This window comes from Mercenaria mercenaria, chromosome 7, assembly GCF_021730395.1.
Source record: "Mercenaria mercenaria strain notata chromosome 7, MADL_Memer_1, whole genome shotgun sequence".
Lineage (NCBI taxonomy): Eukaryota > Metazoa > Mollusca > Bivalvia > Venerida > Veneridae > Mercenaria > Mercenaria mercenaria.
In genome coordinates, this window is record NC_069367.1 from 15389862 (window position 1) to 15966577 (window position 576716).

The 576716-nt window shown below is 35.1% G+C and overlaps 5 protein-coding genes across 16 annotated transcripts in view; 3 read left to right on the forward strand and 2 right to left on the reverse strand.

Annotated features, from left to right (window-relative positions):
• The window catches only part of LOC123555586 (uncharacterized), a 2453-nt gene extending 990 nt beyond the window's left edge, over positions 1-1463 (forward strand). Inside the window, exons 4-6 of the mRNA XM_045346185.2 lie at positions 443-598; positions 789-838; positions 1362-1463. Coding sequence (XP_045202120.1) covers positions 443-598; positions 789-838; positions 1362-1400 — 245 coding nt within the window. The 3' untranslated portion in view covers positions 1401-1463. The remainder of the gene's footprint in view (positions 1-442; positions 599-788; positions 839-1361) is intronic.
• A 44167-nt stretch (positions 1464-45630) lies between these two features.
• LOC123555585 (uncharacterized) lies at positions 45631-102609 on the forward strand. The gene is made up of 6 exons (XM_045346184.2): positions 45631-45837; positions 47077-47251; positions 79769-79796; positions 88548-88694; positions 101552-101794; positions 102285-102609. Coding segments are annotated over exons 1-6 (624 nt in total). The 5' UTR covers positions 45631-45835; the 3' UTR covers positions 102314-102609.
• Positions 93362-98911, reverse strand: LOC123549435 (uncharacterized). Its single transcript, XM_045337538.2, has 4 exons — positions 97683-98911; positions 96745-96864; positions 95256-95366; positions 93362-94637 (listed from the first exon to the last, which is right to left on the reverse strand). Exons 1-4 carry the CDS (start codon positions 98005-98007, stop codon positions 94453-94455), a joined length of 741 nt encoding a protein of 246 aa, XP_045193473.2. The 5' UTR covers positions 98008-98911; the 3' UTR covers positions 93362-94452.
• Positions 102610-170904: 68295 nt separating the features above from the next.
• LOC123556030 (peripheral plasma membrane protein CASK-like) lies at positions 170905-457878 on the reverse strand. Of its 11 annotated transcripts, none has more exons than XM_053547666.1 (24): positions 457729-457878; positions 453979-454039; positions 403640-403752; positions 368509-368614; positions 319623-319700; positions 317309-317484; positions 316682-316738; positions 305779-305954; positions 301579-301701; positions 300240-300320; positions 298182-298278; positions 295043-295161; positions 225281-225358; positions 222067-222144; positions 202697-202888; positions 193464-193628; positions 191703-191792; positions 187791-187889; positions 186141-186288; positions 185636-185776; positions 184015-184095; positions 182680-182882; positions 178798-178899; positions 170905-175887 (listed from the first exon to the last, which is right to left on the reverse strand). In XM_053547666.1, the coding sequence occupies exons 2-24, from the start codon at positions 454035-454037 to the stop codon at positions 175711-175713; spliced, it is 2739 nt and encodes a 912-aa protein (XP_053403641.1). In that variant the 5' UTR covers positions 454038-454039; positions 457729-457878; the 3' UTR covers positions 170905-175710. The 11 variants fall into 11 exon arrangements, with proteins under 11 accessions (XP_053403641.1, XP_053403643.1, XP_053403644.1 ...); XM_053547668.1 differs by lacking the exon at positions 191703-191792 and adding an exon at positions 190552-190620 and having other exon boundaries at positions 295043-295164; XM_053547669.1 differs by lacking the exons at positions 178798-178899; positions 191703-191792 and adding exons at positions 182153-182233; positions 190552-190620 and having other exon boundaries at positions 295043-295164.
• Positions 457879-527170: 69292 nt separating this feature from the next.
• LOC123554853 (uncharacterized) lies at positions 527171-539932 on the forward strand. Of its 2 annotated transcripts, XR_008371604.1 has the most exons (5): positions 527171-527766; positions 529794-529978; positions 531486-531588; positions 533946-534846; positions 535453-539932. XR_008371604.1 is itself a non-coding variant. In XM_053547677.1 (4 exons), the coding sequence occupies exons 1-4, from the start codon at positions 527666-527668 to the stop codon at positions 534154-534156; spliced, it is 600 nt and encodes a 199-aa protein (XP_053403652.1). In that variant the 5' UTR covers positions 527171-527665; the 3' UTR covers positions 534157-539932. The 2 variants fall into 2 exon arrangements, 1 of the variants encoding a protein (XP_053403652.1); XM_053547677.1 differs by having other exon boundaries at positions 533946-539932.
• Positions 539933-576716: the final 36784 nt, after the last annotated feature.

A 576716-nucleotide genomic window follows, 5' to 3' on the forward strand; every position in this document is an offset into this window, starting at 1 on the left:
GACTATAACTTTGACCTGGAGAGATCTGAATGGAAACTGTATAAAACAAAGTGATACATATCAATAAGATAAATTGAAATCCTTTATAAGCATAGCTCCACTGAAGAGAATTTATTTTTGTAACATGTACTATTTACTAATTTTATTACCAGGAAACATGACTTTTTCTCATTTTCTCTGTCAATGCAGTTTTGTTCGAATATAGATAATTTATAGTAATAGCTTTAATTTTAGCTTATTTTTTGTCCGTGTCTTTGTATTTGAAAAACACCGTCTGCTGTTTGTTTCCACTTGAGGGTCAAGTATTTGGTGACTAACTTTGCAGTTTGGCTCTTGTTGCGTTCGCCTGTACTTAATGCTTCCGGAAATCTTCTCAAGGTTATTTTTCAATTTTGAAATTGTGTTAATGATAAAAAATATTCTAGCGAAAATATATTTTTAGAGGATGGATGTGTGTCTTTCAACGAGTTCATGAAGCTGCGTGTCGACGACTCGTTAAAATTTGTATGGGTAGTATTCAATCACTTTGATCACAACAACGATGGCTGCCTAGAAATCCAGGATCAGATTGATGAATTTCATGAAATTGATGTCAACCGTAAGTTTTCTTTTTCATAGAATCAATATTTATTTGTTTACAAAACAAACTAATTATTGATTTAAAATGTAAATAACTAGCAAGTTACGGCATATGGCAGACAGAATTCCGCAAGCTTTTTTCAAGTTATAACAGCTTGTTTGTTATGTGGATTCGTAGATGCATTATTTTATGGTTATAATACTTTCAGCGAAAGATGGTGCGGTAACTATCCCAGAGCTTGATGCATACTATGACAAGGTAAATTTACAACTATAATTGTAGAAATTTAAGTACTATCTCCTACCTTCAAAAGTATATTTGAGCCGAGCCATGAGAAAACCAACATAGTGGCTTTGCGACCAGCATGGATCACGACCAGCCTGCGCATCCACGCAGTCTGGTCATGATACATGCTGTTCGCTAACGGTTTCTCTGACTGCAATAGGCTTTGAAAGCGAACAGCATGGATCCTGACCAGACGGCGCGGATGCGCAGGCTGGTCTGGATCCATGCTGGTCGCAAAGCCACTATGTTGGTTTTCTCATGGCGCGGCTCATTTAAACTGAGACAAACAAACCATTTGCTATCGAATAAAAAGCTCGTAACACTTTTCAAATATACTATGTTTTAATGAAATTATACTAACAAAACTGATGTGATTTCTTTATTATTAAACACTCTTTGAAATAACAAATCATGTATCTTTGATTTACATATCGCAATTTTGATTAACCAGTTCTTTTTACTGCATTTTTGACTGGCTAGTTTTTTTTTGTTTCAGCTTTTTCAAAAGATACTACCATCTCTTCTGCATCCATAAATTACTCTAGTTATTCAAATGTATGTATGATTATCTAAAATTCAATAAATCTCTATGTTCTTTCTCTTTCTTGAGTTTCAATATATAGAGGATATTACACGAGTGCCTTTTCATATTGAATTTATTGAACGAGTTGAATAAAATAATAAAATGTGAGGCTCTGCCTAGCTTATTATCAATTTTATTCAACGAGTTTAATAAATTCAATGTGGAAGGTCACAAATGTAATATTCTTTTATAACATGTTAGTTTTTTACTGTCAAAACATCAAAAAAACTTTTTTTACTATATAAACAAGTCAATATGACCAACGTCTCCTATTCTATAAATGACGTCGACGTTAAAGCTTTATTACACTAGTGTATTATCATTTATATTTAATGGCTTTATTACACTCCCGCGGCGTCAGACATGTGATAAATAGAGGATATTACATGAGTGTCTTTCAGTATTGAATTTATTAAACGAGTTGAATAAAATAACAAAAATACGAGGCTCTGCCGAGAATTTTATCAGTTTTATTCAACGAGTTTAATAAATTCAGTGTGGAAAGTCACAAATGTAATATTCTTTTTATCACATGTTAGCCTATCCTGTCGAAACATTAAAATTTCTACATTCTTTTTCTATATAAACAAGCCAATTTGACCAACGTCTCCTATAAATGACGTCGACGTCAAAGCTTTATTACACTTTAGTGTATTATCATTTTTATGTAATGGCTTTATTACACTCCCGCGACGTCAAACATGTGATAACATAATATCCTTTTCATTAACGTATACTTTATTTAAACCGAGAAGAGGACCACATAATTTGCAAACACAACCACTTTTTACAACTGAACACTGCTCCGAATGCATAACACGCTGTTATTTTCAGTAGATTGTCGACGGTAGACGGATCGTAAAATCGACAATTGTACTGTGGTTCATTTGTTGTTGTATACTACAAATTTTGCATTTCCGTATACTACATACAGAATCGGATACAAATCATTTTTCAATGCTGAGTCTATCTCTTGAAAATGACTAAAATGTGTAATTAATTAGAACTAGGGTAACTAACAGAAAAGTGAAGATGTTCGTCCACAGCCCATATTTTAAGAAATTTTAAGGTTTTAATGTGTATCAATGCAAAGTCTTTTCCAGTGTTTATAAGGCCTATAAATCGTTTGTTTCCGGTATCCCGACCTACCCTAAACATTCGACTCGACACTAAATGTTTTTATGGCATTGGAGATTTTTTTCAAATTTTCAACAAAAGGTTGAAAAACTGCATTTATATGCTTTATAAATTGTCAGTGATGCTAGAAATCAACATACTGGTTTTTGCCACAAAAATAATCCCCCCACCCTCCAATAAAATACTGACCTACCTACCCTAATTAATGTTCCGGAAACAAATCTTTTTGTAGGCCTAACTGTTTCGTCTTCGCAAAAACAGTTAATAGAGTAAAAGTAAACCATTCGACAGGAAAAGACAAGTTCTAAGAACTGCCACCACCCACCACCCTCACACTAAAACAGAAGTATGTGTATGTATATACGAGTACAATATCAATAGGTCAACAAAGTAAAATATACAGACAACGCAGACGAAACAAAGAGGTAAAACAAAGGAACATAGTGGGAAATCGCCTTAAATGGTCAGTGATAAAAACACGACTTGGAACTTTACACCAATTAAGAATGGTAATAAAATTTCTCTTAACATGAAGCCATATCTCAAAATTAAAGGACAGTGTAAATAACAGCTATATCCGTCAGGCGAATCCCTAATAACACACGCGTTGGTAACTGAAAGCACAACATATAAAACACAAATATACTCGCGTAAATTAATATAAAAAGTAAAACCTAATTAATCGTACATTGATGTACTCAATACCTTTGCTGAGGACAGAACAACAACAGAAGCACCATTCGGGGTCTGACGTAACAAGCATGACTGATGTGAAAAGGTGTATCAAGAGTCGTTTATAATGCTGCGTATATGTGCAGCGTGCATCTTTTAATGAAATAAACTATACAAATATGTACAAATTTATGATATCACATTCAAACTCATTGTTAAGAAAACTTCCATTCGTCATCTCAAATATTATTTGTAAACTGTAAATGTTGAACCAATCCCTTTGTTAATCCCTTTTCTAATCTAATGTCTGTCGCCATGTGCATATGGCCATTTTGTGTGTTGCTATTAAACACACATAAATTACGTGGAATATCTCTGCGATACTTTAGTTTTGGAAAAAGCGATTGGTGCATGATTCGATGTAATTAATGAATTATCATCTTAACCCTTACTCATTTGTCGAATTCCGGGTTTTTACTGAGATATGAGAGATTGATATGGCCTGGTACATTTTCCCAATCGCTATCCTTTGTTTCAAATTATACATACACAATGTATTATTTTAATATGTTTTTTCTGGTTTGTATTTTTTGTTGTAAATATAGGCCAGTTGTTCATTATAAAATGTCTAATTCGTGCAGTATAATTTATTTTCATCACATGGTTCACTTTACCCATAATTGTATGGAATCCCGTCGCTAATTGATGATTTCAGTCATGAAGCATAATATTAGCAAAACAAAAAAAACATAAATGCAAAATGCAAAGAGCAAAGAGCAAAATGCAAGAAACAAAACGCAAAAGCAAGCAACAAATAGCAAAACGCAAATAGCAAGAAAAAAAACAACAACAACAACAAAAAACATATCAAACCGGGAATCATAGAAACAAAATGAAAAGAGCAAAAAGCAAGAAGCAAAACACAAAAATCAAATAGCAACAGAAATAAGATCTGGCTTGGCCAAGATGCTCGAAACTTTAATCGACTATTAACCTAACCGGCGGTTAAATTTTGAGCATAAAACTGCTATTCTTGTCACCTTTCGTGATGTTCTGACAGGAGAGTAAACTTAAGTGAACAGATAAATCCTCGCGCACATGTGCTGTTAAAACACCTTTTTATTTATGCGCATTCCGAGGCAAAGCGTAAATGTATTATGGCCCCTAAACGGATAGGTCTAAAGTAAGTGACATCTCAACGTGGTAAAACAATGGAGACATTCCCGTGCATTTCATGAAACTGTAATGATGTTGAGAGACAACATATTGATTTTACCCGTTTAATGCTAGAATAGCCTTTGTGCAAGTTCATTTCCCGTTATGACATCTTTAGAACTTGCGAAAATTGACAAGTGTCTGCTCTTTATGTGATATCATTGTCACTAAATATACAGACATGTATTAAGTGTTAACTATTTTAACCTATTTAACATAATAGGTTAAAATAGTTAACACTTAATACATGTCTGTATATTTAGTGACAATGATATCACAACATATATAAGTCGTAGTGTGTTTTGTTGTCAGTGTATAGTGTTACCTTGCCTTATGTTTATTATCCGTCGTAATGAGATGTACTAATCTGTCAAAACAAGTGTTGGACGGACTGTGGAACGATATAAAACAGAGTATTTTTTACGATAAAATATTATACCAAATGCAACGGTATCGATGTGTTTGTTTGTTTTGGGTTTAACAACGTTTTCAACAGTATTTTAGTTAGTTTTGAAACGGAGGGCAGTTAATCTAACAGTGTTCCCGGATTCTATACCAGTACAAATGTATTCTTCACAAGTAACTGCAAACTTCCCCACATGAATCAAAGGTGGAGGACGAATGATTTCAGACACAATATCTTTCATCAAATCGTCACGAAGAACATACACCTCGCCTGAGGATCGAACTCACGACCCCTCATCCGTAATTCTGAGCTCTCCTTGTATAGCTAGGGATAGGCTTTCAACAGTATCACATGAAGATGCCCATCACACATGCGTTTCCTGATTAAGCTTCTAGTATTAAAGGACGTTTTCCATGATATTTGCTTCGGCAGGACACCCGTAATGATTATCCTCCATACCTGTTTGATAATTCTGTATGCAAAGTCGATAGTCTCCGGTTTTACAGGAAAAAAAACTGTAATTCTTTGGCTATAATTACGTCCAGAGAAGTAAGAGTACTTTGATCGCACCGAAACAGTCGATTGTCATCACGTGCATTTACCTCGCAGAATAATCCTTTTCGAATGTTAGAGAACTGGTACGTTTTAATTTTATCTAAAGTGAGTGACAGAACTAACTGGAAGTCATTTCAGGAAAAGTTAGCTTGCTTGAAAAAGATGTTTAGAGTAATATGCGTGAACATAGATTCACTTAGAAGTGACAGCTTCTTGTGTAGGAGTTAGGGTAATCCAATTTTGTTAGAAGCAGTATTCTAATATATCCCGCGATAAGTTTTTAAGTGACTTTTAGATAAAAATTGGAAGGGACAGGGACACGGTGCTTTTGCATAATTAAGGGATATGACTGTTGACAGTGGCACGCTTTTCTTTGCGACAGGTGTAAGATCTGGTGAACATATTTGCATATATTAAGTAGCCTAATATGTAAGTGCAGTGTGTGTTTCGGGTAAGCCTTTTACTATAAAATAAAATGTCTCTTTTTTGTTACCTGTTTAATTTCTTTTTAAACTCAAGTATAAAATAACCAGCACTGAAAATGTACCATATTATGTTCGGACTTGATTTTCTTCATACGTATAACAACTCTTGTAACTTGAAATTATTTTCAGTATAAGATTCTTAGATTCTCTATTATCGTAATCAATAAAACGGTTTGTAAGGAAATACGGAATATTTACCAGCAGGCTTTTGCTATTTTAACCTGAGGTACATATCGTCGTAATTGACTATAATTGTTCCAATAGTTATATAAAGTCATGTGGAGGGACTGAAAACTAATATTGTCGAGCTATGTCACATAGTATTTCGACCATGATGAAAAGAATTGAGCTTTCTCCTGCAATAAAATATAATCATCGTCCAATTTTAAGATCTTGAATTGCTGATTTAATGGTTTTAATTAGACTTTTATTTTAAGTTTTGTGGTCTATAATAAGAACCATTGAATAACGCTTACAAATACCTGAGGGGCACATCGTTCCAGAGCATTTTACTCAAAATTGAGTTTTTCCACGATTTAAGCATTCCAATGAGTGTTTTGGTTTTGCATGACATTGTTCCATTATTTATTGTAAGCTTAATAAAAAGCTGTGAAAAAGGTTCCTGTGTGAATGAGAATATGAGTGTTTAGTAATAACATATGTTCCCCTGCGTGATATTACTGATGACCCGAATAATATCAGATAAATTCATCGTGTTTCTTAAAGGTGGTCAATCATATTTTTAAATTATCATGTAATGGATTCGTTCTAAGCTTGACCATCTGATCATTTACACCTATTGATGCTCATTGGGCGCTTTATGAATGACAGATGCTCACTGACGGTGATTTTAAAATATGATTTTTCTATCCCGGTTGCTCATCCAAGATGGAATTATGTAAGCAAAAATATAAATTTGATAAACGTACTTTGCCTAAGGAATGGTAATGAATAAATCTAAGACTAATTGTATTATATTTGTTCATTATTTGCATTAACAACTCTATATTTAGTTGAAATGCATTGGAAATGCAAGTCTGAAAATTTATTATTACCTCCCTTGACCACATTTACAAAAAATATCTAATAACTTTATATAATTCGATAAATAATTCCTATCAATATTTGTTAATGCTATAAACCGTTATCAGACACATCTATAAGACTTTTGATTTATGAACAATGAGTTTATCATGACCGCGCTAATGGTATTTATTTGTAATACAGCTGGAGATAAAACAAGATTATAAAATATTTATACTAGTAAATCACTACAGCATCAAATAGCATGCATGAGTAGGATATTCGCTCTAATTACACGTTCCCTTGTTGGACTCTGTAAGGGGTTTGGGCTGCGAGCCACAGACCTAAATCATTCAAATATGGAATCTCAACTAAAAATAAACGACTGCATATTGAAAAAGACGCTGACAATACAGAAGGCTGATATCCTTTTTTATTGGCTATTCGTATCTAACATTTCATTGGCTAGATTTCTTTTAATTCAGTCAACTGATGAGACTTTTAAAATGACAATCATCTCTCCTTCTGTTATAGAGAAAATACTCGACAGTTTACTTCCTGTACCGAAATGACTTGGAAACGACATTCCGTGTGAATTTGAAATTTATCCAATCACAAGTTTTACCTCTTTTGAGAGAGTTTTGAACATTTATGCGGTAGATTTGTAAGCGTGCAATAACTAGAAAATGTGAATTACTGTCAAGACAAATTAAATGAACCAAAGATAGCTAACTAGGCTCTTGTAATGCAAATAATGATAGATTTTTATGCTTAAATACGTTAGACCTAGCAACATATTCAAGGCATTCCCAAGACACAGACAAGATCAGACCATGCAATATAAGGACTTGTCACATTTGAAATGGATAGGGAGCATAATTCAACGCACTGCAAGAAAAACAATGATGTAAGATTCACTCGCACAATTTTTAACACTTCTCTGTCTAACAGTGCTATTTCACATACTCGGACAAATTTAAATATCTCGTCTATTTATCTTGTACAAACGTCACAAAGCCATAAATTACCAAGAGAAATATCAATCACTATTGTTGCGTTTCCACCGGTATCGGGGTGCAGAATATGATATAATGGCTTTGGAACTTGCTTTTTATTTAAGACCAACAGTTTGAAAAAATATGATTTTGCATTAATCTTTTCAATTCAGTGAAATAGGCCGTTGATTGCCTAACTTACTTACGTACAAAAACGAATTAATATAACGAGATTTTATGGAACCTTTACAACATCTTTATAGCCTCTGGAAATGTTTCTAGTTCATTTAATTTGCACGGTATACGTAGTTCCAAGGTAATGACACAAAATATGACTAAAACTTATTCCATTTAAAGGTAGTGCTGCAAGTTTGAAACAATTGTTCTATGATGTAGAATTTTATTAAACTATATCTTTTAAAGCGCCGTTGCATTCGAAGGAAATTCAGCCAATAAAGATTAAAAGTCTTATGGGATTGCCTGATTTTTTGACTTACTGATTCGAAAGAATCGATGTTTCGGTGAATTTTCACAATTGGCTTTCCTTTGATGACATTTCCTTATCAAGAAAAAAGTTCGTTCCACAACGCAGATTTGAATGCAATTTTTCATACTTTTTTTCAATCATACAGCCAAACAAAATGTATATTTCGTTTGTTTGATTTTTTACAATTCACCATATCAATTTGAGTCCTTACATTGCGGCTTATCTTATGTTATTATGCTGAGTAATCTTATATCAAAATTTATATATTGCCATTATAAAGTTTTAAGACAGCAGCGCTGTTTACCACTTAAAAAACAGGACACAACTGATTCCCAGCTATCCCTATAACGGCTATCAGACATTAGTCTAGTGTTTCCGAATAAATGACGTTACGCTGTCACTTCCGGTTAATCAGACTTGTAGAAATGCTTGAAATACATTTAAATTATTTATGAAGTGACAAATTTATACCAATCTATTGTGTGTTAGAAATGGCTAAGTAATTAATTTAGGTTATAGTTCTAGTATGGTAATTTCTTAAGTTGTCGATTACTTTCTGAAGCTGGGAAGCAATCTATAATTTTGCACTGCCACTTTTAAAACAGGAGGTGATGTAAAAGGGGACTAACATAACAAATTTTACTTTCATTTTGTATAAGAAGAAATTAAAAAGCTGTCTACCTACCATCCTTATCAAATATAATAATTTAATTTTCATCTTATTCTGTATACAACATCATTTTATTCATAATATTTATTTCTTCTGTCAAATGTATTCTATCGATCTGTTCTCTATACACTAGTTTTGTATTCACCATTTTTACCTTCAAGCAATATTTCTTGATCTATCCTGTTTACAGTGATTCCTTTTATCAAATTCAGCCTTCTACTTCAGGCATCGAATTTACTTTTATTACAAAACCTTTCTGCTTACCATCGTAATTTTCGTTATTTCCTCTGAATTTTCCTCTGATCAGTTCAATAGACAACAGTTTTCTAATTGCCCAATTTGTCCCATCTGGCAATGAATTTCTTGATCTGTTCTGTATACAAAACCTTTCGGGTCTTTATTTCCTCAGACATTTGAATATTTCTGCTTACCATCTTAATAGACCTTTTTGAAAGCAAGATGGATGATTTTCTTGCATGGAAGAATTTTGCACCCCAAGGAAAGTTTTGAATGCAAGTGATTTGAGGTCAACCAGTTGGCCATGTAAACTTCTATGTAATGGTTTATACCATTCAAAGTAACGCTCAATACTAGTACGTTACAGACCGTAAAAGATCATCGTTCCTGGATGGACTCATTTATGTAATATCGAAAGCAGCATAATAACACAGAAAATCAAAAACAACAACATAATGATGATAATAATAATAATAATAATCAACATCATCATAACAAGGCAGATTAGTTATACTGTCTTTAATACAGACTATATGTGATAATACAATCGAAAACGCTATAATAACAAAAACAAAACACCTAAAAATTACATGCCAAAATTAAAACGATCCAAATTGCTGAAATCGTCAAATGACCAACTGAATTGTTTTTGAATTAGTATTAAAAAACTGAATTGCATTCATGTTCCAAAGAGGGCAAAAACCCACAACACCAAGTCCAAATACGGGGCCACATTTTTCAGTCAAAGACACCTAAGGAATACTGTTTCGATAGTTACACAAATTCAGTAAGAAGATTCTTTTGGGTCCTAAAGCAATATTTCCGCCGCAGCTCCAAAAGTTAACAAAAAACTTATTTATGTCATGTTTGATTGAACATTAACTTGTTTTCTGTGATCCTTTGACAAGATATCAAACTAAAAAAAAAAAAAAGGAAAAAAAGAAGATCTGCGTTCAGCAACCCGTTTTTGCAATTAAACGTAATATGTTATTCATTTAATTTCGAACCTTAAACTTGAGATGATAAGTAGTAAATATTTAAAAAAAAGTAATATATATATAACATTTCTGCACTATGTATTATTCTAACTATAAAGCAATAAATGCCTACAGCTATGAGATATGTACAGAACTGACACGTAAAGGAAAGGCAATACAATAAGTGGTGGCGTCCAAAAGTTAAAAAGAAACACACGAAGGAAAACTTCTAGAAATTCAATTACTTCCGTTGCTTTTAGATTTACTCAAGCTTGTCGTTTCATTATATATCTAATAACGAAATTGCACATAGAATGTCTTTGATTGAGACAACGGACTCAATGATCAAAAAAATGAAACTGCATGACGCCGCTATCGGTGATTAGATTGTGACTTTTATAACAAGAGCTGTGCTCTTTACTACTAGAAAGCATTTTCCGCTAATAAATTTCTCTGTCTTCTGTGACAGTATTTATCAAAAGACTAATTTACATATATAGTCTCTCTTAAACTTAACTCGATGAAATACAAAGACGGAAATATGGTCCTTATGGCTCGTTTCTCAAAGTTCGTAAGTTTCATCATATGTTCTCTAGTACGTACATTTCAAAGCACATTTAATGACTTGGCTTGATGAGAAAATATAGTACAAAGAAGGCAATTGTTTCAGTTTAGGGAGTGACCGGTGCTTGAAAACGTAGTATATGTATACAACATCTTGAAATACATTTTTACAAAGATTTTTTATGTTTTGTTAATCATTACCACCCTTTTAATGGGATCAGCCACAACATTAGCACAAAAAAAATTGCAGCAAGATTGCTTTATTTCAAGAGTGTTGTCAGAACAATTAGTATAACTTTTCATTGATTCTTTCAATTATTCACATAAATAATTGATTTATGCTACATAAAAATGAAATAATCGTTACTATCAATAAAGTCCTTGTACAAGAAAATTAGTTAACTTTTCTTATTATCCGGGTCGGTATTACGATAGGACAACGAAATAAGACCGAAGCTTTCGAATAACATGAGGCAACTTTTACCTTGCTTTCTTGGCGAGCAATTAGAAATTCCTTGGCAAGTTGAGAACCAGCTATTGCAATACAGAGGCGCTTTTTAAATGGAAGTTATTTGTTTTTCTTGCGCAGTTGGTCGATGGTATACCAAGATATATACCACACGAATATTTTAGTCTCGGTTGTGTTAAATATCTTAATAATCAGGCTGCTGACTAGCTCTAACAAAAAGTTAACCTTATTGTTTATAAAACACCCTTTAAATGACAAGACTCTCATAATCAAAGCCTTGAAATGTCTGATGGTTGCGGGTTTTTAGTAGATTTATTTTCTGTTTAAATGACAGTCTATGAATATACATGAATGAGAAACAAATACAAATTTAATGTGCCTCGTATCTAAAATGAACTCTGTTTGACCTAGCTTGTGATGCAACCATGGGCTGGACTACTTTATCATTGATGGATCTTATATAATCTAAATGGTCAGTGTGAGTGGATACAGGTTGAATAAGAACTGCATATCCATTGATAATTCATCCGCATTGTTCATGAATGGGACTATTTTGTGTAGCACATGAACATCCTTTGGATGTGATTCGGAATAAGATAAAGATGCTGTGTGGTTGTCAGAAATACACTTGTAACTTTGGTAGCGGGATAAACACGCAACCAAAAATGTTGAAGTCGAACTGTTCATCGGACTAAAAAAATATTCCCCCCACTTTCCCCTTGCTTGCATATTTGCACGTCTAAATCATATTCGGGGATACAAAATAACCGAAAGCAATATCTGAAGCTCCGAGCCAAACAATAGATAATAAAATAATCTGTTTTATATATTTAATCCATTCTATTGAAAGAAGCATGTAAACATGCCATTGACTAATTAATTAGTTTTGGATTAAACAGACATCATTGTTGTAAAATCTGTTTTCCGGTTGTCAAAAAAGCAAGAAACTGTCAACGTGGGACCAGTCAATTACTTTTTGAATCCGGCGCCATGCTATCTTATTGTTGCCTCTGTAATGTATTTTCTCAGTCAAAGGAATATTTGATCTAACGCAAAGAAATAAGTAACAATTTCCCTGAACGATTCCTTATCAGAAGTGACGTGGCCAATTCTGTTATAAGAACTTATTGGAAAATTATTTATGTCTTTTTTTATCAATCAGAGGCATGTACATCTGTATTAATGCGGTTCTGAAGGAAATGTATGCCTCAATCTGTATGTCTCTTTGTAAGGTACAGTCGCTATGGTTTTATTGTATTCAAATATGAGATTTAAACATTATCTCACACAATAAGTCAGTGCAATATGTTTTCGATTATGGTATAGTAATGTATTACTTGTTATTCTTTTAGGCCACACCAAATTGAAAAGTTGTTCATCGGATTTTTTTGTGAAAAAATTGAGGCGGCGAGCGAAAAAATAATTTAAATATTTTTTATTTTTCTGAGAGAATCAGGAGCGAGCGAAGAGCGAAGAAATATATATTTCTTGATTTGGCTCTCGATTGACTAATAAAAACCTTAAAATAGAATGTAAACCATTTTACATTAAAAATAATTCACCAGGGATTGAGAAAATTCGACCTGCAGACGCACAGCAAAGCGAACTCGTGAAAAAAGGTAATAACATTGGCATACAGTACAGTGAAATCAAATAATGTATGTTTTTGAAAATGCTGTTAGAAAAAACGTAATATACAACAATGCATAACCTTAAACCATAATCATGACATAGATATATGACTTGAATATTTACTGCTTTGAAAATGTAGCATTTCTAGCTCGACTTTTCGAAGTTTTTGATAAAGTAAAATATCTCTGTTACTATTCAAGCCTTTGACTTGAAACTTAAAACAGTTATTTACTATTTACTATCAAAGTCTATCAGTACACCAGGAGAAACAATCTCCATAACTCTTATTGAGTTTTGACAGAGTTATGCCCCTTTTAACTTAGAATGTTGTTGTTTAAGTTTTATATAGAATCCAATAGGTCTGTAACTTTCAAAGCGTTTGACTATTATGCCCCTTTTACTGGCAAAGCTCTAATTCAGAGTCCAGCACTTAGAAAAGTCGCACATGCTGTCTTACGGACAGCTCTTGTTCTAACTTTTAAACTTTCTTAACGGATTAAATTTGTTGAAACAAAGTCTCAATTAAGGTCTGAAATAGAGATTAACGTGCATTAACATTATTCTACACGAGGGTTGGAAAATTTGAAAATCTAAACTGGTCTGAAGACAACTCATAATGTAAATTCCTTACTCCACCCACTTTCGTATACAAATGCTGATCACTTGGACAGGAAAAACAGAAAACAGAAAAGTGACATGCATCAATATGTAATCACCCTTACCAAAATAATGTAGATTGATGTTGTCAAATAGATTAGTATGTTTTTCATCCAGATTTCAATGAAATAAATCCGATATTGTAGAAAATCAATTTGGTAAACATTTGAAGAAAATGGCGTAACTGCATAAAGGGGAAATAACTTGAACGCAACTAAATTTAAGTATTATGATATATTGTAGACGATGTGTGCGTAGTATGTATTTATTGTGATTAAAGTCCATTTTAGAACAATCTGGGACTGGAATTATAAACATTTGTACACTGTTACGTCCTTAAAAAGTAGCGCACCAAACAATTTGGCTTGATTTTTTTCATTGGGCTAGCGCAAGCCAAAAACAAAAACATTTTGTGTGTGTGTGTGTGTGTCCGAAAATATACGAGCGGCAAATCCGATGAACAACTTTTTAATTTGGTGAGGCCTTACTCACGAATTATTACGAATATCTAGGATAATGCCCATTCAACTCCAAAGCATAGTTTCGTTACTGTTTCATATCATTAACGGGTTTAGTGTCTGTCACTAAAATCTGCAGACAGAAATAATTATATGTTTGAAAACTGTTTGAGAACATGGAACGCAACCAATAAAAATAGCATAATAGGCTTGATTAAGTATAGCAGGTTCACGAGATGTCATCTTGCTTTGTATGGGATTGTAAATATTGCTAGCATAAGGAAAATACAGTCATTTGATGAGAAGACGAGGGTGAAATAATGATTCCGAATATTAATAACATTATTGTCTCATAAAATGCAATGAGAAATACCTTATATTGTACCGTAAAAATAGAATTTTTAATGCGTATAGTCCATAAATACATTTAATTGAAACTAGTTAAAGACTTTTGAAGACATCTAAATTGTACCTGCGTCATTCTACGTTATGAAAAGGTGGCCGGTCCCTGTCAACGCGTACAAAATCTTTTCTCAAAATAGTTTGGTACCAATTTTTATGTCGGCCTGAAAGAAATAACATACCAAGATCATTTATGATATTTTCTTCTAATATGGCAAACCCTTTAGTTTTAGAATATAAGAAGAAAAAAACCCTGTGTTAATGTATCCATTTAATTCATTCTTCTTGAAAATGAAGTAGGCAGAGTTGTTTGATAGAAAGACTCTTACAAAGTGCCATGTATTATTTATGATTCTTTCAATACGAGGGAGCGAAAGATGTGCTGTTTTTATCACCTCCTTCAAAATGATCTTCTTAATGGTTTTATTTCGCCAAAGGTAAAGTCAAAATATGATATTAATTCTAAAAATTCAAAACGATTAAAGTAGGGTATGTTTAGTCTGGTGACGCTCCCAAACTCCTTCATAAATTACAAATTGACAATTTTATAAGTTTTTAGTAACTGGTAAGTACAAATTTTAATACATATTGTAGTATCTGGTATAATCATTTAGTATCTCGTAATGACCAGTTAATACCTCATACTAACCAGTTAGTAGCTTATAATTACTGGCTTGTAACTCGCAAATTCTTGCTAGTTACTCGTAAAAATCAGTATATTTTGTAATATCCAGTCAATAAGTCAATAACACGTTATTACCAATTCATAAGTCGTAACAACCAGCTAGTAACTCGTTATAACCGGTAACTGGCAACAACCAACTAGTTATGGAGTTAGCAACAAGCTCCTAATAACTAGTTTGTAACTGGTAATAATCACGTATGTAGCTCAAAATAACAAATAAAAGCTCGAAATAAACAGTAGGTACCTGATAATAACCATTTAATGTGTGGTTATAACCAGTTTAACTTAGTAACTCATAATTACCATTTAAAAGGAAGGTTTTGTTTGTAGTATAGTTTTCCAACTTCTGTTTTAGAAATGAATACTAAGTGGTTACAACGTACTTAATTAAAGGTATTGACTTTACTTGGAAGAAAGCCATAAACGTGCAGACAAAAGCATTGAAGAGTCACAGAGAATCAAGACGAAATAAGGATTTCAAATTGGCCTTTCATTTATACAATTGTTAAGTCTGTATTTTTCTTTATAATCGATACTTGTTATGTATTACCAATGCCATAATTATATGATGTGATTTTTGCCAGACCAATTTGATTATCTGTGAAGACCTGAAGCAATTTGTAAAGTACAATTAAACAAACGTTCGACGGGACGACAATGCAGTTTTTTAGAAACAGATAATCTAAGTAACAACGCTAAGGAGTCTACTCATATTAATGCATCTCTGCACCTCAAAAGCTCAAATACCACTAAATTTGTCTTCTAAAGATTTGAAAATTGCGTGCATACAGTAAGTTTACTGTTTGAGTGCACTACGGTGTTGACCGTAATTTTTCCTGTTGCATATATATCTTTTATATTTGGTAATGCAAAATCTTTGAGGTGTGTGAGAGAGGCAATCTGACTAAAGTACTTGATCTTCTAAACGAAGATTCGTCTTCTGTATATTTTGGATTTCCAATATTGCTATTTTTATTTTCGCAAATCTATTTTTGTTTGAACCAACCAGACAACTTGTTCGAATGTCAAAGAGTAAGAAAAATTTGCAGTTAATCCAGGGCTCGAACCCGGGACCTCTCATTTACAAAGCAAGTGCCCTACCGACTGAGCTAAACGGCTATCTGACATCTCTCAACATAAAAATTGTTGATATTAAAACCCACGGCTTTTAAAGCTTGCAGGATATTGTAAGGTAGCTTTTGATTGGCTAGCGGAAGGGTTGTCAGAACGAGGCCATGAATAGCTCGTTGTCAGATCCTATGCGTAGCGTAATAGGAGATGTACTTTAGTCAGATTGGTGAGAGAGGCAAGCTCTTTCCTAACGTTTTACACACATGGAATATGCTATTTCCACTGTAACATTGGGCATCCTTGTCATTCCAGGAAAAGTTTTTTAAGGTTACTGGTTAGTTGCGACTCACCGTCGTTATGCTATTGATTACTTAAAATTCATTTTATATTGCAGTGTGTACGTGAATTAAATTAGTGAATATTACTGACGTATCTTGGTCGAAAAGTTACTCAAAATTTTTGAATTTGATTTTTTATTCCTTCATTGACAAAAGTTTAAACTTTTTATCAAGTAAACTATGCAGAAAACTTTACTATTAACATTTGGAATTAAAAACTTTCTATTTCCTAATAAATAATGGCACTTTACTATTATTACTCTCCTTTAGGAGTAGGCCGCTACATTGTGCTCTTCTTCTATTCTCTTCCTCTTCTACTGATAATATATACGAGAAACAGCTGTAAACAGAATATTAACAGACATCCTCTGATAATTCTATGACACCGCTTGGTAAATAATGCTATCTATCGTATGATATTTTGCACGAAACGGAAATGAAATTTTACAGCTGAACGTGCAGAATATTCGTCAGACTAGTAGCTAGGGCAATGCAAAAAGTTATGTCTTGTACAAATAATGTCAAGTCAAGTCAAGCAAATCAGTCACTTCCATTTTTCAAAGTACGGACTTTTTTAATTTTCGTAGATAAAGGTGTTTCATTATTTGTTTTAATACTGAACAATTTTATTCGAACTTTACTCATTCAATGGGAAACTGAACTGAAAAGATTTCTGCAGGAAATCTACCACTTTCAAGACTGAATAAACAAGCTTGCGTATCGTTTTCGTTAGTATGGTAGTTTATGTAGAAATGTAAACTGGAAAGCTATGCAGTTATAGAAGAAAGGTATTGCGAGTTATAAAGAAAGGTTATGAGGAGTTACAAAGAAACGATATGAGGAGTTTTAAACGTAAAACATTCGGCATTATAAAGTAAAATAATAAGGAGATATAAAGTTATATAGGAATGAATGGTTGCATGTATTGGTCGCCCTTCCTAATAACTAACTTAATTAATTCTGCATTATCATTGTACAGTAACCTATTATATCAATTGTACAGTAACCTATGATATCAAATAATGTTTAAATCGCTATTATAAGACTCGTCATGTTTATTATACAGCACATCGCCAGCAGACCACTCATATGAAATGTTTGTCCTGCAACAGTTTACATGTTAAATAAAGAATAAAACCCATTTAGTGGTATTATTAAGGTAACACTTTTCAGCTGTGAAATTTAATTTCAGTTCCGTGCAAAAAACATCATACTTAGGATAACTAATACTGTTTGCCAAGGGGTGTCATTAGAATTGTCAAAGGATGTCTGTTAATATTCTTTTTACAGCTAGTTTTCTTATATATACACTTTCATGTCACTGTTGAAATATTGTGAGTTCTACGTTTTGTGTAATATGCTAGTTTTCGTGCCTTCTAAATTACATTTTAGTTTATTTATCCGTAAGGAGATGAACTATTTTACTTGTAATTCCGCAAATGACATTAAAGCTTTTGAAAAACTCGCTGTTAGTCACACTTGCTCAAAGCGGAAACAGTGAATTGCACCTAGCAATAAAAGCAATAAAACTTTTGCGGATAAGAAGAAAACCCGAAATAAGTCGAAAAAAAAGTTAAAAATCTATACTACCTTCTTTTTTAAAATAGAATATCTATTGTCATGTACTTCAAAATTTGATAAAGTTCTAACTTAAAAAAGGCAAAGACAAATAAGCGAGATTTTAAATTTGGTAATACACGAAGTACTATGTTTTCGTGTTCAATTAACTTAAATCTACCCTGATTATAAGGCATACTACACCTTTTAAACATCTAAAAGGACAAAATAATCCTAAGGCTCAATGAGGATAATAAAAGTGCAAAAGTGTCCTTGCACACCATGCTCACTCTTTGCATGTTGTGTCAGTTTCCACTGTGTCTAATCTAACGAGTTGACTATAGAAGCGTAAAAGTAGCTGCCCATAAAAGTGATTATTTCGCAATCGAATTATATATCTATCTTGAATTTGTTTTTTTCTACGTATTGTTTTAAATGTCAGTCTTTCTTTGCTCGCTTAGTGGAAATTGCCGGATGATAAGAAGAGTAATTTTAGCGTCGTTTCTTACAATGTTACTTTGATTACATTTGACCTTGGTATTCCGCATTATCAACGAGCTTTTATTTGTTTGAATCTGTCTGTAGCTAAATGCTAATCAAAATAGAAAGAATGACACAGCGGATATTTACAGGAACGGAAGACGTCGGAAACACACGCAACTTCTTTCCTGTTCAAGACTGATGATTTGTACCAAAACATTTCTCCAGTATGTGATTAACGATGGGAGTATTCTCAATGTAAATGCATTATCGTTTGGCATATATCAAACTCTTGACTTTACAATGATGAATAGTAGCAATCTGCACAGTAATAGTACACAAAAACAATGGTTTCTACATATATCACACACTTCAAACTTTTCACAGTCATGAAATTAAACGTGATTCACTTACACTGGCAATTAAACTCTCTATTACAATTATGTCATTTCAGAAGTGCAGAGACATTTTCTCTGATAGAATCAAATATTCAATGCGGGAAAATATGTTCAAGTAATGCCATCATTATGAAGAGAAACAAAATATTTACATTGCATAATAATGCACTTTATATTATCTGGTTATCAAAATATTACAGACAATGTCAAAGGAAAGATGAAGATCCTATCAGAGAATGACACTGCCATCTTCGTAGCTTAAACACTTGACTGCAAAGGAATAATCCTTATTTTTTTTTATTAATTTTAATATTTATATGTAGATTATAGGGAATGTAATATTTATAAGTATAACGTCATCGCCTAATAGATAAAAAAATCGTTTTTGCAAAACTGTACAACAGCGAAAATCACGCATATGGTTGCAAAAATAGCGTCCGTATGATGTTCCATCGGTTGCAAGAAAATGTATGTGAAATTATGAAAGTAATGATATAAAGTCGCGAAAAGTTTGATGCAAAAATTACTGTTTTTTTTTTTTCTAGAATAACTGTTATTATGCCTATGCTATACTGTTATAGGATTAGATATAAAATTATATATAAAACGGCAATGGTTGTCAGAGGTTTATAACATATAATTATGTAAACCTAACTCACCTTTCTATTGAACATTGTAGTAAGATACCGCATACTATACATTTAACAGTTATAAAACGCAACTATAGTCTGTCCCACCTAATTTTGGACCTGTGATTATTTATTTATACTGTATATAAAATTGTCAAAAATGGCATTGTTAATACCAGAAAGTTTATATCTCTAGGCATCTTTTTCATTTTTTTTGAAAAAAATCTGAAATGAAGTTAAAAATCAAGATTTTATGTTTTTCCCATAGACTTTCGTTCCAAAATGACGTGACGTCCATTTCAAGATGGCGGCGTCCATACAAACGTCATTTGGGGGTTTGCTCACAGTTCGCGACGTCTGTTATATCCGCTGTTGAGAGACGTGGAAACATAAAGCAAACTTTGTCCAAAACTTGAATGGAAGGCCCTGAATTAACATTTTACTTCAAATTAGTCAGTTATTTCCGTATTTCCGTTTCAGGTTTTCAGCTTTTGTTCCGAAAATGTGTTTGAACTTATTCGTTAGCATTGACGTAAAAATAAATACATGTATCAAGTCAAGTGCGTATCATTGTTTCAGCCATATATATCATAACAGAGGTGGGGACAGCAGAGATGCGCGCGACCCATGTAACTCATTTTCATTTTGGGTTACTGTTGTTTACAATCGTATCATCAGGTTATCAGGTTTGGATGATAACAGTCTGTTAAAAGGTTGTTTTTAAATAGCATGAATGTATGTCCAATTGTATTACGTGAGTCGGTGTAAACATGAACTGAATTTGACAATCCTCAATAATTTCCTGTATTCTAACTAACAGTCATCTGCACTTTACAGATAAGAAGTCAAAATTTCAAATTTATAAATATAACGCACCTTCCGTAATCGGTAACGTGAAGGTTTTTTTTTTTTTAAAAAAATGTCGGTAATAGAAAAATCCCTTTTTACACGTTTTCTTTTAAAATAGCTGTATCGATATTTTATAAAGGAAACTTCTAACTTTTTCTAAGATTTAGGTCTGGACCCAGTTGCTCGAAATTTTAACAGGCAATTAAGCTAACGGCTGATTAACTTTTAGGGTTATTTTTTGAAATTTCAGAGGACTTAGAAAAACAAATGTACGTGTTAAGAATTATGAACACTGAAAAATCTTAACAATAAAATCAAAACGTCATACCAGTGTTTCCCACCGAGAATAGTATTTTGATTGAAAATTTAACTGGCGATTAGTTTAACAGCCTATTAAAGTTTCGAACAACTGGACCCTGGGCTCAAACTTAAAGCAGATTGAACCATTCCCGCATTTGACTTAAATTTTATCCACGTAGTCAGACTGGTACGGTCGACAGCTAATTTACTTTACCCTCTTTAAATTCGGGAATCAGTTAGCTTCAATATTTACAAAAATAATTGTCGTTGGGGTAGCTATGCGCAAAAGAGCCTAGATATCGTGCCGCCTATGCACTTGATCGCTCGAGATATTTAGTGACGTCATATATTGTATGACATAATTATACTTTACTCTTCAGCGTTTGAAAAGTTATTGTGTCATGGCGAGCTGGTTAATTATGTAGAAGGCTATATTCTAAGAAGGATGAAGCAGTTGACGACTTTGTATCTTACAGGTTCTTCCTGGATTATGCATTTGAAAAATACTGTGATTAAAGATATTGTTTCAAACGCATATCGTCAATCCCATCAAGTTCGTGACCACTGGAAGTTTGTGACTGTCATATAAACACATCTCGTATTACCGCGCGCGCACGTGCGAGATCAAAACAACAACCGATAAATAGGTCATGACGTCAGAAATGTCACCGTAATATTTTCCTCTCAAAATGCGCTTTAAACAAGTAAGTACACATCATTCAATATCAGATCATTAAAAAAACGTATTTTCTACTATTCCCAAATATTTTCATTGTAAAAACACCATTTTTCACCCCAAAAATCATAAATAAATTTTCAGAAACCTGTTCGTCTGTTTTATTTACCTTCTGACATTGACAGCCTCGTTTTGAAATTAGGGAATGTTTAAGGCCAAATTGATAAATCCTGACCAATTGTACCCACGTCCCTTACCTGCAAGCAAGCAAAACTTAATTGTTTTTTTTTCATTCAGGCAAAACCAATGCATCTGAAGCACAAGTACAGAGCATATTCACCATCAGTTTTGCATAATGCATACAAAAGTGTAGTGGAAAATGGAACACCTGTTCTCAGAGCAAGTAGGATGTATAGAGTGCCCCAGCAGACTCTTAGAGACAGGGTATTGGGCAAAATAGACCCAGAGTGTGTAACCACTGGGAGAGAGCCTGTATTAAGTATGTTTGAAGAGGCAAAAATAGTACAACATATCAATGCTATGGCAGACTATGGTTATGGTTATACCATTTAATGTGGATGAGAAGGGAATATCTCTTAATCATAAACTTCACCATATTGTCTCATTCACCTGCAGTTACTACAGGTAAAAGCAAAACTATAACCATACTAGGCGCAAGAGAAATGCTGGTGGTATAGCTATACCTCCTTATTATGTGTTCCCTGGGAAACGTATGCTCCCTAAACTTCTAGCAGGATCTTCTCCGAGTACAGCTGGCACAGTTAACGAATCTGGATGGTCTAACAGTGCAATATTTAGGAAATATCTCGAGGAGCATTTCCTTAAGTACTAGCCTGGTGGTAATGGTGAACCTGTTCTGCTTCTTTTGGATGGACATAAGTCCCATATTTCAGTAGACTTGGTAGAATAGGCAAAGAGTCATAACATTGTAATTTTTGTTCTTCCTGCCCACACTTCACACATACTCCAGCTCCTTGATGTAGCAGTGTTTGGGCCTTTCCAGAAAATATACAACAATGAATGTCACAAGTTTATGCGTGCTACCTCTGCTACCAAGACCAGATACAATGTTTGTCAGCTTGCATGTAAAGCTTATGTAAAAGCATTGTCCAGTGAAAACCTTCAGTCAGCTTTCAGAAAGACTGGAATATTTCCCTTAGACAAAGGTGCAATTGCAAGAGAAAGTCTTATTCCTGCAGTAGTGTTTCAGTATGACAGTATGGACAATGAGAATGCTGATACAGACAGCCAGGCTTCAGTTGAAGGGGGTATTTTAGTGGGAGAGGAGATGGCAGGGGATTTTCTGTTGGAAAGAGAGTTGAATCTGAAAAAAGTTAAAAGTGAAAAATCTAAGCAGAAGCCAAGAAATACTATGAGTAGGATTGTATCTGGGAAAGAGGTAACAAATCCATCTATACTTGAATTTATGAAACAACATGAAGTAAATCAGAAAGGTCATAAAAAGTTTCAGTCAAAGAAATGCGGTTCAGTGAAAGGTAAATCATGTGCAAAAAATGTAATTTTGAATGTTGAACCCCAGCCTGGTCCCTCCCACATTAGAATTGATGATGACCCATCTTAAGATTCTGATACAGATCAAGAAAATGAAAGTGAGCTATGTTGTGTTTGTTTGAGATTTGAGCCCACTGGACTGGCCAAAAAAAATCTATTACATTTGTTCAATGGGCACAATGTGATGGTATAAATAACCATGTTCCATGTAAACACTGGATTCATCTAGGCTTCTGTACCAGCAAGAAAAGTGTTAACAAAAATGAAAAATTCTTTTGTCCTCACTGCTCTTCTAATGAAGAGTAACTGACTCTGATATTTTTTGTAAAGAAATATAGTTTTGTATGTTTGACAGTAACTGTTTAATTGTTAATTATTTGCACTGTCATATCTTACACAAACGACACTGAAAATTTTAATTTGTATACTGTGGCCTAACAAGGGAGACTACTCTCAATGTCACAAACTTAGGGAGGTAATTCTTAGGACATGGTGACCTACTTCGAAGTAATTTTGTGTAAATTTGCTGGCATTCTGATTTGGATCAACGGAACTGGTGAAAGAAAATAGATTTTATTAACAAGTAAGTGCCATTTTGTAAAAAATTATCCCATTGTGATTTATTCATGATGCGTTGATTGTTTATAGTCACGAACTTCCGGTGGGCTAGGATAGTTCAGTTATTTGCCTGAAATTCTTCGAAACACTGCCGCAGATTGACTGGATCAATTTTTGGATGATTAATATCTGTGTAAAACTTCTGACTTTGAAAATTGAGCATTGAACCGGACATCGATTGGAAGGATTTAAGGATAAATAGAATTGTGATAAAAGGAATTGATCTAGTGAATACTTTATGACAGGATTCTTCCGTGCAAAGTAAGTTCTTTTTCTAATTTTCATTTTTCAAAATTTCTTTTGTAAAGATCTACTAGATCTAAATTGTTAATTCTATTTCAAACCCAGTCTGTTTTTACGGGAGGAAAAAAAGCTTTTTAAGTGCAAAAAATAAGTGTGAAACATCCCCGAGGAATAACACGTGAAATTTCCCGAACATCTCTAAAATAGAGAATATTTAACAATGGCGACCAGAAATAAATAACAGTGATTTTCCATAGAGAAAATGAAATTCAGTCGCACGGGAAAACCAGATGATTGTTGCAGTTGGTGCGGTACTTTTTACGGACGTAACTGTGTACAAATGCTTATAATTCCAGTCCAAGATTGTTCTAAAATGGACTAAAATCAAAATAAATACATTTCATCTGTAATATATCAGGACATTTATATCTAGTTGCTTTAAAGTTATTTCCCCTTATGCTGTTACGCCATTTTCTTGCAATGTTTACCAAGTTGTGTTACTGCAAAAATCGGACTTATTTCATTGAAAATTGGACGAAAACACACACTAATTTAATTGATAACATCAATCTACATTATTTTTGTAAGGGTAAATACATATTGGTGCAAGTCAATTTTCTGTTTTCTGTTTTTTTTTCCAGATAAAATGATCAGCATTTTTTATACGAAAGAAGGTGGGGTAAGGAATTTACATTATGAATTGTGTTCAGACCAATTTAGATTTTCAAATTTTTCACTTCTCGAGTAGAATAATGTTAATGCACGTTAATCTCCGTTTCAGACCTTCATTGAGTCTTTATTTCAACAAATTTAATCCGTTAAGCAAGTTTAAAGTTAGAACAAGAGCTGTCCGTGAGACAGCATGCTCGACTTCTCAGTGCTTGACTATGAATTAGAGCTTTGCCAGTAAAAGTGGCACAATAGCTTTGAAAGTAACAGAGATACAATGTATTAGATGCTATATAAAACTTCAACCAAAATTTTCTAGTTAAAAAGTGGCGTAACTCTGTCAAAATTCAAATCTAGAGTTATGGACATTGTTTCTCCTGGTGTAGACTTTGATAATAATAACTATTTTAAGTTTCAAGTCAAAGGCTTTTATTGTAACATAAATATTTGACTTTATCAAAAACTAAGAAAAATTTCATAGCAGTAAATATTCAAGTCGCATAATTTGACTTTATCAAAAACTTAGAAAATTTTCATAGCAGTAAATATTCAAGTCGCATTATCTATTTCATGATTATGGTTTAAGGTTATGCATTGTTGTTTATTACATATTTTCTAACAGAATTTTAAAACGCATGTGCATTATTTGATTACACTGTACTTTATGCCAATGTTATTACCTTTTTTTCCATGAGTTCGCTTTGTTGTGCATCTGCAGGTCGAATCGTACCCAAACCAAAATGTACCCTTGTTTTTCCAATTTCTAGTGAATTATTTCTAATGTAAAAGGGCTTTACATTCTATTTTAAGGTTACCATTTGTTAAGGTTTAGCAGTATATCATAAAACAACAGATTTTTAGTGAATGAACAGCATCTTGACACACAACTTATCTGTCCGATACATGTTTAACTGATCTGTCCCACAGTGATGGATACTTAAAATATTCTAAATGAGTTGTCGCCCTTTATTTAAGAATGCCTTTTGTAAAGAAATAAAAGTAAACGACTGTCAAAAACTATGTTTTACCTAGTTATGTAAAGTTTAAACACTCGCACGATGTTGCAAATGCATCAAAATGAAGACAGGTAACCGCTTTTTAAAAATGGTGAGTTTTTATAGGCGCTTGACTGTCAAGAAGTGTGGCCCCTTCATGCAGTCCGTTTTCAAAATTCAATACATATATGAATAAATTGACAATGGTTTTTAAAAATGATATATTGTTTTATGTGCTGTTAAATTTTCATGTAAAACAATGCTTTCTTTCTATGATTTGATGGCGTTCGAACTTTTTTCTCCGAAACATGGATTTATACCTTAATCGCGAGCCAAAACAAGACAAATATATTTCTTCGCTCTTCGCTCGCTCCTGATTTTCTCAAAAACAAAAACAAATATTTAGATTATTTTTTTCGCTCGCCGCCTCAATTTTTTCAGAAAAATATCCGATGAACAACTTTTAAATTTGGTGTGGCCTAAGTAAATAATGTCTTTCATCTTATCAGCCTTTTTAGCTGATGGCAGTATCTAACAAAAGCAACTTGAACGCAACATCAAAAAGAAAGAATTCAAAGTAAAATATTGAAAATATTAAATTACTAAGTTTAGGGTTTCTTGCTACTGTGTACCTTTCAAATCTATAGATGGTACCTAAGTTTACGTTTACGACAAAAACAATTACAACTCAAGCGCAAAACAGAGGTTAAAAAACTTAATTCACACTAGCAAGATTTTAACATTGCACCGTGTGGTAAATCGAAAACGACGGATGATTTGGTTGTTCTTCCTGTTTTAACTAACATTTCATTTTACCAATTAAGGAGCGTCTGCAGTGCTTTAACATAAGTTTTTGTAACTTCAGTCTTGCAAGGTGAATGCGATTCCGAATGCCTCGTTCAGAATGCAAGATAGTTACATTTCTCAACACAAGCTGCGTGCCATTTTGTTTCTCAAGAATGGTGTTTGTTTCCCAAGATCATGCCTTCCCTGTAAATTATCAGTAGTAATAGATTCCATTTTTGTGTTTTAATTAACTTGTTTCAAAATTAAAATGATTAGCTAGCTTTTTGTTTTAATGGTAAGTCATAGAGTTTGAAGAATGCTATAATTTGGGGGGAAAACATCAGCAACTATGCATACTGTGTCAAGATAACTGAATAGGCCTACAAGAGTTATCGTTCACTTGCATCACGTCTAAAGGATGACAAGTTTTCGTATTCAATATTGCCTTTCAAAATGAGGAAAAAAAATCGTAGCTAAATCATTATAAAACTTAGGACCACGGGTATATAGTTTTCACACAGAAAGCAATACCATATTCGATTTGAATTTTCATGTACTATTTCCGTCCAACCTTTTATTGTGCTTTGTCGTTATCATTGTAAAATATCCCTGCAGCGTTTGATTACTTACCTATCAAACAATCTTCTCGAATTGGATTTCAAAAATATTTGATGAAAGATACAACATAAGCTGCTTTTTCTGCCACCAGCGAAGAGTATCGATAGTACCTAATCCTTCCGAAGAGGATACATTTCTCTCTGAGAGCTAAAGATAGTTTTCTAGAGCCCATTAAGTGGTATTGAGTATGTTGATAGTTAAAAGTGGTATCACACGTAATGGGATTTAAAAAGAAAGACAATTTCTTTCGTTTGATTTCATTTATCTCAAAGCTTAAATTCCACCTTTCAAAACTCTGTAGGACATCATTCAGGTGATGATCATAGCGAAGATCTTTCGTTTTGTCAACAGTAGCGAGACAACATTACACAAAGCCGAGTTCAAAGTTCTACAATATAAACTGAACGTTGGATATGTTGTAAACCGAAACTATTTATACGTACTAATTAGTCACCGGACAAATTATCAGCTGATTCAGAAGTTGATTTTGATTTTCAGTGGTTGCTTACAACACTTATTTTACCAAACTTAGTTTATCAAACCATCTCTCATTTTCCAGGGAAGCGACTACACCATCAAATAATACTCGTTTACTAACAATGCAAAGCTGAACGTCGACACAAGCCAGACTGACTTAGAGAAAAAGAAGAAGTGAAATATGATCTGCTACCGGGAGTAAAAGAATCGTACGTACCTTTCTATGAAACATAGTGTTTTGTCAAATATAATGAGAAACCGAGAGTTAGCGATGTCTCGAGGGTCTGGAAAAGATAACTATACGTTGTGCGCATTTTGACGTCATAATTTCATGCCATATAGTGACGTTGTAGTGTAAGATCTTTGAAAATATTGCCATGATAATAACGCTAGGCAAAATGAAAATTGCCACTCGAACCCAGAACTGACCTTAACCTGGAAATGAAACATGTTCACTTAGTATATTGATCCTGTTGGGTTTTGCATACATTGTAGAACGAGTGTTTATGGTAATTCTTTACTCCTATTTTGCTACACTCAGAACAAAGCAATTCTGTCATGCCAAATAAAATATATATATATTTTTTTCAATTTGTTGGAAACTGTGTTCAGGTTAACAACAAATACAGATAGCTAGCTTGAGTGTTTTCAGAAACAGCAAAATCACAAGCCGTCACAATAAATGAGAAACGCCAAGTATGTGTGTAATTTGTATGTAATTAAGACAAAAGCTGTTACGAACGTCTACCAAAATCCTTATGTAGCAACACTATTAATAACGGCCATCAAATTGGCAAAAGGTTATTAAGTTATTAATCGAATCTTGATTGAAGTGTAGTCATTTCCTAATGGTTATCAATCGAATTTTGATTGAAGTGTACAGTAGTCATTTCCTGCTTTACAACACAGACACTCTGATAGAGAAGCATATCGTGCTAAGCTTCATAGTTTCTATATGATGTAAAATATCAAAAATATTCAATTTTAAATGACAGCACGGTGTTTGTGTTTGTTAGCTGCATAACAGTATGTTTGGTAAATACACGACACGATTATTGCCTTTTAGTAAGGCTTTGTCAACATGGGAAAAGGCATATTGACCGATAGTGTAGACAAATACCTCGCTTTATCAGGTCAATAAATCCTCAGATCAACCGAAGTATAATTAATCTTAAAGGCAACAATTATTACATCTAACAACATGAGGCTACTTGTGGAAAACGTTGCAAAACATTTGAAGCGTTAAGTAGTTATTTTAGTTTTATTGTATTACATTATATACTGCATCACAACGTTGTAAAGTTATTGTTGACGTTCTGTAAGAGAAAATGTTTGTTTTTGCCTCCGATCTCTAGTCCTTTTATCACTAATCACAAGCATGTTTAGACCAATGTGAAAACATAGAAGAGGTATAAAGCCAAGAATCAAGAATCAAAATAAAAGAAACATATTGCCTTGCATGAAACAAATAAAACCTTTAAATTTAACTTGCTTGCTGAAACGAAAATTATTCAATTTGGAACTGCCATTTAACGTTGCGGAAACGTAATTTTAAAAAGGCTATAAATCCCAGTCTGAATCCGCTCATTACAAATACTCACTCTAGGGAACATGTAATTTGCAGTCGTAATGTAATGGTGATGCTTGAATTATTTATTACTATATCATTTTTTCGCTGATTTCCATTACACAGAGGTACAAAAATGTCATTTACTAATTTCTTCTTAAATATACCTTTACACTACCGCGTACATGATAGACAAAACAAAATATAATAATGTCCAAAAAGAAAAAAAATGGAAGGATATAACTTGCAGTAAAGTCTTTAAAGTTTTAGATTTGACATGAAGATCAATCAACTCCATGGAGAGTACAAAAGATGGCTTTGAAAACAACTAAATTAGGAAAGAACTGATAATGATATGTATTGTTTCCGAAATGCATTTCTCAGACGACTGAGGCTGGCATCGAACAATTGTTATGTCAACATAAATACCCTCAATTTAAATTAGGGTCTTCCTCCACTTCCTAAAGTAGGAAAGTAGTAATGTGATCTTAAATTGTGTCGGAGTGTGGTTAAAACCAACAAAAAAACAAGAAACGCGGCAATGCCACGAAACCAGGTTTTCAACACTTTTCATAAGAATAAAAAAGTATACTGAATCACAGTGCACCACTTTAAAGCACAACCCTAACCCTAAACCTAACCCTAACCTAACCCTAACCCTATTTTTAGTAACAATGACATTGACCTTGATCCCAGAAACCCCAAAATCAATCCCAAGCTACAACTTTATATAAGTTTTCTATACACCAAGTTTCATCATGATAGCGCATTCCTAAGTTAAGTTATTGACCGGAAACCCTTTTTCTATTTTAAGTAACAGTGACCTTGATCTTGACCCCAGAAACCCCAAAATCAATCCCAGCCTTTGTCTTGATATAAGCTATATACATACCAAGTTTTATTCAAATATCTTTACCGAAACAAAAGTTATTGACCGGAAACACCAGTTTGACGCCGCCGCCCGCTCGCCCGCCCGCCCGACCAACGACATACCCCAATCTAATAACTCAGGTTTTCGTTGAAAACCTGGTTAAAAAACAACAACAAAAAATATCATGAATAAAAGCACTTCCAGGCCAAAAAATCTCAAACCAACTTTATCTACGTTCTACACACCATTATATCTTTAAGATTATATGCGAAAAAAGTGTAATTTGTTTTGCTTTTGGCTCAGTGTGGACGTATTTGCAAACATGTACAAGAAAGGTTGATTTGACAAAAGCATTCGGATACGGCTACTGATCATCTGAAAGACAGTTTGATTTTTTCCTTGCTTTCAATCGTTGAGGACGCCCCAAATCAACAGTAGTGAAAGCTAGAATTCAAAGACAATTACAATGGTCATAGTCTCAAAATTGCAATAAATTCATTACAGAAAGTATGTGAAATGTTTTTGAACTGTAATGAAACATAAAAATGCGATGTTCCTTCAATAGGTAGTTATCTGAGAAGTTCGTTTAATGTGTAGATAATTGGGACTTAATATTTTTATGATGAATAAGAACCATGAGTGTAACATTTAATGAATACATAAATACACATTAGTTTTAAAATTTTACTATGATTGTAAGAGGAATTTGTATTTACAACTAAGCTCGAGCCATCCAGCAAAGGCTTAATTTTGGCACCCACGATACTAAATAGCGGTCGGTTGTAGTTAGGGAATTCAACTGTTTTCATTTCTATTCAAAACATTGTCTCCAATTCTTGACACATTTGCAGTTCCGCATGCAAAGGCAACACTGTCAAGAAAATAATGAAACTGACACAAATTGTCTGGTGCTGTTTATATTAGGAAGACACGGCAACCTCAGGAGAGATTGTAACAGAGCTGTTTGTAAAATAAACTAATAGATAAGATAAATTTTCCCGTAATAACTTTCTAAGACAATGCCTAATTATTAAGCTAAATGAACTGGAGTGTTTTATGTAAAATTATTTTAATAAATTACTCAACGCGGGAGTAAATGCATATACAATTTCAGTTAAGTTGTTTCATTCTGTCAAAGTTACTGAGAACCACCGATGCTCAAAGGAAAATCATAAGTCTTCCAGTTTATTTTGAAATAACAATACTTTGTTAATATATTTGAAGTTCAGATAAACAATATTTCATACCTAAAATGTTTGTGTGCACGTGTATATACTTGCACGTGGTCTATGGGTGGCTATATATTCCTTGAATTCGGCTTTTCCTGTTGGGCATTTGTCGTTGTTGTTGACTGCTAAAAAATCTCACACGTTGATAAAAACTACATGCTGAAGCATTTTGTCGATTCCATACAGGTATAAATAATTATTTTGACTGTTTAAGGTGACAAATAAAACTTAATGAACTTTCATGCGCTAAAATCTTCAAAATATCCAGAAAGTATATAAATGTATTCGTTTTTGAGAGATCTTTCAATTTCTAAACAGATGAAAGTGCATAGATCATATATCTTACGACTACTGAAGGCTCATAATGCCTTTGTTTAAAATGTGTCTGCCACTTTTTTCCGTTATGGACATAAAATATATTAACTTTGTATTAAATCCTTTTCCCCATAATTGTTTTCTCTAATATTTGGCAAAGGTTTGAATATTGATGAACAAAGTAGAGCGTTGTAATGAAGCTATTGTTTCTGATTACCTCCCTTTATGACTGTAACTGTAGAAGTTCATATGCAGTATTAAAAGTAGAGTTTTTCTAACCATTTTATTATGCATAACATCATTTGGATAGCTGTTTCATCTGCTTTAACATAAAATTTATAGTCTTTTGGAACTTCAAAAAATATTGGCTACAAAAGTTAACACAATATCTAACAAGTCGTCAATGTTTAGACAAAGTTATAGCTACGGGATTAGTGCTAAATTTTTACAGTATATTATACAGTATGAGAGAACTAGCTTACAGAATTTTAATTGATTTTATACATTCATAGGTGCCGTACAAGGCTTTAACATGCTCCTTGTCGTAAAACATGTCATGAAAATTTTCCAAAATTTGTGATATTGTTCCCTCAAAAAGAGACTTAAATAAAATGCAATAAAACCTTTTGGTAGAGGGCGTTTACACTAGTTGAAAGTCTTGTCCGAAAATTGAAGATTTGTCAGACATTTTTCTGCAGTCGTTAGCTGGCAGTATTGTTTGAAATCTTTCTAAAACTGTGAAAGTTTTAATACTTTGTAAATAATCTAAAACATCCAAAGTTTTGAAAATTTTAGTGAAATGAATTTAGCAACTTAGAAAATAAATATAACTAAATATAAAGAACAACGTGTAATTCTCCAACTAAAATAAACGTTATAGCTTTACTTCATGATTTACATTATACGATTAGAGACAACAAAATACCTAATATTTGATTGTAATTATATTTTTGTGGATTGAAAAAGCATGTAGGTTAAAATTTGTTGTTGTTTATTTTTTTTGCACACAGTTTTGAAATTACTGTAATTTTGATGTATGTTTTTAAGTAAGTTTTATTAAGATTTTATCTCCTTCGAATGATCCATCAGGAGTTTTAAAAACTCATTTGTATAAACCCGAAGAAATACATTCCCTTACGGAAATATTATAGTTTGCAGCGAACACTTGTTGCGATCATGCCGCGAATATCAGGCGAACATGCCGCGAACACGTTTGATACAATTGATATAATGTTCGTTTGGAGTTCACTTTTCACATGCAAATTAGTTTTGCCGCGTACAAATTGCCACGAACTTCCCACGAACAAGTAGCTGTGACTTCCCGTGAACACGTTGCTACGATCATCCCGCGAACTAGTTGCTGCGAACATCCCGCGAACTAGCTGAAAACCATGACTACTAAGTAAAATCTGGCCAGAAATTGTGCACAGAAAAAGTGCAAAAACAAATAAATTAATAGGAATCAGAGATTTAAATGTATTCAATAAACTTGAGCACTGAGGCTGTAACAAATTCAAATTGTCAGTGTCTGAACTTTTTCATGTCATTTTTGATGCATTTTGAACTTTAATGAAATATACTTGAATTTTAACTGTTAATTGTATTTATTCAATAACAACTAGTGTCTCAGTGCATGTATTCATTTCATTCCAATATTGTTTTCTTCACACTGCTTATAAGTTATATGTACATGTATGACTACAACTCTGTCATAGTTTTACATGTTAATTATCAAACTTATGAAGCTTAGAAATTGTCATAATTAGTTCTATATTTATATTTCTAGATAATCTGTGTCAGCTCTGCAAAAGTTTAAGCATTCATTTTATTTTCGAAATTCCTCATGTTTATTCAGATATATGAGTATAGATATTAAACATAAATTTTCTGACTTACCACAAATAAAAATATATTCCTATCATACTTTAAGAATCACCATTCACTGATAAATGAAAAAGGTCTGTAATGCATACAGATTTCCCTCTAAACATTTCCAAAATATCTGGTTGTAATGAATTTATCTGACTCATACTGTGACCTTACAGATAATGTTACAAGTTAATTGATCTACAGTTACCTGCTCTTATCAAAGCCCTTCATTAACAGTTAACCAAAAGGTTATAATCTTCTAAGTTCTTCTCGCGAACATGCCGCGATCATTAGTCTTCCAGCGAATATCCCGCGAACTAGTATCAAATCAATCGCGGCATGATCGCGGGTAGCAGCGAATATCCCGCGAATACGTCCTGCGAATAGGTATGTTCGCGGCATGTTCGCAGCTTTTTGACCATTTCGTAAGGGTTGCCAGAGAGGTTCACTATTTCCTTTATTTAAATGTTCACTGAATAATTTTATTACTAATTCGAAAATTCTAAAAGTACTTTAGTAAAGACTTTGACAGAACAGTGTTACATTTGATAAATTCAATATTGAAATAGAAAGTAAAGGAAAATAATGATTTGTTACTTTATTAAAAATAGATAAACTTCTTTTTCAAGAGAAACCACAGCTGAGTTATGTCGATTACAAAAATGTTTCAAGTATATATATACCATGCAAAAAGCAAAAATATCGTCAATATCACATTACTTTATCAAGGTTAAAATCTAAAGTTCCGATAAAACAAATTCAATATTTTTATAATGTAGCTCAAATTCTATGTTAAATGTAAATATCTGAATTTATAGTAGGCCTTTTTATGTTTCCTGATACATGAGTGTGACTAAAATTCTAAAGTCTCTTTACGTGCCACGCGCATTTATTTAGGAATTGCTTTTTGTGTTAATGTATTAATTGATTATTTATTATGCAGACGGCTTAGTACTCTTGCTAACTTATGTCCCCTGTTAATATTCAACTATACGAAAGTATAGACCTGTAATAGAAATAAGCGAAGTAATAACCATTTATTTCTTTCTTCAAATTAAAAAAAGATGAAACTAGACAGAAAATGTGATTGACATTCATCACGATTTGCGTAATGCAACAAATAAAAGATAATACATTTAATTTCTAACTGCCCCAGGGACGTTTAAGAAATTCCGCTTCGAAAAAATGTAAATTGAAACAAAAAATGGCTTAATTTTTGGGGAGAATTTAAGAGATCAATCTTTGGTATGGGATTACGGTTATTTGTACTTAATTTCAGAATTTTATCCTCTCTGTAAATTAATGTATTTGACAAATAACGAGTCTTCACGTAATGAAAAATTGTCCAAACATCTTCCCACGTGCAGATTGCACTCTTTGAGTATATGGATTTAATAGATAAAATCAATTACCACAAAATGTAAACTATATAAAGAATCAACTATTCATAACGTTAGGTTGTGGTAAACCAAATGGCATTACATGACTCATGTGCCAAGAGTCAATGCAATGTTTTGTGTAGTAAAGGAGTCATGCTCTAGCTGAGTTTCGCTAAAGGGTAGTTCTACCGGAACTTTCGGCATAATGTCATTTTATCTGGAAAACAAACCTTAAACAGTGTGTGGAAGCAGTTATACGGTAGCATAAACGTTGCCGGGAATCTATTAAATTCCATGTACTGAGTACTAAACAGTCAATCAGAACTGACTTTCTTAAGATAAATCGAACTGTGCCAAGGCCGAATATTTTTTTTTTTAAACATAAAACATACCATCTAATCTATAAGTATGCTCAATGCATTGCTGTCTTCTGTATAGGGGAGCCGCCAAATTGCTCCCGTACTCTCCCTGTTAACACTTTTTCTGCTCAATTTTCAATGAATGTATTGTAACGTGTGCTTTTTTCAGGAATCATATCAACGATTTCTGGAAGTATTAATTGGTATCTTTGTATTCATTTTCTCACAGAAAACATTGTTTACAAAAATATAAATTCAGTATAAGAGTAATGGATCACTTGTGTTATATTGCCTTGGGCGTGAGAGTTGTTGCACATTTCATTACCTCTCATAAACAGACTCAATCAAACCGAGTCTGATATTATTCTTCTTGGTTGAATTCTTTGCTTCCAAAGGATGTTTTTACAGATTTTATTGTTATCAATCAAGCAGAAACTACTGAAAAAAATGATATGTCCTGACGCATGCGCAACAACATGTCATGAGTTTAGCTCAAAATAAGTCAACTGACATTATTGTTCAGTAATTGAAATACTGTTTCTGATACACAAATAAATTAAACTAGTATGTGAAATAGATGTTTAACATGCTTATAGTAGTAGTAATAGTAGCAGTAGTAGCTGTAGTAGTAATAGTAGTAGCAGTAGTAGTAATAGCAGCAGCAGCAGCAGTAGTAATACTAGTAGCAGTAGTAGCTTTTATTTCACCTTATCGTCTAATATTGCCGGTGCTACGTAAAGGTCAAGAAAATAAATAAAGTTTGGACATTTTACATGAACTAAATAAAAATAAGATAAAAGTAAGCACTACTTACTTCATTAAGTTCGTTAAAGTTGTTGTCACTAACTGGGAGTTACTAAAAGTCATTTTCAGAGTCTAGTGTCTTAATCATTAAAAAAACAACAGAAACAGTTAAATATAATTGACTTAATTTCCCTGCCAGACATTTTAGCACTTATGCCAGACAATATTTTAGTGAAATTTACCAAAGGCAAACCTGTCGAGAAAATAACGTAGCTGACAGAAAAGTGTTTAAAACTATTAACATTAGCAGTAAACGGTAACCCCAGGAGATATTCCAACAGAGACGTGGGTAAAATTTAATTAAAGTAAACCAATGAATAAGAAAGAAATATTCCCAAGAAAGACATTTCTCAGACGAAGGAAAACAACGAGACGGACATACCTTTCACATCTGAAAACTAATATATATTTTCATAAATTCCATTTCCAGATAAGAATTCAGTTGTTGTAATGGTGCTTCTGTCAAAACTTTAAGGGTAAGGTCGGATTATAACCTTTTCAGAGTAAACTTAACTATTGATTAAATGCCTGGGATTCTAAACCTGAAAAGTACATGTATTTATACAAAGAGGAATGATGGAAACCTTATAATTAATGAATTGAAAGTTTTTTTTTTGTTTTCTTTACAGCGATTGCAATACGCAATTTGTAAATCCTTGTCAAGTGTTGTTCATAGACTTGTGGTATGCGTTATTCGTAAACCTGGTAGGTGTTATTCTTAAACCTGTGGTAATGCGTTATTCTTTACTCTGTGGTATGCGTTATTCGTAAATCTGTTAGGCCTTATTCTTAAACCTGTGGTAATACGTTATTCTTTACTCTGTGGTATGCGTTATTCGTAAATCTGTTAGGCCTTATTCTTGACCCTGTGGTAATGCGTTATTCTTTACTCTGTGGTATGCGTTATTTGTAAATCTGTTAGGTCTTATTCTTGACCCTGTGGTAATGCGTTATTCTTTACTCTGTGGTATGCGTTATTCGTAAATCTGTTAGGCCTTATTCTTGACCCTGTGGTAATGCGTTATACTTTACTCTGTGGTATGCGTTATTCGTAAATCTGTTAGGTCTTATTCTTGACCCTGTGGTAATGCGTTATTCTTTACTCTGTGGTATGCGTTATTCGTAAATCTGTTAGGCCTTATTCCTGACCCTGTGGTAATGCGTTATTCTTTACTCTGTGGTATGCGTTATTCGTAAATCTGTTAGGTCTTATTCTTGACCCTGTGGCGATGCTTTATTTGTAAAATTGCGGTGTGCCTTATTCGTAAATATGCAAAACAATTTTACTGAGATCCGACATTGATATGTTTATATTTTTTCAGACATTTCATTTTTTAAAGTGGATTCAAAATTAATGTCATGAAAGTTAGAACTTCCCCATATCACATAAATAGTGTTTGTATGATTAATTAACAAAAAAGAAAATGTGTAACTTGACATTTATATTTACTTTGTGTACATTATGTTGAAAATAATGTATTTTTATTTTCGTTATATATAATGTATAAGTTTAGATTTGTCAGCTTTCAGCGTTTCAACAGAGTTTTGAATTATTGATGATTACAATATAACAGAATCAATACATTTGTCTTTGGCGAGTTCTAAACAATAATCATGTATAAGGTAACTGAAACTTTTCATGAACGAAAAATGGTTTATTTATGATAATCTAATTAAAAGTAGATAATTTCAATATCTTAACAGAATTTGCAAATTTTATTGTAACTGCAAAATAATAGAGATGCTTTTTAAGCAACTAAATTTTACTGTTGTCAATATTCATATGTTATGTTATCAAAGAATGCCAACGGCAGATAAAAAGGCAAAAGCAATGCTTAAAGTAGATTATGAAGAGAAACAGGATTGTCAATCAAGACAGATATAAAGATATGTACGAATACAAGCTAAGTCATTAACTGTTGTGAAAATAGCACTCACAAAAATGTATTACTTACAATAAATGTGACAAGTCCAAGGTTAAGAAGTGTGTCATTTTTGCAAGAGCCAATTGAGGCTTTAAATATCTGATCAAGAGCTGGCATTGAAGATAAAAAGGAATATATCCACATTTTACATCTTGGAAGTCCTCTCATCATAATGGCAAATTTGATAAAGCATCAAATAAAAATATCATGCTGAAATATCACGATGATAAATTAAGGAATGGTCAACAGATGTGCTTAGTTTCTTCTATGGTTCCGAAATAATCTTTTTATAAATTTTAATCACTTTCACAACAGTAGTATAATTAATTAAGATTTTTTTAACATCTGACATACAAATTCTCATATATCTGGAAATTATGACTCATTCAAAATGACAAAATAAAACTATTTATCATATTTTCATAAATATTGAACAATTATGACTTAAAAATTTATAATAATTTAATATAGAATACAATATATTAACTGCATGTCCCTATTTCTGTGTGTTCTCCATACATGTATGCCATCCGTTATTCCCTTTTTGGTGCTCTGTGAGTTTCAACATGTATTGGTAACACATGTATTACAGTACTTGAATGCAATATTACTCTTTCTTTTACCTCCCACCAGATTCTAGCCCTTTCATTGGTTGAGTAGTGTCACGTGGTTGCCCTCTATATTTCTCTAGATGGTCAGTGGGTGACCCTACATGAGAATTGCAAATGAAAATTGCGGATTTTTTTTTCTATATTTCTTCTTTAATTATGATTTAACGTTTCTTTTTTAGGTTGACTACTCAATGAATGAGGGAGCTACTTGTCCAGGGGAAGTAATTAAGCTCTATAAAGCATACTGACCCTACATATTTCCGTAGAGGGTCAGTAACAAACCCAGTAATTAATATAATGTGCATCTGTTCAAATTTTAGGTTATGAATTGACCATTTTTGTGCCCTACAATGGGCCGACTTGTTTCAGACAGTCCTTATGCAACAGAAGGTACTGAATATAGAAGTGATTTCTGCACAATATTGGTACAAACTGATTTACTTCTATTCTGGAATGATACAGACAAAATCATGTTCTCAATACCATCAAGAGTATTTGCTGATGTATAGAATTGAATGAAATAATTTCGCTGTATGTTCCTTTATAAAATAAACAATCTTCTTCGAGACGTTTATCGACTTGTCAACAGAGTTTCTAAACTTACAACTAAATATAGGGTATGTGTGTGTGTGTGTGTGTGTGTGTGTGTGTGTGTGTGTGTGTTCGGGTTTAACGTCTTTTTCAACAATTTTCAGTAATATAAACGACGGTGTCTACTTGTAGCAGTGAGCACAATGCCCAACTTAATAGTGCTGCCTCACTGGAATATCACGCCGTTGACACGTGACATGATACCCCACCGAGTCACATTATACTGAAACCGGGCTAACCAGTCCTAGCACTATCCTCTTAATGCTGAGCGCCAAGCGAGGAAGCTACTAGTACCAATGTTTTACGTCTATAAGGTATGAACTCATGTGTATTTGTAATAAGGTTTATTTAACACGCACAAAAGCTTAGATCCACAATGAAAAAAATAGCAACTGACTTACATAAAACATGAAAATACTGTTTTAACTAGGAAAAAACCTTTCCACTATTATCTGGTCATGACTATCCGGTAAGTGCTGCTTAGTTTAAACATATTTTATTTCAGTAATACATGAAACATTTACAGAACAATTAATTAAGGAATTGGACAGAAAGCTATATCAGCTTACGGTTGTCCTCTCCTTTTGCTATTGCCATGAAGATCACTATTGGTGACAAATGCCCCCGAAGCGTGCCAAAGAATTCTACAGTTGTCTGCGCATGATTAATTAACTCATTATCGGGAACATTTGTGCCAAGTAATTTTACAATCCCTTGAGGAATGGCAGAGTTATGGGACCGGACAAGAAACATTCCATGTTAACCTTTAACATCTAAGTATGACCTTGACCTTAGAGCTAGGGGTCTGGATTTTGTGCCTGACACATCTTCTCATTATTGTAAACATTTATGCCAATTTATTTCAAAATCCCTTGATGAAAGGCAGAGTTATGGACCGGACACGAAACTGACCCTGTTAACATTTAAGTGTGACCTTGACCTTGGAGCTAGGGGTCTGGGTCTTGCGCATGACACGTCGTCTCATAAAGGAAACATTTATGCCAAGTTATTTCAAAAGGCAGAGTTACAGCCCGGACAAGAATACTCTGACGCACGGACGGACGCACGGATGGACGGACAGTGCGATTTAATATGCTCACCTTCGGGGGCATAACAAGTAAACCATATAAAATATTATATTTCTACATATACTCATAAATAATAGAACAAATTACTTTGGCAAAAGGTCGATATGCAGATATTTTAATCATAAATAATGTAAAAAAATGAATTTGCTAAATGCTGGCAGGGCATAAACAGGCAGTTAATACACAGAGGTCTGCTTAAGCCGTCGAGTGTTGCATATTTCATCAAATCACATGAACAGAATTAAAAAAGCCTACTTAAATCAGAAATGAGCTAGGAATCCATCTGCTATATTATGGTTTATATTATAGTGAAAGTATCCTAAGGTAAAGTTGGGTATAGTGAGTTATCAATACTACGACCGTCCATGACGACATACGACAACTTCAAGAGAAGTTCCAACAGGGCTGTTAATTAATTTGTACATGGATGTGTCAGTTGAGCGTCGTCAGGCTTTAGGGAAGATATGAACATTAAATAAATTTATGGAATGAGGTATTGCAAAGATGCAATTATTGTAGTTTGTTACAATAACGAGGAAAGAAGAGCAATAATATATCTCTTTGAGAGCCAGAGTAACATACTCGAATTTTGTTGTGTAATAAGAGCAGATACGCTTTTGGCTGTTACTGTATATATTAAGCACAATGCACAAGTTCATCTTGCTATCACTTATTTCTCTTTAAATAGCAAATAACAATAGGCTTTCAACAAAGAGCATGTGCCTTATACTTCAAATTTCTGTGAAGACATAGATGAATATATGCTCAGAATTTAAGGAAAAAAATAGTTGTGTCCCATAGAACTATATAAGTCCTTCAAACATAAATATTGTATTGTCATACCATTATACGTCTTACATCGTATATAAAACAATTATTCTTTATATCTTCATACAATGCAATTACGTACATACGAAAATGTCAATTTCATTAAGGGAAATCCTTGTCCCATGGCTTCGTTTTGCCATTTCCAGATAATCTATACAAATGATGTCACGTTTTGACCATCATCGACACCAAGACAATGCAGCATTAACTGTAATCACTGTTAATCCAGCTGTACTCAAACACGGTACTTTTCTGAGAAAATCTGTCTTTATATGAAAGTAAATTTGGAGACGTGCCTAAGTGTATAAAATGAATACCTATTTTATGTTTATATTTAATGTATTTATAACCTAGGTAACAAATGGCTCCATTGTAAAAATAAAACACTCATCGAAAGAAGCATGAAAGCAAATACCATTGCGGATATATAAAAGAGATAAAAATAAGAAGCTGTTGTAGCGAAAACGTTGCTAAGTAACATATAAAAGGAAACGATCAAAATGCAAGTTAAAAACAGGAAAACTACATTGAAACGATCAACAACGCTGGGGGTTGAGGTTTAGCGCGTTGGTTTCTAGTTAACCTCTCGTTTACCAAATTTTGATGTGCTCAGTGCTTTCAGTTACCACACGCTTGCTCTTTGTAGTAATAATAATATATCTATTGATAGTCCAATTGGATGCACACATTTAATATCAGCATTTAGTCTAAGTACGCGGCGACGTCTTTGACCGTCACATAGTTCCTTAAGGTTGCTTTTCTTATTGTTCTGTGAAAATATCCAGAAGGTATCAGATTATACCAAAATAAAGAGATTTCTACGTCAAACTCTGTTCTATGAGTTAAGGAATGTATGATGTATTAACTTACTCTCAAGTTATTGAAAGAAACTGTAGCATACCCGTTTCATTTTCAAATTTGAGCTATCAGATATTTTCAAAAACTAATACTATACGACTATAAAACAATTAGATGCATATAATATGCATTACAATCTGTCTTTAGAGGTAACGAGACAGCCTTTTATATGTACCATAAACTCAAAATGAATTTATATTTATGCATATTTGCATTTATATTTTTATTTCATACAGGTCTGTTCAAAATTTAACTACACGGGTACATTTATTTCGCATACCCAAATGTCGTCAAAGTTCAGGAGCTTTATGTATGTTTTGCAAAACGATGTGTGTATGCGAAAGAAGTCTAAATGCTTCTTTATCTATATGCAGTTAGACTTCTTTCGTATTCACACCTAGAAAAGGAAGCCATTCTTGAGGGATTCCTTTAGATGAATTAAAGTGAAACATCAGTTTAAAACTAACCAACATTTTCACCGACTTCTAATTCTTATATCAGATACATGATAAATAAGATAGCAGAAAACGTAATGTCATTTAATTTGCTTGTGACAAAAACAACCGGACCCAAACCAAATGCATTGGTCAATGAATAAGATCATGTACAACAGGTAAAACTGATTTTGATCGCTCAGAAAAATAATCCGTGTTATCGGGAAATATTTAGATGTTGAATAGAAAATTGAATTTTCGTAAAAAATGGGAAACCAAGATCATGCATGGAATGTTTAATATAATTAAATTCATTGAACAGGAAGATGTGTACTGATAGAAAATGTGTTCAATTAAACAAAATATTGATACCAGCTTATATTTCAAACTGTTTGAAATTTGATTCTTGTGAATGTTTTACTTAATGGGTACCTATAGTAAATTCGTCCAGTTAAACACAATATCTAATCTAACTTTCATTTTTTGACTGTTTTGAAGTTCAATTCACGTGAATGTTTTTCCTTTGCCAAGAAGAAATACGATGTTACTTTCATAATAGTCATAATTTTGGACACCACCAAAACTAGTCTGTTATATCTAGTTGAAATGACACTCATTTACTAATTGCCCTACTTTGTTTGGATCTGACTTGAATCAGTTTAATGTAAAATAAGTTTCATATAAATTCCTGCTGTTCATACTTTTATGTTTCAGAGATAAGATTAAAGGATCCATAAATTACCATTTTAACTAATCTAAAAGCATCCCTAAAGTAAAAGCATATTTCTTTTTGCCTTTGATTGTGATCATAATTTAGGCATTTAAGGAGTATGCACAAACTTATGAGACATTTACCTATGTAGTAAAATTTTGCAACGGACCTGTATAATAAATTTAATAAAATCAGACAAAAATTATAAAAATAATTTTTTTCTACTTCAATTTATACAAAATAAGATCTCTCGTTAGAAGAAAACATACACCCGCATTACGTACCATTGACATAAGTCTGTATGTTGTTTAGTAATTGTCATAGAGAGCATTGTGTGCAAAATGGCATCGGAAGTAAAAATGCAAACTTTCACAAAAACGTGTCTCGATAAAAATGATGTGTGTAGACTATTGTACTTGAAATATTTAGTCTGTCCTTTTATTGATAGGGAATCGTTCGCAGATAGCTGCTATTTTTATTTGACATTTTCTCTTAAAATATTTTCTTCATGCATGCATTTGCTCTACAAAAAGCAGGCTTATCTATGTCAATGGATATATAAACGAAATGTTACCTTTCTGTAATAATGTAAATAAAAAGGTTTCAATCTTTAGTTCGATTTTGCAACAAGAGCAAAACGGAAAAGCGCCAGTCATACTACATGATTTCTTAATCAGTGCATTTAAAATAGATTTTTCTCATTTCTGTCTTCAATCCAGTACTTTAATTGAGAATGTATGTAGTAAAGATTGTTTTAGCATTCAAGGTAACGTTACGGAAATGCAAGAAAATTGACAAGATGTCAAGATTATCTGGAAGCGTTCGGCACATTACGCTCATTGCATTTCAGATAAGAATGTAACATAAAAATATGACATGGCTTTATTTCACTCCCACGACGCCCAGCATGTGATAGAACATGTTTTAATGATGATAATGCTATTATTATTGTGCCCCTGTGGATTGTTGGATATGTTTGTTTGCTGTTTTGCTTGTACTCTACAAAAACGGTCAATAAACAAATTAAAGGTTTTTCAGGAGCTGAATCTTGAGAATCAGTCATAAAGAAATCCTGTGGCGTTGCATGAATATAAATAACGACTTATTCAACGAGACTCTTCCGATGATCTTGTTTTAACAAATTTCGTAATTATACCCTCTTAATTTTTCATGAAAGTTACAGGTGTCAATGTTTAATGTCGAAATGTGACTTTAGTCTTTACAAGCATTTCTGCGAGTTATTACTGCGAATCATTTAGCGCAATTGCTAATGTGTTACTTACTGATTCTACATGTTTTGAAAAAAAAACTGTCCAAGTCCATGTATCTTATTCACAGCTTAGTTCTCATATTTGAATATCAATTTCAAATTTCGAATCTATGCATTTCTCAAACTGTAGGCTTGTTTAAATAGTATTTAATTTCTTAGTGTTAATTTCTTTATTAAATTAAGTTTGTTGTATAGCTTCAGAATGAATTAGTTTGATAAAATTAGCATATTTTAGCTCGTGTTATTTCCATGGCTTCAGCTTTACGCAGTGCTCTAATACAGATTTTAAAGAATGTCATTTATTAGAAGCACAATTCTCTCAACGATACAATAAGCATTTGTAAAGAAAGATCAATAAGTTCTTTGACCTCAAAACACGAGTTGATGCCTTCCCTGTATTTTCTTTTACATCCAAACCCTACTTTCTTAGGTCATAAATCGTAATACAATAAATCATCATAAATACTAGTTAGCGATAATAGCGATGTATTTGGAACAAAAGCAAAAATGCCAGTCACATAATTTATAATATAATAGACCCAAATTACATATTTCAAAAAATAAACAATTATTATATACAATTTTATGAACAAAGATAACAAATTTATGTTAAAGGTAGTACTATATATTAGATTTGAAATAGTACGTAGTTAATACACAGCTAAACACGGTATAAAAGAAACTGGAAGTACTTTTAACAAACGGCTCTTACTACATTTCATGACGATTTTCTGCATTTCAAATAAATATCTATCGATAAAATGTATAAGTGAAATATTTGTTTTGAATATCTTAGTTATACATCCATGATTCGATTAAGTACACCATAACAATTAAGTGGAAACTAGAATTAAGAACGGTATCTACTACAATTTACATTCGTCACTATAGCAACAACAGTTTCTTTAGCAACATCTATAAATAAGATCATTTGGAAGCATATGAGCCGTGCCATGAGAAAACCAACATAGTGGGTGTGCGACCAGCATGGATCCAGACCAGCCTGCGCATCCGCGCAGTCTGGTCAGGATCCATGCTGTTCGCTAACAGTTTCTCCAATTCCAATAGGCTTTAAAAGCGAACAGCATGGAGCCTGACCAGACTGCGCGGATGCGCAGGCTGGTCTGGATCCATGCTGGTCGCACACCCACTATGTTGGTTTTCTCATGGCACGGCTCATATAACAATTTGAAAGGGTCAGTATCTGAGAGTCATTGAAAGCTGTATGACAATTAGATTAATATTTTGTTGGATAATTCAATAAAATATTTATCAATGACTGACATTGACCATATTAGTTCATAATCAATGTAATTTTTGTCATGGACAAGGACAAAGAAGTACTGGGAATACTTATCATTAGTGGTGTCTTCATTACCAATATTTGATTAATGAAGCCTGAATTAAGGATACATTAGATCTAGTCTTATTGCCTAAAATATATTCCATTATAGCGAATTCGCAATACAGAGAGAGTAAGAGGGTATCTATTAGTAATTAGCATCAATTGTACTGCTCTAGCGGCCGCTACAGTATTGAAAGTAGTGGGCGAAACACAAAGGTGATTATATTTCTTTACCATCGGCAGAAAAATTGGAACAACCGATGGTGTAGGAGCGAAAGTTAGCAAAGTCCAGGAACTGTTATATACTTCAGAACAATTTTATCCTAACATTCTTTATTTGGAGTTTCGTAAGTTGAAAGCAGTGGGAACATGTAAGTATAGTTTTTATCATAAATATGTTCAATTTATTATTTCATTATTTTTTATGATTTATTATTTATTTTAAACAAGAAGGCTGTCCGTGCCATAAAAATAGACATATTTGTATGTTACAAGTTTTTATTCCTAGAAATTATTGAAAGTCGTGTAAAACACATGATTATTTTGTACTTATATTTTATAATTAAATATTTCACCAACTATTGCTGTTGATAAGTATACTCGTAGCATAGCATTTTGCAAAATTTTTGTTATCATTCGAGCAAACATTAAAAATATATATAAAAAAACATCTGACAAACGAAATACGTACTGAAATTATAAGACACTAAATTCAAAAGTATCTTTAAAACTTTGTATGAAATAATTTTTGTCACTGATTTTTATTAACACGACAAATTTCCTCAACGAAGTTTGGTTTCAGAAACTTGGATATTTTAAACATAATTTAATTGAAGTCTGCATGAGATCTCAAACCATTTACTTTGTGATAGGTGTGATTGATAAATAACTGGGACATGGATTGAAAAAAAAAACGACTTTGAATTTAAGTGCAGTTAGCATAAAGCAATATCTAAGATTCTTTAAAGAATTACTATAGGATTTTACATGCAGGCATTTGAAATAAGATAGACAAAGCATCTTTCTCCATATCGAACCTTTTAGAATGACATGCCTTTCCTCGGATGCTGATCATAAAATCTTCAAGATCTTCATTTTTTAGTTCTTTTCATTAACATACCATAATAGAGTTGATAATAATTTCTTTAAATACAACGGAAGCTGTAGCAAAGACTTTTGAACTTATTAGTTCTTAGTTGAAATTATTGAAATTATATAAGATGCAATATACATACTGAAAATCAGTTCGAGATTTACATTGAATAGTCTTTTATAAGTTTACTTACTTTTTGTAGAAGGAATGAGTCGAATTTTAATTTGATTCGGTAGAAAAAGATCATATCGCCGAGATTGAACTAATTTGCAATATTTGGAATAAACGACATATTTCTGTTGGTTGTTAGTGGTCTTATGATATGACACTAATTGCAGTTTTACATGTACCTTTATGATTATGTAAACGGACCTGATTTATTAGTTACAAATGTTCTTAATTCATTTTGAATATTAAAGGAACCAAAGTGAAAGCGCTTCTTTACCATCACACCAATTTTACCTTATAGATTAGTTACCAACTTTTCATTGATCACGTTATCATCATTTAATTTAAGGTGGAGTACAAACGGAAATGCGGCACTGTGTATTGCCGTCGGTGTAATCTTCGTCTACAATGTTGCAGCTAATGCAGTTCATGATATTATGCAATTACATCAACTAAATCATCCAGCAGTTAAAAGACAGAATCTTGACTACGAAGATCCACACGCCGGACCACAAGACCAAGAGGTAATATATTCGTGACTGATGTTCCCTATGATTTGATTGCGTTCAAGTACGCACGCTGATATTATCTGTAAAGCTCGCATAGGTTAAAACAACGCGAATAAAGGTGCGCTGCCGAAGGATACCGAGGGAGGCGTTAAAAATGTTTTTACATATATGTTAAGGTTATGTGTTTTTTTTTAAATCTGTCATAGCATTTTAATTAAAGAACAAATTTGATATATCATAAAGTAAACATTTAATTGTTATCAACATAGGATGATTACAGAAGTGCTGCTTGATGTATGGCATTTACAACAGTTTAATGCTATTTTCAACGTGTATTGAACTCATTACAGTCAATTTCTATCTCTCAGTTACATTTTTCAGAATGTCTCACCAAGCTGACAATAATATTGTGGAAATAGTGTCTGTAAAATCAGTGCATAATTTTGACTTAAGAATATGAAAATAGTACGAAATTGCAAGATGCCTTTTCGGGCTTAAGCCATTTTACCGACGTCATTTTATTGTTACAGTAGTTACTGTTGATTCCTTTTTTTTAGGAACCCGTAGTTGATTTGTTAAGCTTTTTGTTATCAAATTGTCATAAACACTGCACATGGTGACTAAACCTGCGATTCTGTCGAATTCATAGTCACATGCTTCACCTACTGTGGTAAAAGGACTGTGGTAAAAGGACTGTTACCGTAAATCTGTACCAAATACATTTTACGAATTTAATGTACATACTGTATAAACGAAACGCGACGACTTGGTTTTATCTCAAAATGGCATATACCACTGTTCTGTTACAACGTTTGAACAGTAATAATCAAATGGTTTTTTTGTTTGTTTTTAGATGAAAGATTCTAATGTGATTTCAAACGTGACGGATTTCAGTTTTCGATTGTTTAAAGGTATTATGAAATATCTTGAGCGAGTAAAGATATAATGAAAGGCCATTACGTTAATTCAGGCGGTATTGTGTTGTATATTACAAGCAGCGGCATATGTAATGTGTCCATATACCATTAATGTACACAAGCGTGTCACAATCAAAATATTCGTCCTCTGTCTTAGACATATGTTTACGACACAATGAATCATATCAAATAATTATCACAACTGAGCAATTTGAATCAGGGAAATATACAGGAAAAATGATTTGAGAAACAAAAACACCGCATTTATGACTCGACCATACAACCTATTTGTAGTCGCAATTATGTTTACACATGAAAACTGGTTATTTCGTGACAGCCCTACATGTTGTGTATCAATGGATACCAAATCTTCAATTGCCAAGTGCGGTAGATAACATTATGTAACGAATGGGAATTTACGGCTCAGTAAAATAAGTATCTTTGTTGTTTTATTGAATCATTTTGTTTATAGAACGAAATGGCATAAATAATTTAAGTCAGAGAAATATTTTGGGCCTCATGCAGTAGTTTTCACGAGACCGCAGTTACTGGTGTTTTCTCCGATACATATTTAAGAAACAGGGATTAGCAGTCCAGCCCTATAGAATATTTTCGCAATAGCACCAGTACTATTCGGGCGTTGTGTTAAAAATATCATTGCGATTTGCATTAATTCTTTGGGTTTTTTAATGTATCCGTAGTTTAAGTTTTAGCCGGTGTTACTGAAAACCAACAAAAAATAAAAACATCGCGAAAAAAATATGTTATGTGCGTTGATGTTATTTCTGGACAGCATGCCTATTTGTTGCAAATTAATCCGTGACATGTGAGCTTATCAGTAGTTAATACAATCCTAATAAAACATTTATTTCTTATCGCTAATAGATTATGTATTGCATGGGAATATGAATTCGGTCTTTTTTTTTGTCTTATGCAAGATGGTTCGGCATCGCCTCCGTACTTAAACCCCGCGTATTGTCAAGCTCTTGGACAAAGATCATTCGATATGGCCTCAATATACAAATGACCTCGTACCAATGTTATTGCTGTTGCGCAAGTCTGTAATAGAAAAATCTTGCGCCTGATACAGTTGGGAAAGATTTGCGTATAGTAAGTAAAAAGCACATGGACATTCTAATTAACCTTTTACAAATACATTTTGAACATTTTATGGCCAAAGTGTGTGAAAATGGTAACATGACAATTGTAATCACAAACACATCTAACAAGTAAATCAAGAATTCAGCTGAGTACCGGTCTGATAGCGCATACCGTCTTGATTCTCTTTACGTTCAATAAAAAATCCGTTACAATGACATTTCTAAATAAAACAAATACAATTAATCGAAATGTTGACACTTGTATTGTTTTTGTATACAATACAGACCAATAAATTTCTGATACGTCAATATGCCAGTAGACCAACCATTGTCAGCCCAGTTTATTGAGATTCGCTGTTAACGGTGTCAATTTCTGGATATAAATACATTCAATATATATCTTAAACACATTCTTATCTTGTCGACTATGTGTCTATAGTAATGCATTATGTACTAAAGAACAAACAAATGAAAGCATTATTGCATCAATCAAGACTATGTGAAACAAGAAACAAATAAAACTTTCCAAATGACGTGCTGTAACTCCCTCAGTTGAAATAGCACAGGAAGTTGAAAGCTATTTTAAGCATAGTACCTCTTTAACCATTCTAAGGATGGAATCAGATGCTGAATAGCACCTGAGCCAGAATATATGTTTTCCAGTCAGACATACATACTGCAGTATTTATAGATATCTAAAACTGAGGCTTTAATTCCCATAGGCGATTTGAGTAGAAATAGTGCACTTATAAAGTTATGTTGCGTTTTATTCGTCAAAAACGTAATGTCTTGTCAATAGAATTGTAATAAAGCAAGCATAATTTTAACACTAAAATGCAACAAAAAGTCAGATGTGTGTGTGTGTTTTCTATTTTTGTTTTTTTGTTATTTGCTTGAGTTGAATTAGTAGTACACTGACATGAAAAGTAAATAAATTTTCACGTTAACTGGCTGAACATGATTTCACAGGCATTTAAAAAGTTAAAAATCAAATTAATTTTGATTAATTGTAATATGATTCTGATGCAAATGTATATGTTTATTTTTAAATGCAAAAAGTTTAGGTATAAAGCTACGTACGTGTTATTCCCTGTTGACAACCTTGATCGTAAAATATTTTATAAAAACCCTTTGCTTTAAAGCTAATCAAATGTACGATTTTCCAAATATATCATTATAACATAGCAGTGGTCACAATCAAGCTTTCAGACGTGAAAACAAATCTCTTGTCTCGACTTATCTAACATTGTTTAATAGTTTCTGTAAATTTAAATGCAATGACTTCTTAACTGTTGTAGAACACTGCAGCCTCCTTGGTGAAAAGAGTCATCAAGAGAACACCAATTTATAAGCTTTTTGTTCCCTTGAAAAGCAGTTTTCCTCGAATGCAGTTTCCTCTCAAAACAGTTTACCGCTAATAGTTTACTCCGAGTACAGTTTCTCTACAGTACAGTTTACAGCGAATACAATTTACCCCAAACATAGATAATAGATAGATAGTTTACCCTAGTACTTTTAAACCCTAGTACAGTTCCACCGAATACAGTTAACCTCAAATACGGTTTCATTCGAATACAGTTTCCCTTGAAATAAAGTTTGTCCTCAATACAGTTTCGTCAAAACACAGTGTACCCTGAATATAGTTTGTCCGAATACAGTTTACCCCGAATATGAATACAATTTCTTCCGAATAAAGTTTCCCTCGAATACAAATACAGTTTCCTTCAAGTACAGTTTAGCCGGAAAACAGTTATCCTTGAAAGCGTCAGTAGTTCATTTGCATTTAGTAATTATAAGTGATGGCACTATTAAATAAATTCTTACCAACTGGTCCTGTAAAAATGTCAATCAAAGGGAATCTAATCTTGCTTCACTTGGTTGAATCAATGCTTCCAACGAATCCTCTTATAAATTTCGTATTTAGAATATAATTCTTTATGAAATGTACGAGCAAGCCCCTCACCTCCTCATATTGAGTTTTCAAAGGAGGGAGGCGAAGTACAGTTTCGTCTTCTAATGTGGGAAATAAATGAGATATCTGAGGGTGGTGTTCACGGATTGTGAAATGAGGGAAGGGGTCATTGTATTATCCCTTTTCGCTAATATTGTTTTGTTCATGCATACATTCACATACTTGCTGACATTCTTTGTTCCCAATAAATTAAACACCAAAGCTAAATTTTAGTTTTTAACCTTTTAACCCATTTTCTTGGAGAAAACATATGTAAACCAGATTCAGGTTCGGGTGACGTGTAACGCAATTCAAATTACTGTTAAATTAGACCCAAGTGAAATACTGTCCCAGTGAGCTTTAATGACATAGATTCAGAAAGGTTCCTGAATTGCATTCTTTACATGCCACGCGATTTCTGCGAGGCGTTGCAGTAAAATGAATAGAAGTAAATTGCTCATCAGAGAGGACAGGCATTTTCAGTCAACCTTTATATAACTACCATTTGAGGTAGGGGAATACGATTTGGATATGTAATACAAGTAACAACAAATACTAGCAAACGATCAAATTTAAAGGAAATATTTACACTTGGGCGTTATAGCCGTTCTGTTTCACGAAGCGGTTAGAGTTCAATTTTGACTGCGTTAGGGAGTAGTAGCATCCAATACCACTTGACTGCCACTTGTACTATACTCGTTATAAATAAATCATCATGTAGTGGACTTCTCTTTCATGATAATACCCCATGAGCATGCCAGGACTTTCCGCATTAGATATTATCTAAACACTCTGAAGTAGACAAATGTAATCAGGATCTTTTCAATAAATCAGGTCAATATAACTAGATTAAATACGTGAAAGCAATAAATGCTTTAAATTAGTAAAATGTGATGAAAGGTAATGATAGTGTTGAGGGGAAAATTGGGTGCCTATTTTTCAACGATCAATGATCGCAGCCCTGGTATGGAAGACATGTTATTCCTCTGCGTAGTGCAATCTTGTGAACAGATTTCATCAAACCAAGTATGCTGTTATTTTGCATGGTTGCATTCTATCATTCCAATTAAAGAAGAAAAAAGGTAAAAATACAATTCTTGGAAGCACAGCGCACCACAAACACAGCCACAGAGCCACGCATTTGCAAAGTAAGCCCACAACAAAAAGGAGCTATAACGAAAACATATTATTGACGGGCTGCTACAAAAATCCAACAAGCACATTTTAGATTTATGCAAAATATAGAAAAAGGGGGAGGAAGGGGAAGGGGGTAGAAAGGGAGTGGGGGTGAAGGGGAAAATTGATCAAGGATGAATATTCTAAAGGGAATAAATGAATAACCTAGATATTTCAAGTTGTGTTTTGTCAAACAGAACTGTTATCCGAATTACTTTTAATTTTCAGGAAACAAATTATGTCACGAAATTATTCCTCTTTCATGCATAGAATGTTGTTGCTATGGTACGTTCTGGGCGAAATTTTATATCCGTACTTTGTTTATATACATTACATGTATAGCATTTCTTCTTGGAGACACATTATTACCATTCAAATATACCGTTATTGCATTCCCGACATAAAATAATGCGTTTTAATAAAAAAAAGCTGTACAACAGCTTCTCTTTGAATTTACTGTAATTTCTTGTAATACAGGAAGCTGTTTCGAGCATGCTTCAACTGATAGCATTTTGATGTTATGTAAATGAACAGTCTGTGACCAACAATATAAGATACAATAAAAATTACGTGTTCGCTTAAAAAAATAAATTCTTAATATTCAGTCTACTGTTTGACCTTTGAATCCCCTTTTTGTTTTCTTATCGGACTAATCTTTTAAAGCCTACTGCATATGAAACTCGCCAAAGACATGATAATCAGGAAACCGTTTTACAAGTGCATTTTGAACGTGTGTGGTTTTATTGTGATGATCTTTTTATATTCTGAGTCGTGACAATTCAGATGCATATTCTTAAAGCATAACACCTGTGCGTACAGGCACTGTAAGCCAATTTCAATTTAAACAGAAAATAAAACAAACAAATAAACTGACAATAGACACGTTTCTTGCTTCTGTATACAACTTAGAAAAATATATTTCTGAAATAGTAATGTATCTGTAAGTCAACCTATGGCAGATCAGATCAGATTGTTAACAGTGTCAATTCCGGTGTCTTATTACATGCTGTAACACTTTCTTATCTTGTTGAATAGATATCCATAATGGTATATTAAGCACTGAAGAATAAACATTATAAAATGTACCGGTAATAAAATCCGTAAAAGATCCTTTAGCAAAACATTATGTATCTGCTTGAAACATGTTCTTATCTTGTTCTTATCCTTTAAATGCAGTGGGCATTAAAAAACAAAAATTGCATCAATCAGGGTTTTGTGAAACACGAAATTGTCAGCAAATGAATCTTTTCTAATGACGTACACAGCTTGCACAGGAAGATGAAAGTTATTTTAGTCAAAGTACTTCTGGGGATTTAATCAGGTGCTGAATAGTGCCTGAGCAAAATGTATGTAGTTTAATCAGAAGTATATCTTAAGGTATTTATGGGGATCAAAAACGTAATTGCATTTTATTGGCGAATCACAGACAGTTTACTTGTTACTGGCGATTGGAAATGTTTCACTTGAAAATTAATTGCGCATTTAATTAGTGCCAACCATAAACACGGCATGATGCCAATGGACTCGTTATTCAGCAAGAACAACGTTAACACAAGGAAACTACGAAACCTCACTCAGGTGACTTTCTTTCAAAAACGAATATTGATACATCATTTGAATAATACTATTAATAATTGTCGTTAAGTGAGCGTAAATATCAGTTTATTCTAAATGATATCTATCAAAGGCGTCGATGCGTAGGAGCACGGTGCACTTTTGGACCCAAAAATGTTTTTCACAATAAAACTCGAAAAATAAAGGGTAATAAGCCAAAGGACAGTTTAGAGGTACTAGCATCGTTGCTGCTACGCGAGTGACTATACCGACTGAACAAGATCTTTTCGGAATATGATATACAAATGTCTTAAAAAATAAATTATAACTCGTAGGTAATTTATATACATGACACGTAACAAAATGCTGCATTTATCGCCCGAATTGTAAAACTTGCTTTTCGGAAATGTTTTTTTTTTATTAACATTATACATTTGGATGCGTTTATCAAAAAAAAAATCACAGGCTGTTAATTTGTACTGTGTAACGTTGCCAGTTGAGACCATAACAACATTTGGTAAAGTATCACGGACGTCAACACTTATCAAGATATCTTGATTATTACATTACAGTGATCTCAAGCAAGCCTTCAAAAGTATAAAACATATTTCTTGTCCAGACTTCTTTTATTTATTTTATCGTTTGCAAGTAGTGTTCCCCGTATGTGACGAAATTATATTTACCCGAAATAAATGTTAAACACTTAAACATGTTGCTAATACAATCTTGCTAAATTCGACACAACTAAGTTAATCGAACAGAGTTTACTGTATTTTTTGGTAGCATTTTATACTTCAAAATGAACTTCTTATAGATTTTATAGAATTTGTAAGAATATTATTATTTAACAAACAACCTTAAACTTTACAAAATATAATACGAGTACATAGAGGATATATAAGTTTTTTTCATGAACATGCTTTTATTTTCATTGAATGGTATAGATATATTACGCCACTCGTGAAATATGTTGTTTGTTTATAAATTGAGATGAAAATAAAAGCATTATTCATGATAATAACTTGAGTTTTCTGTTAATATAGATCTAGATCTACACAAATAATTGAAAACGTCATTTGTTTACATTTAGAACAAACAAAAACAATAACAAAACATTTTCCGTACAGCGGAAATGTAATCTTATTTCAGATAAAAACGGAAAACTTTACTTTTCCAGCATCAGCGAAGATATAAATATGAAAGTGTAGTTGTACAAGTTGCGTACAACTCGCAGTTCCTGACCATTTTAACATATTGTTGCGCTTTTTTCTTTGGCGTGAAATGTTCTCCAGAGTGATGTTCCTTTGCGGAACACTAAATGTCGAGTACTGGATCAAATGCACAATCAGCGGATTGCAATCACTGTAAGTTAAATGTTTTACTTGAAATAGTCACTGTCCAAATACTTTTCCTCTTCAAATGTTACCACAGTCAATTCCTAAGAATACTAAAAGGTTCCGGAATATCAGTGAAAATATAGAAATTATGTCTCTCTGTAGTGAAATTAGAAAAAAAAATATTTTACTGCAGTGGAAAATATATGGTGAAAATATGCATGGAATTTCAGCAATATTTTTCAATATTTCAATAGAAAGCATATGCATGTAATAGATAGAGCATATTTGATAGTTTAAGTAAGTATAACATTGAAATATCTTTCTCTCATAAACACATTATGCAATATGTTCATGAGTAGCACAGCAACTAGTGAAATGAAAAATGTAAGATATGGTGTTCATGAGTGGAAGATATTTTGATCTTATATATAAAACAAACAAATTTTCTTTCTGTTTCATTTTTTGTTTAAATTTGCACATTTTAAAGTTTCTTAACAATTAAAAATATATTTGTTACATTTCATTGTGAAAATACCATATATATTTAAGTAATTAACTGAAAAACAAGTATTACATCAGTGATATAGTTTTGACATGAATATCGGTACGCATTACTTTACTGTTTGCAAGTGTGGCTTACAAAAGACAAGACCATGATAATATGGAACTGGCCTCTAAAGGAGAAATTTAATATCTTTAAGGGCATCAACCGAGGCGTCAAAGCATTGGATAATATAATACCGAGGAGTGCAATATAATATTTAATTTAAACTGATGAGCATTCTCGTGACATGTGATAAATTGTGTTAACTTCCTGTTGGAAAATATGTGTAAATTGCATTATAGTTTTGATTGATTTTCTCCACTTCCTTCCGTTTTAGGAGTGCGAATTCTCAATTAATGCAGGTGATGTTGATTTAACCAATTACATCTTCAATGCAGAAGAATAAAATGCAGACAATAATTAGAGATGGTACCTAAAAAATTCAAATTCATCTCAACAGTTTTTTTTCAGAGTGAAATGATAGCTAAGAGCACCACTTTTCTAGATATATTTATGGTTTTCCTCTTCTCCATGTCAAAAATAGAAATATTTGATATCTAAAAACTGACTTTCTCAAAATATCTGAAGCAAAATGGACAACTCTTGTATTGACCGTTTTACAAAGATTTTAGGACTTCCCCAATTATAGTCTATATCAAAAGCTCCCACAGCTAAATAAATTCAATAGAGTATAATGTAAGTTTACTCTACTTTAAACATTTTGAAAGAGCCTATACTGAACTTCCTTTTGTCTTTTAATAAAGTCAAATTCCAAGACTAGCCAAGAGTCTAAAACGCTTGAAAAAGTTCTGAGTGAAAGAGAATGACATGCTCTTTATTATAAGCTTACCAAAACCATACCAAAAATGTACCTTAAAGAAGTTATTAAAGATTTTATATTGTAAACAAACCCCTACACCATTTTACCATCAATATTTTCCACTCATGAATGCACTCAATTCAGGTGATAATTGTTGATATATTGTAAATGAGAGGCCCCAACAAAAACCTTTTTTCAAGTTCTGTAAACAGTATTTAAGTTTTAAATTAATGTTGATATCTGAAATTATCTGATTACTTTGTTTTCAATAATAAATAAAACACCTTGTAGTTTGTTTACGGTAGTTGACCTGTAACGAAAATCATCAAATAGAGTAATCTCCATATGCTTTTTCAGCATTTATTTGTTTTTCAAGGAAAGCAAATGGTCATGCTAGTTCCCTCCAGAGAATGTTTAAAATGAGAATTGCTTAAAATACAATACGTAGAGTCATTACCTATCAGCTACCTTAACATGTAGTAATTACAACCACTACCTTAAAACATTGTAATTATATTTGACGACAATGAATTTTTGTGTTACCAATTTAACTTTTTTGTTATTTCTCATTGTTGGATATATACATTTTACAAAAATTTGATATAAAAATGTTATGTAAACCAATGTATCACCATTGAGAACAATAAATAAATAACTTTGGCGAAAAGATCAAAACTTAAAAACGTTTCTTAATGTCGTTAGTTTTCTTCAAAGGAATGTATGTATTATTCTATATAATCTTCATGCATTACTAAACTTTCGATCAGGGCCTCACTACAACTTACAAAATAACTGTCAGTGTAAGTCATGAGAAAAGCGTGCATATTGTATATTGAATACAAAGGGATTTAAACAAATGTAGGTCATATTTTGTCTGCCTGATAAGTTGTTTGTAAAAGGACCTATCTGATTTTTCTTTCACTTTTGATCAATATTTAATGTTGGCTTCAGTTTATTCAGAGTTGTCCCCCTTTGATTTATTTGGGTAGGTACCATTTCTACAATAATTCTGTTGCTGTTTGTTTTGTTGTTGTTGAGAGAAGTTGTCACTTCAAGTATATAGAATAAATAAAAGCTGCTCGGTTTGATTGCAGTTTATATTAATAATTTGATTACAGTGATTGTTAGTAAATAAGTTATACCAAAACAACTGTAAACATGCAGCTATATATATTTTTACAAATACATTGACATAACATTTATCCGAAATGTCACAGTCACATGCGCACCTTTCTGTAGCATCCATTTACTTTTCCTTAGTTGCCAGCAGAACAATATTAATTGTGTTCTTATAGCAAAGAAAATATAATAAGAAACTATAAACATAACATACAAATCGTTTGCATGAAACGAATTTAATGTCTTAGTGACAAATAGTAAAAAATAAATGTTATTTATAATCCGCGCACTAAAAACATTAAAAACCTAACTCAATGTACAAGAAACTTTTGGTTTATGTATAAAAAACATCAATATTTTACTTAAGCCTGCACGAAAATAAATATCTTAATAACACAGAGAGACTATAAAAAACATAACAAGAAATTATATGAAAATGAGAACACTGATAAAACAATTACACTTGATAATATGACATACAGAGGAAACACATGCTTACGCAGAACAAATATATTTTGTTACAGAATTGTACAATGAATTTTACAGTGTTAACTAGATAAGAAGATAATATTACGAAAACAATATCACTTAGTACAATTTAGTGAGAAACAATCAAAAGAAAATAAATAGATCAGAATGAACCAATTTTTTAAAAATGTAGATAAAATGGTAACTTTCATGTAACTACAATGACTGAGAGCTCATGGATCGGAATAATGAGCAGTGTACACACATGCAGTAATAAAATAGAAAAAGTGGAAACTCAGGTCGCTCAACACAACAAAAACGAAAATGTAGGTGGATTATATTGCGGATAGTGGTGGTCAGAAAGATTGAGATGTATGGTATCTAAAAGCCATAAAAGCAACATTCCTCCTGACGCTGTTTCACCCGTATTACCCGATACCGGTGCTTAAAGCCTTACACGGTATGCCAGGACGGATCTAATTTAAGGATTTATTGCACGGACGTCATCGCGATAAAATGTATTTAAATGTAATGAAACTGTGAAGTTTCACAATTTTACCCACTATATATTAGATATCCATTATTATTTAGTTTTTCAATTTGCAGACGAAACTCTATATATCAGGCTGTAAAACGTATTGCTATTTTGTGTAAAAGCGCCATATTCAGGATTTCAACTGATATACCATTTATCTATTTATAGATTGTCATTTTAATATTTGCATGATGTTAATAATTTTGATATGATGCATATAAGATGTGGACATGTGGAAATCTGCGGTTGCTATATAATAAGGCAGTTGGCTGAAATTTCCTTTATTCTGTTGAATTTTAGTCTTAGTATTGATTTTATACCAGATTGAGACCACATCTTTATGCAAAAGTGCTTTACAAAAATATTTCTTAATTATATTTTAATGAAATGATCTTAATAATCTTACATTAGGAATTTACGTAGACATGTATACTGTTTATACATGCATGGTCACTACTGCAGTTTCTTTCGGAAACATTCTAATGTTTACAGTTAAACAGTTAATAACATCCAATACCACTTGACGACCGCTTGTTTTATATTCCTTATAAATAAATCATCTTCTTGGAGACTTCTCTGTCATAATACCTTTTGAATATGTGAAGAGTATCTGAAGTAGAATGGATTCTTTTGAAATTCAGGTCAATGGGAAACAAGACCTATTATTTTGTTTTGCTGCTTCTAAAGGGTATTCCTAAAGATTTTATGAATAAGTGAAGGTAAAACTCAAGAATAATGAAAGAAAATGATAGCGTAAAGAGTACAGTGGATGTCTTATTTGCAATGGTAAATGATCACAACCCTAATATGAACTATTCGTCTACTTAAAACGATGATGAAACTATGTAATCGATAAAAGTTTAGTATGAAATAGACCCTCCGTATTTGGACTCGATGTTCTTATAATTTCTGCCGGTCTCTGTTCATTTCTTCTGTGTAAAAGAATTCCACTTAAGCTATCATGCTGTCAAGGATGAGAACAGATTCTATCATATCTCTTAGTTTGCTTGGATGCTTTCAATCTTTTGAACGGTTCTTTATAGATTTCATTGCTAATAAATTAATTGAATTATCCAAGGTGTACTGTCGTCAAGCTGAATGGAACTGCTGTCCTAATTTCTTTTTATCTTCAGAATACAGCTTTTTTAATCAAAAATTTTACTCGCTCCGTCAGATATGTCATGCATAAAAACTGTGTTGGTGTGGTAATTTATACGCAACGTCGTATATTCGTACAGCTTCGTTTTGACTTCATCTGTAATTTCATACATCAATGGAGATTGCTTCAAAAAAAAGACAAGTTCCTGATATTTCGTTCACTATTTGACATTTAAATCTCGTTTCATTGGAATTATCAGAAGAAAAAACTTCAAAGTCGGATGCTTGATGTCAACACTCTAAAGGTGGTCTGTTGTGGCCAATCAACGTCATTCGTCGAAATGGTAAATTGAAATAAAAATCTCATCTAAAAGTGCTGTGCTTGTTTTGAAATAATATTAGATAAAAGAATATTTTGACGGACCCCCCTAATATTGTTAAAATTATTCCGATCAATCAAAAACATTGCTGCTAGATTCCCTGTTTGTATATACTTGGAATTACACATTCTTTTCTCAGCAACTGCACGTCCAACTTTTAAATAATTTTACACAAAAGTTTTATAAGTGCGCCTTTTACCATGATTGCGAAATGTCTTCGTATATACCCGCTCTTGTTCGATAAACTGTCCAAAAATAAACCCGGGGTCTATTCTAAAATATTACAATTTTTGTTCCGATTTTCATCATTTGCAGAAAAACAGTAAGAATATCGTTTAGGTTTTATTCGTTCTTGAAAAATAGATGTAATGGTTTAACATTTTTGATATCTGCTTCAGGCAAAATAAAAAGGAGTGTTGATGCACATCTGAAGTTATGTCCATTTAAATAGTATGTCTGTATAAGTTAAATAGTGTAGCATTTTACAAATCATTTTCATTATATGGTTGATGGTGATCTGTCTGTAATTAAAGTTTAGGGTTTTTTAAGTATGAGTAGTTAATTTTTATGCCTACATAGCATTATAGCTTCTGCTGGATAAAAGGTTAATATGCTACACAGAATCGTGTAGTTTGTCAGGCGGACTAGCTGATATGTATTTATATTTTGTCAGATCGATTTACACACACACATTTATAAAATCATTTCTTTGTAAAAATGAACACTACATGTAATTATTTGTTTTCAAAAAGTAATCTTCTGAAACTGATATACAAGTGGATGATATTGTTCGACTATAGGACTTTGGCCATCAAACCCAACAAGACTTTTCATTTCATTGTATTTTTTACATTTTTGCATTTTTATTTCATGGGTGTATACGATTAACGATTATGTCTAGTAACTTCTGTAATATGTATTCTTGCGTGCAGAAAACAAAATAACTAGTTTCTGCTGAAATCACTATACATAAATATGCACGTTCGATATTCCGAATTTAGACCACTCTTCTGTAAACCAGATATCCCTACCGTACCAGCATCGGCTAGGATTGACACCTCAGGCTCGCTGTCCATTACTTTAAAACTTTTACAAAGACATTTTTAAATAAAGCAAAAACAGTCAGTTTTACAGTAGACACTTTTATTGCTTCTCTCTACATTTAAGACTAATATATTTCTAATATTTCTACTATGTACCAATAGAACAATAATTTTCAGTTCCAACTAGTGAGATTTACCATTATCCGTGTCAATAACCCTTCTGTTATTGCATTTAATGTATCTTTGAAAACATTTTTATCTTGTCATTTGTGTCTCTTTAGTAATTAATAGGCACTAAAGAAGAAAAACTGAAACATTTATTGCATTGATGAGGGTACTGTGAAGATGTTTGAGCAAATAAATATTTTCAATTGACATACAGTAACTGCATCAATACACGGTGTTTAAAGCTATTTTGGTCAAAGCACTACTTCAGCTGTTCTGGAAATTTAATCTGGTATTGAAAAGCGCTTGAGCCAAAATACATGCAATGTATTCAGAAATACATCACATGGTATTTTTGGATATCGAAAGCTTAACTGCACCTTGTTGGCGAACTGGAGACTATTTACTTCTTACTTACGATTGGAAATGTTTCACTTGTAAATTTATGATGTGTTTTATTTACGCGAAACTGAAACAGTCTATGTCTGAGATGTCTTTCATCCCCTGTTCTAGGATGCGTCGCCAACCAACCCGTACGGTCGTCTTGTCCAGTAATCTGGGCTTAGAATGATACTTTTTTTTAAACTTAAGATAGTTTTATAAGAATATTAACAAACATATCAGATTCAGCAATTAATACTGTTGTTTTGACATACTTACTTCCTCTTTCACTTGTTAAATGCTCCAAATGTAACACTTTCTTCTATATTATTCACAAAGTCACACAATCATGACTTCTAATTTACAAAAAATGTACCTTCAGTTGTGCTTAATTTATGATAGTTGTATTCCAATAAGTGACCAATATCCTTTTGTTGACATAATGACAATGGTGCTATTTTTTTTATCTAATTAGAGACTAAAATGACCTTTCAAGAATATATAGGCTTCTTTGCTTTTTAGATATGATAAAGGAGTAGATATGATAAAGGAGATAAAATCTTTAACGATTTCAGAGAAAATGCGTTTTAATAAACCTGTACTGCTTTATGTAACTCCATTCTTTTTTAACTAAAATTTCTGTATTGTGTAAAGAATGAAGACAATGACTTTCGTATAACTAATTTTGATATAACGATATACATGTATAAATATGGAAAAAAACTGAAGATATCATTAAAAATAAAAGACAATGTAAGGACAAAATAACAAGTTACAATGAGTATTATTTTGTTACCGTAACAACAACCTTTTAACAATGTTTTAGTGATAGCTCTAGATGGTCGAGGCTTCAAAGTGAATATGTAATAAGCTGACATCATATAAATAAATCATTTGAAAACTGGTACTGATAATTATTCTTAAGTAAACATGAATACCAATTTATTCTTAATGATAATTATACCGACATAATATGGTTTTACCGGCATACCTTGAATTGTAAATGGTAAATCTCAGTTTAATTGCGAATACTTCAAATATTATAGAAACACTGTACACGCAACAAAAAAAAATGCTACATTTTACAGTTGCAGTTGCTTTGCATGATCCGGACATTTTTCGTTTTACTACAGTAAGATAAGAAGTGTATAAATCTCAAACTGCGAGTGCCAAAATAACTTTCTTGGAATGTAATGTGTGCCCTAAGTGACTTTGACAACCATAAAGCATTCTCGGCACAAACATCAGTTGAAAATACGTTTTTGCCAAATATCAGTTTCATTACATTGCAGTGGTCCCTATCAAACACTCTTCCATGAAAACTAATTTCTTGTCTAGACTTACCCGAAAATGGTTTATCGTTTCCATAAGTTCTAATGTAATGGCTTCCTAACTGTAGCATCATATTGGTTTTACAGATTTTATTAGGATCCGTCAAGGGAACACAAACTGGATAGCTCCATTCTCGACTTCATCGAATATGTCTGATGATGGAATTAACTTTATCCGTGATCTTTGATAACAACTGCGGTTTGAATTGGATTCTGTAAAATGATATATCTTTTACAAAGCGATAATAAATGTTCATCAATTTATCCAATATTTGGTCCAGACGTTTAATATCTATACGTATGTCAGTAAAAGCTAAGATATATTCGCAAGTTATCTAAAAAGAAGTCTTTTGTAATGTTAAAAAGTAATTGCTTTTAAAAACCCAATCCTCACAAATCAAAATATCTAAAAATGTAGTAATTTAAATAGCTTTTACTTTAAAATTATTAATTACGGTTTCATGCAAAACATGCTTATAAATTTTAAAACTATAATAAGAATCATAACAATAAACCGATGTATTCTAACACAATGTCGTTGTGATATAAACATATGTATACATTTCCTGACTCTTATGGCCTGTGATTTTCTCTTACCTCCAGCGGAACTTGTTTGTGAAAGAAGAAAAAAAACTTAATTTCGAATGTCTCTCTCCACTAGAAAGACAAGGTTTAATGAATTACATTATTTGTTACTTTTAAAACTTATGGTGCTCTTATGAAAGTCTTTTCAAAGAATTAATTTTACTCGTTGATAATATGTTTAAAGGTTTACTAAATTTCATATTTGAAAACATAAACATATACTACATAAGTTTATGTAAACATAAAATTAACATCAAGTATATGTGTATTAACAGTACTATGCATTAGGTTAAAAATAGGACACTCTGTTTACATGTATAGTTATATAAATCTTATGTTGAAGTAAATATCTAAATATAAACCATTCTGGTGAAAGATATCTTCAAATGTTCACGATTGAAAATGGTAAATAAAGTATGAGCACATCTTATATAAATTTCAAAAGAATTGTTTCTTTCCCAGAATGCGTATCTTTCTTAAACATTTTACTTCGTAATGTTAACATAAATTTTATTCTTGATAACAATAGGTTTATATAAACTGAAATGTATCATATACAGTGAACAAAATATTTCTAAAATGGCGTGAAACCATTTTTCATCCATCCAAGTCTTAGTTTTTTAAATCGAAAGAAGAAATGGAGTAAGCGTTTTCAAAGAAGCCGAAGTAAAATTATATCCCCTGTAGAAAAAAAAAGAAATAAATATTTGAAGATTCGATTTGTAAAAGTATAACTTCTTGCATAAATCGTAGTATTCACATGAGCCAGTATAATTTCCTTTTAACAAGAATGACATAACTTAAATCAAACAATAGACCATCCCTTGTACTATATATATGTTTCATTAAGGTATTATACCCCTAATAGTAATGTTTAAAAATGTCATTCGCTCGGTATATTATTAAAGTTGACCGTGTTTCGCACTGTGTTGCAATTTTTAAACAACTTTTACCGTGCCGTTTTTTATAAATTTTGTATGATTTATGGAATTTCCTCAAGCTCATATAGAGACAAATTTCAAAGTGATGACCACTATCAAAAACGTTTGCAGAGAACTCATTTTACCATTAATATTGATAAAAGAAACATCAAACTATTGGTAAACAATTATAAAATACAAAATAAAACTGTCAATATCATTTTACTAGGGTGCCTAAAGTAAACGGATTTAATGAGACAGAATTCTAATTCCAACATTGAAAAAATAAGGTGGAATCCTGCGCGTCTGTTTTGAATTTTGCTCACTTCATTAAAAAATCACCTTGGGGCAGAAGTAATACCTACCTACATTTCTTCCACAATATGTAATCTAAAGAGTGAAGGCAAAATAGAGAACATTTACCGCATGTAACTCAGTATTTTTGAAGATGTCTAACTCAACCCTTTCTGTTTCAGAGGTAAATTCACTTTGAACAGCAATAAATCGCTTATCAAATGAATTTTTTCCACTTTTGTACACTAAATCAATAATAAGTCTTGAAAGAAGTAAAAATATACTAGAAGAAAAGGAAAATAAGGAAAACAATTTTGTTCCTGGTGGGACTTAAACCTACGCCCCCCACCCCTGAAAAATGCAGGTAGGTTTATGGTAGGAATTGAATACTCTTCAAAAAGGAGGTACTCTATTAAGGGTCTAATACCTTAATATAAATGAAAAATATGTCAAGAACAAAGCCTAAGATCAATTTAATTGCAGTGAATTTGTCTGAACTCAAGCTTTATTTCATTGTAAATGAACAAAACAAATTTATTATTCCGTATGCAGTTATTATGACCATAACATCGACAGAACATTCTATCAGAGGGTCATAGTCACATACGCACTGTCTTATACAAGTGGCTCATTCTCTCCTTAGGTTGCCGCGAAAAACTACGCTTATATACATAGTTCGACTTGCATAACATGATATGGAATATGGAATTTGAATATAAAAAGTACATGTATTGAATATGTGTAGATCAAAGAATAAATATTTACTGAAGAGTAAGAAAGTAATTTTCGATTTTAATTAAATTATACTTATTTTCAAATGAAAGTCTGCAATTGTTTTGTTTGGTCGCATTCTTTGCTTTTATTTTGCTTCGATGCATTCCCTTCCTTCAAATGATTGTCTTATAGATATCAGTGCCAAAGGATCTTGTTACAGATTTTATTTTATGTCATGTGATGTTCATCAAAAAGTATCCCATTATTTTCAACTTGTGTTGTTATATTTCGTTATCCTTTTGGACCACTTTATCCATTGAATGTAGCCTGAGTCTACTTAAAAAGATAATAGCACCCAATACCACTTGACGGCTACTTGCATTTTATTCCTTAGTTATTAATCATCCTTGAGGTGACTCATTGTCATGATACCCTTTGGATGTGTCAAGACTATCCCCATTAAATTCTATAGTATCTAAACAATAGCCAAGATGCTTTGGAAATCGGGTCTGTAGATTTGTTTTCATTTTATTGACATAATTATTGGTCATCAGTACAGAGATTTTTTAGCTTTTGAAGGTGAAAGTTGACCCCAGGTGCACTTCGGACATTATTTCATGCACCTTGATAGAATTACTGACCTTCCGAAATCTAACTGGATGGCTTTCTTACTACGTAAAGGACTTTCTTCATCCCCAAGTAAGGTTTCGAGTCCGCAGCGGTGATGGACAAGTGATTTGAAGTCAGTTACCTTCAGGTCAATAGAAGTAATATAGATAACATAAAAAGACACATCAGAATGAAATGTTTTGAAGCAGTGAAGGTAAAAATCAAGAATTATTGATAGAGTTGGTAGTTTTTAGAGTACAGTAGATTATGGTAAATTATTACATGAAGTATGGTCTGATCGTAGGTATACATTTCTTTTATTCTTCTTGGGTCATGGATTCTATTCCATGCTTCTTTGTAACATAATTTCATTTAAGTCAGTGCAAGAGAGTGTGCTGAGTGAACTTACTCGTGATCACTCACAATAACACCGTGTCTGCTATTATTTATATACTCTTCAACAGCTAACAAATGACATATATTTCTGGCTTTCGAACAATTTATGTATACACCTGGAGATTCTATTTGTAATGACTTTGAAAAGAGTGTGTGAACTCCAGCTTGTATTAATCATTCTGGACACCATATTCCTGATGGAATTAATCCCATCCCATTGATGGTATGAAAGAAAAGGCCATATTTTCTTTTCAATGCTGGCCACCAAGGTCAGGGATCAAACCCAGGACATCCCGCACCAAAAGTTGAAGCTTTTCCACTTGGCTACTGATTCATTTATATTCATTTACCAGAACCTTTTTTTTATTAAATAAAACCGTAGATATTTTTAATGAAATGCACACAGTTGAAACGTAAATCCTTATTATCAAAATTGATGAATAAAAGCATGCACAGGAAGCGAGTGATACGTCAGCTGGTACTGATTAATAAACAGAACCCGTAGCCATTACCTCAACTGGTTTTCCGTGCTTAATTCCCTAGAACCAATCACTGTTATCTTATTATTTTTTGATCTCATTTCGAAAATGAATTTATCTTATATTAAGCCGTGCAACTATATACCTATTTTATACGAATTTACTCTGTTAAACGGAAAGTGGGGAAGTGATATGATTTCCATACGGACATATTTGTTTAAATATAGGTTTAGCCAGTTCTGTCTAGATTTTGTCTCGACTTCTATACAAATATGTGTATAAATACTATTTACCAACAGCAGCTTGTTTTAACTATATTACGCAAGGAATACAAAGTACAACTGAAAGCAGCACAAATATTTATCAAAATAACCTTTCGGCTGAGCCTCTAGCTAATGTATTGCACATTGTCCAACCGTGAAAAATAGAAATATTATCAAAATGTCTTGTTATTAGGATGTTTAAGTGATACCCAAGAGAGTTATATATCCGACTGTTCAAAGCCATACTTTAATGATTTCGATTATTGAAATAATAAATATCATGTTCTACAGCTACTTCTAAAGGATTAATCTAAACAACATTTCTGGCTGTTTCTATAATAGTTTTGTTGTCATCAAGGTTTGATTATAGTTACTTGGATCTATTCGAAACATTTAAACACATCTTGTTTATAATGGATGATAACTTTGTTTGACATAATCTTCTAAATAAACAGTCATTAGAATAGAAGTACAAATAAACATATAATAAAGAGAAATACCAGACAAATACGAAGATATAAATGCCATTATGATGGCATTTTAACTGAGGGAAAAGTATACTTCTGCCATAGACGGACGAAAGCAATAGCTAATTCTTAGCTCAATATAGAAATGTCTTCATGTCTGTTTTCGGTATGCATTGATAAAACCTTCATTACCTGCCCTGAATAGACTCAGCTCAGTCAAACCGAGTTTGGTATTGTCTAGTTTGGTAGCCCTCTATGCTACCAAAAATGAAAAAAATGAATATCACAACAGCGGTTTTGTCACAAAGAACTTGGATTTGGTTATCATTTCTTGTCATTTGGAACACTAAATCCTTATGGAGTTTTGTTTAAGTTGTCGCTGGGGGACGTGGAGTTTGTTGCTCATTTCGTTTTCTTTCACCAACCCGAGTTCGCTATATAGTATTTTGAGTTATGTGCTTTTATAGGATGTTCTTAAAGAATTTATTAATGAATGCAGAAAACAGATTTGATATCAGACTAGATATAATTTGTTAAAGACAGTAGAAAAAGGTCTTCGTTTCCTTTAATAAGAACACTGTCTCATAGATATCTCGCCCTATTTATAAAACAGCAATTTCTCATCAAACCTGCGCTTAAGCAGTTTTTATTTGACTTTTTCTTTTGATAGTCGTATGTCTCAGAAGCGTTGGACAAGAATTGGCTGATTCAACAATTTCTCCTTGACATCATCTGTGATCTGTCTTGTAATAAAATACTACACTAAGATCACGATTCAATTAATTATTTCTAATCTATCTCAAATATTTCGCCTGTCATCAATTATATTGAGAACAAACGTGAATGGCATTGCTTTCGAACGATCCGAGCGACAAATGTCGCAGCATGAAATAGATATTACAAACACTATAGTTCCGAGGCTCGTGCGTCAGCTTCCAGATGGGATAAGCTCTCTTCATTGTTTTAATAAATGATTTATAAAATTAATTTACAAACACTCTTGAATATCATGATTTACAATAAATAGTAATTTGTTTAAATCGCTTGACAAATACATTAAATTTTCTTCTGGCATGAACTGTTGTCACTGGAAACATTCATGATTGTATTCTCCGTAAAAACAGACGGTCTTGGGTCTTTTGTAATTTTGAAAACGAAAAGTGATCGACGAAATGCATGTAACTGTTGGTTTTTGCTGTTGATATTAGAATATTTATCCTTACTCACGCTGAAGCTTTGAGTGAATGAATTATTCTTTTATCTCAATTAAATAAGGTGCAAGTTAAGCACACTCAGATACTAGTATCATATAATCTTAACTAGAAAAATAAGACAATAGGTTTATGGCATATACATAGCAGAGTAAATACAATTCAAAATATCATTTTAAGGCAGGTTACTCTGTTTTAACATCGTCGCTAGACACGGCACAGTCGTAAATAGTACAAAATCATAAACAACAGTAATACACATGTGAAAATTATATTCTAGCATAAATGTAATCAAATGACGTAGATATTTAACATTCTAACATGACCCGATTTGTTTTCCTACTAAATAAAGAAGGCTGAAAACTGTGCGTTATTATTCGACAATTAATTTTTCTGACGTTACAATTATGACGTCATAGCGTTAGACGCCATAGCGGCGCGCTGGAACAGAAATCAACAGCAATCCGGCAAATTGTTGATGGATATCGTCAAGGACGTAAATAATAATTCTTGATAACGTGTTAGAATCGAAAAAAAATGTATCTCAAACAGTGATTTGTGCGTGAATAAAATCATTGTCGTTTACATTCGTATTATTATATCACTCGGGCTGCGTATCTAAACTCCAAACAGTGATTTTATTCAATGAATTTGGATATATTATTTCTTAATTATGATATGCAATTACACTCAATCTGATGTTCAAAACATACATAAAATGGCATACAGTAGTTACTTATGAATAAAGCTCAAGTTCATGCAAAACGGGGAACTAGTCACTGAAATATAGTATTGGCACAATGACGAAGCCACGAACAAACATTTAAGATTTGGTTTTAAAGAGTAAAGATATTGCGATCTTACATCTAAATCAAACAAATTTCCATTTCCTTTCATATCTAAATAGTTTTTAACAGATTAAAGCAGTTTTTACTCGTGCACGTCACGCACTCAGGACGACGTCACAGGGTTAATGCAGAAAAATTAAATAAATCTTGCAATACTAGATTTGTTCTGTTTTTTAATACCATGGAGCGCATATATCTATGTTTTTAAAGTAAGTATATGTTTTTTAAGGTAAGTGTATTTCCGTAACAGGTTAGCCAATCTCACGCTTCTATTTCTTGGACAAGAAACTGTAAATAGAATTGATACCCGTGAGCTAAATTGTATCCCTTAAGACAAAGTACCAGATCATATAAGATATGCGAGTTAGGGGAATAAAGAATGGGGAACTGTCAACAAATTTATTTTTACACATTTCATAGAATATTTTGTTCTACATTTTTTATATTTTCTGTCCACCAATGATTCTAGACTGGTTTTCTTTGAAGACTATCCAATAAATGTCTATATAGATGTCCATAAATAACTTACAGAATGACCAAAGAGAGAGTTTTTAAAGTTTTACAAAATAATGACTTTTTTCGTTCTTTTCTTGTTGCAAAAAGATAATCATTCAATTTATAAATAAAACATAACGTATACATTCTAATTTTTGCTCAATGCTGTTGTTGCATTTTATTCATTATAAGATAATTATTGTAATATGAATATAATATTTGACGATTAGATAAAGTATTGTAGGAAGTTGTTCAATAGGAATGTACAATAAGTACACACATACACAGAAAACATTCCAGCTAAAGCATTACGTATACAGGTAAAACAGTACAATTTTGTTCACAATTCGGAGAAAGGTTAATATAAAATGTCCTCAGAGATCTTGTCAGAAAGGGGGAAGGATATTTAGTTGACATGTAAGTAATTTCCGTTCAGACGTATTTTTGTGACATTTTCTTTTTTGTTTAGTTTTATTTTCTGACAAATATATTAGGTTTAGTTAATCGTAAGTGTAATTATAGGTACCAGTCTAGACAGAAATTGTCGTATCTTAATGACACCATATAAGCACTTGTTTAGAATTCATCTTTTGCAGAAAAAGTATTTTCAGTCAGCTTCACAGCAGATTCCATAATCTCAAAAAAAAGTGGCTTAACCATGCTTTATCAGTTTATCCTTTTATTCTGTTCCTGTCCATATTTATTGTCAAATAAATAGAATTAAACATTTCATCTAATGACAGCAGGCTCATGGCTCCAAATTAAGGCTAGGGTATAATGTGCTTTTGCATTTGATACAACTGAATGTAAATTCTAGAGATGAAAACGACATTGCAGCTGCTAATAACATGCTTGATTATTTGTCTTACTTCCTCATAAAATAGCCTGAGCAGTTGTAAGCTGGCAACACAGTGAAATCTCTGTAACTTGTAAATGCACTCTTGGACAATATATTGACTTGACATGAATATTTTCACTTAAAAGACTAAGCTTAAGTGCACTTTTAAGTGTTTTAAAACAGACTGTGTACTAATTTGAGCAAATGCACTGTTTTAAGTTACAAACTCTCTGAAAGGTTTATTGATTTTTATATTTGTAATTATTTTTTTAAAAATGGCTTGCGGAACATAACTTGTAAACATATCTGTTACAGTCAAGATCAATGAAGAATGTTTCTTGCTACACAACAATATAATAAAACTGTCAGCCAGGTTGAGGTCTGTCTTCGTTAAATGTTTCAGTTAACAAAACAAAATACGTTTTTTGCGGTGTAAAACTGTCCTTTTGCTGTTGAATACAGTTTGAAAATACTCGTACGTGATTAAACACTCCTATGAAAAGCATAGTCAAGTTTTACCAAGTGTCAAGACAAATGTCAGATACAAACTGTCTCGCAAAACATAGAATCGAGACAAAATATAACAAGATCTGTCTGAAGCCCGCCCGCTTAGCTAAATAAGGAAAGCGCAGATCTACAGATGGCGGGGTCGTGAGTTCGATCCTTGGGCGAGGCGTATGTTCTCAGTGACGATTTGATAAAGAAAGTTGCATCTGAAATCATTCGTCCTCCGTCTCTCATTCGTGTTAGGAAGTTGGCAGTTACTTGCGGGGAACAGGTTTGTACTGGTACAGAATCGAGGACCACTGGTTAGGTCAGCTGCCCGCCGTTACATAACTAAAATACTGTTGAAAAAATGGCATTAAGCCAAAACCAAACAAACAAAAGAGCTGTCTGATGACAGCATGCTCTACTATTCGAAGGCTTGTTAGTAAAATTGATTTTCTATCTACGAATAGAAATGCCGCCCAAATTCAAGACATGTATGTAACATGATTCAGTTGCACTCAACATCAGACTGAAGGTTCAAGCAAGTATCTACATTAGTTTTGGAGATTATTCTTCATGCAAAACTTAACAGGCATTTCACATATACATCTGTTTCGTAGTGCTAACTTTAGTCATATTCAAATTCATGTGTAATATTGTCTTGGTTTTAAAGCACGTCATTTTAATAAAATTCCTTTTTTTCTTAATGGTCAATTCTATTACACAATCAAAAGCGCCATGTATACCTGTTAGTCATCTGACAAAAACCTGCTTTGGTCAAGGGTTGTCGTTATTTGCAACCGAAGGGCATTCCTTTCAGCACAAACCTTTAAGTATTTAGCAAATTGTATATTTAAAAAACAACTGTTGCACAATATATTTATATATATGACATTTCACCCCATATATATGTGGGATGATTTTGATCAATTCAGCAGTTCCTCTTGTACATTGTCTGTGATTTCTTGTAATAAAAGGAACACACTTCAATCAGAATAGGATTGAATGTCTTCTACGTAAATGCAGTTTTGTCATTTGTCATCAACAGTATTGCTACATTCAGGCTTTTTAAGACTTTGCTAATGGATGCATTGAAATGAAATCGCCCACGTATGAATTTAGCACGTTGAGACCTTAGCACGTTAATTTAAAAATACCCTTCGTTTACTAGTAACTCATTGGAAGTTTTGGAACATACTTTATACTTGTACTCCTGGTTTGTCTGAATAAGGACTAAATTTTTCTACTGTTTCGGCAGTCCGTTTTCAATTTGCTATTACTGACACAAACAGACTGTTTACCTGAACATAATTAATCAACAATATTAACAAATTACATTTTCATTGGAACAAGACACATATACATCGTGGTGTAGGTTTATGGTCTTGTGTAATAGTCTAACTTTCTAAATGATATGCCCTTATATCGGTAAAATGTGCAATTAAACGAAACTTGTGAAAGTTTTTTTTTGTCATTTTAGCAATATAAAGCATACGATTTCTTTTATAACAAATGTTTGTTGATACAAAATGGGAAAATGTATTTAAGTGATACAGAAATTTTTTGAAACAGGATAGTAATACAGTTATTTACAAACAAGATCATTAATTCAAACGCAGTAACAAATAGTATTCCTAAAATATCATAGTTGATACACGCACTGTTTATATTCTTTGGAGACGGTTATAATGATACATGCTTTTATTTTATTCTCGGTCTTGCAAAACAAGAAGAATACACGTATGATAAATTCACATTTTATGTGAAGTAGTAAGCTAAAATATTTTTTGGAGACGCCGTCACTTACGCTTTACTTCGGTTTGAACGTCCAATGTGGAATGCAGCCTTTGAGTCATTTGATTTCTGTGCATTCTTTTGTCTTATCAGGCTGTTCTGCTAGAATGTGTATGGCTGTCGGCTTTACAAAATTAACAGTGCACATGAGCATGCGATTTTAATAGATCGTTAATGTATCTTGCTGGAGTCCTCTAAAGGTTGAGAAAACTGTATCTCACATGCCTTTTTGCAACAGTATACCTCTCTATTCATTATCATTTAATATTGCATGACATGTATGTGTAACAATATTATCAAAATGTAACATTGTTTCTTATATATGTTAAATATACGAGTATTATAAAGAGCTTAATTGTCAGTTATAACATCATGTGTTGAGGCATTACTTCATGAAATAATTGTACCATGACCATGTAACGTCTCTTTCAGTTTTAGTTAAATGTTAGGGTTATACTAAATTACAATTTCAATTATAAATTTTAATCAATTAATGCAATAGAGTCATCCGCTGAAGACTGCTTGTTATTATCATTTGGAACATTTTACGGACAGAATGCGTTAGGATCGTAAATGCTCCAAACCGTTCACAACAAAAAAAAACCGATTCGTTTTAGTACAAATCATCAGTCGAAACAGGAATGAAGTCGCATGTGTTTCCGACGTCTTCCGTTCAAGTAAACATCCGCTGTCATTATTTCTATTTAGATCAACATTTAGCTACAGACAGTTAACGTGTGCCTATAACAACGGAAGTTATTTAAACGAATAAAAGCTCCTATCATGTCAATCTGCATTTTTTGCGTTAAACATTATATGTAAGTTCACTCAGGCATGGAATTCTATATAAAAACGCGCGTTAAAAACTATTGAATTTGTTTATTACAGTTTAGGCAGTAAATATATAAGAGGTTTAAATGCGTTTGTGGTTATCTAGTCCTCTATTTCTTGGACAAGACATTTCAAACATAATTGATACCTCTGTGTTCTATCGCTTGTAATAAAATACCCGATCATATAAGATATGTAAATGGTAATCCCAGTGGAACCACATTTCCTTAATATTTCTGATCGCAGAGACACTCCTCATTATGTTTTCATCGACGGTACAGAAAAATCTTTGATGAATTTCCCTTCTGTAGTTCCGGTCTAGATAATAGAAATATTCCGGTTAGCTGATATGGAAAATGTTTGTCAGTCACCGTTTACTTTACATATACGCTAGAATGTGTACATGCAACATAAATGTGCAATGTAAATTAAATGAACAATACATTTTTTATTGTATGATTGTGAATATTTTACATTCTGTATTTATTTGATTACATTTCGTCCAACATGTGCAAACAGCCGTGTCGTCTTGACTGGAAGTTCATTAGGGAAGTTTATCCAAGATTTTTTTCTGTAACCTTGACGAATAATAAAATATGCGGAGTGTCTCTGCGATATGAAATACTAAGATAATGTGACTTGTGCATGATGAAAGATGAATTACCAGTGGCATTTTCATTCTGATCTTGCGCCAGTTGTAAATCCGTGGTTCCCAATGCACTCAGCAGCATATCTACAATAGTACGTACTGCAAGAGAGTAATTTTGTGATAGGTATAACGTATTCGTTGTGTTTAAAACTATACAAATCTCTGCTAGAAAGAGATTCATAAACAAACTGCTACTTCTTAGTTTGCAAGAGCCAAGAAACTTGAACATTTTCCTGCTAATAATGTTTTGCTTTGATCATCCTTTTTAAGGTGGGTAATCCAATTTTTATAAAAAGTATATACATATACCTATAAACCAGGATATACTTTCTTAAGGTATTCAATTTAAATGAGCGCTTTGACGTCTTATTAACTAGAAGAATCGTTAGTTTACTTAAGACGTTTTGTAACGGCAGTCAACACAAACATTTTAATGAGAGCACTTTCATCTAACCCTTGGGAAATGTAAGAAATGTTGCCTGTTGTTATATCATCAAGCTGATCAAATTACTCGAAAAAGCAGACTCGAGACTCATAAAAAATGTTTATTAGTTTATAGATAACTATAGATTTAAACATATTAATTGAAGAAAGAGAGGGTTCAAATGTTACCTGCATTCTTTATGTATTAGCTTTCAAATTAAAAGCAGCAGTATGTTAGAAAAGCATACCAGGGGCCTTTTGAACCATAGGTTGGACCTCAATAATAGATTTCAAATGAGACAGTCGCCTCTTCCTGATGTAAATATTAAAAGATTAAATGTAAGGGCACAGAGCACCCAAAACACAGCCATACAGCCATGCATCGCAAAGTAGACCCACAATAACGGAAAAAATATTTAGACGGATTGCCCCAAACATCCAACATGCAATCTCCTGTACTGTTGGTTGGCATAAACGTTTATATTCTCTGATCTTACTGTCATTTTGACGGATTTCATTCTTGATATCTACCAGGCCATTCTGTATCTTGTATAATTGCGTGAGACGGTGCTGTCAACGTCATCTGGCTAGTAAAGAGCAGTTCCAGAAGCATTCCTGTAACACAGTCTGTGTCTTAATAACATAGGTTTACCGTCGGTGCTTGCATTAAACTATCGATATCTAAACTGATGTAATGGCTCCAGAATGTCATATGTGACCTCTTTGAAGTACACTGACTGAAACTGTTTATTTAGGTTGTTTGCTTTCTGCTCATTGGTCTTTGAATGAACTCATCTTTTTAGCAGGGATGATACTTCAGATTCTTGATGCTAATTTATATACAAAAAGAAGTACTCAAGATTGTGTCTTGACTATCACACGTGACATTTGTGAGGGAATAAAAATTGTCAACTTTGAGTCAGTTTCTAATTATTAGTCCTGAATGATTGAATTATACTACGTTTCCAGGATATATTGATGAAGAATTTTCTAGTACTCTTCTTAACGTAAAGCTGTATAAAAGATACAATTTTCGTTAAATAGATGAAAAATCAAAGTTTGATACCACTCCATTTCGACTTGTAAACTATTAGTTGTGAATAGATCATCTTTTAAAGACCCTTTTCTACTTGATGCTACTCAAATACGACAACACCTATACGCGTAAAGCAGAATCGTCATTGAAAAATCTTTAAAGGCAGAACAATAATGTCAGTAGTATACATTTTAGAACGAGATTAGATACGATAGAAATGATGCAGTGACCTTCCTTTCTGTTGAGAAATGAAATCTTAAAGGTGGTCCAACAAGGAGAATATTCTGTATCTGTTTACTGAAATTTGTGTGTGTTTCTTTATCAGCCGGGCACTAAAGAAGAGATTTTCATCAGTTTTTCCTAGCATATCGCATAGAATTTAGCGCAGGTCGAAAAACATGAATTTCTCGCTAAATTATACATTTCTTTTTCCCACCTGAATAATTTCAAAACTGAATATTAGAAATTGCGCGAAATTGGTATAAAAGCATCTTGTTATGAAACAGATGATTCCCAATAAACCATTAGAGAATCTCAAAACAGTATTTTTCAAAGTTTTTAGTGTTTAGTTTTAAAAAGTACGTTTCAATTTCTCTGTAACACTGGCTGGCTTCCACTGATAAGAAAACTTACGATTCCAATTCTTACAAATTTATAAATAACTGACACATTGAATAAAAAAGTCTTTTTATCCGAAAAAAGATAGCAAATCAGATCTTGTTAAGATTCAACCATATGAATAACATGAAATGCATATCTTTTTAAAGAATTGTATAATTCGACGTTTCCATTATAAACTGTGAAACTTACATTTAGTTCTGCTCAACCCGATGTTAGTGGGCATGGACGGTAGCATGCACTATCACTACCGTCCATGAACAGGCTCAATCAACCGAGCCTGCAACATTTTCAATTTTTGTCATGTTGAGCGGCCTGTAGAGTTTTCACTTTTTCTATAAGTAAATGACAAATGTTTAATTGCTTTACTGAATCTATCAATGAAAGCTTTTAATTTGTTTAAATTTTACTAAAATGAAACTCGTTTCCATTAATGTCTTCAAATTGATCTTAGTTTTTCTCGTTCATGCTAGCATTGAAACCTGATATTTAAAATGCTTCGTCTTCAACTTTTGATTTTGATACTCATTAGAAGATATTTGATTTTGAATGCGAATTGCTTTAAATGAAATGCATATCAGTTACACTCTCGATTCTCAAACGTTTTTGTCCACGCAATTACTCTTTTTTCTAGGAAATCTTAAAAGTCAAAACGATAATATTTGATGTTATTTTGAAAATGCCGTTAATTGTAGCACTTTAATTGATAATGTATTTTTTCTATATTTTACGGTGTCTGAGATTGATGGAAGTTTAATCTTGAAATTATAAAAATTAAAAATAAATTGATCGGAAAAAATGAAAACGTCATAGAATGAATTGAAAACTCTTCAACATCACATTGTTTTACGACAATAAAGCTTATGTCAATACAAATTGTGCTTTACATCTGTATGTATCTATAAATAAAACTTATCTGACTTACATTTCGACTCTCGTTCCCACTAAAACTGTTCTGAAAATGCAAACTTTGGAATCTGAAGTACTGGAACATAAACCGATCATGTTAAATTACCGGTCAGTCATGTACGGTACACTTTAAATGAATTTCATAAGTGTAAATGATTAAATGAGAAAGTAAGTAACGATCAGAATGTTACATCTAGTGTAAGCAACGTTTACTTAAGACGTATACATTTTTGTTGTTTCTTAGATAAACTGTTTTTAAGTTGTACATTACAAACAATTTTGAGTCATTTCAGAAAAATAACTTGGTCAGGAAAAAATTTACAGTACTGCTGAATTGTTTTCAGTTCAGTTGGCATTTGTAATATATTACATTATATTACATTGATTATAAAGAAAAGTAGACAGACTTTTGAACAAATTTTATTAACTGAAGGACATATTTCATTATCTTAATTTGTCTTGATTATGATGCTGTCTGCTCACTAATGCCTAACAACAATATAACACCTAAGTCTATAGTCAAGGTTTCAATTAGCATTGATTTCCAGAATAGAACTGGTCAAAAAACCTAAAAACTAGACGTCAGCTCTGTTATTGAATCTCAAGCCAGAACTGTAAGTCCAAATCTAATTTCTTTGAATTCTTTAAACTTTACCTTTTGTGTAATAAAATGAAAAGAAGAGCATTCCGACCAAGCAAAATAATGAGACATAACAAAATTTGCAACACCTTTCCCTGGCATCGAAGAAATTAGAAATGGTATACGAAAATCAGTGAGATTCTTTATTAGAAACCTCATGTTTCCTGCCAAAAAGTCTAGAATAATCTTTGTCAAATCAAAAATTATTTTGGATTTCTTTTGATCTATGCCGACACTAAAATATGACTAAAGTGCATGTCATTTTTTTTCATCGAGTAGCTTTTTGAGTTGTAAGTAGACACAATTTGTAAATGCAAAATTATACCAATTTCTCTCCTGACTATCTACAATTATCTATCCCCAGGCTATTCAAGTCAAACTCTTGTATATGTTTGGACGGCCGGGATTAAGTAATACCTAAAAATTGTTCGGATGGGGAATGAGAATCGGAACGGTCGTGTTCAGGTATGCGGATAACTGAATGTGAAATATGAAAATCGCTAGTTGTTTTCTAATGTGAAGTCTTAGAAACAGAGATATTGAAAGGTCAAGGTTGCTAGAAAAACGTGGCAAATTTTACATTACGATATTGAATTAAGTTATGATGCTGATTCAGCGAAACAAAACAGGCTTAGAATTTTCACCCTCCCCTCCTGTGTTAATATTTATTTATGTAGAGATAACTAATATACATAACCTATTTCATACTGTATTTACACCCACAGTTGTACGCAAGGCTCTCTGTTATAATTTAATTTTGTGCATGTTTAGATATCCTGTTCAAGTTCCAATCAGAAATAGCTTGCAAAATGAGAACGTTTCGATAACCAACATTAATATTTTAGAACCGATTAGCCGTGATATAACATGCACATGTACTATATGTCTCCAGAAGTTCCCTTTTATGTTCTTATAAGGGTATATTCTTATGTTGTTTAATGTGATGTCTGAGTGATAGTCATGCTTATGTAATGTCCTTTTATGCTCGAATTAAATGTATAAGAAGGTTTTATGATAAAATGTCAGACACAATTATCTCCCTTGGTCGCTAGAACTCATCTCACATATATGCCTTTATGATAATGATTTTATTTTCTTTTTCCAGATGTGCTTTACGATACCTCATTTGCAAGGTAAGAATGTTCATGCCTTTAGTCCGAGAGCTCACGGACTTTTATTGCAACAATAGAGGCCAAAAGAAGTTTATACATTTTTGGAAACAATATTTCATATCCTCCATGAAAACCCATTTCTTAAGTGTCAAAGCCGTGCCTATCTATATTTTGTTCACTTATGTTTGTGATAGGGGAGGTAAAACTCACTTGTAAAATATTAGGGGGTAGGGTAAAGTTTACGTCTACAAGTTTTTTCACTGATTAATTACAGTAATTATCTGATTGTCAGTAAATGTATATATGACCAACAATGACAGCAGTAAGAAATTCATCAAAAAGGACTGAAGGGCAAACTGGATATTCAAGGTCAAAGGTCAGATTTATGTTAAAATCACAAAATTTGGCACATTTGAAATTTATTTTTATTCTTAAAAAATAGTTTATTATCATAAGACACTCGTCTTTATTTATGTAATGCGTATATATCAGCCAAAATCAGCAATGCAAATTTTATTGCAAAATGTCAAGGTCAACCCTGATAATTGAAGGTCAAAGATCATTTTCATGTAAAAACGTGAAAATTATTGCCTTAACTTTTTCTAGTCAGTTTAATATGTTTTCACATTATTAGTCAATGAAGTTAATTCGTTTTAATGTTGTATGTCAGGCAAAGTCACCAGTGCAGATGTAACCCCCAAAATGCCAAGAGTAAAGCTTATATCAAAGGTCAAAGGTCAAATTTGTGTGAAAAATGGCATGAATAGCTTCCTGTTTGAAATATAACAGATATGTTTTAATCATTATAAGTAACTGCTCGTGATTTATTTTAATGTATATATGTCTCACAATGTCAGTAATAAAGATATCGTCTAAAATCAGACAAGTTCAAATGTAATATTAAGGGTCAAAGGTCATTTTCAAGTAAAAGAATGAAAAAAAGCTCTTTAACTTTTCTCTTTGTAAACAATATCTTGTCGATATTAGTCCATGATATCAGTTCATTTTAATATGTAAATGTTAGGCGATGTCTGGTATGCACAAATAATTTCAAAACATTCAAGTTCAACCATAATATGAAAGGTCAAAGGTCAAAAAGTGAGTAAAATGTTGCAATAATATCACCTGTTTGTAACAATATTTTGTTTAAAAGTATTTGTTTTGTCATTTCAGTAACTGATCGTTGTTCATTTTACTGTATATATGTCAGACAATGTCATGGAAGGGAAAGTATGTCAAGGTCAAACCTGGTATTAAAGATCAGGGGTCATTTTTGTGTAAAAGATCAAAATGTAGCATACTTACTCATTTCTTTGTTTAAAAATAGCTTCTTGTTATAATTCACTTTTAGCAATTTATTTTAATGTATACATTTCAAGCAAGGACAGCTATGTAGGTTTTCTCTAAAAGGTCAAAGCCAACCCTTTTATGAAAGGTTAAAGGACAAATTTGTGTGAAAATTCGCAAAAACAGCATGTTTGTAATGATCTTTCTTTATTGTTTTAGGTATTTTTGTCAACACTAGTAACTGATCATTATTCATTTTAAAGTATATATAACAGATGACATCATTCTTCCTTGATTATGAAAAATTGGTCAAGGTCAAACCTGACATTAAAGGTCAAGGGAGAGGGTCTTCAAGAAACTCGCCATTATGAAAAAAGGCTTGAACAAGTTGGGGAGCAAATGAAAAGATCTTACGGCAAGTCTACACAGGCACCGTACGACCCATAGCATAGCACGCATCCACCTCATGGGTAACTGCTTCCATAACCATTAAAGATAAACTAGACAAGGTTCAAATTCAGGCCTGAGAATAAACAACTCCAATAAAAGAAACGGAAAAGACAGCCAACCTTGAGCCATTAGAGATAAGACGAGAGTACAAAGCCCTTGTGCAGGCAGAGAAGGCAAAGAGACTACCATCACATCCACTCCACTCAAAACTCGAGAGCAGAACCAAGAACAGACTGAAACGACAGAGTCTCAACCATATCGTCAAAGGACTGCAGAAAGGAAAAGCAGCAGCACTAGATGCAGAGGCAAAGCCGCTTGTGCCCGATGAATGGGTTCCTAGACAATGTGCTCCAAAGATCAAATTGGTGGTGCCAGGAGTAGAAGAAAAGGGAAAACAACACCAGGCTCACCAGCAATCTCTTACGCTAGAGATGATCAATGACAGCTATCCAGCACACTCTTGGATCCAAGCATATACAGATGGATCAGTGGAAAAAGCAGTTCAGAATGCTGGGAGTGGTGCCTACATCAAATTTCCAGAACAAAATATAGATAGGCATGGCTTTGACACTAGATGCGGCAGTAAACTGCACCGGTTCTGCAAGTCGCTGACATCTCCCCACAGCTTGGTCTCATATGGGATGTCTGTGGGCCAAACTTTCTTGCGTACTTCTTCCAGATAGAAACCGTTCTGCAGGATGTGTAATGGTATTTGTTCCTCTGATACGCACTGGCATTTTGGTGTCTTTGCAACACCCCGCTTCTTCGTATGTTTTCTCAGGCCACAGTGTCCAGTGCGCTAACGGAGGATAGTTCTTTGGCTTTCTCGGATTAGCTTGTGCAGACCGTTATTATTGGGCAGGTAGCCTCCATCACTTATGTTCTTCTAGTCTGACGCAAATCTATTCTTTAGCAGAATCTTAGATTCTCTGTATGAAGTTGGAGGTTTGGGACTGTATTTATTGATTGCTTCCTTTGCAAAGTTCGTCCGCAGCTTCATTTTCGGCTATGCCCACATTTCCAGCAGCTGTCTCGTTAAGATGTCTGATGGACCTCCTGAGAGAGCCTGAAGAGCTCACTTGGAGTCTGTTAGGAAAACAATATTTTGTCCCTTTTCTCCTCGCTCATACAGTTGGGGTGTGGCCGAAATTGGGGCTTGCGTCTCGGCTCTAAAGTTGGAGAATCTCTTGCCGACTGGATGACAGAGTGTGAGAGAATTTGATGTAGGCATCACTCCCAGCATTCTGAACTGCTTTTTCCACTGATCTATCGGTATATGCTTGGATCCAAGAGTATGCTGGATAGCGGTCATTGATCATTTCTAGCGTAAAAGATTGTTGGTGAGCCTGATGTTGTTTTCCCTTTTCTTCTACTCCTGGCACCTCCAATCTGATCTTTGGAGCACATTGTCTAGGAACCCATTCACCGGGCACAAGCGGCTCTGCCTCTGTGTCCAGGGCTTCTGCTTTTCCTTTCTGCAGTCCTTTGACGATATGGTTGAGACTGTCGTTTCAGTCTGTTCTTTGTTCTGCTCTCGAGTTTTGAATAGAGTGGGTGTGATTGTAGTCTCTTTGCCTTCTCTGCCTGCCTAAGGGCTTTGTACTCTCGTCTTGTCTCTAATGGCTCAAGGTTGGATGTCTTTTTCATTTCCTTTATTGGAGTTGTTTACATTGCTCAAAGACTTATCCTCAGGGCTGAATTTTGAACGTTGTCCAGTTTATCTTTACTGGTTATGGAAGCAGTTACCCATGAGCCGGATGCTTACTCTGCTATGGGCCGTTCGGTGCCTGTGTAGACTTGCCGTAGGATCTTTTCATTTGCTCCCCAGCTTGTTCAAGCCTTTTTTTCATAATGGCAAGTTTCTTGAAGACGCTCTCCTTTGACCTTTAATGCCAGGTTTGACATTGACTAATTTTTTTATAATTAAGGAAGATTGTTATCATTTGTTATATATACTTTAAAATGAATAATGATCAGTTACTAGTGTTGACAAAAATACCCTAAACAATAGAAAAATCATTGCAAAAGTGCTGTTTTTCTGAATTTTCCACACAAATTTGACCTTTGACCTTTGATAGAAATGACTGGCTTCGACTTATAAGGACAAAATCTACATTGCTGACCTTGCTTGACATGTATACATTAAAATAAATTTCTAAATAAAAAGCTATTTTTGAACAAAGTAATGAGTAAGTATGCTACATTTTGATCTTTTACACAAAAATGACCCCTGACCTGTAATACCAGGTTTGACCTTGACTTATTGTCACTTCATGACATCGTCTGAGATATATACAGTAAAATGAACAACGGTCAGTTACTGAAATGAAAAAACAAATACATTTAAACAATTAAAATTATTACAAATAGGTGATATTATTGCAACATTTTACCCACTTTTTGACCTTTGACCTTTCATATTATGGTTGAACTTGAATGTTTTGAAATTATTTGTGCATACCAGACATCGCCTAACATTTATACATTAAAATGAACAGATATCATTGACTAGATCGACATGATATTGTCAACAAAGAGAAAAGTAAAAGATCTATTTTTTCATTCTCTTACTTGAAAATGACCTTTGACCCTTAATATTACATTTGAACTTGTCTGCCTTTATACGATATCTTCTTTATTGACATTGTGAGACATATATACATTAAAAAAACCACGAGCAATTACTTATAATGATGAAAACATATCAGTTATATTTCAAACAGGAAGCTATTCGTGCAATTTTTAACACAAATTTGACCTTTGACCTTTGATATTAGCTTTACTCTTGGCAGTTTTGGGGTTACATCTGCACTGGTGACTTTGCCTGACATACAAACATTAAAACGAATTAACTTCAGTGACTAATAATGTGAAGACATATTAAACAGATTAAATCAAGTTAAGATAATAATTTTCACATTTTTGCATGAAAATGAACTTTTACCTTCAATTATCAGGGTTGACCTTGACTTTTTGCAATAAAATTTGCATTTCTGATTTTGGCTGATATATACACATTACATAAATAAAGATGAGTGACTTATGATAACAAACTATTTTTTAAGAATAAAAAAAAATTTCAAATGTGCCAATTTTTGTGATTTTAACATAAATCTGACCTTTGACCTTGAATATCCAGTTTGCCCTTCAGTCCTTTTTGATGAATTTCTTATTGCTGTCATTGTTGGCCATATATACATTTACTGACAATAAGATAGTTACTGTAATTAAACAGTGAAGCAACTTGTAGACGTAAACTTTACCCTACCCCCTAATATTTTTACAAGTGAGTTTTACTTCCCCTATCACAAACATAAGTGAACAAAATATAGATAGGCACGGCTTTGACACTTAAGAAATGGGTTTTCATGGAGGATATGAAATACTGTTTCCAAAAAAGTATAAACTTCTTTTGGCCTCAATTGTTGCAATAAAAGTCCGTGAGCTCTCGGACCACTTGTTCAAAGCATTTTTAATCGTTATCAGCTTTAATAGCAAAGTAACTAGTTCTTATATCAATAATAAAACAAAACCAGTATTGAATACCTACCGAAAATTAGTTTGTAAAATAGTGACTTTGTTAAGACAACTTCATTTTCACTGAATTGAACAAATGGGGATAAAGAAAAAACTGACAACAATAATATCTTAAGGCGTAACGTCATTTATCCGGATAGCGTAGAATAAATCCTGGATTCGGAGTACGGAAATGAAAGTCATTTTATGAATTAATGGCAACCCGTGAATAGATTTACTGCAATAGCAATGTTACTATCATCCTTAAGTTAAAATATGATATAAAAACATCTCACACGTTAAATAATTCAAATCGCGGATTATTTTAATCATTGGCAAATACCTCAAAAACAAGCAAACGAACCTATACATTTTATTTCACAATATTGTAGGCCATCTGTTTATTTACAACTATGAGATGTTTCATTAAATTCTACATTGTAAAAAGATTCTATTCCCGAAATTTAGGATTCCATAGACTCCCATTATGAAACTTGCGTGAGGTCCAACTTTTTCAAATCAAATTAACAATAAAATCAAGCACACGACCCAATCTTTTTTATTTGCTGAGTTTCAAAGTATATTCTGAAGTCTTAAAAAACAAGGTTTAATCAAATCTTACATTGTAGAAACAATTTTGATCAGAACAACCTTAAATAGAATTCTGCTTAAGCATCGGGGGACGTAATTGTTGTTGCACAAACTCAGTCAAAACAAGTATGTAATTTTGCCCTCAGTGGAGATTTTTATAGATAATTATCTTCGTATGCAGTTTGGAATGCAGGACAAATGATACTACCTTTGATCATTTGATACAATAATAATGATCAATTATTCTGGCGTTTGTCGTTAATTATTTATAAATAACAGAACGTTAATGCCATGATCGGCAATATAATTATAACGTGTAAGGTTATGTTAAAAACTCATACATTTTTTTTGTATTTGAACAAACTAAGACCACGACTAAAGAACCCAACAAACACGGACACCTAAAATGCCTTTAAATAACAACATAATGACTATATAACCGTAAAGGCATTTACTTGCTTTAAAGAAGCATTTCTAGCATTTCAATGAATTCTGATAAACACAGCTGGTCACTAAATTTCTAGAAAGAAATAGTTTGGGGAAAATATCACTAATTCCTATGAAATTTTATTGAAAGTTCGTTTGACTGAAACAAAAACTACAGAGGACGAATAAAATAGCATAATATCGGATGTACAGTAATTCGATTGGCATTTGTTGACAGTTTTGGGGCTTTTTGACGACCAGAAAACACATTTTTACCATAGAGATGTCTGTTTTATGTAAAGTCAATTAATAAATGGCTTGTTTGCATGTTTCATATCATAAAATGGATTAAATAAATATAAAAAGAAGAGTCTGTTAATGTCTATATTTAGAACTTCTGTTATTTGATACAACGCGTAGTCCTTCTATAAATATATAATAACTACTGTTTGTGAAAACGATAGTTTGTCTGTACGCATAGCAAGCTAACCAATAAATATATAATTCCGTTACAATACACATAAACAGTGGCATTGCACTGCAATATTTATCAATTTACTTTATAACACAAGCCCTATGAATATTTAAACAAAAGTAGGACTAAGAAAAGACAGGTGCTATTTTCGTTTAGTGTTAAATCCAATTTATTTTGAGCATCATTTTATCTGGTCTTTTAATAATTAATTGTACATAAAACAGACACATTTTAAAGTGGAATATACGTATATTTTGGTCATCAAAGAGAACTGCTCTTGTCATCTGAGGCACATTCTAGTTGTTGTTTGTCTAGAAAAAAAGCGACGTCATGCAATTTCGTCCATTGATCTTTAAATTCGTAGTCTCAATCAAAGGAATTCTCGGTCCACTTTTGTGTTTAGAAAATGTAAGGACTACTTAAGAAAATTAAAAAGCAATTGAAAATTATAAATTACATTTCTAGAGTTTTCCTTTTCATATTTCATGTCATAACGTATTATATTGTCGTTCAGTACATAATCAATTCTGTTCATAGTGTAGAGACACATCACAACAGTGGTTCTATTCAGGTGTCTGCATATACATGAAATAATGTCAAGAAGGGTACCTAGCATTCTAAATCAACGTACTTCATTCACCATAATAGCTATGAAGTTTTATCTAAATTTTATATAAATAAACATATCTAAACATATCTAAATCAACGTACTACTCCCGCGCGATAATTTAAACGACAGCATGTTCATATTATTGTTTGATTGTTATTGTTCTCATGCATAGTTCATGCATAGTTGGTTGAACTCAAAAAGCTTGTCAATGGTAGAAGTTAAGTCCATACTGTAATGTTATTCTAAACCATTTTCTGTATTGAAACGTTTTAATGAAGAAAAATAATAATTATCAAACATGTTATCGTTTGTGTTATCGTGCGGGATTTATATAATAACACACTTGTAAAAAACATTCATTTTCGATCATTTAAAAGTAAAGAATTTCTCGCTTGTGTACAAAAGCATTTCTAAATTACAGATTTGTTCGATGAATGACTGAAGCAAATATCTAATATTTGCAAATTAGACTAAATACCTTTGAAAGTTAAATTCAAGGTTATATAAGAATTAACTAATACATTGTACTTTCATAATTTAGAATTCATAATTTGTGTTGTGAGTAAACAAGTCTTTGAGTAATTTATTCTTTATGTAGCAGACCTTGATGGTGAAAATATGGGTCAAATCCCACTAGGCATGTCATCCATAGAAACATATTACATAGAGGATATTATTTTGTTAATTTCGCACGAGTGGCATAGCCAGTGAAACTGTTAGATATAGTGCTCATCAATGAAAAATATCTTGGTCTTACATGTAAAACAAAACAAATTTTCTTTTCATTTCACGTTTTGACTCTGTTTACCCATATGATAGTTTCTTACAAGTAAAATATGTTTGATATTTTTAACTGTGATAATACCAGATATATCTCACTCTAATTTTTCGAAATTTCACTGTAAAACATACATTCTAACATGGCTCGAATTGATTTCTAGTTAAACAAAGAAGAAAATCAAACGCAATATATCCTGCGATAAACAACGGTTGACGCACGGACCGGTAAGAGAGCATTATGACGTCAATTTTGACGTCATGTAGCCGCCTGACGTCCAATACATTACTCCTCGCGTAAATGAATTCCAGCATAATATTTATTGAAATATATCAACGTGCATGTCAGAATGAAAACAATCAAGGCCTTCTTGTGATTTATCGTCTAATTTACCACGGTTCATCGTTCAGATGCTTCAGTATTTAACCACTCGGGCTAACGCCCTCGTGGTTCAATTCCTACGCATCTGAACTCTGAACCGTTGTAAATTAGACGATAAACAACGCGAAGGCCTTGATTATTTGTTAAGTAAAAATTCATATTCACAAAGACTCACGACGCAGTGTTATTTAATATTTTTATAACTGTTGGTCTGTGTTTAGATCATTTAATAGTATACTTTTGATAAAACACAAACAGCCTTGAAGGAACAGTTCGCCAGTTACATCGACACTAACCGTGATGAACGTGCAAGTAAAGAAGAGATCTTGGACTACTTAAAGAAGTACAATCCTACAACAACGCCAGAACAGGTCGAGAAGTTCATTGCAAGAAGAGATAAAGATGGTAAGTAGAAAAGTAGTCAACACAGAACTGATCAAGAAGTTCTTTGCCAGAAAAATAACAGTACATTGTACTAGAAACCTAAAGAACAAGTTGAGGGAAGACAGAGCGGGTAGGTTAAAAGCTGTTGTAAGCAAGACAGATCGAGATGTTCCTTTACAGAGTGGAAAAGATGGAAGGTAAAAAGCTGTTATATACATGATAGCGATTCTTGGATAATTTGCATGACGTCCGAGTGTGATTTATACCCGTATAAACGTACAAAAATAGCATTAGATTCTTATACTTAGAATTTTACGGTAACCTGCTAAAACAATGAGTGGTTTGCTTTCCATATTTATCAGAAAATCAAAATAAATGTTAGGATATTTGGTCTTTTCAACATATAGCCAAAAAGACCAGCCCGCGTTCAATTGTAACTTGCTGTCCGATGAAAATACAGCTCCTGGTTTTTATTTAAAATGTCGTTAAATCCAGTGAAAAACATACAGCCGTGTCCAATTTTGATCTGTACCATCAGAAATACTAGTTTAAGCTATAATTTAGTGTTGTTTTTTAACCTTGGCGTTCAATTTTGAAAGAATGTTATAAACGGCGCCATTATTTTTATTTATTTTTTTTTCGTGAATGAAGTCAGGTTGCGCCGCAATTTCGTGGATAGGGTCGTCTTTGATGTAATTACACCAATGTTGTTTATTTGAAATTAAACGTACAAAATATATAGTGGATGTAAATATTTCTTAAACATATGTATTTAGAAATTATTTTTCCAATCTTATTTCACTTTCAGTGATAAGCGTGGTGCAGTTTAATAATGGCCGACGTTTTTACTGTAGAATGCAGTACCACAATTTAAGAAATTATTATTGGAAATATAACTTTAATTTATTACTTAATCTTAACTTTTACTAAACTATAAAATTGAATTTTAAATAGTTTCGCCGTTTTCTAATAATACTCTGTATTTAACCGTATTAAAAGCGGCATTATCAGTTTCATTCTATTGCGTTAAGGGCAATTCTTTAGTCAAGTAAAAGTACATGTTGGTGATGATATTTCAATTATTGTAGAGCCTTGAGCCAGTAATTTTCATCAACTAATTCATGTGGAAGACATATCTTTCTCGGAAATGAACAAGAACATGGTCAATCACATTTTGTGCAAATTATACCGTTGATTTATTCTTAGAATTCGGTTATAAAACAATTGAAGTAGAAACGTTTCTAGAGGCTACAAAATTGTTGTAATTCCTACGTTACGGACTCGATCAAAGTTTTTTTTTCAGTTTTTTTTTTTTTTTTTTTTTTTGCTGTTTTTTTTTTGCTGTTTACCAGAATGCGAGAATGTCGTTCACATAATGATACATTTCAATTAAATGAAAAGATAAATTTGAAATAAAATGTCTTCAAATTGTTGATTTCTTATCTTATCTCTTATCTAATAGAAATTGATTGTCAATGTCCACAGATAATTCTAATAAATAAGCATCAATAGTGGTAGACATTTTATATAGTAAATGTGAATGTAACACCTGGCTAGACAGCTTTGACCAACCATCCAACGTTTAAATTTGTGGCCCGGACATTTTGCATTTTATATATAACTTGAAAACAAATTGAAATTATGAAATTTAATTAAATATTACCATTTGCGTGTTTTGTAATTTTATTTTGCCATGTGAAGAAAGAAGTAAAATATGAATAATATTATACTAAACCTAGCTTTGCATTAATATCGTCTAATTTTAGAATATATGAATAACGTTTGGAATTTTAGCTTTTTCATCTAGATCCTTAGAAGATTACCGTTGCATCAAAATAATATTCTTATATGTAATTGCTTGACTGACTGTCTTACAATAAAGTAGATAGGATAGTAAAAGGCATACTCCATGTGAATACGGTTCTTTAGTTCTCTTTCATGGCACTCGACTTGCCTCTCTCAAAATTCAATTTTCAGGTTATGGATATCGCGTTAACTTATAAGGAATAACTTAACGTAGAATTCATCCACTTTTAGTATCGAAGTTTAGCCTTATGATATATCTAATACGAGGACAGGTGAAACCAAGTAATGACATCGCCGAAAGATATCCTCATTGGTACTCCATTCCATATATTTAGATCGCGGCATTTTCGACGAACTTAAAAGCTGCTGCTATGTATGCAATTTAATTAGAAATTCTCAACCTCTCCTAAATTGAATTTCAGTTTTTTGATAAAATTCATTTTTTTCTCTCGTTATTTCGAACCTCTTATCCGTTATTTCAACTCTTGGTGAAGAAAAGCGATTGTTGCAAAAGTTTTTTTGCTACTTTGCACTACTCAAACAATTACACTAAAAAATTGACAGAATAAAAAAGTTCTCAGAATGTTATTCACAGTAAAATGTTGCAAACAGTAAATTTCGTGTAAATAATGTTTGAGCGCTTCATTCTATATGTTATACATATTACAGCTGTCATTTTCGTTTATGTAAATTAACCAGAATCGTATAACGTTCTAGACCCCAGGTGCCCCTGTGTGCATTGTTTCATCACAGGCGGGCACGTGGGTAGATCCCGTCATCTGAATGGCTCCCTCACGTAAAGAATTCAATGGCCCATGTGAGGCATCAACCCAGATCGGTTATGGGCAAGTGATTCGAAGCCAAAAACCTTAACCACTTGGCCACTGAGGCCTCGAAATAAATATACTAGAATATACTTAAATGGAAGCATGGAATATTACCAAGCAAGGACCTGAAACTATACTTAAAAATGACCGAAAAATGTTACAAAGTCTTCGAGTGAAAACTGCAGACATTATTGCTTTGTTGCAATGCGTCGACTGATATCCCCTATCTAGTTGAAAGGTGACAAGTATTTATATTGCAATGTCTGTAGGAATATAATTTGTCTGTGAGAGGACTGTCTTGGGAAAAGTTTAATATATGATTGTGTCTAACGATTTTGACTGATAATCAGTCATTATTAGCCTTATAATATGCTAGTTAAAGGGGAATGGTACTTTGTCAAAATTTAAGATTTGCTTATAGCCTTATATACCAAAATAAACTTTAAGATATTTCCAATATATATCATCATCTTTTAGAGCGATAAACATGCGTATGACGTTACCATGACGTCGCAAACATGACCCGTTTTCGCGCTTTTTACGTCCGTTAATGGTAGCGCTAAAATGGTATAAAACTCGATACTACAAATGTATTGTCGGCGTCAATGCATTAAATTATATATCAAACGACAGAATAAAGCAATGTCTAAGTGATCATTAACATGAAAAGGCATTTTCTATCCGAATTTTCGAAGGAGGTGCGAAAACAGACTTTTGGTTGTTTAAGAAAATTCAGGAAGAAAATCACTTCTGATCCATTTTGCAAAAAATTGGCCCGTGGAATTTTTGCCATTTTTTTATATGTGAAAATGCATTATGTTGTTAATGTCTGAGCCAAATTAAAAAAAAGTTCACCGAATCGTTTTTATAGTACAACCGTTTGAATTAGAGCACTGCGACGCAATAAAGAACGTCGTTTAAGACATGACGTAAACACGTGAATATTTACATATGGTTAAACAGCTAATGGCGTTATGCGTGTCACAAGTTTTTTACCATACAGTAAAGGATCCGACATGAGTTGTCTTCTTGTATAAACTTTTATTAAATGAGTTCAAAAAGATGTATTTGACCATCCTGTGGCGAGCTAAATAATAAAGGTTAATGTGGAATTACAACGAATATCAGATACGTTTTATCACTAAAATAAAACACAAACATTTTCCGATGTCTGTTATCATTTAATGCAGCCAAATAACTGTGTTCATGCAACTTCTCTATGCAGCATTAAAAAGTGCTAAAAAAGACAAAAGTAAGTTAACCGATTCATAAAAGGAATAACCAATAACTGTTTCACTGCCACGCACATCGGTTTACAGGTAATGCGTCAGTCATTTTTTAACAGAATAGCAGGGAGTCATGCAATGTTGATAGATAGTTCATTATCTTTCATTTTCCTCGAACATGCAGCAGTTATTGTATTTAATATTTTTTGCCGATTTGTAACTCTTACTTTCTTATTAATTTTTTCTGACAAAAGCAACTTGATTCCATTTTCTTCGTCTCTTCTATGTGCAAGCATTAAAACTTCATATGTTACACCCGCCTTGCACATTTTAGCAGCTATACGGTCAGAAATAATTTTTTCCTTGCCGTCACCTAGATTGTTTTGTAAACGGTTAACATTTGACCGTTGGCAAATCGTTTGTTTTATAGTATCTATAGAATATTCAATCTGAAGCGCGTGAGCCAAAACTGTATCAATACTGACATTGATATTTATGAAGATCTCACGCAGAGCACAGGCATCCGACTTTGCATCGTGCATATTGTACTCATCATTTATTAAATCTCTGTAAACGTTTGACAGAGAGTACGAGGTGCGTTGCGGTAATACAGCTTTTAAAATGTCTAAACTGTCTACGACGCCACATACTATTGATTCAAACTGTTTTAAAAGCCGATACTTTTGAAGCTGATTGTATAGAATTGGGTAATCAAATTTATTCCCATTGTGTGCACAAAGAATTTTAGTAGGGCAATCAATGGTTTTAATCCATTCAATGAAGCGTGACAACCCTTCCTCGGAAGATAATGCTCTGAGGTCTTTGCCGTCTTTACATAGCAATCTGACGCTGTTTTCAACTTTAACCGTGAGACCAGTTACCTCAGAAGCTTTCGAAGAAATAAGACCCGTAGGTAGTAAGTACGTGTCAAAAGACTTTCCATTTATTGTTGACGCTCCTATTTGCAAAATCTCTGCATTGTGTCCGAGTTTTGTCGTCTCTATATCAACAAATATTAATGTGGTATCCTCAGGATTATAGGAAATTTTTGCTGATGTTTTTGGATCTTTAATTTCAGTTGTATCAATGTCTTCAGTAGATAATGTGCAATTTGTTTCATAAGTTACTCCCAATTTAACCTTGCTCATTAAATCATTTTTCTTACGTTCAGTTTTAAGTTCTATCTTCCGTTTCTTATATTTTCTCTGTGATTTGTACTCTTTGAGATATTTTCTTTTCTTATCCGTTCTCTCAACGTGGTTCAGTGTTTCTTTTCTTGGTGTTAGACATGCTTCATCAATGACTTTTTGTACGTATTCGACACCCTCATTAAACTGAAGAACTCCTGCGGCACATCGAAAATCAAAGCTTTCACTTAAAGTATAGTTTCTAATTTTAGGTGCTTTGGAGAAAATAACGTTATTGAGAGATTCGTTTGCCTGTGAATCTCCGGTTGTCATTAGTTTTGCAGGGTTGGTAATGTATGGTTGCAACATTTTCGTCAATTCATTTTTCAGTTTGAGGTCAGTCAAGTCTTTCCCATACGGCAGGTTACTGTGTTTATATTCTGTATTAACATTATTAACCTTATTTTTACACCAGAGGCTGCAAAGATGGTGCTCTCCATACATATGTGGAACGATGCTTTCTAGCGCCTGTCTTAATTCAGCTTCTCCTTTTTGTTTGTTTTGATTGACAGCGTATGTGAAATTTTTAATGAATGATGATTTCACTTTTTCGGTTAATGATGGACAGACTCGACTAATTTCTTCAAGTTTATTGCCTACGGTCCGTTTTGTATGTGTTGGATCTGAAAATTTTACAATATCAGAATTAACTTTCTCCCTGATGTATTTCGTTGCTGCAGAGTCATCGTCCCCTATAATATGTTTGTATTTCAATCCAGAATTGCTTGCCTCTTTATGCAGTTGAACACAAATATCGGGCTCCATAGCTTTTGCAGAATGGCTCCAATTTTGACGACAGTCGTGGATAGGGACTGGCTTTCCCACTTTCTGATAATAAGAACATTTTTTTGCAGCGTTTATTCCTTGTACCAAAATTTAAGCATTTTCTCGTATTTTGACCGACGACATGCCCGACACCTGAAGAAAAAAAAGTTCAAACGTAAGAATATAAATCTAATTTTGTTGGTCATGTACATAAAAAATAAAAATCAATGGCCCGCCCGCTTAGCTCAGTAGGTAGAGCGTCGGTCTACGGATCGCGGGGTCGTGAGTTCGATCCTCGGGCGGGGCGTATGCTCTCCGTGACTATTTGATAAACGACATTGTGTCTTAAATCATTAGTCCTCCACCTCTGATTCATGTGGGGAAGTTGGCAGTTACTTGCGGAGAACAGGTTTGTACTGGTACAGAATCCAGGAACACTGGTTAGGTTAACTGCCCGCCGTTATATGACTGAAATACTGTTGAAAAACGGCGTTAAAACCCAAAACAAAAATAAATGGCAGTGCTAAAATATTATTTGCATACAAAGACAGATCACGAAATCACAGATACTTTACTCACTCGCATAAATATTAAGCTTACGCCGTCTTGAAACTAGAACCCCACCTTGTATGAGAAATCACGTTCATTTTAAGGACTACAAACAATTACTAAAGTTTCGTGTTTTCATGAATCAATTACATGTATATATGGTAGAGTACATGTACTGTGTTTTCTGTATAGAAACATTTAATTTTATATATATTATTTTACCTGAATTACTGTTCATCGCCCTTCCACGTTTTGGCCATGCACCATCCTGACTCACAGTAACATCTACTAAAGACTTTTGCTTGTTTCCCGAGGGAGACGCATTATTTCCTTCTGAAAGTATTTACACCAGGAGTAAAACAAAATTTCCGAAGCTTATATCATGCATAAGAGTGTACAGAGACAGCTTAAAATGTATGTATGAGATAATATCTCCATAGTGGATACATGGCAAAATTGACAAAAGTTCGCCTTTGATCCTTGAGATATCGTGTCCAAAAAGCTTTAAGGTAGAACGTGACACTATACCACGAAACTTTCGAGTACAGTTTTAACATTTGGCATCTGTGAAGTTGACCATATTTAATTGTCTTCATGTAAACTTTGATAAGTTTTCACACAGTTATTGTTACTTTCACACATTACATATGTTGCAACAATATGTGTTACTTATTTATAAACTTGAACCCATATAATAAAACAATTATTGACTGTTAAGCCATCGGGTATGATGTGATATTCACCGGAAGAGGGCAATATTGACCTCTTCCAGCCAATACCACAGCATATCCAATGGCTCAAGGGTCAATAATAATATAATATTCAAAACGAAATTAACATAAATGATTAAACAGAAAACTCAATAACAAATGTAGCTCTTTTTCACTACAACTTTTAAAAAATTATTGTAGTTATATAGCAGTCATAGATAATTATCACTCTTACACGGGTGCGTTAAATTTGCATATATATTATTTTTGCATGTGTATTTATTTTATATGACAAATTACTTTGAAACAAACATAATAGTTTGATGGCAAATTTATATTTATAGATAGATTTATTGATCACATTTCTTTAGTTCCAATATTTACGAGATTATCCCTTTTTTGTTTTTATGCAAAAATATATCCAAGGGAGACAAACAGATACTGATTAATTAAGTACGGCTGTTATATACATTCTTATTACAGAAACACAATCTAAAGTATAGGTTTGTACCAGCATCGTGTTGACTTGTTAGGAAATTATCAGTTAGCGCGGTACGGTGACCCCGGAAAAGGGCGCATAACAAGCGAGATTGTCGGCTAATATGGATATTCCAGATGAATTCATATTATTGTTCGTTTTGATTGATAGAATCCTGTTTTACGGCCCTTTCAGTATTTCAGTTATGTCAGGCGGGTAGACAAGATTACTGTCGCTCATTGACTGATTTTTGATTTCTGGCATTTGCAGCCACCACAGTTTGACCGTCATATGCGTGACGCATTAGTTCGACTAGTCAGACTGGCAGTTTCATAACATCGTTCCTCAGAATGACAGGTACTAGACCCTTAACAATCCGAAAGAAACATCCAACTTTATCTCATTAAGGGACATGCTCATTATAAGGACACGAACCCATAAACCTCAATCAGTGAGGCGGTGTCCGAATACTATGGATCTTTCTTTTGTATAAGTGTGTGCTATATGATCTTGTTACTCTTACCATCGTATCTTGATGCACGTGTTGCAAGACTCTCCTCTTCATTGTGTCTGCTTTCTATAACCTTGTCAGAGACGACGTTTCTTTCGACTGGTGCAGGTTCCATGCAGCAATTATTTGAATCTGTAAATCATTTCCCAAAGTATCTTGAAAAACTAATACGGAAAAACTAGATTAGCATGAATCAGTAAAGGGAGATAATATTTAACATTTTTCCTGTTCATTTTAGAATAAATTTAGAAATTAAATTTGTAAATGTTTCATATCCGTAAGGATTTTAATGATTAAAGATAAATCCCATTTTCATAAACAAGTACCGAAGTGCAAAAATAACTGATTTTTGAGGCGCTGTTCAATAATTATATTACACAAAGAAAAAATTAACTTGTAAACTGTTAGCACGCTTTGCTCAATCGTTAGATCGCAAGGCTTGTAATCTCGGAATCTCGGAGTTGCTGGTTCGATTCAAGGGGTTGACCAATTAAATTAGTGAAAGTGTTTTGGATGATGAGACTTAATACTGAGGTCCCGTCTATGGGGACAACACACCTGACACGTAAAAGAACAAGTAGTTTATCTGGAATTGAGATGCTTTCTGTATCTTGCAAAATCCTCGAGAAAAACTAAAATGACTGATCTCTTCTTGGTGAGTTGGTTAAATGGGAAACAGGTATCGATGCTAATTAAATAAAAATCTTGTTATCACGAATAAGAAAAGTGAAGTCATATATTTTCACTTTTTTTTCGAATAAAGCCGTGCTACCCATAAAATAAAAATGAACATGAATCGTGTGAACTAAACTTCGGTCAGTTACTTTAATAATGTTAATATCTAATTTCCTTTCTATCATTAATAAAGATTTTGATACTATGTAATTGTTTGTTGCAATAAAAGTCGAAATTGTGATAGCTTATTTCCTATATGATTTATATAGTCAAACCTGTACGTTGCACATCTGTTTCGCAACCATCTTCTTCGCATTCTGTTTCAAGCAACTCGAGAGCTTCGTCAAAATTTAGAGTTAATTCAACATTATTGTCTCCAGCTGCACCCACTGCGCAAAATGATGCGTTTTCCGATTGTACATCTAGTATTGATATCTTTTCTAAATCACTTGCATTTGAGCAAGATCTCTTTGCCACTTTCTCTATTACCGGGCCTATATGCCTTTCACCTTTTTTCAAAGTTTTGGGATTTATCTCTGGCAATCCAAGAGTTGTAAGTATGCCATTCAAATGGGAAGCTCCGACTCCCCCGTGAATCATTGCTGAAATAAGAAGCAGGGGACAGTTTATAAATAGAAATGGAATTGCTTAAAATTACAACCATTATTAATTTATTAAGATTTATTATACAGCCATTCAATTCAAACTTATTCTAAGACTTTCTAAAATACGTGTAAAATAAAAGCTCTACATAATCCAGGATATGGAACGGAATGTGTATCTTTTTGAGTGCTCGTTCTCTAGTGTATACTTTTAATTTCTATTTGGACCAACCTTGCAGACTTTTTTGATTTTTATTGAATTTTAGGAAAGACAATTTTGTGAACCAATCCGCGAAACAAACGGCATCTGGACGCACATTCTATATCGTTATTTCGTAATGTAAACGGAAGGGGCACCTGTCCGTCATGGTATGTTTAAAAATTCATAATTTAGTCTTTTCTATTCAGGCTTTTTTCCTCGCCCTGTGCAACAAATTACAGATTTTTTTTAATGAAATGAGCCGCGCCCTGTGAAAACCAACATAGTGGCTTTGCAGTCTGGTCAGTATCCATGCTGTTCGCTAACGGTTTCTTAAATTGCAATAGGCTTTGAAAGCGAACAACATGGATCCTGACAAGACTGTGCAAGCTGGTCTAGATCAAAGCTGGTCGCAAAGCCACTATGTTGGTTTTCTCATGGCGCGGCTCAAATAACATATGTTAAAACAGGTTGAACGGTAACCATTTATGTCAATGTTTTGACGTGTGGAGCCGGAATAGCGCAGTGGTTAGCGCGTTTGCTTCATGACCGGAGGGTCGTGAGTTCGAGCCCTACCACAGCCATTAGGTAGTGTCCTTAGGCAAGACACTTGAAATCAACACATTGCCTCTCTCTTCGGGGTGGGTTACATCTAGAGTGAGTTTACATGTCTACGTCCCTAACAAAGGGTTTAACATTAAATGGGAAAATTAAATGGGAAAAAAATTAAATGGGACGTGTAATCTTTGGAAACAGTACGCGGCGGAATCTTAAAATTCATACGTAACATTCGAATTTAAAAATTCCGTTGTACTGCTTGCAAAAGAAAAATAGCGTATATATATATATACATTGTCAACTTTTAGGATCGCCTACGTGGTCTGATTCACTGTTGAATCACTAAAATATCTCACTGATGGAGGACTGTGAGTTCGAGCCCCGCTACCGAACATGGCTCTTTATGTGAGAACACTTGGTAGTTTGTGTCGGAGGTTAGGGGTTTAGTACTGGTCGTTCCCAGGAACCATGTTTAGGGAAACTACCCGCCATACTGTTGAAACGAGCGTAAAAACTTGATTCAGTAAATTAATCAACTTTTTTGACAGTCTTATTACTGTAGTATTTACTTAAATTCTATAAACCTGCCTTTAATTTTATCATTAATACAATTTAAACGAAATTTACATTCGGATAGAACTGTGCGGAAATGTTTGTATTTTGATTATCCCATTTATACTTACCTAATGCAGCTGTAACGTTTGTTGAATAGGGCTTCCGTATTCTGTTGTATGACGGTTCTGTTGATGTGGATGAACTGATCTTGGTAATGCCATAGCATTTTATACATTTGAAATGTAGTACACTACATAGACCATACTTAGTTTCAGAAAAGAGGTTTTTCCAGTAAAGTCTTTCTCCGCATATTTTGCAACCATTGTCAAATATATTACCAAAATATTCTAAATCGATGATTCTTCTACCTATTTTGCTTTTCTCCGTATTATTATCACTCCCGACACTCCCTTTCTTCAAAAACTGAACTTTTTTAGCCTTCTGAATAAAAAATGAAGCATTTCTGAACTGTCCGTATTTATCGCGATTTACTTTAGCTTCAGTCTCCATTTTTTTTATTCCCGTAACGGAACACAACAGTGACGTCATTTCCGATAGCATACGTTTTCCCAAACAGCATACGATTTCCTAGAGAGCAGACGAGTTTGAAAAAGATGCATGATGTGGATATTGAAATGAACATCAAGAACTTCTAGTAATTAAAAAGATACACACTTTTCAATGAAAATATTTTGAAAACCTGCATAAGGAAATGTGTAATATTTTTACGATTAGATTGAAATATTTAATTCATGTCTCATAACTGCTTGTTTATAGGTTTCCAGGTAGAATTATGACAAGCCATTTAAAATAAACACATGTAACGTTACACGATTACATGTCTTTTAACGACGCTACAGTAGTCAAGTTCAAACGGTTGTACTATAAAAACGCTTCGGTGAACTTTTTTCTAATTTGGCTCAGACATTAACAACATAATGAATTTTCACATATAAAAAAATGGCAAAAATTCCACGGGCCTATTTTTTGCAAAATGGATCAGAAGCGATTTTCTTCCTGAATTTTCTTAAACAACCAGAAGTCTGTTTTCGCACCTCCTTCGATAATTCGGATAGAAAATGCCTTTTCATGTTAATGATCACTTAGACATTGCTTTATTCTGTCGTTTAATATATAATTTAATGCATTGACGCCAACAATACGTTTGTAGTATCGAGTTTTATACCATTTTAGCGCTACCATTAACGGACGTAAAAAGCGCGAAAACGGGTCATGTTTGCGACGTCATGGTAACGTCATACGCATGTTTATCGCTCTAAAAGATGATGATATAAATTGGAAATATCTTAAAGTTTATTTTGGTATATAAAGCTGTAAGCAAATCTTAAATTTTGACAAAGTACCATTCCCCCTTAACTGTCGTTTGTTTCTTTTATTTTATCTTTGCAATAAATTAGTCTGAGAGTATACTGTAATAGAATGATTTCAAATAAGCATGCACCTGATAAATGTTCCAAACTTTCTAATAAAGGATAGAGCCTTGTGTTTTGATATATTCTAACTTCGGTAGAGTTTGTCATATCCACATGTCATGGTCGTGGTAGATTCACTTTCTGTTTCTCCAGGGAGGGAGTGAATACAAATTTCAAATTTTATTTCGAAATAAACAACTTGCAACAGCTGTTTAAACCTTTGATATGAAGGGCTGCGCATCATTATGCTCCTATTCGAAATTGTGAACACCTATGCCCTTATTAACTATAGTTTAGAGTATTTAAAATTCTAAATATTCCTACGTTCAGGTATAGTCTCGTTCAAATGAAATTATATTTGATAAAATCGCCACGGAGTTATGAAAATATATTTTTCATAAACCAGTGAAAATCACGAAATACAAGTATATCATTTCAGTATGAAATGCTTCTGTCTATGACAATTGTTGTCTAAGGAGGGTCGACCAAGTGTTATTGACCGTTTTCATTTTGTTGAATTGAGGATTGTCATAGAATTAATGTCATGTAGTAACACAAATGACCGGTTATCAATTTTTTTTTCTTACGTTGTCTAAAAGGTTAAATTTGCACTATTCATTCTTATTCAGATATTCGGTATTAAACTTGAATATTCAAAATTGGTTTTATACCCGTATATCTAAAACTTTTAAACTTTTATTTCTACAAACGATTATTAACCAATTGAAAACGTTAACATAAAATTGATGTCCTTGATAAAATTAGCGTACTTTGCCTAATGTAAGTAACAATTTCAGGGGACGGCTCTGTTGATTTCATCCCAGATTATTTGATGGAAGTTAGCTCTCCTGACTTCGACTTGAACACAGCAAAGGAATGGTTTGACCTTGAAGACACAAATGGCGACGGATATGTGTCACGTGATGAACTTATCGCTATTGCAGTGAAAGTAGGCATGCCAAGAGAAGAAGCAGAAAGAACAGCGGTTGGCTATTACATGTCAGCTGACCAAAATGGAGATAACAAACTCTCTTGGGAAGGTAAAATATGTTATTCACTATTAGTTAGTTTGAACTTGTCTAAACAGTCTAGGTATGGCTCTGAATCTAAACGACAACAACATTGCATTGCATAAAAGCAACGGTATAAAAATTGTTCCTCAACTGAAGGAAGAAGCTTAGTGTTACTACTGTCTTCGAATATTTGAATAAATGACTTGATAGCCATGCTAATGAAAAATAGTGTCCATACGCAACAAGAGGCACTCTCTAGGTAGGGATATTACTATGTATAACGAATGCGTGAAGTATGCTTCCGTAATGCGAATCGCCAATTTACGTTGGATAACGTATTCTAGTTTGCAATTTTTCGGCATTCTTCAGGAATAAAGGTAGCTAAATAATGTGACAGTGGAAACTGCCGAACAGAGAAATGTCATCGATTGCAAATGTTTTTAATGTAAATACTATGTATATCTTAATTTCTCACGCGAATACTGTTTAATGAAAAATGTTGTTTTTTCTGTTCCAGAGTACAAACCTTTGTTTTTGGCAAAATAGTGCACGGGCACTAACCATCGGTGACAATAAACATTATACACTGGTGATAAAAAGACTTATATAAATAGTTCGTGAAAAAAACGTGATTCCAGAAAGCAGGATGACACTCAAGTGAACATTTCAAATTTTGTAAACATCTGTTACCAAAAAGGAACACACAATCAGCTTATTATTTCCTCATAAGGTCGTAACAACGGAAAAACAGAAAAGGTCCTGCTCCGAAAATTTGGATACTTTTGTAATATGTTTGTTACATTTTTTTCTATGATATCAGAAATTAAAGAATTTAAACTGTTTGTCTTCTTTTGTTACCATAAACATGTTTCCAATGAATAAAATATTAATTACTTTATACAATTTACATAAGTGTTTTAATACTTTGAAGTATTAAACAAATTTGGAAAGAAATCATTGCTCTTAACTGTGCCAAAACATGTTCACTTATATTTGTAATGCCTGTCTTTTAACTTACACATTTAACAAAAGGCCCTTTAGGGCGTTATTCAAAGTTCACGTTATTCGATGGGGATGCATGAACACCAGCAAAAAGTTCGTCCCATATTGAATAATTAGGATGTTAGTTGGATAGCTTACAATCATTTGAAAGAACATATTATGGAGACTCATAACTTTTTATTAAAAATAAGTCAAACTATTAATAAAAATATCTATTAATAACGTTTTAAAACAAACCACTTAATAACTACTAACTTTACAGGAAATTTATAAGTATCGTGCTCAAATACGGTAACGTATCATATTTTTAATTTTCTTTCACTTGTTTATGAAACACCGCATATTCATTAAAATTATATCGATTGTTATTTTGATAGTCATACAGTATGCGAATTTAGATATTATGACGACAGCGTAATAAGTAATAGGCCCAGGATTTGTTAATTTGCAAATGCAGATAATCGAACATCAGGGCCCAGTTGTTCGAAACTTTAACAGTTGATTAAGCTAACAGTCGATTAACTTTTAAAGTAATATTTCAACATTTTAGAAAACTAAGAAAAACAAATGTATGACTTAAGGATTATGAACACTAAAACGTATTTACGGTAAAATTAAAACATCGTACTAGTGTTTCCCACCTAGACCAGTATTTTGAATCGAAATTTAACAGGCGATTAGTTTAACAGTCTGTTAAAGTTTCGAACAACTGGGCCCAGTTCTATTCATATTTATCATTTCCTGTACCAATGCCTTAGTAGCCATCAAACATAAAAGTGGAAAACCACAGGTCGCCCAAAACAACAAAAATAAAAATATTGTAAGATCGGTTTCATGAACAGTAGTGGAAATGCAAGCTTCACTCCACGCCCTTTAGCTCCGGGTTGAGCAGAACTCAACAGTTATATATATGTTACAAGTACAAAATACAATTCAGAGACATCCGCAGATGTATTCATAGTTATTTCAAACGTCGGTGTACATAGAACCTTCAATGATATACAGAATGCAATTCCATGAAAAGCGGTGAATGGTCCCAAATTATAAAAGAAGTAAACAATGTACAGAATTTTGGTTATGTTGCCTGCATGTCACAGAAACTGCTAAAAGACAAAAAAACATGCACCATACCCAAGAGGTAATGGATATTGTTTAAATACCCAAAGCTGATAAAGCATATTGGGACCACCCAAGCCGAAATGTTCAAGCTGAAAAAATAATTGATAAACTAACACAACATAAATGTCGTGCAGAACAATCTGAAGAGATTGAAACCATAACCCTAACTTGTCTTCAAAAGTTATTATGCTTTATCATATCAAAGTTCTACGTCTAAAGAATGTAATATTATTCTTAGAGAGAGAGTTGTATGAACACCGGTTAAACATTCAGTTTACATGTTTCATGTCATCGGAGGCCTTTGTTATTAAATTCGCTTGTTTTTATGATTTATCTATCATGTTTAAGCAATAAGAATTGTGTAATAGGGACGGTAGTTTTAAGTGAATAGAAACTCATTAAACATGTTGCCCACAGAAATCAATCAAAGACCTTCAGTTGTGTACATAATAGATATGTAAACAGATCATAAAGACAACAACAAAAAGAACAATACATAAAGGAATGTAATGGAGCAGCGGTTTGTAACGGTCAGTCAATTATGTAACATTTTGGTGTTTTTTGTTGGATTTAACGTCGCACCGACACAATTATAGATCATATGGCAACCTTTCAAGCTGTGATGGTGGAGGAAGACTTCAGGTGCCCCTCCGTGCGTTATTTCATCACAAGCGAGCACCTGGGTAGAGCCACCGATCTTCCGTAAGCATCTGGATGGCTTCTTCACATGTAGAATTCAACGCCCTGATTGAGGCTTGAATCCACAGCGGTGAGGGGCAAGTGATTTGAAGTCAGCGACCTTAACCACTCGATCACGGAGGCCCCACATTTAAGTGTTTAAACCGGATAAATTGACTTATTATCCAACAATGTCGCTTAGTAACAAGAACGGGACAGTGTAGTGTAATAACTAAACACAAAAATGGCATTGAAAGGCAAGATATGAAAATCACAGATGTGATAAAACAAGCCAAATCATGTTTGTACATTGACATGCTAAAACAGACGAAAGAACAAAAAAGGGTAGATGACAAGAATTAAAATATTTTATTATTTGATGTTTTACTTCAAATTAGAAAATCCTCATCAAAATATTTATCTTTACTAATTATATAGATTAAGTGTGTATATAGAGCTACATTCATAATTAAATGCAATGCAGATATAATGGAATGTTAAAAAGACTTCCAGTGTTTTAGCGGTAGTACAAATTTATACAAAGTTAGTTGTATATGTATGAAGTGTGTACTGTTTTAAACCTTATGCATAGTACTGTCAAAAACACATAAACATGTTAATTTTCATGTGTACATTTACAATATGCAGAATTCATATTTTCAGTATTTTCAAAATTACGAACTTTGGCTCTAGAAAATATTTGAAGCAGCCCGTTTGCAGCGGACTTTGTTAAAAGTCATATCAAATGCTTACATACATAGTAATTTTTATCTTTTAACTACATGTCTTGTATTGGTGTTAATATTAATTTAATATGCATTAAATATCCATACATTAAGAGTTCTCTCACCGGTGTTATGGGGCTTTGGATGTGTTGCTCATTTCATCATCTACCGAACCAAATCATATTGTTTGCTTTGTGGCGTTCTTACCGTTCAGTGGATCTTATTTATAATTTTCAAAAATGTATAGCAAGCAGACTGGTAGTCTTATCTGGTATTAAAACTAGTTATAACCTGTTGACGACACTGTCTTCATTTCTGTTTCTCAGAAAAAATGATATATCGTGCTATTTACAAAACAGCAATTTTACTTGTCACTAAAACCAATGTCTGCTGTGCTTTTATTTGTCATTGCTCTTAAATAAGTATTGGTTGGTCCGACAGCTTCTCTCAAATATCAGCTGTAGTTTGTTGTAATATCGAACTAAACTTCATTCACGATAATAAAATTTTCGCCATACGTCGACAGTTATGCACCGACTCTGACAAAACAAATGTATAGATGGCATCGCCTCTTCAAGACCCGATCCAGTTTTCCGTAAACAAACTTCATATTATCATCCGTAAATGTTTTCCTTATAGCTATAATATTCACTTTAATGCTCATGTGATATCATCGTTCTGAATACGGAAAGTTACTTCCAGTGGGTAAAATGTACAACGGCAACATCTAAAAAACGGGCAATATCAATCAGCGTTCAACTTCATAGAATAAATGTACTGCAATCAGATCGAAAAGTACGCTGAAATTAGTTACAGTCTGCTAATGAGGTAATTCGTCATCATTGAAGTTAAGAAAAAGACTCATTTGTATGTTCATTGAAAAAAAAACCCGTTCTCATACACAATTGCTTTGCCAATAATTTACTGAATTAATTGTGAAACAGATGTTTATGTAATGCAGATCCTTATGAGCAATAAAGTAAGATACTTTACATTGGTGCTGATTTGTTTAATTTTATTTTTGAGACAATGAGGTACAAAAGTCGGTTACATCTTCGTTTTGCTAAGTATTCTTTACATTATGAAACACTGAACACGTAAACTGTTTCACATTCAGCCTTCTTTCTTTTTAATTGCAACGAGTAAACAAAATTGTAAAATGCATTAGAACCAGAACTCCATATCGTACTCAAAAACTAAGAAAAACTTTCGTGATTCTATAACATATGAAGTATGTTTGCAGTGATAACGTTGAGTACCAAGAGATATTTTTTGTTTGATGGACTGTTTATGGAATTAAGATATGGATAAAGATATGAGCCGCGCCATGAGAAAACCAACATAGTGGATATGCGACCAGCATGGATCCAGACCAGCCTGCGCATCCGCGCAGTCTGGTCAGGATCCATGCTGTTCGCTATCAAAGCCTACTGGAATTAGAGAAACTGTTAGCGAACAGCATGGATCCTGACCAGACTGCGCGGATGCGCAGGCTGGTCTGGATCCATGCTGGTCGCAAACCCACAATGTTGGTTTTCTCATGGCGCGGCTCATATAACATTGAGGCTATCGCGAAGAATTGTTTTAGAAGCAAAGATTTCAATGATTTTGAACAAACAAATTTGTTATATATTTAAGGTACATGATATAAAATATTCAATCGAGTAATTGAATAAGTATAAAGGTGTTCTTATAATATCGAAAAAGTAGCCGAATACTATGTTTAAGTATAAAATTTTGAATGAATGTTATTTTAACTCTAGCTTTAAAATGATGAAAATACTTAATTAGATCTTCCTAGTCGATTACTGACATTGCCTGTCATTATAATAAATACTTAAGGGAATGCACAATGCAATTCATATCTTAATTCCATAAGTACCATTGATATGAGAAAACCGTGCATAAATAATAAAATGCGACTTAAGATTAGGCTAAACATAATCTTGAATTTTCTCTTACTGCGGTTAAGTAAGCCTTAACACTCGTGACAGAGGTACTTGCTATAAGAATAATATGTATTTAAATTATGCATACACTGATACACTGTGCCTGGAATTGTAGCGACGCCCAGATATGGCGGGTGCGCGAATTGCTTAACCTACTGGTCCTGTAAATACTGCTGTACAATATTGCTCTTGTGCGCTTTTGCATTGTCGTCAGGGAGATGTCCCGTAAACCAGTTTTTGGATGATGTTTAACGCGATGTTTCCTAACTGATTTAATCTTGTCCTTGTAAAAGTTTCCTGAAATAGGACTACCGGATGCACTGGGCGTTTGAATAACCGGGTCGTTGGAACTGAAAAAAAGTGTGTAAAGGACTAGATTGCAACTTTAGAATTATTTTTGCCGTTTCCTAAATCCACTGTTTGTTGTTTTTCCGCATATGAGATTCGAACCAATATACATATGTTACATCTGCTATGTGAAGTTTCACCTTTCACCTGCATTTGTATAGATAGATCTTCTGCTACAACAGAAATGTTACTAAAGAATGCTGAGGTTTTAGTGCGCCTTACAGGAGGTAGATTCTCCTTCTTATTAAATACCCTTACCCACCTAAAAACAGTGACTTTGGATGTGCAAAATTCCCAGAAATCAGTTTTAGATTCTTGTGGAATCTGCTCGGCTGGTATATTCAGTGAACAACGCATCTTTATGTAGCACCTAATTTGCTTACTCAGAGAACAACGCATCTTTATATAAAACCTAAATAATTTCATATCTTCGTCATATCTCCGCTGAAACTTGACGCTCATATTACTCTTATGTTGTTGCCGGTCATTGCATAATTTGTATTATATGCAACAAATATTGATTATAACAAAAAGTACAGACTAATAGATGTTAGGAACATTTCAATATCCTAATTCTGCCTTGATTCGCCTTCAATTGTTGTCATCAGCTCACTAATGACTTCCTACATAATTAAGCCAATGTCGTTAATCAAGGTACCATTTAGCATTGATTTCTACAATAGAACTGACAAAGTACTCATGGCATCATCGTTTGACTTTACCTTGATCAATCCAATGCTTAGAAAGCAACTACGCAAAATAATAGTAGACTCAGTTCTATTGAGTCTGTTAATAAATGTTATACAATTTTCAGCACCTCTTCGGCTCCGAAGCATCGAAGGGACCAGAACCGACAAACGACATTGAGTGAAACATCTTCCACATATTTTGGACGTTTGATTAAAGAGGTTTTCAAACCAGACGAAAAATCATAAATTTTATGACATTTTTTTTTTTTGGTCTTGGCGAATACTAAAATTCATTTGAAGTGTTATTATAAAAGTTTGTCAATGATACTTTATGAATAGCTTTCTTGATATACGTCGTCCATTGGTATGATTTATTTTCTCATTAAACATAATTAAAACTATTTATAAACGATTGTTTTGTTATTGAATTTATAAAACATTCAGTCATTCTTCCATAACTATTATACTCAACATTTTATGCTGATTTTACGATGATTCAAACTCTTGATCATTAAGCGATCTTTAAGTGCTATTGTATCTATAAAAGTGCCATAGAAAATGTAAGTTAGTGTACATTTTCATGTTCTAGGAAGTTCCTGTCAAGGCAATTAATTCAAGGAAGTCACCGTAATAATACATTCTGTTCCCTGTGCAATCAAGTCTGAGCATTGTAAGAAGATTTGTTGTTGTATTTTGTCAGTTACGAGTATTAACGACTTGAGAAAATAGTTGTGGCATATTGGAGAAATAATATTGAAGATCAAAAATGAATCTTTTACGGATTTCTAAATTAATGAATAAAAAATACAAGAGCTGATTTTGTTCAGACCAGATCTGCTTTTTACTAAAATTTAAACGGATCACTTAAGATAGGGACAGTAAACTAAAGAGGACAATGACTTCTATTGCGTCTTTGAAGATATGATCTTCAGTGTAATACTGCCATTATCATATATTGTAAAAAAGTCTCTATTTGATTTACCGTAATTAAAAATATAATTACATCAAGTCATTTTATCACAAATGGTACGTAGAAGGAAAATACGGTGTATATTTGCGTACTACATTAAGATAATTGTAAACCACTTTTGTTATTAATGTTACATATATAAAACAACAATTGTACATTGATCAAATAGCACAGAACACTTCAGTTATATTTTTGATCTGGCTGGAATCAAAGAAATCTCCGGTTCACTGAGATTTGATTCTTGTTAGGTTTGATCACACACCGACACAATTGTAGATCATATTGTTATTATCCAGCTTTGCCCCCAATGTATTGTAGGCGCGGGCAAGAACCTGGGTAGGACCGCCGACCTTTCGTAAGCCAGCTGGACGGCTTCCTTACATGAAATAGTTCTACAGCTCTTGCGAAGTATCGAACCAAAGGAGGTGAGGATCTAGTGGTTTGAAGTCAGCGACTTAAACCAGTCAGATACGGATGTATTAGTGTGTTTAAAGAAGGTAAGTATTAATTAAAAATCAAGTTTATGCTTTCTTGTCCTTAAAGATACGTATGGGTAAATTTATGTTCTACTGTGGAAATGAATAAAATATATATAAACAAAATTATAAAACCTGGTGAATAACTTTCGGCTTTAATAATTTGTTGAACTATTTGAAAATGCTATCCGTTTTGAAGAATTCCACACTGATTCAAAATAAAGCACATTGCAAAACCGTGTGAGGTAGGATAGTCTCGGTGGTGACTCAAAACACCGAACAGTGAGTCTATGTGAATCTTTTTGCAGGTCTGTAACCAAACACAAAACCAAGAGAGAATGTGCAAGTAATTGTAAAGCAGTATCGCCTTAACACAACATGGTTAACTTGGTTAAAACTATGGTATTTGACTTTGTGTTGTTATTATTTTAGCCTTTATGGATCAAGGAGTTTTTTCAATGTTATTGATAGTTCCGCTTAAACCGGTATAATTCTGAACATTTTTCCTTGGTTACGTTCTGTGCTTAGATAAATTATCATCTCTTTCAAGCATTTAGAACGAAAGACAGACATAACACATATCAATAGTTTAATAAAACAATAAGTAACTAATTTCATTGACTTTGGCAGTCTAACATTTATTGTTGATTATTCATTTTAGGGGATTTTTCGTTTCTTACAAAATGGATAAAATATCATTGCAATAAACCTTAAAACATAATTTGTCATATTCTTTGAAGAAAATGTAACTTATTTCATTACAAGTGATAAAAAAAAAACAATATTAATTTAAAAGCAAAAATATCGGAGGACAAAAATAATATAGTACTATTGTATATCGGGTAACTTTTGTTGAGTTTCAGTGCTTTTTGGCAAGCAGAAACACATTTTATTACTGAGAATGTCCATGTATATATTAAACTAATTAGCTAATGGCATGTTTCATAACATTGACCAGATTAAATTTATATAGCTATTTAGAACTACAAATGTACTCTTATTCAATACAATGCGTCTTCAATGTATTAATGGGTGGCTAAAAATAATGTTTCTGAAAAAAATATCTGTTAATATACAAAAATCATTCCTGGATAGCAATTTTGTCTTATCGCAAAAAAACGACTAAAATTGCCATCAAAACTATTTTAGACATCATACTGAGAGATCATTAATAAAACAAAGGCACGAAATTACATTTTATGTGGATATGCAAAAATGTTCAGTCTATAGTCATATTATAACATGAACCACCGTTACGTTATACTGTATAAGCATTGCTTGATCCAATGTTCAAATGCCATGTTAGACAGTTATATCACGTGCTGTTAATATTTAAACAGAAGTAGCTGATATTGGTTTCGTCATGTATTTAATTTATTTCAGAAACATGTAAACTAGACTTCGAGTGACTAAAGTCACATAAAACAGTCATTTAATGGTGGAAAATGGGTTCCATTATATACTTGTCAATCAAGGTCCAATATGATAATTGTTTGTCAGCATAAAAGCGACGTCACGCAATTTTATATTTTCATCTCGCAACTCCGGACGAATGAACTGTCCTTGACCCTCGTAAAACTGTAAGAAATACTAGCATACCTGTTAACCGTCATACTTATGCACTGTTCCTTTTTTAATTCGTTTACCCATAGTCCGGCGATGATTTTTGTTCTTTTCATGAAAACGCTCTTTTGATAAAACCTGCATATTTCTCACTCAATATAATGTTTGCCAATAATCATAAATTATCATTTTAATTAATGTAATAATTGTCTTTGCAATTATAATTCAAATAGTCAGAACTGAGTTTGATACCTCTTAATATAATGTAGATAACAGTATCTCCTTTTTTATACCTAGACATTTTAATACAAATTAGACTACAACCTTCTGTTTCTTTTTTTCATTTGAAGTCGAAAAGAAAGTATGAACGTGCTGTTCATTTATATGTGTGTCCATACATCTGCCTGCATCCACTCCCCACACAAGCAAATATATGCCTTTTTCTGTGGCTGAGTGGCTAAGGTCGATGACTTCAAATCACTTGCCCCTCAGTGATTCGAGCCTTACTCGGGGCGTTGAATTCTTCATGTGAGGATGCCAACCAGCTGGCTAACGGAAAGTCGATAGTTCTACCCGGGTGCCTGACTGTGAGGAAATAATGCACGGAGGGACACTCGGATCTTCCTCCACCACCAGAGCTGGAAAGTCGCCATATGACGTGCGACTCTAAACCCAGCAAAACAAACATTTATGTTTTCTTTTAGTTTCTCCTGTTTCATGATTTTGACTCTTATCGTCCCGTCGTCTTCCCTGTTCGTTACTCCACAACTATCATATTACATTGTATTATTATTATTATTATTATTATTATTATTGTTGTTACTATTATTATTATTACTACTACTATTATTATTACTATATATTATTATTTCATATTTTATTATTATTACTTTATATTATTATTTCATATTTTATTATTATTACTATATATTATTTGTTTTACTGTTCCCATTTCGGACATTGTTATTAATGTTGTTGATCATCATGATCATCACCATCTTCGTCTTCTTTTCCCTCTTCTCCATCATCATCATTACCATCATCATTATTATACATTACAAGTCAAGTTGCATCATTAGGTTAATATTTAAATTTGATATGATTATGATATTTAAGATCGAACAATTGGGTCTAGGTCGAAATAGCCTGTTTCTCTCAGCAGTGCAAAATGACATACGTTTAAAATCTTTTTTCTTTTGCTTGAAAATTTGTTTGATACTCAGCAATCTCATTATATCCATTTGCTGTAGACACAAATTCAGACAATTGTGACATTAAACTGATTGCATGCTTCTGTAATCGAGACTTATGTGAGATTTTGTATTGTGGGGATATTTATCTTTTTTTGAATTTGCTGACTGCCGTAACTTAACATGTAAAAAATTTATTTATGTGGAAATCATATCACTCTAGTGTATAAAAAATAATGCGACCGATCGCTTTTCTTGCCAATCACATCGCTATTTCGTTCATAACAATAATAGAATTTAGATGTCAATCAAATGAACTGTTAAAATTTTCTAAAGGCTAAAACATATCTTGAAATTGCCTACTGTAATTGCCTTCATCAACATAATTACTTTATTTTAATGTTGTGTTAGTTTGGATATGAGCAGAACTTGCTTTTAAAAGCCTATTTTGCCGAACTGAAAACTGAAACGAAATGGTTGTGTTATATCAAACAAGAAGTAGTTTTCAAAACCTTCTGATTTCAGCAGAAATTCTAATGCTACCCAATTCTAATCTCCAACTAAAACAGTCTATCTTAAACGCTTACAGTAAATGATTAATGCATGTAACTTGACAAAATATATTAATTTACTGTGTTTGTAGTGTTATTTTCAGAGTTATATGTCACGTATACCATCATTTCTTAGAAATAAAGTGAATGCAATCACTTCTAAATATCATAAAACCTATCAATATATTTATGCTCTAAATATGTCGTTTACTTCTGGAATGCATAAAATAGTATAATTTCACGTGTTTTTATCTGAATCCTCTAATGTAATCGGCATAATCAAAATAATTATCTTGCCTGTTATGGTTTAACTGACTGTCGTTGCAACTGGTAAAACTATTTATTGCAGGAAAATAATAGTTTCTACAGGTGATATCTTGAAAAATATTCTCCTTAAAGCGTCTCTCAGTGGCTCTTAGATTTCAGTAATCATGTTTATGGTCATACTAGTATTTAGCATAATATATTGACGCTGACAAAAATAGCCAAATGATGGGTTAAATTTGTCTTCTTATTCACCGAAGTTTTTGGACATCTCATCCATTGATACCTAACTAACCTTAACTACTTCAACGTGACTTAACCCTTGATAACAAAGGGAGGGAATTCCAGAATAAAACAATTTTGATTATAATAACGAACTTCAAGGCGACTGAAACTTAAAATAATATAACATAATGAAACAAGTTACTAGCAGGATTTTTTATTGAATATCTATTTGAGCGGCAATGCCTTCTAGCACCAACTTTTTTGGAAAAATATTTTACAACAATTTTTCGCAAGACGTTTCTTTGTAATCCGTTTAAATCAGTCATAATCTATTTCTGTGTAATTCACCTATTTAGAAGTGATATGAACGTTTGGTCCTCGTGTAAACAAGAACTGCATTGAATCATTTTCATTCAGTATTTCTTTCCGAAATGTACGCCTTTGAGATGACGTGACAAATGGAGGAGAAATTTTAAAAGTGAAACATGCAGACATTATTGTTTTCTTGAAATGCGTAGACCGTTGTTCCCTCTCCACATCACATATGACAAGTTTTCACTTACTATGGCCCGAGACAATATCTTTTGTCTAAGAGAGGACGACATGGGAATGTTTTGAAAATATTATTTTGTAGACTGTCATTTCATACTGGCAAGATCCTAGTTGGTTGTCATTTGGTTCATATAACTGTGTCTTCGAAGTAAGCCAAAATATACAGTAAAGGGATGTTCTAAAATATACTCGACAGATGTTCCAAACCCTCCCATAACATGCAGAACACTCCTTGGATAAATAGACAATGTGGATTTACTTATTTATTTATTCATTCATCTCACAGTGGTAACACCGGATGAAGTGGTTTTAATCGGACCTTCATAACAAATGTTTACACATCATATATATAAACATGCGCTAATTCTATGTTCGTTTTCGCAGTTATATTTGTCTGTGTCCTTATAACAGTTTTAATTGTTTTTAATTCATTCAGATGTAGTTTCGTACAAGTGAGATTATATTTGATAATGTCACAATGAGATTATCATGATATATTCAGCAGTTGTATTTCATGTCTGAAGAATGAAATTCTAGTAAATCTTTTTCTTTAAGCTGCGTTTATCTATACATGAATACACTGTGTACTATTTTAAACCAAATGCATAGCACTGTTAATACACATAAGCTTGTTAATTTTATGATTACATAAACTATATGAAGTCATTGTTCATGATTTGAATCTAATATACCTTTAAACTAAAAAACAAATATTTACATAACACGTTTGGGAACTATTTCAGTTCTATACTGTGTTTAATAGTGAAAGTCATAGACACATCCACTAATAGATCAGGCTTAGACAGACAGTTTTCAGTATTTGTCTTTTTGTGACAATGATGATGTGTCACGGTCAACTGACCTTAATCAGTGTACCCCTTAATTATGCAAAAGCACAGTGTAAGTGTCTATTCCAATTTTAGTATGAACGTCGCTTAAAAGCATATGGCGGTACCGGGAAACATATTCCTATTAACAAAATAGCATTCCTCTTGCTCCTACATAAAAACTGTCACTACTAAGTGAATTTAATGTAACACATTATATCTTCCCAATGACTTCTTCCTGTTTTACTTTCTTTTAAAGTGTCTTCTCGTAAAAAAGCCATCTGTGTCACTCAGTCAACAAACGGATAAAAATACCTTACGAATGGATATTTTCTTTAACATTTGATTTCTTTAACTTACCCAATCAACCCATTACATTTGGTCTTTTCATGCGCCAAAATTGCGTGTATAAAGAAAATCAATTACAATAAATGTTTTATTGCGATTTAGAGATATACATTTTGTACAATAAGAAATTTCAGAGAAATTTATTTTCGTTCTATTGGCTTATTGATTCTAGTTATATGTAAAAATAAATACTCGCGAACGTGTTGTAATTGCTATAAGTAATCCTTTGTATTTCATAAATTGCCGCGCAAATATTCTACCTCGCAAACTATCTTTAAAAATTTAGCGAAAATCTCTGATTTAAGAGTAATGCTAAATAAACGGAACAAAATAAAGAAGTTTTTGTTTAAACTAGTAACTAGTTTGCTTTGAACTATAACCCTGTGGAATAAGTTTATCTTTTTTGAAGTATGTCTTTGTATACAGTGAACTTATACCAACATCATGACTGACATGATTTACACTCAAATTAGGTCTTTTTTCTTGAAGAGATATGAAAGAATTGGACGATTGTTACCAATGCGGCTGCCAGGACTGAGTTAAAAGTTAAAAAGAACGTTGGTCTGAAAAATTTTATCGTGTATTTTGGAATAAATTGTTTTGTCAATAGCTTTTCCCACAGACTTTATTTGATATACGTAATTTTGATCGAAAGAGGCGACAAATGGCAGCACAGCATACATTCAAACCATCATTATGAATTTGAAAATAATCTTTGTATGTTGAGTTTACCTTACTTTACTTAGTCTAAAATTTTCTGAAATACACATAATTTATACCAAAATCCGTTTACATAAACATATAAAAAAAATCACATAAGATGTGAGCGAGAAGCTTTAAGCTGAACACAGGGTAACTCAATGGAGGTTAGCTATCCACAACGAAGTTAAATAGTATTATTCTGTTTATTGTTATGTTGTTTTGCATTTGTAACATATCTGCCAACATGATACCCTCTATTATCACAGTTGTATAGAAATTTTTTTATAAAAACTCGGAAACTATTAATGAGAACCATAGCGTGTTTGAATACGTCAAATGTAATCTAAACGCCTACCTGGCTTTTATGATAAATGAACCAAAATGGTACCAAACATTACGGTAATGTCTTGTTTCAATTAATCATTTTAGAAGTAATGTTAGAACACGACATGTCTCAATGGAAATAACCTGTAAAACAGTTGTGAATCATTAACTGGTTTCAAATACAAACCAACTAATTACTACCTCATTTTTACCATCAACGTCCTAATCAGACAAATGTTTTGTAACATTTCTGCTTGTTGTCACTATATATCTTCTATTACTTGACATTTGATTGGATACCTACAAAAATTTTCTGACTGAGAAAATAAATGGAACCAGAAAATGAACTTCTATTGTTTTATCAATTTTTATTTCCGTTGACAATAAAAAAACCCAACGGTAAGTTAATAAAACCATGGCGAAAAATGTCCGACAATACTAGTATCAGAGACCGTGACTACAGAATCGGTCTTTCCTTTTCGATCCTATTACCGGCCGAGCTACCGACCCGCTTAAACATAGGTTACATTTAATGTTAAACTTGATACGTGTAATTGATGACAAGAAGTGAATAATAAATAAAACCAAATCTAATAATTCTAATCAATTAGAATAATTGTATCGATTCCAGTGTTCAAGGAAAATCATACTATACAAGAATAATCAGGACTTCACACATGTCAAATCCGTGTTGTTGATATCATTTTTTGACCATTACTCCTATCACAGGCTCAAGCGGATACAAATAATTCTTTTCAAATTTACGATTATTAATATAAATTTGATATTCTAGGACAACATCAATGAAATAGATAATACGTAATTTGTATACACAAATTTTAGGAATTCTAAATTTGAAATAAGTATTAATTCGTTGAAATCACTATACAAACAATAAATATACATGAACATAGAAAATTTGTTGACACGAAACATTCTCCTGGAAACATTCATGACTGTATTTCAGTGTGACACTTCACTTAACAATTTAGAGAAGAAAATTGATTGAACGTAGCAAACAAATGCAAATGTTGGTATCGCAGTTCTTGTTATACAGTTACAAATTTTATTTTAGACTGTATTAAATTACAGATATAACATTTTGAAGATTGCTGTATTTTTCATCATCATAATAAAAATAAGATTTAATTGTGTATATATGTATATAAACCTAAATTTCAAGAAAATCATAAAGACCCACAACAGAATCACTGTATTCTTTTGTATTTCCTTTATGGTAATTATTTTGCATAAAAAAGAATAATACAAGTATCTCTAAATGACAAATCGACAGTCGCAGACATTAGGTCAAGGCAATGTGTTTCATGATCAAGCTTTGTTTTTAAGTATATAAGTAAACTACTTTGTCTGGCATTTGCTATTCTATAGTTTCATAGCTGACATTTATACTACCTTGTATTATTTTCTTGACACATGATGCATGGTCACAAAATTCAGTTACAAATTCGTTTGCTAATATCTTCATTATAAAACACAGAAAATATTAGAAAAGATACTAAACCTGTATGTGTAATGAGACAGGGAAATGCATTAGAACAAGAACAACGCTTATCGTTCTCAATAACCGGGAGAACATGTTTGATACATAGAATATATCAGCCGTGTATGTTTCCGATGACAAGGTATCATGCTAAGAGATGATTTAATTCCGTGGTTGGAGATTTCCGTTATTTGATTCTGAACATTGAGCAAAAACATCAAGGTATAACATCACATCTTGTATAAACAATGTGACGAAAACATAAACAAATTAAATTGTATAATGCGAACATAGTCTGTAAACAAATGTATAATCGTTTACAATGATTAACGAATTACAGAATCTCCGTAACTTTGAAGTCACCAGACGAACCATAATAAGTAGGTTTTGTTATTATCCTTTGGAACTCAAATGTTGACAGAAGACTATTTTCAGGTTGATTAGTCTAACATTTACAAAACAGTTAAGAAAATGTTAGGGAACATTAAAAAGAACTATTGTAAAGATGGTACTAAGCAAAAACCTGCAATTATGTTTGTTGTTTGGATTTCTAGTCAGTATAGACGTAATGTCTGAAGCGCTGGACAATATTGGTAAATTCAGAAGGTTCTCTTTCATATTGTCAGCTATTTCCTGTAACAAAGGACTACATTTCAATCAGGGTTCAACTGAAAGTCTTCTGATCAAGTGACAATGTTTCGACTGGCATCAGAAGTAGCGCTACGTACATATTATGTAGACTTTGATTATGTCACAGTGCTATCCCGTCCTGTGTTCGGATATATAAAATATTTAAAAAATAAAAAACAACTCCCTGTTAAGATTGTAGGTTATATATCCTATTATAAGTCACACAACTTATACAATCAAAATAGTCAATACCACTTGAAGGCTACTACGGCATCATCTTCAATAGGATTTATCAGTCTCGATTCTCATTGTTGGTGACAGAAAAACACTCATGTAGATCTTTCTCAAATACTTGAAATCGGCTTCGAGATCTGGATTCTTCGACAATAAGGTCATAGCATTACGCGACGTTAAAGATAAGATTTACGTTCAGTTAAAGATGATTATCAAGTAAGCCGTCATTAAACTGTATTAAATATTGTTGGAATTAAGAAAACATTCCAAATCGTCCTACTGTGTGGCAATACGAACGTCTACTATGTACAGCGCTTGTATAATCTACTGACATAAAAGCTAATGTCATCCATGTAAGTAGTTCTCTCGAAGTCTTTAACCGTATTATCTTTCTAAAATTTGTAAACAAAAGTAGTTTAAAAACATGCAAGGTTTGTCACCTCAATAAATTAACAAACTAGGGCAAGTTTCTGGTCGTTCAATTAGAAATGGAAATATTTCTGATAAAGACATGTCCTTCTAAAGTGAAACTAATGGACATGAAAGATTGTGCTGCATAACAAAGCGTGTAAGTTATTGTGCAAAACTGGGTAATACTGATTTTTGATTTTTTTTAACCAATGGACTTAAGCAAATTTCAAATAAAGAAAAGATAAAAAAGGATTTCAACCTGAAAATTTGCTGGGCAAAGTATTGGCAAAATGTACTTAAGAGTCTATTTACGTTTTTTTTTCCAGTTATATTTGGGGTTCGTCAAGAAAGCGTTTCTAGCCATATATCTAAATGGACACTGCGACATCTCAGAAATAAAATGTTCTAAGTAAAAAACAATACTTTTGAGAAAATTGAAATGAAGTGTGTATTTTGTTTTAAAGATTTCTCACTAAAAACTGTTTGTATTCATCCTCCAACCTGATAGAGAAAATTTTAAATACTGACAATAATGATCCCTACTTATTTGTCTATATCTGAGTTTATTTAAGAAATTGTTTAAATCCCTTTTTAAATAATCAACAATGAAAGGGCGTATCAGCTACTTATTAACTATATAACTTTCGTATCCAAACTGCAGTTTCCGAAACTGTTAAGTTCATAAAAGGTTGAAGTAACAGTTACAACCCAATATTTCTGGGAAATCGAAATTTTGTCTATCGAAATTCTGTACGGAAGTCAATTTCTTAACTCCAAACGAACGGATTCAAGAGTCTCTGTACACAGCTCCAATACAATACCCTGAAGAGACGAATGCAGAAGTGTTTTATGACATACAGCTTTACTTCAATGATTAGAAGATCTTTTGGAAGCATACAAAGGAATATAATAGCACGTGAGTCTGTTCATAAGGGGTACACCCCTCACACCTTCTTAGCGCCTACTTAAACGGAATTCAATTAAAGTAAAATTGAATGCAGTGTTTGTTTCCGGGAAATCTACCCTAATCTTTTATTCTTGAAAAATAATTTGTTTATGCATAGTTGTGTATGTAGTCATGCAGTACCCATCCATGATACATAGATTGGGCTTTGGTTTACGGGGAATACGTTCTGTCAAAACATCTTTAGTCTTTCAAGACAAGAAAGCAGTACAAGTATATAAAGCCTGAAAATTTATGTTTTACAGTATCAGTCTTTACTGTTTATACATACACCTTTTGTACTTTCCGCTCTGATACTTCTGTTCCGTTTCATGCAAAAAGTAATGAAAAAATATCAATACGTTCATATGGGTGTCATAAGAAGGTGTGTGTTTATATTTGTTTTCAGGAACATTTCCATTAGATATATTTTATATCACTTTTGCACTGTTTACGAGTCCTCAGTGGAATAGGCTTCTTTCATCCCAAATGAAATTGTCGGGAAAGACTACTGTTTCTTTCCTAAATATTAATAATAAAAAATGTACGCAGTCCTTTAATAAATTTTGGAAATTTAGTATTGAGTTAAATTGTAAATTGACTTATTAGTATTAATTATTTAAGCTTAGTGTTATTTCAGAACACATCTTTCTGTTTTCGATACCTGTATTCTGCAACATCAATTATAAAATGGAAGGCATCAATCTTGAAAGCAGCAGTTATAAATAGTATGACAGATAGATATCATGAATTTAAACAGTAGGTCAGTTCGGACTTGCAGACACAATTTCGTTAAACATGAAACCGCTTAAAGGACAATTACATTTGAGACCGCACTATGTCCACTTCTTAAGTATTACGAAAAAGAAAACGTTTAAAGACGCGTACGTCTTGATACTATTTGAATACGTCAGCAAATATCATCCGTAAAAATTCCGTTAAAAATGGACAGATTTATCGGTATTTTGATAGCAAGATCATCAGAAATATGTGTTAAGGACCAGGGCATCAATGTGAAGATAAAGTGTGGATGCGCCATATATTATATGTATTATACGAAGACATGGAAGTAACGTTTATAACCAATAGTTTCGTAAGCCAATTTAGAATTACTCGGATAAATTAAGACCTTAAATTCTACATATTACTACCGACCGTGTATTTATGTTCACAACTGCCTTATCAATTACAATGTAAGTACAGAAGATAGATATTTACTTTCTACTTTGATTACAATGAAAACTGCGAATAAAACTGAACAATACAAATGAATTCAGGACATCATTGCCTGATACGGATTCATAAAAGTTCAGACATTTATTCTATTTGCCAATTGGAATACTCTTGTGTGCTTATAATATTACACGTATATAAAGCCTGCATTTAGTTACTATACATTGTCACTTTGCGGAACTAACTAATTTAGTGCTCAGTAGTATAAATAGTAATAACAGGTATTTACATACCCACACTGATCATACTTATCAATAGAATAAAAATACTATATATTTGACGTTGGAGACCTAAGTAATTATAATGTAAACTGGCCTAGGTGTGTGACTGACCTGATAATAAACATGAAAATAAGAAAGGATAAATGCAAATTGTGAAAGAAGATGTACCTCTGCATGCATATAATCTACAATACTAACACAAGCATCAGACTGTAAGTCTTCAGGGTACCACTCCCTGTGTCGTGTATGAATACTTTAATTTTCAGAATGGTCGTAAATCACAGTTTTATATGTTATAACTGATTATTCATTTGTTGTTATTTTTTCGCTTTACGGGAGAGGAGGGATTTATACATAATAATAAGTTTATAATGACGTGTTTGTTTTTTTGTTGTTGTTTTTTTTTCAAAACATATGCACCCGTTCCTAAAAATATTTTACTTTATTTGATGTGCACCTTATCTTACAAATTTATAAAAAGAATCATTACATTGGCAAAACAGGATACTTTTTGAGTATATTTTATACAATTATAATCTTATAGACTGAATATAAACCACACATTAGATATAGGTGGCCCTTACGTGCTTTATGACTGAAGTTATGAAATATCTCAAAATCAGATGTTATGATAATCGCCGAGGAAATTATAGCAAAATGATCAAGGTACAAAATTGTTTGGTTCAAGCACGAATGTAGTTAAATGTGCCTCGGAGAAACGTTTTGTTCAGCATATAAAATGATACAAAACTGTCTGTCTGAATCAGGAATGTAGGGGTAGGTATGCCCAACGAGAACATTCGTTTTATATCATGAAAAATTCAATAGTGTGTGTTAGTACTTAACCATTACTATGCTAAATTTCTATAACTGACTTGTCCGTCTTTCAGTTTGGACAGTACAATTAACTGTTAAAGGGATGCTCACCAAAAAGATATTGACTGAATGGCGAACAGTGCAGATCATGTTCAGACTTCACGGATCATGATATATACTGGTCGCAAAGGCAGAATCAGTCGTGTCCAGCATGATAAGGGTTAATTGCACCCTGCAGTGCTTGTGTAAATGATAAATTACCTTTGGTAACATTTCAGTTTCGAGATATGGACCATGTTGACAATGTTCTGTTATTAATATGTTATTGTACTGATCGGTATATTACAATTTTTAACCGTGACAATTAAGAAAAGATAAAATGTTCCGGAAGCACAGAGCACCCCAAACACAGCCATAGAGCCATACGTCGCAAAGTAGGTTCTCAACAAAAAGAAGCTGTAACGGAAAATATTGTAGACGGGTTGCTTCAAAAATCTAACAATAAGTTCTTTATAAATATATGCAAAATACAGAAAAACGGGGGTGGGGTGGTAAGGGGTAGATAAAGGGTCGGATGTAGGGGTAAGGTGGAGCATTGGTACAAAAAAACCTTTGTAAACTGTCAAATCAAGTTGTTCACAAAGGTTTAGCTGTCACTGAAAGGACTGATTCAGCGAATAAATTATACATATATAATATAACAGAAAACATTTTATTCCTGTTCATCTTAAGTAAGTGGAAAAGTTTTCATTCATGACTTGAAATTTCTTTAAAACATTTTTCCAGTCCACAAAAGAATAGTGTTAAGCTATTGTTAGAAGGCAATGACTTATTATCTAAAGCAGTCTGTCACCCACTCTCACATTTTAAAGTGATTAAAAATCGTCTTCTCCAACTTTCGATTTTAATTCCTGCCTTTAAAGTAATGCTCGTTAGTTAACAATCAATTCTACGGCGTTCTAGCTTTCACAATCACCTTATTTTGTATAAAACCGACAGCAATTTGATAATAGTTCAAGTCTGCTGACAGTTCAATTCGTTGTGTAAATTTATATTTTTTCAATTTTACAACGTCTGAGCGAAATAATTTTCCAGTCTTGTAATTGAGAGATAAAAGTATTCTGAAAATAAAAGTAGCAATCGTGTCTTTGGCCAATATTTTCCCTAGAAAATGCCAAAAATAGAACTCAAGAAAAGTGTTTAGCAAGATTATAGGATGTCAAATTACACCCCATACTTTCTGTAAATGACAAATATAGCCACAGCTACTAAATAAATGGTAAACGGTAGCTAAAACATAACAAATTATATATAACAAAAACACTAGTTTAATAAAGTCCATGATACAAACTTTGAACAAATGAAAATAGTCGTGAAGGCATACGTTATCAATATGTTATATACCTGAACGAGCTTAATATAATACATACATGTATATACTTTTCTGCATGTAGTACATAAAATTGATGCCGCCCAAAACAGAAAGTCTATATCTAATGCTGCTCCGATAATTGAATCATACCATTTTGAGAATGCATTACTTTAAAGACCGCCAAAATGCTTTATGCTTAGCTATCAAAAGTTCTAGAGCTCTACTTGCCGCTCCTGCAACGAACTTTTGTCATCTTAAAACATTTATACCGATAATCTGTACTTATGATTTCATTACAATTCTAAATTGTTGGCTGTTCATGTAAAAAAATAACAAACAATCGTTTGAATAAAGATAATAACCAATTAACACCGAAGTAACGAACAAAAGTATTTAAAATCTAGTGATCTGATGTTATGTCTTTCTGTCGTCTGCGGTTAAAATTTTAGTGACATCACCAACATTTCAATTACATTATGTAGTACCAACGTATATTACTGCTCTGTGACAGTATATTCGATTTCTGATGTAAATAACGTTTGTGAAGTTTCGCCGTGACCATGCGTTCCATATATCTTGATATCTCGATAAAAATGCAAAATATGTTACTGACATTTCCCGGAAATCTTGTTAATAGATTAAGGTACCTGGATAAGAATTTTTGTTTTCCTTTCGTTGTACATATACAAGTGTATGGCTGAAATGACAATACCTTCTTGCCTACCTAGCGGGGAAAGTATACATTTATCCGAGCACGCGCCGGGGATAGATATTCCTGTCTTTCCCTAGGGAAAAACCTTGTCTAAAATAGCGTGCACTAAGGTGACATCACATAGTACTGGTACCATTGTGACGTCATAAACTTTATAAATAATGTCAGGAAATACCCAAACCTATTTGTCTCCACGATCTATTTTGAACATGATAGGCAAGAAAAATGATCTAACATGTCTGCCTGTGTAAGACAGCTGTTTTCCCTACCCTCGGGACAGCATGGATAAAAAAACCTCGCTAACGCTCGGTTTTCCATTCCACACTGTCCCTCGGGTAAGGAAAACCCCGTCTTACACAGGCAGGCATGTAAGATCCTTACAGTCTTCTGGATCAACCAATGTTTAATATTCATATACGGACTGTATAATGTAATACGTAAGTCTGGTCGTTTCGTATAACGGCAGTAATTATCCATGTCAAAATCAGGCTCTCTGCTTAGAAAGTTTGTTAGAAAAATAGCCACCTACGCGACAATATTAATGCACAAATTTTATGCCTCAAAGAAATGTTTCATTCAGAGGTTAATTATTCACAAACTTCTGTCTGAATCAGGAATGTAGTTACGTTTGTTTCCGATGACATTATTTCGTGTCATGAACGTTTTCGAATTCCATTATCAGGGACGTCTGTAAGAAGCTTTGCACGTAAATACTTACACAAATATTTGACTTCAGGCTGCAGTGCACTTGATAATTCAATTGTGTATGCTTTTACTTGAAATCAAATCAATTGAAGTTAACATCAAATCAATCAAAGTATTTTAGTTACTGTAGATAATGTTAGGTAATAATTTGAAAAATGTAATAATAATTAAAACTGAAGGAGGCAATGTTATTGTGAAGGCTTCTATACCAGAAGGAAGCTAGTCTTCGATTTTAAGTCGTGCGTTTTCAAAATAGCAGATATATTCTTTGTTTTATTTTCTAAATTCTACAACAAAATTCTTGAGCAGAAGTAAATGAGAAACGTACTGCGTCTGAATATTGCTTTGTACCCGAATAACCGAACTTTATTTTTATATCAATATATCTTACGTCAGTTGTGGTCCAAGTTCTCACTCTTGGCACCTCATTCCTGATTGAACCATCGCGTATTTGTGTAAATTAGGTCGGGGTGTGAAGTAATGGCCTCCCGCTTCGGAAGGTGATGATCTATCACTAGGCTACTTTAGTTCAGGCATGTGTGTTCTAATAGAGATTATTTGTCCCTCATAACAACTCTAAGGCAGTTCTGCATTCATGAATCAAATACCGGCATGTTCTACAATGTATAATGTATTAACAAAATCTTTAAGAAGATGGATACAACCAATCAAGTTAATAGAAGACTCGGTTTGACTGAGTCTGTTCATGATGTAATCAAATGTGCAACACTTCTCAGGCCTTTTAGCTCATGTGGAATTCTATTACAGTACAACGAATGCTCTCCATGATCCCAGATGACAAAAAATATAACGACACTAAGTTCATGTACTTGGAGACCTTTCGCAATCGCCACACGACACTCAAAGACCGCTGTTGTGATAGCATATAAAACCTGTGAAAAGATCCTTTAGGAACATAAAATGAAATCAAGTAAAAACTTTTTTTTTCAAAGCATCATTGTATACGAAAGCAGTTCAGCCAATAAAAATGAAAGGGTGGTGTTCTTGACATTGATTACTGATTAGAAAATATTGGTTCCCCGGTCAATTTTCTGAATTGGCTTCTATGGGAAATTCTAACACGATCCGCAGCAGTTGCTATATAAACTTATAGCGAAATCGCCTATACATGAATCTACGATAAAATATAGCTGTTCCATTCAACCCTACGATTGAAACATGACTGTGAGATTCTACTCTGCTTCCGTTATATGCTGACTAAATACTCGACCTTTTCAGTGCTAAGTAATACATGTTTGTATAAATAAAAAGTACATCAAATGTTCTGAAACAAACAATTTCTAACTGATGAATTTATTTGTTTATATTTTTACCGTAAGACAATGTTTTAGCCCGGTAAGTTTCAGATCTATATCTGGTCGTGTGCTTAGTTTACAATTTCTGCGCTGTATGCACCACAAATGTCAACTAGATTCTACTTTGACAGTAAATAAATTATAATTCATGTTTCAATCTTCCAGACTCAAGTGTTTACGTGTTTGTATGCCGCAATGTTCTGGCGTGTATGCTTCAGTGCCATCATGTAGGTGACGTGTACTATTTTTAGAAACTGCATATTTAAATTTTGAATGATTTCTATATCCGGCCTTAAATGTTACTGAAAATAACATTTTCACAGCAGTAACTACTTAATACTTTAATTAAAATTTACTGAATATCGGAAAAATCCGTTTTATGCAACGCTTTCAGTCGTTGGGAGGTTTGACCAGCCGAATGACGTATCGGGCTAAAATGTAGTGCTTTAAAACGCGAAGAATTTGCGTGGTTAGAATCGAAATAATAAATATGTTCCAATAATTTTATCAGTTAATAAAATATGGGCAGTCGTTCGGATGCGAATATTAAATCACTCGTGCTACGCACTCGTGATTTAATTATTACGCATCCGAACTCCTGCCCATATTTTATTAACTGATAAAATATAGGGACATATTTATTATTTCTTAAATAGTACTTTTGATTATAATTTCGCGTAAAGAAAGATCCTACAATGTAAACTTAAATGATAGTAAACTTTTTCATAACTGTTGCAGATTCGCTTCAACCATATGACCAAATACAATATATAGGTCCGTACGATTAATGTTTCACAATTCTCTATATATCATTTGGAGTCCTTAAACTTTTGCTCACTTTATGCCATTATTATGAATTATTTCAAATCAAACCCCATCTATTGTGAAAACTGGCATCAAGAAAGACAGTAACTCTGACAGTTAAAACACTCTATACACGGGAAACTAAAACTCTCCAAAACTTCCATGCTTTTCCAAACTGCAAATTACACTTCGCTTCAGATCTTAGCAGACGATCAACTTGCTGAAGGAGAAAATCACTTTACTAATCCATTTCGAATACAAAAAATGGACAGACCTTACTAATGGATTCTTCAATATCGTAATATCGTTTTTATTTTGTATTTGAGCCATGCCATGAGAAAACCAACATAGTGGGTTTGCGACCAGCATGGATCCAGACCAGCCTGCGCGTCCGCGCAGTCTGGTCAGGCTCCATGCTGTTCGCTAACAGTTTCTCCAATTCCAATAGGCTTTAAAAGCGAACAGCATGGAGCCTGGCCAGACTGCGCGGATGCGCAGGCTGGTCTGGATCCATGCTGGTCGCAAACCCACTATGTTGGTTTTCCCATGGCACGGCTCATTTGGTATTCAACGCTGTCATTTGCTCTTTAACGACTGAAAATTAAGCCAATGTCTTTTATTCAAGTAGAATGTAGTACTGATTTCTAAAACAGAACTGACAAAAATATATTTAAGGATAGACCTGTGGTTTGGGCTAGAATTAAACACCGTAGTTTAATTAAGAGGAATGATTTTAGTCCCTTTCTTTGAATGATACCTCTCATGTTATAGAAAACATTCAGAAACATAGAACGGAGCAGAAAACGATAACAGTAGGCTCAGATTGAATGTGCTATGCACTACAGGTAATACAAATTTTAACGCCAAAGCACTGGCCTTAAGCAGAACTTTATTATGGACATAATAGAACTATAAAAACCAAAAAGAAACTTACAATTACAAGACATTGTCTCATTAATTGTTCTAACGACAAGAATTGTGATGTATGACTTTCGGAGATTTGCGTTTACTTCTCACGTGTAATGAAACTTTCTTCCCGTCAAGATCAGGGGCGCTGATACACCGGCTACCTTAATCGTCTGCTAAAACTCATTTCTTTTTACAGCACTCCGTAAATTTACTGATAAATCTATTCATATGAAAACGTAAATCAGTATCTAATTCGATTAGTTTTTTAAACTGGTCAATTTCATTTCAGTAAATGCTATGACATATGAAAATTTCGTATATTCTAGCAAGGGGGGCAGTTATAGTTTGTTTATGAACAAAACGACCAATTATTTTTCTAAACATCCGCAAGGTTAAAGATGCTGTTATTTAATAGTCATGTTTACATAATGTATACACCACAATGCTGCATTATGTCTTCGTTTCTTTTGGAATCTTCAAGTGCCACAAATATCATCGGACCAAAAAATGCCATTATTATTATAAGTCCTCTATTCAAACTATAATAGTTATCGCAACATTTGCGAAAAGTTACTGCTTTGAAACATTTGCCTTATTGTTAGCTGTGAAGGACTTCATTTGAAAAATAAACGTGAAATGAATTAACGTTCCAGTAGTGTCACGTAGCTTGAAGAGCAATGTCATTAATTTCATTGCGTTTGATCGAAAATTCTTTTGATTCAGAGGATAAAAATAGAATAGTATTACGTCGGATATACAATAATTTGATTGTTCCTTGATTGACAGTTTCGTGGCTTTTCAGTGATCAGAACACATATGTTTTCACCAGAGAGGTGCCTGTTTTTATGTAATGTAATAAATTAATTATTAAAGGGCATGTTTACATGTTTGTAACTACAATATATCAATATTGTTGTATCTAGGTTTAGAACACAAGTCGTGTTTCGTCTTCAAATATAGCGGCAAAGCAATAATGCCTTTGAAATAGAGATAAGATATCACATAGATACATTATGAAATATACAAGTTTTAACGGGAGAGGCAAAATCTAATTCTCATTCTTCAATGATCGCTAATGCTGACGAAAAACTGCCTTAGAGATTTTAATCTCTTATCAGCTTTTCACAAAACGCATCCATATACGACTAAACGCAGCTAATATAGAAATCGCATTACAAGCATGTTTTAATATCGGGCTGCTGTGACTTTTCTGTTTGCCCCTCTCTACCATGGAAATTATATCGTTGAAATGTATGGTGTGAGCTACATATTGAGGGGTCACACTGCCGATTCGGTTCACCAGTTAGGGCAGTGTGACGGTATAAATCTGGAGGAAATTTAAGATTTACAGAGCTAATGTTACTATACGCTGCATTTGAAAAAATATATATGATACTGGCTGTTCTATTTCTTTCAGCATTCACAAATGAGGGCATGACTTTGGAGTAACAAATAAATATTCACAGAGCAGCTGTAACTGAAGGTTGCGTATGAAAGCCATATTACACTTGTTAATCTCTTATCAGCTTTTCACAAAACGCATCCGTATACGACTCAACGCAGCTAATATAGAAATCGCATTACAAGAATGTTTTAATATCAGGCCGCTGTGACTTTTGTGTTTGTCCCACTCTAATATGGGAGATATATCGTTGAAATTTATGGTGTGATCTACATTTTGAGGGGTCATACTGCCGATTTGGTTCACTGGTTAGGGCAGGGTGACGATATCAATCTGAACAAAATTTAAGATTTACAGAGCTAATGTTACTATACGCTGCATTTGAAAAGAATATATATATGATACTGGCTGTTTGCCCCTTTCTACAATGGAAGATATATCGTTGAAATTTATGGCGTGATCTACATGTTGAGGGGTCACACTGCCGATTCGGTTCACCAGTTAGGGCAGGGTGACGGTATCAATCTGGAGAAAATTTAAGATTTACAGAGCTAATGTTACTATACGCTGCATTTGAAAAAATATATATGATACTGGCTGTTCCATTTCTTTCAGCTTTCACAGATGAGAGCATGACTTTGGAGTAAAAAAATTAATATTCTCAGAGCAACTGTTACTGTAGGTTGCGTATGAAAGCCATATTACACTTGTTAATCTCTTATCATCTTTTCACAAAATGCATCCGTATACGACTCAACGCAGCTAATATAGAAATCGCATTACATGCATGTTTTAATATCGGGCTGCTGTGACTTTTCTGTTTGCCCCTCTCTACCATGGAAGATGTATCGTTGAAATGTATGGTGTGATCTACATTTTGAGGGGTCACACTGCCGATTCGGTTCACCGGTTAGAGCAGGGTGACGGTATCAATCTGGAGAAAATTTAAGATTTACAGAGCTAATGTTACTATACGCTGCATTTGAAAAAAATATGAATGATACTGGCTGTTCCATTTCTTTCAGCTTTCACAGATGAGAGCATGACTTTGGAGTAACAAATTAATATTCACAGAGCAACTGTTACTGTAGGTTGCGTATGAAAGCCATATAACACTTGTTAATCTCTTATCAGCTTTTCACAAAACGCATCCGTATACGACTCAACGCAGCTAATATAGAAATCGCATTACATGCATGTTTTAATATCGGGCTGCTGTGACTTTTGTGTTTGCCCCACTCTAATATGGGAGATATATCGTTGAAATTTATGGTGTGATCTACATTTTGAGGGGTCATACTGCCGATTTGGTTCACTGGTTAGGGCAGGGTGACGGTATCAATCTGAACAAAATTTAAGATTTACAGAGCTAATGTTACTATACGCTGCATTTGAAAAGAATATATATATGATACTGGCTGTTCCATTTCTTTCAGCTTTCACAGATGAGGGCATGACTTTGGAGTAACAAAGTAATATTCACCGAGCAACTGTTACTGTAGGTTGCGTATGAAAGCCATATTACACTTGTTAATCTCTTATCACCTTTTCACAAAATGCATCCGTATACGACTCAACGCAGCTAATATAAAAATCGCATTACAAGCATGTTTTAATATCGGGCTGTGGTGATCTTTGTGTTTGCCCCTCTCTACCATGGAAGATATATCGTTGAACTTTATGGTGTGATCTACATTTTGAAGGGTCACACTGCCGATTCGGTTCACCTTTTAGGGCAGGGAGACGGTATCAATCTGGAGGAAATTTAAGATTTACAGAGCTAATGTTACTATACGCTGCATTTGAAAAAAAATATATATAATACTGGCAGTTCCATTTCTTTCAGCTTCCACTGATGGGAGCATGACTTTGGAGTAACAAATTAATATTCACAGAGCAACTGTTACTGTAGGTTGCGTATGAAAGCCATATTACACTTGTTAATCTCTTATCAGCTTTTCACAAAACGCATCCGTATACGACTCAACACAGCTAATATAGAAATCGCATTAAAAGCATGTTTTAATATCGGGCTGCTGTGACTTTTGTGTTTGCCCCTCTCTACCATGGAAGATATATCGTTGGAAATTATGATGTGATCTTTATTTTGAGGGGTCACACTGCCGATTCGGCTCTCCGGTTAGGGCAGGGTGACGGTATCAATCTGGAGAAAATTTAAGATTTACAGAGCTAATGTTACTATACGCTGCATTTGAAAAACAATATATGCTACTGTCTGTTCCATTTCTTTAAGCATTCACAGATGAGGGCATGACTTTGGAGTAACAAATTAATATTCACAGAGCAACTGTTACTTTAGGTTGCTTATGAAAGCCATATTACACTTGTTAATCTCTTATCAACTTTTCACAAAACGCATCCGTATACGACTCAACACAGCTAATATAGAAATCGCATTACAAGCATGTTTTAATATCGGGCTGCTGTGACTTTTGTGTTTGCCCCTCTCTAACATGGAAGATATATCGTTGAAATTTATGGTGTGATCTACATTTTGAGGGGTCACACTGCCGATTTGGTTCACCGGTTAGGGCAGGGTGACGGTATCAATCTGGAGAAAATTTAAGATTTACAGAGCTAATGTTACTATACGCTGCATTTGAAAAAATATATATGCTACTGTCTGTTCCATTTCATTCAGCTTTCACAGCTGAGTGCATGACTTTGGAGTAACAAATTAATATTCACAGAGCAACTGTTACTGTAGGTTGCGTATCAAAGCCATATTACACTTGTTAATCTCTTATCAGCTTTTCACAAAACGCATCCGTATACGACTCAACACAGCTAATATAGAAATCGCATTACAAGCATGTTTTAACATCGGGCTGCTGTGACTTTTGTGTTTGCGCCTTTCTACCATGGAAGATATATCGTTGAAATGTATGGTGTGATCTTCATTTTGAGGGGTCACACTGCCGATTCGGTTCACCGGTTAGGGCAGGGTGACGGTATCAATCTGAACAAAATTTAAGATTTACAGAGCTAAATACTATACGCTGCATTTGAAAAACAATATATGCTACTGTCTGTTCCATTTCTTTCAGCTTTCACAGATGAGGGCATGACATTGGAGTAACAAATTAATATTCACAGAGCAACTGTTACTGTAGGTTGCGTATGAAAGCCATATTGCACTTGTTTAAAAATGTAATAGTATGACCATTCTATCCAAAGCAAACCGTGAGTAAAGTGCCATTTGACGACTCAAAACATCTTTCAGCCAGTGTCGATTTTTTAAATTGATATTACTTATGTAAGACTGGTGTGTGTATTTCGTGCAATTTCAAGAGATAAATACGAAAATGTATCGACGGCTCATTTCCCAAACTTTTCTGCAGTCAATGGTGATATACTGGTATGTATTTAAACCTCCGCTCGGTAAACCGTTTCACTACTTGCAGATGATTATCAACAAAATGATGTCGAAAGTATCGGGATCTGCAAGTTGTTAGCAACTTGCAAAAATACACTTTTATGCTTTATATCTTTTTTGCTTCTGACTTACTAATTATTTTCATTTTGTAACATGTTTTATGACATTCCATTTGCTGCCTATATCATTTGAATATTCACAATGCTTCTACATGTTATGCAGAATGTGGTGCACTCAAATCCTACTTTGATACAAGTTTCATCTTTTGAACGTTCATCAAATTAATTGCATCCAATAAGTTGTTGTTATCCACCATCCCCAAATGATACACATTTTTTTGATATATGACAGGCCTATTCTTAATTTCAAAAACACCATTATCAGGAATTGTCCGCTTAATATTTAAGGGATAAATGAAAATGATCTCTATGCCATGCTGTTTTTATTTTTTGCACTTTAATCAAACGCATTTTTTCAGGTCACCGCTCCTGAGAAGAATATAACCGTTTTGGCGGACATTGCACCCAATTACAGAAACTTCTGAAACGTGCGCAAATAAAATGTCAGACTTTAATTAATTTATCTATAATTGTGACACTTCAAGTACGGCCACAAAAGCTACGTCATTTTCTGCAAGTTTTCCGTCATTTATTCCTATAATGAGTTACCGTCACCATTTATATTATTTTTGTTATGTTCGTGGGAATGTAAATTCTGTTCGTGTTTGAGAATTGTAAACGATAGCATTCTAGTAGCAAAAATAAAACACTCATTAAAACCATTATTGCTTAAATTTGAAAATACCATTACTAAGAATTGCTGTATTGAATGCCTTGAATGCGTGTGTTTAGATATATCTATGTTTATTTAAGTTAAAGGTTTCCCATATGAGCAACAACTAAGTAGATCAGTCTCGGTTTTATTGATTCAGCTCGTGAGAGGCAGTGAATGTAACACCTCATGCCCTGCTAGCACCGGCAAACGGACCAGAAAATTAAACAACACTGAAAGCCAAGGTAAAAGACGAATCTGTCAATGGTATGATAATACACGAGTGAACTCAATACATAAACGATTTCTTGCACATGCATTGCTTAATATCTCGTTTGAAATTATGAACCTTCCGACGAATGTTTGCCACATGTACATATAATAGTTACATATCAGACTTGTTATCTTGTAAATGTTTAAAGCTGATGAAAAATAACTGAAAGTGTATAAGTCAATGCATTTTATTATCAAAACGTAAACCAATCTTTGAATATTTTTTTGCTAGACAGACGCTATTGATGTTAAAAGTATGTTTTCTCAGACTGTCAAATACCCTTTGGACAATGCTTTAATATCTAAAAGAGATCTGTGATGTCGCGTTGTTTGATGCTTTATTTCGAAATATAGTCTGTCAATCAGTTAAATATTTGTACTGGAGAAAATTTAAATGCATTGAAATAATTACATTTGCATAGGTTGCCGTTCCTGTAACGCGATCACTACTTTAAATAAGCATAATAATACTTTAACCTCATAGTTACTATCAATATTATAGAATAGGATTTGTACAACGTTTTTAGTATTCAGTATTTATTTACGATGGAATCTTATTTTCATTTGGACTATGAAATTGGGTCATACTTTCAACAACTACATGTAGGTGACAATGCGGGGGCTGATATTCAGAATAATGATTCAGCCTTAAGCCAGTATTTCATACTTATCAATTCATGGCGAAATCATATCATACACTGAAATGAATAAGAACGTTGTCAGTCATATTTCTTGCCAATAGCTTCTTTAATTTGTACGTAACCTTGAAATAAGAGGCTAAAGACAGAACATAGAACATAGAATATTCTAAAACTTACAATATATTTAGTTAGTTGAATTATGACGAACTTTAGCAACTGTGAAATTGTTCAATTTTAAATTGTAAAGGAAAAGGTTTACTTACTCCTTAATGAGTTATACTGTACTCACTGCCGCTAAATACTTAACTAGTTTCGTGTTTTGCTTACCTGACCTATGTATGCCAGGTGGGTTAAAACCTTATTGTGCTTCCTTTCGCAGACTGCCTACAATACTTGAAGAAATACTGGTATATTCTTTTGAACCAGAGATTTCATAGAAATACAATTCTCCTATTACATTGTATTTGTTATTTTTCCTAGCTGTCCTCAGAATTCAGTTTTCCAATTTAAAGCATTGCTTTTATAAGATCTAATGAAACTAAATTCGGTCGGACCTAGCAAAAACACAAAAAGGCTTGACAACAGTACTGACTATCAATTATGTTCGTAATTTAGCTTCTCAGCTTCTCTGTGCTATTAACCTCGTTAGTTCGTTCAAGGATACTTTAAATCTGCTCATTCTAATTTCGATACCAAAGCGAACCGTACACAGAAGAGTTCTGTACAGTGCCATAAAAATGTCTTCATGAATTTAAAGAAACAATCGAGTAGAGATATTCTCATATCTTTGGAGACATTTTTCATATCCATTATATCCAATTTTCAGCACAATCTAAATACAAATAATAGAGTTATTATAGTAAGATTCAAGAGCAAAGAAAACACGTCTGCCTCATACGGCGACAGTATCTATGAGGGAACATTTGGAATAAGGTGGATAAAAATGCTTAAAATATTGCATTACATTTATTTACTTTATCAAAAACAACGCTTAAACTAATCGAAATATAACCTTAAACAATCTTTGCATTTTAATGATTCTTTTAATAGAAATATCCATTCACTCTACATCCTCTGGTGTAAAGGTAAACGAATGTCGGAATTCTATTATAAGTGATAAAATAACCAGGCATAACAACAGCTTTGATGCACGTGTATGCCGATTCCAATCTGTTTCAACTAACCATAATTTATTTCGGCACTACTATATTTTTGCATGCAGTGTTTTTAGCCAAATGATATAAGTCTGCACGAAAACTAAGATTTTTCGAAACATTCTCTATTACTCAAAAAGTGTTCCAGTGAAACATGCAGACGTTTTTTTTTATTTGTAATGTACAAATTATGTCCCTATCCATTTCAAATGTGACAAGTATTTATATAGTAAGGTCCGATAAAACATCTTTTGTCTGTGAAAAGCTACTGCCGTGGGAATGCCTTGAAAATTCTATTGTGTCTAAGATATTATGACTGAAACTACATAATTGTCTTCTAATATTCTATCACATCAAGGGTGTTTGTTGGGGGTAGAATCATGCTGCAAGTAAAATTGTATTTGATTATATCACTGTGAAATACTAGGATACTTTTTTAATTGATATTTCATTAGGCATTTCTAGTCTTTCCCAATGAAGAGTTGTATACCGGATTAAGGACGTTTTTACCTGTGTAAGGGGACATCTCAAAGTATTCAAGTCATGTAACATGGTGTAACAGTAACATTAATGCCACGACTTTATTCATTTATTTTACACCAATCTAGTGGTTAATATCTTATTCTAGACATGTCGTCGATTAGTTTTGAAAAGCCTTAGAGTGAAGCTGTACACGTACATGAATTTCCCGAGCATTTGAGTAATGTTAGACATCAACAGGAAGTCGTTTTAAAATAGTAAATTTAGACTCGTGTACCCATGTTTTCAACAAAAATAAAGGTAAAAACTTCAAACATAACTGTAAAATAGATGAACATAGTTTGACTATAGAATTTCAGAAAAGGCTGCATTACACGGAAGCAACGTGTTATTTAATTAAGTATGTTACTCGTAATTTCGAGTTACGTACACAATTAACTCTATATTTCGTATAGTTTGCGATATCGGCATTTCGAATTAAGTAACTCGAAAATTGGTATTATTAATATTTTTTTTCAAAAATTTCGGCTTAGTATCTGGAAATTTGTCTACACAATTATATGATTAAAACTGAATTGCGATAACGGACATTGCAAGTTCCATCTCCAGCTTCCGCACAGACAACGCAATTGTCAGTTGTTATGTAGCCATAATGGTGACCGCCCGATACTTTGGTCGTAATTTTTAATCGGAAGTCATATGGTTGATTGACAGGCAGTCTGAACTTTCTCTTTTGGAAGTCACAAGACCGATCGATCGACCAACATTTGCACGGCTACATGGAGCTTCAATCCATGTTAAATATTCGTGTCACGCGTCGACCGTATATCTTTTCCGTATTAGTCACACCGTTTTGATATGAAAGAAATGTACATTTAATGCACCGCTTCACCTGTTTGTAAGTATCTATGAAAACTGGTCTTTAAGAAGTGCCAGAGAATCCATTAACTTTTTCATTTCTGGTGATTGTAAGTGGTCGTTTTGAGCACAAATGTTGATACGGCCATTCCAGATAACAGATGATATCTTTATTTTGTTAAAAGCAATTTCTGGCCCATGAACATACAATGTACATAAAATGATTCGTATACGTGAAGACAATTACATGTATTTCAAAAATACAACCTCTATGCACAAAACAGTGTACACAATTTTTAAACGCTTACATAAGCAAATGAGTAAATGAATAAGCTGGAGATACTTAACTTTTAATTAGTAATAGACTGTAAAAATATGGAATGAACAAAATTCATTTCAACAATAACAGATATGAGTAATAGATTTCTTCTCTTTTCAAAAGCTTTGTAGGTATATGCTGCCAGTTAGTTTTCTTATGCATTTTACATTATCAGAAGTTGATATTTGTTCAATAAACTTATAATAACTTGGTCTTATCTATATATACCGGTACTTTACGTAATTCATTATACAAAGGACATTTAAACAATAAGGGTATTTTCTTTCATATACGGAGTGCTCACTGGTTTTTCCACCTACCACGTTGTACATCTAATTGATGTGACGATACTCTTAGTTTAGACAATGTACATCTATATTCTGTTACATTAATAATAGAAAGATATTACTGCTATATTTCGATTTCGTTCCAATCTTGGTAATGTACATTGCTTACTCGCTGTTTAAATAAATTTAAAAGGCTGGTTCCAAACGCCTTGGTTAAACTATGCTCCATAAGTACCAAGTCTTGATAGAGACCTGTCGAGTTTTGGCGGCCAAACGTCCTTTTGGGGAATTCGCGATCTTTTTGACTGGTGTTACCAGGATAATCCTTTTTTTTCCATAAACTTAATATATGTAATTGTAACATAATCAGTATGTTGCTAAAGGGAAAATGCCACAGTTGCCTATATATATATATATAGGGCAAAAGATTTCCTACGGGCAGAAAATCTTTAAACTTTGTGTACTGACTGGGAAACAACTTTAAAACAGAACTATGTATAAAAAATCATAGGTACCCAGCCTTGATCTTGAATTATCTGCCCTTGAAAATTGGATTTTTTTTGGAATTTTCTGATTTTCAAAGGCAGATAATTCAAGATCAAGCCTATATACATATAGGCAACTGTCCCATTCCCCTTAATAACGTTTGAAAGCATACATTAATTAGTAAATATTCCTCAAAATGTCCAAGTCATTAACCAGTTATAAAACTAAACAGAGTTTATAATAATACAGTTGTTAACAATTCGAATATACCAAAGAAAAAATAACAATTGAAATGTTCTTAACATCTTACCTACTTTAAAGGAATATTGAAACTTCCAGTTATAAATCAAAGTCAGGAAAATACTAGAAAAAAATTCTCAGCTTCAAGAATACAGGTGAAATCCGAAACTGCGGTTCTAGTCCGAGTTTCTCATTTATAGCCTGCACTTTGACCACTGGTCAGTTTTTTTGTTTACCGTTTAGGACTCGGGCTTTGGACAATGTATACAATTCCAGATTTCGACTCGTTTATGACTTATCAATCTCGAGTTTGACCCTTGGTTTTATTTAGTGTTAGAATATTTTAGTTTATACTAGTTTATTTTAGCTTGATTGTGTTGAAAGTTTGAAGCTTATTTGAACCACTCTCGAGTCCGCTTCCTGGAAAAACCAGTACTGTTACCATATGAGAAGTCATGGCCGTGACCCCAATGAGGCCCGAACCCAAGAACTCTGGGTTGAGCGGGTGGCACATTAACTACTAGACCACATACAGACTACTGTTTATATGTTAATTACCACCGTGCTAGTGTACGGTTTTATGTGTCAGATGTAATCTATATCATCAGAATTTGTTCCTGATAATTTTGATTTTTTCTCTTATTGAAATAATCTAATTCAACAACTCACAGGGTCGGTTAAAGGAATTTTTAAATCATGTAACACTATATAAAACTCAGAAAAGCACGGCAATCTATCTTATTTTTCAAATATTTAACCAATGTTTCTACCCATATTAATGTTATTTTGCACTCTACAAAACTAAACGATTATTCCACGGAAAATAGTTCTCTTAAACAAATACAGACGCCAATATAAGAGGATTTTGAAATTCCGGCAGCCGGACAATGTGGGTTGCGAAACGCTATTTAAACTAATTTGATAACGAACCACTGTCGTAATTTGTGAAATAAACTATTATTCTTCTTAAAATGGGTTAGAAAACGAGGTCAAGGCGATATTTTACCATTTCTATAGAGGAAGTTAGTTATCTTTAATTCCAGATAAAATGTTTTTATCTGTTATATAATTTCTTAGGTCTTGAAGCATGCAACCCACATTGTTCCGCTATAGCAATTTAAAATCCTCTTATAAACTTGCAAGCTTTGCTCTTTGTCAAAATGATCAAACTAAAGTAATGACATATTACTGTAGGAAATAACACAGTTACGCCAAGATGCATTTAATTTCATGTCAAATTGCTCAGTGCGTTGAATTACGTCGTTTGTGATGCCATATCGAAATATTAAAAACAAATACAGACATTCAAACAAAATGTTCGGTTTTATGCAAATGGTATAAACGGTACAATATCAAAGTAATTTTATATGTACACAGCTTCATCGCTAGACACTGCTATATCAATAATACATTGACATTTCTATGTATGTAACATCTTAAAAAATAATTATATTCATGTAGTGTAATGATTTCATTGCCTGTACGGATAGTTATGACATAATTCTGATGTTAGATAATTGATATGTATTATCCTGTCTATACATTAACGGTTCATCACACTTAATGCATTCAAATAAAATAATCCTGTATGTTGTAAGAATATGTCTCGTGGTGTACAAGTATTCTGAATGCATACAATTGACGCAACACCTTTCATTTGAATAACTTACTCCTTTTTTAGGTTTTCAAATAAAGACTGTATATACATGAACCTATTTTACATACGGTCGATATAAAAATTAATAAGTAATCACCATATTCAGTGTTGTCATATTTTCTGGTCCTTTGGGATAATGGAGTCCATTCAACATATGTGTAAAAGAGTTCCGCTTAAGCCGGTGCTTGGGGCGTGAGAGGTGTTGCACATTTCATTATCTCTCATGAACAGACTCAGTCAAACCGAGTCTGCTATTATTCTTCTTGGTTGAATTCTTTGCTTTCAAATGACCTTTTTATAGATTTTTTTACCAGATACCTGCAAAGAAAGGTAAATTGCGCACGAGCAAATTGCACGTGTGCCAGTTTTTATTGTGTGAAAACCTACGTACAAATACTGCAGGTTATTCAGTATAATTCAAAATAGAAACTTTAGTTGATAACAGCTGAAGTAAGGTTTTCTAAAACTGTTTTGTTTTTACCTCGACCATGCTCGGCATTGATTTTATCCCCGCCAACTCGGTCCTTGACACCAAACTTGCACCACACTTGAGGAACAACCCATTCAATTTCATTTTATTTCTGATTGATTAAATTAATCTGCCTATCTTCTGTCAGCAAACAAATATTCTCTTATAATGAATACTTTGCACTATACCGAGGCCATGACTATTTTGTTCAAGAAAACAAACAAACTGAAATCAAATTTAAATCATTTCAGGTTGCAAGGATGATCGGAACAAGCAGAAGTACTTTTAGTCGTCTGGTCGTCTGGTCACAAGATGCATTTATAAAAAGACATAATTCGATTGTTTCATACGACAGTAGCCAATAATGTATCTTATCATTATATTAGGATAATTTCATCAACTATTTGTTCATAACACGACATATAATGTCTGGATTTAAATAACATTATTAGGTACTTTTCGCAAATGTATTCTTGTATGTCTATTAACGGTTCAACAAGTTCAATAAGATATGTAAGCTCTTTTGAGAATTCCTCCGCCGCTGTCCTAATTCAACAAATATGTATTACGAAATCTTGGAAGAGATTGAATATTAGACAGGATGTTTATTGAACAAAAATCCATTTGATATTTGTCTTACTATACAATATTCCATTAGGTTTTATAAGTCTTTTCTTGTTGTTGTATATCTGTCTGTCGTGCTCAGTACGTCTATGTCAAGAGTTTTTCAAAATAATTTTCTCCAACTATTTTAGTTATCATTAGAACGTGTGAGGTATCTAGAAATGATATCTCAACACTGATTTTCTGCGGTCAATGTTTGTCATTATTGTACCGTCATCTGGTATACATGTCGCAAAAAGCTGTCAGTGTGCTATGTACTATATATAGTGGGACATCGCTCTCTATTGTCAGTCAAATAATCCTACCTAATTATTTAATCTGGGAGTTATGTTTGATAAATTCGGGCGTACATCATTTTTATTATGTCATTATGATCAAGTAATAAGCCTTTATTTATTTCTAAATTTTTAAGAAGATTGTAAATGAGAAGAAGTATGCGAAATCTTGCGAACAATTAATTGCTAATAAAATCTGTGAAGCATAGAATGCTAATCGGGATGTGAAGGCCTAGATGTTTTATTTTGGAAGATATTGTCTGCACGAAAAAACCCAGCTTAATATGATACGTATTTTGAGGTTCAGGACAGTTACTAGGATACAATACTACAAATATACACAATCTATGTGAAAAGAAATTGTAATAAAAACATTTAGTCAGCTAGTATCATTTTCGTTTCACTAAAGCAACTTGTTTACATTAATATCAAAACGATATTCATTAATGATTAAACATAAAGAACGTAAATAAGACTTATCTACCTACAGTTTTGTAAAAGTTTTAAAAGCACTGAAAGGACTGATAGCCAGTGATTAATGAGTGATATTTAAGGGTTAGCGTTAGGGTTAACTCCGACTTTCCTAGAATATGTGCAACTTCATGCTGTTAACCAATCAAAACGCCGTCCAGATCTCTCCATGCTGTAAACCAATCAAAGCGCATGGAATTTTATTTATGCGTGTTGCATTACGAATAGAATTTTAAGTATGCACAAGAGCGGGGTCATTTAGAAACACTGATACAAAAAGACAAGAGTGAGCGGAGTGATTCCGAATATTTCAAATTTGAATATAAAGTTCATCGTTATTCCAGAATCCGTTGCTGCTTGTATTTGTTGTTTAAAACAGTAGTCCTCAGTTGCTCACACACTCGCACAATACCAAGTTTATTGGACTACCATAATAACAGAATATTTGTGTGATGCGGTCACATAGAAATAGAAGGAAAACTCAAACGACGCGAGGTTGAAACTTAGTAGTTGATATAGAGCTATAACCAGTTGCTTGCTAAAGCACTGGCTAAAAGTGCCAAGGGTTAAGGAACTGTGTAGACAGGCAAAGGTCTCTTTCCAAACAGATAATATTCCATTCAAACAGAAGTGAGTTATATAAAACAGAATTTCTTACCAGTAGAAGAGAATATGCAATAGTATAACGCAATGCCAGATGTTCCTTTTATAAAAGAAGAAATAAAAATTGAGTAGTATGAGCAAAAATGTCTGCGGAAATTTTGTAACTATGTTTCAGAAAATAAATCAAATGAAATCAGCTGACGTAAGCCCAAATGATTTTCTTGAATATTTCTAGAATCTTTCAAATACAGCTCATAAGGAACTTTTAGCTGAGGATGTCTATGAGGGACGAAATGAAGAGATACACATTGAATAATTAGATCGTCCATTTAATGTTGAGGAGGTTTAAACCCCCATTGAATCTTTGAATAGATATACCAGTTGTGATTATGACAAGAATGTAACTATCCCCCTGATTTTTTCATTGATTAAAATTGTTTTATTTCTCGATATTAAATTACCAGTTCAAATGAAATACATGTATATGACTCAGGTATTTATCCTGAGGTCTGCTGTAAAAGGTATTATTGTACCATTTCTTAAAAAGGTGCTGTTTCCAATCCCTTAAATTATAGAGGTATAACACTTGTATATGTTATTGGTAAAATATTTTTGTTGTTACTTGGAAACAGATTAAGCAAATGGTGTGAACAAAATCATGTTTTCAACGAGTCACTAATGTTTCTTGTTATTTATTCGATTTTCCCGAGTTGTATTTCTTTCGATAAGAGATATCACTTTTATTACGGCTTGTATTTTACAGCTAAATACGAACAGGCAGAAAATATCCGTATTGTACCTTTTGTATTGTATGTTGTTGGATTACTTTCATCTACTATATATGACCTGACACAGTCCTATAAATAACGCAAACAAAAAATACTGAAGATTTCGTTTAATATCAAAACAACAAACGAAAACATGGAGGGTCATTATAACAGTAGCGTACATTTTGCCACGTCGGATCACAATCGGCTCTTTGACAGAATAATTGGTATATTTCATATATTGATAACGTTACACATTAGCACAGAAAGTGCATGACTCACTTTCCACGGTATCATAATCATTGTGATAATTATTGTTGAATTGCTGTTAATAATAGGATTTGGGTCATTTGTGGCTGATTTGGGTTCATTATGTCGATAGCTGGATCACAGCATCACACATTAAGTCATATACAATAATTAAAGGGAACCAGATATTTGATAAAGCATGTACTCGTTGTAAAATACTATGTATAAATTAAGACCAATCAGAACACGTTCTTTAAATAGCACCAATCAAAGCTCACGTCTGCTAAGGTATAAATATGTAGATGGATGACAGAGAGCTCATTCGGTATCCAGCGATAGAAGAAGACATATCGAGGATTCAACTAATAATTTATCCCAGTACCTTGATAAGGAAGTTATTGCAACTACAATGTCAGGGCGTATAAATTATTAAAAAGAAGACGTTTGAAGTTCATAGGCTAAAGAAGAGTTGCAAAATTTCAATAAGGTTTCGAGCTATAGAGCCAGCGCATAGGAGTTTTACCTTAAGGGTAGTTGAATGCTACAGACGATAGCAAATATAGGCTGAGCATCGCAAAGCTGAGACAGTGACCCAGAGCTTGCTAATCTACTGAGATAGTAGGAGAGTTCCAGGTTATAAACGGTTCAGCATTATTGGCGAAGTACAGCCAAGGCATCGAGGATATACCTATATGGTACTTGATGGCTACATACAATAGCATATAGGCGCTGAGCATTCCAGGAGTCAGGACATTCATATAGAGTTGTAACTTCAGTTAGAGGACAGAGGCCGAGCATCTATGGGATAGGACTCGTATGTTGTTGATCCAATTGTCTGACGGGAACATCAGCAGAACAAAAACAAAAAAAAAACAGTCAAGTAGAGAGTTTCCAGCCTATAGGAGTTTCAGCAAATTACTGTTAATTGAAGATTGTTAGTTTGAAACATTTAGTGATTAACCTGATCCCTGAAATTATCGGGTTCATAATTGAAATCATTTAAGAATCATTGGTACACGAATCATTTAAGCAAGGTAGCCAGAGGAAAATTTATGTATGAGGTATTTTGTTCCACCAGCTATACGTTTTAACAAAGAACATTCTATATCGTTTGTCAGCTAGTCTAAGACATAGTCACCATAGCGATTGGGCCCATTTCATTGTTCAAGATACCAAAGGCGTAGGCACTTCCCTGGGTCATATAACTCGTATCCAGACATTCTTGTGCTCCTCGCGTGATCCGAACTGGTAAACCAAGCTACCATCATAATATCCTTATTGTACTTGTTACAAGTGTTTCGCCACTATGACCGTTTTCTTGTGTAGTTAATATTAAGTTTTCTAATGTCACAAAGGCAAGACTGTTCTCAGTATTTGACACTTTGCGCAAATGGAAATGTATCAGAGTCAACAGTCATAAATCCACGTACCCTTTAATTATGCAAAAGCACAGTGTCACTGTCAGTTCCAATTTTCATTTAAATGTCGCTTAAAAGTATGTGGCGGGTAATGGGAAACATTCCTGGTATCAAAATAGCATTTCTCCAACTCCTACAAAAAAAAACTGTCACCTTTAATTAAGTAAATATATTGTTTGGTATGTATCTTCCAAACACCTTTTCTTCAGCTAACTTTTCCTGAAGTGACTTTTCTTTAGACACCTCAGCTTAAAGAAGGATAGACACTTTAGACACAGATTAATTGTCAATCATATGAAATTCTCGCTTTCTTTTCTTTAACTAATACAATTAAGCTTAAGCCACATGTTTAATGATAACTCAAGTGAAAAATATTCATTCCTGGTATGTACACTTTTATACGTTCTTTTTTGTAACGTAGCCATTTCACTAAGACCATTTAAGCAACCACTATTACATAAGATTGCTAAGACAGAGTATTTTTGCCGGTGTATATGTTTCATTAACTCCAGTTTTCAATTTACTTAATTACTAACAACCATACACTTTGTATATGGACGTAGTGTAAAGGTCCTTGTAAAAATCCAGGCACTCTAGGATAGTGTTTGCACTTAAAACTATCGCTATTCTTCAATCATGTCTGGAAGCGAAATGAAAATCATTCACTTCGAATATGAGTACCTGGAGGTGGTTCTTCATGGAGTTTTTAATTAAAGAAATGTCAGGAAATTAAAATTAAACGCAAACCGAAATCTTGCTGTCACAACAAAATCATAGGACACTTGTGTCATAGATATATAATATAAAGCTAAGTAATTTCTGGTTGTCATACTTTCCATTGATTATTATCTTTCATACAACTGTTAATAAATTGTAATCACTCCAGTACCTACGAAACAAGTGTACATCTAAATTATTTTAAAATTAAACATCTTGATATTTTCTTCTATTTCTTTCATATGAAAGATGATATTTACAAAATTAACTCTGCCCCATTTGCAATGATACCCACCCAACATAAAATAAGCATTCAAACAGGGTTGAATGCTGCTTGCAGTCATTTTACATAAACGAACCTCATTCATCCTGTTATCCGTTCCTGAACGAATGAAAGTTTTATATATGGAGAACACAATCATTGAGTGAATTTGGGAACGTGAAACAAACAGTTTCTGGACATCAGCCGTGCTTTGTCGTTACAGAATATGTTATCCATTAAGTGACAAACTGATTTTATATGAGTTATATATGCACTCGTATGTCTATCTGTAATATCTGTTGTACTTAACAATACAATCTCCCTTCATTCAACATTAATTCATCATATTAAATCAGCAATGCTTGGACGTTCTCCATTGTCTGTAACTATCTCCAGACACAATCGCGTTAGTTCTTCTGTAGGGATTTTCTAATCAAATAACACTCTGCAACACAATTTCATTAACCATTTCATATGTTTGACGTCGTGGGATTATTATAAAGACATTACGTAGTTTGGTATTAGCCTACTTTAGTGAAAGAAAGCTTCGATGTTGACGTTGTTTAAAGTATCGGACACGTTGATCGAATTGACTTGGTCTATAATAGGTAGAGAAAGAAGAAATTAGGATGTTTAAGCATGAAAAGCTAATATGTGATAAAAAGAATATTACACTTGTGCCTTTCCCGATGGGTTTAGTAAACTCGTTGAAAAGAACTCAGTGATGAAATACTCGGCAAAGCCTCGAATGTTATTATTTTATTCAACTCGTTTAAAGTCAGGATGAAGACACTCGTGTAATAGCGAGTTCGAAGAGCATGCCCAAAGGGCCTGCTCGATAATCCAGCTTTACGGTAATGCAAGTATACTTTCACACTTGGTGATAGATTTTGAAAGTTTCGTCGGAAGTTATTAAAAGCGCCTCTAGCGGAGGGAAGTACCTATCTCCGCAGTGAATACAGAACTTCATTCGATTGCTGAAAATTATTCATCGCTCAAAAATAATGCAAGAAATACTTCCAGTTGCTTTAAAAAATATTATTTTCTTCTAAAAGATCAAACATTGGTCAGAAAATGAAAACAAATGTCATTAATTATCATAAAGTCACGAGAACGCGACGAATAGGTAATGGCGTCACCGTACGTGACACCGGCTTCCCATAAATATTGCAACGTATGAAATTCGCTGTTACAGGTATGATGACACTAAATGTAGTTTCTTTTCAAGCGAAAACGCGAATTCTTTTGAGTAGTGAATAGTTTCTTTATTGCAGTTTAGTTTAACCCGATTTCTTTGAGCTTGCTTTGAGGCTTTGCTTTATTTCATATTATCCTCTATGTAAGCTATTTTGTATTAAAATAACAATCACATTAATTCTTTTTCATAAACCTGTGTATATGACAATTGTTCAACCGTATAACTTTGAAACCGCCTTTGCGGCCACCTGCCTTAAGCAACCAAATGGATAACTTATGATAAGCTGCCGCCTGCATTAAACAGCCAGAATTGTCTCCCTTAGCTAGCTCCTTAATACAGGTAGACTGTAGACTCTTTCAGAAAAAAATGCATTGATTGCATCGTGTCTTTAGGTTACCAGGTCATAGACTGCTAAATGTATTCGGGCTGCATTATTTTCGACAGTTGTGACATTCACACAATTCATTTCGCTGATATCCTCGCAGAATTGCCTGCTGTGACCTAAAACAATGAGCTGAATATAGTTATACGGTAATTAGATATCTGTCTGAATAATGTGATATAATTACTGAAATCTTGAGGCAATAAATACAAATCAGAGACAAATTACTAGCGAACATCCACGTAACATTAATCATGGTAGCGCATAATAAATCCATTAGAAGCGAATGAGGGGATACCTTTCCTTATTTGTATTAAACTAAATCATACTTAGAGTACTTAAAATCAAACTTGCATGCCAACTAATGCAGAACAAAAAAAAACAGAACTAGATTTAAATCTAGTTTTGACAGATTTTATTAATTATCACAACGCCGTGTGGCGGCTATAAAAAGTCTCCCAGTACTTGGATTCAGTGTTGTTATATTTTCTGGTCCTTTTGGATCAGGGAGTCTATTCAACATAGGTGTAATAGAGTTCCGCTTAAGCCGGTTCTAGGGAGTGTGAGAGGTGTTGCACATTTCATTACTTCTCATGAACAGACTCAATCAAACCGAGTCTGCTATTATTCTTCTTGGTTGCATTCTTTGCTTCAAAAGGATCTTTTTACAGATTTTATTGAACATATTTATTCCATCAATATGTACAACATTGTACTTGAATAATTTAGATTTACTTCTTTTAAAATATTTCGTGGATAGAGGGGTTTTCAATAACATCTGGTAACATTCAAAGAAGGTCAGTCATACTAATACTAACAGGAACGCCACAATGCATTCTGGTAGCCCATGCTACAAAGTCTTTGCCAAAAAAAAGAGAGAAATTTTACAGAGGTAAATTTTTTTAATCAAAACATTTAACAAGAATAAAAACGCCCAAGTAAATGTTTGAATGACATTCTGTTCATACGACTCGGTCTACAAAAGTATAATATGAAGTCTTTCTTGCAGCATGAAAAAGTTGTTCAAGCTGAACGTCAACCTTATTCTACGCATCTTAGTCCCTGTGATATTTGCTCATATCCACTGCTGAAGAAAAGAGCTCTGGTAAACGTTATGCCAACGGATATGCTATTGGCGCAGGAATATTTCAGTGTCGATGCAGTTTATGATGACTATTTCGCGGACAGTCGGGTATCTGATCAGTGGGGTTGACACTGTTTATTTGTATCTTTCATTTATGGACTCGAGTGGGAAAAAACGCAATGTTCCTCGCACAATGACCTACATTACATGAATCTATACCGGTAATAATGGTATTTTTTGTAGGCGTGGAATATAAAACAAGTTCATACCGTGTTCGTTTTTAAATCGAAAGTGTTAGATTATTGATCAATTGCAATATATCGTTATGTACTCAGATCAAGTTATAAATACCACATAAATTTTTTGTTTTGTAAAGAAATCGCATGCTCATACACTGTTACGTCATTTACATCATTTTGAGCTGGCACTGTACCTTCTAAAGAACCAAGGGACGATAATTCATGTGACCGGCAAATGCCCGTTGTCGCCAGACAAAAAATCCAAACACATTTACCATGAAAATGTTTTCCTCTGGTGTGTGAAAATGTAAACCAATATCTCCAATGTAACAGCGAATCAGATTTTACTATCACAAGCAGCAGCAAAATGTAGATCACGTCCACTTCTTAGATATATATAGTGTTACGTACACCTGTCATTATCAGTTTTGCCAGTGTTCACGAGTGAAAGATATTCTGATCTTAAATGTGAAACAACCATATTTCTTTTTTACTTCTTGCTTTACTAACTCCCGCTTATTTAATAGTTTCTAAATATATTCCTTGAAAACGTTGAAACAAATATACAGTCTTATATTTTCTTGTGTTTGTATTTCACTAGTGCCATGTTTAAAGACGTATGCAACTTTATTACTTCAATATGAGCCGTTCATCACGTGCAGATCGAGCTTGGACCCAGCAGGCCATGTATCACATATATAGATCGGGTTTGGACCCAGCAGGCCATGTATCACATATATAGATCGGGTTTGGACCCAGCAGGCCATGTATCACATATATAGATCGGGTTTGGACCCAGCAGGCCATGTATCACATATATAGATCGGGTTTGGACCCAGCAGGCCATGTATCACATATATAGATCGGGTTTGGACCCAGCAAGCCATGTATCACATATATAGATCGGGTTTGGACCCAGCAGGCCATGTATCACATATATAGATCGGGTTTGGACCCAGCAGGCCATGTATCACATATATAGATCGAGCTTGGACCCAGCAGGCCATGTATCACATATATAGATCGTGTTTGGACCCAGCAAGCCATGTATCACATACGAGGGTTGTTTCATAAATAATGCAATTTATCGTGTAATTATACGTTTATTCAATGATTTACAATAAAATTAATTTCATTCCTTCAAAGTATTCTCCTTTCGACTTCACACACAAGTTTAGTCTTTTTATCCAGTTATGAAAGCATTTTTGATAGTCTTCAATAGGTATAAGTCTCATATCAAATGGCTGATCCAAGGGCTTTCCGAGAAGCATAACGTCTTCCAGCTTTGAATGAAGCCTGGACCCAGCAGACCATGTATCACATATAGTTCGGGCCTGGACACAGCAGACCATGTATCACATAAAAATGAAGCCTGGACCCAGCAGACCATGTATCACATATAGTTCGGGCCTGGACACAGCAGACCTTGTATCACATAAAAATGAAGCCTGGACCCAGACCATGTATCACATAAAGTTCGGGCCTGGACACAGCAGACCTTGTATGTGATTGGGTCTGGACATAGCAGAGCATGCATCACATATAGATTGGGCCTGAACCCAGCAGGCAATATATCACATATAGATCGGGCCTGGACACAGCAGGTCATTTATCACAATCCATATAGATCGGGCCTGGACACAGGAGACAATGTATCGCATAGAGATATGGGCTGGACCCAGAAGGCCATGTATCCCCCGTTTCCAAAACATTCACAATCTGTGTGAAACGTGACATAGCAGCGTTTCATAGAGTTCTTCAAAGAAGTTCTTGCAATCTATTTTGCTAATTACTTTAAAAGAATGCCCACTGTGAATAAGACCATGATCTTGATTAAGTTACACGGTAATCAGATCTTCTTCATCGGAATGCAATATAATTACCCCAAAGCTTTAGGCAGAAAATACAAATGAAAGACAAATCATTGGATATCACCGGCGCATTCTTTCTTAGCCAAATCATTGGAACGAAAAATGAAAAGAAATACTTTCTAAGGCGAGATAATCTTAAAAAATGAAAACAATATGTCAAAAAAAACCCCACACACTTCTCTTTCGAGTCTAATAAACAAAGTTATGCCCTATAAAACAATTACCAAATCGAGAGGCAATCATTGCGAATAAAAGGCAATTCACTTGCATAAGGCACACATATAATAATTAATCATGACATTAATTGATCAATCCAAGGAGAGAATAATTCGGTGACAGAAGAGAAATAAAATCACATTTAAGGAAATCCATGCCAAATCAGCAAAAACGTGGAGTGGGTGATGCATAGCTTACAAATCTGCATTTTATGAATCATATATCATACAGTTTTTATTATGTTGTTATTCTGGGCATGCTTCAATCTATGTCATTTACTGGATATTTTTTGTAATTTAAGATAGAAACATCTTTCTTTTTTGTCAATCAATACCTCTGTAAATATTACGAATATGGCAGGAGTTGCGTATAGTTTAAAGGTAGTCAGTCACATTTGAGCAACATTTTATAACATTTTTCAGTTTTCGTACCTTCTGTTAGAGATTTAAGGAACAAAAAGACCCATTGGATAGAGTTAGATCCCTACTTGAAATGCTGATTTTATTTTTTAAGAAAATTTGTAATTACCACCCTTTAATATAAACTTGTTTAAAAAATGGGATATTTCAATATAATTTCTAGTTGTACATTTTCATTTGATAAATATGGGTATATTTCAACTACCTGAAACAAAACAAAATAAGTTTTAAAACAGCGTGTAGTTTCAGAATTCATCTATTTTCATTCTAACTTGGTTGCTCAGTCGAGATAGACAAAGGGAGGTAATAATAATTTTATTCACTTGCATTTCTCATTGGTTTTGGTGAAATATGTACTTGTCAATTCAAATCTTTGACAACTTTAATACAATAGTGCTTATATTCATATTATTCTGTCGGCAAAATATCTTTATCTAATTTATACGTATGCTAGAATAACGCTATCTTGGTTGAGTAACCACGTTAGAAAAACGAAATTTTAAAAAAAGTTTCCGTTGTGGAAATCTGACGTGTATTAAGAACTTGATGTACACGAATAAGTGTAAATGATCAGTTGGTTAAGTTTTGAACAAATTCATTAGTTACCCAAAATCTGATTAACCATCTTTAAGTGGAGTATAACGCTTTATAAAATTGTGTTCGCTAGTTTTTGCATCTTTTTTATAAAGTTTTGGAAAGATATTTTGAATTTCTAAGGAGATGAAACAAGACTGGGTATACAATTTGCAACTACAAAAGATACAGGCCACTAAAGGGAACGCAATGTGGTACCACTCATTAGTTTATGATCAAGGCTCTCGGCTAGAGTTAACCCTCTATATCCAAACCATGTCACAAATTTTGAAAAACAAAAAGGTTTGATTTGTTTCAATTTTATGACATTAGTGGGTATAATTCTCTATCATAGCATAGCATTAATTTGAAGATGACTACACCTTTGAGGATTTTAGCTACTAAAATTTGAGAAAGCGTTATGCGTTAAAATTGCATTTTCACAGAATATATGGTGAAATATTCTGTATGAAGAACATTACCTGAATAATAAATAAATAATAAATAATTTTACTATCATATTGGATAATTTACAATGAGACAATATACAGAATACATTTTCCAGCCCCAACTGTTAATATAAATACTGTAAATCGAGACACTGATGCCAAATAGGCAACTCGAGACAGTTCTATATAGACACATAATACGGCCATATTGGTTGTTCCCCGTGTATTGACTTAGTGTTACTGTTGATCTATGTTTCCAGTTTGAAAAGCGACTTTGTGTAAAGAAAACAAGTTAATGCGATATCTGCACATCGTCTCATCGCCACCTACCTATATGCCAAGTTTGAAGTAAATACCTTTGAATGGTTATAAAGTTATGTCTGCATACAAAATATAAGACTATGTCTTCTCATATTATGGATAGTCTTGAGGTCTCTGAAATTCTAACATAGATGAATGAGTTTCGAACCCAAGATTTTATAGAAGATTTCAGGTAGATTATAGGTATAAAACGTGACCTCTAGAATTTAAAGAAGTTTCTGATCTCAGAAAACCCATTTTCAGAGTTGTCATAGATTCGATTATAAAGGGACAAATATTCAGGCATAGTTGTATGAAAGCAGATAAATATGCGACCAGGTTCTTCAGTGTTAACAACGTTTTCCTATTATTTGACTGTATGGCCTAGTTTGTAAAAACACAGGTGATTAATTATCATGGTCGTGAGGGTAACAATCTGGCCCAGTTTTGTTAAGATTGGGCCAAAACTGTGACCACCAGAGTGATAACAGTCAGACTGTTGACGATGATTGTCGCAATCCACTTGAGCACTTTGTGCTCTGGTTTAACTTCAATCATTTAGGCCTTTTATTTTATTAAGACAGGATAAGTAATAAGGAAACTACAAGCAAACATGTTACCTGAAACGTGCGATTTTCCCTGTGTGTGCGATAGCAAAACGTCACGTGATTTGGCCATCTTGTATTCTTACATTTTTCCTCGTTTTTCTTTCTTTAGACCAATATACACTATTCACGATATCTGGTAAAATATGAAACTATTTCTGCAATAAATACATCAAATAGTTAGAATATAATATTTTGAAATTCAATAAATAGATAGATAAAACTACTAAATATGTAAAAGACCATCTTTAAAGTTATTATAAAAGATACAATTTGTTTACATCCTTTCTTAAAGAAACTAATCGATGAATAGCATGTAATACTTTTCCATACTATAAATGATGTAATTTTACCAATTTTAACAAGCAATTCAACATCCATTTAACAATCATACACTTCATAGCTATAATTTCAAATTGCATTAACAATTCTAATTTTTAAAATTAAAATCTAAGGAACAGATACCGAACGTTTTATTAAAATGAATACAAGGGCAGTAGTCCATTACTTGTACTAACAATCCAGTGAAAACTTTTCAATGAGCAATACTCACAGTGCCGTGACCACTACTAAATGAGCAGCACTCATAGAACCGTGAACACTACTTAGTGAGTAAGACTCACAGTACCGTGAATACTACTCAGTGAGCAGTACTCATGGTACCATGAACACTACTCAGAGAGCAGTACTCACGGTAATGTGAACACTACTCAGTGAGCAGTACTCACGGTAATATGAACACTACTTAGTGAGCAGTACTCACGGGTAATGTGAACACTACTCACGGGTAATGTGAACATTACTCGGGCAGCAGTATTCACGGTAATGTGAACATAACTCAGTGAGTAGTACTCACAGTGCTCTGAGTAGTATTCACGGTAACGTGAACACATCTCAGTGATCAGTACTCACGGTAATGTGAACACTACTAAGTGAGCAGTACTCACGGTAATGTGAACACTACTCAGTGAGTAGTACTCACAGCACCGTGAACACTATTCAGTGAGCATTACTCACAATACCGTGATCATTACCCAGTAAGTAGTAATCACAGTGCCGTGAACACTACTAGATGATCAATGTTCTGTGAAAAGTACTCAGAGCTTTGATCACTCCACATTGATCATTACCAGTGATCACTGAGAAATTGTAACCCCAGCACACTTAAGAGTCCTTCCCACTGAACATTTCTCACCACACTAAAAAGGGACACCGTTTAATAAAAAAAAATGTGACCGTGCGGCCACATACACGCATCACAGGATTGATGCCCACTTCTCTAACGAAAAAGGGGCGACATTTTTGTCAACCTACCACATCCCTTTTGGGATAGGTTATCAGTCAACTGTTGTTGAAACAAGGAGTTTGAAGAAATAGTTTATATATGGCATCTGTCTTACGTTTAAGCAAGGTAATAGTGTCAATTTGTTTTCAGTTTTGACATTTAAAACCGAATATGATTATATGATTTTTTGGCAAATATGACGCTTCAAATATTGTTTCAAATCCTGTAAAATCGATTTATTAGACTAATTATTTCAGAGACATCGTCGAAACGTTTTAAAAACGTTTTATAATGTTCCATCAAGGTGCATATATAGCAAGTTAAGCAAAAATATACTCTATTTCTGATTGCAAATCTTTGTTTGAGGCAATATGCGCACAATAATTGAATAGCATTAAAAAACCTGTCTATGGATAACACGACATTATCCGTGCCCGCGGTAACAAATATTAATAAATGTACTAGTATAAAACAGAAAAATACAGCTGACTTCCAGGTAAGGCGTTTGGTTACCGCTCCTTAAGCGTGTAAAGTAAATTTCCAAGAATCTTAGATAAAACAAATTATTAAACGTATCAAAGAAAAATGTGACTGGACGCTGATTAAATTAAAACTAGATACTAGTATATTCTTATAATACTGGCTTCTCCAAATACCGCCTACTTTACAAGTTGTTAAGACATCTATTGCCAATAGTGTAGACCTAAAAACCTAAGTTATAAATTATTTCAATATATACACATGTAATTATCAAATTTCCAGCTACTGATTTACTGATTTCTAATGCAGCGAAATACGCAGATGATACTTGTTTGTTTCATTGCAGAATTGAAATATCAGAGTGAATACCATTTAAAGATTAGGTTTTCATGTTTTAAATATATTTTATATAATGCGCAAAACAAACATTTTTTTATGTTTGAACTAAATTTTACTTCTTTAAAGCTTCTTTACAATTAAATTCCCTATTATTTCAATAATCCAGTGAAAAACGTGTAATAATCTTAAATAATAGAGACATAAATTGCCTCTCATTTTCGCCATTTTAAGAACAATATAACAGTCAAAATACCCGTAGACATCTTTTCTACAGTGCACTGACATCAATTTATGTAAGGCATACACATAATTTTTCAGAAACGTATTTTAGATCCAAGCAATTAGAATCTGAACATATATTCTGGTATAACTACAACCTTAATATTTTCTTTGCGTGCAACAAAGGATAGAAGAGCATCGTTGGAAAAGCACAACTCATTTTATTGTGCTCACTTTAATGTTCTTGCATTGTACCGTCGCACGTAGTGGCACAAAATCTTACGCATCGCGCACCGTGGTGCAAAATGTCACGAGTCGTATCATACCGTCGCATCGTACACAGTCGGGCGTCAACGTGATACTACAATGACCCTTACATGTTTCCATAGTGTAACATGACGTACTTTCGAGACCATTGGTATATCAGCTGTAATGCTAATCATTCATATAACATGGCTAAGAAACAACGTGAAAAACAACAAAATATTGTACTGCAATGCCGCAAATGCAAATACAAGATTGTCTGACATTCCGTTCTGTCGCCCCGCCATCACAACGGGAGGACAAACTGCTATTTTAATGCAAAATTTCATCTCCCTCCCCCCTGAATTATCGCCATTAAGTGCGGTCTTTTCTCGACTACACCACACATAAATGTTGTTATTACCTTTTTCACCGATTTTTTTTTTTTTTTTGCATTCTGTAGATCCAGACACAACGACGGAACGAGAAGACGACAGTTTTACAGCGAGATAACCAGCATACGCATGGTAGGAGGCGTTCTTTCGTTAAACTCATGCTTTGTTTCTCGACAAAACTGGCATAATACTACATGTGATATCAGCATTTGATGAAGTTAAACGAAGTTCCTTTAAAATAACTTTTGCGCCATGCTAATGATCAAGTGCTAAATGCAAAATACTTTATGCCAAATGTCTAATGGTTACTGCCAAAACCTTTGCGCTAAATTTCAAACGTTAAAGAGGAATGCCGAAAATTTATTGTACATTTTGTACATCAAATGACAGGTGCTAACATGATACCTATCGAATTCTTAAATTCTATGAATTGAGGATGTGTATATGACTTCAGTCAAAGTAAATGAATGCAGTCTCATATTGTATCTGAAGCCATAGAAATTTGTTATGAAATAGAATTTCAACAGGCCATGAGAAAAAAAGGACTGCAAACATGTAAATAATGTGTTCATCCACTTCTGGAGCACCATGATACTCTTTATCAAATAAGCTGAAGCACTAAGCATTTAGCATCCATTATTAATCCGTCGAATATCGCATTAAATAATTAGTAATTAGTGCGCAATGGCTTTCCATAGTTTCCGTCTCTGTATTTATACTTTTTTTCTTTTGTATCTTAACGATATTTGCATCCTTCAGTATCCTCCAGCTCGTTGACGGTTAAAATGATTATAATTTACATTGAAAATGAAAATAACTATTTTTATTTTATTTTCATGCATTTTATTTTCAAGCTGCCAAAAATCCATTTTTATCGCTTTAGTATTTAAATCTTTGTAACGAAATATCTATAGTGTTTGTAAAAAGAAAAAGAGAACATGTGATTGTGCAATAATCTTAATATAAAAATAGGTAATTTACCCAGAAAAGTATAATAGCGTTCACGGATTCAGTGTTTAACTGTTGCAATTCCTTAAAATAGAAGCAAGAGCCGCCCAGCGAGGTAAACAGCTTGTGCCAAAGCAAACTCAAGTAAACATTTTTCTTTCATGCCCTAGATTTATCTAAAATTCAATCTTACCGGTTCCTCAGACCACAGTCGTCAACTCAAAACGTTTATAAACGTATCTGTATCTTTTGTTCTTTGTATGGTTAAAACGACCAATTTATCGGGAAAAATACAAGTAAGCTTTATCTCGTGAAATCCGTGCAAAAGGTTCGCAATGCTGAACACGGATTTCATGTAAAGCACACTTTCAAATGCACTTCACACGCGCGAATTTGTTTCACTTCTGCTGTCCATGATCTGGGAGACAAACAGTCTTATATCTATCTACTTCCGTGAAGATATCCGGTTTTGGCATTAGACCGCTTTCAGTTTCTGAATAAGCTAAAGGGCTAGATTCACTAACCCGTAGATCTAGTTTTGGCCTAAGATTATGACAATTACTACAGTATTTACTGTCTCAAAATTATTACTATTTTTCATTAGTTTATACCTTAATCTGTACGAATAAGACATTTGCTGTCAAAATATTGATTGCAATATAGCAGATATATCGTATCAAACATACCCAAAATCGGCGATTTTCAAGTTTTTTATTGTTATTTCCATGTTCACATCAAAATTTAGATATCAGCGCAGTTGTCGACAGTTTTTATTTTTTGTGTTTAAATTCGTTGTATATTCATATATAGTCTGTGAAAGTCTTAAGTTTGTCGACACCTGCGCTCATTATGCATTTTACTTTTTTCTAATACCTTGAACTGCCAGTTTTTATTAACCTATCGGGAGAATGACTCATAAATTCGGCAGTTTTTAACATCAAAACATTAATTTTAAGACTAATAAAGGTCAAAAAATAATTATGCAAACAGAGAAAGTATTTTGTTGCAAGAAGCAAATACGACACTTGATGCCACCCGTAGGAAAATAGAAGGAGCGAATAAGTCGGAGTACGAAACGGAAGAAAATCTGTCAAACGTCACGCTAAAAATAGATAAACAAATGAACTTTTTTGTTTTATTAGTGGAACCACTGGTGTAAATGATACGTTAGATAATGGATTAAGTATATATTTGAAGGAATTCAAATTCACATGAAAGGTGAGTAACGTTTTATTTGATTATTTTCGTTTACTTTTTTTTGCAGACGCTAAAATGTTGACAACATTCGTCCCCATTTTGTTCCGCCTTTCGTAATCGCTTCTTATTCAATGATCCCAGGTTTGAAAAGCTAGTTAATTCCACACATTGTTTGGCTTTATACACTGAATTCACATAGTTCATTGTTGGAATTTTGATGAATGTGAAAAGGGATTCTGTATCACTAAATGTGCCAAACTGTACCGTGCAATTTGTAGTAGGTTTTAACGTTAGCTGCGTTTTGTCGGCGTAGCCCAAAGCGGCATTAATATATTGGTTCGTCTGTGTGGACGTAAGGACAAAGTCTGCAAATGTAAATATCAAAGATATTTAATAATAAGTAAATGCATGTTATGCATAAACAGAACGTTGCATACCATGATCTAATGACAAGTGCAACAAAGCATTGCATTTTTCATTAAAACAATACAATGACTGACTAAAACAAGTAAACAACTCCAGACTAAGGTTAACCAAATCCGTGTATTGAACTAACGTAGAAAAATACCTAAATGCACAGCTGCCTATATACATATGTATTTAATAATTAATAAGTGCTGCTATTTGATATTCTTATAACAGATACTCAAAAGGTAGAGATAATGTACTAACCTGCAAATGTAAATATCAAAGATATTTAATAATAAGTAAATGCATGTAATGCATAAACAGAACGTTGCATACAATGATCTACTAATAAACTTTGATAATGTGGCAGTTGATCTCAATACAATCGACACTGTTTATTTTCCAATACATGTACTGGTTTCGAAGCAGTTTCCGTCATAAAATGAAAGTTTTTAAAATATCTTTTTTCTTGAACGTTTCAGTTCCGTAAAATGCTCCCAAAGAGAACACCTTAGCTCTTCTGCTTTACGAAAACATGAATATCAATAGTGTCTAGCGCACGTGATAACACACAGAGGGGCTCCAAAAGGGGTGAATAAATAGAGCTGAATCGGTTGATAACAGAAGCAGTTTCCGTCATCAATTTTTGTTTTAATATTTCTGTACATTTTTACAGTGAATACGACTAGAAAAGCACCATCCGTGTTTTTTTAAATCTTTCTGGTGAAATTTATTAATACAATTTTAAGAAATTTGAAGGTTCATGTGTTAAATTAGGCTTGTTGAAAATATGAGGTAAAAAAAAGCAAAACCTGAGACTCGAACTCGCGATCTCATGCTTGTGAAGCCGATGTTCTACCGATGCACTAAAATGACTCATTTTTATCTTTATTATGTATTTTTGGTAAATCATCTGGTTTCGACTGCCAAAAGGAGGAACTTTCAACTTAATTGGGGATAACGGAGTTATTCTTTGCGCATGCGCATTGGTTGCACGTGAAATCCCCCATGTGCGGAATGTAAACAAAACAATTATGGAATGAACAATTCGAGTTTTCTTGAAAAGTTTTTACCCTTCACAGAGCTCTGGATTGCAGGGTTGCGTTATGGAAACAATCTCGACTTCATTGTGAAGAACGTCACCAAACGTAAAATAACGCGTTGACGGATACTACTAGCCGACGGAAACTGCTTCGAAACCAGTAAATCCAATATTAACTTTACAATGGATCTATGACGGATTATCTTTGAAAACCCCTGGACTTATTGGACTCAACTGCCACATTATCAAAGCTTATTAATAATGACAAGTGCAACAAAGCATTGCATTTGTCACCTGAGCACAATAGGCAACGTCATGGGTGAATAGTTAATATAGGTTAGTAACTAACAGCTCCTATAGGACGGAATGGGATAACGGTAGGCCTACAGTGGATAATATTATAGGAATATGACTGAATAAGGTGCTATGTAGCATAAAAGAAAATGAAAAACACGGGTATGGTGGAAATAGTATATTTATATTTTACGGCCCTCTTGTAATTAAACACATTAAGCTTCACCCCTATGACACGTTACATGCAAAGTCCATATACATGACGTTATAGTAGTGCGAAAATGAAATAACGTTTAGAACGGAGTATGCAGCCCGTTGAAAAAAAAGGGGTAGATGTAAAATGAATATTACTAGATAATATTTTATTTTTAAATAGTACATTAATAAAGTTTTACGTAACTAAGTCCTCTGTAGTGTAGCGGATGGTATGATGGCCTTCCAATCCGGAAACCAGAGCTCGAATCCGATGTGAAACATGATTTTTTTTTTTATAACAACGCTTTTCTATCAGTCTGTTTAGTACTTGCTCTTGATACAACTCCTCTTCTGTTTTAATTATTACTATTAATATCTGAATTAAGGTATCCGACCGATCAACATATAGGCAATATTTCCTTGCCTTATGACCCTATGTCTTTTGGTATCATTTGAAAGAGTTGTGTCTGCTGAACAAGAATTATTGGATAAGATGACCATAAATAATTATGCAAGGATCATTACAGTCATGTTTTCTGACTGCGAAATGATATAACTTACACTGTAATAACTGGATTTCTGTTGACGTTTCATTGACGACTATATTTAGTAAAAAAATCTGTAACATATGATGGTCATGTGATTTACATTTCTATGTTTTCTTTTTTCAGTCAGATGTTACTAAAATTATATAAGCTTACCAGGCATCAATATTTGATATATTCTAAAAGCACTGATAACCTACGCATCTTCATCAAAATCCAAAAACGTTTTGGTGTTCTCACCTTTTTGTTATAAATATATCACAGCACCAAGTTCTTTATGAATGTGTAGGTACACATTCTCAGGATAGTTTGTGGAGTGGCATTATAGAGCATGCTCATCTGGAATGGGTGGGGGTTGTATTCCCCGGAATAATTTCTAATAGTAATTGAAGAAAACGTCTGGTACATTTGGAGTTATATTAATCTTGCCCATTCTGAATTTATTTACACATGTTCTATGAGAAAATGCAATGATTTGTTTGCTTCATTACAGAGGAAGAAACACTACAACTGTGTTGTGTGTAACAAACGAACCAAACCAAAGGAAAGACGCATTATAAACAAAGATGTGAAGAAATACCTCAGAAAGGCATTATTTATCGAGCTCAGTTCAGAAAAAGATATCATATGCAACAAATGTAAACACAAGTATTACAGGTATGATATATGTACAAAGTCTAAGCAAAACAATAGCAAGAGAGATTCTCAATCTACCAGGGATGCAGATTTTCACCCAACCGCTTCAAATTCATCTGTTCCTGCAGCTAGTCCACCTTCGATAAAGTTAAATATACCATCTACACCAAAAACACATGCACGGTGTTTGGCATGCAAGAAACCAGGACCTAAACTTATAGTTATTTCGGCACCTGCCCGATTTGCTGCATTTCTTCATCCGATGATAATGTTATAATTCCTGCTGGAGCAAGATGCTGTCCAAGTCACATTGAAGAAAAAACATGTATGCTTAGACCAGAGTGTTTACGAAATATACCAGTTACAGAGCAATCGTTTATGAATAGAACAACTATTCTGAATTTACTGAAGCAAATGAGAGAAATGTGCTGTAAGAAACAAAACATATTGGACTTTGACAATATAAAGGATGAAGAAATGAGAAATCTAACTGGACTTAGTCTCGAACAGTTCAATGATTTATTCTCACACATAAAGGACAAAGTAAAAGCTACACCGGCACGGACAAGTCGGACATCGGTAGGGCTGCTTTTATTAAAACTACGGTCCGGAATGTCTAATAAATTGTTAGCAACACTTTTCAGGGTAAGTAAATCAAGTGTGCGACGGGCTATTAGGACTGTAAGGCAAGCACTGATGAGGAGTTTTGTCCCTTTGTATCTTGGACTTGAAAGTATCACTAGAAATACTATTATTTCACAGCATACAAGACCTCTTGCAAAACACTTATTTGGTGCTGAAGAAGATGAGATGATTCTGGTTTTGTACATTTATATACAAAAATAACAATAACGAGATTATTGCCTAGCAATGTTCATAATCTCCACATTTTCAAATACTTATGAACTAGGTTTCATAAAAAATATCTGGTTTATTAAAAGATCTGACAGAATCCGCCTGTTGGGACGAACGGATGGACAGACAGACAGACGGGCGAACGGACTTTAAGTGGACACAATAAAATGTGCATATTTTATATCATACTTTATGAAACGTCTGTTATACTAAGGATCCAAAATTGTCATTTTTTAAAATATATTCTTGTCGTACCAACTAGATTTTTCTGACATAGCAACAAAACTGATATAAAACGACGTGCAAAATCCTCTCACGGTCTTTCATAATCGTACCAAGTTCTGTCAAATACCTTGCGTACTATTTTTTTTAATTAGTTACATGATTCGAACATTTTTGTCATAGTTTAAAACTATTTTTTTGCCATAGAAAGCAACATTAAACATACTCTTTAACATTTCGCAGGATTCAGATTTGTTGAACGAACATCATTGGAAGAACAGACGGAGAGACAGAAAGCAAAGATGGATTTATGTAAGTTTTTGTAGTCAACTGAATGAAACAGAAGTGTTTTACTTGCATTATAATTATTATTATGTAACACAACGCCCAATCTCAATTAAATCTGAGAATATCGTTATGATAATATTTAGAAGGATTTGAATTTTGTGTCCTCTATTCCAAAAATGCATCCCTAGCTTCCATTATTAAAGTCTGTCTCATCTAATTTTGGACCTCCGATCATTTATTTACACTATATGTGAAATTGTAAAATAATGACGTCGTTGACTAGGCATGTTTTTCTTTTTCTTTTGAAAAAATACAAAGCGAAGTTAAACATCCAAGATTTTGTTGCTGTTTTTTTTTTCTTCAATAGACACGTTGTAAAATAACCTGAGGTCGATTCCAAGATGGCAGCGTCTGTACAAACGTCATATAGGGGTTTGCTCAAAGTTGGCGATATCTGATCTACTTGACATGGAAAATTAAAACAAACCTCATCCAAAACCTTGTAGGATTTACTTGCGCGGTAGGCTCTGAATTAACATTTCACTTTTTATTATGCAGTTATTTCCGTTTCAGGTTTTTCAGCCATAGATAATAGAGGTGAGGGCAGTAGTGACACGCATCATTTTATAAAATGCAAAAAATCAGCGAATTCTGAATATTCATTTAAAAAAAGCATTTCAATCGAAAATTGTGGGATTATTTGGTCACAACATACGTAAACAATTTCAAATCACATACAGTGTAAATAAATGATCGGAGGTCCAAAATTAGGTGAGACAGACTTTAATAATGGAAGATGGAATAGAGGATACAAAATTTTCGGATGATGGATTTTTCATGTGAAGATTCTGTCGGACGTCGATTTGAAGGTTAAAGGAATAGTATCCTGAATATTGCAGGATCATTTCGTGCAAAGTAGGCCTAATTTTCATTTTTGTTTGTAGATTCTATTTCAAACTCAATGTGTTACGGAAGGAAAAATAGCTAAGTGTAGAAAAATAAGTGTGAAACGTTCCCGAGACATAGCACGTGAAATTCCCCGTAAATCTCCAAAATAGAGAATATTTGGCGATGGCGACCTGAAATAAACAACGAATTTCCATAGAAAAAATGAAATTCAGTCGCACGGGAAAACCAGACAATTGTTGCAAAAATCCTTGAAATTCCCAAGGGTGATTTTTATAATCCACAAAACATGTTTTAATTTATTTGATCCCGTTCCATTCCTTCATATCAGCCGGAAGTTGAGGTCCAAAATTAGGTGAGGCAACTTTATAAACACAATGTTTGGATTAATATTGCATATATAAAATTCTCCAGTTGTTGATTGTTTATAACGTCTATAAATATAATAAAGTATTCAATTTCAATTTTGATAACATTTTGTTTCGATGTAAGTAATTCCGAAGAAAGCACGGCAACAACTTTTTTTAATTGGGTCCGTATAATAACGGACCTTATATTAAAATATTTTACACATTGGACAGGAAAAGATCGTTTTGACTTTTAACCTTCAAATGTGGCATTGACCTTTGAGCTAGGGGCATAACAAATTGTCTCAAAATGGGGAACATTCCTGTCAAGAAATATTTAAATCCCTTAATAGATGAAAGAGTTATAAAACAAACAGGAAAACAACTATTGACCTTCGCCTGTGACCTTGACCTCTGAGTTAGGGATATGGGTGTTGCACTGTCTCATTATTGGGAACATTTGTGTCAAGTATCATATGGACCGGACTGGAAAAAATCCCTATTGACCTTAAAATGTGACCCTGACCTTTGACATAGGGGTCTGAATGTTGCGCATGACACATCATCTTATATGGGGAACATTTTTGCCAAGTAATATTAAAATCCCTTTATGAATTACTGGGTTTTAGACAGCACAGGAAAAGAAGAGCTCTCTTGACTTTTGACCTACAGTTGTGATAGGACCTTTGAGATAGGAGTCCAAGTTTTGCCCATGACATGTCATCTCATCCAAGGGAATATTTGTGCCAACTGATATTTAAATCCTGTTTTGCATGACAAAGTTATGGACCAAACGAAAAAAAATCCCTTGATGGATGACAGAGTTCTGGACCGGACACAAAACAGACCCTATTTTATGCCATGGTAATATTTTGACTGCCAAGTGTGACTTGACCTTTGATAGGCCATGTTTTGCACGTGACACACATCTGATTATGGTGAATATATATGCCAATTAATATTATAATCCCTTGATGGATGACAAGTTCTGGACGGACACAAAAAGACCTATTTATTCGGGTAGTATGACGCTGTTGACTTCCTTTAAGATACGGGTCTGATAGTGGTGCATGACACATCATCTTATTATGGAATACATTTGTGCCAAGTAATATTACTATATAAATCCTTACATGGAATGTTGACTTACAGACAGGACAGGAAAAATACTATTGACCGTTGACGTCCAATGGTGACCTTGACCTTTGAGCTAAGGCTCTGGGTTTTGCGCATGACATATCGTCTTATCATGGGGAACATTTGTGCCAAATAATACTAAAATCCCTTGCTGAATGACAGAAATATGGACCAGACACGAAATTGCGGGCAGATGGAGGACGGAAAAGTGCATTCCTATAGTCCCCAAAACTCGTTTTCAACCAGTAGGGGACTAATAACGTGATCAGCAAGTGGCTGATCAATATATCTGTATCTAATATTTGTCAACTTATAGCCATTGGTTGGGGTCAACATTAAAGTTCTGAACAAAGAGCAAAGGCAGTTTCTGTAGTTTAAAGACCAAGTAGGAAGTGGTTGATGAGGTGTATAACCAGGTGTTGTAAAATACACTTATACAGCCTTGGGAGAGAGTCTGCCTTAGGTGTGAGAAGTCACCAGTTTAGGCCAGGAATATTTTCAGCCAGTTTCATTGGCACCCAGAATGAATAACCCTTAAGTAAATATTACTAGGCATTCCAAAGACGTTTTACTTTATAGAATTCAAGGACAGTTTCTACAATGGAGGGGAGTAACCAGGTAAAGATGCAGTTGCACTGCTATGTTGCTCGCTTTTAAAGCAACAGGGTAGTGTCAGTCTCATGTGTGTTAAGTACATGGTTCAAGTCACCAGTCAGACCTGACATATCTTCATTCATTTTCAGGTATAACATAACAGTAATGATTTACTGATTAATCAGAGCTGATGAATTCTGAATTAATGGTCCATGATGTGATCGTCAGTGTAAGTTTTCAACACTGACTAATTTTAACATCCTAAAAATGCTCTAAAATAAGCAAACTCTAGTATACTAAATTGCCTCTTTTAAATGTAAATGTGCAGTAAAACGATTCCTACTAGGGATCTGCCAATGTTCTGAACATTTCTAAAAATAATGGGAATCAAGTTTTAGCCAGAATTGATATATCTGATTATACGTTATTCAATGATAAGGTATTTCTTGTACAGACAGATCAGTGTATACATTTTGGCCGATGCCCAACTTTATAAGGCAGTCTGAAAGGCAGCTATATCCCCTGCCGCTGTTATGGATAGTGAAAGGGTTGATGGTATTGGGTGGAAGCATTGACGTTGTTAAGTGTATTTTATAGTCCATGGAAAATCTTTCAAGAGGTTTAGGAGATACACAGCATACACAAAATGTTACGGGTGGACAGAAGGACAGACATAGACCATTCTTAAAAACCCCCACCACCTGTGGCAGGGGATTAACAAAACCGGAACAAAACAGAAGGCAAGATTGCATTACATATTTTTATTGATTTGATTAATAGAATCAATTATAATTCTTGGTCCTGTATACATGTAGCAGGTAATGTTTGCTATAGAGGCTACAGTATATAAAAACAGTAACAAACAAATGTAAGAAAAAATCCCATCCAGTCACAATCATGCTGATTTTTGAGATCAGGCAGACAAAATCCCCCTTTTAGCTTTTGTAATTAAAAAAGAAACATGAAAAGTTTATACAATGTAAATATTTCTTTTATTATTACATATTACTAAGTTTATACATGTATTTGCCAAACTTGTTGGAAATCTGTATAAATTATTAAAATTCATGGTCTGATGAGTGACTACAAAAATGAGCATGAATACTTATCCAATGGGATTTTGTCTAAGTACTGTGAGAAACAGTACATAACACATAAAATCTTTATCAAACAAACAGACATTATTGGTGTTAGTTCCACATGATTTAACACTACAAAAAACACTTCATATATAACTCCAGTGAATGCATCTGTATAGACAGTATTACCTTATCACTATAAACTACTGTATCATTCAACAAAACAAACAACGGGAAACAATGAAACAAGAAAGTCTCTAACCTTTTCCTAGCCGCACACAGGACTTGAAATGAAAAAAACAAAAAAAAACAAAAACAAATACCTGCTGTTTAAAAACCAAACAAAAGACAAAATTTCTGCTTAAATCTACACATCAGAGCAGCATTTGAAACAATAATACATTTTTGGGTGTTCTGTTTTCCTTCCTTTTCCAGTATGAACTAATTATCAATGTACATGAAAATACAAATTTTAAGATTTTCTAGTCCTACACTGTACTGACTGTCACAAGTTTTGTAAGAACATAACAAGAGGCCAACATGGGTATTGACTCTATTTGACCAACATTTCTAGCTTTTTTGGTGGAGGAAGACCATTGGTGCTTCACGCACGAGAGGGCACCTGGGTAGAACCTTCAATAAACAAGCTGTATGGATTCCTCATACCAAGAATTCTACACCCTAGTGAGGATTTGAACCACATCGGTGAGTGGCAAGTGATTTGAAGTCAGCAATCTTAACAGAGAGGACCAGCTAAGTAACAATCTGGTGAAGTTTCAGTACATTTGGCATTGGGTCAAAGGTTACACCGGATCATGGACAACTTATGATTGCATAGCCAGTGAGCTAACAAAATGTATATCATTGTTTAGTGACAAGATATTACAAAGGAGGAGCTGTGGTGAAATAATTAACAGCATGTGTGCAGACCTCATTCAAATACATTCATACAGGATAGAACAGAAATCCAAGAAAGTATATATTACATTTTAAAGAGTAAAGACAAATATATGTGTTGAAACAAAACCTCACTGTTATATTTATCAATAGTAGGCAAGTTGTGTCTTGGAGGATTTCTTTTGACAGTATTAAAGTGGGTATACTTTTGCAGTAAACAGGCCTTTTTTCCATCATTTTGCGAATGCCACCAACATTGGCGGAATTGGGAAAATGCTCTCTGAAATTGTCATAATTGGGATAAATTGAAAATTACCATAATCTGTATAAAGGTACTTTTTGTGTGTAATATTTCCAAATGTGGGATTGCATTTTGGTAATTGTTCAACAGTATATTATATGTGTTGTTTAAGGAATGAAAATAAACAGAATCTGATGAAGTAGCTAAACTATTGTAAAGCAGCAGAACACCGAAAGTTAACAATCATTTGGGAATTTTAAATTCAGAATTGGGAAAAAAATAAATATTTTTTTTGCTTTAGGACTGCCTCCTTTTATCAGAGGTAGATTTATAGAGGAAAAAGCCCTGGTAAAACAATAGAAAACAAACAAACAAATTTCTATCTTAAATCTGTATGAAGTATATGCCTTTCTAATGTTAGAAATAAACAAAGAAAATCTCAGTTTTCATTTAACACAGAAAAACAAATAAACTAAATACATACACCCTATAGCTACCCTACAATAAAGCTAATACTTTGGTAACAATTTATATATTGCTTAGTTCATCACAAAGCCTCTTTTTTGACAAATAATACATCGTCATAATTCTACCCACAGGACGTGGATGCCCCCGCTGTGTGATGTTAGGACAAAAATGTGTGGGTCCTTTGAGAAAGTGGCATTCTGCCAATAGAACATTTAGACTGAACCACTAGTAAGACCTTGACCTATGAGCTTAGGATCAAAGTGTTACAAGGGTCATGTCATCTTGTTATAGTGAACAAGAGGGTCATGATGACCCTGGATCGCTCACCAGAGTAATATGAGCTACATGTTTCAAATGTCAGACTGATGATTTTTGGAAATTTTTTGGAAGATTTTCCAATGTACAATCAAGTAACCCCTGGGGTGGGGCCAATTTGAACAAAGTTTGTAGAAGTCTATTAGGCAATGTTACATATCAAATATCTAAGATCTAGGCCTTCTGGTTTATTTTTAGCAAATTTATGAAGATTTCCCTATGTACAATCAAGTAACCCCTGGGGCTGGGTCAATTTGACCCAGGGGGGTCAAGATTTGAAAAAAAATTGTAGAGGTCCATTAGGCAATGCTACATGTCAAATATCTAAGCTTTAGGCCTTCTGGTTTATTTTTAGAACATTTTGAAGATTTTTCTATGTACAATCAAGTAACCCCATGGGGCGGGGTCAATTTGACCCTGGGGGTCATGGTTTGAACAAATTTTGTAGAAGTCTGCTAGGCAATGCTACATATCAAGTATCTAAGATCTAGGCCTTCTGGTTTATTTTAAGAAAATTTTTGAAGATTTTCCTATATAAAATCAAATGACCCCTGGGGCGGGGGTCAATTTTAACCCCGGGGGTCATGATTTGAACAAATTTTGTAGAGGTCCACTAGGCAATGCTATATGTCAAATATCTAAGCTCTAGGCCTTCTGGTTTATTTTTAGAAAATTTTGAAGATTTTTCTATATACAATCAAGTAACCCCATGGGACGGGGTCAATTTGACCCTCGGGGTCATGATTTGAACAAATTTTGCAGAAGTCTACTAGGCAATGCTACATGTCAAATATCTAAGATCTAGGCCTTCTGGTTTATTTTTAGAAATTTTTTTGAAGATTTTCCTATATAAAATCAAGTGACCCCTGGGGCGGGGTCAATTTTCACCCCGGGGGTCATGATTTGAACAAATTTTGTAGAGGTCCACAAGGCGATGCTACATGTCAAATATCTAACCTCTAGGCCTTCTGGTTTATTTTTTAATTTTTTTTGAAGATTTTCCTATAGAAATCTATGTAAAATCAAATGACCCCTGGGGCGGGGTCATGATTTGAACAATTTTCGTAGAGGTCCACTAGGCAATGCTACATGTCAAATAACTAAGCTCTAGGGCTTCTGGTTTCTGAGAAGATTTTTTTAGATTTTCCTATGTAAAATCAAGTGACCCCTGGGTCATGATTTGAACAAATTTGGTAGAGGTCCACTAGGCAATGCTTCGCACCAAATATCTAAGCTCTAGGGCTTCTGGTTTTTGAGAAGAAGACTTTTAAAGTTTTTCCTTTCGGTTGCCATGGCAACCAGAGTTCTGCATGGAATTCAATTCTTTGAATAATTTTTGTAGAGCTTTGCCCAAGGAACATTCCTGTAAAGTTTGGATGAAATTGGCCTAGCGGTTTATGAGGAGATGTCGTTTAAAGTAAAAGTTTACGGACGGACAACAGACAGTGAACGATCAGAATAGCTCACCCTGAGCCTTTGGCTCTGGTGAGCTAATAAAAACCACATAAGAACAATTATCATCAAAAATTGGACTTTAAAAAGACACATTGTCTTGTCATGCTGAATGTTTGTACCAACTTATTCAACTATCCATCTATGCACACAAAAATTAAGACTGGTAAAAAGACAAAAAAGAAAATTCTTTGACCTCTTATTGCCTTGACCTTTGAGCTAGGGTGACACGTCATCCTCCAGCTCTGGCAATTTCTGTCAAAGTAATTTAAACATCAATTAATCATACAGAAGTTATAGACTGGATAAAATCTTTGACCTTAAGGTGTAATTTTGACCTTTGACTAGAGGTCTAGATTTTGCACATAAAACATTATCTAGTTATTGGGCTCATACATTTATACATAAGTTACATACTAAACACTAAACATAAAGTAAAATCTCTCACACAGAAGTGACCATGACCTTTGAGATTGTGTTTTGGGTACTGCATGCAACATATCACCATGTCATATTGAAGATATGAGCCAAGTTATTTGAATATCCACGCATGCACAAAAAATGACCTTAACTCTTTCACCTACAAGTGTGACAAGCTAGGGGTTTGGGTTTAGTACCCAACATATCATCTTGTTATGTTAAGTCATGTTAAGTCATTGGTGTCCAGACAGGGTTTTCCAAACATTCGCATGCAACACACACAGACAGGGGCAATACTCATTTTTAATGGAGGCAGTATAAAAATTCATAAGCAGGGAGGGAAATTACCGGAATTCATTCCTGGACTAAAATACATCTACAAAATAAAGTTTTTTTTATGATCAACAAACAATTAATGAATGACAGACACAATCATGTCAAACATATTTTATGTACTGTGGTACAAACATTTAGCCCTGTCTGTAAAACCTGTCAGAATTAGTGATCACTTCCTTATTTAGATACTAGTCAATTTACATAATTTCAATTTTTTTCTCAGTATAATAAATTCATATGTTTCAAATCAAAATTGCATTGCAATTTTCATGCCAAGTTGAATAAATCCATCAAACACAATTTACTCTATAAAGGAATACAGTGCTGATGTCCAAATGTTTTATGTTTTAAAAGCGTATAAAATTCATATGACTTCCACTTTATTACAAATCCCAAGATTTCCCTGAAAAGCATTAAGTAAAGTTGTAAATAAAATAAGAAATATATCTCAAAAAAAAGTGAAAATTACTGACTTTATAATGATTAGACTAAATAAAATAATAAAATATTGTACAAGATTATATATACTATTCTTTAATTTAATACATTCACTAACATAACTTCTAAATGGAGATCAAATCTTTCAGAAATGCTTTCAGTTTCAATATGAAACACCAATTCATATTAAAAAGAGAAATATATATAACCAATAATTCCAAAAAAAATGTATTTTATATATTAAAATTGAAAGGTACATATGTATGTATACAGAAGACACAGTGATCATATTTATTAACCCTTAGCCTGCTGGTGGCAAGTGATTCTGCCTTTGCGACCAGTGCAGACCAAGATCAGCCTGCACATCTGTGTAGTCTTATTATGGTCTGCACTGTTTGCTATTCAGTCAGTAAATTTTCAGTGAATACCCCTTCAAATAATAAATGGTACTGCCCAAACTGAATGATGGACCAGTCCATTATAGAAATTTAGCAAAATAAAGGTTAATCAAATGTTCCAGTGAGTCTGTAGCTCAGACTCTGAAATGCAATTTTTTTTTTACTCACTCTGTTAAATAACAGAAGCAAAGATTTTTTTATGAAACTTTGTGTGAACTTTATTGTTTTTTCAGCTGTAAGTACAATTATATTTAATATGCAAAATTTCAGGAGAAAAGATGAATTATAAACAAATTCAGGTGAGTACAACAGTAACTGTTGACAGTCCTATGTATAAGACCATTTCAGAATTTCGAAATTAAGGAATAACAACCCAGCACATTCTTCAAACAAAAACTGTGAACAAAAAAAATAACCCTACTTTAATACAAAATAATAAAATACAGTTTAGCAAATAAATCTTGGAAGCAAAATATCTCATTTATCTATATAACTGCAAAACTATGAACACAAGTAAGTATATATAAATATAATGCAACGTCCCAAATCACTAATTTCCTTACTTCTATTGCATGTGCTTTAGCCCAGCTCAGTGAGCACTTACTCTAAGTAAGTACTATGTTTCTTCCATTCTTCTGCTTTTATTACACCTTCACGTAACTTAACAAATAACTATAATACCTTAGCACAGCTGTAATCATACCGGTACACAGGAAAATATAAGAAAATATATGATTTGGGATATTCTATGTAATCTGTAACAAATCACAAATATGTTGCATAAAAACATGTTATCTATATAAAAAAAATAAAAACATTCATCCAGTATCTTAACCAAGGTCATTCTGCCTAATTCAACTCACCTAAATGTAAAATTAAATCTGAATATCCTAATACTTATTCTCATGATAAAGCTTATGACATCATGTCTAAGTTTATAACTGTAGTTCGTAACTATTCTACGGCCATACTAAATACTTCAGTGTATCACTGCTAAATGTCACAAATTATGGCTGCTCAACTACCATAGATTACGACTGCTATGATGTCACAATCTATGACTGCTATGAGAATATGTTTTATGACTGCTATGATGTCATTCTTTATGACTGCTTTGATGTCATTATTTTAACAGCTGTGAGTATATGGTCTATAACTGTTTTGATGTCACAATTTATGAGGATAAGGTTTATGACTGCTTTGATGTCACAATTTATGAGGATAAGATTTATGACTGCTTTGATGTCACAATTTATGAGGATAACATTTATGACTGCTTTGATGTCACTATTTACAAGGATAAGGTTTAGGACTGCTTTGATGTCACAATTTATGAGGATAACATTTATGACTGCTTTAAGGTCACAATTTATGAGGATAAGGTTTATGACTACTTTGATGTCACAATTTATGAGGATAACGTTTATGACTGCTTTAAGGTCACAATTTATGAGTATAACGTTTATGACTACTTTGATGTCACAATTTATGAGGATAACGTTTATGACTGCTTTGATGTCACAATTTATGAGGATAAGGTTTATGACTGCTACAATTTTCCGAGTGAATGATTGTAGTACTATACACTGTCAAGAATAATGACAGAAAATACTACCCTAGTGAGTAACTTTCTCATTGCCTGTATAAATAGTAAGGCAGTGTTTTCTGTCATTCCAAGCAGCAGCAGGACTTCAGTGGCATACATTTTGCCTGTGTGATGAATTGAATTAAACACCTTACTTTTTTGCTTGTGATTCTGTTCCAGTTGATACTTTGACTTAAATGCTATTTTTGCTTTTTTAGAAATAACTGGCAACAGTTGTAACAAGTAGTGCAAAACATGATGTTTTTACCCCAACCCCTTCCTAATTTTGTTTTTTGTTCGGTTTAACATCGCACAGACACAGTTATAGGTCATATGGCAACTTCCCAGCTTTGATGGTGGAGGAAGACCCCAGGTGCCCCTCTGTGCACCCAGGTAGAACCATCTACCTTCCGATAACCAGCTGTATGGCTTCCTCACATGAAGAATTCAATGCCCCAAGTGAGGCTCGTACGCACATCAAGTGAAGTCAGTGACCTTAACCACTCAGCCATATAGGCCCCTAACCCCTTCCTAAGGTAAACTAAAATAAACAGAATGAAAATACAGCAAAACACTTTGATTTAGGGTCTACTTAAAAAAAAAAAAAAAAAAAAAGTATTTTGCCAGCATCAGTCTGAATAGATCTTGTTTGATTTTGTCTATGATCAAACTAGTTATCAAAATAGACAGAGATAGGTTACGGCAAGACAGACAAAGCTCAATCACAATAGTTCCATACCCTTACATTAGGTCATAAACTTCTGTATACATGAACTTAAATTAATCAAAATATATATTCCTTATGCCTTAGCTTAAAACAGAAACTAAGTTTAGATTTATTTCAACCATAATATCACTTCTGTTTATTTACATTTAACACATTGACAAAGAAAATTACACTTCATTTTACTGACAATATTTTGCATGACAATATGACAACTTGTTTGAAACACATCAAAAATCAGCAACATGAAAAACAAGAGCTCCGCAAAACGGGGCAATATACGCCCAGCTTTAAATAAGTGGTTGCAGACTGGAGTGGATGGGGGTTCTGTGCAGCTGTGGTGAAACAATACTAAGGCACAAGAAAGTTTTATTTTGTGTGTTGGGAGGGGGTGAATTGGGGATTGAGTGGGAGAGTAATCAGATTTTAGCAATTTGCACTTTGTCTCATCACCACTTACCTGTATTTCAAGTTTCAAGTTAATACCTTGAATAATTTTGAAGTTATGCTCCAGACTCGAAATATAATGGACAGATTAGACCTCTGTGCATTATTTGTGACTTTAACCTTTAACCTACCGGCCAGTTCATGCACTATGCAACCTACCAATAAGTCAAGTTTAAAGTAATACCTTGAATGCTTTTTATATTACTCTCTGGACATGAAATATGACAGACAGACAAACAGACTGATGCAACATCACATAATATGTCCCATTTTTCCAAAACAGACATATAAAAACATATTATCACTTGTCAATGGCTGCCATACTTTTGCAGTAACTCTTTAAAGTCAGCAAAGTTCTCCATATACAAGTTACTTCCCTTCATATATATTATCCAAAGACAGTTAAAAGCTCTGTATTTTCTTTCTCTTTTGATTTCTGGTAAACCAAACACCATACTGGAAGACGAATGTCACAGAAAACAGGTACTCACTCAAATAGCAAAACCATACTTATTCTTATAAACACCCCACTGATACTTTTTTTCATTTTCGCCATGAATTGACGCCTCTTACCACTGGAAAATGTATCCAATCAACACCAGTCCTTTAAAGTAATTCTTCTGTCTATTGAAATATTCATCATGAAGAACCATGTTCTTATACACCCTACATAAAACACTCAATATAACTGGCTATCAGGTATATGTCTGCATATGCACAACATTTGCGATGTTATCAAATTTAATAATCTTCCACCATTTACTTAATACCCCAGTCACACATACGGCGCGGAAAGCTACGTCTAGCCACGGATAAAAACGTAGTAATCCGTATCGACCCGTACTGAAACGTACCCGAGACGTACCTTAATGTAGTAAGCCGTATCAATTCGTACGGCTCAGGTACGGATCGATACGGGTTACTACGTTTCTATCCATAGCTCGACATAGCTATTTGCGCCGTATGTGTGACTGTGGTATAAGAAACAAATGCTCAGTTAAATTTTTACAGGCTGTTATATATCAATACTCATAATTCATGTATTCATGAAAAATGGCCACCTGTGGGGTGAATATTATAATAAATATGGTATTTTACGGTACTCAATACACCCAACTAACAGGCACCCACTGCGGCGTTGAACAAACAGTGTCAATGGCATCCTCAAGTTGTATAATTGTCTCTGATATATCATTGTTAACTATTTTAAAATCAAAATAATGTCCATAGGCTTTTTCTAAAAGTTCACTTTCTTTGGCAAGCCTTTCTAAACTCCCATCCTGAAATGGAAAGTTTGTCTAATATAAATTATAGTAGATAAGGCATCAACAAAGTTTGGTTATTAAAATTTAAAAACAAGAGCTGTCACCTTAGGATGACACATGCCCCTGATGGCACTTTGAATGAATAGTTATGGCTGATGTTAGAGTTTAGGACCTTTGACCTACGGACCTGGGTCTTGCGCGTGACACGTCGTCTTACTGTGCCACACATTCATGCGTAGTTATTTTAAAATCCATGCATGAATGACAAAGATATGGACCGGTCACGCCCATCAATGCACTATCATGAAATATGACCTTTAACGTCTAAGTGTGACCTTGACCTTTGAGCTACAGACCTGGGTCTTGCGCGCGACACATCGTCTTACTGTGGTACACATTCATGCACAATAATTTTAAAATCCATGCATGAATGACAAAGATATGGACAGGACACGCCCAACTATCATGAAAAATGACCTTTAACGTCTAAGTGTGACCTTGACCTTTGAGCTACGGACCTGGGTCTTGCGCGACATGTTGTCTTACTGTGGTACACATTCATGCCAAGTTATTTGAAAATCCATCCATGGATGACAAAGATATGGACCGGACACGCCCAACTATCATGAAAAATGACCTTTAACGTCTAAGTGTGACCTTGACCTTTGAGCTACGGACCTGGGTCTTGCGCGCGACACGTCGTCTTACTGTGGTACACATTTATGCCAAGTTTTTTGAAAATCCATCCATCCATGACAAAGATATGGAATGGACACGAAAATTGTGGACAGACTGACAGACCGACAGACTGACAGACCGACAGACGGTTCAAAAACTATATGCCTCCCTTCGGGGCATAAAAACAACAACAAAGATAATGTATGAAGTCATTAATACAGAACATATAATATTATTCAACATTTATAAATGAATTTAATGTGTACAATGCTTATTAAGATGTAAACTTAAGCATTTTTAGATTTAAGAAAGTAATTTGTGCTTTCTAAAAATTTCAGCATTCACTGGATTTTGGTAGCACAGGAAAAGGTCGGTTTTAACCTACTTTAAAATTCTACCAGCTTAGTTTCACTTTTCTTTGATAGAAATACTGGTAAATACTCATATCATCTTTAATACCTAATAATGAAATTACTGACTTAAATAACAACTACGCTTCAACTAACTTTCCTTTAAGTAAACTTACGTAACAACTATGCTTCAACTCTTCCAGTAAACTTATGTAACAACTACACTTAAACTATCTCTTTCAGTAAATGTACATAACAACCATGATTAACTAACTTTTCCAGTAAACTTACATTACAACTCTGCTTTAAATCTATCAGTAAACTTAAATAATTACGGTTTAACTAAATTCTAACAGTAAACTTAACTAACGCTTCCAATAAATCCATTGCAGAACATTTACCTGTTTTACTTACTGATTTAAAGGTGATAAATCTGATTTTGGTTATGGATTTGCTCACAAAGCATTTCAAGGGCTTAGAGCGAAACTGGTCTATCTGCTTCTGTTTCTATATATAGATAGACCAGTTTCACTCTAAGCCCTCGATTTATGACCAACCATTTTGAATTCACTGAGCAATAAAATTTGATTATTTTACCTGAGTTTTTTTAGCATTATATAACCATGCTTTGTAGAAGGATTGAAAAAAAATATAAGAGTAATTGTACTGCATTTTTCAAAATTCAGCATTAATGATTGTATGTCTAGAAAAGATTCATTTGGAGGAAAATTTGTAAAATTATCACCTCTCTTTTGTCTACCTTAACTTAGTAACTCGTTTAAGTTTGCATTCTGCACTATATATTTATTGTCTAAATCCCTCAGCCTAAAATATTTCATTCACCACGTTTTATTGAAAACAGGCTTATTCCACACATTTTGCACACGAAAGCTTAACAGTATGTACATAAACGGAACGCCAATTTAACACAGTATTGAATGCATATGGCACTGCCAACAACAGGTAACAAAAGCATTTCTCCTTCCTGGTATTTCAACCCAGTATGAATATTTCACCAGTAACATATTTACTGTCATAAGATTTACCATTTACTTTCCATTATTTTCTTTCCTAAAGCATTTCAAATTTCCCTAAATCTTAAGGACTTTTTAAACATTTTTTAAGTGTCAGGAATAATTTAAGTACTCTCCAGGACGTTTTAGCATTTCTTTCAGGTGTTTTCAGAACTAGCAGTAAAGCCTTTTTAAAACTTGCACAGTTAATTAATCTATTTTCACTTGCTAAATTTTCACCATTTTTACTAAAAATTTTAAATATAACTTATTATAATCTTCCCATAAGCTTATCTTAACAAATTCATCAAAGGCATTTACAACAACTCAATAATTTATAACTAAATCATGACATTTAAAATTCTTACTTTCAAAGGTTACAAACTACTGGTTGATTGACTGTTTTGGGTTTGACGCCGTTTTTCAACAGTATTTCAGTTCTGTAACAGTGGGCAGTTAACCTAACCAGTGTTCCTGGATTATGTACCAGTACTGTTCTCCGCAAGTAACTACCAACTTCCCCACATGAATCAGAGGTAGAGGACAAATGATTTCAGACATAATCAGAGGTAGAGGACGAATGATTTCAGACATAATGTCTTTTATCAAATCGTCAAAGAGAACATATGCCCCACCTGGGGATCGAAGTCACGACCCTGAGATCTGTAGATCTGCGCTCTCCTTATTGAGCTAAGCAGGCAGGCACTACAAACTACTGAATAAATGCTGACATTCTGTGAATATAAAGATTACATAATATTTAAGTGTTTTATATAGCTGTTCAAATACTGAAGACTTTGCATTAAGGAACAAGATTTTTCCCCCTTAAATATAAGTCAGCTTCAGAATTTATTTGAACTTAAATCAATACATGAATAACTTACATCTATTCCGGAAGTTTTAGCTAACTGTAGATCCAGAGCACTAGGTGCGGCAATAAATACAACAAAGGGAGCATACTCTGCCGAGCGTAACACTTTAAGGGCCTGTAAACGACACACAAAATATACCCAAACACTTACATGCGGTTATAGAAGGCTATGAAAAGAAAAATATAACAAAGCAGCTCATATCACTGTAAAATAAAGAAATGACTAACATAATGATGATAATGTTAGTAACATGACGGATGCAGCAGCAGTGATACCTTGTTTTCATTTGGCACTGTCTCTACATAAAGTCAATTAACTAAAAGATAAGTTTTGTAAGGGTGTTTAGTCAACCTTGGTGAATTTTAACTGAACCTATACAGAATTTCCGAAACATTTAAGAAACTCCAAACTTCAATGGAGGGGCAGGAAGAAGCTTTGTTTATGACACATTTTTTATATTAAGAATAGAACCAACAGCCATTGTGTAAACTGACCAATCTGCCGAGTCTGACTGATTGATTAATACATTGGTTTAATGCCATATTTCAACCATATTTCAGTCACATAAGGGTGGTCAGTTCACATAACCAGTATTCCTGGAATTTGTACCAGTACTAACCAGTTCTCCAGGAAGTAACTGTTAATAACATCACACCAATCCAAGGCACAGGACCAATGACTCTAGACATACTGACTTCTGTTGAACTGTTATGAAGATCAATACCAACTGGGAGAGTCTCAGCTGGCAACCACTCTACTGCTAGTCACTTACTCTATCTGCAGTGCTATATGAGCAGTCAGAACCAGATGAGCCAAGCCAACAAAATGCAGAAAACTGATACAATGGCTTTTGCTTTTAAGTCACACTGACACAATTTCAAAGTTGCACAGTGACTTTCAGCCTCTTAAGATAGAGGATAAACCCAAGTGGCCCTATGAGCATGATTTCAGGCATAGGGAGGTGTGTAGGTTGGCACCTGGGTTGTGCCATTGACATCTGTAAACCAGCTCGGTTGGTGGCTTCCTCGAATATCTGTCTTCTACACCATAAACAAGATTCAGACCCTCAGTGGTGACAGGCAAGTGTTTTGATGTAGATGCCTTAATCACTCAGCCACAACGGCCCCAATGAAAACTGATACAGCAGATATCAGTAAATACAATGTAGAAAGGAATGAGTAATACAGAAGACAACGTGGCCAAGCCAAATGAGATGATAGATGAACAAATGCACTTGATAACGCTAACATTAGTTACTGTAACAGCCATATATATATACACACTGGACAGAACCACAGGGACTAATACAGAAATAAAAAGTCATCATCAAACAAGACGTTACCTGGAAATGAAAATAAACTCGTGCAATTAATCTATTTGAATATACAATAGAAACTTGGTATGTCAAACACACATGCAAGCATACTAATTCTTTAAAAGAAATCAACTACATTAACTGTTTGTTGTTTGTAAATATTTGCGTTAGTAAAAAGTCAGCAGTTTTTTTGTTTCAGAGTTACTTGCCATTTATAATATTGTGTCATAAAGATAACTTACTGGTTAGTGCAGGTATGTTGATTCTGAACTTCACTAAGGAACTTTTAAACTATGGTTAATAAATCGGTAAAAAGATATAGATGGCTTAAAATACTTTATGTAGTATTTGAGATTCCAAGTTTCCATTAAATATGTATAAATATGTGAACATTATTAAGATATCATGCTCAGTAATATTAGCATATACTGATCTTCATTTTTATGTCCCTTGTAGTCAAAAAGGCTTCTTGTGATTTAAAGCAAATGTCTATTTCATGTCTAACAAATGCGTCTGTTTTATAATGAGTGAAGGTATGTACTTATATTTAGGTACCACTACTCTTGCCTGTATTTTGTCAGAAAAGGGCTGAGTGAATGACCATACACTATTCCGAATTTCACTAGATGGGTTTTTTTTGTCTCTCTTTTTTTTATATAAATATGACATGACTGTGTCTTCCCAGGTATTAAATCTTGCTTTATGTAGTTTTTTGTAGGAATCAGAATGTGGAGGTAAGCGCTTATATATTGTACAAAACATACACTGAACATTTTGGAGTGTGCAATGTACATTTTATATATAATAATAATCAAAGGGCCACTACTGGAAGAAAAACAACAAAACAGTAAAACTCATAATATCTGTTTACTTGCCTTGCTACTAATCATTCCTATGAAGTTTCAGTCAAACCCACCAAAAGTAAAGGAGAAATACTCACAAAAATGATAATTTAAAGGGCCATATCTCTGCAAGTGTGAACCTGACCGTAAAGTTAATGACCTGGGTTAGATGCTGTATATGTTGTATTGATGCTAATTTTATGAACATCTTCCTAGCAGTTTCGAAGATATCTGTTTATGTTTGGTTCAATGTCATACCAACACAAATATAGGCCATATGGTGACTTTCCAACTTTTTATGGTGGCAGAAGGCGCCAGGCAATGACCTTCCAAAAGACAGCTGGATGGCTTTCTCACATGAAAGAATTGTGGTTTCATACCCACAGTGGTGAGGGACAGGTGACTGAAATCATTGACCTTTACCACCTGGCCACAGAGGCCCCATAATCAGAAGATATGGAGTGGACAGGAAGTTCAGCTATTTGACCTTTGGCCTTCAAGTGTGACCAGGGCTGTGTACAGTTTAGAAGATCGTGTGGATGCAAGTTATATTATAAACTATCTGATCGTTGCAACCTATGCCCCTGTATCATTTTTAGATGATAATAAGGAACAACTATCTAAAGTTTCAAGCAAATCAATTCAGTAACTACAGAGATAAATTGAATGTCATAAAAGTTTTAAACAAATCTGGAGGCAGAAACCAACAAAAGTATGAGTATGGTAGCTAGCCATATACTGTATGAAAAAAAATATCCATAAAAAAATTATATTTCATACAATGAACCAAACAAATTGGCATTGTAGCACCATTTGCTGGGGAGAGGACATGACAAAATATAGATAAGCCAGTTCACTATATTCATCAAAATGACCATGAAAAATTATTTTATAAAAAAAAAAAATTCCCCAAGATTTTTTTATTCTTTTCATTGTTAGTGTCTGTAATTATGTGGAAAGTATATTTTTGAATTTTCTCCAATAACCGCTGGCAGTTATCCATGATTGCAAAGTTATCAAATTAGTAGGAACAAAAGATAATGTGATCTAGGTAGCTGAAAATAAACAAAATACTAGTCTGTTAAATATGATATAGAAATAAAAATATTTTCTATACAGCCATATTAGGACACCAGCCATAATACAATATCACTGTACAGTATTCAAAGGGGGTGGGGTAATATAATCTGTTCTCTCGTCCATTATTTACCTCCTGTGCGGGTCGTATAGTTGGTGCTGCAATAAACACTACAAACGGACAAAACTCACGTGTCCGTAAGATTTTAAGGGCCTGAAAGAAAACATGTAAGTACGTAACTGCAGATAACTTTCTGCACATTTCAAAAACGCTAAGGAAATATCGGCAAATTCTGCAAAGCAATGCTTGAAATATTTTTTCAGTTGATAAAAAATGGATAGTTTATTGCACAATGTTCCTGGATTTCTCAACAGTACTTTTATTCTCTATCAAACACAATCAACTTCTCCACATTTGGAAAAGGTGGAAAACAATAAACTGATTAGATAACATGTTTGTAAGACAACTGTCTGAGAGAAAATGTCCTTACTGAGAGTTTAAACTAGTAACTTCTGGCTTTAACTGTCAGAAACTTATCCTGATTGTTGGTAGAGAGGTTACTGATGTACAATTTGCTTTGACTGTTATATGATCTAAACCTGTACTTGCATTTTGATTGATGAAAAATACCTTTTCAAGTACCGTGGAAATCAACTTACCTGTGGTTCTACATCTAAGATGGCCATAAGGTTGAGTACATGTATCTGTTTGATCGTTTCTAGCTTCGTACCATACATTGCATCTTCGTGGGTTCCGTACTCTAAATATTTATTTGACGAGATATCTTCCATCATTTTTTCGTGTGTCACAAAGTAGTAGTTCTTTCCATCTTCTTCTGTAGGTTTGGGTGGACGGGTCGTATCTGACAACATGATAATAGAAATCAGATAACATGATAACAGAAATCTGATAACATGACAACAGAAATCTGACAACATGATTATAGAAATCTGATAACATGATATTAGAAATCTGATAATATGTAACATGATATTAGAAACATTAACTCAATACTAGAAATGTAAATACATCAATAGAAATGTTAAACCTCTGACTATAACACAAATACTTATTCAGAACCGATTAACATGAAAAATACACTGTAAAAACTAATTCTATTGATCTTTTTTTGTAAAATAATTTTTTGGGTTAAAGTAAAACTGATGGTAGTTTATCACTTACACAAAGATAAAACTTGTCTTAAGACTTTTAGCCGTAACAAATGAAAGAGGATGAAAAATCCCAGTGGCAGAATTTGAACCAGGGTCGCTGTGGTGCTAGTCCAATACTCTACCCACTAAGCAGAAGTGTTGACACCTGGCGCAGTTGTAAGAGATTGGTTTTAAGCGTGCAGAAAATGGGTAAGTGACCATAATACTTCCCCCCTTCAATTAAGTCACCATTTATGTTGAGGTGTAAGCCATTTGGCATAGACTGTGCCATTTTCGGTATGAGATAAAGTCTGTATCCAAGAAAAGCCCCCCGTATCAAAGAAAAGCCCCCATCTTACAACTTTTAGCCATAACAAATCAAAGAGCATAGCATTTTATGACAAAAAATCCCAACTGCATGTGGCCATTTTGAACCAGGGTTGCTCAGGAGCTAGTCCAATGCTCTAACCACTGAACCAAAGAGTCAACTCCCTGACATAGCTGTCAGAGATTGGCTTTAAACTTGCAGGCTATGTGTAAGCAACTGTAATACTAGAAAAATATTTTGAGTATAATATCTAGGTATCTAATAGAATCTTCTGACACATTTTATTGAAGACCTCTCAAGCAACATCAATGACAAGTTCATCAACTTAAACAATGTTTTTAAAAGGAGTTGTTGGTCAACAAACAGACTGTGATATGTCACAGAAGTTCACCCCAAGCACCTTGTACTCGGGCCAGCTCAAAATTTATGGAAATGTAGAAAGAAAGAACTTCTAACATATCAAGTCCAAACATGTCATCTTTGTTTCCCCTTAATTTCCAAACTAATGTACATACGTGGAATGGGGTATGCATATCTGTCAGGATGTGTAGTGATTAATGTGTTCTTTATATGTCGTCTACCTACACCATGAGCACCTGAAATATATGTAATAATCATGGCATAAATTTAATGTTAGTCACATATCTTTCAACATGTATAGTTAATCATATGTTCTTAGTATGTCCCTCCTCCTGCACCATGAACCTTAAAAGTTTGTTAATTAAAGACATCATTCAATGATATTATCTTTATCTGTTAAAAGTTACATTTTATTTCAAAGACAAAGTCAATCTGACTAAAGTACATCTCCTATTACGCTACGCATAGGATCTGAGAACGACCTATTCATAGCCTCGTTCTGACGACCCTTTCGCTAGCCAATCAGAGCTTAACTTACAAAATTTTGCAAATCTACCTGTAGCCTTGACTTTTGATATTTACAATTCTTATGTCATAATGTGTCAGATAGCCGGTTAGCTCAGTCGGTAAGCCACCTGCTTTGTAAGCGCGGGGTCCCGGGTTCAAGCCCTGGAATGACTGCACATTTTTCTTACTGTTTGACATTCGAAAAAGTCGTCTGATTGGTTAAAATAAAAATAGCAATACTGGAAATCCAAAATATACAGAAGACGTATGTGAATGGGTCGTTCTCAGATCTTCGTTTAGAAGATCTAGTACTTAAGTCAGATTGAGACAAAGTTTGCAACACAACTTAATTGGATTAAATTGCTGCTTTGATTTCCCACAACAATAAATTTTATATAGATTCTTAAATGTGAAGTGGTGCTATATATATAATAAATGCCTTTGCATTGTTTCCCTTGTAGGCATTTCTTTGAAAACAGCAAAATTTGGAGGAAATAACAATAACACAGATTGACCTTTATCAATGGACGATTACTTACACATTGACTGGTAAATCATTTTAATGCATTACAAATGTAGTATAAATACACTGGGTGGGGTAGGACGATTACTTACACATTGGCCGGTGAATCATTTTAATGCATTACAACTGTAGTATAAATACACTGGGTGGGGTAGGACGATTACTTACACATTGGCCGGTGAATCATTTTAATGCATTACAAATGTAGTATAAATACACTGGGTGGGGTAGGACGATTACTTACACATTGGCCGGTGAATCATTTTAATGCATTACAACTGTAGTATAAATACACTGGGTGGGGTAGGACGATTACTTACACATTGGCCGGTGAATCATTTTAATGCATTACAAATGTAGTATAAATACACTGGGTGGGGTAGCACGATTACTTACACATTGGCCGGTGAATCATTTTAATGCATTACAAATGTAGTATAAATACACTGGGTGGGGTAGGACGATTACTTACACATTGGCCGGTGAATCATTTTAATGCATTACAAATGTAGTATAAATACACTGGGTGGGGTAGGACGATTACTTACACATTGGCCGGTGAATCATTTTAATGCATTACAAATGTAGTATAAATACACTGGGTGGGGTAGCAATGACTGAAGTGATTTTGTCTTTAAACGAGTTTTCAAATTCTTGAAGATCTGCATCACAGGTAGAATTACTAAAGGCTTACACCATACTGATGTGTAGTACATATGCCTAACACATAAAATGTAGAAACTTACCTAGTAAGACTAAAGTTTTTCTAACAAATGCTGGAAGTCGTACCACCTCCTCGTATGTATTGATTTCTAATTGGTCAAATATGGCGTTGTGTTTTGCTAAATATTTATCTTTCTTCTTTTTACCAAACCACGAACAATGCACTGAAATGCAAAAGATAAAATTAACAGACACACATTGTTATATCTCTGTAATATAAGAGACAATACATACAGTTTTGGTTCTATAAAGAAATACTGTTTTCAAAGAATAGGATTTACTCATTAGTAAATTATGTTTTTAAAAGATTTAGCTGAACACTGCATAAAACTTACTTTAACTTAATAGAAGTTAATTTGAATGACAGGACAAACATTGACAAGGTCCTTGTATCTTATGCAACACTATGACAGCTCAATGAGTTTAAACCTTCAAAGTTGCTGTCAGCCAATATATCAGCTTCTGCTCAAAGAATTTCTTTATTGTTCTTCTAAATAGAATCTGACAAGCAAACCGTCAACTGCTCACCAGAATGCTCTTGTTTTGCACGTTCCTGTGCTGTGGTCGTTGCACGCCACTCTTGTAACTCTGGTGACGGAATCAAACCTGCTGGTTCACTAGGTAAGGCATCAACTTTCCTCGCCTGCCACCAACTTGAATCTTCTTTACTTATTACCTAAAATATAAGAACAATTAATAACCTAAGATACTTCACCTAGAAAATAACAGCACGAACTACCGACATAAATGCGTTCAACACAACCTTTATCTAAAAATAGCATTGTCGTTTGTTTGGTTCCCAGCTGTAACAGGAAGAATTTGTGACACTGATAAATTCATGGGTTTGAGAAATGTCTTAAGAAACCTTAACATGTTTATTATTTCAAATCAACCAATATGTAAGTGAATTCACTACGACTCAAAGAAAATGAATATATGAGCCATGCCATGAGAAAACCAACATAGTGGCTTTGCGACCAGCATGGATCCAGACCAGCCTGCGCATCCGCGCAGTCTGGTCAGGATCCATGCTGTTTGCTATTAGTTTCTCCAATTCCAATAGGCTTTAAAAGCGAACAGCATGGATCCTGACTAGACTGCGCGGATGCGCAGGCTGGTCTGGATCCATGCTGGTCGCAAAGCCACTATGTTGGTTTTCCCATGGCACGGCTCAATTATGCTTCTGTAATATACGATGAACTTTCCAACTCTGAATATGTACCATTATTCTCCTAACACCAACGAAAAGATTAAACTTATGTCTAATATGTCTGAACAATATTGGCAGAGTGCGAAAATTATATGGGCCAGTAGTTTCTGACAGGAACATTTTCAAAGTTTCCATTACATACAAATGTACGTGTAAGATAGGGAAAAGTGACTACACCCTATAAAGTTGCTATGTTTTTGACAAACAGGAAAAACCTCTACAAACTTTGTATAGGGTGACTGATGGAACATTTTTGTAAAACAATTTCAAATTCAGACAAGTACTTGATAAGACAGTAACAGTTGCAGATTCTTATTTCTTAGCTATGGCAGCCATTTTGTCATCAATCAAAAGAATTTGAACACTTCATGGTCAGTCCCCTAACAAACATTTCTATGAAATTATTTCAAAATCGAACTAGCAAAAAATTTAGAACATGTGTTTGAAGAGCATTTCTATTGTTTGTTCTCTTGGTCCCCATTTTTGAAGAATCAGAAGTTTAAATTCTCTTGGAGGGGGTCCTGCAACATTTCTGTGAAATTATATCAAAATCAGACCTGAGGTTAAAGGAGACATCCAAATTTTTAAATTTTTTTTTAGCTCTGGTGACCATATTTTCCAACAAACCTGAACAATATCAACATAACTGGTAGACAGTCACCCAAGGAATATTTATTTGCTTACTTTGGGTTTACACCATGTTACACAGTGTTCCAACCATACAGGTGAACATGCTTTTTAAGATGCTTTTAATTTAGTAGGTCACTTGAGAAACATTTCTATGAAATTATCTATAATTTCTCAGATGATTTTTGAAGGTTTTCCTTGTGACGGCAACATGAACACCATGTGGTTGACCTAGATCTTGAAGCAATCTGGGAAAGGACCAGCCAAAGAAAATTTCTGTGAAGTTTAAATTGATTCAGGCAGAGAGGTTTTTTAAAGAAACTTAAGGTCATCCTACTTACCCTGAGAACATCGCCAATTTGGAATGGTATTCCGGCTTGAGAGCATGGTATAAGATCATCATCCTGAGGATCGTAGTCAAATAAGGCGCGGACAAAGATCTGAAATCCATTCACATGCATATTTTTAACAAACACATTTTTTTTTTATATTAAACAATACTCTGCTAAAACATCTATCTACCCATTTAATGCTGGAAGCTCACATACTTGTTTGACAAATAATAGAATAAAAAACTTAAAATTCAAAAGGTAAAGGTACTTACAGATAAAGATGTTTTGAAATCAATACCAGTAATGTTTTAAGGCACTTTTTGACATATCACTTGAAACTGTTTAGTCATAAGTGGTCAATTCAATCAGCTAGTTTAAACAATATGTGGTTGGGACTGTCTTATATGGTACAACAGACTTCTGGTTAACAAGTAATTCAAAGTGAGTGGTGCATTGACTTATATTATAGGCTTGTCTGAATCTTCTTTAACTGAAGTGTGCATAACAGGTTCTGAGATTGCAGGGCAAGGGGAGGAAGTTCAAGAATACACATGTACACTTAACTTGGTCAAACTGTGTGCCAGTGCAACAGCATCAATACTTTCAAATACAAACAAAATCTTATCATAACTTCTTCAGTGTTTAAATCAAGCATAGCTGGCAGAAGTTCGAAATGCAATTCATATAACTGGATCACGAGCCTAGCTTGAGAATACAACATTACCATTGGTCAATTTTTGAAACTGCTCTCAGATACAACCAATCAAATGCTAGAATTTTGAGACAGGTATCTTAGCCTCTTAAACCTTTTACCCCATGCAGTGTGATAGATATGGGTAGAACCACTGAGTACATTGGACAAATTCAAACGTTTTTTCTTTCCTCATGACATATATATCCTTAAATATTTTTACTTATGAAGTTAATAGGTTGAAATAATGAATTAGTTGTCCTTCAAACTTTTCATCAAAATAAGCACAACTTATGGTGTTATGATGGTCTCCAGACTGGTTTCTATGACAATTCTCTAACAAACGCAAACTTTAATTTTCATAAAAAAGCTTAAATCTGGTTTCTCTTCTAAATTACAGCTGCAATTGTTAACCTCATCAACATCACATGCAAACTACCATGTCCAAGGTGAAGGTCACACTTGGAGGTCAAATATCACACAGCTTATTAATAAGTACATGTCTGCTCCATATCTTTTTAATACATTAAGTGAAGATTTCATGAAAAAAGTCTTAGCTGTTAATCTCATCAATACGACATGCAGACCACAAAACCCACATCACTAAGTCCAAGGTCAAAGTCAAACTTGGAAACCAAAGGTCAAAGTTTAACTTTGTGTTGCCCTATATGGTCTTAACCGCTTGGAAATTTTTTTTTTATAAAACTGGCATTGTTTACCTCATCAAGAGGACATGCACAGCAAAAACCCAGGTCGCTGGTTTCAAGGTCATATTTGGAGGTCAAATGTTAAATAGCTCAACTTTTTTTTCAGTTCTAAACCACTGCAAAGATATTCAATAAATCAGCATATATTTTTGAACTCATCAAAATGACCTGCAAAGCACACAACTTAGGTCACTAGGTTGAAGGTCAAGGGCACATCTGAAGAATCAAGGTCAAATAGCTTAATTTTTTGTCCGCTCAATATTGTTTGAACAGCCTGAAAGATTTTCATAAAACCAGCACCAATTGTTTACCCCACCAAGACATGCAGAGCACAACTGACCTGGGCCACAAAGTCACGGTCACACTCAGAGGTCAAAGATCAAATAGCTTAAATTTTGTCTACTTCTTACCTTCTTAACCACAGGAAGGATTTTCATAAAACTTAACTAGCATAAATTGTTAACCTTATCAAAGTGACATGCAAAGAGTCCAAGTCAAGGTCAGACTTGAAGGTCAAAGGTCATGATAAAAACATTTTACTTTTTCTCTATTAAAGCAGACCCTGGGGTATTATTTGCGTTTAATGATAGCTCTAGTAACTGTTGTAACTTCTATTTTCAACCTTAACTCTAAGACACCCAAAACAAAAATGCCCAACTTCAACACTCAACAGTACATCAACAAAACCATTCTAAAACAATATATTTACACCACTGAACAAAAATTATGATATAGTTTGGATTAAATATGTAACAGTTAAACAATAAATAATGCACTCTAACAATTTCACTCATTAACAGAAAATAAAAACTATAAACATAACAGTCTAACTTCAAAAAAAAAGTTTCAGAATTCAGATTCAACTATACAAAACTGTAGCCGAGTCTTCTGAGCTACAGCAAGGATATATATTCAAGCAGAAAGCCTTGCTTTTTTGTTATAACTAATTTGTTTAATTTATACTTATTTGAGCTCAAATGTGAGAAAAGCTCAAGCTTCCCTGAATAATAAGCGAGTCTGCTTCCTGGAAAAACCAGTACTTTTGCCATATATGGTATAGTCCAAGCAAGAATATAATTTTTTAAGAGTCAAAGTTAAACTACCTTTTATTGAGACATGAAGAAATATTCTCTCTTTTTTTTCCATATTATTTCAAAAATTAAAAAAAAAGTTAAATTATTTCAAATTAAGATTAACCAGCCAATATCCATGCACGAATATTAATTCTAAATAAAAATAAATGCAATATCTCCATTTTGTTAATTTTTTTTGACACGAGCATGCGTTACAAGCATGCCGTCTGCTGCAAGGTCAATGTCAGTCTGACTACAGTGGGTGGGGTTAGGACACAATGGGTCAGCTATTTTGTTACCTCACAATGCGGGACTGGGCCCTGATAACTAGGGACTATCTTCAAACAAACATTTCCACTAGCTGATCTCTGTAAGTAAGGTTATTACATTATATATTCTAAACATAGTGTTTGGTGAACATTTTCCAGTGATACTTCCCAACAAAACTATGTATACACATTGAATCACAACTAATCTTTCAGTTTCTATTACTACTGGGCAATACATCAGTGAAATTCCGTATAACCTAAACAAAGGTCCTAGGACACTCACCAGAGAATATCTAATTTAATCATAAGTGAAACATTTTAAAATATCAACCTCAGCCTTCGTTGAGGTAAAGGTTCAAAACATGGAATCTTAATGTGTACACAGTTATGTTGGGAAATATACAGATAAAGTGAACGGTCAAAATTGTTACACATCATGTAAAACAACAAAATGCTCTATGTATCTTTTAGAGGAAATATCCACTTCAATTTACCCAAATCTATTTCCAACCATTCAATTAAAACAAATGAATAAATCCCTTTTCACAGCCCAATATGAAGTGTAACAATTTCCGACCAGTTTATCAAGTGACCAAAACTATGCTGTTGAAACTCTGTTTGACAAACTCTCAAGACAAGTAAATAAGAATCTGAGACATTTGGTACAATGCTAAGTGTTCTGTGCAAAGCTTGTCTGAACTTCCAATTCAAAAAGCACTTCTCACACTTCAAATGTTCAAATGCTGGACACGACTGATTCTGCCTTTGCGACCAGTGCAGATCATGATCAGCCTGCATATCCATGCAGTCTGATCAAGATCTGCATTGTTCGCCATTTAGTCAGTATCTTTTTGGTAAGCATCCCTTTAACAGGTAATGGTACTGTCCAGATTGAAAGGTGGACAAGTTCATTATAGAAATTTAGCAGGTGAAGGGTTAATATCTAAAATCTGAAAACCATTTTGCCTTTAAAGAATTTCCTGTGCTGCCAACTATGAAATTTTAATAATCAAAAACCTGAAAATTTTGAAAGCCCCATTATATACCAAAGATGCAATTACCAATTTTTGTTTGGTAATTTCAGAGTTTCAACAACATTTTTTTTGTCTACATATCTCAACATCAAAATATCATCATCATTATCATCATCGTCATCATCATCATCAGTTTATATTACCCACCTCCTTGTGGTTGTTATTTTCGTATCGTTCTCGAGAGATCAGGCCCCGTGCACTTGGTATCACCTTGAAACTTATCGTTCCTTGTACTCTCTAAAAATAACCAGTCCATTATTTTTGTTCTCAAAATTGTTAAGATCATAAAATATTAAGACAAGATTTAAAATATTACTATCACAAATAAGTCATAAACTGTGCAACATAAATCAAGACTGTCCAGAACTAATACTTTTAAGACATAAATATATACCAAACAACAATTATATGAGCCGTGCCATGAGAAAACCAACATAGAGGCTTTGCGACCGCGCAGTCTGGTCAGGATCCATGCTGTTCACTAACAGTTTCTCTAATTACTATAGGCTTTGAAAGCGAACAGCATGGATCCTGACCAGACTGTGCGGATGGGCAGGCTGGTCTGGATCCATGCTGGTCGCAAACCCACTATGTTGGTTTTTTCATGGCGTGTCTCATATTAACTTTTTCTTATATATTCCAGCAATAGCAAATATTTGGGATCATACAGCATATTTTTAATACTACAAAATCATTCCGATCTGTGGGGAATAATTTCTGTCAATTATTCGCAAAATTAAATCCTTACAATCATTTTTCTTTTTTTTGTATCAACAAATTCATGTCCCTACAAATTACCAATTTTGGCTAAACCATGAAATTTTATTTCCAAGAAATTGATTAAATTTCATAGTATATGTAAATAAACACAAGAGTTCAAGATTTTTATCAATTTCTCCTAGCAGGGGAGTGATAATAGAAAGCCTAAATTTCTTCCAATGCGTGATTCATCATTTAATGTCTTATTCAAATAAAGAAATAAGAAGCGTATTTCATGTTCTGGCGCTATTTTATAAGACACACTCTTCCTTCTTGGCTAAGAAAGTTGCAGACTTTGAAGGTACCAATTATTTAATGTAATTTCTCTTTGCTTGGAGGCTTTTACAGACATTTCTCTAACATAGTATTCCTCTACTGTATTATTACATAGAATGCCTGGTTTCCTATTAAAACATAAGTATAGTCTGCCATGCAACAAAACTTATTTCTATTAGTGCAAGTATACTTCCAAGAGAATTTTATGAATCGTAACTGCTAGCAAAAGGATTGCTTCTTCTTGTTTCTTCCCAAGTTTTCTTTGTGTCATAATGGTAACAAGTTACAAGCTCATCTCTGCAGTGAGCAGCAAAGTTTCTGGTATTTCTATTAGATATAATGACCATTTCTAGATAACCTTATCATACTAACTAGTGCAAAGTCCGTTTCTCCACAAGAAACTGACAACTTCTTAACCTAAAACAGTAAAGGATTATAAAAAGGTAAGGATGCATGCCTTTGATCAAACTGTCTCACATGAGGATCAAACTTAAAACCTCTGAAATGGAAACACAATTCTCCCATTATGCTGACCTAAAGCAGTCTGATAAAAAGGGGTTGGACATTTACTCGTCAACATAGTTTTCATTAAATAATGCTATGAAGCCATTTTGCATATAATTGACACAGATGACATCAAGCACGTGAAACTGTTTAGGATGTCTGCTGTTAACAGCTGATATAAGCTTACAGAATAGGATTCCTTTTTTAAATCAGTTGTCAACAGTATAACATTAGCTTAATTTGGTCAGTAATAACACGATGGTTTCCTGGATTCTTTACCAGTACCAGCGCAAGACTACTACTACTAGTATCAGATATACTGTCCTTTTTCAAAGGGTAGCCTCAAACATTGTTATCACATATACGTACCAACATTTTTTGCAGGCTGTCGACAGTCTGGTTGAGAACACTGTTACCATTTATCTCCCTTATCTCATCGCCGACGTGTAGCGTACCCTGACGATGTATCATCCCCCCGTGCATAATTCTAGCTACCAGGCATCGTCCTTCTTCATTCAGTTTTAGTGTAATACCCTGAATAAAGAAAAAAATGCTAAAAGTACACCTAACAACCATTCAGTTAAAATCTGTTCAGATAAATTGAAATTTCCATAAACTTTTAGTCAAGATGATTCTTTTTACCTTAAATTTAGGAAAAACTTAAGATGAGAGTATTTCAAATGCATTATAACATTAGAAATATGGTGTCAAATACTTTTGTTTTGTTTTTTAATCTTTCACAATCATTTAAAAATACAGCCTGATTTACATACCAATGCCAAATTTTCTGGCTAATATACACTTATCCACATTAATATTCTTTATGGGGATGGGGTATAGGGTGGAGAAGGACGTTCATACACATTTTGGTCAAATGGGACTTTTCAAAATTTGAAGATAGACCTAATCATGTGTCCCTTCGTAGCCAGCGGATGTTACTTCACATGTGGGGTAAGTAGATAGCTCGATATCATCAATATTACAAGATACAAGAACCTGGCAGTTTTTTCTTCTGTTTTTATTTCCATTTTGTTGCATGTGTGGAGGTAAGGTAATTTCCAAATAAAACTCACGCACCATTAAAGTTTCATACTTTGGTCAATATTTTTAAGATATGTGTAACAAACGTTTTAGGGCCTTATGGATATTTTACAATTAATAAAGGGCATATATCTGTCAGTGTTGATCAACATAACCACAACTTCATAAATTCAGTACATCTAATTCAATTATCTTCAGACATTCAGGTCTTAAGATACTTTTAATTCCATAACTTAGTCTTACTGAATGTGACCAATAAAATCCACTCAATACAAGTGAAGTACAGATTTTGCAGATAAAAATCAATGATGACTGACAATATCTGCTGAACAACTACATGACAAGAGCCATCAAGTTTTCAACAAGATGTTTGTGGGCACATAACCATAAATGTGAGAAACAGGTCACAGAATAAGAAATTCAGAAGCATTTCCGTCTAGAGATCAGAACAATGCAAAATCATTTTTGAATTATTCTTTGACTCAGTAAATTTTGATCGTATAGCAATGTATTATTGATAAGTCATTCCTTGCGATACAGTTTACTAAAGACAAGCATTTATACTCCGACCTTGTGTCTATGTTTCCTACATCAGGCATCCCTGTCGTTCTTCTGGCAATAACTATAATTACTAATTTACCACAACACTTAATACAAAACGCAATAAACGTACACAATTATGCATAGCTGTCTCAATTTATGTTTTGTCTAAACTCTAAAGTCTTGTTCAATGCTAACTGTTTGATCACAGTTGATATTTTACGATGATTTTTAGTAAATTTGTAGGGATGCAAACGAATATTGAATATGTTGCTTAAGCATGACACAATATTTGAAATGTTTCACTATTCGAATATTCGTAAAAAATATAAAATTCATAGAAATAAAAGAAACATGCAAGAACACAGTTTTTCGTTTATTTAATATACCAAGAATTCGTTTCTAGTAAATTAGCCGAAATGCTTACGTCGCGTCAGAAGCACTTGAATTAGCCACTGTTTCGGTAGTGCGAAATATAATTAACAAGAGGACCATGATGGTCCTGTTAGGCGCTCAACTTACCCACAACTGCACAATTGAGTATACATTCTTTTCCATTATTTGCAGGTCGTTAGCACTGGTTTATGCTCATGTGAACCTAGTCTTCTGAACTTGATAGATATCATCAAGATAAAAATTCGACCACTGCATGAAATCTCAATGTGAAAAATATGCCTGCTAGAGAGGTCACAAGGTTTTCTATATTTGACATAATGAAATATTTTGAAGGATGGAACCAGTTATTGACTAAAGCCTAGTCATCAAGGTGAATTTCACCAACAGTTTTGTGAGGCACATTAAACAATATTGGCTCTAGAGGGAAAGTAGTTCATTTAGACATAAGAAGACTATTTAGAGCAAGTTACCCAGTCAACTTGATAGATATCATCAGAGAACATTCAGACCAACTATCCATTGAAATATCCATTGAAGAAATTTGGATTAATCAAAGTTTTTTAATTTGACATATGACAATTTTTGACTGACATGTGACAGTTTGACAATCCGACAAGATTTATCTAGTGAACCATTCTGACCATTTTCAGAAGAGTTCCATTGAAAATCTGGCTCTACAGAGGTACAGTTCTTTCTGCATTAACTGATAACTGATCCTAGTTTTTGATTACAACAACAGTTATCAGAAACTTGATAAATATCAATCAATGATAACTTCTCAGATTTTAGCTTTTGATCCATAAAAATACATCTAGAGTCAAAAGGTTTCTATTGTTTACTATGCTAACTGTTTGAGCACAGGCCTTTTTAACAATGATTTTTTTAGTATATTTGCAAGGTGAAATTTACACATTTCATATAGTCCATTGAAAATATGCTAGAGGTAGAGGATGTTTCTATTATTAACCAATCAATTGCTATTTTGACGCAGTTGTAATGAACTTGATATAGTATCAGATTGGTGGAACATATCGTCCAATGTTTTTGAGAACCAGTGATATGCTTATAAGTAAAGGTTTTACTTTAATTGGCCTAGTGAATTTGGATTGACTTCAAACTGACACATAGATATCATAATTTTTGAAATTCATGGAGATATGGTTATTAAAGTAAGCAAGATTTTATTATTTGATATGACTATTTTTGACGAAATTAAAATGGATTGATATATAAGTAAACCATTGACCATTTCAGTGATCTTTGTAAAAGTTATGGCTTAGTAGAGGTCACAAGTGTTTGTCATTATTTGACTCACGACTAGTTTGGGACGACAGATTCCCAGTTTCAACTGATAGGATTCATAGCATACATTCAGACTATTTTCATGCTGATCCCAAAAATATGACCTTAAAGGTCACAAGTTTTCTATTATTTGACTACTGACTATTTTTGCGCAAGCTACCATTCGAACTTGACCTAGATTTCATATCATCAAGTTAACATTCTGACCATTTTCATAAAGATCCATTGAAATAGCTCAAGAGTTCAAGTTTTTCTTGTTTAGATCGGTGGACCTAGTTTGTACCGCACAGACCAGTTCGACTTGACCAGATGATCATAAGGCAATTCTGACATTTTCATAAAATCCATGAAAATTACTTAAGTAGTCACAAGCAAGTTTACGCCCACAGCGACTGGATGATGCGCGATCACAAAAGTCTTGTACTTTGTGACAGTGAGCTAAAATCATCGAAGCACCTGAACTAATGATGGTTTCAATTAAATTAGATTCTTAAATTGTTTTGATGACGATTATTCGAATATTCGTTCGGAAGCTGACGAAATTCATACCAAAATGCTATTCGTTGCCATCTATATTTGCAAAACTGTACGTAACCACCATTCTAAGGTTTCTACTAAGGGAATTTGTTGATACAAATCCATGTATTTTCCATTTTAAAAACGATAAGACAGTGGATGGGTGGGTGTTTGAAAACAGTGACGTTAAAATTTTCTAATGGCACAAACATTCTTAAAAACACTAAATTTTATCATATAATTTTTTGATCAGAATTGTTTTAAAACAGAATTTATAATAATTACTTTTAATTATTTTATGATAAATGGTAATTATGAACGCTAACTTACCGTGTTTTTCTAAAAGTTTTGAACATCGAAAATGCCGCTATTAAAATTTATGTATTAAAAACGGTTTTCTTTTAAAAGATATGAATACGAAAATAGACAATTGTAAGTAATTTTCGAAACTTTATGAATTTTTAAAATCATAAATATAGCGTAAAAAGTTGCCAAAATTAAAAATTCCCAATCATACAAAAACAATGTAAAAACATTTGTTTGGTGCCACACGCATTTTATACAGGTATTAATCGTGACATCACGTCGAATATCTCCTATAAGATTTTTCATCATGTAAAATTCGCTTTGTCTTTAATTGATGAACTCATTGTAAGGGAATTTTTGGATTCTATGTGTAGTACAAGAAAAGATGCAACATGAAATAGGCTGTTTTTAACTAACTTCAAAAGTAGTGATTAGTAATTTAACATAAATCAGAATTTTGGTTATGAAAATTGAATAGAAGTTTGAATTTTTATAGAGTTCTGTATGTGTATGTTCTATAATGTGAATAACATTGTGCTTCAAATTTGATTCCTTGCAATTTTCTGACTTTATCCCCTAACTGATTCAAAATGCTTATCAATTTTTTTTTCTGTCAAAAATCACAAGTAAGTAACCAGTCCTGTCAGCGTTTAGGAAGTTTACATCACAATCATTGTCTAATTTTAATGAAAAGTGACGCAAAACATTTTGTAATACTTGTTAATCAAATGAACTAATGTTTTAGTATCTGAATGATCAGTACAAAATGCATCTATATAAAATTTTATCTTAAAAGTATTACATAGGTCATCAGAATTTTCTGAATGTACAAGTGAACTCAGTAACGTCACACGAGTTTGTGATCTGCTCAATTTACTCATTCAGAACGAGTGACTGGCACAGTAGGTTGTATCTCCTGCTTCCTCTCATACATTCATGGACCACAACAATCATGGGCTTGCAGTAAAGCCTGCAAAATAGGAAACACAGAAGTTTGTGCGGTTATTTTTTTTTTTTTGCTTTCGTGGTTTTAGTGACAGCTGTTGTTGTCACAGTATTTCAGCTATATGTCTCCAGACGTAAACAACATTGCAGTATTGACTCTTTCAAGATTTTAAACTGTTTCCTCAATACGACAATTCCATAGCAATCAGAGTGAAGAAGCATACATGTTGCTCCCAACAGTAATCAATTACCTCATCTGGCTCTGACTTCTACCTGTTTGAGAGTACTTTCTCGAGATCTACGTATCATAGTTACCAAAGCCGACAATACTATATTTTTAGTTATAGTAAAAATACAATCTAGGTTTTACATCATTTAGTCTTGCATGAATATCACTTCTTCATGAAACATTTCACAGCAACTTCATGATAGGGACAGTAATCCAATATAATAACTGATTGTCTGAGGCATATCTAGGTGTTTTAATCAATGATCGCAAGCCACAAACATACATTCAGACAAACCTCTGTTACAACATATCAAAAGCAGAAAATTATTGACCACTGTAAATTGTCTCAACATTAAGATGATTTAGTCTGCTCCAATATAATATAGGTTACTGGAATCAACTTGGATTTTGTCCGTATACGTTACGATTTTGATTCTACTGTCCTGAAAATGTGTTAGTTTTTCGACGTGTAATTAGTTCCATAAACGATTCATAGCGATCTTGTCTGATTTTAATTATAAGAGCCCTCCAAACATCATATTCAATTTTTTTTCAACGTACAACAATCATCATAAATAACATGGATGTTTATTTGTCAATATCATAACATGTCAGAGACATATTTCATTTTATTGATACAATTAAGAATTTCCGTCTTCCAATGTATAAGAATTCAGGTTGTCCTGTGAGCCCACAAAAACTTGTAGAATCTTGACAGTCTGTCATAAACCTTTTTGTCATCATGTAATATATTATTACATTTTTGAATGTAACTGACATCATTAATCAGTCAAGAATATTATAAGTTTCTAGCCCAATAGATTAAATTATTAGTAATGAATACTTGAATTTGCTACTCTGGTATAAAAAGATACATGCAAGTTATATATTCTTTGCAAAGCAGTAACTACCTGGGAAGGCTTTCATAAAACTTCATTCTTTTTGTCAGTAAACAAATTTTATCTATGGACTAAATTATTTCCATGAACAGAAGGCCATGAACGGAAAATACAGGCTCACCTGCCTTGACACTGATGCGAGAATAAGTCTTAGTGACTCAAGCAAGGTGCTACAGACCAAGTTGATTTGATAAAGAACATTGTTGTCTGAAATCTTTGTCATCCACCTCGATAATTCATGTGGTGAATTGAAAGTTACTGCAAGAACAGTTGTACTGTACAGATCCAGAAACACTCAGTTGGCAATGCCGCGTTACATGATGAATACTTTGAAAATACGGCATAACAAGCATAATCATAAAGAATCATAACATCTGTGCATGACTTTTAACTAATTGCACTACTACGTATTTTGTCAAATCTTAATTAAAATGAGAAATTCTGACCATATAATCAATGTAAAAAAGCAGATTAGAATGCTGATGCAAAGGGGACGAAAGTGTACAAGCTGTTATTTTGACAACTGCCTAATTGCTTAATCATTTAGCCCAAAAAGAGTGCGTTCAAAAAACGCTTTATGCCCCCAGTGGATCCTTTCGTACAAGAACTGCCAAATGATCAAGGTCAACTGAGGTCAGTTGAATTTTGAAGATGAGGAAATGGTACAGTTACATCTGCATTATATAATGTCATTCTAGTAAGGGTATTGATGCTAGACGAAATGGTCTTGTTACCTCGTATGGACGCGATCGGAGGACAGACAGACAATCACTACATGCTCCCGCATCGTTAATGCCGTTGGATAAAGTTCTATCCTTCAAAGCACTGTACCAGAAGAATACATGACCTTGACCTTCGGACTTGACTCGGAAATGTATCAGTGTCTAGGCACTACTCGTTCACTGACACAAATAAAGATTTCTCAGCATGTCAAGTGACCGGCACAGACAAACTGCAGACTTTGATCCTCATATGAACTAACCTGTCAGATTGGCCTGACCCTGGTTTGAATGTAACATTCGTCTATTCAAACAAAACTATGCAAAAATTAATGAACAGCTCCATGCATGTAAAGTTAAGCCTGCAAGCTACAATGACCTGTGACATTGTCTTTGAACAGACAATTTCAAGCTGGTTGAGGCACAACATTTCGCTGAGACAAACATTTTATGCCTTAAGAGATTCTCATCGTTAAATTTATGGCCGACAAACTTGAAATGACTTTGACAAAGCAAGTGCTACCTTGACCTCAGCGATAATGATCTGGGTTTGTGCGTGAAAAATAGGTCAAATAAAGCAGATTGCTCAGCTATCAATTTTGCGAAAAATCAAACTCAGACAAAATCGGACCCATGCATACATAACCATGCATGCCATATATTGAATAGCTATTTTGATAACTGTTGTAGTTACTCATGGCGGCTTGACAAAATGTGTTACTCGTGTATCACCATCTGAAACAACCGCAATGTGATAGTTACCGCAACCTTTGTTTACGATATCTTTAATTTCCTGAATAGTCATGTTATATTATTTGGTACAGGACTTTGGACAATGACAAGCTTTATTTTAAACTTAAATTCCAGCGGAAATTCTCTGCAGAATCTGTGCTAGGTGCGTAACTTGTGACAGACGTGTTCGTTACCAGAATATTTTGCATCTTTCGAATCGGTTGGGCAAGGATTACGTAAAAACGGGAGAGAGTTTCATCAAGTTACATATATCCGATGAAAGAGCTTTTTATTGCGGGGTTTATGCACGTAATCTCGTTTAAAACAATGGCGGATCAAAAAAGTTATAGTGAAAAAACATACCTGAAGCGGGCCTATTTTTAGCACTTTTGCGTGCACGTTACCCAAGTTAGTCACGTGGTTTCCCCACCGTGGCAAGAAAATTCATTGAAGACGTTTAATGTGGCTTTAATTTAATTTTATTGACAGAATTTTACAAATTGCATGTATTAATGAAAAAGATCGCGATCCAACGATCTTGACAATGACGAATATCCGTACTCGAACCTTTGGTCAAACTCGTGGATATCCGAGTACTTGGATACTCGTTACAGCTCTACTACAAGTTTTGAACATCACTATGCCAATGTTAAAATTATATATCGTTTAAAACGGTTATTCATTTTAAAAAGATATTTGAATACGAAAATATAAAAATTGTAAGTATTTCAAAACTTTTTGAATTTTTAAAATCCATAAATAAGCGAAAAAGTTGCCAAAAATTAAAAATTCTGATCCCATACAAAAACAATGTAAAAACATTTGTTTTGCCCACCACCAGATAAACAGGTATTAATGCGTGACATCACGGCGATATCTCCTATAAGATTTTTACATCATGAAAATATCGACTTTCATTTAACTCTGAAAACATTACAATTTGTAAGGGATTAATTTCTATGGATTCTACTGTTGCGTGTATCCAAGACATAAAATCCCAACAAACAAGTAAATAGCTGTTTTAACTAAACCATCAAAATTTAAGGATAACATGGTGTAATAGCCATATTTTGTATCTTGTAACTGGATGGTAATATTTAAATGAAATTTGGTCACTTTAAAGACATTCAAAATTAAAAACGTTTCACCGAGAGATTTTTCGAATTTTATCATTTTTGGGGGAGATAATTGGTATTGAAGTTAACATTGATGCCTATGGGATATATATAATTTCTTTATGAGAATCTTAGCTTGAGTTTCCAGAAAATTTTGCGGTAGAAAGCTGCATTTTATGATTCTGATACAAATATCAAAAAGAAATCTAAAAATCCACGTAGGGAAAAGGAGAATTTTTTTTTTTCTAGTTTTCAGGGGAGATAACTCATGAAAACCCAAAATTTTCAGGGGAGGTAATGTAAAGGAAATTTTTGATAACTTCTTTCACTATATAACTTGTCAATATGCACCTTATTTCTATCGTTTGACATTTTCATAGCTTACATTATCAATGTATGTACGCTTTTGCTGAAATTGAGGCCTATTACGGGTAGTCATCCTTAAGCTGAAAGTAAATTTAACAGTAAATTCACGACATTTTTGGTTATGAAAATTTCTAAAGAACTGTTTAATAGTTTTGTAAAAGTTTCTGTATGTGCATGTTGCTATAATGCTGATATAACATCTGATGCTCAAATTATGATTCCTTGCAATTTTTCTGACTTTAATTGCCCTAAATGATTCAAAAATGCTCTATCAATTTTTTCTTTCTGTCAAGAAATCAGCAAAGTTACAGTAACCATTCCTGGAGCTGTTTAGAATGATTTACAACACCAATTACATTGTCCTATATTTAAAGAAAAGTGACGCAAAACATATTATGTAATACTTTCATCAAAATTGCAACTATGTGTTTAGTATGCCTGAATGATCAAGTATCAAAATGCATCTATATAAAATTTTATCCTAAAAAGTATATACCATAGGTTCATCAGAATTTTTCTGGAACTGTACAAGTCGAACTCTGGTAACGTTCTCCATCTCGGAGGTTTCCGGTGAATCTGGCTCAATATTACCATTCAGGAACGGAGTGACTGGCACAGTAGGTGTAACTCTCACTGCTTCCTCTCCATACACTTCATGTGCCACAACATCATGGGCTTGCAGTAAAGCCTGCAAAATAGGAAACACAGAAGTTGTTAGGGTTTTTTTTTTTTTTTTTGCTTTCGTGGGTTTTAACACTGTTTTTCAACAGTATTTCAGCTATATGTCTCAGACAGTAAACATTGCCAGAGTTCCTGGACTTCTTTCAAGATTTAAACTGTTCTCCTCAAATAACAGACAACTTCCCCATAGCAATCAGAGGTGAAGGAAGAATGACATGTTGCTCTCCACACAGTAATCAATTAGGCCTCATCTGGCTCTGACTTCTAACCCTGGTTTGAGAGTACTTTCTCGAGATCTACGTATCAAGTTACCAAAGCCTGAACAAATACATATATTTTTAGTTTTATAGAAAAATACAATTTAGGTTTTACATCAATTTAGTCTTGCATGAAAACTATCACTTCTTCATGAAACATTTCACAGGCCAAACTTTCATGATAGGGAAGTAATCCAAAATAAAACTGATGTCTGATGTGCATTATCTAGGTGTTTTAAATCAATGACCGGCAAGCCACAAACATTACATTCAGACAAACCTCTGTTACATACACTAGTCAAAAGCCAGAAAATTATTGACCACTGTAAATTGTCTCCAACATTAAGATGAATTACGTCTGCTCCAATAATGAAATATTAAGGTTACTGGAAATCAAACTTTGATTTTGTCCGTATTACTTACAGATTTTTGAATATCTACTGTCTGAAAATGTGTTAGTTTTTTCTGACGTGTAATTAAGTTCCATATAAAACGATTCATAAGCGATCTGTCTGATTTTTAATATTATTACAGAGCCCTTCCAAAGCATCATATTCAATGTTTTTTCTCAAACCGGATAGCAACAATCTTCATAAATAACATGGATGTTTATTTGATCAATATCATAACATGTCAGGCAGACATATTTCATTTTCTAAATTGATATAATGTAAGAATTATTCGATCAGTTCACAATGTATGAGATGTCAGTGTTGTCCCTTGTGAGGCCACACAAAAGCTTGTATTCTCTGACATGTCTGTCATAAACCTTTTTGTCATCATGTAATTATATCTATTACATTTTTGATGTAACTGACATCATGTAACTCAGTCAAGAATATTATATTCTACCCTAATAGATTAAATCTATTAGGTAATGAACTCTGGATTTGTGCTCTTCTCTGGGGTATAAAAAGATACATGGCAAGTTTTATATTCCTTTGCAAAGCATAGTACATACCTGGGAAGGCCTTTCATAAAACTTCCATTCATTTTTGTCAGTAAAACAAAAATGTTTATGATGGACTTAAATTATATTCCATGAACAAGAAGGCCATGAAAGGAAAATCAGGCTCACCTGACCTTGACACTGAATGCAGAAGAATACAGATCTTAGTGATCTTCAAGCAAGGATGCTACAGACCAAGTTTGATTTGATAAAAGACATTGTGTCTGAAATCATTCGTCCTCCACCTCTGATAATTCATGTGGTGAAGTTGACAGTTACTTGCAGAGAACAGGTTTGTACTGGTACAGAATCCAGAAACACTCAGGTTAGGCCAACTGCCCGCCGTTACATGACTGAAATACTGTTGAAAAACGGCATTAAACCCAAGGCAAACAAACAAACAAACAAACATCTAGTGCATGGAACTTATGTAAACATAATTGTCATACTACGATTTTGTCAAATCTTAAATTTAAAATGAGAAACATTCTGACCATATATCATGTAGAAAAAGCAGATTAGAATGCTGATGCTCAAGGGGCGACAGTGTCAAGCCTGTTATTCATTGACAAACTGCCTCAATTGCTTAATCATTTAAGCCCCAAAAACAAGAAGCTGCGTTCAATAAACGCTTGATGCCCCCAGTGGCATCCTTGTCGATACAAAGAAACCTAAGACCAAAATGAGGTCAAGGTCAAACTGAGGTCAGATGATGTTTGAAGATGAGGAATGGTCACAGGTTACATCTGCATTAGTATCAAGTCATTCTAGTAAGGGGTATTGATGCTAGACGAAATGGTCCCATTTGGTTAACCTCGTATGGACGGACGAACGGAAGGACAGACAGGACAATCACTACATGCCTCCCGCATCAGTAGATGCCGGGGGCATAAAAAGTTCTATACCAGTCAAAGTCACTGTACCAGGAAGATAAGACATGACCTTTGACCCTTTATCGTGACCTTGACCTCTGAGATATGTATCAGTGTCCTATGGCAATACTCTGTCTCACTGACATCAAATAAAGAGATTTCTCAATGCATGTCAAAGTTGATGGCACAGACAAAATCTTGCATGACCTTTGATCCCCAGTATGAACTTAACCTTTAAGATTGGGGCCTGACCCTGGTTTGTAATGTAACATTCAGTCTCATTCAAACAAACCACTATGCCAAAAAATAAATAGAACAGCTCCATGCATGTCAAAGTTACAGCCTGGGCAAGCTCTACAATGACCTGTGACATTGTCCTTTGAGACAGACAATTAACGTTTGAGCACAACATTTCGCTGAGACAAACATTTATGCCATATAAAACGAGATTCCTCCATCCGTGTAAAATTTATGGCCGGACAAACTTTGAAATGATCTTTGACAAGCAAGTGTGACCTTGACCTCAGCGATAAAGATCTGAGGTTTGTGCGTGAAAATATTTAAGTCAAATACAAGCAAGATTGCTCCACGCATATCAATGTTTTTGTCCGGAAAAAATCAAACTCCAGACAAAATCGGACCCATGCATACAATAACGCATGCATGCACATATATTGAATAGCTATTTTGATAACTCTGTTGAGTTCATCATGAGCAGGCTTGACAAAAATGTGGCTTCTCATGTGTTAATCAACAAGGCAGTCTGAAAGACAGCTATTTCCCCTGCCGCTGTAATGGATAAAGAAAGGGTGGAAGCATGGACTTTGTTAAGATATTTTATAGTTCATGTATGAGGAAATCAAAGAATTTGAAAATACTTCAAGGGGTTTAGGAGATACAGCGCAGACACAAAATGGAGGGCTCAAACCTTTGACCTTGAGTTATGACCTTGACCTTGAGCCAACATGTCTCATTCTTAAGTTATGCACATCATCTTGATGAGGTGATCGTTTGACCCAAGTTTCATGAAAATCCTGCAAGGGGTTAAGAAGATACAGAGCTCAAACTTTTGACCTTGAGTTGTGACCTTGACCTTGAGTCAACATGGCTGACATGAGTTCCGCACATCGTCCTGATGAGGTGATCATTTGACTCAAGTTTCATGAAAATCCTTCAAGGGGTTTAGGAGATACAGAGCGGACACAAAAGGGAAGGCTCAAACATTTGACCTTGAGTTATGACCTTGGCCTTGAGCCAACATGGCTTACTTATGAGTTCTGCATATCGTCTTGATAAGGTGATCATTTGACTAAAGTTTCATGAAAATCCTTTAAGTTGTTTAGGAGATACAGAGCAGACACAAAATGGAAGGCTCAAACCTTTGACCTTGCATTGTGACCTTGAACTTGAGCCGACATGGCTGACTCATGTGTACTGCACATCGTCTTGATGAGGTGATCATTTGACCCAAGTTTCATAAATTCCTTCAAGGGGTTTAGGAAATACAGAGTGGACACAAAATGTTACAGACAGACAGAAGGACAGAAGAATGGACGGAGACCATTCCTATAACCCCAGCCCCACCAGTAGTGGGGGGATTAATAATGTTTTCCTGTAAAAATGACAATATTTAATCATTCAAGGGCCATAACTCCTAGTATTAGTAGCCCAAGTAATGAAGTTCGTAGTTTGTAAACGGTAAAATATTTGACAGACAATGCAATACAGAGTCCAGAAGGATAGACGATAAAGAACGAAGGGTGATCACAGTAGTTTTTACTTCAATGCTATTGTACAGGGCAATAAAAGATAAGTGAATTGGGCTCAAGGTCTACAAAAGGCTAAAACCTTTTTTTGCATTAACGTTGCAACTTCCCTTTTCCTGTCAGACAATGCGCAATGCCCAGACATTTTCTAACAATTTTGCTTGCAAATAAATTCTTACTATTCTGTTATCAGACTAATATTCTTTAATGCTCACACTTCTACCAAAATCAATGCGAAGCCCAAGAGAAAATCAATGGAGAAAACCTCAATTAAATTTATTTTCCTCTTAAATTAATCCTGAAAATCAAATCAGCTTCCATCAATAATCCATCTGAGATACAATTATCTCTGCAGGGTTTTCATTACACTTCAATCATAAGTGATTAATGAAAGAGAGAAATGAAAACTGTTTGTTACGAGGATTCAAAACTACAGTAAACTTGAGCTATCACTAAAGGAAATTAATACATCATGGATGCTACCTTGATAAAGAGAAAGTAAAATGTTGGGAAAATTACCTTTGACCTTTGGGTAAATCTCAAATAAAACCCTAGGAGCAAACAACAACAACAACAACATTCCTATTAAGTTTCATGACTCCAGGTCATATATTTATCAATTAAGATACATCGTGGGCTGAGCGCGAAACTATTGTTACTGTATATAAATAAAGAACAAGATACAATAGTTTCTCGCTCAGCCCTCGACATGCTACACAAACTTTTAGGCCTTTATTGCATATTCTTGACTAAGTCAAGGGTCATAACTCTGGTCTTGCAGGGTTAAATTCCAAACAAAATCTTCAGGCACACAACTTTACATGCTTAATAAAAATCAAATGTGTTTCATGACTCTTGGTCAAATACTTTTTGAGATACATGTAACACAAACTTTTAGGCTCTTCATGTATATTTTAACTAAGTCAAAGGCTCCGGTTTAACATCAAAGCAAACCTATGGTGCACAACTTCATACCATGAACAATCCTGAAATGTTTCATGACCCTAGGTCAAACACTTTGAGATACATGTGGTATTCATGACTCGAATACTTTAGAGATTCATGCAATACAAACTTTAAGCCCTTTTATGTGCAGTATACCATAGTTCTAGTTACACTAAATGAAATCCCAAACAAAACTCTTGTGCACAATTTTATACACCGAATAAATATCCAAAGTTTCACAACTCCATGTCGAATACTTTTGAAATATGAAGACACAAATTCAGATGTATCATTAAAAGGGTAAATCTAAGTGTCCTCTGCCAAAACTTTGAGAGAACAAAAATGAAATTTTGCTTGTGAACTGCCACTTCACAATCTGTTGTAAATTTGTTGCAACATTGTACAAGGTTCCATTCAAACCTGTTAAAAACAGAAAATATTTTTCAAGGAATAATCTGGAAATCTGCTGATAACAACTATTAAAATTCATAAATACTGCTGCAGTCTGCATGGAGACAAACTAATCTTATATTTTGGAAAAGAGGTACTGTCACAATGAAAGCAATATGATTTTCATATGGTCAATCCCAGCAAATTTCAATAGGTGCAATTATACAAAATCAGCCAGAAATCTTATACAGAAATCTTCAGAGAAATCCTGTCTTGCACATAGGCAATAAGTAACAATGCTTTGAAATAAGCCAATTTCCTTGCCTGTCAAAACTAAGAGCAATTTCTATGATAGATTCCTCTGCAATGCTAAAATAACTCTCAACAATTTTGCTAAACAACAATTTTTCTCTCCCCACCCTCCAAAAAAAAAAACCATCTGTAAGCAAAGCATGAAAGAATAGACACATATCGCCTTCTTATTTCATTAAAGAAACGTGATTGCTCCCATACAAAATCTATAAATGTCTATCATTTTGCTTGTATATGGAGTTAGGAGGAGGTTCTGGTAAAACAGGGCTTAATTAATCATGTTTCAAAGAAAAAAAACAACTTACAAATGTCAACTTAAGTACATTACAGCGTAAAAATAAATGAAATATATTGTTCTTTATTCATGTATACAACCTAATATCTTAATTAACTAATCCAGACTAGATTACAGTTTCATATTCTTTTTTTTTTTTTTTTCAGCGTTATTAAGTTTTGCCAACAAATTTTGTTTAGGTTATATAGCAATTTGTCAGCTCTAATGTGCAATGTAAGCCCCTGGTTCTGCTATTTCCTCTGTTTATTTATTGGCACCCTTTATGTAGGCTTTTTCAGCATATGTCTATGTTTCTCCTCTTTAGCTGATGAATATTCATGAATTTTAATCGATTTTTCTATTTGATATTGTAATTATTACAGCATAATATGCACTTTTTCCCTTTTTAGAACAGAACACAACAATAGAAATACGGCTTGATGTTCAATTCGATTCTATTTGCTTCATGGTAGGAACTGCAGACTGACAAATATATCAATTCAAAACCGGCAAATCAAAAGGAAACTTTATCCTCAAACTACATTATGATAGTAATTTTACACTCTCAAAATGACATTTACACTCTCAAAATGACAAACAAACTAATATTTTAAGTGCTGTTTTCCTATGGAAACTTCACTGTTGTTATGGCAACGATAATGGTGTTTTTGTCACAAAAAATTATCTGAACGACTGTCACTGTCACTTCTGTGTCATTTATACAAGAAAAGAACTATTATTATTTTTCCATTTCTGTGAAAAGTGTAATTTTCATTTTCCAAGTTTTTGCTTGACTTGTGAAAGTTTTCAATTTCTATTTTCATCAGTTTATTTACAAGCTTTATTCCAATATAATAATGTTTTGTAAAATTCAAAGAACATTATAAAAATCTCTGGAAATTATATTGCTTTTTGGAAATGTTTTATGTCATTTATAATAGCCATGATACAAAGGATAACTCATCAAGATCTAATTGAGCCATGCCATGAGAAAACCAACATAGTGGGTATGCGACCAGCATGGATCCAGACCAGCCTGCGCATCCGCGCAGTCTGGTCAGGATCCATGCTGTTCGCTAACAGTTTCTCCAATTCCAATAGGCTTTAAAAGCAAACAGCATGGAGCCTGACCAGACTGCGCGGATGCGCAGGCTGGTCTGGATCCATGCTGGTCGCACACCCACTATGTTGGTTTTCCCATGGCACGGCTCAATTAATTAATGCTTTGCCTGTTTCATGTGAGGAAGTTGTCAGTAACTTAACACTGGCTAGGTTTCATGACAGCAGATCAAATACATTTTGTGATGTGTGCAACACAAACTGTAAGGGCCTTTAAAAAGTTAAATGCCTAGCCATGACCTTGAAGACTGAAATCATAAACAAAACCACAGGTGCAAAACTTCACCTGCTGACTATTATTCCTACAAAGTTTCATAACTCTTAAAAAGTCAAATACTTTTTGAGATATTATGGGACACAAACTTTAAGTCTTATATGCATATTTTTTACTAAGTCAAGGGCTGTAACCCCAGTCTGACAGAGTAAAATATAAAACAAGTATGCCCATGAGCAGAATGTAGAGCCCGCCAGCTGTCTAAGTGTGACCTTGACCTTAGACCTAGGGACCTGGTTCTTGCGCATGACACTCTGTTTCATAATGGTGAACATTCATGCCAAGTTACATCAAAATCCCACCATGCATGAAGAAGAAATTTGACCTCCACCTTTGAAATAGAAACATGGCTTTGCGCATGACACACCTTCTTACTGAGGTAAACATTCAGGCTGAATATATGTAAGATTGGTCCATGCATGTCAAAGTTATTGTCCGGACAAAATCGGACGGATGCATGAAAGGATGAACATACACCTACCCCCTGCCCCCACTAAAGTGATGACTAAGTCGAGCTCACTGCAAGCAGGCTCGACAAGAAAAACAGCTGCACAACTTTTTAATGATGAATTACAATCCTATGTTTCATGACTTTTGATGAAATATACAAGACAAACTTTAAGGCTCTTCAAGCATATTTTTGACTAAGCGAAATCACTAAAAAAGGTGCGTAACTTCATATGCTGAATAACCCTACAACGTCTGACGACTCAAACACTACTTGAGATATGCAATGCACAAAATTCTGATGAATACATGGACAGGACATCCAAAAGAGGGCAAATCTAAGTGTCGCACCACAAGAATGAACTGAAATGACAAACAATGACACCAATCAAGTGTTCAACCACAAAATATTATGAAAACAGAGTGCAATTTTTGTTAATTCTTAGTCTGTCTGGATAATTTATTGATAAGGAGTTAGAAACTGGAGGCAATTCATATATAACAAGAGTTGTCTCATGATGGTACGCTCAACTATTCAAAGGCTTGTCTGTAAAACGGATTTCAAAGAAAAGGTATATTGTCCAAATGTACGTGTGTAAGAGTTATGGCACAAAAGTTTTAGTCAAGTTTCTGACTTGGTTTTAGAGACAGAAACTTTAATCTTCATTTTCCACGTCCAAAGAGGGGCATAACTTTGCCAAAATATCATTCAGAGTTGCATATGCACCCTTTTACCACGTTTGATCTGCCTAAATATATTGTATGATGTTTCAATTCAATACCTGCACTGACTTTGATTGAGAGCAATCTGTGTGCATATTTTGCTTAAATTCAAGAGTTATGGGTCTTAATGCCGTTATATATATATGTAACCTTGTGTTATTACCTGAAAGATGAGTGTGAAGTTTTATCATTTTGATTATTGGCAGCTATATATTATGGTGGAAAACACAGTACTGTACTCACAGAATACTTAACCCAAAATTTCTAAGTTAAAAAGGCACATAACCCTGGCAATACTGTATTTGGAGTTTTGTACTGTGTTACACTTAAAAAATTTCAATTGAATACTTTAATGAAGATTATTTGGATTTCATAAAAAAAATATTAACCAAGCTGGTGCAGACACCATACACTACTACATCAACTTGCTTAATGTCATATGTAACTGAAAATTGAAGGCAGATGACCAGTCAATTTACCTGTGTACATGCAACTTTTGAAGGCTCTAAATCAAAATGTGATAATAATATAAAACTATCATGAATGATCTCTTCAAACTATATACACATACACTATGGATAGTGCACATACACACTGTGGATATTGTGCACATACACTGTGGATAGTGTATATATCAACTGAGACATATTGTACACAACACTGTGGGAGGTGTACTACACTCTGTGGACATTGTGCAATACACTGTGGATAGTGCACATACACACTGTGGTTTGGCACATACACTGTGATAGTGCACATAACACTGTGGATATTGTGCACATACACTGTGGATAGTGACATACACTCTGTGGACATTGTACACATACACTGTGGATAGTGCACATACACACTGTGGACATTGTGCACATACACTGTGGATAGTGCACATACACACTGTGGACATTGTGCACATACACTGTGGATAGTGCACATACACACTGTGGACATTGTGCACATACACTGTGGATAGTGTATATATCAACTGCAGACATATTGTACACAAACACTGTGGGAGGTGTACATACACTCTGTGGACATTGTACACATACACTGTGGATAGTGCACATACACACTGTGGATATTGTACACATACACTATGGATAGTGCACATACACACTGTGGATATTGTACACATACACTGTGGATTGTGTACATACACACTGTGGACATTGTACACATACACTGTGGATAGTGCACATACACACTGTGGATATTGTACACATACACTGTGGATAGTGCACATACACACTGTGGATATTGTACACATACACTGTGGATAGTGCACATACACACTGTGGATATTGTGCACATACACTGTGGATAGTGTATATATCAACTGCAGACATATTGTACACAAACACTGTGGGAGGTGTACATACACTCTGTGGACATTGTACACAAACACTGTGGATAGTGCACATACACACTGTGGATATTGTGCACATACACTGTGGATAGTGTATATATCAACTGCAGACATATTGTACACATACACTGTGGGAGGTGTACGTACACTCTGTGGATATTGTACACATACACTGTGGATAGTGCACATACACACTGTGGACATTGTACACAAATACTGTGGATAGTGCACATACACACTGTGGACATTGTACACATACACTGTGGATAGTGCACATACACACTGTGGATATTGTGCACATACACTGTGGATAGTGTACATATCAACTGCAGACATATTGTACACAAACACTGTGGATAGTGCACATACACACTGTGGATATTGTACACATACACTGTGGATAGTGCACATACACACTGTGGATATTGTGCACATACACTGTGGATAGTGTACATATCAACTGCAGACATATTGTACACAAACACTGTGGATAGTGCACATACACACTGTGGATATTGTACACATACACTGTGGATAGTGCACATACACACTGTGGATATTGTGCACATACACTGTGGATAGTGTACATATCAACTGCAGACATATTGTACACAAACACTGTGGATAGTGCACATACACACTGTGGATATTGTGCACATACACTGTGGATAGTGTACATATCAACTGCAGATATTGTACACAACACTGTGGATAGTACAATACACACTGTGGATATTGTACACTACACTGTGGATAGTGCACATACCACTGTGGATATTGTGCACATACACTGTGGATAGTGTACTATACTGCGACATATTTACACAAACACTGTGGGAGGTGTACATACACTCTGTGGACATTGTACACATACACTGTGGATAGTGCACATACACACTGTGGATATTGTACACATACACTGTGGATAGTGTACATATCAACTGGATATTATACACACACACACTGCAGATATTTTAGAGATGCACAATGGATATTGTACACATACCCCACTGTACATGTTGACATTATATTATATACTGTTGATAGTATACTTATACACTGTGGATAGTGTCCACATATACTGTGGATATTGTACACATATACTGTGGATATTGTATATATACACTGTGGATATCATACAATACAGTGTGGATACTGTACATATTCACTGGGTACTGCATATACACACTGTGGATATTGTAGATATACATTCTGGATATTGTACATGTACACCATGGATATTGTGGATATACTTTCTGGATATTGTACATGTACACCATGGATATTGTAGATATACATTCTGGATATTGTACATGTACACCATGGATATTGTAGATATACATTCTGGATATTGTACATGTACACCATGGATATTGTGCATATACACCACAGACATCGTAATGATGTACACCATGGATATTGTATTATATAGCACATGGTATATACATATGATACTGTACATGTACACATGGATATTGTGCTATAACCACACATGATGATGTACACATGGATATGTATTATTAAGCACATGGGTTATACATTGATACTGTAATGTACAATGTATTTACTATACTTGGAATGCTATTCAATATCACATGGCATATTGTAAACATACATTGTAGATATGGTACATATACAGTGTGAATATTGTTCATGACAGTATGGATACTTAACATATTAATGTGGATATTATATACATATATGTGGATATTGTACACACACTAGTTTAACATACTTGGTATTGTGCTTAGCTACTGCAGTATTGTAAATAAGAAAGGATAATGTACACTTTTACAAACAGTTAGTACTGTAGATAATGTACACAATATACACTGTACATATTGCACACATACACTGTGGGTTTTTAACACAAACAATATATATGCATGGAATGAATTTTCCAAGTACTCATATCAAGTACTGTTTGATAGTCTCTTTTGAAATGATGATATACCAAATAAAACTTTATATTTAAGGCTGACAGAACACAACTGCTTTAAATCTAACAAAAGGATACAAGTTTTCAAACAAAATCGAATAAAAAATACTACGATATTTTATCATTTTATCAAATCACTTTTCAAGTTTGTAACATGTCTTGTACAGGACACATTGCTAAAATTGCTTAATATGTTATAGAATTAATATATTTATAAAACGGCACTTGATTTGTCATCTTTAACCAACAACATTAAATCTTTATTATTAACTATTACAATTCTCAATAATTTTACAACTCTAAAAAGGAAGTAGAACACTTACACAGCGAAGTTTAATTCCCTCCAATTATGGAAAAAATCTTTAAATTTCGAGAATTTCCTTGTTTGACAATATACCAATAAACTCTAAGCAATCTTATCTGCAAACAGCATCTAAGACAATTCAACAAATGCCATTTCTTTCACTCCAATACATCACCAATACATAGCTATTAAGTCTAGGAGGGAAAAAAACAACTTGAAAACTACAGGGGTGATAGAAATAAAAACGAAATAGTTTCCTATTTGCCCTTTATTGCGGAACTGCTAAATCACACACATGAAAAATGTCCTTTTTTCCATATAATGGCATTGAATAAAATTAATGACATCATTTGGTCTAGAAATGTTTTTGTAGAGTAGTTTGGGGATTGGATTTCCACTTTTTAGTGCTTTCCATTTAGTCCACAGCTACTGTAGCGATATAAAATTATTCAAGACGACTCAAATAACCTGACTGGATGAGCAGATAATGCTTATTGCAGCAAAAACAGTCATCAATATGAAATAAGACATGACAACCACAACTCCCAATGGATGTTCAACAAATGAAACCTATGCATGGTCATCAATTGTTTGTCTTTATCAACTTCCAATGGGAACAGGATTAATTCTATTCTACATTAATGTCCATAGATGTGAAAAATATTATCTATAAATTTTCTGGAGAGCCAATATTTGTTCTGATAAAGTACATAAGATAAAAGAATATTCAATATCTACTGAATGATACAACAGATCTACTAGTTGTTAGAGTTAATGCATACTTCAGTCACACAAACACACAATTTAGGTAATATGGCAACTTTCAACCAATTTTTATGTTGGAGGAAAACCCCAGGTGTCCCTCCAAGCATAGGTTCAGGCACAGATGGGCACCAAAGATGAACCCCTGAAACTGTCAGCTCACTGTGTATGGCTTACTTGCATGAAGAATGCTACACCTAAAGCCAGGTTTCAAACCCGAATGATTTAAGGGTAAGTGATTCGAAGTCAGCAATCTAATTTTTTAAGCCATTCTGCCACGGAGGTATAAGTATGCATTGGTCGAATTTTTGCATATTTGCGCGCTAGGAATGATGCAGAATTTAGGACCGCACTATTGTTTATCCCTTCCGAAATTATTTCCTTTACGAAATATATGTATGTTTTACACTTGTGTATTTCATTTTTTCGTCAAAACATCACAGCTTATCTGAGCAGTTAGTTAAAGGTTCTCTTGATAGAAAAGTATTTTTTTACAAACTAGAAATGTGTCCATGGGACACAGATGCCCCCACTAGATGACAAAGGACACAGATCAACTTTGGGAAAACAATATGTTGCTATGACAATTTTTTCCTAGGTCAGGGGCCATAACTCCTACAATACTGAATGAACCCGGACGCGAAATCCCAGGTGCACAACTGCACATGCTGACCAACATTCCTGTAAACTTTGGTGACTCTAGGTCAAATACTTTTGGAGCTACGCGCGACACAACATTAAAACGACCAATTTTTAACTAAGTCAGGGGCCATAACTCCTACATGACTGAATGAATCCAGACGCGAAATCCCAGGTGCACAACTACACAATCATGCTGACCAACATTCCTGTAAAGTTTTGTGACTCTACGTCAAATACTTTTGGAGCTAGGCGTGACACAACACTAACATGACCAATTTTTACAAAGTCAGGGGCCGTAACTCCTACAGGACTGAATGAATCCGGACGCAAAACCCCAGGTGCACAACTACACATGCTGACCAACATTCCTGTAAAGTTTTGTGACTCTACGTCAAATACTTTTGGAGCTAGGCGCGACACATTCTCGGAATTACGGACAGACAAGGGCAAATCTATAAGCAACCCCCACAACCCCCCCTCCAAAGTGGGGGCATAAAAATTTAATATGTAAACTTATTTAATTAACAACATTAATTTGTTATATTTTGCTTACCATTTCCATTTACGAACACTTCAGATATTTACACTAGTGTAATGTCATTGTCATTCTCTAACAAGTGCTACGAAGTATTTGATATGGTAAGGGATTATTTGCACATGGTATTGTTGTTTAAGAGTAATTAGACAAGCCCCATTCATAAAAAGTTTTAATTTAATCGATCCTTTGTTATTTTGTCATACTTATACATAATAATAGTGCCAATTAAAAACAATTATCCGTCCAGTCGGACAACCATATTGTTTATTCAACAGGGGCATAAAACGGACCGCTCTAATTGACAGATTCACAATGTAATGGTACCTGAAAATGAGACGTGCAGTGCTGATGACTTTTTTGCCTTTTGCGCGAAATTTCATGTCAGCTAATTCAAATGATATCACAGTAATATACCTTATAAGGTGAGACTGTTTATGTGTCTTAACACTTAACTGATTTATACCTTATGAGATGAAACTTGCTGATGTGTCTCCAAACCAAACTAACTTCACAGAACCTAAATATACCCAACAAGGAGTAACTGTTGGCGTGTCTTCAAATTGAACTAACTTCACAGAACCTAAATATACCCAATAAGGAGTAACTGCTGGTGTGTCTTCAAACTGAACTAACTTCACAGAACCTAAATATACCTTATGAGATGTGACTTTAAACCAAACTAACTTCACAGAACCTAAATATACACAATAAGCAGTAACTGCTGATGTGTCTTCAAATTGAACTAACTTCACAGAACATAAGTATATCTTATGAGATGTGGCTTTAAACCAAACTAACTTCACAGAACCTAAATATACACAATAAGCAGTAACTGCTGATGAGTCTTCAAATTGAATTACTTCACAAACGTAAGTATTACCTGATTATTGCGCGTATTTTTAACACTTACTTCATTTCCAAAGGTCTAATATACCCCAATAGAGCTAAACATTGATTGTCACTTAAACCTGAAAATTCAGCGAAACATAGTATATTTATGAGATGATACTTGCTGCTGTAACTTCAAACCAAACTAACTTCACAGAACCTAAATATACCAAAGAAGGAGTAACTGCTGATGTGTCTTCAAATTGAATTTACTTCACAGAACGTAAGTACTGTAAAAACTCAAATATATTACGTTTTTTTTACTATTTTTTTTCATTTTCTCAAAGGGGTGCGTAATATACACCAAGGTAGAGCTTGAAACATTTTTTCCCAACTTGAAAACCTGAAAATATCGGCGAAAATCGGACAATTTTGTGAACTGTCATGTGTTTACATCTTAGGCTGTGCTTTTTTAACCTCCTCTTGAAGAGGGTTTTATTGGGTGGGTCTAAAAACAAGTATGGAACCGAACCTCTGATGATAGATGGTAAAGTTGGTTTTAATTTCGAGTTTAAATTTTTGTATTTGTAAATTTAATTAATAAATATGCACCGGATAATGTGTCAGTTTAATAATTAGGCAAAATACAAGATTTCTCGGTTCTGGGTTGTAGCTGATCATTAAAACCTTTCAAGGATGCTCAAATAAATTGCAATTGAAACAGACTGTTTGTTATTTCTTTATTTCCAGCCAATTATTACTGATCACTACAGCCGCTCTTATATTGGCAAACAAACATGCTAATTAACCACGATTTTCTCGTTTGATGTGCCCATAATTATGAGAAGTTTGTTTGCACGTCTCTTATTGTTAAAATGTACTAAGGTGTTGACAGCTTGAGAAAGTTCTCAAATACTTTAGAAAGAATTTGTCTCTGATATTGTAACTGTTGTCTGTAAACGATTATGCAGCAATTGCGATTTTCATGAGAAATCATTTTTACGCATGCCGCTAATGGCCGATTTTGAGTTTGTACAACGTTTTCTGACTGAATTTTCGGTGCGTAATATATTCCAATGTAAGCATTTTTCCCAAGATTTTGATGCAAGATCTGGCGTGCGTAATATACATGCTAGCGTGATATATTCGAGTTTTTACGGTATACCTTATGAGATGATACTTGCTGATGTGACTTCAAACCAAACTAACTTCACAGGACCTAAATATACTCAATATTAGGAGTAACTGCTGGTATGTCTTCAAATTGAACTTACTTCACAGGACCTAAATATACCCAATAAGGAGTAACTGCTGGTGTGTCTTCAAATTGAACTAACTTCACAGAACCTAAATATACCCAATAAGGAGTAACTGCTGGTGTGTCTTCAAATTGAACTAACTTCACAGAACCTAAATATACCCAATAAGGAGTAACTGCTGGTGTGTCTTCAAATTGAACTAACTTCACAGAACCTAAATATACCCATATATGGAGTAATTGCTGTGTGTCTTCAAACTGAACTAACTTCACAGAACCTAAATATACCCAAAAGAGTAACTGCTGGTGTGTCTTCAAATTGAACTAACTTCACAGAACCTAAATATACCCAATAAGGAGTAACTGCTGGTGTGTCTTCAAATTGAACTAACTTCACAGAACCTAAATATACCCAATAAGGAGTAACTGCTGGTGTGTCTTCAAATTGAACTACTGCTGGTGTGTCTTCAAATTGAACTAACTTCACAGAACCTAAATATACCCAATAAGGAGTAACTGCTGGTGTGTCTTCAAATTGAACTAACTTCACAGAGCATAAATATACCATATATGGAGTAACTGCTGATGTGTCTTCAAAACAAACTAACTTCAGAGAACCTAAATATTTCTAGGATTATCAATCCAGAAGCCTTATATATATAGCAACACTGTAATGATCTAACCACTACAAACAAAGTTTATCAATAATTACTAGCCATGATGTCAGATGCAACTGTTAAATATCTACAGAATGCATCTAGAACAGTTTTAATAAATAATGCAAATCACAACATAGAGATCAAAGACAATCAATTCACCATGTCATAAACAGATACTGCTGGACTTGAACCAACAACAGTGATGAAAAAACGATCAAACATCAATAACTAACCATACTACAAATTTGACAATTCATGGGTTTAAAAGACTTATGCTGACATAACTAATATATAAATCTATAACATAATATTATATATAAATTTATTGATAATACCAAACATTATTCTATATAAATAAGGCAATTAATGTATACAATATATTGTGTGTTGCAGCAAAGTGACTGGTCTGGGGTGCTTATTCACCATGAGTTATATAAGAGCGTGTCTGTGTGTGTGTGTGTGTGTTCAGGTTTAACATCTTTTTTAAACATTTTTTTAGTCATATAAACAACAGTGTCTACTTGTAACAATGAGCGCAATGCCCAACTTTATAGTGCTGCCTCAGTGGAATATCACGCCGTAGTCAAGCAACATGATACCCAACACAGTCACATTATACCGACACCGGGTTGACCAGTCCTAGCACTATCCACTTAATGCTGAGCGCCAAGCAAAGAAGCTACTCATACCATTTTTATGTCTTTGGTATCACGGGGCCAGGGATCGAACCCACAACCTCCCGCACTCAAAGCGGGCACTCTACCACTAGGCTACTGAGGCAGTATTGAGCTAGATGGTGTTGTCATAGAAGCAAGGATGCAAGGCTACTATCATACAATTACCATGCCCATGTTTTGTCTGCTAACTCCAACATATTACAGACTCCAGCACTCCAGACATGATAACCAGTGTAAATGATCACTTGTTAGAGTAATGCTAAAGAATTGATTTCAGTCAGTTTCTCTCCCTACTGGGGAAAATATCTGATAAAAGAAATCTAATGGAGTTTCTGCAAGCAACTAATTCTGGTTAGAGTTTTCCTCTATAAAAAAAAAAACAGTTTTACAATGCTGGTCGTAAGATGCTCACCATAACCACATGGTGAAACTGAGACTCTTCTAAACATAACTCATAGTCACAATACCAAGTTTGATGAAAATCCATGAAAATTCAAAATTTGAAAATTAAAAATGAAGGCTGAGTAGTTAAAAAAATCTACCTAAGAGTTCATAAAATGGTAGATGCTGAATTTAATCCTGAATGAATTTACAAATGTTCAAAAATATTTTACTTTTCTCATCAAATCACTCTTTGATTTAAAATTATTATGAGGAAGTTAGTTATCAAAGTTCAGCTCCTGCTGTATACCAATGGTCATCATTAAAACAGTAAGAAGTATTTACCCACTTTTTTCTCAAAATGAACTCTTTAACACAGGTATTTTTCTTGAAAGATTATTCTGGTAAAACAATGGTAACTTTTATACTTCTATGGGGATCATCACATTTTCAACAGGGGAGATTACTCTAGATATATATTACTTCTCAGAAAAGACAACACCACGTTTTTACAACAGTTTACAGTAATGAATTCTGCTAACTGTATTACTGCTTACAGAACAAACATCATAAATATCTCCCTCTAACTTATTGATTCCCCATACCGCAACAGTCTTTAAGTTTACAGCGTCTTAAATGCGATACAGCTGTCCTGCTCTTCAAATTGGAGGGAAAATGACTTGACGAGACAGAATGCTTGGATCTCAGATCTCCAGAATTCCTCAAAGCATATTGATTCCAAGGAAAGTAATATCAAATGTTCAGCTAGAAGACATATACTTCAGTAACAAGACGGGTCAAGAACAAGTTTCTCAACTAATAAATAAGCCATATTGTCTATCAATTTTGATGTTGTTTAACCTTTAGCCTGTTAAAGTTCTAAAACGGACTGGTCCATCATTCAATTTGGGCAGTACCATTTATTATTTGAAGAGGTGTTTACTGAAAATTTACTGACTCAATAGTGAACAGTGCAGACCATGATCAGCCCGTACTGACGTGCAAAGGCTGAATCACTTGCCGCCTGAGCAGGCTAAATGTTGATATAATATAAAGTTTAAAAAATCTGGTCAATAAAAGTTTAATCTACAGATGATCGACTGCTGGAAAGTTCCATTGATTTAAGGATTACTAGATTCATGAAAACAGAAGTAATTCTTATAAATTTCAAGTTACTAAACACCTTATTTCTGTGAGTTTTCCCTGAAATACAGCATCAAAGTTAAGAAGTGCTCAAGTGACTGACAACTTCCAAACAATAAACAGAGGTGTACAGTGAATAAAAATTTGAAAAAAAAATATCCAAAGAACATCCTTCTTTTTCTTTCAGAACAATCAATCTAATGGCATCTAAAACTGCTGTCGGTAGCTGTCTCTTTTTAACAAGTCTGGTAGAATTCTTAGGACATCAGAAGGAACATACTGTCTCCACATCTCATCCTTTCCAATTCAAGACAGAGAACTCTATCAAGGATAAAATACAGCCCAAACTGAGTTACTCACCTTAAAATGAGACTTGCTGAAAAGGGCATGCAACTCCTGTGCAACAGCACCATCTTGACCTTCTACCAAAGCTAGCACCTAAAAATTTAAAAGTTGTCAATTAATTTACATGTATATGGATGCTACTATACAATAAAAAGTCTGCAATTAAGCTAGACATGGCTTAAACTTTTAACAGTCTACTAAATGTTAATCAAGAATTCCAGACACAAGATTTACATACATTTTTACTGTATTAAATTAACTGAATAACACTGCATCAAAATTACCATATTTTACCATCATCTACACATCATGGGTAATCAAACGTGAATATTCTATGGGGAATAAGGCACTTGACAGAAAAAAACCTCACTATACCACTCAATGAAATGCACTTGAGTGTATCAATGTAAGCTAATCAGTAACGTTTGAGGACAGCTTTGACAATTTATTAAGGTTGGGTACAGCTAATGACAAAGAAATATAGTCTGTCATCTTTAAGTGTTTCCTTGCCTTGCAAATAGATACAAATGACATAAAATATGCAAACCAGCAACAGAAAAACAGTTGACTTTTGTTGAAATAACATCTAAAACAAATACTCCCTAATTCAGTTTTAATACAGACCCCATCCAAAAGGCTACTATCTTAAACAAACAATTTGAATCTGTCTTTTCCCCTCCCCAGCCCCTTAGTCTGAAGCATATATGTTCCAACGTCCTCTCATCCCCAGTCTCCATGATGAATAAGATCCAGGTCACCACTGAAGGTGTGGAAAAACTGCTCTATGGCCTATCCCCACATAAAGCCTCAGGACCTGATGAATTATCCCCACGCATCCTAAAAGAACTCCACCATGAAATTGCTCCTGTACTTGCCCATATATACAGGTTATCTCTCGAATCTGGCCTAGTACCCAGTGATTGGAAAAAAGCCACCGTAGCCCCCGTATTTAAAAAAGGTCCCCAAGTCTAAACCTAGTAACTATCGCCCAATTTCCCTAACTTGCATTGCTTCCAAACTCCTTGAACACATTGTTGTTTCCAATCTTATGACCTATTTTGACAAGCATAAGCTACTTAGCCAGTTCCAGCACGGCTTTAGATCAGGTCACAGTTGTGAGACTCAGCTCATTAATTTCACTCAGGAACTTTACAATAACACTGAACAGGGTCAACAAACAGATGTTATTGTCATGGACTTCTCCAAGGCGTTTGACAAGGTCGATCACATTAGACTAATTTATAAACTACAAAGCCTTGGTGTCAACCCACAAATTACCAAATGGGTCAAATCTTTCCTGTCCAACCGCTCCCAGAAAGTCGCTGTTGATGGTCATTTTTCCAGTGAACTTCCTGTACTGTCTGGAGTTCCCCAGGGGTCTGTTCTTGGGCCATGTCTCTTCCTGGTATATATCAATGACTTACCAGATTCCGTCAAATGTAACGCAAGAATGTTTGCAGATGACACCATAATATACCTTACCATCAACTCCATTTCAGATAGTATATCTCTGCAACAAGACCTGATAGCTTAGAAACCTGGGAGAAGACATGGTCCATGGAGTTCAACCCGGACAAGTGTGAAGTCCTTAGAATTTTTAGAAAAAAAATCCTGTAGTCTACCCCTACAAACTTCACAACATAGAGTTAAAAACTTGTGAGGCAGCTAAATACTTAGGCATAACCATTTCCAAAGATCTAAACTGGTCCAAACACATTGACAGTATCACTTCCAAAGCAACTTCCACTCTTCGCTTCATACAACGAAATGTCAAAACTGATAATAAAAAGGTCAAAATTGCTGCCTATAACACCTATGTCCGCCCTCAACTTGAGTACTGTTCAAGCGTCTGGCATCCTTGGCAAAAAACCCTCACTAGCAAAGTCGAAAATGTCCAAAGGTCAGCTGCTAGGTACGTCATGTATGACTACAGTTACACCAGTAGTGTTACACAAATGCTGAAAACCTTAGAATGGAATACACTCCAATACAGAAGGTTACACAATTCATTAGTAATGTTTTATAAAATAAGGACCCAGACAGTTGCAGTCGACCAATCTCATCTTATTCCAACTAGAAACCTAAATTACTTAATCCCCATGTCTCACACTCAGTACTTTTCTAACTCCTACTTCCCTAGGACCATCCGACTCTGGAACTCCCTACCAACTCATGTTAAATCTAGCCCCAGTCTCAGTATCTTTAGAGAGAGGCTGGCGGTGGTCAGTATGTAATTCTGTTGCCTCTGTCCCATTTTAACTGTAGCATACTGTCTTTTTTAGCTTTTATTCTTTTAACATTGTAACATATCAGTTCTTTAACAACTGTTTCTCTGACAGCGCCGCCCAGTGATAGTCGGAAATCGACGGTTGGGTGAAAGATGTAGATGTAGATGTAGATGAATATTAATTAGTGTTATCCAAAATAAAACAACAAACATTATTTGTGTAAGGGTAGGCACTGCTATCAACTCTAGCTTTATCATTGGTCCTCAAAACAACACCAACTGCTAGCTGTCAAAAGGAATGACCAAAATGCTTGAGTTATCAAGTGTTTCACACATTCAAAGGTAGTATAACTAAAACAGACTACATGAATTGTTCAAGCCAGCCTTGGTGCTTAACTTAGCATTGCTTGAGCTAGTTTTTTTCTGTGTCTGTAATTAGTTAGAACTGGTCGGCTGGGCCTGTGCAGGAGGATGTCAGACCATCTTGTCATGTAACTGGAAATCTTACCTCTATAACTCATTTTACAGCATCATCACAAGATGAGTTTATCTTAAATATTACCTCCATACCTCTACAGCATCAGCAAGGGGCAACCTGCTTTGCCATTTAACTGGAAATTTTGTCTCTCTAACTGCAGCATCAGCATGGGGTGACAACGTTTGTGTGGTAGGATGGGAATTGAGATCTTGTTATATACCTGGCAATCTTACCTTTATATATATTTACAGCATCATCATCAGGACATGACGTCTTTGTGACTAGACACAACTTGATACTGACATAGTTAATAACTTACTTAGCAACTTTTCTCTGTAACTCCAAATAAATACAGGATCAGGAGAGGACGACCAGGTTAGGGTAACAAGGTAAGGCTGATCCACTTATATAACTGTAAACCCTCTAAAACACTATTTGCAGCATCATGAAGTGAACAGGGACAACGCAATACAAAATGTAATAGTTCCTTGCTGAAAATCTTGCAATAAAAATGGATATGTTACCTCTATAACTCTATTTACAGCATCAGCAGGTGGAGACCGGTTTGGTGCAACAGGATGTGAGTTGATCTTGTCATATAACTGGAAATAGAAAATAACATCGAATTCAACAAACAGACTACATACTGATATATGTTGTAACTGTCATTTGTATAACTGAAGCCAGCCTTTTGCTTCAGTTATACAGACTCCTTATATAACTCAAAGGACACTAAAAACCCACAACAAATCTGAAGCCTCTGTATCATCCAGTTTGAAATCTGATGTCACAACTATAGCGGGAGACAAATAAATCTCTTCTTTCATAATATTTTGTGGTTGGATGGACATAAATTTTATTCCCTACATATTCTATAGGACAGTTTTCAAAGAGCTGCAACATATTGATCGCATATTGCTCAACTCATTTCTGCCATTATGTGGCTAGACCAGATTTTTGTTGCACTTTTAAGTTCCTTTAGTACTGCTAGACATTTTCATGGCCACATCTTAACCAAAGGGAGATAACCTTATCATATTAAATGTATTGAATACAGAGATTGCCGTATATCATCAGTTTTATCAGGAGAACAATTTGTAGACCAAGCTGTCCGAGTATATCACAGACATTCAATATGATGTATAGATTTCGTATTACAAACAGTAACTTGAAACAAATATCGGAGATAATTTCTGGTCCTAGATACAGCTTGTATGGTGTACAGTTTGGGTCCAAAGTATATCCTGCATGTATGCTTATTTTTCACCTGAATGTAATTTCAAATCTATTAATACAAAATTTAATGCACTTATAATTTTATAAGTGCACAAATGAAACATCTGAAAACTGAACATGCATTGACCATAATTTGCACCATGTTCAAAACTGTTTAAAGAGCAATGGTCAATCTTGACTGTCCAAACACATCACAGAATCCAATATGAAAGATGAAATATATGATATTTTGAACAAAGAGATCTTCAATAAAATCACTTAAAAGACCATTTCTGTCTGTAGTATAGAATCCTTTTTGAAAAGTAATTTACTTAGTCATAAACACTGGCAAAAGTGATTATAACTAAAATATCAAAGTTGTGTAACTTTTTTTTTAAAAACAATTGTTTAACAATAGGGTCTTAGTTATGTCATTAAGGAGGGTAATTGATCTTGATATTTTGACCTTAATGCTTTTGACCAAGTTTATCAAAGATCCATGAAGCTGTTCACAAAAAAGGAGCCCCTAAAAGTTATTTTCTATTTTATGATCTAACAGTCCCTAAAATTTATGAAAAGTGCATGCAAGGATATTACTGAACATATTTGGAGAAACGCAATAATAATATCCATCAAACAATTCTTGAGAGGAAGTTATTTTTCTATTTTCATAAACACTAAATGGAAATCTAGAAAGAAATTAAGCAAAACCACTGAAGAAAGATCCATCCATGTACATCTCAGACAAAGGTCAGTTAGTGTTACATTCAATCAAGTGGTTCATGAGAAGACGTTTTATAAAGGTTTCAGTATTCCTAGCTGGTCTTGCAGCCAAGCTAACCATTTTGAAGAACTTTACAGAGGTCCATGCCTGTATGCTACAGACCATTACCGTATTTTGATGTGTCGCGGTAATGTATAGTCCGCATCTAATTTTTGCTCTGGAAATGGTCGGAAAATTTAACTTCCAGCGTATTAGTCGCAGTTAAATTTCGGATTTTTTCCCCAGCAATATTTAATATGTACCGGCAAAAAAGTTATGGCAGCGGCCATATTGATGCCGCGGACTGAATTATTATCAGAACCTGATTGTTGGAAATCGGACAGTGTTATTTTCATTCCCAACCATTTCGTACCAACAGTAGTATTGGTAACATACTACATCAAAGAAAAGCAGCTTTTTGACACTAATTGGCAGCAGACGGTTTGCGTTTACATTCTGTTATCATGCAAGTTTAAGTGTGAATTGTTTGCACAGCAATTATAACACCTTTCCGTGTCATGTAATTAACCGCGTTCTTTTGATTCTGAGTAAAAAGATTAACAAAATATCTCTGTTTGGATTTTTTTCTTTTATTTAAAAATCAAAAGTAAAAAATTATCTTTCAAATTTTTTAATACGCTAAGAATTAGTATAAACAATGTTTGGAATGGAGGACAGATCTGTCCGGATTTTATCCAACCCGGAGTACATGTCAATGGCGTCCAGTAAAACGAAAGTAGAAACAAACGTAATTCAGACTGCAAAAACATCTTTGAATTAGTCATTCGTAATTTTAATAGTCTGTATGGGTTATTTACGAGATATTTTATTGAAAGTAACCGCTATTGGCTGAAAAGCTGCCGATATTGATATTTTTTATCCATTTTGTTCGTTCGTAACAGATGCACGTAATTTAGCGAGAGCTACGGTCAGAAAATTGGCCCGAAAAAAAATACTGCTGGCAATGTTCTGTCATATAGGTCGCAGGAACTTTTTCAGGCAGCAAAATGGGTAGAACAAGAGCTGTCTCCATAGGATGACATATGCCCCCGATGGCACTTTGAATGAGTAGTTATGGCCGATGTTAGAGTTTAGGACCTTTGACCTACGGAGCTGGGTCTTGCGCGCGACACGTCGTCTTACTGTGCCACACATTCATGTGTAGTTATTTTAAAATCCATGCATGAATGACAATGATATGGACCGGACACGCCCATCAATGCACTATCATGAAAAATGACCTTTAACGTCTAAGTGTGACCTTGACCTTTGAGCTACGGACCTGGGTCTTGCGTGCGACACGTCGTCTTACTGTGGTACGCATTCATGCCAAGTTATTTGAAAATCCATCCATCGATGACAAAGATATGGACCGGACACGCCCATCAATGCACTATCCTTTAATGTCTAAGTGTGACCTTGACCTTTGAGCTACGGACCTGGGTCTTGCGTGCGACACGTCGTCTTACTGTGGTACGCATTCATGCCAAGTTATTTGAAAATCCATCCATCGATGACAAAGATATGGACCGGACACGCCCATCAATGCACTATCCTTTAATGTCTAAGTGTGACCTTGACCTTTGAGCTACGGACCTGGGTCTTGCGCGCGACACGTCGTCTTAATGTGGTACGCATTCATGCCAAGTTATTTGAAAATCCATCCATCGATGACAAAGATATGGACCGGACACGCCCATCAATGCACTATCCTTTAATGTCTAAGTGTGACCTTGACCTTTGAGCTACGGACCTGGTTTTTGCGCGCGACACGTCGTCTTACTGTGGTACACATTCACGCCAAGTTATTTGAAAATCCATCCATCGATGACAAAGATATGGACCGGACACGAAAGTTGCGGACAGACTGACAGACCGACAGACTGACAGAACGACAGACTGACAGACGGTTCAAAAACTATATGCCTCCCTTCGGGGGCATAAAAAGTGCGACCTATACACACCAAAATACGGTATCTGATGTAAATCCTGGAGTGGATATTTAGGTAAACAACTTGACAAATGATAATCATCAAATTAGAAAACTACAATGGGAGTTCTGATCACATCACCAGATTATTTACCTCTTTACAAACACCGGGCTCTGCTCTAACTGCACTATTTTCATCATTTGTAGACTGCCTTTGAAGTATCATTTTACGTTTGGCATAGTCATCCTCCTGTATCTTAAGAATCCATAACAAGGCACAGAGACGAAGCATAGAGCGGTCATTACGATTATGCAAGAAAGACTGAACTGGTTCACCATTACCACTGTAGCTCATGTTGAAACATAGCACACATATTGAATCTTAGTGTTCTTACATTCCGTCCTCTGTTTATAGTTAAACCTAAGTGAACAATACCTTTGAAAAGCAAATACCTAGAGATCTATATAATGTCAAGATATTTTCTTTCAAACTGGAAAAGTATCTCAACTAACTTAACATTTCAGGGCACTGTTCAACCTGTGTATATAAACAACTTGGAAGTCTTTCAAGACTAAGAGAGATTCGACATGAACTAAAATAACTTAAATGTGCAGTTATACTAACATACATACAACATTTTAATATTAGCTCAACTAGAGCTACCAATGAAAGTGATTAATACCCCTGCAATAATTAAATCTTGGCATGTCAAGAAAGAGCTCTGAAAAACTTGTATCTTTATCTTGATTCATTTCAAAGAACTGACACATAATATTCAATACTGAAAGACTAAAATCATAGACACATAAATTCCTCAAAATAAAATTCAGCCAATCAAAACAGTTTATCCATCAGATAAATCCATACAGTTTCCAAGTGAATTAATCAGTTGTATTGACTTCAAATTTTGCTCCACTTTATCATTATTCCATCCTAAAAAAGTTGCTCACTGAATTCCGGAATAAATCCGAGAGACGTTGTTGCGATAAATCTTAATCACCAAACCATACTGATATAAACATTATTCTGATGACCAAAACCTTTCATCCCAATTTCTCATTTATGTCCTGTTTATCTCAAAACAACAGTAAAATTTCCCTTATTCTCTAATAAAATTCTAACAATCACAGAAACGTCTATGCGAAATTAGAACAAAACAGGATAAAAAAATCACTTATTTTGTAAATCTTCCGGTCAATTTAAGCTTGTATATTGATTCTCGGCAAAACGTTTCATTCCTGATTTGGGGTAAACATTTCTCCCAAGTTAAGTCTTTCTCCTTTACATTAGAATGTGTCATATGCATACTGAATATGTCAGTTAATGAAAGAATTTTGTTAACAGGGAGAAACAAGTTGAGATTTATTGTTATATTATTCCCCGACTAATAGAGTGTCACATGTAAAACAAGCTCAATATTCGGCTTCTAAACTCTTTACATTTAGGGCAGCCTTATGTCAACTTCTTGTTTTTCAGTCTGACTTTTTTCATATAAGCTGGTCTAGATAAAATAATGAGAATCAAATCTGCACCAACCTCATGATTTCTTTTTACGTGTACTTGATAGGTGATGTCTGCTTGTTTTTGGTTTAGTGCCGCTTTTCAACTGTATTTTAGAAATGCAAAGGCGGGCAGTGACCCTAACTATTCTTATATTCTGTACCAGTACTAACCTGTTCCCTGCAAGTAACTGCTGACTTCTCCACATCAATCACAGGTGGAGGATAAAATGACTTCTGACAAAATGTCTTTCATCAAATCGTCACGGAAAACAGGACCCATCTCATGCCCTTGCCATTTATAGATCAACACTTTCCCTTTTGAGCTAAGCAGGTGGCCTTAGATAGAAGATTTAAATGTACAACAACGTCTATAATGACTTTTGAGCAGCATAATTCTCATGATATCCATCTGTTTTGGACTGAGTCATCCAAGGGACATTTCTGTCAAATTATTTCAAAGTCAAACCAGTAGTTTAAAAGGAGAATGGTGTTCTCTTCTTTGGCTGTAGTGGCCATGCTTTTGACAATACACAGATGTCAACTGACAGAAACATTTCAATACATAGATGTCAACTAACAGAAACATTTCAATACATAGATGTCAACTAACAGGAACATTTCAATACAGAGATGTCAACTGACAGGAACATTTCAATACAGAAATGTCAACTGACTGGAACATTTCAACACATAGATATCAACTGACAGAAATATTTCAACACATAGATGTAAACTGACAGGAACATTTCAATACATAGATGTCAACTGACAGGAACATTTCAATATAGAGATGTCAACTGACAGGAACATTTCAATACAGAGATGTCAACTGACACATAGATGTCAACTGACTGGAACATTTCAACACATAGATGTCAACTGACAGAAATATTTCAACACATAGATGTAAACTGACAGGATCATTTCAATACATAGATGTCAACTGACAGGAACATTTCAATACAGAGATGTCAACTGACAGGAACATTTCAATATAGAGATGTCAACTGACACATAGATGTCAACTGACTGGAACATTTCAACACATAGATGTCAACTGACAGGAACATTTCAATACATAGATGTCAACTGAAACATAGATGTCAACTGACTCGAACATTTCAACACAAAGATGTTAACTGACAGGAATATTTCAACACATAGATGTAAACTGACAGGAACATTTCAATACATAGATGTCAACTGACAGGAACATTTCAATACATAGATGTCAACTAACAGGAACATTTCAATACAGAGATGTCAACTGAGAGAACCATTTCAATACAGAGATGTCAACTGACAGGAACATTTCAATACATAGATGTCAATTGACAGGAACATTTCAATACATAGATGTCAACTGACAGGAACATTTCAATACATAGATGTCAACTAACAGGAACATTTCACTACAGAGAAGTCAACTGAGAGAACCATTTCAATACACAGATGTCAACTGACAGGAACATTTCAATACATAGATGTCAACTGACAGGAACATTTCAATTATGTACATAGATGTCAATTGACAGGAACATTTCCATAAATAGATGTCAACTGACAGGAACATTTCAATACAAAGATGCCAGTTGACAGGAACATTTCAATACATAGATGTCAACTGACAGGACCACTTCAACAAATAGATGTCAACTGACAGGAACATTTCAATACATAGATGTCAACTGACTGGGACATTTCAATACATAGATGTCAACTGACAGAACATTTCAATACACAAATGTCAACTGACTGAAACATTCAAATACACAGATGTCAACTGACTGGAACATTTCAATACAGAGATGTCAACTGACAGGAACATTTCAATACACAGATGTCAACTGACAGGAACATTTAAATACATAGATGTCAACTAAGGTGAACATTTCAATCCATAGATGCCAACTGACGGGGACATTTCAATACATGTCAACTGACAGAAACATTTCAATACAGAGATGTCAACTGACTGGAACATTTCAATACAGACTTGCAATTGAGAGTGATTTCATCTTTCTTAACTATAAGCAGGTAAGCTGAAAAAGTAAATTATAAGTAAACAAACTAAATGTTATGACTGCTTTAAACATATTAAATTCAGTCTCGATCCATTTGTGAAAATTCTGCTCAACCTGTCACAATCAGGGTTTTCTAATAAAATCATTTGAATTTAATTTAAAAAAAAAAAAGCAAGTTTTATTTTTGGCAAAAAAAACCCCAACATATATAATTCCGCTGAGGAAAGTTAATATTTTTTTGAAAGTAACACATCACAAAAATATAGTTTGCAAAATTCTTTAAATAACACTCAGTATTATAATCACAGACTATGTTCAAGATGTATCACCATTCAATACAAAATCAAACCCAGCCTTATACAATGACAGAAACTTTTGGATGATTGAAGTGTAATGATTTCTTTTCATATTTTGATAGGAAATTACCCCAAAGTTAATAGGAAGAGGGAAAAAGGTCTAGCTCATTTGCATAGAAATTCCTTTATTTATACACAGTTTGACACTAAGTCCTCTTTAATCTGCACAGTCATGAGGGATGATACACAGATCGATAAACAGTGTCTGCTCTTACAAATACTGCTAGCGGCCAATAAATATATCAATGCTGGAAGGGAGGTAATTCAAAACTCAAGAGTTACACCTGCATAAGGGGAGTGTACTCAAATTCAACAGAAAAATATGCAACTGGAGTTTATTTCCCTTTATAACTTTTGGCTATTTCAATCAACTCTTTTAAAATTAAGATCTTGCTGGTAAATCACAGTATTAATGGCATGGTGCACTGGGTGTGTGTGTAGGGGAGAGAAAGGGAAACCGATACTAAATATTTATGAATCATTGCATGACTGTATGACATTAGGTGTCAGTGCAACTACAACATAAAAAAAGTCTAATAGATCGAAAACAAATTATCCTTTAAGAGGAGATAAAAGCAGCTTTATCATAATTATGACCATTTTTGTATCTTTGATTACTGTACCAGACAGCAAGTAAAGTCAGACAGAACAATGCATCTAGAAAATGCGCACTACCAATTGAGCCGCACCATGAGAAAACCAACATAGTGCGTTTGCGACCAGCATGGATCCAGAGCAGCCTGCACATTCGCGTAGTCTGGTCAGGATCCATGCTGTTTGCTAACAGTTTCTCTAATTGCAATAGGCTCTGAAAGCGAACAGCATGGATCCTGACCAGACTGCGCGGATGCGCAGGCTGGTCTCAGGATCCATGCTGGTCGCAAAGCCACTATATTGGTTTTCTCATGGCATGGCTCAATTATTATACTCTCACTCTCATGACAAAAATGCAGTTTTCAACGTTGTACATTCCCAGAACAATAATCTACAATAATACCATCTCGCTAGTGATCCAAAACTTCACACATAAAAATTGCCTTTAGAAGTTGTCGTATTGAACCGACTTTTATGGAAATAGTTCTTTTTTGACTGATGCAGTTGGAGAAAAGATAGATTTATATGTCAAAATGGAACGCTCCTGCCAATATCTATTCAATGGTAGTAGACAACAAAACTACTACATGTGGCACCAACTGCCAATCTTGATTTCCCTTGGAATAAAATTTATGATCGTATTCCCTCAACAAATCAATTCTTGTTTGAATAATTTTCTCCTTTTGCCAAAAAATTCTCAGGATGAAGGTCAAACTTTCTAAAAAGGAGTCAATCAAATGCAGCTGACTAACCAATAAATCAAGCAAGTCATACATCAAGAAAATAATAAATAAAACAAAAAAATAACTCAAGTAAACAATACCTCAAGTAAATAATAACTCAATAATAAATCAAGCAAATAAGACAAATCAAATAATAGATCTAATAAATGAAGCAAATAATTAATCAGGAAATAATCAAGTAAAAATAAATAATACATTTAGAAAATAAATTAGGAAATAATAAAGCAGGAAATTAATGAAACAAGAGCCGTCGGAGGACAGCAATGCTAGACTTTTCAACAGCCTTGTCAGCTGAATGAAAATAAAAGTAGAAAAAGGGGAATAATTTTGTAAAATTGCAAAACAGGGTCATGGAAACTGTAAAATGCATATCAGTTCATGACAATGGAAAACTGTGTGAAGATTCAATCCATTCCCATTAGGGGGTACTGATCGATACCAGCTTACATACAAAAACTTAACCAAATCATGATGCCGATGTGGAAGTGGACGCACACGAGTCCAATAACTCTACGTATTCTTTAGAATAGTCGAGCTAAACAGAAAATGATGAATCAAGAAAATAACAGATCAAATAAATAACAAATCATCCAGCAAATAATTAGATCTTTCATCAAAGGTGACTGATATGAAACAGTAAACTGTTACTTTTTAGATTAAGTAGACCTTTGCAATAAAGGCAATCCAGAGAACGTAAGTCACATTAGATTAACTCACCAACAAAATAAAGTTTCAAAGAACAATGTTGAAAACAATGTTTTTCTCTCTGGTTATTTCACTGACTCAACAAGTGCTGAGTAAACAAATGTGCCTCTGATATGCCAGTAATTTCTGGAGCAGTATTAATTCTCACACTGTCACACAATTGCATGCATGCAATCATATATTACAGACAGCACAAGAATTTCTGGAAAATTGCACACTCAAACATGTTTCAAAATTAAAATCATGATCACTACAATTAATATAGAATACAAACAAGAGCTGTCTCCATAGGATGACAAATGCCCCCGATGGCACTTTGAATGAATAGTTATGGCCGATGTTAGAGTTTAGGAGCTTTGACCTACGGACCTGGGTCTTGCGCGCAACACGTCGTCTTACTGAGGTACACATTCATGCCCAATAATTTTAAAATCCATGCATGAATGACAAAGATATGGACCGGACACGCCCATCAATGCACTATCATGAAATATGACCTTTAATGTCTAAGTGTGACCTTGACCTATGAGCTACGGACCTGGGTCTTGCGCACGACACATCGTCTTACTGTGGTACACATTCATGTCAAGTTATTTGAAAATCCATCCATCAATTACAAAGATACGGACCGGACACGAATGCACTATCATGAAAAATGACCTTTAACGTCTAAGTGTGACCTTGACCTTTGAGCTACGGACCTGGGTCTTGCGCGCGACACGTCGTCTTACTGTGGTACACATTCATGCCAAGTTATTTGAAAATCCATCCATCGATGACAAAGATATGGACCGGACACAAAAATTGCGGACAGACTGACAGACGGTTCAAAAACTATATGCCTCCCTTCGGGGGCATAAAAATACACAATATCAGGTCTGTGGCATATCATCATGGTGCAAGGAGATTGCAAGAACATGGTGACATTGGTGAACAAAATAAATCATATAGACTCCTATAAACCATTGCATTCCAATTACATTAATGGCTGCAGACAATCAAATTAATACAGGCTAGAGCTAACATTGATGTTACAGTAACAAACAACTTCAAAACAAATGATCATAATCTATTGTGGGAGATATTAGCTTCTTTTAGAAATGTACCGAGTAGAAATCAATTCTGCAAGACCTTGAAGGATTGTGGTTCTTTGAGGAAGGATTGTGGTTCTTTGTAGAAGGATTGTGGTTCTTTCACTCTGAATTTCCTCTAAAACTTGTGCTCTTCTTCCATTAACAACACTGGTGCCTTAAAACTTATGAAAAGTACTTTTAAAATCAAGAATATTTTCAGAACAATATTTTGGTGATAGTATTTTACAAGTTTAACAAAATCTAACTATATATAGCTTAAGTTTAAGAAGCTAACAAATTCAGACATAGTACATCACATTTAAAAGACCAATTTCTTTGGCCTTCACATTAAAGTTCTCTTTTCTACAAAAAGAAAAATCTATCCTAAGGGATTATTTTTGTAATTTAGCTAAGGCGCCACAAGAACATAGCAAAATTGAGACAGCTAAATCACCTAATCTTTTTTTATTCTTTATTTTCTTTTACTTTGGGAATATAAAGATTATATGAGCTACCGTATTAATCCTACTTGATGCCCTCTATTGTTCTTGAAAATGTAAAGGTAACTTTTTTTTCAACCACAAAGGATAAATCATCGAGTGCCTTAATGTCAGGAATAACATAATGACTAAAAGGTTACAATACAGTAGTAATATTTTTAAATGTTTTCAACTAGAAGATGCTTTTGTAGAAAAGTGCATGTCTCCCCCAATGCATAGTCATATAGGCAGACAACAGGGGACAGGAGCAAAAGTAAAAGAGACACTGATGGTTGGCTGCAATCATCCCACTAAGATCTTGGCCTAGTGGTTCTCAAGTTATGAATTAGAAACAGTTTTCAAATTTCAGGCCCCTGTGACCTTGACCTTTGATTGAGTGACCCCAAAATCAGTAGGGGTCATCTACTCTACGCTGCATGTCCAATCATTTTATGAAATTTCAACATTCTGGGTCAAGTGGTTCTCAAGTTATTGACTGGAATGAGTTTTCTATGTTCAGACCCTTGTCACCTTGATCTTTGATGGAGTGACCCCCCCACCCCCTGCAAAAAAAACCAATAGGGGTCATTTACTCTGTAAGTCCAATCATCCTGAAGTTTGAAGGTTCTAGCTCAAATGGTTCTCAAATTATTGACCGGAAATGGATTTCCATGTTCTGTCTACTGCGACTTTGACCTTTAGAGTGACCCCAAAATCAATAGGAGTCATCTACTCAGCATGTCCAATCATCCTATTAAGTTTCAACATTCTGGGTCAAAGGGTTCTCAAGTTACTGACCGGAAATGGTTTTCCATGTTCAGGCACCTGTGACCTTGACCTTCAACAGAGTGACCCCAAAATCAAGAGGGGTCATCTACTTTGCATGTCCAATCATCCTATGAAGTTTCAACATTCTGGGTAAAGTGGTTCTCAAGTTATTGATCAGAAATGGTTTTCCATGTTAAGGCTCCTGTGACCTTGACCTTCAACAGAGTGACCCAAAAATCAATACATAATTCTTTCTTGAAAATCAGAGTGCTGCTATTATAGGGATTATGCTTCTGGTGATATTCTGAAATTTTCCTTGGTTTTAGTAAAAAGTTTTCCTTCACAAGTTACTAGTTAAGCTGAATTACTGTCATTTCAATGGGACAATCATATCTAAAGACATGAAAAAAATCAATTCTGTAGATACCTGAATAGGAGAACTGATAATTTATAGTAGGATTACAAAGACAGGAACAGCCTTTAAAAGAAATAACATACCGAAGTTCTGTCTTTGAAGAAACATGCTGATGCAATCTAGAATGAAAACCTAATTTTTTTATCTTTCATCTGAACTTTCTCAATGTCAAGGTCTTTTTTTTGAAGAGTGGGGATGAGGGTGGTTAATGCCATTTTACAACATTATTTCTGTTATGTAAAGGCGAACAGTTAACCTAACCAGTGTTCTTGGATTCTGTGCCAGTACAAACCTGTTCTCCACTTCACCACATGAATCAGAGATCGAGGGTGAATGAAATCAGGCGCAATGCCTTTTATCAAGTTGTCACAGAGAACATGCCTCGCCTGGGGATCAAACTCATGACCCCCTGATCAGTAGATCTGCCCTCTCCCTACTGAGTAAAGCTGGCAGGCTTTCAATGTCAAGGTCACCTGAGACCCAAGTCCATAAATATATTTAAAGAAGATTTAATAAAGTTTTACTACATATACTTCAAGGACTTTAGAATTTTCCATTGTTTATCTGAGCGTTATAAGGTTGTATACAACTAAATATAATTCCCTATACATTCTATATAAACCTAGTAAGGTCCATTTGGGATAACAAATACTGATCTCATTCTAAAACTGGCATAAACTGAAGAGAAAAGTAGGGGTCGTTTATCTTCTAACAGAGATTTTTACTGTCACATTTGCTTACTGTAAAATCACATCATAAGTCAAACTGCTGTGACCTGGTATTACTACTCATATACCAAGATTGAGTTTACTTCACCAAAAGCAATTGTATCTTTTCCACCAAAATGTCACAACATCCACAATGAAATTTGTGCCTCTGTTGCTGTCTCCAGTGAAATCTGAGTTTTCAATAACCTGTCCACCACCCCGTCTGTAGAATGCCCAGGGATTTCCATGGAAAAGTACATGGAATTATTCCATGGAGTATTGGAACAGATTTCCATGGAAAAAATCCAGTGTTCCATGGAAAATTTGAAAAGTTTAGTCTGTTAATGTTTCTGGAAATATTACATAGTATCCCTGGAAATATTCCCTGGTACACCTTGAATTATTCCATAGTATCCCTGGAAATATTCCATAGTATCCCTGGAAATATCCCCTGGTGCACCTGGAAATATTCCCTAGTATCCCTGGAAATATTCCCAAGTACACCTGGAAATATTCCATAGTATCGCTGGAAAAATTCCCTGGTATCCCTGGAAATATTCCCTGATATACCTGGAAATATTTCATAGTATCCCTGGAAATATTCCCTGGTACACCTGGAAATATTCCCTGGTAAAACTGGAAATATTCCCTGGTATCCCTGGAAATATTCCATGGTACACATGGAAATATTCCCTGATACACCAAGTTTCTTACTGAAAAATCATGTTGTTAGTAGCTCAATCAGAAACAAAAGATTTCCGATGATTAATTACTTGGTTCAAACTTTGACATGTGCACAATTTGTATTGAGTCTCAGGTCAGTCTGTAATATCTTTTCATCCTATAGCATGTTCATTGAAGCACTCAAATTTGTCTGACCATAAAAATTCATACATATGTGTTGAGGACATACTTCTTATAAAACTTTATATGCACACACTTTTATTTGAAAGGTAAAATTATAACATTTAAAATGCAATTAAGTCAGTGGTTCAAAGTGATTTAAGTACTAATTACATAAATTATGTACTGAATATGTCATCAAGTATTAGATAAACTGTTGCTAGAGAAGTATATTTATTATCTGTCATTCACACATACCTGAACAGAAATTACCTGTAACCAGATGGAAGTTTACGACATTGGGATGGATAGAGTTCCTGCTTCGATCTATAATTTCCTAGTCCTGTGACATATTATAGGTTTAAATTACATTTGAAATTAGAAAGTATAATGTTTTTACCTCAGGTGTCCCTCTAAAAGCATTTTAGAGTTTCCAGTTAGACAATATTTAGCTCCATTCCATGTGCCTTTAACAACAAGAACAAAGCACTTCCTGTTTACATTCAAATTTTTGGTATTCATGAGCAATTTTCTTCAGTACAATTAGTAACTGATTTGAATATCCAGAATGTTATGAAAACAGATATATATACAATACAAGAGTGAATTTGACCATCTTATAGCTCATAGAATTTGCAAAGATCACAGGAAAACAAACAGAAAAATTGGGATTATTTTTGTTAGGTCACATGTAGCCTGCATTATTACTGGTTCTTTATCTTTATTGGAATGTCCAGGTGTTATCAGCTATATACATGTATATTTGCAAATGCTACTGTGTCCAGGGAATTTTCCCATACATATTTTTAGTTAAGGGACATTTTCCATGTATATTTCTGTATGTCTGGAAACGTTCCAGTGTTTCCCTGGAATACAGGACACTTTTCCATGGAACACTTCCAGGGATTTACACTTTCCAGTGTCAATAGCATACTTTCCATGGACTTTCCATGGAAAACCTTGCTTGTCCATGGACATTCTACAGATGGGAAATTTACTAGTCCATGGTTCCCATATCCATATTAAGCCTGTTATAACGTAGATTCTAATGATAAACATGACTCCAATACACCCCTGGTTTGTTGCAGATGTCTACTACGCAGCCAAATGTCCAGAAACAAAGAAGAAATAAATCAAAAAATTTTCTAACCAAACATGCCTATAAATCAAGCTTTGAATGAAAAAATTTTAACAACTGTTACCTGGTGAAACTTACACTATAGTTATATAAGGAAGTGGGGAGCATTTATTATGGAACAGCATCTATACTGGAGAATACAATATGAACCACAAAGGTGAATCCAATATTTCTCTGAGTTAGCTCAAAATGTCTTTCCAAGAAACTGAAATTTATGGAAATGTAATTTCAAACCACTATTAAATTTCCATCTTAAATTAATTATCTGAAATTCTATGAAACAGTAAAACAAGCTTTAATGAAGTCAAATAATTGATATTAACCCCATCACATAATGTCAATTAGCCCAAAGAAGTATTTTCAAAAAATAAGTTAAATCAATATTGCTGATTTTGTATGAATTAAATGCTTAATTCCCCTGGAGAAAATTTACTTTTTTAATTACAATGATTTTACTGATTTGTAACAGACAATTGTTATCATAGAACATAACATGATTTACACCATTAGAAATTGTGCTGAAAAAAGCACACCAATTTCCAAGGTCTAGGCCAAAAATTGAAGAAAAAAATGCTTAATAACCCCTTGTGGAAAGTAACTTGCTCTACCAGGGTGAATCATTGTTTATTAACATAATGGTACTGCATTAAAATTAATATGTGACCATCCAAAACAATGGTTTGGTCATGGTCAAACATGTAAAACACTTACATGGGAAATGGCAGTGTGTACTCTGGAAACATTAAATAGTAGCTTTCACATTTTAAAATGACCATTAAATTTTGTTCAACGATCATAGTTTAAACCAACTGGTCATTTTTACAGCTTTGAATGTTAATAACAAAGCCGATTTATAGCAAAAAGGTCATATTCTGTTTCTTGTTTCTGCTGGTGTCCCTCCTGTTTCTTGTTTCTGCTGACATCCCTTCTGTTTCTTGTTTCTGCTGACATCCCTCCTGTTTCTTTTTTTCTGCTGGTGTCCCTCCTGATTTTTGTTTCTGCTGGTATTCCTCTTGTTTCTAATGATGTTCCTCCTGTTTCTTCTGATGTTCCTCCCTTTTTCTGCTGGTTTCCTCCTATTTCTCCTGGAGTCTCTATTGGTGTATCTCATATTTCTTTTCCTCCTATTTCTCCTGGAGTCTCTATTGGTGTACCTCATATTTCTACTTGTGTCCCTCGTGTTTCTTGTTTCTGTTAGTGTTCCTCCTGTTTCTGCTGGTTAACTCCTGTTTCTTCTGGTCTCCCTCTGTTTCTGCTGGTGTTCCTCCTGTTTCTTCTGTAGTCCCTCCTTTTTCGTTTGGTGTTCCTCCTGTTTCATTTGGTGTTCCTCCTGTTTCTTCTGGTGTTCTTCCTGTTTCTGCTAGTGTCCCTCCTGTTTCTTTTGGTGTCCCGTCTGTTTCTGCTGGTGCCCCTTCTGTTTTTGCTGGTGTCCCTCCTGTTTCTGCTGGTGCCCCTTTTGTTTCTGCTCCTGTTTCTCTTGGTGTCCCTCCTGTTCGTGCTGGTGCCCCTTCTGTTTCTGCTGGTGTCCCTCCAGTTTTTGCTGGTGTCCCTTCTGTGTCTTCCGGTGTCCCTCCTGTTTCTGCTGGTGTCCCCTTTGTTTCTGTTAGTGTCCCTTCTGTTTTTGTTGGTGTCCCTTCTGTTTCTTCTAGTGTCCATCCTGTTCCTTCTGGTGTTCGTCTTCTTTTTGTTGTTGTCCCTTCTGTATCTGTTAGTGTCCCTTCTGTTTTTGCTGGTGTACTTCCTGTTTCCCTTGTGCCCCTCCTGTTTGTCTTGCTTCTGCTGGTTTCCCTTCCATTCCTGTTGCTGTATCTCCAGTTTCTGTTGCTGTCCTTTCTGTTTCTCCTAGTGTCCTTCCTGTTTCTTCTGGTGCCCCTTTTGTTTCCATTTGCTCCTTTGAGTGAGTGAGTTGGGTTTTACGGCGAATTGACACAAATTGGTCATATATCGCTGAATTTGCTCCTTTGAATTTCAGACACTCATCATCTGTCTGGTTCATGCAATAGTCAGATTGCTTCAAGAAATATGTTTATTCATTCTATGACATAAGGCCTCTTTGCAAATGGCAGTTTCTAATTAGCATCATATATAAGTATGAAAACCTGTCAACTGAAACAGCTGGTAAATAAATTTGTTTGGTTTGGTTTAGGTCACATTGATACAGTTCAGGTCACATTGATACAGTTCAGGTCACAATGATACAGTTTAGGTCAAACTGAAACAGCTGGTAAATAAATTTGTTTGGTTTGGTTTAGGTCACATTGATACAGTTCAGGTCACAATGATACAGTTTAGGTCACACTGATACAGTTTAGGTCACATTGATACAGTTCAGGTCACATTGATACAGTTTAGGTCACATTGATACAGTTTAGGTCACACTGATACAGTTTAGGTCACACTGATACAGTTTAGGTCACATTGATACAGTTTAGGTCACATTGATACAGTTTAGGTCACATTGATACAGTTTAGGTCACACTGATACAGTTTAGGTCTCATTGATACAGTTTAGGTCACATTGATACAGTTTAGGTCACACTGATACAGTTCAGGTCATGATGATACAATTGATACTGTTCTGGTCACAATGATACAGTACCATAAGCAAGCTGGGTAGCTTCTTCACATTATCATCTGAACATGGCAGAACTCACACAGCAGAGGGACAAGTCTTTCAAAGTCGACTAACTGAGAACTTGGCCATGTTGATGGAAACACTGTTACAAATTTATAGTCAATGCATGAGTTAAAGTCTTACTGAAGTCCAATGATGTAGATTCCTGAATAGCTGTAGGAATAATTTCTACAATAAATGATTATACTGAAATCAGTTTTGTCACATTACTTCTTATTTCAGAAGTCATTTTAAAGTTATTTACAGCCTGTCTTTTCAAAATGTCTGCTAATCACTCAAACAAAATTTCTGCTTCATTTGCTAGTTTTGTTTTCATTATAATAAATTACTGGCTTTACTTTATAATGTACAGTTAAAATAATGATAATTGTGTAGTAGAAATTATGTCATTCTAGAGATTGTGTCCAAGTACTTGCCCTTAAAGAGCCAAATAACATTGAGGAAAGCTCTGGTTTACCAGTGTAACCTTGCATACATTATTTCAGGACAATGTAGCCACACCAGTAACTGATGGAAGCTTCATCACAGGAAAGAATTCTACCTTTAATGGCAGGTGACCTACTCAGCAACTCTAACACCTGGTTTATGTAACAGAAATGAGAAACAAACTAAATAACAGCTGTGAAACACACACACAACACCTACTGTATTTCAAGCAGAAAGACTACCCACATGCCTTTCAGACAAATTATGCTTGATCCCAACTTTCCATATTTATATATCTGTTCAATCATTATATTCGTGCACTAAATTATTAGATGGTGATAAAAAGGTCTGCTGAAACCATGTATGGAAACTATCATTAATATTAATCTATTCTACTGGGAAATGTTTCTATAAATATTTTCGTATCGGTTTTCAATTATATGATGATACTTCATATCAAATGCAAAACACTTTTCTGATAATCCTGATAGTGAAGTTTCAGATAAAAGTCAATACCGTTTTCCTGATATTCTGTTTCACTTCATAGTAAAAGACTAATTAAAGTCCTTGATTTAGTTTATACTAATTTGTTTTAGCTTGACTGTGAAGAAAGCTTCAAGCTTACTGTAACCATTCTCGAGTCCGCTTCCTGGAAAAACCAGAACTGGTGTCATATAAGAAAGCATGGTCGTGACCCCAGTGGGGCTCGCACCCATGACCCACTGATTGAACGGCTGACACCTTATCCACTAGACCAAAGCTCCCCTTGAATTTAGTGACAATGCTTTTTTCAATTGTTTTTATGTATTGTGCCTGATCAAAATCAGAATGTGGTTTATTAAATGTGGTACTATAGCTAGCTAGTATTTTGTATCAGAAACATAAAATATCATTATTACTTTGCTATTATCTTTTTTTGCTTGTGCACGCACCAATCTGGTTAAAATGTGTTGGTGAAGTAGTTTTCACAGCTTTATAAGTTTAGTGTAAAACTAATTGTAACTCCATTAACAAAATGTCTAAAAACAACTTTAATATCAACCAGAGCTGCTTTTAAGAAAAACGCATGTCTCCCACAACTGCCTATAATCATCTGAATAGTTATGTATCTGAGTCAATACCTGCACCAATACATGTATCACTGGCATCTGTATTTTCGGTAATTCAAGGGCCATAATTCTGAAGTACCTGGGCCGATTTGGCTAGTTACTAAACCTGGCCGAGGACTTACTGGCAAACACGTTTCGTTCAAGTTTGGTTAAGATCGGATGAGAAATTTCAACTTAGAGTGCGGACAAGATTTGTGACAGACACACACAGAGACAGGAGTAAATTAATATGTCTCCAACCACATTGGTATAGGAGACACATATAGACTATAAAAAAATCAAGATAACTATTTTTAGTTGCACAGTTGTTTCCCCTTATGCTCTTTATGTTATTTTCCAAAGATCAGACTTATATCACTGAAATATGGATGAATAAACTACACATGAACCTCCATTATATTCGTAATGGGAAATAAGTGTTTTTGTTCTGTGTTTTTCTCCTGTTCAAATTAAAAGTGTTTGTATCAGAAGGTGGGTAGATTAACCTGAATTTTTCTTCTCACCTGTTAGGATCTTCAATTTTCAAATCCCTACAGCACATTATTCTACAACTGGAACTTTGTTCAAACAAATTTAATCAAACTCACTTCCCACAGGGGAAGTAACAAAGTATTTACTTAAAACTTAGATACGCATTAAAGCAATGTGAAAGATGAGAAAATTCAGGTTGATGGTGAATATTACTACACTCTGTCCAACAGCTGATAACTGAACCATCATCTCTGAAAACTAGAAGATGCTTTTGTATAAAAGTGCATGTCTCCCCCAATGCACAGTCGTAATAGGCAAGAAGTCAATAGGGGACAGGAGTGAAAGTCAAAGAGACACTGATGGTTGGCTGCACTAGGGATCACCTACTTGGCATGTCCAAACATCCCATGAAGTTTCAACATTCTGTGTAAAGTGGTTCTCAAATTGTTGATCAGAAACCCTTTTCCATGTTCTGGTCCCTGTGACTTAGACCTTAGATCGAATAACCCAAAAATCAATATGGGTTTTCTACTCTACATGTCTAATCATGCTATTAAGTTTCAACATTCTGGTTCAAGTGCTTCTCAAGTTTATTGATCAGAAACGGTTTTGCATGTTCAGGCCCCTGTGACCTTGACTTTTGATCTAGTAGCCCCAAAAATGATAGGGGTCATCTACTCTGTAAGTCCTATCATTCTATGAAGTCTGAAGGTTCTAGGTCAAATGGTTCTCCAGTTATGCTAAACAAGAGGGCCAAGATGGCCCTAGGTCGCTCACCTAAGAAACACTCCATAACAGTGTAAAACATGTTTGACCTAGTGATTTCATGGAAACAAATATTCTGACCAATTTTCATTAAGATTGGACCAAAAAATTGGTCTCTTGCGATAAAACAAGCATTTTCTTAGATATGACCTAGTTTTTGACCCTAGATGACCCATGTTCAAAATCGACCTAGATTTTATCAAGGCAATCATTCTGACAAAAATCCATGAAGATCAACTGAAAAATACAGCCTCTATCACATACAGAAGTTTTTTCTTTGATTTGACCAAGTGACCTGGTTTTTGACCTCAGATGACCCATATTCAAATTGGACCTAGATTTCATTAAGGCAATCAACCTGACCAAATTTCATAAAAATCAATTGAAAAAAACAGTCTCTATCGCATACACAAGATTTTTCTTTAATTTCAACTAGTGACCTAGTTTTTGACCTCAGATAACCCATATTCAAAATCGACCTAGATTTCATCAAGGCAATCACTCTAACCAAATTTCATGAAGATCAATTAAAAAATACATCCTCTATTCCATACACAATGTTTTTCTTTGATTTGACCTAGTGACCTAGTTTTTGACCCCAGATGACCCAATTTCGAACTCGGCCTAGATTTTATCAAGGCAATCATTCTGGCTAAATTTCATGAAGATCAGTTGAAAAATACCGCCTCTATTGCATACACAAGGTTTTTCTTTGATTTGACCTAGTGACCTAGTTTTTGACCCAAATGACCCATTTTCGAATTTGGTCTAAATTTCATCAAGGTAATCATTCTGACCAAAATTCATGAAGATCAATTGAAAAATGCAGCCTCTATCACATACACAAGGTTTTTACGTGATATGACCTAGTGACCTAGTTTTTGACCCCAGATGACCCATTTTCGAACTCGGCCTAGATTTCATCAAGGTAATCATTCTGACCAAAATTCATGAAGATCAATTGAAAAATACCGCCTTTATCGCATACACAAGGTTTTTCTTTGATTTGACCTAGTGACCTAGTATTTGACCCGAGATGACCCATTTTCGAACTCGGCCTAGATTTCATCAAGGCAATCATTCTGACCAAAATTCATGAAGATCAATTGAAAAATACAGCCTCTATCGCATACACAAGGTTTTTCTTTGATTGACCTAGTGACCTAGTTTTTGACCCCAAGATGACCCATTTTCGAACTCGGCCTAGATTTCATCAAGGTTATCATTCTGACCAAATTCATGAAGAGAATTGAAAAATACAGCCTTAAGGCATACACAAGGTTTTTCTTTGATTTGACGTAGTGACCTAGTTTTGACCCAGATGACCCACTTTCGAACTCGGCTTAGATTTCATCAAGATATCATTCTGACCAAATTCATGAAGATAATTGAAAAATACGCCTCTATGCATACACAAGGTTTTTCTTTGATTGACCTAGTGACCTAGTTTTTGACCCGAGATGACCCATTTTCGAACTCGGCCTAGATTTCATCAAGGTTATCATTCTGACCAATATTCATGAAGATTAATGAAAAATACAGCCTCTATGGCATACACAAGGTTTTTCTTTGATTTGACCTAGTGACCTAGTTTTTGACCCGAGATGACCCATTTTCGAACTCGGCCTAGATTTCATCAAGATTATCATTCTGACCAATATTCATGAAGATTAATTGAAAAATACCGCCTCTATTGCATACACAAGGTTTTTCTTTGATTTGACCTAGTGACCTAGTTTTTGACCCGAGATGACCCATTTTCGAACTCGGCCTAGATTTCATCAAGGTTATCATTCTGACCAATATTCATGAAGATTAAATGAAAAATACAGCCTCTATCGCATACACAAGGTTTTTCTTTGATTTGACCTAGTGACCTAGTTTTTGACCCGAGATGACCCATTTTCGAACTCGGCCTAGATTTCATCAAGATTATCATTCTGACCAATATTCATGAAGATTAATTGAAAAATACAGCCTCTATCGCATACACAAGCTAAATGTTGACAGACGACAGACGACAGACGACGGACGACAGACGCCGGACATCGAGCGATCAGAAAAACTCACCTGAGCATTGCTCAGGTGAGCTAAAAATGAAGTGAGACGGACGGATAGCTATTGTGACCTTGACCTTTGATGGAGTTATCCCAAAACCAATAGGGGTTGTCTACTCTGTAAGTCCTATCACTCTATGAAGTCTGAAGGTTCTAGGTCAAATGGTTCTCCAGTTATGCTAAACAAGAGGACCATGAAGGTCCTGAATCACTCACCTCTTCCCACATAACCCAGTTTTGAGTATGACGTCGTTTTTTCTATTATTTGACATAGTGACCTAGTTTTTGAGCTCATGTGACCCAGTTTAGAAATTGACCTAGATATTATCAAGATAAAAATTCTGACCAATTTTCATGAAGATCCATTGAAAAATATGGTCCCTAGAGAGGTCACAAGGTTTTTCTATTATTTGACCTATTGACCTAGTTTTCGAAGGAACGTGACCCTGTTTTGAATTTTACCTAGATATCATCAAGGTGAACATTCTCACTAATTTTCATGAAGATCTCATGAAAAATATGGCCTCTAGAGAGGTCACAAGGTTTTTCTATTTTTATATCTACTGGCCTAGTTTTTGACCGCACGTGACCCAGTTTCGAAATTGACCTAGATATCATCACGGTGAACACTCAGATCAATTTTCATGAAGATCCATTGAAAAATATGGCCTCTAGAGAGGTCAAAAGATTTTTCTAATTTTAGACCTACTGACCTAGTTTTTGACCGCAGTTGACCCATTTTCAAACTTGACCTAGATATCATCAAGATGAACATTCAGACCAACTTTCATACAGATCCCATGAAAAGTATGGCCTCTAGAGAGGTCACAACGTTTTTTTATTATTTGACCTACTGACCTAGTTTTTTAGGGCACGTGACCCAGTTTCAAACTTGGCCTAGATATCATCAAGTTGAACATTATGACCAATTTTCATGAAGATCCATTCAAGGGTATGGCCTCTAGAGAGGTCACAAGGTTTTTCTATTTCAAGACCTACTGACCTAGTTTTTGATCGCAATTGACCCAGTTTCAAACATGACCTATATATCATCAAGATAAACATTCAGACCAACTTTCATACAGATCCCATGAAAGATATGGCCTCTAGAGAGGTCACAACGTTTTTTCATTATTTGACCTACTGACCTACTTTTTGATGGCATGTGACCCACTTCTGAAACTGACCTAGATATCATCAAGATGAACATTCTGACCAACTTTTATGGAGATCCATTCACAAGTATGGCCTCTAGAGAGGTCACAAGGTTTTTCTATTTTTAGACCTACTGACCTAGTTTTTGACTGCACATGACCCTGTTTCTAACTTAGCCTAGATATCACCAAGATGAACATTCAGACCAACTTTCATACAGATCCCATGAAAAATATGGCCTTTAGAGAGGTCACAAGGTTTTTCTATTATTTGAACTACTGACCTAGTTTTTGACGGCACATGACCCACTTTTAAACTTGACCTAGATATCATCAAGATGAACATTCAGACCAACTTTCATACAGATCCCATGAAAAATATGGCCTCTAGAGAGGTCACAAGGTTTTTCTATTATTTGACCTACTTACCTAGTTTTTGATGGCACGTGACCCACTTTCAAACTTGACCTAGATATCATCAAGGTGAACATTCTGACCAATTTTCATGAAGATCTCATGAAATATATGACCTCTAGAGAGGTCACAAGGTTTTTCTATTTTTAGACCTACTGACCTAGTTTTTAACCGCACGTGACCCAGTTTCAAACTTGACCTAGATATCATCAAGATGAACATTCAGACCAACTTTCATACAGATCCAATGAAAAATATAGCCTTTAGAGAGGTCACAAGGTTTTTCTATTATTTGACCTACTGACCTAGTTTTTGAAGGCATGTGACCCAGTTTCGAATTTGACCTAGATATCATTAAGGTGAACGTTCTGACCAATTTTCATGAAGATCTTGTGAAATATATGGCCTCTAGAGAGGTCACAAGGTTTTTTCTATTTTTAGACCTACTGACCTAGTTTTTGAAGGCAAGTGACCCAGTTTCAAACTTGACCTAGATATCATCAAGGTGAACATTCTGACCATTTTCATGAAGATCTCATGAAATATATGGCCTCTAGAGAGGTGACAAGGTTTTTCTATTTTTAGACCTACTGACCTAGTTTTTGATGGCACGTGACCCAGTTTCAAACTTGACCTAGATATCATCAAGGTGAACATTCTGACCAACTTTCATAAAGATCCCATGAAAAATGTGACCTCTAGAGTGGTCACAAGCAAAAGTTTACGGACGGACGGACGGACGACAGGCGATCACAAAAGCTCACCTAGTCACTTTGTGACAGGTGAGCTAAAAATGAAGTGTGACGGACGGATAGCTATTGTGACCTTAACCTTTAATAGAGTGACTCCAAAATCAATAGGGGCCATCTACTCTGCATGTCCAGTCATCCTATGAAGTTTCAACATTCAGGGTAAAGTGGTTCTCAAGTTACTGATCCGAAATGGTTTTCTGTGTTCAGGCCCCTGTGAGCTTGACTTTTGATGGAGTGACCCCAAAAACATAAGGGGTTGTCTACTCCATAAGCCCTACCATCCCATTAAGTTTGAAGGTTCTAGGTCACATGGTTCTCCAATTATTGAATTGAAATGAAGTGTGACAGACAGACGGACGGACAGGGCAAAACAAAATGTCTCAATTCATGAAATCTGTACAATCAATAGCAAAAGATATAATAAATTTGCTTGCTTTAAAAGGTGATAAATAGCAATGCTTTGCACCAGAAAGTATTAAGAAAAATTTCAGACTTCCTATTACGTCAGTAAAACTGCCAATATGGAGTACTCTGTTGATGGAGATTTATCGTTGCACAGAAACAAATGTTTAATGTCTCCTTGTCCTCTATCTTGGAAAAATGATACTTTTAAACATAAAGAAACAGCATTTTGCACACACCACCACAAGACAAGATGAAATTTTCTTGTTGCCAAGAAAGATTCTTAACTAAATTTTAGACATTTTTAATACAGATTAAAGAGAGAATTGTTAATCAAATTATCTCACTTTCTTGACAGCTTCAAAAGATGGTGCACTTTGAAATCATTCCAAGGTGAACATTGTAAAACAAGGCGAAATAAAAGCCTTGCATTAAACAGTGATTAACTCTGCAAAACAGACTGAAAGGATAAAATGTAAACATTCATTTTTTCACTTTACTGAAATCAGCAATTATGATATTGTCCGTAAGTATTGACCTGGCACTCATTAATCTTCGCCAATATTTTCGGGCGTTTTCGTTATTTAACGTGATATTCGTGTCCTGAAAATATGTAGATTTATCAAAATAATCAATTTAGAGAACCAACGGCACAGTGGTGTAGTGGTAAGCTCTCCGACTTGGAAACACGTTACCGTGCGTTCGAATTCTTTTCTAACCATTTTTTGAAATATGATTCCTTGTGTTTGTATTTGAATCTATGATTATATATTTTTTCATGAAACATTGCATTTTGTATCGATAAAAAAAAACTTGAATTGGCCGTTGAATGAATGAATGAATGAATGAATAAATGAATGAATGCTTGTCCGGTCCTGAAGATTTTAAACGACATTTTGTATAACTGTTTTATGTATGTAGAAGAACGGTAATCAATAGTACTCTAGTATTTCGTTGATAAATCATGATAAGTGTGACAAGTTTCCATCTTTTACAGATAAAATAAAAAAAACAATTTGGGCAGACAGAGGGCTCGAACACTCAACCCTAAGTTTACTGGCAAAACGCTTTGTCCGCACAGCTATATCTGCACATGATACATGACGGTATATAATTGGCTTTTCAATTGTTATATCGTTGTTTGGGTTCGAACACCGAAAATTAATTTACGGAAACATACGGAATATTCATGAGTGCCAGGTCAATACTTACGGACAATACCATATATGGTAAACAAGAACATCATTTAGTAATCATAAATCATGCAATCATATAGTAAAAGGATAAACTCACAGAGGAATGGTTTTCTCAATAACTGATAATAGACCACTATCATGAGCACTACCAATATAGCAAAGGGCATTTTCTATACAGCGATAATTCATTTATTGATATCTGCTTTGCTTTAACACCCAGTAATTAACACTGCACCAGAAAATATTCTAACAAATACATAGGAATCATTCAATAGATATACCAGTAAGTACACTGAAGTCAATACCAAATTACTTGATAAACTTTCACCTTAGTAAGAACTAGATCCAGAAACTAATTAAATGAGTGTAATTGGGACCGATAATGTTTTTTTATCACCTTTGGCTTCGTTTCACTTCTGTGTAAATGAAATAAAGCCATCATTCTGGTATTTGTATTCACTGTATTCACTAGCTTTGATGTTGTGCTCAGTATATAACAGACACTGGTCCAACTCAGACTAATGGTCAGTGAGTATGATAGAAAGAAGAAATTTTGCTGTTTCAGCAGGAAAAGTAAAACATTGTGATAAAAAGAAGGCAAAATATACCCTTTTTGACTTGTAGTAGCAACAGTTTGTTCAAAATATTTTCAGACAGACAAAATATACTGCCATCAAGGGACTTTAAGACAAACACTATCTATTAAATGAACGAGAAAAATCATATAATAGATTTTAACTGTTATGGGAAAAAAGCAGACACATAATTTGAAAAGCATATTACTCAAAGTTGTATATGGTGTAAAAGCAGGAAAAATACAATAAATGGTTTAACTGAAACATTTGTAAAAAGACACATATACCTCCATGATGACCTATAGCAGGCAAGTGAGTATGTAATTTTGTATGCCGTGACCTAGACCTTTGACAAAATGACCTAAAAACAACAGGGGTCATCTTCCAACAACTGGCAACTATCTGAAGAAGATTTACAGTCAAAACCCTTTCAACTAATAGAGTGTAAATTATTTTCAATTAATATCACAACGATCTTGACCTTTTACATACAGACTCTAAAAACAATAGGGGTCATCTACTGACCACAGGCAACCATCCTACAGGTCTGAAGACAGTAAGCAAGATGTTTTTACTTTACTGAGCAGGAACTCATTTCAGTCTTGTGATATGTGCAACACAAACTTTTAGGCCCTTTCAGAATATTTTTGACTAAGTCATGCAAGCACCACAATTTTAGCTAGTCTGAATTAATTACAATCCTATGTGGTTTGATAACCTCTAGGTCCAATACTTTTTGACAGACATGCAACTCGAACTTTCAGGGCCTTGCATGCATAATTTTTGGCCAAATCAAGGGTCATGACCCTTAAAGTCTTGCTGAGTGAAATCCTGAACAAAATCCCAAGTTAAGTATGTATCAAATCAATATGTAACAAGAGCTCAATCAGCTGGGTAATGTACATACTCTGTGATCACTAGAGTTGAAAGTAAAATCTAAAGAAACATTTTTGGGTGTAATGTTACGTTGGGAGACGGAGGGTGAGTAATGTGAACTCCATTTGTGACCTTGTCCTTTGACCTATCCAATCTGCAATATGCACTGTGCACAATTTCTCATCTACACCTATCTTATATGAAAAGCTTAAAGCCAACAACTTCAATGTTTATTAAGTAATGCTCTGGACACAAAATATGAGAGATAAGTTTGACCTTTGAGCTTCATTTATGACCTTGACCTCTAATCTACCGACCAAGTAAATGCGCTCTGTACATCATCTTGTCGCAGTCTACCTATATGCCAAGTTTACAGTCAGTATCTTGAATGGTTATTATAACATGCTCCGGACACAAACTATGACCGACAGACCGGTACAACAGACAGTGGGCTGCATATGTGCCATCACATATTAAGTCCGTTTTTCTAAAACAGGTATATGATAATACAGATGAAGTGAAAATTCATCAAAAGCAAGGTGTGGGTGCAAGGGCTGAGACAAGTAGGATAGCTCTACATTATACTCTGTACTTAGTGATAGAAGCTACAAAGGTAAACTAAACTTTGGAAATGAAAATAAGCCTGCCAACTTAACTTTCTGGTCACCATCAGTTCATCAAACTGGCCCTCTTAACAATATCATATGTGTCAAGAGTTTCTTTCTGCCAAAACATGTAGCTGATTCTTCAACAAACACCTCTTGCCATACAACAGTGTCATTTTCTCCAAAAGTAATTTGGCAAAAGCACGGTTCGTGTATTTACATTTTCCTGGCATAACACTGACAGATTCTGCTACTAATAATACAGCTGACACTGGCTGGTATGTCCAAGCCAAACACTGGTAAAATCTCTTGCCTTAACAAACACTTCTAACCAAACAATGGCAGATTCATGAGCCTCACAAACACATACTGGAGCCTGTCCATACAAATACACCAAGACTTTGTTACAGTCTCTTGATGCCTGTAGAATCTAGGGCCTAGACAAATATATTTAACTTGAAACAGCTACCTTATAGTATTACTGTCAACACAGCTGAAGGAAATGATACCAGCATAAAACCTAGCCAAACTTCAGGTTCTTCTTAACAACCTGCAATGCTAACTTACCAAATGCAGGAGCAAAATCAATGCATTTACAAATACACAGTGCAAAGCATGAATGTTGATGATACATTTGAGAAAAAAAATAAATATATATATAATTGTAGATTCTTCTTTAAAACAATGGAATTAACTGATATAGACACATTTCCTTTGGTACCACAGGTATTATTTTGAGAGAACTTTCCCAATCTGTAAAGGTTTCCCACATCAAACACTTGAATGATCCCTTCCAGATTAACATGATGCTCAAATTCCTCCTCCTCGGTGAATTATGAATAATCTTTCCTTGTTATTAAACAATCATAATGTACCAGAGAAACCTGTGAGACTTACCCAGCAGTGATATCCATGTAAATCATAGTTGAGAGCTCGGCGGGGATTTTTAGGTTTAATCCAACTCCCTAAAACTATATCCTCTAGTTCATTCCCGTGGCTAGCTCCTTTATATGGACTACTTTTTGTACTTAAACTAAATGATACTGATGAAGTTTTTACTGACGGGTGACTTCCAATTCCGGTTTTCTTTAAAGACATCCTTGGTGAATTTACAAACGGAGTTGTACAGTATGTCTGTATTTTTGATGATTTTGAACTCCCTGGCACAGGCGATTGAGGCAGCCATCTTTGTTTTAAGTGTATCTTGGTAACCATGGCAACATTTAAAATAAAGTCAATCTAGTTGATATATGAGCCATGCCATGGAAAAACCAACATAGTGGGTATGCGACCAGCATGGATCCAGACCAGCCTGCGCAACCGCGCAGTCTGGTCAGGATCCATGCTGTTCGCTAATAGTTTCTCCAATTCCAATAGGCTTTAAAAGCGAACAGCATGGAGCCTGACCAGACTGCGCGGATGCGCAGGCTGGTCTGGATCCATGCTGGTCGCATACCCACTATGTTGGTTTTCTCATGGCACGGCTCATATATTGTTTTCAAATAGTTCTTATCCAAATCCCACTCTGACAGCTACCTTATACATCACATGTCATAAACACATTTTTCCAATATCAAATGAAAGGACGAATTTCCACCCTAACTGTAACAAATAACATGGACAGTGTATATTACTGTTCGCCTAAAAACGACAGCAATATTTCCCTTCATTGGAACTGTGTCATATTCTAAGACTGTTCTGACATTAGCAGAGTTTTGACATCAGCCAAATATCTTTTGAAAGCTTACAAAATGGACTGGAAAATGCTGTCAGACCTAAAAGTTGGTAAATTTCACAGAAAAAAAAATACCTCATGATTTCATTACAAACAAGATTTCACCAGAAAACCCAAATAATCTATTTCAAAATCAGGATTCAAAGTAAAGTCTTACTTAGACTTAAACAATGTTGAAATCCAATCTGATCAGATTTATGTACTCTCCCCAGATCCTCCAACAGATTTTACAGCAAAATTATTCCTTTAAAACACCAAATTGCCGATACAGTGAGATATTTTTATGACAGAATCCTAGACACAAAATCAAGCTACTTATTTCCTGTTCTTTCACAAGCCCAATCAACTTTTCCAGCACACTTCCTAATTTAACCATTACAATATAATGTGCCTTGTTACCCTGTATTATATAAGATATAATACTCTACACACTGTATGATAATCTATAAAAGACAATTCCACTGAGCTTTAATGCAACTTAACCATCTATCATAATTTGTTTGTTTGTTTGTTTTGGGTTTAACGCCATTTTTCAACAGTATTTCAGTCATGTAACGGCGGGCAGTTAACCTAACCAGTGTTCCTGGATTCTGTACCAGTACAGACCTGTTCTCCGCAAGTAACTGCCAACTTCCCCACATGAATGATCAGAGGTGGAGGACTAATGATTTCAGACACAATGTCGTTTATCAAATAGTCACGGAGAACATAAACCCTGCCCGAACTCGCGACCCCGGGATCCGTAGACCAACGCTCTTACCTACTGAGCTAAGCGGGCGGGCTCCATCCATCATAAGGACATAATTATTTTATACTGTCTGAATGAAACATTTGTTTACACATGTAGTTGCTTCTGATGGGGACAATTTACCCTTTTGTTTTACAAGTCATACCTGGTTTGATTTTGAAATTACAAAACTAAAAATACTGCTAAATGTATAGTCATCCATCTTATGTTACTAATGTTAATACATGTACAGTTTCAAATAATGTAACTAAACTGTACTGTAACCTAAAGTCAATTCATGTAAAGAAACCATAAGTAATGTACCTAATGTAATTGTATGTCTTGTTACTTTATGTTATGTAACTTAAGTAATCATCTGCACTGTAACTTCATGCAATGTAACTTAGTCAGCTCATGTCAAATAACTTAAAATGTCATGTAACTATAGTGCATCCATGTAATGCAACTACATGTAATGGAACCACAGCCCATTCATGTAATTAAACTAGTCATGTAATTATTGTCCATCTGTGTCATGTAAATAAATATACATGTATAAAGTAACTATAGCCCATCTGTGTAATGTAACTATATGTTATGTAACTATAGTTAATTCAGATGTAACTACAAGTAATATAACTATAATCCAGCCATGTTTTGTAACTACATGTAATGTAACTGTATTTAATCTGTGTAGCATATCTACATGTAATGTAACTGTAGTCCATCCATGTTATGTAACTACATACAACTATAGTTCATTCCTGAGTACATGTAATACAACTATAGTTCATTCCTGAAATGTAACTACATGTAATATAACTACAGTCCGCCCACATAACACATCATTGCAGATGATTCTCTTATCATTGTAGGGATCTCTATTATCACGGAAGATGACTCTATTATCACGGTAGATGACTATTATCACTGTAGATGACACTATTATCACTGTAGATGACTCTATTATCACTGTAGATGACTCTATTATCACGGTAGATGATTCTATTATCAGGGTAGATGATTCTATTATCACTGTAGATGACTCTATTATCACGGTAGATGATTCTATTATCACGGTAGATGATTCTATTATCACTGTAGATGACTCTATTATCACGGTAGATGATTCTATTATCACGGTAGATGATTCTATTATCACTGTAGATGACTCTATTATCACGGTAGCTGATTCTATTATCACGGTAGATGACTCTATTATCACGGTAGATGATTCTATTACCACGGTAGATGACCCTATTATCACGGTAGATGATTCTATTATCACGGTAGATTTCTCTATTATCACTGCTGATGATTCTGTTATCACTGTAAATGATTGTAGTATCACTGCAGATGATTCTCTTATGTCTGTCAATAATTCTATTATCACTGCAGATGATTCTGTTATCACTGTAGATGATTGTAGTATCACTGCAGATGATTCTCTTATGACTGTCAATAATTCTATTATCACTGCAGATTATTATTCTAGAGTAAAATGTCATGAATACACAACCACAAAGCCTATCCTCTATCAGCTAGTTCTAAATTCCATAAATTTCCACAGTAAGCCTATCATTGGCATTAAAGTCAATTCTGCAAACAATGCATTCAAAAATGCATAGAAGTTCTTTTTTGAGATCAGTCAATTTGTGGGATATCTTTACTTTATATAGATTTTTAAGCAACACATGTCCCATTTCAGTTAACAATAATTTGGTGTCATTTACATTTACAATATTTTGGATCAGTCTTTGAAAAAATGTCTAGTTACCTATCACATAAAAGTAAAGTATTTGATAGCCAGATTTTAAGATTTACTGCCCAATGTTACGGCAGACTTTTTCTTATCAGCTGAGTATAACTGGCTTAGATGTCAATATATGGTATTCAAGAAAAATGATAGAAAGAAATATCTCTACAAACATTGGACATAAAATCAGGTTGTCTCTGCATATTTTATACTATAAACAGTAACAGGAGTCTGTAATCAACTGACAAAACAGAAAATATCAAATTAAGTCTGTGTCTAGCAAAAGCAAAATTCAGTTACCTTACTCTACAACTTACTGAAGAATCTACAACATTAAGGTGGAAGGAGAAATGAATTTCACACAGTGTAGACTGCTATAAACATGTTACAGATAAACACGGATAAGACTAAGCTACAAGTACATTGCTGACTAGGCTACAAACACAGTATAGACTAAGCTACAAATGCAGTGTAGACTATGCTACACACAATGTTGACTACGCTACAAACATTGTGTAGACTAAGCTAGAAATACAGTGTAGACTAAGCTATAAACACAGTATTGACTAGGCTATAAACGCAGTATAGACTAAGCTACAAAATACAGTGTAGACTAAGCTACAAACACAGTACTGACTGGGCTATAAACGCAGTATAGACTAAGCTACAAATACAGTGTAGACTAAGCTACAAACACAGTATTGACTAGGCTATAAACACAGTGCAGACTAAGCTACAAAACACAGCACTGACTTAGCTATAAACACAGTGTAGACTAAGCTACAAATACAGTATTGACTAGGCTATAAACACAGTGTAGATAAAGTTACAAACACAGTGCTGACAAGGCTACAAACACAGTGTAGACTAAGCTACAAATACAGTGTGGACTAAGCTACAAATACAGTGTTGACTAGGCTACAAACACAATGTAGATTTAGCTACAAACACAGTGTAGACTAGGCTACAAACACAGAGTAGACTAAGCTACAAATACAGTGTTGACTCTGCAAACACAGTGTTGACTAAGCTACAAAAGTGTAGACTAGACTATAAACACAGTGAAGACTAGGCTATAAACACAGTGAAGACTAAACTACAAACACAGAGAAGACTAGGCTACAAACACAGTGTAGCCTAAGATACAAACATAGTATTGACTAAGCTACAAAAGGTAGTGTAGACTAAGCTACAAAAGGTAGTGTAGGTTAGACTACAACTCAGTGTAAAATAAACTACAAACACAGTGTAGACTAAACTACAAACACAGTAAAGACTAGGCTACAAACACAGTGTAGCCTAAGCTACAAACACAGTATAGATTAAGCTACACACACTTGGTGCAGACTAAGCTACACACACTCAGTGCAGACTTAGCTACAAACACAGTATAGACTACACTACAAACATGGAACAGAGTAAGCTACAAACACAGTATAGAATAAGCTACACACACTTAGTGCAGACTAAGCCACAAACATAGTATAGACTTCGCTACACACACTCAGTGCAGACTAAGCTCAAACACAGTACAGACTTCGCTATACACATGGAACAAAGTAAGCTACAAACACAGTACAGACTAAGCTACACACATGGAACAGAGTAAGCTACAAACACAGTACAGACTAAGCTACACACACTCAGTGCAGACTAAGCTACAAACACAGTATAGACTACGCTACACACATGGAACAGAGTAAGCTACAGAGTGCAGACTAAACTATAAACACAGTTAAGACTAAGCTACAAAGACAAAGTAGACTAAGCTTCAAAACACTGTTAAATAAATAGCAAACACACTGCGTACGCAAAGATACAAACAAATTATTGACAAAACTGAGAACCCTTAAACTGAAAGATTTTGTTGAGACTTAATAAATATTCCAGTACTAAATTATCAAAAGGTGATAAAAAACTTTGCTGAATCAATCAGTGTCGGAAAAGATCAAATAACAGTATACCATTGGGAAATCTATGAGAAGAAAATACTGTCATATTGGTTATTCAATTAAAAGTGTCTCCTGAGACATCAAAGGAAATATTACAGCATCTAGTGTCATGTTCTAAGTTTTACTATAATATGCCAACTTGTGTTACTTCAAATTTCTTAATTATAATAAATTCTAATCAATTTCAAGACTTGAATGATTCAATAGAACTTAATGACAATGTAGGGATAATACACGTTTGTTTTGTATATTAATGTCTGCAGAAGCCCGCGGGATCGTTTGTGACCGAGACCGAAGGTCAAGGTCACAAACATATCCCAAGGGCTTCTACAGACGTTAATACACAAAACAAACGTGTATTGTCGCTATTCTTGCATAAAAAACATTACACGACAACTAAATGCATTGTTTTCATATGTGATGACTTGACGATTCCGTTACATTTTTGGCTGCGGGTTTATCCTGCTACCAAAGTTACAAGTGTATTTCTGAGAATCATATAGCATCTTAATTTTATTCCAAATCACTTCCAAAGGATGTTCATGTGCTGCACAAAATAGTCCCATTCACGAACAATGCCAAAAAATTATCAATGCCGATGAATTATCAATGATCAAGCAGTTAAATTCTGATTCAACCTGTTTCCATTCACACTGACCATTTGAATTACATAAGATCTATCAATAGTGGTTACATCACAAGCTAGGTCAGGCAGAGTTCATCTTAGATATGGGGCACATTTGTATTTGTTTCTCTTTCATGTATATTTATAGATTGGCATTTAATTAAACCGAAAATAAATCTACCAAAACCCGCAACCACTAGACATCTTAAGGCTTTCATTGAATTACCATTCTGTTGTTCTTGGAAACGGTAAACATGTTTCAAATTTCCGTATCCAGGGCCCAGAAATAAACAACACTTTCAAAAGCACATCCTGAAGGCTTTTAAACATTTTTTTTTACCTCTCGTTATTACATACATGAAATTACCAATAACTGTTCATATAACTTCACAATTTGGTGAACTGGAGCACAATTTCAAGAATAATAGCTTTACGTTCGAGTTATATTGAGTACGGGCACAGTTGGCGTATGGATGAGTACGAACGTAGTGTCAAACTTTCAAGCTGTTTATATAATTTTTTCCAGAAATTAGGTAAAAACATACCGACTGATACTTACCAAAATCATAAAAATGATTCCTAAAAACAAACAATCGCACAAGTTACACGCGATTCTTAAACATTCACGGTTATCTACAAAAACTGAAACGACGCTGAGTTCTAAAAGGGGAGTAAACAAGGGAAGAAGCGAGTACGAACATAGTTGGGGGCAGTGAATTTGGCGTTGGTAACTGATACACCAAAACAAAACATTCTATGGTTTAGATTGCATCTTTTATGCTACAAAAAAGATTATTATGGAAGAAACAAGATGCAGATACCAGATGTCAAATCTGCGGAGAAATACATGTATGTCCCTGGGAAAGCATTTAAAAAATAAAAATCATGAATTAACTGCACGTGAATTGCCTAGTTTGCACACGATTTTTCTCCCGTTAATACATGGGCTGATCCAGTTAAAAAAGTAGTTTTTATGCAAGAATATATGCATAATGATACATTTATGGAATACAATCCGCCTCTCAACCTTTTACTAATTAGCAATGCATTTTAGTGATTGAGAGCATAATTATATTGTGAATAATATAACTTCAAAAGCAACAATACAAATTAGCCCACAATTTTGTCTTTTAAATAATAATTATTAAAGATCGAGAGAGCAACTTTACAGCCATAAAACAAAATGTACTGCCATAAAACAAATGTCAGAATGTTTTATCAGATGAGAAAAAAATATCTTGCTAACAGTGAAAACAAAAGCAATTAGCTAAACAACTGATAATAGATCACCTATTTCTACATATTCCAATAAATAACCCAGGCGAAATGATGACCATGGTCACCATGGTTATTGATAGTTGACCATCTTTTAACGTGGTCAACCATCACCATGGTGTAAACATGTTCAGGAGCATGGTCGGCCATGGTGAGAAAAGACAATCAACAGTTTGACAATGGTCTATCATAGTCAATTTTTTTAACCACGGTTGACCACAGATTACCAAAAGCAATAATAATCAACCAATTCAAATCCAGTTGTTTCTGTTTAGGAACAAGAAAAATCTCCTTTGCCTCTTTTTTCTGTCTGGACAAATGAAACTATATACCATAAAGTAACAGCATTTGTACAGACATCAGCAGTCAGACAACATTTACAACCACCAAGAGACTGCTGCAACTGAAACCAAACTCTGCTTTTAGTAAAAGCACATGTTTATTCATACCTGAATTCATTTAAACAGAAAGGTGAATTTTGATACACAATATCCAGCCATATCACAAAGAGTAACAAAACAATAATAAATGCATCTTTACAGAAAAGAAACATTTCCCTCAGCTAAAAATACTCTTCCTAAGTCTAAAATTATTTCATGTAGATTAAAAAAAATTCCTACCTTTCCCATTAAGGCATTTGGCACATTTGTCTGGTCAATAGTGATGCTACCCTATCTATGACATCAAAAAAACATCACTACCAGAACTCAAAAAGAAAATCCAACACCACAATTTACTATAATATCATATCAATTAAATAAAGGCATTCAAATCTGAAGTGCTACATTTCATGACGCCTTTCGTTTTCTGCTCTGTCATTTTTCAAGCAAAAAAGATATGGCTTAAAATATCCACATGCTAACAACACCCATTGAATATATCATTCACTTCCAGGGTAGATCATGTACATGTCATTGTTTCTGAGAAACAAAATTTTAAACATTGACAAAATTTGACAACTGCCTTATTCACAAACGATTGTGGCGATGCGAATTTCACGACTAAACTCAACAGCATGTGAAGTTATAACAAATATTTACAAAAGCTTCTCTTACCTGGCATAATGCCTTGTGAACGTAACTTGAGTTTGTTTTAAATATTGTTCATTTTCAATGACAACGGAACGTTTTGTTTTTTTTGGTTCAAAAACATTATATGAAACAACTATAAGCGAAAGTAAACAAGATTTGAAACAATTAAAATTACATTTGTTAATGATGTGCAAGGTAAGCATAGGCTAAATGATAAATAAACTATATGTCTTTAAAAAAAACTTACATTCACATCATTGTATTTTATTTGTAGTAGCTTTGAATGGATGTTTAGTCGTGACATTCCCTTCGCCATTAATGTTTCTGAATGACACAACTGTCAAATTTTGTCAATGTTGCTCTCAGCACAGCGCTAATAACAAATCTCGCTAGCGCTCACTTTCTCAGTCTGGTTTGCGAAATTCCTGCTGTCAGGACAGTGCTAATAACAAACCTCACTAGCGCTCACTTTCTCAGTCTGGTTTGCGAAAACCCTGCCGTCAGGACAGTGCTAATAACAAACCTCGCTGGCACTCACTTTCTCAGTCTGGTTTGCGAAAACCCTGCCGTCAGGACAGTGCTAATAACAAACCTCGCTGGCACTCACTTTCCCAGTCTGGTTGCAAAAACCCTGCCGTCAGGACAGCGCTAATAACATACCTCGCTAGCACTCACTTTCTCAGTCTGGTTGCGAAAACCCTGCCGTCAGGACAGCGCTAATAACATACCTCGCTAGCACTCACTTTCTCAGTCTGGTTGTGAAAACCCTGCCATCAGAACAGCGCTTATAACAAACCACTCAGTTTCTCAGTCTGGTTGCGAAAACCCTGCCGAACACAGTCAGGAATATATGAGATCATAACCATCTAATGTCTTCATAAATACTGACAAGAAATGGCAAATGTCTCTACAATTTGTTAAACAGTCCGAAGGATTTGAAAATAAACAAAATTTAAAAATGGAAGATTACACTCCTTGTCAAGCACTAGCAAATGTCAGCACTCTTATCTTTTTGCTGATATCACAGTATTGAACTTGAATATTAAAACTGGGAGAATATGTGTAGGCAGCCGGGTAGCTCAGTCGGTACAGCATCGGAACGGTATTCCGTTGCCCCGGGTTCGAGTCCCGGTCTGGCTGCACATTTTTCTCACCCTGTGACATTTGGCGCCCAACTTGGGGCCATGACGGCATTACACTGGTTAGTCTCCGACGCCTGTAATTGCTTATATATAAAGTACCCACTGAAATTCGAGGACGAATTTCAAAATGGTGGGGAAATATGTCACGGTATAGAACTTGAATATTAGAACGGGGAGAATATGTGTAGGCCGCTGGGTAGCTCAATCGGTAGAGCATCGGAACGGTATTCCATGGCCCCGGGTTTGAGTCCCGGTCTGGCTGCACATTTTTCTCACCCTGTGACACAGACACACTGATACAATTCTTAGTCATATGGCAGTCCAAGGTGCCCATCTTGGCATTTGTTCCAGGCATAAGCAGGCCATCTGGGTAGTCCTTCCGTAAGCCAGCTGGTTGGCTTCCTCACATGAAAATTTTTACACCTGAAGCGAAGTTTGGAATCATCAGCAGTGAGAAGCCTTGCTCACATATTCTTTAAACAATACCCAGTATTACATACATGGGTTGGTGAAGATTAGTAGTTAATTTACACGCAAAAAGAAAAGAAAACAAAACAAGTATGGGTAATCTTCAAACATCTTAACAATTATAAGGACAAATTCTCTAAACAACCATTATACAAAAATATAAACGATATATATCTGGGGTATTACATATTTCACTATTTTTGTTAACTTCTTCAGCTGCTGGCATAGCTACACCAAAGTGTGGAAGTAAAATAAAAACCTTAGAGGTTAGTTATGACCCTTGAATCATAAGTAATGTCAAAAAATCAAACACATGTTGTTTTTCATAAAAAATGTATGTCTCCCATTACTTGCAATGTAGAAATAGAAAAAAAGCCATAAATTAAGGGACACAACTCCAGGGAAAAATCACTGAACAATAACATTCAAACAATATTCACAACTAGTCTTGGCTGCTGCAGTGATTTCGGAGAAGTTTGGTTGAGTTCAAACCAGTGGTATATGAAAAGTATCAAAGTTTAAAGAATATAACAAATCAATAACTCTGCTAAAAATCATTTAATCAGAACATGACAATAACATGCACAACACAAAAAACTATCACTCGTGAGTTTTTGTAAAATTCAGCGTAATTGTATAGTGCAAGTAGTGAAAAATGTTATTTGGATAGGTGCAATGAAATTCAGTACCCGATCTATAAAGACAAAGTACAAACTATCTTGGGGTACTACAAGGTTTAAAATACTTGGTATTATTTTTGATGTAGATCTTGATAATATGATAATGCTTAATTTCAATGATAAGTTAGAAAATGTTAAAAGGATGATATCCTACTGGAACAGAAGATTACTTACTCCTATTGGAAAAATTACTGTTGTAAAATCATTGTTAGTTCCTCTCTTTACAAATTTGTTTATAATTTTGCCAACACCACCTAACATATTTATGGATAATTTAAACAAATTGTTATATGACTTTGTATGGAATGGCCCATATAAAATAAAGTGCTCTGTTGTTGTCAAGAATTATGAAGAAGGAGGGCTAAAAATGGTGGATATTTATAAATATGAACATAGTATGAAAATGTCATGGATAAGAAAAGCTTTTAATGGAACTGGAAAGTGTTATGTGTTGTTAAAATCAATATTTGACTTACATAGAATTGTTAATCTTGGAAATTTGTATTGCGAAAATATAATGAAAAGGCTAGGAAACAAATTCTGGTGTGATGTGTTAAGAAGTTTTATCTCTTATATGGATAAGATGCCTGTTGAAACTGTAGATGAACTTCTTGCAATGCCATTATTTTATAACAGCTGTTTTAAAATTGGTAATAAAGGTGTATTTGATAAAAGTATGTTTGATAGAGGTTTTAGATTTGTTAAAGATTTAATATCAGACACAGGTGAATTTGTAGATATATCTTACTTAGAACAGTGTATTGGTAAAAGGTTAAATTTTGTATTTTATGAAGGTTTAAAAAGTACTATAAAGTCCTATTTAAGAACATGTAATATTAGAATAAGTGGTAATTGTAGCTGCTATGGACCTGTTGTCTCTTGTTATGTTTCAAAAGTTTTATTTTCAAATATGGCAAATATTGTGTATAATGTACTGATTGCAAACAATGATATACCTACTAGTCAAGTTAAATGGAACCAATGTTTTAATAATATTGAATGGAAGTATGCCTATAAATCTGTATTTCTCATGACAAGAGATTTTTACATTCAGTGGTTACAATTACGAATACTCCACAGAATTATTGGTACTAAGTCTTTATTATATCATATGAATATTGTAACTGATAATCTTTGTACTTTTTGTAAAGAAGAGGAAGAAACAATTATACATCTGTTCTGGTCTTGTACTTGTATTCAAAATTTATTGCAAGAAGTGAAAAATGTTTTATTGAATAATGGAATAACTGTTCAAATAAGAGCAGAAGACTTTATTATAGGAAATTGTGAAAAAAGAATTGAAAAATTTTACGTTTTGTTCTTACAAATTAAGAAATATATTTTCGCTTGTAAAAGAAAAGAGACTGTACCAAGTTTTTATGGTTTAAAAGGTTATTTGAATTGTGCCTGGCAAGTATACAGAAGCACCAATATAAAAGAAATAGAAAGAGATAACTGGGCAGTTGTACAGCTTTTTATTGTCAGTCCACATACTTAATCGACATTTAATATTATAATCTGTTGCCATTAGATTAGTAAATTGTTTTTCAATTATTTAGAATAATCAAAACAGCTTAATCATTTCTTCTTTCTTTTGTATGTTTCAATAACCTGATAGTACTTATTAAAGAGGTTTCTTTTTCCTTTTAAAGTAAGGTTGAACTACTTTTTTCTAGAAAAAGATATGTACATGTTAATCTTTGAATGTTATAAATGTTAAAAGTAGAAAAAATCTTTGAATGTTATATGTAATATGTGAATATTTTAATGTTGTATATGTTATATATTGAAATGTAAATGTAAATTTTGTGATGAATAAACGGGCCTTAAACGTGGTTCAAAAAAAAAAAAAAAAAAAAAAGTAGTGAAAACACATTGAACAGCATGGAAAATGTTTTTTGATATAAATGAGGCTAAATGACACTCATGATCACTCCTGTAAGAATTGGTGAAAGTCTGTCCAAAAATACACGAGAAGTGGCTAAAACATCATAAACTTTGATGATTCAAGGGCCATAACTCTGCTGAAAAAAAAAACAACAACAGAAAATGCTGAAGATATGCACAACTATGTCTGGCAATGATCACTCTTGTGAAGTGACATAAATCCAGACTAATTGTTGTACTGGGCATTAGACAACTTTTGGGGACAGGTACCCATACCCTCAGGAAAGTGAAATTTTTCGTCGTTTTAAGACAAAAAGGGGAAGTTTTTAGCCATATATTATGTACTACTTTTCACACTGTTTTCTGTTTTCAATAATTTCTAACTAATGTAGCTATATTGCAGCAGTAACCTTCCTTAGAGGCACTATAATATACTTGAAAGAGAATTCATATCTAGTTGTGTTAAATAACCTATTATCAGGGGAATTTTCTTCTGAGAAAGAGAAATAAACAACATTATTTTATGAGGGGAACGGGGCCCATATTTGGCCCCAAATACAGCCAAATGAGTGCCCTGGTTGTACAAGGTGTTTAATGGACAAATTTTGTGATAAACAGATAGACAAACAGACAGCACTAAAACAATATGTCTCCAGGTCCCCCACTAGATGTGGGAGACGTAATATTAAAGTATGTTTGATCTAGGTTGGTTTGACTTAAAACCTCAGCCCCAATTCTTGGGTTAAAACGTATTAACAGTAAAATACAAATCAGGGTGTAAGAAAATTATGTCCGAGCTCAAAAACATACCAAGGCAGTATGTGTAAGACTTACCCAGCAGTGATATCCATGTAAATCATAGTTGAGAGCTCGGCGGGGATTTTTAGGTTTAATCCAACTCCCTAAAACTATATCCTCTAGTTCATTCCCGTGGCTAGCTCCTTTACATGGACAACTTTTTGTACTTAAACTAAATGATACTGATGAAGATTTTACTGACGGCTGGCTTCCAACTCCAGTTTTCTTTAAAGACGTCCTTGGTGAATTCATAAAAGTAGTCGTAAAAGTTTGATTTTTTGACAACTTTGAACTGCCTGGCACAGGAGACTGCGGCAGCCATTTCTGTTTCAAGTGAACTTTGGTAACCATGACAACATTCAAAACTAATAGCTGAAAAATGTATATCTTGTTTGCATATATTGTTTTCAAATAGTTCTTATCCAAATCCCACTTAGCTACCTAATACATCAAATGTCATAAACACCGTTTTCCAATATCAAATGAAAAGACAAGTTTCCACGCTAATTGCAACAAATAACACAGATAATGCCAAGCTCGTTTGAAACATTACTGTTCACTTAAACATGACTTGCAGTATTTCCAAGGAAAACCTTCACAGTGTGACAAAGGAATAAAATATTCCAAGATCTGATTGTCCACTTCAGGCTATTATCAATTATCTCCGCACACCTGATCGTCTCCAAAAAGCTAGTCTGGCCGATATGCTATTTCTTTCCCATTGAGGAACTTTTCACCAATACAGTTCAATTTCACAAGAAAATGTATAATCTCAACTAATTACAACACAGCTTTCTCAAAATCAGATGTTTTCATGTCTACAGTACTTTCAATTATCTGCCAACCAAATCAGTTTTATTAACATACAGAATTCAATAAATAAAAATTTGCATATTTAACATACAAAATGCATAATAATTATGGTATTTGTATAAAAGCATCTGATATTCTATATTTTCTACCCTATCATATTATCCAACAAACATTTCCAGTACAACAGTCTACAATACAACTATTTCATTTATATGAGTTATACTGTATAATGTAACATACAATACTGTATACACTCTGTATGATAATCTATAAAAGACAATTCCAGACTTTATTGAGATATAGGCAACTTCACCATTGACAATACCATCCATCATAAGGACGTATATTTGATACTGTCTGAAAGAAACATTTATTTACACATGTTGCTGCTTCTGATGGAGACATTTTTACAAGTGATATCTTGTTTGATTTGGGGTTTCTGTAATGCTACTTTTTTATTTCCTTAGACCCCTGTGAAAAAGGTTCATGAACTTCATGAATTTATTCATGAACAAATTCATTAAATAGTTCATGAATAAATATTCATAACAAGAGGGCCATGATGGCCCTGTATCGCTCACCTGAGTACCACTGCTCAAAATGATATGATTGTTTCAAACCAATCTCACTAGAAGCTGTTAAGATAAAAAATAAAGGGAGGTAATTTGTCATAAATTCAGTAAATATGTATCTTCACTGATTGTCCAAGTCCATCTGTTGACATAAATGAAATTTCAGATCATTATCTTCATTAGTTACGGAGATATACCCATTTCAATCTGAAATAAAGGGAGGTAATTTGACATAAAATCAGTCCATAGTTATCTACCCTGATTGTCTCAGTCCAACTAATGACAATAATGAAATTTCAAATAAATCCTATAAGTACTTGCTGATATAAATCCATTTTGATTACAATCAGGGGAGGTAATCAGATATAAAATAACTGGAACCTACGATTGGATCTAACAGATTCATCATGGCATCCAAGATTTATTGTTGTTGAAGATATTTTGGAAGTTTGTATCAAATCAAACCATAAATGAAGTCTTTATATTGCTGCAAAAGCCAAAATAGCAAATTTTGGGCCTGTAAGGGGCCATAACTCTAGAACCCATGATGGAATCTGGCCACTTCAAGAAAGGAACCAAGATCTTGTGGTGATACAAGTTTTGTGCAAGTTTGATTAAATTCAAATCATAAATGATTCAGCTGCTATTGTGCAGATAAGGTCAAAATAGCTAATTCTGGCCCTTTCAGGTGCCAAAACTCTGGAACCCATAATGGAATCTGGCCAGTTCAAGAAAGGAACCATCACCTTATGGTGATACAAGTTGTGTGCAAGTTTGGTTAAAATAAAATCATAAATGAAGCTGCTATTGTGCAGACAAGGTCAAAATAAGTAACTCTGGCCCTTTCAGGGGCCATAACTCTAAAACCCATAATGGGATCTGGCCAGTTCAAGAAAGGAACCAAGATCTTATGGTAATACAAGTTGTGTGCAAGTTTGGTAAAAATCAAATCATAAATAAAGCTGCTATTGTGCAGACAAGGTCAAAATAGCTATTTTTGGCCCTTTCAGGGGCCATAACTCTGGAACCCATAATGGGATCTGGCCAGTTCAAGAAAGGAACCGACATCTTATCATGATTCAAGTTGTGTGCAAGTTTGGTTAAAATAAAATCAATAATGAAACCACTATCGAGCAGACTTGAAATTGTTGACGGACGCATGCACGCACAGACGACGGACGACGGACGAAGGGTGATCACAAAAGCTCACCTTGTCACTATGTGACAGGTGAGCTAAAAATCAGAATTTATGTTTCATGAATTTCGACATTCATGAACTTGTTCATGAATTAAAAATCATACATGAATTTTAATTCATGAACTTGCTCATGAATATTGAAATTCATGAAACATAAATTCTGATTTTTAGCTCACCTGTCACATAGTGACAAGGTGAGCTTTTGTGATCACCCTTCGTCCGTCGTCTGTGCGTGCGTGCGTCCGTCAACAATTTCCTGTCTGCACGATAGTGGTTTCATTATTGATTTTATTTTAACTGATTTTCTGATTTTCATGAATACACTGGGACCCCGTTATAACGCTGTCATCGGGGTCCAAGGTTCGAGACCCGCGGATCTAGCGGGGTTAAATTTATAACGCGGGTTGATAGTATCAGCGGTATAGGCAATACCCCACCCATCGGTAATGTATTAGACGTATTTTGGACGCTGTTTTATGTTAATAAGAAATAAGAATCGTATAAACGGGACATTTATTTACCTTAAATGCTACTGAAAAATACATTAAAAGAATTATAACGCTGTGTCATCTTCTCATTTAGTCGTGATTCTAAAAGAAAGTTGAAATTGTTTATCCCGGAAGTAAACATGTATAACGCTGTGTGAGGAATGCGCTGTCATGAGAATTACATACGCAATGCAATTGCACTGGGGGTTTATGTAACTAAAAGAGAAAAAACGCGGACAGTCTTAAAAAAATAATTTTTAATACATGAGGAAAATCGATAAATAAGATGGAAAATTGTTAAATCGCCGTCGTTAATATACGATATTAAAAAGGGAGAACATTCTCAATATGGCTTTCAGTGCGTCGAATCTTCGCAAATTCCGACGAACCGAGAATGATCATTATGAAAAACGGCTGCATTTTATTACAAAACTGGGCCTGTTGTTCGGTTTTTATTCACTCGAGTGTTAATGTCATCCACTTAATTGGTGCAAACTTAAACGGTTTGATAGTTGACTGACCGATCTTCCGCGCTTGTTAATGCAAACAATCTGATTTTGACACGGTACTGATTGCCTAATTGTCACAGGTCTACATGTATTGAAACTTTAACAAAGGCGATACGCAAACAAGTAAGCTAGCAGACGATTATTGATAAAAATCAATAATCGTCACAGTTGTCATGGAAAGGTGTTAATGTACACGTACATGTAGTTTTAATGCTGGTTATGATCAAATTAAATAACATCCGCGGATTTTTTTTTTTTTTTTTTTTTTTTTTGATTTTTGATTTTTTTTACCCTCTAAAATTTGGGAGCCAAGACGATACAGCGTTATAACAAATACCGCGGTATATCGAGAAGCGTTATAACGGGTTTCGAGTGTATTTATTCATGAACTATTTTAACTAAAATAACAAGTTTAATGAACTTATTCCTGGACAAATTCATGAACTAGTCAAGGTAACCTGGTAGGAGTGTAACACTATGAAATCTGAGAGATCTGCATGTAATGGAATTCTTTGAACAATTTCGGTAGAGCTTGATACAAGAAAAAATCCTGTTGTTCAGTTAGTGGCCAGAGACTGTTTTTTTAGCCTCGGCTGAGTCACTGTGACAATGACATTTTCCACTCTCAACAAATGACATGTTGAGTAAAACAGTAAACTAAAGTGGTACTGGGAGCATAATAAGAAGTAAACAATTGCTCTATAAAATACAAAAAATTACCTGTAAGTTAAACAATGTATAATTTACTTTAATCTCAAGATTAAAATTCAGATACTAGCTTTGCTTCAGGGTCATGAAAACTTGTGACAATTTAAAAGGATTTTATATTTTTTAAAATGATTGATTTATGACAACACCATAATTACTTATTTGATATTCAGTATACTCATGTTCCTTTTAAACCATTCCTAACGGTAGTATGATAAACATTTCCTTCTTATTTGCTGCACAAACTTCTCAAAAATTGCTGATATCGCATGTGCAAAAAGTTTCCCAGCATGCAACAAAATAATGGAAACTGACCATGTGACATTATGAATTTAATGTTCATGAACATTCATGAACAGTTCATGAACATTCATGAACAGTTCATGAATTTATTCATTTATTGTGAAAGGTAGTAAACCTAAGTTTTATGTTTAATGAATGAACAGTTCAGAAATTCACAATTGGGTTCAAGAACTGGTACTGAACTAGAAAAAGGTTTTGAATTTTAGTACTTTTAATGAACCTGTGTTCATGAACAATTTTTTGTTCTTAGTCTAGACCAACAGTAACTGTTCAGGAACTGGTAAAGTTCTATAAGTAATTGAACTTTTGCAGTTTTTGAACCAATGTTCAAGAACCATCATTGTTCTAGAACCACAGTCTAAAAACTGTTATGCTGGTTCAAGAACAGTTCTTTAAGTTCTTCAGAAGTTCTTGAATGTTCAAGAACTTAATACTATATATAGTTCTAGAACATTTTTACAGGGCATAACCCTGTAGTTCCTGAATCACAATTTCAATCATTATCTGAATTTCATTTTCAAGTTCATGAATTTCTTAAATTATTTAATGGATTTTCTGAAATGTTCATGAACCACATTTACAAGTTCATGAAAGTAATATTCTTGAACTTGAGAGTTCATGAATTCTTATGAATTCATGAAGTTCATGAACCAATTTCACAGGGGAAAACATGTAACATAACTAGAGCCAAATCAGAGCTGTTGAGTGGGTACAATTAGCTGCCTTAACTGTCAGGCTAGTTAAAATTATGTAACCACTCCAGGGTGGGGGAGAACTGTTTGATCAATTCTGCTATTATTTTACCATAAAATACAACTTGCCTACAAGTGGAGCACTGCAGTATTATACTGGAATCAGAGTATAGTTGCTTACATTCCCTACAGTATTTAACAAGAGCTGTATGTAAGGCAGCACGCTCCACTATTCGGCGACTTGACAGTAAAATGAATTTATGTCTCAATAAAAGACTTCTACTTTAAAAGGCAGATACACCAAGTCATTATCTTATATTGTACTAAAGTTATATTCAGAAAGCGGAGATTACAAAAAAAAACTTTAAGTATGAAAGGGGCAGTTTTGTCAAAAATACAATTAGAGTTATAGGGATTGTAACCACACATTCAGATGATGATTATAAAGAAATATTTTTAATTTCAAGTCATTGTCTTTTAAAGTACCAAAGATATGTCTATAAACGAAGCTTTTGAAAAAATTAACATGAAAATAATTCCAAGTATAACAACTTGGTGACCTTGACCATGGGTATAATGGACCCAGCCCCTGTAGATACTTTATTTGTAAGCTGGACAATGTTTATGTGAACTTACAGTAAGATATATGCAATAGTAACAAAGATATGACAGAAAAACAACTGTTGCAAAAAAACTTTAACCAAGAAAGTGACAAGCCGACGCTGACGCCAGGGCGAGTAGAACGGCACCCCCATTCTCCGAATAGTGGAGCTAAAAATGTGTAAGATCTAAGGCCTCTTAAAATGTCCATCAGTGCATACAGGAGTTGTAAATATGTATAAGATCTAATGCCTTTAAATCTGACCTTGACATTTGAGCTATTAGGCTCTGGCTCTTGCACACGGCACATTCTCTAACAACTGCATGTCCATCAATGCTTAAAAAGCATACCAAATTTTTTTCCTTAATTCCAGGCCACCTATAACCTATGGATGCCAACATGCATGTTTCATCACAACTGCAATGGCAAGGGGGGGGGGGGGGTATAAAGAAATGCATACAGTATACATATCAGTGAATTTAGAGAATTGTTGTACTCAATATCTGTCACGGGATGAAACTGTTTCAGCATTATTTATTTGAATTCCACAAGACACAGATAAATTTGCACAGTAAGGTTATCACTGCCATTAAAGTCAATTCTGCAGGCAATGCATTGAAGCAAGTAAACAGAATCTATAGAAAGACTCAATTATGGTTAAGAATTGCCTTTACCTATATTTAGATTTTCTTACAAGGACATATTTATGAACATCTAAATTATTCCAATTTTTCTCTTATTATTGCAACATTTTTAAAGGTGATCACATTTCATTTGGTACACAGGATTTGTGACAATCTCAATAATCTAATGTGCCCTTCACATTTCTACAATAATTCTAATCACTAAAATAACTGTCTGGTCACATATAACATTCTAATTAACACTGTAAAAGAAACCCTTCTGTATCTTGAGTAGTTTGTCTGTTTTTATTCACCATCAGTTTGCAGTCGCAGGCTGAAAGCTCCAAACATTCTTAAACCACAGATCTATTTTTACAGCCCAGTATAGTTGGTCTAGATGCCAATAAAAAGACAATGTTCCTTTATCTAGATGGATAGAGATATCATTACAAAAATTGAGCTGGACATAAAATCAGTTTGTCCCTGCCTGTTTTATACCATAAACAACAATAGGTGTCTGCAATCATCTGAAAAACACAGATCAAGAACAAGTCTGTGTCTAGCCAGAAGCTTATTTACAGTTAACTCATTCCAAAACTACAAGAACTGTATCTGCAGTCAATTTTTTAATATTAAGGCAATGGGAGACCTGCTTTTGAAATTCTCTAAAACTCTTAAGAAGCACTGAAATGAAAAGAACATGTGACAACCTTTAATCAAGGCCAGAGTAATAAAGACACATGACAAAATTTAATTACCTTCAGTAAACAACGACATATGACAACATTGACTGTACTTAAGGTTAGTGAAAAAGGACAAAAGGCAACATTTAACCAACATCAGTCAAAATGAACATTGTGATAACACTTAATCAAGGTCTGTGGAAAAGACATATGGCAACATTAAATCAAGGTCAGTGAACAAAGACACATGGCAGGAAGTACATGTGTCAACATTAAATCAAAGTCAGTGAACAAAGACACATATATATGGCAACATTAAATCAAGGTCAGTGAACAAAGACACATGGCAACATTAAATCAAGGTCAGTGAACAAAGACACATGACAACATTAAATCAAGGTCAGTGAACAAAGACACATGGCAACATTAAATCAAGGTCAGTGAACAAAGACACATGACAACATTAAATCAAGGTCAGTGAACAAAGACACATGACAACATTAAATCAAGGTCAGTGAACAAAGACACATGGCAACATTAAATCAAGGTCAGTAGACAAAGTTTACCTTTGGCAAACATAGACACATTGCAATATTCAATCAAGATTAATGGACAAGGACAAAATGACAACATATAATCAGTATAAGTTAGCAAAGGCACATGACAACATTTAACCATGGTCAGTGAACAAGGACAAGTGGCAACAGATCAGTTAAAGGATCAGATTTTGGAAAGTAATAGGAACTTTAACATTTGATCATTCACACTAATTTATGTTTACAAATGAGATTTTTTTGGAATTTGATTTTCCTTTCCAGGTTGCTAAGGCCAAGACAGGGTATAACTGTTTGCTTGATGTGATGACCATTAAATACATGTTTATTTTTATTGTTGAAATATTTTTCCATGTCATCATATTTGTAAGCGTACGAAGATTAAAAAAAAAATTATAAAAAAAAGGCCAAGACAAGAGTTATGTTAGCTCTAAATATACTCTGCATAGGGAAATCTATAAGACCTATTGTATTATATCTATTTATTAAAGATTTGCAAATGTGGCCTTTAGAGTGATTTTCTACAATCTGACCTACTGACATAAGTTTGGAACACAAGTGACCTACTTATGAACCTGATCTATGTTTCATACAAACAAACATGTACTAATCTAGGATTTTGTTGAAGGTAACATTCTTACAAAGTTTTATTTAGATTGTGCCAAAACTGTGACCAGTCAAATTGCCCACGATGGATTACAGACACAGGGTGATCACAACAGCTCATCCTGACCACTTTTTGCTCAGGTGAGCTAAAAATTAATAAAACATACATTTGTAATAGAGATCTTAAACACTATGTAATCGGTCTCTTTACTCTCCAACATAAAATTTTTTTTAAAATATTGTTGAAATGTCAATGACCACCCCTAACAAAAACGACAAAAGGCAACATTTTCATTGATGTTCATGGGCAACATTTATTCAAGGTTTGTGAACAAATCAATGTGTAACAAATACATATTGAGTATTCTTGTCTCAACCTTAATTCAGATTTAATCAGCCATACTCTCCACAAATTGACAAACTGCAAAGTAATGCCTACAAGAGTAACAGCATTTCCTTGCCTGACAATAATTGAGCCGCGCCATGGGAAAACCAACATAGTGGCTTTGCAGTCTGCGCAGTCTGGTCAGGATCCATGCTGTTTGCTAACAGTTTCTCTAATTGCAATAGGCTTTGAAAGCGAAGGCTGGTCTGGATCCATGCTGGTCGCAAACCCACTATGTTGGTTTTCTCATGGCGCGGCTCAATTGGTTTACCTTGGAAAAGCTACCACAAAAGCCAAATTAAATTCTAGAAAATGCAATTTCAAATCATTTTATCTAATTCTATTTTGTCTCCATTCAGCTGTTACCTTTCAAAGACAAGTAACCTCCAGCAAACTCGTCTCCAGCCAATTCTTAACTCTGGAGATTTCTTTTCTATGAGGATTTAACACTGTTGACTTAATAAATCTCTGTCTCTCACTTTGTTACAAAGAAATATTGACAAATACATATTTATGGAAAATTAAGGTTAGATTAACTTTAAAATCAGCTTGAATTTCCTTTCTCAGGGGAATTATCAAACTGAAATGAGATTTACGAGACAAGTATATTACTGAGACTACAGCAAGTAATATGTCTGTATACCACCAGGCAAGGACAATGCTTGTAAACCATGATTTTGGGATAATGAACAGACAAGAACTTATGGACAAAGGTTACAAACAAACAAAAAGTAGATACATAACTGAAATATGACAATACTTTGAATCAGGGACTTATTAACTTACTGAGTAAGGACATGCACTATATTTCTACTACATTCAGGCAAAGGCAATGGTAGGCCATGCTCTGGTATAAATGCTTTAGTCAAGGGACTTAACAGAGAAATGAAGCATACATAATAAATACTAAATAGGAAAGTGCTATGCTTGGCCATGATCTTGGGATAAATGAACAAGAACTTATGTAAGGTTCAATATCATACATGTAGGATTACACTTGACCATGCTATTGGTACACATGAAAAACAAATACAATGCTTTTAGGCATTATGGGTCCACAGATTTAGCACTTTATTGTCTTCACATAAAACAGGCAGGGGAGATTCTAGGACACATTTGGATTCTATATAATGTTTTTGTGACAAATTAAACAGGCAAGGGGGAATCTGACATATCAGTATATATAAAATCGTTAACCAAAATCTAAAATAAAACTGGGCATAATTCTGGAAATACTGCAGGTATATATATATAGTTAAAAAACTTGTCAAACTAATGAACGTGTCCCTAAAATGAAGTACTGGAGGTATCAATTGAATGCTTTAAGTAATGAAGAAGATACTGGACTTCATAAAAAACTTTAACCAATGCGGACACAGATGCCAATGCCAGGGCCAGTGCAACAGATCTCCTAACTCTTCAAATAGTCACGCAAAACATGACAATACTTGTCCGGACCTTGGTCCGGCAGAAAAAAACGAACAAAAATTTTAATTTAGGTCACAGACCCATAGTTTTACAAGTAAGAAATCGAGATGGTCTAAAACAAAATCAGCCTTTTTTTAGACACTGGTTACCCATTGTTTGATAATAAAATAAATGAAACTTTAATCAGTCACACAATTTATCTCTGTCTATCAGAGGGAATATCTGTCAGCAGAAATGATCAACTATTATATAAAACAGCAATCTTAATCAATTTCCAGAGACACTAATTGTATGTCACAATTCCTGGCAGTCTGTCCCTGACCATAAACAAAATTAATTAACTGATGAAACACTGTCTCACCATGTAGATCATTAATGTATAATCAAGTCAAAGAAACAGGAATTAAGACATTGCTGACATTGTAGTGCTGACAATACAATAATGAACTCCCTACCAACTTATGTTAAATCTAGCCCCAGTCTCGGTATCTTTAGAGAGGGGCTGGCGGTGATCAGTATGTAATTCTGTTGCCTCTGTCCCATTTTAACTGTAGCATACTGTCTTTTTTAGCTTTTATTCTTTTAACTTTGTAACATATCATTTCTTTAACAACTGTTTCTCTGACAGCGCCGCCCAGTGATAGTCGGAAATCGACGGTGAAAGATGTAGATGTAGATGCAGATGACATAGACTGACATCTGCAATTGACATAATTATACCCTGTACTGCAGCTGCACAGGCAATTACACATATCAAATATAAACCATATAATTATACATATTAAAAAATGTATTCTATGTAATTATGAAACATTTTTATTCTAATATTCTAATCCTCAATAAGACAATCAAAATATGTAAAAAATTCTTGAAATTTCACTGAATACAGATCAGTTCCCTCAACTCTTGTGACTATTTCCAGCTATGCAGCTTTCTTGTTTTTTTTTTCTAGTCAGTGTTCAAGTTTTAGGACAACACTGAGAAGACAACAACACAGACCCTGGGCTCATACTCATAAATATTGGCATAAATATTTAAAGTCTAAAACATAAGACTTTAAAATGCTATTAATGTTTGGCTATGTCATTTTTAGACTTGCATAAAGGATAATGAAGCTGTATGAATATTCATCCGTAGCTGCAGTAGTATGGACTAGTGCTGTGTCTTTAAAAAGTACTAGTAAGTGTACAGGTCTTTAAAAAGTATATGTTGAGGTTCTTTAAATGCAAGTAAGTATATATACTGAGGTCTTTAAACAGTCCTTAAACTTTCTTTTGAAAATTGAAAAACAAGTCCAGTGAATAGATCCCAGCATTTTCCTATCACAATACTTTCCATCTGCTATTTTTTTTCACCAAAAACACCTGAACAAAACAAAAGAGATAGGGGGGTTAAATGTTAAAACCCTATAAAAGGAACTTGACTAATATTTAATGGCTAAAGAGTATTACATTATTGATAAACACATTTTTCTTGATGCCTGACTTGCTATTCCATTTTACTCTTATTTCCTCCGGGATACAAAAACATCAAAAATCAATTTCAAAGCATTAATATCAGGCAGCTTTTTGTTCACAAATTTGATTTATTATGGAAAAAAATTGGTTATGAATAATTAAGCAATCCTGGTGGTATCCATAAACAAAAATATAAAATACTTTTTTTTTCACTCTTCAAAAACTAAGCCATCTTGCAAGCATACAATTCAAATCAATTAATTATTTTCTAGGGAATATTCTTTTGAAACATTATGATTTACTGAATCTCCTTATACAATGACAAATTTTGACTACCATTTTTTAATGGTTCTTATAAAACAAATGGCAAAGGCAGAAAAAATTCTAAGCTTAAACTTGAAATTACATACAAATGGTGTTTACATTCTTCAGGGGAGGTAACTATATACAAATAGTTTTCAAAGCTCTAAGCAATTATGGTCAAACTTTATGACACTAAAATTCATGATTGAAATTGAATGACAGGTCATAATAATCAATCTATAGCTGATCAAGTTGCAATGATCAAACAAAATATATGGTTAAAACCTTTGACAATCTCTGATCAAACAAAACTCCATTCTACTGTATTTTGTTAGTTTGACAGGAATCAAGTAAAGGACTGGATAGATGCTGTTACAAAACATAAGCGCATTGTAAAAAGTCAAACAAATAATAAGTAAAACAAAAAGTATGTGGACAAATGAAACAGACGATGAGTTTAATGAATAAGTACATTAGAAAGAAGTTATCATGAAACATCAAATCAAAGGAATACCATGGCAAAGAAAAAACTAATATTCTAGTCCTTCTTCTAAACTTTGCACAGTTGCTCATTCTTCTTCTCTGAATATTTATACAGAGAAGCTAACAACAGAAAACAAGCAATATATAAGTTCATTTTCTATGAGTTTGAGGTGAACTGGAAACTTAAACGAGGATTCATTTCCACCAGTCTCTTTGAGAGAGACAACTGACAACACTGACAAAGTTTTTGATGGGAAAGTTTTACAGACACAACAAGCCTTAACTGTTCCATTTCATGTCATATTTTTCACAAAAACTTAATATATAGTTTACAGTTTACAAATGACTTCGCACAAGATTACTCATTCAATAACTTGAATCCCTTAGGTCTTCAAATTGACTTGCTTCAGTTAGTAACAGCTTCAATTAGGAAATGAAAATATGAATTAATAAAGTAAGCACATTAAAATAATTCACTAAATTTTAATTGGAAGCAGAACATGGCCATTAACAAGTAATGTTCAACATTGGAAAACTCAAGAGTTCCAAGAGAATAAATGTATACATGTGTTTTGTTCAGCTCTCAAAGAAAATGGATGTGTTAACTGACAGGCATAATGAAACAAAAATGTTGAATGTCTAACAAACCATATGTCTTAGGGCCACCATTAATATACCGTGACATCATCAGAACTATAGCGCCACAACTTTCAAAATACTAGCTAGTTCTTTTAATAAAGGTTCTGTCCCCGTTTAAGTATTATCCATGCACAATAATATTCTTAGAGTGTTTCTATGCATAGAAATGTAAGTGGAATTCTTACTGATATAATAAGCTAATGTCTGAATCAGGAGGAAAGCTCCTGGCACCACAATTTACATTATATATTATTTAACAACAAGTAATAAAAGTATTATTACATGGAACTATTCTCTCCGATTTTCAAAATGAGTTTTGTCAATAAAAATATTACCATAAGAATAAATACAGAAATAAAAAATCTTACTTTGAAATGGATGATAGCGCTGCATGCACCACTGAAATGTTGACAGCTCTTTTCCTTGCCACCACATTCCGGGGGTGGAGCTAGGGTTTGGTAGTAAATGTGAATCATGATGCTTTTTATAAAATTGGCATTATACTGACGGACATTCAAGTACTGCTTTTCTTGTTTTCTTTATTTCTGCAGTTCAGTAACTACTTAGTAATCAAAATAAAGTTCTCACCTATCAATAAAATGGTATTATATATAATTATGTAATTAAGTTAAATGGGAAATGGGACTATCCATACTCTGAGATATTGAGTCATGAAGATAGAGATAGATATCCCTGTTACTTTCAGACAGAAGGGTATATATTTTCTCCTATTACTTTGAAGTAGAAATATTACACTGCCTACAAACTTCAACATGGGAATGACTGAAAAATACTCAAGTCTAGACGGATTTAACAAATGCATGCCTAACATGCCTAACATGACCATTTTCTAACATGACTGAAAGTTTTCTAGCTGACAATGATTTTCCTTCAAGTCTTGATTTTTTCATTCATGAAACTCTTGATTCGAGTTTGCCTCCTATAATGATTTTAAGGCAGGGGACCCATCTTTCCAATACAGTGCCATACCCTCAGGTGGGCACTGAGATCAATGAAGTACATCAATAACCTAAAATTACCTGTAAGTTATAATGTATAATGGAATCCAATAAACAACATAAGTTAGGGTGAGAAATTAAAAAGTAAAAACCTTTATAAAAAAAATATTGACAGAATGAGATATAAGTATAAGAGATAAGAAAACTATAAAACAAGAGCACCGCATTGCGGAGCAATATACGCCCAAAGGTATGACCTTTGACTGCTAAGTGTGACCATGACCTTGAAGCGAGCCATCCGAAACATGCACTCTGCACGTTGTCTCGGTGTGCTCAACATTTGTGCCAAGTTTCTTTAAAATCTTCAAGCAGTTTAAGAGTTACAGAGCGGACACAAAACAAAGTCATTTGACCTTTGCCCTCTAAGTGTGACCTTGACCATTAAGTATTAAAAACATGCACTCCGCACATCATCTTGATGTGCTGAACATTTGTGTCAAGTTTCTTTGAATTCTTTCAAGTGGTTCAAGAGTTATAGAAAACTGCTAACAGATGGATGGACGGACATCAGCATCATAACATAATACGTCCCTTTGGGCGTATAAAAGTAGGGAGTTGGGAATGGGGTGAGAGATGTAAATAAATAATGGGAGCAGGAAAGTTCTTAAAGTCCAGAAATCTTTTCAGCCTTACTGGCAGACAAATAATTTTTTATATAAAACTTCATCAGACTAGAAAAGATTGCCCTATCCAAAATACATATTCAGCTTCACACTTCTTGCTGTATTTCATTTACATTACTCTTTGATACATTTATAAATAGCGTGTTTTTGTAACATCTAGACAAGAAGAGAATGACTGCAGTAAGCATTCCCTTGCATGTCTATGAATCCTTAGAAACATTTTTATGTTATAACTGCACAGCTGTTTTTTTCTACAATAGCCCCCTAAAGGCCTTGTCTGCCTCTCAGTCCAATATTCACACTGCATTTCTTTTTTCAGTTCTTATTCACTGTCCTCGAAAACTCTGCAAATCTGCAGCCCAGCAGTTATAAACTGGATCACAACTAAAATAACTAACAGTATTTTTTCCAGCAACTGACAGCTACATAATTTGCTATTACCTCTCCTTAAATATCACTAAATGTGTGTGTATTAATGGTAGATGGTCTCCAGTATCAAACTGAACACTAATACTTTTAAATGTGCATCTTTAACACATAGCTTCCTATTTTATTAAAAAAACATTCTGATATTACCTTCTTTAACTTTGAAAAAAGTGATTATGCACCATGAAAATTATCAAATTACCTCCCCTGGCTATTTTGAATTCTGTTTTCTTTCAGTCAGTCTCAACAATCAGTTTCAATTTCAAATTTCAGTTTTTACCACATTTTAATCATTTAACTTAGAGACAGTGCGGCAGAATTCTATACCAATGACTATACGGGGCAATTTTGTCTACCGTAATTACATTTCACACGAAGAAGTGCCCAGAGTAAGCAAATGTTTACGTTCCCTGGAATAATCAAGATGAATAATCAGACATCCTGGTAATTGAATAAATGTTACCTATAAGGAAATTATGTTTTCTATAGAGGAAGTCTGGAGGTTTGATTAAATTGCTCGACAATTACATATAATGGTAGAATTTCTGGGTCTGTTCACATTGGTCCGAGACTGAAAGCATCAACAATTACATGTAATGGTGGAATTTTGGGGTCTGTTCACACTGGTCCGAGACTGAAAGCATCAACAATTACATGTAATGGTAGAATTTTGGGGTCTGTTCACACTGGCCCGAGACTGAAAGCAAACACTTCTATCTTATAATGACATCTGCAATCTAAAGATAATAAACACCAATTGTAAATAAAGTGATTTAAGTTAAATTTCCTTTCAGTACTTGTTTCTTTGTCTCAGTAATCTCCCCTTTTTTACTGAATGACTTAGACATACAGTTTCCTCAAAAGGAAGAAAACAAAGGCCCTGCACATTATCACATCGCCATCTACCTATATGCCAAATTTAAGTTTAAAGTCAATTCCTTTCATGGTTATAAAGTTATGCTCTGGACACAAATCATGATGGACAGATGGATGGTCAGACAGACAGACATATGCACGCGCCATCACATAATATGTCCTGTTTCTTCAAAACGGGTGTATAAAAAGACAGACTGAAAGTTCTAACATGGAATAGGACCAAGGTGATTATTAAACCACATTATCAAATCAATAATCACCAGAATGCAGTGCCCAAGCATGTGTAAAAACTTTTCACCATGATTGAAGTACATATACTACTGGTCATAAGACTACGCAACTGAACATAAGTGTTCGGCAATGTCCGTAAATTAAGAGACCACAAAACACTTTTTTAAATGAATTATAACAAAAATGGCCAAAATTTGACATTACCCATGCATGATCCAATAAAATGAAGTGTAATACAGAAACTGGTTGCACATGAAACTAATGACAAACTAGTTTCTTTGAGGTAAAAATAGATCAAAGACGCATTAACCTTTCAAATCATTGCGGATAAATGTACAAACGAGAGTAGTAGGTTTGATGGCCAATTACAGTCATTACTGAATTTCTGTACCATTTAAAGCTACAGTAACTCAAAATTTGAATTTCTTAATTTTCACAAAATCCAACATAAAACACAAACATCTAAAGGAAATGAAAACCCAGCAAAACAAAAGTTTGTGAAAACCAGTGTAATATTGATTATGTTTATCACCACAAAAGCATCTCAGGTAGTTTATTCCCTATGATCTTTGCAAAAATTCAAATGTCATATTTAGATCACAAGCAATATTGGCTGCTTTAATTGGTAAACAGAATGACAAAATATTGTTTTTATCCTGAAAATGTGAGCTTGCAGGTTACAAGAAAATCACAATTTTAGACACAGTCTATAAACTGTCTGCTCATTAGCATAACAAATAATATAGTATAAATATTATATTCATAACTTGCAGATATCAGCCACAGATATCAGCCATTTTATTGATACATATGTTCATTTAATCCAGTTATGCCATTGCTTTGCCAAGATATCTACCAAACAGTCTCTATGGCTATCATAATATATTTAGTAGTAGCAGATATGCGGGGCCCAAGTGGCCCATATTCCACTTCAGTATCTTCATAAATTTCACATTCAATTTCTAAAATGATCTTTCAGGTCTTTCATGTAATTTTTTTCAGAGCAATTTTTAATCCTTCCTATCAATTTTAAATACAATTGCAATATAATAATGATGATTCCCTAGAAAACCAGGCAAGTGATTTCATTAGATGTTTCAAAAAGTACCCAAGTCACGTATATGTCCTGTGAGATTTAAAACTGGCTGAAAAAAATAATATAGATATCTATTTGCATTACAAAGGAGTATTCTTTTAAGAGCCTCACACACTGGCACCAGAACAGAAAGAAAATGCCTCCGTACATGCTACACCCTACCTCTAGGTATAATATAAGAACCATGGTCATGAACGGGAAAATACACTAACCCATTTCAATTGCGCATTTCTCTCCTAAAACGTGCAGTTCGGTAAATGAGTACTATGGATATTGAACTAGTGGTAATTTATCTTCCATTGTGTACCGGTCACACTTCTCCTAGAGAAACAATGCGTAGTCTATAGTTTCATGAACATTACAGAAAAAACTTTGATGAACTTCCCTGTTAAAGTTCCGGTCTAGATTACACTAGATGCCAACGGGCAACATGTTGAGCCCGTCAGCTGTCTAAAGGACTGGGAGTTGCACACGACACTCTGCCTCATTGAGGCAAACATTTATGCCAAATAAAAAAAAGATTGCAAAAAAAAAAAAAAAAATTTGAAGTCAATACACAAAAATCCTTAACAGTAGAGATAGGTAAAAAAACACCTCAAAATTGGATGTAACATGCATGTTGTACTGCAGAAAAGTGGTCTTGATTTTTCCCTACGACCAGTAATAAAAAAAGTTACAATATAAGCTATTTATAGTAACAACAAAGGGAAGTAATTCTAGGTTCTTGCGCATGATACTCCATCTAATGATGGTGAATAATTGTGCCAAGTAACATCAAAATCCGTGTATGCATGAAGAAGAAATGCTCCGGACAAAGTCATTCTTGTATCTGACTTCTGACATTTGACCTCTAAGTGCGACCTTGACCTTTGACCTAAGGACCTGGTTTTTGCACATGACACTCAGTCTCATGGTGGTGAACATTTGTGCCAAGTTACATCAAAGTCCCTCCATGCATGAAGAAGAAATGCTTCGGACAAAGTTGTCATTCTTGTATCCCTTTACCTCTAAGTGTGACCTTGACCTTACACCTAGGGACCTGATTCTTGCGCAGGACACTCCGTCTTATGATAGTGAACAATTGTGCCAAGTTACATCAAAATCCCTCCATGCATGAAGAAGAAATGCTCCGGACAAAGTCATTATTGAATTTGACATTTGACCTCTAAGTGTGACCTTGACATTTGAGATAGGAACTGAGGTTTGCGCACGACACTCCGTCTCACTGAGGTTAACATTCATGCCAAAGATAAACAAGATTGCTCCATGCATGTCAAAGTTATGGTCCGAACAAACAAATCGGACGGATGCACACACTGACACACGCACGCACATACACCGAACAGCCATTTGGACAACTATGTCTTCGCTTCCGCAAGCGGGCTCGACATAAACTATTCTGATTGGTTGATGTGAAAATGTAGGTCAGTCTTCGTTTAACTACACATGTTCACTAAAATGTGTATATGCAGCATAAACGTGCAATGTGCATAAAATAAACAAAACAGATGTATACCAATGTACGACTTCTAATTCAAAATCATTTCTAAGATGAATTCCATTCATCATTTTGAGTTTTATTGTGTAACCGTGAATATTTTGCATTCTGTTTTTGTTTGTTTACATTCCGCCTAACATGTGCACATTGCTGTGACCTCTAGACCGGATGTTCATTAGGGAAGTTCACGCAAGTTTTTTCTTTAAGTTGACGAAGTATCTCTGCAATATGAAATAGTGAGACAATGTGACTGGTGCACGATGGAAGATAAATTACAGCTTGTTCAATATGTTTGGTACCCATTCATCTAACTGCGCCTTTTATGTGAGAAATGTACGCTTGAAATGGGTTAGTGCATTTTCCCTTTCATGACCATGGTTCTTATATAATACCTAAGGGTAGGATATAACATGTACGAAGGCATTTTCTTTCTGTTCCGGTGCCAGTGGCCTCCCACTTATCTACAATTTTTTCAAGATTTTCATAAATATCACACAAATCCATAAAATGCAGACCTTAAACAGACATTACATGAAAACACACCACAAGTTTATCTTTCTAGATAGAAATGCAAAGAGAAACATCACAATCTTAAACCAATTTGTGTACCAATCCCCACATAGACCAAAATTAGACACAGTATCCATCAGCCTTAAATCAGCTACAAATAAATTGCGGAACCTTTAACATTTCAGTTCAAAATCAATGCCTGTAAACGATAAACATGCATTTATCCTCCATTATTTCTTCACAGAGGATCTGCATTTAGATGAAAGCTTTTCTCTTCTATTAAGAAAGTGTGCGGAGATAAAATGGAACAATCTTACGTAATGCTACATCACACCGACTTGCTGGAGATTGCTCTGACAGGCAATTACCTTTACTACAACTTCTGCTTAAAGTAGAATTACATGTCTGTGAAACTAGCTTACTTTTAAAAAGGCACTTTAAGGAAGATTTAAGACAAAGCCCGACGAAACAATTTCATATCCTTCTTAAAATTAAATTGCAAACTTTTTAAGATGGTGTATAATTGAGACAAATGTACTGTTTCTAACCACAATTTTCATGATTTCCCTAATATATCTTATTTCATTATTAAAACTGCTGTAGTATATATTTACTTAATAATTTGTCAGTCCATAGTACTGGGATTAAGCCATTTCATATCACGTATCAATTTTTTTTTTCTTCTTAATATCCCCACGCCTGCTCCTATTTGTTGAATACAGGCCCGTTCTATAGTACAAAATATAGACTGTTTATTAACTTAATAAAATAATCATATGATCTGTCAGAATTTGATAAGACGCATTGTCACATTTCGTTTACAATTCTACATATTGTCAGACAGAAGTTTATACAGGCAGATTTTGCACTTTCAAAATGACTTCTGTCTTGCATGTTTTGTTTGAATATGTAAGAGATTAAGCAGTTTTGAAATACCTTTACATTAAAATGCTCAGGAAGCTGATCCAAAAATCTCCGCTGTACTTACATTAAAACCTGGCCCCATCATCCACAATACTGTATAAACTTGATCATACAAACACTGTGAATAACTGGAGTCCATCTTCTACACCATGTTTACATGTTTGACATGGTATCACACATACGTAATGATGATTACAATATAAGTGGTATTTCTATCTTGCATTATGCATTCTATTCCACATAATATATAAAAAGAAACAATTACATATGTATCATTTGGCACATGTCACTGTTAAAAAGTTCTCCATTGCAATAAACTTATTTCAGTTTTATGAAATAAAATTTTAATGAGTAAATTCACTTCAAGCCACAAACACCTTGATAAGTGATGTAATAGATTTTACAATGAAAATAGTACTAAAACTATTAAGGCCAAAATAATTTAATTTTCAAATTCTGATTTAAATCAATTCAAGGCTATTTGTCCCAACATCCCACATTTCAGAGACAGATAAATGACCATTTTAATTTCAGGAAAGAATCCATAATTTTCTCCTTTTACCCACCGTTCAAATATCCATGTCCCTGGGGGTAGTCTAGAATTTCTTAGGGCACAGGAAAATCAAATATTTCATCTTTCCTTACTACAATTGCATAAAACCTCTGCAAAAGCAATAAAAATTTCCAACTCATTAGAAGAGGCAGCTGCAGTTGTTTCTCATCTACTGTCAAGTAATTAAAATGAGTAAAAAAACATCAGAATCAAACATACATACACTGACATCTTGTCTATCCAGGGGTGGATCTTGGAGAGTCATATAAATCTAGGGGCAGTACCCAATCTGCCCTTGAATGGAGCATAACATTAATACTATAGAATATCTATCAAAGACAGATCTGGTTTTGTATTCAAAACTCATAATTATGACTGTGTTTAACATGATTTTTGACTTCTCATAATTATGTACATAATGTAACAAACTAATATTAAAACAGATTAAACTCAGGTTGTATGTGAGGTTAAGGATGGTAGAGGTAGGATTTTAACTGGTGCTAACTTTACCTCTCATGGACAGAATGCTATCAGTGCTGGCTTTTGTTTCTGGATGATTTTCTGTTAAGAGTTTAATTTTTAGCAGATTCTTAAAGACTTACAATATGAAAAGTTTGGGATCAAAATCTATCCCTAAACAATGATACCCAACAATATATATCTGCAGGTATCATCAACCCATACCTGATAGTGGTAATAACTGCAAAGATGTGTGTAGTATACTTGCATCACATATTTCACTTGCTTTTTTTTTGTTCATTATTATCACTGATATGACAGCTTCTGGCAACTGTCTGGTAAAGGTTTCAGACTTCTGTTGTTCTTTTTGCAACCAGTCTGCACACATTTCAGTATCAATACTTGTGAAAAATCCCTCCAACACAGAACTTATTTTCAGCTTTTTTGTTAACAAGTCAGATGGTGGAAGACAGACAACTCCAACTTTAGAAATTTTCCTTGAAGACTTAGAGTTACTCATCTTGTTGACAAATAGTGAATTTGCAAAGTTACGTCTTGACAATTATTACAGTAACAAGGGAAGAATATTTTGTCAACAGTACAAACCTGGCGCTGTCTGTGGGGCTTGCAGTATACAGGCTGCTCTGGGAGTCTAACCACCAGATGAACTTTATGCTTATACCTTCTCAAAATCTTATGCATTTTGCTTGATTCAGCAATAAGGATTTATAGAAACCAAAGCTATCAAATCAAATCCACAGAAGCTGTAAGCGATATTCGTCTTTCAAAACATGCAGTATATGTTGTAAGTAATAAAGGATAAATGTCACACTAAACTGTTGATCTTGTCCACCATCATTATCCCACTGGTGACAGTGCTTGAACAAACTCCAGTATGAACTATCCCAAACTCCAGTATGAACTATCCCAAACATTTCTCAACTGCTAAATTCTACATCAAAATTAAATCCAAGTTATACTGAATTTTGCAGTTTACAAATATAAGGAACTAGCAAGATTTAGTCAAACATATCAAAGGGCCAAACATCATAAAAATCAAGCAATTATTGATCAGGTATGAAAATAAATGATAAAAATCTTGTCAATGTAAATGCACTTTTAAATCCATGTAAATGCAAAAATTAACATCATCATTGTCCATGTATGTCTTAGAAAAACATTATCATATACACAAGAAATATTTTTTTGAAACAGTAACTTATTCACAATTTTCTACCTACAACATCACTCAAGTCAAAACACAGTTGCTTAAAATCTGTAAACAGCTCAATTTTGGCAGCAATTTTTCAAAAAAAAAAAATCAAGAATATTATTTTAAAATCATAATTTGTTATTATCAAGCCTTATCACAGGATCATCAGTAACTTTGATGGTGGAATATATCTTTTGGCACCATCAATCCTCTGGCTCAGGGATGTGTTTACTAGATGTATATGGTGCCATTATTATACTTCATGCCAGATATAAATATTTATCTTATCTTAGGAAAAAAACATAGGAGGCTAGAATATCCTAGGTAAATATACACCATTCAACAAGTGCCGTAATTACTTCAAGTCTTGTCAGAAAAGAGCACCAGTTTTTCCTAGGATATTGTTTCAGGCATTTATCATATCAGAAAAAAATCTTTTAATGTTTTAATGCAATCTTTATTATGAGCCTTAATGTAAGCCATATATATACATGCTGCCCTCTATTGATAACCAATTTTATCATACAGATGATAATATCCTTTGCCACCAAACACTCTGTGGACATTTAACACTAACAATAAAGCATTTTGCCATCTAACACTGTGGACATTTAACACTACCAATAAAGCATTTTGCCATCTAACAATGTTGACATTTAACACTACCAATAAAGCATTTTGCCATCTAACACTGTGGACATTTAACACTACCAATAAGGCATTTTGCCATCTAACACTGTGGACATTTAACACTACTACCAATAAAGCATTTTGCCATCTAACACTGTTGACATTTAACACTACCAATAAAGCATTTTGCCATCTAACACTGTGGACATTTAACACTACCAATAAAGCATTTTGCCATCTAGCACTGTTGACATTTAACACTACTAATAAAGCATTTTGCCATCTAACACTGTGGACATTTAACACTACCAATAAGGCATTCTGCCATCTAACACTGTGGACATTTAACACTACTACCAATAAAGCATTTTGCCATCTAACACTGTTGACATTTAACACTAACAATAAAGCATTTTGCCATCTAACAATGTTGACATTTAACACTAAAGCATTTTGCCATCTAACAATGTTGACATTTAACACTACCAATAAAGCATTTTGCCATATAACAATGTGGACATTTAACACTACCAATAAAGCATTTTGCCATCAAACACTGCCATTTAACACTACCAACAAAGCATTTTGCCATCTAACACTGTGAACATTTAACACTACCAATAAGGCATTTTGCCATCTAACACTGTTGATATTTAACACTACCAATAAAGCATTTTGCCATCTAACACTGTGGACATTTAACACTACCAATAAGGCATTCTGCCATCTAACACTGTGGACATTTAACACTACTACCAATAAAGCATTTTGCCATCTAACAATGTTGACATTTAACACTACCAATAAAGCATTTTGCCATCTAACAATGTTGACATTTAACACTAAAGCATTTTGCCATCTAACAATGTTGACATTTAACACTACCAATAAAGCATTTTGCCATCTAACACTGTGAACATTTAACACTACCAATAAAGCATTTTGCCATCTAACACTGACATTTATCACTACCAATAAAGCATTTTGCCATCTAACACTGTGGACATTTAACACTACCAATAAAGCATTTTGCCATCTAGCACTGTGGACATTTAACACTACTAACAAAGCATTTTGCCATCTAACACTGTGGACATTTAACACTACCAATAAAGCATTTTGCCATCAAACACTGCCTTTTAACACTACCAACAAAGCATTTTGCCATCTAACACTGTGGACATTTAACACTAACAATAAAGCATTTTGCCATCTAACAATGTTGACATTTAACACTAAAGCATTTTGCCATCTAACAATGTTGACATTTAACACTACCAATAAAGCATTTTGCCATCTAACACTGTGAACATTTAACACTACCAATAAAGCATTTTGCCATCTAACACTGACATTTATCACTACCAATAAAGCATTTTGCCATCTAACACTGTGGACATTTAACACTACCAATAAAGCGTTTTGCCATCTAGTACTGTGGACATTTAACACTACCAACAAAGCATTTTGCCATCTAACACTGTGGACATTTAACACTACCAATAAAGCATTTGCCATCTAACACTGTGGACACTTAACACTACCAATTAAGCATTTTGCCATCTAACACTGTGGACATTTAAAACTACCAATAAAGCATTTGCCATCTAACACTGTGGACATTTTAACACTACTGATCACACATTTTGCTACCCAGCACTGCAGCTATCAAATGACAACATATTTGCTATCACATCCTGTGGAGATTCAACAGTAAAGATGTATCTATGGAACCGAACATTATCATCAAACACTGTCGACAGCAACTGCCATAAAGTACTGCTGACATCAAGCACTTCTGTTAACTTTTTATAAAACAGATACTGCTTACCAATGACATGGCACTGGTGGCATCTTATTATGTGATGAAACAATGCTTGCTGATGACATGGCAATCAAGAACTGCTGACAATGTGTTATAATCATGAATGCCAAACTGAATGCTGACAAGTTCTTATTATCAAGCATGCTGACAAGTTCTTAAGTTCTTATTATCAAGCAATGCTGACAAGTTCTTATTATCAAGCAATGATTACAACTTATTATCAAGCAATGCTGATAGGTTCTTATTATCAAGCAATGCTGACAAGTTCTTATTTTCAAGTAATGCTGACAACTTATTAAGCAATGCTGACAACATATTATCAAGCAATGCTGACAACTTATCAAGCAATGCTGACATCTTATTTTCAAGCGCAGCTGACAACATCTTAATATCAAAAGCTGCTGATAACTTCTTATTATTACGCAATACTGACAACTTCTTATCAAGCAATGCTAACATTGCCATCTAGCACTACTGACAGAATATACTGCCATCAAAGCACTGCCACTAGGCTTTACTGACAACTTGTCAGGACAAAATATATGATAGACTTACTGACAACTTGTCAGAACAAAATATATGTTAGAAATACTAAACCTGATCAAACATTTTAAACACTATCCAGGTAATGAGAACACATCTTCCATTAACAAGACAATAAAGTGTTTACAGCTATTTAAGTATGATCTATATGAATTTATCTACTTGAGATGGCAGGTGCACAATAAACCTGCATGATAAATTAATAAAAATAACACTTCAAAACATCATGAATTTTCTTGCAACTATTTAAGGGTCATGAAGTATTTAGTTCATTAATCAATGGAATGTAATCAGGTGAAAGAAAGGTACTGTGAAATCATTTAATTTCGTCGGCACAAAATTTCGTGGTTTTGGCAAAAACAGCTGTTTCGTGGGGACGTAAATTCGTGGATTTTCAATTAAAAAAAAAAAAATCATAATTTCCACAGGAATAGATCTAGTATGTCATTTTTTATTATAACATGTAAAGCCTACACTTGTCAAACAGCGCTACCATGGTTACCGGATTTGCAATCTACCCCGAGGGAGCTTAGTGAGTGATCATGTGCCAATTATACGACCCCTAATTTGCCAAAATCTAATGAAACTGTGAAATACTCAATAAGAAAAGTCGACCCCAATTAAAAAGTGTCAAAACCGTAGCATCTGGGATATAGTCTTGCACATTTAGCATTCATAATCAAAACAAATATAAAGTTCATCACATTGATCTTTTGATGGGATTTCAAACAAGAACTAGTTTTTGTACTGCAAATTAAAAATAAAACTGCTAGTATTATAGATTTACTGATATTATGTTGTTAAATGTGTTGTGTGTTTTTGCACATGATTGATAAAATATAAATGGTTTAGAATCATGAAAAAAGTTCCGTACATGCCCGTCAGCATCTAAAATTACAAGCTGTTGAACTTGTGCATGTGTTATTTTCTGTCGAGAAACATGTAATGTGAATTAGGTAATAATGCATCGGACACAAATCTAGCAATTAAGTTATAATATTTAATAGTCCCAAAGTAGTAGTAGTTTACTACATGTCAGTAAATATAAACAGCAGAGCGGGCCGAAAAAAATCAAATAACAGCCGCAGCATAGTGCAGTTGGCACGTGACACTACGTCAAACTTCTATTTTTAGTTTTTACTTTTACTTTGACGAGGATGTCGTAAACAATCCACGGGTAAATGTCTGAATGAAATAGTCAGTTTTGTTCTGACGCATACCTATGTTTATCGTTGATGGAATCTCCATCAACTACATGGAAGCTGCAGGTAAGTACTGCCACATGCAAACAACTACGGACCAGATCGGACCGCTAAGTGGTCTTTTTTGGCAACATTGAGTACAATTTACATTATCGTGGGCATAATTAGTTCATTGGGACTTAATTTTGTGGTTGCGCTGAACCACGAAATCCACGAAAATTAATCCCCCAAGAATAGTAATGATTTCACAGTATTAATTGTCTAAATGAGACCAAAAAAATATTCATTTAGAGTAAAGACACTCTGACAAGCTAATAGGACCTTGTTTACTGCACACATTATATAGTTCACCACTTCTTTAAGGCAAACATTTATAGGACAACTTCAAGAATTTGTAACACTGACAGATCTTGGTCAAGAACGCAAACAGTCCAAGCACTGGTGTTGTTGTTGCTAAACACCAGGCACATTAAAGAACCAGACTGTCTAATCAGAAAGAGCTAGGCTAAGTCAGCCTGGCATCCTTTAACTAAAAGATCTCTCTGTTCTCGGGGTTTTCTCTTGCTCTGTCCTCTGGTCAGATCTCTGTACTCTTAGATTAATATGGCACCCTAAATGGCCTCCTCTCTATGTAAAGCAGCTTTAAACATGTTTATCCTGAAAAGGGTGCTATATTAACTTGGTAAAATGTATATGCTCAATACCATTTAAACATTATATATAGTCTGCAAAATAATTTTTCTGATACCAAAATTACTGAAACTTCAACCAGCTGGTCCTTATACTGAGTTGCATATACACATATTGACTATTGTGTAGACATACTATCTACGTAAATACTTACATTTAACAGATTGTGTAGTTTTGTATCTTCCAACACTTCCTCTAGGAATTCACCTTCGCTACTCGTGCAATCGACGAGGCACGTGATTTCTTCGAGGGAATCCAGCACCTGGGACACTGCTCCTTACAAAACGGAGAAAAAAGAAGTGCATATCTTAAATCATGTGCATGCAGAACTAGGCTATTGGATGGGTGGGGTACAGCAGATATTATTATTTAATTCCTCTTTAGTAACATGCATATATAAATATTGTAGAACAAATTAGTATGTGAGCGCATTTAGTACCATTCACAATAACAGCTGTCCGTAAGACAGCCAAGCTCGACTATTCGAAATATTGTCACAGAAGCAGGAAATTATTACCCAAAATGTTAAATATCAAAAGAGTTTTAAGTTCAAAAGGGGACATAATTTGACCAAAATACATACCAGAGTTATGGGACTTGATGCTATCAACTAGTTTTATAACCCCGAAGAAACATGTTAAGTTTCAATTCAATATCTGCATTAGTTTTGGGGATAGTAACTTGCATGTAAAACTTTAACCAGAATTTTCTAAGTCCAAAAGGGGGCATAATTTGCTCAAAATACATGTTAGAGTCATGGAATTTGACCCAGTGAGGTTGGTAATTGACCTAGAAAAAGAATAAATAAGTTTCAAAGCTATATGCCTTTTGGTAATAGCTGTATATACTTGCACGCAAAACTTTAACCAGGATTTTCTAAGTCCAAAAGGGGGCATAATTTGGCCAAAATACATGTCAGAGTTATGGGACTTGGTGTATTAACTAGTTTTATAACCCCGAATACACATGTGAAGTTTCAATTTTATATCTGTAGTAGTTTTGGAGATAGTTACTTGCATGTAAAACTTTAACTAGGATTTTCTAAGTCCAAAAGGGGGCATAATTTGCCCAAAATACAAGTCAGAGTTATGGGACTTGACCCAGTGAGGTAGGTAATTGATCTTGAAAAAGAAAAAATAAGTTTCAAATCTATATGCCTTTTAGTAATAGCTGTATGTACTTGCACGCAAAACTTTAACCAGAATTTTCTAAGTCCAAAAGGGGGCATAATTTGGCCAAAATACACGTCAGAGTTATGGGACTTGGTGCTATCAACTAGTTTTATAACCCCGAAGACACATGTGAAGTTTCAATTCAATATCTGCATTAGTTTTGGAGATAGTAACTTGCATGTAAAACTTTAACCAAAATTTTCTAAGTCCAAAAGGGGGCATAATTTGCTCAAAATACATGTCAGAGTTATGGGACTTGACCCAGAGAGGTTGGTAATTCACCTAGAAAAAGAAAAAATAAGTTTCAAAGCTATATGCCTTTAAATGATAGCTGTATGTACTTGCATGCAAAAACTTAACCAAAGTGTGACGCTGACGCCGACGCCAGGGTGAGTAGAATAGCTAGACTATTCTTCGAATAGTCAAGCTAAAAACTGTTGGGGATCAGTTATTTTCTTCTTCCATCTACCCAATTCTTTGCACGACATCAGCTCAAAGTTTTATAGCTCTGAAGCAAAATCAGTCTCTCATTCTCCAACAATGAATACAAGAATGTTCCGGAAGCTCTAATCAACTACCTCGTGGATTACTGCAAGCACTTAAACCAGGGTAGGGAATTCTTCATTGTAACACGGAACCTGCAATCTTGCACTTGGGACCTTCTGGTTAGGAATCTACGTTGCAACTTTAGTTAGCACACTTATTAACTGTGACTAACAGATATGGGGTGTCTTCTATGCCTGGTCTGCAATATGGACCAAACCTGTAGCAATTTGCACTGAGCAACAATGGAAGGGAAACTACTCAGTTATATGAAAATCAAAGGCATTTATAGAGTTACCTGTCCTTGTTCGATTCATGCCATCATTTGATCTTGGAAAAGGGCTTTATTACTCTTTGATTTGCACAGGTATCATACACGCAACATCAGATTATGTAGCCCTGCTTGCCTTTTGAAGTTTGAAATTACCAGATTGAAAACGTCAATTTTAATCAGAAAAAAAATACAGGGAATTGAAGATAAGAGCTGAAAGACCTGCAAGCACTACTAGTAATTGGAATCATTAGAGAAAACTTGAGGCAGTGATATCTGAAATGTAATTGTAGGGTACAAGTAGACAGTTGAGAGGTCTCTTAAGGAACATGTCAATTATTAAAGTTTCAGCCTTAAGCCACAAGTGACATTTCACTGATCTTAAATAACCAAGATTCCGGCAAAACAGAGTATTTCTTTAATCAAGGTAGTGTCACACATTTGGGCTAATTTGGGCTTTACAATGCAGAACTTTTATTAACCTTTGATTCTCAAAACTTTAAACAGATTAAGAATTTTTTATCAATCAGACACTGGTATGAAAGTCATTGATTAGCCAGAGAAACTCACAGCTGTTATCAAATTCAGGATATTCTATAATGTTTTGTGATGTACTGATTACAATTCAAACATTTTTATCTTATGAGTAAATAAAAAGAACAGGTTACCATGCTAAACAAATACTTTTTCTACATGCTTATTATACAAAAGAAACAAACTGAAGATTTCTACGTCCTGAGGACATAAAATACATAGATTCAAATATACTAAGTCAAGTTTATAATTCATTTCATGGCAATGTCACATGGACATACTTATACCCAAAGGACTATTTTGTACAGTGCATTATCAAAATAATATTTAGCTGAAGTGTTCTTTAATAAATTGAAACATTCTGAATTGTTTCAAAGCTGCACAGAATACACCACACAGGCTGCACATTAATAAAATTCTTTTGTTCATGTTTAAATCAAACAGAATATGGCTCTGCTATACTTCATTTCTAAATCAAATATAATAATGATGATGATAGCTTTTAGAGTCTTCAAAACCAGCAAAAAACAAATTCTTTGTGAGTTTTTTTCAAATTCTTACTGTCTAAAGATTTTGGAAACTGAGATAAAACCTACCTGTCCACCCTACCACAACACCCACTACAAAGTTGAGGAATGGAATCATTGACTCTTGCAGTTTAGGTGAGTGCATCAAACGCTACAGTAGGCCAACACCCAAAAAAGAAAGAATTAAAACCTAATTTTACATTTTAGAGATATCAGTAAAACTGATATATGGTAAAAATGACCAACCAGTGCTTGTTATGTCCTCTTCATTAAAGTCTGGATGTGGGGGATCATTGTAGAAACTTGTCCACTTGGAGCTCGATACTGCAGCCATAATAGCACCCTGCAAAACATCATCTGTTTATTGATTACATTCAACTTTCAAATACAATAAACTGTCCCTTGAAAACTGTGTATAAACATACTGAAATTATCAATCTAAAAACTGACAATATCATAAATATTCAATGTTTTAAGGTATATTTATTGCCAGCAATATCTGTGTTACTGCCATCTCATTTCGTAGTAAAAAATCCACTTGTCTGTAGATAATATGTGAAAACATTGGCTCCATGCAAGTGGAACTTCTGTAGGTCTTGTCCTGCAGTTCAAGTGTGATTTTTGGCCAAAATTGTTACAATTCTAATGAAACATCTCGAGTGATCGAAAATAAGACGCTTATTGTTTCCAACTCTAAAATCTATCCTCTTCCATTTCAGTACAGCATCATAATCGCATTAGCTAGATACTTGATAGTACATAAGAAAACAGAGGCATTATGAGAAATACAGAACAACAGGCAGTTTATCCTTAGTTTTTTAATTCAAATTTGCCTAAGGATATATCCAAAAACAATTCATCCAGAAATTGGGTTATTTTTTATCATAACATGTGGAAAGTATAATTAAGTTTTAAATTACAAAACTATTTTCCCTGAAATAATTGATACAGATGTTATGTTTAAGTTATAAGCAAACAGAACCAAGCTGCTCAGTGTCTTTTAACAAGACTTTTAACAGGATTTTGCCAGTTGTTTATCTGTGTATGCAGAAATACACAAAAACTGGTCAAGGCCAAGCTGGTGAGGATTTAGGTCTTATGTGTAACTTGAGTTGCCAAATGTTGACTAAAATGACAATATAGACAAATTAGATAGAACACTTAAAATAAGGTCATAGTGGCCCTAAGTCGCTCACCTGGCCTTCATTATTCCAACTTGAAAATATGTATGACACACTGAATCATGAATGGTAACAACCAAGTTTAGTATAAACTAGTGGCCACTACATGGGGGCCAAATATTACCATTTGGGGATTTTACAAAGGACTCAAGCAGCATCATGTGAATAAATTTCAGATAGGACCTTCCCAGGATGCTACAGACCAAGTTTGGTATAATTCAGAACAGTGGTTTTAGACGAGATGTTTAAGTAAATTCAGGAGGACTGACAAAGGACACCGAACCATCCACCAATTCTAATATTTTACCCCGAAACTTCAGTTCAGGTAAGCTAAGAATCTGTGGAATCCTTTTACTGTATCTGTCTGATGAGAGCTCAACTTTTCTCAGTGCTTGACTCTGAATTAGAGCTTTATCAGTAAAAACTTCATAAAACTTTAACCCAAAAAATTCAAGGTTAAAAAGGGGCATAACTCTGTCAAAATTCAAATCAGAGTTATGGGGATTGTTTCTTCTGGTGTAGACTTTGATAGTAAATAAGTGTCAAAAGCCTTCATAGTAACAGAGATATCTGACTTTATCAAAAACTTTAACCCAAAAATTTCTAAGTTAAAAAGGTGCATAACTATGTCAAAATTCAAAACAGAGTTATGGGGATTGTTTCTCCTGTTGCAGACTTTGGTAGTAAACAACTCTTTAAAGTTTCAAGTCAATAGCTTTGATAGTAACAGAGATATTTGATTTTATCAAAAACTTGAACCAAAGGTGATGGTGTCGCAGTCGCTGGGGCGAGTGCAATAGCCCTACTTTTCCCCCGAAAAGTCGAGCAAAAAACTACTTCTTTCTAAGCCTAATTTTTAAATGGTTTTGCTCACAGCATATGAATGAGCACTAGAGCTTTATTAAGTAATTTTTTATCTTTGACATGCTAAAGTTTGCAAGAGGACAGGAAAAAAAACCCGCAGATTATCACACTGGAATAAACTCATTACTTGACATCTGGTGTTTCCTGACAAATTTGTTCACCATCGCAAAAACAACCATAATCAACATCTGAAGTTTAACTCATTTGTGCCAAAAATAGAACAAAAACAAATTAAATATGGAAACAGCGAACTACAAACCTTCAATTTTCTTCTAGCATTGAATTTCTTTAACTCTTCTACAGTCTCTGTTAGATGACCTTTGGATATTTTCGACCTCTCCTGCAACAGACAATGTTTCTGATGATAGAAAACATGTAAGATATATAATCCTATATGCCAGACAAAAAATTTAAACTTGCATCAAGTGAAAATTAAGGGTCACCTGTCTCCCTAACACCTTTTCATTTCCAAAGAACATACAGTATTTAGCCATGGTACAAAGACATAATATATGGAGTTGGACAAAATGTAATGTTAGACAGTACAAAGTACAGTCTAACCTGTACTAACGGTCACCTCCGATCAGCGGTCACCTCCGTTCAGCGGCCATTTTATGACGCCCCCAACGGATTTTCCTCTATTTTATCACTTTATTCAGCGGCCACCTGCCGTCTGCAGCCAGCGGCCACCGAAATTGCCTCCTGACCGCCGTATTTGACCCCTTTCAGCGGCCATTTTTCTTCCAAAACCAATTATTTTTAGGCAATAATCGCCGAAGATACCCATTTTTGAGAAGCACCTGATTGCTTAGTTTCGCGTGACTTCACCACAAGAACAACAAAATGACATGAGCTTCTCAATTAAAACTGATAACCAAAGGTGTAACCCCCTTTTTGTTATGATCAAATGGCCAGCAATTATCGGCAATTAGCGTGTCATCTCGTGTCATATTTGTTGCTCACAGTTTGACCTCGGTTAAAGATAATACTCGATAACTAATTAGTAGCATAATATTTGTGCTTTTTTATACTTCTGTCATCAAAATACTATCTAATTTATATGAAATTAATTGTGTTTGAAAAAATATAAACCACTCTATCTTTTACGGAACACAACGGCAATCGTAGATTTAGCATAGACAATAAGCGCGGAGAGTAGCTTCCCTTACCAAAATGGCGAAAATTGTAAACAAACTTGTTTTGAAGTTGGAAAATTGTCTGTAACAATTTTTTGTAGTAAAAAAACTACGCCGGAGTTTTAGATTACTAGGAAGACCATTCGTATTGCGAAGGCAAATGCACGTCATTGTATCCTGGTAAAATAATAATGGAAAACCCAAAAAGAAATTGCCTAAAGGCTAAACTGGTCAGAAGTCTGAAAAGTACATATACTGGCTGCACCTCCGATCTGTGGTCACCTGGCTTAAGCGGCCAAATTGTCTGCTTCCCTTGGCTGGCTGCTTAAGACAGGTTAGACTGTATTTTCAGCAAAAACAAAAAGTCATATCAATAAATGTTTAAGGCAATGACCTCCAGATTTTGGCTAAAAATGATCTTCTTTAACACATATTGCCACCCTGAAAACTAGAGTTACCTACCTTGATCCAAGGATGAGCAAGTGCTTCTTCAACAGTGATTCTTTGTTCAGCATCCACCTCTAACATTCTGGAAACAAGGTCTTTGGCTTCCGGGGAAATTGTAATCCATTGCTTTTCTCGCATCTGAAACAAACCAGTGATTTTACAAGAAAACAGACCAGAGGTAAATTCCATGTCTGCCTGGTTAACAGGGAAAACCTTCAACTGCTAAGCCAGTTGTTGTCTTCTATCCTAGAACCGGACAAAGATGTCCATTGCCTCCCCTTCCTTTACCTCTATTACATGTATAGAAGTTGTCAATAACTGGTGTAAAGCACAAGGAGCAGTGTTAGATAAACTTACTACTTTATATAAATTAACCATAAAAGCAATCTTGTTACCACATCAAAATTCTAATTGTGGGGTGCACACAAGATCTCTAGATATCCTAATGTCTAATGATGTAATAGCAAAAACAGGATGTATAAGTTATTAACTATTTCTAATTTCTGTGATTTCTAATACTGTTAAAACTGGCATCTTGAAAAATTCTGGCAAAAACATGCCAAGTATCTAATTTACTTTCTGGTTTTCTTTTCAGTTTTTTTTTATAGTATGGTAGTATCTTTTAAAACTGACATATTTCTCATTCAAAATCACTGAAACCATGACCTAGCATGCAGTGATCAAAATTATTACAGACAGCCTTCTCCCCACAGACCAAATGCCTTAGGTGGAAAATTTATCATATGTCACCCTATGATAAAAATAAATATAGAACAGCCCTATATTTATCACTGTAATAGACAGAGAGAAAACAAATGAGAGAGAGAGGAGATCTTGTAGACAGAGTTAAATGTCATTACAATATATCTATTACTGATTAATATCAGGAACTATACTGACCCTGCTTGATTTTATTACTTTGCAACACTTGCCAGGGTAAACACCACAGTAAATATTCATACAGTTCTGTGTTGTAATACATGTATGAATACAATATTATCACTCATATATTATCAATACAAAATAATATAACAGCAGTTGTCACCGGAGACAGCATGCTTGACACTTTTGATGCATGCACATCTGCCTAAGCTGGAGCTATAACTGGAGTGTTTGATGACTCCAATAAGGATGATGATGCTGGACAATAGTTTGAGTCAAATATATTTAGTAATAACAGAGATGAATGAAAGTGTATTAAAGATGGACACCTGTGGTCTTCCTCCACTATCAAAAGGCTCACAAACTCCTACCTTGGTCCTAATCATGCCCTGGTGACGTATCTGATCTATTTTTGTATGGCTATTTTTGTAATTCTAAATGACGATATAATTTCACTCCATCAAATCTCCTATAATTACGTATGTCATATATGTTAGGTTTGAAGTGAAACTGAGAGAATGGTTATCGATTAGCTAATTTCAACATTGATTTCCCCATGGAATTCCGACCATTTTAGATTATACTAATTATCATTGCAACGCTTGTCAAATGGTGAAAGTCTGCTGGGTACTGGGTAATCTAGTTAGTGATGAGTATGCCCTTTAACGACCTAACAATGAGCAACAGGAAAATTCAATGAACTGGTATCTCACGCCAAAACTGGTTTAATATGAGGAATGGAATAGAAATATACATGTACAGGACTTTCTCTTTCACTTGTGACATTTAAACAAATATTGTTGGCACATGCCTAAACTGGTAAACCTATTATCTAGCTAAAACAGTTTGCCTAATTTAGCAAGAAAAAAAAAAATCTGTTATTTACCAGTAAACATAAACTTGACCTAAACAAAACCAAAAATGCAACTTAACCTTGGTCTCTATGCAAGCTAGTTTGGTCTACGTGTCTGATTATTAAGCAAAAACCACAAACCACATTTTTACAATTTAACAAGGCAGTCTGGAAGACAGCTAAATCCCCCGCCACTGCTATGGATAGTGAAAGGGTAAACCTTTGATTTTAGCTGTGACCTTGACCTTGAACTGACATGGCTGACTCATGAATTCTGCACAATGTCTTGATGAGGTGATCATTTGACCAAAGTTTCATGAAAATCCTTCAAGGGGTTTAGGAGATACAGAGCTGAAACCTTTAACCTTCAGTTGTGACCTTGACCTTGAGTTGACATGGCTGACTCATGAGTTCTTGATGAGGTGATCATTTGACCCAAGTTTGATGAAAATCCTTCAAGGGGTTTAGGAGATACAGAGTGGACACAAAATGGAAGGCTCAAACCTTCGACCCTTAGTTGTGACCTTGACCTTGAGCTGGCATGGTTGACTCATAATTTCTGCACATCGATGTGATGAGGTAATCATTTTACCCAAGTTTTATAAAATTCCTTCAAGGGGTTTAGGAGATATAGAGCGGACACGAAATGGAAGGCTCAAACCTTTGTCCTTCAGTTGTGACCTTGACCTTGAGCCGATATGGCTGACTCATAAGTTCTGCACATTGCCTTGATGAGGTGATCGTTTGGCCCAAGTTTGATGAAAATCCTTCAAGGAGTTTAGGAGATATAGAGCGGACACAAAATGGAAGGCTCAAACCTTTGACCCTAAGTTGTGACCTTGACCTTGAGCTGGCATGACTGACTCATGGGTTCTGCACATCGTCTTGATGAGGTGATCATTTGACCCAAGTTTGATAAAATTCCTTCAAGGGGTTTAGGAGATGTAGAGCGGACACAAAATGGAAGGCTCAAACCTTTGACCCTAAGTTGTGACCTTGACCTTGAGCCGACAAGGCTGACCCATGGGTTCTGCACATTGTCTTGATGAGGTGATCATTTGACCCAAGTTTCATGAAAATCCTTCAAGGAGTTTAGATAGAGCGGACACAAAATGGAAGGCTCAAAACCTTTGACCCTAAGTTGTGACCTTGACCTTGAGCCGGCATGGCTGACTCATGGGTTCTGCACATCGTCTTGATGAGGTGATCATTTGACCCAAGTTTTATAAAATTCCTTCAAGGGGTTTATGAGATATAGAGCGGACACAAAATGGCAGGCTCAAACCTTTGACCTTAAGTTGTGACCTTGACCTTGAACCGACAAGGCTGACTCATGAGTTCTGCACATCGTCTTGATGAGGTGATCATTTGACCTAAGTTTCATGAAAATCCTTCAAGGGGTTTAGGAGATATGGACCGGACACGATTTTGTTACGGACGGAAGGACGGATGGACGGATGGACAGACGGACCATTCCTATAATCCCTCCGCCACGGCGGGAGATTAGAAACAGTTTTATAGATCTTGGCCCAAAAACCCAAAATTTGCCTCCATGAAAGCTTCTCGGACACCAAATTCGGTCTATAATTATGTTTTATTCCTAACAGAAGTTGCTGCACAGAATCCACTTGCCTGGTAACAATGACCTTGACCATAACCCCAGTGACAAGAATGCATACTTTTGTCCACCGATACACTTGGTATAATTATGTAGTTTGGTTGTAACATAAAGTTACTGTGCAGAAATGAACTTACATGGTTTGCAGAAGTAAATGCCAAATAATAAGGACCATAACCCTTTGTCTTTTTCAAGTATCCTTACTGAAACTTGCAGAGCCCAATTTTACGATAGTATTGAACATTTTTCTAAATTGTGGTTTAAATATGGCTCTCGCCAGACATATAACACAGATGAGATAACATACAGACAACATTAAAACTGTATCACTGTGCCTTCTCCAAATTTCCTGTAAAGGACAGAAGTAAAGCAAAAGATATTTTATAAACAATCTGTGTTTTCTGAGTTTTGTGTCATTACCGTAAGTCTGTTATTGGAAACATCTCTTACATTTTGACCTGGCTTGATTTTATTACTTTACAACATTCACAATGGAAATATATAGAGCCAATATTCATAAATGTTCAATGTGCTAAAAACTGACTGCCAAATTTATACCTGCTATATCATTAGACTCTATTAGCCCTCTGGCGGCAATTCTGCCTTTGTGACCCGTGCAGACCAAGATCAGCCTGCATGGACTTTCAGTGAATACTCCTTCAAATAATTGCCCAAACTGAATGATGGACCAGTCCATTTTAGAAATTTAGCAAGCCTGAGATTAATAAATAATTAAGAACTGCACTGAAATAGTGGCAGCTAGAGATCAAACTGGCAGTATTTCAAAAGTATTTCAATATATACAATGTCATGTATTTGTGTGTCTACAGATACAACATTTAAATTTTGTTTTTCCTCTTACATGATATTTTCCCTGTACTATGAGGTCTGCTAAGCGTTCTCGGGTTCCTATGAAAGGGGGATACCCACACAGCAGTATAAACAACATGATTCCACAGCCCCAGACATCCACTGGTCTCCCATACGGCTCCCTTTTTACAACTTCTGGGGCCATAAACTGTGGCGTGCCAATACGACCTGAAAATGAATAGTACAGTTATGATTTAAATTTTCTGAAAGTGCATCAGAACAAAATGAATCAAACTTGTTTAAATCTGAAATATTTGCTGAGGAGTTTATCAGTCTTCTATGAATATTTCTGTAAAGCACTTTAAATCTGTATGAACATTACTGGTATGCCATAATTTTCTATATTCATGAAATACTGAACTCATGATGTGAAAAAAATAAACTGATAAAGTAGCTGGACATACTGATATCAGCTTGTCAAATTTTTCATGAAAACTATTGATTTGCCAGTTATTAAACCCACAAATACCAGTGAAAACAAAGTTCTTGCATAAAATTTACAGTACATAATTATACAAGTCTGATTACAATTCTGACCACTGTTGACAATCTGTCTTTGTAAAAGTTCAGTCCTTAAACAGGATGAAAATTTACTAGAACTTGAATAAGCAGACATTCTTTCTCAGTTTTTTTTTTTCAAACTGTGGAACATACAATAAAACTGGGGCTGCTTATTTTTACTACATAATTGTCACTTGAAAATCACCTGTTCTATTGATTATCTTGTCACTATAACCTTGTTAAAACAATGAAAAACACATATAAAATGGCATGAAATATTCCAGAAACACTGTTACATTAAACAAGTGAATGAAGTATTGCCAAGCAATACTGAGGGGACTAATGATCTCAACTGCAGTATAACCTAATGATACGATATCTGTCAATGATGTATATATAATCATATGCTACATATACAATTATGCTGGCATGTCTGAAAATCTCCAAATGTAAATTGCCTTAAAACATTGATTAGTATAAAAAGTATTAAAAATAAAATTACATTTTTAACTGGTATGAAAAAGAAAAATGACTTTCTTTGCCTTTTAAGTATCACCTTGACCTTGCCAGGGGCTGGAGAAATGTACATGACATAGCATCTCACAATAAGGAAAAACTGTGTCATGTATTATTAAAATGAGCCGTGACATGAGAAAATCAACATAGTGGCTTTGCGACCAACATCCGCGCAGTCTGGTCAGGATCCGTGCTGTTCGCTTTCTGGGCTATTGCAATTAGAGAAACCGTTATGCTGATTTTTCTCATGGCACTGCTCAAATGCCTTGATAGATGGCAGAGTTATGGATAGCACTGGGAAATGTGGAGGAACTGACTGATGGACTGACAGATGGATCAAAAAGCACAATACCCTGTCTTAGGATCTGTATAGGACTAATAAAGTACCTAGGACAGACTTCTGATTTAGAACAAATTTTCTGCGACACATTCTAAACTATCAGTTCAGTTCTTTTTTGTTTTTATTTTTCATTTCGTTTTGACAAACATTGAGGTGATGAAAACTGTATGTGTATGTCAGTTGCATCTCCACAGAGCAAACACCTTTCTATCATCTTTCAAATTTGAACAATTTTTTTTAAGTTAACCTTTACACAGCAATACCCTGTACACAATAAACATGTTTTAATCTTCACAGCTGTGTGTGTTGTAGAGAGATTGCACTGTATTTCCTCTAAGTGGATTTTCTTGACCAGCAATGTTGACTGTTTATTAACACCATGTTTAGTGGTTCTGTCTCTTTCTGTTCCTTACTTTAATCTAAATGAGCCGTGCCATGAGAAAACCAACATAGTGGGTATGCGACCAGCATGGATCCAGACCAGCCTGCGCATTCGCGCAGTCTGGTCAGGCTCCATGCTGTTCGCTTTTAAAGCCTGTTGGAATTGGAGAAACTATTAGCGAACAGCATGGATCCTGACCAGACTGCGTGGATGCGCAGGCTGGTCTGGATCCATGCTGGTCGCATACCCACTATGTTGGTTTTCCCATGGCACGGCTCAAATTACAGATAAATTCCAAAGACATGCTAAGTTACATAATTTCTTATCATGGGATTAATAAGAGAACAAACATAATGCAATTGCAAAAAGTCAGAATTACAAAATCTCCATTACATGGTCCTTATTCCCATGACAACCTACACCTATTAAATGGAAAAGCTGCAATAAAACATCAATCACATTAGGTCAGAAGGGGATGAATAAAATACTTGTGTTATGATATTTAAGCAATTCAATCACAGACAAATAAGGGGATCACATGAAATTCTCTATTGAATCCAACTGCTCCGAGTCAGCAGTGTTCCACTGTAGGATTTTTACAAACAAAAAAATCTAGATGCCCACCAGCTGTCAAAAGGACTAACATTTATGATACTATCTGATGGCGACAGAACTGACTGCGGCAAACATTTCTGCCAAGTTATTTAAGAACATCTCCATCAATGGCTAAGTTACAGCCCAGACAAGAGAAACTGCACCAAGTTTTGACCTTTGACCTCTAAATACCAGTAATGTGAACTTCGAAGATTGGTCAAAACTTGAATATAAATATTGGTCAATATCTCACAAATAAATAAGACTGACTTATTAATCAAACAAAAATACTACCTTTACTAGCCACAAGAAAAAATACGCACTTAAAATTGAAGATCCAGTGTTATAGCCAGCTTAAATATTCATACGGTTTTAGCAGAAACATGCAACAAATTTATAAAGAAACTTTGTTAGTCCACCAATCCACATGCAAAGAAATCATCTAGATGTTAGAAAGCATTGTCATAGCTTTTGCCCTTTGTGCAGATCTTATAGAGCATTGTTGTATCTTATGCATGTATAGTTATCACAGAACAGTCTTGTTATTTTGCTATTTGTACATGTTTCAATGACTTTATTTTATGGTTTAATCTTAAATGTTTGAAATGCCTATTGTAATATTATGTTGTCTGTATGTATATTTTCAAAGCACTGTCATACTATATGCAGTCTGTCAGTACATGTTTTAAAGCACTGCCATACTTTATGCAGTCTGTCAGTACATGTTTCAAAGCACTGCCATACTATATGCAGTCTGTCAGTACATGTTTCAAAGCACTGTCATACTATATGCAGTCTGTCAGCACATGTTTCAAAGCACAAAGCACTGTTGTGATTTTATTGCTTTTTAGTCACAGAGGCCGCAGGCCTAAAAAGTAGATGATTCAAATTAATAAATATTTTGGTCTATAATGCAGATGGCTCAAATCAATATTGTGGCCTAAAAAGTTGATGGTTCAATTATTTTCATTTTCATTTTGTTGGGTTTAAAGTCGCACCGAAACAATTATAGGTCTTTTGATGATGGAGGAAGACTCAGAGGCCCGGCTGTGCATTATTTCATCACAAGCAGGCACCTGGGTAGAACCATCAACCTTCCGTAAGCCAGCTGGATGGCTTCCTCACATGAAGAATTCAACGTCCTGAGTGAGGCTCGAACCAACATTGATGAGGGGCAAGTGATTTTAAGTCAATGACCTTAACCACTCATGGTTCAAATAAATTTTGTGGTCTATAATGTAGATGGTTCATAATACTGTGACCTAAAGGTAGATGGTTCAAATAAATATTGTGATGTATAATGTAGATGGTTCAAATCAATATCGTGTTCCATAATGTAGATGGTTCATATCAATACTGTGGTGGCTTAACCCTTTACCACAAAGAACAGAAGCCAAAGTAACCTCTTTTACATAACACTGATAAGTGATAATCAATAATCAATAATCGGTATATGGCTGATAAAGGTGACTGTCTTATCTGAACAGAGGTGTTGGCATTATTTTGTGATTACACACACTTATGTTAAAAATGTCATTATTTTAATATTTTCTGTAAGTTTGACATTATTTTTGTCAATATAAAGTTTATAGCAATTTAAATTCTCTTTCCGATGATACAAAATTTATTGTAGTTTCTCTTTGAGTTTCGAAGATATAAAGTGTTAAAGTACGGGAATATATATTTTTAGGCATAAAATTCTGTTTTGGATTACTTTCACATTGAAATTCATATACAATTTCATTTTGATGTTTGAAAGTTTGATTTATAGTTAATAGACTTATCTTCCGAATCGGAATCGGTAAGTATTTATAAAAAAAAACAACCATCAAACTGAATAACACTACAAAAATAACGGATCATAAAATTTCTGAAAGTGCAAAAAGATCGCTGAGATCAAGACTCGTAACCGACTACAGTATTCTTGTGCTAAAAATTAAAAATTTTAAGATACTATTACGTAATATTTTGATGATCAAACGTCGGTACATCACGGGCGACTTCCGCAGCAATTAACTCTTGGGGTGTCATAAAATATTTGAAAGCCGCGGTCCTTCTGTTTTGATTAACACTTCCCGTTATGTAAGGCCATAAATTCCAAGCCATCGTATACACAAATTGTTGTTTAGGGGAAATCCGCATGTATCACGCGTGACCTTCATGACCTAACACATTTAAAAATACTTTGATGTTAAATGGTTGTTATTTTTAGAACGAGGAAAGCCCGCGAACGGGCCAGTAAGTTGCAAGCAGTTTTCTCAGTAATTTTCCATGACGTAGCGTCGTGCACATGTAGGAAAAAACCCCGGTGTCTTTCTTTGCAAAGTACTCGATAAATTTAAATAGTAACCACATGATCTTGTACGTAAATAATGATGACGAAATCCCATATTTTGAGTTAGTAAACATCCGGAATTTGTTTCTTTAGGAAAAGAACGAAAATAAAGCGATTGATTATGAGACAAGGGATAAAACGATTCTGTTCAAATGGCCGTTAATCGGTATAATACGTTTCTATCGGGGAACCGATAGACTCGGGTCAATACGTTTCTGTTCGGTAATCGATAGATACGGTGATAAACGTATCCGTGTGGGAAAGGGTTAAAAGTAGATGGTTCAGATCAATATTGTTGCCTTAAAAGTAGATGGTTCAAATCAATATTGTGGCTTATAATTAGATGGTTCAAATCAATATTGTGGTATATAATGTAGATGTGGTCTGTAATGTAGATGGTTCAAATCAGTATTGAGGCCTATAATGTAGATGTGGCCTATAAAGTAGATGGTTCAAATAAAATATTGTGGTCTATAATGTAGATGGTTCAAATACTGTGAAATCATTAATATTTGTGGGGGACTAATTTTCATGGATTTCATGGTTGAGTCAATCCACGAAATTCAATCCCAACAAACAAGTAAAATTCCAATTCATTTTATGTTCAAAAGTTGAAATCTGCGAATTCATATCCCCACGAAATTGCCGTTTTGACTAAAACCACGAAATTTCATGCCCACGAAATTAAATGTAGATGGTTCAAATTAATATTGTGGTCTATAATGTAGATGGTTCAAATCAATATTGTGGCCTATAATGTAGATGTAGCCTATAAAGTAGATGGTTCAAATCAATATTGTGGTCTATAATGTATATGGTTCAAACAAAATTGTGGTCTATAATGTAGATGATTCAAATAAATATTGTGGCCTATAATGTAGATGGTTCAAATCATTATTGTTGCCAAAAATGTAATGATTCAAATAAATATTGTGGCCTATAATGTAGATGGTTCAAATCATTATTGTTGCCAAAAATGTAGATGGTTCAAATAAATATTGTGGCCTATAATGTAGATGGTTCGAATCATTATTGTTGCCAAAAATTTAGATGGTTCAAATAAATATTGTGGTCTATAAGGAAGATGGTTCGAATCAATATTGTGGCCAATAATGTAGATGGTTCAAATAAATAGTGTGGCCTATAAAGTAGATAGTTCAAATAAATATTGTGGCCTATAAAGAAGACGGTTCAAATCAATACTGTGACCTAAAAGGTAGAAAATTCAAATAAATATTATGGCCTATAATGTAGATTGTTCAAATCAATATTGTGGTCTAAAATGTAGATGGTTCAAATAAATATTGTGGCCTAAAATATAGATGGTTCAAATCAATATTGAGGTCTATAATGTAGATGGTTCAAATCAATATTGTGGCCTATAATGTAGATTGTTCAAATCAATATTGTGGCCTATAATGTAGATGGTTCAAATAAATATTGTGGCCTATAAAGTAGATGGTACAAATCAATACTGTGACCTGAAAGGTAGATGTTTCAAATGAATATTGTGGTCTATAATGTAGATGGTTCAAATCAATATTGTGGCCTATAAACTAGATGGTTTAAATCAATATTGTGGTCTATAACGCAGATGTGACATATAATGTAGATGGTTCAAATCAATATTGTGGCCTATAATGTAGATGGTTCAAATAAATATTGTGGCCTATAAAGTAGATGGTAAAAATCAATACTGTGACCTGAAAGGTAGATGGAACAAATGAATATTGTGGTCTATAATGTAGATTGTTCAAATCAATATTGTGGTCTATAATGTAGATGGTTCAAATCAATACTGTGGTCTATAACGCAGATGTGACATATAATGTAGATGGTTCAAAGCAAGCTTGTGATCTATAATGTAGATGGTTCAAAGCAAGCTTGTGATCTATAATGTAGATGGTTCAAATAAATATTGTGGCCTATAATGTAGATAGTTCAAATAAATATTGAGGTCTATAAACTAGATGGTTCAAATCAATATTGTGGTCTATAATGCAGATGTGACATATAATGTAGATGGTTCAAATGAATACTGTGGTCTATAATGTAGATGGTTCAAAACAATCTTGTGGTCTATAATGTAGATAGTTCAAATCAATACTGTGTTTGTGTGTGTGTCCCGGTTTAACGTCTTTTTCAACAATTTTTCAGTCATATAAACAACTGTGTCTACTTGCAGTAGTGAGCACAATGCCCAACTTTATATTGCTGCCTCACTGGAATATCACACCGTAGACACGTGGCATGATACCCTACCCATTCACATTATACTGACACCAGGCTGACCAGTCCTAGTACTTTCTCTTAATGCTGAGCGCCAAGCGAGGAAGCTACTAGTACCATTTTTTATGTCTTTGGTACGGCGCGGCCGGGGGATTGAACCAACGACCTCCAGCACTCAAGGCGGATGCTCTACCACTATAAATCAATACTGTGGTCTATAATGTAGATGGTTCAAAGCAATCTTGTGATCTATAATGTAGATGGTTCAAATCAATACTATGGTCTATAACATAGATGGTTCAAATCAATATTGTAGCCTATAATGTAGATGTGGCCTATAAAGTAGCTTATTATGTAGATGTGGTCTATAATGTAAATGGTTCAAATCAATATTGTGGTATATAATGTAGATGGTTCAAATAAATATTGTGGCCTATAAATTAGATGGCTTAAATCAATACTGTGACCTAAAAAGTAGATGGTTCAAATAAATATTGAGATCTATAATGTAGATGGTTCAAATCAATATTGTGGTCTATAACACAGATGGTTCAAATTAATATTGTGGCCTATAATGTAGATGTGGGCTATAAAGTAGATGGTTCAAATCAATACTGTGACCTAAAAGGTAGATGGAACAAATGAATATTGTGGTCTATAATGTAGATGGTTCAAATAAATATTGTGGTCTATAACGCAGATGTGACATATAATGTAGATGGTTCAAATCAGTACTGTGGTCTATTATGTAGATGGTTCAAAGCGATCTTGTGATCTATAATGTAGATGGTTAAAATCAATACTATGGCCCATAATGTAGATGGTTCAAATAAATATCATGGCCCACAATGTATATGGTTCAAATCAATGTAGATGTGGCCTTTAATGCAGATGGTTCAAATCAATATTGTGGTATATAATGTAGATGGTTCAAATAAATATTGTCGCCTATAAATTAGATAGTTCAAATCAATACTGTGACCTAAAAGGTAGATGGTTGAAATAAATATTGTGGTCTATAACAGGGCTTCGGAAATTTGCCGGTCTGTCGGTTTTGGACCGATTTTTGACTTTTCAGACCGATTCGTGAAGTGAAAAAACGAAAAAAATCGGTCCCGTAAAAATGGAGAAAAGTATAAATTTCGGTCTGATATCTCAATACACGATCACCTGCCAAGTAGGAAATTGTTGGTCGCACCTTCAGATAATCAATAAACGTGTCAATCGGTCTGATTGTCACTTTGATAATCGGTCCGTAATTAGCGCGTGACGCAATCAGTGCTCGCGCGGCACATCCTTTAATGTTTGCAGACAGCCAACTGCGGTGTATTAAACATTTTTGACTGGTTTCCTAACGTTTCTGACTGGATCCAAATCATTTCGACGGGGACCCACTTCTTTTATTTAGAATCCGACGGATGGTTTATTTCAAAAGGCTATGTTTGATCACGGTAACAAACAAATGGTCGCTGCATTTAATTAGGTCTTTGAATAAATGAGACATCACACGGAAAACCGATAAAAATAATTTTTATAATAACTTGATTTGAAAAAATTACATGATTCATTTGTTGGGGCTCCAGCTGAAACAAATGCAGAAAATCGTCTTTGCAACCAGACTGTACAAAAAAGAAAAAAATGGACGGGCAACCACGAATGATAAAGAACTGTTTATCAAATCGGTCTTTTAAAAAACGTTTCAAAATTTCATTTTGTTTACATCAGAAGAGAACATATAACTTTATAAAATGTAGTTGCTTATCGAAGTACAACGTAAGTGAAATGAAATATCCGTGGCCAACCCGCGTGACGTTTTGGTACTATTCATGCGGGAAATTCGATCTCAGCGTTCAAATAACGTACACATTCGGTCCGCGGCAGAGTATTCTTTAAATACTGAGGCTGTTTAGCAGAGAATATGTGTCGTGTTACTCACTTTGACGCATTGTATTTTATAGAATTCCGTCAAAGAATGAGGAAATATCACAAAGTATCTGCCATGTATACGGTATCGAAGTCACGTGCGTTGGCTTTTAGACTAGTTACGCACACGGTGTCAATGCCTCGTATTATCTCGGAAAAACATCGAAATTTAAACAAAGTAACGATCACTAATAACAATGAATAACTGTCTTCATTGTATGGTAACGCGCGGTGACTGGTAACTCAGTTTTAATGCATGACATGCTTATTTCTTTACCCTATTACGTTTTACAAAATATGTAATATTGGGAAGGCGGTGGGTGGGGTAGCGCCGATGTCAGGATTTTCGTTTCGGACCGATTGAGTTATCAAAATTTCCGGAGCCCTGGTCTATAATGTAGATGGTTCAAAGCAATAATGTGGTCTATAAAGTAGATGGTTCAAATCAATACTGTGGTTTATAATGTAGATGGTTCAAATCAATACTGTGGTCTATAATGTAGCTGGTTCAAAGCAATCTTGTGGTATATAATGTATAAGGTTCAAGGCAATCTTGTATTCTATAAAGTAGATGGTTCAAAGCAATCTAATGGTCTATAATGTAAATGATTCAAGGCAATCTTGTAGTCTATAATGTAGATGGCTCAAAGAAATCTTGTATTCTATAAAGTAGATGGTTCAAAGCAATCTAATGGTCTATAAAGTAGATGGTTCAAAGCAATCTAATGGTCTATAATGTAGACGGCTCAAAGAAATCTTGTAGTTTATAATGCAGAGGGTTCAAAGCAATCTATTGGTCTATGATGTAGATGGTTCAAGTATAATGTAGATGATTCAAGGCAATCTTGTGGTCTATAATGTAGATGGCTTTAAGAAATCTTGTGGTTTATATTGCAGATGGTTCAAAGCAATATATTGGTATATAATGTAGATGATTCAAGGCAATCTTGTAGTCTATAATGTAGATGGCTCAAAGAAATTGTGTGGTTTATAACACAGATGGTTCAAAGCAATCTGTTGAACTACAATGTAGATGGTTCAAAACAATCTATTGAACTATAATGTGTTGTGTTGTTTAACATCGCACCGACACATGATAGGTCATTTGGTGACTTTCCAGCTTTAATGGTGGAGAAAGACCCTCGGTGCCCCTCCATGCATTATTTCATCACAAGCGGACACCTGGGTAGAACAATCGACCTTCCGTAAGCCAGCTGGATGGCTTCCTCACATGAAGAATTTAACACCCCGAGTGAGGCTTGAACCCACATTGATGAGGGGCAAGTGATTTGAAGTCAGCAACCTTAACCACTCGGCCACGGAGGCCCCTGGACTATAATGTGGATGGTTCAAAGTAATCTTGTGGTCTATCATGTAGATGGTTCAAAGCAATCTTATCATTTATAATGTAGATGTTTCAAAGGAATCTACTGGTCTATAAGGTAGATGATTCAAGGCAATATTGTGATCTATAATGTAGATGGCTCAAAGAAATCTTGTGGTTTATAATGCAGATGGGTCAAAGCAATCTATTGGACTATCATGTAGATGTTTCAAAGCAATCTACTGGACTATAATGTAGATGGTTCAAAGTAATCTTGTGGTCTATAATGTAGATGGTTCAAAGCAATATCATTAACTTGTGGTATTTAATGTAGATGGTTCAAAACAATGCTATTATCTTGTGGTCTATGATGTATACTGTTCAAAGCAAAACTATTATTTTTAGGTCTATAATGTAGATGGTTCAAATCAATGTCATTATTTTTATGCAGTCTATATGTAGATGTTTGAAGTCACTGTCAAAATTTTATGTTCTGTGAAAACTTTATGCTTTTTATGCAGTCTCTGTGTAAAAGTATACATTTGTTACATAAAGCAATGTTATTGTTTTTGCAACTTGTAAACAAATACCGAATACAGTCATAACTTTTGCAGTCTAGATGTACATATAACAAAGCATTATGTAAAGATTATACAGTTTGCTGAACAAATATGTTAGAAAGCACTGTCATATTTTTGCAGTCTATGTAAAGATGTTACAAGTTTTGCTGTTTATGTGTAGCATGCCTTACCAACTCGATCTTCACGTAATTCCAACCAAAGGTCAAGGTTATGGTTGATGGTAACATCTGCAACACACATTCATGCATTCTACATCATTCAATATTTGAAAAATACAATCAATTCCTATGTGACTGTCACCTACATTTTCTTTGAACAACTTTATTGCAAATGTCATCCAAACAAATTACAGCCAAACTTCGTAATCTCGAACTCGGTGAACAGGCAAAATTTGTTCGAGTTATCGGTAGTTCGAGCCATCGAATATGGATTATATACAGATATTGCAGGGAATATGGATTATATACGGATATTGCAGGGACCTGAAGATAACTTCAAACAAAGGGTTGTGTATGAATTATCCAAGTTCGAGCAAACAAAGTCCAACTGTATATATATAATTATAAACCCATGACATTTTCTAACATTGCAAGTGCACATGCAAGGTATATACTACACAATGCATTCAAACATTGACAACTATTTGGATAATAGGCATTCTGGAAGTTGGAAGTCCCATTCAGAAGTCTAAAGATAAACATGATTTATGGTACTAAATTACAGTAATTATATCCCAGCAATCTGCTATTCAAAATTGTAAACACTTTTTCCTGTGACATTTACCCATCAAGACTTACCTCCAGAGATCTTCCCACTCTCGGGTAGCTGCACGGCAACACCGAACCCTCCAATTTTCACAGGGGCTGAGTTTTCAGTTGAGGCAAGTAAGACACAATGTGGTTTCAAATCCCTGTGGATAATTCCATTTGCATGACAATACCGCAAGGCTTCAAGAATCTGTCTCATATAATGACTGGAAAGAAATTATGAGGAAAAAGTTTCAACTTGAGACATGTCAATTATAGAGACACCCTAAAGTTCAAAATGACAGATAATGAAGATTTGTTTAAGGAAAGAAATATGGCTACTGTTATAACAAGATCACTTTTCTGAGTTCTTTCCTGCGTAATGTTTATATAATCTTCTGAGGTCAAAGGCAATAAGGATACAGATTCTTTTCAAGCACACAAAACTTCATGAGGTAATTTTTGTACTGTAAATGGTTTTCAGTCTCTCAAGGTCACCATGACCTTGACCTTTGATATATTGACCTTCAAGTCAAGAAGGGATCAGACAATCATCATATGAAGATCTCCACTTATGGACTGAACAGTTTTTTCAGTTACAACATCACCATGACCTTGACCTATGACATACTAATGCTATCAACACCACGGATCATATTCTGGCCACAGGCAAACTTAGTTTTATGGTGGTAGACCTAAGTCTTTGCAAGTTATTTAGTGGAAACTGTTTCCAGTTTAATGTCCCTTTGATCTCCACCTCTATAATACTGACCAATCAGACAATATGGGTCATCTATTAACCAAAGACAACAATCCTATGAGGTTTTGTGGTTGTAAGCCTTAGAAATCCTTAGTTTTTGATTAGTTTTCAAACCCTATGTTACTGTGGCAGAAAGTATAATTACTACTTCCAAATCTGTTAATCCTGTTCAAGAATTCAAAATTCTCAATCAGTAAATAACGATCACAAAAAGACATTACCTTGACCCAGCCTCACCACGGTACACAAAACCTGATCTATCTTAAACCTTACCTACCTAGTCTATCTTACCTTGACCCAGCCTCATTGAACACAAAATCTAGTCTATCTTAAACCTTACCTTGACACATCCTCATTGTGCACAAAATCTAGTCTATCTTAAACCTTACCTTGACATATCCTCACTGTACACAAAATCTAGTCTATCTTAAACCTTACCTTGACCCAGCCTCACTGTACACAAAATCTAGTCTATCTTAAACCTTACCTTGACCCAGCCTCACTGTACACAAAATCTAGTCTATCTTAAACCTTACCTACCTAGTCCATCTTACCTTGACCCAGCCTCACTGTACACAAAATCTAGTCTATCTTAAACCTTACCTTGACACATCCTCACTGTACACAAAATCTAGTCTATCTTAAACCTTCCCGTGACCCAGCCTCACTGTACACAAAATCTAGTCTATCTTAAACTTTACCTTGACCCAGCCTCACTGTACACAAAACCTAGTCTATGTGAAACCTTACCTTGACCCAGCCTCACTGTACACAAAATCTAGTCTATCTTAAACCTTACCTTGACCCAGCCTCACTGTACACAAAATCTAGTCTATCTTAAACCTTACCTTGACCCAGCCTCACTGTACACAAAATCTAGTCTATCTTAAACCTTACTTTGACCCAGCCTCACTATACACAAAATCTAGTCTATCTTAAACCTTACCTACCTAGTCTATCTTACCTTGACCCAGCCTCACTGTACACAAAATCTAGTCTATCTTAAACCTTACCTTGACCCAGCCTCACTGTACACAAAATCTAGTCTATCTTAAACCTTACCTTGACCCAGCCTCACTGTACACAAAACCTGGTCTATCTTAAACCTTACCTACCTAGTCTATCTTAGCTTGACCCAGCCTCACTGTACAGAAAATCTAGTCTATCTTAAACCTTACCTTGACCCAGCCTCACTGTACACAAAATCTAGTCTATCTTAAACCTTACCTTGACCCAGCCTCACTGTACACAAAACCTGGTCTATCTTAAACCTTACCTACCTAGTCTATCTTACCTTGACCCAGCCTCACTGTACACAAAATCTAGTCTATCTTAAACCTTACCTTGACCCAGCCTCACTGTACACAAAATCTAGTCTACCTTAAACCTTACCTTGACACAGCCTCACTGTACACAAACCTGGTCTATCTTAAACCTTACCTACCTAGTCTATCTTACCCTGACCCAGCCTCACTGTACACAAAATCTAGTCCATCTTAAACCTTACCTTGACACATCCTCACTGTACACAAAATCTAGTCTATCTTAAACCTTACCTTGACCCAGCCTCACTGTACACAAAATCTAGTCTATCTTAAACCTTACCTTGACACAGCCTCACTGTACACAAAACCTGCAGAGGCTCTCTTCACAATTTCAAAACACAGGTCTGCCCCATCCATACTGAAAATACACAAAAAAGCATTTCAGGCACATTCATCCTGCAATCTTCCAGTAGATACCACAACAGTGAACATGTCAATGACTTTCTTTACTTCAGTCTCTATAAAGAATGGCCCCCAAAACCATTTTCAGGTAGTTAGTTATGTAACTATTCCCGATACTTACATGACTTCCACAAGTCATTGACAACTTCTCCACATGTATTGTGGCTTAAAAACAAACAACTTCTAATATAATGCTTTCTGTCTAGTTATTTTCATAATTAAGACAGACCAGTTTATTGCAATGTCTTTTTTACACAATCAGCTGCTATGGATCTGTCTGACTGTCAATGGTCAGCTAATGAGTGACCAGAGTGACTGCTACAGGAAATAAGCTGGCACAATGTCAGTACTTATGCAAGAATTCCAGACATTTCAAAATTACCTATAGATTACCCAGTAGAGCTGAAAAGTGTTTTAAATGATTCCTGATCGACAGCTATTTGACAGGTCCATGCTGACACTACATAATTTCTTGCCAAATTCAGTGTATAAACAGATACATAGCTGTCTTATAACTAGGTGTAGAAACAGGACAGACTATATTGGTCAGATATGTACTGCCAATAATCACTGACCACATTCCACTCTTCTCTGTAATATCTTGTAATGAATATACACAGGTTCTAACATTATTTTCAAGAAGGTCTTCTACGAAAATGAGTAGGTAATGGAAATGTAAATCTTTATAATCCAATTGACTCTAATTGCCAAAATGTAGTATTGAGTTTCTTTTTCAAGTACCTACCCACATTTTATACAATGTGCTACGGGCACTGCCATTTGCTCTGCCTTTATTTGAAAATGATTAAAAAAATTTGAAATACTGCAACTAAAAAAGTTAATTTAAATTCCCACAATCTGAAATGGACTAGTATTATTAAAATTTTTAAGTCTTAAATTTGACCTTGACACAAGAAGCTACATCAAGAGGTAGTGGGCTTAAGCCCATAAGAAGTTTCACTTCTCTACATTCTACTGTTACATCTAAGGAGACTGATTTCATAGGTTAAAATTTTTGCCAAAGTCTATGAAAGCAATATTTAAACAGCTAGGTATTCTCTTTATTTACAAAGTAACTGAAAATGGTGTGCATTTTGCTTTCATCTGATTTCACTTTTTGCCTAGTTTTCATAAAATAAATGCTACAATTTCTATTTTCTGTAGCTCCTAAATAATTGATAGGAAATCAATAAGAAATAGTAGCAGTGAGGGTTATTTTAGGTGACTGGTGTGTGAAAAATGATGAATAGAGGATTCACAATGTCATCAACTTGATTGCAAGGGTTAACATTTTATAAATAATTAAGCAGAAATCCTGCTGATTTTCTTAGTCTTGATTTACTAGCCTGTTACCGTTTACTGCTTTCAATAAAGTGCATATATGTTAGTTTATTTACTTGACAACATGTTCAGGACATGTATATAAAAGTGTGCAGGTACCATTTTCCTTCAGAAAGCGATTACATTGCACTCCTTTAATATGAATGAACAGGTCTGTTTTGAATGTCTTGCTTTTAATTACTGAGTGTTCGGTACTGAATACTAAATCTGTTTCGAAATCAAGGGTTTGTGGTCATAACATGCTTCTTTTTTGTTAACTTGAAAAGACATGTATGTACTGGCAGCAATGATTCTTTAGCAATTAATTTTTGAAAGATAACTGGTAATGTAGAGTTTTTGCAAATGGCAGAAATAAACAAGAGGACCATGATGGTCCTGAATCGCTCACCTCTTCCCACATGACCCAGTTTTGAGTATGACGTCGTTTTTTCTATTATTTGACATAGTGACCTAGTTTTTGAGCTCATGTGACCCAGTTTTGAACTTGATCTAGATATTATCAAGATAAAAATTCTGACCAATTTTCATGAAGATCCATTGAAAAATATGGTCTCTAAAGAGGTCACAAGGTTTTTCTATTATTTGATCTATTGACCTAGTTTTTGAAGGTACGTGACCCTGTTTTGAACTTTACCTAGATATCATCAAGGTGAACATTCTCACTAATTTTCATGAAGATCTCATGAAAAATATGGCCTCTAGAGGGGTCACAAGGTTTTTCTATTTTTATACTTACTGGCCTAGTTTTTGAAAGCACGTGACCCAGTTTCGAAACTGACTTAGATATCATCAAGGTGAACATTCACACCAATTTTCATGAAGATCCATTGAAAAATATGGCCTCTAGAGAGATCAAAAGATTTTAATAATTTTAGATCTACTGACCTAGTTTTTGACTGCAGTTGACCCACTTTCAAACTTGACCTAGATATCATCAAGATGAACATTCAGACCAATTTTCATACAGATCCCATGAAAAGTATGGCCTCTAGAGAGGTCACAACGTTTTTTTATTATTTGACCTACTGACCTAGTTTTTTAAGGCACGTGACCCAGTTTCAAATTTGACCTAGATATCATCAAGGTGAACATTCTGACTAATTTTTATGGAGATCCATTCACAAGTATGGCCTCTAGACAGGTCACAAGGTTTTTCTATTTTTAGACCTACTGACCTAGTTTTTGACCCCACATGACCCTGTTTCGAACTTGACCTAGATATCATCAAGATGAACAATCAAACCAATTTTCATACAGATCCCATGAAAAATATGGCCTTTAGAGAGGTCACAAGGTTTTTCTATTATTTGACCTACTGACCTAGTTTCTGAAGGCACATTGCCCACTTTCGAACTTGACCTAGATATCATCAAGATGAACATTCAGACCAACTTTCATACAGATCCCATGAAATATGGCCTCTAGAGAGGTCACAAAGTTTTTCTATTATTTGACCTACTGACCTAGTTTTTGATAGCACCTGACCCACTTTCGAACTTGACCTAGATATTATCAAGTGAACATTCTGACCAATTTTCATGAAGATCTCATGAAATATATGGCCTCTAGAGAGGTCACAAGGTTTTTCTATTTTCAGACCTACTGACCTAGTTTTTGACCGCATGTGACCCAGTTTCGAACTTGACCTAGATATCATCAAGATGAACATTCAGACCAACTTCCATACAGATCCCATGAAAAATATGGCCTTTAGAGAGGTCAGAAGTATTTCTATTATTTGACCTACTGACCTAGTTTTTGATGGCATGTGACCCAGTTTCGAATCTGACCTAGATATCATCAAGGTGAACATTCTGACCAATTTTCATGAAGTTCTTGTGAAATATATGGCCTCTAGAGAGGTCACAAGGTTTTTCTATTTCTAGACCTACTGACCTGGTTTGTTATCGCATGTGACCCAGTTTCGAACTTGACCTAGATATCATCAAGATGAACATTCAGACCAACTTTCATACAGATCCCATGAAAAATATGGCCTTTAGAGAGGTCACAAGATTTTTCTATTATCTGACCTACTGACCTAGTTTTTGAAGGCACTTGACCCAGTTTCGAACTTGACCTATATATCCTCAAGGTGAACGTTCTGACCAATTTTCATGAAGATCTTGTGAAATATGTGGCCTCTAGAGAGGTCATAAGGTTTTTCTATTTTTAGACCTACTGACCTAGTTTTTGACCGCATGTGACCCAGTTTCGAGGCTGACCTAGATATCATCAAGGTGAACATTCTGACCAATTTTCATGAAGATCTTGTGAAATATATGGCCTCTAGAGAGGTCACAAGGTTTTTCTATTTTCAGACCTACTGACCTAGTTTTTGATAGAACGTGACCCAGTTTCGAACTTGACCTAGATATCATCAAGGTGAACATTCTGACCAACTTTCATAAAGATCCCGTGAAAAATGTGAACTCTAGAGTGGTCACAAGCAAAAGTTTACGGACGCACGGACACACGCACTGACGGACGACGGACACCGCGCGATCACAAAAGCTCACCTTGTCACTTTGTGACAGGTGAGCTAAAAAGGGGAAGCAACTTATACCAAGTACAAAACAAAAGGGCCATGAAGGCCCTGTATCACTCACCTGACCTATTGACCTAAAGATCATCAAGATTAACATTCTGACCAAGTTTCATTAAGATATGGTCATAAATGTGGCCTCTAAAGTGTTAAATAGCTTTTCCTTTGATTTGACGGTGACCTAGTTTTTGACCCTACATGACCAAGATTCAAACCTGACCTAAAGATCATCAAGACTAACATTATGACTAAGTTCCATGAAGATACAGTCATAAATGTGGCCTCTAGAGTGTTAACAAGCTTTTCCTTTGATTTGACCTAGCGACCTAGTTTTTGACCCCACCTGACCCAGATTTGAATCTGACTTATAGATCATCAAGATTAACATTCTGACCAAGTTTCATTAAGATACGGTCATAAATGTAGCCTCTACAGTGTAAACTAGCTTTTCCTTTGATTTGACCTGGTGACCTAGTTTTTGATCCTACATGATCCAGATTCAAACTGGACCTTGAGATCATTAAGATTAACATTCTGACCAAGTTTCATGAAGATACAGTCATAAATGTGGCCTCTAGAGTGTTAATAAGATTTTATTTTGATTTGACCTAGTGACCTAGTTTTTGACCCCACCTGACCCAGATTTTGAACTTGACCTATAGATCATCTAAATTAACATTCTGACCAAGTTTCATGAAGATACATCATAAATCTGGCCTCTACAGTGTTAACAAGCTTTCCTTTGATTTGACCTTGTGACCTAGTTTTTGACCCCAGTTGAACCAATATCAAACTCATCCAAGATTTTATTGAGGGTAACATTCAGACTTAGTTTCATCAAGATTGGGCCCAAATTGTGACCTCTAGAGTGTTAACAAGCTTTTCCTTTGATTTGACCTGGTGACCTAGTTTTTGACCCAAGATGACCTAATATCAAACTCGTCCAAGATTTTATTGAGGGTTACATTCTGACTAAGTTTCATTAAGATTGGGCCAAAATTGTGACCTCTAGACTGTTAACAAGCTTTTCCTTTGATTTGACCTGGTGACCTAGTTTTTGATCCCAGATGACCCAATATCAAACTCGTCCAAGATTTTATTGAGGGTAACATTCTGACCAAGTTTCATTAAGTTTGGGCCAAAATTGTGACCTCTAGAGTGTTAACAGTCAAATTGTTGATAACGGACGACTGACGACGGACGACTGACACAGGGCGATCACAAAAGCTCACCTTTGAGCACTTCGTGCTCAGAGGAGATAAAAATAATTAAGTCCTTGAAAAACACAATTATAAGTCACATCGCTAAAATGTCTGAAAATGCTTTGACTGAGTCATGTTATTAACATTAAATAACAGAAAAGGATTAAACCTAAAAATGGTAATCTAGCGTCAAATTATTCATAGTCAGGACTTATTTTTCACTTTCAGATGTTGGAAAAGTTGCTATGAATCTGACAATATATACTGCAAAAACAGTATTTAATCCAGGACATCTCTATATTCTGAGATAATGTCACTTCCTCATTTAAGTGCATTTTTTGCCCTGCTACCCTTAATCTGTCTGGAACATTAAAATAACTCTAATCCATTTTCCCTATAATTGGAAATAGCCTATTCCTGGAAAATACTGGAGAACCAGTCAGCAAAATCCTTCTTAGACTGTGTCACATACAACAAAATCAATAGACTGTGTCCCCTGGGGATTAGAAACTTAATCAAAGACAACTCTGTTTAATTACCTGTCAGAGATTAGTGCTGAAAACAAAAACTCCTCTGGCATCATTTGATTTATTTAAAGAAAATTTTCTTACTCAACAGTCTGTCTCCATGTGGAAGCTTCACTTTTGTAATTTGTGAGGCTAATAAGAGGACATGTCTGGAAGACATATTTTATCTAGCAAATCGTATGAATTATTTAATAGGATTATAACCCCAAAATTTCAGTGCATACAAAATTTCCAGGCTGAAAAACCTGGTAACTAGCAGAAGGTACAGTTAAGTCCTAAAGACATGTAAAAAAATTTTTTTCTCCCTTGGATTTAATCTTATTCTGAAGTTACCTTAACTCCCATAGTTTTCTTCGCTAGTCATCTCCCTTTCTTAAACAAGAACTGTCCATAAGACGTACAGCACGCTTGACTTTTCTCAGTGACAAAATTTGTCCCATTCATGCAAAAAAGTACCACGTACTGATAAAGAAGGTTATGGTACCTTTTTGCATTAATAGGGCAAAATACAGGTAGGCTAGCACAAATACAATAGTTGATCCTTTTTTCACTACTTTGATATTTATATAGCTTCCTCTGTTCTTGGAATATGTACAGTAGCAACAGAATTAATTAAACTATATTTATATTTCACCATTTAATTCTATATGCCTTTATCTAATTTCAGAATAACAGCTTGACCAACATTATTAAATGAGCAGCATAAACAAATGTGTGCTTAAATTAAGTAAAATTATTTCAACAATTTTTTTTTTTAATTTCAAAGTACAAAGTTACTGACATAAAACCATTTTGTAGCATGCCATTTAACATATATTTATATTTTAGACATACATTTTATGTTTAAGAAATAATATATCTCATCCAGTGATTTGTCGTTGAATAAATCATTGTTTGAAGTTCAGATGCGAGGGAATTATATCATGACGGCGCAGCCCGAGTGATATAATAATACGCATCTGAACGACAAACAATGATTTATTCAAGAGCAAATCACTAAATGAGATCATATATTATTTTGATTCTAACACATAACCAATGATTTTTAAGTACATCATTGACGACATTCATTAAATATTTGCCCGTTTTCAATCGGCTTCTTTTCCAGCGCGCCACTATGCCGTTTGACGCCATGACATAATAATTATGACGTCAGGACAGTGGTTTCTTGTATAATAATTCACTGTTTTCTGCCTTCTTTGTTTAATAGGAAAATGAATCGGATCGTGTTAGAATAAACATTTATCTTTAAACTGCCTTCCCACTAACACACTAATTGTAACTCTGTCTTCTATAAAATTGTAACAATGTGCCTTCCTATAAATATTATGTCTTCCCATAAAAAGTACATGTTTCCCTAATAGTAACCTGTGTAGTCCAAATGATAGGACATTTTGGGACAGCGTGATAATTTCTGACTGTCGCTGTCCCATCAAGACCAAACTAATTCTGCATATTTCTGTAAGGAAATCTCCAATGATATCCATTGGGAATGTTTTCTGGTTCATGTACAATGTATTTGTAATGATTACATCTCTGATAATGAATTTTATGTTGACATAAAAGCATACAATTGCCTCGCTGACATTATTTGAATGTATATTTTGTGTTTTGTTTCTGCAATTTAGTGTCATCGGCAGTCCACTGTGTATTGAAACTGGTGTCAGGGTAGTTATCTCCTTGCACTACCGAAGATTTCAAACTTATGAGTTATATTCAACCCATTTGAAGTTTCTACATAACAAGAGCTGTCCGTAAGACAGCCAAGCTCGACTATTCGAAATATTGTCCCAGAAGCAGGAAAATATTACCCAAAAAGGTTAAATATTAAAAGAGTTTTAAGTTCAAAAGGGGGAATAATTTGACCAAAATGCATATCAGTTATGGGACTTGCTGCTATCAACTAGTTTTATAACCCCGAAGGCACATGTGAAGTTTCAATTCAATATCTGCATTAGTTTTGGAGATAGAAACTTGCATGTAAAACTTTAACCAGAATTTTCAAAGTCCAAAAGGGGGCATAATTTGCCCAAAATACATGCCAGAGTTATGGGACTTGATCCAGTGAGGTTAGCAATTGATCTAGAAAAAGAAAAAATAAGTTTCAAATCTATATGCCTTTTAGAAATAGCTGTATGTACTTGCACGCAAAACTTTAACCAGAATTTGCTAAGTCCAAAAGGGGGCATAATTTGGCCAAAATGAAGGTCAGAGTTATGAGACTTGCTGCTATCAACTAGTTTTATAACCCCGAAGACACATGTGAAGTTTCAAATCAATATCTGCATTAGTTTTGGAAATAATAACTTGCATGTAAAACTTTAACCAAAATTTTCTAAGTCTAAAAGGGGGCATAATTTGCTCAAAAAACATGTCAGAGTTATGGGTCTTGACCCAGTGAGGTTGGTAATGATCTAGAAAAAGAAAAAGTAAGTTTCAAATCTATATGCCTTTTAGAAATAGCTGTATGTACTTGCACGCAAAACTTTAACCAGAATTTTCTAAGTCCAAAAGGGGGCATAATTTGGCCAAAATGAAAGTCAGTGTCATCGGCAATTGACCTAGAAAAAGAAAAAATAAGTTTCAAAGCTATATGCCTTTAATTGATGGCTGTATGTACTTGCATGCAAAAACTTAACCAAGGTGTGACGCCGACGCCGACGCCGACGCCAGGGTGAGTAGAATAGCTAGACTATTCTTTGAATAGTCGAGCTAAAAATTAACGTTTCATTTATTGGAGCTGAAGTAAGTTTGACCAATATTTTATGACATTTTTTTATTTTTTATGTCTTCGTAAGGCTTAGAGGGCTGACAACTATAAAATAACAGATCATAAAATAGGTCATCCCGATAAAAGATAATAGGTAAGGGTAGATTTCTCGGAAGCATAGAGCACCAAAAACACAGCCCAGCATCACGCATTTACATAGTAGGCCCACAATAAAAAGAAGCTGTAATGGAAAAATATTTCAGACGGGTTGCTTCAAACATCCAATAAGTACATATTAAATTATGCTAAATATTGATGGAGTGGAAGGAAACGGCAAGGGGCGAAATGGGGTTGAGGGGCGGGGGGGAGGAATCCGAAGGGGAAAGTTGAACAAGGATGAATATATAAGGGAATGCCATGTTCTTTAAAAACAGTCACACTACAACCTAAACCACAATAGCGCAGACACTCATGTACCAAAGGTAAACACACAAGCCAAATAAGTAAGGCTATAGCCCGCTTGCATTCCTATAAAAAGTCTGTCTCCCTATACATAGTATGTGACATTCAGGCCATTATATCACCATACATTGACAGCTTTTCATTCTCAGCTCTTCATTCTCAGCAAATATTTGCTGAGTAAATACATGGACAGGAAAAGGTCAACTGAGTGAAGAGGTAAATCAATTGCTAAACTGTTACACTGAAGACACCTTGTGTTACAGGCAGGACACCTCACAGTGAGCAGTCCAATTCCCAGGAACTCTTAAAATCAATGGATATTTGCAAATCAATTTGATGGTTGAATTGAAGCAAACAGACTTGCTTATTTTCTCTAACGACACTGAAAGATTTGTAAAGTAAGATGTCCACTACTTGAATATAACTTGCAACCTAGGTTACACTTTTTACTGAGCTAATATGCTAATTTAATTATAAATGCCTAATAACTAGCAAAAAGTAAAGTAACAGGCAAATACTCATACTTTCTCCCGCCCCGCTTAGCTCCATAGGGGCATTGCCGATCTATGAATCGCAGGGTCGTGAGTTCGATCATTGGGCGAGGCATATGTTCTCCATGATGATTTGATAAAAGAAATTGTGTCTGGAATCATCTTTCCCCCACCTCTGGGAAGTTGGGACTTACTTGCGGAGAACATGCCTGTGCTGGTACAGAATCAAGGAAAACTGGTCGGTAAACTGCCCGCCATTACATAATTGGTAGACAACAAAAAAGGTACTTGACAATGTTTTTATATTAGGTTTTGCAAACTGGACTTATAAATATATATTTTAATATTATGTGAAAGAAACATGAAGTGGAACTGAACATATTCAACTTCCAGTCTTTAGAATTTACTTCCATCCAAACAAAATACTAACCCTTACCCTGCTTAATTTCTATAATGAACTTGTTCATTTTTCAATTTGGAAAATACCATTAACTGTTAAAAGGGGAGCTTACCAAAAAGATACTGACTTAATGGCAAACAGTGCAGATCATGATCAGACTGCACAGATGTGCAGGCTGATCATGATCTACACTGGTCGCAAAGGCAGAATCAATTGTGTCCAGCATAATAAGGGCTAATAAATTACAGCACACTCAAAACATCTGACCCCATCAACCACTTAAAATAAAGTCTCAGCCACACTACACCGTATAGCATTAACGGGCGACTAACGTATAACAAAATTTTCAATCCATTTGTGTCCGTTCACATGTGTTTCTTTTCCGTTTCTTGTGGGGCGCCTGCGCTCCTTGTCCGGCGACGTTCATTTCATCCGGTGGAAGGTTTTGAGCATGTTCAAAATTTAGAACATACACCACCGGACAAAGTTGTCCATTAGATGTATGGTAGCAATGCGCTGATATGCGTTTTGTTCGTTAGTTGTGCGTTCCCTATTCTGTACTTGTAGGGTTTGCATCCGTTCTTGTCCGGTTTGCATCCGTTCTTGTCCAGTGGACCTGATTCACTGCCGGGCTACTACCGGACATGCAACGGATGTAACGTATTTTCAACGGACGATAACTGACAAGAACGTTTTGTCAGTTTCTCATGCGTTGCTTTTACGTTTTACGCGGTACAAATCCGTTACTAGTACGGTGATATCCGTTAACTGAACGTTGTTTGTCCTGTATATGTGCGTTAATCTTGCAGTCATTGTACATTTTATGCGCCCCATACACCGATCACGAGAGCATTGAGCAGCAGCGGGGGATATCTTTCGCTACCAGATAACTTTCTGTCGCAGTTTTTCTATACGTTTGGCATCCGTTAACACTTTACAGTGTAGTGTGACTGACACATTTACAATGCTCTTGCAGACAACAAAGCTTAAATTGGTTTTCAATTGAAATAGCCACATAAATCTTTTCTATCCCACAGAGACTTTAAGCATTCATTTTACTTCAAACATGGCTAATAGTTTTTGTTATCTCCTGATGTATTTAATTGGTGGTAATGTTCCTCTAAAATATTGCTTACAGATCTGGTCACTGTTGATCACTAACATGTTTTGGAAATAGTCTAATATTCTATGAAAGCAAAATGTATTTTGTTCAGTCAATAAAAATATAAAATATACTTGTGGAGGAAGACGCAAGGTACACATAGGGAAATTTTTAACAAACTGGTCAATTTATACATCCCGATGCTGCTTTGATACAGGGAAAGTATAACGTTGCGATCATGACTTCTGACCTTCAATTGTGACCTTGACCTTGTGTTTAGTAACCTGTGTTGAACAGATTGCATGAGGCTAACAACTGATGCCAGTTTTTATGAAAGTCCTTTCAGTGGTTAAGAAGACTTAGAGTCAACAAAAGTTTAAGCTTTGACATTTGACCTCTAAGTGCAGCCTTGACCTTGGACCTCATGACCTTGGTTGTGCTCTCTGCATGTCATCTGGATGATGCTAATTTTACAAAATTCATTTTAGTGGTTTAGAAGATAAAGGAGTCGTAACAAATCAAAGCTACTGATATTTAACCACTTAGTGTGACCTTAACCTTGACCTTGGCTTCAACAATCTAGGTCAATAAATGCTCTGCATGACCCTCTGTACTACTTTTAAGAAAATCTGACAGGCGGTTTATGAAATAAGGAATGGACACAAAGTTAACTTGTTTGTTTTGGGTTTAACACCATTTTTTCAACAGTATTTCAGTTATGTAACAGCAGGCAGTTCACCTAAGCAATGTTCCTGGATTCTGTACCAGTACAATCCTGTTCTCTGCAAGTAACTGCCAACATCCAAATATGAATCAGAGGTGGAGGACAAATGACTTGAGAAACAATGTCTTTTAACAAATCATCAAAGAGAGACGTATGCTTCCCCCAGGGATTAAACTCATGACCCGGTGATCTGTAGATCTCAGAGCTCTCCCTACTGAGCTAAGCGGGCAGGCTGGAAACAAAGTTAAGCTACTAGAGGTTTGGCTTTCAAGTGTGACCTTATCTTTGGACTGGGTGACCTAGGTTGTTTGCTCTGCATATCGCTTCTGATGAGGTAAATAATTTCTGTTTGTTTTATGAAAACTTTCTCAGGGATACGCAAATATGAAGCAGACACAAATGTAAGCTATTTGACCTTTTACTTCAAAGTATGGCTTCTTGGACCTAGTAACCTGAGTTGTGCACTGCACATCATTTTGATGAGGTAAACAACTGATGTTACTCTAATGAAAATCATCCAAGCAGTTTACACAATATGAAGTGGACATAACATTAAGCTTATAATTTAACCTTTCACCTCAAAGTGTATCCCTGACCCTGGACCTAGTAACCTGAATTATGAATTATGCATGTCATCTTGATGGGGTTAACAACTAGTTTTATGAATATCTTCTCAAAGGTATGTAGCAGACACTAAACTATTTGACCTTTAACCTCCAAGTGTGGCCTTGACTTTTGACCTAGTGACTTTGAGTTGTGTGCTCTGCATTTTGTTTTGAAGAGGTAAGCAACTGAGGTTAGTCTCATGACAATCTTCCAAGTGATTTTGACAATAATGCAGCAAAAACAATTTTAACTTGAATACTGACTTTTGTCCTACCAATATGACCTTGAGGCTGTATCCTCTGCATTACCTTCATGAGTTTTATGAACATCTTCCCAGGCCTTATAAATATATGGCGAGGATAAGATGGATGGACAGCAAACCAGTGAACAGACCAACAGGACATGCATGACATCATTACAGCCACCATGTATTTTGCTTCTGGAGGTGTGATGAGATTGAACAAAATTTAATTCTTTTCCACATGCAAGTCTCTAAATCTGATTTAAAGTAAGAGTGTAGACCATTCAGCCAAAAGAAAGTCAATGTTCTGAGCATTGTAGTGCCAGGTCATGAGTAAAGGATCAACTTATTTCATCTTATATGAATTAAAACAACAAAACCTACCACTGACGAGGACAAGGTTTTGGAAGAAATAAGGATGCATCCAACGAAGGTATAAAGGGACATTACAGGGATATCAAGGTGAGTGAAAAATATTAAAATCTATGAACTAAAATCCTTCAAAAATTCAAGTAACAACTTCCAAAATTTATTTAATATAAATCAGGTTGTCTAAGAACTTCAGGAATATTGTCTTCTGTGACACATCAATGAAAATGTCTGCTGCATCTAGGACTGACCTCTCTCTTGATCTCTTTCTCTATTTCTTCAACAGTAGTCTGGTCTACCTATATATGGCATTTTACTGGCAATGATACAGCTCAAAAGCAAACACTGGCTAAGCCCTGTCCACATAAGATTACAACAAATGTAATAACTGGGCAATAAACACAATAGGATAGCAAAAATTAAACTGGGCAATATGCATACAAGATTAAAGCAAATGTTAACTTGGCAAAATTAACACTAAATAATAGAAAATGTTAACTGGGTAATAAACACAAAAGGATAGCAAAAGTTAGCAATATACACACACGATTAAAGCAAATGTGAACTTGGCAATAAACACTAGATGATAGCAGATGTTAACTGGTCAATACACACAAGATGCCACCAAATGCTGACTTAGAAATAAACACCAGATGACTGCAAACGTTGTGTCACTGCAATAAACACAAATAGATACCAAATGTTGACACTGTGATAAACACAAGATGACAGCAAATGTTGACACTGTGATAAACACAAAATGACAGCAAATGTTGACACTGTGATAAACACAAAAAGACAGCAAATGTTGACATTGCAATTAACACAAAATGACAGCAAATGTTGACACTGTGATAAACACAAGATGATAGCAAATGTTGACACTGTGATAAACACAAGATGATAGCAAATGCTGACACTGTGATAAACACAAGAAGACAGTGAATGTTGAGTTGGCAATAAAATGATTTCCTAGAATAGATAAAATTATTAAAATGTTCAACATACTACTCATGTCCAAAAAAGCATTTGCTAATTCCTTGCATGAATGTTTTGGATTGAGGAAAACAATACACAAGTTAAAGCCAGAATGAGAAAGGCATGTAACTAATCAGTTTGAAGATGAGTAAACAGGAGATATGACAGACATGGCAGCTGAACACAACACATAGCGATCTCAGGGTCAACTGTTCATGACAGTTCAATGCTAATTGAACTTTTATATTGGAGAGGAAAATAGAGTTGAAATGCACAGTACTATTTTGAATGTTATTAAAGACCGATCAGATCTGTTAAATGATCCATTTCAAATGCTTGATATTCAAAACATTCTAGTGATACACAGCTACTAATAAGCTTTGATAATATGGCAGTTGAGTCCAATAAGTCAAGGGGTGTTCAAAGATAATCCGTCACATATCTATTGTAAAGCAATTATTGGATTTACCTGTATTGGAAAATAAACAGTGTTGAATGTATTGAGGTCAACTGCCACATTATCTAAGTTTATTAGTAGCATTCAACTATGTGTTCCAATCAAAAGTTATTGATTTCTATTGAGGATTAAAGTGTTGACTGAAGCGTGAAAGAATTTTTTATTTCAAGCAATGACAGTTAACAAATGAAACAACAAAAGCACTGCTGCATGAAGCAGTGTACCATCAAACATCGCTCTAATGCTGATAGTATCAAATAAAACCTTTACTGTACCACAGTGACTGCAAACTTTGACCAGAATTAATCCCAAGATCTTTATTGTCCCTTTTGTACTGATATTCGCTGTGACCTTGACCTTTGACAAAGTGAACTCAAAATTTAAGTCACACTATTACAACTAGAGCTATCACTAAATGTGATCCATAATACTAAGAGAGATAAAGATTAAGTGTATCAAAACACTAAATAAGTATAATTGATGATGTGGAACAACTACTTCAAGTCTGAATCAAAACTAACCTTAAATTCTAAGTAAAAAGGGGCATAATTCATGAAAAATTGGTGCCAGAGTTTTACACCTTGTGTCATATGATGTGGGTCATAAGGTGGAACAACCGTTTTAAGTTTGAATCAAATCCATTTAGTAATAACTGAGATAGATTGAAAATGCATCAAAACTTTAACCTGAAATTCTAAAAAGGGGGTTAATTCATGAAATATTGATGCAAGAGTTATGGCCCTTGTGTCATATGATGTAAGTGATCATGTTGGACAACCATTTTAAATTTGAATCAAATCCATTTAGTAACAACTGAGATGGAGTGAAAGTGCATCAAAACTTTAACCTGAAATTCTAAGTAAAAGGGGGGATAATTCATTAAATATTGGTACCAGAGTTATGGACCATGTGTCATATGATGTGGGAGATGATGTGGAATCAAATCAATTTAGTAACTAGAGATGATTTTGAGAAAAGCGCATGTCTCCCACAACTGCCCCTATGTAAAATGTCTAGTTTCTTTAGATGGTTTAGACAAGTGGATCCAATTATATGGTCTGGATGAGTGGATCCAATCAGTAATTCAAGGGCCATAAATCAAAAGTGCTTGGGTGGATTTGGCTAGTTATCGAACTTGGCTAAGGTCTTATGGTCAAACACATTTTGTTCAAGTTTGGTGAAGATCGGATGAGAAATGTTCGACTTAGAGTGCGGACAAGAGTAAAACTGCCAATTTTTCGATAATTCAAGGGCTGTAACTCCAAAATGCCTGGACCGATTTGGCTAGTTATCGAACTTGGCCGAGCTCTTATGGTCAAACACATTTTGTTCAAGTTTGGTGAAGATCGGATGAGAAATGTTTGAATTAGAGTGCGGACAAGAGTAAAAAGGCTGATTTTTGGTAATTCAAGGGCCATAACTCCAAGACGCCTGGACCGATTTGGCTAGTTATCGAACTTGGCCGAGCTCTTATGGTCAAACACATTTTGTTCAAGTTTGGTGAAAATTGGATGAGAAATCTTCGACTTAGAGAGCGGACAAGCTTTGTGACAGACACACACACAGACAGGAGTAAATCAATATGCCTCCCACACCACTGTGTGGTGGGAGACATAATAACTGAGATAGATTGAAAGTACATCAAAACTTTAACCTAAAATTCTAAGTAAAAGGTGGGGGGGATAATTCATGAAATATTGGTGTGAAAGTTATGGCCCTTGTGCCATATGATGTGGGTGATGATCAGGAATAACTATTTTAAGTTTGAAACAAACCCATCAAGTAATTACAGAGATAAAGAGAAAGTGCATCAAAACTTTAACCAAGGTGTGGACGAATAGTCCAGCTAAAAATCCCTTTAAGGATTGTTGAGTTACAGACTGGACTGGAAAAAGCCCTTTTGGCCTTTGACTTCCAAATGTGACCTTGACCTTTCAGCTAAGGGCCTGGGTTTTGCGCATTACACATTGTCTCATCAAGGGGAATATAATTTTGTGCCAACTAATATTTAAATCCTGTTTTGCATGACAAAGTTATAGACCAGAAAGGAAAAAAAATCCTATTGACCTTTGATCTCCAAGGATGACCTTGACCTTTAAGCTAGGGTTCTGGGTTTTGCACATGACATGTCATCTCATCATGGGGAACATTTATGCCAAGTAATATTGTAATCCCTTCATGGATGACAGAGTTATGCACCAGACAGGGAAAAAAAATCTGTTGACCTTTGACTTCCAATTGTGACCTTGACCTTTAAGCTAGGAGCCTGAGTTTTGTACATGTCACGTCTTCTCATCATGGGGAATATTTATGCCAAGTAATATTTAAATCCCTTAACGAATGACAGAGTTATGGACCGGACACAAAATAGACCCTGTTCATGCCATGTGAACATCTGACTGCAAAGTGTAACCTTGACCTTTGAGCTAGGGGTCTGAAAGTTGTGCAAGACATATCGTCTTATTATTAGGTACATTTGCACCAGGTGATATTATAATCCCTTTATGGATGGCAGGTTATGGACCGAGCAGGAAAAAAGCCCTGTTGACCTTTGACCTCTAATTGTAACCTTCAACTTTGAGCCAGGGGTTTGGGTTTTGTGCATGACGCGTTGTCTCATCATGGGGAACATTTGTGCCATGTAATATTAAAATCCCTTCATGAATGACAGAGTTATGGACTGGACATGAAACTGCTGATGGACAGACGGAATGACAGAAGGAAAAGTGCATTCCTAATAGTCCCCGAAACTGGTTTTAAACCAGTAGGGGACTAATAAAGGAATAAATTATCTTAGCACAATGTATAGACTAAACACAATAATTTGATTTTATCCCTTCATGCTATATTCCAGTGACAGTGATATTTATGATAAAATCTTTTTTTTTTATATCTTCTTTTGTAAATTTTGTTTATAAATAATGAAAGTATGATCACTTCCATAGGTATGACCATTTTCATTGATACAATGCATTAGCAGAAGTTTGTCAACAAAATCAAACTATCGCTATAATCTAAACAATTATTTCAGTTTAAAATAACCCCCAAAACAAACTTGCATTCAATGTATAGTTTGCCTAAACCATTTTGACTTACCTCACTTTATTCCCTTATCACAACATTAGAATTGTCACCAGGAATCTGCCATAGATCTCCTCTGAACACAAACAAGCCAAGCTAATAGGTACACCTTAGAAAATTCGTCCAATAATTCCGGCAGTAAGTGGCAAAAATTTTTAATGAAAACCAAAAAAAAAAAAAAAAAAACAGATGCTTAAAAGTCTATTCTTATGGAATATTCAAGTACTGCTTGTAGCAAAAATGTTTTCTGCGACATTCAAATGTTGCTATTTTTCAACTGTTACTTAATTGGGTAATACTAGAATGTAAAGCCATTTATTCAAAACTCATGAAATGTGTCTGTTTCAACACTACATAATATATCACATTAGTTTTCAAAACTGCATCTTCAATTCAGAATCCACATGTTATGGACTGATACATTCTGTTTACCAAGACTGTGACACGATTTTTCTCCTTTTATAGTGTAAACTAGCCTATCATTAAAACAATAGTTCCAATCAAAATGATTACCATAGGAATCAGCGGTAATAGCTACTCTGGAATGAATGCCACACTCTGTAGAGCTTCTATTAACTTAACAACTTTTTATTAATACGGATCAATACAACGCCGTAAAACATTAATGGCCATTTTAGACAAGCATGCAGATATACGTTGTCACCAAGGATCCTAATAAACAGATCATGAGGATATGAAGACAATATACAGCAAGAGATGGGAGAAGGAAAAAGCTAGACAGATCAAATCTGTCAGAAATTGTAACATGCAATGATTTAATGCTAACAAACAGTCTAGAATGCAGCCTAAAAGCTCACACATCTGATTGGTTATTTCTGGGAATAATTTTCAAATTGACCAATAGTAAGGTTACATCAGAGACTTGTCTCCAATTCAGCTTTACTATTATGACTGTTTTAATAAGGTATGGAAAAAGATACAGAACAAAGTAGGCCACAGAAAATGGTTCATTGGAGCTATACAATCAGACAAAAATGGTTGTTCAGAACAATCCAACCTGCCTGTTGCTCATTTTTTACTATTATTTTTTTTTTTGCGATGGCTAAAAATTCCATTGTTGCTATGATACTTCAGACAAGACTAAGTTGTATAAAGCTTGCTGCTGTGACACTTCAGACATGACTAAGTTGTATAAAGCTTGCTGCTGTGACACTTCAGACATGACTAAGTTGTATAAAGCTTGCTGCTGTGACACTTCAGACATGACTAAGTTGTATAAAGCTTGCTGCTGTGACACTTCAGACAAGACTAAGTTGTATAAAGCTTGCTGCTGTGACACTTCAGACATGACTAAGTTGTATAAAGCTTGCTGCTGTGACACTTCAGACAAGATTGTGTACCAAGCTTATTGCTATGTCAATTCCAACAAAACTGTGTGGTGTAAAGCTTGCTGTTATAACACTTCAGACAAGATTTTGTATACAGCTTATGACACTATAGACAAGGCTGTGTATAAGGCTTGCTGACAATGATGCTTCAGACAAGATTGAATATGATATACTTTTGCTGTAACACTTCAGACAAATTTGTGTATTATAGTTTTGCTGTAACACTTCAGACAAGATTAAGTATACAGCTTATAGCTTATAAAAACACTTTAGACAAGGCTGTGTATAAAGCTTGCTGACAATGATGCTTCAGACAAGATTGAATATTCTACTTTTGCTGTAACACTTCAGACAAATTTGTGTATTATACTTTTGCTGTAACACTTCAGACAAGATTAAGTATACAGCTTATAGCTTATAAAAACACTTCAGACAAGGCTGTGTATAAATCTTGCTGACAATAATGCTTCAGACAAGATTGAATATTCTACTTTTGCTGTAACACTTCAGACAAATTTGTGTATTATACTTTTGCTGTAACACTTCAGACAAATTTGTGTATTATAATTTTTCTGTAACACTTCAGACAAGATTAAGTATACAGCTTATAGCTTATAAAAACACTATAGACAAGGCTGTGTATAAAGCTTGCTGCTATGATGCTTCAGACAAGATTGTGTATTATACTTTTGCTGTAACACTCCAGAAAAGATTGCATATAAAGCTTAAATCTAAGACACTTTCAAACAGAAAGTGTATAAAATAACTAGATGCCAATGGGCAACATGTCGAGCCCACCCCTTGACCCTTAACTGTGACCTTGACCTTTGAGACAGAGTCAGTCTCACTGAGGTAAACATTCATGCAAAATATAAACAACATTCCTCAATGCATATCAAAATTATGGGCCAGATAAGATCTTACATGACCTTTGACCTCTAAATGTGACCTTGACTATTGAGATAGGAACTTTGGGTTTGCGCATGACATTCCAACTCACTGAGGTTAACATTCATGCCAAATATAAACTAGAGTCGAAGTTATGGGCCGGACAAGATCTGACATTACCTTTGACCTCCAACTGTGACCTTGATCTTTCAGATAGGAACATGGGGTTTGCGCACGACACTCTGTCTCACAGAGGATAACATTCATGCAAAATATATATAAGATTGCTCAATGCATATCAAAGTTATTGTCTGGACAAACAAATCCGGACAGATGGACTTACCCATGCACTAACGCAGGCATGCATGAAAATACACCGAACAGCCACTTGGACAATTATGTCTTCGCGTCTACAAGCAAGCTCGACAAAAAAGTGGAAAAACACAGGTTATGTCGAACACGAAATAAACAAAAATGTTACAGACTCAGTTTGATTAAGCCTGTTCATGGACGGTAGTGGGGATGCAAGCTGCCTTCAACGCCCTCTAGCCCCGGGTTGAGCAGAACTAAACATTTACACAACTTATAAGTACTAGGATAAAATATGGCCAGTACACACTATTTCATGCAAAACCATTCTTAATGGAAGTTCCACTGCCGCTATGAAAATTAAGAAAAGACTATGTATAAAGCTTGCCTCTGAGAAACTTCAGACAAAGCCGTGTATAACATTTCCTCTGGGAAACTTCAGATAAGGCCGTGTATAAAGTTGCCTCTGAGAAACTTCAGACAAGGCCGTGTATAAAGCTTGCCTATGGGAAACTTCAGACAAGGCCGTGTATAAAGCTTGCCTCTGGGAAACTTCAGACAAGACTGTGTATAAAGCTTGCCACTGGGAAACTTCAGACAAGGCCGTGTATAAAGCTTGCCTCTGGGAAACTTCAGACAAGGCCATGTATAAAGCTTGCCTCTGGGAAACTTCAGACAAGGCCGTGTATAAAGCTTACCTCTGCGTGTATAAAGCTTGCCTCTGGGTAACATCAGACAAGGATGTGTATAAATCTTGCCTCTGGGAAACTTCCGACAAGGATGTGTATAAAGCTTGCTGCTGTGAAACTTCAGACAAGGGTGTGTATAAAGCTTGCCTTTGGGAAACTTCAGACAAGGCCATGTATAAAGCTTGCCTCTGAGAAACTTCAGACAAGACCATGTATAAAGTTTGCCTCTCTGAAACTTCAGACAAGAATGTGTATAAAGCTTGCTGCTGTGAAACTTCTGACAAGGATGTGTATAAAGCTTGCTGCTGTGAAACTTCTGACAAGACTGTGTATAAAGCTTGCCTCTGTGAAACTTCAGACAAGACTGTATAAAAGTTGCTGCTGTGAAACTTCAGACAAGGATGTGTATAAAGCTTGCTGCTGTGAAACTTCTGACAAGGTTGTGTATAAAGCTTCCTGCTGTGAAACTACAGACAAGGATGTGTATAAAACTTGCCGCTGTGGAACTTCTGAAAAGGTTGTGTATACAGCTTGTTGCTGTAAAACTTCAGACAAGGCTGTATAAAGCTTCCTAATGTGAAACTTCAGACAAGGATGTGTATAAAGTTTGCCTCTCTGAAACTTCATAATTATTACGTCATGGCGTCAAACGGCATACTGTGAAACTTCAGAGAAGGGTGTGTATAAAGCTTGCCGCTGTGGAACATCTGACAAGGGTGTGTATAAAGCTTGCTGCTGTGAAACTTCAGACAAGGGTGTGTATAAAGCTTGCTGCTGTGAAACTTCAGACAAGGGTGTGTATAAAGCTTGCTGCTGTGAAACTTCAGACAAGGGTGTGTATAAAGCTTGCCGCTGTGGAACTTCAGACAAGGATGTGTATAAAGCTTGCTGCTGTGAAACTTCAGACAAGGGTGTGTATAAAGCTTGCCGCTGTGGAACTTCAGACAAGGATGTGTATAAAGCTTGCTACTGTGAAACTTCAGACAAGGGTGTGTATAAAGCTTGCCGCTGTGGAACTTCTGACAGGGATGTGTATAAAGCTTGCTGCTGTAAAACTTCAGACGAAGATGTGTATAAGGCTTGCCTCTGTGAAACTTCAGACAAGGATGTGTATAAGGCTTGCCTCTGTGAAACTTCTGACAAGGATGTGCATAAAGCTTGCTTCTGTGAAACTTCAGACATGGGTGTGTATAAAGCTTGCCGCTGTGAAACTTCTGACAAGGGTGTGTATAAAGCTTGCTGCTGTAAAACTTCAGACAAGGATGTGTATAAGGCTTGCCTCTGTGAAACTTCTGACAAGGATGTGCATAAGGCTTGCCTCTGTGAAACTTCTGACAAGGATGTGCATAAAGCTTGCTTCTGTGAAACTTCAGACATGGGTGTGTATAAAGCTTGCCGCTGTGGAACTTCTGACAAGGTCGTGTATAAAGCTTGCTGCTGTAAAACTTCAGACAAGACTGTATAAAGCTTGCTGCTGTGAAACTTCAGACAAGGATGTGTATAAATCTTGCCACTGTGGAACTTCTGACAAGGCTGTGTATAAAGCTTGCTGCTGTGAAACTTTAGACAATTATGTGTATTAAGCTTGCTGCTGTGGAACTTCAGACATGGATATGTGTAAAGCTTGGCTTGCCGATGTAAAACTTCAGACAATGATGTGCATAAAGCTTGCTGCTGTGAAACTTCAGACAAGGATGTGTATAAAGCTTGCTGCTGTAAAACTTCAGACAAGACCATGTATAAAGCTTGCTACTTTGAAACTTCAGACAAGGATGTGTATTAAACTTGCCGCTGTGGAACTTCTGACAAGGTACTCTGAATCGTGGGCATGAAATTTCGTGGTTTTAGTCAAAACGGCAATTTCGTGGCAATAAGAATTCGTGGATTTCAACTTTTGAACATAAAATAAATAGGAATTTTACTTTTTCATTGGGATTAAATTTGGTGGATTGACTTAAGCACGAAATCCACGAAAATTAGTCCCCCAAGAATATTAATGATTTCACAGTATTGTATAAAGCTTGCTGCTGTGAAACTTCAGACAAGGATGTGTATAAAGCTTGCTGCTTTGAAACTTCAGACAAGGATGTGTATAAAGCTTGCTGCTGTGAAACTTCAGACAAGGATGTGTATAAAGCTTGCTGCTTTGAAACTTCAGACAACGATGTGTATAAAGCTTGCTGCTGTGAAACTTCAGACATGGATTATTATCAGTTTCTTCTGATGACAATTTAGACAAGACTGTGTGTAATCCTAGTTGCTATGACACTTCAGATGAGATTATCTGGAAAGTTTGTTGTGAGGACATTTCAGACAAGATTATGCATAAAGCTTGTTGCAAATCATGATGCTTCAGACAGGATTATATATAAAGCTTTTGATCAACTGTCCTTTAGGATATCTCTAAGGGGTTTACTATCAGGCACCATGCCCAAGTGGTTGGTGTCACTTATTGCAAATAGGTGCCTTCAGTGCTTTCACCACTGTAGTAGGTTCAAGCCTTACTTAATTTTTCTTTTTTGTTGGTTTTATCATCACACCAACACAATTATAGGTCATATGAAAACTTTCCAGCTTTTCATGGTGAAGGAAGACCCCAGGTACTCCTCCAGGCATTATTTAATCACGGGTGGGAACCTGGGTAGAACCAACAACCTTCTGTAAGCCAGCTCGATGGCTTCTCATATGAAGAATTCTGCCCCAAGTGAGGCTCGAACCCGAAATGGTGAGGGGCAAGTGGTTTGAAGTCAGCTACCTTAACCACTCTGCTATGAAGGCCACCTAGTAACCTTAACAGATCATACTGTCAAAGGGGGTTTGAACCTTCGATTTGTAAAGGCAGAGCAACCACTAATTTATACTACCTCCTCTGACATCTGTAGCATTCTCAAAGCTGCAATATTGCATCTAATTTAAGCTGTCATTTTTATTTAAAACTAAAGAAGAAAAATAATTAAAGAAACTCTGAGGATTACTTCTGGCCGGTACAGTCTGACGACCCATGAAGAATTTTGAGAACTCATTTACAGGGGTTTTCAAAATGTATAAACTTGTTGTGTCGAGTCTTTAATCATAGAGAACAAGAATTTTGTACAAAACAGAAAAAGAACTTGAAATGCCTGAATAACAAAATCTCTTGCAATTTCAGGGAATTCTCAAAATCTCTGGCTGGCGACAGAAATTAAGATTGAAATTTCTCATAAATACAGCATTACCTTCTCTCTAGTGAATTATGAATGGTGTTAATCATGATGTCAAATATAACAAAACCATGATACAATTTCCCCCTCTTAAACATGCATCAATACTTTAATTAAATTCCACATCCAATGGCAATTTTCATGGTTTTAATACAAAGCAAAAATAGAATTAAATCGTAAAATTTCTTTCCATGTCACTCAAAATTCAGTTTCATCAGTTTTACTAACCTATAAGCCATACTTAACAAAGACAGGCCACCCTTTCACTATATACATATAGGTGAATAGGTATTAAGTTGGTAACATAAGATGTAGTGGGGACAAGAACAAGAAGTTAATTTGGTATATAAGTCCTTAAAGTTAACCGATCTTTAATTTCTTCTGATTTTTTCATATCCTAATGCAAATCCAGTCCTCTCACAAACAACTAAAATTCTATAGAATACGTAGTTTTTGTTGGTTATGTGAGTACACCCTGTTTCTGACAAATGACCAATTTCTAGCATCCTCATTTTCATCAAATGTTACAAATTAGTATGTTACTTGATCTGGTACCTCCTCCTTTACTACAATTTCAAATGCATTTTAAAATCTTACTTAAACTGAAAAAAAAATCCGTTTCTTATAGCTTTTCAATTTTACCCTGGCAACAGGATAATCAGTTCAATCCTGTATTGCGCATTACTCTTAAAGAAAATATTGAAATATATATATATTCTATGTAGGATTAAGGGGCCACAATATTATCAGATTCAACCAAAAAATATCTAACTCAGTAATTTTAGTCAGTTTGATGACTGGGAAGCATTGCAAGAAGTTCAAATCCAATATATATTGTTGACTGCCTCGACAGCCTAGCGGAAGAGCATCCGCTTCGAGTGTGGGAGGTTCAATCCCCGGCCACGTCATACCAAAGACGTGAAAAATGGTACCAGTAGCTCCCTTGCTTGGTGCTCAGCATTAAAAGAGAAACTGGCTTCTCTTCTCTCATAGCCTTGTGGCGATGGATTCCATCAGGAATGAGGTGCCGAGAGTGATTAATATAAGTTGTAGAACTTCCTTCACAATCCACGTAAAATAAATTAGTATAAACTAATACATAATTATAGTTGTAACTGAGATACTGCATAATAACATTAGTTGCATGCAAAACTTTTACCTAATTTTCTAAGTAGAAAAACAGCCAAAATTGGAATAAAATTCAATCAAGTCAGTTTTCTAACTTGATTATTTCTGTTGGTTTGATCAGCAGGAAGCCTAAATGTGTGAATTTCGATAGTTACTACGGAATCCTGTTCATGCCACTTAAATTTGTGCCTCATCAATATGCGACAAAGTGGTAGCTATGTCCAAAAATTTTAAACATGTGAGATTTAACAATCTTCTCGAGGTTTTTGAGTCGTAATAATCATCTTAATTTTTTGCATGACTTTTGAAAATTCACCAAAAACCAATTTCACAAAGTGAGATTTAGTAAAACCTCGTGTCACATTGTCACTTTGGTTAAAATTTCTATACAAACTGATCAATATATATCTTCCTGGGTATTATGTATCAATACATAGAAATAATTTTATAATGACAGTCTCCGCTGATGCCACTTCCCTTTTTTAACGATGTGACAGAAACTTACATCCACTGTGCTCATGAAATAATCCCTAACACTGAGCGACACTGCAACCAATGGGACAATGCAAGGTTTTACTATAATTCTCGCAACTATGTATCATTATTTAAGCGGAATTTCAATTTTCTGATACGAGAAGTGAGAAGGATAAGTGATAATTAAGATGATAATTATCTCCCTAAAATCTTTGCAAGAATGCTTAAATGTCATAAATATATAACTTATTAGACATGGCGGCAATACAATAATCATGATTTAATGTGGCATGAACAGGATTCCGTAACTAAATTAAATCTGGAGCAAAATTAATGATGCTACAATGTCATGCAAAACACTCAGGACCAGCTGTGATGCTGACAATGATGGCAATAGTAATTCCATAGCCAGTAGAACAGCACTCATTATCTTTTGAGCCAAAAATGAAGGTCATGTTACATCTTTTAAACAGCAAAAGACAATTTTAACACCCCCACCCCCATGCTCATCCCTTGTAAAACATCTTTCTAAAATTCAAAAACTGTACATTTTCTAACCTATCCAATACAAACACTGCATCAAGAGCCAAATAAGCTCTGGAATAAAGTCTGTCTAATATAGAAATAGCTATATTTCTTGCAGCTTACTGTAACATCAATGTCAGCATGCTGGTAATTATAGTCCCAGTATACTCCTTTCATGCTGCAATATTTCAACACTGCCAATACTAACACAATTTGCCAAAAATTAACACCAGTAAAACCAGCCAGGACATACTGTTGCTGTACAAGACAAAATCCACAGAAATATACTTCAGTTATAATTTATCTATTGTTCTTTCTTCTAACTGGTATCACTCACTGTCTTAGTGACTTAGGGTAACAAAGTACCGTATTTCACCTAAGTCTTGGGACACCCTAAATCTTGGGACACCCCTAAAATGTGGAAAAATAATTATTTTTCTTGACCCTAAGTTTTTGGACATGTATTTTCTCAGCGTATTTTTCGTCCTTAAGTGTTGGGACTATGGTTGTGTACTGATTCAAGATGTAACCCAAATACCGTTATTATACATTGTATGGTGTTGTATCGATCAAAATATCAAATAAATATAAGAACCAAAGACTATTTTTTTTTAACATTTCGGTGTCGTGTTTTTACTAGTAAAGTTTTTTTTTTTACCATACCAGTTAAGTGTTGTATTTTTTTTTTTTTGCTGCAGCCAGGAAGTCCATTTTCCGTTATTTGTTTATTTTTATCTACCACTGACTGGAATTTACCCGCGAATCGTACAGATATCAAAACGCCATGCCGGTAATTTTCCATTCCACGAGCACGTGCGACCTATCGTAATGTCTAACTTACAACGCCGTTACTTTTGTTCATCGACACGTATACAAAAAAACGCGCGTCACGCATTCATTTTTTGATTTTATCGCTTCAGATTTTCAACACTGATTGAGAAGTAATATAGTTTGAATTCTATAACGATTTTAAAAAGGTATCGACAGAAATGTTGGCAAAATTCTCTAAAAACGGTCGAATTTTCATAAAATTACTTGCAAAATTTCAAACAGCGCGATCCTAAATACTTATTTCTTTCTAAAAGTAAATAAATGATACAAATTATGGGCATAAAATTCAGACTTTTGACCAGAAAGTACAAAAAACAGAATAGAAAAATCTTAAATAATGAAAAGGCGGCAGCAATTTAAAAATATGAAGTAAAACGATTTTTGGCAAACAGATTTCTGTTACTCGTGAACGTAAATAGAAAATGCGGTTAAAAAACAAAAACAATAATGATGTTGTTGCGTATTTTTAATAAGTTTTGAATGAATCTTTGTACATGTACATGTATTTTTTGACACGACACTTTATAATAAGATATTCTTCTCAAACCATCTTGTAATTTCCTTGAGGGCAAATAGGTCACAGAGGTAAGATATCCGCTATTATAGTTTGACACGTTTACCTGTCAGTTTATACGGGATATTGCACATTCGCTTTAACAAATTAGAAAGAAGCTTTTTTGATTGTTACAACACTAGATCTACTTCTCAGCACTTAAGAACGGAGGCAGTACGATCAAACAGCGATGTGCAACATGGCGCGAAAACATGACGTAATGCCATGAAAATCTCGGGTAAACTATACCGCTTTGATCTCCACTTCTAATGTCATGATACCGACACACTTCTTTTAGCTATTTGAGGGGGTGTTAATTCATGATGAAAACAAGGCCAATTACTTTGTTTATCAACAGAATAATTTCCGATAATCGTTGTTTTTTTTTCCGCTTTCAACACGGGTGGGTGGGGGATGTTACCCGATGACGATTATTGTGTCCATATTTTTGGGACACTTTTCAAAATAATTATTTTTCCGGAAATAAGTCTTGGGACAGTGAAAAAAATAATTATTTTATGCTGTCCCAAGACTTAGGTAAAATACGGTACTGCTGTTTGTGACATGTGACAAAGTGATTGACTGAAATAAAAATCTGTTTGCAAATCCCATGTGTCTTCTATGATGGTCAGAGAATTTCAGTAAAATTTCAGATAAATGTGGCCTTGACCTCTCACAAAAGGAGTCAACTGCTTACCACAGACTATCATCCTGTAAAATTTGGCTTCTGGGTGTCCAAGAGCTGTCCATTTATTGCTAGAAAACTATTTTCAGCCTAAAAATGACTATGAACTTGACCTTGGACCTTATGATCCTAAAAATAATAGCGGTCATCTACTGACCACAAGATTTTACAAATCCTATGTTTGATTCCAACAAGCCTGAGAAAATTTTAATTCTCCAGTAATTGATCCAATGTTCATCTTCTGAAAACAGGCAATCATCCTATGAAATTATAAGCAGGTAGGAAAAGTAAATTCTCAAGGTCTTTTTTTTTTTAGAAATGGTTTTCAGTCTCAATTTCACCAAGTCCTTGACCAATGATACATTTACCCTTTAAGCAATAGGATCATCAACTGACCATAGACAATCATCCTATGAAACATGAAAGCCACAGACTAAAAGTGTTCTTCAGATATTTAACAGAGCTAAAATGGTCAACTGAGATATCAACTGACATGAACAAAATGATATATCTTACCAGATGGTGTGTCAACTTTATGGAATCCTGTTTTTTACGCACTTCTGAGAAGAAAAAAATTCTGCTTCATTAAACAAGAGGGCCAAGATGGCCCTAGGTCGCTCACCTAAACACACCATAACAGTGTTAACATGTTTGACATAGTGATTTCATGGAAACAAATATTCTGACCAATTTTCATTAAGATTGGACCAAAAATGTAGTCTCTTGAGGTGTAAACAAGTATTTTCTTCAATTTAACATAATGACCTAGTTTTTAAGCCAAGGAAACCTACATTCAAACTTGGCCTAGATTTGATCAAGGCAATCATTCTGACTAAATTTCATGAACCTCAATTGAAAAATACAGCCTCTATCGCATACAAAACCTTTTTCTTTGATTTGTCCTAGCGACCTAGTTTTTGATCCCAGATGACCTGTATTCAAAATTGACCTTAATTTCATCAAGGCTATCATTCTGACCAAATTTCATGAAGATCAATTGAAAAATAAAGTCTCTATCGCATACACAAGGGTTTCTTTTATTTGACCTAGTGACCTAGTTTTTAACCACAGATGACCCATATTCTAACTTGACCTAGATTTCATTAAGGCAATCATTCTGACTAAATTGTATGTATATCCAGTGTAAAATGCAGTCCCTATTGCGTACAGAAGGTTTTTCTTTAATTTGACCGGGTGACCTAGCTTTTGACCCTAGATGACCCATATTCAAATTCAACCTAGACTTCATCCAGACAAACATTCTGATCAAATTTCATGAAGATCCGGTGTAAAATGCAGCCCCTATTGCATACACAAGGTTTTTCTTTGATTTGACCTTGTGTCCTAGTTTTTGACCCAAGATGACCCATATTCGTAACTGGCCTAGATTTCATCAAAGCAATCATTCTGACAAAATTTCATGAAGATCAATTGAAAAATACAGCATCTATTGCATACACAAGGTTTTTCTTTGATTTGACCTAGTGACCTAGTTTTTGACCCAAGATGACGCATTTTCGAACTCAGCCTAGATTTCATCAAGGCAATCATTCTGACAAAATTTCATGAAGATCAATTGAAAAATACAGCCTCTATCGCATACACAAGGTTTTTTTTTTATTTGACCTAGTGACCTAGTTTTTGACCCAAGATGACCCTTTTCGAACCTGGCCTAGATTTTATCAAGGTAATCATTCTGATCAAAATTCATGAACCTCAATTGAAAAATACAGCTTCTATCGCATACACAAGGTTTTTCTTTGATTTGACCTAGTGACCTAGTTTTTGACCCCAGATGACCCATTTTCGAACTTGACCTAGATTTTATCAAGGTTATCATTCTGACCAAATTTCATGAAGATCAGTTGAAAAATACAGCCTCTATCGCATACACAAGGTTTTTCTTTAATTTGACCTAGTTACCTAGTTTTTGAACCTACATGTAGATGACCCATTTTCGAACTCGGCCTAGATTTCATCAAAGTAATCATTCAGACAAAAATTCATGAAGATCAACTGAAAAATACAGCCTCTATCGCATACACAAGGTTTTTCTTTGATTTGACCTAGTGACCTAGTTTTTGATCCCAGATGACCCATTTTCAAACTCGGCCTAGATTTCATGAAGGTAATCATTCTGACCAAACTTCATGAAGATCAGTTGAAAAATACAGCCTCTATCGCATACACAAGCTAAATGTTGACGGATGACAGACAGACGTCAGACGCCGGACATCGAGCGATCAGAAAAACTCACCTGAGCATTGCTCAGGTGAGCTAAAAATATATCCCAAACAGTGATTTGTCGTAAATAAAATCATTGTTTGGAGATGTAAAGGAATTATATCATGAGTATGCAGCTCAAGTAATATACTATACACATCTGAATGACAAAGATGATTTGATTCAAAAGCAAATCACTGGAATATAATATAGAGATCTATATAAAGATGTATCAAGGTTTTATTCATATTTCAAAGATCTCCAGGACCTATAATTTACAATAAAACATGTCTTCATTTTTAAAAATAATGTTCTTCCTTTCTTCCATCAACAGTTATACCCTGAGAAACTTTGTTCTAATTTATACTCCAAAGTAGATACACTTGAGATACTCTGTTCCAATCTCCATTTACAGCTACACAACGAGTAAGTAAATACCATGTTTCAATTTCAACTCCCTGTCCTCCACCAATAACTACACCAAGAGTTTCCCAGTCAAGTTCTCCATCAACAGTTAACTAAATGAGAAACTGTAGTCATTTGATTTTGCGGGTGCAAAAATTTATGGTGTTGAACAACTTACTTCAAACCTTCTTCAATTTCCTTTCATCTATTCAACAGCTACACTGGAATTTACCCTTAGGTCCAACTTCAACTTTCTTTCCTCCACCAACAGCTACATTGAGTGTTATCCTGTTCCAACTTCAACTTCCTTTCCTCTATCAAACAGCTTCTGTGACCGGCAGTTACCCTATTCCTACATCAACTTCCTTTATTCCACTAAAAGCTACATTGAGAGTTATCCTGTTCCAACTTCATCTTCCTTTCCTCCATTCAACAGCTACAACAAGGTACACCTTGTTCCAACTTCAACTTCCTTTACTCCACCAACAGCTACATTGAGAGATTTACTGCCTTCCAACTTCAACTTCTTTTCATTCACAAACAGTTCAATTAAGAGTTACCCTATTCAAATTTCAACTTCCTTTCCCCCAATACCAGCTAGCTACCTTGTGAGTAACTCTCTTCCAACTTTAACTTCCTTTCCACCAATCATCAGGTACTCTGTGAGTTAACTCTTCCTTTCCTCCATTCCTCAGCTATGCTGTGAGTTAACCTGTTCCAAACTCAACTTCCTTTCCTCCATTCAACAGTTACACTTTAGTTAACCTGTTCCAACATCAGCTTCCATTCCACCATTCAACAGCTACACCAAGAGTTACCCTGTTCAAATTTCAGCTTTCTTTCCTGCATGTACAGCTACACCAACAGTTACCTTGTTCCAACTTCAACTTCATTCCTCCATGTACAGCTACACCAAGAATTACCCTGTTCCAACTTCAACTTCCTTTCCTCCATTCAACAGCTGCACTGTGAGTAACCAGTTCCAACTTCAACTTCCTTTCGTCCATGTACAGCTAAAACTAGGGTTACCCTGTTCCAACTTCAACTGCCTTTCCTCAATGTACAGCTACACCAAGATTTTTCCTCCATGTACAACTACACCAAAAGTTACCCTGTTCCAACTCCAACTTCCTTTCCTCCATGTACAGCTACACCAAGATTTTTCCTCCATGTACAACTACACCAAGAGTTACCCTGTTCCAACTCCAAACTTCCTTTCCTCAATGTACAGCTACACAAAGATTTTTCCTCCATGTACAGCCACACCAAGATTTACTCTGTTCCAACTTCCTTTTCTCTGTGTACAGCAACACAAACCATGAATTACCCTGTTTAAACTGCAAATTACTTTCCTCCATGTACAGCCACATCAAGAGTTACCCTGTTCTTACTCCAACTTCCCTTTCTCCATGTACAGTCACACAAAAGTTACAATGTTCCATCTTGAACTTCATTTCCTTTATGTAAAGCTACACCAAGAAGTACCCTGTTTCAACTTCAACTTCTTTCGCTCCATGTACAGCCACAACAAGAGTTACCATGTTCCATCTTCAACTTCCTCTCCTGTATGTACAGCTACATCAACAATTACCCTGTTCCAACTGCAACTTCCTTTCCTCCATATACAGCTACACCAAGAGTTTTCCTCCAAGTACAGATATAACAAGTATTACCCTGTTCCAACTTCCTTTTGTCCATGTACAGCCACACCACCAGTTACCATGTTCCATCTCAACTTCATTTCCTTTATGTACAGCTATACCAAGGCGTACCCTGTTCCAACTTCAACTTCCTTTCCTCCATGTACAGCCACAACAAGAGTTATCATGTTCCATCTGCAACTTCTTTTCCCTTAAGCTACAGCTACATCAAAAATTATCCTATTCCAACTTCAACTTCCTTTCCTCCATATACAGCTACACCAAGAGTTTTCCTCCAAGTAAAGCTATACCAAGAATTACCTTGTTTAAACTCCCAACTTCCTTTCCTCCATGTACAGCCACACCAAGAGTTACGCTGTTCCAATTTCAACTTCCTTTTCTTTATGTACAGCTATACAAAGAATTACCTTGTTCAAACTCCCAACTTCCTTTCCTCCATGTACAGCCACACCAAGAGTTACCCTGTTCTAACTTCAACTTCCTTCCCTCCATGTACAGCCACACCAAGAGTTACCTGTTACATCTTCAACTTCATTTCCTTTATATATAGCTACTCCAAGAAGTACCCTGTTCCAACTTCAACTTCCTTTCCTCCATGTACAGCCACAACAAGAGTTACCATGTTCCATTTCCAACTTCCTTTACTTTATGTACAGCTACATTAAGAATTACCCTGTTCCAACTTCAACTTCCTTTCCTCCATATACAGCTACACCAAGAGTTTTCCTCGATGTACAGCTATACCAAGAATTACCCTGTTCAAACTCCCAACTTCCTTTCCTCCATGTACAGCCACACCAAGAGTTACACTGTTCTAATTTCAACTTTCTTTTCTTTATATACAGCTACATAAACAATTACCCTGTTCCAACTTCCTTTCCTCCTTATACAGCTACACAAAGGGTTTTCCTCCATGTACAGCTATACCAAGAATTATCCTGTTCAAATTTCCAACTTCCTTTCCACCATTCAACAGCTAAACCAAACGTTACCCGGTTCAAATATTAGCTTTCTTTCCTGCATGTACAGCTACACCAACAGTTACCCTGTTCCAACTTCTACTAATTCTTTCCGCCATTCAACCGCCACACCATGAGTTAATTGGTTACAACTTCCTTTCCTCCAAGTACAGCTACAACCAGAGTTACCCTGTACCAACTTCAACTTCCTTTACTTTATGTACAGCTACACCAAGAATTACCCTGTTCCAACTTTAACTTCCTTTCCACCATTCAACAGCTAATCCAAAAGTTACCCTGTTCAAATTTCAGCTTCCTTTCCTCTATGTACAGTCACACCAAGTGTTACCCTGTTCCAACTTCAACTTCCGTTCCCCTAAGTACAGCTACACCAAGAGTTACTCTGTTCCAAATTCAACTTCTTTTCCTCTATGTACAGCTACACCAAGAGTTACCCTGTTTCAATTTCAACTTCCTTTCCTCTATGTACAGCCACAGCAAGAGTTAATTACCCTGTCCCAAAGTTAACTTCCTTTCCTCTATTGAACAGTTACATCAGAAGAAATTTTGTATTTGACTGGGAAACTGTAGTATCCTCATAACATTTACAATTCTAAAAAACACTGAAACTGCAAATAATTTTCAGATGTGACAAGTTAAAAGAAATTGAATTCCTTTATCTTTAAAATGTAAAAGGGAAAAACAAGAAATGAATTCTGCTGAAAGTTTGGTCCAGACTAACAGGAGCCAGCAAACAAAATTAAACATCTTTTGACATAAATGCCCTCATCTCACTATTAGCGAAGTGTTGGACAAATTTGATTCCGGAGTGGTAATAAGCAACCCATTAGTGCATCATCTCTCATTATTAACACATAATTGATTTGTCTTCAAGCTACATCCATCTCAATGTCCTCATAAGATATCATTTACTTCCCAATTTACAGTCAGAGGACCTTTAGGCTATGTTTTCCTTGACGATGCAAACCTCTGCAAACAGAGATGGTCAACAGCTAGGTATATGCGAGTGTGCATGCGGGGTGGGCGGAGGACAATTTAAATGAAAATCTCTCTTTTGGAAAACTGAAAACTGTAGAATTTTGCTTGTCAGTAATATAACTATCCATCAGAACAATAACAGCTGAAAGCCTGAGAAATTTTATAAAATGGAACATTGGGAACTTTTGAACATGTAAATAGCAAATCTACTTTAAATTTATATTCTAAGACTAAATATTCTCTCAATGTTCATTTTTACACAGAATATTGATGGAATACATGCCTAGAAGGTAATTTTATAAAGTTTACAATCAGGGACAGAAACAAAATTATTGTCAGTTGGTAAGTAGACACTTCATACTTGTTAAACACCAATCAAGTGAAAAGACATGTTAAAACTATGAATAATTTATTCAACTGGAAGAGATTGTGATTTATTTCTATTAGAAAACTCAGAGAAGCTTACAGTAAAATTCAATAAACATTTCTGAGCATGTCCTGAAGTTTGATACTACTTGCTATTTTTCCAATGCTTTTTAAACCCCAAAAATTTATAAAATATAATTTCACTGACTTTGAAATATTCCATTCTTAAGAGCAAACTGTTTCACACAGAACTACTTTAAATATGGATATTTTGATCAGTAGATTTATTTCTCTCATTTGTTCCTGCAATTCAAACATGAAGAACAAAATCAATGCGATGACACTTGGAGATCTCCCACCTGTATCAACATGTGACAACTTCCCCACATGCCAAAGCCAAAGAACAAATGAGCTGACGCTGATCCTCCAACATTTATCAATATATATATAATAACTTCCCCACATGTTACAGAATGCAGTCATTTGCAAAACTTAAGTACACGAAGCTAGCAGTGGTAGTTGCATTTTCCTGTTAGTTGGAACAAATGTTGAGGCAAGTCGATTTCAAATATAAAAGATAAAAAATGAAACCAAGAATTTAGCTAAGTTACTTGGCAATTTGATGTGGGAATAACCATAAACTTTGATGATTAACATTAACAATAAGGGTAACTGTGGGCTTTCAACTGGCTGGCCAGTCCAAACTGATTCAAAATTTACTTAACCTGACTACACCACTTTAACTCAAACCATTTTGTCCAGATGACATGTTCAGAGCACTCTAGACCACCACTTTGTAAGCTAATAGTAATATTCAGTTAAACAAAAAATATTATCTAGTTTTTCCAACTTTTCATACTCGTCATAACTGCCCACAATTCTCTGACAAGTTTTCAGAATATGAATTTAATTATACTGAATCTTTTAAATTTGCCCTTTTAACAGCAGGTGAACAGCAAATACAGCGAGCTTAGAATAATTTTACCAGTTTGAACAAGATTTCAATCATTAGGAAATTACAATTACAAACTAATTGCCTCTCTGCATCACACAAAGTCATTAGCATTTGCTGTCAATCAGTATTATAACTTAGACTGACTATAATTCTTTCATTCATTCCCAGATATAAAGTCCATTGATAATATGGTACATATAAGCAACAGCCCATTACCAAGTCAAGAACTCATGCAATAACTGGGAGGCAACTCTAGCTTGCAAAGTGTTGTATCCATACAATGGTTAATTACCTTTACCAGGGGAGAATACTAATGAATTATCTCATTAGGTATTAGCAAGATTTAAACTCCCTGATAGGAATATAACACTATCTCACTTTAAACACATGGAATTTTTAAATACAAGACTTGTCCATAAGACAACCAATGCTCATCTGTTCTAATTGTTGTCCCAGAAGCAGGAATTTTATCCTCAAAGTATCTATAGAGTTTCAATCCAGTATCTGCATTACTTTTGGAGATAGTTTGGTTCAAAAGCTCTTCAGAGCTTATGTTTTGAAATGTTGCCTTCTTGCCGACTCAAAAATAAAACTTATTGTATTGTATTGTATTGTATAGTTACCTGCATGCAAAACTTTAACCAGAAGATTTTAAGCGCAAAAGGGGGCATAATTTTGCAAAATACATGTCAGAGTTATGGGACTTGATCCTATGACCTAGTTTTATAAACCTGAAGAAACATGTGAGCCACGCCATGGGAAAACCAACATAGTGGCTTTGCGACCAGCATGGATCCAGACCAGCCTGCGCATCCGCGCAGTCTGGTCAGGATCCATGCTGTTCGCTAACAGTTTCTCCAATTCCAATAGGCTTTAAAAGCGAACAGCATGGAGTCTGACCAGACTGCGCGGATGCGCAGGCTGGTCTGGATCCATGCTGGTCGCAAACCCACTATGTTGGTTTTGTCATGGCACGGCTCATGTGAAGTTTCAATTTAATGCTTCTACTAAGGTCTGCAATAATGCCAGAAAGGACAGCTTGGGTCTTCCACTGGAAGTTAAGCTGAAATGTAAGTTTGGGCTAATTGAATGCAGCTGGTGACATTATAATCCTAAAACCATGTGAGCCTTATTATAATAAGATGTTTTAATGTGAGGATGATATCACATCTGCACACTGAAGTAGTTCTAACTATGTACCTCCCCAAACCTGGAATTACCATAATCTCTAGTCTTTCTTTACGGGTGACAGATCTCTTCTGAAAGTCATCATATGTACAAATTTTTTTTTTTTGTCAAGTTTAACATCAAACCGACACAGTTATAGGACATATGGCGACTTCTCTGCTTTTCATGGCAGAGGAAGACCCCAGCTGCCCCTCTGGGCATTACTTCATCAATGGCAGGCACCTGGGTAGAACCATAGACCTTCTGTAAGCCAGCTGGATAGCTCCCTCACATAGAAAATTCTATCCTACCAAATACGGCTTGAACCTACATCTGTCGGTGTGGGGCAAGTGATATGATGTTAGAGATTTTAACCATTCGGCCACAGAGGCCCCCTATAAACATAATGCTCATAGCTGAATTTAGGTATTTCTTCAAGTAATGATTAAAAGCCTTTGTTTGCAAATGTCAATGTAAACTTGAAACATCTGCCAATAAATGATTTCTAAACACACAACCATAAAGTATTTTCATCATTCGAGACTTTCTGATGACACTGCAGTTGCGCTGAGAAAAAATATTGTTGCCCGAGGTGTTTGTTTTCCGTCAACAAACTTAACTGAATAATTCAGTAACAGGTCAATTTTCATTTAGTTTTCCACGATATCTTCAGGTCTAAAACTAATAATGTCTCAAAACAAAATGCCTCATACCGAGACAAATGCTACGGCTAAATGCGACAAATTTCCCCAGGCTGCAGGACAATAATTGAAAACTGCGTAAGATGTTATTCACGTCAACTCCCACTGTGATTTACAGCTTATTATAAGAGATATGTTCCATCACAATATTCTATTATAACAGTTCTAGACAACGAGATTCCACTGGTATCACTCGTAATCATACAATATGTCAATGTTTTTGTAATATCTTGAAATATTGTATAAAAATATCATTTATCATTGTCAATGTTTCATGGAGTAAAACATTTACAACTTTTCTTTCCCTTTCAAATCTTTTATTTCAGTCAGTAAAATTGTAAATATGACAGACTTTAATACATTTTCGTCTCTTTCAGCTGAAACAAGTAATAAATTTGTTTTTCCGCCCTATCAAATTTTAGGAAATAGTCTTAAATTAAACAAACTGGCAGTTTCCTTATATAATCTTTCATAGAACTTAGGTCTACGCCAATTAAAGTAACTGACAGCTTCCCCACATTAGACTGACGTGGAAAGGAAAGGAGCTCAGACGTACTTGTACAGGGATACAGCGGTGATCCCTGCAAATACACAACCATAAAACCTAATATCTGCAGGTTGAGTTATTGTTTCTTTCCATTTATTTGGGTTTTACGGCGCACCAACACAGTATAGGTTATATGGTGCCAAACAGGACTACAAATTTTGGTCGCACATCTGCTTATGCGTAAATTTCCTTTTTAAATTTTAAGTATGTCCAAAACCTGATATTTAAAGTGCATCATATAGTTTAGGTTTGCCTCTACATCAACATTTATCTGTTTCGTCTTATTGAAAATGCTGTTGGTTTGGACTCAACACAGAAGGAAAATGTTCACTGCAAGAATTTATGCAAATTTACGGTTCATTTAACTGCATTAGTGTTAGCTTAAGAAAGTCTAGAATAAATGCAACAATCATTTACAGACTGTTAGTAAAGGCCTTTTATGAAAATAGGGGAAAAAACTCGCAAAGAATTGATTTTTGGTGTAAGCATTCTAAAAGACGTATGTAACAACATACTAAAAGTATAGAAAAGTATCATGGTGCAAAATGCATTTTTTGGGGTAAAACGTTAAAAAATATAATTAAAACTATGAATTTCTGGAATCGACCCATAATAATTTCATTGTTTTCATTAAGAAAGCGAAATTTTGCATGTTAGTAGAGAATTAAAACACAAAAAAATTTAAGCTCAAGATTATTTAAAAAAACCAAGATGGCCGCCAAAATCCAAGATGGCCGCCATTAAATTTTCATTATACAGGAAAACCGTTTATTTCAAAACTTCAAATAGTGTGAAAGATGACCAGCATCATAGAACATACAAACATTTTATTTCAAAACGCACAAACTTCAGTCTTAAACAAATTCAAGATGGCTTCCCGATTCCAAAATGGCCGCCACAAGATCATTTAGGAATACATACACTGAATAGGAAAATGGCTCTAAAATGGTTTGACTGAAAATATTTTTCTTGCATCAAACATGATCCCCGGTTTTCTTCTGATTTTTATTCAGGACTGAGGATATTTTTCAAAAAAATGTAAGTTACAGACACTTAAAGTAGGTCCAGATGTGTTCTGCAGCCATTGGAAATATGACAATTTTATCTAGAATAAAGAAGAACAGCTATTTAGTGTGCTGTAACATACAAGGGCATATTAGTAAAAAATGAAATCTGGCCACATGGGAAAGGTTTTCTTTGACTAGAACTGATAGAAAATGATAAAATTATTGCAATTTGCGTTAAATATTGATACAACACAAAAAATATCACATTTGTAATGTTTTGGTTATACAGTATTGTTTCTCAAAAACTGCACATTGGTATCCTAAATATTACTGCTTTCTAGTAGTCAGAGGTACAACCAACATATTAAACAGTTACTGCTTAAATGTGTAATTTGTATACAGATCCGAGTAGAAAATTACAGAACAGGGCAAAAGTAGGCTACAGTTATGAAAACTGATTGAAAATTATGTTGTGACAGCTATTTTTGCCAAAATTTGACGAGTTGTCATACGTTACTGAAATTACCATAAAACCTTAGACCCTGTTGGTATCAGACTATAACCTTGTGTTTTTTACATTCATCTGGGTGGTTTGTACATTTCAAATGAAACTTGCACAATGTTAGAGAAACAAGTTTATCTTATAGGCATAAAGACACTAAATAGGCAAATGGCGCGAAAAATGGTAGTCGCATAATGGCGGATTCATATAGTCTTCGATTTTATTTTTTGCTCTGTAGAACTATTTTCCTTATTTTCTTTTCAATTCTTGCTGAAATCACATGACAAATCTATGCTTGACATGTTGGTAGCGTTTTCATAATGAAATGATAACACTACAGTACTTGTCATGTATACTAGACCATACACCACCCTCTTCAATTTAAGGGTCTCATTCTTTAGCTGATTTAAAAATTTGCAGTTTAAAAAATGTGTTTGACTGAAAATATTTTTTCTGCATCAAACATGACTCATGCTTTTTTCTTTTTCTTTATATTTAGTATTTGACAATATTCTGCAAAACAATGTGAGTTATAAAAATCTAAAATAGGCCCTGATGTGTGCCACAGTTGCACCTGTAATTCTTTATCTTTGAAAATTTGCCAGGAGGCAAAGAACTCTGAACTTGATGTAAATGGCACATCAAACATTTCATTGCATGATAATGTAATAAGTGATGAATTTCAAAATAATTCAAACGCATCTAAGGAATATTCTCTTGACTTAAAATTACGAAAAAAAGGATTAAATATTGGTCATCAAAACGTTCAAGGTCTTAACAATAATGAAAAATTCAATGAAATATGTCTGATGCTTAGTTCGCCCGAAAACAAGATTGATATATTTGGCATGTCTGAGACTAAATTTAAAGATGATATTCTGGATAATACACTAATAATCAATGGATATAAAGGTCCCTTTCGAAGAGATAACTATACGCGAAATGGTGGAGGTGGAATAGTTGTATATGTAAAAAGTCATATCGATGTAAAGCGTCGGAACGATCTTGAAACAAATGAAATTGAATCAGTTGTACTAGAGATACGCTTGAAAAATTGTAAACCATTTTTTGTTTGTCAAATATATCGCCATCCTTCCGAAAAAGTTGAATGGAAGGACAATTTTGAAAATTTTGTAGATAATCTATACGCAGAAGACAAAGAAATTATTATTCTAGGTGATATAAACCGCAATTTACTCAATGAAAATATTAAAAATGAATGGTGCGACTATATAAATTCATTAGGATTAGAACAGTTAGTTCAAGTCCCTACTAGGGTTACGGGCAATACAAGTACCCTTATTGACCATATATATACAAATACACCGCAAAATATAACATCAGTTAACATACCTAAAACCGGAAATAGTGATCATTTTCCAGTGTTCTGTAATCGGAGGCTTAATGAAAATTTTAAATCTGCTACACATGAAACAATATCTTTTCGGAATTTTAAAAGTTTTAATGAAAATATCTTTTGTAAAGAACTTTCAGAAACAAATTGGGACTTAATAACTGAATGCCAAAATATTGATATTATGTTAGAAAAATGGAATACTTTGTTTTTAGATGTCATTGATAAATATGCACCAATGCAGGTTAAACGAGTTAAACGTAAATACCAACCAGATTGGTTCTCCGCAGAGATTTCACAAGCGATAAAAGACCGCGATTCAATTTCTCATAATAAAACATCAAATTTGTATAAGGAAAGGAGAAATAAGGTATTATCATTAATTAGACAGCACAGGAAGCGATTTTACGAGAATAGGATTGAAGAAGGGGAAAATGACCCTAAAACTATTTGGAAAATTTTTAAAGAAGTTGGAACAAACAAAAATAATAATGAAAAAGTATGTATTGAAAAAATAATCGTTAATGACAAAATTATTACAAATAAACAGGAAATAGCAAACAATTTCAACGAGTATTTTTCTACTATCGCTGAAAAATTAAAAGATCCTGTCCCTTTGTCTGACTTCTCACACATAAAAACCTTTGTAGACTCTAAAGTTCCAGCGGAAAATTTTTTCTCAATCCCACTGATATCTGTATTTCAGGTTCAGAAGTTTTTATCAAATCTTGATACATCGAAATCAACAGGACTTGATAACATAGGGCCAAAACTGTTGAAACTTTCATCTCCATTTATATCGCAGAGTCTGACGTTTATTATAAATTGTAGTATATCAAATTCAGCATTTCCACATGTATGGAAGAATGCTAAAGTAAAGCCATTACACAAAGCTGGCGACCAAGTTAATGTAAATAATTACAGACCAATATCAATTTTACCAACCCTATCTAAATTAATTGAAAAACATGTTCACGATTCCTTAATGTCCCATCTATCAAATTTCAATCTTTTACATGAAAAACAAAGCGGATTTCGGAAATCTCATTCAACAGAAACTGCACTTACAGTCATGATTGATTCGTGGTTAAAAGCAATAAATGATGGTTATTTAGTAGGCGCCGTAATGATAGACTTTAGAAAAGCATTTGATCTAGTTGATCACGATATTCTTTTGAAAAAACTGGAACTCTATAAATGTAATGATTTGTGTATCAAATGGTTCAAATCATATTTATCAGATCGTCATCAGTTAGTGCAAATTGATAACGCATTATCAAGTAGTTATAATAAAATTACATGCGGCGTGCCACAGGGGTCTATTTTAGGGCCTCTGTTATTTCTTTTATTTATAAATGACCTGCCGCTCACAGTCGGAAATATAGTATCATCTACAGATCTATATGCAGATGATACAACATTATACGATATACAAAATGACAAAACTGTTTTGGAAACAAATCTTAATTCAGCACTATCTGTTTTAGAAATATGGTGCAGAGAGAATGGTATGCAACTCAATACCGATAAGACAAAAGTGATGCTTATAACAACGCAACAAAGGCGGCGGTTTCTTGAAAATAAGGAATTAACTGTTTTGTATAAAAATGTTATGCTTAAACAAAGTCCAAGTGAGAAACTCCTTGGTATTTACATACAGCATGATCTAAAGTGGGATTCGCATTTTAAAGTGATTTGCAAAAAGATATCGTCTTACATTTGGTTACTATCAAGGATAAGGGAATTTCTTGATATAAACTACAGAATCTTATTTTATAAAGCTTATATTCAACCGCATATAGATTATTGCTGTATACTATGGGGAAGTACCATTAATAAAAATATTCAGAAAATTCTTAGATTACAAAAACGTGCATGTAGAACTATTTTAGGATCAAGTTACTCAGATTTCAACCAAGCTCTAAATTGTCTAAACATGCAACGGTTTGATCAGCGTCTGTTTTATCAGAAGGCATGCTTTATGTTCAAAGTCGCAAATAATCTGTTACCAAATTATATCTGTGATATGTACAATCAAAAGGAAATGACAAGTGACACCTCTTTAATTTTACGATCAAACACGAATAAAAATTTTCATATACCTAATACGCAATCAGAACTGTTCAAACGAAGTTTACTGTATTCAGGTCCAGTTGCCTGGAATATCTTACCTGTAGATATCAAAGCGTCCAGCTCTCTACAGTCTTTTAAATCAAAATGTAGTAAATGGATAAGTATGCCATGAAATATGTATGTGATGTTGATTATGAAATATCAATGTTTTCTGTTTTTGTTACACATGTGTATCTTACTTTCTAATGAGATACTTATGTTATTATTTTCTGTTTTCATTTGAATCATATTTGTAAATATTTGTACTATAAGAGGGCCTCATGGAAGATTAGCGTCAGCTAAATGAGTCACCCTCTATAAATAAAGAATTTACTTACTTACTTACTTACTTACTTACAGTCATTGGAAATATATGAATTTTGTAAAGAATAAAGAAGAACGGCTATGAAGTGCGTTATAACCTTTACCAAGAACATAAATTGATAACATTTTACAAAAAATATGTTTTGCAAAAGCAAAGAAACCTATATCATAACAACACTTCCACGTAGCATATATATATCAATACTATGTATGTCAAATTAGAGTTATATGACCCAGGAGAGTGCCTATGCCTTTAGTATCTTAAACATTGTAATGGGTCCAGTCACTAAGGTGACAATGTCTCAGACTAACTGACAAACTATGTAGAATGTCCTTTGTTAAAACACGTAGAGCTAGTGAAACCATATACCTCATATATATTTTTCTTCTCTGACTATTTCGCCTAAATGATTTGTGTTCCAATATTTCATAAATAATTGCAGTTATCAGTTATCAGGGATATAAACTAGCTATTTTTATTTAGGGACCCAGACTGTCAAAAATAAATATTTAACATTAGGTATATAGGCATTTTCTCAAACAATTTAGGGGCCCAGCCCAAAATCTATATAGCCATGGGCTACTGGGCCCCTGCTAATTTGTATCCCTGGTTATGAGCTAGATAATTTCAGGGATCAGGCAAAAATCACTCAATGTTTCAAACTAACAACTTTCAACTAATGATAATCAGCTCAAACTTCTATAGGCTGGGGATGCTATATTTGACAGGTCTTTTTGTTGAAGTTCCCGTCAGACAATGTCTTTGAATGGACAACATACAAAAATAGAAAAAAAAGGAAACTCCACAGGTTGCTCAACACAACAAACACGAAAATGTTGCAGGCTCGGTTTGATTGAGCCTGTTCATTGACGGTAGTGGAAATGCATGCTACCGTCCACGCCCTCTAGCCCCGGGTTGAGCAGAACTCAACATATACACATGCTAAAAGTACAAAAAATAATTCAGAGACATCCACAGATGTGTTTTCACATAGATGTTCAGCCGATGTTCTCTTACTTGAAGTTGCAACTCAGTATGATTGCCCTGACTCTTGGATGCTCAGTGTTTATATGCTATAACATATAGCATTAAACCACCATATTGGTATGAATGTTGAACCCCGTCTGTGAGCTGGAACTGTCTTACTGACTCAGAAGATTACCAAACCAAACGTCTCTGTCTCAACTTTCCAATGCTCAGCCTGTATTTGCTATCGTCTATCCCGTAAAGGTTTAATTTCTATGTGCTGGCGCTAAAGCTCGAAACCTAGTTACAATACTGCAACTCTTTTTTTAGTCTCAAATCTTCTTTTATGTAATTTATCTGCCATTTCAGTGTAGCTGCAATAGCTCATTTAAGGTAGTTGGATAAATTATAAGTTGAATCCTCAGTCGCTGGATAGAAAATGACTTCACTGTAATCTGTCTTATAACCTTACCTAGCAGAGGTGTATTTTAATTGCAGCTATAACTTGTTTCTGATAGGTCCAAATTCTAACATATTTTACAACAAGAACATGATTACTTGCTCTAATAAATAGTTGGTTCCCTTTTACTATTGTATATAACATCATGTGTGATGATGAAATCAAGTTATTACTGTAATTAACCACACACGACACACTAAATAGCTGCTCTTCTTTATTCTATATAAAATTGCACGTGTTTGCAATGGCCGCAGCACACACCAGGACCAATTGAAAATGTAAAATGTCTGTAACTTACATTTTCTTAAAGAATATTGTCATTTCTGAATAAAGATATATAAAAAGTTGGGGTCATGTTTGATGCGGGAAAATATTTTCAGTCAAACACTTAAACTACAAAATTAGCTAACAATGATCGAGACTCCAGATTGTAGAGGTGATGTATGATCTAAGTATACATGGCAAATTCTGTAATGTTATTATTTCATTGTGAAAAGGCTATCTACAGATCAAGCATAGATCTGTCATGTGATTTCAGCAAGAATTGAAAAGAAAATAATGAAACAAAACCTGAGAACTATTTGAATCCGCCATTATGCAACTATCATCTATTTCGCGCCATTTTTCTATTTAGTGAAAACAGAACTGTAAACAATTTCAATGTAATTTTTCCCAAAAACATGATTATCAGATAGGAAATGATCCTACTAAAAAAAGATGGGAAATGATCCTACTAAGAAAACAAATACTTGTACTCATATATGTTTTGTTAATAAATAAGGAAGTTATCGCTGCTTAACGACAATTTCTACTGCTGAATGACTCAAAAATTTTGTCTGTATACTTCACTATTGCCCCGTATTGAATCTTCTGGCAGTATGTTTTCCATCTTAAGCTGCATATAACAATTATCAACTTATTGTATGTAAAAGCAATGATATGAGACAAGTTGACATAAAATCAATGATAATTCTGGTTTAAATGTCGTTTTTTTATGGCGGCCATATTGGATTTAGGACGCCATCTTGCTTTTTTCAAAATTTCTAATTAATCTACGTTTAGTACAATATAGTAATCTAATGTTGTGCCAAATTTGGATCTCTTAAGATGCATAATTCTGTTGCTATGGGTCGATTCCAGAAATCCACAGTTTCATTTATTTTTTTAACATTTTTACCCCAAAATAGACATTTTGCATCATGATACTTTCCTATACTTTTAATATGTTGTTACATATATCCTGTAAAATACTTACACAAAAAATCAATTCTTTGCGAGTTTTTTCTTTTATTTGGCATTTCGGCCATAAATGGCCTTTACTATGTGACCAGATCAGCTAACCTGTGGGACAGTGCAAATCCTGAAATCAGCAGTTGATATTTCGTAACTGTCTGAAAAGATTTAATATTTGCATGAAAGCCATGAGTGAAGCAGTGTGTAATACTGCAGAAACAACTATTTCAAAATGAAGAAATATTATGTAAAGAGTGTATATCAAAATCCCCTTGATCAAAATCCCCTCCACTGAAAAATGACTGGGTGTTACAAAATCCCCTTCAAACATTTGCAGGGGGTATCATAATCCCCTCTGTGATTAACATTATAGATATATAGATATCAGTGCTATTATGTCTGCTAAAGGCATTGTATTTACGTGCTTTATGCAATAGACTTTTTAAAGTTGTATATAGCTGTATTTGAACTTGATGAAATAAATAAAAATCACAGAGGGGATTATGATACCCCCTGCAAAAGTATGAAGGGGATTTTGTAACACCCTGTCATTTTTCAGTGAAGGGGATTTTGATCAAGGGGATTTTGATTGTCTCCCGTAAAAATAACATATGGAGATAGTATATTTATCCCTAAAAATACAAAAAATAAACAGCGTAAAATGGTAAAACTGATTTTTGAGATCAGTCTCAAATTACAGCCTTGTCATTGGTCAATTACATGTCTGTGTCTGGAAATGTCCAATCAGATGCTTGCACTCTGAGATTTGTCATCTACAAACACAATTATAATCTTTATGCCAAAACATGCCTCTGCCCAACAGGACGAAAACATATACAACTAGAAAATGCTTTTGTAAAAAAGCGCATGTCTCCCCAAATGCAAAGTCCTATAGGCAAGAAGTCAACAGGGATCAGGAGGGAAAGTCAAAGAGACACTGATGGTTGGCTGCAATAGGGATCATCTACTTGGCATGTCCAGTCATCCCACTAAATTTCAACACACTTGGCCTAGTGGTTCTCCAGTCACTGTTCAGGCTCCTGTGACCTTGACCTTTGATCAAGTGACCTCAAAATATATAGGGGTCATCTACTCTGCATGTCCAATCATCCTATTAAGTTTCAACATTGTAGGTCAAGTGGTTCTCAAATTATTTCCAAAAAATGATTTTACATGAACAGGCCACTGTGACCTTGACCTTTAATTGACTGACTCCAAAATCAATAGGGGTCATCTACTCTGCATGTTCAATCATCCTATGAAGTTTCAACATTCTGGGTCAAGTGGTTCTCAAGTTATTGATCGGAACTGGTTATCAATGTTCAGGCCCCTGTGACCTTGACCTTTAACGGAGTGACCCCAAAAACAACAGGGGTCATTTACTCTGTATGAACAATCATCCTATGAAGTTTCAAAATTCTGGGTCGAGAGGTTCTCAAGTTATTGATTGGAAATGGTTTTCCATGTTCAGGCCCCTGTGGCCTTGACCTTTAACAGAGTGACCCCAAAAACAATAGGGGTCATCTACTCTTCATAACCAATCATCCTATGAAGTTTCAACATTCTGGGTCAAATGGTTCTCTAGTTATTGATCGGAAATGGTTTTCAATGTTCAGGCCCCTGTGACCTTGACCTTTGACAGAGTGACCCCAAAAACAATAGGGGTTGTCTACTCCAACAGCCCTACAACCCTATAAAGTTTGAAGGTTCTAGGTCAAATGGTTCTCCAGTTATTGCTCGGAAATGAAGTGTGACGTACGGACGGATGGACGGACAGACGGACGGACAGGGCAAAAACAATATGTCTCCTGGGGGAGACATAATAAGAAATCAGAATTCTGTCTGGTAGCCAGTGTCTTGCCTTGTCCAATGAAATCAACAGTCCTGTTGAAAATGTGTGCACCTTGAATTATGCACAGCTAGATGAATGACAATGAATAATAATCTTTGTGTTCAATACAATGTCATCAACAACAGAGTCTGGCAGTTTGAATTAAACAAAAGGTCACACTGTAATACTTGTCTAGACTATTCATCTCTTTCCTATAAGCTGGATACTGAATACTACAGATACCTTAACAACAATTCTAACTTGAGTATTAGGTAACAAAACAGAAGAAAAGGCATATAACTATTTCTTAAAGGTCCAATACTAAGGAAAGTGAACATTTTAATTTTTTTTAAAAAGCACAGAAACTATTTCATTTTATTGGAAAATGAAAGTTGGTATCTAGAAATTCCAAATAAATCGCAGTATATGTACAATTATTTTTCTATGAAGTATGAAGAAAGTTAAAAAGACCTGGGGGGTCATTCTGTCGATTCATTGAAATTTCAACATAATACTTATACATTTCTTTGAGTTCCAAAGACCTTCTGTAAATTTTGACCTGCCAATCTTCATTATTTAGTGTCTTGCAGAAGTCTATGCACTGGCTATGAAAAAAATTGCCAACTCATTTTCCCTTAGTAATGGACCTTTAAAGTAAATATATCTGAAGTGGACTGCACATGAAGTTGACTTCGCGAGCACCCATGTTTTTCTATTATGTTAGGAGACACGAATGAAAATAGGCGATGCTTATAATTTTCATATAAAGGGCTGCAAAATTTTACTTCATCTGTATATGAAGAGAAGTAACTATTACTATTGCTAAAGGTAAAATATTCTTCTTCTGAAGGACAGAAACTCTCACTCTCACAGTACTACACAAATACCTGTAAGTCTTACTAGGTTATTACAGCTGTGCACAAAGGGCATCTATTCTTCAAATCAGATTCCTGCACTTAGAAGTTGTGATTAAACAATGTAATACACCACAATGCAACTACAGCATTATTCAAAGGGCAATAACTCTATTACCCTATGATTTATTATTTATGTAAGAGGAGCTAATGAGATTTCAGTTATTCACAAAGGGCAACAACTCTAACATGATACAGAAAAGTACTTACTACTCAAAAACCATATATAGCATGCCATCTGAGCTGTATGTCTCTAGCAGTTCCACTATATGAGGATGTTTCAGCATATGACAGATACTTGCCTCCCTCTTCAAGTCTGAAAATAGACAAAAGTTTTAAAGGTAGAGCATTACATACATGTACAAATTTATTATAGATCTATAGAACAATATTATATATAAAACTATTTCATACTTAATTAATATGTATACTACATTATACCATACACTGGTGGGCCATTGGTCTAGTGGTAACACACTTGACTGTCAATCCAGCGGTCCAGGGTTTGAATCCCCTCCCAGGCACTGGAAATTTCTGAGATGCTCTTGAATGTCTCCCACCTAACTAGAGACCTGTACTGGTTCTTCCAAGGAAAGACAGCTTTGCGTGTATCAGTGCTATACACCGGGCACGTTAAAGAACCAGACTGTCTATTTGCAAAGAGCTAGGCTAAGTTAGCTGGACATATCTGTATCTAAAACATTCTCTCTCTCTGTTCTGGGGGCTTTGTCTCACTCTGTCCCTCTGTTCAGATCGCTCTGTGTCTGTACTAGTACAGGATGATTTCGCGCCCAGTGTCGCTGCAGTTGCTGTAAAGCGCCTTTGAATGTGTTTATCATGAAAAGGGCGCTATATAAATCTGGTATAATAATAATAATACACTAGTTCATATGAAACAAATCAAGTAATTAAACCTTTACCCTGCTTGATTTCAAAAATGGACTGGTCCATCATTCAGTTTGGGCGCAGTGACCTTTTATTTTGCGAAGGTATGTTCACTGAAAATTGACTGATGGAACAGCAAACAGTGCAGGCTCATCTTGGTCAGCACTGGTTGCAAAGGCAGAATCTCATGCCACCAGCAGGCTAAAGGTCATTCAAATGAGCAGATAATGTCTACATCGGTACCAATGAAAAAGAGGCCAACTCATTGTTACCCAACATGGTTACCTTCACCAACTAAACATATAAGACAAGTTGTCTCTACAAGGCTTTACAAAGTCACATAAATATTTCTCTTTTACATAAACAGAACTTCATTTTACAAGTTACCTGCAGCATTAATAACATTATATTTCCCTGCCAAAGGAAAACTATCATTTGTCTCACTGTCTAATTAATTGTTTCTAATAGAAACATTATCTATGCATCAGAGAGAATTTACGAGAGCATTGGCATTTTATTCTACTGGAAGCCATGCAGTATTGTCATTCATATTATCATTACATCTCACTGAAAGTAAATTAGAGAAATAAAGCAAAACAAATAAAATGTATGATGACAATGACATCTAACATCTATGTCTTTGACCGATTTCAGTATATGACTGTTACCTCAGATATTTATAGTTTTCAGTTATACTCCACCAAGGGTTAGCTGAGAGCATTCAATGGCCACACCTTAAGTTAGTTTTGCAAATTTTAAATAAAAATTGTTTACAATGCAGTATTTTATTAAACAATACATTTTAATCATTTTTCATAGCTCTATCTGAAGACAAGAGCTTGTAGAACATGAAATGCACCCCAGCCTCCCACCCCTCCCTCCAATGAAAAGCAGCATTCAGTAACTGCACAAGGAACAGAAATTATTTGGTTGTACTGACCTCAAATCAATAATATGGGTCATTTACAAATCAAATGTGATCTAGACCAATGCATTCTCTAGTTATTTGGCAAAAAAAAGTTCTACTTTTCTTTCCTTGGTCAATGTGATCTTGACCTTTGATATTCTGACCTTAAAATCAATAGGGGCCATCTGCTGGTCATGACCAACCTCCCTATCAATTTCATGATCCTAGGTCTAAGCTTTCTTGAGTTATCATCCAGAAACTGTTGAAATGTTCTGGGTCACTGTGACCTTGACCTGTCACCTACTGACCTCAAAACCAATAGGGGTCATCTTCTGATCACGATGAACATCCCTATTAAGTATGATGATCCTAGGCCCAAGCATTCTCAAGTAATAGTCCGGAAACTGTTAATATGTTCCAGGTCATTGTGACCTTGACCTACACTGGTCACAAAGGCGGAACCAATTGTGCCCAGCATGGTAAGGGTTAAATTAAACAAATTTTTGAACATACCTTTTATCACTACATCAGAACATTTCATTGCTGAAGAATCAACTGCCAGGACTAGAAACTGAATTTCTTTAAGGTTAACTTGCTGACTTGTATTAAAACATGGGCAAGAAAAACCCTAATTAGCAATCCTTAGAAATGTAGCAATATACTTTTGGTTTACTTTATTTTTGTTTGGTTTTCAATATTAAGTTAAACAGTATTCCTGAAACATTTCCTCCAGACTATCTGTACAATCTTAGCTTTCAATCAGTCATACCAGATTAATAAAAAAGAGGATTATCTCTCATCTTATTATGGCAGTCAATTAGAACATTTCACAGACAAAGCTGATACAATCTGTAATCTGCTAGATATTTCCAGGCATTTGTACATATTTCAAGAGAATTCTCTGCCAGGGTTTCTTTAATGCCTGTAAATGTGAAAGACCATTCAGTTTACTTAGTAAACAACAGTCATGTTGGACACAGTCATCAACCCACCCACCCACCAACCCTGTAAAAGGTGGCTAAGAAGAGGATACACTTTGAAATGATAAATTGTTTACATATTAGTTATAACAGTATGAAAGAGTGTTATCAAGAAATACTGTGTTCAATATGTAATGGTTTATAAACAATGCAGTTCTCAATGCTCATGAAGTTAGTATGTATTTGTACAGAATCTAGACACTGGTCAGTTACTTGTGAAGGACAAGCATGTATAGGTACAGAATCTAGACACTGGTCAGGTACTTGTGAAGGAAAAGCATGTATAGATACAAAATCTAGACACCGGTCAGTTACTTGTGAAGGACAAGCATGTATAGGTACAAAACCTAGACACTGCTCAGTTACTTGTGAAGGACAAGCAGGTATAAGGACAGAATCTAGACATTGGTCAGTTACTTGTGAAGGACAAGCATGTATAGATACAAAATCTAGGCACTGGTTAGTTACTTTTAAAAGACAAGCATGGTACAAAACCTAGACACTGGTCAGTTACTTGTGAAGGACAAGCAGGTATAAGGACAGAATCTAGACATTGGTCAGTTACTTGTGAAGGACAAGCATGTATAGATACAAAATCTAGGCATTGGTAAGTTACTTTTAAAAGACAAGCATGGTACAAAACCTAGACACTGGTCAGTTACTTGTGAAGGACAAGCAGGTATAAGGACAGAATCTAGACACTGGTCAGTTACTTGTGAAAGACAAGCATTTATAGGTACAAAATCTAGACACTGGTCAGTTACTTGTGAAAGACAAGCATTTATAGGTACAAAATCTAGACACCGATCAGTTACTTGTGAAGGACAAACATGTATAGGTACAAAATCCAGACACTGGTAAGTTACTTGTGAAAGACAAGAATGTAAAGGTACAAAATCTAGACACTGGTCAGTTACTTGTGAAAGACAAGCATGTATAGGTACAGAATCTAGACACTCGTCAGTTATTTGTTTCGGACAAGAATGTACAAGTAAAGAATAACAACACTAGCAGGCTAAATGACAAAAGTTTCTTGTAATTTTGAGATTATGTTGGAAAATAGTGAGAATTTATTCTTGAACAAATTCATGAAATAGTTCATGAATAAATATTCATGACAGTCAAAATTTATGTTTCATGAATTTCGATATTCATGAACTTGTTATTGAATATAAAATAATACAAGTTCATGAATGTTGAAATTCATGAAACATAAATTTTAATTCTCATGAATATTTATTCATGAATTTTAATTCATGAACAAGTTCATGAATATTGACATTCATGAAACATAAAATTCTGATCCATGAACAAATTCATGAATACTGAAATTCATGAAACATAAATTTTGGTTTTCATGAATTCTTATTCATTAACTCAATTAAAAATCATACATGAATTTTAATTCATGCCCTAGTTCATGAATATTGAAATTTAAGAAACATAAATTTTGATTTTCATGAATATTTATTCATGAACTATTTTTGTATAAAAAAAAAAATAAAAAAAAAATAAAATGAACTTATTCATGAATTTGTCAAGGAAACCTGGTAGGAGTGTAACAGTATGAAACCTGAGAGATCTGCATGTAATGAAATTCTTTTAATAATTTCGGTAGAGCTTGATACAAGAAAAATCCTGTTGTTCAGTTAGTGGCCAGAGACTGTTTTAAGCCTCTGCTGAGTCACTGTGACAATAACATTTTCCACCCTCGACAAATGATATGTTGAGTAAAACAGTACACTAGAGTGGGATTGGGAGCATAATAAGAAGTAAACAATTGCTGTATAAAATACAAAACATTAAATTAAACAATGTATAATTTACTTTAATCTCAAGATTGAAATTCAGATACAAGTACTAGCTTTGCTTCAGGGTCATGAAAACTTGTGACATTTTAAAAGGATTTTTTTTTAAAATGAATGATTTATGACAACACCATAATTACTTATTTGATTTTCAGTATACTCATGTTCCTTTAAAACCATTCCTAACTGTAGTATGATAATTATTTCCTTCTTACTTGCTGCACAAACTTCTCAAAAATTGCTGAATCACATGTGCAAAAAAATTCCCAGCATGCAAGAAAATAATGGAAACTGATCATGTGACATTATGAATTTAATGTTCATGAACATTCATGAAAAGTTCATGAACTTATTCATTTATTTAAAAGGTAATAAACCTAAGTTTTATGTTTAATGAATGAACAGTTCAGACACTCACAACTGGGTCCAAGAAATGGTTACACTGAACTAGAAAAAGGTTTTGAATTTTAGTACTTTTAATGAACCTGTGTTCATGAACAATTTTGGTTCTTAGTCTTAGTCTAGACCAACAGTAACTGTTCAGGAACTGGTATAGTTCTATAAGTTCTTGAAATTTTGCAATTTTTGAACCAATGTTCAAGAACTAACATTGTTCTATAATCACAGTCAAAGAACTGTTATGCTGGTTCAAGAACAGTTCTCTAAGTTCTTCAGAAGTTCTTGAATGGTCAAGAACTTAATACTAGATCTAGAACATTTTTTACAGGGTCATAACCCTGTAGTTCCTGAATCACAATTTCAATCATTATCTGAATTTCATTTTCAAGTTCATGAATTTCTTAAATCATTAAATGGATTTTCTGAAATGTTCATGAACTACATTTACAAGTTCATGAAATGACAGTAATATTCTTGAACTTGAGACTTCATGAATATAAGTTAGTGAACTTTTCCTTGTAGTTCATGAACTTTTTTTTGATAATTCATGAAATAATGAATTCTTACAAATTCATGAATAAATTCATGAAGTTCATGAACCTTTTTCACAGGGGTTGTCAATCCAGAGGTCCGGGGTTCGAATCCTGGTCCAGGCACTGGCAATTTCTGAGATGCTCCGAGTATCTCCCACCTAACTAAGAGGCCTGTACTGGTTCTTCTCAGGAAAGATGGCTTCGTGTGTACAGGTGCTATACACCAGGCACGTTAAAGAACCAGACGGTCTATTCGCAAAGAGCTAGGCTAAGTTAGCCTGACAATTCTGTATCTAAGGATTTCTCTCTATCTATTCTGGGAGCTTTCTCTCACTCTGTCCTTCTGGTCAGACCGCTTTGTGTCTATACTAGTAAGGCCTCACCAAATTAACAAGTTGTTCATTGGATTTGCCGCTCGTATATTTTCAGAAACACAAAAAAAATTATTTTTTTTTGTTTTTGGCTTGCGCTCGCCCCATTGAAAAAAATCAATCCAAAATTTTTTGGTGCGCTACTTTTTACGGACGTAAAAGTGTATAAATGCTTATAATTCCAGTCCCAGATTGTTCTCAAATAGATTTTAATCAAAATAAATACATACTACGCACACATCGTCTATAATAAATCATAACACTTATATTTAGTTGCATTAAAGTTATTTCCCCTTTATGCAGTTACGCCATTTTCTTCAAATGTTTACCAAATTACATGCTACAAAAATCGATTTATTTCATTGAAAACTGGATGAAGAAAAACATACTAATTTATTTGATAACATCAATCTACATTATTTTGGTAAGGGTAAATACTTATTGATGCATGTCACTTATCTGTTTTCTGTTTTTTCCTGTCCAAATGATCAGCATTTGCATACGAAAGTTGGTGGGGTAAGGAATTTACATTACGAGTTGTTTTCAGAACAGTTTTGATTTTCAAATTTTCCGATCATTTAGTAGACTAATGTTAATGCATGTTAATCTCCATTTCAGACTTTAATTGAGACTTTGTTTCAACAAATTTAATATGTTATGAAAGTTTAAAGTTAGAAAAAGAGCTGTACATAAGACATCATGCTCGACTTTTCTGAATCAGAGCATTGCCAGTAAAAGGGGCATAATAGTCAGAAGCTATTAAAGTACAGAGCTGTTGGTCATTATATAAAACTTTATTAAAAATATTCTGTTAAAAAGGGGCATAACTCTGTCTAGATTCAGACTTAAGAGTATTGTTTCTACTGGTGTAGACTTTGACAGTAAATAACTGTTCTAAGTTTCAAATCAGAAGCTTTAACAGATCTAGTAACACTCACATAGATATTTGATATATCAAAAACTTTGTAAAGTCAGCTAAGAATGCTACATTTTCATAGCAGTAAATATTCAAGTGACATATGTATGTGAGAAGTATGGTGTAAGGTTATGCATTGTTGTTTATTACATACAGTTGAATATCGTTACCTCGATATCGGTTAGCTCGATACTCCGGTTAACACGATGTGTATTAGTCGGTCCCGATGTTTCTCTATATATTCTAATGTAATTATTTATCATAACCTCGATATGATTAGCTCGATATTTTGTTTAGCTCGATGAGATTTTTCAATCCCGTCAACTTACCTGTAATGTTTTAACACCTGGTTTCGTCGATATCACAGCGTGTCAAAAATATCCATGTTATTTTTAAAGTGTGAAAAGCAACCTATTGTTGTCCGGCGATGTATTTATCATAATCAAATTAGTGTGTTTGTTATTTAATCTTTAATCCAATTCAAATGTTAGAAGTTTGTATTTTATTTCCAATAATTAGTCTTATAAAACAGCGTGCAAGCGGGCAACTTGTTTTCCAATATAACAACTAATTTGGATGAAATATTTTCCTGTATCTGCCATTTAGGATTGAGTGCTAATGCTTACACGTATATTTGAAAAAAATAAAACTTAAATGTAAGTAATACTATGTACTATTTAATTAAGATGATTATTTGTCAATAAAATTAAAATCGTATTTACGTTATATTATTTATTTCCCCTTTCAAACCCTCTGAAAAAAAAAAGCATTGGATATAGTGACAATAAAGACGTCCGACACAAGTATAAAGATGTCCCAGATAGTCGATATCGTTACGTCGAACTTCGGATACGTCGATGCAATTTTTACAGTCCCTTGAATATCAAAGTAACGGTATTCGACTGTATTTTCTAACAGCATTTTCAAAAGCATGCATTATTTGATTACAGTGTACTGTATGACAATGTTATTACCTTTTTTCACGAGTTCACTTTGTTGTGCGTCTGCAGGTCGGATTTTCTCAATTCCTGGGGACTTACTTTTTAATTAAAAGGGCTATACATTCTATTTTAAGGTTTTTATTAGTCAGTCAAGAGCCAAATGAAGACAAATATATTTCTTCGCTCTTTGCTCGCTCCTGATTTTCTCAAAAACCCAAAAAAATATTTAAATTATTTTTTCTCTCGCCGCCTTAAATTTTTCAGAAAAAATCCGATGAACAATTTATCAATTTGGTGTGGAATAGAGGATGAATTTCAAGCCCTGTGTGGCTGTGTTTGCAATATGTAAAATGCCTTTGAACGTGTTTATAATGAAAAGGGCGCTATATAAATCTGGTATAATAATAATAATAAGAATATTTTAATCCATTACAACACACAAAAGGTAACAAGACTTTTGCCTGACAAAACTGGCAGCTATATACCTTTACATTCTGGGTTGCTACAAGAAAGCTGCAACAATCCTACTGAACATGATTATACTTGAAATGAGAAAATAATCTGCTGACTAAGCAAAAATAATCAAACTTCATCAAGTTTTATATGTGATCAGTGTATTTCCTGCACCCACACAAAATATAATCCTTCTTCTTAAAACAGTAAAAGTATAACATTACATACGCTTTTATATCACAACTGAAAGTATTACGTGAAACTGAACTGATATTTTACCAGTTACTGTGCATCACTTCATCAGAAGCAAATTTTCATTCATTCAGGGCTTTTACATTAATGATTTAAAATTTATACAAATTACTGGATATAGCATGCTAAGCCATGGTACAATTTCCCACACTTTAATCTCTTAAAAGCTCACTGCTGAGAAAATTGCATTATTTCTGATACCATCAACACTATATTTGGTAAGTTAATTCATTAGAATTAGTAGTGCCGACATTTTTACAAAGTATTTTCTCTAAGTCTGACACACTTCATCCTATAAATATTTTCCTTACTATCAATTTAAAATGGAAAAGTAGGAAAAGTTAAACTCAAATGCCTATTAAATGATGACCAATCTCATAAGTGCTTCAAATCTACATATTAGTAGTTAGGCCTAAAAAAAAATTCTTTGTTTCCGGTAACATGCTAAAAAAAATTAGGGTAGGTAGGTCGGAAAATTTTTTTTTTGGGGATTTTTTTTTTATTAAGGGAGACTTTTTGGAAATTATTTTTTTGTCAAAAAATGTTTACAAATAAGGGGGTTATGCCTTTAGAGCATCAATAAGTTGATTTCTAACATCACTGGCCATGTTTAAAGCACAAAAAGTGCAGTTTTGCATCTTTTTGTTAAAAAGTTGAAAAAAATATTCTCCATGGTCATAAAAACATTTAGGGTCGGGCCAAAAAATTAGGGTAGGTCGGGATACCGGAAACAAACAATTTTTTTTTTTACGCCTTATACAAAAACAATTATGTTTGTCCCAGCAACTTATATCAGAGTTTCCCTTTGAAGGTAGTTCTGCAGGTGAATCAATTTTTTTTACAATGTAGACTTTCATTAAAACCTAATTTTTCAAAACTTCAGAATAATACCAATAGAATCTGGCAAATAAAACAGATAGGGTCATTTCCCAGATTTTTGATACAATGATTTGAAAAATTTGAATCTTGCATAAAATTTCGTAATTGGAGTCTATGGAAAAATCTTACTTTTTATGAAATTTTCATGAATAGAAAAGCAGATTTCAACAAACTATTCACAACTGTAAGCCAACATAATTATTGTCTATTAAATGGTCAGACAAAATGTACACTGCAGGTCTATGTGCCAATACTGTGGTGTTTTTGCACTCCATCATTTGAACTTTTAGTGGTGCTGTGACATTTCATTTAGATAAACGATAATTTGTGGATAATGTAACAAGTATATTATGGCATTAATGTCCGATACTGATCAATAAACATGGGATATTCAATGATCAATGGGTCCTGAATCAACTGGAATAATTCATAATCAAACCAATTATGAACATAACAGTGCATAACTGCTGAAGCCTATCTTCTTATAAATTGTTAGAAGCTTTTGTTCACAGTTTAACATCACATCAACACAAGGTCATATGAAGACATTCAAGATTTTGACAGGGGGTTGGGGGAGTGGGGAGACCCCAGTTGCACCTCCAGGTATTATTTTAGACACAACTGAGGCCCAAATGGTAGATGGAGAAACCCAATGTGTAGCCTCTGGAAATAAAGTTGTTACTTACTTACTTACTACTAAATGACCACCAAACTTCTGTAAGCAAGCTGTAAGGCCTACTCATATGAAGACTTCTACATCCTAAGCATTAGGTTTCAAACGTACAGCATTGAGAAGCAAGGAATTTGCACACCCTATAAACGACTGTATTTCCCCTCTTCCTCTTGCGAGTGATCAAAACAATAAACTGACAGCTAAACGTTGAAAAACAACATTTTATAGTGACTGATTAGCTTTAAAGGTATATATATTTTCATTTTATTAGAACCTGAACATGACTTGTTTCTGTATATAATGTGCTAGTCTGATGACAGGTAGAAGTATAGCAAAAACTCGATTGATCACTGATTTTGTCCAGAAATTATACATTGTCGGCGTCACAAGTACTTATTTTCTTGCTGGAAGAATGACCTATATGTAAATTCCACTGTTTCATAGATAAAGAAACAATACTAGTTTGGTAAAATTAAATAAAATCATTGATAAATTCTCGAATTTGTTTATAACCGTAAAGGAAAGAAGATTCAGTGCTATTTCCTGACTGTATGCATGCTTGCTTAATTTCTGTACAAGTGCTTGCGAGTTCGGTAGATAGACTGTATGCCTGTTTGTGAGTGACTTCTTTACAAAATGTCGGCGTTCCCTATGCTCCTGTAATATTTCTTCATATTTAGAACCCGCAAACAATGTTTGAAGGAGGGCGGTATAAAGCAGTCACCATGCGGTCTGTCTGTTCGATCTGTTTGTATATGTGTCCTCATATATTTGGTCGTGCAATTACTTCAATGCTATTGCACCTACCTCTCTCAAAGTTTTCATACAAACATCGGCCATATGTAGCTAATGCCCATCTTATTACTTTCCTTTTTCTTTTTAAAGTTACACTTAAAGGAGAAACATGGTCTGTGTTTCGTGTCAGTGCCATAACTTCTTTATACATTAAGGGATTTTGAAATAACTTGGCACAAATGTTCACCATCATGAGACCGTAATGCGACGATGTCTCATACAAGACTATATTTTCTAGAATTTCAAACCAACTAATATATAATCGCAACTGCAATTAATAACATGTGAGAAAATGAACAGTAAATGGGGTGAAGCGGCGCCAGATTGAATTCACTAATCCTTTGTGGATCGCTTTCTTGACAGCATCGCACAGTAATCAGCTTTATTTCAGGTTTGTCTTTGTATTTGCCATAAACACATGCACTTTAACATGAACCTTGTCTTATTTTACTGAAAATACATTCTGAGAATGAAATAAGTCCCCATTTTACAAGCAGAAGTGCCATTAGAGGAAAACAAGAGCACCGCCTTGCGGGTGCTGACGCTCATCTGATTTTTTTGTGTAATAGAAATATTGTCCTACCCATGATTTTCTAAGTCTGAAAAGGGTCGTCATTCTTGCAAAAAGCAGGATAGAGTTATGTTTCTTGATGTTCAGTGTTCACTTATGATGGTGAAAAACTGTTGCAAGTTTTAAAGCAATAGCTTTGATAGTTTATGAGAAAAGTTGACTTAAACATAATACTCAACCAAGAAAATGATTTTCTAAGTCCAAAAGGGGCAATAATTATTGCAAAATGCAGGATGGAGTTGCGTTGCTTGCTGTACAGGGTCAGATTATGATGGTCAACAAGTGTTGCAAGTTTCAAAGCAATAGCTTTGATAGTTTAAGAGAAAAAGTTGACCTAAACATAAAACTTAACCAAGAAATCTGATATTTTCTAAGTCCAAAAGGGGCCATAAATCTTGCAAAAAGTAGGATGGAGTTATGTTTCTTGCTGTACAGGGTCAACTTATGATGGTGAACAAGTGTTGCAAGTTTTAAAGCAATAGCTTTGATAGTTTAGGATAAAAGCTGACCTAAACATAAAACTTAACCAAGAAAACTGATTTTCTAAGTCCAAAAGGGGCAATAAATCTTGCAAAAAGCAAGATGGAGTTATGTCTCTTGATGTACAGGGTCTGCTTATGATGGTGAACAAGTATTCCAAGTTTCAAAGCAATAGCTTTGATAGTTTAGGAGAAAAGTTGACCTAAACATAAAACTTAACCAAGAAATCTGATATTTTCTAAGTACAAAAGGGGCCATAAATCTTGCAAAAAGCAAGATGGAGTTATGTTTCTTGCTATACAGGGTCAGCTTATGATGGTGAACAAGTATTCCAAGTTTCAAAGCAATAGCTTTGATAGTTTAGGAGAAAAGCTGACCTAAACATAAAACTTAACCAGGCAACGCCGACGCCGACACCGACGCCGACAACCGCTCAAGTGATGACAATAACTCATCATTTTTTTTTCAAAAAATCAGATGAGCTAAAAATGAGGGTCTATTACCTCACCTGAGCAAGAAGTGCTCCAGAAGAGCTTTTGTGATTACCCTGTGTCCGTCGTCTGTAGTTGTCGGGTATTTTTCCCGATATCTGGAGTAATGATGTTATTTACCTTTGTACAAGAACAAGGGTAGCATTAATAACCCTGACAATTACAGGGGCATAACTATATTAAGCTGTTTTGGAAAGTAGTTCACATCTTTATAAAACACTAGGTTAAACACTTTTGAGGTCAATAACATATTGTGTGAAGAACAGGCTGGATTTAGAACACATTATAGCCCTGTTGATCATATGTTTTCTTTAAAGTTGTTAATAGATATGTATTTTGTCAATAATAAAAAACTCTACTGTGCTTTTTTGGATTAACCAAATTTCCCTCAACTCAGTCAATCGTATTGCTCTGCGGCGAAAGATTCTAAGTTACAATATTGATGGTAAATGTTTTAAAATTATTCTCAACATGTATGATAAAGCGAAGTCTTGTGTAAAATCAAACAATACTCCATCTGAATTTTTTGTGATACAGGAGTTAGACAAGGTGAAAATCTCTTTCCTATTCTATTTTTTTTATTCTGGAATGATTAATAGCTTTTTGTCTAGTAAATTTCATGGTCTTCAGTTATTTTCTGATAATGCTAGTCATATGTTAAGTGATAACGATTTTGAAGTTTTCTTCTTCAAGTTATATTTGCTATTGTATGCTGATGACACAGTAACCTTAGCAGAGACCCCTAATGACCTCCAGTCAGCTCTTAATGCTATTTCAGAGTATTGCACCTCATAGGGGCTAAAGTTGTCATATTTTTGAAAAATAAGAGAGGTATACGTAATGCTTCAGTATTTCAATTTGAGAGTGGTAATATTTTAGAAGGTGCTGGCTACTTCTCATACCTAGGTATTCAATTTTCATTCAATGGCAAGTTCGGTAGAACTGAGGCTCATTTAGTTGATCAAGCACACAAAGCTATGTTTGCAGTTACTAGTAAATTCAGGGAGTTTTTGGAGTAAGTTAATAAGCTCCAAGGAAAATAAAATTTGTAATATTTTGTACAGAACTTCTCTCACTGTCTCAGAGGCAAAACAAGAAATTTAACTGGTTATGTTATTTTTAAAAAAGTCTTGATTCTCTTGGTATATCTAATTTGTCGTTAGATCAGAAGATTCGCTCTTGTAACTCCTTCTAAAATGCTGTTAACACTTGAATTAAAGATCAGTTTATACAAAACTGGAACTATTCAGTTAATAACCCAAGCAAATGTTTAAATTATAGAATGTATAAACACGAATTTGTATTTGAAAAATATTTCAAGCTTTTACCTTTTGACCTTAGCATTTCACTTTGTAAATTCAGATGCATGAATCATGTTGCCAATAGAAAAGGGTAGATTTGAAAACAATGCAGGAGAACAAAGTACTTGTCATTTGTGTAATTGTAACATATTTAGGAGATGAATTTCCTTTTTATTACAAATATATATTTCAATGTTGATAAAAAATGTAATATATTTCTTTTTCTATCAACATAATATTCATCTATATATTTAATATATAGATGAATGTTATTTTAAATATCCAGATACTCTCAAATTATCTGACCTTATGAACAATTACAATAAGAATACTTTGTTAAAACTGACTGTTTTCTGTAAAAAAAATGATGTCTACTTTTAGATAAATAGTTAGTTCTCATCCTCCACATCATCAGTTACTTCTGCAACGATTTGTCAGATTTTACATGCCAATCTGATTTTGTTACTATGACTTGTTATTGTTACAATTGTTGTCAGAGGCCCTTATGGGCCTTGACTTGATTAATAAACTGTAAACTGTAAAAAGCAATGAAAACGACCAAATCCGCAAGGACATATTCCTGGCGTGTGTGCGTTATTACTATCAAATGCAAACTATTTCTAACATCAGAAATAGCGGTAAATCTTGACAGTCAGTAAACATGTCGGCTGTATTTGTAACGATAACATGTTTATCAAAGTTTATTATTGAGAAACGGGGTTAAACCATTAGGCCATTCGGCTATTTTGTGCTGCTTTTGAATCTTGTTGACTGATTCACCATGAAGTTAACTCTGAATTACTAATAAGGATTTAATCGACTTTTCCGATAATATATTCGTTATCCTTTTCTATTTATACGTTCATCCGCAGGATACTTGCGGGTGAAATAGTTTTGTTTGTTGTTTTTAAATCAGAGGATCATTTTCTTGCAGACGGACAGACAGACGGGGGTCAACCTATAGTCCTCTCCTGTCTCATCTCACTGATATTTTGAAATCGTAAGGTAACATTACTTCGTGCGATTTCCATAGGGGATCGACGATTAATTTCTTGCAAGACATGGTAGGGACCTTGTGTATACATTCAGTTTCTAATTCGTATTATTTTATGATAGTATATGAGTGTAAAGCCAACTCTGAACACTTGCATGTAAACGATGCTGAAGCATTCAATTAATTATTTAATTAAGTAGGATAGCGAGTTACAGACACTCGAATCCAACCACCCCAATGGATTAGTTTAAGCATTGCATGGGGGGGGGGGGGTCGACATTTAATGGCAGTATAAACATGACGACTGATTAAAAGAAACAATTTTATATGCATATTTTTTTATTTCATTTACGCATTTTAAGGACATAAATCGCCTTTTGTAATCGCAAGATGGAATACAGTATCATTCGCAAAAACGAATTCAGATCAAATATCAAATTGGCAAGCCGGCATACAGTAAATGTTTTTTTACCGACTAGAGAAAAATTAATTTCATTCAAAAATGCAACAGAAACAAAACATTTTATTTACATACATTTATGGAGTATGCATACTTATTACAGAAAACAAAATGGATAATTGGATTACAAATCAATTTGGCGTGATATTCATCAATTTCTTGACATCGTCGAGAGAATTTTCATGCAATGAGTGTGATCAGTCAACATTTTTTAAACATTACCTGTCAGTTGCATCTATTATATCATCATATACACATATTTATGTTAGACTTACCGTTTAACTTAAATACACATAGAGTGTAAAGCCAAATAATGAATTTAATGACGATTCGTACCTTTTCCGTGTCATTTTATTGTTTTGATCACTCGCAAGAGGAATACAGTCGTTTATAGGGTGTGATTTGAAGTAAGTGAGATTAACTTCCCAACCACTAAAGACAACTCATGCATATCCTCCATGCTGAAGGTAAGCACTTCTACATGGGGTCTTCCTCTACAAATAATGCTAGTCCTTCAAAATATCTTCCTTTGTGGCTTTTAAACTTCTAGGAAAGATATGAATCATGATATTAACTTTTAACAAAATTGAGACTGGAAATGTTGTGGCTTACAGCAAGTTACTGTTTTGTCATGCCAATGCAAGAATGACCACACAGGCCTCCCATACTCATGGAATACAGCTGTACATAATGAATCTCTACATAAAGCAATATTCTTATGACCAGTGAATGAAAGAAGAAATCACAAGAATATTTCTTCCTGTTTTAATCAAAGACAAGCCATTTGTAGTCCCCAGTGAGAATACTTGTTGTCATTCAAATACAATCTGATGGCTGTTATGACTTCCTGTCTGAAATCCTCTATTCTATAAATTATGGACAAGAGAGCCATGATGGCCCTATATCGCTCACCTGAATTAAACTATTTGCTTGAACAAATTTCTTTGCTAAAGCTTCAAAAAAGCAAGAGGACCATGATTGGTCCTGAATCGCTCACTTGTCCCCATACGACCCAGTTTTGAACTGAGTATGACGTCCTTTTTTCTATTATTCGACATAGTAACCTAGTTTTTGAGCTCATGTGACTTAGTTTTGAACTTTACCTAGATATCATCAAGATAAAAATTCTGACCAATTTTCAAGAAGATCTCATGAAAAATATGGCCTCTAGAGAGGTCACAAGGTTTTTTCTATTTTTATACCTACTGACCTAGTTTTTGACTGCACGTTACCCAGTTTCGAACTGTACCTAGATATCAAGGTGAACATTCAGACCAATTTTCCTGAAGATCCATTGAAAAGTATGGCCCCTAGAGAGGTCAAAAGGTTTTTCTAGTTTTAGACCTACTGACCTAGTTTTGGACCACAGTTGACCCAGTTTCGAACATGATTTAGATATCATCAAGATGAACATTCAGACCCAACTTTCATATAGATCCCATGAAAAATATGGCCTCTAGAGAGGTCACAAAGTTTTTTTATTATATGACCTAATGACCTTGTTTTTAATGGCACGTGACCCAGTTTCAAACTTGACCTAGATATCATCAAGGTGAACATTCTGACCAATTTTCATGAAGATCCATTGAAAAATATGGCCTCTAGAGAGGTCACAAGGTTTTTCTATTTTTAGACCTACTGATCTAGTTCTGGACCGCACATGACCCAGTTTCAAACTTGACCTAGATATCATCAAGATGAACATTCTTACCAACTTTCATAAAGATCCATTGAAAAATGTGACCTTTAGAGTGGTCACAGGCAAAAGTTTACGGACGGACGGACGGACGCATGGACGAACGGACGACGTGTGATCACAAAAGCTCACCTTTTCACTTTGTGACAAGTGAGCTAAAAAAAAAGTAGGTCAGTAGGTCATATTCAAGGTCACTAAAAGTCAGTTTTAAGATTGATGTGCAAAACTGTACATGGCATCCAAATTTCAAGGCTGTATCTATAAAAGCAAGAAAGTAGGTCAGTAGGTCAGTAGGTCACGGTAACAGTCCAGTGACACCTTATCACTTGGGGTCATCTGGTAAATATAATTAAGGAAATATGATCTGATAATTTTTGAAGTATTTTTCCTATATAACTCATATATCAAGTGACTGGAGCGGGGCCTCTTTTCTCCCCAGGGGCATAATTCGAACAATCTTGTTAGAGATATACTAGGCAATGATACATACAGAATATCAAAGGCATAGGCCTTGAACTTTAAGACAAGAAGATTTTTAAAGTTTTTCCTATACAAGTCTATATAAAACTTGGGACCCCCAGGGCAGGGCCTCTTTTCAACTAGGGGGTCATAATTTGAACAATCTTGGTAGAGGACCACTAGGCAATGCAACATACCAAATATCGAAAGCCTATGCCTTTCAATTTCAGACAAAAAGAATTTAAAAGTTTTTTTCCCATATATGTCTATGTAAAACTAGGGACCCCCATGGCAGGGCCTCTTTTAACCCCAGGGTAATAATTTGAACAATCTTGGTAGAGAACCACAAGGCAATGCTACATACCAAAAATCAAATCCTAGGTCTTGTGGTTTTACACAAGAAGATTTTAAAAGTTTTTTCCTATACAAACGATTATTCTTCTTGGTTGCATTCTTTGCTTCCAAAGGATCTTTTTACAGATTTTATATAAACCATGTGATCCCCCTAGGTGGGGCAAAATTTCAACCTAGGGGGGTCATTTGAACAATTTTGGTAGAGGCCCACTATATGATGCTACATACCAAATATCAAAGCCCTAGGCCCTTTTGTTTTTGACAAGAAGGTTTTCAAAGTTTTTCCCTATATAAGTCTACAGAAACAATGTGACCCCCGGGGTGGGCCATATTTGACCCCAGGGAAATAATCTGAACAATCTTAGTAGAGGACCACTAGATTTTGCTACATACCAAACATCAAAGCCCTAGGCCTTGTGGTTTTGTACAAGAAGATTTTTAAAGTTTTTCCTTTTGTTGCCATGGCAACCAGAGTTATGAATCAAATCCAATTCTTTGAACAATTTTTAAAGAAGACCATCCAAGGAACATCCCTGTGAAGTTTCATCAAAATTAGCTTGGTGGTTTAGGAGGAGATGTTGTTTAAAGGAAAGTGTGGACGGACGGATGCTTGATGGACAGCTGGACGCTGGACAGTGAGCGATCACAATAGCTCATCCTAAGCCTCTGGCTCAGGTGAGCTAATAAGCTAACATGTATGTAAATTACTTCTTTCCAAGGTGTACATATGCAAGCAGTTTTATGATCCCCTAAGGATCTGACTTTATGCAAAGAGTGTCATCTCATCAGAAGCTGAGAAATTCAAAGTTGCTGCAGAAGAAAGTGAACTTGAACACAATGTCCAATAAATATAGTTTGCAATATAAACGTTAATGACGCAATGTAGTGGATTACAGAGGATTCTCACACCATATAAAGAATTAACCTGACGTTCTTAAGCTTTACTGAAGATATTAAGGCAACACTAGTACTCTGACATGTTTTACTTTTTATTTATTCTGTTAGGAAGTTGTTTATGGAACAAATTTGTGATGTGTTCAATACAGCTAGATGTATGTTTTACTGTCTTTATACATTTCTGAAAATATCTTCCCTTAAGGTGAACATATTTATATAAACAAGACTATGCACATCTTCTGATCTCAAAATGATTTTCTGTTCTACTTGCATTATTTGATAGCTATTGGATTCTTCTTAAAGGGAAGCAAATGTGATCAGTTAAATTTAACTAAAAGTTTTGAGCAAATCCATAAGCCAAAATGTTCTTAGCCTAATTTAAGTTCCTATAATCAATTCCTTATCTTAAACTTAAATAAGGTACAACCATAACAACTATATATACAGAGTCAGAATACCTTTCCTATCTTTACATAAATGTATTTTATGTTTTTATTATCTTATAGTTATGTCTGGCTTACGATAAGCACTTTTCCCAACCTCTAAGTCACGTGAAAAAGTTGTCAGTTACTTGCAGAGTACTAAACACTGCATGCTTAGGTTAACTAACCATCATTGCATAAAACAAATACTGTGGAAAAGTGGTCCTTAGATATGAACAGAACAAAACAAACTTTAAACGTAGTTTTTCAACAATGTAATACTGGCTTCAATAATGGTATTAAAATGTTTAATGAATAAAATAGGTTTGTATAAAATATCAGTTGTATTATAATATTCAGTCAGAAATCAACAAAAGCCCCAACATCAATCCCCATTACCTCCCTTTAATACATCAGACACTGTCAAAATTACTTCCCTTTCATAACACTGAAACTGTTACAGAAATGCTTTTCCGACAGCCCTTATACATTATAAGAGGGCCAAGATGGCCCTAGGTCACACACCTGTGTAACACATCATAATAGTGTAAACATGTTTTACCCAGTGATTTCATGAAGACAAATATTCTGACAAATTTTCATTAAGATTGGACCAAAAAACGTGGCCTCTTGAGTGCAAACAAGCATTTTCTTTGATTTGACCTAGTGAGCCAGTTTTTTTACCTCACATGAACAAGATTCGAACTTGTCCAAAATTTCAAAAAAACAAACACTCTGACAAAGTTTCGGGAAGATGAAGCAAAAAAGTGGCCTCTAGAGTCTATACAAGCTTTTCCTGTGATTTGACCTAGTGACCTAGTTTTTGACCCCAAGTGACTCCGGAACCTATGACTGGATCTGACAGATTCATCATGGAATCCAAAATTTATTGTTGTTGAAGATATTTTGCAAGTTTGTATCAAATCAAACCATAAATGAAGTATCTATATGGCTGCAAAAGCCAAAATAGCAAATTTTGGCCCTTTAAGGGACCATAACTCTAGAACCCATGATGGGATCTTGCCAGTTTTCGAAAGAAACCGAGATATTATGCCAATACAAGTTGTGTGCAAGTTTTATTAAAGTTGATTGCAAAATGTGGTCTCTATCGTGTTCAAAAGCCAAAAATAGCAAATTTTGGCTATTTAAGAGACCATAACACTGGAACCCATTATGGGATCTGGCCAGTTTTCGAAAGGAACCGAGATATTATGCCAATACATGTTGTGTGCAAGTTTTTTTAAAGTTAATTGCAAAATGTAGTCTCTACCGTTTTCACAAGCCAAAAATGGCAAATTCTGGCCCTTTAAGGGGCCATAACTCTTGAACCCATGATGGAATCTGGCCAGTTTTTGACAGGAACCGAGATATTATGCCAATACAACTTGTGTGCAAGGTTAATTAAAGTTGACTGCAAAATGTGGTCTCTATCATGTTCACAAGCCAAAAATGGCATATTTTGGCCCTTTAAGGGGCCATAACTCTGGAACCCATGATGGAATCTGGCCAGTTTTCAAAGGAACCGAGATATTATGCCCAAACAAGTTGTGTGCAAGTTTGATTAAAATCAAATACAAAATGTGGTCACTATCGTATTCACAAGGAAATTGTGAAATGGATGGACGACAGACAAAGGTCAATCACAAAAGCTAAAAATAGGTCAATAAAACTGAGAAAACTGAAGAGCTGTGGGACTTTAATTTAACATATTTCATCGTCTTCTCTGAACTACAAACACACTGCAGAGCTCAGAAATCATTACTTTTGAAATAAATTACCAAAAGGAAAAACAGACAGATTTAAATCAATTTCTAGTTTAGCAGAATGCAACAGAAAACCACAAACCCTAATTAAGTCATCACTGTGAAAGCTTTCTTAATTTAGTTTCCAATACCACCGAATATTTGGCAGTTGTTGTTCTATATTCACAAGTAATGAAACAGATTTCCCCATCTCCTATTTATGCAGTCAATTACAGTAGTTCTATGATGAACTCATTGACACACTCCATATGGGTGGTTTTCAAAATAATGAAGCAAAAGTGTGACATAGGGGTTGAAAATTCAAACTTATTTTTTAGGGTGGTCACCTATTTTTTATGATAGCAAATACTTCAAATTTGAAGGAAATAACTCTCGGAAAGTGTTGAGAAATGCCAATAAGAAAATATTTCAGCCTTTAATTCGAAAGTTCAGTGAATTTCCCGTAAGATGGGTGATAAATGTTGCAGTGTTTTATGACAAGGAAATATGTATAACATTAATTTTTTAAACATAAATGATAAGTAATGGGTGTATGTGTATGGTTTGAAACTTATTTACTCATATGTTTGTGGACATTGGTTTTTAAAATCACAATTTCTGCACAAATCTGACATGAAAATAAAACTTTACCTAGAAAAGTTGTTGCTAAATGCAAACTAACTAACATATAATTATAAAACCTATTTTTTTCTCTCACTTTGCATGTTTATAAACCACATGCCAAATTTCAAGAATGTCCAGTAATTCTAATTTCTAGAATTGTCAACTCAAAATTGAGTTATTGTACAGATGCACAGGGGACACATACTGAAGATCAGTGTAATATTCATCCATTATTAGTTTTCTATTCATAAAAAGACTAATGGTGATCAACTTTAGACAAATACCATTAAAAAATTACTTTATTCCACAAAATAACTACAAAATTGAAAATTTTCACTACAAAAACATGAAAATTCAACTGAATGTAATGCTTTAAATGAAAAAATAAGTGACTTTATACATAACTAATACACTGAAATCATTTAGTTTACAGGCAATGCTTATTCATAGTAGAAAATGACAAAATGCCATGCATGATAAAATGGAATAGTAAAATTCATACTTTATAATGTTACTAAAAAGGGTGCACAGGGGACAAATTGTATCAAAATATTTATTCATAGAATATGTTCATGGTAAGTAAAATTCTTTTAACTACACAATATTTACTAGTGAACATTACATATTTAGGTAAACCTAAAGAGCTTAAGAAGCAATAAAATTGATGTTTCCACTTTTAAACTTGAAAATTGGCAACTTCAGAAATAAATGCAAACAATGAATTTTAAATTGTCCAGGGTTTCTTATATAATGCTAAATTATCAAGTAATGCCTAAATTTTGCTTTCACACTGCTAAGAATATAGAACTGCCACCACAAATTACAGTAATGCTATGGAAATTGATATATGTCAAAAAAGGGTGCACAGGGGACATCACTTTTGGCTCTGTGAATGTTTAACAGTCAGTAATATGTGAAGTTGAATGCTGCTTTTGTATCTGTTGTAACTCCCTTTCAAGGAAAATAAAGTAAAATCCCATTTTATTTAAAGAATATAAGAAATCTGACACTTAACAACTAAAAAGGTGCACAGGGGACATTTTTAGGTGTATAGACATCCATCAAGTTTCTGAGAAAGTTGATTTAATAAAGAAAAAAAATCATAATGTGTCTTCACAGCTGAAGGGATAAGGATCTTAGGAAAACATTAAGACTTTAGAAAAGTAATAGGGTTATGAAATTGTAGTGTTCAACATTTAAATTTAGTATTTTTTTCACTATTTTTTGTGAAGGGGGTTCCATCACAAGATGTGAAATATTGGTAACAATAAGATGTAGGTAATGAAAAGAAGTATTTTATTTAAATGTGCAGAGTTTAAGTTACACAAAAAAGCCAAAGCTGTAACAATAAAGCATGGTTTTAAAAAGTAAGCCACAGTTGAAAACTATACTTCATGTAAAATGTCACACTTTTTTGGGTGCACAGGGGACAAAATTAGCTATATAATTTAATATAACTTTAAAACTGTTTGATTCATTAAGCTGATATCGCACACATTTATTGACTACATTGATTTGGATATAATTTCCCCCAAAATGCATTCTAAAACTAAACTGAATTAAAGTAAGATGAGAGAAAAGAAAAAGCTTCATTATTTTGAAAACCACCCAAATCTACAATACAATTACCTATTTATAGACATTCACTGTTCTACAGACTTTGTATAGTTTCCACTTGAGTACTGCGGGACTTCTATGGCAGTGTTTAGAACAAAATGACTTCTCTGGAAACATTGCAATATCTAGCTGTTTATATTTACTCTTACTAAAATGACTTCTCTTCCAATGTTGACATCCCTGGAAACATTTAAGTAATAAATGAATTCCCTTTAGTGTCTAGTATAACTGCATAACTAAAAGGTTAACTGACTTCTCATTTTAGCTTTTTCCCAGGAGGTTTGAGTGCTATTTAATAAATTCTTTTTGCAATAATATCCTCACTGTTAAGTATTTATAACAACCCAACCTTACTTATTTAATCAACTCCGATGTTTTGTACTATTGCACCAGCTGACTTTCCTTTTGTCTTCGGCACTAAACAACTTTTTCTTTACTTGCTTTTCTTTCAATGTTTAGTACTGACTGGCTTTTCTTTCAGTATTAAGTTCTGAATGGAATTTCCTTTCAATGTTTAGTACTGACTGGCTTTTCTTTCAGTATTAAGTTCTGAATGGATTTTCCTTCCAATGTTTAGTACTGACTGATTTTTCTTTCAGTATTAAGTTCTGAATGGATTTTCCTTTCAATGTTTAGTACTGACTGGCTTTTCTTTCAGTATTAAGTTCTGAATGGATTTTCCTTTCAATGTTTAGTACTAACTGACTTTTCTTTCAGTATTAAGTTCTGAATGGATTTTCTTTTCAATGTTTGGTACTGACTGGCTTCTTTCAGTGTTAATACTGAATGGCTTTTCTTTCAATGTTTGGTACTTACTGCCTTTTCTTTTAGTGTTAACATTGACCAGCTTTCTTTTCAGTCTTTATTACTGAATAGATTTTCTTTGAGGGTTTAGCACTGACTGGATAGATTTTCTTTCAGGGTTTAGTACTGACTTACTTTTCTTTCAGTGTTTTGTACTGACCTAAGCATTTTTTCCAGTGTTAACGCTGACTGGCTTTCCCTTTTGTGTTTGGTACTGCCTGGATTTCCTTTCAGGGTTTTGAACTGACTGGCTTTTTTCAGTCTTTAGTACTGAATAGCTTTTCTCTCTGTGTTAACACTAACTGGCTCCCTTTCATTGTTTAGTACTGACTGGCTTTTCTTTCAGTGTTAACACTAACTGGCTCCCTTTCAGTGTTTAGTACTGACTGGCTTTTCTTTCAGTGTTAACACTAACTGGCTCCCTTTCAGTGTTTAGTACTGGCTGACTTTTCTTTCAGTATCTAGTACTTACTGGCTTTTTCAGTGTTAAGTACTGACTGGATTTTCTTTCAGTGTTAACATTAACTGGTTTTCCTTTCAGTCTTATGTACTGACTGGATTTTCATCCAGAATTTAGCACTGACTGGATTTTCTTTCACTGTCTGGTTATGTCTGCCTTTTCTTTCAGTGTTTAGTACTGAATAGTTTTTCTTTTCTGCGTAAACACTGACTGGCTTTTCTTTCAGTCTTTAGTACCAACTGGATTTTCTTCCAGGGTTAAGTACTGAATGGATTTTCTTTCAGTGTTTCATACTGACTAAACTTTCATTCAGTGTCTATTTCTTCCTGATTTTTCTTTCAGTGTTAACAATGACTAGTTTATAAAACACTGTTTTCTACAGACTGGATTTTTTCAGTCTCTAGTACTGACTGGCTTTTTTCAGTGTTTAGTATTTAATAGATTTTCTTTCAGTGTTAACACTAACTGGCTCCCTTTCAGTGTTTAGTACTGACTGGCTTTTCTTTCAGTGTTAACACTAACTGGCTCCCTTTCAGTGTTTAGTACTGACTGGCTTTTCTTTCAGTGTTAACACTAACTGGCTCCCTTTCAGTGTTTAGTACTGGCTGACTTTTCTTTCAGATTCTAGTACTGACTGGCTTTTCTTTCAGTGTTAACATTAATTGGTTTTCCTTTCAGTCTTACGTACTGACTGGATTTTCGTCCAGGGTTTAGCACTGACTTGATTTTCTTTCACTGCCTGGTTATGTCTGCTTTTTCTTTCAGTGTTTAGTACTTTATGGCTCTTCTCTTCCTGTGTTAAATACTGACTGGCTTTTTTCCTTTATTTTGGGACTGACTGACTTTCCTTTCAGTGTTTAGTACTTACTGTCTTTTCTTCTTGTGTTTAGTGCTGTCTTTTCCTCCAATGTTTAGTGCCGACTGGCTTTTACTTGTGTTTAGTGCTGATTGACTTTTCCTTCAGTGTTTAGACGTTAAGGACAGACTGGCTTTTCTTTCAGTGTTTAGTACTTACTGCCTTTTCTTCCAGTTTAAGTGCTGACTGTGTTTTTGTTCAGTGTTTAGTTCTGACTGACTTTTGGTGCTGACTGACTTTTCTTTCAGTGTTTAGGACAGATTGTCTTTTCTTTCAGTGTTTAGGACTGGCTGGCTCTTCTTTCTTTCAGGGTTTAGTATTAACTGTCTTTTCTTTCAGTGTTTAGTGTTGACTGCTGTTAAGTGTTAAGTGCTGAATGGCTTTTATTTGTGTTAAGTGCTGACTGACTTTTCTTTCAGTATTAGGACTGACTGGCATTTCTTTCAGTCATTAGGACTGATTGACTTTTCTCTTTCTGTGTTAAATACTGACTGGTCTTTTTCCTGTGTTTGGGATTGATTGATGCTTCTTTGAGTGTTTAGTACTTACTGTCTTTTCTTCCAGTGTTTAGTGCTGACAGTCTTTTTGTTCAGTGTTTTAGAGCTGAATGGCTTTTCTTTGTGCATAGTGCTTACTGGCTTTTCTTTGTGTTTAGGGTTGAAGGACTTGTTTTTCAATGTTAAGGACTGACTGACTTTTCTTTCAGTGTTTAGGACAGACTGACATTTCTTTGTGTTTAGTGCTGACCTGCTTTTCTTTCAGTGTTTAGGACAGACTGGCTTTTCTTTCAGTGTTTAGGACACACTGGCTTTTCTTTCAGTATAAGGACTGACTGGCATTTCTTTCAGTCATTAGGACAGACTGGCTTTTCTTTCAGTCTTTAAGACTGATTGGCTTTTCTCTTTCTGTGTTAAATACTGACTGGCCTTTTTCCAGTGTTTGGGACTGACTGTTGCTTCTTTGAGTGTTTAGTACTTACTGTCTTTTCTTCCAGCGTTTATATAGTGCTGACAGACTTTTTGTTCAGTGTTTTAGAGCTGAATGGCTTTTCTTTGTGCATAGTGCTGACTGGCTTTTCTTTGTGTTTAGTGTTGAAGGACTTGTTTTTCAATGTTAAGGACTGACTGACTTTTCTTTCAGTGTTTAGGACAGACTGACATTTCTTTGTGTTTAGTGCTGACCTGCTTTTCTTTCAGTGTTTAGGACAGACTGGCTTTTCTTTCAGTGTTTAGGACACACTGGCTTTTCTTTCAGTATTAGGACTGACTGGCATTTCTTTCAGTCATTAGCACAGACTGGCTTTTCTTTCAGTCTTTAAGACTGATTGGCTTTTCTCTTTCTGTGTTAAATACTGACTGGCCTTTTTCCTGTGTTTGGGACTGATTGTTGCTTCTTTGAGTGTTTAGTACTTACTGTCTTTTCTTCCAGTGTTTATATAGTGCTGACAGACTTTTTGTTCAGTGTTTTAGAGCTGAATGGCTTTTCTTTGTGCATAGTGCTTACTGGCTTTTCTTTGTGTTTAGTGTTGAAGGACTTGTTTCTCAATGTTAAGGACTGACTGACTTTTCTTTCAGTGTTTAGGACAGACTGACATTTCTTTGTGTTTAGTGCTGACCTGCTTTTCTTTCAGTGTTTAGGACAGACTGGCTTTTCTTTCAGTGTTTAGGACAGACTTGCTTTTATTTGTGTTTAGTGCTGACTGGCTTTTCTTTGTGTTTAGTGCTGACTGACTTTTCTTTCAGTGTTTAGGACTGACTGGCTCTTCTTTTAGTGTTTAGTACTGGCTGGCTTTTCTTTGTGTTTAGTTCTGACTGGCTTTTCATCAGTGTTTAGCTCTGACTGGATCTTCTTTCAGTGTATAGTACTTATCGGCTTTTCTTTCACTGTTGAAGATTGGCTGACTTTTGTTTCAGTGTTTAGGATTGACTGGTTCTTCTTTCAGTGTTTAGTGCTCACTGCCTTTTCTTTCAGTGTTAAGCACTGACAAACTTTTTTGTGAGTGTTTAGCACTTTTCTATCTGTGTATAGTGCTGGCTGCCATTTCTTCAGTGTTGAGCACTACCAGACTTTTCTTTGAGTGTTTAGTACTGAATGACAATTCTGTCTGAGTGCAGTTCTGCCTGATTGAGCATTAAGTACTAAATGAATCTTCTGTCAGAGTATAGTATTAACTGTCTTTTCTTTGAGCATTTAGAAATGACTAACTTAAATATGACTGTTAAGAACTCACTTGACTTCTCTAGCTTAGGTAAGCGCTCGCCCACTGCCCAGAGAGTGCCAAATACTGACTGACTACTATGGAGTGTAAATTACATGGCCTACTTCTCTGAGAGTGTCTGGAACTGACAAACTTCTGTTTAATGTTTAGCACTGATTGAAGTCTCTGGAAACGTTCAGTGCTTACTGACATTTTTCAGTGTTATGTGCTAATTTTATGTTAAATGCTGATTGTGTTTAGCAATGACTTATTTTTCTATCAGTGTCAGTGTTTAGTATAGATTTAATTCTCTGTCTGTGTTTTCTACTAACTGACTTATCTGTCAGTGTTTAATACTGAATGCTATCTCTGACAGTGTTTACTACTGATTGACTGATCAGATGTCAGTGTTTAGTACCGAATGCTGTCTCTGACAGTGTTTACTACTTAACGCTGCTTGTTCTTCCCTACAGGTGATTATGTTCTTCCCTACAGGTGATTATACTACAGAGTGGAAAGAATTCTTTTATCATATTTTTCCACAAACTGAATTTATTCTCAACAACCACCAGCCTGCAGTCAGGTAGGACAGCCTGCAGTCAGGTAGGAACAGTCAGAGAAATTCTTCATCTTAAGGTTAGCTGCTTTACAGGACAAATATTTGCATTCCATATAGATGGGCAGTTGATTGCTTCGTAGAATGTTAGCCCCCTTAGGGAACTGAATTGTCCTTTCATATAATTGGCATTAAGAGGAAGTGTAGCTCTGCAATAACAAGATTTGCTTTATGCTGATCTAACACAATAGATCAATGAGACATGCAGTGTACCATCTGCTGCAGGTTGGGCCATTTACTTATAAATACCACCATGGTAGTGTAGTAATAGAGCACCTGCTTGGAGTGCTGAATTCATGGGTTTGTTCCCTGGCCATGTCACGCCAAAGATTTGAAAAATATTAATAGAAGTTTCCTTGTCTTGTGCTTAACATAATAAAGTGCTAGAAATGTAAAGCCAGGTATCAGTATAATGTGACTGAATGGTGTATCACGTCATGATTCTATAGGTGTGATCATTTCCAGTGAAGTTGGGCATTGCTATAAGTAGACATGGTCATTTATAAGACAAAAACTGCTGGAAACGACGCTGAACCCTAACACACATACAGTTACAACTGTCAGTTAGCCTAACCATGTTCCCAGAAATAAAAATCTGCACCAGTCTGGACACTGAAAACAATTTTTCTGACATCTTAACAATGATCTTAACACTGCCATTTCAAAATTCATAATGGCTTCTGTTGAAATTTTGTAAAAGACTACATATTTCAACTGCTTTCAGTTCTGCCTCTTTTCAGTAGAGTGCATACTCTTACAGCATTTTAGTCAATACATGGAAAGTTTTGTCTATCTATTAAAGTCTTCTTTCTGCGAAAAAATTGCATGCTAAGAAAGGAAAGTGTAACTGGTTCTTTTGAAATACAGTAATAACATGTTTTACCTAACTCTGAGAGTAGAAGAATCTTTCAGTAATGTAAAAATGATTTATATGACATGAAAATTTGAACACAGCAATTACAGGAAACACACAAATTTTAGTAACAGTCTCCAAATTGGTCATAAATAACAATTACTGTAATGTCTTAGTGGGAATCACTGTGTAGTTGTTATAGTTATCATAATTACGTAATAATCAAAACAGTCCGGAGATCTAAGGAAGGATGTTTATCACAATATAACAACATATCATTAATCTCAATGATATATTTTGTTAATATTGTTCTGAAGAGTAAAGGCTCGGCATAATGCATTGCTCTCAGCAAAAACGGGGTGGCCAACCCATTTGACTTACCATGCTGCGTACCGGTACCATACATACAGAAAAATGATCGCTCGATTCAAAGGCAATTTTTGCATATAATTTCCTTCTTAATTAACAGATTTCATATAACAAAAATCGTTGTAGGCAGAAAACACTCATGAGAACCTTCCTTGGCACAAAGTCAACTTCTATCACACATTCTCAATACTTTTTTTTCAAACAAGTTTGCTCAAATGTTTTTCACTGTCCAAATGTGTAAGATACTAGAGGTGCTTTTGAGAAAAGCGCATGTCTCCCACAACTGCTTAATCATCTGGATTTACATTTCTTCTCAACTATGTAATTTGAGTCAACCATGTACCAAGACCTGTATCACTGGCATCAGTATTTTGGGTAATTCAAGGGCCATAATTCCGAAGCGATTGGGCTGATTTGGCAAGTTATCGAACTTGGTCGAGGACTTATTGGCAAACACATTTTGTTCAAGTCTGGTGAAGATCGGATGAGAAATGTTCGACTTAGAGTGCAGACAAGATTTGTGGCAAACGGACGGATGGACACACACACAGACAGACAGAAGTAAATCAATATGTCTCCCACCACAGTGGTTTGGGAGACATAATTAATATGTGCATACTGGGATTTGGCACAAGTGATTTTTGAAAGTGTAGATGCTTTAGGCAGAGATTTGTTGTCTTATCTACACGGCAGGGCTCCGGAAATTTTGATAACTCAATCGGTCTGAAACGAAAATCCTGACATCGGCGCTACCCCACCCACCGCATTCCCAATATTACATATTTTGTAAAACGTGATAGGGTAAAGAAATAAGCATGTCATGCATTAAAACTGAGTTACCAGTCACCGCGCGTTACCATACAATGAAGACAGTTATTCAGTGTTATGTGTGATCGTTACTTTGTTTAAATTTCGATGTTTTTCCGAGATAATATGAGGCATTGACACCGTGTGCGTAACTAGTCTAAAAGCCAACGCACGTGACTTCGATACCGTATACACGGCAGATACTTTGTGATGTTTCCTCATTCTTTGACGGAATTCTATAAATTTCTATAAAATACAATGCGTCAAAGTGAGTTACACGACACATATTCTCTGCTAAACAGCCTAAGTATTTAAAGAATACTCTGCCGCGGACCGAATGTGTACGTTATGTGAACGCTGAGATCGAATTTCCCGCATGTATAGCACCAAAACGTCAAGCGGGTTGGCCACGGATTATTTCATTTCACTTAGGTTGTACTTCAATAAGCAACTACATTTTATAAAGTTATATGTTCTCTTCTCTGATGTAAACAAAATTTCATTTTGAAACGTTTTTTTTAAAAGACCGATTTGATAAACAGTGCCACTCCGGTTTTCTTTATCATTCGTGGTTGCCCGTCCATTTTTATCTTTTTTGTACAGTCTGGTTGCAAAGACGATTTTCTGCATTTGTTTCAACTGGAGCCCCAACCAATGAATCATGTAATTTTTTCAAATCAAGTAATTATAAAAATTATTTTTATCGGTTTTCCGTGTGATGTCTCATTAAATCAATGACCTGTAATGTACAATTATAGCTCTTTGATTAAATGCAGCGACCATTTGTTTGTTACCGTGATCAAACATAGCCTTCTGAAATAAACCATCCGTCGGATTCTAAATAAAAGAAGTGGATCCCCGTCGAAATGATGTGGATCCAGTCAGAAACGTTAGGAAACCAGTCAAAATGTTCAATACACCGCAGTCGGCTGTCTGCAAACATTAAAGGAGGTGCCGCGCGAGCACTGATTGCGTCATGCGCTAATTACGGACCGATTATCAAAGTGACAATCAGACCGATTGACACGTTTATTGATTATCTGAAGGTGCGACCAACAATTTCCTACTTGGCAGGTGATCGTGTATTGAGATATCGGACCGAAATTTATACTTTTCTCCATTTTTACGGGACCGATTTTTTTCGTTTTTTCACTTTACGAATCGGTCTGAAAAGTCAAAAATCGGTCCAAAATCGACAAACCGGCAAATTTCCGAAGCCCTGCTACACGGGTACTAAACAGTGCCTGCGGTACCACCTGTGCCGACGAGGACTGAAGGCACTTCGCTTCCGGTACCGCAGGTACTTCGTCAATATTTACAAAACGAGCGAAATCAGCGAGTGATTTTTGTCATTTTTGTCATTTTGTTACTGCATGGAGCATTTTTTCAAAAATCGGGGAATGTAGCGGGGTGTAGATGTATCTTATCTACATGTCCATGCTAAAATTTGTGGCAAATAATCAATTTCCTAGAAACGTAAGGACAAATAGGTTGGGAATGAAACGTGATTTTTTTCACATCAGTGACTTTTTAGACTCATTTCTTTTCGCTGACCCACACGATGTCGTCTCTGCTGACGTAAGTGATATTTATAAATGGCATGTGATCTGCTAAAACATAAAATGTGTCCAGAAAATTCCGAATTTGAACGTTATGCCAATTTTGGAAAAGTGCCGCAGGCGTGATCTAAGTAACAAGAAAATGAAAAGCAAAACTGTCGAAAGGAATCAAGCATTTTTTCCTAGTTTATGTTTCTGAAGCTTGTGCTAGCCAGTCTGATAAAGTCTGACAAACATGTTATCTTTTCAACAGGTTGTTAAGTAATTCGACTCTGTCCAGTAGCAACTGAATTCAAATTTTTACAATTCAAAGAACAAAATACTGTGAAATCATTAATATTCATGGGGAACTAATTTTCGTGGATTTCGTGGTTGAGTCAATCCACAAAATTTAATCCCAACGAACAAGTAAAATTCCCATTTAATTTTTGTTTAAAAGTTGAAATCCACAAATCCATAGCCCCATGAAATTGTAATTTTGACCAAAACCACAAAATTTCATGCCCACAAAATTTAATGATTTCACAGTAATATGTTTCTGGAGAAAATAAGGAAAGTAATTTTTTCCTTATCTTTCACTGTACGATAAAACTTTTCAATGTATAATACTGAATGTTTAATAAATACTTAGTACACTATATTTCTATCATATGCTCACATGTGTTCACAATATCTGTACTTATATAGTTACAATGTCAGAAGAAAATATGAAATGATTCCTTTATTTTAGCTACAGTCACACATATGGGTATGTCCGTGTGTTGAGGTATAGTGCGGATGGGATTGGTCTGTTGGGGGCAGACACAGATAAGTAGTACGTCTTGGTACAGGAAAACTGGTGAGGAACGGGGAACAAAAAAAATACAGGATGAGAATAAGTACTACTTGAAGTTTTACTGCGCCTGCCAACTTGCCCAGCGGGTGGACAGGTGTGCAGTGAACTACGTTGAACTATGCTTAAGTACGGATAACTACGCTCAGCTACAGATCAATATGACAAGGTACGTTTTAGTACGGATAACTACGTTTTCGTACGTTTAACTATGGATGAATACATTTCAACCAAGTGGGACTAAAGTCACACTCAAATTAATGGCTTTGACCAAGTGTATGTACAGATTGATACCGATTTACTACTTTGAGGTACGGCTCAGGTGCAGATCAATACGGATTACTATGTCCGTGGCTAGACGTAGCTATCCGTGCCATATGCGTGACTGGGCTATTATGAAAATGGCCACTAAAAACCTCGGAAATAATTCTACAGACTAAATGGCCTCATGGGATATGATTCTTAATCTTATATAAGCAACAAGTATTGACTACAGGCAATCACAAATCATCTGGCCACTACATTTAATAGCAAATGTCACAATATTTCATACTGTCCATTTGCTTTTATTCTCAAATAATGAAGGTTCCAGACATAATTCATTATATTAATATGCAATATGAGATCTGACAGGAAACCATGCATCATCATAATATTACAGGGATCAGTGTTCACAGCAATAATGCCAATGACAATAATATGTCCAGATATAATATACAATGACTGTCAAATATTTGCATGCTTCCATTTGTCTGTTTCTAGGTACACAGTGCAATAAGAGCAGTGAGAACTTGCAGGCAATGGAACGAAAATTCTGTGACAACTTGCAGGCAATGAAATGAAATTTCTGTGTGATTAACTTGCAGGCATTGATGAAATGAAAATTAGTAAGTATGAACTTGCAGGCAGTGAAACGAAAATAGAAAGTGTGAACTTGAGGGCAGTGCGATGAAAATTAGGAAGTGTGAACTTGCCATCAATAAAATGAATATTACAAAACGTGCATTTTCAAGCAAATAACTGAAAATGAAACAAACATGGTCATCTTTATTATTCTGTTTTGTTTTGCCTTTGTTGGGTTTTATTGTCTCTCTGACAATATTTTGAAATCCAAGTATGTATTTTACTCTAATAAACTCCAACCTTCTGCTTTTCAGGGGCTTCAAACAGGGACTTTCTAGTTATAATGCCTCTAGGCATTATTTCATCAGAGGCAGGCATCTGGGTAGAACATCAATATTCTGCAGGTCAGCTAGACGGCTTCCTCACATGGCAAAGTGGGACATGGAGTCAGTGATCTGTCAGTTTGTTCCAGTTTTCTGCCTGTCTAACCCTTACCCTGCTATATTTCTATAATGGACTGGTCCATCTTTCAATTTGAACAGTACCACTTATTATTCAAAGGGGTTTTCACTGAAAATTTACTGACTGAATAGCGAACAGTGCAGACCATGATCAGACTGCACGGATGTGCAGGCTGATCTTGGTCTACACTGGTCGCAAAGGCAGAATCATCTGCCGCCAGCAGGCTAAGGGCTAAACAATATTTCAGTTACATATATGTAACAGTCTTCTTTTTATTCCACATCTCCATTCCAGGCTTGTTCATCAAGATTTAAAGGTTCTTAGTAACTTCTTTTAAAGAAAACATCACACCAAATTATCCCAAAGAAATGTCTCCATTTTGCTGGAATATTGCAACAGGTAATACAAGCTGGGTACCAATTATAGAAGATTCAAACAATACCAGCTCTTAGTAACACAATAAGGTAATGGAATTCCAGCAAAGTGGCAAAAATTCTATTGAATTTCCATGACAAGATTAATGTTGCATCCGTTTTTTATCCAGTTAGATTTCACAAACACACAATGCAATACATTTAAAAACATGCAAGCCAATTTATGAGCACTGGCATTTGTTACAGTTTAACAAATTATTTCAAACAATTTCAATAACAGAAATGTTTACCCTACTTCATGCTATGGATAACTTCAAATTTACACATTTCATGCTGTCTCAATGCAAAAAGATGAATGTAATGCACCCTTTTATAGGTAATGTCCTATTTCTAAATAAACACTTGGTGTCATTAGAAAAGCAGAAGGCTGGAGTTTATTACAGAGAAATACATACTTAGATTTCAAAATATTGTCAGAAAGCTTTATCATGAGAAAAGTGTTTGAGAAAAGTACTGTTAATGTACGACAGACAATTTGTGCCAAAGAAAGATCCTCTCTGACACTTTTTATTTTATGAACTCTGTCATGTGATAAAAAAATTATAGGCAAAAATGTTACTTAAATAAATCATATAATTCTCCTAATCATTTTTCTCTTTGTTTCTTTGTGGGGTAATAAAGGTTGTGTCCAATCCCTTCACCTTTGTATCAGTATCTTAACTGGTTCAAACCCGTAAGCTTGCTTTTAGCTGAAGTATAGGTCTCCCCAAACTGCTTCATTTAAACAGAAAGGTGAATTGATACGCAATATCCAGCCATGTCACAAAGATATCTACTGTAATACAAGTTTTTTTATTTCAAGGGGATGAAGTAGTAGAAAGGGAAATGACCAAAATTGTATAAGACATTGTATGCAACCATAATATATAATTAACAAAGAGTGAACAAGAGTTGTTTGTAAAACACATATGCCAAGACCTGAACCCCCTGACCCAGACCTGGACCCAGACCCATACCCTGACCTGGACCCAGAGCCAGACCCAACCAGACAGACAAAACAAGAGGGCCATGATAGCCCTATATCGCTTACCAGAGTTGATCTGGCCTACCGACCTAGTTTTTGACCCCACATGACCCAGTTTCAAACTTGACCTAGAGATCATCAAGACAAACACTCTGACTAAGTTTCATAAAGACTGGGTCACAAATGTGGCCTCTAGAGTGTTCACAAGGCAAATGTTGACGGACGATGCACCAAGGGACGCCAGACAATGACCGGTCACAATAGCTCACCTTGAGCACTTCGTGCTCTGGTGAGCTAACAAAATCAATATATCTACCAACATATTGGGAGACATAATTCACCATCTCTGCCTTTTGTCTACATTATGTTTATAGTGTATCTATACCTTCTGTGCTAAGTCCAGGGCTTGAAGTGAATTTTGCAACATCTACAATTTTCACAGCAAACTGTTTGCCTGTGTCTCTATGTAAACATCGTCTTACAACACTGAATGGGCCCCTGAAAAATATAAAATCATGTTTGCTAGACACATAAATTCATTTTTCACAGACAATTTATTTCATTTTTGAAGTATTATTGTTATAAATTATTGTTCAAATAAAAAATGTATTTCACCATACAATGCCAGCCTGAAAAAAAAACACTGTAAAATCATTAATAGTAATGGAGGACTAATCTTTGGGGTTGAGTCAATCCACAAAATTAAATGCCATCAAACCAGTAAAATTGCCATAAAATGCCAACATACCAGTAAAATTGCCATAAATGGCCAAAATCCATAAATAAGTATACATCTCATGAAATAGCCATTTTGAAAGAGTCACAAAATTTAATGCTCATAAAATTAAATGATGTCAAAGCATAAATTTAGTTAAGCTAAATTTAGTTAGATTTCTGAAACAAACTTTCTGTGTATTAATATAATTATGAATAATTTGGAAATTTCAAAATTTAGGTGTCATTTAGGTTATGTAATAGCAGTAAAATTTAGGCCATATTTTTGAGTTCAAATATCAAAGAAATTAAAATTTAGAAATTTGTTTTATTAAGGTAAATTTTTTTTAAAGATTATTCATTTATTAAATTAAGAAGATTTTCAGTAGATTTATTTTGCAGATAATATGCAAACAAAATGTGAAGCCAAGCTATATGATAAGATATTGGCACTTTTATGTGCAGATATGTGACATCTGGCATTACCTGTCCAGAACTGCTGATTGCAATTATCATAAATTGGTGTGTCTGCTATCACCAGGCCCCATGTTCACAAAAAATTTTCAGTCTCAGCTGAGTTTGATAATGAAACTTTATTTGTCATTTATATCTAAATAGCATGTTTAAAACTTAATTTTAAGTTAATAACTATTTTCAGATGACTATTCAGTATTAATGGTCAAGTTCAGTTGGAATTAAGTCTTCAAGTTTTTGTAAAATCAATATGAAAATTTCAAGCTCAGACTCAGCTGAGACCGAAAAATGTTTTGTGAACACGGGGCCAGGTATCTTTAATAAGCTTGTTGTCATGTAGATATAATTTGAATATTGAATAATGGTATTAGTTTATGGCTTTGGATGTGAGAGGGTCATCCAGGCCCATTCAAGCTTAAATTTGATTGGCTATTGATAAAAGTATATTTCTTTTCATTGGTTAATTTTTTTATTTGCAAATCTTTATCATACAGTTTTTGCTGCTATTCAAAGAGTTAAGTTTTAGACACTAAGGTGTAAATTTAAGATGTTTTAAAGGTTCCTGGCATCTCTTGCCAGAAATAGAGGCATATCAGTGACTTATATTGAGTCAGCCTATTCAACTTTCAAGGAACACTTAAGCTTTACTTTGTTATTTAAATACAGGCTTTTGTGAATTGTTGTAACTTTAATATTGGAAATTTATTATTCACTGGAACTTTGTTACATCTTTGTTGCTTGTTATCATCTAAATGGGAAACCTGAATTAAACTTCAAAAACAGTTACATTGTGTTTATCTGCAGTGTGGACAATTATCTAAAGGTCAAGCCTAAAACCAAAGGCTTATAAGTCTGTCAAAATGAGGTTCCTTTAAATTTATAACACTCGGTAGAATCTCACAGGAGCTCAAACCCGGCTAATTTCCCCAAGACTACAAAAATCAACCGGTACCACCTGTGAGCCCGAGTCATGACCCCAACACCCTTTGAATGATAAGGGCCCTCTATGACAGTCACCTTTAGCCTGTCCTTCACTTCTGACCTAAAATAATAACATTAGTCACTCTGAAAAATAAGACCAATCAACTAATAAAATATTATGAGAATTGACTGAATTCTCAAGACTGTGACTTAGACCTTTGAGCTCTGAATCAAAAGGACACTAAATTCTGCCATGTGCTGACATAGAGCAAACACAGTATGTAAAGTTCTTGCATTGGCAACTGTTCTAGTCACTCATCTAACAGATTTATTATCTATTAACCTTTAATAATTAGCCTGCTGGTGGCAAATTATAATTGGTTTTGCCTTTGCAACCAGTGGTCTGCACCGTTCGCTATTCAGTCAGTAAATTTTCAGTGATCATCCCTTGGAATAATAAATGGTACTGCCCAAATTGAATGATAGACCAGTCCATTTTAGATATTTAGCAGGCAAAGGGTTAAGGAGGAATCATTCACTGATCTACCAGAGACTAAATATCACAATAAATCCATCTTGGCAGGATCAGGGAAACCTTTACCAGCTACCTTTAATTTCTAGGTAAAGGTAACTAAATAAATTTCAGGATACCTCTGTTGCTTGCCATAATTAAATTTAGATATTCTCAGACCTTTTAATGACCCCTAATCTTGCTAGACATCTTAAAGTACAATGAATCACTCAGGAAAGTTCTTCCATTAACTGTACACTGTACAAGATTCAAATACTAACTAGAAAATGCTTTTGTAAAAAAGCGCATGTCTCCCCCAATGCAAAGTCCTATAGGCAAGAAGTCAATAGGGGTCAGGAGCGAAAGTCAAAGAGATACTGATGGTTGGCTTCAATAGGGATCACCTACTTGGCATGTCCAGTCATCCCGCTAAATTTCAACACTCTTGGCCTAGTGGTTCTCAAGTCACTGTTCAGGCTCCTGTGACCTTGACCTTTGATCAAGTGACCTCAAAATAAATAGGGGTCATCTACTCTGCATGTCCAATCATCTTATTAAGTTTCAACATTCTAGGTCAAGTGGTTCTCAAGTTATTTCCAAAAAATGATTTTACATGAACAGGCCACTGTGACCTTGACCTTTAACAGACTGACCCCAAAATCAATAGGGATCATCTACTCTGCATGTTCATATCATCCTATGAAGTTTTAACATTCTGGGTCAAGTAGTTCTCAAGTTACTGACCGGAAATGGTTTTCAATGTTCAGGCCCCTGTGACCTTGACCATTAATGGAGTGACCCCAAAATCGATAGGGGTCATCTACTTTGCATGTACAATCATCCTATGAAGTTTCAACATTCTGGGTCAAGTGGTTCTCTAGTTACTGATCGGAACTGGTTTTCCATGTTCAGGCCCCTGTGACCTTGACCTTTGATGGAGTGACCCCCAAAATCAATAGGGGTCATCTACTCTTCATGACCAATCATCCTATGAAGTTTCAACATTCTGGGTCAAGTGGTTCTCTAGTTATTGATCGGAAATGGTTTTCAATGTTCAGGCCCCTGTGACCTTGACCTTTCACGGAGTGACCCCAAAATCAATAGGGGTCCTCTACTCTTCATGACCAATCATCCTATGAAGTTTCAACATTCTGGGTCAAGTGGTTCTCTAGTTATTGATCAGAAATGGTTTTCAATGTTCAGGCCCCTGTGACCTTGACCTTTGACGGAGTGACCCCAAAAACAATAGGGGTCGTCTACTCCAGCAGCCCTACAACCCTATGAAGTTTGAAGGTTCTAGGTCAAATGGTTCTCCAGTTATTGCTCAGAAATGAAGTGTGACGTACGGATGGACGGAGGGAAGGACGGACGGACGGACGGATAGACAGGGCAAAAACAATATGTCTCCTGGGGAAGACATAAATATGTCACTGATAGTTTCCTATGAATTAGGAATTAATCATTAACTTGATCTGTATTTGCAAATATTTCAATATAACATTTAGAATATCTCGATAATCCCACAAGACAAGCAAAAAGTAATTAACCTTTAGCCTGCTGGTGGCAAGTGATTCTGCCTCTGCATCCAGTGCAGACCAAGATCATGGTCTGCATGCACTGTGCTCTATTCAGTCAGTAAAGTTTCAGTGAACACCCCTTTGAATAATAAGTGGCACTGCCCAAACTGAATGATGGAGCAGTCCATTTTAGAAATTTAGCAGGGCAAAGGTTACTGCTATATTCAAAATGATAAGGAAATAACGATGACACTGACTACCCTTCTGGAACATGGGTAACAACATTCAAAATGGATGCACCATGAAATTTTGAATCTGGATTGTAATTTTCATTTTTCTTTTGCGTTATGCTTCAATATTTCACAAACCTCAATTTAATTCTAAAGGAAGTTTAAAAATACTGCATATACTGAAAGACTGCAGGAAAGACCGACAACTGAGGATGGTTACTAAAGAACCTTTTCTGTAAGTGAAGATAAATCAAAGACGACCCTTAAGCAAACTGAAGTGTGATTCATTATTTAAAAGCCAACAGCAGCTAACACACAACATGGGGAAAATACAACAATTACCAACAAATCTGTCTTGAAACCACTAAACTCGTCATGACAGAAATTAGATTTTATGTTCTGTTAGTTTAAACCCTTGAGAAATAGAAAATAAAACATATAGCACTGGATAACAGGTTACCAGGATTTCAAAACATGAATTTTCTGTTAATACTTGTTCCTGAGATAACACTGGCACATAGGTAAAACAAGCACTTATCTAATTAAATTGATTGAACAGATCATGTCCACCATTGGCTAGAAACATTCTGACTATATATATACTACTGAAATCTTGTCAAAATCGCTAAGTATTTAATGGACTAACCATTACTATAAATCCTTGTCTACAAAAATTTCTGTAAAACTTTTCAGCAGATTCCACTTCCAAAGTACATGCGCAAGCAACTTTCTAAAGAGAGGCCTCAGGGAGGCCTAAAATATGCAAGAAAAGAGTTATGGTTCAAATAATTTACTCATATACTGAACAAGAGGGTCATGATGTCGCGCGTTCGATCTCCGGCCGCCTCATACCAAAGACATAAAAAGTGGTACTAGTAGCTTCCTCGCTTGGTGCTCAGTATTAAGAGGGTAGTGCTAGGACTGGTCAGCCTGGTGTCAGTATAAAGTGACTTAGTGGGGTATCATGTCACGTGTCTACGGCGTGATATTCAAGTGAGGCAGCACTATAAAGTTAGGCACTGTGCTCACTGCTACAAGTAGACACAGTCGTTTATATGACTGAAAAATTGTTGAAAAAGACGCTAAACTCTAACAAACACACACATGACCTTATATCACTCAACTGAAAAACTTCGCCTTCGAATCATCAAAATAAACATTTGACCGAGTTTCGTGAAGATAGGGTCATAAATGTGGTCTTTACAGTGTTAACAAGTTTTTCCTTTGATTTGAGTAGTGACCTAGTTTTTGACCCTACATGACCTAGTTTCAGATTTCGCAAAAGAATCATCAAGATAACCATTCTTACCAAGTTTCATGAAGATAGGATCATAGATATGGCTGGCCTCTAGAGTGTTTACAAGCATTTCCTTTGATTTAAGCAGGTGACCTTGTTTTTGACCCAACATGACCCAGTTTCAAACTTTGCCTAGTAAACATCAAGATAAACATTTTGACCAAGATTCATGAAGATAGGGTCATAAATGTGGCCTTAAGTGTGTTAACAAGCTTTTCCTTTGATTTGACCGTGTGACCTAGTTTTTGACGCCATATGACCCACTTTTTAACTTGGCATTGGAATCATCAAGATAAAACATTCTGACCAAGTTTCATGGAGACAGGGTCATAAATGTGGCCTCTAGGGTGTTATCAAGATTTTCCTTTGATTTTCCTGGTGATCTAGTTCTTTGACTCCACATAACCCAGTTTCAAACTTGGCCTAGAGATCATAAAAATAAACATTCTGTGCAAGTTTGTATCAAATCAAAGCATAAATGAAACCTCTGTATGGCTGAAAGGGCCAAAATAGAAAATTTTGCCCATTTCAGGAGCAATAACTCTAGAACCAATGATGGAATCTAGCCGGTTTTCAAAAGGAACTGCGATCTTATTGTGACTTAAGTTGTGTGTAAGTGTGGTTATAATCGAATGTAAAGTGTCACTTCTATCGTCTTCACAAGGTAAAATTTACAAATTTTGGTTCTTTCAGTTGTCAATCAGGGGCCGTAACTCCAGAACCTATGATTGGATCTGCTGGATTCATCATGGAATCCAAGATTTATTTTGCAAGTTTGTATCAAATCAAACCACAAATGAAGTCTCTATATGGCTGCATTAGCAGAAGTAGCAAATTTTGACCCTTTAAGGGGCCATAACTCTGGAACCCATGATGGGATCTGGCCAGTTTTCGAAAGGAACCAAGATATTATGTCAATACAAGTTGTGTGGAAGTTTCGTTAAAATCAATTGCAAATTGTGGTCTCTATTGTGATCATAAGCCAAAAATAGCAAATTTTGGCCCTTTAATATAAGGGGCCATAACTCTGGGACCCATGATGGGATCATCCTGGTCAGTTTTTGAAAGGAACCGAGATATTATGTCAATACAAGTTGTGTGCAAATTTGATTAAAATTGATTGCAAAATGTGTTCTCTATCATGTTCACAAGAAATTGTGGACGGACGATGGACGAAGGGTGATCACAAAAGCTCAAAAGCTCACCTTGTCACTATGTGACAGGTGAGCTAAAATCATTTCAACTGGGATTTTTTCTAACCATATTAGGATTATTTTAGGTAATATTTGGGGAAAAATCAAGACTTACTGGAATTGAGGAAGCTTCTGCCCAGTAAGACAGGTAAGAAAAGCCCCATTAAGCATGGATAATGGCAAATCAATACTGGCCTGTCTTTTGAAATTATACTGTATGTTTCAAACAAGTGCCTGACAAACAATGATAAAACAATTAACAGACTCTGTGACCTATAGGTAACAAGATCAAAGCATCCAGCACTTACAGAATAGCACAGAATAAAAGAATGTTTCCTGCAGTATCTAAATAATTTGAATCACATCAAAAAGGTGGTTTATAAAACAAAAACAAAGTTATCACCATTAATATTAACAACTTAATACAAATTGTGCACCAGACTAAAATGATAAAATTGATTGTTTTGGCCACACTGCCTTACACTACAGTTAAACTTTAGAGCTGTCCTAATATTGACAGCACACTTTCTTTCTAAACACCTATCTATATACTTACAAAAGCATTACTGAAATTTCCAAAGTTGAACATGAAGGCCCTGAAAGCCCTGTATTGTTGATGGGAGACAACAACGAACAATGGGGTATAACAATTAACTACTTAATTTTATCACTCTGTGCTTAGGTGAGCTAACAAGAGGGCCAGGATGGCCCTATATATGGCTCATTTGAATGATATTTGTGTCAGTGGAAGTATATCATATGACATACATATAAACAAGCAAATTCGATGCACTGACGGACAACGCCATTTCTATACCCCCCTCGGCGGGGGACAACAAATGGACTGGAAATAGAAATAAATGCCTTTGTACTGCATTTTAACCATTTGCAGAGTGGGGAAAAATCCCAGTACTCTTTAAATATGAATTAGGCTGTGGTGTCAAGTAAAAAATAATCTTCTAATATAGTGAATTGCAAGAATTCTGAAAATACATGTTTATTAGCTATTTTTAATAAAGCAATATTGGTTTCCATGTCTAATTTTTGTTAAGAGTTACTATTGTTGGAGTATAGTCGTGAATATGCGTTTTTCAAGTAGGGAAACAAAACACTGCAACAACTGAATGCCATTTGTAATTTTATACAAAATGTGTACAAGGCAAGTGATATTTCAAATAGCTCCAATAGCTGCTGTCATTATAATATACATAAACTGGGGACAATTTGGGAAAAATGCTTGACAGAGTGGGACAATTTGGGAAAGATGCTTGACAGAGTTATGGGTCTTGTTATAATGACACTGTCTATTTACCCCAAAGACCATGTGTGATGTTTCAATCCCATTTCTGCTATAGTACTGGAGATATAATCTTGCAAACAAAAATTTCTAAGTTAAAAAAGGGGTAAAAATTGTATGAATCTGTCAAAAATAAAAGATGAGAATTGACGTCCTTGATGTAGGTGTTGATAGTAATGAAGTATTCCAAATTTCAAGTCAATACCTTTGATCGAAAGTATCTGAAATATTGGACTTAAAATAAAATTTCATCCAAAACTTTTAAGTTAAAAAATGTGACATATGATGAGTATAGTGTTACCAATGTTTTACAATAATCATCATGAGCTAAAAAAAACAAATGGAGGTAACCTGTCATAAATCAGTCCAAAGGTTTCTAACTTGATCATCTGAGTACCCTGATTACACTGATGAAATTGCAATCAGTCTTGTCAGAAGCTCAACTGAGAAATATCCATTCAAATTAAAATAAAGAGAGGTTATTTGTTAAAACTTCACTCCAGAGTTGTCTAACCTAATTCACAGGCACGGGTCCAGTGTATATTTTAGGTTTAATATCAAAAATCCCTTTTTTTCACACAAATATACTTTTTATAATTATGTTATTCAAATGAAAAAATCAATGACCAAAATTTCGGTTACAGTATCCTATTCATTGAAAAGGTAAACTATGCGAGCATAACGCTATGGGAAGCAAAGTCTACTCGGTATACTTGTAGAACATGCCAAAATCAGAGTTTATACACTTGCAGTCTCCACCTGCATGGTCGCACCTTCGAAACATTTAAAGTCTTCCATAAATATCCCTATGATGTTTCATGACCCTTGGTCAAATACTTTTTGAGATATGTACAACACAATCTTACATGCCCGTTTATGAGTATTTTTTACTAAAATCAAGGGCCATTATTCTGGTCTTTAACAAAATCCCAGGTGCACAACTTCGCATGCTGAAAAATATTCCTGTAATGTTTCATAATCCTGGTTCAAATACATTTCGAGATACATTTGACATAAACGTTTTTGTGCATATTTTTTACTATGTCAAGGGACGTAAGTCTGGGATAGCTGTGTGAGATCCCAATTAAAACCCCTTGTGCTGCAACAACTTCCCTTGCTGAATAACAATCCTGTCAGGTTTAATGTCTTTGGGTCAAATACTTTTTGAGAAATGCACAACATAAATTTGGATGGACAGACATGAGGGCAACCCTAAATGCCCCTAAAAACAATTAAGGAGACACAAAAACACTGGCCATATACTTATTGTCACTTTAGAATTTCCAATTTTGTAAAGTGTTTACAATCTGCCCTTCTTTACTAAAAAGAGACATGCTTTTTTTTTATAAAATCAATGTTTTTTTCCTCACATTTCCTGGCAAGCATGGAGAATGTTAAAAGCATAAGCGTCACTTTTCTAAAGTGAACAGTAATTGTGGGGACAGTTTCACTGCTGGGCTTTCACACAATCTTTTTAATATATGCTGATTTCTGGATGGATGGAAAGAAATAGTTCAATGACTTAGCATAAAGGAGAAATCTTCCTACTAGTAACTTGATAACAAATTATTATACTGTCTGACTTTTTATTTGGTTTTACACAATTATTTCTTTAAGTCAGTTCCAAAGAGAATCACAAAAAGATTCCCTGCAGACTTCCATTCCATATTATTGTATTACTGCAAACTGCAGAGTCTGTGTCTGATCTCTCTTGGAACCAATTCCCCTCCTGCCTCCTCAGCCAGTATAAGAAGCAAAGTTTAATAATAAATTTCTCTGGTTTCTGTCCATTTCCCAGAGCACACACAAAGGGTTACAACCAACCTTGACAAATTAAATTCCTGACATTTCACTTACATGGAAAAGAAATTGAATTTCCCAACTTTAAAGCTTTCTGTTTCGTTTAATTGCCTGAGTAATTTAGTACATATAAATCAAAGATCTACATCTTGAAAAACAATTTGAGCATCCTTTCAACCACTTCTGTTACATATAATATTATTATTTTGAACAGGTCCATGCATCCAAACTGATTGACAGTAAGTCAAACCATACCAAACCAGAGCTATCACCATATGTCATTAATACCACATGACCGTAACCACTGCCATGATACAGTGGAAGTAAAATGTTAATATCACGACCTTTAACCATTAAGTGTGACCTTGGCCTTAAACCAAATTGTGTTCTGGGTTTTTACACTCTGCATGTTGTCTTCATGAGGGTAACAGCTGAAAAAATCCTTCAAGTTGTTAAGAAGATATGAAGCAAAAACAAATTTTAGCTATGAACTTTGACCACCCTGTTGAGCTGTAGTTCATGAACTGATGAACGTTCATGAACTGTTCACGAACTGTTCATGAACATTCCTGAACCATTCGTGAACAATGTGATGAAAGTTCCTCAAAAAGTTTGTGAACTGTTCACGAACCAAAAGTTCATGAATTGTTCATGAAACTATTCCTGAAAAAGTTCATCAACTGTCTGTGAACCTAAAGTTCAAGAATTATTCATGAACTGGGTCTTCAAAAATTTCACCTTTGGTGCATGATTTTAAGTTCACAAATAGTTCAGTAATTAAACAAGTGACTTCATTCAGAACTCCAGTGCAGTATTTGACTTTATTTCAATTATGCTGATGGTTCATGAACCTGAAGTTCATACATTGTTCATGAACTTCAAATTAATGAATTGATCAATCAAGTCTGAAATTCATAAAATCCATAAAACAAGATCCATTTACTTGTAAAAGCTTCTAGTATTTACAGCTTAAGGCTAATACCAGAGTTACTGATAACATACATATGACTAGGAATGTTACTACATGTATTTTTTATTTCATGTTGTCTGCAATTTGTACAGAATTTTGATTTAACATTGGGGATAGCTAACAGAAGTTTCATCATTATTTGGCAATTTAGAAAGAATAATGGTGTACACTGATACTTGGTTGGTGAATTTATTGATGTCTTTCATTTCATACCAGAAATCCTTGAAATATTCATGAACTTGTTTAAGAATGAATCAAGATTTTTTCATGAATGTCAATATACCTATAGAATTCAAGAAAAACTCTTGAAAAAAAAAATGATGAACATTTTATGAGCAGTTTTTGTTTGTTTGTTTGTTTTTGGTTTAACGCCGTTTTTTAACAGTATTTCCGTCATGTAACGGCTGGCAGTTAACCTAACCAGTGTTCCTGGATTCTGTACCAGTAAGAACCTGTTCTCCGCAAGTAACTGCCAACTTCCCCACATGAATCAGAGGTGGAGGACTAATGATTTCAGACACAATGTCGTTTATCAAATAGTCACGGAGAACATACGCCCCGCCCGAGGATTGAACTCGCGACCCCGAGATCCGTAGACCAACACTCTTACCTACTGAGCTAAGCGGGCGGGCTTTATGAGCAGTTTAAGAATATTAAATTCTTAAAACATTCTTGATGTGTTCTTAAGAAAAAGTCATCTAAGATTCAATAGAAGTACTAAAAATTCAAAACCTTTTTCTAGTTCAGTACCAGTTCTTGAACCCTGGCAATTAGGAGTTTCTGAACTGTTCACTCATTAAACATAAAACTTAGGTTTTCCTTTTACAATAAATGAATAAGTTCATGAACTGTTCATGAGTGTTCATGAACATTAAATTTATGTCACATGATCAGTTTCCATTATTTTGTTGCATGCTGGGAAATTTTTTGCACATGTGATTCAGCAATTTTTTAGAAGACTGTGCAGCAAATGAGAAGGAAATATTTATCATACTGCAGTAAGGAATGGTTTAAAAGGAACATGAGTATACTGAATATCAAATAAGTAATAATGGTGTTGTCATAAATTGTTCATTTTAAAAAATATAAAATCCTTTTAAAATGTCACATGTTTTCACGACCCTGAAACAAAGCTAGTATCTAATCTGAATGTCAATCTTGAGATTAAAGTAAATTAGACCATCTAGCAACTGAATTTCAGATACTCTTTCGTGTTCAGGAAAACAGAGATGTGGTTTCAAAACACAAGGTTAGCATTTGTTGTTTCTTCCGCTTTTTTATATTTTGGAATTTAAAGACCTTTTTCAGTGTCGTATGAGGGCGTAATAATTTTTAAATGCAAAATGGACACAATCGGATGTCCTTAGATTTAATCACAGGTTTAAACAGTGCAAAGTGTTCTCAAGTCACTGACCAGAGAAAGCCTGCTTTTCTCAGACAGGCTTTATCAGCCAGTTGCTATAGTAAAGTCACTATTGTCAAAATCACTGTTTCTAATTCAGCTGGGTTCATCAACTTTCCATTTATCTTGTTACTTTCAGTTCATGAACCTCTGGTTCATCAACTTGATGAATAGCTGATGCCGCAAAAAGTCCCATTTGTAGTTGATGAACTGTTCATGAATAGTTCACGAATAGTTCAAGAATTATTCATGAACTGTTCATCAAGTTCGCGAATTTCTGGTTCATCAAATTCATAAACCTATCAATTCATGAACTTTGATGAACACATCCAGTTCATGAATTCGACGAACCAGTCCAGTTCATGAACTTGATGAACCACGCCCAGTTCATGAAATTTTGATGCCGTAAAAAGTCCCATTTGTAATTCACGAATTTTCATGAACTATTCATAAACTGTTCATGAACAAAGTTCTGGAATAGTTCAAGAATTATTAATGAACTGTTCATGAATTTCTCAACAGGGCACTCAGTGTGACCTTGAACCGAGTGACCTTGGTTGTGCGCTCTGCTTGTGGTCTTGATGAAAATCTTCAAAGGGAGCAGACACAAAGTTAAGGTATTCAACCTTTGACTTCCATATTAGCAAGACCTTTACATTTGACCTAGTGACCTGGGTTGTCTTGATGACCTTAATAACTGATGCAAGTTTTATGAGTTAAGAAGATAATGGATTACAGACAGACAGACATGCATGACTCTAATACAGTCACCATTTACTATGTATCAGGGGGTATAATTATACAAGACTGATAGAGATTTAAGAAAATGTCTGACCATGGAGACAAAACAAGAGGGCCCTGTCTTGCCCTGTATCACTCACCTTACCCCCTGAAGCCTGCCCAAGAATGCTACAGTTGTCTGCACATGATTAACTAACTCATTATGGGGAACATTTGTGCCAAGTAATTTTAAAATCCCTTGATAAATGGCAGAGTTATGGACAAGACAAGAAACAGACCATGTTAACCTTTGACTTCTAAGTGTGACCATGACCTTGGAGCTAGGGGTCTGGGTCTTGTGCATGACATGTCATCTCATTATGGGGGAAAATTTTGCCAATTTGTTTTAAAATCCCTTGATGAATGGCAGGGTTTATTATAATGGACCAGACACGAAACAGACCCTGTTAACCTCTGACTTCTAAGTGTGACCTTGACCTTGGAGCTAGGGGTCTGGTTCTTGCGCAAGACATATCGTCTCAACATGGTAAACATTTATGCCAAGTTATTTCAAAATCCCTTCATGGATGGCAGAGTTATGGACCAGACACAAAACAGACCCTGTTAACCTTTGACCTGTAAGTGTGACCTTGACCTTCGAGCTAGGGGTCTGGGTCTTGTGCAAGATATATCGTCTCATTATGGGGAACATTTATGCCAAGTCATTTCAAGATCCCTTTATGGATGGCAGAGTTAAGCCCGGACAAGAATTTACACAGATGCACATACACACGGACAGTGCAATTTTAATATGCCCACCTTCGGGGGCATAAAAATGCGGCCCCTATACTGTTAACAAGGTTTTTCTATAATTTGACCTAGTGACCTAGTTTTTTACCTCTTGATAATTATGCAGTTTGAATTTGTCACAGATTTTATTGTTACATTGTTAGCTGTTGCTTAGATTACCCCATAGAACTATGGTTTACGCTGTTATTGAACCTTACAAAATTTGATCAACATTAAATTTTAGTAAAACAACAAAAAGTTACTCACCCAAGCCCATAATGTATGGACTCTGTACAAGAGCATATAGGTCGTTGCCAATAATGTGATGTTACCTCCATAGCTTCATATATACGATTTTCCTCTAAACCCATCACACTTGTTACAATTTAATATCTATACACATTCTAAAACCCCATCCCTATGCATCACAACGGCAATCGAGATTTTCCTTTCTCCTGTACATGCTGTTAATTCCCAGCACTGCTTCATAAACTTGCATTAGTTGTTACTGTAATTACGCAAATTCATAAAACGTCATTTCATTACATGTTAACTTCTTCAAATTACCAAATAATTTCACTTGTTTTCAAATGGTGTCTCTTCTGCTATTGTTTCCCGTCACAACTAATCTTCAACTGATATTCAACCACAAATTTATGCCCAGTTTTTAACACATTCTCTACTTCAGTTTCTGTTCGCAATCTACAGGTTGTTGTGACAATTGAAATGGAATCAAATATGTTTTTTTAAAGACTTGTGCTTACTGATCCGTGAAATAAAGTCACTAAATGCGCATTAATTTTGATATTGCCTGATCAGATTCCAAGCACAATATCATAAATATCAGCTTAAAGTATTACAACAGTTCAGGAGCTTAGAAACAAATTACAATTTTCACTGTGAATTTCAGGAGAACGTTTTTTGAAAATGCTTTTGGGGAATGTAACAATGCATCAACGTAAATCTATCCCCACAATATAATTAATCATTTTTTTCTGCAGTACTGACTACCTTCCCAATAATCAGAAAATACAGAAGGTCACATCTGCCTTAAGCAAATTCAAAACAAACAAGGAGATGCGTTTTAAAAACACAAAATCATGCCCCCAGTTGTATGACCAAAGATGTTGTTTTTTGCGGTTTGAGGGTGAAGTTTATATTAAAGTAAAACTGATTTTGACCTTGACCTTGTGCTCTATAAAATTTTCTCAAGGAAACAAAATAAAGAATGACTTTGTCACCTAAATTCTTAAAATAATTTGGCCTTGACCTTGTGACCTGTATAATTGGTAACAAATTGAATAAAGAATTATATGACCAAATTTAAGTCTTTTGTAAATAGTTGAAGCAGACTTTTGACAGTGCCTTTCAGCTTTCTGAGCAAAAATATGCTTTCAACAAATTTACCATAATTTATCACCTTATTTCTTCTATGTTAAGACAATTACTTGAGGCTCTACTCTTAAATTGCAAAATGGAGATCTCGACAATTTAATTTGGTCAACAAGATCAGGGCCCACGCTGTCGTTCGCCACTCGAGCCATTTGGCGAATCTGCGATGAAAGTGGCGAAGAAAAATCGCGAGTGGCGAAAATGAAAAAAAAATGTTCGTATTTCGACCGCCATTTTGTTTCAGACGTTCTAAATCATAACCTCCGAGAAATTATGTTAAAAAACAGTTGACTGGTTCCGATAATTTTACCTTATAAAATTAACTTATTTCGGGATAGAACTACCCAGTCTGCGTTTACTTTACATATAACAATGTGTAATAAACATCTTGACACGCGAGAAGATGCAATTCGCAACCAATTAGCAACCGATTATCGGATTAAAATAAACTTTTTGTTTTGTTGTCATTACGGCAGATTAAATGATTGATGCCTTTAATTTCCATGGATCAAATAATTAATAAATAAATCGGCAAAATAATGAATGGTTTGATGAATTTTTTATCGTTGTCGCCACCGTCAGACACTGTGACCGGATTTTTGTCATTTTTTTTCATTTGACTAACATATACTGTAGAAAGCTATTTGTGTGAAAAAAAGGTTGTTTTTTATATTAATCAAAAAAAAAAAAAAAAAAAAAAAAAAAATACACTGGACCCGTGTCTGTGATCTTAGTAAGTAATTAGTAAAGGTGTTTGGTTTGCCAAGTTTTTTTAATGTCTTTAAAAGTTAGGAATGGATTTGAAATGTAATCCTGTATCAGGGTAGATTTCTCGGAAGCACAGAGCACCAAAAACACAGCCCCCGGGCCATGCATTTACATAGTAGGCCCACAACAAAAAGAAGCTGTAATGGAAAAATATTTCAGACAGGTTGCTTCAAACATCCAACAACATTTTAAAATACAAAACTTGCTTTAGAGGTATACCCGCTTTCATTCAAAAGTCCCCCTATATAGCTAGAATATCACCATTTGCTTATGGGAAGTAACAAAAATTTTCAACGCACCGCGGGAAGGGAAACCTCTCCAGCACCCTCCCTACCGTTTCCGAAAAAAAAAGGTGGCTCCAACTTTTTTCAGCCCAGTGTGGGCCCTGAAGATAAGTCCATTAAATGTCTTGAAGTTAGACAAATTCTATCAAAACATTGCAATAAATAAGAAACATCTAAACAATTTATGCTTCTTTGAACAATGAAATCTCATGGAAATTCCAGGTAAACACTAAAATCAAAATAACCCTATATCACTTCACAACTAGGAATTGCTTCTATAGTAAACAGACATGTCATCAAAGAGTTTTATTTCTCCGGAAGGTAAAAGAGATATCAAGCTAAACAACATTACTTTATTTATACTTAATCCTCATGCACAATCTAATGCTGAACATTTGTACACATCAATTAAAGGACTAGAAGCAAGGTAAAACTGCAAACATCTGTACAGTCTTGTTACAAAACTGTTTAAAGTTATCTTAAATCGTGGATGTCCCCCTCCCCCACCTCCTCACTGATGTCAGAACACAGTGGTGAGGCCTTTGAACTGTAATGGCGCTTTGAAAACAGAACATTAAGACAGAACCATTAGTTTGACCTTGACCTTAGAGCTAGGGGTCAGTCTTGCAAAAGGCATGCCATATTGTTAAAGTGATTAAGGACTAAAATATTATTAAACCAATATAATATTGTCTTAATTTTACCTTTTTTTACCTATGACTGTCCTTGACCTTTCAGCTAGGGGTCTGAGACTTGGACTTGGAACGTCATCTTTTATGGTTGATGCAAGTGGCATGTTATTTGAATATCTGTTTACAAAAGTTACAGATTGAACATGAAAGAAGACATACCTTCTTTCACCTCCAGACAAGACCTGTGAGCAAAAGGTCTTAGTCTAAATGCACACAAAACCTTGCCTAAATAAGTTAAATGCTGTCTGAAACATCTGTCTATTCATAGAAAAGTTATAGAATGGACAAGAAAAATGACATTAATTCTTTGAGCGCTATGTGTGGCCTTGACCTCCTTTGCTTGGGGCCCGAATCTTGAACCATGTTATGTTTGTTAATTGTGTTAAATCATTTTGATATTAAATCTTGAAGATGGATGACAAACTTTAGATGTTTGCTTGACACAATAATTTTTAACACTGTCACATACACACACTGCGACATGGATAATACCATATTCTACTACTAAGAAATTTTTTATGGCAGTGGCATGAAAACAACAACAGGAAAATTAAAACTTAGCCATAACATAACAATAATGCACCAATTTTATTAAAACTGGCATAAGAAAATTATCATGTCCATTAATTCAGAATAAAAATCTCCAATTCCTATTCATGAATCAAAAAACAAACTTATAATAATAGAATTTATTTCAATAGAGAGGCAGTGCTAGCTTGTAATAAAGGGGTCCATATAAAAAAAAAATAACCTTCAACTGGACACCAGTGAGGTTCAACATTACTAGACTATAAATCTATAAAACTCTTGTCCATGCAGAAATATACTTTTAGATGCACTAGAATTCAGTTTGAACATAAAAGCGCTTGTTAAATACCAAGCATTATAATCATTTTCCCTGAAGTCAATATTTACTTTCTGGCGGATATTAAATCTCTGAACACTAATTGACTTTTATATCATATTCCGTTCAGTCTATGTACAAAATTAAACATTTCACACGTAGAAACAAAAGCATCCTATAATCTTTCCGTGCTATTTTATTCCTTGTTGTAGTCTCTTTCGAAACAGTAAAATGTCAATTGTTTCAAACACAATCAAACGTCTAAGGTAGTTATTAAAAATCTAATATTCTTAACACATGTACCTCAGTCTTACTAATATTTCAGTACTATATATTGCTAATATATTTTTTTCTCTACTTTTCACATTTTTAAATCTCCATCCTTATTCTTTGTGTAAGTGTACACACAATCAAAGAAAAAATATATTCAACCAATATAACTCCTGCAATAGACAGAAGAAAGCAATAAATGCAATAAACGTCTGACAGAAATTAAATAATCTTTGTTGACCGCTAAATTTAATGCAAATGACTCTTAATTAATCCTGTTACTGAGAACTGAATAATCCTTTACTATGAATTAAATATGGCTGTCTATGAGATATGTCGATCATCTTTCCGCAAAAATCTGAAATTCAGATTCCCCGCCACTTTTCGTTTCACTAATAAGTACCTTGCAGTGATATATACAAATGTAGGTAATCCATTATCTGAAAATTAAGCCATCGGAGACATCCCTGTCAGTCTGCTATAGAGCTCACAGTGAATCTGATCACTGTAGAATTGATCCATACTGTATGGAAGCTTGATCTTTGCTCAATCAAAAAAAAAAACTGATTGTTTATCAAATGTTTCAAATGGATTAAACTTTTCTAAAATAATGCATTAAAAGCTTTAAATGCCTGCAATCGATTTTTCAAATTTTCAAAAGGTCTAACACTAAATTATTTATAAAATTTCAGTTATGTAACTACATGAAGTAAAGATTTTGCATACAGAATTCCATATCCTTTAGGGCACATGACTGCAAAAAAAAACTGAAATTCCAAAGAGGGTGGGATCCGAATCATTAGGCTATAACAAGAGGGCCATGATGGCCCTATATATTGCCCACCAGAGTTGACCTGGCCTAGTGACCTAGTTTTTTACCACTTTTGACCAAGAGTTGAACTTGACCTAAAGATCATCAAGACAAACATTCTGACTAAATTTCATAAAGACTTGGTTACAACTGTGGCCTCTAGAGTGTTCACAAGCTTTTCCTTTGATTTGAACGGTGACCTAGTTTTTGACCCAACATGACCCAGATTCGAACTTGACCTATAAATTATCAAAACAAACATTCTGACTAATTCTCATGAGTTTCAAACTTAATTGTGGTCTCTAGAGTGTTGATAAGATTTTCTTTTGATCTGGCCTAGTGACCTAGTTTTTAACCCCACATGACCCAGATTCAAACTTGACCTAGAAATGATAAAGACAAACATTCTGACCCAGTTTCATAAAGATTGAGTCACAAATGTGGCCTCTAAAGTGTTCACAAGCTTTTCCTTTGATTTGACCAGGTGACCTAGTTTATGACCCCACATGGCCCTGATTCAAACTTGACCTAGAAATCATCAAGCCGAACTTTCTAAGTTTCATAAATATTGGGTCACAAATGTGGTCTCAAGAGTGTTCACAAGCTTTTCCTTTGATTTGACCAGGTGACCTAGTTTTTAACCCCAAATAACCCATTCGACCTTGACCTAGAGATCACCAAGACTAACATTCTGACCAAGTTTCATAAAGATTGGGTCAAAAATGTGGTCTCTAGAGTGTTCACAAGGCAAATGTGTTCACAAGCTTTTCCTTTGATCTGACCTACTGACCTAGTTTTTGACCTCACATGACCCAGTTTTGAACTTGACCTAGAGATCATCAAGACTTACATTCTGACCAAGTTTCATAAAGATTGGGTCACAAATGTGGCCTCTAGAGTGTTCACAAGGCAAATGTTGACGGACGACACACGACGGATGCTGAACAATGACCGGTCACAATAGCTCACCTTGAGCACTTTGTGCTCTGGTGAGCTAAAAATTACATAGGTCATCATCTCCAAATAATTTTATTTCTAACACCTAACTGAAAGTAAGAAACAAAGATGCCTACCTAAAACAGCAGTATTTGACAGTGACTCTCATACTGAGAGTCAGAACATGTGTGACAGAGTCATAAATTACAAAACTAGTTAAACTCCACTATTTCTAAACTGGTAAAATGTCTCGTATGTAAATGGGATACACTTGTGTACAAAGCCATTTACATTTGTTTCCAGATCGGCCAGGTTTGTGTATAAGGCAATGATATCATATGTGCATGAAGACTTACAGTGTCAAGCCCAGGTGTCACACTTCTACAGAAGTATACAAGACAGTGCCAAACTTGTAATTACACTAAATATCTTATAGCTCACAGTCTACAAGATACATAACAAGAGCTGTCTCCATAGGATGACACATGCCCCCGATGGCACTTTGAATGAATAGTTATGGCCGATGTTAGAGTTTAGGACCTTTGACCTATGGACCTGGGTCTTGCGCGCGACACGTCGTCTTACTGTGGTACACATTCATACCCAATAATTTTAAAATCCATGCATGAATGACAAAGATATGGACCGGACACGCCCATCAATGCACTATCATGAAATATGACCTTTAACGTCTAAGTGTGACCTTGACTTTTGAGCTACGGACCTGGGTCTTGTGTGCGACACGTCGTCTTACTGTGGTACACATTCATGCCAAGTTATTTAAAAATCCATCCATGGATGACAAAGATATGGACCGGACACAAATGCACTATCATGAAAAATGACCTTAAACGTCTAAGTGTGACCTTGACCTTTGAGCTACGGACCTGGGTCTTGCACGCGATACGGCGTCTTACTGTGGTACACATTCATGCCAAGTTATTTGAAAATCCATCCATCCATGACAAAGATATGGACCGGACACGAATGCACACCATGAAAAATGACCTTTAACGTCTAAGTGTGACCTTGACCTTTGAGCTACGGACCTGGGTCTTGCGCGCGACACGTCGTCTTACTGTGGTACACATTCATGCCAAGTTATTTGAAAATCCATCCATCGATGACAAAGATATGGACCGGACACGAAAATTGCGGACAGACCGACAGACGGTTCAAAAACTATATGCCTCCCTTCGGGGGCATAAAAAGTGATTATGAAAATTGAAATAACAATATATTTTAATAAATTTTGCCTAATGCTAGATCCTAAACATTTTAATAACAGTTTGTGGTATTCTGTTTTCTAAATCAAATGTACACATTTATTCTCTGATGGCGATGTTGGAACCTTTGTACAATGAGTGAATATCTTAGCAAAAAAGCATCATCATCATAATCAACATATTGAGGTCATTCCATGTGCATTTCTATTTACAATGCTAATTGCTCTGTACCACTTTTACCCAGAAATTCGAACCAAAACTAGAGCTGTCACAGGAGTGACAAATTATGCCCCCACAATACGGCCTTGCCCAGTCGAAACTGATGGTTTATTACCATGGTAATTCATTGTTTACCATGGTAGTTCATGGTCATGGGACAACGGTTTACCATGGCTGACCATGGTTGTGGTAACTGGCACCACAGTCATAAAACATTGTTTCAGACCATGGTCAAAAACCATGGTTGTTGACACCATGGTGATTATTGACTATCAAAAGCTGAGTAAATATTAATTTAAAAGGGTCGTGAAAATACATGACAATTATTGTAGTCTATATCTATTTTTGCAAGTCAGTCATTTATTTGTCATAAAATTGCTAAGATGACAACAAATTATAGTCAGACTATGAAATTTTACCTTTGAATCTGTCTATAAATGCAGGAAAAACTATTCTATAACTAGGAAAACGTTTGGAGCCAAAATGCAGTCAGGCGTCTTTAGTGCATTGTAAAACTTGATGTGTTAAAATTACTAACACTGAAAAAAGTTGACCTAGGTAGACCATGGTCAAACTGTTGATCATCTTTTCTGACCATGGTCAACCATCATCCCCGGGCCATCTTATCTCACCATGGTCGACCATGGCCGACAATGCTCCTGACCATGTTTACATCATGGTAGTTGATGGTTGACCACGTTAAAACGTGGTCAACCATCAAAAACCATGGTCATCATTTCGCCTGGGTGCCACAGAAGTAAATTAGAGCTGTCACAGGAGTGACAAATTATACCCCCACAATACGGCCTTGCCCAGTCTAAATTGACGGTTTATTACCATGGTAATTCATTGTTTACCATGGCAGTTCATGGTCATGGGACAATGGTTTACCATGGCCAAAAACCATGGTCGGCAATGGTTGTGGACCACAGTCAACCATGGTCCATGACCATGGTCAACCATGGTGATTATTGACTATCAAAAACTGAGTAAATATTAATTTGAAAGGGTCGTGAAAATACATGACAACTGTAGTCTATATCTATTTTTGCAAGTCAGTCATCTATTTGTCATAAAATTGCTAAGATGACAACAAATTATAGTCAGACTTTGAAAGTTTACCTTTGAATCTGTCTATAAATGCAGGAAAACTTTGGAGCCAAAACGCAGTCAGGCGTCTTTGGTGCATTGAAAAACTTGATGTGTGAAAATTACTAACACTGAAAAAAGTTGACCACAGTAGACCATGGTCAAACTGTTGATCATCTTTTTTGACCATGGTCAACCATGGTCAATCTCATATCACCATGGTCGACCATGGCTGACCATGCTCCTGACCATGTTTTCGCCATGGTAGTTGATGGTTTACCACAATAAAACATGGTCAGCCATCAAAAACCATGGTCACCATTTTGCCTCCAGGGGTGCCACAGAAGTAAGCCAATGTCAAAGTCGAATCTCAAAATCAATAGGGGTCATCTGCTGGTCATGAGCAACCTCCCTGTTAAGTTTTGTGCTCCTAGGCCTATTGACCTGCTTGTCGGCCAACCTTCCTATCAACTTTCATGATCCTAAGGCCCAAGCGTTCTCAAGTTATCAGCCGGAAATGGTTTAACTGTTCCAGGTCACTGTGATCTTTGACCTTTGATCTATTGACCTCAAAATCATTAGGTGTCATCTGCTGGTCATGACCAACCTCCCTATCAAATTTCATCATCCTAGGACCAAGCGTTCTCAAGTTATTATCCAGAAACTGTTCCGTGTCATTGTGACCTTGACCTTTGATCTACTGGCCTCAAAGTCGAATTTGACCTGTATTTTATGATGTTACACCTGTGTACCATAATTTATGATCATTGGAAACCGTTTAACTGTTCAAGGTCATTGTGACCTTGACTTTTGACCTATTCACCTCAAAGTCGAACCTGACCTGTATTTTATAATGTTACACCTGTGTACCAAAATTTATATAAATCTGTCAAGCCTTTAATAAGTTATTGTCCGGAAACCATGAAAACCAACTAACTGACCGACTGACAGACAGACTGACAAGTTCACTCCTATATACCCCCCAAACTTCGTTTTGTGGCGGTATAATAAGACATGTAAGTGAAAGCCCTAGCCAATTCCGTAACAACAAATGGCTTCAAGCCATACTTGTTTCTGGTTGGGTGTATATGAGAAATGGCCTCTACCATTATAGAAATTAAAATCCAGTTGCCTCTCCTTGAAAAACACAAGATCAATGATATGCAAGAAACTCTGTAGTTTAACTTGACTCGCACAGTTTGAGACCTGTCTAAAATCTGTTGAATTAAGTTTTTTTACTTTACAATGGCCTTTTCACTTTCATGAAGAATACCATAATTCACTTTCATTATCAAACAACTTGACTTGACTAGGAGTTTCTCTGAAATTGTTGCAAATGTAGTATGCATGCAAATTACGTGAAGTGAGCCTGGTGGTTAACCAATGGTTACAAGTCCTAACGTTGGCAATGGTTAACCATACTTCTGATATTTACAACAATTGGCACCACCGCCAAATTTAAACCATCATATCCATTATCCAAGTTTACAGTCAATGCTGTCATGACTGACCAAGCTATGTATGTAAGCAAAACTTTTTTAGCTTAGTTTCACTTTATTTACAGGCAAAAAGGTGTGATAAAATCCGTAATTTATTTAAACGTTCCATTGTTGACAGGAGCAGCTAATTTGTAATCAATTAATTTGACTTCCCCTTCAGTCAATAGCCAATAAGTAGATTACTGAGAAGCTGATTTGGATAATTAGTAAGTGCGCTAAACAGACTTTGCAATTTATCTTCAGGCATGATGACACTTAGCAAATTTTCAATTATGGTCTAGTTTTGGAAATCAAATGTTAATTCCTTCATTAAGCAAAATCACAGTACCTAATAGTTTTGATGATAAAAAAGAAGTTTAAATCAAGTCTTTTATAAAGACTCCAAAATTTCACGAGATTTTTCAACAAAGTCTGTCAGTTTTGTCAAAATCTACCAACGCTATTAATCCAAAGCTTGCAAGCTTTGGATTAATTGCATTGGTAGATTTTGCCAAAAATACCACAAATGTTGTAAAAGCAGTAACATTCTGGAACATTTTTTCACAGAATAAATATTGTAGATACCGATGTATAATGCGCAGTTTTTTGACCCCCGGGACCACCCCCGAATCGTGGGTGCGCATAATACACAGGTATAGACAATTTTCCAACTTCAAAACAAGTTTGTTACGGATGTTCGCCGTTTTGGTAAAGGGAAACTACTCCCCGCACTTACTGTCACCGCTAAAATCTAAGATTGCCATTACGTTCCATAAAAGATCGAATGGTTTATTTTTCTTTCAAACAAAATTAATTTCATATAAATTTAAAAGTATTTTGAAGAAAGAAATGTTAATAAATCACAAAAATTATGATACTAATTAAAGATCGAGAATTATCTTTAACCGAGATCAAACTGTGAACAGCATAACTCAGACACGAGGTGACATGTTAATTGCCGGTAATTACTGGCTATTTGATCGTGACAAAAAGACTATCACACGTTTTGTTATTGGTTTGAATTGAGAAGCTCATGTCATTTCGAAAGATACCATCCTGAAATATTGAATCAGCTGCTGTTTATTTATTCAAAATAGTTAATTAAAAAGGCAAAACAACAAATAAAACAATATTTTACTGGTTTTATTTTCGAGAAAACAAAAATCGATAGTACCGCGAGACCAATGCTGCTCTCCGCCGCGGAAATAAAATTTATTACCGGTGTTGATGTAAACTCTACTTTCGTTTTCCATCCACCTCAAAACTGACCAAAAATGTTTTGGGCCAAAATCAGGGGTGCGCATTATACATGGGTATCTACGGTATTAAATAGGATTAAATTACTCCACCCACTTTTTGGCAAAGTATTACTGAAATCTTCAGGGTTACAGGTTAGAGAATTCTACAGGGTAACAGGTTAGAGAGATCTACAGGGTACCAAGTTTAAGGAATCCTATAGGGTTACATTTACAGAATTCTACAGTGCAACAGGTTAGAGAGATCTACAGGGTAATTTTTTTTTTGTTGTTGAATTTAACGTCACACTGACACATGATAGGTGATATGGCAACTTCCCAGCTTTAACGGCGGAGGAAGACCCCAGGTGCCCCTCCGTGCATTATTTCATCACAAGAGGGCACCTGGGTAGAACCACCGACCTTCCGTAAGCCAGCTGGATGGCTTCCTCACATGAAGAATTCAACGTCCCAAGTGAGGCTCGAACCTACATCAATGAGGGGCAAGTGATTTGAAGTCAGCGACCTCAACCACTCGGCCACGGAGGCCCCCTACAGGGTAACAAGTTAGGAACCCTATAGGGTTACATTTAGAGAATTCTATAGGGCAACAGGTTAGAGAGATCTACAGGGTAACAACTATTAGGAATCCTATAGGGTTACATTTAGAGAATTCTACAGGATTCCGGGCACAATAATTCTACATGGTTACAGTAGAGAAGTCCACAGAGTAACAAACTGAGAGAAATATGCAGGGTCATGGTTTAGAGAATTTCACTGGTTTTCAGGTTACAGAAATCTACAGAGAAGCAAGTTAGAATATCCTACAGGGTTTCAAGTTACAGCATTCTACAGGATTACATGTTAGAGAAGTCTACAGGATAAGGAGCAAACGCTCCAACCAGTGTGTTCAGTCTGACACGACGGGTGTGGGTAATTTTTGACTGGATGAATTAGACAAGAGACTATTTTCTATAAGGGTCATTAAATTTTGTAATTGAAGTTAAACAACTGGAATCATTTTAAAATCTGAATTGCACATATTTGTTAACCATGGTTTAAAATGTTCATTTAAAAAGATGAAAGTTAACATTGTGGGAATGGCTGTATATGCCGATGTTGATCGAAGTAACTTGTAGCCCGACCAAATCGTTACAAAGATATGCTTGTAATATGCTCAGGGATATAAACTAGCTATTTTTATTTAGGGGCCCAGACTGTCCGAAATAAATGTTTATCATTAGGTATATGGGCATTTTCTCCAACAATTTAGGGGCCCAGCCCAAAATCTAGGGGCCTTGGGCTACTGGGCCCCTGCTAATTTATATCCCTGTATGCTTGTAATATAATTTATTTTATGTATGAAACAAAGAGCAATCAAATCTTATTTAAAAGAATGAAGATAGCAGTTACACGGGTACTAAACAGTGCCTGCGGTACTGACTGTGCCGACGAGAATTGAAGGCACTTCGCTTCCTGTACCGCAGGTACTTCGTCAATGTTTACAAAACGAGCGGGACCGGTGAGTGATTTTTGTCATTTTTGTCATTTTGTTACTGCATGAACCATTTTTTTCAAAAATCGGGGAATGTAGCGGGGTGTAGATGTATGTTATCTACATATCCGTGCTAAAATTTGTGGCAAAAGATCAATTTCCTAGAAACGTAAGGACAAGTAAGTTGGGAATGAAACGTGATTTTTTCACATCAATGACTGTTTAGACTCGATTTCTTTTCGCTGACCCAAACGATGTCGTCTCTGCCGTCGTAAATTATATTTATAAATGACATGTGATCTGCTAAAACATAAAATTTGCCCAGAAAATTCCGAATTTGAACATTATGCCAATTTTGGAAAGGTGCCGCAGGCATTTCGACGATGCCGCAGCCCCTTCGAGGTGCGCAGGCACTTTCAAAAAGTATCGCCGCGCACATAATTTGGCCGGAACTAGACAAATGGAAGAACAGAGAAATAGAAGGGAGAAACTAAATGCCCCATGATACTGTAGTAAATTGACTTCATAGTTGTTAAATAAAAGGAACAAACCTTTGTAAGGCTTTAAATATCAATCCATTATGGTGGTATAGGCTATATACCAATAAAAATTTTCAGATAAATTCAGCTACTTCAGAACAATTTTGTTACAGTTTCTAGATTTTCACTCCGTCGTAGACCTATTTTCCACAAGATACCCGTACATTTCCTTCAAGTAAACGAAAAGAAAAAGGGATGTTTAATAGTATGCAGTGAAATGCAAGTCAACTGAAGTCAGGTACCCTCATATTGCCGCATTTCAGAAAGCGGTCAGCAGAATAAAAACCCTAAATTTGTTTTCACGTAAAACAACTCAAAAACATGCGAGTATTAGCATGAAAAGTGTCCTATATTATTTAAAATTCATTCCACGAGTTAAATAATGCTCATTTGGCTCCCAATTTACGCGCAAATGCGCGAAAAATGGAAAAATTACCCTTACGAAAATGAAATATGGAAACAAGCTGGCATTAAGCTGCAAGGTAACTGTCAATGATCTGGCAACAGTCTGTCAAAAAAAAAAGGTAACTGGAAATAATCTGACTCCTATATGGGAACAAACTTCCAAGAAAAAAAGTTTAGCTGAAAATAATATGGACACTATTTCCATATTATTTCCAGTTTCTGGGAATAATCTGCAAACTATATGACAATAAACTGGTTCATAAAAATCAGCATGTAAACACATGACAATATTGTCAGCTTGTTTCCAGTGTCTGGAAGAAATTTGGCAGGAAAATGGCAAGAAACTGGAAAATAAAAAAATAATTTCTATAATCGAATTGAATGAGTACTGAGATACCAGCTTGCATACAAAAACTTAAGCAAAAAATGCTATGTGGAAAAAGGGGCTTAATTTTGGAAAAAAGTATAGATATGGGACCTGCTTAGTACATGTCAGGTCATGACATTGAACAAGTGTGTAATTAGTTTCAATCTATAATTTTGAAAAAAAAAACCAAAACATAGGGGCATGTCCAATAACTTCTATTTCTTTGATAAATCGAGATAAAAATTACATAAGTGACAATATTGTATGGATTTCTGGCTGTCTGACAGTACATCGGATATAAATTTACTCAGAGCAGATTCTGACAATGCACTGGCTACACAATGGCAACACACTGGCAATATACCCATCTTAGCAATTTTCACAGCAAACAAATATTACAAGACACTTTCAAATGGCCGAGTGTTGCATTTTCCCTCCAAAACTATTTTCAGTTTTCAGTAGTTTTCCAGCACTGATGGGCACATTGTAAAGGTACTTTTTCATCATTTTCCAGTTACTTGTTTTCATTGTAACACAGATTCTGTCCGCAACAAGTATTTTTGCTAAACCGATACAGAAATTTTAAAAGTCATGTATTTTCGCTACCCTGTAAAATTAAACTTGCAGATTTACCATAATCTTTGTCAAATTTCCTTTGGTTTCAATATTATATTATATTGCAAATCTTAATTGGTATTAAAATTGAGTCACAAGTAAATGAAGGTTTTAAGTCACATTAAAATTCATATTAAACATTAATAAGGATAAATAGAAAAAAATATATATTGACACTAAACTGGAAACAAACTTCCCATACACTGACAATGCTATGACAATACAATGGTAATAAAGACAATTTTCTAGAGGGAAATAAAAAAAATTAGTAACACTGAGTAGTAAGCGATATACTGGATACTAGTCCATCTTTAGTCAGTAGGTAGAGCGTCGATCTACGGATCATGGGGTCGCGAGTTCGATCTTAGGACGGGGCTTATGTTCTCTGACTATTTGATAAATGACATTGTGTCTGAAATCATTAGTCATCCACCCCTTGATTCATGTGGGGAAGTTGGCAGTTACTTACAGAGAACAGGTTTATTACTGGTACAGAATTCAGGAACACTGTTAGGTTAACTGCCCCCTGTTACATGACTGAAATACTGTTGAAAAACAGCATTAAACCCAAAACAAACAAACAAAACTAGTCCATCTGCCACACTAATGTATACCCGCTGTTACATGACTGAAATACTGTTGAAAAACGGCGTTAAAACCCAAAACAAAAAACACTAATGTATAAGTGCTCATAACTTTGTACTTAATAAAGGAATTTAGTTAAAACTTTAAATAATGATAGTTTGCTAAAGTGTTTCTCTTGTCCATGTAAGAGAGCCTGGCATGTTGTGACTGACTATACACTGACAATACAATGACAACACACTGGCAATATGCCAGTGTGTTGTCAGAAAAATATTTCCAGTTGACTGGCTGTGCACTGACAATACAAGGACAACAGACTGGAAAGTCCAAAAAGCCGCTTGTTGTCAGTTGTGTATCCAGTGTGTTGCCAGATTGACATTGCATACCAGTTTGTTGCCAGATTGTTGTCAGTGTTTATTTCCAGATACCTCTATATAATTTAGCTCCTTCAAATAGTTTTATATGAAAAATCAATGAAATTTTGTTAAAACGTCATTATAAACATCACTGACAACAAACTGTATATAAACTGACAGCAGACTGGAAGTTAAATTTTACAGCTGGTTTTCAGGTCTGGAAATCAGCTGACAAGCACATGGACACATGATGGTTATTCAGTGGCAACACACTGGTTCAGTTTATTGTCAGCTCTGGAAATAGGCTGGCAAGTAACTGGATTTTAGAGTATTATTGACTGGAAACACACTGGACATAAACTGACCACACACTGACAATAGGGAAGGTTTTTCATAAGGGTAGGATCTATTTACTAGAGACTTCTTTCGACTACATCACGGAAGCACATTTTTGACCGAATTACTGCATTATAACCTCTGCCATGAGATAGGTAGGTAGCTGTCGCGATACTTCAAGAAATTATCAAGAAAAAGCGAAGTTTTCTAATAAGAGTCTCAATAGTCAGAAGTTTCCTGTAAATATTATTGCGATGATTCACATTATAATCTCGATACCATTTGTGTAAGAGCCCATTGTGGACAGCTAACATTTACTAGCTAGACAGTTATTTCGGTATAAAATCAGAAACTATATTGATGTTGAAATTTTCTGTAGTTATTTTAATAGCCTAACGTTTCCTGGAAATATTAAGTATATCTACAAAAAAAAAAAAAAAATATATATATATATATATATATATATATATATATATATATATATATATATATATATATATTGTAAAAATGTTTTCAGAAAAATGGAGAACTTAATAAGTATAGCTCATAAACGATCAAACGGGAGAATTTTTACATGTACGTAAAAACCTATTCGTTTCCTGCAAACAAAACTTTGAAAAAAAGAATAACATATCGGGCAGCATAGGACGGACAGAGAAGGCAATTTTCAAAAGGCATACTGTTTGGGAAATCAACTGACCGGAACAATCGCTAGAGTTTAAGATTACCCGCGAAGATAAACCGATTGCTATACTTTTTTATATTTGTGAATATAAAATATAATCGTACGAATGCGAGTTATTTGAGATTTGGTTAGTTATGGGCCAAATTTATGAAACTTTTAGAAGTGCCTGCGGCACCTCGAAGGGGCTGCGGCATCGTCGAAATGCCTGCGGCACTTTTTCAAAATTGGCATAACGTTCAAATTCGGAATTTTCTGGACAAATTTTATGTTTTAGCAGATCACATGTCATTTATAAATATGATTTACGACGGCAAAGACGGCAACGTTTTGGTCAGCGAAAAGAAATGAGTCTAAACAGTCACTGATGTGAAAAAAATCACGTTTCATTCCAAACTTATTTGTCCTTACGTTTCTAGGAAATTGATCTTTTGCCACAAATTTAAGCATGTCTATGTAGATAAGATACATTTACACCCCGCTACATTCCCCGATTTTTGAAAAAAATGCTTCATGCAGTTACAAAATGATAAAAATGACAAAAATCACTCACCGATCTCGCTCGTTTTGTAAACATTGACGAAGTACCTGCGGTACAGGAAGCGAAGTGCCTTCAATCCTCGTCGGCACAGGCAGTGCCGCAGGCACTGTTTAGTACCCGTGAGTTAACTGTTGAAACGCAAAAGTTTACTGCTATCACAACTCTCCCGTTTATTCATATTAGATTATTTTTTTTGGGGGGGGGGGGGGGGGGGGGGGTTCTTGTTTTGTTTTTTCAACAGTGCTATTTTAAAAACAAGAGCACCACCTTGCAGGTGCTGACGCTCATCTGATTTTTTTTGTATAATAAGAAAATTGTCCTACCCATGATTTTCTAAGTCCAAAAAGGGCCATAATTCTTGCAAAAAGCAGGATGGAGTTATGTTTCTTGATGTACATGGTCAGCTTATGATGGTGAACAACTGTTGCAAGTTTTATAACAATAGCTTGAATAGTTTAGGAGAAAAGCTGACCTAATTCATAAAACTTAACCAATAAGTCTGATATTTTCTAAGTCCAAAAGGGGCCCTAAGTTTTGCAAAAAGCAGGACAGGGTTATGTTTCTTGCTGTACATGGTCAGCTTATGATTGTGAACAAGTGTTGCAAGTTTCAAAGCAATAGCTCTGATAGTTTAAGAGAAAAAGCTGACCTAAACATAAAACTTAACCAAGAAATCTGATATTTTTTAAGTCCAAAAGGGGCCATAAATCCTGCAAAAAGCAGGATGGAGTTATGTTTCTAGCTTTACAGGGTCAGCTTATGATGGTGAACAAGTGTTGCAAGTTCTAAAGCAATAGCTTTGATAGTTTAGGAGAAAAGCTGACCTAAACATAAAACTTAACCAGGAAAAATGATTTTCTAAGTCCAAAAGGGGCAATAATTCTTGCAAAAAGCATGATGGAGTTATGTTTCTTGATGTACAGGGTTAGCTTATGATGGTGAACAAGTGTTGCAGGTTTCAAAGCAATAGCTTTGATAGTTTAGGAGAAAAGTTGACCTAAACATAAAACTTAACCAAGAAATCTGATATTTTCTAAGTACAAATGGGGCCATAAATCTTGCAAAAAGCAAGATGGAGTTATGTTTCTTGCTATACAGGGTCAGCTTATGATGATGAACAAGTATTCCAAGTTTCAAAGCAATAGCTTTGATAGTTTAGGAGAAAAGCTGACCTAAACATAAAACTTAACCAGGCAACGCCGACGCCAATCAACTGATGACAATAACTCATCATTTTTTTTCAAAAAATCAGATGAGCTAAAAAGACTCTGAACAGTCATTTTACGGGGGACCGGGTTGTAAATTTTTGCGTAAATGTCTGAAAACGTCACCAATCTTTCATATTTTATACTTCGGGTTCATTCATTTCACCCGGTTTGTTTCATTAGCCAAGTTGAAAGTGACAGCTATTTAGCGGCTATATCCAGGCATAATAACATTTTTCAAACTTGAAAAACAATACACATAGTGATAAAAAAGCTGGACTGTTTTATCTAAGTGTTAAATATGAATACGGTCAAATGCTGGCAAAATCTTAGCCATATTTTTACTCTAAACATAAATAAATATTTTTTGGGGGCTTCAAGGCGTTCATTTCTACACAGTAGTTTTAGCTACTTCTTTTATGTTTTATGAACTACTAGTAAATATTCATGCAGTTGTTTAGATATGATGAAAAACTGGATGCGAAAAGAAAGTCTTTTAATTAAGCAAAAAACTGTTTACTGTCAATGCTTAGAAAGCAGAAAAGTGGCCTCGTCAAGCATAATAACTGACGTTCTGCTAGATGGCGCTTTATTACGCCTTCTTGATCTTAATTTACTTATGTTTACTTTTAAATGCAGTTTCAAAAAGGTAATAGTTTAATATTAAGTTTGCCAGATGTTTATGAAAATGAATAATCAAGCAGGGTTTTTACAGAGCATGACTATCTGTGTACTTTAGTCCAGCATGAACATCAACTTTTATAGGCACTAATTTAAAAGGTCAGTTTGAATGCCAAAACACTGACTATAATCTAAGAATTCTAAACAAACATGTCAATAATATTTCATACATATGAAACTCTCTGGTTACCCAGACACAGCATGGACGTAATGGAAAAGAGACATAAAAAAATGTTATCACAAAACAGCTACTACATATATAATAGCTAGAGAAAAATCATAGCACCATTCCATGTAACAGAACTGCCCATTATATCCAGTCTAAGTAATTCTGGCAGCCATCAATATTCTAACATAACCCTCGTTAACATTTTCCCAGTCATTCAATCACAGGACATAAGTCACGTCAATAGGAAATGGTTGTATATTGATGAACTAATATTCCATTGTCATCTTTCCACCATTATTTTTGACAAACATTTATAACAATCTCTGTTTATCACAGTAAACTTAAGGTAGCAGCAAACCTTAAAAAAAAACGCTTAATTTTTCTTTCTTCCCAAAGGACTGGTGCTTTAAAATATAAAGGCTATTATAGTTATCCAAATAAGAAAATATCTTAACTCTTCATAATCTGGAAAAATCAACATCATTTGGATAATTGACTAGCAGTTTGCTGATTACCTCCATTTAATATATCATTCTGATTACATGCTTACTTTCCTTTACATAATTAACTCCCCTTAACAGATTTAAATGTTACAAAGGAATCTTTTTTGTAGTATAATTTTGAAAAATCTGTACGAAATTCATTTACAGTGGAAACATCGCTCGCTTGAGGTCGCAAAGGGATGAGCAAGATGCTCGAGTTATCCATGGTTTCGAGCGAACCAAACGTACGTAAAAAACAATCTGCAGAGGAAATGGTGATGCGTAATAAAAATACACTCCTGACATTTTCAAAACACGTATTACAAACGTGACCTTTCAATATGTAATTTCTAAATGGCACATGTGAAGAAACAACTAAGACTTGTTTTCTTTTTTTATTACTTATCAAAAAGTGCATCATAATTATCATCTCAATTTTATGAAAAGGCTACAATGTTTCCTTTATTTGATACTATATTATTTTCTTTATTTGCATACAAACAGCTGCCAATCAAAATATTAAGTTCTCATAATTATCTTCTCATCCCACAGAAAAGCTATTATAAGTAATAACATCCTTGCTTTAATCTAAACAGTATCAATAAAACTTTTCTTAACCTTTCATCAATAATTAATCTCATTATTAGATCAAATATACCAACAATAAAACATTTAAGATAGTCGTGGAATAGGCCAAACAATTCTCACGGCGTGCGAAAATTTTAAATTAACTGATACATTCTGATCGCCGAAGGTGTGAAAAATTTTGACACCTCTGCTAGAGTTTGCCAAAAGCAACAAAGTGTAAATTAATACACAGGGACCAGATGTCATGCTCGAGCGATCGAGTTATCGATGCTTGACCCAGCCGTGGTAAATTCACATAGAAGATAGGAAATCGGCCGGGACTACATGAATTGCTCGAGCGAGCCCGGGTGCTCGAGTCATCGATGCTCGAGCAAACAGTAGTTTTTCTAATATTCTAACAAAATTACTCATTTGCATTTTTATTTTCCCAGTCAAACAACAGAGCAGTCAATTTTATTATTTCATTTTTTAATGAGCAGTTATTATGCTACATCCAATTCTGGAATAATAATACATGTAGTGAAGAACTAGATATGTGTCCATAGGACAAAGGTGCCCCCACGCCTGTCATTGTACATGGTTTAATGACTCAAGGGGGAACACTTTTTTAGATGTTTGCAACACAAACTTTTAAGAACTTTATGTGTATTTTTCACATAGTGAAGGACCATAACTCTGGCCTAGCTGGGTAAAATCCCAAAGAGAACTTCTGTTGCAAAACTTCATGGGCTATAAAACACTCCACTAATGTTTTATGACTCTAGGGCATACACTTTTTGATATATGAGTGACAACTTTTATGCCTTTTATGTACCGTACATAATCGCTTATAAGACGCATTTTTAGGAGTCATATTTCCAGTCCATTAAGAGTGGGACGCGTCTTATAAGCGCATACTACAAGGAAATTTAAAGAAAATCTTAAAAAATCTTCAATATGCAGCTCAGTACATCTTTATTTCTGTCACTGCAAACCGCTACTTTTGTTTTTCGGCAGCCATTTGCATAGTAGTGATAAAATCTGTAACGGCACGTACCGTATTTTGGCCCGCTATAAAAATCGATATTAATTTATTTGACGATTCAGAAGTATATTATTTTATAAATGTATTTTTTTCCTTTTAAAACACCAGAATATATTGGCTTTAAATTAACTTGTAAATTGTAATGGACATTAACTGAACATAGAAATATTTTCACAGCCCGCAAACCGAAAATAATTAAAAGTTAATTGGCGCCAATTACAGAGAACTGTTTTAGGGTGTTAATTGTTAAAATACACTCGTTATGAAATATTTGATGCTTCAAATCCGCAAATAAACAGCTTTGTGATTGACACTGATTGATGTCGAACTTTGGCATCTTCAAAGAATGGCCAACGGAAGTTATTCTGGACTAATCTTCTTGCCAAGTGACGGGCATGTAGAGATGCCTAGCTACTCGAAACTCGAATGTGATTGGGTAATATATCGAAGTGGGCATACCTGCATTTGACTGGCAGATGTCAAGCTATGATTGACTGACAGTCATGTCATCATTTGACAGCCCAGTAATAAAATCGGCGATATTATTTCGGCCGATTTGTAGACGTAATTTCACCATTTCCCAGTAGTTAAAATGTATTTTATTATGTACAAAAAAGGATCTTAAAACATTCTGTTTAGTTTTACGTTTTCTTGAATAATCTTGGTGAATAACGTCAATCATTTCTAGATGTATTTTCGCCGGATCTTGGTAATTCAAATGCATTCTATCATACATAAAAATGCATTTTAAAATACTTTATTTTATTTCGTTGAGTAACTTGGGCAAATATCGTCAAAATTTTGGTCGATATATAGACGTAATTTCGCCGTTTCCTAGGAGCTAAAATGTATTTTATTACATATAAAAAAGGATTTTCGTTTTATTAAACAAAGTATTGAATAATCTTGGTGAATAACGCCAATCTTTTCTAGACGTATTTTCGCCGATTCTTGGTTATTCATATGCATTTTATTATACACAAATTTAAAATATATTTTTAAAAATACTTTATTTTATTTCATTCTGTAACATCGGCAAATATCGTCAAAATTTCGGCTGTTTTGTAGACGTACGTTCTCCGTTTCTAATTCATTTCAATGTGTTTATCACAGAAAAATAATTGTATATAAGCTAATTATATATTTTAACATTTAATATGACGATTTCTACCATTTTATTTTTCCCAAAAACACAGAATGTTTGAAAAATAATGCATTTCTACAAATATTTGACATTGTTGATATAAACAAGAGCTGTCTCCATAGGACGACACATGTCCCCGATGGCAATTTGAATGAATAGTTATGGCCGATGTTAGAGTTTAGGACCTTTGACCTACGGACCTGGGTCTTCCGCGCAACACGTCGTCTTACTGTGCCACACATAGTTATTTTAAAATCCATTCATGAATGACCAAGATATGGACCGGACATGCCCATCATTGCACTATCATGAAATATGACCTTTAATGTCTAAGTGTGACCTTGACTTTTGAGCTACGGACCTTGGTCTTGCGCTCGACATGTCGTCTTACTGTGGTACACATTCATGCCAAGTTATTTGAAAATCCATCCATGGATGACAAAGATATGGACCGGACACGAATGCACTATCATGAAAAATGACCTTTAACGTCTAAGTGTGACCTTGACCTTTTAGCTACGGACCTGGGTCTTGCGCGCGACACGTCGTCTTACTATGGTACACATTCATGCCAAGTTATTTGAAAATCCATCCATGGATGACAAAGATATGGACCGGACAAGAATGCACTATCATGAAAAATGACCTTTAACGTCTAAGTGTGACCTTGACCTTTTAGCTACGGACCTGGGTCTTGCGCGCAACATGTCGTCTTACTGTGGTACACATTCATGCCAAGTTATTTGAAAATCCATCCATGGATGACAAAGATATGGACCGGACACGAAAATTGCGGACAGACTGACAGACGGTTCAAAAACTATATGCCTCCCTTCGGGGGCATAAAAAAAAGAACGCTTCTTATACGAGGGTTAGTGGAAAAGACCCCAGATTGCACGTCCAATGTCGGGATGCATCTTATAAGCGGGTGCGCCTTATATGCGAGAACGCACAGTATATAGATTTACTAAGTCAAGAGCCATAACTCTGGTCTGACTGAGTGATATCTCTAACAAAACCTCAGATGCACAACTTCTCATGTTGAGTAGTTACTCCTGTAATATTTCATAATACTGGGTTAAATACTTTTTGAGATACATGCAACACAAACTAAGGCCCTTTTTATGCCTATTTTTGACTAAGTCAAGGGCCATAACTCTGGTCTGACTGTGTGAGATCCAAATCAAAACACCTGGTGCACTGTGAGCTTCCCATGCAGAATAACAATCCTGTGAGGTTTGATGACTCTGTGTCAAATATTTGATATATGAACAACACAAATTCAGATGGATGTATGGTGGGATGGAAAGATGGTCACTCTTTTGTTCTTTTTGTTGTTCTTTTAGCCACCCAAAAGAAAAATAGCCACAATAAAGCTTATGGAATGAATGCCATCAAAGAAAAGGTACAGTTACCTATTGTTCCTATAGCCGCAAAAGTATGCAAATGTGGGCTCGGAAAGGACTGATGGACAGACGGAAAAGGGCAATCCCAAGTGCCCCACCACACAAAACAAAGGGGGATATCCCTACACCTTTTAACAAGATTATGAGTTTTACATGTAACTGACATCTATTGTTTCAATTTGTTTTTGTCAAAAGGAGGAAATCAGCTGAAAAAGGAACAACTCACTTACTTATCATGTAATCTGTTTTTGTTGATTTTAGTAAAGCACTGACAAATTTACAGGTCATATAACTTTTCAGCTTCTCATACCACAGGACTAGTTTAACCTTTCACAAACCAGCTGGATGCGACATAGCTATGTTGAACTGAATGGGAACTCGCACTACTTTATCTAGGGAATGACCAATGTATTTCTTTTGTCTTGACAAAAATATAAACTGTTTTCTGCCATACCAGAGCAATTAAGCATTTCTGTCACGAAACATCACCAAAACCCTGTCTCAATAACGATTACTTCAAACTGTATTTCTATAGGTCGCAAATTTCATTACAACCCAAGTGAAAATCAAATAAACAGAAGGATGTTTCCAGACTAAACAAATAAGAAAACAAAAAAACATCTTATCTCTGGTTAAAGTTTGAAAAGACAGCTTTCAAGCTGCAAAGCAGCAATCGTATAAATATTTGATGTATTAATACAAAAGGGTTGTCACTGCAGTTTAATATGATCAAGTCACGTTTCACAGTAATAAATCGATCTACTTCAAACTTACAACTGAAGTTCATCATGATCGACCACATTATATGACACAAGGGCCATAACTACGGTACCAAATTTTGTGAATTATGCACTCTTTGTACTTGAATTTCAGATTTTAATTTTGATGCACTTTAACACTGTGTTGGATATTACTTAATGCATTTGATTCCACATCAATACCCATATCAAATGACCAAAGGGCCATAACTTTGCCCAAATATGCATAAATTGTTCCCCCTGTTTACTTACAGCACTTTCACTTGTATGTCTTTGTTGTTTTTTAATGGATTTCATTAAAACCTTAAACAATTGTTCCTCACCATTACCTACATCGTAAACCATTGACAAATGGTCAGTAATTATGTCACCAGTATTTTGTTAATTATGCCCCCTGTTTTTTTTTTAAATTTTAGGATACTGTTCTGATCAGCTTTGTCTCTGTTATTACTCAATGGATTTGATTTACTCTTGATACAGATTCTCTACCATACTGTACTGTTTCACTATCCAACATCAAAACAGTCTATGGCTTTGTATCCTCTGACAGTTCTTTTTAATTTTAACTAAAATCACAATAATTATGGTCAATTAGTGACCTTTAGCACTGATCTTTCAACCTGGCCCCGTGTTCACAAAACATTTTTCGGTCTCAGCTGAATTTGAGTTTGAAATTTTTATATCAGTTTTTCTAAAACTTCAAAGTAAAACTGCAACTGAGACTGACCATAAATAATGAAAAGACACTTGAAAATAGTTATTTACTTAAAACTTAGTTTTAAATATGCTATTTAGATATAAATGACAAATAAACTTTCGTTATCAAACTCAGCTGAGACTGAAAATGTTTTGTGAACACGGGGCCTGGCTTTTAAGCTCTTTATGTTGTCTAATCACCTCCTACTTGATATAACCAGCAAGCTTCTGGTGGTATGATTTGACATCAACAGTTTTGTTGATCCACATTTTTCAACTAACGTCCCAATTCAAAGTATGATATACAGTAACTCATTTGGCATTATTGTATTATTTTCTCCAAATAATTATTTGAGCTGTTTCATGCATATGTTAGCAGCATTTCAGTTATTACTGGTACCTTTATATTGTTTGCTTTCATGGCAGTCCTTATCAGTAGTATTATTGAATCTAAATGATCCTGAGATACTTTTGGGTATACTATTTATCTATTGAATTTTTTCTAACTACACAGTTAAATTACATTATTACAATTATTACAATTTTTTTTATAATAGTAATATAACATTAATATATGGAATTCATTTACACAAGAGCTCGCAGAACACGAAATGCCCACCCCCTCACCCCACCCCACCCTTGATAAATTCAGTACTTGCATAAGACAGAAATTATTTGCTCACTGTAAAAGAAATGTGACCTTGACCTTTGACCTATTGACCTCAAAATCAACAGTGGTCATCTGCTGGTCATGATCAACCTCCCTATTAAGTTTCGTGATCCTAGGTCCAAGCATTCTCAAGGTAATGTTCTGGGTCAATGTGACCTTGACCTTTGGCCTACTGACCTCAAAATCTATAGGGGTCATCTACTGGTCATGACAAACCTCCCAATTAAGTTTCATGATCCTGGGCCCAAACGTTCTCAAGTAATAGTCCGGAAATGGTTTAACTGTTCCAGGTCATTGTAGACTTACTGACCTCAAAATCAATAGGGGTCATCTGCTGGTCATGATTAACCTCTCTATCATATTTCATGATCCTTGGCCGAAATATTCTTCAGCTATTGTCCGGAAACCGTTTAATTGTTCCTGGCCAATGTGACCTTGAACTTTGACTTAATGACCTCAAATTCAATAGGGGTCATCTGCTGGTCATGACCAACCTCCCCATCAATTTTCCAGATCCTAGGCCCAAGCGTCCAGAAACCGTTTTACTGTTCCTGGTCACTGCAACCTTGACCTTTGACCTATTGACCTCAAAATCAACAGTGGTCATCTGCTGGTCATGATCAACCTCCCTATTAAGTTTCGTGATCCTAGGCCCAAGCATTCTCAAGGTATTGTCCGGAAAGGGTTTAAATGTTCTGGGTCAATGTGACCATGACCTTTGGCCTACTGACCTCAAAATCTATAGGATTCATCTACTGGTCATGACAAACCTCCCAATTAAGTTTCATGATCCTGGGCCCAAACCTTCTCAAGTAATAGTCCGGAAATGGTTTAACTGTCCCAGGTCATTGTAGACTTACTGACCTCAAAATCAATAGGGGTCATCTGCTTGTCATGATTAACCTCTCTATCATATTTCATGATCCTTGGCCGAAACATTCTTCAGCTATTGTCCGGAAACCGTTTAATTGTTCCTGGCCAATGTGACCTTGAACTTTGACTTAATGACCTCAAATTCAATAGGGGTCATCTGCTGGTCATGACCAACCTCCCCATCAATTCTCCAGATCCTAGGCCCAAGCGTCCAGAAACCGTTTTACTGTTCCTGGTCACTGCAACCTTGACCTTTGATCTACTGATCTCAAAATCAATAGGGGTCATCTGCTGGTGATGACCAACCATCTTATAAACTTTCACGATCCTAGGCCAAGCATTCTTGAGTTATCATCCGGAAACCATTTAACTGTTCCGGGTCACTGTGACCTTAAACTTTGATCTACTGACGTCAAAATCAATAGGGGTTATCTGCTGGTCATGACCAATCTCCCTATCACTTTTGATGATCCTAGGCCAAAGCATTCTTGAGTTATCATCCTGAAACTGTTTAGGATCACTGTGACCATGACCTTTGACATACTGATCTCAAAATCAATAGGGGTCATCTGCTGGTGATGACCAACCTCCCTTTCCACTTTCATGATCCTAGGCCCAAGCATTCTTGAGTTATCATCTGGAAACGGATTGGTCAACATTCCGACCGACAGACATCTGCAAAACAATATACCCCTCCTTCTTCGAAGGGGGGGGGGGGGGGCATAGTAAATATTGTTCTTATAAGTTACTATAGGTTCTGGACTTAAAATATATACAATTAAAATAGTGCGCCAAATGTAATGTCATTATATAACTCTAGTATACGCCTTAAGAACTACTTCAATACGAAAACTATAGTTTTCTTTTTTTTAACTATAATTCTATTATCCTATGCACATTAATATACAAACTCTTATGTCAATACTTTGAATGATTTTTATGTTATGTTCCAGACAAGAAACAATTGACAGATGGTTAGGGAGACACATGGGCCATCCCTATTTTCCAAAATGGACATACAGGGCACTAGACAACTTTTGGGGACCTGGTACCCATACCCTCAGGAAGGTGAATTTTTCGTTGTTTCAAAAGAGAAAGGGGAAATTTTTAACCATATATATTTACTACTTTTCACACTTATTATTTTCAGTCATTTCTAACTAATGTAACTATATTGCAGTAGTAACCTTCCTTAGAGGCACTATAATTAATATAACTTGAAAGAGAGTTGACATATCTAGTTGTGATTTTCTTCTGAGAAAGGGGAAAAATACATATTATTTTAAGAGGGGAATGGGACCCATATTCGGCCCTAAGAATGGCCAAACGAGTGCCCTAACATATAAATTCTCCCCTCACCTTTTTACAGAAACATTTGTAAGATAATCTAGCAACTGAATTATAACGGCCTAAGATGAATTTTCCCCCGTGACACTGCTTTCCGGTAGAATGTTTTGGAATTAAAATCTGCATTATTTTGAATCTGTTATTTGATAGATGATGTTTGCTGTTAAATTTACCTTGAAACTGCCATTTATATCGTATATATCATCAGATTGTTATTGTATCTAACCTAGGAGCAATATCGATTTTTGATGTCATTTTCGGTCTAATCTTCTCATTATATCATTAACACTTAATGCAAAATTTTCTATTTCCACCAGTACCTTAATATAATACTTCATCAACTTAATAGACAGCTTTTGTTGAGCCACCTACCACATACTGCGGTAACTGCTAGCATTTACCATTTACCGTATTACTGCCACAAATCACATGACTGAATTTTTTTTTTTTTGTTATCTTGTTTCCACTGTTTTGAAAAAATAAATTACCAATGCAACATCATTGGTAGTCTGGAAACAGACTAGACAATCTTGTATAAGTTTTCTAAACTGTTTTTTTTTTATTTTCTTATTTTGCTTCTAGCGCTACTCTCTTAAAGTAATTTCTCTCTTAACCCTTATGTATTGAGAGGAAAAGGGGAATAATTATACAAATTTTGAACTGCCTCAGGAGTTACCTCCTAGGGTCAAAATACAGACTGCATCATTCACTACTGCATGCTGTGAAAAAAAAATCTATGATCAAAGGCCTGAAGGGCCTGAGTCGGCTAATGATTGATGTACTGACAGTATAGTCTACCAGTTTCAGTTTTTTTTTAGTTTTTTCCCCAACTAAAGAGAGATTTTGTTACAATAAATGAAATGAACATTCGGTCGATGCCTTGTAAAACTTTGATTGACATTATACAAGTATTTAAACCCAATATATTTCTCTAAAATTGAAGAATGGTTCGCAGAAATAAAAATGTTGAAAGTACAAACTACAATTTGACAGCTGACACTAAGATACTGCCCATGACTTTATTTTCCAGTAAACATTTGCCTCCGGCATTGCCAAAAGAGGCAATTATTGGCAGGTATATATTCGCACATGTGACAATTTATAATATTAAAATTTTACAGCGTGGATTGCCACATACAATTTGTAACGGATGGACGAAAGAACTGATATTTTACAGATATTATAATGGGCCTGGCGATAGCCTTGTCATATGTTAGATATTGTTCAATCATATTATAAGTGATGTCAATTTAAAGTATACTTACTTTTGCGTTTAGAGATACTTGTATGTAAATGTTGCTGAGTGTCAATATATAGTGTAACCGATATTAATAAATGCAGTTCTTTTTTAGTTAAAACTATCATTTATTCTATTTCAGACTTGTTAACCCCTTAAAAATCATGTCTGTTATCCCGAAGTCCATCCACTTTCAATTATCCATTTTGATTCATGTAGACAGACAGGCCCAGACTGGGCAGAAAAAAATGTTTGAGCCATTTTTACGTGGTCGGTAGCAGGGTGGGTGTGGGGAGGGGAGTTTCTTTCCGCTTTAAAGAGTCAGATTTTGAAATGGACATTGCGGCAGGTGGTAAAAGGGCAAATGTATCAAACTGTAAAGTGGCAATATGGGGGAAGGGTGTGGGAGGATACCCCCTCCTGCAAGAAGGGTTTGAGGTATTACCACAAGAAATGTTTGAATATGTAGACCCTTGATACAGCCTTTGGTGCGACTTTAACTGAAAATCTTCTGTTTCAATTTCTAAATATTACCTAGATTCTTTCTAGTATTACAATATCCAAAGTATGACTGTCACTTCATCTTTTTACTTTCAGATCATGCCTCAGGACTAGAATATGAGTCTGATATAGATTATTGTAGGTGTAATAAAAATAAATTCTAGAATCATTTCTGTTACAATAATATTTATCATGTATGTTACTTGAATGTTAAAATTTCATAACACAGCTCTATATTTACCCAAAATATTATATCCGGATACGATTACACTTTTCTCCAGTTTCAAAAATATATTTTACAAATTGTGATGATACGAAGACATTTAGCAGCAATTGGCAGTATCTGACATTGAAGTTTACGGTTAAATTACCTCTTATTTAAATCTTTTCATAAAAACGTTATTTCGTTTCGTCAAAGCAGCCAAACATAGACGATCTACTTTCGATTTCAAAAACTACAAGAAAATACAATTTAATGTTTCGCCGATTTGTTTATTTCTCGAATAATCAGAAATAAAATCATTTTTAATATCAGTAGTACCTAAACAAACCAGTAAGAGCTTCTTCTTCCGATAATTTTATTTGTTTACTGACTGCAAAATTCAACCCACGCAAAGTCGTAGAAGCGTTGTTATAAACAGGTCACGCGTGTTCGCCGACAAGTGTCCAGAATGTAGTTAGAATTCATCCGCGAAGTCTCGCGGAAGAATTAACGTACTGCACATATCTTATTCGGGTCATTTAAAATGAAGCTGTCATAATTCAATTTCATCGATGTGGTAAACTCTTTGATAAGAGACATTCAAATGCTTTCAGAGATACCCACTCAATAAAATACTAGCAGTATGTTCTGGAACTATATTTTATCTTTCGCTGGATGTTACGCAAGCTTTGTAAGTCTGCGCAATTCATAAAATGCACAGCGCAATAAATTTGTTATTTACGCAATGATTTTAAAGATTATTTTTTTAAACGGACAGGGTAACAAATGGATAATTTGGCTAAAAAGTTAATATGCAGTTTTTATTTGAATTTGTGAACATCATATTTGCTATTTTGTGACAAAAGGGCATAATATTCGTCACCATAATCATATGCGCAAATGTATTACCAAATCCCGCAGAATCGTTATGCGTGTTTATGCTTAATGAGTTACCTCGGAAGAAAATACGTGGCTTTATTCGAGTATTGCACAATTACAAGTCATAAATATGACAGATTACATCGTATACTGGTCATGGCAAATAGGATTGATAAAAATGAACTTCATTCGATCAATGAACTCTTTGAAATTAGAGACAATCTAAGGGAACTACATCACTTCGCTGTGTTGTGAGGCCATTTAAGAATGAGAAATCGTGCGATAGCAAGGACTCGTCAAACGCTTGACAGCGTTTAGCCGACTCAAAAAAAATACCGAAGGTCTTACATCTTTTTAAATAAAGCTACCATATTTAATACAAAAACACACAAGTCTTTTCAAATGTAATATCCATGAAATTCATCGCTGCTATATATGGCAAATTTTCTGAAATCAGGCTCATTAAAATGGACAAATACAGTATGTTTTTACTGAACTTGCTCTATTAATGTTCATTATTTCCCTATAAAGACACTGAATACAGGGTAATCCTAATACCATTATGGGACATTAAAAAGGTCAAAATTAGTATTAATGCAGCAATGTCATTGTCTCAGTCAAAAAAGCAGAAAGTCATAATTATATGCTGCAAGACTTGTAAGTAGAGAAAACATTATATGGTGCAGATATATATATATCTGAGATTTCCTGGTTTTTATCTCTTTCTCTACACATTTACTGATCCGTTTTTGTTGGGTTTACCGATACATTTTTAGATCATATGGAGACTTTCCAGCTTTGATGGTGGAGGAAGATACCAGGTGCCCTTACATGCAGGCACAAGGGTAGAACCACTAACCTCCCATATTTAGTCAGCTGGATTGCTTCCTCTAATGAAAATTTCAATGCCTCTAGTGAGGCTCGAATCCTGACGATGAGGGGCAAGTGATTCAAAGTCAGACCTTATCCATTCGGCCACAGAAGCCACTATAGAATTAGACTGAAGTCAAAAGATTTAGATAAAAGCTCAGTACATTGTAGTCACCAAAATGCATACAAGTTGTACAATCAACAATTCAATGTCTGAACTAAAGCTAGCAACAAGAAAATACAACAGCTACTGTGTAAATACTGCATTTCTGAGAATGAATTAAGATTCCAGAGGAGTTGAGCTAGAAACAATCTAGTACATCATCATCATCATCAGAAATAAATTAATCAGACTTAGAATATCCCGGAGTGCATAGTTACCAAATACTGCTTCAATGGTCTGCAAAGAACTGTCTCAGAGAAAATACGCATGAAAGAATCTCCGCTGACAAATTGATTGATAATCAATTCAGAATAGCAGAAAATCTAGTCCACTTATTTGGACTTCACTTCAATCTTTGACTGGTGACAAAATCTTAGCAGCAAGTTAAACAAGTGTTGTCAGAGGAGACAGCGCATTCTTCTATTTCCATCAGGGTGTATCTGAGATCTTCTATTTCGATCAGGGCGTATCTGAGAAAACTACAACAATCCCTGGAGTGATCGCCGATGTTAATATGCCAATAGAAATCCTACAGGTAGGTGATACCCTGTAAGTATGAAATCACAACCTTGCCTGCTATATTTCTGAAATGGACTGGTCCATCATTCAATTTGGGCAATTACTAAAATATTCAAAGGGTGTTCACTGAAAATTTACTGACTGAATAGTGAGCAGTACAGACCATGTGCAGGCTGATCTTGCTCTGCACTGATCGCCATGGCAGAATCACTTGCTGCTAGCAGGCTAAATGTTTATAACCGAAACCTGTCTTACAGGTCTACTACTGGTAGACATCAAGCAAACAACTCAGACACAACATTCAGCTTTGCTTTCATATTCTTTGACTGAGAACTACTGATTTCAGCCTCGCCTACCAATACCATTTCCTTCTGTATCAATAAATCCAATTAGTTCTGCTAAATTCAATTAGTGATTGAATTGATTACGGGCGTAAATCTGGCTTTTTTCATCGATCTTCACTTGTTGATGTATGAAACATGCTATCTTGTCACACCCACAAAGTGACACTTTAGTAATTAGAATCATCGCTAAATAAGTTCAGCAACTAGACCTGAAAGAAAAGGTCATCAATATATTCCAGTCATTCTTTGTACCATGTAAGAATCTTTCATCAGTTTCCAACAAAGACCATTTGAGTGAAGGCGACAATGGCCATGCTTACAATAAGGCAAAAGAAACCACCATATTGGATCAGAATTACAGCACTTTGTGCTCAGGAGAGCTAAAATGCAAAGAAGAGTTATGGAACCTGTGCATTTCATGTCAGATCATCACAATAAATAAGTGTGTGAAGTTTCAATTCATTCCTATTAGTCAGGGGGTACAAAAACTGCTATTTAGTTGAAAAAGGGGTATAATTTTGTAAAAAAAAAAAGAAAAAAAAAAGCAAAACAGAGTTATGGAACCTGTGCAATGTAAGTCAGTTTATCACAGTGAATAAGATACTTTCCCACTACTGGTTACTGAGATACCAGCTTACATACAAAAACTTAACCAAATCGTGACGCCAACGCCGACACACAGGTGAGTCCAATACTAGCTCTCCCTGTTCTTCAAATAGTCGAGCTAAAAACTTGAATACATGTTGCAAGAATAAAATAATTGCCATATATGTTTGAAGCATTTTTAAAGTCTTTAAATGTATATTAAAAAATATTCAAAAAATTTTCTTCAATTTAGTTTGATTGTTTTGGTTTTAGAGCCATTTTTCAACAATATTTCAGCTATTAAATGGTGGGCACAGGGCCTCCTCTGCCATCCGACAATGTTACCAAATGCTACAAATTCAAAGAACTAGCTACAGATTTTTGAAAGTGACAACAAGAATTTTATTAAAATGTGGCCAAATTTCTGCTATTCAGCTTCAATTTGACAGTTTCTCTCAAAAAGTGGCTACAACTTTCTGAGGTCCGGTGGAGGCCCTGTGGACAGATAGCCTAACCTGTATTCTTGGATTCTGTACCAGTTCTCCATAAGTAAATGACAACTTTTTCACATGAATCTGAGGTGGACAACCAATAATTTCAGATACTGATGACCAACAATTTCAGGCATTAAGTCTTTCATCAAGTTGTCAGGTATAACATATGTCTCCCCTGGAGATTTTATCCAGACTGGGCAACCTATAGATCTGTGTTCTCCTCAATGTGTTCACCCTGATTCTGAACAAGACTGAACAAGATACTTCATTCCTGATAAAACATACCAGAAACTAAGAAACTTTGTGATAAGACAGTGCACAAGACTTTCATCAAAGAATTATTTCACATGTTATTTTCAGCCTCATATATCCAGGTCATACACAGTCTGGAATCCATCCTGCCAGCAACTATCATATTGTTATTACCAGTGAGATGAGGCAAAAGAAATCAAATTATCTTAACAAGCATGTACCAATCATTGTCTAGAGCAGAAAAACATCAGATGAAGACATTGATTGTAGAAAATCTAATTTATAAATGTGTCCAACGCTGTACCTAATGACAACTTGTTTCACAGAAGACCCTGAAGGCTTTACTAACAACAAAAGTTATAATTTACAATTCTATACCGTCAGAATTTTGCATTCAGAAAGATAACAGGACATATTCGTGATGTGGAAATGGTCAGCCAGTAGCAATCACCGAAAGACATGACAATCACAGTAAAACTAGAATGTCCTCCCACAGTACTATAGTACATCCAGCCACAGTATTATGGTAATTTAACTAGGATCTCCAAGCAGTATTACAGTATGCCCTTGCACAACCTTTACAATTTAACTAGGATGCAACGGCACAGTACTATGGTACATTCCAAGAGAGTGCACCTGGGTTGAACCACCAACCTTCCGTAAGCTAGTTGGATGGCTTCATCACATGATGAATTCAACGCCTCGAGTGAGGCTCCAACCAACATCGATGAGGGGCAAATGATCTAAAGTCAACAACCTTAACCACTCCACCATGGAGGCCCCTTTCTTGTCTGTATCTCAGATACTATCTGTCGTATTATATCATATGCATGAAACGCTTTTCAAGAGAACTAAGGCTAAAATGTCCCAAGAGTAACACAATTTTGTTACTTGATATTAAAAAGAACTGAAAATAAAAAGATAAATTATTATATATATATAAAAATATACCCAGCAAATGTATAATGTATGGCATGATAGAAATCTATAGGCTATTTACAAACAATCAACTAAACAACTAGTTGTCGAAAAACTTAACTATGATGTATACCAACCAGTGCTACGTTACCACTGATCTAAACATCAAGATTTGCAATACCGATACAATTATGGTTCTTTTAAGTCTGTCATGTGTACTTAACTTATAAAGCAATTTAAAGATTTGTAATCATTTGAGCCGCACCATGAGAAAACCAACATAATGCGTTTGCGACCAGCATGGATCCAGACCAGCCTGCGCATCCGCGGAGTCTGGTCAGGATCCATGCTGTTCACTTTCAAAGCCTATTGCAATTAGAGAAACCGTTAGCGAACAGCATGGATCCTGACCAGACTGCGCGGATGCGCAGGCTGGTCTGGATCCATGCTGGTCGCAAACGCATTATGTTGGTTTTCTCATGGCGCGGCTCATTTGTATTTTTTCTCATCTGTCATCTGTATTACATTTTTAAATGTGTTACTGTTCATATACATCAGGAGCTTAGTTATAGTAAACAAGGTCATTGCCTAAAGTGTCTCGCTCAAAGGAGATAGATGCAAAATGAATTTTAAAACCATCTTCTATTGTATCTGTAACAATTTTTTGAAAAGTTGTCATTTTTGTGAATTTTCAAAGGCTGATTTCTTCAAGGTCACTAGGGGGACCAGGACTCACCATGGGGGATGTAATATGAGTTTATGAACCATCATACAAGGTTTCAAAGCAATATCTCTTAACGATTTTTGAGACATGTCATTTTGGCAAATTTTCAAAAGCATAAAAAAAATAGTGATAATTTCTTCAAGGCCAAGGTCACTAGGGGAGCAGGTTTTTGAGCCATCCTACAAGGTTTCAAAACAATATATGTAATGGTTTTCGAGACATTGTCATTTTTGTGAATTTTCAAAGGTGTAAAATAAAGCCTCCAGAATTGTGATTGTTTAGAATCGTTTCCACTAAAAGTGGGCGAGACAATTAATATATTAATGTAGCATAATATTATCATCTTCAGTCCTTGGTTTCCGATGTCCGAGCAATGTCTAACAGCAGAATGAGGCCAGCTGTGTAGTAGGTAAGGTGCTAGCTATGGCTTAAGCTGCAGGTCATCAGTCAAAACACATAAAAACTTAGCATTACAGAGAACTGGAGATAATCAACGAAAATGAAAATATAGTCAACCAAGAGTTATTCCCCTTCATATTAAATATATATATAGAAAACAAAATACATCTGAAAAAACCCTGGTGGTATATGGTAAATGGGGACAGAATAATGGCTGTACAGGAGAAAACATTGTCACTTTTCAAATCAATAATTCGATAATTAATATATCTCTAAAATAACCTTTATATCACTTCTTCTATACAGATAAGTTACTGACTGAAAAGCTTACAGTAAGTAATTACTACAAATAGGAACAAAAATGAGCTGAACAATATTTACATTAAATTCCGACCTCCCTGCTATCTGGTATTCATTTCTACTCTCATCTACCATGCTAAATCACAACTCAAAATAGCCACTATGCTGAATATCAGAATCAGATAACCACAGGCCTAATTATCAAGTGGTTTAAAGGCCTCTGTCTTGACCAGGATTCCATGTTACAGACTTCTGATATTTAAATTAGAGGCTTAACACATAATACACACTTACTTTCCAATCACATCTTGTAGTTCATAGACATCATCAAACAACACCTCGTCTTCTGCCATCCCTAAAATAAAAGATAAAAACTTCAGTTTTGTAAACACTTCACATTCTGGTAGAGTTGTCTCCCTTTATCTAAATAATGATATACTGATATTATGACATTGGTCAGGCAATCTATATTGATACAAAATCTTTCAAAATCAAATCGGAAATATTCCTTAATGAAAATGTAGCTCTCACACCACTTAACAAGGGCTTCAGTGAGATGACTTGGTATCACAGGTCCAATTAACTGCCCAGATACGTAACCAAGCCTTAACAATATAGGTATATGCAGACAAGTGGCCCTGTGAGGTTGTCAAATTTTATGCGAGGAGCCAGTTCATAAATTCTGCTTTCCAAATACAGACCATAATATCGCAAGATGAATTACCTTGAGCAGTTGTTTATTGTGCATCTAATTTCTAAAACTACCAGACAGATACCATTTCATTCCACTATTAAAACAATTAAAGAATGCAGATTTCGAAAAATCCTGTAATTCACACAAACATGGAAGATCCGCTCCACTGATTAAAAAATTTTCAATATAGATCTAAACATAACTGAAATATTAGTATGACATTACGCTGTCATGTGGCAATTAAACTTGACAGGTTTTAATTTGGAATTCCACATATGTATTTTTTAGTTTCAGTTCTTCATCATCAAAATGAGGTGTATCGAGAAACATCTTAAAGCACAGTGGATCAAAGTCGAAAAATATTCTGAACAATCAGTCACTGTGTATAAGAATTCACAAAACAGAGCTTCATTTGCCTAATATAACTGTTCAGTCATTTTTGTTATTTGGTAGTGAATTCTTGGTGTTTTTTGTTTTTGGTAAGTGAATTACCTGGGACTTTACAACTGGAAGCTGGATAAGCAGTGATCTTTTGGGGATTTTCTAAACAACTGTGGCTTTCTGTAGGGGAAAATATAGCGTGATAAATCCCAAAAAGAGGAAAATCCAAATTTCAAACATAGGCACTGGGAATTCATAGAAACAGTCTAACAGACAGTGTCTCCCAGTACTAATTTGCAGGAACTACAATACAAAGTAACATGTAGCACCTTTTGAGAAGTTTATTTTTTGACTCACAACAATGTATTATATTATAAATATAATTTGTTATATTAAGATCTATGCTATCAAACAGAACTACCAAAAGTGACATAATTATGTTTAGATTTTATGCCTTCCATGAATGTTCTGCAATCAATGGATAGAGATTCAAAACTGAATTGTACATTTTTTACAAAATTTGTCTACCCTTCTTCCAAAAAAAAAAAAAAAAAAAAAAATCAAAAGTGAAAGAACACATCAAAACCCTTGAAATTTCAGTCGCGAAAATACGTGACAAAACAAGAAAAACTGCAGTTATCGTTTTCTAAACAAGTGTCCAGTCTGGCTTAAAACTATTCCTTCCCTTCTGATAATTTTTTAGTTCTGCTTCAAACATGCCATTCTCTTAATAAATAGTCTTATTTTCCTTGCCTGAGCACAAAAAATTTAAATGTTACCAGCCAGAAATTTGGACCGTACTTTGACAAACAATACTGTCACATTGGGTTCAGTGCATTTAGATAGATCTAATCAAGCTGAGAAAAACTAAACTGACAAAATTTTGCATTGTTTAAAAAACTCAGGGGTCTAGCTAGGTCCAATTTTTTGGGAGGTCACTTCTCCCTCAAGCTGATTTAGGGAGAAGTGGGGAGACTTTAGGGAGAAGTCAGGGAAGACTTTTCCTACCGCAATGATGTTGAGTGATTCGAAAGGTGGTTGTAATTTTCTTGTTTCTTGATAAAAAGCATTGATGTGACCATTCATTTTCTTAGTTAGATCATTTCCCATACAGTGGTTATTGTTTCGTTTCAAAATTCTGAAAAAAGTCATTTTCAAAATTCAAGCCGATTCTGTAAAAGTAACCCGTCAAATTTTGGTTATATCTTGTATGAAGTGTTTATTATTAACACCGTGTCATTCACCGAGGAATGTCAGTATCTCACTTGAATAAAACTGAAAGTAAACTGTGTAAACTAGAAATACATATTTAAATAAATTCATCGACGGAAGTCAATTTAACGTAGTTAATACATTACATGTTGTTATTTTATCATAGATAACAACTGGAACAACTGATACATATTAGACCTTCCTGATAACAAATAATTGTGTACAATATTCCAATTAATCGCATTGGTTAATCAGCAGTTTCTTTATAAAACATTGTTTTTTTTGCACTCGAACATGTTGACAATAAAACACGAAGTGTCAAAGACGTAAACACGGCACTAATTGGCTGAACACAATCGAATCTGGTGTATCGGATAATTTGATTTGCTTTCACACTTCTCGGGAAAATCTCGCAAGTACCTGAAGTAGGCAGAGCTTAAATTATGCTACCGGCGTGTTTGTGTATTCGACACTCGTTATGGCACCATGCAAATTGTCAAAAGTCCGGGTAGCAGTAATTAGCAAGTGCGGAAACTCAAAGAAAATCGGGCGACTTGCATTTCGCTTTGAGGTTAGATTTGAGCAAAGTTTGAAGTTCAAGAGCGCCTATTTCGCTCAAGTCGCCCACTCGCGAGAGCCCTGAAACTAATCACTTGTTTGGTGATATTTCAGTGATAAAAGTAAACAAGTTTACCCAGGCACAAAGGTGTCATATTTTTATTTTAAATTCTACTTAATCACAGTGTTTAGCTTCTATTTTTTCAACATGTGTGTTAAGATTGTTGGACATAAAGACCGGTATTTAGTTAATCGGTAAACATGCTTTGAATTATAGCATGAAGATACAAACTAACTTGCACTTCAACTGACTGTCCGTGTTTTCTACTTGCTAAAGAAGCAAAACTCATTTAAACCATGAAACTGCTGTGTACTGCAGCCACATGTGTTAGGAATAAACAGCATGACATAATTATCAATCAATGACAGCCAAGACCCATGACCCGTGTTTACCACTTGCTAAAGAATCAAGGATCATTAACCCGCGATTCAGCAGTGTATTGTAGTGACACTTGTCAGGACTAAACACTGTGATGTAATTATCAATAAACAATAATCACTCAGGTCATATTTAGAAACAATTGACATGGTCAGTAGTTGCGGCTCAGACTTCTTTGGATTTAGTATTGAAACGTCAATTTTGTAAAGATATCCACTTTGCATCATGTTGCTTATTACGTTTTATTTTCCTAAAATTCAGATGGTAAAACATAACCTTTCAAAGGAGAAAATATAACTTTTGGGAAAAAGATCGCAAATTTTTGTCCAGGGGAAACAGCCGATAATCGGCTGCAAAATACTGGGAAAAAATCACTGAAGGTATTAGGCAGACCAACAACATGATGGCATACACTGTACATTTATTTCACATTTCAGATTCAAGACCCATTTTGCAGACTGAATGTGCTTTTATGCCTATTCAAGAAATGTGTCCAGCCTGCCTAAGCTGCAGGAAAGCAGAGTACTCCATAGAGGTATGAAACAAAACAAGTGTAGTCCAATTTAACACAGGAATAGCTTAAAAATATGATCAAAGTAAAAGCCTTCCACTTGCAAAAATATTTCCGATTAAAATTAAGTATCTTTAACCCTTTGTGTGCATGCTATGCCTAGTACTAGCCTAGGCTACATGGCAAGTTCAAAGACAAAACTGAAAACGTGAAAGTGTGATGTGTGGCAAAAATGAAGATTTTGTTCACCTTATGGAGACTTGCAACCGAAACTCGTCTGGATATGAATAAGAAAAGTAACTACAGGCGTACTGTCATCACAAAAAATAGCAGTGGTGTCTAATACTGTAAAATTTATTCCAAAAAATATCTCAACTTCTAAACCCGGAAATGTGCAGAATTTTGGGATCGGTGTAAAGTTAAATTTCACCCCGTTAAATTGATTTACAGTCAACTCGTCCCCTAGTCAACACGTCCCCCAGTCAACTCGTCCCCGATTTGGTCATTTCGTCCCCCTCGGAGATTTCAAATTGGTCCTTTCATTTCGTCCCCCCCTTTCGGCCCTCTTTTTAAAACGTATTTTTGAGAAAAAAATCAAAGTATAATAAATTAAGACGGTTTTTTTTCTTTCAAATAAGGATATTTTACGCTAAAAATGTACATAAGTTTTCGTTTGTTTTAAGAACTTTTTTGCTTTAAAAATGATCGATTTAACAAGGAGGATTTTCTGGGTTTTTTTCTGTTTTTTTTTCTCTTTGTTTTTGTAAGTCTGCTATGTTGGATAACATGATTGCTGTTTAAATGTCCGTATTTGATGCTGCTTATTTTCAAACTCTTGCATAAGATTAAACTTTTTATTAAACTTTTTTATTAAACTTTTTTTATAACAAATACTTTCCTCACTCCAATCTACTATTAACACATTTAATTCTACTAGGGGAAAATTTTGACACATTTCATTCAGTCAATCAACAACTTCTCATGCAATTAAATACCATTAACACCTTCCAATCAGCCCAATCAAGGCCTTTTAATGTGATTAATAAACTTTAACACCTCGTATGCAGGTATATGCTCATTCTACTTTCTTTTTAGAAACCACTGTCTCCCTACTTTTGAAGTATTTAAGTATTTTTTTTTAATGACAAAAATGGATATAAAGCATGTTGGTTATTTTTAGTAAAACATATGTGACAGATATTAGTTGTTTATTTATTCTTTATTTAATTTCTAATTAAAACTTTCTTTTATTATGACCAGAGGTAAGGATTTATTGCTCTCTCTATTCTTACTATGATTTTTAAAAAGTTAATTAGATTTTCTAATATATTATATTTAAAATACTAAGGGCATTGTATTTATTTTTTCATATTTTATTTCAGTTAATTGTCTTATATTTTCAGTATATTTCTTTTACTATTTTATCAAACCTAATTATTTAAAGTTAATTATTTCTAATATAACTCCTTCAAAACTCACGATGATTTTAAATAAAAGTTTTCAAAGTCAAAAAAGCAAAAATGCCTAAAATATCAAGGGGGACAAAATTTCTAAAAGGGGGACGAATTGACCAAAAGGGGGACGAGTTGACCAAAATCGGGACGAGTTGACCAAATTTTATCATGAGGGGGACGAAATGACCAATTTTGGGGGACGAAATGACCAAATCGGGGACGAGTTGACTGGGGGACGAGTTGACTAAGGGACGAGTTGACTTGATACCGTTAAATTCGGCCGAAGCTATCCGCACGTTTTCAGTTACGCAGTGGCTAGAGAACCGGAATCGGTTCCCTAGACTACGAACTTATTCGTCCGGAACCGGTTCTCTAAGCAAAATACCGTGCATAGGCTAGGGAACCGGAATTAAATTTCTATGCATAATACTGCCGAAATCCACCTTGTTTCTTGGTAAATGTCATGCATATTATTATCTTAATCTGCGTTTACTGTCTCACAGAGTGTACTCGCCGCATATACACCGTGTCTGCCGTATTCAAATGATATAAACTAGTACGAATAAATGCGTGAAAACTACTTTGCAGTTTTTGAATGTTATTTGCTTTAAACTTGTACTATGTTTAAATTATTTGAATTTAAAACAATATTGGTTTGTATTTGCGTCATTACATGTTTATAGATGAATAAACTAATTTAATTGCCCTTAAAACTTCATACATATTCTTTGATCACTTTAAATACTGATTTGTAACACCTCGGCATTTCACGTTCAAAGATATGTAATCAATACTGAAATTACTTATTTTGTTTTAATCGTTCCTTTTATTGTCTTATACCTTTTAAGTTTAAATTTCAAGTTTATTTCGGCTCTGGACAGTGTCGACGATTTCGCATTCATTCGTACTAGTTTATTTTATAATTCCAATATGGCGAACAGTATGCTGCGAGTTCACTTCTGGAGACACAGTAAACACACAAAAAAGGCATAGCTTGCTAAAATGGTAAAATTAATTAACTTATTAAGATAAGAACATGCATATGATACTAACCAAAAGAAACAAAGAGGATTTCGGCAGTATTATGCATAGAGATAAAATTCCGGTTCCCTAGCCTATGCACAGGATTTTGCTTAGAGAACCGGTTCCGGACGAATAAGTTCGCAGTCTAGGGAACCGATTCCGGTTCTCTAGCCACAGCCTTTCAGTTATTCAGAAATCTCGCAAGCTCAATCTCCCTGTCTCTATACAGGTACACTTGTTTGATACTCAATGTTTTAGAGCAGTTCCATTTAAAGTTTCAAATTCATTTTCAACTTGAAACCATCCACAACAAATTGTATCATACATGGTGAGTTAGGCATTAAACTAATAACTCTACAGGCCTAATGTCGAGTATTATCAAAGTATTAAATACTAAAGATGATAACATTGGTAAAATATTATATAAAACAGTTCTGTATTTGCATAATAACATAATACTAACTTCTCCTTGGATCTTGGTTTGTCTGAACATTTTATCAATCAAAATGTTGCTAGATCTAATTTGAGACAATCTAAATCACTGATTTAGACTAGGTTGCAAGATTACTTTGTACAATATTGGAATAACTCTGTTTATAACTCTCCTAAATGCCTCGTGTATTGCATCTATAAAAGTGTGGCATTGGTCTGCCGATGTGTCAAGTGTGGTGTGCTGTGTGTTGTGTTGACAGTCACCTTCTGCCTTCAGCCTCCGCTGCTGGCTAGCCTTCTTGTGAAAAACAAGCCGAGTGCGTCAAATTCTCTGCCAGTACATAGCCTCTCTGCAGACAAGCCCTTTTGCAGTGCCTCCCAGTTGGCGCCACATGGCAACTGAGCACCTTGCGGCCTCAGGCAGAACTGCAGGGTCTGCCCCCAGACATGTGGCATGCCAGGCCCACCGGTTCGTGGACACGCCCTGATGCCTATGAACAGCCCCCCCCCCCGCCCCCGCACCAGCTATGGGACAAATAGCCACTGTGTTCCCAGGGTAGGGTATGAACTCGAAACTAAGGGTGAGGTAACCCCGACCGAAACCTAGAGAGTTGAAGACAGAGGTGCTGGGCCATTGGCACTCTTTTAACGAACCACAACACCATGCAATATCGCTATGACTACACAGCCATCCGGTATTCAACAATGTGGTGCTGAATCTCTGAGGTCCCTCCAGGGAGATTCAGTGCCGGGCTCTGAGTCTCGACAGAGTCCACACACAGCTACTGGGGGTCCCTCCTTCAATCCAAAACATGCAAAGAGAAGAAGGAGGAACATACCAAGGAGAAGAACCAATCCGCATCAGCCTTTCAGGTTGATGCACTGTCCAGAATGCGGAGGGTGTCTTCAACAAGAAAAAACAAGAAAACTGAACTTGAGCATATCCTCCATTAGAAAGACATCAATGTCTGTTGCATTCAAGACACTCACCTACAACCAGAGAAATCATTCAAAGTCAGAGGATACCAGTGTTTTCGCTGTGTCAGAAGTGGCAGACGAAAAGGAGGCATCATGACATTGGCCAGGAACAACATCAGTGCTGTCCAGACCAACATATGCATGTGGATGACTCTGAGTTCCAAGTTCTGAGCCTCAGAAAGAACGAGTTCAACTTGAACTTTGTGAATATATACTCTCCAAGTGATAAAGCTCTGTCTCTGGACAAAGTTACAACTGATGAAACCAGGTTCATCATTGTGAACTTTGGCAAGATGATAACAAGCTTAACCTCATCATAAGGCCGGATGATCCCCCAACTTTTTACTCCAGAAGCTGGCGAAGAACGTCAACCCCTGATCTTGCTTTATGTATTGATGACATACATGGACATGTCAAGTGGGAAGTCGATGAGCAACTACACGGGGGAGGAAGTGTTACACGAAGGAAACGACCTTTGCATTTGCCAAAATGCTATAAGATGAACAGAAGGACATTTTGAGTTTAGTTGGAAATATTGTAAAGTAAGAGGATTCTGCACTTTCTTACAATAGAATACACAATGTAATTTCCAAGCCAATTAAATGAAAATAAGAATATATTTCTGTAACTGTTTGACATTGTACATCATTTATGTACAATTTGTATTTCAAACATTCAACATAGTTAGCTAGATCATAATTATGAGCGTACACAGTCCCTTTAAAAGTAGCATCTAGTTAGAATAAGAAATATAACACTAAAAAGTTATCATTGGAACTCAAAAACACACATACCATACATTATATAACCATAGTACTGTGCCTTGGATAAATATCTTACGTTAGAACATGATTAACCCCCTTTCTAAATAATAAAATTAGCTAAAAATATTTTATCATAGCTCAAGAAACACCCTGGCAGTAACAAAAGTTATCGTAAGAACTCTGTGACATCTTCAGAGTTATCACCTGAACTCCGTAACATTTGAAAACTCGGGCATAAAATTGTTAGATAGTGGTTTATGTTTGCAACTTCGCACTAAAATTAGGCTATTGCGTGTGGTGAGGATGAAGAACGTGAATGAATAGATTAATATGTATGAATAAGCAAACGATTTCGATATTTTATTCAAATGTCTTGATTTCAAAGAAGAGGCGCTGATTATTAGACTAAACAGTTTTTTCTAACGCATAGCACAAAACATTAGGCAACCTTGATCATCAAACTTTTAGTTTTACACCCCATTCTCTCTTTTCAAAGATAAATAATTACCATTTTGTCGACCGATTCCTTGTTTTGTCATACAGATATCAGGAGAACTCTGTAACGTTTTCCAGGAACTCCGTAACAGTTATCAGAAGAAAACATGACGGGTTATCAGAAGAACTTCGTCCTTCGTGTAACACTTCCTCCCCCGTGAACTAGGAGGTAGCGACCATCGCCCAGTCCATCTTACTATGGACCGTATAGCCTCTACTTCACGTAACATCCCCGGATGGAACTACAAGAAGGCCAGATGGACCTTTTACCAAAGTCTGAGTGATGAGCTCTGTAAAGAAATCAGAGTGGAAGGTAGAGACATCAACCGGGTTGTCAAAGACTTCAATGCCAGTATACTAAAAGCTGCTTACAGCGCCATTCCAAGGGGAGCAAGAAAGGACTATAAGCTCTACTGGAGTGATGAGTTGGAGAATCTACAGGCAAAGCTATCAGAAGCCAGGGAGGATGCAGAAAACAATCCCTCACAAGAAAGTAACCTTTCTCTACAGCGAGTCAAGGCCAAATTCCTCAGACACAAACTGGAAGCACAGAGGAAGAGCTGGAGAAACAAAACAGCCTCGCTCAACCTAGATCGAGATGGTCAAAAGCTGTGGAGATTGACGAGACAGCTGAACGATGAAGACACAGAAAGAGGCTCAGTAACTTTGGAAGAGAATGGTGATCTGTTGACGGGTAAACAAGCGGCAAACACTTTTGTCTCCAACTACAAAGATGTTTCCAACATCCCCCTCAACAGGGAACGGCAAAGGGTAGCCCGAAGAGAAAAAAGGGAAAGGTAGACAAGTCCAGTGACTTCAGAATGCATGAAAAAGAGTCTTAAACTATATGAGCCACAGACAGCTCTTAGGCAGTTGAAGACAAAGAAGTCTCCTGTACCAGATGGAGTAACAAATGAAATGCTGACCCATCTAGACACTGCAGCAATTTGCAAACTCCTGGAAATTTACAACTACAGCTCGACACAAGGACTGCTTCCACAGATATGGAAAGAGACAGTCATGATCCCCATCCATGAGATTGGGAAGGATCCAAAGAAGGCTGCAAGCTATCGTCCTATCAGCCTAACCAGCTGTATTGGAAAGACCATGAGAGGATTGTGAATATACGCCTGAAGTGGTACATGGAGACTAACAACCTACTCGCGACGCAACAAGCTGACTTCAGACAATTCCACTCCACTGAGGACCAGAAAACTTATCTACCGTAAGAGATACAGGATGCTTTCCAAGGACAGAATGTCGTGCTTACAGCATGGATTGATCTGCAGCGAGCGTTTGACAAAGTCTGGACTGATGGACTCCTCGTCAAACTGATGAAGAGTGGAGTAGGGGTTCACATGCTGAGGTGGATTAAGTCATACCTCTACAACAGGAGAGCAAGTGTTAGAACATACCAGTAGTAGGAAGTTCCTGCTGAGTCATGGTGTCCCGCAAGGCGGAGTGTTATCCCCTACACTCTTTCTGCTTTTCATCAATGATCTGGTGTCTGAACTACCGGAAGGAGTTAAGGCTGCACTCTACGCTGACGACCTGGTGTTATGGTGTAAGGAAGAACATGCCACAAGAGCCACACACAGAACGCAAGAAGCCATTAACAAGCTTTCAGCTCGGACTGAAGATTGGTGAGTCTCGATCAATACAGAGAAATCGTCCACCACACTATTCTCCCTGTCGTCAAAGCAAAGGGCGGGTAAAATCAAGATGGGAAATACTTCGCTGACTTTGCTGAAGCAGACAAGGCAAAATACCTTGGAGTGACCTTTGACAAACGGCTAACCGGGAAACCCCACATTAGTCAAGCAGAAGGGAAGGCCCGTAGGAAGCTTGCCATGATTCGCAAACTTGCTGGAACAATGTGGGGAGCAAATGAGCAAATACTGGACACAGTATATCAGGGAACAGTGAGACCCCATTTAGAGTATAGCTCAACTGCCTGGTCCACTACTGCCAAAACTAACCAACAGGCGCTAGACAAGGTTCAAAACCAAGCATTGCGGATCATGACAGGTGCCACAAAGTCTAAACCAATCTCCTTCATGGAGAAGCTAACAGGTACACAGCCGTTACAAGACAGGAGACATGCAAAGGTCCTGGTTCAAGCAGAGAAATTCAGGTCTTTTCAAGACCATTCCATGAAAGCCAAGTTAGAAGGCTACATCAAACATCGGCTCAAACGTAGCAGCTTCGTTCACGAGGCAAAGAAACTCAATCGAGAGTTCAAAACTGAGCTGAAAATACCAACGACTCCCCTAGGTAGTGAAGATATTTTAAACCCACTAGCGAATGATCTGTCCTCAGTGACTGTGAGATTTGCTGTTCCTCGTCTTGACCGCGGGAAGCAAGAGGATGAAGGTATTCGGAAGAGCCTCATACTTGCTATGATCAATGAAGACTATCCTCCGGAAACATGGACTCATGTCTATACAGATGGATCAGCCACATGTACCATCAAAGATGGAGGAGCAGGAGCAGGAGCAGGAGTTTTCATTCAATACCCATCTGGCAAGAGAGAAACACTATACATGCAGCCACAGGAAAACACTGCAGCAATTACAAGGAAGAGACCGAAGCACTCATGAAGGCCGTCTTAATGGTTGAAGACTCGACAGAAGAAAGCTCCTCAGTCGTCTTTCTCACATATGCACTGTCTGTTATGGAAGCTCTGATCAACAATAAAGCTCCGCAGCTAGCCAGGAGAATGCAGAGCCTGAGTATAACCTGCAAAGTAGCACTTCAATGGATTCCATCCCATTGTGGACTTGCAGGCAATGAAGAGACAGACCAACTGGCTAAGCTAGGAGCTCAGTAAGAGCAACCAACAACATCTGTGAGCTACAAAGAGAAAGTCACCATCATCAAGGCACTAACAAGACCAAAGATTGAGGAAGATACTTTTCATCTCCTTGATCGGTCTGAACAAGTGATGCTGATCAGGCTTCACTCAGGGCACAACACGCTCAATGCTCACATGTACAAGAAATACAGACTGGCACCATCACCAACTTGTCCATGTGGTGAAGAAGATCAGACTACGGAGCAGATACTTCAGAGATGTAAAAGGCATGACAAGGAGCGACCTGCGATTTGGTCGATAGATACCTCAATCCACCAGAAACTGTATGGAGGCATTGAGGATCTGCGGAAAACCACAAGTTTCGTCGAGGCTGCTGGTCCGACTGTGTAGTCGCGAACGAAGAAGAAGAAGAAGCATATACAAAAAAGTACATAGTTTTGAAGAGTGCATGTATAATTTATCTAAAACTCTTTTCAAATTTAGAACTATGAACCATTCCTTGACTACTAGTATTGAAAAAAGGAGGCATGATAACATTGAACGATATGAAAAAAAAAATTACACATTGTGGTAAAAATTTAATACGGGATGAATTCCACTATCTATTTGAATGTGACTGTTTTTAAATTAGTGTCAGTAGAAAAAGTTCATATTAAAATATTATTTCAACCACCCTAGTTCTTTCAAACAAAATTGCAAAATTAAGGCAAAACTCACCTAGCTTTATTTTTTAAGTTTTTCTTCTTATCAGATTTTCAAAGTTCATTTTACCAATTATTAGACAATTTTAGCACGTACCTAAAACTTTGGTAAGTTAACAACATGCGATTACGATGACTATATTTCTTACGTTGAATAACTTATGTATGGTTTACTGAGATGAAAAGTGAGAAATACAACATTAAAGTATAATAATTCAGTTTTGCACGTTTGGATCAAAACGTTAGAATATACTTAGATAATTCGGCAAAAAGATAAAGGGTCGTGTGCCTGATCTTTTGCTAGACTGATTTGAGAAATTTGGCTTTCGCACATGTTTACACATATTGCGAGACTATGAGTTGGGGTAGTGGGGTCTGGGGTGTGGGGGGGGGGAAGGGGGGTGGGAGGGGAAGGGGGGGGGGGGGCTGGGGGCTAACCTATTCATATTGTCCCTAAAAATTGACAGCCCCAAAAGCATTCTTCCCCTTATTGACAATACATTTCACACCAAATCTTTATCAGTACATCTAAATGCTGTCTCAAGTGGATTTTTCTTCCTTTATCTACAGTTACGTATTCCTGACAAAATCAGTTTTTGGGATCAAAAGTTGGGGGTAGATGATGATGAAACTTTTTACAATCGTAAGTAATTATATCGCCTGTATCATGGTGAAATAAAATATATATGTCCGTGTGCATGTGTTCGAGATATTTGCCGATGATTAAAGAGATCCGCACATTTCAGGGTAATTTTAAGACATTAGTTAGACATAGTCAAACTTTTATCTTTAGAAAGATTGTAAAGTATACCGTTTTAATGAATTTACACAAGGGTTGACATTAATTCATAAAATAATTTTTGTTTACGTATGGCAAAATCGGGCTTCATTCTATGTTATCCGGATAAATGACGTTATGCCATTACTTCCGGCTTATCAAACATGCAGAACTACCTTTTTTTTTTATCAAGTTATGCAGGTTCGAGCTTTGATTTATTAGTCTCCTACTGTTTGAAAACTAGTTTCGGGGAATATAGGATTGCGCTTTTTAACAAACATGCAGAATTACCTCTTTTAAAAAATTATGCAGGTACGAGTCTTGTTTTCCGTCCGTCCGTCATTCTGTCATACCGTCCGTCCGCAATTTCGTGTCCGGTCCATAACTCTGTCATTCGTCAAGAGATTTAAATATCATTCGGCACAAATGTTCCCCATGATGAGACGACATGTCATGCGCAAAACCCTGACCCCTGGCTCAAAGGTCAAGGTCACAATTGGAGGTCAAATTTCAACAGGGCTTTTTTCTGTCCGGTTCATAACTCTACCATCCATGAAGGGATTTTATTATTACTCGGCATGTATGTACCCCATAATAAGGCGATGTGGCATTCACAACTTTCAGACTCAAGGTCAAGGTCACACTTGGCAGTCAGATGTTAACATGGCATGAAAAGGGTCTGTTTCGTGTCCGGTCCGGAACTCTGTCATCCATCAAGGGATTACAATATTACTTGGCATAAATGTTTCCCATGATGAGACGACATGTCATGCAAAACACCCAGAACCTTAGTTCATAGGTCAAGGTCACACTTGGAGATGAAAGGTCAAAAGTTTTTTTTCTGTCCGGTCTATAACTTTGTCATGCGAAAAGGATTTAAATATCAGTTGGCACAACTATTACCTTGGAAGAGACCAAGTGTCATGCGCAAAACTCGGACTCTTAGCTGAAAGTTCAAGGTCACACTCGGAAGTCAAAGGCCAAAAGGGTTTTTCTCTTGTCCGGTCTGTAACTCAACAACCCGTACAATGATTTTAATATTACTTGGCACAAATGTATCCCATGATAAGATGATGTGTCATTCGCAACACCCAGATCCCTAACTGAAAGTTCAAGGTCACACTTGGAGGCCAAAGGTCGATAGTTTTTTTCTGTATGATCAATAACTCATCCTTGAAAGGATTTTAATATTACTTAGTACAAATGTTTTCCATAATGAGACAACTTGTTTACGCACTCCCTTATCCCTAACTCAAAGGTCAAGGTCACCGTGGGAGGTCAAAGGATTCTTTTCTTTCGGGTCCATAACTGTGTCATTAATTAAGGAATTTTGATATTACTTGACACAAATGTTTACCATAATGAGACAATGTGTTATGTGCAATACCCAGACCTGTGCAAAGGTCAAGGTCACACCAGAAGGTCAAAAGACAACATTGGTCGTTTCCTGTCCAGTCTGAAAAATATTGTTATTTAAGCTCATGTTTCGTATGCACCCAATTAAAAATTGTTGGATGTATTTCCTTCAGAACTACTTCCCTTTAGTATGATGATTTCTTACATTTGTTCTTATATTTTCCCACCAATTTCAAAATGAAATGTTTTCAAAATTGAAATTGAGTACTTTTTTATATATAGAAGTTATGAAACAATCAACAATTGTAGATGTTTGTACATGTTAATTTTAATCCAAGTGTTGTGTTATAACATATTGTATATATAGTACAATATTGTTTATACATCAATGACAGATATCAGTTCATAATGTTATACTGCAGTAGAGAAAATGAGGCGCCTTCCAGTAGGAGACTGTGTATTGCATGGCAATACTTCATTCACTTGTTTGTCCTGTAGTTGATGGATGAATTAATTAATCAATTAGTTTAACTAATTGAAAAACGGCATGTGTAACATTTCTATTTGTTGCTTTGTTGTTTCATTATCTAATTAATGTCAATTGATTGTTCCTTCTCAAGGGAAAGGTTGACGTTAAATATTACCATCACTACCCATTAGATTGTTGGTGCCGACTTATATATAAGCATTTTTTATGCCTCAATGTGTCCGAAAGGGCGGATGGACTGTTGTTAAACTTAAACACTGACTGCTTAACTTTTATGGGGTCTATACTCTACATAGCTAAAAATGCTATACTATACCCGGAAGGGCGGACGTACCCTTATTAAACTTAAATAGAAGAAGAAGCTTAACTCGCTTAGCGCAGACCTACGGATCTCGGGGTCGTGAGTTCGAGCCCTAGGCGAGACGTATGTTCTCCGTGACGATTTGATAAAAGACATTGTGTCTGAAATCATTCGTCCTCCACCTCTGCTTCAAGTGAGGTAGTTAGCAGTTACTTGCGGAGAACAGGTGCAGAATCCAGGAACACTGGTTTGGTTATAAGCCCGCCGTTACATAACTGAAATACTATTGAAAACGGCGTTAAACCCAAAACAAACAAAAACAGCTTAACTGACGGCCATATTTCGTTCTGGAGCTGGAAGTATCAATCTTGCGATGCAATTTGCGTTTGTCAGCACTTTTCTGTCCATGTACTCGTATTGCTATGTGAAACTTTAAATTTACAATCTACAGTAGATTCACGAAATTTTGATAGAATGATGGTCATTATTATTTATTGTTCGCTCATAACATTTAGGTAGAATCGTTTATCTAAAGATGTTTGATTATTATTATAAGTTAAATAAATGTTTGAGTGAAATAACTTCAAATATTTTTAAAAGATAAGAATGCACGTAAACAAAACACATTTTTTAAGATGAATATTAATACGCACTAGAAGGAACCTTTTGGTAAGCTAAATCTTGAGTAAAATATGTTTAACAATCAACATGATGCTAATAGTCTTTGCAGTTAGCTATCCGCACGTCTTTAAAGGGCTACAAGCAAACGCACTGCTGTACACTATCTGCATGACTATGAAATTAAAGGTCGTGTGTTCGAGCCCCCGTTCTACAAAATGAAAATTGCTAATATTGGGATAAGAGCCCCTGTACGATTGCTTTACACTCTGTACGCAAAACATTCTTCTGGAGTAGTCGCCCATGTGTGATACTAGTGGCAACTATAAATAAGCTTTAAAACATTTTCAGGTGTAAGTGTCGAATTGGCCAGGGTCAAATTTAGGTCAGAGGGAAGTAACCAACGAGACCTCTGATTGGTTGAAAAAGTATATGGTATTCTGCAGTATATATCTATCATGTAAAGTGATCTCCCATTGGTGCAAAATATGTTGGATGTGTTTGAAAAATATCTTATTTCATAAAATAAAACTGTAATCTATGATTACTGGCTAAAATAATACGAAATGATGCATTTTGTGTGAGAAATATGCATGTTCTATCAGTAGGGCATTTTTATGAAAAATATAAAAAAAATCATTGCCGGACTATGGGTAAACGAGTTCAAAGAGAAAAAAGTGCCCAAAAGTGATGGTCAACATATATATTTCCTGCAGTTTTTCGATAGTTCTTGGATAGTTCTTTCAACCTGAGTAGGTGGCATCAAAAGTTTAAATGTTAGGAAAGTCCCATGACCGGAAACATTACAATGTGGGACTATGGAAATTTAGTTGGTTCCCTACGACCTAAATTTACATATAAGAGGCAATTTACGGATTGAAGTGAATATTTGTACTTTAAAATAATAATAATTGCTAGAATCGAAGTTTCAGTGGCAAGAATTGAGTTTCAGTTCTTGAAAGAAAATTAGTTGAGTAGCCTTGATCTTGAAATTATGACGTAATGACTTGCAGATGCGAATACATGCCTTCGCTGAGCTAGATTAAAGTGGAGTTGTCATTTTAGCAGGGGCCTCAGGAAAACTGGAATAGTGGAAAAAAAAAAACGGTACGAATGGCACATATATTTGAGCTTATTTTCAGACTGAACGCTGAATGTAGACCAATATAAATGGCGACTTTCGGTCGTCTGGCGTCATTGTCTGTGTTATCTTTGCTTATTAGCTCGTCACACCTTTGTTAAGGGGACGCATATTGCTACATTCACAGTTCATACAGCAATGCAGAAGGGGTGCATATTCAAGAAATCGATGGTGGGAAAATAAAAAACATATTCCTAAACTGATATAATACTGATGGACACCTGTAATATTCAGTATTTAGTGGATAAGGATGTGGTACTATGAATGTAATAGGAAAACAGAGGTGTTTGTGAAAGTACATTCAACACAAAATATTAAGCTTTTGTATAAGGAAAAAACAGGTTTTTTACAATAACAGTGTTCCAAATAATGTTGAAGGGATGAGATTTTCTTTCTAACACACCAGGTTTGCTTAAACATGTAAAAATTTAACGCCACGTCAGTTCACCTCGGGATGGACGCCATATTTCTCATTGATAAAAAATGTAAACAAAAAAATCAGAGGGGGATTAGCATTGCAAGGGCATAACATGACATTCTACACAATGAATACCTTAGAACAGATATCTAAGATGCTACACAGGTCAGGCGGGTTAAATGCATAATGTCGATCACTTGAAATTCATCTTGAAAAGGTGGTTAATTTTAGTTTGTTTACATGGTTTTTAATTTTCCCACGACTTCTCGGCGATTCACTGCAAATGTATTACTGCGCCGGACGAAAGGTAACTCTAATAAACAACGGGAGACAACTTAGGTGTTAGCACGTGTACGATTTTTTAAAAAACATGTCGATGATTATAATTTCTTATCAAATAATGAATCCTATTCAGATATTCATCTTTAATATTAGAAAATTATTAATTTCTGTGGACATTTGTCAAAAAATATTACCTACAGTGGACTACTTTGCGCATCAAACTGGTTTCCGCTTCAGTTGTGAGGCACTTCCGTTATACTTTTGACAACAATAACGAAACACAAAATGAATCAATAAAGACACTTATAAACCGACTGCTACTTAAATCAGTGTAAGTAAAGTTGTTGTTACAACATTATACATGTTCGTTACGTTATGAGATAAAGTTTATCTTGAACTGCATAATCCATTAACTACGTTTACATGATATTACATTTACAACTTATTTGACCCCATTTTTTTACGTGAATGACAGCATTCTCGTGCAACTCGTGCAAACAGAGTTATGAAAAGTATGGTGGAGAATTCAAGGACAAATTATAAATGACATTAAAATGAGGATAACTGTATATTCGTCCAGTTTTGATCATTGACATTCCTGCTGTGTATTAGTAACTTTTGTGAACAAGATTAGAATGTTGCTTTTGCACATATACACACTGATTGGTCCTCTCAACCAAATTTCATACCTTATAATTATTTTAGGGATTTTTAAGACAGTACATTTTCAAAAGTTTGTTGAATGTGTTTTGATATTTAAGTGCATTGCAGTTCATGAATACCAAGTTAAAAATTAATAATGGCAACATTTCTAGGCCTTTATTGTAAGCCACTAGACTTCTGTAATGATAAATGTTTAATGTATTAAGGGAATGTACTCTTTTAGTTTTGTAATGTGGCATTCCTTGACCACCGTATCTTTTCTTATGCACTACTTTGTAAACAACTAATAATGTTTTAGCTCACATATGCCAAATGAAAAGCAAGACAGTGAACTAATTTCACATTCTTTCTTTAAATTAGAATCTGTAGGACATTGATAAATGTTTGGACAAAGTGAAGCACTATTATTTTCGCACCAAAAAGTCTTAATTGTTGACTTTGAATGTACACAAGAAGTGTTATGTAATTCAACAATAACTTTCTTGTTTCAGTTTTTCACATTTTTATTTTAGTGACTCAATCCTTTGTGTACTTATAACAGTTGAAACAGTATTCATTTCATTTACTAAAACCTTGTACTTTTTTGCAGGTAAATTTTATAATACCCCACCCACTTTTTTCTAATTTCAAAGTATGCGTCCCCTTAAGTTTTTCGTACAAGTCCACATTTTGACTAGACCTTCTGAGATAAAGCTTTGAAACTTTCAACACGTGTGTACTACCACCATGTCCAGCTTTAGGCACGAGGACGTAACTCCATCAAGGACTTTGTCTGAATTATGGCCCCTTTTCTATTACAAATCTTGGTTAAGTTTTTCGTACCTGAGTTCATATGTGTAAACTGTTTGGCATAATGGCTTTGAAACTTTATCACCTATTCAGTATAACAGTCTCTTTCTGTAGGCAAAAGTACATAACTCTGTCGAGTACTTTGACTGAATTATGGCCCTTTTTGGACTTGGAAATTGGTTCAGTTTTCGTACAAGTCCAAAACTATTTGAAATGCGGCTTTGAAACTTTGAACACTTGCTTATCATGATCTCCATCTGTAGGCAAGAGTACACAACTCTGTCGAGAATTTTGACTGAATTATGACCCTTTCTGACCAGAAAATTGGTTCAGTTTTTGAACAAGTCCATGATTTGTCAAATCTTTTTGACATGTTCGAAACTTTGAACACTTGTTTATCGTCATGATCTCCATCTGAAGGCAAGAGTACATAACTCTGTCAACTATTTTGGCTGAATTATGGCCCTTTTGGGGCTTGGAAGTTTTCATACCAGTCCATATTTTGTCCAGCCTGTTGGTCATTTAGTTTTGAAACTTTGACCACATTTTTACCATCATAGTCTGCATACGTAGGCAAGACTACATAAGTAGGACAAGGACTTTGGCTCAGTTATAGCCCTTTTGTGACATAAAAATTAATCAAGTTTCGCATACCATTCCATACTTTGTCTAAACTGTTTGAAATGGCTTTGAAACATTGAACACTTGTTTTACTATCACGGTCTACTAGTGCAAGATTAATCCAGTTCCGCAAAGACAGGTACATTGTTTGTCTCATATTTTTTTCTTCTTTTGCCTGAAAATCTCTGGTAATATTTTGACCCCATATTTACTTCAGTTATTAGAAAGTCGAGCGCGCTGTCAACAGGCAGTTCTTGTTTTCTGAGTCACAAGTGAGCAGGTCTCCCGGACTTCAGCTTGTGATATTTCTCACATACTTCTGATACCATGTTTTGCTATTGAAGCGAGCAAAAAATTTCTTCTAAAACGACATGATGTCTGAATTACATGTATAAGCTATTACAAATGTACGCTTGACGCTTTTTGGACGTGCATCTCAGCAGTAGTGGTGCTTTACTTCAGTGGAATTGTGTCACTTACGGTGAACGATTTGCGCAAGAACTTTTAGACAAATTTACGATCAGTGACTTCTTTTTTATTTGCATAATTTTAGTAGGATATCGAAACTCGTAGTCCAACCTGTATGTAAAAAAGGTCGTCATGTAAAATATCTTCTAGGTAGGTGACCGAATAAGTGTTTTGTGGTGAAAATTATGCAGGTATTTTTAGAATTACGGCACCAGTAAAACAACATAACCCTAAGTTAATGTTCTCTTCTCTTTTACCTGTTCATTATAAAGCATACTGGTAATATTTTTATCCCATACTTATATTGATTATTCGAAGAGTCGAACGCGATATCAACAGATAGCTCTCGTTTTCTGTAGAGAGTCACATGTGAGCCGGTTTGCTGACTTGTGTCTCCCGAAATTCGTAATGTTTATTTCATTTATCTAGTGAGTGAAGTATTTCAATAAAAGTAGGTTGGTGATAATCTTGTAACTGCCAACTTCTCCACATTAATCAGCGGTGGAGGACGAATGATTTGAGACACAATGTCTTTTATCAAATCCTCACGGAGAACATACGCCTCGCCCAGGGCTCGAACTCGCGACCCCGTGATCCGTAGATCTGCGCTCTCCCTATTGAGCTAAGCGGGCTGGCTTAGGTGATAATCTTGGGTGCAATAAGGCAATGCATTTGAGGAACTACCAAATACTTCTTATAGTTAAAAATAAATTGTTTAAATAAAACATTTCATTTAAAAAACAGCTTTGTCGAAGCTTTGGAACTGATCTGATGAGCAAGAATTTTGTTCTGCTCTGAAACGCAGAGCGTTACTTTGTCTATTCGGCTCCAGTCCTTCTCCAATAACACGCGGTCGCAGTATTTTCAACACTTTCCCGCTGAACCTGTGGCCGCTGAATAACCTGTGGAAGCAATCTGACTGAAGTACTTGAACTTCTAAACGAGATCTGAGAATGACCCATTCACATTCGTCTTCTGTATATTTTTGATTTCCGATATTGCTATTTTTATTTTCGTAAATCTATTTTTATTTGAACCAATCAGACGACTTGTTTCAGCAAGCATTTGGCTGAACCATCAAAATAGCGTCGAGAAAAATGTATAGTCAGTCCTGTGCTCGAACCGAACCCGGGACCCCTCGCTTACAGGGCAAGTGCTCTACCGGCTGAGCTAATCGGCTGTCTGACACCTTACGTGACCAAGTCCGTACCATGACATATGAATTCTCTCAAAACACGAGGGCGTAGTCGCGATATGGTCGTCATAAGAATTGTAAATATGAAAAACCCAGGCTAAATCTATAGAGCTGAAATAAGACTTTTCTCGAAACACATCGCAATTAGTCTTAATAGTCATAAATCGGTCGTATATGATATAAAATGGTGTTTCCAATGCAAATTAATCATGAAATTTGATTTTTTTTTTTAAAAAATTGACCATATTTTGAGTAGATGCGCCTATTTTTGCAGCGATTTCTGGGATTAGAAAGCTAATATTTTGTCTCCAGAATGTCAGAAAATGCACAAAATGCATCTTTCTGGGTCTTATTCATGACGGAATGAATGATATTTCAGAATCCCAGTGAAAAAAAATGCAAACAAGTGAAACTTTTACCAAAATTTACAATAAAGCGACCATAGGGCCAAAATTTAACCCAGTAACTGGGTAGGGGGTGGCTTCAATTCTATATCTCCCTAAAATCTCGAAATTTCGCACTGAAACTTGGCAATATGTTTGGTATTATATCTTTCAGTAATTCGGTCGAAAATGTGCTTCCGTGATGTAGTCGAAAGAAGTCCATAATAAATAGATCCTAATTTTCCCGATTTTTTTTGCGCAAATTCGTGTAGAACGAGTGCTTTAATCACACTTTTTCACTGCTAGAATACATTCTGCATGAAATGAGATGGTTTTCATGTTCATACACTCCACATGGCAAGTTTTGCAGATAGAAACCGGAAGTAGGTGTTTATTGCGCGGACGAGAGCAAATATGCGCCATTTTAGGGTATTATTATTATTATTATTATTATACCAGATTTATATAGCGCCCTTTTCATGATCAATTTCACGTTCAAAGGCGCTTTACATGATTCAAATGCAGCCACATATGCAGGGCGCATAATTCATCCTCTACTAGTACAGGCACAGAGCGATCTGACCAGAGGGACAGAGTGAGACAAAGCCCCCACGACAGAGAGATCAGAAATCAGATACAGGCTTATCCGGCTAACTTAGCCTAGCTCGTTGCGAATAGACAGCCTGGTTCTTTAACGTGCCCAGTGTATAGCACTGATACACGCAAGGATTGCCTGGGTTCCTGACCAGTACACCTCTAGTTGAGTGGGTAGCAGACCACAACTGACTGGCATTTCACTAGGAACTATTCAACCCCCTATTTTCTTTTCATTTTTTCGTTTATTTTTGATAGAACTTTCATGAAAAATAGGTGTAGGTAAAAGTGATGTTCTCTAAAGATACATAAAGACGACATGAAGTTGTCGTTTTCTTTAGGAAACAAAGAAGGATTTGATTTACTTGACCTTAAACCACAAACAAAAGGTTGTAAATAAGGCTCTGATTGGCTGACGGAAGGTCGCCAGAACGAGGCTATCAATAGCACGTCTTCAGATCCAATGTGCGTAGCGTTAATTGGAGATGTCAGATTGCCTGTGGAAGAAAACACAAGGCGACAAACCATGGAGTTTGCAGTGAAAAATTATTTACTGGCAGTTTTATGTTTTACAGGTAAGATATTAATATTGTGAATGCATGGAACTGTTGCTATCTAGTATTGGTGTTCATATTTTGTTGGCAGGACTGGTATTTATCAGGTCCTGTGTCAGAAATTTTATCAGTGCTTAAGTAATGTCTTAAGTCTCGGACTGACGCCGAGATAAACACATTCGTTAAATGAAAAAAAAAAAAAAAAAAAAAAAAAAAAAAAAAAAAAAAAAACAATTGTATAGAGCAGAGCCAGGGGCTGCTGGATTATATAAGTGAGATGGAGAACATGTTTATATTTCATATAACATATTAGATCTAGTCACGTTTAGGCAACATTTTATAACAATTTATAGATTTTGTATGTTCTGGTGGAGATTTATTAAAAAGAACCAGTACAAAAGAGTTAAATCCCTTCTGTTTGAATACATTCTTAACTCTCTTCCATATAGAAGTATTCAAAAAGCTGACTATTATTTTTGAATTCGTTCTTAATTTGCATTTGATCACAACAACCTGAAATTCTATCAATAATTAAGCTAACACAAGTCTACATAAAAAGACACCCCCGCCTCTATATAGGAAGAAACAGAGGGGGTGGAGGAGGGGGTGTCTTTTTATATAGACTTGTGTTGGCTTAATATTTGATAGAATTTCATGTTCCTGTGTTGCATTCCTGGTGGTTTTTTTATACAGGAGGCTTTTTAATTGTGACAGGGTGCTCAGACCTTGTTTTTATGCAATTGTTGCATGTTTTATGGCCCATCGTAGTTTCATTTTGATGTAAATGTCGGCTATCTGTCAGCTACTTTTATAAGTTCATTGTTCTGTAACATTCCAGACATTGACTGATACCAGTCGCATTTTAAATTGTGTTTACTAATTACATTTCAAAATTTAGAACTCTACTTATGTTTCTGGTCAGTTAGCAAACTGGTAATTCTAGCTTTACAGGATTTTCTATAAAGTACGCAATGTCAGCCTGTTTTCACTTCAATCAACAATCCTGCTGTATAATTAAATCGGTTTTCATGTAATGTCCATGTGAGTTGTAAAACTTTAAAAAGTTTATGTCATTGAAATTCTGACAGTTGTCAACCATCTTGGATTTGTACGTATGCCGGGTGACTAAAACTCGTACAAGCGACGAAATCGCTTCATACTGCGAATGTTACTTTATTGTCAGTTGATATTAATACCCTCATGTAGTTTGATTCGTAAGTTCTTATGGTTTTATATATTTTGTCGACTGTTGTTACAAGTTAGAGGTAACCGCCTTATTTGATATAAGGAAATGTTCGATTCGAAATGACGTTCATGTGCCGAATAAGTTCTAGCATCAACTCGGTTACGGACTCTGTCCGGTATTCCGACTTGACTTATTCAGGACTATTTAGTTTGGATCATCCAATTTGCCTCCTTTGATTACAAGTTAATTATTAGAACGTAGAATCATCACTTTTGCCTCCGTTCATCGTATAGAAAGGCTGATTTGTCATATGTCTTGAATTTTTTTTTTACTTCTAACTATCGAATTATCAACTTGAACTGCACTGGTACTTATTATCATTAAATTAGACAGTATTTATTAGGCATATTGTGTTTTTGCTTAGAAAACTCTGTAATTTTAGAGTTGGTTCTCGGTCCGCCTGCTACACGACTTTTGCCTGATATTTTCATGATTTATATTTCATTACTGATTATTTTATTCAGTTATAATTAATAGTTATTGTTAAGGCTTCCCATAAATAAAAGTTGTTTGAAGCCGAAAGAAACGTCAGTAGTTTATTTTAAACTTTGAAATAAATTTGAACTCGGGCGCTACCAGCCTTTGAACTCGGGCGTTGCCAGCCTTTTAACTTGGGCGCTACCAGCCTATAGGGTCGCGACCAGACCCTAGTTTAGTCAACATATTGCTTATCCCTGAACAATGAATAACCTTACAGTATTGTAATTGGTGGACTCAGTCCCCTGACTGTAGTCCCATTGCCCTTGGTCTGTTTACATTTAACATTATTTTTTACCCTAACCCAAGTAAAGTACAGTGACCGGGGCGGGGGCACTACAATATAGACTTGTGTTTGCTTAATTTTGATAGAATTTCAGGTTCCTGTAATTTGATATAATACTGGTATCTTTCAGCTTTCTCAAATAATTCAGATAGTGTTGTTATCACTGTGGGGAATCACATGATCAAAATAATCGCAAATCTAAAGTTATATTTTGAAGAATATAAATACATTTCCTACCAGGATAAGATATGAATTTTAAACACAGCCTTATATAATTATGACTAATGAAGTGAGTGAGTTGGAGTTTACGGCGAATCGACACAAAATGGTCAAATATCACCGAGATGACTAACGAAAGTGTAGTTGACAATAATGATAGATATCCTGTTCGTAATTACAAACAACAAGGAAATAAGACGTTTCTACTTCTTGAAGTGTTTCAGATAATCAGGAATTGATTGTGATTGAAATCTATGTAGTTTGTCATATGATAGGCTATATTTAAGATTTACATCAAAAGTTGTTTCAGTATATTTCCTTATTATTCATAACTTTATTTTGGTTTAGCGATATTTTGATCATGTGAAGTCCCACGGTATTTTCAGTCAAGTGCAAGCAAGACAAGCAAATGAAGGTAATGATATTTATACACACGTACAGTTCTTATGAATTTCGGCCAGCTGTATATTTGTTAGTGCTACAGTTTTGAATCTGATGTGTGGAGAAAATTCTGCAGGTATTTTTAGAATTACGGCACCCAGTAAAACAACAGTACCAACAATAACTACAACATTAATGTCCTCTTCTCTTTGACCTGTTCATTATAAAGCATACTGGTAATATTTTCACCACATACATCAGTTATTCGAAAAGTCGAGCGCGCTACCAATAGACAACCCTTGTTTTCTGTAGGGAGACACATGTGAGCAGTTCTGGTGTCTCCCGGACTTCAGCTTGTGATGTTTCATATTTACTGAAAGTGATATTTTTTGTTTTAATTTTGCGATTGTATAAAAATAGAGTAGATCTAATATCCAATATTTATAGTAAATTAGAGTGTTTAAAAATATTTCGAATGACGAAAGAAAAAGGAAAGTAACGTATGTATACATATATCAAAGTCCAAGGTTTCTGATGTTTAATTGGCACTGTGACCTTTTTGAGATGTGATTAAAGTTCTAGTATTTTATTTGTCCTAGCATGGTTTTCATATGCGGCTCAAATATTCAAAACGGAGCTATTACGATAAGAGCATTTTGTTAGATCTTTGCAGTAGATTAAGTAACATATTGTTCAAAACATATAGTGTATTGTTCTGTTTACAGCCACCGACATAGCATGGCAATACAACAATTCAGGGTGCCCTTTAGGTCATTGGGGACTAACTCAATTTCCATAGGCCTACATTGTAATGATTGCGGTCATGGGCCTTTTCTAACATTTAAACTTTTAATGCCACCTACTCAGGATAGAAGTTTGGTATTAAATGCCCACGCTACTATTTATATCCCCACAAAACGAAGTTTGGTGGTACATTGTATATAGGAGTGAGCTTGCCGGTCGGTCGGTCTGTCTGTCTGTCGGTCGGTCTGTTGGTCCGTTGGTTTTCATGGTTTCCTGACAGATTAAATATTTTTTGGTACAAAGGTGTAACGGAAAATACAGACAAGTAGGCTTCTTTTAAAAAAGAAACCTAGGAGAGGTCCAGTGTTGCGTCTTTTAAAGTTATATCAGAGAATTGATATCTATGTCTCTGGTTATATGATAGGTTGTGCAATAGACGAAAAACAGCTTCCCTGTTGCAGGTCACTGTGACCATGACCTAATAACCACAAAATAAGTCATATTCAGGTTATGATCAACCTCCGACAATCCGAGGGCTGTAGACCCAAGCATTACCTAGTTACTGAATTTCATTTTAAAATGTTCAAAAGGTACCACTGTAATAATTGTACGCTGAACTTGGCCCTGGTGAAAGCTGCCAGATTAGCATCTTACCATTTTTGCGAGAACCTCACCTGACAGGCTTGTTTGTCAACTGGCCCGTTCGTTTGGACCCAAGAGAAAAGCTTCCGAGAAGCTTTACAAAAGCTTAGAAGAAAATCCCAATCGAACGGACGTCTGCCGGAAGTGAAAAAATATATCATTCCTTTTTAAAATGTATGTTTTCATAGATTTTTATTGTTAATATGCTATTTGAAAAAAAACATTCTGAACATTTTATTTGTTGTAGTTTATTACTCAGTTTGTAAGGTTTATATGTCGAATTGCCGCCTTGTTTTGGTCACGTGATTAACATCTCCGACTATCGGGTGGAAGACACAGAAGCTCGGAAGAACTCTTCTTATTCCGGCAGATCTTCTGAACGGGGCAAACGAACCTGCCAGTAAAAACAATAAATTCATTTAATTTAAAGACATACATTTTAACGTAATTCAACTAATATGTATATCTTTGAATACTGTGAACAAAGAGTAGTAAAAAAATATCTATATTTCTTTATTTTAAACGAACAATTATTTTCGTCTTAGAGGATTTCAAAACTTACTTGTGCGCAAGCGCATTGGGCCATTTTAGACTGGCTCACCGTCAGTTGCGTAAGAAAGTGAAATCTAACGCCGTAAAATTAGCAGATTAGTCTTAATTCTCTTAGTTTGAAAGCCAACACTATGGAGAGGTCTTGATAGACCTCTCCAATAAATGAGTTCAGTAGGTCAAAGTGCAAGGTCACAATGACCCTGAACAGTTAAACGGTTTCCGGATGATAACTTAAGAACGCTCGGGTCTAGGATCATACATTTTGGCACACATGTGTAACATCATGAAATACAGGTCAGATTCGACTTTGAGGTCAGTAGATTAAAGGTCAATGTCATAGTGACCTGGAACAGTTAAACAGTTTTCGGATGATAACTTGATAACACTTGGGCCCAGGATCATTAACTTTTGTACACAGGTGTAAAATACAGGTCAAGTTCGACTTTGAGGTCAGTAGATCAAAGGTCAAGGTCACAACGACACGAAACAGTTAAACGCTTTTCGGAGGATAACTTGAGAACGCTTGGGTCTATGCTCATGAAAATTGATAGGGAGATTGACCATGATCAGCAGATGACCCTCATGACTTTGAGGTAAGTATGTCACAGGTCAAGGTCACTGTGACCCAGAACATTTAAGCCCTTTCCGGACAATAACTTGAGAACGCTTGGGCTGAGGATCATGAACACCTTGATTTTTGAGGTTAGTAGGTCGAAGGTCAAGGTCATATTGAGGTGGTATAATTCGTCACTCCTGTGACAACTGTAATTTTTATGTAAAAATAATAACAATTTATAACATTTTATCAGCATTTCTAGTCTGGAAGGTCTGTCTTTAGGCAATCAAAAATGCCAAAACAAATATGGGGTTGACCATAATGCAGTGAGACTATGGTCACGTGACTGAGACACGTGATGAAAACGCTAATTTTACGTAAGTAGACATCAGTAAATACCTACTTTCACTTTCATTTTACCAAACAGCTTCGAGTCAACTCTGTGATTCCAGCAGGTATGCAAATTTTGATTCCATACCTCATGTTTTTATTTCGATGTAAATGAGGTGTGGAACAAAAATTGGTAGTCCTGTTTGGCTTCATATAACCTATACTGTGTTGGTGCGCCGTAAAACCAAAATAGATAAATAAATAAATAGTATTCTTTAGGTTACTTCTCATGACGTGGTAATCCAAACAATTTTCCAACTTTATGTATTAATTGAATTATCTCGTTACAATGTTGATATTGATCGTAACCTTGTACATGTAATGCTGTAAATTTATTTATTGTTTTCCAATCCATGTATTTGAACTGTAAAAATTGGTGTACATGTTATGTGTATAATGGTTCAAAATAAATATCGTTTAAACTAAGTTAAAATTAAATCACCTATAAAATGGTAACTTCTAAAGAATTAAAACCTTTGGAACTGATCTGATGAGCAAGTAATTTTTTTCTGCTCTGAAACGCAGACTTTGTCTACTCGACTCCAGTCCTTCTCCAATAACATGCGGCTACGCACTACCGATCACAGTAATTTCAGCATTTTTCCCGCTGAATAACCTGTAGCCACTGAATAACCTGTGTAAGAACACAAAGCGACTAAACATGGAGTTTACAGTGAAAAATGATTTACTGGCAGTTTTATGTTTTACAGGTAAGATATTAATATTGTGAATGCATGCAACTATTACTATCTAGTATTAGTGTACATATTTTGTTGACAGGACTGGTATTTATCAGGTCCCGTGTCAGAAATTTTATCAGTGATTTAAGTAATACTTAAGCAGTGTTAAGTCTCGGACCGACGTATACCGAGTATATAACATTCATTAAATGAAAAGAAATGCGTGTGATGTCTTTTCCACAAAGAAAACTAATTACAGATGCATTAAAACACGAATTTGATATCACTTGCTATTCATTTGAAACCTTACGAGGAAAGAAAAGAGCATATCTATTTTTAGACATTTCTGCTTTTGATAGTTAAATCATTCCTAAATCTGCAACATTTAAGTATATATGTTGATCTATTACTGATGTATGTCGATTTCTGATTCTGCAGAGTTGGCATTAATTGAGTGCATGCATGTATGTTTAATCAGTCATTTTGCCTCGAGCATATCAATCAGTTGCGGTATAGAATATTTCAGTAGCACTACACTACATTACACATGTTAAATGTGTGACCCGATGCTAAGAATCACGAGGTTGTAAGACGGTCAATATAGATTCGGTCAATAACAATATAGATTTTCCAATTTTTGCATACAATTGTATAGAGCCTGAGGGCTGCTGTATTATATAAGTGAGACGAAGTACATGTTTATATTTCCTGTAACATATTACACGCCATGTACCCGGATAATCCTAACTCTGTTCAGCGACCCTAACTCAGTGCCAACATGGCTGACAGAAAGACGATGTATGTGGTTAATTTCCTTGTCTTTTTTCGTGTTTTTATGTGAGTATGCAATGTTAGCGTAAAACTTTTGATAGTCATAATATCCTGTATTGATAACATGTTTTGTGTATTAAATATTTCAATCGAAATGTCACATTATGTGGCTGGAATTCATTAAAATGTACTCAAAAAAGTCTTCAAAATGAACATGTTTTATGCTTCTAACTGTTTTTAAGTACCAGAAATTGCAGTAAGACCTTACTTATTAAATGTATTAGTTCCATAAATATCTCTTTGACAATGTTTAACAGTATCAAAGTTTGAAATCGATTTTTATAGCTTAAAAATTGTATTGATTATGAGGTGGGCTTAAATTTGCGGATAATTCCTAACTGGTATAGGACACAGCGCTGGATAAATACGAACTTAGAATGGATAAACACCTAACCAAACGAAAACTGCTGTTCGTCTGTGCTTTTTTATGGACTGCTGATGCTCGAAGTTCTTTGATCTATCCACCCCTGCAGGGATGTGGGATTCCTATGTCCAACTTATCCGACTCGTGATTTTTTGCCGGCTGACAAGTGCATTTTTCATTCTGTGTGTCCGCGGACAAGCATACGTTTTCAGGTATAAAATGGGAAAACATAAAATATCATTTAGATTGTGTGTTGCTTCAAGTGTATGGAGGTGATAAAGATAATGTGTTTTTGGTTGCGGGTTTATCCCGCAAACAAAATTAAGTGTATTTCTGACAATTATGTAGCATCTTTATTTGATTCCAAATCACAACTAAAGGAATTTGTTCATGTGCTACACAAAGTAGTCCCATTCATGAACAATGCTGATGAATAAACAATGATCAAGCATTTCTTATTCATCCTCTATCCGTTCACACTGGCCATTTAGATTATATAAGATTTGTCAATGATTAGGTATTCCAGCCCATGGTTACATCACTGACTTCCAGCCAGGCAGAGTTTATCTTAGATCAAGGCTTATTAGTATTTGTTTCTTATACATGTATATTTATAGATTGGCATTTAAAATGAAAATAAACCTAGCAAAACCCGCAACCACCAGACATCTCAAGGCTTTGATTTGACTAGGTCTCGCGCACACTGTAACTCGGTGACTATGATAAAATATCAGAGAAGATTTAGATACAAGAACATTTATTTAACGTCGGAAAAGTATAAACATATAACGCTAGCTTAAAGCTATTTTTCGACAAACACATGTAAATAAGCTCAACATAAGTAAAACAGCTGTAATAAAATGCAAATATGTTAAAGCACATTAAAGCAAATAAAGCATCTGGCTCCAAGTAGATAGAAACAAATCGCAAATTATCACATACATGTTACAGCGCATTAAAACAAAATAGCACATATGTACTAGCAAATAAAACGAAAAAGTAATTTACCACATATAGATTTAGCATATTTAAAGCAACATAAAAAATAGCTGACACTACACAAAAATAAGAAGAGTCACATTTTACAACATGCATTAAAAAAAAAAACAGCATAAAAGAAGAAACCATATACATGCTAAAGGGAACATAAGAACTACTTAAAGTAGCTGAAGAAAAATATTTGCATCATCAGCATATAGCATTCTGTAACTAAAACTAAAAAAGGAAAACAAGGGTTACACACAGAGAACTAAAAGGACATTTAAAGACATCAGAAACGTAAACAACTTCAAAAAAGTATTATGACAAGTTTGTAAGTAGAATTCCAACTGCTGAGCCAATAAGTCACTGTCAAAGGAAATATTTGACCTAGTAGTCAGCCAAAATAAAATCAAAAGCACACAGAGATTGCAAGTATGACTAAAACAAGTCGGAACGTTTTAAGAGTCTTTCTCTGAATTCATCTGGCTTTGCACCATTGCGTGGCCAGTGTTTCGGGCATGACCTCAAAAGATCCTGAACACTGCTTACGCGATTTCAGACTTTTATAAACGTTAAAAGGCAAATATTTCAACAACTTATATTTTACCACAGTTACTGTGATATGCTTTTCTTTTCATTGTCCTAAATAAAGAACTCAAACTCCAGTCTATTTGCGCTTTCATGAAGGTTTAATATTACAAATGGGAGCAAGTGAAATTTGACTATGGACAAGTGGATTTTAAGTGTCCGTGGACAAGTGAAAAATGTAAGGATACCCACACCCCTGTCCCGTCAGTCCATGCATCACTCCCCCACTCCACCACACCACACACACTTTTATTCCCTATTTACCGTCTGAAAAATATCATATTTAATAATTAATCATAAATCTAATCCCATTTAAACAACATCAAAAATATTCCATTAGTACCTCTATAAAAATCTCTTACACTATACGATATACAAGATTTGAAACAAACACAATTCTTCTGAAACAGAGAGAGAGAGTGTGTGTGTGTATGTGTGTGTTTGTGTGTGTGTGTGTGAGAGAGAGAGAGAGAGAACGGGAGATAGGGTTGGGAACTACAGAACTTCGAACATCGGTGGTATTAAATAATTTCTTATGTAAATATATTAATAATTTTGACTTTTATACTGAGTTACTTTTTAGGGTTTATCCAGATTTTTCCAAACATTGCTATTTGCATAATATTAAAATTATGAAAAAATATTTGACTGTAGTGGGCATACATGTAACATCTTAAAATTAATGACAAAGTTTGAAGACAATACCGCTTATAAAGTAATGTTTACAATAATCAGACCATATACATGTCAACTTATTCATTTCTATAGAATACTAGTCAGTTAGGTGTTTATCCGTCACACAATTTCGTGTAAGTTAGGTTTTTATCCATTCTTCATGTAAACTGAGTTCGGTTTTTATCAAATCAAAGTTAGGTTTTTATCCCTTTTCTCGCTGTCAGTACATTTGAACATGTATTGTGTCAACATGTAGTGGGTTAACAACATAGTGTTAAGGGGCCTATAAAGCAGTATATCTTTGGTGTCAAACAACAAAATAGTCGAGGCATCAAAAGCATAGAAGTATTTTTAAAGATTTTTTGTAAAAGTTTTCATTGAAAAAGTTGCCTTGTTCGTCGTTTTTCCACCTGAATACACAAAGGTTGATATATTTAACATGATACATTTTGAAATAAATATACACTTGATCAATGGAGATAGATATAACAACAGAAACATTCCTTTATACATCGTAATTACACAGAAAACAAAGTTGTATCGGCTTTACATCCGCCATGTTGGCACTGAGTTAGGGTCGCCGAACAGAGTTAAGATTATCCGGGTACATGGCGTGTATTAGATCTAGTCACGTTTAAGCAACATTTTATAACAATTTACAGTTGTTAGAAAATTTATTAGAAAGAACTAGAACACAGAGTTAAATCGCTGTTTGAATATATTTATGAAATTTTGTACTTAATAACTCTTTTCTATGTAAAAACATTTATAAAGCTGACTATTATTTTTGAATTCGTTCTTAACAATTCAGATAGAGTGTTGTTTTCAGATTCATTTTATTTTCAATCAAGTGTTACCAAGACAGGCAGAGGGAGGTATTGTCAATAATAATAGCTCTACAAACGTGCAGTTCTAATGAATTTCGGCCAATTATATACTTATCAGTGCAAATCTTTGACAAATACACATACTTATTATATTCATATAATTGCTTAGGCAAATTCTATTTATCAAATTTATACTTATACTGAGATAACGCTACCCTTTCAGCTTCTTCACCTCACCAGTTACAACAGTCCAGTTTTGATATCATGTATCACTTGTGCATATCTTTCACTTAAAAAGTTGATATACATTTTGTATTTAGACACTAACTTCAAAGTGTCCAGACCTTGTGTTCTGTTCACAGAAGATAACTCGAGGCTATTAAAATTTTGTATAATTATGTCCCGTTTCTTCTCAAACCACCAAGAAAGAATGGTCAGAATATATAAAAGATTATTTTTTTTTAAAAGATCATTCATTACCTATAGTCGGTAGCCAGGCTACACATACATACTGAAACAATATGAATTGTTATTTTATCGGTTATCATGACGACACGTCCTCGCGTTTGCGCGGATGGGGACTAGTAGTAAGGATTTTGTAGAATTAAATGTGATATATTTATCAACAATTAAATATCTGGTCTGTTAGCAAACGGTATTAATCATGCACTGAAATCATTCGTACACGTCCTCTGGTATACGTGAATGACTAAAAGTGGCGAGGCATGAGATATTTATTGTTAATTGAAATTGTAAACCTGAAAAACACGTATATCGGTAAGATGCGAGATGAAAGTAATAACACACTCTTATGTTATACAGTATAGCAATCAAAGAAACATTTTAACTTGTAACATGAATACTATATAACTTCTCTTTTCGAGCGTGAAAAGGAAAACCAGACTTCATTGAAAACTGATAGGTACATATAAGTCATGCATGAGTTTACTTTTGTGTTTGTTCTTATAGTAGAATAATCGCATAATCATTGAAAAATATGAAAAAAGGGTCATGGAAACCTGCTTATGGTTCCAGTTAATTGGTCCACCGCTCTAGCACATCAAAAACGTTTGCAATATGTAAGTGGTAATTAATACCAATAGACTAGTTTGAATGTTTGTTACAATACGGATTGGAAAAGGAATCAAGCTTTGGTTTCCAAAGTTCTGTGACTGAATTAAGTTCCTTGTTTAACTGTCCTAACTTAGCACCGAAAATGATTTATTTTGATTAACTTTTTTTTTATTTTTAGCTCGACTATTTGAAGAATAGTCTAGCTATTCTTCTCACCCTGGCGTCGGCGTCACACCTTGGTTAAAGATGTGCATGCAGGTACATATGGCTATCATTTAAATGCATATTGTTTTGAAACTTAATTTTCCTTTTGTAGGTCATTTACCAACATCAGTAGGTCAAGTCATGTATTTTGGCTAAATTATGCCGCCCCTTTTTTGACTCTTAGAAAATCCTGGTTAAAATTTTACATGCAAGTTACTATCTCCAAAACTAATAGAGATATTGAATTGAAACTTCACATGTGTCTTCTGGGTAATAATACTAGGTGATAGCATCAAGAGCCATAACTCTGACTTGCATTTTGGCCAAATTTATTATGCCCCCTTTTGGACTAAGAAAATTCCGTTTAAATTTATGTGTGCAAGTACATAATGGTTATCATTAAAGGCATATAGCTTTTAAATATTTTAGGTCAATTAAAAAACTCACTGGACCAAGTCCCATAACTCTGACATGTATTTTGGCCAGATTATGCCCCCCTTTTGGACTTTGGAAATCCTGGGTAAAGTTTTGTGTGCAAGTACTATCTCCATATTAAATGCAGATATTAAATTGAAACTTCACATGTGTCTTTGGGGTTATAAAACTAGGTTATAGCATCAAGTCCCATAACTCTGACCTGCATTTTGGCCAAATTATGTTCCCTTTTGAACTAAACACTTCTGGTTAAAGTTTTGCATGCATTAGTATGCTTCTGGGACAACAATTTGGAATAGTCCGGCATTGGCTGTTATACGGACAGCTCTTGTTATGTGTGAAATTTATTTTCGTATTGTCGAGGTAGAATCTCGTATTTTTTAAATGTATCAGCTAGGAAGAGTCATGCACAGGCTGTTTGCTATATGTTTATATAGCAGTTGTTGCCGGTCAATAAAAAACAGTAATTCAGTTACTCTGTACTAAAACTAAAACTAAAACTAAAACTGTCATTTGGCCTTTATAATGAGTTTTACTGCATAAAAATGAACTGATTGGGATTTAATGTCTTTGAGCTCTTTTGGACGACAGCTTGTGAATAAAAAGAATGGAACCACTGCTTTACCGTCCAATGCCTGACCGTAAGAGGCAACTAGTATGGTATGAACACATGGTTTTGCTGTAACCCTCTTTATTCCAGCAAGTATTAAAGTTTCCATTCCATATCTCAAATTATCATAAAGTTGGTTTGAAACAAAATTTGTATAGTTATGTTTGTTGCAATATAATTTATACTGTGTTTGATGCGAATAAAATGTTCGGACCAAATCATCAGCATCTGGGTAAACTCGCGATCGTATCAAAGAGTAAACGCTAAGTTTGATATCTAGCCCATTTATCAATGTTTATAGTAAATAGCATATTTGCACATGCAAACAATCGTTCAAGAGTTTTGGAATGAAGATAGATCTGTCACTAGACTGATGATAAAGATATTTCTACAATATTTCCCCTTATTTTTTATGGGGTCAAAAGCCAGTATAATCTAGGAACGATGTTTAAATTATCATGATATGATATTGGACATAGGATATAGACTGGCTCAGTTCCCTACATTGAATCATAAAAATGTGAAAAAGATATATCATAGTCTAGGAGCTAGTCTAGAATGTACTAAATGTATTAGATCACAAGGTTGCTCGCAGCTACCATAAAATAAGGTTCTCTGGCGCCTTGTAGACGGCATTTTATTATCCACTGTAAGATAGTTTGTCTGATCTCAATTTGTTAACAAATTATTCACAAGTACATAAAATCTGATGGAGGTGGTAGTGGGGTGGGGGCAGGCCAAATACCCTAAAAAATCTTGCCGATTACACATTTGGCATGAATTTTAATGAAGTTCTAAGTTACTTCGGAAGAGGCATTTGCTACGTCACCAAATAGGGTGCCCATAATGCACTGCGATATACCCGGAAAACTCGCATATGATCGAGATATTTATTTTGTATTGCGCGTGTTTTATGTTTTAAAAAACTTTATTAGAATGAATTTGGCAAGAAATGAGACACTTTTCGTGTTTCTCGATTTCTGTAAGATGTTGACATCAGTTAAATTTCCGAACACTTTTCCCATACACATTTTAGATGTTTAAAATGAAGTGAAAAAATCCGAAATGATGATCTTAACGGACTTTCTCTTCGACATTATAGACACTTTATTATGAATAATGTGGATGATAATTCGCGTAGTCACAACTGAATCTTCTCGTATGATACGTAAAATGTGGTTACAACTGTGTTCTGATTTCCCAACAGCCGGAAGCAATAATGATTCAAAACTGTACTTGATATAAATTGATTCATTATCCATTTATATGTCAGCGCAGTTACATATTATTTTCTATAACTGACGTGAAATGGTTGTGGTTTTGTAGTTGAGTCTACAACGGTAGGATTAAACATCCTCTTTGAGATAATTAGTGTTGTACAACAAAAACCTACCGTCTGTAGAGGGCTTAAGTTGACTGTCTGTGAGTAATGAAAGATTCATTGAACCATTAAAAACGCCAATGTACACACATAAAGAGATTCAACCTAACATTTCCACATTAAAAAGATTAGGTGATAAAATAGGGTTTTTTTTGACAAATAAAAGTGCATGTTAAGGCCCTTCCTAAAATTATGCAGGTATTTCATATCGTTATAGCCCGTTATTGAACATGTCTTAGAATATTTACATCAGTGTATGCTACAGCTGGAATACAAATTACAGTAATGACCAGAATATATTAGCCGTTGGTTCTAAGTAATTAAGATGCTAGGTTTTTATACGCCCGTTTTGGTAAAACGTTGGTATTAATGTGATGGCGCGTGTGTCTGCCTGTCCGTAGGTTGGTAGGTCAAAGGGCAAGGTCAAATCTGCCCGTCATATCTTGTGACCAGAGCATACCAGTAACTGAATAATCATTCGAGGGTTTTACTTTGAACTTGGCACAAGTCGTTTCGTATTTTGTTTGTTTGAAGCTTAACTTCAAAACTGTTCAAGATATAGACTTGGAAACTTGGATTTTTGGTAGGTGGTGATGAAGTAATTTGAGAAGAAAAACACAGAAAACAAAGAAAAGAGACGCTTTAAGTTTAGTGTGCTATAGTATTTCCTCATCGCTCAGATGCACAAACCCCCACCCTCCAATCTGCCACATTACATCTCCCCTCCTACACCCCCCCGCAAAAAAACTTAAAATTCATTTGCGGATCTCTTGTTTAAACATTTTATTGTTGCCACTTTCGGCCTTGCTATCGTCCTAATATGAAATAATTCATAGCATGCCTAGGTTGTGACATAAATCTGAGGTCTTGTGCACCGGGCGAATGCTGAAGAACAAAAAATATGAGAGCTTTTGTTGTCATCTTTTCGTCGAAGTTACACGTTTTGCATGTGTAAACTAGCTGGTTTCTCACTGAAAACTACTTGCCAAATGCTTTCAAACTTCACACATATATGTCTTCGGCATCGAGATGACCTCACAGAACAAGTTACATAACTCGGATTTTACTTATCAGAATGCTATCGCTTCTTGACTTAAAAGTTTTTGTTTTAGCTTTTGCTCAAAAATACTTCGCTAAATCCTTTTAAACTTCACGCATGTTTTTGACATCATGATATGACCTCTCAGGGGAAGTCAGATAACTTTAACTTTTCTTTTGTTAAAATTGTGCCCCATTCTAAACTTAGAAATGTTGGTTAGAGTTGTCCATGTAAGCATGTTTTTCCATCAAATGTTTTCAAATTCTCTACACATATTTTGCATCATGATGTGATCTGACACTGCAGGTTTAACAACTTACTCTGACAACATTGTTGCAAAATTTAGAAATGTTGGTGAAAGTTTAGCAAGTACGCAGGAATCTCAAGAACTATTGCACCGAATGCTTCGGCATCGTGAAATTCTGAGTCAGTTTCCGTATCCCTACGAATTACGTCCCTTTTCTTTTTTAGCTCGACTATTCGAAGAATAAGTAGAGCTATCCTACTCACCACGGCGTCGGCGTCGGCGTCTGTGTCGGCGTCGGCGTCGGCGTCGGCGTCACACACTGGTTAAGTTTTTCGTACCAGTCCACATTTTGACAAAGTCTTTTGAGATAAAGCTTTGAAACTTTCAACACTTGTTTACCATCACCATGTCCAGTTATAGGCAAGAGTACATAACTCTGTCAAGCATTTTGACTGAATTATGGCCCCTTTTGACTTAGAAATCTTGGTTAAGTTTTTCGTATCAGTTCATATTTTGACTAAGTCTTTTGAGATAAAGCTTTGAAACTTTCAACACTTGTTTACCATCACCATGTCCAGTTATAGGCAAGAGTACAGAACTCTGTCAAGCATTTTGACTGAATTATGGCCCCTTTTGACTTAGAAATGTTGGTTAAGTTTTTCGTACCAGTTAATATTTTGACAAAGTCTTTTGAGATTAAGCTTTGAAACTTTCAACACTTGTTTACCATCACCATGTCCTGTTGTAGGCAAGAGTACATAACTCCATCAAGCATTTTGGTTGAATTATGGCCCCTTTTTGACTTAGAAATCTTGGTTAAGTTTTTCGTACCAGTCCACATTTTGACAAAGTCTTTTGAGACAAAGCTTTGAAACTTTCAACACTTGTTTACCATCACAATATCCAGTTGTAGGCAAGAGTACATAACTCCATCAAGCATTTTGACTGAATTATGGCCCCTTTTGACTTAGAAATCTTGGTTAAGTTTTTCGTACCAGTTTATATTTTGTATAAAGTGTTTGACATATGGCTTTGAAACTTTTATATCTATTTCAGTATAATAGTCTCTATCAATAGGCAAGGGTATGTAACTCTCTCGTCTTTTTTGGCTGAATTATGGCCCTTTTTGAACTTGGAAACTGGTTCTGTTTTGTATATATGTCCATGTTTTGTCAAGACTATTTGACATATGTCTTTTAAACTTTAAACACTTGTTTATCATTATGATTTCCATCTCTAGGCAAGAGTACATAACTCTGACAACTATTTTGACTGAATTATGGCCCTTTTTGGACTTTCAAATTTGTTCAGTTTTTTTTACAATGAATGAGTTGGGTTTTACGGCGAATCGACACAAAAAGGTCAATATATCGCCGAGTTTTTTTACAAGTCAGCATTTTGTCAAAACTATTTGAACTGTGGCTTTGAAACTTTTAACACTAGTTTATCAACATGATTTCCATCTGTAGGCAAGAGTACATAACTCTGTCAACTATTTTGACTGAATTATGGCCCTTTTTGGACTTGGAAATTAGTTAAATTTTTCATATAAATCCATGTTTTGCCTAACATATAACTTAACATATTTGCCATCATGGTCACACATTGCCATTTAGTGCAAGACTAATCGAAATCCACAAATAAAGGAACATTTTTTGTTTAATCCATTTTTTTGTTTAGTCTGAAAATCTATGGAAATATTTTGACCCCATTCTTCAATCAATTCTTCGAATAGTCGAGCGCGCTGTCATCCGACAGCTCTTGTTTTACATAATTTAAACACGGTGGCGATACCCTTGGTATGCAGGGGTGCAAAATGGCGGCGGAATCTCTCGATTCAGGTAACATTTTTCATTATAACTGTCTTAATACTTAACCAATTTTAACGAAATAAAGACGAGTGCCCGCTCATAAGAATACTACACCTTCGGCTATAAAGCTTGGGCTCCTGAGTTTCGTAGTTTTTGTGAAAAGTACAATGGCGCATTCTGACGCAAAAAATGCAACTGCTATGTAAGGGGGCATTTTTATGAAAATGACTAAACCAACTATCCCGTGTGTTTCGTAAAACGGCTTGTAGGGCGGAACTGGGCTTGACATGTTCTAAAGCTGTTGTAGAACTTTAGCAAGTGAAATCGCCAGTTTTCGGCAATTCCGGGCGATTGAAAGGAAATGCTATGTGGGGGAGGTGTTTTCATTATGTTATGTGGAGGTGCTTTTGACATGTGGAGGTGACTTAACTGGCTGCTAGGCTGCTAGAGGCACGCAGTGATATGATCATTTGATATATAAAGTATATATAATATGGATAGAAATTATCTCAGTGGAAAAAACCTTTTCAAAAGTTTTCATTTTGAAGGTGGATGTGAAGTTAACATATAAATGCCTTCTACGGACACAATTAGGTACATATCTCTGGAACAGACTGTCAACTCCGTCCGTTCAGATTCGTACTTGTATTTTGATAATATTCCCTGTGTTTTTAGCCCCGTATCCGTTAAATCGGGGACAATATCTTTGTTGTTCTCTCTCTCTCTCTCTCTCTCTCTCTCTCTCTCTCCAAACGTAAACATATCATATAAATATTTCATTTCTTAATTGATGTCTTTGAAACTCACTTACTTTACTCATTGTCATATTACCTTTACATTGATATATAGACATGTTACAATGACCTTCAGGATAACTTTTTCATGGTGAGACACTTTGCAATTTTCCTATTTATCAAATTAATGCTAATGAATGATTTATTTCTGTATATATATATATAGAGAGAGAGAGATATCTGAAGATCCCGCGTTGAACGGGTGAAACCGGTTATTTATTTCTTTGTTTTTATTGATTTTTAAATGTTTATAGACAATATTAAAATGTAAAGACTTTAGCATCTTTCTCCACATCTCCCCACCCCCTATATATATATATATATATATATATATATATATATAAAAGAAAAACATCCAATGGGTTTCCTCTATGTGTATTTCTGTCTACCTACCGGTTTCATGTCATAATCATCAGGGCAGTCTTCGTTTTGACATATTTACACGTCAAGCACATAGCTCTTTTTCCAGCTTCACATTTCAACGGGGGCATTGTGCTTCAAAAACACATCTTGTTTTTCTTAGTTTTCACGTATACTTATAGGCAGTTAGCTTTACCCCATGCCCACCTACCAAATTTTTTGTTTTGTTTTGTTTTCGGTGCTACGAGTGCCGTGGCATCAATGTTTCCTTATCTAATTTTTGTTTAACTGTTTTAACTTTGAAAAAATAATTAAAGAAAAACGTGTTAGTAGAAATATATAGTGGAAAGTCAAAATCGTAGCATGATATTTCAAACCGAATATATTTGTATACTTAAAAATTTAGCCTGTGTTGTGAACGAGTTTGCCCCATCAAAATATTGTTCGAACGGCCAATTATTTCCCCTATGTATAGCAGTAAATTTATACGGGCCAACACGGTTCTTGCAATTTAAAAAAAAAAAAGAATTGAAAGGTTCTATTAAATAATATTATGTTTTACGTACAGTTCTTTTTAAATAAGGAGAAAGATAGTGATACCGAAAATGTTTAAATCGTTATTTGACAACTCCCTTTACCATTAGAACCATGGGAATTTTTTAAGTTTCAACTGTCATGACTATATTTCAGTACAATGCAATTCTAATCCCACCTTTAATATTTTTTCCAATTTCTTTAAAAGAGTTTTTTTAAATGTTCCCATCGCTGGTTCCTGGTTGTGGGTGCACCCGATCAACTGATATAAACCCCGGTCGCAAAATTCCCCAAATAATCCAACAGCGGCAACGGAGATAAAATATGTTTTTGTAATATACGTCGGGGTTAGTCTTACTGAAAACAGTTTGTATTTCAAAAAATTTTACTATTCTCCATGACATTTGCACCGGTGGTAAATGAGATCGTTGAAGCGTTTTCTTCATTAAATAAAGAAAATTCTTTGTGTTTTAATAGCAATACTGAAACAGAATTGATTCATTTGGAAATGTGAAGTGATACAATTTTTTAATTTATTAAAGTATTGAGATGTAACATTACAAAAAATGACTTACTATTGGTAATTTTGTAGTTTTATTGCCCTGCTAAAAGTAATATGTGTTTTCGTCCGCTGCCACAATGTGAAGATACAATAAATCACTAAAATTTGTCGCGATTTTACGCCGCTTTTTTGTTGCATGGATTATTCAGTTTACATTACAGCCAAGTTGGTTATAAAATCTGCCCCAAAGGTTATGGGGATTTTATTATTTCGATTTTAAACGCAAAATCTAAGTAAAATGAAGGACATTGTCATACTTAAATACATAAAAGGGTGAACATTTGTCACAATAATTGGTTTTTGTGAATATGAGTCAAATGTGTGAAGTAATAAAAAACTTTACAGCAAACAACTGTTTTAGCGTTTAAACAGTAGATGTCAAATATCAGATGGACATCAAAATGACTATGTTCCGACTTTTAAAAGTAAAGGTGAAAAGTCAAATATAGGTAAAGGTCAAATATTAAAGAATATAATTGAACGGACGGACATCATCACAATATATATTGACATATAATATGCCCTAACAGTTAAAATATTTTTCGCCGCCTTTTTTGTCCGTATTATTGCGTGTTTTTTAGCAGCCAGTTAATTGAGTCACCCCACATGTCAAAAGCCCCCAACTAACATAATGAAAACCCCCCCCCCCCCATAGCATTTCATTTCAATCGCCCGGAATTGCCGAAATGGCGATTTCACTTGCTAAAAGTTCTACAAACAGCTTTGGAACATGTCAAGCTGGTTCCCCCCTTCAAGCCGTTTTTTGAAAAAACACGGGGATAGTTGGTTTAGTCATTTTCATAAAAAATGCCCCCTTACATAACAGTTGCATTTTTTGCGTCAGAATGCGCCGTTGCACTTTTCACAAAAACTACGAAACTCAGGAGCCAAGCTTTATAGCGAGGGTTTGTAGTTATTTATGAGCGGGATCGTCTTTATTTTTCCCCCCACCAAGGTGAAGGGGATATTGAAATGCTCTCCGTCCGTGCGTCCGTCCGTTCGTGAGCCCCAACGATATTTGTCCCGGGGCATAACTCCAAAAGTCTTGAGGGATTTTCTTCAAAAATTTTATACACTGATAGAACACATTGGGAGGAAGTGCAGTGTGCAAGAACAATAACTCTACCTTGCCTATTTTTTTAGTTTTCCCTTTATCTTTTCTTAAAAAAATTGTCCGGAGCATAACTCCAAAAGTACTGAGGGATTTTCTTCAAACTTCATTTCACTGATAGAACACATTGGAGGAAGGCAATGTGCAAGAACAATAACTCTACCTTGCTATTTTTTGAGTTATTCCCTTTATAATATTTTCTTAAAAACATTTTGTCCGGAGTATAACCCAAAAGTACTGGAGGGATTTTCTTCAAACTTATACATGATAGAACACATTGGAGGAAGTGCAGTGTGCAAGAACAATAAAATTACCTTGCCTATTTTTTGGTTATTTTCCCCTTTATCATATTTTCTTAAAGAAATTTGTCCGGAGCATATCTTCTTCATGATGGAGGGATTTTGTATATCTTGGCCCAAAAGTTTACCACCACGATGCGGAGTGTCATACGCAAGAACTAGGTCCCCAGGTCTAAGGCAAGGTCACACTTAGAGGTCAAAGGATACAAAAATAAAAAACCTTGTCCGGAGCATTTCTTCTTCATGGCATTGAGGGATTTTGATATAACTTGGCACAAATGTTTACCACACCGAGACGGAGTGTATGCGCAAGATTCAGGTCACTAGGCCTAAGGTCAAGGTCACACTTAGAGGCCAAAGGTAGATACCCAAAGGGTGACTTTGTCCGAAGCATTTCTTCTTCATGCATGGAGGGGTTTTGATGTAACTTGGCCACAATTATACACATCATGAGACGAAGTGTCATGCGCAGTTCCCTCTTTAGAATTATTCCCTTTGTTGTTACTTTAAATGCTTTTTTTGTAACTTTTTTATTACTAGTCGTAGGGAAAAACGAGACCACTTTTTTGTAGTTCAACAAAACATTTCAAATCCAATTTTGAGGTGTATTTTGACAGTCTCTTTCCCGGGTAAAGATTTTGTGTGGACTTGCATTTTTTTTTTTTTTTTTTTTTAAAGATTAACTTCCTTAGTTGTTACTATAAATAACTTATATTGTAACATTTTTATAATTGACCCTAGGGAAAAACAAGACCACTTTTCTGTGGTTACAGCATAGATGTTACTCTCCAGGGTTTTAGGTGTATTTATTAATTTTATTATATATAAGGTATCTTACCTAGTAAGGAGTTTTTTTGTGGATTTAAAAAACAAAAGACTTACAGTGATTTCTAAACAACCACAAAATTAAATTCCATTTTTCAAATACAGCTGCTAGAGTAAAGAAATTTGCTTTGACGGGCATATATTGTGACATTTCTGGCACTCTTGTTCCCTGTTAGCTTTCCATTCCTTCTTTTTACAGTAGCCATATAAAAAACATCATAGTTATACTCTTCATGAAAATTAATAAAATTTAGCAGTAAACCACCCACTACTGACTTATTCTTCTTCACTTAAAACCCCTGATGCGGACCCCATCCTTCAATTTGGGTATGCCCGGTGGGGGGATTAGCCATGTCTGACATGGCTCTTGTTTCGTTAAAATTGGTTAAGTATTAAGACAGTAATAATGAAAAATGTTACCTGAATCGAGAGATTCTGCCGCCATTTTGCACCCCTGCATACCCAGGGTATCGCCACCGTGTTATAGCTGGTATAAGGTAGTAAGGCCGCTCTTGTTTATAAAGTTATCATGACCTAAATAATACACATCTTTCAGTGATGTGTCATGTAAGAGAATAAATTATTGCATTGTTTTATTTTTTGCGTGATATTTCAATAACATGCTGTTTAAACTTAGGTTGTCGGTACATTAAATAGTTTTTTTTGTGATATTCTTTTTTCTGCCCTTCAACATACATGAATCATACATTTAGTTCAGCCGCCGTCGAATAAAAATGTTTGTTTTAATATTGATAATAATACGAAGGTAGTGGTTTAACGTACGCCTGTCATTTGAACTTAACAGCGTTATCAGTACTAGAATATTCTCCGAGGTAACTTTACAACTTCCTCGCATGAAATACAGGTTGAGGATGCATGACTTCAGACGTGTTATCGTCTGTCAGACTGCCACGGAAATTGTCGCCTAGGATCGAACTTGAGTCCTATTGACTTGAGCTGATAGTGCGAAATGGACAATTTGAGAGACCAGCACACTTGATGGACTCATATGGTCTGCTAAACCAGAGGTACACGTGTTCGATCCCCGGAGAAAACGGTTCTCAGTACACGAAGATTTCCAAACTCCAACGCAGTGACCCCCCTTGTCGCTTCGCTCATTCATTGATGAGCGAAGCGACAAGGGGGTCACTGAGTTGGAGTTTGGAAGATTTATGAAAGAGAAAACTATTTGTTATTCATCTTCAACTTTTGAGTAATTACGAATCGCCAGTCCAATCGTTATCGTCTACAGGATGATCCGTTGTAAAGAACACGTTTCTATAATTTATAAAGTCGTCTCATAGAGGGAGTTGTTGTTGAGGAAACATAATTATACTGTATAAATTTAAGTTGTGCCTGTTGATATGCAATCAACTCCCTCCGGAACTATTTCACTCACAGTATCATAACCTCGCTAATCGATGACGAAGCTTTTCATAGATATACGGCCTGTCATAAAACTAGAAGCCCTTAGGCACCTTTATTATACACCAAGGACGTATAATGTGATAGCGCATGCATCTAGCTGGTCGCCCAACCGGGTCGGTAGGTCAAAGATTAAAGTCTCAAATTGAGCTCAACGGTCAATCTATCCTCCATATTTCGTGTCTGGAGCCTAATTAGAAAATGTTTATTTAATAATACGACTTGAAACACTTGGAATACAAATAGGGCTAAGGCCTTAATGAGGATGAGACGATATACACAGCGCATTAACCAGATCTGTTTGTCTAATGTGAAGCGTAAAGAGCAATCCAATTATAAATATCTGTCATAGTTCGTGACCAAAGGATAAGTAAAACTGTTCCAGTTATTGAATTGAAACTGGAAATGTTGGTACGTGACGATGAGACGGTGTGCAGAGTGCAACAATCCACTTTATTCCTCCATCCCATAACCCCAGCTGACTTCCACATTAACACCCCTCCACCAGCTTTTATTTATTTATATTTTTTGTGCCTTAGTATCTTGTCCTCACAACCCAAAATACTTTTCTTTGATTCTTTTGTTTGAGTATTTTCATTGCTGTTTTCACCAGTTACTAACAAGCTGGATCTTTGAAACACGATCTGTGAAACGACATGAAGACGAAGAAAAAACACTCAACAATCCTTATGACAAGTCCTGCAAACTGACCTATATACAGATTTCCTTGACACTCTTATGACCTTCACCTTAACATTTTATGGCCCTTCAGTCCGCATAAATGACCTAAAGTTTGGTTACCACCCACACTCATTAAACCTTGTGGCAAGACCTACAAAGTGACCTAATACATTGTATAGATGACCTTGACCTCGATATGACCATCATATTCAAACCTAAAACCTTAAAAAAACCAAAACATTTTGGTCCTTTGACCTTGGCCTTCATATGATCATCACCTTTAAACAACACCTTTGGTCATTCATCCGGGACATGCATTTGCGTTTTGAAAATACACAGCTCCTTGTTTGTAGCTCACCTGAGCACAAAGTGCTCAGGGTGAGGTATTGTGATCGCTCACCGTCCGGCGTCCGTCCGTCCGTCCGGCGTCCGTCCACACTTTCCTTTAAACAACATCTCCTCCTAAACCAACAGGTCAATTTTGATGAAACTTCACAGGGTTGTTCCTTGGATGGTCTTCGTTAAAATTGTTCAAAGAATTGAATTCCATACAGAATTCTGGTTGCCATGGCAACCAAAAGGAAAAACTTTAAAAATCTTCTTCTCAAAAACCAGAAGTCCTAGAGCTTAGATATTTGGTGTGAAGCATTGCCTAGTGGACCTCTACCAAGTTTGTTCAAATCATGACATTGGGGTCAAAATTGACCCCGCCCCAGGGGTCACTTGATTTTAAATAGGAAAATCTTAAAAAATCTTCTTCTCAAAAAGCAGAAGCCTTAGAGCTTAGATATTTGACATGTAGCATTGCCTAGTGGACCTCTACTAAAATTATGCAAATCATGACCCTGGGATCAAAATTGACCTCGCCCCAGGGGTCACTTGATTTTACATAGGAAAATCTTCAAAATGTTTCTAAAAATAAACCAGAAGGCATAGATCTTAGATATTTGACATGTAGCATTGCCTAGTAGACTTCTACAAAAAAATTTCAAATCGTGACCCCCGGTGTCAAATTGACCCCGCCCCATGGGGTTACTTGATTGTATATAGAAAAATCTTCAAAATAAACCAGAAGCCTAGAGCTTAGATATTTCATATGTAGCATTGCCTAGTGGACCTCTACAAAATTTGTTCAAATCATGACCCCCGGAGTTAAAATTGACCCCACCCCAGGGGTCACTTGATTTTACATAGGAAAATCTTCAAAAATTTTCTAAAAATAAACCAGAAGGCTTAGATCTTAGATATTTGACATGTAGCATTGCCTAGTAGAGTTCTACAAAATTTGTTCAAATCATGACCTCCGGGGTCAAATTGACCCCACCCCATGGGGTTATTTGTTTAGCTTTAGCAAAGAATTTTTTTCAAGAAAGCAATTAAACTCGGGTGAGTGATATAGGGCCATCATGGCCCTCTTGTCATATTTTTGAGTGCATGTGTCCTCTCCCCCTCCAGCAACCAACCTCATTCCTGACCCCTCCACAAACACACACATACACCCCCCCCCCCCCCCCACCCCGCACACACACACATATGTCCAAGGTAATTGCGGACAACAATTGCTTTTACTGCGCTGTCTAATTATGTTGATCACTGTTACGGAAAAAATGGATCAAACGGTTGCGGCATATAATCGAAAAAATAAAAGCCTATTAAATGATTTAAATCTTCAGACCACTTTTTGTGACCGGGTCTCGACCTGATCGTGAACGGAGATTTTCATTTTTCATTAGTACTCGTGGGTATGAAGAATGTTAAGTATCATAACTAGTCTTACAAGGATGCTCGAGGTAAAATACACAATAAGTAATGCATAGGGTGACCAGTCGAGTATCGGCATGTTTTGGAATGGTGATAAAACATCAACGCAATATGCTTCTTATACATACTTAAAATTTTAGTTTCCGAGTATTTAGGAAATTATGCATTTATGATTGTCAAATTTTATGGCCGATCTTCAATAATTTTGTGTACGCAGATACTTTTGAACTTCCATAATTTCGGAACTTAATTTGTTTCGTAGCTCTAATTTACTTTGAGTTTCTTTTTTAACGATGCTAGAAATGTGTACAAGGCAGTTATGAGATAGATTGTTTTGTATGCTCCTTTTTCATATCTGTCGAATGGGTTTATTTCAAAAGTAGATTTTAACAGGGTTTAATGGTGTTTTTTTTTTTTTTTTTTTTTTTTTTTTTTAAATTAAACACTTCCTTTTAAATCCTTTAAATCTGCATTGATATGTATGTTGTATTCAAGGGCGCTAACCACAATTGAACCTTTATCGTTGTCTTAAAATAATGTCAGATTTTAATCCGGTATTAAACTCGAAGTTTAAATAGTTTAGTTTTGGATAAAACAGGGAACCCCAGGATATTAAGATGTATGTGTGGTATTGATAAATAACAAAAGTGTAATTTGAAAAGTGACTAATTTATCATCAGTTCAAAAGACACATGTCAAATGGCCTGGCTCTCCTTTGCGTTTAAAGGATAATTATGAACAAAAATGCAAAATCCGATCTGCAGAGTCCTCGTTTTCAAAATAAAAACTGAAATACAATACAGAACAAAGCTCTCCACCAGCAACAAATGGTCCATCTTTTATTTTGCGGATATTGCAAGGTGCAGAACAACGTGAAGCTAGATGAGAATTAGGGCCATTTCTAACCCGGCATCTATATAATGCCATGAAATTCGATTATTTGTAAACGGATTTCATTCAATTTTTGATTATAGATAATCGAACACATTAGACTTACTTCCCCATAGTTCAATTCCAATAGGTTTAAAACTTAACAAATAAAAGAAAATATCACTGTAAAATCCGAATTCACAAAATGGCATAACGCTAAATTCTAACAATGTGAAAGTAACTGAATCACAGAACAGTTTGTACGTCCGGGTAGAGGTACAGTACACTTCATGTGTCCTACCACGGCTCTTAGAACATGCACACACCTCTGCCTCATCGACAGCATGTAGTTCGCATGACCCATATCCCGCCATTCCTGCACAAGAGCCTGTCCCAGTTCACGGAGATTGCAAGGGGCTGCGGGTCGGCTCCGTACTCGCCTGTTCAGCTCGTCCAATAGCTGCTCAGTAACATGGAAGTCTGGTGATTTAATAGGCGGTAAAAGAACCTGCCGCACGTTCTGTGGTTGCAGCAATATCTGTGTGGTACGAACGGTATTGGCCGGTGCTTCGTCTGGCAGCAACTGCATGCCACGTCCACCGGCCAGTAGGTGCGGAATTGTGACAGGGACGAAGCTGTCCTTCTGGTACCTATTTGCATTAAGGTTTTTGCGAACAACTATCAAGTCTGCCTTCGCGTGTTACAGCACTCCAGCCCATACGATAACGGAATCACCGTCATACTGGTCTCTAAAGGTAGTTTTAATGTTGCATTAATTTGTCTTACTAATCCACTTTACCCTTCAAGTAATACATTCTATAATCTTACTCATTTGGCTTATCGGGATGACATATTTTATGATCAAAGGGGACAGCGTCAGTCAAAAGTTATCATGCTGTCTTAAAACGTCCTATTTTTTGGACTACACATTCTAATTGTGTGGACGCAGACTGGACCGTTTTAAAAAGACTTTTAAACCCAAGTCTGAACAGAGTATTATACGTGAAACATGTTGACATTTTGTTGTTATATCTAATCGTTACGAAATTAATTAAAGGGTAATACAAACATGACTAATTGCTTATGATTACATCTTTGTATCAAATCCTTTTCATGTATGAAAACCTCCTGGCCGAACAGCGTACTACAATAATTTGCCGTCCCATTGTTTGCTTAGGCGGTATGCTAGTTCGCTATTATATATGCAGCGTGTTTGGTGCATAAAGTGAAATAAGGGATGGTAGTGTAATCAAGAACTGAGTCCCGTTATTAGCTGAAACTCCACACTTAACTTATTGTAAATTATGGTTTAATATAACGTAGTATGGAAAGCTGTCTTAACCAAGGTCGATGGTTCTACCCAGGTGCCGACTCGTGATGGTTCTACCCAGGTGCCGACTCGTGATGGAATAACGCACGGAGGGGTGCCTGGGTCTTCTTCCACCATCAATGCTGGAAAGTCGCCATATTAAAAAAATACAAAATATCAAAAACAAAAATCTTATCTCTCTTAATACTTTTTTTGTGACACATAAAGCCTCACCAAATTAAAAAGTTGTTTATCGGATTTGCCGTTCGTATATTTTCAGAAACAGAAAAAGATATTTATATATTTTTAGCTCACCTGACACAAAGTGACAAGGTGAGCTTTTGTGATCGCGTGGCGTTCGCCGTCCGTCGTCCGTCCGTGCGTGCGTTCGTGCGTGCGTAAACTTTTGCTTGTGACCACTCTAGAGGTCACATTTTTCATGGGATCTTTATGAAAGTTGGTCAGAATGTTCATCTTGATGATATCTAGGTCAAGTTCGAAACTGGGTCACGTGCGGTCAAAAACTAGGTCAGTAGGTCTAAAAATAGAAAAACCTTGTAACCTCTCTAGAGGCCATATTTTTCAATGGATCTTCATGAAAATTAGTCAGAATGTTCACCTTGATGATATCTAGGTCAAGTTCGAAACTGGGTCACGTGCGGTCTAAAACTAGGTCAGTAGGTCTAAAAATAGAAAAACCTTGTGACCTCTCTATCGGCCATATTTCTCAATGGATCTTCATGAAAATTGGTCAGAATGTTCACCTTGATGATATCTAGGTCAGGTTCGAAACTGGGTCATGTGGGGTCAAAAACTAGGTCAGTAGGTCTAAAAATAGAAAAACCTTGTGATCTCTTTAGAGGCCATATTTCTCAATGGATCTTCATGAAAATTGGTCAGAATGTTCACCTTGATGATATCTAGGGTAAGTTCGAAACTGGGTCACATGCGGTCAAAAACTAGGTCAGTAGGTCAGTAGGTCTAAAAATAGAAAAACCTTGTGACCTCTCTAGAGGCCATATTTCGCAATGGATCTTCATGAAAATTGGTGAGAATGTTCCTCTTGATGATATCTAGGTTCGGTTTGAAACTGGGTTACGTGCAGTCAAAAACTAGGTCAGTAGGTCGAAAAATAGAAAAACATTGTGACGTCTCTAGAGGCCATGTTTGTCAATGGATCTTCATGAAAATTGATCAGAATGTTCCTCTTGATGATATCTAGGCCAAGTTCGAAACTGGGTCACGTGCGGTCAAAAACTAGGTCAGTAGGTCTAAAAATAGAAAAACCTTGTAACGACGTCGTACTCAGTTCAACACTGGGTCATGTGGGGATAGGTGAGCGATTCAGGACCATCATGGTCCTCTTGTTTGTTTTGTTTTTGGCTTGCGCTCGTCCTGGAACAACTGATAGAGACCTTCCTGGCTCGTCCCATTGAAAAAAAATCAAGCCAAAATTGTTTGGTGCGCTACATTTTTACGGACGTAAAAGTGTACAAATACTTATAATTCAGTCCTAGATTGTTCTTTAATGCATTTAATCACAATAAATAGATCTACTACTTATATTACACATCGTCTATATAAATCATAACATTTATATTTAGTTACATTAACGTTATTTCCGCTTTATGCAATTACTCCATTTTCTTCAAATGTTTACCAAATTGAGTTACTACAAAAATCGATTTATTTCATTGAAAATTGGATAAAAAAAACATATTTATTTGATAACACCAATCTACATTATTTTGGTAAGGGTAAACACGTATTGATGCATGTCACTTGACTGTTTTCTGTTTTTCTTGTCCAAATGATCAGCATTTGTATATGAAAGTGGGTGGGGTAAGGAATTTACGGGTACATATTTTCTAACAGCAAGTTCAAAAGCATACATTATTTGATTACACTGTTTTGTATGCCAGTGTTATTAATGTAAATTGGTTGTACATTCAATTTTTAATCCCCCACCACTTGTCAGTGGTAGGGGGTTATAGGAATGGTCTCCGTCCTTCTGTCCGTAACACTTCCTTGTCCGCTCCATATCTCCTAAACCCCTTGAAGGATTTTCATGAAACTTAGATCAAATGATCACCTCATCAAGACGATGTGCAGAACTCATGAGTCAGCCTTGTTGGCTCCAGGTCAAGGTCACAACTCGAGGTCAAAGGTTTTAGCCTTCCATTTTGTGTCCGCTGTATATCTCCTATACTCCTTGAAGGAATTTTATAAAACTTGGGTCAAATGATCACCTCATCAATATGATGTGCAGAATCCATGAGTCAGCCATGCCAGCTCAAGGTCAAGGTCACAACTTAGGGTGAAAAGTTTGAGCCTTCAATTTTGTGTCTGCTGTATATCACAGGGTTAGATGCTTACTTTTTTTCTAACAATCCTGGCGGGATTCCTCCTTACAAATTCAGCTGTCCCTCCCTGATTTCAGGAATCCCTCACATTTTCAGTGATTTTATCGATTGTTAACACTATTTAAAAAGATTCAATAAACATATATAACCAAAGCAAATACATCTTTCTTTTATTTATATTTATTGAACATAAAGAATCGATACATTAACATTTGTAGTCCTTCAGCCATGAACTTTGAAAATAACGCGGAACCCAGTCTACGTACATGTATGTATTCGAGAGTAAACATCCGGACTGTGGTTAGAACAGATGACTGTCAGATGTCGACTTCGAAAATCGTTTCAAAGCAAGGTTTTTCTGTCATTTTGGTATTTTTGATAAGTTTTTTTAGCTATAGATATTGAACTGAAAACTTACTGTCCCGACGGGACAGCCAGCTTCCAAGTTCAGGAGGCCCTCCGCTAAAATAGGTGTCCTCGGGATCGCGGGACTGCGTTAAGATCGAACCCTGTATTATATCTCCTAAACCCCTTGAAGGATTTTCATCAAACTTGGGTCAAATGATCACCTCATCAAGGTCATCAATGCCAGGAAATACCCAAATCTATTTGCCATCACAATCTATTTTGAATGTGGTAAGCAAGATATAATTGAGCCGTGCCATGGGAAAACCAACATAGTGGGTTTGCGACCAGCATGGATCCAGACCAACCTGCGCATCCGCGCAGTCTGGTCAGGCTCCATGCTGTTCACTTTTAAAGATGATTGGACTTGGAGAAACTGTTAGCGAACAGCATGGATCCTGACCAGACTGCACGGATGCGCAGGCTGGTCTGGATCCATGCTGGTCGCAAACCCACTATGTTGGTTTTCCCATGGCACGGCTCATATTATCTTACATGTCTGTCTGTGCAAGACGGCAGACTTCCCAACCTTTGAAAATTTTGTTTTAGTTCCACTATACTTGAATGCTATAAGAACACTAGCTTTGAAACTAAGTTGCAGACTTAAATTAATTGTTTATCATCATTAGTTGAGTGCATAGGCCAAGAGGCATAAGTCTGATATGCATTTTGTTTGAATTATGGTCCTTTATTTACTTAGAAAGTTTGATTTTTTTTTTATTTAGGGCCAATTTTTAGCTCACCTGAGCACAAAGTGCACAAGGTGAGCTTTTGTGATCGCCCTGTGTCCATCATCTGTCGTCTTCATCGTCATCAACAATTTGACTGTTAACACTCTACTGGTTTCCCAGTAGTTTCCGGACCCAAGTAGTTTTCCAGATCTTTTACATTTCGTGCTGTAAAGACTTTACGCCGTCCTAAAGCGTCTGGGTAACAATATCATATCATCTAGACCTTTGTTGCCTTTACATAGCAGCGAAAACCTAGCATTACCGAACTTATTTATTATTTGAATATCCCGGTTGTTTTAACTTACTTTGATGTAATGTTTACACAAGAGATTGCCAAATGAAGGGGAATTCCAGTTACAGTGCGCATGCGCAGAAATTGAGGCCCCTTGAAGGTAAACATCAGTCAGTTGATGCTCCCATTTACAGACGATACAGTAAAAACATTGATAAAAACAATGAAAGTCAGAAAAAATCGACATATTCACTACACTATGGCATTAAATTATCGATTAAAAATAGGAACCAAAATAGACAGGGATTTACCTACGACACCATCTATCAATCAAATGTTTAGCAGCAGTGTGGCATCCATGGCCGTGTGGTCAGGGTGTTAGACTACCAATTTTGAGACCGGTCTTGGTCGTTTTTTAAAAGAAAGTAGTTCATTATATTAAAAGTTCTTAATTTCTTTTTTGTAATATTACCAGTCCGCTAAATACGTCCTGTCATTTTAGCGTGACGCTGCAAACGTCATTCAAACGTAATTAGACGTAACTGTAATGAGCGTATTATAAATATAGAATTTGTTAAATTCTTGAAATATACTTTTCAAATCATCATCACGCCTTAGAATTATGTTTTAATTTTGAATATATATGACGAAATCGGAAATGTTTGCTTTTAGAGAAAGGTTACAACTGTTACAATGAAAGGTCCGGAAAGCTACTCAGACTAACTGAGGTATTTATGAAATTAATTGCCCCGTTTGGGGCCTCATCTACATTTGTGTTATTAACACAGGTGTAATACGAATTCTACATGGTGTTTACGAAGAACCTAGCTATTTTCTGTGAAAATTTTATGTTTCTACTATGTTTTGTTTGAAAGTTACTGGCAAAAAATAGCGGTTATGGTCCGGAAACTGCTGGGAAACCAGTAGAGCTCACAATTTTGGCCCAATCTTAATAAAACTTGGTCAGAATGTTACCCTCAATAGAATCTTGGATGAGGATGATATTGGGCCTGCTAAATTTCTATAATGGACTCGTCCATCACTCTATTTAGACAGAACCATTTATCATTTGAAGGGGTGTTTACTGACTGAATATTGAACAGTGCAGGCTATGATCAGACTGCACGGATGTGCAGCCTGATCTTGGTCGGCACTGGTCGCAAAGGCAGAATCACTTGCCACCAGCAGGCTATAAGTTAAGGTAATTTTGCAGGAAAGCTGTGCCATATTTAAGGCCTGCACTGAAGTTGAAGAACTTGCTTCTTATTTATTGACACAGAGATAGACTGCAGAGTAAGTTTAATAGGTAGAGAAGAATGCTTCCAATAGTGAAACCCAGTTTTAAAGTGTATTAGACTGAAAAGTCATAGATTTGAACCCTGGTCAAGGTGCATGTTCAACTGAATTAAGAGTCATTATAGGTACAAAACCCTTTCAAGATTTTTTTTATAAAATAAAGTCAATCAGAAGTTCGAAACAGTCTGGATATATTTGACTAAAACGTCAGTTGATCTTTTCCACTTATTTGTATGAGCAAGGCATTAGCTTCTTGGCGAGAGGTTGCAGGGGTACTTACAGATTTGATTAATTTATAACTGAAACTGTTGCAACAAAACACACTAAAAATTCTCTCTGTCAACCCATAAATTTGTCAGTTTAGTATGTTATTATAGCAAATAATTATTCTAGTCCTATAAAGTTTTTAGTTTTTAACTGTATGCACTCCATATACAAGGAAATTATCATCCATTATTTATGTGGTAGATCATTTTTAGCTCGACTATACGAAGTATAAGGAGAGCTATCCTACTCGACCCGGCGTCGGCGTCTTTCCGCATCCCTACCTTGGTTAAAGTTTTTTTTTTTACACTTTCTCTTTTTTCAACTTATCTCTGTAATTACTTGATGGATTTGATTCAAACTTGAAATACTTATTCCTCATCATCATCCACATCATCTGACATAAGGGCCATAACTCTGGCACCAATATTTCATGGATTATCCCCCCTTTTCACTTAGATTTTCTGGTTAAAGTTTTGATGCACTTTCACTCTATCTCTGTTATTACTGAATGGATTTGATTCAAACTTAAAATAGTTGTTCAACATCATCACCCACATCATATGACACAAGGTGCATAACTCTGGCACCATTTTTTCATGAATTATTCCCCCTTTTTACTTAGAATTTCAGGTTGAAGTTTTGGTGCACTTTCACTCTACCTCTGTTATTACTGAATGGATCTGATTCAAACTTAAACAATTGTTCAACATTATTACCCTTATCATATGACACAAGGTGCATAACTCTGGGACCAATTTTTAGCTCATCTGATTTTTGGAAAAAAAATGATGAGTTATTGTCATCACTTGAGCGGTTGTCGGCGTCGGCGTCGGCGTTGCCTGGTTAAGTTTTATGTTTAGGTCAGCTTTTCTCCTAAACTATCAAAGCTATTGCTTTGAAACTTGGAATAATTGTTCACCATCATAAGCTGACCCTGTATAGCAAGAAACATAACTCCATCTTGCTTTTTGCAAGATTTATGGCCCCTTTTGTACTTATAAAATATCAGATTTCTTGGTTAAGTTTTATGTTTAGGTCAACTTTTCTCCTAAACTACCGTATAGCGGGTTATTTCTGCAGTCAAAATATTCTGCGTTTTGGCCCAAAAAATGTGAAACAAATTTCTGCGTGTTTTATTTCTGCGTTTTCACTTAAAATGGAAGAGAAATTTCTGCGTTTTCGATGCCAAGGAGGAGGCAATTCCTCGCATGATCGGACGTTGTGAGAATGATAGCGTATGAAAACAATAAGCTAACTTACTGTTAACTGCAGTAAGTATCTTTGTATTTAATGAATACATTGTAGGATATAATAATTTGCGAAATGAAAAAATATAAGTCCAACAACAATAAATCATTGCACAAACAGCAACTACAAAATACGGTATATATATATAACGGTTACACCTATATAAAGGTTACTAAAGTATCAATTGTTTAGATGATCGCCACAAGGGATTAATAAGAACAGCACAAGTGGAATTCACTCAGTTTATTTCATTCACAAAAGAAAAATGTTTTCTGAAGGATTAACAGTTAGGACTTTGACTGACCATCACACCTAATTATCATGATTATACCACTATCGGTACCGGTAATTGTTAGATGGCGACGGTAATTTTCAATAATTAGCCCAGGCAATTGTGAACTATGGATTACCTCAGATAACATAGCGTGAAACAACGTTGGTAAAATTTAAAAAAAAATGCAGATTTTTTGCGTTTTAAATTTTTGCTGGATGAATATTCTGCTGGATATATTTTTGCGATTCTACCGAGAGACTGCAGAAACGCAGAAATATTGCCCCCGCAGAAATAACCCGCTATATGGTATCAAAGCTATTGCTTTGAAACTTGGAATACTTGTTCACCATCATAAGCAGACCCTGTACATCAAGAAACATAACTCCATCTTGCTTTTTGCAAGAATTATTGCCCCTTTTGGACTTAGAAAATCAGTTTTCTTGGTTAAGTTTTATGTTTAGGTCAGCTTTTATCCTAAACTATCAAAGCTATTGCTTTAAAACTTGCAACACTTGTTCACCATCATAAGCTGACCCTGTACAGCAAGAAACATAACCCCATCCTGCTTTTTGCAAGATTTATGGCCCCTTTTGGACTTAGAAAATATCAGATTTCTTGGTTAAGTTTTATGTTTAGGTCAACTTTTTCTCTTAAACTATCAAAGCTATTGCTTTGAAACTTACAACACTTGTTCACCATCATAAGCTGACCCTGTACAGCAAGCAACATAACTCCATCCTGCTTTTTGCAATAATTATTGCCCCTTTTGGACTTAGAAAATCATTTTCTTGGTTGAGTATTATGTTTAAGTCAACTTTTCTCATAAACTATCAAAGCTATTGCTTTAAAACTTGCAACAGTTTTTCACCATCATAAGTGGACACTGTACATCAAGAAACATAACTCTATCCTGCTTTTTGCAAAAATGATGGCCCTTTTTAGACTTAGAAAATCATGGGTAGGACAATATTTCTATTATACAAAAAAAATCAGATGAGCGTCAGCACCCGCACGGCGGTGCTCTTGTTCATGAATTATTTCCCCTTTTTACTTAGAATTTTAGGTTAAAGTTTTGATGCACTTTCACTCTGTCTCTGTTATTACTGACTAGATTTGATTCAAACTTAAAATAGTTGTTCAACATCATCCCCCACACCATATGACGCAAGGTGCATAACTCTGGCACCAATTTTTCATTAATTATTCCCCCTTTTTACTTAGAATTTTAGGTTAAAGTTTTGATGCACTTTCACTCTGTCTCTGTTATTACTGAATTAATTTGATCAAAGAAGTATAAAATACACAGAATGGCAACTGGCTGTAGTCTCGCGTGATCTCGTGGCAGAGCGTGAATTGGCGTTATCTTAGTAAAAATAAACATCGGCGAGCATAGAGTTACAATTTGTACCTTTAAAACTACATTTAAAATACCTGTTAGGTTTCAAAACACCGTAAGTTCAATGTGAAATAGTCTTAAGACACAAAGTACACGTTTCTTGCCATCAAAAGAAGCGTGGTCATATGGTGATAATTTACCGATGAATAATTGCTTTTGCATACAAAATGGAGAAAGCGTTACTTCTGGTAAAGGAGATCTCATTCAGTTATCACGGGATGTTGGCGAGATTTGCTCTATATGCCTTTCAAGTTGCCGATGTATTTATTTTTATAGCTTTTTGATTTGTTTCAAACTTAAAATGGTTGTTCAACATCATCACCCACACCATATGACACAAGGTGCATAACTCTGGCACCAATATTAATGAATTATGCCCCTTTTTGCTTATATAGTGTTTTGATACATTTTATCTTTACCTCTCATTACTTTAAGTTGATATTTTTATGCCCCCGAAGGGAGGCATATAGTTTTTGAACCGTCTGTCAGTCTGTCAGTCTGTCGGTCTGTCAGTCTGTCAGTATGTCCGCAATTTTCGTGTCCGGTCCATATCTTTGTCATCGATGGATGGATTTTCAAATAACTTGGCATGAATGTGTACCACAGTAAGACGACGTGTCGCGCGCAAGACCCAGGTCCGTAGCTCAAAGGTCAAGGTCACACTTAAACATTAAAGGATAGTGCATTGATGGGTGTGTCCGGTCCATATCTTTGTCATCGATGGATGGATTTTCAAATAACTTGGCATGAATGTGTACCACAGTAAGACGAAGTGTCGCGCGCAAGACCCAGGTCCTTAGCTCAAAGGTCAAGGTCACACTTAAGACATTAAAGGATAGTGCATTGATGGGCGTGTCCGGTCCATATCTTTGTCATCGATGGATAGATTTTCAAATAACTTGGCATGAATGTGTACCACAGTAAGATGACATGTCACGCGCAAGACCCAGGTCAGTAGCTCAAAGGTCAAGGTCACACTTAGACTTTAAAGGATAGTGCATTGATGGGCGTGTCCGGTCCATATCTTTGTCAACCATGGATGGATTTTCAAATAACTTGGCATGAATGTGTACCACAGTAAGACGATGTGTCGCGCGCAAGACCCAGGTCCCTAGCTCAAAGGTCAAGGTCATACTTAGACGTTAAAGGTCATTTTTCATGATAGTGCATTGATGGGCGTGTCCGGTCCATATCTTTGTCATTCATGCATGGATTTTAAAATAACTACGCATGAATGTGTGACACAGTAAGACGACGTGTCGCGCGCAAGACCCAGCTCCGTAGGTCAAAGGTCCTAAACTCTAACATCGGCCATAACTACTCATTCAAAGTGCCATCGGGGGCATATGTCATCCTATGGAGACAGCTCTTGTTGACATAGACTCAGGCTATTGTGCAATATCTTCATCCACAATTGGAGTCATTAAACACTCCAGTGACAGCTCTAGTTTCCTCAGATGTGCCCAGTTTCACTATCCAGCATCGAAATAGTCAAGCGCGCTGTCTCCTATGACAGCTCTTGTTATGTCCCCACTTTGGGGGGGTGGGATATAGATTTGCCCTTGTCTGTCCGTCCTTCCGAGAATATTGTGTCGCACCTAGCTCCAAAAGTATTTGACGTAGAGTCACAAAACTTTACAAGAGTGTTGGTCAGCATGTGTAGTTGTGCACCTGGGGTTTCGAGTCCTGATTCATTCAGTCATGTAGGAGTTATGGTCCCTGACTTTGTAAAAATTGGGCCCATGTGGTTCTGGGACAATCTGTGTATGAAAAGAATTGGAACCACTGCCTTACCCTTGCATGATCGTAAGAGGCGACTAACAGGGTCTTAACACTTGGTTTTGCAGTAACTCTGTGATTCCAGCAGGTATGCAGATTTTGATTCCATACCACATGTTCTTATTTTGATGTAAATGAGATGTGGAACCAAAATTTGTAGTCCTGTTTGGCGCCATATAACCTATACTGTGTTGGTGCGCCGTAAAACCCAAATAAATAAATAAATAAATTGTAAAAATTGGTCATTTTAGTGCTGTGTTGCGCCTAGCTCCAAAAGTATTTGACGTAGAGTCACAAAACTTTACAGGAATGTTGGTCAGCGTGTGTATTTGTGCACCTTGGGTTTCGCGTCCGGATTCATTCAGTCTTGTAGGAATTATGGCTCCTGACTTAGTAAAAAATTGGTCATTTTAATGTTGTGTCAAGCGTAGCTCCAAAAGTATTTTGATCTAGAGTCACAAAAGTTTACAGGAATGTTGGTCAGCATGTGCAGTTGTGCACCTGGGGTTTCGCGTCCGGATTCATTCGGTCGTGTAGGAGTTATGGCCCCTGACCTAGGAAAAAAGTTTATATGTAAATTATATATGGTTATTTTTTGCAGTTTTTTTAAATAGCAACAGATTGTTTTCCCAAAGTTGATCGTGTCCTTTGTCATGTAGTGGGGGCATCTGTGTCCCATGGACACATTTCTAGTTTTGCTATTAACTCCCTTTATTGTTTATTTGCAGTGGTGGTGTTATGTCCCTTTGTAAGAGGAGGATGTCAGGAACAACTGATGCAGGACTCTGGTTTCATGGAATGCATCCTTGGCTTCAGCACTTTCTTCACAAATTTAGGATCAGGAGGAACAGATATGAGTAACCCAGACGCAATTTTCAAAACAGTGTGCAGGTATATGAGTATAGTTTAAAGAAAAATATTAATAAATATAATTATGTAAACTGGATTTAGCAACATAGTTGCAGTAGCTCTAAATGTGAAATATTTTCAGGTGCACTTGTGAGCGTTTTACTTCAATAGATAACTTTAAATGAAACTTTGTGTGGTTGTTTTTAGCTGTCCTGAGCCAAAGGCTCGGGATGAGCTTTTGTGATCACTCACCATCTGGTGTACGTCTGTCATCCGTCTGTTCGTCGTCCGTCTGGCGTCCATCCGTCCACACTTTCCTTTAAATAACATCTCCTCCTAAACCACCGAGCCAATTTTAATGAAACTTCACAGGGATGATCCTTGGATGGTGTTCTTTAAAAGTTGTTCAAAGAATTGAATTCCATACAGAACTCTGATTGCCATGTCAACCGAAAGGAAAAACCTCAAAAATGTTCTGGTCCAAAACCACAAGGCCTAGGGCTTTGATATTTGGTATGTAGCATCATGTAGTGAGCCTCTACCAAGATTGTTCAAATTATCCCCCTAGGATCAAATATGGCCCCACCCCAGGTGTCAAATTGTTTATATAGACTTATATAGGGAAAAACTTTGAAAATCTTCTTGTCCAAAATCATAAAGCCTAGGGCTTTGATATGTAGTATGTAGCATCATCTAGTGGGCCTCTGCCAAGATTGTTCATATTATCCCCCTAGGATGTAATATGGCCCAACCCTAAGTGTCACATTGTTTCTATAGACTCATATAGGGAAAAACTTTGAAAATCTTTTTGTCAAAAACAAAAGGGCCTAGGGCTTTGATATTTGGTATGTAGCATCATATAGTGGGCCTCTACTAAGACTATTCAAATGATCCCCCTAGGGGGAAATATGGCCCCGCCCAGGGGGGTCACATGGTTTATATAGACTTGTATAGGAAAAACCTTTAAAAATCTTCTTGTTTGAAACCACAAGACCTAGGCTTTTGATATTTGGTATGTAGCGTTGCCTTGTGGTTCTCTACCAAGATTATTCAAATTATTACCCTGGGGTGAAAAGAGGCCCTGCCACAGGGGTCCTAGTTTTAAATACCGGTAGACATATATTTAAAAATCTTCTTGTCTGAAATTGCAAGGCATAGGCTTTTGATATTTGGTTTGTTGCTTTGCCAAGTGGTCCTCTTCCAAGATTATTCAAATTATGCCCCCAGAATTGAAAAGAGGCTCAGCCCAGGGAGTCCCAAGTTTTACATAGACTGAATACATAGGAAAAACTTTAACCCTTATCATGCTGGACACGATTGGTTCTGCCTTTGCGACCAGTGTAGAGCATGATCAGCCTGCACATCCGTGCAGTCTGATCATGATCTGCACTGTTTGCTATTCAGTCAGTATCTGTTTGGTAAGCACCCCTTATAACAATTACTGGTTCTGTCTAAATTCAAAGATGGACAAGTTCATTATAGAAATAGCAGGGTAAGGGTTAAATATCTTCTTGCCTGAAACTGCAAGTCCTATGCGTTTGATATTTTGTATTTATTATACCTCACATAAATGTCCAATGCAAATTTCCCATTACTTTAACTTGAATAATATATCATATTCCCCAGTGATTTTATATCACATGCGCAAAATCGTTATTTTCAATTTCTGCGCAGGTGATATGATCCATAATTTCATATCACATGCGCAACAGCGTTATTTTGTTTTTCTGCGCATGTGATATTATTGTTTCATATCACCAGTTGAGAGACTGATACTTTCCCATTGATTATTTTCTTTTTTATGCTACGTGCAAAATATTTCGAAAACAATTTTTCATCAAATATTGAATCGAAACTACAACAATAAGTTTGGAAATGATCTAACTAAGAAAATGAGTACTCACACTTACTATGTTTCATTTAGAAAAAAGAAAGTTATCGCCGTTTTTCGAATGCTACTGTTTGACGCAATGTTGAAATATTAGAATAAATATAGAGATCAGCAATATGTAAACATCTCGACTAAATCTATCAAAAAGTCTTATTACAGCAAAGTCGCCACAGATTATGAGTCCTAACAAGTAAAGATTCTTTAATTCTGTCTTCATTATTTGGTTAGTAATTACTTTTTAATGTTAAATAAATTATGTTGGTTTTCCAGTAAATGCTTTGACCCTTATAAGCTTTCGGTATAATAAAATAAATATTGCATTCCTGAGAGGGTGATATGAAAAATGTTCACCGCGAGATATATGAATATTGACCGAGGCGCCAGCTCACAAAGTGACAAGGTGAGCTTTTGTGATCGCGCGGTGTCCGTCGTCCGTGCGTGCGTCTGTAAACTTTTCCATGTGACATCTCTGGAGGTCACATTTTTTATGGGATCTTTATGAAAATGGGTCAGAATGTTTATCTTGGTAAATTCTAGGTCAAGTTCGAAACTGGGTCACGTGCCTTCAAAAACTAGGTCAGTAGGTCTAAAAATAGAAAAACCTTGTGACATCTCTAGAGGCCATAATTTTCAATGAATCTTCATGAAAATTGGTCAGAATGTTCACCTTGATGATATCTAGGTCAAGTTCGAAACTGGGTCATGTGCGGTCAAAAACTAGGTCATTAGGTCTAAAAATAGAAAAACCTTGTGACCTCTCTAGAGGCCATAATTTTCAATGGATCTTCATGAAAATTGGTCAGAATGTTCAACTTGATGATATCTAGGTCAAGTTCGAAACTGGGTCACGTGGGGTGAAAAACTAGGTCATTAGGTCTAAAAATAGAAAAACCTTGTGACCTCTCTAGAGGCCATATTTCTCAATGTATCTTCATGAAAATTGGTCAGAATGTTCACCTTGATGATATCTAGGTCAAGTTCGAAACTGGGTCACGTGGGGTTAAAAACTAGATCAGTAGATCTAAAAATAGAAAAACCTTATGACCTCTCTAGAGGCCATATTTTTCAATGGATCTTCATGAAAATTAGTCAGAATGTTTACCTTGATGATATCTAAGTCAAGTTCGAAACTGGATCACGTGGGGTTAAAAACTAGGTCAGTAGATCTAAAAATAGAAAAACCTTGTGACCTCTCTAGAGGCCATATTTTTCATGAGATCTTCATGAATATTGGCCAGAATGTTCACCTTGATGATATCTAGGTCAAGTTTGAAACTGGGTCATGTGGGGTCAAAAACTAGGTCAGTAGGTCTAAAAATAGAAAATTAGTCAGAATGTTCACCTTGATGATATCTAGGTCAGGTTTGTAACTGGGTCACGTGCGGTCAAAAAATAAGTCAGTAGGTCGAAAAATAGAAAACCTTGTGACCTCTCTAGAGGCCATATTTTTCACGAGATCTTCATGAAAATTGGTGAGAATGTTGACCTTGATGATATCTAGGTCAAGTTTAAAAGTGGGTCACGTGCCTTCAAAAACTAGGTCATTAAGTCAAATAATAGAAAAACCTTGTGACCTCTCTAGAGGCCGTATTTTTCAATGGATCTTCATGAAAATTGGTCAGAATGTTTTATCTTGATGATTTCTAGGTCACGTGTGCTCAAAAACTAGGTCACTCTGTCAAATAATAGAAATAACGACGTCATACTCAGTTCAACACTGGGTCATGTGGGGATAGGTGAGCGATTCAGGACCATCATGGTCCTCTTGTTTATATCACCCTCTCAGAAATGCAATATTTATATAGTATCATTGCCTAGTGGTCCTCTACCAAGATTATTCAAATTATGCCCCCAAGTTGAAAAGAGGCCCCACCCAGGGGCTCCCAAGTTTTACATAGACTTATATAGGAAAAACTTTAAAAATCTTCTTGTCTGAAAGCTCAAGGCCTATGCCTTTGATATTTTGTATGTATCATTGCCTAGTTTATCTCTAACATGATTGTTCGATTTATGCCCCCTCCTGGGGTGAAAAGAGGCCCAGCCCCAGGGGTCACTTGATATATGAGTTATACAGGAAAAATACTTCAAAAATTATCAGATCATATTTCCTACACTGTTTAATTATATTTACTGGATGACCCCAAGTGATAAGGGGTCATCCGACTGTGACCTTGACCTACTGACCTACTTTCTTGTTTTTTAAGATACAGCCTTGAAATTTGGATGACATGTACAGTTTTGCACACCAATCTTAAAACTGTCTTTCTGTGACCATGAATATGACCTACTGACCTACTTACTTGTTTTTAGCTCACCTGAGCTGAGTTTTTCTGATCGCTCGATGTCCGGCGTCTGTCGTCTGTCGTCTGTCTGTCAACATTTAGCTTGTGTATGCGATAGAGGCTGTATTTTTTAACTGATCTTCATGAAATTTGGTCAGAATGATCTCCTTGATAAAATCTAGGCTGAGTTCGAAAATGGGTCATCTGGGGTCAAAAACTAGGTCACTAGGTCAAATCAAAGAAAAAGCTTGTGTATGCGATAGAGGCTGTATTTTTCAATTAATCTTCATGAATTTTGGTCAGAATGATTATCTTGATGAAATCTAGGCCGAGTTCGAAAATGGGTCATCTGGGGTCAAAAACTAGGTCACTAGGTCAAATCAAAGAAAAAGCTTGTGTATGTGATAGAGGCTGTATTTTTCAATGAATCTTCATGAATTTTGGTCAGAATGATTATCTTAATGAAATCTAGGCCGAGTTCGAAAATGGGTCCTCTGGGGTCAAAAACTAGGTCACTGGTAAAATCAAAAGAAAAAGCTTGTTAGGGCGATAGAGGCTGTATTTTTCAATTAACTTCATGAATTTTGGTCAGAATGATTATCTTGTGAAATTAGGTAAAATTTTGGGAATAGGGTCCTTTTTGGGTCAAAAAAGTGGTCACTGGGAAATCAAAAAAAAAATATTATTTTCCCAAAGATTTTGCTCCAATTTTAATGAATTTGGTCAGAATATTTTTTTTCCTTTGAAATCAAGGTCAAATTATGGTGTGTTATGGTTGTTTTCGGGGTGAGCGACTTAGGGCCATTTTGGGCCCCTCTTGTTTTTTGAAGGGGGTTCAATCACAAGATGTGAAATATTGGAAAGAACAAGATGCTTTTATGAAAAAAGTATAGTGAAAAGGGGTTTTTGTGATCCCCATATCCGCGCAGTCCGCCCTTTCCGTCCGTGCTTTCCCTCTGCAACAATTTTTTGTCGCACGATAGGGGTTTTCTTTTTAATTTTATTTTAACCCAAAATTTGCACAAACTTGTATCCCAAAAAGATCCGGTTTCCTTTTTGAATGGCCAACCCCATATGGGTTAAGAGTTTGGCCCCTGAAAGGGCCAAAATTTTAAATATTTTGCCCTTTGTCTGTACAATAGCAGTTTTATTTATTTTTGATTTTTACCAAACTGGCAAAAATTGTATCACCAAAAGATTTGGTTCCTTTCTTGAACGGGGCCAGTTTCCCTTTTATGGGTTCCAGATTTTATGGCCCCAAAAGGGCCAGAATTAGCTATTTTGCCTTGTCTGACAATGCGCTTCATTATTTTTGAATTTAAAAACCCTTTGCACAAAACTTGGTCACCAAAAGTTTTGGGTTTCCCTTTTTTGAACCCGGCCCAAATCCTATAAGGGGTTTCAAGAGTTGGGGCCCCTGAAGGGCCAAAATTAGCTTCCCCTTCGTCCTTCGCAGCTGTGCTCCTTGCCACAACATTTTTGTCTGCATGTGGGTTTTCTTTTAGATTTTTTTTTAAACCAAATTTGCACAAACTTGTGTACCAAAAGATTTTGGTCCCTTTTTGAACTAGCAGATCCAGTTATGGGTTCCAGAGTTAGGCCCAAAAAGGGCCAAAAATTAGCTATTTTTGACCTTGTCTGCAAAATAGAGCTTATTTAGATCTGATTTTAACCAAATTGCAAACAACTGTACACCATAAGGTCCTTTTATACGCCTGAAGGGATGTTTTTGTTATCCCCTCTTTTGTCCTTGTCTTCTGTTGGTTACAATTTCCCTTGCTCTGTAACTCTTGAACCCCTTTGAAGGATTTCAAAAAGAACCTCAAAAATTTCCCCTCATTGAAATGAGACTTTAAGCAGTTTCGGTCCTTTTTGTCCTTAAGTGCAATGTTAAAAGGTGAGCAATTAGGGCCATTTTGGGCCCCCCCTTTTTAAAATTTTGCATCAGTTTTTCCATTTAATGGTGGCTCATATTACTAGGTGAGCGATTCGGGTCATCATGACCTCTTTTTTTTAATCACTTGATCGCAAAGTATTTCGAATTATATTTATCTAAAAAAAAATGCATCTAGAGATGAAAATTTCTTGGTAAAACATGTTTCACTCTTTTGCCGTATGGTGTGTTTCAGGGGCCCCCCATTTTCGAGTGGTTTACGGGGTGGATTCAAAACACTTCCCCCCCACGATGTGGGTTTGAGCCTCACTCGGGGTGTTGAATTCCTTTTGTGAGGAAGCCCCCCCGGGTTATGGAAGGTTTGGGGGTTTACCAGGGGCCGCTTGTTTAAAAATGCATGAAGGGCACTTGGGTCTTTTTCAACCACAAAGTGGGGAAATCGCCATAGATCTAAATTGTGTTGGTGGACAAAAAACCCAAAAAAATAAATAATCAAATAGGTGTGTTACTCAGGGAGCAACCTAGGGCCTTTTGGCCCTCTTGTTATTTCTTTGTAGGGAATAAGTTAGTGGAATGGGCTGGGAGATAAAGCTTTGAAACAGGGTTCCAAATTTGGACCGTCATGCTGTTTATTTTGCCAAGCTAGTTTCTCTTCTAGCGCCCGAATCTAATTCAATATTTTTAAATTTTTTTTAACAGGTACCCTTCCTAGCAGAGAAAGCTCATAGGTCAGCTTTGAGATTAATTAAAAATTTCCCTTTTCGTCCCGAGGGGAAAACGCATTTTTGGGGTGTGTTTTGGGTAATGAAGGACTGTCCTGAAGATAGTGGTTGGTGGGGAGGGAAACCCTTGCCCCTTGGATCTATCCCAGGGGTTTGATATGCAGTGTTTTTTTGGGAAGAAGGGGGTATGGATGGGTCTGTCACTGAGGTTGGCAAGTACTTTTGCTGTTTAAAGGCTGTTTATTAAACATTTACCGGGCTGTTTAAGGGGTTTAGCCTCGCAGCTTTCACTCGCAACAGTATTGGTTTAAAAAAGGGTGGGGAAGCAGCTTTTTCCTGAGGCTGCCCAAATTTTATTTTTTTTTAAAATACCAGAAAAATTTGTTCCATAGCAAGTTAGTTTCAATATTGATTATTGAAAAAAAAAGGATGGTAAGGTTGTGAACTTAGAAAATATTTAGTTTTGGGGAGAAGATATGTTAAACAATTTGTCGGTGAAAAACGAAAACATTCAAGAAGCATTTGTCAAAATCTATTCCAAAAAAATTTTGTGTCAGTCAAAAATTGGGGCTCAAAAAAAACAAAAAGGTTTATTTTGAAAAGCAGCCGACGAAATTTTTTTTTTTTTCTTATTGCAACATCTTTTTTTCAACAGTAAGTGATTGAAATTCACATATTGTAGTGCTCCCAAAAACATTGTTTTTAGTCCCTGAGCAATGTCAGTGAGTTTTTGATCGCTCGAGTCTGGCGTTTCCGTCGTCTGGCGCGTCGCTGGGTCTGTCGTCTGTCTCCGCGTCGTCAACATTTGTTGGTATGCGAGAGGCTGTATTTTTCAATTAATTTTCATGAAAAATTGGTCAAAAATTTATAAAAATGATGAAAACTGGCCCAGTTTTAAAATCATCTCGGGTCAAAAAAATAGGGCACTAGGTAAATCAAAGAAAAACCTTGTGTATGGGTAAGGCGTATTTTTCATTTTTTCTCATGAATATTGGGCAAATGAACTTTTTTGAATTTTTATGCAGATTCGAAAATGGGTCATCTGGGTCAAAAACTAGGCACTAGGTCAAAATCAAAGAAAAAAACCCTTTTGGAGCGATAGAGGCTGATTTTTCAATTAATCTTCATGAATGTTGGGCATAATTAAAACCCTTGATGAAACTAGCCGAGTTCGAAAATGGGGCATTGGGGTCAAAAACTAGGGCACTGGTCAAATCAAAGAAAAAACCTTTGTATCGTAGGGCGGGGGATTTTTCAAATTTTCTTCAAGAATTTTGATCAGAATGATTACCTTTATGAAATCTAGGCCGAGTTCGAAAATGGGTCATCTGGGTTCAAAAACTAGGTCAACTAGGTCATATCACGTAAAAACCTTGTGTATGCGATAGAGGCTGTATTTTTCAATTGATCTTCATGAATTTTGGTCAGAATGATACCCTTGATGAAATTTAGACCAAGTTCGAAAATGGGTCATCTGGGGTCAAAAACTAGGTCACTAGGTCAAATCAAAGAAAAAACCTTGTGTATGCAATAGAGGCGGATTTTTCAACTGATCTTCATTAAATTTAGCCAGAATGATTACCTTGATAAAATCTAGTCCGAGTTCGAAAATGGGTCATCTGGGGTCAAAAACTAGGTCACTAGGTCAAATCGAAGAAAAGCATTGTGTATGCAATAGAGGATGTATTTTTCAATTGATCTTCATGAAATTTGGTCAGAGTGATTGCGTTGATGAAATCTAGGTCGATTTTGAATATGGGTTATCTGAGGTCAAAAACTAGGTCACTAGGTCAAATTAAAGAAAAATCTTGTGTATGCGATAGAGACTGTTTTTTTCAATTGATTTTTATGAAATTCGGTCAGGTTGATTGCCTTAATGAAATCTAGGTCGAATTTGAATATGGGTCATCTGAGGTCAAAAACTAGGTCACTTGGTCAAATCAAAGAAAAAACTTATGTATGTGATGGAGGCTGTATTATTCAGTTGATCTTCATGAATTTTGGTCAGAATGATTGCCTTGATAAAATCTAGGTCGAGTTTCAAAAACTAGGTCATATCTAAGAAAGGGTCAAAAACTAGGTCATATCTAAGAAAATGCTTGTTTTATCGCAAGAGACCAACTTTTTGGTCCAATCTTAATGAAAATTGGTCAGAATATTTGTTTCCATGAAATCACTAGGTCAAACATGTTTTACACTGTTACGGAGTGTTTCTTAGGTGAGCGACCTAGGGCCATCTTGGCCCTCTTGTTTATTGAACAGGAAAAGAACTCTCAGGCTGTTCAAGTGTGCATTAATTAATATTTTGATATACATGTAGGCTCAGCTGGATATTAATCATGGGAAAGGCAACATTATTCTTATGTTACTCTGCTAAGACTTCCAAAATCAGTCAAGGTTTAGTGAATTGATTTTCAAATTTGGCTTACATTCGATCACTATTGTTTACAGAAAATAAAATGATGGATTTACTAAATTTATTTATAATTCTGAACAAATATTATGTCCTTACTTCTGTTATATAATTTCTCTCCTTTTATCTTATCAACTAAAATCGAAGAAATTACCATGTTTAAGGTATTTCCGCAAATTGAAATTAGAAATTCATGTGAAAAATCAGAACCCTCGAAACAGCCTTCGAAATGCAAGGACACAAATAATGTATGATAAAAGTTGAAAAGATATATCTGTAGGTAAACTTGCGAGCATAAAAGCTACGCTGAACCCCATCTCCACGGTGCTTTGGAAGAAAATGAGTGAACATTTTTGGTGCAAAATTTTGGTATCGTATGCAACCTAAAATGCTATAAAATATTTATTTTCAAATCAAAGAAATGCCAAAAGAGTGCACACGAGCGTTACTTTTTCAAGAAAATGTCGTTAAACATTCTAATGGGCAAAACACGTGCACAGTTTTTCTAAAATATTTCGCCGCCATGTTTATTTCAAGGAATAAAATATATGATTGTTCTTTTACCTGAGATTTCCTTACTGAAATAGTATGTCTCCTTATTCATGGTTAGAGATATCCATTTAGTATAGTTTTTCAATGTCCGATCTCCTTAATCTGTTACCGATCCTCCACATTTAAAGAATAAACGCAATGTGTAATGATAGTTTTTCGCTTTACACACCTCCCTTGGACAAGAATGCCGTTTCACTTAAAATTTGTAAGCATCCGCTGACAAAATATTACTGAAAGATCGAAACTTTTTTTAAATAAAGTTGAATTTCAATCATTTTCAAAAACTGGAAATATTGCACATTGTGTTGAATTTATAAATAAAACAAAAATCCCCAAAATACACCATTTTAGATCTTTTCCGGGAACTATACGTTTCAGCCGAACAACGCATTTCAAGATGACACAAAACTGATTTCTCTTCGTAAACAATGTCAAAGTTCACCTGAGGAACATTGCTGAAAAAGTAAAAGTGCTTACTTGTTTCAGTTTTACGTCCTGTAGAAAACAATCAGCTTTCAACTTTAAATGCATAGATGTTCTATAATTATTCCAATATAAAAAACCGTCCGATCTTTTCCGTGAGAAATAAAACGAAGCAAATTTAACTATTTGTTTACACTTCAACCATGTGAAATTTAAGGCATGTATTATCACGAGACTCCCATGCATTTTGAACCTCGTGGTGAATAAACTGAATTTACTTTAAAGTATGGTGTCTCAGTTGAGCCAGTTATTTGTTCATTTCAGAGAACATACATTAAAGAAGTGTTTATGAGATTATGCATATGTACGATATTTACTAGTCTACTTTATATTAACGACGATAGAAAACAAGTGTGCACTCGGCAAATAGCAAGTCTATCATTTTCAGGTGTATACTGAACACTGATCCCAATGTTCGTAATTTTCAGATAAAGAACTCGTTATCCTTGGTTTCGTAGACAGTCTTAGTACTGGACCGCTGTTTCCGCTGTCAACACCGCAGTAATGTAAAGTCAATGTCCATTTCTATGCCGGAATTTCAATGCACATTTATTATCAGTTTAAATCTATGAAAGTGTGAAAAAATATTATTGTTTAACTAAGAACCAAGATGCAGAAAAGTTACTTTGAGATATTGCTGATTTTAATCATCAGGTTTTCGCGTGAGAAGTTCAACTGATTGCATTTTGTAAAATGTTTCGTAGTTATCTACAACTGTATACAAATTGTATTACCTCCTAACATATTTGGCTGTACATTTTTTCTGCGATTTATTCTCACTGTGTTTTCAAAAACATGCTGCATTATTCTCATATTGTTTAAAAAGTCGATAGATCAAAATTGGTTAGTTTACGATGCATGAAACATCTAATAAGGAATCACTATACACATCGAACTTGTCTCGGACCAGTATGCGGAAATACTGTGGCCTAATGTTCCAAGATTGTCTAAAAATATTTGCATATATCGTGATAAAGCAAATATTTCGTTATAAATATACAATCACGTATGAGTGAGAAAGTTACGTTAAGTAATTTCGGTATAGTTACCGCAGGAAGTGCCGAAAATTCCATTTCCACCAAATTTTCCGTGAGATAAGCAGTGCGTAAGTACATAAATTCCACTATAATAAATTAAACCTTTCTTATACTTGCACAATCATTGAAAAGAATTTTGGATCGTTGCCAAATCTTGTTCACATTAAGTCTGAGACTTGTCTTACAATTTTAGGCAGTTTGGTACACCATACGTACAAAAATCATTGTCCGCACATTGCACTACTTTTATGTATGCTGAAAATGGCAATATGTACAGATTTAGTTTCGTTTTAATACATGAGGTGGTCAGATTTGAAAACAGATTTTGTAATAAGTTTAGTTCTATTCAGTAAGACAATTCTCCTATGCACTAATTGAAACTTTGAACTAACTTTTGCCATTCATGAATTTTTAATAAAGTATTTTGAAAGGATTTATAAATCTAACCAAAAATTTGGAAAAATACAGGTAACATATCTTCTTTGTTTATTTCCAAATTTTAGTTTTACTTTTTATACAGCTACTTTTAGTTCAGGTCTTGCAAACTGAGCTGTTTTTGTATTCTGGAACAGCTGCATTTGAAAGCTTTTGTTCACTATATATTTACACTTCAAATGAAGGTCACTCTAAATTCAAGATGGCGGAAGTACCTTAAGATCTCAAAGTCTAGAAACACTAGTAGGCAGTTATCAACTTAAAAGGTATTTTGCTAAATAACAGCAGTGTGTAAGTAACATCATAGTTGCCTTGAATCATTATCAGCCATTTTAGCTAAATTGACTGCCATATCTTTTTCCATACAAGTCTGATTAAAAAAAAATCTTTCAGCTTTATGAAAGACTTAAGGATGACTTTCTTGTAAAACAAGATTATAACTGTCAGTCTGTTTAATACTAATTGATTTCTATAAAATATCAATTGATATATCTATATTAACCACATATTGCAACAATGTACAGGTCCATGTAGTGAAGTGAGGAAGTGTTACACTATGCCACAGGGCAGCCCTGGAAACATGATGGTCAAACGAGGTGTTCCATCATCAGTCAACTACTACATGATGTTTCATTCACATACCACCATGATGTGTGGGTACGTTTCAAAACTTCATATAATTGGAGTATGATATCGAATTACAGCTAGTTTAATTTAAGCTATAAAGGCTGTACAAATTACTTGTATACAGCAATTTATCCTACTCCCCCTGCCCTGGCATTGGCTAATCCCCCGCCCTAGCACCTGCTGATATTCCCCGACCTGGCATCAGCTGCCTTGTCTGCAGTTCGGCTAAAATTTTGATGCAACTACATTATGTGTTAGATTTACCTCAGATTTGAATAGTTTTTTATCGTCATCATCTTCATCATATGGGAGAAGTGCCTTAACTCTTGCACCATATTCCACAGGAGGGGACTAGGCATGCCCTCCATCAATCCATCCATCTGTCTGTATGCAAATCTGGATCCTGCAATGACTCAAAAAGCATTCAAGGTAGGTTCATATATGACTTATGCTTGTAGGTCAAAGGTCAAGATCACTATTGACAGTCGTGTAAAAATTGTTTCTGCTCCATAACTTTTATGTGCATTGATGGATTATATTAGTGCAACACACAAATTCCCAATGATGAGACATTATGACACGTCAAGAAATATGATCTTATAATGCTTGTTGATAAACTTTGTATTATAACTGTAAAAGGTTACTGGTAGGGGACTTCTGTATTGCCACTGCAAAGGTCACTTGTTACTAAATGGATTTGAATGAAACTTAAGAGCTATTCCTCATCAGGCGTAAAAAAAATTGTTTGTTTCCAGTATCTCGACCTGCCCAAAATTTTTGGCCTGACCTTAAATGTTTTTATGGCTTTGGAGAATATTTTTTTCAACCTTTTTATGCTTTAAACATTGTCATTGATGTTAAGGTAGTTCTGCAAGTTTGATAAACCGGAAGTGATGGCATAACGTCATTTATCCAGAAAACGTAGAATAAAGCCTAGATTCGGCGTACGGAAATGGAAATAATTTAATGAATTAATGACAACCTGTGAGTAAATTTATTAAAATGACACTGCTACTATATTTCTAAAGTCAAAATATGATATTAAAACATATTACACGTTAAATAATTCAAAATAATGTTTCAAAATTAGCGTGGAATAGATGTGCACTTTAATTATGGCTAAATATCTCAAAAAATAAGCACACAGACCTAACATTTTATTTCACCACATTTTAGGTCATTGTTTCTTCAACTGTGAGAGTTCATTTAAATCTACATTGGTAGAAAATTTCTATTCGACGAAATGTTTGAAAGTCAGATTTCACATAGACTCCTTATGAAAATTGCGTGAGGTCTAAATTTTTCAGATCAGTTAGCAAAAAATCAAGCACATGACTCTATCATTTTTATCTGCCGAATTTTCCAGGTATAATCTAAAGTTTTAAAAAATCTGTGTTTAATCAAATTCTACATTGTAGAAAAAAGTTCGATCCAAACGTGCAGATACCTTAAATAATTAAAATGTGCTTAAAGATATCCCTAATTTGCATGATTTTTTGACAAAAAAAAATAAATTCCAAAAAGTCTAATAAAAAAAAATCCCCAAAAAATTTTGGGCATGTTACCAGAAACAAAGAATTTTTTTTAGGCCTCAAAACTGTTTACCAATGGATTCGAAACATATTTAAATGTTGTTCCACATCTTATCTGCAAACTTTGGAATAAATCCACCAATGGAGTCTAATCCTAGGTTCTCTTCAGAAAGTATAGCATGCTTTCTCAAGTGACACGACTGTTCTGTTTTTCATCACATTTCTGTTTTTCAACAGAGAGCTTTTCAACAAGTTTTACTATAATGGTTTTTCTTTTAATGAACACTACATAGAAAGTACTGAAGCTCTTTGTATTTTTTATTTATAAGAAAATGATTGCTTTATAATTAAAAATTCTGGAAAACACGATGTAACATCTGGCAACATGTCCCTTTATTCAGTAACTCTTTAAAAAAACATATTTCTAGAGGCCAATGTAGTTGTTTCTTCAGCGATCAGCATTATTAATGGTTGCTTACTTTTGGAATGGACTTTGTCACCAGTTGAACATTATCCTTTTTTCAGTGCCATGAAAGAGCAGATGACTTGTATGTTGAAGGCGTTGGAGAATTGTCCAGCTTCAGTTGTCAATCAGGTTGAGATGGAGTTTGAAAAGGCTATGAACATGAGCATGCCGGACACCTATGGTGTGGTCTCCTTCAAGGATACCAAACGCTTTGTCCAGAACACATGCCCCAAACTGCCTAAAGGTATATACTTTTGTTGTTATTATGTATATTATATTGTATGATTTTTATTATGCTCATTTGAAAAAAACGGGATGTATGATGGAATTGCATCTGTCCATCAGTCAACATTTTGTATTTCCGGACTTAAAAGTCACAAAGTGTTACAACTACTCCTCTCAAACTCTTCTGGATGACTAAGTATCACTTGGGGAGAATCTATTGTTTGTAGGATAAATAATCAAAGGTCAAGGGATAGTGACCGGAGACTGAAATGATTTCTGGCTACCGGTATAACTCGTAAAGTGTCAATGTTCAGCAAAGGTTTTTGGACTTGGTACATGACTAAGTAGTCTAGAGGAAAATTCCATTGATTTGGGGATCAACGGCTCAAAGGTCAAGGTCACAGGCATCTGACTTAATTTCTGGTATTTTTGTTTTCATTTCTTTGCGAAATATTCAAACAAAACAGGATGACTAATAGCACTGATTGAAGAGGGACTTATTGTGTTTGGGTTCAGTAAGTCAAAGATCAAGGTCACAAAAACGTGGTTTCAGGATAGTAAGTCTTTAAGTATAACAGCTTTGACTTTCAGACTTACCACAATGTCTAAGTACCACTAGATAAAAAGCCTATTGATTTTGGGGACAGTAGCTCAAAGGGATCTGACTTGATTTCTGGTAATGTTTTCCCTTCAGGGCTGTTAGCCAGAAAGTGTAATAGCTACAGGTTTTAAATTTCAAACTTCAGTAAGTGCCACATGTGGAAGATTTTATAAAGGTCACAGTGATAGCCACCTAATCAGCAACTTCCAACAGTTTGTTAGCTCACCAGTGAGCTGTTGTGATCAGGCTGTGTCTTTTGTCAGTGTCGGTGTCATGCCTAACCTTTAAGTTTTGCATGCAAGTACGTAAAGCGTATGATTACTGCCATGTACTTTGGCCAAATTATGCACCCTTTTGATCTCCAAGACTAATGCAGATATTGAGTCGAAACTTAATAGGTTCTTTAGGTTATAAAACTAGATGATAGCATTCACACACTCTCCTGCCACCATATTACCTTCAGATCTGTTTCTTGATAGAATCCCTCATCCACATCCTCCCACTGCCTTCTCCACATACCCCTTTTCCTTTCTCTGCCCCTCCAATTATAGTTCTCCTTAAGAGATTCACATGGAGAACCAGTTCTGATTCACTTGGAGAAGTTGGCAGTTACTTGCTAAGAAGAGTTTAGTGCTGGTACAGAATCTATGATCACTGGTTAGGTTAATTACCCACTATAACTGAATTACTGTTGAAAAACAGGGTGAGACCCAAATTAAAGAGTATATTTTTGTCTGTCTCAATGAATCAGTTACCCTCTGTCCATATAGAACAGGAGTTCTTTACATGGTAAATTTAAAGTGAAGGAAGTTTTTAACTAAAAGATGTTAGATTGTAGCAGCCGCTTGTTTCATTGCAGAGGTGTTCATTCACACATACGTAATAATTATAGGTTTATTGAAACAAGGTACTTCTCGAATTTCAGGTTTTGCAGAAGACACATGTTCTATGGGTGTGTATAATTCACAGAACTTCACGATGTGTAATGAGAATGCCACTATGAAATATTCCAAGAAAAAGAGTTGCGAGTAAGTTTAGATGCCATTTTAAATTTTACCTTAAGCACAACTAAGTAACTTTGCCCCATGTGGTTCTGGGACGATCTATGTATGAAAAGAATTGGAACCACTGCCTTACCCTTGCATGATCGTAAGAGGCAACTAATAGGGTCTTAATTATTGGTTTTGCAGTAACTCTGTGATTCCAGCAGGTATGCAAATTTTGTTTCCATACCTCATGTTTTTATTTCGATGTAAATGAGATGTGGAACCAAAATTTATAGTCCTGTTTGACGCCATATAACCTATACTGTGTTGGTACACCGTAAAACCCAAATAAATAAATAAACTGTTAAGGTTGAGCTATTATTATAGATGGATGGTCTGGTGTCTGTTTATGTAAGATATCTAGCATGTAGCATTGTGTAGCAGTCCTCTACCAAGTTTGTGAAGATCATGCCGATGGTGTCAGAATTGGCCCTGCCCAGGTGTTCCCTTGTTTTACTTAAACTTGTACAGGAAAAACTTTAAAAGTCTTCTTGTCTGAAACGATAATACCTTAGGCTTAGATATTTGACTTGTAGCATTGTGTCATCCATCATTATCAATCATTATCATTTTTGAACATCATTGTTCTTCATCATTTAGCATCATCATCATCCTTCACCGTGATTCATCCAGATCTACAGATAAGCTTTTAGAGTGAATTGGGTATTATCCCATCATTTTGGTTTACATGTAATTGGGAATTAGATAAACTGAATTGGGTATACTGAAACATGTTACCCTGTGATTTTTACTTTAATTTGGTATCCTTGCATTTCAGTGGGAACTATGATTAATGTTTATGCTTTTAACATTGATGAAACTGTAGGAAAAAGAAATAAACAAAACAAAGGATACTCGATCACTATGTGTATTCACTTGAACTATTCACAAGACAGTGTTGCACATAGTTTTTGAACAGCCATGTATACTTTCTTGAAGATTCATTTAAAAGCTTTTTATCAAAGTGATCAATTGCTAGAATGCACATATTTCTTTTCAACATTCTTATTTACTGCAAATAATAAATTGATTAGCGCAATATAATGTTATTCAAAATACTTCTCACATCCTGTTCGGAATTTCCACAACCGAAGTCTACTTACTACTATTAAAGTATTATTAATGCAGTATTTTTTGTTTTAAGTCTTAGTTAATTTTATATCTTGTCCATTTTGAGAATGCCATATTTCATAGAGACACTTTATTTTTCATGCATTATTGATACAGATAATTCAGCAATTTCAATATTTTCCGACTGCATCGCGGTTAGCAAGTGTACTAAGAACGACAAATGTTAAATTTTGCATGGACATTATACGATCATACGCATGCATGACGGGATGCGCATTGGGTAATTTTGTTTCTCATATGAAGTTTTGATACACTTTAAAAGAAAGTTCTATTGCATATTTTTCAAATTTAATTGGGTATCTGTTGCTGAGATCTGTTCATCATCATCATCCTTCTTCATCAACTTTCATCATTGTCATCATTCATCAGCATAGTTCATCAGCATCTTTTTTACATAAACTTATGTAGGAAACACTTTATAAAAATCTTCTTGTCTAAAATCTCAAGCCCTAAGGAATATGCTTTGATATTTAGCATGTAGGTTTGTGTAGTTGTCCTGGGGCCTCCATGGCTAAATGGTTAAGGTCACTGACTTCGAATCACTTGCCCCTTATCAGTGTGGGTTCGATCCTCACTTATATAATTATGCAGGGTGTTAAATTCTTCATTTCTCCATGTAAGGAAGTCATCTATCTGGCTTAGGGAAGGTCAATGGTTCTATCCAGGTGCCCGCTCATGATTAATGCAGGGGTCATCCTTTACCACTAAAGCAGGAAGGTCTCCATATGACCTTTAACTGTGTTAGTGCGATGTTAAACCAAACAAAAACAAAATAATGATTATTCAAATCATGCTCAAAATTTGGTTTTTCACCAAGCATATACATACATTGTATTCAACAGGTTGTTACCTGTGCACGTATGTGATGAGAATCTTCAGATCAAGTTTGAGTTGAGCTACTACTGGATTTTAGGAGGCGCTGATAACCCTAACCCTAACCCTAACTACTAATAAAAATTCAGATAGAATAAGTTGCTATCCTGGCTGAGTTTAATCGACAAGTTTCAATTTATAGCAAAATGTCAACACGTTAACACTGAAAAAGGGGAGGGTAAAACACTAGTGAAGTACCCATCTTCATCATTTAAACATGAAATCAGAAATTGTAAGTGATGAATCAGATACCTGCATTTTCGAGTACCTGTCAGTTTTCACTTGGGTAAAATGTGTGTTGTTTTATTACTACTTTTCTTTTATTCATATTGCAGGGTACATGCCTTGAGTAAGCAGTGCATTGCTGAAAACGTGCAGCCCGAATGTGGTGAAGAAATGGCCATGTTTTTAACACAAAACACACATATGATCTTCCCAGGAATTCCAGACAACTGCGAGGAAACAGACGTCTCAGGAAGTGACGTAAAGCAAACCTCATTTGGATTACTGCTGATGTCTACCATTTTTACTCTGTTGTACATGTAATTTTTTCCGACAAAAATCCATCCTCTAATAATCATAAATTTTGCCTTAGAAACAATATTTCTTTGAATGCTTGAAATAAACAGTGTGTCTTAATTTCTTTCAAAAAGAAAAAAGAATTAAGTGACAATGGAAATTCCACACAAACAATCATCGGCTCTGATTCAGTGCAGAGAACCAAGTTGTTGTGTACATTTGTAAGTTAAGATTTTGTTGGGATGGGTTAGGGGAGATAGAAAAACAAAATTTTAATTTCACACACCTCAAACACTAACAAGTTAGAGTCAGTGCAGGATTATTTCGCATTTATGTATTTAAATGTGCCTTTCGTGTTCCAGTATGGTTTGTTAAGACCTGATAATATTATGCTACTATACATAAATACAGATATTATAACTGTAATCAGCAAAATGATCTGAACAGAAATGTTTTATTTATTTTACTATTCAAGGCATAATGTTGCAGTGGCAAGCTCTTTTAATTTTTTTTTAAATTTTTTTTTTTTTCACAGATGTTTTGTTTTCCGTTAAGATCTTGAAGTAAATTTAGATTTTTGAATTGACATGGATAGAGCCATGTGATTTAGAGATATGATTTGTACTGGAATATTTGATCACTTTCAGTCTCCTGGAATCGATCAGTCTAAAATGTAGATGCATGTATATATTACTAGTAGTTCTTAGTTTCATTAAGGTAGTTCTGCACGTTTGGATCGAAATTTTTTCTACAATGTAGAATTTGATTAAACTCTGATTTTTCAAAACTTCAGAATATACCTAGAAAATTCAGCAAATAAAAATGATAGGGTCGTGTGCTTGATTTTTTGCTAGACTGATTTGAAAATTTCGGACCTCGCTCAAGTTTTCATAATGGGAGTCTATGGGAAAATAGCAACTTTCATAACATTTTCGCGAATAGAAAATTTTCCACAATGTAGATTTTAATGAAACTTCTCACAGTCGTAAATAAACATATGGCCTATAATATAGTGAAATAAAATGTATAGGTCCGTGTGCTTATTTCTGAGATATTTGGCCATGATTAAAGTGAACCGCCTATTTGAAGCAGATTTTAAGACATTATTTTGAATTATTTAACGTGTCAGATGTTTTAATATTATATTTTAACTTTAGAAAGATAGAGACTGTTACAATTTAATAAATTTATTCACAGGTTGCCTTTATTTCATACACTGATTTTCATTTCCGTACGCCGAATCCAGGCTTTATTCTATGTTTTCCGGATAAATGACGTTACGCCATCACTTCCGGTTTATCAAACGTGCAGAACTACCTTAAGTGGAATAGGAGTAGGGCATTCATGTTGTAAGTATCCTTGATTGATTAAAATATTCTTTATTCGATATTGAAATTGACAGCATGTTTTAATTGTCATTTATTAGTGCTTTAATATATCTACAAATACAAATACTTATATTCATATTTAGGAAGGAATTTGGGTCGCAAAGGGTTGTGCCCTATTTTTAGCTCGAATTTTCGAAGAAAATGTAGAGCTATTGCACTCGCCCCGGCGTCGGCGTTGGTTAAAGTTTTTGATAAAGTCAGATATCTCTGTTACTATCAAAGCTATTGACTTTAAACTTAAAATAGATATTTACTATCAAAGTCTACACCAGGAGAAACAATCCCCATAACTCTTCTTTGAATTTTGACAGAATTATGCCCCTTTTTAACTTAGAATTTTTGGTTAAAGTTTTTGATAAAGTCAGATATCTCTGTTACTGTCAAAGCTATTGACTTGAAACTTAAAATACCTATTTACCATCAAAATCTACACCAGAAGAAACAATCCCCATAACTCTGATTGAATTTTGACAGAATTATGCCCCTTTTTATGCCCCCGAAGGGAGGCATATAGTTTTTGAACCGTCTGTCTGTCAGTCTGTCAGTCTGTCAGTCTGTCGGTCTGTCTGCAATTTTCGTGTCCGGTCCATATCTTTGTCATCGATGGATGGATTTTCAAATAACTTGGCATGAATGTGTACCACAGTAAGACGACGTGTCGCGCGCAAGACCCAGGTCCGTAGCTCAAAGATCAAGGTCACACTTAGACATTAAAGGATAGTGCATTGATGGGCGTGTCCGGTCCATATCTTTGTCATCGATGGATGGATTTTCAAATAACTTGGCATGAATGTGTACCACAGTAAGACGACGTGTCGCGCTTGACCCAGGTCCGTAGCTCAAAGGTCAAGGTCACACTTAGACATTAAAGGATAGTGCATTGATGGGCGTGTCCGGTCCATATCTTTGTCATCGATGGATGGATTTTCAAATAACTTGGCATGAATGTGTACCACAGTAAGACGACGTGTCGCGCTTGACCCAGGTCTGTAGCTCAAAGGTCAAGGTCACACTTAGACATTAAAGGATAGTGCATTGATGGGCGTGTCCGGTCCATATCTTTGTTATCGATGGATGGATTTTCAAATAACTTGGCATGAATGTGTACCACAGTAAGACGACGTGTCGCGCGCAAGACCCAGGTCAGTAGCTCAAAGGTCAAGGTCACACTTAGACCTTAAAGGATAGTGCGTTGATGGGCTTTTCCGGCCCATATCTTTGTCATCGATGGATGGATTTTCAAATAACTTGGCATTTTAATAACTATGCATGAATGTGTGACACAGTAAGACGACGTGTTGCGCGCAAGACCCAGCTCCGTAGGTCAAAGGTCCTAAACTCTAACATCAGCCATAACTATTCATTCAAAGAGCCATCGGGGGCATGTGTCATCCTATGGAGACAGCTCTTGTTAACTTAGAATTTTTTGTTAAAAGTTTTGATAAAGTCAAATATCTCTGTTACTATCAAAGCTTTTGACTTGAAACTTAAAATACTTATATACCATGAAAGTCTACACCAGGAGAAACAATTCCCATAACTCTGATTGAATTTTGACAGAATTATGCCCCTTTTTAACTTAGAATTTTTTGTTAAAATTTTTGATAAAGTCAAATATCTCTGTTACTATTAAAGCTTATGACTTGAAACTCAAAATAGTTATTTACTATCAAAGTCTACACCAGGAGACACAATTTCCATAACTGTGATTTTAATTTTGACAGAATTATGTCCCTTTTTAACTTGGAATTTTTTTTACTGGCAAAGCTCTAATTCAGAGTCAAGCACTGAGAAAAGTCGAGCGCGCTGTCTTACGGACAGCTCTTGTTTATGAAACTTCACACATTTATTCACCGTGATGAACAAATTTACACTGCGTAAGTTCCATAACTCAATTTTTTTTTTTAGAAAATTATGCCCTTTTTCCAACTTAGCAAATTTTGATTAGGTTTTTTATGTGAGCTGGTATCTCAGTACCAAAAGATGGGAAGGACTGAAACTTTACACAGTTGTTCAATGTGATGATCTGACATGCAGTGTTCAGGTTCCATAACTCATGCTTACAAAATTATTCCTCTTTATCAGCATACATTCATTCATTAAGTTAACAAGGCAGTTCAAGTGACAAGGTTTTTGAATAATTGAGCATTGTTGTCCTCCGATAGCTTTTTAATTTCAAAAACGTGTGTGAAATGGGGCTCTCAGGTGTACTATTTTGAAAAATTTGCCTGAGAAGCTAATTTTGGGAGTCAGTTATCAAAAATCTTGATTTAAACTTATATTGTTACAAATTGTAGTCAAACATACATGGTTTTAGCAAAATATTCTGTTTTTAATTGTTTTTGATAAATATGCAATACTTGCTAATACCCAGACAGGATGCAGATTTAAAGGTTGGGCTTAAAATATTGTAGCAGTGCTAGGGTGAAATTTTATACATTCCTTGTATAACGTGCAATGTTAACATACCAGTAGTAAATAAACATACACTTTTATAGCGACCACGGCCCTGGTGGCCGCAACTCATATGTCACTGTATTTGTATAGTTTACAGATAGTTTTGTCTAATACTCTTTTTAGAATGTTTTCTGTATATTTTTGCTTAGATCTGTACCTTTCCATATTTATGCCCCCTCACATTTATGGTGGGGGGCATATAGCGTTGCTGCTGACCGTATGTATATCCATAGTCCAAGTCCTCTCCCACACTATTAGCCAGATTTGCTTCAGACTTACACAGATGAACAAGCTTGATGTGAAGATGACCTTAAAAAAAAATTCTGTGACTGTTTTTATCACAGTTATGGCCCTTTGAAAGTTTGTGCTATATGGAATATAGAGAAAAGTCTTGTTTCCAACTCCTCCCACACTATTAGCCTGATTTGCTTCAAACTTTCACAGATGAACAAACTTGATGCGCAGATGACCATTAAGGAAGGAATTTTTTCTGTGAATATTTTTACTGCAGTTATGGCCCTTTGAAAGTTTTTGCTATATAGAGGATAGCACAGAATGTGGGGGCATCCGTGTTGTATGGATACAATACTAGTTTATTATATGATGTATTATACTTGTACCATGTAACTATATAAGTGTAGTCTTGTAAAACCAATTTTAAATAATGCAGAAAGGCCTCCTGCCTTAATCTAAATGAATACAACTTTGTGAGTCTGTGACATGTTAATTCAGATATTTTGTGACGATTGCTGCAGGTTAGGGACTGCTAAATACATAAGATAACTTTTACCATTTTTGCTCAATACATTTTAGTACCAGTTACAACAGATTGTCACCCTACTTAAATGATTGTTATATTGGTAATCAATCATCAGTATCCAGTATGGCCTAAAAAATTGTTTGTGCCGGTACTATGCTAGCATTATCTGTGTGGGGCTGACATTTGGCCTTCCACAATTTGAACTATAAGTAAATGGTGATTATTCCATTGGGCAGAATCTATATGAGGCTGAGGCTGGTCCCACCAGGCAAAATGGGATTGTACCATGAGGCATTATCTGTATAGGGCTTGGGGCTAGTCCCACTAGGCAAAATGGGATTGTTCCATGGGGCATTATCAGCATAGGGCTAGTCCCAACAGGCAAAATGGGATTGTTCCATGGGGCATTGTCTGTATAGGGCTGGGGCTAGTCCCACCAGACAAAATTGGATTGTTTCATGGGACATTATCTGTATAGGGCTGAGGCTAGTCCCACCAGGCTGAATGGGGTTGTTCCATGTCTGCCTGGATACTTTGTTGCAGCGGGTAAGAACCAGGAAAATGACGCATACAGATAGTGATTTATCACAGTAAGGAAACCCCTGTAAATAAAAACAGTAGCGTTTACATCTATTTGTGACAGGGATCATTGTTTAGATTTAGATTATTTATTCACTGACTTATATCATCTTGCATAAAATATAAACATACCTACCATTTTTAGTGTAAGAGTAGAATATAGAACTTATGTATCATCATCGCTAATTTGTTTTATAGTAGACTAACTTTCAGATATATTTTAAAAACTTTCATTAGAAGGCCAGTTGAAGTTGAAGTTCAAGGTACTAGCTGCAAGTCCAACTATATGCAAGTTTTGTAAAACGAGAAAGAAGAAACATTCCATATATTGGTCATTTCAAAGAAAATGTTTTACAGTATGTTCTTTTTTCATGAAATGCATTCAAAGTTTTAACAGTAGCAATAGCCCATATGTTGACAAACTTTGTTTGTTCGGACCAGAATTAAGTCCAAGTTCAGAAAATAACTCGCCTAAACCAGTCAAATAGTAGAGGTTTACGTTTAGTCCTGGACATTTGCTGTTTAACATTAGTTTCAGTTGCCTTTATTTTGTGTTCAGTATGTTTATATTGCCTCAGTTGTGTAAACTGTATCCTTTCCAAATAAACAGTCAAATATATACACTGTTCTTCTGTTTTGTAAGCAACTCACTTCACTACCACGCCTGCCTTTTCAATGTCTTGTACTCTTTTACAAAAACAAAACAAAACAAAAGTTAGTCTTATAGGTTTTTTCAATGAAAATTTTTCCACTGTTTTTAGTGCTGTTTGAAATTAACATTTTAGCCAACTTTCTTACTGTTTCTATGTTTTTATGGAATGGTCCTAGTGTCACAAGTGTAAAATAACAATGGAGTTTATATCTTGTAGTTAAAGGCACTGACCTCCAGATTTTGGCTAAAAATGGTTTTTCTTTAAAATTGAAGTTTGGTCACATTATGAACATTAAAATACAAATTTCTAAACTATCTTAAAAGTGCCAAAGCAAGAAAAAAAGATATTCTAGTTGGGAATCGAACCCGGACCGCCGCAGCAGTATAAATTTTTCAGTGGCTTTGACCAATACAACAGAAAGAGTACGTATTTAACTACCGTTGAATATAGATATTTATTCTAATACAAATTTATAATTAAGGCACTTTACCTCCAGTAAACGTTACGAAAGTTTTTCGTCTTTTAATGTAAAAATGAGTGAAAACAACTAGTTCTCATAAGTTTTCTTAACATATAGCCTGTAAGTAATAAAGTTTCAAAGATTTCATAAGAAATATAGCATTTATTTCTTGATGCCTAAACATTTTCTGTTTTCAGCTCACCTGTCACGTTGTGACAGGGTCAGCTTTTGTGATCACAGCAATTTTGATCAAACTTGTGCGAAACTTGTACTGGCATGATATCTCGGTTTCTTTCGAAAACTGGCCAGAATTATTGCCCCTTAAAGGGCCAGAATTTGTGTTCGTGCATGCGTCAACAATTCTTGTCTGCACGATAGTGGTTTCATTATGATTTGATTTTAACCAAACTTGCACAACACTTGTATCATAAGATCTTGTTCCTTCTTGAACTGGCAGATCCCATTATGGTTCAAGAGTTGTGCCCTGAAAGGGCCAAAATTAGTTATTTGACCTTGTCTGCACAATAGCAGCTTATTTATGACATGATTTTTACCAAACTTGCACATAACTTGTTTAACCATAAGATCTTGGTTCCTTTCTTGAACTGGCCAGATTCCATTATGGGTTCCAGAGTTATGGCCCCTGAAAGGGCCAGAATTAGCTATTTTGACCTTGTCTGCACAATAGCAGCTTCATTTATGATTTGATTTTAACCAAATTTGCACACAACTTGAATCACCATAAGATCTTGGTTCCTGTTTTGAACCGGCCAGATGCATCATGGGTCCAGAGTGATGGCCCCTGAAAGTGGCCAGAATTAGCTATTTGACTTGTCTGCACAATAGCAGCTTCATTTATGATTTGATTTTTAACCATACTTGCACACAACTTGTATCACCATAAGATCTTGGTCTCTTTTGAACCAGCCAGAATGCCATTATGGGTTCCAGAGTGATGGCCCCTGAAAGGGCCAGAATTAGCATATTTGACTTGTCCTGCACAATAGCAGCTTCATTTATGATTTGATTTTAACCAAACTTGCACACAACTTGTATCACCATATAGGACCTTGGTTCTTGATCCAGATTCATCATTGGTTCCAGAGTTATGGCCCTGTAGAGGCCAGAATTAGCTATTTTGAGCCTTGTCTGCACAATAGCAGCTTCATTTATGATTTGAATTTAATCAAAACTTGCACAAAACTTGTATCACCATAAGATCTCGATTCTTTTTTATACCCTGAAGGACATATATTGTTATCGCACAGTGTCCGTCTGTCTGTCTGTTGGTTAGAAATTTCCCTTTCGCTCTGTAAGTCTTGAACCCCTTGAAGAGCTTGGTTCCTTTCTTGAACCGGCCAGATCCCATAATGGGTTCCAGAGTTACGGTCCCTGAAAGGGTCAAAATTAGCTATTTTGACCTTGTCTGCACGATAGCAGTATCATTTGTGATTTGATTTTAACCAAACTTGCACACAACTTGTATCATAAGATCTTGGTTCCTTTCTTGAACTGGCCACATCCCATTATGGGTTCAAGAGTTGTGGCCCCTGAAAGGGCCAGAATTAGTTATTTTGACCTTGTCTGCACAATAGCAGCTTTATTTATGACATGATTTTTACCAAACTTGCACATAACTTGTTTAACCATAAGATCTTGGTTCCTTTCTTGAACTGGCCAGATTCCATTATGGGTTCCAGAGTTATGGCCCCTGAAAGGGCCAGAATTAGCTATTTTGACCTTGTCTGCACAATAGCAGCTTCATTTATGATTTGATTTTAACCATACTTGCACACAACTTGTATCACCATAAGATCTTGGTTCCTCTTTTGAACCAGCCAGATGCCATTCATGGGTTCCAGAGTTATGGCCCCTGAAAGGGCCAGAATTAGCTATTTTGACCTTGTCTGCACAATAGCAGCTTCATTTATGATTTGATTTTAACCATACTTGCACACAACTTGTATCACCATAAGATCTTGGTTCCTCTTTTGAACCAGCCAGATGCCATTATGGGTTCCAGAGTGATGGCCCCTGAAAGGGCCAGAATTAGCTATTTTGACCTTGTCTGCACAATAGCAGCTTCATTTATGATTTGAATTTAATCAGACTTGCACAAAACTTGTATCACCATAAGATCTCGATTCTTTTTTATACGCCCGAAGGGACATATTATGTTATCGCCACAGTGTCCGTCTGTCTGTCTGTTGGTTAGAAATTTCCCTTTCGCTCTGTAAGTCTTGAACCCCTTGAAGAGCTTGGTTCCTTTCTTGAACCGGCCAGATCCCATAATGGGTTCCAGAGTTATGGTCCCTGAAAGGGTCAAAATTAGCTATTTTGACCTTGTCTGCACGATAGCAGTATCATTTGTGATTTGATTTTAACCAAACTTGCACACAACTTGTATCATAAGATCTTGGTTCCTTTCTTGAACTGGCCACATCCCATTATGGGTTCAAGAGTTGTGGCCCCTGAAAGGGCCAGAATTAGTTATTTTGACCTTGTCTGCACAATAGCAGCTTTATTTATGACATGATTTTTACCAAACTTGCACACAACTTGTTTAACCATAAGATCTTGGTTCTTTTCTTGAACTGGCCAGATTCCATTATGGGTTCAAGAGTTATGGCCCCTGAAGGGCCAGAATTACTATTTTGACCTTGTCTGCACAATAGCAGCTTCATTTATGATTTGATTTAACCATACTTGCCACACAACTTGTATCACCATAAGATCTTGGTTCCTCTTTGAACCAGCCAGATGCCATTATGGGTTCCAGAGTGATGGCCCCTGAAAGGGCCAGAATTAGCTATTTTGACCTTGTCTGCACAATAGCAGCTTCATTTATGATTTGATTTTAACCATACTTGCACACAACTTGTATCACCATAAGATCTTGGTTCCTCTTTTGAACCAGCCAGATGCCATTATGGGTTCCAGAGTGATGGCCCCTGAAAGGGCCAGAATTAGCTATTTTGACCTTGTCTGCACAATAGCAGCTTCATTTATGATTTGATTTTAACCAAACTTGCACACAACTTGTATCACCATAAGACCTGGGTTTCTTGATTCCAGATTCCATCATTGGTTCCAGAGTTATGGCCCCTGAGAGGGCCAGAATTAGCTATTTTGACCTTGTCTGCACAATAGCAGCTTCATTTATGATTTGAATTTAATCAAACTTGCACAAAACTTGTATCACCATAAGATCTTGATTCTTTTTTATACGCCCGAAGGGACATATTATGTTATCGCCACAGCGTCCGTCTGTCTGTCTGTTGGTTAGAAATTTCCCTTCCGCTCTGTAAGTCTTGAACCCCTTGAAGATCTTGGTTCCTTTCTTGAACCGGCCAGATCCCATAATGGGTTCCAGAGTTATGGTCCCTGAAAGGGTCAAAATTAGCTATTTTGACCTTGTCTGCACGATAGCAGTATCATTTGTGATTTGATTTTAACCAAACTTGCACACAACTTGTATCACCATAAGATCTCGATTCCTTTATATACGCCCGAAGGGACGTATTATGTTATCGCCTCGGTGTCCATCTGTCAGTCTGTCTGTTGGTTAGAAATTTCCCTTCCGCTCTGTAGCTCTTTAACCCCTTGAAGGATTTCAAAGAAACCTGACACAAATGTTCACCTCTTCGAAACAATGTGCAGAGCGCATGTTTCGGATGGCTCACTTCCAGGTCAAGGTCACACTTAGGGGGTCAAAGGTCATATGACTTTGTTTTGTGTGTATATTGCTCTGCATTTGCATTGCATTGCTGTGCTCGTTTTTATTTGCCAAATCCTTCTCTTGTTCACTTACAATGTTTTTATTTTAATTACTTCCCTTTTATGTTACTATGAATAGCTTCCTGTCCTTAAGTGCAATGATAACAGGTGAGAGATATAGGGCTATTATGGCCCTCTTGTTGTTGTCATACGATCTGGAGGCCAGTGTCTACTAATTACAACTTCACTTTGTAAATGACTGCTAATTAGGACTTAATAGGTCATAATTAGGAGACAGTAACTCCTAAATAGGAGATAGTAAATCCATATTAGGACTAACTATTGACAAATCACAGAACAGTAACACATTCAGTAATAATATTGACTGTCACCAAAAGACCTAATGTCTTATTAAGTTACCTGAGTATGATAAGATATTGTGGTACCTTGCTGTCCGTCCGCAAACCTATACGTTTTAGGGGCCTACATGACCAACTGGTTAAGGCTGCTGATTTTGAACTATTTGTCCCTCATCAATGTTGGTTTGAAACCTCACTTTGATTTGCAGAATAACAAAGAACTTGTCTGAGATACTATGTGCCACATTAACATTGTGATCAAGTCTGGTGAACTTTCTGACACTGTCAGGAGTTGAGGTTGGCATTGGCGTTGGCCTTAACAATGGTAGTGCTGCCTGAGTATTGCTTATCTTTACCATGGAAATTAACACATTATTGTTAGCTCACCTGTCACATAGTGACAGGGTGAGCTTTTGTGATCACCCTTCGTCCGTCGTACGCCGTCTGTCGACAATTTCCTTGTGAATGCAATAGAGACCACATTTTATATTTGATTCTAATCAAACTTGCACACAACTTGTATGGGCATAATATCTCGGTTCCTTTCGAAAACTGGCCTGATCCGATCATGTTTTCCAGAGTTATGGCCCCTCAAAGGGCCAAAAATTGCTATTTTGGGCTTGTGAACATGATAGAGACCACATTTTGCAATCAACTTTAATCAAACTTGCACACAACTTGTGTTGGCATAATATCTCGGTTCCTTTCGAAAACTGGCCAAATCCCATCATGGATCCCAGAGTTATGGCCCCTTAAAGGGCCAAATTTTGCCATTTTTGGCTTGTGAACATGATAGAGACCACATTTTGCAATCAACTTTAATTAAACTTGCACACAACTTGTATTGGCATAATATCTTGGTTCCTTTAGAAAACTTGACAGATCCAATGAGGAGTTCCAGAGTTATGGCCCCTTAAAGGGCCAAAATTTGTTTTTTTAGCTCACCTGTCACAAACTGACAAGGTGAGCTTTTGTGATCGCGCAGCGTCTGTCGTCCATCGTCCGTGCGTAAACTTTTGCTTGTGACCACTCTAGAGGTCACATTTTTCATGGGATCTTTATGAAATGTGGTCAGAATGTTCATCTTGATGATATCTAGGTCAAGTTCGAAACTGGGTCATGTGCGGTCTAAAACTAGGTCAGTAGGTCTAAAAATAGAAAAACCTTATGACCTCTCTAGAGGCCATACTTTTCAATGGATCTTCATGAAAGTTAGTCAGAATGTTCAAATTGATGATATCTAAATCAAGTTCGAAACTGGGTCACGTGCCATCAAAAACTAGGTCAGTAGGTCAAATAATAATAAAACCTTGTGACCTCTGTATAGGCCATATTTTTCATGGGATCTGTATGAAAGTTGGTCTGTTTGTCCATCTTGATTATATCTAGGTCAAGTTTGAAACTGGGTCAAGTGCGGTCAAAAACTAGGTCAGTAGGTCTAAAAATAGAAAAAACCTTGTGACCTCTCTAGAGGCCATACTTTTCAATGGATCCTCATGAAAGTTAATCAGAATGTTTACCTTGATGATATCTAGATAAAATTTGAAACTGGATCACGTGACGTCAAAAACTAGGTCAGTAGGTCAAATAATAGAAAAACCTTGTGACCTCTCTAGAGGCCATATTTTTCATGGGATCTGTATGAAAGTTGGTCTGAATGTTCATCTTGATGATATCTAGTTCAAGTTTGAAACTGGGTCACATGAGCTCAAAAACTAGGTCACTATGTCAAATAATAGAAAAAACGACGTCATACTCAGTTCAAAACTGGGTCACGTGGGGACAGGTGAGCGATTCAGGACCATTATGGTCCTCTTGTTTTGCTTGTGAACACGATAGAGACAACATTTTGCAATCAACTTTAATCAAACTTGCACACAACTTGTATTGGCATAGTATCTCGGTTCCTTTCAAAAACTGGCCAGATCCCATCATGGGTTCCAGAGTTATGGCCCCTTAAAGGTCCAAAATTTGCTATTTTGGCTTTTTCAGCCATATAGAGACTTTATTTATGGTTTGATTTGATAGAAATTTGCAAAATATTTTCAACAACAATAAATCTTGGATTCCATGATGAATCTATCAGATCCAATCATAGGTTCTGGAGTTATTTTATATCTGATTACCTCCCCTGATTTGAATCAAAATGGATTTATTTCAGTGAGTAATTTCATTATTGTTATTAGTTGGACTCAGACAATCAGGGTAGATAACTATGGACTGATTTTATGTCAAATATCCTCCCTTTATTTCAAATTAAAACGGGTATATCTCCATAACTAATGAAGATACTGATCTGAAATTTCATTTATGTCAACAGATTTATTTGGCAGATCCTTCTTTTGTTAACTTACAATAATTTTCTTTTGAATTACTGATCTGAAATTTCATTTATGCCATCAGATGGACTTGGACAATCAGTTAAGATACATATTGGCTGAATTTATGACAAATTACCTCCCTTTATTTTTGATGTAAATGTTTATACCTAGCAGCTTCTAACGAGATTGGTTTGAAATGTTATTTATGTCTTCCATGGTAAAATTTTTTAACTTTTGCTTACTTTTCTAATATATTGTTGTAAAGGCTTGTACTCTGTATCTTCTACATTTCTGCATGAATGTGTGATTACCTCCCCTGATTTTAATAAAAACGATTTTATCTCAGTAAGTTTTTAAAGGACTCGTTTCAAATTTCATTATTGTCATTAGTTGGACTGAGACAATCAGGGTAGATAGCTATGGGCTGATTTTATGTCAAATTACCCCCCTTTGTTTCAAATTAAAATAGGTGTATCTCAGTAATCAATGAAGATACTGATTTGAAATGTCATTTTTGCCATCAGATGGACTCGGACAATCAGGGTAGATAACTTTTGACTGAATTTATGACAAGTTACCTCCCTTTATTTTTTACGTACATGAATATACCTCAGCAGCATCTAATGAGATTTGTTTTAAATGTTATTTAAATCTTCCAGGGCAAGGAATAGTCATGCTAGTACAAAAATGCAGCATTTGAGCCTAGGATCCTCATACTTGTATGGAGAATGGCCCTGACTAGTACGTGATCCAAAAAGTGACTGTTACAAGAAAATATTTATCCTGATGATATTTAATGTGTGCCTATGTGATCCATGTCAAAACTTGATCTTATCATTAAGAGCAATGGTACTCGGGTGAGCGATATAGGGCCAACTTGGCCCTCTTGTTTTCTTATTTTTGCGTGTGTTTTAGCTCACCTGAGCCAAAGGCTCAGAGTGAGCTATTGTGATCGCTCATCGTCCGTCGTCCATTCGTCCATCATCTGTCCATCCACACTTTCCTTTAAACAACATCTCCTCCTAAACAATCAGGCCAATTTTGATGAAACTTCACAGGGATGATCCTTAGATGGTTTTCATTAAAAAATCTTCAAAGAATTGAATTTCATACAGAAATCTGGTTGCCATGGCAACTGAAAGGAAAAACTTTAAAAATCTTCTTGTCCAAAACAAAAAGGCTTAGGGCTTTGATATTTGATATGTAGCATCATCTAGTGGGTCTCTACCAAGATAGTTCAAATTATCCCTCTAGGGTCAAATATGGCCCCGTCCCGAGGGTCACATGGTTTTTATAGACTTAAAGGGAAAACTTAGAAAATCTTCTTGTCCAAAACCATAAGACAAAGGGTTATATTTAAAGGTGATATTTAGTATGTAGCATCATCTAATCGGCCTCTACAAAGATTGTTCAAATTCCCCCTAGGATCAAATATGGCCCCGCCCTGGGTGTCACGTGGTTTACATAGACTTATATAGGGAATAATTTTGTAAATTTTATTGTCAAAACCATAAGACCTAGGGCTTTGATATTTATTATGTAGCATCATATAGTGGGCCTGTACCAAGATTGTTCAAATCATCCCCCGAGGATGAAATATGGCACCGCCCTGGGGGTCACATGATTTATATAGACTTGTATAGGAAAGCAACTTTAAAGATCTTCTTGTCTGAAACCACAAGACCTAGGCTTTTGATATTCCGTATGTAGCATTGCCTTGTGGTTCTCTACCAAGATTATTCAAATTATTTCTCTTGGGTAAAAAGAGGCTCTGCCATGGGGTTTCCTAGTTTTACATAGACATATATAGGAAAAAACTTTAAAAATCTTCTTGCCTGAAACTGCAAGGCCTATGCTTTTGATATTTGGTATGTTGCATTTCCTAGTGGACTACTACCAAAATTATTCAAATTATGTCCCTGGGGTGAAACAGGCCCTTACCTGGGGTCCCAAATTTTACATAGACTTGTATAGAAAAAAACTTTAAAAATCTTCTTGTCGGAAAGTTCAAGACCTATGCCTTTGATATTTTGTATGAATCATTGCCTAATTGATCTCCAACAAGTTTGTTCGAGTTATACCCCTGGGGTGAAAAAAGGCCCCACCCAAGGGGTCACTTGATATATGAGTTATATAGGAAAAAATACTTCAAAAATTATCAGATCATATTTCCTAGACTGTTTGATTATACCAAGTGATAAGGGTCACCCGACTATGACCTTGACCTACTAAACTACTTTTTTGTTTTTAGCTCACCTGAGCACGAAGTGGTCAAAGGTGAGCCTTTGTGATCGCCATGTGTCCGTCGTCCGTCATGGTCCGTCAGTTCGTTCATACGTCCGTCCGTCATCCGTCGTCAACAATTTGACTGTTAACATTCTAGAGGTCACATTTTTGGCCTAATCTTAATGAAACTTGGTCAGAATGTTACCCTCAATAAAATCTTGGATGATTTCGATTTTGGGTCATCTGAGGTCAAAAACTAGGTCACCAGGTCAGATCAAAGGAAAAGCTTGTTAACACTCTAGAGGTCACATTTTTGGCACGATTTTAATGAAACTTGGTCAGAATGTTACCCTCAATAAAGTCTTGGATTAGTTTGATATTGGGTCATCTGGGGTCAAAAACTAGGTCACCAGGTCAAATCAAAGTAAAAGCTTGTTGACACTCTAGAGGTCACAATTTTGGCCCAATCTTAATGAAACTTGATCAGAGTGTTATCCTCAATAAAGTCTTGGAAGAGTTCGATATTAGGTCATATTGGGTAAAAAACTGGGTCACCAGGTCAAATCAAAGGAAAAGCTTGTTAACACTGTAGAGGCCGCATTTAAGACTATATCTTCAAGAAACTTGGTCAGAATATTAATATTGATGATCTTACGGTCCAGTTTGAATATGGGTCATGTAGGATAAAAAACTAGGACAGGTCAAATCAAAGGAAAAGCTAGTTTACACTATAGAGGCCACATTTAAGACCATATCTTAATGAACCTTGGTCAAAATGTTCATCTTGAAGATCTATAGCTCTAGTTCAAATCTGGGTTAGGTGGAGTCAAAAACTAGGTCACCAGGTCAAATCAAAGGGAAAGCTTGTTAACACTCTAGAGGCCATATTTATGACTGTATCTGCTTGAAACTTAGTCAGAATGTTATTCTTGATGATCTTTAGGTCAAGTTTAAATATGGGTCAGGTGGGTTCAAAAACTAAGTCACTAGGCCAGATCAAAGGAAAAGCTTGTTAACACTCTAGAGGCCACATTTATGACTGTATCTTCATGAATAGTAGTCAGAATGTTAAAGTTGAAGATCTTTAGGTCAAGTTCGAATCTGGGTCATGCCGGGACAAAAACTAGGTCACCAAGTCAAATCATAGGTTCAGCTAGTTAACACTTAAGAGGCAACATTTATGACCATATCTTAATGAAACTTGGTCAGAATGTTAATCTTGATGATCTTAAGGTCAATAGGTCAGGTGAGCGATACAGGGCCTTCATGGCCCTCTTGTTTAAGATACAGCCTTGAAATTTGGATGACATGTATAGTTTTACACACTGATCTGAAAACTGACTTTCAGCGACCATGAATGTAACCTACTGACCTAAATTCTTGTTTTTAGCTCACCTGAGCACGAAGTGCTCAAAGGTGAGCTTTAGTGATCGCCCTGTGTCCGTCGTCCGTCGGCGTCCTTCAGTCGTCCGTCGTCAACAATTTGACTGTTAACACTCTAGAGGTCACAATTTTGGCCCAAACTTAATGAAACTTGGTCAGAATGTTACACTCAATAAAATCTTGGATGAGTTCGATATTAAGTCATCTGGGGTCAAAAACTAGGTCACCAGGTCAATTCGAAGGAAGCGCTTGTTAACACTCTGGAGGTCACAATTTTGGCCCAATCTTAATGAAACTTGGTCAGAATGTTACCCTTATTAAAATCTTAGATGAGTTCGATGTTGGGTCATCTGGGATGAAAAACTAGGTCACCAGGTCAAATCGAAGGAAAAGCTTGTTAACACTCTAGAGGTCACATATTGGCCAAATCTTAATGAAGCTTGGTCAGAATGATACCTTCAATAAAATCTTGGATGAGTTCGATATTGGGCCATCTGGGGTCAAAATTCAGGTCACCAGGTCAAATTAAAGGAAAAGCTTGTTAACACTCTAGAGGTCACATTTTTGGCCCAATCTTAATGAATCTTGGTCAGAATGTTACCCTTACTAATGTCTTGGACGAGTTCGATATTAGTTCATCCAGGGTCAAAAACTAGGTCACCAGGTCAAATCAAAGGAAAACTTGTTAACACTGTAGAGGCTAGATTTATGTCTGTAACTTCATGAAACTTGGCCAGAATGTTAATCTTGATGATCTCAAGGTCCAGTTTGAATCTGGGTCATGTAGGATCAAAAACTAGGTCACCAGGTCAAATTTACACTGTAGAGGCAACATTTATGACCATATCTTAATGAAACTTGGTCAGAATGCTAATCTTGATGATCTATAAGTCAAGTTCAAATCTGGGTCAGGTCGAGTCAAAAACTAGGTCACTAGGTCAAATCAAAGGAAAAGCTTGTTAACACTGTAGAGGCCACATTTATGACTGTATCTTCACGAAACATAGTCAGAATGTTAATCTTGGTGATATTTAGGTCAAGATCGAATCTGGGTCATGTCTGATCAAAAACTAGGTCACTGGGTCAAATCGAAGGAAAAGCTACTTAACACTTTAGAGGCCACATTTATGACCATATCTGAATGAAGATTGGTCAAAATGTTAATCTTGATGATTTTTAGGTCAATAGGTCAGGTGAGCGGTACAGGGCCTTCATGGCCCTCTTGTTTAAGGTACAGCCTTGAAATTTGGATGACTTGTACAGTTTCGCACACTAATCTGACCTTCTTTCTTGTTTTTGAAGTTTTAGCAAAGAAATTTGTTCAAGCAAGCAACTTAACTCAGGTGAGCGATATAGGGCCATCATGGCCCTCTTGTCTGTACTTTTTATGTATGTTTTTACTATATATACATCAGATACTTCAGTATGGTTGACATATAGCAGCTTGTCCAATCTGACTTTTCAGCAGAGTACTCGTCCAAATATATCAGAATAAAGTTTAATAACCTAATATTCTTAAACATTTTTAGCTATTACTGCCCCCCCCCCCCCCCCCACCCCTCGCCCCCATCAGTCAGTCGCTGACTCTCAGGCCCTTCAGAACTTTGATAGCCTTAATTTTGAGATATGGGGGCCTGCAAGCCACTACTGGACACACTGACATCAGCATTTTGACAGTGAAAATGCAATTCTTGCTTGTCTGCCTTCTTCATTGGTCTATGGTATTTACCTTGCTTTTAATTTTGATGCAATTTGTCATGCTACGGTCGATGTATCGGCTTGTGGTAAACGTTTCATTGTTCCGTGTTGTATATTTAATAATGATACGAATGGAAGAGTGAATATGTTCACTCGTGACATACGTATTCGACAACACACAGGCCATTTATCAAATCAGGTAGGTCAAGCAGTGAATTTTACCTAGAACAAGTGGACAAAATGACACATTTCCGGTTTTGTAAGTATGATCAAAGAAGTATAAATACATTTATTTTTATAGCTCTTTGGTCTGTAAAAAGCATTTTCTACCTGTTATAGACCTTATTATATGAAAACAATGGGCATAACGACAGGTATACATGGGACACAAGATGGGTATAATGACGGGTATACATGGAACTAAAGATAGGTATAATGATTGGTATACATTGAACACAAGATGGGTATAATGACGGGTAAACATGGAACAGAATATTGGTGTAACAATGGGTATACATGAAACACAAGATGGGTGTAATGACGTGTATACATGGAACACAAGATAGGTATAACGAACATAAGATGGATATAACGGCGGGGATACATGGAACACAAGATGGGTATACATGGAACACAAGACTGGTATAACGACGAGTATACATGGAACACAAGATGTGTATACATGGAACACAAGGAGGATATACATAGAACACAAGACGGGTATAACTACAGGTAAACATGGAACACAAAATCGGTATAACGACGGGTATACATGGAACACAAGACTGGTATAATGACGGGTATACATGGAAAACAAGACCGGTATAACGACGGGTATACATGGAACACAAGACAGGTATAACGACAGGTATACATAGAACACAAGATGGGTATACATGGAACACAAGTTGAGTATAACTACAGGTATACATGGAACACAAGATAGGTATAATAACGGGTATACATTGAACACAAGATGGGTATAACAAAGGGTATACATTGAACACAAGATGGGTATAACGACGGGTAAACATGGAACACAAGATGGGTATACATGGAACACAAGATATGTATAATAACTGGTATACATTGAATACAAGATGGGTATAACAAAGGGTATACATGGAACACAAGATGGGTATACATTGAACACAAGATGGGTTTAACGACGGGTATACATGGAACATAAGATGGGTATAATGACGGGTAAACATGGAACACAAGATTGGTATAATGATTAGTATACATTGAACACAAGATGGGTATATCGACAGGTATACATGGAACACAAGACGGGTATAACGACGGGTATACATGGAACACAAGATGGTTATATATAGAACACAAGACAGGTATAACGACGGGTATACATGGTGAAGACGGGTATAACGACGGGTATACATGTAAAACAAGACAGGTTTAATGACGGGTATACATTGAACGCAAGACGGATATAATGACGGGTATACATGGAACACAAGATAGGTATACATGGAACACAAGACGGGTATAACGACTGGTATACATGGAAAACAAGATGGGTATACAAGGAACACAAGACGGGTATAACTACAAATATACATTTAACACAAAGTAGGTATAACGATGGGTATACATTGAACACAAGACGGGTATACATGGAACATAAGACGGGTATAACGACTAGTAAACATGGGACACAAGATGGGTTTACATGGAACGCAAGACGTGTATAACAACGTGTATACATGGAACACAAGACGGGTATAAAGACAGATATAACGACGGGTATATATGGAATAGAAGATGGGTATATATTGAACACAAGATGGGTGTAACGACGGGTATACATGGAACACAAGATGGGTATACATAGAACACAAGGCGGGTATAACGACGGGTAACATGGAACACAAGACGGGTATAACGACGGGTATACATGTAACACAAGATAACTATAACGACGGGTATACATTGAACACAAGATGGGTATATCGACGGGTATACATTGAACACAAGACGGGTATAACAACGGGTATACATTCAGGGAACACAAGACGGGGATAACGACGGGTATACATGGAACACATCATAGGTATAACGACGGGTATACATGGAACACAAGACGGGTATAACGACGTGTATACATGGAACACAAGACAGGTATAACGACGGGTATACATGGAAAACAAGACTGGTACAACGGTGGGTATACATGGAACACAAGACGGGTATAACGACGGGTATACATGGAACACAAGATAGGTATACATGGAACACAAGATGGGTATAACGCCGGGTATACATGGAGCACAAAAGAGTCCATTTTTCAGTAATTTTCATTTAGCTGAGTTTTGTGCCTAAAGTCCGATGGGGGCGGGTAGAAGTTTTATGTCAGTTTTTGGTAATATCGCTTCTTATAGTGATCAAATAATTATTAAAACACTTAATATTCAAAAGGCCATTTCTTACGACAAAGTATGCATATTTTCGTATTGCTTCTGAAAAATCGTCCGAAATTATAACCCAACACAGCCCCGATTGTATCACTACGCAACGCAAAGCCTTATTCCTCACAAACGTAAATACCCTCAGTTCACACACATTATGTGAAATCGCTATATGGTTACATTTCTTTAAAAAAAATTTAGCCTCTAGATCACTGACATGTTCCTTTCTTTTTACTAAAGTCAAGTTTTCTTTCAACCCCACTGTATATGGCATTACTTGGAAATTAATCTAAGAAGACACAGTTGGCTTGCTGATAGGTTATTTATAAGATTCTTTTAATACTTGTAGGTGCTGACAGATATCCGACTTAAGGGTTCTTGGTTACGCGATAAGGAGGCTCTGAAACTATTAGAAAACATTTAAACAGACAGCTGTTTATTTAAGAATTTCAATATTAATTCAGATGGTGACCTTTCAAAACTGTAAGCTTTTGTTATCAGTGATTAGTTTCTAGGATCACAATTTATGATCCTAGAAACTAAATTTAATTTACGGAAAACGTGGATAGTATATATGCAGTTTTGAAAAATTATAATTAATTTAATGAAGACAAATCATAAGGGGATCGATCCCTCTACAGTAACATGCGATATACCGAATGAGATATAGAATATTGAATTAAAAAGTGTGTACTTTCAGCACGTGCACAGAGCGTCTTACAATATACACATTGTCAAATATTGAATATCCCCCTTTAAAACTGCCATCAGCAATAGCAGGAGTAGGTGAAGCTCTACTTCAAATGCTCACTGTCACTGTTGATACTGATACTGCTGCTACTGAACAGTGCCACAGCTACTACTGCTACAGCTTCTGTTGTTACTGCTATTGCCAATTTCACATTTCCGCTATAGCTATTCCTGTTTCTATTGCTACTACTGTTGCTTCTGCTACTGCTGCTCACTGTTATTGCTACTACTGCTACTGTTACTGCCACCTTCATGTTTTTGCTCTTGCTACTGCTGTTTCTGTTGCTGCTCACTGCTAACGCTGATACTGTGCTACTGCTATTAATATTGATGCTACTGCCTGGTACGTACTGCTACTGCCAATTTCGTGCTTTTGCTACTGCTACCCCTGATATTGCTACTCTTATTGTCATAATATTTGTGACTGCCACTGCAAATTTCACAATTTTAGTATTGATACTGCTGCTTTTGCTACTGCCAATTTCCCATGTTTCTACTGCCATTTCTTCTGCTTATTTTTCTACTGTTACTTCTTCTGCTACTGCTACTGCCACTTTTACAGGTTTTCTATTGCAACTGTTGCTGTTTATTTTTTCTACTGCTACTGATGTTTCTTCTTCGGCCAAGTTCACATGTTTGCTGTTTCTGCCATTAATATTGTCAGTTTTACTTGTTTACTGTCACTGGCAATGTCACGTTTTTGCTACTGCTGCTACTGCTACTGTCCACTTTCCTTTATTAGCTCGAATTTTCGAAGAAAAAGTAGAGCTTTTGCACTCGCCCCGGTGTCGGCGTCGGCGTCGGCATCGGCGTCGGCATCGGCGTCGCCGTAGGTTAAAGTTTTTGATAAAGTCAAATATCTTTGTTACTATCAAAGCTATTGACTTGAAACTTAAATTAGTTATTTACTATCAAAGTCAACACCAGGAGAAACAATCCCCATAATTCTGTTTGAATTTTGACAGAATTATGCCCCCTTTTTAACTTAGAAATGAAAAAGTCAAATATCTCTGTTACTATCAAAGCTATTGACTTGAAACTTAAAATAGTTATTTACTATCAAAGTCTACACCAAAAGACACAATTCCCATAACTCTGATTTGAATTTTGACAGAGTTATGTCCTTTTTTAACTTTGATTTTTTTTACTGGCAAAGCTCTAATTCAGAGTCAAGCACTGAGAAAAGTCGAGCGCGCTGTCTTACGTACAGCTTTTGTTTTTCAAATACTGTAGACCTATCTTTCCCATGCAGTGTGCATGTAAAACTGGTTTAATAACGCATTTTACCGTGACAGACATCGAAATAATACATAACTCATACCCGGCTGTTGAAATGTGTAATTTCAACATTTTACTAAAGTATAAAAAAAAGGTGGACGCATTTCTTAAATTTTTACAACACGTTTCGGTATTACTAGAAAACTTCGTCGTAATAATCTAAGGATTTTCTTGTAATAACGATGCTATTTCTTATAAAAACAGACTATTTTGTCGTAAAAAAAGCAATTGCTTTGTCATAATGAGACAACATTTCGTTGCAACGTGACACTGGTGATCTTGTAATCACGATAAAAATCATTGTAATAAAGGGATAATAAGCTCATTTTCCGAATGAATCTTTTAGACTTAAAAAATGTAGTTTTGTGATTGTCGTCAATTTCCGTTTTCAGTTTTTCGAGATGCATTTAAGGGGACGCATATTGCTACATTCACAGTTCATACAGCAATGCGGAAGGGGTGCATATTCAAGAAATCGATGGTGGGAAAATAAAAAACATATTCCTAAACTGATATAATACTGATGGACACCTGTAATATTCAGTATTTTGTGGATAAGGATGTGGTACTATGAATGTAATAGGAAAACAGAGGTGTTTGTGAAAGTACATTCAACACAAAATATTAAGCTTTTGTATAAGGAAAAAACAGGTTTTTTACAATAACAGTGTTCCAAATAATGTTGAAGGGATGAGATTTTCTTTCTAACACACCAGGTTTGCTTAAACATGTAAAAATTTAACGCCACGTCAGTTCATCTCGGGATGGACGCCATATTTCTCATTGATAAAAAATGTAAACAAAAAAATCAGAGTGGGATTAGCATTGCAAGGGCATAACATGACATTCTACACAATGAATACCTTAGAACAGATATCTAAGATGCTACACAGGTCAGGCGGGTTAAATGCATAATGCCGATCACTTGAAATTCATCTTGAAAAGGTGGTTAATTTTAGTTTGTTTACATGTTTTTTAATTTTCCCACGACTTCTCGGCGATTCACTGCAAATGTATTACTGCGCCGGACGAAAGGTAACTCTAATAAACAACGGGAGACAACTTAGGTGTCAGCACGTGTACGCTTTTTTAAAAAAACATGTCGATGATTATAATTTCTTATCAAATAATGAATCCTATTCAGATATTCTTCTTTAATATTAGAAAATTATTAATTTCTGTGGACATTTGTCAAAAAATATTACCTACAGTGGACTACTTTGCGCATCAAACTGGTTTCCGCTTCAGTTGTGAGGCACTTCCGTTATACTTTTGACAACAATAACAAAACACAAAATGAATCGATAAAGTCACTTATAAACCGACTGCTACTTAAATTAGTGTAAGTAAAGTTGTTGTTACAACATTATACATGTTCGTTATGTTATGAGATAAAGTTTATCTTGAACTGCATAATCCATTAACTACGTTTACATGATATTGCATTTACAACTTATTTGACCCCATTTTTTTACGTGAATGACAGCATTCTCGTGCAACTCGTGCAAACAGAGTTATGAAAAGTATGGTGGAGAATTCAAGGACAAATTATAAATGACATTAAAATGAGGATAACTGTATATTCGTCCAGTTTTGATCATTGACATTCCTGCTGTGTATTAGTAACTTCTGTGAACAAGATTAGAATGTTGCTTTTGCACATATACACATTGATTGGACCTCTCAACAAAATTTCATACCTTATTTTAGGGATTTTTAAGACAGTACATTTTCAAAAGTTTGTTGAATGTGTTTTGATATTTAAGTGCATTGCAATTCATGAATACCAAGTTAAAAATTAATAATGGCAACATTTCTAGGCCTTTATTGTAAGCCACTAGACTTCTGTAATGATAAATGTTTAATGTATTAAGGGGAATATACTCTTTTAGTTTTGTAATGTGGCATTCCTTGACCACCGTATCTTTTCTTATGCACTACTTTGTAAACAAACTAAATAATGTGTTTTAGCTCACATATGCCAAATGAAAAGCAAGACAGTGAACTTATTTCACATTCTTTCTTTAAATTAGAATCTGTAGGACATTGATAAATGTTTGGACAAAGTGAAGCACTATTATTTTCGCACCAAAAAGTCTTAATTGTTGACTTTGAATGTACACAAGAAGTCTTATGTAATTCAACAATAACTTTCTTGTTTCAGTTTTTCTCATTTTTATTTTAGTGAGCAATCCTTTGTGTACTTATAACAGTTGAAACAGTATTCATTTCATTTACCAAAACCTTGTACTTTTTTGCAGGTAAATTTTATAATACCCCACCCACTTTTTTCTAATTTCAAAGTATGCGTCCCCTTAAAATTGCAATTTTTTGTTGAATTTGATATTCTCGTACACAGTTCATTCAAAACAGTAACAGTAACAACTGGGATTTTCCCTTCAAAAAATCGTTTGCCTTTAATTAAGAAATAATAAGTTCCCAAATGTGGTTTATCGTAGAATAACCCGAGTTTTTAGTTCTTATGCGTAAGAATATATCACGAAGGCCGTAACCCTGAGTGATATATTGTTTCGCATAAGAAAGAAAAACTCGATTTATTCTACGATAAATCACACTTGGGAACTTGTTATTCCGATTCTAACATGACATACTAGTACAACAGTGTTAGAAAAAATGGTAACTACTTTTTACAACCGTGCTACGCACCTGGATCGGATGACGTCATTGCACGCGTGTGGTTTATTGCAAAATAACCCGAGATTGATTTTGCTCTGCATGTATGTAGGTTATTTGCTAGTCGTGTTTGAATACATATTACCATCATGGAAATACAAAAGAATACAGTTATTTTGTGGTGCATCTTTAATTAACTTCACCTACATAAAACTGCACGGACAAGGCATGGGCAACTATCAGTGTACACATCATAAGGCCAAGTCAAATTTAAGTCTTTTAAAGGCACTTTAAAACAAAATTCAAATATAACAAAACGAGATCTATTCTAAATGTTTTAGAACCAATGTTAAAAGTCTTTAATTTGCAATAAATGGTTATTGAATTTCAGTTAAGCTCCGTCCGACTTGTTTTTAGTTTAGTACAGTGACACAAAACAATGAATTGTCTTTGCCTTAAAGAATACGATAATCCGCAAATCTTCAATATCACGATAATCTTGACTTTTTCATGATGGACCGTGTTGAGAAAAGCCCCAGACTGTACATTATGTGAAAGAATGGACAATCTCGGCGCGTTGCGCCTCTTTTTGCTCATTCTTCCACCTAATGAATAGTTTTCGACTTTTCTCCTTTATGTAAGATAAGAAAAATCGTATACTACAGTGAAATATTAAATAACAACAATAAACATTAACACAATCAAAGGACAAACAGGTAATGTATGTTTCATAAAAAACAACAAATTAACAAGTTAGGCTATAGTATGAACAGATATTGGTCTTGACAGAAAAGAAAAGAATAAAAACATCAAATAAGTACATTTTGAGCGGACAAAGTGACTCTGAAATGCATCACAGAATGCAAACCGTCCCGGATGATTTGGTCATCGGAGAACATCTGTGATACATCTCACAAGCAAAATATTTCTTTTATGTAAAACCAAAACTCCGCTCCAGTCCTTCTCCAATAACATGCGGCTACTCATTACAAGTCACACAAAACATTCGTGCAGACGAACTGAAAGTGACTAAACATGGAATTAGCAACGGAAAAGTCTTTGTTGACAGTTTTGTGTTTTACAGGTAAGATATTTAATATATTTTTTATGTATACATGCACTTGTTACAAGGAAGTATTTTTAGATTAATTGTTTATAAGGTCTCGCAATTCAGACATTAGTTAAATTTTACTCGTAGCTCAGTATTTCTAAAAAGTATAACATACCAAGCTAGTTTTTGTATGGAAGAAAACGTGTAGTACTGATATATGTCAACTTCTGCCTCTTTAGAACTGGTAGATTACTTTACATGTATGATCCGGATATTCAGTACCTCTGCCGTATCAAACATTATTTAATATATACTCAGCGTCACTGAAAAGTTACCGCATTGGACTGTGGCAAAATGACTTTTTCCAGCAATGTCGACATGTTCGAAAATTCTATCGCAAATCATTCATCGCACTTTAAAGTTAGTCGACAGACTAAAAGGAATACGTTAACAAAAACCCAGAATATCCTTGCTAAGAATGCCACGTTTAAGGCACGATCAACGCCATCAGGCCATTGGCTTGGTTGACGCCGAACTTCCATGTCGTGAAATTGCACGTCGTATGTGCTGTTCTCACCTGACAGTCATGAAATGGGTTAGGAGACATGATCAGACAGGGTCTATGAGTAGAGTAATAGACCGCGCACAGGCCATGAAAAAGTGACGTCGATATTGTATAAAAAAGTAAAGAGGTATAATATTAAGTGGTAACTTTTCAATGACGCCCAGTATATAACTTATATATAATATAATGAATGTATAATGACAGATTTGCACCAGAATTATTAAATTATTCAAAAGTATCTTTATCAGTTTATGGTGTATTTCTAAAGTCTGTTCCACCTATTACGTTTACCTCGTTTCTGAATTATCAGTATCGGTAAAATCGTCCAAAAAAACATATTTATATCCATACATCAATATCTCTAGACCTTTTTTTCATTTTTTTAATAAAGTATATATTAAAGAAATAATCTTGGATTTTTCTTTTTTCCCCATAGACCGTAATGCTATATGACGTTACGTCGACTTTCCAATATGGCGGCGCCCGTAGCGCAATAAACTAGGGGCTAACTCAAAATTAAAATGCCCGAGTTAATATTTGAAAAGACTGTGTTTGTTATTGTATTATGTTAATTCTTGGGGGAATTCGTGACAGGCCACCTCAAAATGAAAAATAAATAAATAAATAAAATAAATAAATAAGAAAATAGAAAGAAATAAACAAAAAAAAACAAGGTGATTTCTAAAAAAAAAAAAAACAAACAAATGTGCGTGCGAACGTCTCGTTATTTTAAGAACACATGGGCATTATTCTTATATTAATTTTTCTGTCACTGAAACTCGAATGAAAAATATTATAAATACAGACGTTTCAGAGTCTGTCATGGACGTACAGGCACAATATAAAAATTCGAGCTCTAAAGCATGCATTTTCATTTTGTTGTAGTGCATTTTGTTTACAATTACATGAAAGTTTCAACATAGTACTTAACGTTTCTGGTGACGCGAAAAATATAACGCCAACACGTAATTTTCCATAAGCACACGGTCATTTCCGAAGGAGCATCATGGAAGGCAATACAGTTTTCCCGCCAAAATACGAAGAAGAAACGTCTGCTTCCGGTTCTATGGAGAAATTCATTATGTTGTATACGACGGCCCGATATTTACGTATATTTAAGCTGGATTTTCATTATGTTACTATTCCCGTTTCCATCTTAACGTTGTGTTCAACATCTGCCGAACAATGTACGAAAATGTATATATCGATCTAGCATAGGTTCTACAGAAATATGGTTTCGGAAGAATCGTGTTGAGTAATTAAAACTAGTATCATTCCCTGACGCCGACAAGGCTTGTAATTTCTTTGGACATGATTTATGGAAATTTGTTTTTGTTTGTTTGGCTTTGGGTTTAACGTCGTTTTTCAAAAGTATTTCAGTCATGTAACGGCGGGCAGTTAGCTTAACCAGTGTTCCTGGATTCTGTACCAGTACCTGTTCTCCGCAAGTAACTGCCAACTTCCCCACATTAATTATCAGAGGTGGAGGACGAGTGATTTCAGACACAATGGTTTTTATCAAATCGTCACGGAGAACATACGCCCCGTCCGAGGATCCCGCGATCCGTAGACCAACGCTTTTCCTACTGAGCTAAGCCGGCGGGTTAAGGAAATTTAGCCCGTTTTCAAAATAATTGCACGCAGTATATGTTTTACTAAATTTGTTTTAAAAGCACTGATCCCCAGAAAGTATGACAACAACAAAAAAATAGATATCAGAAAATTATTGCTAAATTTCTCATGAAAGTTTTAATAGTTAATGACAGATTATGGTACAGAAACACATAAGAATTTTTTTTTTTTTTTTTTTTTTTTTTTTTTTTTGCGATTTATTCAAAATAACGGGATACTGGAGGTAAACTGCCTTAATCATAAAGCTTTATATTTATTTAAATATTCCTCCGTGGTGTATTGGTCACGACCCCAGGGAAATTTTTATCGCGGCGGCGGCCCGGGTTCGATTCCCGACTCGAGCATGTTTTTATCTCTTAATTTGGCATTCTGAAACAGATTAGCAACACAACCTCGTGTTCATATATTCAAAATCTGACCAAACTTTAAGCAAAAATCTGGATGTCAGTGCCTTTAAATGGCTAAACGCTGAAGTAACAACTTGTGATTTTTTTTGGCCACCTACTGTTTAACTATGAAAGAAATAGTAAAGACAGGTAATGTTTCGGAAAAGATATGAAATATTTCGCACGTCAATTTTTTTTTTACTTCAACGTAAAATAAGTTTTAAAAAGGTTTTCTTTTTACGATGCTAGCTTTGAGAAAGAAGAAATTGACGTTCGCGATTTGCATAAGCGATTTAACCGAATGGGTTCGCGGTCCGATTTCGCTTTAAAAGAAATCTAAATTAGCAGCCCTCGGATCAAGAGTAAGTCACGAGCTTAAAAGAAAAAGGAGATGCTTCCATATAAACAGCAAAATTTAAAAAAAGAAATGAAATAAAATAGATACGTTGATAAAACGATAAACAATTAAGCATTGTTTAAATATATATTTCAAGAAGTAGAGTATAATTCTAGCGTGACATAGATACGTCAAGATTTCTATCTTCTATCAGCTGATTGTGTATTTAAACCTAGAGGTAATATTTCCCTTGTGCGCCTCGTATAAATCTGCATATGGCCACAGCAAGATTACGTCATTTGTCTAATACGTCACAAGTTTCTTTCGGAGAAAAAGAATTCTCTTGCATACACAGCCGGTGAATATTGTTTATTGAAGTTCAAATCTGACCATTGTGAAAGAAATTGGATATGTGGCGGACTGTAAATACTTCAGTAAGGATGCTAAAATACAGGTTATCTTTGAACCATGCGTTTGGAAATGATGTTATTTTGAACAAGTCATCGTTTCAAGGGCATGGTGCGATTGATGCCTGAATTTCACCGATGTTTAAAAGAGCTTGTTTGTTTACAATTTACTCATCGAGGATTGGATAGAGCTACTGAAGACTTGGAAGAATTTTTGAGTGTACTGTATATAACTTTGTTAAAAGTGAGTCAATTTACATTTTTGTTAGCTCTAAATAATGTGTTCATTGTTATAGCTTTTTTTTTAAATACAACATTTCATTTCACTCATGCATTCATAAACGAAATGAGTCTTGAATCGCTCCCGATAAAATTCACGTGAATTTTCCCGTAATACTCCATATTTAGAGAGCAAACTCCAATGGCGACAAGAAATTACAATGGGAGACTGCCGTTGAAAATATAAATTTCTCATTTATTTGGATATTTGGCAAAGCAGAAAAAAATCGTTAAAATTCTCGAGGGTGACTTTTTTTTAGTTTATCAAACCATGTTTACTTTGCCGGTAAGTGTCGTAGTTTTATCATGTGACACCAAAGTTGGGGTAAACCTTTGGAATGGAACAGACTTTTTTAATCAAGAAAACTTTCAAGACAAAAATAATGCATGCAAACATAAAACAAATTGCATGTATTTAAAAATGATAAGCATGTAATATAGACAAACAGGTATTAATGTTTTTCCTGACATTCAGATTCATTGCAAATCTTTCTGTAGTACCTTACAATGTAGACATTACAACAAAAACTATGGAAATCTACCTTATGATTTTCGTAGACAAAGGTACGCAACACGCAAAATGCACCCTGCCCCTTTTTAGCAGCACCCTGCCCTTTTTAACAGCACCCTGCCCTTTTTAACAGCACCCTGCCCTTTTTAGCAGCACCCTGCCCCTTTTTAGCAGCACCCTGCCCCTTTTTAGCAGCACCCTGCCCTTTTTAACAGCACCCTGCCCTTTTTAGCAGCACCCTGCCCCTTTTTAACAGCACCCTGCCCTTTTTAACAGCACCCTGCCCTTTTTAGCAGCACCCTGCCCCTTTTTAACAGCACCCTGCCCCTTTTTAGCAGCACCCTGCCCCTTTTTAGCAGCACCCTGCCCCTTTTTAACAGCACCCTGCCCCTTTTTAGCAGCACCCTGCCCTTTTTTAGCAGCACCCTGCCCTTTTTAGAGGTCTAGAAAAATCCCTATTAAGAGTAAATATAAATAAACTTGAAGATTTCTCAAAACATACAAATGAAAACAATTATGAATTACCAGAGGGATATGCGCGGTTACCCTGAAATGATAGATGTTATGTTAAACACAGGTGGAAATGGCTACAAACACTTGTCCACATCGATGATATGACATGAAAAACAGGTTCCATTCGCCAGTGAAACAGGCAGAAGGGCGACCTGCAGTTGTTCTAGGGTAACTAAAATTGTGAAAATTGAGTCACAGACTACCTCGGCCAGATTCGATAAACAGATGGATTAGTTAAGGCTTTTTGATAACTCAAACTTGGCAAAATTGGCAACCATTGCCAATGCCTGCTCGCTAGAGCTTCTTTTCCATAAACCAAACACTGTCACAATATGTACTGGCATAATATCTCGGCCAAGTTTGATAACCAGCCTGATTGTTCCAGAGGGTCTTGAATTCTGGTCATTAATTAAGAAAACATTGCTAATATCAACAGTGTTCGCTGTCAAACTAAGGTAGTTCTTATCCAATGTTTACCAAACAGATTTTTTTTGCTAATATAAAGCCTTATCAATTGTCGGTATGGAGTTATGGTCATTGAATTAGTGGAAATTGACAACTAATTTAGTCTTTTCAATAAGTAGAGCATTTCAAAAGTCAAAAGTGCATTGCTGTGATTGGTGTATATAGTGATAGTGCGTCATACTTGTTTGCAAATTTAAGACCATTTTGATACACCCGTGAAACAAAACATATTTTATGATCACGTGCGGCGGGCTGGTAGGCGGAGTTCACTAACTTATGCAGTATTCACCATATACATAATTTATATTCAGGGTATGGTGAGCGAATTAGGGCCACTACGGGTGTCTTAGTATAAAGTAACTTAGAAGTATAATGGATTGAAACCTCACACACTTGTTCCATGTGATCATCTAAATGCAGTAATTATGCTGTTTGACGAAGTTGTCCCCTTTTCGTCTATACTTAGTCTGTTGTTTCATTAAGCGTCAGTAGACGGAAAAGTTCTGCGACTCGTCGGCGACCCTATTTGGTTAAGATTTTGCATGTAAGCTGGAATTTGTATGTTATTAAAAATAAATGTAACTCACATCTCACCAAAAGTAGAGCATTTGTATAACCTGAGATATAAGATATAACAGAATTCTCACATTCGTCGAAACAAGAACAATAACGCATAGACACATGTTTGTGTTCGCATGCAGCTCATCTATCGCAGTGCAGTTCCTCACGTGTACCGGTACTATATACTTCTCGAGCAGTTATCCCCATCAGTTTTCGGTGTTGTATTTAGTTACAAAAGATAATATGTAAGGGTAGATTTCTCGGAAGCACAGAGCACTAAAACACAGCCTCAGAGCCACGCATTTGCAAAGTAGGCCCACAACAACAAAAAAGCTGTAACGGAAAAATATGACAGACGGGTTGCTTCAAAAATCTAACAAGTACATATAAATTTATGCCAAATATATATACGGGGGGGGGGGGGGGGGGGGGGGGGGTAAAGGGTAAACAAGGGGTGGGGAGGAGGTTGAAGGGGAAGGTAGAACAAGGATGAATATACAAAGGAAACACATAAGAGCAACAAGATAAATGTCATACACGCCTTGACTTAACATGACAAAAGACAGACAAACATCAAAGCAGTTTAGTCAAAGATCATAAAGTCCAACACATGTCCAGTTTGGAAACAGTCAAAGACAACGGCGTTGAGTCGACATGTACAGAGATTGAACACCAAGTCTGTGCCGAAATGTATGTTAATTTCACTCAAAATTGGTTAATGATTTTCCAGAAAATGTTAAAAAAAAGATGGCTAGTGAAATAACTATTCTATTTCTATAAGTTTTGACTTTTTTCTGAGACGTGAGGGCCTACATTTCTGGTGTAATAATTGGGATCATTTTCTTATTTTTGTTATAATTTACTAATTATGCATTTCCGAATACAGAAAATTCTGGTCGATAGAGAATTCCTCGGAACAAGTAAAATATATATATATAGTAAACAAGATCCTCACGAGCAGTTTTAATATAATTTATAACGAGCATCTTCATATAACGAAGCCCTGAATTTCGCGCTGTTGTCCAAAGTGCATGAACAGTTTTCATGATTGAGGTTTATATTCTGCCAGTCTCCTTTAAGTCAATGTCCTTAAATGACATATGTCATTTCAACTATCAGGCAATATATATTATTGGCAATTATTCAGTAATAAAACTGAGCTTTCAAACTATATATCACTTTTGCTGATGGATTTTTAAGAAAACTAAGCCTTTGAAATTGGACGGCTTGCTGAGATGTACTATACCACAGCGTGATTTGTCTCACATAATTGTGCTTTTTTCAAATGGTATATTAAATGGCGAATATTTAGTTACAAAAATAATATTTTATACCCAAATATGCCATGCTGTCAAACAATGATTCTGCACTTATGGACTGAATCCAGTGTCAAATTTAAAACGTATACTGTCTAGGTTACGTACAGCCACTTTTTAGGATCTTAGGTTGAATATCAGGTGCACTTATTCTCTTAAAACATTTTCATCGAGTTATTTAGGATACATATTTCAAGAAAGTAAAAACAAAGTTAGTTACATTTGTATGCCGGCAGACTAAAAATGTTAGTCATATCTGTGATATTATGATAACATTTAACTACTGGTTCTACTGAACAATAGTGAAAAATGTATAATTGATCCAAAATTTGATATTGATAATTTTTAAGATAACTGAAATAGCTCAACCCTAGTACAGAGTCATTTTTAACAGTAAGTACAGTCAGCTGAGTTCCCATTGCGTACAGTTAGCTGAGTTCCCCATGCGTACAGTCAGCTGAGTTCCCCATGCGTACAGTCAGCTGAGTTCTCCATGCGTACAGTCAGCTGAGTTCCCCATGCCTACAGTTAGCTGAGTTCCCCATGCGTACAGTCAGCTGAGTTCCCCATGTGTACAGTCAGCCGAGTTCCCTATGTGTACAGTCAGCTGAGTTCCCCATGCCTACAGTTAGCTGAGTTCCCCATGCGTACAGTCAGCCAAGCTCCCCATATGTAAAGTCAGTCAAGCTCCCATTGCGTAAAGTCAGCCAAGCTCCCCAAGCGTACAGTCAGCCTAGTTCCCCATTAATCAAAAGTCAAGTTTATGTGGGTCAAATATTGCAATATTGTAAGTATTGTAAGTTTTATAGCAATTTCCATATATCTTCTTAACTACTCAAACTACACACATCTTAGTTAAGGGCTAATGTCTTATGGTGTATGTCAAGGACAAGGTCATTAAAGTCAGCTTTTGTTAAAAAGTGTTTGTTACAGTTTCAATTTAACGGTATCTTTTTCAACTTACATAACAAATAAATATTCTTAAATACCGGAATCCTTTCTGACTAATAGTCACTGTCAGTTTTGATAGTACAAAATTTACACCACGGGATTCAGCTAGTCAGTTCCGGTCAGCATCATCGTCAGTCTATTATCAGATTAGTTAGTTGTAATAAGGACTTCCTTGGTTGTAACTGAATTGTCTTTTGCTTAAATGGTTTAAAACAGAAAATGTTTAATTTATATCTAGCAAATTTATCAGTGTTTATAATTAGCAGCATGTGTGCAAAGCAGAAGGCAGCGATTCCGCCTGGAAGGCGCAGCAAAAAGTATTAGTCATTTAAGATTAGTGGAATATAGACAACAATTCAACTCCAACACATATGAGCCGCGCCATGAGAAAACCCACATAGTGACTTTGCGACCAGCATGGAGCCAGACCAGCCTGCGCATTTTTGCAATTAGAGAAACCGTTAGCGAACAGCATGGATCCTGACCAGACTGCGCGGATGCGCAGGCTGGTAAGGATCCATGCTGGTCGCAAAGTCATTATGTTGGTTTTCTCATGTCGCGGCTTATATGTTTATCATACACCAAGGTTACTTGCAGTCGTCGAGTTTCTTCAGTGTCTAGTTGCCGGAACTGAATTTTCATAATAAATTATATTTCGATCATCAAGAAATTTATCTATGAGTAGTTAATAGAGTAAACATGGTAAACATGTAAAAGGGGAGTGACTCAAATCTGTCAGTCACATTGACGTTACTTTTAGTTTGAAATATTTACTTGGTTAGTACAGTACATGGCCACTCGTGTCATACTTTATTTTAAATATTTACATTTAAAAAGACGATATTTAGGAAACATTAGAGGCCACGCCTTCCCTATATATCAGTCAAAACTACATCATTTGACATAACCTGCGTACATTTTTTCCTGGAGCCAAGCCTTTCTTGAAACCCTTTTACCTAATGTCCTCGACCCCTGTCTGATAAATGTTTTGAAAATACCTGAAATTTAAATGAAAATAAATTTTATGATGCGCGCCTTGTTTATTAAAACACTTGCAATACATTTTTCAAGAAATGAGAGTTTTCAAGTTACTAAAATTATTAGGGATGTTAACGAATATTCGAATATTCGAAAATCGGCCGAATATTCGAATGTAAAAATCAACGTCGGTAAAAGTAAATTAGGATATAGTTTAAAAAAAAATAAAATAAAAAAAATAGGTATCGTTGATTTTGAGCAATCTAACATGCTAATTATGCAGAATTAAACCATTTGTTCTGTAGTGTTTGTTTATCGTGTGTCAAAAATTGTCAAATCAACAAGAAAATTGCATAATTTTAAATTATATTAGATATTGGTCTTGGTTTTATTTATTTAAAAAATTGAATCTCTATGAGCGCAACAGTCTATTCCTGACCAGGGTTTTACCATGAAAAATTCAACCCTTCCGTCGGTTTATGTTTGAAAAAATATATCACATACGCACGTACTCATGCACACGCACTCGCTTGCGCAAGCACGCACTTATTTGAACTTGAAATGAAAGACAAAGTGGTGGTTTTATATGAATATCTTAAAGAGTGCATTTCATTGACCTTATATGTTAAAATGAGAATATGGATAAAATGTAAGCTGCTCAGTATTCAGTTCACTTGTAGGTCATGACTGCGTCGTCTCATTTAATATCGTTTTTCTTTCTCTGAAACCGCAAGTAATAATGATTCAAACTAGCTTGTTTAAGACATGACAGTACGACAGTGCGACAGAATCAACACTTTAATAACGACAGATAAATGCCACTAATAACTCGACAGATATTTTTGTGGAGTTTCAATTTATCGGGTAAAATGTTCTTTTGAGCTGTCGTTTTGTCGTGTATTCGTTCCGCCGACACGTCAGTACAACAGAACAACACTCTGTATCAACACTCGTGTTGATTTTACCAGAAAAAAACTACAAATAAGAGTCGTCATATGGCAGAGTTTTTGCTAAGTTTGCGTGATGGTGGGTATAAAAAGTCGTTCTGGCGTACTTCACTTGCCGAGCAACTCGGGGACGACACGTTCTGTATTTGCCAAATAGCCGACACGACAATGCAGAAATCAGCCACCTGATTTTCTGTCAGTAGTACACGATATGTAGCTGTTCTGATAAATCAGGTGATGAATCAGTAAAACCTATTTCACTATGACAGATTTTGATGTCGAGTTCCCGCGTGTCCTGTAAAAAAATTGTGGAGCTGTCGTATTGTCCTGTCTTTACCACGTCGACATAACAGAACAGCAGAACGGTCCTTTCTGTATCTGTCGTGTTGTCGTGTATGTGCCCTATTAGACTAGCAACTAGACTGATAATAATATATTTCTACATTTTTCCTTTTTTGATGAATTTAATTTCATAAAGACAAAAGCCAGTCTATTTTAGAGATTTTCACAGAGGAATGATATTGGACAAAGAATATAGACTGGCTCACTTCACTACATTTAATCATAAAAATGTAAAATATATCATAGTCTAGGAGCTAGTCTAGTGCCCTATCAACAAGGCAACATCAGCTACCATAGAAAATATTACCTGACCGTGAAGAAAAAAAGCATATATACTCACACAGGTTTTATTATTATTCTCAGAAGTTACTTGACACGAATGGCTCAGCTTTAGGACTCACAGCAGTAATGGAAAATGTCACTAGATGTAGGGCTAAACAAAAAAAAACCGTTACTGTATATGACTATTTAGAACAGATTGTTTGAAATTAGGCCTTTCCTAAGTGTGTTTATTGTTCATATGATTAAAACCCAGTATTATACAGCTAGGTGAACAACACTAACACAATTTCATATGGTCAGTACGTACTAGGGGCATTAGGGGTTAAATTATTTTGAATCATTTTCTCTAGAAGTAAAATGTTTTCACATCTGATCCTGATTTTACACTTTCTATTGCGAGAACTTTCCTATATATCTCTTTGGAAATTTTAGGCTTCAGAGAGTGAGTTTTTAATGGTTGTAATTTTCAAAAGAATCCCAGATCAGGTATGTACATGTATCTGAAGTGTATGGTGGCTGATTTCTGTCATTTCGGGTTTTTGTGTTAGCGGGGCGAAAACACGAAAACACGATAAATTTTACACGAAGACACGATGTTTAGAGGGTGCCAATACGACATAGTTATTTGTCGAGTTTTCGTGTTGGCGGGTATGAATATGTCGTGTTGTCGTTCTTTATTTATCGCGCTGTCGTGTTTGCCCCGCCAATTATCTGTCGAGCTTTTGTCCCGCCGACACGAAAACACGACAAATATTTTATTTGTCGAGTTTTAGGTTTTCGTTTTTTCACGTCTCCATTAGACATGCGCACAACTCTACTTTTAACATTTTGAATTAATTTTTCCTTCGACAAGCTGATTGTCGGCAAGTCAGGAAATCGTGATAACCAGTAGTAGCTCATAATGACCAGTTAGTAGGTCGTAGTAACAGGTCAGTGCCTGATAATAACAAATTAGCGTCTAGAAATAACCAGTAGGCATCTCTTAATTACAAACAAGTTAAAGCATAGCAAAAGTTCCTTCTAGGGCACATCTATATAGACATATAATGATCATCTTGTAAAATTTTGGTTGCAATGCCACCTGTTTTAAATATTGGTCATCTGTATGTGGAGACCCAAGATTGGACTTTTGCGCCTTTACCTATAGGGTCTCTGACCATTACAAACCGCAAGGTTGGTAGTCCAACATCTTAACCACTTCGACTAAAAGATATATAAACACTAAATGCCAAGACGGTATCGTAGGTAAATCCCCGTCTATTTTTTGGTTCCCATTTTTAATCGATTATTTTCTTTTTCTGGCTTTCACTGTTTTATTTTATTACTGAGAGAATATTTTTACAATATCGTCTACAAATGTCTATTGTCCGGGTGCCTCAATTTCTGCGCATGCGCACTGTAACTGAAATTCCCCAGCACAAATAAAAACATTTAACCGAGGCAATAAGAGGGTCGCAATGGGGTTTGCTTCACATATTGACCATGCATTCGAAGGTAACGCCGTATGTTAATCATTGCGACAAATAAGACGTTTGGCATGTTTCAAAAACGCCATTTTTCCATCCGCTGGTTTAGTAATATGTAATGCGCGGAGCGCGTTCAACCAGAGAGTCGCCTCAATTCGGAAAGAATAATTTTAACGTCAGAGGTTATTTCTAAAGTCAAGGAGTTTGATTGGCCAGCTTGTTAAGACAACAGTTTTTGCGTTGTGTAACTTGCTCACATTTAGTCTGTTTAATAAAATATTATAAGATTTTTTTCTATGGGAAGGGCTGTATGCTGATGTTGGAATAACTCGTAGCCCAACCCTTTTGTTTTTTGTTGTGTGTTAAACTTGAATGTATGTAATATTGTGTGTAATATTGATACAGAGAGCAATAAAATATGATTAAACTAGTTTTTGCGTTCATTTGCTCAGTTAAGTTTGACTTGCCAATTCTAAGTGTTCCTTAATTAGCCGATATTAATCCAGTTAGAAAATACAAAAGTGGCCTTTCCAGGCTTCCGTAATTATTCATAACATCCAATCTATCTCCATATTACTGACTGGGATATCTTCACACACATAATCTTTGTCAATCGATGTCATGTTTTGGATATTTTTCTAAGAAATATATTTACTGTTAATCAGTCGGGCTGCTCTTTTATGCTAATTCATTGTTTGGAAGGTCTTAAAAGGTCTTAGAATCACATCATACACGCAAATTTGTCGTAATGTTTTCAGGTGCCTTTGTTACAAATTGAGATTATATCAAAAAGTCCCAAGTACATGTAGTTCGGATGTATTCAATATGATCATGCTTACACAGTGATAGTTTAAATCATCTGTGCTGGTAGAAACACTTAGAGGCCGAAGTGCAAATTTTAATTATTACTCATTATCTACGTAATATGTTACATAATTTATACATGTCTAATTGGATATTTCTTTCAAATAAATATACAGAATGCTTGTGGTTATTAGCTCACATGAATCACTTTACTGATATCTAGGCAGGTGATATTGCTTTTTGTCGTCCAATATCCACAATTTTATTCTAAAGACCATATTTTTTAGCTCAATCGCAATGAAACTTGGTCCGAATGTTTGTCTCTGTATATCTTAAACAATACTGAGTTATCTAGGGGTTGGGGGAGAAATGGGTGGGTGAGTACGTCGCTTGGTCAAATCATAGGAAACCTAGTAAATATTATAGAGGTCACATTATACCTGACTTTAGTGAAACTTTATTAGAATGTTTGTCTTTACGAATATAGGCCAAGTTCGACAATGGATCATCTTAGATAAAAAGAACTAGGTCACAAGCTAAAATCATTCAAAAACCTTGTCAATACTGCAGAAGAGGCAGTATTTTAGAATGTTTTTCTGTTTGGATTTTAACTTAAGAATAAAACTGGGTCATCCGGGGTGATAAAAAAAAACAAAAAACAAAAATAAAACGTAGGTTACTTGTTCAAAACTTAGAAAAAGTTTGTAAACACTCTAAGAGAAAACATTTTACCTTTTTTACATGAAACTTGGTCAGAGTGTTAATCTTCTTTATGTATAGGTCAAAATTTAAATTATGTCACCTTGGGTTAAAAATAGACCATTAGATCCTATCGTAGAGAAAACTTACAAACATGCTTTTACTTGATCTTCACGAACTCTGGTCGGAATGTTTGTCTTCATGAAAATTAGATCTATAACGAAACTAGGATCTAGGATAAAAAATACTTAGTTCGGTTTTAAACGTAAAAACTAATACTTCAATGACAGCATATTTAAGCTGCCGAAACTTGGATGAAACTTGTTCAAAATGTTGCCTTTGCAAAATCTAGGTCAAATTTGAAAGCGACGGGTTTGGGATTCAAAACTAGGTCTTTAACTAAATCGTAGGGAAAAACACATATAAATGCTTTCACATTTTGGACTGGATTTTCATTTATTTTTTCTTACATAAATGTAAAATATAATATATATGAGCCGTGCCATGAGAAAACCAAGATAGTGGCTTTGTGACCAGCATGGATCCAGACCAGCCTGCGCATCCGCGCAGTCTGGTCAGGATCCATGCTGTTCACTAACAGTTTCTCTAATTGTAATAGGCTTTGAAAGCGAACAGCATGGATCCTGATCAGACTGCGCGGATGCGCAGGCTGGTCTGGATCCATGCTGGTCGCAAACCCACTATGTTGGTTTTCTCATGGCACGGCTCATATGTACTTAAGTTGCATTTTAAGTTGCCGAGTATTTTTAGGAACATATTACTTTTAAGCTCGCCGTGACAGGTTACTGGTGTACAGAGCTAATACCACACTTCGGGGTCGGCATCGGCGTCGTGGGTAGACCTATTGTAACCATCCTCAGCAAGGTTATATTTTAGTTATTACTCATTACAATTCAATGAAACTTCATCCATGATTTACCTATGGCAATACCAACAGAATGACATAGGACCCATAACTCTTACTATCAGTTTTTATGACATGTTGTCCCTTTTTGTACACAACCCTGTTTTCGACAAAACAAAATTAGTTTTGTTCAATATTCTCAGTGAGTTAGTATCTCACAAAGAAAACTTCGTACACTTCTTTGCCATGAAAGACAGACCTTGTAAGTTTTCCTTTAATTTTGATGAAATTATGCCCTTTTCTCCTTTTTTCAACACTATTGTGTTTGCAATTGTCAGCGTGTTAGGTATCTCGGTAAATACACATCACAACTAGAGACAATTTCACACACTTCTTTGCTGAACAATTGAATGACAGACCCCATAATATTATTTCTTTAATTTGGATGAAGTTATGCCATTTTTATAGGTAGCAAAAATTTTCTTTCTTCAATAATATTGTGTTTGGAATTGTCAGCGAATTAGTATCTCAGTACATTTGTAAATACAAATCACTACTAAATGAAAAATGATCATCATAATACCACGTGAATGAAACAGATTACATACCTTTTGCCATCATTTCTATGCGATCGTGCCTCTTGCCGATTGTGCATCATTTCTATGCGATTGTGACTCGGCCTACCGAGTCATTTCTTACAGATTACTTTCAAAGTTCTGTAAATATTCTGTCTTTTTAAATATATATTTTCTTATTTTGTTTTAATGTAAAATGGAATGGGGAATATAGAAATGTTGTTCATACATTTGTTTGTCCGTTCATCTGTAACCCCATAACACCCAACTTACTCCCTTTTGTTACTTCTAGTTGATTATGTTTCTTGATAATTAGATCATATCATGCCCGTCATCAGCCCCTCCCCCCTGCCCACATTACTCCCCCACCTTATTCAGTCTCCACCTACCTCACACCCTCCCTATCCCTTATACCTTCCACAAAAAAGGATTTTCTTTTACTTTTACTCCCTTGTTTTTCTTCATATTGTGTATTCCTATTTCGTCCATCCGCGCATTACCCCCACCCCAACCCCACACCCATCCGCACCCACAAAAATAATTTCAATTTCATGTTTGTTTCAATATATTTTCTCTTGCATGACATTCAACGCTTCAAATGTGGCCCGATAATTATCATATTTTTGGAACTGAGTGATTTTTTTCGAAGCCCCCCCTCCCCCCGGCGAAAAAATGGTTCGTAGAAAATTATGTAATATTTCAAGCTCTTGTTGTAATATTGTTGACATTACTGATTGAAATTTATAAGCTATTATGGTAATTGAAGAAACCTTACGTCAGGAAGTAGGTAAACAAGGCAGTCTGAAAGACAGCTAAATCCCCCGTCACTGCTATGGATAGTGAAAGGGTAAAACCTTTGATTTTATCTGTGACCTTGACCTTGAACTGACATGGCTGACTCATGAATTCTGCACAACGTCTTAATGAGGTGATCATTTGACCAAAGTTTCATGAAAATCCTTCAAGGGGTTTAGGAGATACAGAGCTGAAACCTTTGACCTTCAGTTGTGACCTTGACCTTGAGCTGACATGGCTGACTCATGAGTTCTTGATGAGGTGATCATTTGACCCAAGTTTGATGAAAATCTTTCAAGGGGTTAAGGAGATTCAGAGTGGACACCAAATGGAAGGCTCAAACCTTCGACCCTTAGTTGTGACCTTGACCTTGAGCTGGCATGGTTGACTCATAATTTCTGCACATTGTTCTGATGAGGTAATCATTTGACCCAAGTTTTATAAAATTCCTTCAAGGGGTTTAGGAGATATAGAGCGGACACGAAATGGAAGACTCAAACCTTTGACCTTCAGTTGTGACCTTGACCTTGAGCCGACATGGCTGACTCATAAGTTCAAGTTTTTTTTTTTTTTTTTTTCAAGTTTTATTATTAAATTCTCAGTAGAGCGTTGTCGGGTATTCTGGAACCGTAGGCAATTTTGGTCCGCATCTCGTATTTTTGATTAGGAACACTGTTCCTTAATTGTTCCTAGTCTGAATTGATAATCAAGTCCACTTGTTTTTGCAGGCGTCTACACATCGTCTGCACATTCATGTCATTGCTGTTA

What these genes read in the sequence shown, in the direction of transcription:
- LOC123555585 (XM_045346184.2), top strand. An exon ending in CCGGACCACAAGACCAAGAG is followed by an intron (nt 47,252 to 79,768) that starts GTAATATATTCG and finishes TTCTTTTTCCAG; the next exon opens with ATGTGCTTTACGATACCTCA. An exon ending in TGCAAGAAGAGATAAAGATG is followed by an intron (nt 88,695 to 101,551) that starts GTAAGTAGAAAA and finishes TAACAATTTCAG; the next exon opens with GGGACGGCTCTGTTGATTTC.
- LOC123549435 (XM_045337538.2), bottom strand. Translation starts at nt 98,007, where the DNA reads ATGATTCACGGGGGAGTCGGAGCTTCCCATTTGAATGGCATACTTACA. An exon ending in ACGTGCATCAAGATACGATG is followed by an intron (nt 95,367 to 96,744) that starts GTAAGAGTAACA and finishes AAATACTTTCAG; the next exon opens with AAGGAAATAATGCGTCTCCC. An exon ending in GGCGATGAACAGTAATTCAG is followed by an intron (nt 94,638 to 95,255) that starts GTAAAATAATAT and finishes TTTTTTCTTCAG; the next exon opens with GTGTCGGGCATGTCGTCGGT.
- LOC123556030 (XM_053547665.1), bottom strand. Translation starts at nt 454,037, where the DNA reads ATGGCAGAAGACGAGGTGTTGTTTGATGATGTCTATGAACTACAAGAT. An exon ending in CCCTGGACTTAGCACAGAAG is followed by an intron (nt 368,615 to 403,639) that starts GTATAGATACAC and finishes GTCTATTTTCAG; the next exon opens with ACTTGAAGAGGGAGGCAAGT. An exon ending in TTGCTCATCCTTGGATCAAG is followed by an intron (nt 300,321 to 301,578) that starts GTAGGTAACTCT and finishes TGTCTGTTGCAG; the next exon opens with GAGAGGTCGAAAATATCCAA.
- LOC123554853 (XM_053547677.1), top strand. Translation starts at nt 527,666, where the DNA reads ATGCCACAGGGCAGCCCTGGAAACATGATGGTCAAACGAGGTGTTCCA. An exon ending in CATACCACCATGATGTGTGG is followed by an intron (nt 527,767 to 529,793) that starts GTACGTTTCAAA and finishes TCCTTTTTTCAG; the next exon opens with TGCCATGAAAGAGCAGATGA. An exon ending in TCCAAGAAAAAGAGTTGCGA is followed by an intron (nt 531,589 to 533,945) that starts GTAAGTTTAGAT and finishes TTCATATTGCAG; the next exon opens with GGTACATGCCTTGAGTAAGC.